At 46.9% G+C, this 475,654-nt stretch overlaps 3 protein-coding genes and 1 long non-coding RNA gene across 7 annotated transcripts; 2 read left to right on the top strand and 2 right to left on the bottom strand.

Moving 5' to 3' along the window:
- The first annotated feature begins 968 nt into the window (after positions 1-968).
- Positions 969-245,680, top strand: ZDHHC2 (zinc finger DHHC-type palmitoyltransferase 2). 3 transcript variants are annotated; one of them, XM_063920850.1, is made up of 13 exons: positions 969-1,126; positions 130,894-130,920; positions 150,802-150,896; positions 158,476-158,596; positions 161,088-161,157; positions 161,534-161,566; positions 166,001-166,121; positions 170,839-170,971; positions 178,718-178,844; positions 201,659-201,751; positions 202,646-202,758; positions 229,141-229,217; positions 245,266-245,680. In XM_063920850.1, the coding sequence occupies exons 1-12, from the start codon at positions 1,012-1,014 to the stop codon at positions 229,179-229,181; spliced, it is 1,089 nt and encodes a 362-aa protein (XP_063776920.1). In that variant the 5' UTR covers positions 969-1,011; the 3' UTR covers positions 229,182-229,217; positions 245,266-245,680. The 3 variants fall into 3 exon arrangements, with proteins under 3 accessions (XP_063776920.1, XP_063776919.1, XP_063776918.1); XM_063920849.1 differs by lacking the exon at positions 969-1,126 and adding an exon at positions 87,456-87,885 and having other exon boundaries at positions 229,141-229,212; XM_063920848.1 differs by lacking the exon at positions 969-1,126 and adding an exon at positions 87,456-87,885.
- Positions 116,621-132,722, bottom strand: LOC134924609 (uncharacterized). Its single transcript, XR_010177514.1, has 3 exons — positions 132,567-132,722; positions 119,648-119,716; positions 116,621-116,755 (listed from the first exon to the last, which is right to left on the bottom strand). It is a non-coding gene; the product is annotated as an uncharacterized LOC134924609 (long non-coding RNA).
- A 30,202-nt stretch (positions 245,681-275,882) lies between the features above and the next one.
- On the bottom strand, positions 275,883-356,017 carry CNOT7 (CCR4-NOT transcription complex subunit 7). Of its 2 annotated transcripts, XM_063920846.1 has the most exons (7): positions 355,913-356,017; positions 320,113-320,324; positions 317,860-318,053; positions 300,075-300,236; positions 279,808-279,952; positions 278,914-279,024; positions 275,883-277,361 (listed from the first exon to the last, which is right to left on the bottom strand). In XM_063920846.1, exons 2-7 carry the CDS (start codon positions 320,227-320,229, stop codon positions 277,233-277,235), a joined length of 858 nt encoding a protein of 285 aa, XP_063776916.1. In that variant the 5' UTR covers positions 320,230-320,324; positions 355,913-356,017; the 3' UTR covers positions 275,883-277,232. The 2 variants fall into 2 exon arrangements, with proteins under 2 accessions (XP_063776916.1, XP_063776917.1); XM_063920847.1 differs by lacking the exon at positions 300,075-300,236.
- A 56-nt stretch (positions 356,018-356,073) lies between these two features.
- Positions 356,074-442,989, top strand: VPS37A (VPS37A subunit of ESCRT-I). Its single transcript, XM_063920845.1, has 12 exons — positions 356,074-356,468; positions 367,729-367,803; positions 368,214-368,328; positions 369,503-369,603; positions 399,090-399,285; positions 400,340-400,410; positions 402,530-402,657; positions 403,531-403,589; positions 403,666-403,734; positions 406,726-406,869; positions 415,431-415,511; positions 442,482-442,989. Exons 1-11 carry the CDS (start codon positions 356,359-356,361, stop codon positions 415,509-415,511), a joined length of 1,149 nt encoding a protein of 382 aa, XP_063776915.1. The 5' UTR covers positions 356,074-356,358; the 3' UTR covers positions 442,482-442,989.
- The last annotated feature ends 32,665 nt before the right edge of the window (positions 442,990-475,654 follow it).

Genomic DNA, 475,654 nt, shown 5'->3' with positions numbered 1-475,654 from the left:
ATGTCCCCCAGTATAAGTCCGAGCAACTGTGCCCAGAAGCAGTTCTCTCTCAATGAATGGTAGCTTCAACCCTCTCCGTCCCCAGTGGTGCTCCTCAGCATTCAGTGCTACACAGAGGCTCACCGCAGAGTGAGCTACCGGAACAAGACACCACATAGTGAGGGTAAGTTGCACCTGGGAGGCCGGGACGCCGGCCTCCCAGAACACAACCCCCATCAGAAACCATTCATTTAGAGAGAACTACTTATGGGCACAGTTGCTCGGACTTATACTGGGGGACACGGAAGTCCCTTTAGGAAAAGACTGCCACTTGATATATCCGGAATAGAGACATTCTTTGCTCTCAAGACTGTTCATTACTATATTCATCACACGACATCAAGTTTGCATTCATTTCTCTATACCTCGGTTTGTTCACACTGCATGCATGCTACTGCTATGAACATAGATAATACTGTGTGATCACTCAAATTACGTGTGTACTAATATATATGCAGTATTGTACTGTCTGTTATACTGAGCATTGTGACTGCAAAAATAAAAGTATTACAGACCATCAGGGCCGGCAAGAGAAATCTTGGGGCCCGGTACACCAATTTCTCCGGGGCCCCCCACCCAGGCACGGATACAGAGGGGGGCGGTGGGGGCGATCGCCCCCCCTAGCACACTTCTGCCTACAGACAATCTGTCTGTGAAGTCCTGCTCCTTAACCCCTTCCTATCTCAGCTGGCCGTCAGCTATAGTCAGTCAGCTATAGTCAGTGGTGTGAGTCGCAGCAGCTCACAGCGGGTGCCCCTTCCTCCTCACTCACCCTTTTGGCCTGCACGGCAGTTAATCAATCAACATAGTTTGTTGATTGAGACTGCTTTCATCTCCCCAGCGTCTCCTTGCTGATAACAGATCCAGGAAGTGTGGCTGTGTGTTGGGGGCGTGGCTTCACTTATAAGACAGGCTAGTGGGCTAATACAAACAGTATACTATAGTGTGTTTACTTTTTTCCACGCTGAGAGCATGCTGCATTCCTGCACCCAGAGACCAGCCAGAGGGACTTTCCTGCCAATCTGTGCCATTGACCAGCCTGTGGAAAAGGGACCATCTTACCAGCCTGTTGCAGAGGAACCAGCCAGTAAGAGATCTTCTTGCCATATTCCCTAGGCAGGGTATTACAGGTTGAGTCTCACATATGTGCGATACAGTAGAACAGAGGATGTCTGTAGTAGATGCACTTATAGGTTTTAAAATATTCCTTGTATTTCATAATATTAAACATTACATATCATGTCCTGTCAGTGAAATACTAAAATAATAGAGAGATGCGTGTAAAAGTACAGAAAATGTGTATAAAAATGCTATACAAGAAATATGGTGTATGCTAATCTGTCCTCTATTTGGTTACTTTCTCATAACACCATACTCCTTCTACAAGGTATCAACTCGGAATTGTCCTCACCGTGTAATTCCCCTACAAGGTGCCCTCACTATAGCCTCACAAATGAGTATTAACGTCTTCAAGTTCCTGTATAGCATTGGTCCTATAATGTGCATCAGTTTATATATCAGTGGGAGAGATCCCTTGATTATAAATGGCACCCTAATAGCTGGTAGGGATATATTGCAAGATAAGCAGGTAAAGGATTTGTTAGTGGGTGTTTGGTATAATAATCACTTCTACAACACATCAAATCAAAGTCCCCCAATATAACATCTATCCAAATCCCTAGAAATATTTCAATTGCTTGATATGGTGCGTCCTCGGGAGCCTCACTCTCTTATAACTGATGTCATTACAGACAAGGGGCCTAATTCACACCTGATCACTGCTGTGCATTTTCTCACAGCAGCCGTTCAGGTTTGAACTGCACATATACGCTGGTGCATGCCAGACAGCCGACGGCCATCTCAGCCCTGCCAGGCAGAGGCGGACGCTGGGCAGGAGGGTGCGGGCCGGTGGCGTTTTGCTGCCTTTTTAGGGGTGCGGTCCAGGCAACGCAGGTGTGCCCGGACCGTGCGGGGGGCAGGCTGCTGCGTGACGTCACACGCAGCCGCTGTGACCCGGTCAGTGACTAGTAGCTCCCTGCCTGTGCGCAGGAGCTGCGCTGGTAGGGAGCTACTCATCAAGTACAAAAGCATTGCCGCTGTGCGATGGTTTTGAACTTGTACGGTGGGGAGTCAGACATGCGGGGCGGACTAGCCTTGTGCTGGGTCCCCCCCCCCCCCCCGCATGTCTGAGTAACTGATCGTAGCTGCACGGCTACGATCAAGTTTGAATTATGCCAAATGTCTTGTCACTACTGTTGCCACAAATGCCGTATTTTGATGGCCCTCTATTATACCATCTATATGTTCATCATAATTTATGACACGTCATGTACAGTTGTGATACCTACAGTATACAAAGTTGTAATTCCCTAATATTGGGGTATAACAAAAAAATATTAAATTAAAGCAGAATGTCTGGATTAATTATGATTGACTTATTCTATATCAGCACCTCATATTAACATGAGAAACATTAACAATCTGATAATAGATTTATAAAATAGACAATCCTAGCAGTGCGCACAAGCAGAAAAAAAGCAGCTCGGTGAGCTCAATATTTTACTTAAAGGTATCCTCACATCTTCACCAAATATGTGCCAAAAAAGGTTGAATAGAAGTTATCCAGCGCTACTGCATACAGTATGTAGGTCATTCATAAATATACCACTTCAGATACAGCAGATGTCATATCTCACAGTATACTTCTTATTAGGCTCATTCAGATATACCCAAAATGTAAGAGATAAGCAATTATAGTGAAACACTGTTTAATAATTGTAAGATTTAATATGAGAAAAACGAAAACATATAAACTCCACACAGATCACATGTATTTCCAAGTGGCCAAATTTTGACAATTCCAGCTAGACATGAACTGTTATTTAAGCAGTTCAGAATGCACTTGAAACAGTGCAAGTCCTGGGTTCTCCCACTGGTGCAGGCTCAGGTTTGGCTGAAATTTACAATTATTAAACAGTACTTCACTATATTTGCTTATCCCTTTCATTGGAGATAGCTGAATGAGCCTAATAAGAAGTATGACATCTGCTGTATCTGAAGTGGTATATTTATGAACAACCTACATATGCAGTAGCACTGGCTAAATTCTATACAACAATGTGATAATACCTATAATTCCTTAAATTAATTGTATCAATCAGATAACTATGGTATACTTGCAACATTTTTCTGGAAAAAAAAGGGTGGTGGGGGGATTTCCCAAACCTATGTGGCACATAGATGCAAAAGGGATTTTAATCTACAGGTGAACTCCTGCGAGTATTACGTACTCTCACTTAATCCTGGTTAGTCTCAAACTCCATTATTGGACAATTACAAATGTGGAATTCATCTATTAGGGTTGGCAAGTGTTGAGTACTGTGTGGGATTATCAAATAATTGGTCTAACCCCCCAAGACTCTGTGCCTAAAATCCCCTTGGTACTATTCAGCAGTTCCCCTTATTATAATAATATAACAGGGTATTATAATGTGTCTTCCCTTCCTGGTTCAGTAACACATAAAATGCCAGTTGTTACCATTTGTATCCATAAAAGTTGCTAGTATCCCAAAGAAAGGAATTATAGGTATTATCACATTGTTACTGTTTCTCATTTTAATATAATGCGCTTATATAGATTCAGTCAATCATCAAGGTTTATGATAATACTGTATTTCATAACGACGTTGACATATAAACCTTGATGATTGACTGTCTCTATATCAGTACCTCATATTAAGATGAGAAATAGCTGCAAATAATTACTCCAGACATTTTGTTTATATTTAATTTTCTTTTGCTATACCCCAATATTAGGGGATTATAACTTTTTATACTGTAGGTATCACAATTGTACATGACGTGTCATACATTATGATGAACATAAGGAGGGATTTGGATAGATGTCATATTGGGCAACTTTGCTTTGATGTGTTGTAGAAGTGATTATTATACCTAACATCCACTAACAAATCCTTTACCTGCAATTATACCTATTTGTGTGATGGATGAATTTGGACGGGAGAGGGGAGGAGTCAAGATGGGAGGGGTCAAGATGAGAGGGGTGGAGTCAAGACGAGAGAGGGGAGGAGTCGGGACTGGAGAGGGGAGGGGTCAAGATTAAACCGTAAACCGCCCCCCCTAAAAGAAAAGTCTAGATCCGACCCTGCCCCCACCCTGCCTTGACTCCCCCCCCCCCCCCCCTTATAAAGCACAAAGTCGCTGTAAAAAAATTATATATATACACATATATATATATATACACACACACATATACTGTATATATATATATATATATAAAATATACAGTATATATATTATAATTTATACATATATATATATATATACACACACACACATATATATATATATATATATATATATATATATATATATATATATATGGTCCTTGTATGGGCGGCATACAAGGACCATATACACAGATGCAGATCTGAGGGGAGGGCATCGGAGCAAGGTGAACGGAAGTCTGGAGTGCCAGGGACATTTTTTGTGTATATATATATATATATATATATATATACACACACACATAGAACTCACCATACACACATTTATATAGAATAATATGGCAGTACCTTGACATAGTATACAGTATGATGGGCTGTGAGGGTGCCATCCAGGCACGTAGGGAGCAGGGTTGGACAGAGGTAGTGCTGCGGGCAGCTGCTATAAGGAGCCCTGACTCACACAGTCAGTGTAGCCTGTGTTTCCTGCTCTGCTGCCCGGCTCTTCAGCGGCAGCAGATCGTCAGACAGGGACGGGGCGGCAGAGAGGCATGCCGCAAGCATAATGAAGGCAACAAAGCGAAGACCAACCAGACCAAGCAAGTGATGGGGCCAGGGCTAGGGTGTTCGGCGCCCCCCTGCAAACTATAAAATTGCGCCCTCCCATATTCCTTTGGCGCGCACTGGGAAAAGGGGTGTGGTCTCACAAGTAAGGGGCATAGCCACACAATAGTACCCCCATTCAAAATTACGCCACAATGTAGCACAATCTTATTCATCTTATACGTAATGCCCCACAAGTAGTAGTAGCGTCCTTATATGTAATGCACCCCAGTAGTAGTAGCATCCCTATGCATAATGCCCCCCCAGTAGTAGTAGCATCCTTATACATAGTGCACCCCTAGTAGTAGTAGCGTCCTTATACGTAAGGCCCCCCAAGTAGTAGTAGTATTGTTATATGTAATGCCCCCCAAGTAATAGTAGCATCCTATACATAATGCCCCCCCCCCAAGTAGTAGTATCGTCCTCATACGTAATGACCCCCCTAGTAGTAGCGTTGTTACACGTAATGGCCCCCCCATTAGTAGCGTTGTTACACGTAATGGCCCCCCCATTAGTAGCGATGTTACACGTAATGCTCCCCCTGTAGTAGTAGCGTCCTTAAAGCACACATAAACGCACACAGACATACCACACACACACACAGACACAATACACACACACTTCCCTCTCACCCTTCACTTACCTAAGCCAGTCTCCCTCTGAGTCTGTACACTATAGCAGCCTGGTCTGTGTAGCTCCGCCCCCTTCAGTACCGTTTAGCCCCGCCCCTTCTGTCCCGTGTAGCCCCGCCCCCTTTTGTCCCATACACAGTGCTGGCCTGTCACAGAGGGGAGGGGAGCGGAGGGAGGAGGATTTTAATGCTACAAGCGCCGCTGCCAGTGCCTGTCATACAGGCACAGCAGCAGTGGGGACAGGACGGCGCAGCAGGGAAGGAATGCAGAGCAGGGGGAGCGCCTCTCCGTCCCAGCGCCTCCCTGCACTGCATCCCTTCGCTGAGCAGGTAGCGCCCGGCCTGGATGGGGCCCCCCTGAAGCTCGGGGCCCGGGAGGGTTGTCCCCTTTGACCCCCCCTGTCGCCGGGCCTGCAGACCATATAGACCCTATTACATATGCCCCCTGGTGTCTTAGTGAAACTGTGTACCTTGCAATAGGTGGCATAAGTTAAGCTGGCCATACACCTAAAGATTTATTGTCAGATCTGGCTGGTTGGAATGAAAATCTGGTAATAGATGAGAGCAAATGACAATTGACCATTTGCTTCCAAACACTGGAAAACAGACAAAAATGGTCAATCAGACAAATTGGTTAAATCCATTTGATTTTGTTATGCACACCAGTGCCTGCAGGAATGTACTGGTGTCTGAACTGTTATGCACACCAGTGCCTGCAGGAATGTACTGGTGTCTGAACTGTTATGCACACCAGTGCCTGCAGGAATGTACTGGTGTCTGAACGGATAGGGATGCAAAACAAATGAACTCACAGACAGACTGGGGAATATGACATTACGTACACAGAAGGTGATAGGGTAACAAAATAAACACAAAGTGAACAGAGAAGCCCAGAGGCTAAGAAACTGGGTGTCTCCCTATTATTAGTAATGCTCAGATGAAAAAAGCAAGATGTTGTGTTTTAATACGTAGAGAACCCGAAATGCTGTTGCTAAGGGCAACAGCAAAACCCTAAAGGGTTACCAACGGGTGTGGCAGTAAACTCCTTGGTCAGAGATGGAATGATAGACACAAGGAGAGTCTCCACAATCCTAATCCTCACTTGCAGTGCACAGGTTCAGCTTACTGCCACTAAACTGAATACCTGAACACCTTGCACAGTGAGACAGGATTTAGGCAGGCAGTCTGAGAATACAGCCGCAAACCTGCTAAGTTCACAGAGTAGCAAAAGAACCCCAGCAGGTTAAACGACTGACTCCAGTCTTACTGCTAGGTCTGGATTGGCAGAGTGTAGTACCAAATCCCCAGGCCTATTTGCAGTAAGCAACAACAAATACAAAGCTACACAGTACTGGCTAACTTTCAGGAACTGACTAACCAACAAAGATTCAGCAGCATCTGCTTAACCTGAGAAGAGGCCTTATAAAGCAGGTGCTGTCCACGCCCCACTCAGACCTCACAGACTGTGAGCACAAAAACCAGCACCGTATCCCCTGCCGTGCACAGAGCCTGTAACCACTGCACAGCAAAAGACCCGAACCGGAGTATCAGCTGCGCTCAGGTTACTCCGCTAGCACTTGTCTCCCGGTTGCCATGACGACGTGGCAGCACAGGGCAGGAGACCCTAACAGTACCCCCCCTCTGACGAGGGATCAAAGAACCCCTACCACCGGGTTTATCGGGGAACTGCGAGAAGAAAGAGCGTATCAGTCTGGGGGCATGAAGATCACAACTGCGCACCCACGACCGCTCCTCCGGGCCATACCCCTTCCAGTGCACCAAAAATGACAGCCGACCCCGAACCAACCATCTTGGAGTCAAGAATCCTTTCAACAACAAACTCCTTCTTGCCACGTATCAGAAGAGGAGAAGGTCTTCCACTAGAAGAAGGATTACTAATCGCCCGTTTTAAAAGGGAACAATGAAATGTTTTATTGATACCCAAAGAACGGGGCAGGTCTAACTGAAATGCCACCGGATTGATTACCCTGGTGATCTTATAAGGGCCGATGAACCGGGGGCCTAACTTATGAGATGGCTGTCTCAACTTCAAATTCTTGGTAGACAACCAGACGAAGTCTCCTAATTTGAAGCTGCAGGGTCTTTTCCGCTTATCAAAAACCCTTTTGGTCACTAATGACACAGACACAAGGGCTTTCTTCACTTTCCTCCAAATACCTCTAAGGACAGAAACCACAGAGGAACCACCAGGCGTGGAGTCCAGGGGGTCAAAAGAATTGGCCTTAGGATGATGCCCATACACACAAAGGAAGGGAGAGATCCCTGTAGCAGAGTGAGCCGCGTTGTTATAGGCAAACTCCGCCATGGACAGATGAGCAACCCAGTCAGTCTGACACTTGGAGACATAACACCTGAGGAACTGCTCCAAGGACTGGTTCACCCTTTCAGTCTGCCCATTAGACTGCGGATGGTAGCCTGACGACAAGCTGACAGAAATCTGGAGATCGGAACAAAATGCCCTCCAGAATTTGGCCACAAACTGGGATCCGCGGTCAGAGACCACATCAAGTGGCAACCCGTGGAGACGCACAACATGCAGCATAAATAATTCAGACAGGCGTCTGGCCGATGGCAGCCCAACCAGTGGAACGAAGTGCGCCATCTTCGAAAACCTGTCAACGACAACCCAGATGGCTGTCATCCCCGAGGATTTGGGCAAGTCCACCACAAAATCCATTGAAATGTGGGTCCATGGCTTAGATGGGATAGAGAGTGGATGTAATGGGCCAACAGGAACCCCTCTAGGAGTCTTATTTCGGGCACAGATGTCACATGCCCGAACCCACTGATCCACATCCTTAGCCACCGAGGGCCACCACACCGCCCTAGATAGCAACTCCCGAGTTCTGGCAATACCCGGGTGACCTGCCGACTTCTTGGCATGGAATTCCAGGAACACTCGCTGTCTTAACCTAGGAGGCACAAACAAAAGACCTACCGGAAGGTCTGGAGGAGCCTGCTCCTGTGCTCTAAGGACTAATGACAAGAGGTCCTGGGTAATGCCCACTTTAATACATGATGGGGACACAATGGGCAACGGCTCCTCGGTGGTCTCCTGGATTGGAGCAAAACTCTGCGAGAGCGCATCAGCCTTGATGTTTTTTGACCCAGGGCGATATGTTATCAAAAAATTAAAGCGAGCAAAAAACAAAGCCCATCGTGCCTGCCTGGCATTGAGACGCTTCGCTGACTCTAAATATGCCAGATTCTTATGGTCGGTGAGAATTGAGACCACAAACTTAGCCCCCTCAAGCCAGTGTCTCCACTCCTCGAGTGCATCCTTAATAGCCAACAATTCCCGGTTACCCACGTCATAATTCATCTCGGCAGGCGAAAATTTACGGGAAAAGTAAGCACAGGGATGAAGGCGATTATCAGACACTCCCATCTGAGAGAGCACTGCCCCAATACCCATCTCAGAGGCATCCACCTCCACCACAAAAGGACGCTCTGGATCTGGGTGTCGCAGCACCTTGGCCGAGACAAATGCCCTTTTGAGACGGGCAAAAGCCGCTTTAGCCTCACAAGACCAGTGAGCAACATCCGCCCCTTTCTTAGTGAGTGCCACCAAGGGCGCCACTATAGACGAAAATCCAGCGATAAATCGTCTATAAAAATTTGCAAAGCCCAGGAAACGCTGAAGCGCCTTCAAACTAGTGGGCTGCACCCAATCCAGGACTGCCTGTACCTTGGAACCCTCCATTTGGAAACCTTCTGGGGAGATAATATATCCTAGAAATGCGATTTGCTGAACTTCAAATTCGCACTTCTCCAGCTTCGCCCCAAGCCGGTGGTCTCTGAGTTTCTGGAGGACTAAGCGTACATGCTTCCGATGTTCCTCCAGGGAATGGGAGAAGATTAGGATGTCATCTAAGTATACAACTAAGAATCTATCCAAATATTCCCTGAGTACATCGTTCATGAAATCCTGGAAGACTGCCGGGGCATTACAGAGCCCAAAAGGCATCACCAAATATTCATAATGCCCTGAGTGGGTATTAAAGGCAGTCTTCCATTCATCCCCCTCTCTTATTCGGATTAGATTGTACGCCCCGCGTAGGTCAATCTTAGAAAAAATGGTGGCAGTACGAAGCTGGTCAAACAAGACCGAAATGAGAGGCAGTGGGTATGAGTTTTTAATCGTGATACGGTTCAATTCCCTGAAGTCGATGCAGGGTCGCAACGAACCATCCTTTTTACCCACGAAGAAGAACCCCGACCCAACTGGAGACTGTGAAGGTCTGATAAATCCCTTAGACAAGTTCTCCTGAATGTACTCTGCCATAGCCTGAGTCTCAGGACGTGACAGGGAGTACAACCTGCTCTTGGGAAGCTTAGCATTTGGCAGCAAATCAATGGCACAGTCATAGGGGCGATGGGGAGGTAGTACCTCTGCAACTTTTTTGGAGAACACGTCCGCAAAATCTGCATAACACCCTGGCAATCCTGGCAAACTTAGCTGCGAGAGCCTGACTGGAAGGCTCAAGCAACTCCTGAAACAATCAGTACCCCAACTAAGAATCTCCCCAGAGACCCAGTCAAATTGAGGATTGTGGGCCCTTAACCAGGGTAACCCCAACACCAATGGGGCAAAAGTACAGACAGTCACATAAAAGGACAATTTTTCAGAGTGTGTGGCTCCAATAAACAAAGAAATCTGGCTAGTGCAAGAGGTAATTTTACCTTGGGATAATGGTTCCCCGTTTAACCCACAAATCTCAATTTCCGATGCCAAGGGTACTAAGGGAACAGAGTGTTTCAGGGCGAATTGGCGGTCCATAAAAACCCCGTCGGCCCCTCTGTCCACAAAGGCCTCAGTCTTGACAGTTTGACCGAGGATCTTCAAGGTCACCGGAATGATAAAAGTCTTCTTGGGAAATTCTGACTTCTGGCCTGACAGGATATTTCCCATCACCCTCAGGCCCTGAAGTTTTCCGGCTTTTCTGGGCATGATACTACCACATGACCTTTATTCCCACAGTACAAACACAACCCCTGCTGTCTCCTCCGCGTCTTCTCACGCGAGTAGAGGCGGGTAGCCCCAATCTGCATAGGCTCCTCGGAAAATTCCTCAGAGTCTGAGGTTCCCTTGGGAAAGAAGGAAACCTCGGTCTCCCTTTCAAGCCTACGCTCTCTCAGCCGTCTATCCACCCGGATGGATAACTGCATGAGCTGATCCAAGCTATCAGGCAAGGGATATTGTACCAGTTGGTCTTTTATCTGGTTAGAAAGACCTCTTCAGTACTGGTGTCTCAGGGCTGGGTCATTCCACTGGGTATCATGGGCCAACCTCCGAAACTCCGTACAGTAAACCTCAACTGGCCTTCGCCCTTGCTTAAGGATTGAAATCTGAGCCTCGGCTGAGGCCGTCTTGTCAGGGTCATCATACAACATGCCCAGTGCCGTAAAAAAAGCATCAACACTTTTAAGCGACGGACAGTCAGGCTGCAACCCATATGCCCAGACCTGTGGGTCTCCTTGTAGCAAGGAAATCACTATGCCCACCCGCTGAATCTCTGACCCTGAAGACTGAGGCCTAAGCCGGAAGTACAGCTTGCAGCTCTCCTTGAAACAAAAGAACTGCGAGCGATCTCCAGTAAAACGATCCGGGAGATTTACTTTCGGCTCCTTAACCTCTGAAGGTGCTGCTGCTGCGGGAGTTCCGCCAGCGGCCTGGGAGGTGTGCATTTTAATGGACAAATCATTAAATTGTCGAGTCAGGACCTGCACCTGATCGACCACCTGTTGCAACGTATTTTGAGGGGTATGCTCCATATTCCCACAAAATTTCAACAGGAGTATTGGGCTGCTGAATATGTTATGCACACCAGTGCCTGCAGGAATGTACTGGTGTCTGAACTGTTATGCACACCAGTGCCTGCAGGAATGTACTGGTGTCTGAACTGTTATGCACACCAGTGCCTGCAGGAATGTACTGGTGTCTGAACGGATAGGGATGCAAAACAAATGAACTCACAGACAGACTGGGGAATATGACATTACGTACACAGAAGGTGATAGGGTAACAAAATAAACACAAAGTGAACAGAGAAGCCCAGAGGCTAAGAAACTGGGTGTCTCCCTATTATTAGGAATGCTCAGGTGAAAAAAGCAAGATGTTGTGTTTTAATACGTAGAGAACCCGAAATGCTGTTGCTAAGGGCAACAGCAAAACCCTAAAGGGTTACCAACGGGTGTGGCAGTAAACTCCTTGGTCAGAGATGGAATGATAGACACAAGGAGAGTCTCCACAATCCTAATCCTCACTTGCAGTGCACAGGTTCAGCTTACTGCCACTAAACTGAATACCTGAACACCTTGCACAGTGAGACAGGATTTAGGCAGGCAGTCTGAGAATACAGCCGCAAACCTGCTAAGTTCACAGAGTAGCAAAAGAACCCCAGCAGGTTAGCGACTGACTCCAGTCTTACTGCTAGGTCTGGATTGGCAGAGTGTAGTACCAAATCCCCAGGCCTATTTGCAGTAAGCAACAACAAATACAAAGCTACACAGTACTGGCTAACTTTCAGGAACTGACTAACCAACAAAGATTCAGCAGCATCTGCTTAACCTGAGAAGAGGCCTTATAAAGCAGGTGCTGTCCACGCCCCACTCAGACCTCACAGACTGTGAGCACAAAAACCAGCACCGTATCCCCTGCCGTGCACAGAGCCTGTAACCACTGCACAGCAAAAGACCCGAACCGGAGTATCAGCTGCGCTCAGGTTACTCCGCTAGCACTTGTCTCCCGGTTGCCATGACGACGTGGCAGCACAGGGCAGGAGACCCTAACAGATTTAACCAATTTGTCTGAACGATTTTTTTGTCAGTTTTACATCATTTAGAAGCAAATGGTCAATTGTCATTTGCTCCCATACATTGCCAGATTTTCATTCCAACCAGCCAGATCTGACAGATAAATCTTTAGGCCAGCTTAAGTGACACTGGGTTGAGTATGGGTTACCGGCGGCCGAGTTCCCGGCAATCAGCATCCCGACGCCTGGATCCCGGCCGCGGAATGCCAGAGGGGAAGGCACGAGTCCCCTTGCGGGCTCACTGCGCTCACCACAGGTTCTATTCCCACTTTATGGGTGTTGTGGACACCCACAATTGGGAATAGTCCCTGCTAGTCGGCATGCTGACTGCTGGGATTGAGGGGGTGGGGGGGGGGGGGGGGGCGGGATGTAGGTGCCGGTACCGTCGGTCACATAACTACATCCCGTGACACTAATAGGGTGATTTACTTAAGTGTAGTTCGCACTATACATACAGATGTGTGGTTTGCAAACTGTGCAATGTATCAGTCACATTATATAAATGGGACACAGACACACCTAGCAATCGTAGAATTTACATTTTATCAAGACGGTTTCCCAAACTGCCAGATAAGAGCATAAATCTGGTTCTGTGAGATTGCCGAAATCGCATGGGTTCAGCAAGGAACAGCTCCTCTCAGCATGGATTCCATCAAGTTTTGGATACTCATGCAATAGTTGAAACCAGCAATAGGATGGCCAACAGGCTTGGGGGTATATTCTGTAGTTGTCGGAAGCTGCCGTCTGGTTGGAAAGACAGCAGCTTCCAACAGATTTAGGTCGGAAGGGGTTCCGACCTATTCAATGCCAGCTGATTTTCCAGCAAGTCGGTATTCCCGACTTGTCGGAAGCCACGTGGATTGTCGGAATCCACGTTGGCTGTTGGAAGTGCGGCTAAACCCGACAGGTTTTAGCCCCGTTTCCGACAATGTCAATCTGACTTTAAAGAAAGTCAGATTGCCATTGTCGGGAACAGGCCAAACCCGTCAGGTTTTGCCCGACCAGCATTGAATACTGACCTGTTGGACCCTTTCCATTGGAAAGGATCCAACAGGTATTGAATATACCCCTTGGTGTTGTAATACAAATAATAGCCCAGTCCCCCTCCTGGCCACTACCAACACTACACTGAAATGGCAATTATTTGTATTCAGGATGGGTAAAAACTCAAAACACTGCAGATATGTATCAAATTCATAAAGCTGTACTACTGAATTGAATATCCAGTGTCAAATCGCAATATTTTGTGGGCTATAGAAACTCTACAGATACCCACTAAACTAGTAACACCACGGACGTGCGGTGAGCTAAATGGCTCAGGAGGCACTGGCTAACCCCAGAGACAGAATTACATGCAATATATGAGGCAAAGGGTTCATCTGGGCATTATACACAGGTGCAGAGGTATTAACTCCTGGACATTTGGTGAGTTTTGATTAGAGATGTGTGGAAAGGATACACAGGTGAGGCACTGCCTCACCTGCCATAGACCTTTTACTCCAGAGTTTGGGCTATACAAATTATTAGAATAATGCCAAGAAGATATTTCAAACAAATTATCAGTATTTTTCATATATTTTATACAGTCAAAACTCTGGTTTAAACGTAAGTATGACAGGAAAGGCTCTGCCTCACCTGCCTCACCTCACCGCATGTCACTGAGTAACACCCCCCTAAATGCTCAATATGCACTCTTTCCGGCTTCCTAGAAAATCCAATATTTGCGTTTGGACAATCAGAGGTATAATTACTAAGGTTTTTTGTTTTTTTTTAGAAGTGGAGATGTTGCCCATAGCAGCCAATCAGATTCTAACTACTATCTTCTAGAAGCAGCTAGATAAATGTAAAAGGAAATCTGATTGGTTGCTATGGGCAACTTTTCCACTTCTAAAAAAAACTCCCACATTAATATACCCCTCAGGCTGCAATGTTTCTTCAGTTATTCACCGTTCTGCAAGTAACAGCAATATATGGCCAGCTGCTCCATCAGGAGTAGATAACACAATCATGCCACATTGACCCAAGCAGGATAAAGTTATACCTGATACACCCTGCATCATCCATGTTGTAGTTCCTGAGCAAGATCGCAGCTCCTTATTGTTACACTATGGGAGAAAATCTTAGATATTTAACCCTATGTATACCACATTAAAAAAACACCCTTTGATGTCACTGGAATAATGGGTTTAGAAGCACAGGCGGAAATGGGGGAGATCAGTTTATGGCTCATACGGTATTTAGACGTAAACAGCAAAAGATTTTTACTGCCTGTGACCTTAAGGGACATTCCACAACTGTGTGGAGAGGTAGGCAGGCACTTGTTTAAGGACAAATGATCCTGATGGTATATACTGTAATGTAAAAGTAAATCTTACATCACAGTTACACATTTACTACTAGAATAAACATTCTAATAATATTACACAGTCTATATAAACAATGCAAAAATAATGGAGATGAAAGCAAATTTCCAGTGATATTTCACAATTGTATCTGTACATTAAATATGGAATAACCCTTTTCTTAATATACATTATATTGTCACACATAGTTGTATCCTAAATGTTTCAATGATCTTTATATAATTAATATAATTCATCTTATTCTCAAATGCAGTATACTATTATTTCACTAGAGGGCAACAATTGAAGAACTTTTAAAAAATAATATTAACTTAAACTTTTATCAAATTTGATGATAATAGTACAGAACGTTATTTGAGATGTCCTTTTTGACAAAAGGAGCTGCTTCTTTTTGAAGTTTGTGTTTTATATAAACAATGCGCACACAAGTGCATTCATGATGATGCATAGGGCTGTTAGGGCAGTAGTAAGCCTGGCTCTTAGTTCTTGCTACTATGGACATTTGCTGTGGTTGACTATACACTCCTATTATTATTATTATTATTAAGCCCGGAGTCCAGGTTGACGCCTAGGCAGCAGACATGAGGAATAAGGTTTATTTTTGTGCTGTCAATAGATGTGCCAGGTAGGTAACTTCGGAATATTATTAGCTCAGTTTTTTTTTTTTTTAATCATGAGCTAGAAGGGGAGAGATATGGCTGACCGATTGTCTCCTGACTGCCGGTCAGCATACCGACGCCGGGATCCTGGCAGCATACTGACGCCGGGATCCCGGCGGGGAGGGGCGAGTGCAGCAAGCACCTTGCGGGCTCTCTATGGGTGTCGTGGACACCCATGAGTGGAAATAGTCCTAGTTGGTCGGCATGCCGACCGTCAGGATAGTGAGAGGGCGGGATTTTTGGGAGGTCATGTGACCATCGGTCCGCTGACCGCCGGTCACATGAATACCACCCACTAGAAGTGGTGAGGTGACACGGGCCAACACAATAGGGCAAATGTAATAAGATCCAAGGTTGCCGGGGGTGAGGAATGCCGGCTGATCTCTGACTTTTTTTAAAGCGCTAATCATTTACAAGGCATGGTTTTGCCTTGTAAATGACTTCCCCTTTAAAAAAAGGTCTGAGATCCGCATCTGCATCCGGCACCTCCGGCAAACTCGCACCCTATTACATATGCCCCAAAGTGTGAGTGTTGAGTATTATCCGCATATAGATGTTACTAAAATTCAGTTGAGCTTATTTATTTGGCAAGAGATGGGCATAGATAGAGAAGAGCAGAGGACCTAGACTGAGCCCTATGGTAATTCAACTTGTACAGGAAGCAGGTAGAAGAATCCAGAGAAATGAACACTGTAAGAGTGATATGATAAATAGGCTGAGAACCAGAATACGACAGAATACTGAAAGAGAGAGAATGTAGCATTTTTCCCCAGATTTATCAAGCCTTGGAGAGTGATAAATAGCACAGTGATAAAGTACCAATCAATCACCTCCAGTCACTTTTCAAACACAACCTGTAACATAAGCACAAAATAGATAGTTCCGCAACAGGTTATCATATCAGACTTAGACCTTTAATGGATGATAGTCTGTTACTGACCATACTCATAATTTCCACTTTGTGTGATAATCAAGTGTCGGTGGTGCTCCCATAGTCAGTCGAAATACATGAACAAAAAAAAGAGAAAAGAAAGACACTGTGCTGGGGCACTCTTGTAAACATTAATAGACGATAAAACTTAAGTTTTAATTTCCAAACAGAAAGAGAGAAGAAATATATATGTTCACCTTTGGGAAACAGTCCACTTGGTCTGTGTGGGTATTGGGACTGCGTAGCCCATACCCACCTTAGGGGTTCCTCGGTCCAGTAAGCGCCCATTTGGGCTCCAATTTTTTATATGCTTTCCTCATGATTATTCTTCCATTGCTAATTGTTGCTCTGCTGTTTAATAGATACTGAGGAATCAGTTAATATTCTATACACTGTGGCTCAATTTGTGAACATCTATATTTCTTCTCTCTTTCTGTTTGGAAATGGAGCTGCTGCTCATGCAGATTTGCATATAATTGAAATTGTTGGAATAATGCTATAGCACCTGTGTGATAAGTCTATACTACATACACTATAAAAAACTTCCTTAGGCAATAGGAAACTTATAGCTCTGTGCATAGAGCATCAGTCACTATCTGATGGGAGTCATTACCTAGTAATAATTGAGCAATATATTGTGTAAGTTATTTCTGAAAAACTTGTTTGTTAGCAATATATCCATCCAAGAAATGATTGTTTTACGATAGAGACTCTCACGCCTCATTTTTCTTGACAGGCTTCTTAAGCTTATACCTATCTAATTTTCAGTACTTTATCTAAATCCTTTTCTTATTCTATTACGTGCCCTCTCATCCATTTGGACAGCAGAAGCACGCTTCCTTTATAAGGTAGTAGTACTCTCTCATTCAGCAGATTACTGCCATACTCCACAGGATATGCCCAATCTCATCTGATCTTGGAAGCCACTCTATGGTAGGCCTGGTTAGTAATTGGTTGGGAGACCAGCAATGAATCCCAGGTGCAGTAAACATTTATGCTGAATAGCAGAAGGAAGATATCTACCGACTATTCTTCTACATATTTGCTAGTGCCTCTTCAGATATGCAGTAACCCTCTTTCTATGTTGGGATGCAAGAAACCTAATACACTTAGGGGGTCATTCTGAGTTGTTCGCTCGTTATTTTTTTGTCGCAACGGAGCGATTAGTCGCTAATGCACATGCGTAATGTCCGCAGTGCGACTGCGCCAAGTAAATTTGCTATGCAGTTAGGTATTTTACTCACGCCATTACAAGGTTTTTTCTTCGTTCTGGTGATCGTAATGTGATTGACAGGAAGTGGGTGTTTCTGGGCGGAAACAGGCCGTTTTATGGGTGTGTGCGAAAAAACGCTACTGTTTCTGGGAAAAACGCGGGAGTGGCTGGAGAAACGGAGGAGTGTCTGGGCGAACGCTGGGTGTGTTTGTGACGTCAAACCAGGAACGACAAGCACTGAACTGATCGCAGATGCCGAGTAAGTCTCGAGCTACTCAGAAACTGCTAAGAAGTGTCTATTCGCAATTCTGCTAATCTTTCGTTCGCAATTTTGATAAGCTAAGATTCACTCCCAGTAGGCGGCGGCTTAGCGTGTGCAAAGCTGCTAAAAGCAGCTTGCGAGCGAACAACTCGGAATGGCCCCCTTAGTGTTTTATTGTGATTCCATTAAAGTAGATCCCCCAGTCATAAAATACCTGTGATCCCTCCTCCTAATGGGTGTTGAGAGAGAGGATCCTGTATTAAAACTTGTTGAATTTTCACATGATTGAAAGGCAATAATTTGCTGAATTAAATGCCTTCTGGTGACACCACTTCCTGATTATAGAGCTAAAGGTGTTTAGTAACCCGTATAGGCAACAATGTAATTTTCTGCTAACTATTTATATTATAAACTATTTGCAATGGAGAGGACCAACTAAAAGGATATCCCCTTGGGGACAACAAACCTGTCTCAATATATTATTTACGGACAGGTTTACCCGGGTAACTGTACAACCTGTAACATGGCAGTTAGGAGCTGATTGGCTGGTACTTTATCAATTTATCACTCTCCAAGGCTTGATATATCTAGAAGAGAGATCCAAGAGAGCTAGAAGTGAGCAATGACTTTTTGATTTAGCATTGATGAAATCACTGACCATCTTAGTCAGTGCAGTCTCACTGGGGTGTTGGGAATGAAAGCCAGATTAAAGGTAATCAATAAGGCTGTGTGAGGAAAGAAAGTGTGAGGTGATGTGGGCAAGTGTCTCAAGAAGCTTGAAGGGGCATGGGAGATGAGTGACAGGATGGAAAGTTGAGTCAGAAATGTAGAAAAGGAGTAATCACTGCATGAATAAATAATAATGTAAAGATACCAGTAGAGAGAGATTACAGATGTTAGCTAAGGATAAGCACAAGACAGGGTTTGACTGATTTATGAGGGTATACGGTCAAAAAAAAAAAAAAATCCTAGTAGAATAGGAAGATAAGAAGATAGTAGATACTTCATCTTCCCTTTGTGGGATCAAGTGAAGGGAATGTGCCAGAGGGTTCTGGGAAGCAACTGAGCAAGCTTCTGACTGTATAAGAAGATACAATTTCATGATTCATTGTTATCTATTTTATCCTTAAAATAGGAAGCAAGATCTTGAGCACTGATGATATTGGTGGGTTTGGTGTGCTAGGGGTGAGAAGAGATTTGAATGTATTGAAGGTAGAGGTTGGAAGCCTGAGCACAGATAAGATACTGGGAGTGTCATTGGCGTGTCTACAATGGGTGCAGCACACACTGCACACACTGCACCCATGTTTTATTACTTACCTTTACGGAGTCCCGCATTGGGCGCTGCAGCCATGGTAAAATATCACTGGAAAAATGGCCACTGCACATGCACATTAGGAATTTAGTCCCCGGAACAAGGCGGACGCCATGTTTTCAGAGACCTGCACATGCACAGCAGACTCTGGCACAAGGCCAGAGTCTACTACGCCGTGAAGAGGAGGGGGCCCACCTGGAGTTTGCACACAGGTCCCCTCCTCTGTTCAAATACCCCTGGGGAGTATGTTTGTTTAGTAGTGTCCAAAGCATCTCTGTAGAGGTGTTAAATAGCAGTATACTGTATGTGAATAAGTCATGAGAAGTACAAGAATAACACTAGTGATGTTCTACTTTGCGCAAGAAAGCCCCCTTATGATCCTTTTATGAGCATTGTCAGTCCAGTATATAAGTGCACACTTCCTATAATGCAAATTATAATAGTTCTTTTAAAATAACAGTGACATTTATATATTCATATTATGTGTATGTGCTATATATGTGCTTTATTATGTACATAGTGAAGCATTAATGAAGAAGATATCATAGATCATTCATCTGTTATCTTTTGAAAATATTTGGAAGACACAATTTACAGAGTCTATTCATGTAGAAAACGTTAAGGGAATTGTTACTTATCACTATACATTGGTTCGGTTCAATGCACTATATAGCTTAGATAAGTAGCAATTCATATATACTTACCCTTCTGTCGATGCAAACCGGTATCCAGGGCTCCAGCGATGAATTCTTCTCCAGCGATCCCCTCTGCGGTGCTTGGAGTCCTGAGAGGGGATCAGTATGAAATGCCGGCGCACGGGATCCCGGCGTTCAAAATTCCGATGCCAGGATCCTGCTGGTGAAAAAGCCAACAGGGGTCAGTAAGTGGTGTTCTGTCCTCTCTCCAGCCCCCAAAAGCTAACCCTCCCTACACGCAGCCTAATCCTAACCTCCCCCCTTGGTGCCTAATCCTAACTTCCCACCGTCCCCAGGGCCTAACCCTAACCCTCACCCCCTGTAGCCTAACACTCCGCGGGGGGTGCCTAACCCTAACTCCCCCTCCCCGCAACCTATCCCTAACCACCTGGGAAGCAGCCTAACCATAACCAACCGGGACACAGCCTAAACTTAACCTCCCCCCTGCAGCTTACATGTCCAGCGCCACGGTGTGTCTTTGTCCGGTATCCCGGCTGTTGGGATTCCCGCGCCGGGATGGTGCACCAATTCTGGATGCCGGTGTTGGCATTCAGAATAGGGTTGGGATCCTGACAGCCGGGATCCTGACTGCTTCCCCCTGCGAGGCTGCTGGGACTGCTGGCAGGTGAGGGGGCAGAGCTAGCGCCAGGTGCTGGGCAGAGAGTAGGGAAGTAGTGAACTACCCTGCAGTTACCGCATCAGAGTTCAGACTGCGCCAGAGGTTCCCAAACGCGGTCCTCAAGGCGCCCCAACAGTCCAGGTTTTAGGTATATCCATGGCTCAGCACAGATGGTTAAATCAAATTGACTTAGGAGCTAATTAAGTCACCTGTTGCCAAGCATGGATACATTTAAAACCTGGACCATTGAGGTGCCTTACAGACCGCGTTTCGGAACCTCTGGACTACACTATTCTGAGATGGCGAATCTGAACTCCATGGAAAAGCGGAAAGCGTTCCTTCATGAATCGCCCTCACAATACTAAAGTATGATGATGCGATTCAGGCACGCAGTGGGAGTGCCACTGGAGAAGTCAGGAACTTCTCCACGGTAATCCGCTCTGTGAATAGCAAGACAGTTTCATCATTTTTAAATTGGTGCATGTGATATACACAGTATATGTTTGTAAGAACAATATTCAGGTGTATGAAAGCAATTGCAATATGTCAGAATAGGAAAAAGGCACAGAAGTACATAGACACTAAGCGGCAGATTCCTCATAGACAGAGACTGACTTTGAAAGAAAGTGCAATGAAATATGCTAGCGCTACATAAATGTTAATAAATAAATAAATAAATAAATATATAGATGTTACAAAATATTAGTTATAAAACCTCTTGGTGCCACCTGGCCTTTCAAACAGCAGTGGAAATTTGAAATACATTGTCATACCAAAAGCTATATAATACATTTATTTTATTAATATATTTGCCTTGTGACTCTGTGCCTGGCCCTCTACGCTGGGTGGAGTCACAGGGCTGGATGGAGTTAGCAGCTCCTGCCCTGTCCCAGCACACCACTAGCAGTAACGGGAGCAGCAGTCACTGAATCCGGACACCATCCCCAGACAGAAGCCACCAGGGGACCGACCCACCACAGTGCCAGGTAACCATGGACCCCTCCCTTGGCACCTACACCCAAATGTCACCCGCACCACACCCTCCCAAACCCCCCTCCACCAGCTCCCACATGCAGCCACTGACGGCCCAGCCACCCCCAGACCCGACGCTACACCCGCTAACCCAACAGCACCAATCCCACCCGCCGCACAAGCCCAGCATCTCCCAGACTCTCACAGCCATCCACGGCACGGACACGGTGGCCGTGCCCCGCCGGCCGCACCACGGCCGACCAGACAGCCGCAGCCCGCACCACCCCTCTCGCCCTCCGCACACGCCCAGCGCCAGCTCCCGCATTGTAGCTGCACCTGGGACCCACTGTCCCGCCAGTCACGGCGCAGCATCACCCGCGCCTGACTGCTGCCTCCCCGCCCATCTCCTGCGCCACCCGTCCCTCCTAATGTGTATGGCACCAATACACATTAGCAGGGACGGGTGGTGCAGGAGAAGGCTTCATAGGCCTCCCTGCGCCGCGTACAGACACCCGCTGCCTCCTCCGCACACCTAAGACAACGCTGCCTCCCACCATCCCCAGAGACCCGGACTTGCACACCACAGGAACTGGGCTGCCGCCTCCACAGGCCAGAGATGGGGGACAGCGCACCTGGTACTGGGGACGCTGCACCAACTTCACAGGTGAGAGAGTGCACAGGCAGCACCGCGTCTCTGCGTCCCCTCCCTGCCGCCCCGCGTCTCTGCATCCTCTCCCTGCCGCTCCGCGTCTCTGCGTCCCCTCCCTCCTGCCCCGCCTCTCTGCGTCCCCTCCCTGCCGCCCCCGCGTCTCTGCGTCCCCTCCCTGCCGCCCCGCATCTCTGCATCCCCTCCTTGCCGCCCCCGCGTCTCTGCGTCCGCTCCCTGCCGCCCCGCGTCTTTGCGTCCCCTCCCTGCGTCTCTGCGTCCCCTCCCTGCCGCCCCGCGTCTCTGCGTCCCCTCCCTGCCGCCCCTCGCGTCTATGTCACCTTTCTGCCGCCCCGTGTTTCTGCGTCCCCTCCCTGCCGCCCCGCCTCTCTGCATCCCCTCCCTGCCGCCCCGCGTCTCCACGCCCCCTACCTGCGTCTCTACGCCCCCTCCCTGCCACACCGCGTCTCTGCATCCCCTACCTGCCGCCCCGCGTCTCTGCACCCCCTACCTGCTGCCCCGCCTCTCTGCGTCCCCTCCTTGCCGCCCCGCGTCTCTGCATCCCCTCCCTACCGCCCCACGTCTCTGCGTCCCCTCCCTGCCGCCCGGCGTCTCTGCGTCCCCTCCCTGCCGCCCCGCTTCTTTGCGTCCCCTCTCTGCCACCCCCACGTCTCTGCATCCCCTCCCTACCGCCCCGCGTCTCTGCGTCACCCCCCTTTCTGCCACACCCCGCGTCTCTGTATCCCCTCCCTACTGCCCCGCGTCTCTGTATCCCCTCCCTGTCGCCCCGCGTCTCTGCATCCCCTCCCTGTCGCCCCGCGTCTATGCGTCCCCTCCCTGCCGCCCCGCCTCTCTGCGTCCCCTCCCTGCCGCCCTGCCTCTCTGCATCCCCTCCCTGCCACCCCGCCTCTGTGCATCCATTCCCTGCCACCCCGCGTTTCTGCGCCCCGCTTCTCTGCGTCCCCTCCATGCCGCCCCACGTCTCTGCGTCCCCTCCCTGCCGCCCGCAACTCTGCGTCCCCACCCTGCCGCCCTGCCTCTCTGCATCCCCTCCCTGCCGCCCCGCGTCTCTGCGTCGCCTCCCTGCCGCCCCGCATCTCTGTGTCCCCTTCCTGCAACCCCGTGTCTCTGCGTCCCCTCCCTGCCACCTCTCTGCATCCTCTCCCTGCCGCCCGCCTCTCTGCTCCCCTCCTTGCCACCCCGCCTCTCTGCGTCCCCTTCCTGCCACCCTGTCTCTCTGCGTCCCCTCCCTGCCGCCCCGCCTCTCTGCATCCCCTCCCTGCCGCCTGCGTCTGCATCCCCTCCCTGCCGCCCCGCATCTCTGCGTCCCCTCCCTGCCGCCACACATCTCTGCGTCCCCTCCCTGCCGCCCCGCGTCTCTGCGTCCCCTCCCTGCCCCCCGTGTCTCTATGTCATCGCGCAGCACGGCCACACAGACCGCTGCCGCCTGCCCCACAACCTCTCTCATACACCCGACCCACACTGTACAGCCAAACGCCGTCAGCACAACGGCGCAACCCCCTCCACTTCCACATCCCCATCACCAGCACCTGTCTGTGTGCCGGCGCCCAGCCTCACGCTACTCCTGCCCCCAGCTCCACATAAAGTCGCTCCCCTCCCAGCAGCTCTCCAGGCGCCATGCTGCCTGGGGGACTAGTCAGTGTCAGGGCTGGCGCCAGTATTAGGCAGCTGCCTATGGGTGCCTGCCACGCTCCCGCTTCACTAACTTTTTACTGGACTGGGATCGGAGGAGGCTCCGGCGGGGGACCAGAGCACGCTGCAGCTGTGTGGGCAAGGGACGGCCTCGGGGGATGCTGGTCCACTGTCCACCTGACGGAGGCGCCGGGGAGCGGAAGAGGCAGCGCCCGCCGACCCCAACGTGCTGCTGTGTGAGGAGGTGACTCTCTCAGGGCCTTCTGTGGATAACGACACCGAGGAGCGGAGGAGGAGGTGTCGGCGGTGTCCAGCATACTGCAGCTGTGTGAGAAAGTGACAGGCCATGGCCCAGCCCAGCCACAAGTGGTGAGTGCAGACAGGAGTGCAGTCGCTGTGTCTGTATATGTCCATGCTGTACAGACCAGTATCATGCTGTGTGAATAGGACCCCGTCCCCCACCCGCTGCTACCCCCACAACTGCACCTCCACCACCCGCGGCACTTCCAGACCCCCTTCCCCATATGCCAAACCACCCCACCTGCCCCTCTTCCATCCGCACCACCCATGCTTCTCCCCCCCCCCCCCCCACACGGCACCTCCCAACCCCCTACCCCACCTGCATCAACCCCCCTACCCCACCCATGTCATCCACGCACCACCACACCTGCCCCTCCACCACCCGCGGCACTTCCAGACCCCTTCTCCCACAACCACCCCTCCCCTACCGCCCACGGACCCCGTCCCCCACCCACGCCAACCCCCCCAACTGCCCCTCCACCACCCCGCAGCACCTCCTGACCCCCTCCCCCCTACCACCGCACCTGCCCCTCTCCCACCTGCACCACCCATGCTTCTCCCCCCAACACGGCACCTCCCAACCCCCTACCCCACCTGAAGCAACCCCCTCCCCCACCCGTGGCATCCACGCACTCCCACACCTGCCCCTCCACCACCCGCAGCACCTCCTGACCCCCTCTGCCACACCACCGCACCTGCCCCTCTCCCACCTGCACCACCCATGCTTCTCCCCCCCTCATGGCACCTCCCAACCCCACCTGCAGCATCCATGCACCCCTGCACCTGCCCCTCCACCACCCGCAGCAACTCCGGGCCCCCTCCACCAGCCCCTTCTCCACCCGCAGCACCTTCATAACCATCCACGCACCCCCCCCCCTCCACCACCCACAGCACCTCTGGGCCCCCTCAACCATCCACCCAACCCCCTGTTAGGCGCCAGGGGTCCGCGATGTCCTCGCGGCCCGGCGCCTAGCTACTAGGGACGCCGAGCGGGCTAGCCGCCGGGTCCCTAGCAACGCTGGGACGCCGTGCGTGCGTAGCCGCCGGCTCCCTAGCAACGCAGGAACGCCAGGCATGCTTAGCCGCCCGGACTCTAGCGTTCCCCGTTGCAGGGTCAATCAAATAAATCACACACACACTTGTCTTTGCTCGTGCAGCCTGGCAGCTGCACGGCATGTTGATAATCTGGCTCTGTAACATCTGATTGGAGGACTCCTTGTTAAATACTTTCTCAGTGCTTCACACAGACGCCGGTAATAGCTTCCTGCATGCTGCTTAGGTTTGCTGAACGTCAGTTCCTGTCCTGCTGTGTCCGGTCATTCCTGTCTTCAGAGTTCCCGAATCTTGGAGTTATCATCTCATCCCAAGAAGTCTCTGGTCCTCTATTGTCCGCCACGGTCGCCAGAGAATCTCGTGTGGTGTTCGTGAGTTGCGGCTCTGCCGTGTGCTGCGGCTCAGCCCGCTATATTTTTTGTATTCTGTTTCGGAGCATTTGCGGAGGGTTCCGCTTCCACAAGTCCTCTCCGGAACTCGGCGGTGCCGGGTAGGAGAGTGGACAAGTGGTATTTTGGTTGTCCTTTTCCCTGGTGGTATTTCCGCACATATTCTAGTTTTAAGTTACCTTGTAGCCCCTGGCCTTGTTGCTGAGTTAGAGGGCCCCTTGTTATCACCCTGTCTCGGATTTCCCTTTGTCTCCCATTAAGACCTGAGGGGGCATCGGAGTTGGGCAGACGTAATCCGCCCTTCAAACGCGGCTGCCATGGGCTCAAGCAACCATAGTCTCGCAAGGGATTTCTGACAGCACGGGCGAGACAATGGAGTTAGGGCGCCAGGGGCTATTTTCCATTCCCGCTTCCTTTCCCAGCATTACGTTCCAGTGCTCTGGTCCTTGTTATAAAATCTCCTCAGACCAGAGTGCTGGAATCATAACACCCCCACAACCAGGCCCTTCCCTACCCGCAGCTCCTTCAGCACCCCTCCCCCCATCCCCAACAGCCCTGTTCCTGCCCCCCCGCACCACCTCCGGACCCCCTCCCCCATCCACTGCCCCCACCCTCAGCACCTCCCGACCCCCCTCACCCATCTGCGCCCCCCCATCCACCCCCTCCACCCTTAGCATCTATAGACACCCTCCCCCATCCGCAGCAACCCCCGCAACTCCCCCATCCGCACCCCTCCCCATCCGCCTGCACTCCACCCGCAGCATCTACACACACCGTCCCCCATCCAGAGGCCCCCCGCACCCGCCCCTCCCCCACCCGTGGCACCCCCACACCCGCAGCGCCTCAGAAAACCACACCTGCCCTTCCCCCACCCGCGACACCCCTGCCCTTCCTCAACCCATAGCACCTCCGGACCCCACTCCCCCGCCCATCCCCACCCGCAGCACCTCCCAACTCCCGTCCCCATCCGCACCTTCACCTGCAGCATCTACAGACACTCTCCCCCATCCACGGTCCCCCCCCCCACATTCTCTACATCGTGCCTTGCAGGCGCTGTTTACGCCGTAGCAAGAGGCGACGCCCCCTTCACCATCCGCTGGCCTTACATTGCGCAATATTTTACTACTAACAACAGTAGGAATGCAGGTAATACTCCATATAATCATATATTCAACCACACAAAGACGTGCAGGGGTGAAGGGGGCATAACCCCCTACGACGGTGTGAAGAGCGCCCGTAGGGCGCAATGAAGCACCTAGTTTTATTATAAATAGATGGGCTAGATTGTGGCAGAGGAACAGTTAGGTGGAAAAGGTGATTTAACCAGATGTCAGAGTGTAGCAGTAGACCAATCAGTGGCAAAGAGCCAGAAAAGATCTGTAGTCAAGGGAAAGAGACATATCATGCGCGTGCCTTCGGCGTGCGAGCAAAAATGGGGGCGTGGCATAGTGGTCACAAAGCCACACCCCATTTTTATGCGCACACCTTTCGGTTTGACATTTGTAGGAGTATGACCTTGTGTCATAACCCCATTTTTAGTCATGTTGTACAGTGCCACATACAAATAAAGTCCCTGTACAGTGCCACATACATATAAAAACACCAAAAAATGGGTGCCCCCACAGTGCCAAATACATAAATGCCCCCACAGTGCCAGATACATATATTCCTCCACAGTGCCAGATACATATATTCCTCCACAGTGCCAGATACATATATGCCCCCACAGTGCCAGATACATATATGTCCCCATAGTGCCAGATATGCCCCCACTGCCAGATACACATCTCCCCAGTGCCAGATATGCCCTCAGTGTAAGATACACATGTCCCTCCCAGTGCCAGATATGCCCACAGTGCCAGATAAACATGTCCCCCCAGTGCCAGATATGCCCCCAGTGCCAAATATGCCCCCACTGTCAGCTACACGTCTCCCCAGTGCCAGATATGCCTTCACTGCCAGCTACATGTCTCCCCAGTGCCAGATATGCCTTCACTGCCAGCTACATGTCTCCCCAGTGCCAGATATGCCTTCACTGCCAGCTACATGTCTCCCCAGTGCCAGATATGCCCCCAGTACCAGATACCCATCCCCCCATTGCCAGATATGCCCCCAGTGCCAGAAACACATGTTCCTCCAGTGCCAGATATGCCCCCAGTGCCAGATACACGTCCCCCCAGTGCCAGATATGCCTCCAGTGTAAGATACATATGTACCCACACTGCGCCCCCCAAGTTCTGCTCACCGCCGCGCTGCTGCTCTGCTCAGTCTGCTGCTTGTGAGGGGTGGAGAGCGCAGCATGCGCCTCTCCTGCCCCTCAGTCCCCACTCTCCGGCAGCGTTGATTCTCTCTAATTAGGCACCGGTCCGTGACCCAATCAGAGTTCGGGGACCGGCAGTTAAGATTGGCTGCCGGTCCGTGAGCTCTGATTGGCTCACGGGCCGGCGCTGGGCACTGCAGGCTAGGGCAGCGGGAGGCGGGAGGCGCCGCGGGTGCTTATGAGCCGCATGCGGAGATCGAAAGAGCCGTGGGTTGGTCACCACTGCAGTAGAAGAATAGGGGCAGATTAAGTGTTAAGGAGTATCGGGTTGATTCAGGTTGGATCGTAATAAGCCATCTAACCGCAAAAATTACAAAAAGGATGCGGGCGCATGTGCAGTGAAAAATGCGAACGCCTCTGTCAATCAGGCAAAGGCGTTCGAGAGGCGTTCCTAGGTGGAGACGGAGCGTGGTGGAGGCAGGGAAATGGGGGCGGCGTCATCAAAACGGAGGGGTAGGGGGCGTGGTGTGGGCGTGATTGCGGTGGCTGCGTGACGTCACACGCAGCCGCCATGATCAGGAAGATAGTGGCAGGACTGTTGAGGGTACAGCCAAGATGGTACGGCAGGAGGCAACCCTAATTTCTGCGATCAAGCAGAAATTGCAGCGCGATCACCCCCAGCATGCGATCACAAGTATTACAAACTCTGCTACTTATCAGAATTTGCAATCCTTACTGAATTAGGCCCTATGTATGTAGTTTATACCTACCTACCTTTAGGCATGTCATTGAGTGTTTTCAGTGAAATAGCGGCAAATATTGGGGCAGATGTATTAAGCCTGGAGACACCTGCATAGGGAAATTATAAACCAGTGATAAGTGCAAGGTGATAAATGCACCAGCCAATCAGCTCCTAACTGTTAATTTACATATTTGAGCTGATTGGTGGTGCATTTATCACCTTGCACTTATCACTGGTTTATCACTTTTTTTATGCCTTCTCCAGTTTAATAAATCTGCCCCATTCTTTGGTAAATGGGCATCTTATTTTGTTAAAGCAGAGCCGTCACTAGGTGTGTGCGGAGTGTGCATAGCACTGCAGGGTAGGAGGCGCTGTTGGCTGCACTTGTCAATTATAAATTATATAATTACATTTAGTTGCATCTTCCCCCCTTTTAAAGCCCAGTATCTCCTGACCGCCCCTGTCTCCTACCCCCACCCCTTTTGTCACTAATACCTATACAGCATTCATGTACTTGACTTGAGAGCTCTTTGTTGTTCAGTTGCACTGTCCTTTATTACATTTCGGGATGTTGATGTGCCCATAACTAAAACCCATTGCCTATGACATTGCAGTCAGACACTCTATTCATTGAGCTATCTGCCCTTCTATAGAAAGTTAGAGAATTCCAAGCTAGAGAGTTTTAACTATTTGAAGCCTTGTACTTTGTGTTGGGCTCTCTTTGTGGTCAGTTTTGTCATGCCTCTTCCTCGTGAAGTGTGTGCCTTATGTCTCTATTGGAAAAATGGGGTGGTGCCAATTCTCTTTCTGGCACAGGGCACCAAAAAGTCTAGTTACGGCTCTGTGTTAAAGTTCAAAAAGGGAAACAGGGATTCACTTGAGTCATTCTGCAGCCTCCAGGGTTAAGCTGGCTGAATATATTTCATATGAAAGTAAAACATTATTCCTCATGGACCCATGACTATCACTGGAAATCTTCCAGGAAGAAGTGTTTAGTCTGCAAAAATGATGCCGTGAACAAGAAAATATTTGCCGTTCTGCACATCAAAAGAAAGCTCACTCACACAAAACTGTCATATATTGATGGTAGCGAAAATGAGTTGTAATGGTAAGTTTAATATTAAGGGTCACTTAAAAGCTACACAATGTGCTGGCTCACTGCATACACACTTTATGTACATCCATGCAGATATGTGGGATTGCAGCCTGATGTGGGAAAGACTAAGGGCTCTATTCACGAAGCAGTGAGAAATGTGGAGAAGTGAGCCAAAGGAGAAGTTGCCCATGGCAACCAATCAGCATTGACGTAACATTTATAATTTGCGTACTTTAAAATGATACAGAGCAGCTGATTGGTTGCCATGGGCAACTTCTCCACAAGTTCACTTCTCCACTCATTTCACTGCTTCATGAATAGACCCCTCAGGGCAAGATGTAATGAAATCCGAGTTGAACAGAGGTGCAGGTTCCCGGCCGAACTCAGACATGTTTTAAAGGGGCAATCATTTACAAGGCATGGTTTTGCCTTGTACATGATTGCCGTTTTTAAAAAAACGTCCACGTTAGGCTGGAAACCCACACCTCTGGCCAACTCGGACTTCATTACATCCGGCCCTATGTTGGGGATAACAAATGCACATACCTCTTTCTTAATAAGCAATGCTAAAATAATTTAATAGACAATATTCGTCAATTAGAAAAGATGATCTAGCATTATATTTTATAAACAAATGGGGAAATAAACCATTACATTAGGAGACTAGAGAATAAACCGTACTAGGTGCGAGTTGGGTCCTGTTAGCCGTTCTCATGGTAATCTTGCCTAACATTTTGTGAGAAATTCACATTTTTAGTGCGCCCTCCACCAAGCAGATGAGAACGTAGGAAATATTTCAAGGTACAACTGTTGGTACACAATGCAGAACCTCTATGCACCCTTCCCAATTAATTATTATGCAATGAAGGGGGTCAAATAGCATAACTTAGCCAATAAAGGCTTGTCAGTTCTCAGGTGAATTTCTCTAAAAAGCTCAATAAGGAGTTAAATGATGTGGGACAGGTACCTGGAGGTGTATATGATTTTGGGAGAGGTAGCTGCAGGGCTGACTCCAGGCATGTTCCAATAGAGCGACCGCGCAAGGCACCACCCTTAAAGGGCACCGCAAGCTAGTGCCGCCATATTGCAGCCTGTCTGGAGCCAGGAGCAGGACAGGTCCTGCAGCATTGCACTTGTTGTTTCTGTGTGTGCCGAGGGGGAGTGCTGTGGGCGGGACAACTCCTATGCATGCTGTGCAAACTGTGTGGCGCTGGCGTCTGATGTCAGACGCCGACACTGCACAGCGCGCGCAGAGTAGCTTTGCCTTAGTCAGCCCACAGCACTCCCCCTTATCAGCACACACAGCCACTGATAGGAGCGGGCCACGGGACGGACGCTGCTGCAGACTTAGTGCAGCTGTCCCGTGGCCAAACACACGCGGGGGCATTGTGTATCTAACACTCTGGGGGTAAGTGTATCTAACACTCTGGGGGTAAGTGTATCTGACACTCTGGGTCAAGCGTATCTGGCACTCTGGGGGCACGCGTATCTGGTACTCTGGGGGGCAGTGTATCTGGCACTCTGGGGGTAAGTGTATCTAGCACTCTGAGGGTAAGTGTTTCTGGCACTCTGAGGGTAAGTGTTTCTGGCACTCTGAGGGTAAGTGTTTCTGGCACTCTGGGGGCAAATGTTTCTGGCACTCTGGGGGCAAATGTTTCTGGCACTCTGGGGGCATGTGTATCTGGCACTCTGGGGGCATGTGTATCTGGCACTCTGGGGCCACGTGTATCTGGCACTGTGGTGGGCACGTGTATCTGGCACTGCTGTGAGGGCCATATAAAGTGTATCTGGCACTGTGAAGGCATATAAAGTGTATCTAACACTGTGGGGGGCATATAAAGTGTATCTGGCACTGTGGGGGCATATAAAGTGTATCTGGCACTGCTGGGGGCATATAATGTGTATGTGGCACTGCTGGGGGCATATAAAGTGTATCTGGCACTGCCGGGGGCATATAAAGTGTATCTGGAACTGTTGAGGCATATAATGTGTATCTGGCACTGTTGAGGCATATAATGTGTATCTGGCACTGTGGGGGCATATAATGTGTATCTGGCACTCTGGGGGCATATAATGTGTATCTGGCACTGTGGGGGCATATAATGTGTATCTGGCACTGCTGGGGGCATATAATGTGTATCGACAGGTACCTGGAGGTGGAAATGGTGCGGGACAGGTACCTGGAGGTGGAAATGGTGTGGGACAGGTACCTGGAGGTGTAAATGATGGGTGACAGGTACCTGGAGGTATAAATGGTGTGGGACAGGTACCTGGAGGTGGAAATGGTTTGGGAAAGGTACCTAGAGGGGATGTATTTAAAATGCCATTCCATCACGGTATTCTCACCTTACATTTTGTGAGAAATTTTGTGCGCCCTCCACCAAGCAGAAGAGAAGGTAGGAAATATTTCAAGGTAAAAATGTCGACACACAGAGGGTAATTCAGACCGGATCGTAGCAGCAAATTTGTTAGCAGTTGGGCAAAACCATGTGCACTGCAGGTGTGGCAGATATAACATGTGCAGAGAGATTTAGAACTCTCTCTGCACATGTTATATCTGCCCCCCTGCAGTGCAGATGGTTTTGCCCAACTGCTAACTAATTTGCTGCTGCGATCAGGTCTAAAATACCCCCACAATGCAGAACCTCTATGCACCCTTCCCAATGAATTATTATGCAATGAAGGGGATCAAATAGCATAACTTAGCCAATAAAGGCTTGTCAGTTCTCAGGTGAATTTCCCTAAAAAGCTCAATATGGAGTTAAATGATGTGGGACAGGTACCTGGAGGTGTATATGATGTGGGACAGATACCTGGAAGTGTATATGATGTAGGACAGGTACCTGGAGGTGTAAATGGCGTGGGACAGGTACCTGGAGGTATATATGATTTGGGAGAGGTATCTGGAGGTGTAAATGATTTGGGACAGGTACCTGGAGGTGTAAATGATTTGGGACAGGTACCTGGAGGTGTAAATGATTTGGGATAGGTTTCTGGAGGTGTAAATAATTTGGGACAGGTACCTGGAGGTGGAAATGGTATGGCAATAATGGCAGTACAATTATATAGACACACAGGCGCACAGGACCAACCTAATTTGTAGGCCCACCTGCGTCTGTGTGTGGATATAAATTCAGGCGCTGATATAAGTTTACATGCAATATCCAATAAACTTTTGCCAATCACCACAACTTAAAATCTAAATGCAGCTCCCACTCAGTACTCTGAAGTGTTACTGTATTTTAAACCAAAAAGAAAATCACTTATGTGAGAGAGCGCATAGAGATTTTAAACATTTTTATTTCATATTAAAAACTATAAAATTATATCTTAGCATCAACATATGCATAATATCGCTATAGGCTTTTGAAACAATATAATTAGTATTGCTACACAATCGGCACTAGCATAAAATAGAAGCACAAATCGGTCCAGGATAATATGTTTATCACCAGCTGCCTCTTAATTGCAGAATTATCTTCAAAATTCCTTTTATTTCCACTTTGTGGCTAGAATACAGCTCAATGTCCCGCATCAACAGATTCTAGATTCTTTATCCACAGAGTTGGTATATGAGTACCGCTAGAGCTTCATGAATTAGCCTAATATTCAAGAAATGATGCAGCAAAAGTCCCCCCTTGCTCCAGTACTTTATTCAAACTGTGGAGTTTAAATTATATTCTTATATGGGGTGGTCTTCTGTTTGCCGGCGGTCGGGCTCCCGGCGCTCAGTATACCGGCGCCGGGAGCCCGACAGCCGGCATACCGACACTTATTTTCCCTCGTGGGGGTCCACGACCCCCATAGAGGGAGAATAAAATAGTGTGGCGCGCGTAGCGCGCCACCGTGCCCGTAGCGTGGCGAGCGCAGCGAGCCCGCAAGGGGCTCATTTGCGCTCGCCAAGCTGTCGGTAAGCCGGCGGTCGGGCTCCCGGCGCCGGGATGCTGGTCGCCGGGAGCCCGACCGCCGGCCAGCCGTAGTGAACCCCTTATATGGATAGACTTACTTTACCATACAGGGAAAGTAACTCATCCCCTGACAGTCAGATGATAACGTGTCTATCAACAGAGGGATGATTGTCAGTTTAGAGAACTATGGGGCAGATGTATTAACCTGGAGAAGGCATAAGGAAGTGATAAACCAGTGATATGTGCAAGGTGATAAAGGCACCAGCCAATCAGATCCTAACTGTTAATTTACATATTGGAGCTGATTGGCTGGTGCCTTTATCACCTTGCACATATCACTGGTTTATCACTTCCTTCTGCCTTCTCCAGGTTAATACATCTGCCCCTATGTCTCATCTCACCGCAGCCTGGGTGTAGATATCTTCCCTCAGAGGACAGCCGTGGCCACTGGCCAGTCACCACTGTGTCTTCCCTGCCACTGTTGAACACATGAGGCGTGTTGTGTCCGTCTGTGAGGTGCCCAGCTGCGGCGGTATGCCTCAGGGGTCTTCCCTGTTAGAGCCGCCCGGCTCCCCCTGCCGGAACCTGTGGATCCGATGCGTGGTATGATGATGTCCTGCGGCACCCAGCTACGGCAGCACGCCGCTGGATTTCCCCTGCTGGAGCCGTCCGACTTCTCCTCACCAGAGCCCCGTTTAGGCAGTTACAGGCTTTGTAGTGAATAGTAATGATGCTGATCCTCCAGGTACACGGCAGAGATGTCAGCCACACAGTTCTAGTGGGGGATGTTCAAAAGCACTTAGCAGAATGCCCTTAACGCGTTTCTCCGTTATAGAATTTTAACGGTTTCATCAGAAGGTAGCCATCTGTGCTGAGCACACCTCTATTTAAGAAGAATCTCCTCCAATCGATACCTCTCATTCATTATAGGAGGCAGGTGTGCTTCAGGTGTATAAGCATATGTGCATTTTGTGATCAGCTGAGTGACTCAATCTCACTATATTACAAGGACCGTATCCCACAAAAATACAAATTAAAACATCATATATACTAATCACATCCTTACCAAAAGGATATTACATAAATACTGCAAACATTTTTAACATTTTTAATAGTTTTTAACAATGGCAACACGTGAGTAGATTATTATCACCTCTATATATCTACATATAAATTACCACCCAGGCTAGCCATAACAGGCATAGCCTAACATTTAACATTTAAACAAAAATGTTTAAAATCTCTATGCACTCTCCCACATAAGTGATTTCCTTTTTGGAAATGGTATGGGACAGCTACCTGGAGGTGAAAATGGTGTGGGACAGGTAAGTGGAGGTGAAAATGGTTTGGGACAGGTACCTATAAGGGATGCCGTTAAAGTGCCAGCTGTTGGGATCCCGGCAGACCAAGGCCAGAATCCTGACAGCCAGTGAAATACTGACAGACGAAATCCAGACCGCCGCCTGGTGTACCCACATAGTTGGTGGATCCATGCCACCAACCGAGTAGGAATAGAACCTGTGGTGAGCAAAGCGTGGCAAACGCAGTGAGCCCGTGAATCAAAGTTTTTTTTATAACTTGCAGAGAGGTAAAAGTTCTCTAACCTTTTGCAAACTTGTATATTTTTCTGTTTCCCAAAATACTGGAAAGACTTTCATTTGATGAGAAACACTTGCTATCACTTTTCCACAAGTAACAAAAGATATAAAAAATAATCCATTTAACACCTTTACATATGGCCACTACAGTGGCAAACGCAGGATTTGCATGGGGGGGTTTCCAGAACATGGGCGGAGCCAATCACGGGGGTGGGGACTGTGGTGACCCAGTATATGCTGGGTCCGTAAAACTAGTGTGTCTGTGTGTGTGTGTGTGTGTGTGTGTGGTGTATATATATACATACATATATCTACACACATATATATATATATATATATATATATATATATATATATATATATACACATACACACACACACATACATATACACATATACATAGCATATTAAACATGCATACATATATATATATATATATATATATGTACACACACATACAGTACACATATATATACACATGTATATATATAGTGTGTGTGTGTGTGTGTGTGGGTGTGTGTGTGTGTGTGTGTGTGTGTGTGTGTGTGTGTGTGTGTGTGTGTGTGTTTATATGTATGTATGTATATACATGTCAGTGGCGGTTCTTGCCACGGGCAAGCGGTACTTTTGCCCGGGGCGCCGCCTTCCGGAGGGCGCTGGCGCCATCCGGAGGGCGCCGCACCAGGGCAAGAACCGCCACTGTGCCCCCCGCAGTGCCCTGCTGTGCCCCCCGCTTGGAAGGGAACCAGGACGCGTAGCGTCTAGTTTCCCTTCATTGAGAGGACCTTAGTTGTGCGGTGCGCGATGACGTCATCGCGCACCGCACAGCAAAGGTCCTCTCCATGAAGGGAAACTAGACGCTACGGTCTAGTTTCCCTTCGTCTAGAGGACCTTTGCTGTGCGATGCGCGATGACGTCATCGCGCACCGCACAGCACAGTGGCACAGACACTAGGGGTCATAATTGACCTCTAGTGTCTATGCTGTTCTATGGGAGAGACGTAATAATAACGTCTCTCCCATAGATCGAAGAGGAGAGCAGAAGAGCGGCGCCGCCGGCGGAGGGGGTCTGGATCAGGAACGGGGATGGTAAGTATACTTTTTATTTCTTTTTCTTTTTTCTTTCAGAGCGTTGACCACGCCCCCAATTGAAGCCACGCCCCCATATTTTGCCCGGGGCGCCACAAAACATAGAACCGGCCCTGATACATGTGTATATATGTATGCACATGGATATATATGTACTATAATTAAAATAAAGTAAACTTTTATTGCACTTACAAGTGCCACCAGGAAGACAGCAGGCTGCAGAGGACGCTAGACAGCCATTAATAATACTCATGCAGCTATAAAAAAAAAAAAAAAAATGTTATTGGCTTTCTCCAATGCAGGCATTTAGGAGCTGTATGCAAGTTCTATGATGCAAACTCACACCTAATAGGACTGACCTCCAGACTGGGTAGCACTACTTGGACATCGTTTGCTGTAAAACAAAAACAAATGGTAAAACAGACCCTTACATTGCCATATTTATGAGCAGGCACATGCCTAGAGATAGCAGTGACTGGGAGGGAGGCTCGCAGTCAGTGGTGTAACTAGAACTTTTTCTCCCCCAAGTGAATAAATTCTCTGGTGCCCCCCCTTCCCCCATAATTGCCACTAGTAAAGTGATGAATTTGCGCGTGCCTTAGGCGTGCGCCCTGAAAAGGGGCATGGCCTCATTAAAATGGGTGTGGCTTCACTGAAAGGGGCGTGGTATTGCAGGAAAAAATTACCTTATACCCCAGTTTTGCAACCTGCACACCAAGACATTGGCGACCGCAGCGAAAAAAAATTATCCCGATTCATGCCCCTTACATTATTTGTAATTTTCCCTCCTTATAGTAATGCCCCTTACACATTATGCCACACACTGCAATGGCCCTTAGACATTATGCCACACAACATAATGCCCATTACACAATATGCCACACACCGTAATTCCTCTGACATATTATGCCAGGTATCGCGCAATGCCCGTTATACATTATGCTACACACTGCAATCCCCAAGACATTATACCACATACAATGCCTGTTATACAGTACACCACACACCGTCATGCCTGTGACACATTATGACACACACTGCAATGCCCATTATACATTATGCCACACACTGCAATGCCCATTACACATTAAGCCCTACAGTAAGGCTTATAATTACTCTTAAATTACCTGATCATTGCCAAGGGTTTCATGATCTTGGTTCCATGCACTGTGCCAGGGGTTTTCATGCACAGGGTGTCATGCTCATTGCCAGGGATTTCATGCGCTGGGTGTTATGCTCGACACTCCCCGCCCCAACAACAGGCGTAGTACAGTGCAGCCTGACCAGTGAGCAACCACCCCCTCCCCCTGACAGGAGGTTACAGAGAGCTGTGGGCAATGCTGCCCGCCCCACCCCCCGCTGTTTAGTGAGCTGTTGGCAATGCTGCCTGATCACCCCTTCCTGCTTCAGGTTACAGTGAGCCGCGGGCACCGCTGCCCGATCCCCCTGCTGCTGATGCTGCCACCGCCGCACCAGGGTGGCAGGGTTGCAGGGTGCCGTGGCCAGCGCCATGCGCTCCCACGGGTCCCGGCACTTCCTAGACGCTAGAGGTCAAGTATGACCTCTAGCATGTCTCCTCCATGACAACGGCCATTTTGGAAGGGACATTTAGCAGATTGACATGCGGACGGCTAGTCCACATGTCAATCTGCTCTGAATCAGTGGCGGTGCCCTCGCAGCCCTGTGCCTCCAAGCCTCCGCAGTGGCTGCAGGGGTGGTAGTTACGCCACTGCTCGCAGTGATTTATCCTCTTGGGCGTGCATTACTCATTTCCTCTCCACAATAGCCAGAAATCCCTGTTCAGCACAAGTCTCGGTTGTCTAATTATATGCTCAAACCATCACATAACACAAGTGACGTGCAAGGGACACTTGAGCCAGGGAAGTGAGTTTAGGGTCCAGTTTCTCCTACATGTCACATCTGAGAGCTGGAGTGGTGTGGTATACAAGTTAGACAGCTAAAAGCTAAAAGACAGCTTAATGGTACTAATAGTAAAAATGGGCGTAGTCACGTGTCATGAGGAGGCATTGTCACATGAAGCTAGGGAAGTGGCTACATGACAATAGGGGCATGACCACATTATGCCACACACCGTAATTCCCATTACACATTATGCCACACCGTAATGCTTATTACACATTATGCCACACACCGTAATGCCCATTACACATTATGCCACACACTGTAACATCCATTACACATTATGGCACACACCGTAATAGGCCTTACACATTATGCCACACACCGTAATGCCCATTACACATTATGCCACACACTATAATGCTTAGTACACATTATGCCACATACCGTAATGCCCATTACACATTATACCAGACACCGTAACACCCATTACACATTATGCCACACACCATAATACCCATTACACAATATGCCACACACCGTAATGCCCATTGCACATTATGCCAGACACCGTGACACCCATTACACATAATGCCACACACCGTAATGGCCATTACATATTATACCACAAACCGTAGTGCTTATTACATATTATGCCACTGACACCATTTTATGTCCCACACATAAAAATGTCCCTAATAAATTATGCCCTAGTGGTGGGCTGGTCGTACTGAGTACCACCCCATATTTATTAATGGTACTCTGTGCCACCCCATACCACCTTACTTTCAGCACTGAATATACTGCTGCCACTTATCTTGAATTTATACTGTCTGCATTTATTAGTGTTTGTTTTATAGCTTGAAAAAAAAAAGAAATAATAATAAATATCACCAAGGGGGAGCATAAAACAATTAATAATGTCAAAATAAATCAGACAGTGGGCCGCATTTAATGACGCCTGAGTTCGGCAGCTGTGCAGGATGCCGGATGAACGTGGACGTTTTTTTAAAGGGGCAATCACTTACAAGGCATGGTTTTTCCGGCTCCATGTATTTATTCACTAAATCATATAAAACATCACAATAAACAATGAAATCACCATTTCACAATTAGCAGTTATAAACATAAACAATATTGTTATAAAAACGAGAGGGAAATATCCCATAAAAGTCCAGCTCCAATAATAACCAGTGTTTGCAGTAATAATTGTTGCTTTATTGTAAAGAGATTACTTATGCCAAATATCTCTCTTATCAGGATTTTTAGTAACAGTCCTGTTAGCACAAGTGTGTTGCTGTAACAGTGTTCCAAAGGGGAGAGTGCAGGCTGTTTTCCTATTTCATTATTTCATGCACAGCGCTATGCTCCACCCTCAGGCTGATGTCACAATAAGGGGCGAGAGGAGAGCACTAGCTGCTGATGATCTCTTGCTATAGTGCTATGCTAAACCCCTGTGAATGCAGGCACGGCACTACCCGCTCAGCAAAGGTGTAGAGCAGGAAGGCTCCAGGCTGGAGAGGCGCTCTCCCTGCTCTGCATCCCCCCTGCTGCTGCCGGCTGCTGTTTGACAGGCAGCGGCACTGGCAGCTTGAAACTTCCTTACCCCCTCTGATGGTGTCAGCTTCAGTGTTAATGTCCAGGGTGAAAAGGAGACGGAGCTACACTGAACAAAGGAGGCGGAGCTACACCAAAGGGGGAGGGGCTACACAGGTCCAGGCTTCTACAGATTCGGCCAGCCAGACTACTGTGATAGGTAAGTAGTGGATGGAAAGACTGTGAGTGAGTGTGTGTGTGTGTGTGTGTGTGTGTGTGTGTGTGTGTGTGTGTGTGTGTGTGTGTGTGTGTGTTAGCCATTATGTGAATAAGTGGTACTTCTGCGGGAGTTATACATAAGCACCACTACTACTGGGGGCATTAGACATAAGCACCACTACTACTGGGGACATTATGCATAAGCACCACTACTACTGGGGACATTATGCATAAGCGGTGCTACAACTGGGGGCATAACAGGGCCGGCTCCAGGCCTACTAGCACCCGAGCGAGAAAATTTAAAAGCCCCTCCACCCTATGGAAAAGTGGGTGTGGCCTCTTGGAAAAGTGGGCGTGGCCTCGTAACTTCATATTATCAAACTATAAATAAATATATTTTCACACCCCCTCTACGCACACAATTAGCAGCCTTACACATAACAGCCACAGTAGTGTTCATACACACAATGGGGGTCATTCCGAGTTGATCGTAGCTGTGCTAAATTTAGCACAACTACGATCGTAAACTCAGACACGCACAAATACAAAAGCATCGCACAGAGGCGATGCCTTTGTATTTGAGGAGTAACTCCCAGCCAGCGCAGCTCCCGCTGGCCGCAGCGGCTGCGTGAGACATCACGCAGCCGCCACGGGCCACCCCCCGAATGGTCCAGCCACGCCTGCGTTGGCCAGACTGCTCCCCCTAAACAGCGGTTTAACGCCGCCGTTCAGCCCCCTCCCGCCTAGCGACCGCCTCTGTCTCAGAGGCGATCACTAGGTAACGACGGCTGCCATGCGCTGGCGCACTGTGGCACTGGCGCATGCGCAGTTCCGACCCGATCGCTTGAATGACCCCCAATGTCTCGAGTATAGTGTCAGATACACATAATGTCTCCAGTATAGTGCCAGATACACATAATGTGCAGTGCCAGATAGACATGATATGCCCCCCAGCACTGCCAGCTACACATGACATGCCCTGCAGCAGTGCCAGCTACACATGACATGCCCCGCAGTAGTGCCAACCACACATGACATGCCCCCCAGCAGTGCCAGCTACAGACAATATACCCCCCAGCAGTGCCAGCTACACATTATAGTGTTCACCTTTTAGGGCAGGGTGCTGATCACAGGGAGGGCACATTTTTAAGTTAGGAGGGCAAAATGATGTACATACTGTAATGCTTGGTGCTACCCTACCTACATGCCAAAGCATGGACAGTGTGCGCCGAAGGCGCGCAGCAAAAATTTAGGGCCGTTGCTTCGTGGGGAAGGTGCGTGGCCACATAATAGTGGCAATTCACATTACACCACACAGTAGTGCAGCTAATACACATTGCACCAGGTAGAACCTCCTAGACACTTTGCGGCAGGCAGAGCACGTTAGACACTTTGCGCCAGGCAGAGCACGTTAGACACTTTGCGCCAGGCAGAGCACGTTAGACACTTTGCGCCAGGTAGAGCACGTTAGCACTTTGCGCCAGGTAGAGCATTGAGATACTTTGCGCCAGGTAGAGCACTGAGACACATTGCCTAGCCAAAGACGCCTAGCGGGAACACTACATGATATGCTCCCCAGCAGTGCCAGCTACACGACATGACCCCCAGCAGTGCCAGCTACACGTGACATGCCCCCAGCAGTGCCAGCAACACGTGACATGCCCCCCAGCAGTGCCAGATAAACATGACATGCCCCCCAGCAGTGCCAGATACATAAATGGCCACACAGTGCCAGATATGTCCCCACAGTTCCAGATACATAAATGCCCCTACAGTGCCAGATACATAAATGCCCCCACAGTGCCAGATACATAAATGCCCCCACAGTGCAGATATGCCCCCACAGTGCCAGATACATACATGCCCCCACAGTGCCAGATACATAAATGCCCCCACAGTGCCAGATACATAAGTGCCCCCACAGTGCCAGATACATAAGTGCCCCCACAGTGCCAGATACATAAATGCCCCCCACAGTGCAGATATGCCCCCACAGTGCCAGATACATAAATGCCCACACAGTGCAGATATGCCCCCACAGTGCAGATACATAAATGCCCACACAGTGCAGATATGCCCCCACAGTGCAGATACATAAATGCCCCCACAGTGCCAGAAACAGAAATGCCCCCACAGTGCAGATATGCCCCCACAGTGACAGATCCATAAATGCCCCTAGTGCCAGATACATAAATACCCCCACAGTGCAGATATGACCCCACAGTGCCCTGCCCGCCCCAATACATAAATGCCCTCAGTGCCCGATCCATAAATGCCCAATACCTGCGGTGCTGGGAGCCGGGAGGGGGACTGCTGTTGAGGGCGCGGGCGGACTCTTCAATACTCTTGTGTGCACGCTATGCATGCTGCGCGGCGCCTGACGTCAGACGCCGGCACCGCATAGAGCGCACACAAGAGTTTAGGCCGGGGCCAGGACACTGCAGTCTGACTCCAGGCACGAATATGGCGGCGCCAGCGTGCGGCGCCCATTAAGGGTGGCGCCCCGCGCGGCCGCTCTATTCAAACATGCCTGGAGCCGGCCCTGATTCATAAGCGGCGCTACTACTGGGGGGATTATGCATAAGCAGTGCTACTACTGGGGGGTATTATGTATAAGCAGTGCTACTACTGGGGGCATTATGTATAAGCGCCGCTACTACTGGGGGCATAATGTGTATAAGCAACACCAGTATGCGCTGTGTAATGTGAATAAGATTGTACTACTGTGTGGCATAATTTGAAATGGAGGTACTATTGTGTGGCCACCCCCCTTCCTTGCGAGACCATACCCATTTTGGGCGTCCCTTTCTAAAATATGGGAGGGCGCAAATGTATAGTTTGCAGGGGGGCCCTGAGTGTATGTCTCCCTTACCCTCCTCCTTGGTTCCTCTTTTGTCCGATCCATTAAATGCTGTATGTGAGCGGGCACTTGCAGTCTCTTTCCAAGGAAAATATATCAATCACCGCTGTCCTTAAATGATGGAGCTGGCGTGGATAGAGTCGTCCTAACATGTTTCTCCGTCCATGTAAAGGGGACGGATTTTCATCAGAGGGTATCCATTTCTTTTGTGTGAGCTGTTTTATAGCTCACCTGTACAGTACTATAAATCAGCACAGATACTGCGTAAATAATGGAATAATGTAAATTAATACATATATTGGGCAACTTGGCAGTAATCTATATGGGGCGAAGTTAATATCCTGGTGCTCAGCATGCCAACAGAATCCAGGCAGCATAATTTCGATGCTCAAAATCCAGATAGATCCTGACGGTAAGTATTGGGGTTAGTACGGAGCAGCTGATTAGTTGCCATGGGCAACTTCTCCACTGGCTCAATTCTCCACACTTTTCACTGCTTCATGAATAGACCCCTAGTAAAGACAATAAACAGGTTAACAAACCAGGCCTCAAATCACCATCAGAGAACAAAATCCCAACTACTGTATGCTCATGCAGAGATTGGCAGGAATTAGGTCCTTATAAAGGCTGCATACAGGTGTAGTCTCTCAGTCCTAATGGACTTGGGGGTCTATTCATGAAGCAGTGAAAAGAGTGGAGAAGTAGGCCAGTGGAGAAGTTACCCATGGCAACCAATCAGTGTTGATGTAACATATATAAAGTGCATTCTATAAAATATACGTAGCAGCTGATTTGTTCCCATGGGCAACTTCTCCACTGGCTCACTTCTCCACTTTTTATACTGCTTCATGAGTAGACCCCTTGATCTTTAGCAGTAAGTGAAAAAGAATTCAGTATGTGGCTGTCAGTGTTTGATGGCACACTGCCACCTGTCTTCTATAGCTGGTACTGCTGTTGATTCTCACAGTGCAGCATTCATTTAGTATACTATAAATGTGATTCTAGGTTTGACAGGATGCAGCCTGAACAATTTGGTGTGCAAAGCAGGTGTATATAAACATCAGTAAACTAATCCAAGAGCAGTCTTATTTACTGTAGCATGTCCAGTGCTGCATGTTCTTCTGAATCTGTGGGAGTCCTTGATCGACTTAATGTTATGAATTCCTGGTGGCTCTTTACCTCTTCTGTGGGAGGAAGAATTATGTTCAGTTTTGAAAACAGATACTTTACCACCTGTTTCAGAAGGTAGGTAAGAGACACCAGATGTATCTAGAAGACAAGGGTAGCCATAGCCTAAACATTACCTGATTTAGCAACAAGGGCGATGCAGTATGTTTACAGTTACAATGCCCACACGGTAACAATGCTTTTAGTAGCTTTAAACCTTATTAGGACGCTGGTACCAGGATTCTGGTGTCAATCCAGTCACTGTCAACATAGTCATAATAACATCCTATTGCACACCTATATACGGAAACCCCAACACTCTCATTCAATCTACACAAACTCCAGTAAATAACTATACCTTGATGCACAACTTTACACACTGTGAATGGGGTATGTCCATCCATTCATGCGACCATTTTGTATGTCAAAGAAACCTTTATATGCTTATCCTGTCCTGCACTTATAGTGAGTGGGGTACGCCCACTGGGTTCTTACACGCACACGAGGGTGATTACCTGTGGTGATATTGAAAACCTCTCAAATTAAAGAAACCTTGATATTCTTAGAACTCCTTTCCAGAGTGTGAGTAGGGGTACGCCCGAGATATAAGCACCTAACTGTGTTGAGACTGTCCTACACATTTCTATATGTTTTTGTTGTTTATGTGTTCATCTTGCCCAATATTTGGAAGCAAGTGCTAAGGAGAAACCAACAGAAAGGAGAGGAGGAAATCGTAAGCGACTACAACTCCATGAAAGGGATGTATTATCTAAATATTTTTATTCTATTGGCATAGCTATTAGACTTTGGCGCATGCGCAGTGCTAAACATATACAATCACTCAATTGCAAAAATATTGGCATAGCATCTGTCATCTCTACTCTTATGGGCATCGTAATGAAGGTTTAGGGAATAGACTGTTGTCTAGAAGCTAAAACCGCCTGTCTGCTCTCTGCTATTAGTCTATTATATTGGGGGTTCGTACTGTATGCTATTTTGTGTTCGATTTTCAAATCAAATGTTAGTAAATCAGGGGATCCTATATCAGTCTATTTGATATTTGATTTGGAATGGGATGTAATTATATATACCATGTTACATTCGATTATGCATTTAGTAAATCTGCACATTGCAAAATCGAATGAAAATCAAATGCAAAAATCACATTAAGAACCCAAAATCAACATTAGTAAATATACCCCATTGTTTGTCCCCTCTAAGCTCAACATTAACTCCAACACTGCAAATCCCGTGGCACAAATGGCAACATGGATTACATGTGATTTGTTATTCTAACATGAAACGCAGCATAAAATGACCATATTTATTTTTAAAGACACGTGGGCCCGAAAAAAGGGGTGTAGTATGGTATGCCGGCGGCTGAGCTCCCGGCAACCAGCATACTGGCGCCGGGAGCCCGACCGCCGGCATACCGACAGCGTGGCAAGTGCAACTGAGCCCCTTGCGGGCTTGCTGCGCTCACCACGCTGCGGGCACGGTGGCACGCTACGCGCGCCACGCTATTTATTCTCCCTCCAGGGGGGTCATGGACCCCCACGAGGGAGAATATCTGTCGGTATGCCGGGTGTCGGGATTCCGGCGCCGGTATACTATGCGCCGGGATCCCGACATTCGGCAACCTGAAGACCACCCCGAAAAAAGATATACTCCAATGAATGAATGATGCTCTGCCCATGGTGGTCTATGGCCAGTCCACTGAGTGTGTAGTATTGCAATGCTGTGCATATGGGGGGTGATTCAAACCTGATTGCTGGGCTGCTAAATTTGTTGTCCTGCGACCAGATAGTCGCCACCCAAGGGTAGTGTATATTTGCCGTGCAAGTGTGCGATCGCATGTGTACGCCGTGCTACAAATATCCCTCAGTCAGCAAACAGCTGCAAATCCATTTGCACATCACTCACCATCGAATGTTTTTTCCAGTTTGTGCAGTCTGTGCGCAGCCCAGTACTTACTCCTACAGTGCAATGAGAGCCGGCTGATCGGGTCCGGAGCTGACGTCACTCACCCTCCCTGAAAATGCTTGGGAACTGCCTGCGTTTTCCCTGACACTCCCAGAAAACGGTCAGTTACCACCCACAAACGACAGAATGCGAATGGCTGTGCTGATTTTTCGCACCAGCCTGTCGCTGTTCGTCGATGCCTGTTGTTGTTTGCCAATGTGCGTGTGCATTGCGGTGCATACACATGCGCAGTCTATCGATAATCGCAGTGATCAGGTCTGAATCTGGCCCATAGTTTTTTTGTACATATGGCTCTTCCTTCACACTGCTCACACAGAAGCATAGAAGCATCTGGCAGCATAGTCAGTGACGATGGATTAAACATTAAAAAATCAGCGAGGTATGTCTGCAGGCTTTGAGCAAAGTATGGTATGTATCTGGTTTGGAAACTCTAGCTACAGCAACCTCTGTAGTATACACCCCTGACTACAACATTTTTGGTTTTATTACTATTTTGACATAATTATTATGTTCGGCACAGTCTGTTATCATCTGTTTGGAAAAAAACAACTGTTTTCACAGACTTGATCACAGATTGAAAATTATTTAAATAATAGAGAACTATTTGACAGTTTGGAAGAGGAATGAGCATTATTACTCGTCTTTTCTCATGTTCGGCTGCAGAGCCGGCCCTAACCAATATGATGCCCTAGGCAAGATTTTGGCTGGTGCCCCCTAGCACCACCGCTGGTTCCGCCTCTGACCTTCCACCTCTTTCCCAGCACCATCACCCCTCACCCATAGCAGTCCATATTTTGGTGTTTGTACCCCCTATATTTTAAATAGGAACAGTTCGCACATTTGGCGCACAGCCCAAAAAGGAGTGTGTTCTTGCTGGCAAGGGGCATGGCCACACAATAGTAACGCCAATTCCAATTACGCCACACAGTACTGCAACTTTATTCACATTTTATCATGTGATAGTGTCCATAATTCATATTACATCCCACAGTAGTATCACTTTACCTTATAAACGTTACTCCTCACAGTAGAGCCCCTTATTCACATTACATCACACTGAATTGCTCCTTATTCACATTACACTACACCCTATTGCTCTTTATTCACATTAGACCACACAGTAGTGCCCTTTCTATACGCAACGCCACATAGTAGAGCATCTTATACACATAATGCCACACATTAGTAATGCATTTATACACAATTCCACACAGTAATGTCCCTTACACATATGAGACACATTAATGTCCTTATAAACAGAATGCACCTTACACATTATGACAACCTTAATTAATGCCATTTTACACATAATGTCCCTTACACATATGCCGCACATTATTAATGCCCTTATACACATAATGACACACACAGTGCCCCCTACACATTTGCTGCACATTATTAGTGCCCTATACACATAATGACACACATACAAGTAGTGCCCTGTTACACATATGCCGCACATTATTAATGCCCTTATACACATAATGACACACATAGTGCCCCTTTACACATATCTTGCACATTATTCATGCATTTTTACATGACACACATAATGCTCCTTGCACATATTCCACTACTGGTTCTGCAGTAGTGCACAACCAACCCACTCACATGCACACAGCACTCACACTGCCACTAACACTGTGACCTCTGCCTCTGCTTGGATACAGATTTGTCCTCATAAATCCAGCATCAATGCTAATGTCGGGCACCTTTTTTTTATGAAAATGCATCTTATTTGCATTCCTATGTGGCTAGGATGCACAACTGCTGATTAAACTGATATGCAGAATGCCTAGGGGGGTCATTCCGAGTTGTTAGCTCGCAAGCTGCTTTTAGCAGCTTTGCACACGCTAAGCCGCCGCCTACTAGGAGTGAATCTTAGCATATCAAAATTGCGAACGAAAGATTAGCAGAATTGCGAATAGACACTTCTTAGCAGTTTCTGAGTAGCTCCAGACTTACTCGGCATCTGCGATCAGTTCAGTCAGTTTCGTTCCTGGTTTGACGTCACAAACACACCCAGCGTTCGCCCAGACACTCCTCCGTTTCTCCAGCCACTCCCACGTTTTTCCCAGAAACGGCAGCGTTTTTTCACACACTCCCATAAAACGGACAGTTTCCGCCCAGAAACACCCACTTCCTGTCAATCACATTACGATCACCAGAACGAAGAAAAAACCTTGTAATGCCGTGAGTAAAATACCAAACTGCATAGCAAATTTACTTGGCGCAGTCGCACTGCGGACATTGCGCATGCGCATTAGCGACTATTCGCCCCCTTGCGACAAAAAAATAACGAGCGAACAACTCGGAATGACCCCCTATAAACTGTGTGAGACTGTGGCTGTATCTGCATATGAAATGCTGCATACAGAATATAGGCATGCTGCATATCATTTTAATCAGCAGATGCTGCTGATGCCCCTAGGCATATCAAATGCCCTAGTCAATTGCCTAGTTTGCCTATGCCTATGGCCGGCTCTGTTCGGCTGTGATGTCAGTGGTTCTGTACAGGAGAGTCTCAGTCCCGCAAAACTCTGCCGTGGCGTGGAGGGGGCCCACCCCCCTGGTGGGCCCCCTCCACGCCACGGCAGAGTTTTGCGGGACTGAGACTCTCCTGTCTTCACATGGGCCCCTCCCCTTTTAAAACGCCCCTGCTCCCAACACTGGCAGCACACATGATGCTGCGCAGCTGCAGAGAAGAATAGGGAAGTGTCCACACGTAACGGCGGAGTGACAATGCATCACAGAGACGTGATCTGTTTATCTGATACACTGGATGATCTACCCCCTACCAATAACACCATTTGCTGGATCAAATTGTTGTCATGTTTTTGCCATCGATACAAGTCTATGGGCTAGATGCATCTCTGCTTGGAGAGTGATAAAATGGAGAGAGAAAAAGTACCAGCCAATCAGCTCCTAACTGCCATGTCTCAGGCCCTGTTTGAAAAATGACAGTTAGGAGCTGGTTGGCTGGTAGTTTATCACTTTCCATTTTATCACTTTCCAAGCGATGATGCATCTATGTCATGTAACCATGCGATGGTTTAAGCCGTTGATGTGCATGTGCAAATGAAAGAGAACGTTTGCGCAAAGGAGCACTACTACTGGCTCTGTGTTTCTCCTTGTTGTGGAAGCAGAAGGTAATTGATCACCAAACATCAGTAAAAACACATCAGAATGAAGCAAGCGATGGATTCCCCTTATGCAATCAAGTGGAAAAACCATCACTATTAGGTTGAAAACTTTTATGGCTGCAAATCATCGGTTACCATTCACCCATCCCTACTGCCCACTATAGCTCTACTATTCAGAGTAACAGTTAATGGGACATACAGTAGCTCCCGGGCCCAACCATCAGATTGATTGGGACAGAGATGTCTTGATTAGGGTAGATGCAAAGTCCCTTAAATCCATTCTGCCCACCTAAAGCAGGATATGTGGGAGGTATGAAATAGATTATGCTGTGAAGGTGCTGGGTGCCGGAGCATTTTCAGAGTGCAGTCCCTCTTGTGAAAAGAGAGGAACGCTTCCTATTCAATTGAAAGTGTTAACAGAGAAGCAACCGTGTTTTACAAACACTAATGGTCTGGGGGCAAGGGGGCAACCCTCCCCCCTCCCCCCCCCCCCAAAAAAAAACACTGAGATTCAGAGTGCCCACTGATAAAACCCTTAAGGGGTGAAATTTTTAGGTCATGAGCTGTGATTCACAACAACACTAAAATCTCATGCATGTAAACTGTATGCATTGCAACAGACACTATGGGCACTGCCAGGTTGAGAAAGCTATTGCACATTGCATATGATTATTTATTAGTGAGGTAATGCTGTGGTTGGTGACAGGGAGTCCTAGTTGCAGTGATTGCCTGGCATGTAATGAGTATTTATGATGAGGGGCTGCTGCAGCCTGGTGTTTGACTGTCTGTCATGTGATGAGTACATATGAGTGGCTTCTGGTGTATGGGAGAGCGAAGTAGGGAGAACTGTGCACTCATTAACACTAGTTGCAGTGACTGCCTTACATGTGATGAATAATCCATGTGAGAGGCTGCTGCTGTAGCCGAATGTTTGGCAGAGGGAAGCAGGGAGGGTAAGCAGTCAGGATCCCGGCTGTCGGTATCCCGGCAGTCAGAATACCGTCGTCGGAATACCGACCCTATTCTGAATGCAGACACCAGCATCCAGAATGAGTACACCATCCCAGCACCGGAATACCGAACGAGAACAGACCGCGGCACAGGGAGGGGAGGGGGAGTTGAGGGAGGATAGGTTTAGACTGTGGAGGGAGGGTCAGGGTTAGCCTCGTCCCGTGGGTAAGGGTTAGGCAGCGGGGAAGAGTGGGGGTTAGGGCTAGGCACCCCCCTCGGAGGGTTAGGGTTAGACTGTGGGGGGGGGGGAGGGTTAGGTTTAGGCAGCGGGGACACAGGGTTAGGTTAGGCAGCAAGGGGGGAGTTAGGGTTAGGCTGGGGTTAGGGGGTTGGGGAGAGGGGAGAACACCCCTTACTCACCAGTGTCAGCTCTTCCACATCGGGATCCCGGTGTCGGTATTTCGAGCACAGGGATCCCATGCGCTGGGATCTAGGGAGGACTGGGCACTGCTTGGCACCAGTTGCAGTGACTGTCTCTCCATGTGAAGCGTATATATATATATATATATATATATATATATATATATATATATATATATATATATATATATATATATATATATATATATATATATTAGGAATTTAATGCCTACCGGTAATTCCTTTTCCTTTTCTCATAGTCCGTAGTGGATACTGGAGATCTGTACTTTAGTATCATGGGGTATAGATCGGGTCCACTGGAGCCTGGCACTTTAAAACCTTTAGTGTGTGTATGTGTGTGCTGGCTCCTCCCCTCTATGCCCCTCTTACCAGACTCAGTCTAGGAAAACTGTGCCTGAGGAGACGGACATACCACGAGAGAAGGAAAAATACAACAGCGGTGAGGCAACAAGCCAACACACAACCATAACCAAAGGGAGGGCGCTAGCCAGAACAGTGGATAGCAACACCAACCCAACCAGGATAGCACAGCTATCCCAACCACATAACAGGACCGCAATGGCGGGCCAACCAAAACTTACTCAGGTAAGCAGGAATCGAAGTACAATCGAAGTACTGAGGCGGGCGCCCAGTGTCCACTATGGACTATGAGAAAAGTAATTACCGGCAGGTATTAAATTCCTATTTTCTCTAACGTCCTAGTGGATACTGGGGATCTGTACTTTAGTACCATGGGGAAATCCCAAAGCTCCCAAATGGGTGGGAGAGTGCTGGGACCCCTCTAAAAACTGCCTGACTAAACTGAAGGTCATCCTTGGCCAAAGTGTCGAACCGATAGAATTTCACAAAAGTGTTAGAACCAGACCAAGTAGCAGCTCGGCACAATTGTAAGGCCAAGACACCCCAGGCAGCCGCCCCGCCCAGGAAGAGCCCACAGATCTCATCGAGTGGGCCTGAATAGACGTCGGCAAAGGTAGAGCCACCAAAGTATAGGCTTGTTGAATGATCAACCTGAGCCAACGAGCAATGGATTGCTTGGAAGCCAGACGACCAATCTTGGTGGCATCATAAAGGACAAACAGCGAGTCAGATTTCCGATGATGAGCCGTCCTTTTGACATAAATCTTCAGAACCCTCACAACATCCAAGGACTCTGGCTCAATGGAAGCATCAGACAACACCGGAACCACAATGGGTTGATTGACATGAAAAGCTGAAACCACTTTTGGCAAAAACTGAGGACGGGTCCTGAGTTCCGCCCTGTCTTCATTGAAAACCAAATAAGGGCTGTCCTGTCCTTTGTACGGCGCTGCGAAACACATGTGGCGCCTTATAAATAAAATGTAATAATAATAATAATAAGGGCTCTTACAGGATAAGCCCCCAATTCAGAGACACGTCTTGCAGACGCCAATGCTAAAAGCATCACCGTTTTCCAGGTGAGAAATTGCAACTGCACCCCATGTAAGGGTTCAAACCAGTCCGATTGAAGAAAGGAGAGAACCACATTGAGATCCCATGGAGCCGTGGGAGGCACGAAGGGCGGCTGCATATGAAGCACTCCTTTTAGGAAAGAGATATCGAAAAGAAATCTGACACCCAAGGCGCAAAACACACTTGTGCAGCCACCTGGGAATGGAAAGGGCCACTTCACCCTTATACAAAAGACACAATAAAACAGGTAATTCCCAAATCAAAGGCGCTTCATGTGGTTTCATACATACAGTTGTGCTCATAAGTTTACATACCCTAGCAGAATTTGTGATTTTCTGGCCATTTGTCAGAAAATATGAATGATAACTCACAAACTTTTCTTTCACTCATGGTTAGTGGTTGGGTAAAGCCATTTATTGTCAAACAACTGTGTTTACACTTTTTAAATTATAATGACAACAGAAACTACCCAAATGAACCTGATCAAAAGTTTACATACCCTGGAGATTTTGGCCTGATAACATGAGCACAAGTTGACACAAACAGGTTTGAATGGCTACCAAAGGTAACCATCCTCACCTATGATCTGTTTGCTTGTAATCAGTTTGTGTGTATAAAAGGTCAGTTCTGGACTCCTGAAAGACCCTTGCATCTTTCATCCAGTGCTGCACTGATGTGTCTGGATTCTGAGTCATGGGGAAAGCAAAAGAATTGTCAAAGGATCTCTGGGAAAAGTTAATTGAACTGTATAAAACAGGAAAGGGATATAAAAAGATAATGCTGGACAAAATACCATTAATCCACTTTATAAATTATACTCTCCAAAAATCTGGTATAATCTAAACACAACGTCTCCTTTGAAACTGTAAATGTGCGGGGGCGTGGCCTAGCCTATGAGCGGTGTGGAGGGGATTTTGGAGAGCTCCTGCTGGCTCAGCTCTAATACCCAGCCTAGCGGTGCCCCGGGGGGTCCTAGCTCTTTATATCCCCAGCTGATTTCCCCTTACACTGCTGGGTCTCGGAGGGTCTGGGTTGCAGAGCCGTGGAGCCCTTTTCAGGGTACCTGCGGGTTGCGGCCTCTTCCTCCACCTGAAGCCCGGGACTGCAGTGTGCTCCCCTCCCGACCGGAAGTACGGCGGTGCAGGCCACTCGGCGGCTGAGCCGAGGAAAGACACAGCTACCCCTGTGAGCGGAGGAGGAACCAGAGACTGCATCCTTGCGGGCCGAGGTCCGGATCGCACGGCAGTGGAAGCGGCGGCCCCATGCGGCCGGTGAGTCACCCCCCGCGCTAGCCTTTCGGCGTGTAGAGGCAGAAGCCAGCCCGTGGCTGCGGGTGGATCATAGCGCGCTGCGGGGGGACGCGAGTCTCCCACTGCTCCCTGCATCTCCTGGTCTCTGTGGGGTGTGGGAGAGTTGGAGCCCATTGTGGAGATTGCGGGGTGTATGGGATCCCAATCATCTGCCTCTCTCACCTGGTGCATATTATTGTGGAGGGGCTGAAGCTCTGTGGCCCCCATATATGTGTGCATAAGGCTGCTGTACATTTTTACTTTAATTATATTTTTAAGTCAAAGCAGGCTGGTTTGTTTGGATGGTGCTGTTCTTGCACCAATAGTCATATTGCTACCCCCCTGCTAGTATAGTCCCCCCTCCTCACTCCTGATTCTGGGCTTTTCCCGCTGCAGCTACCCTGCAGCTCTCAAGGACCTGCTGTACCCCCCCGCGAGTACCCACTGGATGCTGCAACCAGAGTAAGCTGGGATCTGACCAAGCTCGGGGATCTGCTGCATGGGACACCTCATTCTCTCTCCCCCACACCTACTATTTGCCCTCCACAAAGGGTCCTCCGCTACCCGCTAGCTGTTACGCTCTCACCTTCTGAAAGTCCACAAACGGCCGCTACCCTCTATTAGGGGGCAAGACAGTTATATCTCTGTCCCTTCACAGCGTACCCTGATATACTGCCCCTGCTTGGATTCTACTGACCCTTTTTTGAAACGCTGACCCCCCCCCCAGTGGTCGCTGTTACTCCCGGCTACGAGATTCCCATTCTTGCCTAAACAGTCTGGCCCTGGTGTTCCTCGCGGCTGCGATGGTCTCTGGATGAATAACACCCCATGATCGGCCTGACAGCTTCATAACCCACCTGTGTCAATTCCTATCCCCCCCCCTCTCTATTGCAACTTTACTGGACAAGATAATTCTCCCCTCGGCTGGCATCCATTATGTCACAAAGGAACAGGAAGGCTCCCCAGGCCTCCACAAATTTCTTCGGGAGCAAGGCTAAGGGTCCCCAGACTATGGCGCCCTCCCCGGAGTCCCCTTCATCACCACGCTCTTCAGAGTCAGGTATCAATCCTCAGATACAAGCTGTGATATCTGGCCTCCTGGAGGGCGTGCAAACAGCCTTTAAGCAGGAACTATCCAAAGCTGTCTTGGACTTCAAAACGGAGATTGTCTCGCTTGGAAATCGTACGGATGCCTTGGAGACAAAGACCGACGACGTATGTCGCTCGCAACAGCGTCTAGACCACGAACTCTCGAGGCTCCATGCTGAGGTTGAGACCCTGAAGGAGCGCAAAGAGGATCAAGAGAATTGATCCTGTCGCAATAACTTGCGTATACGTAATGTGGCGGAGTCGGTTCATAGCTCTACGTTGCCCTCCTTCTTGAAAGACCTCTTCCAGCATTTAGTCCCGGACTTATCTGATGAAGATTGCCTCTTTGATAGGGCACACAGGGCCCTGCGGGCCAAACCTTCGACATCACAACCCCCGCGGGACATTATAATCCATCTCCATTATTACCGCTCGAAGGAGAAAATAATTGCTTCAGTCCGGGATTCCTCTGATATAGCCTTCTGGGGCATGCAACTGCAGATTTATCAGGACTTGGCGCCCTCGACCATCCAGAAAAGACGGGACCTCCAACCGATTACTAAGCTTCTACGCCACCACCAAATCCGATATCGATGGGGATTCCCCTTTCAGTTGCAGTTTTCTTTTAATGGCATCAACTATACATTTAAGACCCTGGCTCAAGGGCAGGAACTGCTTCGTAAGCTTGATCTTCTCCCAGATTCGTCGTCCTCGGGTCTCTCGACCCATCTGCCTCACCGAAATCACAACGACCCCGTCCACCTCAGCCTGACTGGACGAGAGTATCTCGTCATAGAGGTGAAGATGATGCTCCTCCCTGATTGCCTGCCTTCTTTTCTACTACTGGTTTCATTATGCCATAGTTCCGGTTTGCTGGAGGTTCCCCCTGGACTGGACTGATCATTCCCGATTCTTTGGACCTCCTTTGTTTTTGTTTTTTTGTTTTTTTCCTATACGTTGCTGGATGTCTTGCCCTTAATGTTCTGTATCTAATGACATTTGAGATTTGCTGTTTGCATGGTGTTTTGTTTGTGTTTTTTTTTTCTTTTTTTACTGGGGACCCTCCACGGAGCGGGTTGACCTGGTCCCTGCTTCATGGACCCTCCTAGTTTATCGCAGGCACTATATATGAAGGTTCTTTCAACGTTTCACCTGTCATGTCTGCTATTGTACGTTTTGATTTCAGGTTTATGTTCACAGGATGACCGGTTGTTTTGGTGGTCTGGTCCTATGATGCCTACCCTACCATGTGGACCACATGTAGTTGCCATACTTTTCTCCTTGATACCCTCCTTCCCGCTCCTTCCTTCCCAGTTCTTTCCCCCCCCCCTCCTCTCCCTTTTTCCTTTCCCCCCCCTTCTCCCTCCCTCCCCTTCCCTCCTCTCCTGACACAGGTTTTGTCTTCGTATGTTATAGTTTTTTGGCCTCGGCCATTCTGTTCTCGGTCAGGCCGCTCAGCCTGATATGGTGGTTGTGCCACTACCCCCATGCTCCCTGCCTTGATTGCTTTTTTGACTATGTTTTTCTTTAGTTTGGCGGTCCTGTTACGGGCCCCATTGCTACAGGGTTTTTGCCCGGACGGGCTTTTTCTCCTTTCTACTGGCTCTTCTTTACTTTTCTTCTGTGGCCTTCTTTTCTCTCATCTCCCTTTTCTCCTCTTGTCCTTGTGGTGGAATCTGGGTACCCATTCTACTTGCTCTTATTCCTTTATGGGTTGTTGAATCCTGGAAAGTTTTTGTTTTTGTGCCCCCTTTTTTATGGCTCTCAATGAGATGTTGTTACTCAAGCTGCTATGCCCCTAAAGATACTATCCGTTAATGTAAATGGCCTCAACTCCCCCAAAAAGCGGACGGTGCTCCTGGGCGCCTGTAGACGTGAGAATGCTGATGTAGTCTTTCTTCAGGAGACTCACCTTGCGGGCTCCCATACGCAACTCCGCGGTAGGCAATTTACGCAGACTTTTTTTGCTTCAGCGGATTGTAAGAAACGTGGGGTTGCAATTTTAATTAATCGCCATGTTCCATTTACACATAGCAAAACTGTGGCGGACCCAAACGGTCGGTACTTGATGGTTATTGGTACCCTCCGTTCTGAAGTCTTGACACTTATTTCTGTGTACGCTCCTAACCAGGATCAGCCTCAGTTTTTCCACTCTCTTTTCCGTCACATTAGCAAGGTTGCACAGGGCCATATTGTGTTGGGTGGGGATTTTAATACCATTCTTGACCCCAGTTTAGATAGGACTGGTCCCCCCCTTGCCCCTAGAGCTTCACGCCCGCTTGCAGCCTCCCTTAAGTTTCACGACCTGCGGGACTCGTGGCGTCTCTGCCACTCTGGAGCCAGAGATTATACTTACTACTCGGCCCCGCATCAACACTACACCCGGATTGATATGTTACATATTTCGTCATCCATTGACTCTAGAATCACTGACGCAGGAATAACCCCTTTCACTTGGACTGACCACTCCGCTGTTTATGTTCTCCTGGATCTGTATCATTCCGCACACACTGTTCGCAAATGGCGATTCGATGAATCCCTGTTGCTTAACTCATCAATCTCCTCGGAAATACGACTGGCGATAGAACAATATTTTACTGAGAATACCACGCCTGATGTCTCTTCGGGTATAATTTGGGAGGCTCATAAGGCCACCTTGAGAGGTCTCCTTATGGCACGGACCTCCTCGCTGCGCAAGAAAGCGACGCAGGAGATACACTCGCTAGAATCCCAAATAGCCACCTTAACCGCCAAACATACACTAACTTCCTGTCCTGCCTTACTTACAAAAATCACTAACTTACAAGGCCAACTGGACGCGCTTTTGTCCCGTCGTGCAGCTCTCATTCTGCGGAAATTAAATCAGAAATTCTATGACAAGGCGGACAAGTTAGATTCCCTGCTGGCGAATAAATTGCGACACAAGCAGGCGACTGGCGCAATCGACAAACTGTATTCCCGAACTCTGGGTGGGCCTACTTACGATCCTAAACAAATGGTTGATGAGTTTAGGGATTACTATAGCTCTCTTTATAACTTAACGACTCCGACGCACTCCCCTTCTCTCGACTCGGAGAGGTTACGTTCCTACCTGTCCTCAACCCCTCTGCCGGGCATATCCACGGCTCAATTAGACACGCTAAACCAAGATATGTCAGTAGAGGAGACGTTAACAGCTGTGAAATCTATGCGGTCCTCAGCCGCTCCTGGCCCTAACGGTTTGACGGCACACTACTATAAACACTTTGCTAAAATACTACCCCCTCACCTTACCGCCCTCTTTAATCAGATATTGGGGGGCGCATCCTTTGCTCCGGCGACTTCTCAAGCTGATATAGTCGTGATCCCCAAGCCTGACAGAGATCCCACTCAGTGCGGTAATTATAGGCTTATCTCATTGCTCAATGTCGATCTGAAAATTTATGCAAAAATCCTAGCTCTGAGATTGGCCCCCCTTCTCCCTGCACTGGTACATCCCGATCAGGTTGGATTTATTCCAGGCCGACAGGCTTCTGATGACACCAGAAGGGCCATTGATACTATCCATTCTATCCACCAACAAAAGTCCTCTTCCCTGTTGCTAGCCCTGGATGCGGAGAAGGCGTTTGATCGCATTTCGTGGCCCTTCGCCTTCTCGGTTCTCCAACATATGGGCTTTTCTGGTAAGTTTTATGATGGTGTCTCAGCACTGTATCGCAACTCCTCAGCGCGGGTCTCTGTCAATGGGGTCACTTCTTCATGCTTTAAGATATCTAACGGTACCAGACAGGGATGGGTGTAGTATGGCAGACCGGCGGTCTCCTGACCGCCGGTCAGCTTACCGACGCCGGGATCCCGGCAGCATACCGACGCCGGGATCCCGGCGGGGAGGGGCGAGTGCAGCAAGCCCCTTGCGGGCTCGCTGCGCTCGCCACGCTGCGGGCTCGGTGGCGACCTGCGGTCGCCACGGGTTCTATTCCCACTCTATGGGTGTCGTGGACACCCACGAGTGGAAATAGTCCCTATTGGTCGGCATGCCGACCATCGGGAAAGTGAGCCGTCGGACTCGTGGAGGAGGTCATGTGACTGTCGGTCAGCTGACCGGCGGTCACATGAATACCACCCGACAGGGATGCCCGCTCTCGCCCTTGATTTTTGCCCTTGTCATGGAGCATTTAGCGGCCAGGGTTCGTCTCAATCCAAACATTACAGGGATTCGAATTGGCCGCATGGAACACAAAATTGCACTTTATGCTGACGATGTACTGGTTTCTCTTTCAAACCCGACATCGTCACTCTCTCCTCTCCTCTCTGAGATTGACCTATATTCGCAATACTCGGGTTATAAGATTAACGCTACTAAAACAGAAGTTCTTGATTTTTACATCACTCCTGCGTCTAGGTCGCAACTTGAATCAACATTTCCATTCTCCTGGCATAACCGAAAACTCAAATATCTAGGTATTTATCTTACCCACAGACATCATCAACTCTTTCAGGCGAATTTCTCACGTCTTTTGGACCGAATTCGTTCTGACCTCCAAACTTGGTCCTCCTACTTCATTTCATGGATTGGACGTGTCAACTCTTTGGACCTCCTTTGTTTTTGTTTTTTTTGTTTTTTTCCTATACGTTGCTGGATGTCTTGCCCTTAATGTTCTGTATCCAATGACATTTGAGATTTGCTGTTTGCATGGTGTTTTGTTTGTGTTTTTTTTTTTCTTTTTTTACTGGGGACTCTCCACGGAGCGGGTTGACCTGGTCCCTGCTTCATGGACCCTCCTAGTTTATCGCAGGCACTATATATGAAGGTTCTTTCAACGTTTCACCTGTCATGTCTGCTATTGTACGTTTTGATTTCAGGTTTATGTTCACAGGATGACCGGTTGTTTTGGTGGTCTGGTCCTATGATGCCTACCCTACCATGTGGACCACATGTAGTTGCCATACTTTTCTCCTTGATACCCTCCTTCCCGCTCCTTCCTTCCCAGTTCTTCCCCCCCCCCTCCTCTCCCTTTTTCCTTTCCCCCCCCTTCTCCCTCCCTCCCCTTCCCTCCTCTCCTGACACAGGTTTTGTCTTCGTATGTTATAGTTTTTTGGCCTCGGCCATTCTGTTCTCGGTCAGGCCGCTCAGCCTGATATGGTGGTTGTGCCACTACCCCCATGCTCCCTGCCTTGATTGCTTTTTTGACTATGTTTTTCTTTAGTTTGGCGGTCCTGTTACGGGCCCCATTGCTACAGGGTTTTTGCCCGGACGGGCTTTTTCTCCTTTCTACTGGCTCTTCTTTACTTTTCTTCTGTGGCCTTCTTTTCTCTCATCTCCCTTTTCTCCTCTTGTCCTTGTGGTGGAATCTGGGTACCCATTCTACTTGCTCTTATTCCTTTATGGGTTGTTGAATCCTGGAAAGTTTTTGTTTTTGTGCCCCCTTTTTTATGGCTCTCAATGAGATGTTGTTACTCAAGCTGCTATGCCCCTAAAGATACTATCCGTTAATGTAAATGGCCTCAACTCCCCCAAAAAGCGGACGGTGCTCCTGGGCGCCTGTAGACGTGAGAATGCTGATGTAGTCTTTCTTCAGGAGACTCACCTTGCGGGCTCCCATACGCAACTCCGCGGTAGGCAATTTACGCAGACTTTTTTTGCTTCAGCGGATTGTAAGAAACGTGGGGTTGCAATTTTAATTAATCGCCATGTTCCATTTACACATAGCAAAACTGTGGCGGACCCAAACGGTCGGTACTTGATGGTTATTGGTACCCTCCGTTCTGAAGTCTTGACACTTATTTCTGTGTACGCTCCTAACCAGGATCAGCCTCAGTTTTTCCACTCTCTTTTCCGTCACATTCTCACGTCTTTTGGACCGAATTCGTTCTGACCTCCAAACTTGGTCCTCCTACTTCATTTTTTTTTTTTTTATAAATTTCTTTATTAGACAGCCATAGAGTCACAACATAAGTTAGCAAGGTCGAGTTACAAGAATATTCAACAGTGATCCGAACAATCAAATTCAATAAGAACAAAAGTATGGTAAATTGAGGCTGTACAGGTTTTTTGTTTTTTTTTGTGGTAAGAGAGAAGGAAAAACGAAAACATTTCACTTAGAGTAATTTCTACTCGGCTGTCTGACACAATAGTAGGGGATATGATTCACCGGGGTGTAACCCCATCCCCAACGTCGGGTAAGATACATAAAATGCACACCAGCCATCACAGCTGTTAAGAAGAAAGGAAGACAGGCACGGAAAGGATAGAGATGAAAAGTAAAGAGAAAGAAATATTGCAGAGATACTATAAACAAATAGTGTACAAATTGTCAGGGTGGTGGATGGAGTGGGGGGTTGGTCAAGAGCACAGTCTGGATTAGAATGTGAAGTCCTGGTTTTGGGGTGAGCATTGCCTTGTGTAATATAACTTTTCTGGCGGGTCTATAGTATAAGTGGAGTCCACTCAATAATTCTATCTTTAAGTAATTTAAGATCAACTTATAGTTCCCGCTATCCTGTTAGTCCAATACCACGTTGTGTCTCGGAATACCCTCCAAATGCATTCACGTCTGTCTAAGGGTAGACTCTCAATATAGATTCCCCATTTTTTGTGAAAGAGTATAACTCCATTTTCGATTTGGAAGGTAGCTATTTTTCTCTCACAAAATAGTACATCCAATAAAGCGGATTCCCATTCACCTATTGATGGGGCAGTTTTATATATCCAGTGCCTCAGTATCACTTGTTTTGCTACCGTGACCATCACAGTCAGTAGAGGGATCATCGTGGTAAGATCTAACTGCGACAACCAGGGTGAAAAGTCAGCATACAGCAGTGGGGCCGCCAGGACAGGTAGATTTACTTTAAGTAGTCGGGATAAGTATTGGAGAATCTTACACCAGAAGCGTTTAATTTTCCCACATGACCAAAGGTTGTGTGTCAGGGAAGCGCCACTTATTCCACATTTAGGGCAATTGCCCGACTCATCCGGGCGGAAGTGCTGTCTTTGGGATGGGGATATATACATCCTGTTTACTACTCTTAGGTGTATTTCTTGTAACTTAGCGGATTTTAAGGCCTTGAGAACTCGGTCAATGTTCATGGAGATCTCACCCATGTCGGGTGCCTCTGGGAGTTCCCGTCGCCAGGAATCGGAGAGAGGGGACCAAGATGGGGCTGACGCTTCAACCAAGTCATTATAAAGATATCGGATTTTGAAGGGGTTTTGTCTGCAGAATAGGAGAGTGTCTAGGACTGTTCGGGTAGGGGTCATTTTACCTAAGGGGTCATTAAGGGAGTTGATATAATGGCGAGTTTGGAGAAACATGAAAAAGTTGGAGTGGGGTAAAGAGAATTTGTCTCGCAGTTGCGAAAAGGAGAGCATCTGTCCACCAGGGTCAAAAACATCTCTAATAGTGTGTATCCCCTTACATTTCCATGTGTAAAAGTGACGATTATCTAATGAGGAGGGGAAGTTGGGGTTTCCCCATATAGGTATATATGGTGACTCATATGGTTCAGTACCAAATAATTTATGGATGGAGGTCCAGGCCCTATACGTATCCCAAAACAAGATATTAGTTTTAGCTTCCTGCGGTAATTTGGCCTTTGGTGTATGAAGCAATGCTGCGGGTGAATAAGGAGAGAATAATGCCTCTTCTAATTCCAGATTCGTAAATGTGCCTGACTGCAAAAGCCAATCTGAGGCAAACTTAAATAGTGCTGATCTAGCAAACAACATTATATTGGGCATACTCAGCCCGCCTTTTCGTTTATTGATATAAGTTCGGGCTTTGGGCATGCGTGGTTTTGAGTTTTTCCAAATAAATTTTGAGAAAATTTGCGAACAGAGTATGGTGTCTTGTTTATTAATCGTGACGGGTAGCATCTGAAGTAGATATGCTAATTTTGGGAAGATTATGGCCTTTATCACTACCACTCTCCCCAACAGAGAAAGTTTGAGGTCCTTCCAAGAATCTAACCGTGTTTTGATTTGTTGGATAATAGGTGTGTAATTGAATAGATATAATTTGGAGAGTACCGAGGGGATATAAATACCTAAGTATTTAAGTTTAGTGGGGGTTAGCGTGAATTGGGAAGAGAAGTCAGAATAAAGAAGAGGGTCTGTTGTGTTAGTCAGAGGGAGTAGTTCGGATTTATGAGTATTTATGCGGTAGCCAGCGAAGGTACTAACGCGGTGTATGGTGTCAAAAATGGCGGGTATCGAAGTGCGTGGATTGGAAACAAATAAGATCATATCATCTGCAAATAGTCCAAGTTTAACTTCCCTTTTCCCCACCGATATTCCCGAGAAGGTTGGTAATTGTCTCAGTGTTACCGCCAGGGGTTCTAATGCTGCTGCAAATAATAAAGGGGACAAAGGACATCCCTGTCTGGTTCCCCTATGAATCGTTAGGGGCTGAGATAAATATCGATTTGTGAAAACTTGTGTAGATGCATTGTGATAAATGGTTTGTATAATGGCCACGAACTGGTCTGAGAATCCGAAACGTCGGAGTGTCTCAAAAAGGTGATCCCACGTCACCAAGTCGAATGCCTTTTCCGCATCTAATGATAGTAGGAGGGCAGGGTCTCTCGTTTCAACCTCCTTCAGGGATTGTAAAACTGTTAGAACTTTACGAATATTGGTCACCGAGTGTCTGCCTGAGATAAAACCGGTTTGATCATTGTGAATTATGTCAGGCAGAATAAATTTTAGTCGGTCTGCTAATAGCTTAGTAAATAATTTATAATCTACATTAAGTAAGGAAATAGGGCGATAGGAAGACGGGAGTAGTGGGTCTTTGCCAGGCTTGGGTATCACTCGGATCAAAGCTGAGTTAAAATAATGTGGGATGGTAAGGTTGGAAAATATGGAGTTGAAAAATGCTGTTAAAGAGTCCACTATTTTAGGTGAGAGTATTTTAAAGAATTCCCCGGATAATCCATCGGGGCCTGGTGTCTTCAGTGTCTTAAGGGCTTTAATAGCTTCCGTCACTTCAGTGACAGTAACAGGGGCTGTAAGGGATTCTGATTGTTCTGGGGAAATCTGGGGCAACTGTAGTGTGTCCCAAAAAGCGGTTTTGGTAGGTTGGTCGATACTACTATGAGAGTATAAGTTGCTAAAGAAAGTGTAGAAGATATCAGTGACCGCCTTCCCTTCGGACTGTATTGCTGAGGTTGAATCTCTCAGTGCTGTTACATATTGGGGTCCTTTGTCAGTTTTAAGTAAGTTGGAAAGCATTCTGCTCGGTTTATCTCCATATTGAAAGAATTTGTGTTTACCTGCTATAAGGAATCTATTATCCATATGTGTCAATGTATGATCAAATTGGATCTTAGCATCTCTATATTTCTGTTTGTTAGCTATCGTAGGTGAGGATTTAAAGGTCTGAAATGAGGAAGTGAGTGCAGATTGTGTCGCTCTATATGTAGCGTCTTGGTCTCGTTTATATTTTGTCATGTATGCGATTATATCCCCTCTTAGAACCGCTTTAGCAGTCTGCCAAAATAAGGCAGGATCAGATATATGGTCAGAGTTATTGAGGGCATAAGAATCCCAGGAGTGCATCAACATAGTTTTAAAGTCTGGGGAGGCGGCCATCTTAGCAGGGAATCTCCATTGTGAGTTAGAACCCAGAGTGAGCTTACCCTGAAGCACTAGTGAGATAGGGGCATGGTCTGAGACGGTTATAGGGTTAATAGCTGTCTCAGTGATCCTGGGTGACAGATCAGTGGAGACAAGGAAGTAATCTATACGTGAGAAGGAATTATGGGTTGAGGAGTAGTAAGTATATTCCAGTTCTACAGGGTTATGGAGGCGCCATATATCAATCAGTCCCAACTGTGTGGATATGTATTCAAGATTGATTTTGGGCAATCGGGTTCTCTGATACGAGGCACCTTTCCTGTCCAATACCAAAGAGGATACCATATTCATATCTCCTCCAACGATAAGAGAGGCGTGTGAGTATGGGCGAAGGATATTCGTTATCTCCAGGTAAAATGATTTGTCATAGACAGCCGGGGCATAAATATTGCATAATGTTAGTCTGGTACCCTCCAAGGTGATATCTAATACAATATATCTTCCCTGAGGGTCAATAATCTGATGGTGTATGTCAAATGACACTCCTTTACGGATAAGAATAACGACCCCTCTTGCTTTAGATGAAAATGAAGAGGACGCCACAACCTCTTGTCTAAGCATAGTAAGTTTAGCATGTTCAGGAGGGGTCAAATGTGTCTCCTGGAGCATGGAGACGTCAGCTTTTATCTTATTTAAATAGTGTTACGATTCCTGTACTCCAGACTGGAGAAGATCTTATGGCAGAGATCTGAGTACAGGAATGAAATACAGGTTGTGGGAGCTGGAAAGCCTAGTAACCCCTGGCACCCTAACTCCGTTGTCTCGCCCGTGTTATCAGAAATCCCCTGCGAGACTATGGTTGCTTGAGCCCATGGCAGCCGCGTTCGAAGGGCGGATTATGTCTGCCCAACCCCGATGCCCCCGCAGGTCTTAATGGGAGACAAGGGGAAGTCCGAGACAGGGTGATAACAAGGGGCCCTCTGACTAAGCAACCAAGCCAGGGGTTACAAGCTAACTTAACTAAATCAAAAGGTATGTGCGGACTAGCCGCCAGGGAAAAGGACAACCAAAGATCCACTGATCCGACACTCCTATCCGGCACCGCTGGACACCAGAGTGGATCTTGTGGAAGCGGAATCCTCCGCAAAGCTCCAGAACACAATATAAACAAAATAATAAATAATAGCGGACAAGCCGCAACACACGGCTGCGCCGCGACTCACGAACACCACCAGATGTTAAAGGTGCTCGATCAGACTCCAGGAACAGATGGTAACTTCCGAGTACAGGATCACTGAGAACAGGAACAAACGAACAGACCGGGACTGGGAACTCTCTCAGCAGCAGAATCAGACAAACAGGAAGCTATCACCGGCGTCTGTGAGGAGTCCTGGGAGTGCTTTTAACAGAGAGTCCTAATTAAACAATCCAGAGCAGCTGGCCCACTGCATGATTCCAACTGACAAAATGCAATCAGCAGCCAGGTGAGGCTGAACACATGGAACAAGCTGCAATTACACAGACTAACCAGCGGCAGCAGACAAGAGCATACTAAAACAGAGCAACAGGAAATCCTGGCATGCAAGACAACTAATAAACATGAAATACCTAACAAAAATGCAAAACAGGAATGAGCCACAGCCGTGGCTCATAACATTACCCCCCCCTTGAGGAGGGGTCAAAAGACCCCAAAATTCAGACTATCCAGAACAAGGGATACAAAAAAAAAAACCTGACACATTGGTCTAACAGACCAGAAAACAAAAAACAAGCTGTAGCAACAACTTGTAACAGTGCCCTCCCCTTGATGGTGGCCACTGGACACAAGACAAGGAGAAAAAAAAAAAATCTCTCTTTTTTTTTTTTATCAAGGCAAGAGTCAAAAATTATTTCTTTTTCTTCTTCTTCTTTTTACAAAGCTCTTTAGGTCTGACCAAGGTAATTCCCCAAACATTGTCTGAACTGATGGTACCACCCAGCAAGGCTGCGTTCAAATCAGAGACAGGTCTCTTACCCTTGGGAGCTGAACTTTCTGGTAAAGTACTATTATTAGAAGAAGAAGTCAGAAAAGCACATCCTGCAGTCAAAGCAACGGGCTGGGACTCTTGTGCCGAGTTTACAGTATTTGGTGGACTCTCAGCAGACAAGACGGGTGACTTAGAGGAACCTGAACCAATTTCTTTGAAACCGTATCTTTTAACAATTGCATCACAGAATGCTTGGGGATCCTGAAGAATGGGATCTTCAGCTTTCATTAGGCTGGTTGCCCACTCAGAAGGCTCTCCTCTAAAAGAATAAATCAGATAGAGCCCAAGGTTTTCTGAAGTGATGCCCAGAAATGGTCTAGACAACATAATAGTGTAATAGTGTTTGAAAAGCGCCATAAATTGGGCGAAGTCCCCATCAAAGGTTATGGATGTTGAAATATCAGAGTCAGGATCTGTTTCCTTTTCATCTGACTGACTGGAGTGCTTTGCTAGGACCTGGTCACTATTGACCTTACTCGAGGCTGAGACTCTCTGAACCCCACCCGGGGCAGTGACTTTCTGAACCCCACACGGGGCAGTGACTTTCTGAACCCCACACGGGGCAGTGACTTTCTGAACCCCACCCGGGGCAGTGACTTTCTGAACCCCACCCGGGGCAGTGACTTTCTGAACCCCACCCGGGGCAGTGACTTTCTGAACCCCACCCGGGGCAGTGACTTTCTGAACCCCACCCGGGGCAGTGACTTTCTGAACCCCACCCGGGGCAGTGACTTTCTGAACCCCACCCGGGGCAGTGACTTCCTGAACCCCACCCGGGGCAGTGACTTTCTGAACCCCACCCGGGGCAGTGACTTTCTGAACCCCACCCGGGGCAGTGACTTCCTGAACCCCACCCGGGGCAGTGACTTCCTGAACCCCACCCGGGGCAGTGGCCTCCGGGAACCCCGCTGGGGCAGTGGCCTCCGGGAACCCCGCTAGGGCAGTGGCCTCCGGGAACCCCGCTGGGGCAGTGGCCTCCGGGAACCCCGCTGGGGCAGTGGCCTCCGGGAACCCCGCTGGGGTCAGCACCTCGGATTCTTTTACTGGGACCGGGCCGTTGGCCTCCCTGACTGGGATCGGGCCACCGGCCTCCCTCTCTGAGTCGATAATTATCGAAAGTTCTTCCGTGACTATGACTTCCGGGACTTTTGCTGAAGCAATAACGTTCAGATCCTCCACTAATGCTATGCTTCTTAAGTTCTTTCCTGGGGAAGCGACTTCTAGACCCTTCTTTGGGGCTGCGTCTCTCGAGACCCCACTTGGGGATATTACTTCAAAGATCCCTTCTGGGGTTTTGCTTCTCGAGTTCCCTTCAAGAACTATGGTTTTAGATACCCTTTCTGGGGTTGCGCTCCTCAAGTCCCTACCTGGGGTAACAGCTTCTGAGACCCCTTCTGGTATGGAAACCTGAGCTACAATATTTGATTTCCCTCTATAAGCTTGGGTATCGGGTACCGCTCCAGCACTCTGGGCATCGGGTACCGCTCCAGCACTCTGGGCATCGGGTACCGCTCCAGCACTCTGGGCATCGGGTACCGCTCCAGCACTCTGGGCATCGGGTACCGCTCCAGCACTCTGGGCATCGGGTACCGCTCCAGCACTCTGGGCATCGGGTACCGCTCCAGCACTCTGGGCATCGGGTACCGCTCCAGCACTCTGGGCATCGGGTACCGCTCCAGCACTCTGGGCATCGGGTACCGCTCCAGCACTCTGGGCATCGGGTACCGCTCCAGCACTCTGGGCATCGGGTACCGCTCCAGCACTCTGGGCTACGGGCACCACTCCAGGACCCTGGGCTACGGGCACCACTCCAGGACCCTGGGCTACGGGCACCACTCCAGGACCCTGGGCTACGGGCACCACTCCAGGACCCTGGGCTACGGGCACCACTCCAGGACCCTGGGCTACGGGCACCACTCCAGGACCCTGGGCTACGGGCACCACTCCAGGACCCTGGGCTACGGGCACCACTCCAGGACCCTGGGCTACGGGCACCACTCCAGGAACTTGCAACTCCGCTTCCACAGGAACCTCAAGAGAGGAGAGAAACATTCTCTTTTGATTCCTGAATCTATAATGGGGCTCCCTTGCCCAAGGACCCCAATTATAGGACAGAGAGCTTTTTTGTGTGGGTTGTGTGACAAGTACCTCTGCCACAGTAGAGACAGGAGTAGGTTTTGTATCATGACTCAACTTGGACAGAGGGCAAGACTCGTCACCACACTTTGGCTTGCGCAACTCACAGGTCTGCAGATAATGGCCTAAACCCCCACAATATAGGCATAAGTTTAAGTTTCTGCGACGCAGACGCTCCTCTTCTGAGAGCCTGGGCCGCAGAAAACTTTTAAACTTTTTCTCTTCAATTAAACCAGAGGATTCTCTTGTCACCATACTGTGAACAAGAGTCTCTTTAGAGATAGATGTACTCTCAACGACTTCTGGCAAAATAAGCAAGATTTTAGTCAGAAGGTTTTGCAGTTGCTTTAGGGATTGCTGAAAAGCTTCTAGTCGCTCTGGTCTCAAAGCACTGAATACAGAGTTCAGGGCTGCGAGAGATGCCTGCAGGGCTTGCATAGTAGACATAGGAGGATTTAAAACTAGACAAGACAAGGCAAGGCAAGGCAAGGCAAGGCAAGACTAAATTTTGCTAAACAAATCAAGACTTTTTTTTTGTATTTTTTTTTTTTTTTTTAAAACACCGGACTGGATTCTAAACTCCGGACTGGATTCTAAACTCCGGACTGGATTCTAAACTCCGGACTGGATTCTAAACACCGGACTGGATTCTAAACACCGGACTGGATTCTAAACACCGGACTGGATTCTAAACACCGGACTGGATTCTAAACACCGGACTGGAGTCTGCACACTGAATTCTATACAGGACTGGATTCTAAACACCGGATTGGATTCTGCACACTGAATTCTAGACAGGACTGGATTCTAGACTAGACACTGGACTGGGCCAAAAAAGAAAAAAAAGTTTTATTTCTTTTTTGTGGTATGGCCGGTGATAATGTTACGATTCCTGTACTCCAGACTGGAGAAGATCTTATGGCAGAGATCTGAGTACAGGAATGAAATACAGGTTGTGGGAGCTGGAAAGCCTAGTAACCCCTGGCACCCTAACTCCGTTGTCTCGCCCGTGTTATCAGAAATCCCCTGCGAGACTATGGTTGCTTGAGCCCATGGCAGCCGCGTTCGAAGGGCGGATTATGTCTGCCCAACCCCGATGCCCCCGCAGGTCTTAATGGGAGACAAGGGGAAGTCCGAGACAGGGTGATAACAAGGGGCCCTCTGACTAAGCAACCAAGCCAGGGGTTACAAGCTAACTTAACTAAATCAAAAGGTATGTGCGGACTAGCCGCCAGGGAAAAGGACAACCAAAGATCCACTGATCCGACACTCCTATCCGGCACCGCTGGACACCAGAGTGGATCTTGTGGAAGCGGAATCCTCCGCAAAGCTCCAGAACACAATATAAACAAAATAATAAATAATAGCGGACAAGCCGCAACACACGGCTGCGCCGCGACTCACGAACACCACCAGATGTTAAAGGTGCTCGATCAGACTCCAGGAACAGATGGTAACTTCCGAGTACAGGATCACTGAGAACAGGAACAAACGAACAGACCGGGACTGGGAACTCTCTCAGCAGCAGAATCAGACAAACAGGAAGCTATCACCGGCGTCTGTGAGGAGTCCTGGGAGTGCTTTTAACAGAGAGTCCTAATTAAACAATCCAGAGCAGCTGGCCCACTGCATGATTCCAACTGACAAAATGCAATCAGCAGCCAGGTGAGGCTGAACACATGGAACAAGCTGCAATTACACAGACTAACCAGCGGCAGCAGACAAGAGCATACTAAAACAGAGCAACAGGAAATCCTGGCATGCAAGACAACTAATAAACATGAAATACCTAACAAAAATGCAAAACAGGAATGAGCCACAGCCGTGGCTCATAACAAATAGGTAATGATGCGTCTCCGTTTAATAGGAGAGTTAATACCCCTAACATTCCACGATATTATATTAAGTTGTGACATCTACTACATCATCGGAGGAATATAGAAGTATAGTAAGAGGTCTTATGGTAGGAGATATCATTATACGAGTAATCCAGATTCTCCTAAAGATACACATCCTCCACCCCCACCAGTTAAGTATCTGCAAACAAGTGGTATCATAGAGGAAAGTAAAGGGAGTCAGAGAGAAGAAAGAGAGGTAGAGACAAAAATAAAGAGAAAAATAACATATACGCACGTCTACGTCAGTAGACATCAGTAGCAACTTTCAACGTGGAGCCACCGCAATGTAGAACTATAATATCACATAACAACCAACAGGTATTCTGAGGATAATATACTCAAGGGATCGTCCCTATGGCCCGTATAGAAAAATAAGTGTCTTTCTAGTTGGTCATAGTAGGAGCGGGACCCAAATTACCTCTCGATGGTGCAGAACAAATAACCATGTCAACTAGTATAAGAACTTGAATCGAGTCCCGGAAACAGGTTTCAGCCATTATCGACTGTCTTGCTTGGAGAAGATGGTATTGAGGGCGGGGGTGACCGCGTGGCTCTGCTCAGTTCCGTCATAAAACCTCTAGCCGAATCTACCGATGTGAAATCTTTCGGGCCTTGTGGGGTGAAAATGCGCAGCCGCGCGGGGTAAAGAAGAGCAAATCGGATACCATTTTTCACAAGATGAGAGCATATTGGAGACATTTCTCTTCTGGCTCTAGAGACTTCAGCGGAGTAGTCCTGGAAAAGGAACAGCCGTTGGCCATCCCACTGGAGTGGGCCCTTGGTTCGGGCCGCAGACCATATCACTTCTTTGTGTCTGAAATTTAAGCATTTGAAGATTACTGGGCGGGGTCTAGATTGGTTAGAGTCACGTGGGGGGCCCAGTCTATGGGCTCGTTCAATTTCCAGCGACGAGAGTTCCTCGGGGATTCCTAATAGGTCCGGTAAATCGGAGAGGAGGAATTTCAGAAGGTCCGGTCCCTTTAGTGATTCTTTGAGACCCACAATTCTCAGGTTGTTACGTCTCGAACGATTTTCTAGATCGTCTATCTTTGTCATCATATGTTGACGTGTAGTTGTTAGAGATACTACTTGTTCCTTAAGATCTTCAATTTCTTTGAAGTTAACTCCAATCCTGTTCTCGTTTACCGAAATTCTTCGGGACATAGAGCCGAGCTCTGATTTCAGGTCTGATATTGCAGACATAAATTTATCTGCTTGTGTTTGTAACAAAGGTTCCACAGTCTCTTTAATTGCCTTGACTATGTCCGAATAGGAGGGAGGAGTGGGGGGAGCCTTTGGTGGCATGTTAGGCAATGAATCAACTGTATTATCTGGGCCGATAGGATGGTGGGACGGGAGCAGTGAGGTGGTGTCTGATTCTCCCCGTTTCTCGTCACTCCTGCCTCTTTGGGGTTTCGGTGTAGAAGATCGTAGATATTTGTCCATACTAGAAGTTATGAGCTCATGAGGGTCGGACGAGTGATATGAGTTGCCGTTGGTTATAAAAATGAGAAGAGATCTACATTACGGTTACGGCCGGTGTATATTCACATTATACTGTGAAATGTTTCCAGCAGCGGAGGACTGAGGATGTTTGTATTACCTCCAGTTGACAGGAAGATGTACTTGTGTCTATCAGATAGAAAGTTATTATCGCCAATATATGTGGTGGCAGTGAGATTTGGAGGGCGTGGTAAATAATGGTGATATTGTAATATTTCAATCACAACGGCAATCCGGCCCGCGGCATCGCCGAGTGAGCACGCCAATTGCAGACAAATTAGTAGGTATTGAGTAGCTCCCACTCACTTCTCACATATAAGGCGATGGGGAGGGGGGGTGAAGATGTAATTCACTTTGTGGCTGCGGACTGGAGAAATAGTGCTATATCTTGGGATCAGCTGTAGTAATAATTAGGGTGATCCTTTTCAGTACGGTTATATCCAGGATATATCAATCTGTAGAGGATGGGGGAAGGGAGAATAAGGTAGACCTGCTGTGGTTCTGTGTTTGTTTGTATATATATATAAGCAAGCGTTCGTATTTTTATTAGAGAAGTATATCCCCTTTTCTTCAGGTCTCCCCTGTGTCTCACCACTGGTATGTATATATTAGTGCTCGGTGATATGGGGAGTGAGGTGCAGGAAGGCTATTACCTGCTGAGCGGTGTTTCTCCGTGCGCCGAGGGAGACCCGTGCCAGTGCAGCACCGGAAGTGCGGCTCCACGGCTCTCTCCCTCTCTAAGTGCCGGGTCCCGTCTCCCGCCTCGCCGGCTTTCTGGTATGGTGCAGGTGGTGGGGGGGTATCTTCCAGGGTTCCCAGCAGGTCGTAGGGATCTCCGAGATATTTGCACGGCCGCGGGTAGTTCCGGCGTCCGCGTCTGCTTCCCGGATCTTCTCGGCGTGCAGTTGTTGAAATTTAGGCCGCGGCTCCGGCGTCTAGTGCAGGCCACAACCTGCAGAGACCGCAAAAACGGTCTCCCGGCTCCGCGACCAGGCACACCGACACCCTGAGCCTCAGTGCAGATAATGAGGGTAGGTTGGGGATAATTATTGGTTTTGGCTATATTGGTTTTCTGGTATGAAAGCAGGAGGTATGAATCCTTGCTTCCAGTCGTCTCTCCAGTCAGGCCACGCCCCCCCTCCTACTTCATTTCATGGATTGGACGTGTCAACTCTGTAAAGATGAACGTTCTTCCCAGACTCACTTATCTTTTTCAAACGCTCCCGATCTATATCCCCCCCTACTTTTTTAAATTCTTGCAATATCAAACTTCCCGTTTTATCTGGGCCAACAAACACCCTAGAATTAAACTTTCGCTGCTACAACGGCCTTCCCGGGGCGGAGGTTTAGGCATACCCAACTTCAAATACTATTATCACGCAGCCCAGATGGCATCCTGTGTTCAGTGGTGTGGCCCGGGGACGGACAAGGTGTGGATAGCTATTGAAGCCGGCGAGCTGGGACTCTCCTTTTCTTGCTAGAATCTCCCTTTCAACTTCCAAGCCGTCAAACGTAGTTGCTGTAAATCTGGATAGACGAACGGACCTTGTTGGAGAAAATCCTATTGGAGAGGTAGAGGCCATGGTTAGGAGGTCCGAATACCACGCCCATCGAGGCCAATCCGGGGCAATTAGAACTGCTAGAACGCTTTCCCTTATTTGTCTTTTTAGAACCCTTGGGATTAACAGCAGAGGAGGGAACAGGTACACAAACTGGTACGTCCAAGGCGTCGTCAGCATGTCCACTGCTACAGCCTGCGGATCCCTCGTTCTGGAACAGTAATGGCATAGCTTCTTGTTGAGATGAGAAGCAATCAGGTCTATCTGCAGACAGCCCCACCGTTGAATCAATTGTTGAAACACCTGGGGAATGGAGGTCGTGTCTGCTGAGGAAGTCCGCTTCCCAGTTGTCCACTCCTGGAATGAATATGGCTGAGATGGCCCTTGCGTTGGCCTCTGCCCAGAGAAGGATTTTTGACACTTCTCGCATCGCTGCTCTGCTTCTTGTTCCCCCTTGTCGGTTTATGTACGCCACTGCCGTGGCGTTGTCCGATTGAACCTGGATCGCCCGATCCCTCAGGAGATGGAAAGCTTGCAGAAGGGGATTGTAAATCGCCCTGAGTTCCAGGACATTTATCGGTAGAGCAGATTCCTGACTTGACCATATCCCCCGGAACTGGGCCCCTTGGGTCACAGCCTCCCAACTCGGAGACTGGCATCAGTTGTCAGTAGAATCCATGATTGGATATTGAAATTCCTACCTTCTACCAGGTGATGAACATGTAGCCACCATAATAGAGAAATCCGGGCCTTCGGAAATAAGGTCACTTCTTGAGGCATGTGAAGGTGAGACCCCGACCATTTGTCCAGCAGATCCAGCTGAAAAGGCCGGACATGAAATCTGCCATATTGGATTGCCTCGTAAGCAGCAACCATCTTGCCCAGCAAACATATGCAAAGATATATGGACACCTTGCGAGGACGGAGCCCCGAGCGGACCAAAGCCTGGATGGCCAAGGCCTTGTCCATCGGGAGAAATACCTTTTCAGACACTGTATCCAGTATCATTCCCAAGAATTGGAGATGTTGGGTCGGTTCCAGGTGAGATTTCTGGAAGTTTAGAATCCACTGTGCAAGAGATGCTCCCTGGACAGGAGATTGTCCAAATAGGGAACTATGTTGACTCCCATCATGCGCAGTTGCAGCATCATCTCCGCCATGACTTTGATGAAGACCCTCGGAGCTGTGAACAGGCCAAAGGGCAAGGCCTGAAACTGGAAGTGGTCATTCAAGATGGCAAACCTGAGGTAAGCCTGATGAGGGGGCCACATGGGAATGTGTAGGTAAGCATCCTTAACATCCAGGGATACCAAGAATTCCCCCTCCTCCAGACCGGACACAACTGCCCGCAGGGATTCCATCTTGAATTTGAACACCCGCAGACAGATTTAGAGACTTCAGGTTTAAGATGGGACGCACCGAACCGTCCGGTTTTGGAACGACAAAAAGACTGAAGTAAAAACGCCTTTTGTGTAATAGAGGAGCTACTAGAAACACCACCCCTGTCCGCAAAAGCTTTTGAATTCTCTCTTGCAAGGTAACTTTTGCAGCGGACAAAACTGGTAAGCCCGATTTGAAAAATCTGGGAGGAGGAAGTGTTTCAAATTCCAGCCGGTATCCCTGGGAAATGAGATCCCTCACCCAAGGATCCCGGCAGGACTCCGCCCACATGTGGACGAAGTGTTGAAGGCAAGCACCCACCTGAAAGTCACCTTGCTGCTGGGGCCAACTGTCACGCGGAAGGCTTAGTGGCAGGGGAACCGGTGGTCTGGTCCAGGGATGCAGCCGTTGCAGGTTTACGGGACTTACCACGCGATCCTCTGGGAGTAGTGGAGACTCCCCGACCCCTGCCACTGAACCTTGCCATACGAAAGGACTGCATGGAGGGTCCTGTGTAAGAATGTCTAGCAGGTGGCACAGCCGACGCAGATAGGTAGACTTTTCCGCCGTCGCCTGGGAAATCCACTTATTCAATTCGTCCCCAAACATGGCATCACCTGTAAAGGAAAGATTTTCTACAACATTTTATGAATCAGCATCCGCTGACCATTGACGCAACCACAGAGCTTTGCGTGCCGAAACAGCCATAGCAGTAGTGCGGCCATTTATCTTACACAATTCCTTTATAGCCTCGCTCATAAAATTTGCAGCAGCCTGTATGTGTTGCAACAGAGTAATGACCTCATCCCAGGGTAGAGAGTCAAAACCATCAATAACAGAATCAGTGGCGTCAGAAGGCGGGTGCGGCTCGCACCCAGGTGTCACCCTTGGAAGGAATGACACAAAAGTACCAGCTCTTCTGCAGTGACAGGAGCCAAGTGCTGCAGTGTAATAATCCACTGCAGCACTCGGCTTCTGTCACAGAAAAGGAGGCGGCACTGCACGCTGCCTAGTCTCCGAGGAAGCTAGAGTGAAGAAGTGACCCACGAGGCCATACCGCCTTTTCGGGCGGCCGCAGTTCCGGCGGGGTGACTGGGGGGGTGTAGTAATGTGGAGTCCGCACCGGGTGTCACCACACCTGGTGACGCCTCTGAACAGAATCAGACCTCTTGACAACTGCCCTGGAAATCCACCCACAAACAATTATGGGTCGCTGTGCTACGCCTGCTGCCGTATATATTGCCTTGAGAGTGGTCTCAATTTTACGGTCAGCCGGCTCTTTAAGGGAGATAGCCCTTGGCACCGGCAGTGCCAATTTCTTAGACAGTCTCGATACAGACAGATCGAGATACCTTCCTGTCCTCTGTTGGGAAGGGAAAAGTAGCTAAAAACCTCTGAGGAATTTTAAATTTCTTATCAGGGTTTAACCATGCCTCCCTGGCCAGAAAATGTAATTCTTTAGACACAGGAAAGAAGACTGTGGTCTTTGGTCTAGCATTAAAGTACAAATCTTCATCTGGTTCTACCTCCTGATCTGGTATGTGAAGAACCTCTCTTACAGCATAAATGAGGGCTTCCACACCAGGGGACAGAGAGCTGTCCTCATCCATATCATCATCATCATCATCCACTTCAGGCTGATCAGAATCAGAATCAGACTGGAGCACCTGTGGCAGTGAGCGTTTATGTGAAACCAACAGAGGGGGCTGAGAACTCTTTTTGGTATCTGCTGCTTTAGCCATACATAGACTGTTTCAACACCTGTCTCTCCTGCAGCTAATTCTGAAATTACGGCCCTCATTCTGAGTTGTTTGCTCGCAAGCTGCTTTTAGCAGCAGTGCACACGCTAAGCCGCCGCCCTCTGGGAGTGAATCTTAGCTTAGCAGAATTGCGAACGAAGTATTCGCAATATTGCGAAAAGATTTTTCTTTGCAGTTTCTGAGTAGCTCGAGACTTACTCTTCCAGTGCGATCAGTTCAGTGCTTGTCGTTCTTGGTTTGACGTCACAAACACACCCAGCGTTCGCCCAGACACTCCCCCGTTTCTCCAGCCACTCCCACGTTTTTCCCAAAAACGGCAGCGTTTTTTCACACACTCCCATAAAACGTCCAGTTTCCGCCCAGAAACACCCACTTCCTGTCAATCACATTACGATCACCAGAACGAAGAAAAAACCTTGTAATGCCGTGAGTAAAATACCAAACTTCTTAGCAAATTTACTTGGCGCAGCCGCAGTGCGAACATTGCGCATGCGCAGTTAGCGGAAAATCGCACCGATGCGAAGGAAAAGAACGAGCGAACAACTCGGAATGAGGGCCTACATCCTGAATCATGCTTTTAAAAAGACCTAACCTGTCATGTGCCTGTCAACTGTGTCCCTGAGGAGAAAAGGAGCACTGTTCATACATAGCCATGTCCACAGACATCCTTAAATACTGTAAAACAATGCAGCTCACTCACTGTACAACGGGGGTCATTCCGAGTTGATCGTAGCTGTGCACAGCTGCGATCACTCACACTGACATGCGGGGGTATGCCCAGCACAGGGCTAGTCCGCCCCGCATGTCAGTGCCCCCCCCCCCCCCGCAGAAGTGCAAAGGCATCGCACAACGGCGATGCCTTTGCACTTTAATAATAGCTCCCGACCAGCGCAGCTTTAGTGTGCTGGCCGGGAGCTACTCGTCGCTCCCCGACCCGCAGCGGCTGCGTGTGACTTCACGCAGCCGCCGCGGCCCGCCCCCCCCCCCCAATGGTCCGGCCACGCCTGTGTTGGCCGGACCGCGCCCCCTAAACGGCAGCTTAACTCCGCCGTCCAGCCCCCTTCCGCTCAGCGTCCGCCTCTGCCTCAGAGGCGATCGCTAGGCAACGATGGCTGCCATGCACCAGCGCACTGTGGCACCGGCGCATGCACAGTTCCGACCTGATCGCTGCGCTGCGAGAAACTGCAGCGAGCGATCGGGTCGGAATGATCCCCATCACCCCCACACAGTCCCTAGCGAGCCCCTGGAGTGACACTGAGGAGCGGAGACCAGCACACCCACAGAGCAGCACAGTGTGTGAAATAATATGGATAAACCAGCTAAAACGTGCAGCGGCACTAGTGCTGTAGTGCTCACCTCCTGCTATGACCCCCTGGTACCAGTACACAGTCTGTAACAGCATGGGTCCCTGGAGGAGCAGCGTGCATGCAGCCTTGATGATCCGCAGCAGCAGGAAATGGCGCCTTTCCGCCTCTGGTCCTGCTCTGGGAAGCCCCACCCGTTTACAATGGCGCACGGTCTCTCACAATATTATACTGGCCATGAGAGAAATTCACATATATATCATTACAGACAAGCCCTTAGGGGCAGTGAGAACTGTGGGGCATGAGCCCTGAGCCAGTTATGTCCGTGGCGTCCACCACAGCTCGTGGCCCGTGACCGCCGCGTGACCTGCCGCCAAACTGCACTGGGGACCTGTTAACCGGGACCCCGGTGTTAACACTCACCGCACCTGCGATCTTCAGCTTCTGTTAGAGGGTGACGGCTTTCTGCTGGCGTTGGCACACATACTAACGATGTGTGATCAGCACCTCAGGAGCTCAGTGTCCTGTCAGCTGGGATTACGAACCATTAACCCTCAGGAGGTTAGTTCGGTCCCCCCCCTCTAAGTCCCATGAAGCAGGTAGCATGGTTGCCAACCAGGACTACCTCAAAAACAATAAACTAAAACAAAGTTAAAGGAAACTCTCTGGAACTCCAGCGAACTGCACACGTCTCCTTGGGCACATTTTTTAAAACTGAGTCTGGTAGGAGGGGTGGTATCCGTTCACATGGTCGACCATGTTATGGTCGACAGTCATTAGGTCGACCACTATTGGTCGACATTGACATGGTCGACATGGACACATGACCGACACATGAAAGGTCGACACATGAAAAGGTCGACATGAGTTTTTTTACCTTTTTTACTTTTGGGGAACTTTTCCATACTTTACGATCCACATGGACTACGATTGGAACGGTAATCTGTGCCGAGCGAAGCGGTAGCGGAGCAAAGGCACCATGCCCGAAGCATGGCGAGCGAAGCGAGCCATGCGAGGGGAAGCGGTGCACTAATTGGGGTTCCCAGTCACTTTACGCAAAAAACGACACCAAAAAGTTAAAAAACTCATGTCGACCTTTTCATGTGTCGACCTTTCATGTGTCGACCATGTGTCCATGTTGACCATGTCAATGTCGACCAATAGTGGTCGACCTAATGACTGTCGACCATAACATGGTCGACCATTCATACTGGAACCAGGAGGGGTATAGAGGGGAGGAGCCAGCACACACATACACACACTAAACGTTTTAAAGTGCCAGGCTCCAGTGGACCCGATCTATACCCCATGGTACTAAAGTACAGATACCCAGCCTGGTGTATGGGCACTGATTGGCACAAGCTGGAGCAGTGACTGGCAGCATGTAATGAGCACATATGATATAAGAGGCTGCTGCTGCAGCCTGGTGCATGGGAGAGTGAAGCAGGGAGGACTGGGCACCGATTGGCACTAGCTGCAGCAGTGACTGCCTGGCAGCATGTGATAAGTACAATGTACCAGTGGCGGAACTACCACCAGTGCAAGCTGTGCCTTGCACTGGGGCCCGCCACTGTGAAGGGGCCCAAAGTCAGCGGCATGTAATGAGTCAAACTGACTCATTACATGCTGCTGTGTGCTGGGGACGGTCCACCGAAGAGGAGACAGGAGAGCCCAGGGACGCAGCCACAGGGAGAAGGAGGAGGAGGGAGCCACAGCAGCGCAATGTAATTGGTGGAGGCGCCACTGCAGCTGTCCCTCTCCTTCCACATAGGCTGGCCGCCGCTGTGAATGCCAGAAGCTGCACCGAGGAGCCTGAGCCAGCGGTGACAGTATCATCTATTCTATCTGTCTATCTATCTATCTATCGATCGATCGATCGATCGATCGATCGATCGATCGATCGATCTATCTATCTATCTATCTATCTATCTATCTATCTATCTATCTATCTATCTATCTATCTATCTATCTATCTATCTATCTATCTATCTATCTATCTATCTACCTATCTACCTATCTATCCTGTCTTCCGTAATGTGTAAAACGGGGACACTGTCTGCCGTAATGTGTAAAAAGGGGACGCTGTCTGCCGTAATGTGTAAAAAAGGGGAAGCTGTCTGCCGTAATGTGTAAAAGGGGACGCTGTCTGCCGTAATGTGTAAAAAGGGGACGCTGTCTGCCGTAATGTGTAAAAAAGGGGAAGCTGTCTGCCGTAATGTGTAAAAGGGGACGCTGTCTGCCGTAATGTGTAAAAAGGGGACGCTGTCTGCCGTAATGTGTAAAAAAGGGGAAGCTGTCTGCCGCAATGTGTAAAGGGGGACGCTGTCTGCCGTATTGTGTAAAAAGGGGACGCTGTCTGCCGTAATGTGTAAAAAAGGGGAAGCTGTCTGCCGTAATGTGTAAAGGGGGACGCTGTCTGCCGTAATGTGTAAAAGGGGACGCTGTCTGCCGTAATGTGTAAAAAGGGGACGCTGTCTGCCGTAATGTGTAAAAAAGGGGAAGCTGTCTGCCATAATGTGTAAAGGGGGACGCTGTCTGCCGTAATGTGTAAAAGGGGACGCTGTCTGCCGTAATGTGTAAAAAGGGGACGCTGTCTGCCGTAATGTGTAAAAAAGGGGAAGCTGTCTGCCGTAATGTGTAAAAGGGGACACTTTCTGCCGTAATGTGTAAAAAGGGGACGCTGTCTGCCGTAATGTGTAAAAAAGGGGAAGCTGTCTGCCGTAATGTGTAAAGGGGGACGCTGTCTGCCGTATTGTGTAAAAAGGGGACGCTGTCTGCCGTAATGTGTAAAAATAGGATTTTAATAACCTACCGGTAAATCCTTTTCTCGTAGTCTGTAGAGGATGCTGGGGTCCATTTTAGTACCATGGGGTATAGACGGTTCCGCAGGAGCCTTCGGCACTTTAAGACTTTTTAACAGTGTGAACTGGCTCCTCCCTCTATGCCCCTCCTCCAGACCTCAGTATAGGAACTGTGCCCGAGGAGACGTACATATTCGAGAGAGGATTTACTAATAAACTTGTGACGAGATTCACACCAGCTCACACCATATACAAGAAAACATGTCAGCTAACATGGCCTTTAACATAACTCATGCCAACCAGCATGTATAACGCAACAGCAACAGCTGTCAACATCTAAACACGTGTGCAAAAAGATAAACGTAATCAGCAGGAAAAATAGAGCACTGGGCGGGCGCCCAGCATCCCCTACGGACTACGAGAAAAGGATTTACCAGTAGGTTATTATAATCCTATTTTCTCTTACATCCTAGAGGATGCTGGGGTCCATTTTAGTACCATGGGGATATACCAAAGCTCCCAGTATGGGCGGGAAAGTGCTAATGTTCCTGCAGAACTGACTGACTGACTGAATTTTAGGTCGTCAGCAGCCAAGGTGTCAAACTTATAAAACTTAGCAAACGTGTTTGCACCTGACCAAGTAGCAGCTCGGCAGATTTGCAATGCCGAGACACCCCGGGCAGCCGCCCAGGACGAACCCACTTTCCTTGTAGAGTGGGCTATTAACGAAATCGGTAACGGCAATCCTGCCTTGGAATGAGCGTGCTGAATGGTACCTCTGATCCAGCGCGCAATAGTCTGCTTAGAAGCAGGACCCCCAATCTTGTTGGGGTCATAGAGGACAAACATAGATTCTGTTTTCCTTATCCTAGCCGTTCTTCCGACATAAGTCCTCAATGCTCTGACGACATCCAAGGACTTTGGAACGGCTGAGGTGTCAGAAGCCACTGGCACCACCACTGGTTGGTTGATATGAAAAGAAGACACAACCTTCGGAAGAAAGTGCTGACATGTTCTCAGCTCAGCCCTATCTTCATGAAATATTAAGTAAGGATTCTTGTGTGACAGAGCTCCTAATTCAGACACTCGTCTGCCTGAGGCTAAGGCCAACAGCATGACCACTTTCCAAGCGAGAAACTTCATCTCTACCTCTTGTAAAGGCTCAAACCAGTCCAATTTAAGGAACTGCAACACCACATTAAGATCCCATGGCACCGCAGGAGGCACAAAGGGAGGTTGGATGCGCAGAACTCCTTTCACGAAGGTCTGGACCTCAGGATTAGACGCCAATTGTTTCTGAAAGAAAACTGACAAGTCCGAAATCTGAACCTTGATAGATCCTAATCTCAATCCAGCATCCACACCCGCCTGTAGAAATAGGAGAAGTCATCCTAATTGAAACTCCACCGCAGGAGACTTCTTGGATTCACACCAAGATACATATTTTCTCCAAATCCGATGGTAATGTTTAGACGTTATCCCTTTCCTGGCCAGAATAAGTGCGGGAATGACTTCATTGGGCATACCCTTACGGGCTAGGATCTGGCACTCAACAGCCATGCCGTCAAACGCAGCCGCGGTAAATCCTGATAAACTAATGGCCACTGCTGAAGCAGGTCCTCATGAAGAGGAAGAGGCCGAGGATCTTCCAGTAATAACTCTTGAAGATCTGGATACCAAGCCCTCCTTGGCCGATCTGGAGCAATGAGTATTGTTCGAACTCTTGTTCTTCTGATGATCTTGAGAACTTTTGGAATAAGTGGAAGTGGAGGGAACAGATACACCGACTGAAACACCCACTGGGTCACCAGTGCATCTATCGCTATTGCTTGTGGGTCTCTGGACCTGGAACAATATTTCTGTAGCTTCTTGTCGAGGCGTGATGCCATCATATCCACTTGAGGAACGCCCCAACGACTTGCCACCTCCGCAAAGACTTCTGGGTGGAGGCCCCATTCTCCTGGATGGAGATCGTGTCTGCTGAGGAAGTCTGCTTCCCAGTTGTCCACTCCCGGCATGTCTTTCTGCCCAGAGGAGTATCTTTGTCACCTCTGCCATTGCCGCTCTGCTTTTTGTTCCGCCTTGACGGTTTATGTAAGTGATAATGCTGATTTGATTACCTTATAACCTTCATTATATGGGTAAGAGACTCAGTACGCAATTGGCGTATGGGGTACCGTAAGGGTACGCACTTAGCGTAGCATACGCTCGGCCGTGATCGAGACGCACATGCGGCACGCTCGCTCACAGCTTAATGCGTGGTGTCGAGCACGCTATAGGCGGGCGACTACCGTAATGCTACGCTACCAGCGTAGCGGACGCTCGAGACCACGAGGAGATCACGAGCGGCGCAGACGCTCACAAGATGACAATCAGTAAACCTTGAATGTAACACACAGAAAGGATACTCTTATACTGTAAACCTTGTACTGAAACACTGTAGCGATATAACGCTGCTTAACCTTGTTAATACTAAAGCTGTTTGAGCGATCGAGACGCTCCTATTACCCACTGCAATGTAATGAACACACGATACCGTGCTAAGGTTCCAACACCTTTACTAACAAGCTTTTAAGTTATATCGAAAAAGGTAAAACAGTTCACAAGTCATACACTACAAACTAACATATAATTCTAACAGAATATCTAGACAGAAATATACAATAGCGTCACAAACTTATACTATAACAGAGAGAGAGGGAATGGCCAATACAAACAGAGAATAAGTTGGTTTGCAGAGAATTACTTACACACACTGGGAATGATCGCTGCGCAGCTTTCTGGTACCAGCTCCGAGTTAGTCAATATGAAAACCGTTTGTGGAGAGTGAGAGAGCTGCCCAGGCTGGCTGATCTTATATACACTGAGTACAGTATACTACAAAGGGACCTATAATCTCATTGTTCATTGGACACAGGAATGTCTCCTCGCATCATAACAAAAGGTCATAGGTTAGTTTGAACAGGTGGGCTGTGACTATATCAAACTGCTCAGGTGGGAGGGAATCTGAAGATTCCCGCCGCATGGGTAATGAATCGCAAATATATGAAATGTCCAGAATCTACTAATGGCCATAACTATACGCAGGAGCGATTAATCTTTACCTAACCAACACCGGATTGTTGCTATTAAAATGTTCTTTAGTTAGGTACCAGACACAGCTGTTCAAACCCTGTCTGACCCTTCGTACCATACAAAGAGGAATTCCTCTGTCCAGCGACCATTTACATTAAACAAACTTACAGTCATTATTAAGGGGAACATTATCTATAAAACATACTATTTGGTGTTATTATTTAACGATTGAGTCGCCCGCTAGACGCACACAAACTCTACCGTAAATGCACATACCACGCGCTCGAGCGCATGGCCGAGGCGCCATCACGCGGCTGCGAGTATCCGCACGCACAGGAGAGAATGTGCACGTGCAGCAGGCAAGCGCATGAGGTGAATATATGGCAACGTGTAGCATGATATTTTTCTGACTTTGACATAAGCTACTGCCGTTACATTGTCTGACTGGATCTGTATGGGACGACCTTGAAGAAGGTGTGCCGCCTGATGAAGACTGTTGTACACAGCTCTCAATTCCAGAATGTTTATGTGAAGTCGAGTTTCTTGACTTGACCACCTTCCTTGGAAGCTTTCGCCTTGCGTGACTGCTCCCCATCCTCGAAGACTTGCATCTGTGGTCACCAGGATCCATGTCTGAATCCCGAGGTGAGACATTTGTAGCCACCACAGGAACGAAATTCTGGCTTTTGCTGACAAGATTATCTTTTGATGCATTTGGAGATGCGACCCGGACCACTTGTCCAGAAGGTCCCACTGGAAGACCCTGGCATGGAATTGGCCATATTGTAGCGCCTCGTAAGCCACTACCATTTTCCCCAACAGGCGAATGCACTGATGAATTGATACTGTTCTTGGTCTCAAAAGTTGTTTGACCGTGCTCTGGATCTCCTGAGCCTTTTCCACTGGTAGAAATACTTTCTGTACCTCGGTGTCCAGTATCATTCCCAAAAATGATAACCTCATCGTCGGTTCCAACTGAGATTTTGGAAAGTTGATGATCCAACCGTGCTGTTGAAGTACTGACAGGGATAACGCTATGTTCTGGATTAGCTTGTCCCTGGATCTTGCTTTTATGAGGAGATCGTCCAGGTATGGAATTATATTGACTCCTTGTTTGCAAAGGAGAACCATCATCTCCGCCATCACCTTGGTGAATATTCTCGGAGCCGTGGAGAGCCCAAACGGTAATGTCTGGAATTGGTAGTGGCAATCCTGAACTGCAAACCTCAGGTATGCTTGATGTGGCGGGTAAATGGGGACATGCAAGTAACCATCCTTGATGTCCACTGACACCAGAAATTCCTTTTCTTCCAAGTTGGAAATCACCGCTCTCAAGGATTCCATCTTGAATTTGAATCTTTTTAATTAAAGATTCAGATGTGTAAAAAACCGGACGCTGTCTGCCGTAAAAGTGTAAAAAGGGGACTCTGTCTGCCGTAATGTGTAAAAAGGGGACGCTGTCTGCCGTAATGTGTAAAAAAGGGGAAGCTGTCTGCCGTAATGTGTAAAAGGGGACGCTGTCTGCCGTAATTTGTAAAAAGTGGACGCTGTCTGCCGTAATGTGTAAAAAGGGGGACTGTCTGCCGTAATGTGTAAAAAAGGGGGACTGTCTGCCGTAATATGTAAAAAGGGGATGCTGTCTGCCGTAATGTGTAAAAAGGGGGACGCTGTCTGCTGTAATGTGTAAAAAGGGCTCTACCTGGTGTAGTGGCGCTACTGTGCGCCGTAATTTGAATAATGGAGATTACTGTGCACCGTAATATGACTTGGTATTATTTTGTGGCCGCACCCCTTCCCCATGAAGCCACGCCCCTGTATTTTTTGCGCACGCCTACGGCGAGCACTGCCCCTATTTTACATAAAAGGGGGGGACTGATGCTGTTTATTGCACACAGCGCTAAAATGTCTAGTTATGGCACTGTTGCTAGATGTCCATTTCCCTGGCCCTAAGCAGGTCCCCCTCACCAGATCCTCTCCAGCACAGTGCATCCAAATAATCACACCCCTCTCCACATCTTAAATCTAGGACACATCCACATCCTAAACCTGAACTGATCCCATCTGTATGTGTATCTCTACCCTGTTATGTCATACTGTACTTTGCATCCCTGAGTGCCGCTGAATATTGTGTGTGTATATATATATATATATATACACACACACACATACACCTGTGTGGCCAGCACTCCCTTTTTTAAATAATATATCAATATATATATATATATATATATGTATTATACGGGAGCATGCAAAGGATCCATCATTTGGAGTTGGGGGTGAGGGGGTGGACTTGGACGGGATGAGAGGAGGGGGCCCAAACAATTTTGTTGCACCTGGGCCCACCGCTCGCTAGTTCCGCCACTGCAATGTACATATGATAAGAGGCTGCAGCTACAGCCTGGTGTATGGAAGAGGGATGCAGGGACGATTGGGCACTTATTGGCACAAGCTGCAGCATGTGATAAGTACATATGACAACAGGCTGCAGCTGCAGCCTGGTGTATGGGAGGGGTGTGGTCAGAGCCGGCCCTAACCAATATGATGCCCTAGGCAAGATTTTGTGTGGTGCCCCCTAGCACCACCGCTAGTTCCGCAGGACATGCCTGGCACGAGTCAGCTGGCAGCTCTGCTAACGTTGGGGCGGCTTTTGTTTATGAAAATGCGTCCTATTTGCATTACTACGTGACTAGGATGCACAAGCAGCTTTTGCTGATTAAAATGATATGCAGCATGCCTATATTCTGTGTGCGACTGCGGCTGTATCTGCATACAAAATGCTACATTACAGTGATTTCCAAAAATACACTGCAACGTAGCATTTCGTATGCAGATACAGCCTCAGTTACACACAAAATATAGGCATGCCACATACATAGGTGTGCGCAGGGGGGGTGCCTGGTGCGCACAGGCACCCCCTAATGTCTGGCACCCCGATCTCACATGCCTGATGCAGCGATCGCCGAGCAGGCTGATTACTGTCCCCTCTGCGCTGCACCCTGTCAGGACTGCATTACTGACCGGACGCCTGGGTTAATCAAGGGTGCCACTGCCACCGGCTTTCAAACTCCCGGCTCCACCTCCATGTACAAAAACAGCGTGATGTGACGTTATGATGTCATGCTGCTCACACACCCACCCGTCACACGCCCACCTCTCTCCTTCTATGCTATGACAACGCCAGCCACTGATGAGGAGCAGCATGCAGCCAGCGTTCAATGCTGGCAGGCGGTCGACAGCAGCATTGACACGTTACTCGTTTTTCCAGCAGCAGCAGCACTAGTCTGCGACTGTCAGTGAGTGACTTGTAAATAAGCTGCTGCAGCTTGCAGGGGAAAGAGAGGGAGAGCCAGACCAGGCTGAGGAGGAGCAGTGTAATTGCAGTGAGTGCCATCAGGGGTGTTTGTTTGGTGCACACCACAACATCTGACAATGTATCTGCTTTATTAGGATTGGTACAAAGATGGATATTTTATATTGCGTTGATGTCAATAGATGGTGCTAGACACGCCCAAAAGGCGGTGCTAGACACGCCCCTCCAATGGTGCACCCCCTAATAAAATATGCTGCGCACGCCTATGGCCACATATCATTTTAATCAGCCGAAGTTGCTGGTGCCCCTAAGCATACCAAATGCCCTAGGCATTTGCCTAGTTTGCCTATGCCTAGGGCCGGCTCTGGGTGTGGTTCATCAAATCGACAGTATCTAGGTCGACAATGTTTAGGTCGACCACTATAGGTCGACAGTCACTAGGTCGACATGGATGGAAGGTCGACAGGGTTTCTAGGTCGACATGGGCTAGGTCGACAGGTCTAAAGGTCGACATGAGGATTTTTTTTTTTGGGTGTCGTTTTCTTCCCAAATTAGTGCACCGCGTCCCCTCGCATGGCTCGCTTCGCTCGCCATGCTTCGGGCATGGTGCCTTCGCTCCGCTACCGCTTCGCTCGGCACAGATTACCGTTCCAATCGTAGTCCACGTGGATCGTTAAGTATGAAAAAAGAAAACAAATGTGAAAAACTCATGTCGACCTTTAGACCTGTCGACCTAGCACATGTCGACCTAGAAACCCTGTCGACCTTCCATCCATGTCGACATAGTGACTGTCGACCTATAGTGGTCGACCTAAACATTATCGACCTAGATACTGTCGATCTTCAGACCGGATCCCGTATGGGAGAGTGAAGGACTGGGCACTGATTGGCACTAGCTACAGCAGTGACTGGCAGCATGTAATGAGCACATATGATAAGAGGCTGCAGCTACAGCCTGGTGCATGGGAGAGTGAAGCAGGGAGGACTGGGCACTGATTGGCACAAGCTGCAGCAAGGACTGCCTGTCACCATGTGATAAGTACATATGATAAGAGGCTGCAGCCTGGTGTATGGAAGAGGAAGGACTGGGCACTGATTAGCACAAGCTACAGAAGGGACTGCCTGACAGCATGTAAAGAGCACACATGATGAGGGGCTGCTGCTGCAGCCTGGTGTATGGGAGAGGGAGGCAGGGAGGACCGAGAGGGGGGAGGAGCCCGGACACACAGACATAAACACACACAGCCCAAGTCTGCACCGCTGCCCTGCATTGCCCAGAACTGGCACCTGACTACACTGACCGAGGAGACAGCAGGTGGCAGACTTTGCCCTTCCCCTGCCCATGAAGAGGCCCCTGTCCGGGTCATGGCGCCGTCGGGCCCCAGCAGCGTGAAGCGAAGGTGCAGAAGGTGCCTGTACTGGATACCGGTGCTTTTCATTTCCATCATCGTCTGCTGGTCCTACTATGCCTATGTCATCCAGCTGTGCATAGGTGAGCCCCTGCACACACATGCAATGTAGAGAGAGCAGTGCTGGCTAGTGCTACTACAGAACATGGCACACATGGCATAGGGGTTTGTAGTGCAGACACATATCCTTTGCCAGTCAGTGTCAGGCGTGCATTGCCCAGGTATAGGAAAGTGCTATAGTGCAGGTGTATGAGGCATGCATTGCACAGGTATAGGAAACTGCTATAATACAGGTGTATGAGGCATGCATTGCACAGGTATAGGAAAGTGCTATAATGCAGGTGTATGAGGCATGCATTGCACAGGTATAGGAAAGTGCTATAATGCAGGTGTAAGGTGTGCTGCTTAGGAGTATTGGGCATGACAGCTCTGAATATTTTATGCTATTTAGAAATGCAGCTTATTGTTGTAGTAGGATGTTTAATCACTAAGTAAACACACCATGTACTGTACTCAGCCATAATTCATATGCCGTACAGCAATGGTTTCTCCAACAGAAAAACCCACCTCTCTAATGTTGAGAATGTACTTATGTGAGCAAGTTATGTGGTGGTGCAGTATCAGTCATATATGATTCATGAACAAGCTTCAACCTCCCAAACTACAAACTGAATGTACCAAGGGGGTCATTCCGAGTTGTTCGCTCTGTAAATTTCTTCGCATCGCAGCGATTTTCCGCTTAGTGCGCATGCGCAATGTCCGCACTGCGACTGCGCCAAGTAAATTTGCTATGCAGTTAGGAATTTTACTCACGGTTTTTTCCTCGTTCTGGTGATCGTAATGTGATTGACAGGAAGTGGGTGTTTCTGGGCGGAAACTGGCCGTTTTATGGGTGTGTGTGAAAAAACGCTACAGTTTCTGGGAAAAACGCGGGAGTGGCTGGAGAAACGGAGGAGTGTCTGGGCGAACGCTGGGTGTGTTTGTGACGTCAAACCAGGAACGACAAGCACTGAACTGATCGCAGATGCCGAGTAAGTCTCGAGTTACTCAGAAACTGCACAGAGATGTCTTATCGCAATATTGCGAATCTTTCGTTCGCAATTTTGATAAGCTAAGATTCACTCCCAGTAGGCGGCGGCTTAGCGTGTGCAAAGCTGCTAAAAGCAGCTTGCGAGCGAACAACTCGGAATGACCCCCCATGTACCTTACCTCCTTCATAGCTCTGTACATGTTGTGTTAGTATGTCATTATGGCACATCAGTATTGCTTATTCTTTTCCTATTATTTAAAGGTTTTGCCAAGAATATCCCAAAACAGCAATATTTGAACTCTTATATTTTCTATGCTTGTTATTGACCTGACAATGCTATGTGAGACCTTAAATCATACTTATTTGGTCTGCAGACTGTTCTTTATATACTTTTTCACAATACAGAACTGACAGAGCCCATACAGTACATTCACTATTGAGTCCTATGTCATATGAGAGATACATAATTCAGTCTTTACATGAAAATCTCACTATCTCTCGGCGGGATGCACCAATGATAAACATGTGGGCAAACCTAAAAAAATGCAGTTTTCGGAGGTTTGGTTGCTTACCATACATGCATCAAGCTTTGGAATGAGATACATTTATCCAGTTGAAACCCAGCAACCCCCGTGGCAGGTGCGTCACTCAACGCATGCGCAGAAGGACTCCTGGGTCCTAAACCCGGAAGTCCTTCTATTGCAAAGGACATTTCTTACCGAGGAGAGCTGTCCTTTGTGATTTTGTTTTCAAGCATATAGGCCCTCATTCTGAGTTGTTCGCTCTCTAGCTGCTTTTAGCAGCCGTGCAAACGCTAAGCCGCCGCCCTCTGGGAGTGTATCTTAGCATAGCAGAACGAAAGGATTGCAGCGCTGCTACAAAAAAAGATTGTGCAGTTTCTGAGCAGCTCCAGACCTACTCCTAGCTTGCGATCACTTCAGACTGTTTAGTTCCTGTTTTAACGTCACGGACACGCCCTGCGTTCGGCCAGCCACGCCTGTGTTTCCCCAGGCACGCATGCGTTTGTATCTGACACGCCTGCGTTTTTCCACACGCTCCCCGAAAACGGTCAGTTACCTCCCAGAAACACCCACTTCCTGTCAATCACTCTGCGGCCAGCAGTGCGACTGAAAAGCGTCGCTAGACCTTGTGTGAAACTACTTCGAATGTTGTAAAAGTATGTCACGGGTGCGCATTGTGTCGCATACGCATGCGCAGAAGTGCCGCTTTTTTTGCCTATTCGCTGCGCTGCGAACGAAAACAGCTAGCGAACAACTCGGAATGACCCCCATAGTGTTAATAAACGCCATTATGCTGCAAGTTATACAGTTGGCATGCACTCTGACCCCTCCCACATGTCATGTCAGGAGAGTGTCAGCAAAAAACTCATCTAATTGTAGAGCGCAACAGAATTTTCTGCGCTGTATAAGAAATTGTTAATAAATCTACTGCTCCTAAAGATCCAATGTTTGTTGGTAAGCAAGTTGTGATTGCGATTGTGTTGTGTAATAATGATTCATAAGGATATATAGGAATAATAAATAAATTAGAAAAATAAATCTTCGTTATTATGGATGTTATTGCAGAAATAAAATGTGCATGTCAGACTTTACACAGGCTTCCCCTTTATCTTATTAATTAAAACACTTCTACATACTCTGTCCACCCGGCCTTCTGAAGAAAATTAGCAAAAATGTATTAACCGTCAGTAGCACTGACCGTGCCGACAACTGCAGCTATCAATTTAGATAACTGCAGTTGTCGTTGCCCCATCACTACAGCAGGGACATACAGATAGAGCCACGCTAATCGTGGCTTCGTCTGTGCCTGTGACGTGCCCCATTCACTAGAATAGGAGCGTCTCTGTGCGCTCCAGGCGTGACTAGGCGGACGGATCTCCTAGTCACGCCGGGAGCGCTCGTATGTGATGGCTCCATCTGTATCTGCCCCTGGCTGTGGCTTCTGCCCAGTGGAGCCGGCCGGGCAGTGAGACACAACGCATTAGCACTAGGCTGATGCGCTGGGGACTCTGACATCCCAGATTAGTGTCCACACTAGGCTGTTCAGCAGAGCCACGCGCCCTGCCTGATTTTTAAAGGGAAAAATTTATTCTGCTCCTTTAGCGGCGCCTTTTCATGTGTGCGCCAGAAACCCTGCACCCTGCCCTGCCAAATTCCCAGAGGGACCACTGCCAGATGTTCATATATCCCATTGCTACCGCTTCCTGCTTCACCTAGTTAAAGAGGCAAATTAGGAAGCACTATACCGGCACAATCTGTGCGGGTATAATACATCTACCAAAAAGTACCAGCCAACCAGCTCCTTGCTGTCATTTTTCAAACAACTTGTACCATGGCAGTTAGTAGTTGATTGGCTGATATTTTATCTTTCTCCACTTTATCACTCTCCAAGGCTTAGTACATCTACCCCCTAGTCTGCTATGCACAAGCTTGCAGGCTAATGCAGTGACAGGCACCTCAAGTCACATAGCCAGTGTCTGTGCATCAACAACTGGAAGAACCAAAGACAGTCCAGCATAGAAAGAGGTACTGAAGTCTAAACAAAAAAAAGGAGACAGAGGGGAGGGAGAATAATAGGAAAGGAGCAGGAACAAAGTCAAATGCAGGTACAGAGGGGCAGGAGAGCCAGAGGAGGAAAACCGCAAGACAGAGGAAGGGTGACGATAGAGAGGAGGCAAGAACAAGACAAAGAAGGAGGAGAGAAAGAACCGGGAAAATAGAATAGAAAATGAAACAGATGGGAGGGAAAGAGGGAGAAAGTGAAATAGAGGCAAGAGATAAGAGAGGTGAAATAAGTGGGAGAGAGAGGAGGAAAAAAGAGGACACTTAAGGCCCACTTGATTTGCTAGGAATATTATATACTGTGATGGGCATCTATTATGTCCATGACAATGTAGCACTGTGAACTTATTGATAAATGTCTTGCATGGCAATGCAAAAGCGTTTTGCACTTAGGGGGTCATTCCGACCCCATCGCTCGCTGCAGTTTATCGCAGTGCAGCGATCTGGTCGGAACAGCGCATGCACCGGTGCCGCAGTGCGATCCCCTCTGCCTGATTGACAGGCAGATGCAGGAGGGGGCGGCACGGCGGCGTTTGGTCGCTGTTATGGGGGCGCTGTCCGGCCAATGCAGGCGTGGCCGGACCGTGCCGGGGGCGGGCCGCAGCGGCTGCGTGACGTCACACGCAGCCGCTGCTACCAGGGGCAGTGACGATCAACTCCCGGCCAGCCGCAGGAGCTGCGCTGGCCGTGAGTTACTCCACAAGTACAAAAACATTGCCGCTGTGCGATGCTTTTGTACTTGTGCGGGGGGGGGGGGGGGCGGGCGGACTGACATGCGGGGCGGACTAGCCCTGTGCTGGGCGTCCCCCCGCATGTCTGGGAACATGATCGTAGCTGTGCTAAATTTAGCATAGCTACGATCAACTCGGAATGACCCCCTTAGCTCATATAGGGGTAAATGTATGAAGCAGTGATAAGAGTGGAGAAGTGAGCCAGTGGAGAAGTTGCCCATGGGAACCAATCAGCTGCTCTGTATAATTTTATAGTATGCAAATTATAAATGTTACTTCAATGCTGATTGGTTGCCATGGGCAACTTTTCCACTGGCTTACTCCTCCACTCTTATCACTGCTTCATACATTTACCCCTTAGTTTCTGCTTGTACATTGTTAAAACAGTCAGGGGTAGTTGGTTTTAAATGTGACAGAAAACAGGTTGCCGTAGGATTATTAGTTAGCAGTATATATAGTTTTATATGAAATGCATCAGGAAACATGAAGGGAAATGAGAGCTAAAAGACAAGTTGTTTCTACATGGCAGAACACTTTGTGACAGACATCAAATGTTTGTCTAAGGACTTCCTTATTTTAGGACATGACTATACCACTAATTAGTAATTACATGTTGGTGAATTGTAGCCTAGCAATGTCTTTCTGCTCCTTTATTGTTTACCATTTACCAGGAATTGACCAGGGAGCGTTGGCACTGAACACTTGTGTCTCATGTTACCAGCTTGGATAGGTTACAAGGATTTTTGGGTTACAGAGTAAAACTCTTCAGCTCGACCATAGGGATTACATATCTTAATTGACATAAATTTTATTTGGTTCACTTTGGATTAAAAACATATAACAAGTCATGTTTCTGGTAACACTGCCTTCCCCATAGCACGATTTGATAGCCTCCAGTCCCTGGAAATAAAGAAAAACATATTTGTCAACAATGTGTTGTGCTCGTAACTATTAGTCACATATTTGAGATGCCAGCATCACGGCCAGCCATTTATCATTATTGTTACTTTTATAGTGCCACCTTATTATCAAATTCTCTATCACATAAACATACACACGTATTAACGAGGTCTATATATGAAGCAGTGAAAAGTGTGAAGTGAGCCAGTGGAGGAGTTGCCCATGGCAACCAATCCTTGTTGAGGTAACATTTTTCTCTGACGTCCTAATGGATGCTGGGAACTCCGAAAGGACCATGGGGAATAGCGGGCTCCGAAGGAGGCTGGGCACTCTAGAAAGATTTATGACTACCTGGTGTGCACTGGCTCCTCCCACTATGACCCTCCTCCAAGCCTCAGTTAGATCTTGTGCCCGGCCGAGGTTGGATGCACACTAGGGGCTCTCCTGAGCCTCTAGAAAGAAAGTATAGATTTAGGTTTTTTATTTTCAGTGAGACCTGCTGGCAACAGGCTCACAGCAGCGAGGGGCTAAGGGGAGAAGAAGCGAACTCGCCTGCTTGCAGCCGGATTGGGCTTCTTAGGCTACTGGACACCATTAGCTCCAGAGGGATCGACCGCAGGCCCAGTCCTTGGTGTTCGGTCCCGGAGCCGCGCCGCCGTCCCCCTTACAGAGCCAGAAGCAAGAAGAGGTCCGGAAAATCGGCGGCAGAAGACATCAGTCTTCACCAAGGTAGCGCACAGCACTGCAGCTGTGCGCCATTGCTCCTCATGCACACTTCACACTCCGGTCACTGAGGGTGCAGGGCGCTTGGGGGGGGCGCCCTGAGCAGCAATAAAAACACCTTGGCTGGCAAAAATACCACAATATATAGCCCCAGAGGCTATATATGTGGTAAATACCCCTGCCAGAATCCAGAAAAAAGCGGGAGAATAGGCCGCGGAAAAGGGGCGGAGCTATCTCCCTCAGACACACTGGCGCCATTTTCTCTTCACAGTGCAACTGGAAGAAAGCTCCCCAGGCTCTCCCCTGTAGTTTCAGGCTCAAAGGGTTAAAAAGAGAGGGGGGGCACTAAATTTAGGCGCAATATTGTATATACAAGCAGCTATGGGGGAAAATTCACTCAGTTATAGTGTTAATCCCCACATTATATAGCGCTCTGGTGTGTGCTGGCATACTCTCTCTCTGTCTCCCCAAAGGGCTTTGTGGGGTCCTGTCCTCAGTCAGAGCATTCCCTGTGTGTGTGCGGTGTGTCGGTACAGCTGTGTCGACATGTTTGAGGAGGAGGCTTATATAGTGACGGAGCAGATGCCGATAAATGTGATGTCGCCCCCTGTGGGGCCGACACCAGAGTGGATGGTTAGGTGAAAGGTATTAACCGACAGTGTCAACTCCTTACATAAAAGGGTGGATGACGTAACAGCTGTGGGACAGCCGGCTTCTCAGCCCGCGCCTGCCCAGGCGTCTCAAAGGCCATCAGGGGCTCAAAAACGCCCGCTCATTCAGATGGCAGACACAGATGTCGACACGGAGTCTGACTCCAGTGTCGACAAGGTTGAGACATATACACAATCCACTAGGAACATCCATGACTTGATCCCGGCAATAAAAAATGTGTTACACATTTCTGACATTAACCTCTAAAAATGGGTTTTTATGTTTGGGGAGAAAAAGCAGGCAGTGTTTTGTTCCCCCATCAGATGAATGAATGAAGTGTGTGAGAAGCGTGGGTTCCCCCTGATAAGAAACTGGTAATTTCTAAAAAGTTACTGATGGCGTACCTTTTCCCGCCAGAGGATAAGTTACGCTGGGAGATATCCCCTAGGGTGGATAAGGCGCTCACACGGTTGTCAAAATAGGTGGCACTGCCGTTTTAGGAACGGCCACTTTGAAGGTACCTGTTGATAAAAAGCAGGAGGCTATCCTGAAGTCTGTTTTTACACACTCAGGTACTAGACTGAAACCTGCAGAGTGTGCTGCTGCAGCGTGGTCGGTGACCCTGTCAAACATACTAGTTTGCTAACATGAGAACATATTAAAGACATCGTCTTATATATGAGGGATGCACAGAGGGATATTTTGCCGGCTGGCATCCAAAATTAATGTAATGTCCATTCTGTCAGGAGGGTATTAGAGACCTGTCACTGGACAGGTGATGCTGACTTTAAAAGGCGCATAGAGATTCTGCCTTATAAGGGTGAGGAATTATTTGGGGATGGTCTCTGGGACCTCGTATCCGCAGCAACAGCTGGGAAGAAATATTTTTACCTCAGTTTTCCTCACAGACTAAGAAAGCACTGTATTATCAGGTACAGTCCTTTCGGCTTCAGAAAAGCAAGCGGGTCAAAGGCGCTTCCTTTCTGTACAGAGACAAGGGAAGAGGGAAAAAGCTGCACCAGTCAGCCTGTTCCCAGAATCACAATTCTTCTCTCGCTTCCTCTGAGTCCACAGCATGACGCGGGGGCTCCACAGGTGTAGCCAGGTACGGTGGGGGGCCGTCTCAAAAATTTCAGCGATCAGTGGGCTCGCTCACAGGTGGATCCCTGTTTCATTCAAGTAGTATTTCAAGGGTACAAGCTGGAATTCGAGATGTCTTCCCCCCGCCGTTTCCTCAAATATGCCTTGCCGACAACTCCCTCAGGCAGGGAGGCTGTGCTAGAGGCAATTAATAAGCTGTATTCCCATCAGGTAATACTTAAGGTGCCCCTACTTCAACAAGGACGGGGTTACTATTCCACACGGTTTGGGGTACCGAAACCGCATGGTTCGGTGTGACCCTTTTTTATATTTAAAATCTTTGAACACATACATAAAAAAATTCAAGTTCAAGATGGAATCGCTCAGGGCAGTTATTGCAAGCCTGGACGAGGGGGATTACATGGTATCCCGGGACATCAAGGATGCTTACCTGCATGTCCCCATTTACTATCCTCGCCAGGAGTACCTCAGATTTGTGGTACAGGATTACCATTACCAAGTCCAGACTCTGCCGTTTGGACTGTACATGGCACCGAGGGTGTTACCAAGGTAATGGCCGAAATGATGATACTCCTTCGAAAAAGGGGAGTTTTTAATGATCCCGTACTTGGACAATCTCCTTATAAGGGCGAGGTCCAAGGAGCAGTTGCTAGTCGGGGTAGCACTATTTTGGAAAGTGCTACAACAGCACGGTTGGATTCTAAACAGTCCAAAGACACAGCTGTTTCCTACGACACGTCTACTGTTCCTGGGGATGGTTCTGGACACAGACCAGAAATAAGTGTTTCTCCCGGAGGAGAAAGCCAAGGAGCTGTCATCTCTAGTCAGAGACCTCCTGAAGCCAAAACAGTTATCGGTGCATCATTGCACGCGAGTCCTGGGAAAAATGATAGCTTCCTACGAAGCAATCCCATTCGGCAGGTTCCATGCAAGAACTTTTCAGGGGGACCTGTTAGACAAGTGGTCCGGATCACATCTTCAGATGCATCGGCGGATAACCCTGTCTCCAAGGACCAGGGTATCTCTACTGTAGTGGCTGCAGAGTGCCCATCTTCAAGAGGGCCGCAGGTTCGACATACAGGACTAGGTCCTAGTGACCATGGATGCCAGCCTTTGAGGCTGGGGGGCAGTCACACAGGGAAGAAGCTTCCTGGGACTTTGGTCAAGTCAGGTGACTTCCCTACATAAATATTCTGGAACTGAGGGCCATTTACAATGCCCTAAGTCAGGCAAGGCCTCTGCTTCAAAAGGCCGGTCCTGATCCAATCAGACAACATCATGGCTGTCGCCCATGTAAACCAACAGGGCGGCACAAGAAGCAGGATGGCGATGGCAGAAGCCACAAGGATTCTCCGATGGGCGGAAAATCATGTGTTAGCACTGTCAGCAGTGTTCATTCCCGGAGTGGACAACTGGGAAGCAGATCTTCTCAGCAGACACGACTTCCACCCGAGAGAGTGGGGACTTCATCCAGAAGTCTTCCAAAGAATTGTACACCATTGGGAAAGGCCACAGGTGGACATGAAGGTGTCCCGCCTCAACAAAAAGCTATAAAAGATATTGCGCCAGGTCAAGGGACCTTCAGGCGATAGCTGTGGACGCTCTGGTAACACCGGGGGTGTACCAGTCGGTTTATGTGTTCCCCCCTCTGCCTCTCATACCAAAGGTACTGAGAATAATAAGAAGGCGAGGAGTAAGAACGATACTCGTGGTTCCGGATTGGCCAAGAAGAGCCTGGTACCCAGAACTTCAAGAGATTATATCAGAGGACCCATGGCCTCTGTCGCTCAGACAGAACCTGCTGCAGCAGGGGCCCTGTCTGTTCCAAGACTTACCGCGGCTACGTTTTGATGGCATGGCGGTTGAACGCCGGATCCTAAAGGAAAAGGGCATTCCGGAGGAAGTCATTCCTACGCTGATTCAAGCCAGGAAAGATGTAACTGCAAAACATTATCACCGCATATGGCGGAAATATGTTGCTTGGTGTGAGGCCACAAAAGGCCCCAACAGAGGAATTTCAACTAGGTCGATTTCTGCATTTCCTACAAGCAGGAGTGTCTATGAGCCTAAAATTAGGCTCCATTAAGATACAGATCTCGGCTCTGTCGATTTTCTTCCAGAAAGAATTAACTTCAGTACCTGAAGTTCAGACATTGTAAAAGGAGTGCTGCATATTCAGCCCCCGGTTGTGCCTCCAGTGGCACCTTGGGATCTCAACGTGGTGTTGAGTTTCTTAAAATCACATTGGTTTGAACCACTAAAAACCGTGGATCTAAAATATCTCACGCGGAAAGTGGTCATGTTATTGACCTTGGCTTCGGCCAGGCGTGTATCGGAATTGGCGGCTTTGTCATATAAAAGTCCTTATCTGATTTTCCATATGGAGAGGGCAGAATTGAGGACTCGTCCCCAGTTTCTCCCTAAGGTGGTATCAGTTTTTCACTTGAACCAACCTATTGTGGTGCCTGCGGCTACTAGGGACTTGGAGGATTCCAAGTTACTGGACGTAGTCAGGGCCTTGAAAAATTATGTTTCCAGGACGGCTAGAGTCAAGAAAATTGACTCGCTATTTATCCTGTATGCACCCAACAGGCTGGGTGCTCCTGCTTCTAAGCAGACTATCGCTCGCTGGATCTGTGACACGATTCAGCAGGCGCATTCTGCGGCTGGACTGCCGCATCCTAAATCAGTGAAAGCCCATTCCACAGGGAAGGTGGGCTCATCTTGGGCGGCTGCCCGAGAGGTCTCGGCTTTACAACTTTGCCGAGCTGTTACTTGCTCAGGGGCAAACACGTTTGCAAAATTCTACAAATTTGATACCCTGGCTGAGGAGGACCTTGAGTTCTCTCATTCGGTGCTGCAGAGTCATCCGCACTCTCCCGCCCGTTTGGGAGCTTTGGTATAATCCCCATGGTCCTTTCGGAGTTCCCAGCATCCACTAGGACGTCAGAGAAAATAAGATTTTACTCACCGGTAAATCTATTTCTCGTAGTCCGTAGTGGATGCTGGGCGCCCATCCCAAGTGCGGATTGTCTGCAATACTTGTAAATAGTTATTGCTAACTAAAGGGTTATTGTTGAGCCATCTGTTGAGAGGCTCAGTTGTTTTCATACTGTCAAACTGGATATAGTATCACGAGTTGTACGGTGTGATTGGTGTGGCTGGTATGAGTCTTACCCGGGATTCAAAATCCTTCCTTATTATGTCAGCTCGTCCGGGCACAGTGTCCTAACTGAGGCTTGGAGGAGGGTCATAGTGGGAGGAGCCAGTGCACACCAGGTAGTCATAAATCTTTCTAGAGTGCCCAGCCTCCTTCGGAGCCCGCTATTCCCCATGGTCCTTTCGGAGTGCCCAGCATCCACTACGGACTACGAGAAATAGATTTACCGGTGAGTAAAATCTTATTATAATTTGCATACTATAAACTTATACATAGCAGCTGATTGGTTGCCATGGGCAACTTTTCCACTGACTCACTTCTCCACACTATTCAGTGCTTCATAGACCCCTATATTAAAATTATTTTGTTAGAAGTCACTTTATAAGTCACTATGTTTTTGGATGGCATGCAATTAAAATGCCGGCTGTCAGGATCGCGGCTTTCGAGATACCGACACCAGAATTCCGTCAGCCGTCATTTTACCGACGCCCGAAACACTGACACCCGCCTGTAATTCCCACTCGGTTGGTGGGTCCACGCCACCAACCGAGTGGAAATAGAACACCGGGTCCGAAGCGTGGCGATCACAGCCAGCCCGCATGGGGACTCGCTGCCGGTATTCCGACAGCCGGGATGCCGCTGTATGTATACTGACAGCCGACATCCCATCTGCCGGTATATCATACAGGATCCTTTTGAACTATGGTAGGAAATCAGATACACAAACATGGGGGGCATACAAACTACACACATATAGTGCCCTGGTTGGAATCAAACCATGACCCCAGGTTGCATAGATACTGTATAACACATTGATTGCTAGTCATGTTACCAGGCGATTCTACCTATATTGAAAGTCAAGTAATGGATGGATCTAAACCCACTTGCCTGATTTATGTTGCAGAATAAGACCACTCTTTTTATTGATAAATCCCATTGCTTCTCACATATTGCATAGAGATAAACCCTAATGCCAGCCACCTATTGCATGGAGATAAACAATTTATATACAGTGACCTGCAGGGCCGTAACCTGGGGTGGTGCGGAGTGTGCCACTTTTGGCGGTGCTTGTCAATTATCTGTTTTAATTAAAAATTATACCCCACTCCTTTTAAAACCCAGCATCTCCTGACCGCCCCTGTCTCCTTCCATCGCTAAAACCTATGTTCTTGAACTCAACTTGAGACTAGAGCTCTTTGTTTCAGTCACACTGTCCTTTATTACATTTCAAGATGCTGACATACCCAGGACTCAAACCGGGATTGTCTGTAGCATTGCAGTCAGCACTCTGTTCACTGAACTATCTGCTCTTGCATAAAAAGCTACAGAATTCTAACTATTTGAAACTTACCTTTAGACTTTTTGAAAAAATGATCAGCATTGCAGCTGAGCAGATCTAGGAGTAGGGTGTTTGGCTGGTTATGGGTTTGAATCATGGGTATGGCAGTATATTGAAATGGTATTGTAACAGAATATAAACCAGGGATGTGCAGTCAGGGGAGGCAGGGGAGGCAGTGCCACCCCTGTCTTTAATTATTAAAATAATATAAAGAAAATACTTATGACACATATTCTGTGTCATAAGTAATTTCTTTATATTATCATAACCATTTCAGTAATTAAAAGTAGTTTGGGATTACAATAGGGACAGATTAAAGCGGGGGGGGGGGGGGGGGGGGCAACACGCTGGGCTGAAAAAGCCCATTAAAAACAGCGGAAAGCGGCACTTATGCAAGTGCCTCGTTGACAGGGGAAACCCACCCCTGTCAGCGAGGCAGATGTGATTGGACAGCAGATCCAGTGCTGGATCCGCTGGTCCAATCACGCAGCGTGGTGAAGCGGAGGCGGGGCCGGGGACCAGCTACTGTAGAGCTGTCACTACAGCAGCGGCAGCCCCGGAGCCAGCGGGCCCGGCAACGAGGAGGTCAAAGGGGACACCTGTGCCGGGCCCCGATGTTCGGGGGGGGCCCAGTGATCACTGTGTGCCGGCATCATTCGTAGTACAGTAACTCCTCATAGCGATCGCAAGTTCTGCAGGAGCACTCACCCCCTGCACGCGCTGCACATCACTACGCGGCTGGCGTAAAGCACAGGACCCAGAGGAGAGGAGATAAAACGGTGATGCTGCCGCACACCATTTGAGAGAGTCCTGAGGTGCCACTGCAGGAGATGGACTGCGTTACTGGAGTCCCGCCGATGGCAGCTGTGTAAAGCTGTGACTCAGAGACGCTGAGTCTGAGTGTCCAGGACTGATGGAGGCGGAACTATGTGCCAGACTGCGGCCTCTATGTGGTGCCCACAATTGGACAGAGGTGGGTCTGTGGTGTGGCTCCCTTATGTTGGATAGGCCGGGAGGTGGATTCGGACTCACAGTCACTGTGAGAGGAAAGCCAGGTGCTAGTGAAGATCTTTCCTCAGACTAATTGCCATTGAAGGCAATTAAACCTGCTAAAAGGGCAGGCAGTGGGCAGCTTGGACAGTCCCTCTGAGGGGAGCGGATGTGTGAAGGGAGGTGGTTTGTCCTCTGAAAGCCTCCCAGTGACTACTAAAGAGCTGCGGAAGGTGGCAGTAGTGGGGTGTACATGACCCTAGCTGTGACCCATTCCTTGATAGTCACCCCGTAACTTGGTCTGATCCTAGCGGTCCGTGAAGCGTTGCCAGCATGACGCTGCGCTGGCCCTGTATGTATGTATGTATGTGTGTATATATATATATATATATATATATATATGTGTGTGTGTATATATATATATATATATATATATATATATATTTATATATATATACACACATACAGTAATTTGTGAGTGTAATTATTTGTATATGTATGTGTACTTATATGTATGAATATATGTACTGTATGCATGTCTGTGTACCTTTACTGTGTGTACCGTACAGTATATATATGTATATATTTATTTTATTTGTAAAGCCACGTGTGTGTGTGTGGGGGGGTCATGGAGAGTTGAGGGGGCCCCAGAGATGTTAGTGTACCGGGCCCCAATAATTCTGTTGCCGGCCCTGGTCCTAGCTCACAGCCGCTCACCGCCGCCCGCCGCTCACCTCCGCCCACCGCTCACCGCCGCCAGCCACCAGCCGCTCACCCGCAACAAATGAATCAGGTAATGTTCCCCTGCTGTCACCCTCTCTCCCTGTCGTTACTGTCCCTACTGTCACACTCTCTGTCTCCCAGCTGTCACTGTCGTCACTCTCTCTCTCCCAGCTGTCACTGTCGTCACTCTCTCTCTCCCCCTGCTGTCACTGTCGTCACTCTCTCTCCCTGCTGTCACTGTCGTCACTCTCTCTCCCTGTTATCACTCTCTCTCCCTGTCGTCACTCTCTCCCTGTCGTCACTCTCTCTCTCCCTGTCGTTACTCTCTCTCCCTGTTGTCACTCTCTCTCTCCCTGCTGTCACTGTCGTTACTCTCTCTCCCTGTCGTCACTCTGGCTGTCCCTGCTGTCACAATTTCAGCTCATTCAGTGTGCTATAATGTGAATTTCGGCTCATTCACTGTGCTATAATGTGAATTTTGGTTCATTCAGTGTACTACAATGTGAATGTCGGCTCATTCAGTGTGCTACAATGTGAATTTCGGCTCATTCAGTGTGCTACAATGTGAATTTCGGCTTATTCAGTGTACTACAATGTGAATTTCGGCTCGTACCGTGTGCTATAATGTGAATTTCAGCTCGTACCGTGTGCTATAAGGTGAAAGGGGCACCAGTACTAGCTAGTATAAGGGGTTCTACTACACTGGACACGCCCCCTTTTGGGTGACCATGTCTCTTTTGGGGTGAGCACGCCCCCTTTTCTTGAGCGTGCGCGCCTTCGGCGCGCAAATAATTGCATCCTTGACCTTTGCATACCCCCACTTCAAAATTTCCACTTCGACCACTGTGTGTGTATATATATCTCAGTGCCTCCCCAGCCAATGACCTCACCGCACGTCACTGATATCAACAAGCTCTCAAGTTAAGTGCATGTATCCGACATAAAGAGGATTTGTGTCCAAATCCATTTTCTTTCAGTGTTCTATAAATGTGTGTGCATGATATATACTATATAAAATGTTAGAAGAGCTCTTTCTCTCGGATCAACTTTGTCATGCCCCTTCCCCATGAGGCATGTGCCCTATTTCAATATGGGGGGGACACAGGGCACCAAAAAGTCTAGTTACAGCTCTGACGTTGAAATGAAAGAAAATATAAAGTTTGAACTAACATAAGGAGACTATAATCGAGGTCTAGGAAACATCGGAAAGAAAGAAGTGGAATAATAATTTAAGCAGCTTGATGAGAAAGTATGTTTTGTTCTAAGAAGGCAGCTGCATCATCTATACATGTAATAAAACGAAGGCATGCAAGGACAGTGATGGGATGCCGGTGATGGGACAGAAGCGGCGGGTGGCATCATCATCATCATGAAATACCTGTCAACGAGCAGGTGTAGTGTAAGGGGCATTACTGTGTGGGGCATAATATGGTGTCAGTGGCATTACTGTGTTGGGCATAAATTGGTGCAAGGAGCATTACTGTGTGGGGCATAATATGGTGCATGGAGCATTATTATTACTGCGTGGGGCATAATATGGTGTCAAAGGCATTACTGTGTGGGGCGTAATTTGGTGCATGAAGCATTACTGTGTGGGGCATAATATGGTGTCAGAGGCATTACTGTCTGGGTTATAATTTGGTGCAAGTAGCATTACTGTGTGGGGCATAATATGGTGCATGGGGCATTACTATTACTGTTTGGGGCATAATATGGTGTCAGCTGCATTACTGTGTGGAGCATAATTTTTTGCAAGGAGCATTACTGTGTGGGGCATAATATGGTGCATGGGGCATTACTATTACTGTGTGATGAATAATATGGGATCAGCAGCATTACTCTGGGGCATAATTTGGTGCAAGGAGCATTACTGAGTGGGGAATAATATGGGATCAGCAGCATTACTGTTGGGCATCATTTGGTGCAAGGGGAATTACTGTGTGGGGCATAATATGGGATCAGCTGCATTATTGTGTGGGGCATAATTTAGAGCAAGGGGCATTATTGTGTGGGGCATAATATGGTGTCAGCGTCATTACTCTGGTGCATAATATGATGCATGGGGCATTACTATTACTGTGTGGAGCATAATATTGGGTCAGAGGCATTACTGTGTGGGGCATCATTTGGTGCAAGGGGCATTGCTGTGTGGGGCATAATATGGTGTCAGCCTGTTACTGTGGTGGGCATAATATGGGGCATTACTATTACTGTGTGGGGCATAATGTGTCAGCGGCATTACTGTGTGGAGCATAATATGGTGAATGGGGCATTACTATTGCTGTGTGTGGAATAATATGGTGTCAGAGGCATTACTGTGTGGGGCATTATTTGGTGTAAGGTGCATTCCTGCATGGGGAATAATATGGGATCAGCGGCTTTACTGTGGTGCATAATTTGGTGTAAGGAGCATTACTGTGTGGGGCATAATTTGGGGTCAGCTGCATTATTGTGTGGGGCATAATTTAGTGCATGGGGCATAATATGGTGTCAGCGCCATTACTGTGTGGGACATAATATGGTGCATGGGGCATTACTATGTGGGGCATAATAAATATAGTGCAAGGGGCATAACTGTGTGGGGCATAATATAGGGTGGGGCATAATATAGGGCAAGGGGCATAACTGTGTGGGGCATAATATGGTGCATGGGGCATTACTGTGTGGGGCATAATTTGGGGAAAGAAGCATTCCTGTATGGGGAATAATATGGGATCAGCGGCATTACTGTGGGGCATAATTTGGTGCAAGGAGCATTACTGAGTGGGGAATAATATGGTATCAGTGACATTACTTTCGGGCATAATTTGGTGCAAGGGGCATTACTGTGTGGGGTATAATATGGGGTCAGCTGCATTATTGTGTGGGGCATAATTTAGTGTAAGGGGCATTTCTGTGTGGGGCATAATATGGTGTCAGAGGCATTACTGTGTAAGGCATAATATGATGCAAGGGGCATAACTGTGTGGGGCATAATATGGTGCATGGGGCATTAATGTGTGGGGCATCATTTGGTGCAAGGGCCATGACTGTGTGGAACATAATATGTTGCAAGGGGCATTATTGTATTGGTGTAAGGTAGTCTTTTTTATTGCAAGGCCACACCCCAATACAGTGAGGCCATGCCCCTTTTTTGGGCGCTTGCCTTAGGTGCGCACAAATATTTAACTTTTACATTGTCTATGGGGGTGGGGGCACATTTTTTATTGTTCGCACTGGGAGCCAAATTGTCTACAAACAGTTTTATATGTACGCCCACAAAATGCGGCATTGACGCCCCCCCCGCCAGGTCTTAAACTGTGTTCTAAAGAGAACGCAGTTTAAGACCTTGCACATGCGTGTACTAGCATGCGCACAGGTGCTGAAATCGCTCAATAACGACTTCAGCACCATTGCAATTCATGCTTAATCGCCCCCTGTTTTGTATAGCCACCAGAGAATTTCGGGTATATTTTATAATAATAGAGTCCTAGATAATTATAGTTTCTTATCTCTGCTATTTAATAAGAAATTCATTATCGCCAGGATGTATTAAGATATGGGTACAGTCCAGCAGTAATTTACTTCATTAATAAACAAAATTAATTTTGCCATAGTAAATTTGCAATATTTCTACCATAACTAAAGATCAAAATGACTTATTTTTTTAACACAAATCCACACAACTGTACTCTTATCTGTATTAAAATTGGAGTGTGGGCCACCTTACCATTGACTGATTACTAATAAAACTAATTACTGAAAACAATATTTCGTGGACTGACCCATATCACTGACCACCTCCCAATCCTGTGAGGGAAATCATCCCATTGGAAGCTTTACTCCTAATTTGAACCTCACCATAAATGGCAGTTACCTATCTTTATCCATTACTCAAACAACCGCACAGTGCCTGATTCGGTTGTGGAGGAAGAGGTTTTCGCTGCTGCCTACATGGAACAGCCGTGATAGCTCTAATATGGTAACGCACTCCTTCTGCTGCTCTACTGATCCGAGCTGCAACCTAGGACGCAACATCAGCTCACCTGCAACACTCTCAGCCGGCTGTGTGTCCCATGGGGCCAGGGACTCTCCATCTCTGCCCAACAACGGCGGCACAAAGCCTCCATCTTGGTAAACGAAGGCTGTCCCCGCCTCCTCCCGCCTTTAAATGCCATTGGACTGTCAATCGCTGATGCTGTAGCATTCTCGTACTGCACCTGCGCAGTAAGGCGTCCGGCGTATGTGCAAAGTGCTGTACTTTGAGGCATGTGCAGCATCAGCCTCAGGACCACAATGTACGCTATGAAGTTGTAACTATCTATTTCTGGTTAGTCTGTGCCTAATAAAAGTTTCTTCCATAATATAATAAAGCCTATTGCTTTTTTTTTTCTTAGTTTCACTTCACGGTTATATCAGATTTCAACATATAAAGCAGAACATTGTTTCTCTATACTCAGCTGATGCATTCCGTCCCTCCTCCGGGTGACTTTACACATGTTTCTGTGCCAAGTCTGAAGACCTGTCTACTTTGGTATCCGCTTAATCAAGGTGCCCTCTGTAGACTAGCACTGATCCACAGTTATACTGTATTATCGATGATCCAACTTCCACGTTTCCAAGAAAGCTGGACAATAAAACGGTTCCAATTTTACTGCATGGAACTGTGGAGGTTACATTGAATGAGGCTGCAGAGTTTTCAGGTTGATAGTCCTGTTTGGAGGCCACTGATATGTCCTCTGCCTGCACTCATCAAACTTCTGGCTAGAGGGAAAGGAAGGAGAGAAGACACAAGCAATTAGTAGCAATGTCATGATGTAAACATTTTGGGGGAATATTCAGTGGGCATTGGGTGCGGAAAAAATGAATTGGAAGCAATGATGCGTATTACAGGGATTATAAATAGAACAGTGGCTGAGAAATGCAATGATGAATAGATTAATGTGGAAACTGAGGCATCTAACATGCTGAAAAAGTTGGACAGCCTTTCTGAATATAGCAGTTATGTGTAGGCCTCATACAGTAAATGGATTTAAGATCGCTGTATATGCTTTGGCACCGCCAGGATATACCAGGGCTTATAAGTAATAAATAGCATCAGCTTTGTGGACTAATAAAAGGAGAATTGTGGCTTTACAGTTAAATTGGATATTACTCTATTAAAAGGTAAATTCACCAGTTTATGCTGTTTGTTTGATTGTTCTGCTCAGTTAATAAACTAGGGCCCAGATTTATCAAGCTGGAAAGTGATAAATAGCACAGTGATAACATACCAACCAATCAGCTCCTAACGGTAAACAGTCTGTAACATGGCAGTTAGGAGCGGGTTGGTTGGTACTATATCGCCGTGCTGTTTATCACTCTCCAAGGCTTGATAAATGGGGGGCCTAGGGGGCTTTTTCATCAATGAGTGATAAAATTTGTTTTGAATGATAAAACTCAGCAAAACGTATGATGAATGGCGCTCCAGCCAATCAGCTCCCAACTGTTGTTGTTTACACTCATGACAGTTAGGAGCTGAACCCATGATTGGCTGGTGCCCCATTTATCATATGCAATGAGTTGTATCATTCTATCACTCGTTGATAAATGAGCCCCTAGATCTGGAATTACACAGCAGTAAGAAAGGAGCCCGTGTTCTCTGATTGGCTGATTACCCCACAAACAGGCTGATGATGTGGATCATCACTGTACAAACTATTTCCATTCTGTGCGGTTATGTCTGTGCGGGTGTGGTAGTTCAGTACTATGTGCACAGCTTTAATGACTTATGGGTCAGAGTGTGATTAAAGGAGACAACTGAGAAAGTTAAGATTGAGTAGCGCCTGTCTTCTAGATTCTTTCAGGATCAGTATAGTTGAGTATTCTGTCTGAAATGCCTGTGTCATTGCTTTCTTGATTCATTTTCATTGTCACTGGCTTAGTCCTAAAAATGTCCACCTCCACTGTGGAAATGTAAATTAGAAAATGCTAATAGACTACCTGTAATTATATTTGTATTATTGTTTTATATATTGCTACTGTAGTAGTTGTTTTACCCAACTCCAAAAAACAAACAAATATTATTCATAATGTTTGGAAAAATGTCAGTGCTTTTATTGTATGGAATGTACTCTCTCTGACTTCTTCCATTTCGGACTATAGATTGGAAACAGAAGATGCTTTTTGAAGATAAATGCTTTCATGTAATTATACATTTAACCTTGGCGATGTGACTAATCCAGCATTTATCCTGAAAGTGTTGGATTATTCTCACAGCTGTTGTATGATTCATGGCTTTATAAGACATCTGGTACTGTTATAATGTCTTAGGCTTAGCTGCTGAAACTACATTGCTTTTATTTTTGAATCCCATTTTTACACTTCATTTTGTAATGCTGTCACTTTCAGTTATTATGATCATATAATATAAACTGTCGGGTTTACATTGTCCACAGCAAATTACAGATGGTTGCAGTCAATGAGGTGGAACTGGGGTGTTAGGTCTTGCCCAAAAATAAACCCATGGAGGTTGGTTGTCGTTATCAGTGTTATCTCTTCTTGTGGATTTGGTGAAGTGAATAATTACCCCAGATGTATTAACCTGGAGAAGGCAAAAGGAAGTGATAAACCAGTGATATGTGCAAGATGATAAAGGCACCAGCCAATCAGATGCTAACTGTAAATTTACATGTTGGAGCTGATTGGCTGGTGCCTTTATCACCTTGCACTTATCACTGGTTTATCACTTCCTTATGCCTTCTCCAGGTTAATACATCTGCCCCAATGTCTCAGAATCCAAAGGAGTTATTTTTGTCATATGGCGGGAACGAGGCCCAATATCATGCTAAAGAGTCTTGTCTTCATCCGCTCATTATCAGACAAATGGTACAAATCTAGCACCATTGCTCCTGTTGTCCATAGATGTCATCCAACAGAGATGACTGTGGTAATGGCACACCACAGTTTTATTAGCTTTCCCAACTCTCTCAAGAAAACTGATGACAAAGTTGAGTTGTAACATGGTTTTCTAATGGGCTAAGTGCCTTGTATGTGATTTATATGTGGTTTATAGCTAGCTGTTCCCACTGATGCAGGGAGTAGTTATCCACATTGTTGAAATACAAAAGCATAAAAAACTGCTGACATGACAAAAGTGTTTTGATAGATTTCAGTTATGATGTTCCAAAGACATGATAGCTTTCAGTTCTAAATATATAGTATAAATGACCCCATACTTGCATATAGCATGTACATGTCCTACTGTGTTTCTATCCACTGCTGCTGACTCTTTGTGGTGGCTGTCTCTGCATAGCTTAATAATTGCATGCCATGGTACGTTTTGTGGTGGTACTGGTGCCAGTTACTACTTGTTCTTGGGGCAAAAGTTTCCAGCCTTCCAGTGAAATCTGTCCCTTGCCCTCCTAATAGCCATCCTCTGCAGTGTTGTGCAATGTAGTGCACAATACCCACCCCTTTGAGCCATGAATTTTATCGTTTCTCCAAATACTCAACATTGTCCCTAGACCTGATAACATGCTTAGAAATGTAATAATATACAAGTATGTGTAAACTCTACAAAAGACACACTTAGTGGCAGATTCAAATAGCCATGGGGCATACCACATGGCTAAAGATCTGCCTGGAGCTATTCAAGTACTGCCGCTGCCACGTGTGGTAAGCCCCAGAGAGTGCATCTTTCCTCGCAGCTCCTGAAGCTGCAAGGAAAAATCTGTGTTAAGTGCACTCTGAGACTTACATGTGACTCAGAATATAGAAGTAATTGCTTCTTTCTGTAAATGTATTTTACATCTGCATTTTGGTTCAAATGCGTTCAAACTAGTCATCAGCCTCATTGTGTTGCGAGTCAATTTTAGCTGTACATTGGGTACCACAAGCTGACACTTCTAGCATTTCCCTTTATGAAGACTGCCTGCTAATTTTCAATTTCAGAAAACCCTGCACTTATATCTAACATGTAATATAACAATTCTATTTTTCACCCTAAAAATGTTGCAGTAAACAAGGTTTTCCCAAGTGTTTCATTTAAAAAAAAAGTGTCACAAGGACTTAGATTACATTATACAATAATATAGTACATTAAGGCTGTTCTCTTGGCATGCATCCCTAAAGTTCTGAAGTTCTGCTTGGGAATTAGTTTTTTTGTTTAAATATATTACATAATGCTTTATACTGTATATGTCTCAGAAAAAAGTGTCCATATTGACTGGAGAACACCTTTAATAGAGTACACAATTTTATAAACAACAGTTCTCAAACTAGTGACAGATTCTCTTTAAAACAGGGCAGATGTATTAACTGTAGCAGGCATAAGGAAGTGATAAACCAGTGATATGTGCAAGGTGATAAAGGCACCAGCCAATCAGTTCCAATATGTAAATTAACAGTTAGGATCTGATTGGCTGGTGCCAATGTTGTGCAAGTGAATTCTTGGGATTCAACTTCAGATCTTTAATGATTTATTTGAATCTTATAGGTAAATGATCCAAAATGATATGGTTGACTGCGGGGCTTGAAACTTTGTCCCTGCTGTGAAGTTTGTTATTGTAATACTGAATTCCAACCAGAGATGTTGCTGTATAATGGATTTCTGCTGTTCCAGCTATGCAGCAGGTGATCAAACCTGATGTATTCTTCACCAGTTAACAATCCTTACCCAGTTATTGACTTTAAAAGTTTAACTTTCCATACATCGTGGCTAAATCATTGCTGACCTCATGCTACTCTAGTAGTTGTGGTCTTTCAGTCCTGTTCCTGGTAACTTGTGGTCCTGCAACTTTGCAATCAAATATACCATACTGAAATCCTGGCATTCTGCTGCCAGTGTGCAATTCTGTGTTCTTAGCATGCTGCTACCAGTGTGCAAACCTGAGTTCTGACACTAATATCTGTGAGCAATCTTCTGTGTTCCTCACACTCTGCTATCCAAGTGCAATTGTGAGTTCCTGACACTCTGCTATCCAAGTGCATTTTTTTTTTTTTTTATGTATTCTTTATTTTAGTTTTTTCAAAGAAAGGTACAGGCATACAGTGGAGTCAAAATGATATAAAAACAAAAGGAAGAAGTATAGTATGCCAGAGTGACAATATCTATACAATCTGGTATATAACAGTCGATCATACAGAAAAAAAGGAAACAAAATTTATCACACTGGTCCAATAGATCTTCATGAAAACTGCTCACTTGAGTAGCCAGTATAAATTAAAATAATAGTACAAATCTAACAAAAGCGCCTTAAAAGTTATGTATTTAGGATAGGCTAAATGTCACTTGGTAAACCATTGATACAAGTATTGAAGTTGTTGCTAATGATAAAGATAATAATAATAGTAATAATAATGCAATGAGCTGCGGTTTTGTAAAATAAATGGTGCTTTTATTTACTAACGATATACTATACGTATCTGCTGTGTGAAGAAGGGGGGGGGAGGGAGGGTTCAGTATTGCGGGTAAGGCAATAGCAATACTGTAAATTTTATAGTATGATGAAGAATGAGGCACACTTAGATGGGTGGCGTCCCACCTCTGTAATGGGTAATGTCCTGTATTGATAATGTCCAGAGCCAAACGGTTAATTGGTGTATAAATGTCCTGTGATGAGGGTGGGATCCAGGTGTTGCGTGGGATACCCCTAGGGGACCGCTGGCAGTGCGGGATCAGAAGGGGGCTGGTGCTCAAATAATTAGGACTCCGGATGAACCACCTGATGTGCCGCGGTGTCGCTATGAATGAGCGCACCGTGGTTCTCCGGACAGCTGGAAGTTGGTCACTGTCTTGGAGAGAGAGAAGGGGAACTGCTTCTAGCCCTGACTGGGCTGTCCGCTGTGCCTCCTCCTCTCCTACAGAGTCCCTTACCTGAGTGCTTCTGCTCCGTCTTCCTTTCCCTTGCCAGCGGCCTGCTCCACTGTCCTCGCTGCTGCTGCTCCTGGCGTCCCCCCTCACTACCGGGTTGGTCCGATCACGTGACCGCAGTGGGGTCTCGGTATGAAGCGGCTCTGAGAAGCGGCTGTTCCCTCGCTCGTCCTTATTCCTCTTTTTCTTTATCTCAAACGGCTCTGGTATTAATTGGTTTGCAGTTGTATGAATAAATCAGTCTGCTCCAACGCGTATCGGTCTGTAATGGCCTTCATCAGGGAGTCCTTGTCTGCCATCTTAGATGTGGTCTATTTATGCCCATAGGGAGGGGCCTGTGTTAATTTTGGCCATACACAAGTGGGGATGGGAGGGGTAAAATGACAGGGAACTATATACAATGAAATCGGGTAAATTCAAATAAAGCTTATAACAAAGAACAGAAAAATATATGACAAGACGAGGGTTAGGGGTAGGGAACAGCTAGGAAAAGAGGGAAGGTTAGGGAAAGAGGTGGGCAATTCAATAGTATCAATTAGTAATCAGTTCCGTTGGGCGATTTCTCAACTGAGGAAGATAAGCAGTATTAGGTACCGGTTGGTGGAATCAGATTCTTATAGGATGAGGTAGTCTTAAATTCTAGCCAGGAAGACCAAGTAGCATTCTAGTCCGACTGCTTCTCCATAGCGGAATAATATATGTCTTCCATGGTCCTATAAAACTCAATTCTTTGGAACCATTCCCAAATTGTAGGCAGATCCTGGGATCGCCAATGAACAAGTATCACAGCTCTTGTTGCGTTGTTAAGATGTTTAATGAGAGAATGTTTATATTTTGTGAATGGAATAGTGGGTTGGGAAAGTAGCCAGAAATCTAGTTCAGTAGGAGCTTGAAATCCCAGGATGTCAGTAGAGAGTTTAATGATTGTATCCCAAAAGGTAGCGATTAACGGGCAATCCCACCAAATGTGAACCAGGGTACCTTTTTCACCACCACATTGCCAACATAATGGAGAAACAGAGGGGGAAAACTTGTTTAGGAGGGGAGGACAGCGATACCATCTAGTGAAGAGTTTGTATTGAGTTTCTACCACTTCTAAACGAATAGAACAACGCGCCATAACCTCACAATGTTTGTCCCAATTGATAGAAATCCCTTGAGGATTAAGATCGGCATCCCATGCCTTACAAAAAGATGCCATGTCAGAAAAATTACGATGTATTAAGATCTTATAACTACCAGATATAACATGAGTTGGCGCTGAATATTGGGAGCACATACTCTCGAAGTGTGTGATACCTCCCATTAGATCTACAGTGTTGTGATGAGATGATATAAAGTGTCGAATTTGAAGATAAAACCAAAAATCTGATGCCGGAATATCCGTGAGTTCACAGAGATCCCGGAAAGATTTTGTCTTCCCATCCGAAACCAAGTGGACCAGTCTGGTCATGCCCGCCCGTCTCCACAAAGAAACTACTAATCCCTTGGTTCCCGGAAAAACAGTGGGTTATTAAGAAACGGAAGAAGCAGGGTTTTTGTGGAGGAAATTCCCAATTTGTTGTGTAGCAATGACCAGAGAGCCAGGGTGGGACCAACTGTCAAATGTGGGGAGCGACTTACATTCTTAAGCCAGGGTACAGCTTGTAAACATAGACTCGAGGACCTCCTCTCTAAGTCCACCCATTGTTTTGAACTAGAATCCGGTCTCAACCAGTCTAAGATCCTATGAAGGACCGTTGCCCGGTAATAAGCAGAGATCAGAGGTAATTGTTGGCCTCCATGGGCTCTCCTACGAAAAACAAAATGCAATGCTTAAATCTAGGCTTCCTGCCTTCCCATACAAAATGACTAATTGCCTTGTGTGCTTCGGCCAAAAACTTGGGGGGAAGGGGGGGGGGGGAGTTTTAATTGGATGGTCTGAAATAGATATAACAACCTGGGCAATATGTTAATTTTAACAATATTCATTCGGCCTAGCCAGGAGAATTTCTGTGTAAGCAACTCTGTCGTTACCTGACATATCTGCCATAACAAAGGACCATGATTAATATGCACTATCGTAGAAAGCGAAGATGGAATCAGAATGCCTAGGTATTTGATGTGAGCAGGATGCCAAGTAAAAGGAAACATATTCTTTAAGGATGCTGCTAATGAACTAGAAAGTTAAATATTTAAGGCCATTGATTTAGCATAGTTGATCTTAAAGTTAGATAACGTCCCGAAACGTGAGAATTCCTTCATCGGGTTGGACAATGATATCGCATAATAGGGCTAATTCAGATGTGGTTTGGAGTGATAGCTCTGTACGCAAGGGCGTAGCTCGTAGCTCAGATCTGAGAGGGGCCCACCTTCCCTGTCACAGTTATATACAAGGGCATAGCTACCATGGGTGTAGGGAGTGCAGCTGCTATGGGGCTCAGAGCTGAGAGGGGCCCACCTTCCCTGTCACAGTTATATACAGGGTGTAGCTACCATGGGTGTAGGGAGTGCAGCTGCTATGGGGCTCAAAGCTGAGAGGGGCCCACCTTCCCTGTCACAGTTATATACAGGGTATAGCTACCATGGGTGTAGGGAGTGCAGCTGCTATGGGTCCCAGGGCTGAGAGGAGCCCACCTTCCCTGTCACAGTCACATGTTATATACAGGGGCGTAGCTACCATAGGTGCAGGGAGGCCCAGAGCTGAGAGGGGCCTATCTTCCCTGTCACAGTTACATATGTGATATCCATTTTTACCCATTGGGTGATACATAGAGACACTTACAAACATTTCAGTATATCTATTTATGCCTCTGGACCTGCTCATTGTAATGTGGTATGAAATAAACTGGAGGAAACTATATTGTTACATACCCTCCAACTGTACCTTTTTGGCCAGTACAGTACCGTTTTTTTATGGTCTGTACCGGCCAAAAAGGGCTTTGTACTGATTTTTGACTCACCAAATTTCCATTGAAAGTATAGGAAAGGGGTGTGACCATGCCCCCTTTACCCGTGACCACGCCCCTTTTCCTCATTTGTACCTTTTTTTAGTGTCAAATGTTGGCGGGTATGTTGTTACATGATATGAACCGGGGGCAATGTAATGTGGCATAATATGAACTAAGGGCACTGTAATGTGGCATAATAGGAACTGGAGACACTGTATGTCATAATATGAATTGCGGGTACTGTGGTGTATAATGTGTACTGGCAGCCATAAAATGTGACATAATGTGAACATGGATCATAAAATAAACTAGGGCACTACTATGGGGCATAAAATTAACAACTGCTGCTGAAAGGTGTCTCTCTAGGGGCATTGGGACAGGGGCCCCTTCAAAATGTTGCTGTGGGGCTATGCCACTATCTGTATGGTAATGCAGAGGAGGCATCTATTACAAGAAGACGCCTCCTGCTGCAGTAGTGATCCGAGCTGCATCCTAGGATGTACACATCAGATCACTCACTCACCATCGGGTAGCTTGCTGCACCCATTGGGATGCGCCCATCGTAGAGGCCAGGAAATCTCTGTGCAACCACAGAGATCCCTGGCCTCTTCCCTCCCCCTAAATGACAGCGACATGCCTCTGTTTTGGCAAGTGGAGTGTCTCCGCCCCCATCCCAAAATGGCAGCAGATCTCAATTACTGACAGTCTGCTGCCGACCTGCGTCCTGTGTCGCAGGATACGTCTGCGCACTCGCTGAATGGGTCCTGCGCATGTGCAAAGCACCATTAATCATACTTTGTGGCGCAGGGCGGCACTCTGTCCACATCTGAATTAAGCTCCATGTGGGTGCATGTGTCCCGGAATATAATTTTTTTGTGTGTTTTGATCATATAATTAGTTTCATTTTATTTTCAGTTATATGCCACTTTTTTTTTCAAAGTGTGTTTGGGCGCATATGCATACCACATATGTTGCGCCCAAACACACGCGGTGTAGCTGCACAAAACGGCTAAACCCGTCTGAAGTTCTGCTTTGGAAATCAAACTACTGTTTGGACATTTTTTCTCTCTTCTCAGGAGGCTGCGAGAAATAACGGGTGTTCCGTGGCTAATTGGCACCCGAATGTCAGAACAACGGAATTGCTACCATGAGGCGTTGACTGGAGCCTCATGGGAGTGTCTTGGCAGTGTCTTAGCGTGTGAGCTGACATCCATGCTCATTAGCAGCATTCAGACCACGTGGTATATATACTAAGCTCCCGATTTTGTCCGATTTAGTTTTTTTTTCAAAGTGTCATCTTAGGAATTTACTAAACAGAAATCTCGGCAGTGATGAGGGCATTCGTATTCTTGTGGGTGACCCACCCTTGTGGGTGACCCCAATTAACTTTGCGGTTAACCGCAGACCGCAAAGTTCCCATCATTGGTTACAATGGAGCTGCGCTAAGCTACATTGTAACCAGTGCGCTCCTCCTGAATGACAGGGCAGGAGCGCACAGCCAATCAGGAGAGCGTCATGACGTGAGCGCCATCTCACTGATCCGGCCGGGATTCATTGTGTTATGTCCGGCAGTGTTTTACTAATCACTCCCGTAAAACACTACCCGACAATACGAATCACAGCGACATCGGAAAATACGAAAGAAGGCAACTCGGCAGCTTAGTAAATTACATGCAATTTATTCAAAAATTTGCAAAAAAAACACGACCGATACAATTCGAGATGAAACTCCCACCAAATCGACACAAATACGATTCTTAGTAAATATGCCCCCACGATGGGGTGTCTTTTGCCCCCAGCATACTAATGATGACGCCTGACATAAGAACAGTGGGTGGGAAGGGCTTCCACATAGCATGGGTGTTTAGTATATAAAGGCCCATTCTTGCATTAATATAAACTGGTAAGCACTCTACCACAGCTCTATAGAAAGTGTCCGCAGATACTTGCCGACTTGTAATAAGCCCCTATATGTGTCTCGCAGGAAATCATCCAATCATTGTTTGATTTACTGATTTAAAAATTATGGTATTTATTCTACTCTTATTCTCCAAGAAATCAGATATTAGTAACTGTAGGTCTGGATTAGTAGCATTCATGGGAATAGAATAATAGATCAGTATATTTGGCATCCAGGAATAAAAATGGCTCCAAGGTTTGCTGTACCTGGCATGGGTGCCTTTCTCTGCTTCTACGCCCATAACAACAGCTGCATGATGGGTTCCAGTTAGTTTCTAAGCATCAGCATCGTCATTATATTCCTGTATAAAAAAGAAATATATTTACATACAGATGCTGCAGATGGGTAATTTAAATATAGCGCCTACCTAACTGTTCAGGATGAATAAGAGGATACTTAGCAAGTTTGGAGCAGCATGCCTAATTGGATGTATTCTCTGTGTCAGATTAGTCATGCAGTCTAATTGTGAGGAGACAAGGAGGTGTGAGATAGGGACAAGTAGTACTTTCAATAGCATACCGATCATATAAGGAACTGTTTTAAACCTTCTAAAGAGTGGAGGAATGGAGAAGTTGTCCATAGCAACCACACATTTATCAAGTACATTCTATAAAATTATAGAACGAACCTGTATACCTCTCCACTCTTTTGAATGTTTGATACTTGTGTATAGCTCTGAGTCACCCGCAGGTGTGTGTGCTCCTCTCTAGTACATTAATTGTACTAAAGAGAAATGCATGTCCCATCCGCAAACCAGGCATGCGCGCAGCTCTGCATCGGCCCTCTTATCTTGTTTGTTTGCAAGGAACTATAATATTAAAAATTAATTAGTAATATATCTCTGAAGGGTGGTTGGGTACAAGATCCCGCCAGTCACTAGACCAACAGTCAGGATGCCAACCACGGAATCCCAACAGTCAAACTCCAGATGGATCCTGGTAAGTATTTTAACCCTACCCCTAACAGTCCCCTCCCACAGTCTAACCCTAATGTCCCCTCCAGCAGCCTAACCCTACCCTCTCCCAGCCCTGCAGCCTAACCATAACCTCTCTCTAGTACAGCGGTGGCCAACCAGTGGCTCTTGAGACACATGCGGCTCTTTCTTTATTCAAATGTGGCTCCAAACACTGTAAATCATATGACCACATCTGATCCAGAACCCGCTGCACTCCAGCCAGACACACAGCAGCACTACGGGTACTGAAAACTGAGTGAGCCAGATACTAGAGGGGAGACACCCACCGGCAAACAGAGGAAACATTAGGTGCTGCTCTAATGGTGTGAGTTGGTGAGGAGCTGTAGTGTACATGAGGGTGGGCAGGAGTGACACATTGGGAAGCTGGCTAGAGTGACGCAGCAGGGTGCTGGCTGGAGTGACAAGAGGGTGTTAGCTGGAGTGACAGGAGGGTGTTAGCTGGAGTGACACATGGGGGAGCTGAATGGAGTGACATAGAAGTGTGCTGGAAGTGGTGACACATGGGAGAGCTGGCCTGAGTGACAGGAAATTGCTGGCAGGAGTGACTCATGGGGAGCTGGCTGTTGTGACATAGGGTGCTGGCTAGAGTGACAGATTAGGGTGCTGGCTAGAGTGACACAGTAAGGTGCTGGCTAGAGTGACAGATTGGGGTGCTGGTTAGAGTGACACAGTAAGGTGCTGGCTAGAGTGACACAGTAAGGTGCTGGCTAGAGTGACACAGTAAGGTGCTGGCTAGAGTGACAGCTTGGGGTGCTGGCTAGAGTGACACAGTAAGGTACTGGCTAGAGTGACACAGTAAGGTGCTGGCTAGAGTGACACAGTAAGGTGCTGTCTAGAGTGACACAGTAAGGTGCTGGCTAGAGTGACAGATTGGGGTGCTGGCTAGAGTGACAGATTGGGGTGCTGGCTAGAGTGACACAGTAAGGTACTGGCTAGAGTGACAGATTGGGGTGCTGGTTAGAGTGACACAGTAAGGTGCTGGCTAGAGTGACAGATTGGGGTGCTGGCTAGAGTGACACATTGGGGTGCTGGCTAGAGTGACACAGTAAGGTGCTGGCTAGAGTGACAGATTGGGGTGCTGGCTAGAGTGACACATTGGGGTGCTGGCTAGAGTGACACAGTAAGGTGCTGGCTAGAGTGACAGATTGGGGTGCTGGCTAGAGTGACACAGTAAGGTGCTGGCTAGAGTGACACAGTAAGGTGCTGGCTAGAGTGACAGATTGAGGTGCTGGCTAGAGTGACACAGTAAGGTGCTGTCTAGAGTGACAGATTGAGGTGATGGCTAGAGTGACACAGTAAGGTGCTGTCTAGAGTGACACAGTAAGGTGCTGGCTAGAGTGACACAGTAAGGTGCTGGCTAGAGTGACAGATTGGGGTGCTGGCTAGAGTGACAGATTGGGGTGCTGGCTAGAGTGACACAGTAAGGTACTGGCTAGAGTGACAGATTGGGGTGCTGGTTAGAGTGACACAGTAAGGTGCTGGCTAGAGTGACAGATTGGGGTGCTGGCTAGAGTGACACATTGGGGTGCTGGCTAGAGTGACACAGTAAGGTGCTGGCTAGAGTGACAGATTGGGGTGCTGGCTAGAGTGACACAGTAAGGTGCTGGCTAGAGTGACACAGTAAGGTGCTGGCTAGAGTGACAGATTGAGGTGCTGGCTAGAGTGACACAGTAAGGTGCTGTCTAGAGCGACAGATTGAGGTGCTGGCTAGAGTGACACAGTAAGGTGCTGTCTAGAATGACAGATTGGGGTGCTGGCTAGAGTGACACATTGGGGTGCTGGCTAGAGTGACACAGTGAGGTGCTGGCTAGAGTGACAGATTGAGGTGCTGGCTAGAGTGACACAGTAAGGTGCTGTCTAGAGTGACAGATTGGGGTGCTGGCTAGAGTGACACATTGGGGTGCTGGCTAGAGTGACACAGTAAGGTGCTGGCTGGAGGACACATGGGGGAGCTGAAGTGTATGTAATCTGGCTTTTTCAATGTATTTTATGTTGGATCTGGCTTTAAAAATTTTTTTTTAATGTGGATCCGGCTGAGTCAATGTATTTTATACCGGGACGTGGTCTGGCAGGCACAAGGCCACATCCCACTTCTGAATGCATGCCTTCGGCTTGATGTTGGCTCTTTGACGTACCTAACAAGGTTTTTTGGCTCTTTGTGTCTGACTGGTTGGCCACCTGTGCCCTAGTACCTAACCCTAGCACCCCCATACTTACTTGCGGGATTCCGACCATCGGGATTCCGCTGTCTCTATTCTGAAAGTCGGGATTGTGACTGCATCCCCTCTGAAGATATACAAATGCATTGTTATTTATTGATATTACCATTATATTACCTTGCAGGCTTCACAACTGTGTAGGAGAGAATCGCATATTATAAGCATATTTGTCGTAATTACGCAAAAATATTTCCTGTTTTGAATATGATCACTTTAATCCAATGTTTCTCAAATCCGGTCCTCATGGACCCCTAACAGTGCATATTTTCCAGACCATCTAGCTGGAGTACAGATGTGTAAATTGATTAACATAATAGATCTACAGGTGGTACTAATTACTCCTGTGGATACCTTGAAAACACACTCTGTTAGGGTTCCATGGGAACAGAGTTTGAGAATCACTGATGTAATTATTTAGATTACTGACCGACCCAATGGAAAAGATCCAATGCTTCTCCTAGAAAACAATATAATCAATCAGTCATCGTCAAAACAGCCATCAATGTGAAACCATTCTGCATATTTGCAGTGTAGTAGCACGCAGTTTAAGCAGTGCTTATGTTTATGCTGCTTATAAGAATTGCACAATTAGTCATTACAAATTTTTCACAGGTAAGTTAAGGGATTTATGCTGTTTTCTACCATAACTGTTGTCAGAGCCGGCCCTAACCAATATGATGCCCTAGGCAAGATTTTGGCTGGTGCCCCCTAGCACAACCCCTGGTTCCGCCTCTGACTTTGCACCTCTTTCCCAGCACCATCACCCCTCACCCATAGCAGTCCTTATTTTGGGGTTTGTACCCCCTATATTTTAAATTGGAACAGTTTGGGGTGTGTTTTTGCTGGCTAGGGGCATGGCCCCACAATAGTAACCCCAATTCCAATTACGCCACACAGTACTGCAACTTTATTCACATTTGATCATGCGATAGTGTCCATAATTCATATTACATCCCACAGTAGTATCACTTTACCTTAAACGTTACTCCTCACAGTAGAGCCCCTTATTCACATTACATCACACTGAATTGCTCCTTATTCACAATACACCACACACTATTGCTCTTTATTCACATTAGACAACACAGTACTGCCCTTTCTATATGTAACGCCACATAGTAGAGCACCTTATACACATAATGCCACATATTAGTAATGCATTTATACACATAATTCCACACAGTAATGCCCCTTACACATGAGACACATTATTAATGTCCTTATAAACATAATGTGCCTTACACATTATGACAACCTTTATTAATGCCCTTTTACACATAATGTCCCTTACACATATGCCACACATTATTAATGCCCTTATACACATAATAACACACATAGTGCCCCCTACACATTTGCTGCACATTATTAGTGCCCCTATACACATAATGACACACATACAGTAGTACCCTGTTACACATATGCCGCACATTATTAATGCCCTTATACACATAATGACACACATAGTGCCCCTTACACATACTGTATGTTGCACATTAATGCATTTTTACATGACACACATAATGCTCCTTACACATATTCCGAACTCTACTGCACAACCAACCCACTCACATGCACACAGCACTCACACTGCCACTAACACTGTGACCTCTGCCTCTGCTTGGATACAGATGTGTCCTCATAAATCTTGCCTCAATGCTAACGTCTGGCACCTTTTTTATGAAAATGCATCTTATTTTCATTGCTATGTGGCTAGGATGCACAAGCAGCTTCTGCTGATTAAAATGATATGCAGCCAGGGCCGGAGCTTCCACTAGGCAGCTTTAGGCAGCTGCCTAGGGGCGCCGGGACCAGAGGGGGCGGCCTGCTACAGTTGCCTGAAAAAGGTTGCATGGTCCTACCTTTCACAGCCGCTGCAATCCCCCAGAACTCTTATCTTACAGTAGCCGCGACTGCTAAGCTCCCGTATTGCAGCCTCCAGCTCCACCTCCACCCGGCACAGACAGTAACTTTGACAGGTCCTGGAGTCCTGGCTAGGGGTGACATGCAGCACTGCTCTTCATTCCAGGCTCTTTCAGACTACTCAGGGGAAGATTTATTAATCTCGGTGAAGTGATAATGTGGAAGGTGATAAAGGACCAGCCAATCAGATTTTAACTTCCATGTTACAGGCTGGGTTTGAAAAATGACAGTTAGGAGCTGAATGGCTGGTCCTTTATCATCTTCCACTTTATCACTTCACCCACAGTCCCAACTCTGCACTGCAGCATGCAGGTACGGTGGCTGTACAGTGCATTCTCTGCATTGATAAGGAAAGAGGGCGAGAGCAGCGGTGTGGTGAGGGGGTGGGGGGAGGAGATAAGGAGCAGGCATGCACACAGTCTGGGGGGATGAGCAGCACCATGCACACAGATGGTGGGGCGGGATAGAACAGCAGACATTTATCAGAGTAAGGGGCAGGGGGTGAGAGCAGCATGCCTTTCATCTGAAGGGTGGGTAGGGGGAAGGGGCAGTAGGCAGAAGTTTTGCCTAGGGTGCCGAGAAACCTTGCACCGGCCCTGTATGCAGCATGCCTATATACTGTGTGAGACTGTGGCTGTATCTGCATATGAAATGCTACACACAGAATATAGGCATGCATATCATTTTAATCAGCAGAAGCTGCTGATGCCCCTAGGCATATCAAATGCCCTAGGCAATTGCCTAGTTTGCCTATGCCTATGGCCGGCTCTGACTGTTGTCTTACATGATTTTGCTATTTTTTTTTTGCAATGATAAATTACTCATAAATTGAGTACCTGCTAAATCTAGTGGAATTCTACATGGACATTTCAGGTTTCTCTGTAGTAAATAGGAACATTAGAATTCCACAGAGCCCAAGTCACCTATATGTGCTGACTGCACACACTACAATTTTGCAACCCGAAACTGACAGGAATATTGTTGGGCATGTTGGTAATGCCGCCAGAATGACCACCTGCATGTGATTCCTCCTGTGCATGACCAGATTATAGGGGTCATTCCGAGTTGATCGCTCGCTAACAGTTTTTAGCATTGTCGCCGCCCACCGGGGAGTGTATTTTCGCTTAGCAGGAGTGTGAATGCCTGTGCAGCAGAGTGCCTGCAAAATCTTTTTGTGCAAAACAAGACCAGCCCTGTAGTTACTTATCCTGTGCGTTGATTCTAACGACGGAGGGACGGCTTTTGACGTCATATACCCGCCCAGCGAACGCCCAGCCACGCCTGCGTTTTCCCCGACACGCCTGCGTTTTTCTAAGCATTCCCTGAAAACGGCCAGTTGACACCCAGGAACGCCCTCTTTCTTTCAATCACCTTGCGGCCGTCTGTGCGATTGGAATCGTCGCTAGAACCAGTGCAAAACCACAATGGACTTTGTACCCGTACGACGCGCGTGCGCATTGCGGTGCCTACGCATGTGCAGATTAGACATTTTTTACACTGATCGCTGCGCAGCGAACAACGGCAGCTAGCGATCAACTCGGAATGATCTACCATAGAAAGGATCCCCACAGACTCTTAGCTAAGGAGCAGAATCAGTCATGTGCAGGGTGTAATAGAATTGTTATAGGATCAAGTCTCAGGGTACAGTAATTTAAGGAAGGTGTATTGCCGGGTTGGAGATGGAATCCCGGCATCATTATACCGACACCGGGATCCCGGCCGCGAGAATGCCGGCAGCTGGGCGAGCGCTAGAAAGCCCCTTTGCGAGCTCGCTGCGCTCGTCAGGTTCGCTCACCACAGATTCTATTCCCACTCTATGGATGTTGTGGACACCCACGACTGGGAATAACCCTGGCGCAGCTGTCGGCATTCTCGGCAGTCAGGATTCCGCTGTCGGTATTCTGACTGCTGGGATCTCGACCGCCGGGATATTAACTACATCCTGTATTGTCCTACGTCTGTAGAATTCAGTAGGATGATGTTATGTAGAAACAGTGTTGTGTCTGTAGTGTTATCGAGTGTTAGACAGTATAGTAACATAGTAGTAGATGAGGTTGAAAAAAGACAAAATGACCATCAAGTTCAACCCGTATGATAAAGTGAATTATAATGTCTAGTAGGTTTGTCATGTTAGGAGATCTAGGAGCTGATTCTCCGTTGGGAGCACAGCACAAAATGGAGTCACTTTGCACCTGGACAAACCATGTTGCAATGGAAGTGGTACAAATACATTTATTTTTTGTATGCACGGCAAATACTGGCTGCTTTTACTGTGGGTCTAATTCAGGTTTGATAGCAAAGCAAAAAAGCACACTAATGGGCAAAACCATGCTGCACTGCAGGTGGGGCAGATGTAAGCAGCCAGTATTTAAAATATAATCCGGATGGCGGTCATGAGGTCGACATGAGTTAGGTCGACATACATTGGGTCAACCACGTTTGGTCGATATGCATTAGGTCGACATGGTAAAAGATTGACATGAGTTTTCACAATTGTTTGACCTTTTTCATACTTAACGATCCACGTGGACTACAATTGGGAATGGTAACCTGTGCCGAGCATAGCGGTAGCGGAGCGAGGCACCTTGCCAGAAGCCACGTGAGGGGACACGGTGCACTAATTGGGGTTCCCAGTCACTTTACCAAGAAAACGACACCAAAAAAGGTAAAAAAAACTCATGTCGACCATTTTCCATGTCGACCCAGCACATGTCGCCCTGCTGATCATGTTGACATAATGCATGTCGACCAAATGTGGACGACTCAAGGTATGTCGATCTAACTCATGTCGACCTAACGAACCACATCCATATAATCCACCCAAAACGAAATCTCTGTGCACATGTCACATCTGCCCCACCTGCAGTACAATATGGTTTTGCCCATTAGTGTGCTTTTTTTGCTTCGCTTACAAACCTGAATACCCCCAGTGTAAGTAAATTTACTAAGATGAGAGTTCTGTTTAAGGTGGGATTTGCCCATAGCAACCAATCAAATTCCAGGTATTATCTTTTAGAAGGTGCTAGATAAATGAGAAGTAGAAACTGGTTGCTATGGGCAACATCCCATCTTAAATAGAACTCCCATCTTAGTTAATTTACCCTTTGGTGTGATTTTTGCATTAGCAAAACAGATGCAAATTCAGTAAGTACGAAAGCCACTTGGGGTTGTTTGGCTGGATTTGAGGATACGTTAGTGTGGACACATCTGTAACCCACAAATGCTGGACAGCTTTATTTTTACACTGCAATTTAGATTTGAGCTTGGATGCACCCCTCCCAAATCGAAGACTATATGATTTATATATATATATATATATATATATATATATATATATATCCAACAACTGCCCGGCACTCATAAGCCGTGAAGAATAACTGCTGCGGTGCCCTCCTTGTTGGTTTTGCTGCCCACCATACAGGGTAGAGGGTAATTTCGGCGGCACTCACCAGACTCCAAGTAGTATATTCAAATAGGTGTCATTTTATTGACATAAGTCCGACATGTTTCGGAGGGTAACCTCCGTCCTCAGGGTCAAACAAGCACAATGTGAAATAGACACACATATATATCCAAAACAAACAGAACATAATAAGCCCTAATCTTACTCACCTGCTCCACGGCACGCACGCGAGCATTCACTCCCGGTCCGCCTCAGCGTCTCTCGGTGATGACGTCACGGCGCACCGCGTCGCAGGCGAGATACCATAGCAACCAGGACTCGCTGTCATTATGTCCGTGAGGTTAACTATACGACTGAAAACACCAACATTAATATATATAATAAACAAATAAAAAATAAACAGTGTAATACTGACAAAAATGTCAATTAGCAGAGTGAAATGGCAGTAAGGTATTCAATCAACAAATTCGATTATAGATCACTAGAATCTGTAATATAGGTACTAGAGTCTAGTTTTTAGTTACTAAAACTCAAAACTTGAATTAGATCTTATTTAAGAATAAATAATAAAGTTTACTAAGATTATAAATCAATTCCCATCTCAGCAACGGTGATGTTCTAAAGAAAGCATTGGAGACCCAGGTTTTCATTTAATCCCCTAGGGGATATGGTTCCCAAGGTATGTATCCACCTGGCTTCCCTTTGCAGTAAAATTTTATCCCTATCACCCCCCCTTAAGGATTTGGGTACATGATCTATAAGCATGGCCCTAATACTAGCTACATTATGTTTCGCTGCTAGGCAATGCCGTGCAAATGGTTGTTCGCTTTGGCCCTTCTCATAGGCCTTTTTTATGGCACTGCGATGTAGGGCCATCCTTTCCCTAAATTGTCGTATGGTCTTGCCCACATAGACAAGACCACAGGGACAAGTGAGGAGATACACAACATGGGTGGATGTGCAGGTGAGTCTGTGCCGGATCTTTATCTTACGTCCCGTATGGGGGTGATTGAACGTCGCCCCCATAGTAAGGGTATTACAAGTGGCACACCCTAAACATCTGAAACAGCCTAATTTCTGTCTCAGAAAATGGGACTCCCTGTTCTTAGTAAGATTAGTCACGTCTAACTTCATAACATGATCACCCAAATTTCTGCCCCTGGTGTGACATGGCATAATGCGTGTATCCGCTAATGATGTAAGTGCCTGGTCCGTCTGTATTATCGGCCAGAGATCCTTAGCCCTCCTGACCACCTTTTTACTAGAAGTGGTATATTTATTAACCCATACCAATGTTTTACTATTAGAATCCATCCGTTTTCTAACTGGTTTAAGGGTTTGGTCCCGTGTAAGACCTAAGACCTTTGTCTTGGAGGCCTGTAATTCCCTAATGGGGTAGCCACGTTGTGCAAATTTATTCAACATGTTGTCTAAAGCCACTATTGTCTCTGCCGGGTCAGACGTGATCCGCCTGACCTGCAGAAACTGCGAGTACGGCAGGCCCCTCTTAAGGGCAGAAGGGTGAAAACTTTGATGACTTAATAATGTGTTCCGATCTGTCGGTTTAATATAAATAGATGTAAATATCTGTTTACCTCTACGTGTGATAGAGACATCCAGATAATTAATAGTAGTTTCATCAATAACAGTGGTAAACTTGACAACATGTGAGGACTGATTGTGGCTATTCCACAGTTGGACCAAATCATCCTTGGTGCCTTGCCAAAATAGCAATAGATCATCAATGTAACGTTTGTAATAAGTTACCTGCGACATGACGGTTGGATTTAAGTAGAACATCTGTTTCTCAACTTGGTGCATGAAGGCGTTGGCGTACGATGGGGCCACCGCTGACCCCATCGCACAGCCTGCCTCCTGTAAATAAAATGCGCCATTAAAGACAAAGTAGTTACGACTGAGAACCAGATGTAATAGCTTTAGAAAAACTCCCAAATCTGGGCCTAGGTATAGATCATTATCAGTTAACAGAAGGCGTACTGCCTCCACACCTGCATCATGTGGGATGCAGGTGTAGAGGCTGGTTACGTCCGCACTACACAACAACAAGTTGTCCGGCAATTCCCCCAATTCCTGCATTTGTAGCAAGAGAGACATAGTGTCTTTTAAATAGGACGGGGTAGCCTGGATGCATGGGTTTAAATATGCATCCAGGAATACCGACACTGGGTGGTATAATGAGCCCCTGGCCGACACTATGGGTCGGCCGGGTGGATCAATAAGAGACTTGTGTACCTTATGCCTTATACTGGGTAAAAGTGTAAAAGAGAGGGGCTTTCGGAAACTCAACACTCAAAGCTGACCTAACTTCTGAGGGAATCAAACCCTGATCCCCCACATTTAGTAAGTATTGGTCCAACTCGGTTTTATATTCACGAGTCGGATCTCTGGAAAATTTTCTATATGTGGAGGCATCACTCAGCTGTCGTTCACACTCTTTCACATAGGCATCAAGGTCCTGTACCACTATAGACCCCCCCTTGTCAGCTTTTCGTATTATAATATCAGTTCTTGCTGCTAAGCCTCTTAGGGTATTCATCTCCTCCCTGGAAAAGTTTGTGTTCGGACCATTCGTGGGTTTGTTATTTCCCTCGCTTTCCAACATCCCCAGGAATGTCCTAATGGAGGGATTTAGGCTAGGGGGGGTCAAAGTTAGAACCTGAGATTATGTTGCGTAATTGGTGTGGAATAGTCTCAGTAGAAACACTCTGTGGGCGATTATTAAAGTATTCCTGACGCCTCAGGGTCCTACCCAACCGCTGCATCTCCACCTTCCATTCAAGTGGATCCAATTCACTGGCTGGGATGAACGATAGGCCTTTGGCCAGCAGTTTGTATTCCTGGTCAGTGAGAGGGGTGGAGGATAGATTAAATATGAGTTCTCTCAAGCTCGCGTCTGTTTTGGACCGTATGATCCTTTGGTTTTGTTGCGAGCGCCTCGTCTTCTTCCGCGCCCGGTGGGGGGAGGCTGGTTGGACCGGGTTAATATCCCTCCTGGTGTTTGTTCTAAAGGGATGGATGCTCCCCGTGACATTTTAGATGAAGATGCCGTCTCTGAGTCACTGGCTGAAGTGCTTGTGGCCTGTGGTGGCTCCCGGGTGCGTCTCGTCTGATTTCTACGCCTGCGGTAACCTTGTTCCAGATTTGATGTTGTGCTGCCCAACCAGGGATAGACTTGTCTCTGTGCATAGTCCCTCTGGACTTTAGCCAATTTATCCTTTTTAAACCGAATAAGGTTTTGTCTATATAATTCCAGTTGGGTACTCAGCTTGTTAACCCAATCATTCTGTGTGTCCAAAGATAAGGTGGGTTTGTGTAGTTGTTCAAAGGACTGCAGCTGTTCCGTAACAAGGTTAAGTTCCCTGGTGGATTCTTCCACCACAAGTAATAAAAGGTCCATAGAACATTTATTAAGGATCGCAACCCACCGCCTGCAAAATTGTGCATTATAGCACCCTATGGTCGGTGAGTTGCGTATCCTAAAACCTCTTGGAATAAGGTTGTTTCGATAATAATCAGATAGTGTGATCCCATGGTAAGTGAAATCACACTCCCTTTGTTTCAAACGGAGCCAGTTTCTGTATAATTCCTCATTTGAGCTAATGACTGGCTCATCCTCCAACCTTCTCCCAACTAAAATGGAGTTTGCTTCCGCTTCTGAAAAGCTGAAGCGTTCACTTGCATCTTTGTGAATCAGTTCAAAGGCCGCCTCCAAATCTGTATTAGTGCCCGCCATGTTGCTGATAAAAACTCCTGATGGAAATGAAGATGTCCCGTGTATGTTGAAATACCTTTGTCAGTTGCACTCTGCTGCTTAAAAAAGCATGGACAGCCTGTGCCTCACGCTTGGATTATGAACAATGTCCCTTTGGATATCATAATATGTACGGCGGTGCCTTGGCTGGAAAATGTGCTGGGAGTTGCCAACCATGTACACAGAAACCAATATATCCAACAACTGCCCGGCACTCATAAGCCGTGAAGAATAACTGCTGCGGTGCCCTCCTTGTGGGTTTTGCTGCCCACCATACAGGGTAGAGGGTAATTTCGGCGGCACTCACCAGACTCCAAGTAGTATATTCAAATAGGTGTCATTTTATTGACATAAGTCCGACATGTTTCGGAGGGTAACCTCCGTCCTCAGGGTCAAACAAGCACAATGTGAAATAGACACACATATATATCCAAAACAAACAGAACATAATAAGCCCTAATCTTACTCACCTGCTCCACGGCACGCACGCGAGCATTCACTCCCGGTCCGCCTCAGCGTCTCTCAGTGATGACGTCACGGCGCACCGTGTCGCAGGCGAGATACCATAGCAACCAGGACTCGCTGTCATTATGTCCGTGAGGTTAACTATATGACTGAAAACACCAACATTAATATATATAATAAACATATAAAAAATAAATAATAAATATATATATATATATATATATATATATATTATTTATTTATTTATTATTTATTTTTTATTTGTTTATTACAGTATTTGCTGGCGTATAAGACTACTTTTTTGCCCTGAAAAACATGCCTCCAAGTGGGGGGGTCGTCTTATACGCCGGGTGCACTTCAGTTGGGATAGACATAGCTGCCATAGTGGCCTTCCGATACTCGCCCGGTGCCCATAGTGGCCTCCCGATGCCCGCCCACCTCATTCTACTCACCATCCAGTATCGCGCGATATCCAGTGCGGCCGCGGCGGGTCACTAGTGCCAATTACAGGGAGATGCAGGGACTGGCCGGAGGCGCTGCAGTCGCGTTGTGGCCGTACAATGGTGACAATGACAGGTACTGTAATGGCACTAATACTAATACTAATGGCACTCATGTGAAACCGGTAACACTAAATGCACACAGGGGTATACTTTTACACATTTTACAACTTTCTCCTCCCCCCCTCCCCCCTTCTTATGCATACCTTGATAAATACTTCCTATCCAAATCTCTTATCAGGTCATAATATACAGTATGTCACAAATCTGATGTTCTTTTACGTTTTATTTGGTGTGTGGAAGGGGGTAGTCTTATACGGCGAGTATATAACAAACTCTATATTTTGAGTGGAAATGTTGGGGGTCGTCTTATACGCCCAGTCGTCTTATACGCCGGCAAATACGGTATATATATTAATGTTGGTGTTTTCAGTCGTATAGTTAACCTCACGGACATAATGACAGCGAGTCCTGGTTGCTATGGTATCTCGCCTGCGACGCGGTGCGCCGTGACGTCATCACCGAGAGACGCTGAGGCGGACCGGGAGTGAATGCTCGCGTGCGTGCCGTGGAGCAGGTGAGTAAGATTAGGGCTTATTATGTTCTGTTTGTTTTGGATATATATGTGTGTCTATTTCACATTGTGCTTGTTTGACCCTGAGGACGGAGGTTACCCTCCGAAACATGTCGGTCTTATGTCAATAAAATGACACCTATTTGAATATACTACTTGGAGTCTGGTGAGTGCCGCCGAAATTACCCTCTACCCTATATATATATATATATATATATATATATATATATATATATAATTTGTACAGTTGATTAAAAATATATTGATCATGCATCAACTCGCTCCGTCAGTTCGGTCAGGTCAGTCGGTCGGTCAGGTGTGTACTGGGCATAAATCTCTGCAAAATTCTATCTGCCCCACCTGTAATGCAGCTTAGTTTGCCAAGGTGTAAAGTTACTCCTGTTTTCTTACTTTGCTCCCATATCAGAATCAGGCCTCTAGTGTCATCCGTCTGTATGGTAATGGTCTATATACAACATAAAGAGTGCCTTAATATTGGGTTCAAATGCTGGCAAACATGTTTTGGTAAAGTAATTAGATGTCTGTAATAATTGAATATTATTGTCCAGGGACTGATGCAAGTGGTGTTTATTTTGTATCTTTACAGTGTCCATGGGAAATCTCGGAGAGAAAGGTGAGATTTTTACTTTTTATTATTAGCCCTCATATATCCTATCTGCCCTTATCTGTCTTTTTACTACATATAGTATATTACTGACGTGTTCATCTACTTGTGGACTTTTACATTGCTAATAGTCATTCTCTACATCATTTATATAACGTGTATTCATATACTGTAAGCTAACGTATTTTTTACAAACTTACTACTGAGCTGTCAAACATGTTAACCAGTTGCAAGAAAGTTTACAAAACCCTGTGCACATGTAATGTAAATTAGTCAGACGTAGTGAACCAGTAGTAAAGGAGCCGTGCTTTGTCAGGTTGCACTATTTCCTATTGATGGAAACCACAGTGAATTTCCCCCAGCACACTGCCAACAGTCTATTTGTAAATGACCTGCAGATGTCTTCCGTATGCTCATTCCACATACGTGACAAGCTACTGGCCGCTTCACGGTGTTGTTTTAGATATAGGGCCTAATTCATATTGGTACACAATCCCGATGTTGCTCGCAGCCCCGTCAGCCGCAGCATGATTGACTTGCTGTGGCATTTGGAGGGTGGGGCGGGACGGCACCCAGAACAGTTCTTCAAAATGGGGGCATGTTACCCCCATTTTGAAGTTGTGACGGGTCAAGGGTCTGCGTCGTTGGATGCAGACTTCCTGGACTGTGTGTCTGGATCCGATAGCTGGCCTGAGTAGGCTGAAGCTTACGCAGGCTGGCCGGTGCCTAAAACTATCGGGAATCGCGACCGATGGTCATGGTTGTGACCCGGGGCTGCATCCTCAGACCAGAAATGTTCTTCTATAAATTGCAATCTGATTGTACAAAGTGATTACTATTAAAAATACAGGTTGAAGCCCAAAGACTGACAGGCCTGTGCTAAATACAGTTTTATTTCCAGCTTGGTAAGGCTTTTGCACTCCTCCCTATGGCTAGGAACATTTTTTTCCTCATCTTTCATACACATGCTCCCACAAGGGCTATGGATTTGTGTACATGTGTTCTGCTTGTTTACAAGTTATGTGAATGCACCTTTACTGTCCGCGTTCCACCTGTCCATGCTTCGCAAGTCAGCAATACGCATAAAAGCTAAATACGGTTTTGTGTGCATTTTTGGAGCATATGCACTGACACCAGGAGGGGTGGGGTGGGGGAAGGGAGTGGGTACTATTTACCTGGGCCCGGGTTTGTTGGAAGCCCAGGGCCCGCTGCCCTCACCCTTCCCTGTTGTAGGCAGCGGCTGCAGGGGCAGTGTCCTCTCTCTCCCCACATGATGTGCAGGGGGATGGTAGATGGGGGTGAGCGATCGCACCCACCACCCCAGCACCTGTCCCTCCACCCCTTGCTCATCACCTGGCGCTCCCCTCCCCCCCATGTGTAGCATGTGCCTGCTTCGCGGTCGCACAGAAACTATTTTTTTTTTCTATTTCCTAAGGAAGGGGGCTGGCCACACCTCCCTGCATTGGCCACACACCCCTCTGAGTACCAGCTGTCGGCACGTCTGGGCGTAATGGACAATGTGTTAATGTGTAATGTATGCAGACAACATTGACTGGGTGTGGTATGATATGTTGACAGTCATCATGTAGACAGTGATAAATATTGACATGTTAGAATATCGACATATCGTCCCTGGTGGCCCAGTTGTGACTTACTTGCTCCTGACGGCTGCAGCGGCTTCTTCTCAGACCTTTGATCCTCTGGTGTACCAGTAAGTATTAAGGAGTCTAGGGCAGATGTGAAAAGCATCGATATGGGAGAGAAGTGGTATCAGCACATGTTATGTGCACTGATACTGCTTCTCTCCCATCTATGACAGAAGTAATGTGTGCCCAGTGACAGGGCACACACTGCAGTGATTGGTTGCTATGGGCAACATCTACACTTCTAAAAACCTGCACTTTAGTAAATATACCCCATAGACTCTGCTGCCACTTAGTAATCTGGGAATGTGCAGCTGTAACGCACAGTTTCATCCCTTTAAATCTTATTTATATATCTCCCCCCTAAATATATAGTCTCCCTTTACTGGTTCTAAAGTAGTAGGCCCTACACATTAGCCGGGGTGCCCGACGGCCGATACGGGGGGAGTGAAGTTTCTTCACTCCCTGACGTCACCCGGTCCCATGAAAGATATGAACGATATCTTGTTCATTACTGAACGAGATTGTTTATATATGCTGCGCACATCCAGTGTGTAGGGCCCTTAAGCTTATTTCTGCACTCCTCCTGCATTATGCAAGAAACCTTGACATTTTGCATTTTCCCAGTCACTGCTGTCCTGACAAGCTAAGCCATGCATTCATACATGTAAATGGAGAGGTTTGCACATAAATGGCCATGCACAATGTGAAAATGGCATTTACATTGTGTGATTGCAGTTTTATACTGTACATTCGCATTTGTCTTTCCAGATGGACAGATGTGTGTAACCATGTCACTACAGACAGTGCTGGTGATTTCCCTGCCTGCACGCTATTATCTGCCGCTATGTAATCTCCATGGCAGATGCTGTAGAATTACTTTCTGCAGGATGGTTCTTCTGAAGCTGGATATAACACTTAGAGCATTTGTAACAGCTGTCTTGCAGGCTCATGTTTTTCAATTGACTGTGAAACGTATTTCTGCTATTTGGACACTTCATTTGTTAAGATGATGAAATGGTCAGGTAAATGAGTCATTTAACGGGCTGCTAGAATGTGTATTGTTAGATGCAAAATGCTTCTTTTCTCCTGTGGTACGATACTGCTGCATGCAGAAGTAATCTGGTCATAGATCTTCCGCACTGCAGTGTGCCAGGATTGGGATCATGAGGGACAAGAATAAATACATGATAAAAGTGGGGTAACACATGTCAAGGGGATGTAGTTATGTGACTGGCGGTCAGGAGAACGCCGGTCACAATACCGACCACTACATCCCGCCTGCTGAAAATCCCGGCGGTCGGCGTGGGTTTCCACGACACCCATAGAGCTGGAATAGAACCTGTGGTGACTGCATCGAGCTACCGGGCACGCTGCGTCTCACAGCTGGGATCCCGGCATCAGTATTGTGCCGGTCACATGTACCCAACCCACCGGCCATCTCACAGCTGGGATCCCGGCATCAGTATTGTTCCGGTCACATGTACCCAACCCTTGTCAAGTCCTCTCTATAATGTTGGTGATGTTATATTGTGTCATATAATACGAGTTACAATTTGTGGTGATGGCACTTGGCACTCTGATTTTTTTCTCAAGGCATTGGCACTCCTCTGTGAACTGTTACAGACGGAGATTAGCAATCTCCATTAGTATCAGACAAATGTGTAAATTCTTGGACCTATCTCCCATGTCAACTAGAAACAAATCATAGCCAAGAGGAAGGCTGCCAAGGGAACCCAAGATGCATTGTATTCCTTGATGGCAAGCTGTCCAAATGCAGTAAAATGTACAAGCTTGCTGGCCTGAAAGAAACACACAGTATGCTGTAGAAGCTGACGAGGAATAATTGGCATTTGGCAGCATAGAAATACTATAAATACATGAATACAAAGGCAGCTTGCGTATTAGCTTTTGGGTTCCTTTGAGTAGGAATAGGAATAAAAACTAAAGGAACTCATCTTTAGACTGTATTAAAAATCTATCTTTCGCCAATAAGTCAGACTCTTTACTCATTTGAGCAGCTGTATACTGTATTTAACAACTGCAGTACTGAAGTTCTGATAAAGGGGTAGATTTATCAAAGCCTGGAGAGAGATAATGTGGACGGAGATTAAGGGGGACATTTGCTAAGCAGTGATAAGAGCAGAGAAGGGAGCCAGTGGAGAAGTTGCCCATGGCAACCAATCAGCACTGACGTAACATCTATAATTTGCATACTATAAAATAATACAGAGCTGCTGATTGGTTGATGGGGCCACTTCTCCACTGGCTCACTTCTCCGCTCTTATCACTGCTTACTAAATGTTGCCTTTAGTACCAATCGGTTCCTAATTATAATTTTTCAAATACTGCCTGTAAAATGACAGTTATGGGCTGATTGGTTAGTACTTTATCTCTCTCCACTTTTTCTCTCTCTCCAAGCTATGATAAATACACCCCTAAAATCTCAATCTGATCAGCAAAATTGTTCTCTTGCTCTCTCCTTCTAGCAAGGTACCTGGAAATCTGGTTTTGTGTCATTCAAACTCCCATATTAGAACTAATTTAGAATAACTGTGCATGTGTATGTTTGCTGTATTGCATCTCTCTTTATCCCTCTCACTGTCTATACCTTATAGGAATGATTGAAACAAAATCAGTCCTTACCCAGCAAAACATAGATTATACTCCGTTCAGATTACCATTGCCGGGTCACACCCAAGAATTGGAAACGGGTCCTTACCGGGTGTGACCTGCCATTGGACCTGTGCAGTGTGAATGGGGTGGCTTCCCAACCCGGCGATATGCCGGGTTGCCATCCGGGGGCGGGGTCAGAGGCGGCATGGGGGCGGGTGCGAGGCGGCACTGACGATGACATCATCTCTGCGCCACCTTGCCCTATGCTGTGAACGGGTACCAGGTCACATCAACCTGGGTGACCCGTTCACACTGCGCCTGACCCGGTAATAACCCGGGAATAAACCTTCTTTCTTCCCGGGTTGAATTACCAGATCAGGCGACCTGGGAATTTGGTGTCGACCCTGCAAAACACCGGGCCGATACCAGGTTATTTGTGCGGTGTGAACGGGGTAATACATACACCCTGTATGACTCAAATATCTTTATATACCCTGATGCAAGTTGCAAGTTAAAGTTTCCCATGAACAAATCCTTTGCAGTGCTGGTGCGTTGTGTTGATCCCTAGTGATCACTGTTGCACAGTAGCTGCCACTTGGGATGTTTAGAACAATTTCTTGCACAGCTAGCTCCTACTGTAGTTCCCTCTGAACCTAGCAATTAAATAATACTTAAGAATAATCAACGCTTTGGGAGCACGCCCACAAAGAATTCTAATGCTCACATATCAATTAAAAATCATCAGCCACTGGGGGATCACATCTTCTCTTTAGGGCACAGGAATGATACCATCATATTTACTGCAGCCTGGAAATGAACATAGAAACATACTGTACTATGCACCTGCCTAGCTATAGCAGATGTCATATACTAATCTCCAGCTACACACTGTACTGTACATAATCATTTTACCTGAACCTAGAATTGTTCCCCCAGGCAAGGAGAATAAACATAATGCCTACTGCTATAAAGACAGTGAAAAATAGAAAGATAAAGCAATTTAGCTGGAGTCACGTGAGAGTTTATCAATGACAATAAATAATGTAATCTGAAATCAGCTGTCCACGTTAAGTCCAGGTAGGCTGTACAGCTTCACATTATCTAGCACAAACAGTTTGTCTGCTTACAAATAAGCAAGTTTGTCAGTGGTGTAAATTCCCTCCATTTAAGCCACAATCCAATGTGTCTGGAAAGTTACAGTATGTAGTCAAAATGTCACCATTGTCAATGTCATATCAACACTTTCTTACCGTATTACATTACTATCAAATATAATTTCTCTAGCATCCATAAGGGATATTGGGGAAGCTAGTATGATGGGGTATAGACGGGGTCCAAAGGAGCCAGTGCACTTTAAATTTCTTCAACTGGGTGTGCTGCCTCCTCCCCTCTATGCCCCCTCCCACAGTCAGTTTAGAAAAAAGTGCCCTCAGGAGAGGATGCACATCTCTGAGCTCCAGAGAGTTTTCGTCAATTTATTTTTCTCTAACGTCCTAGTGGATGCTGGGGACTCCGTAAGGACCATGGGGAATAGACGGGCTCCGCAGGAGACTGGGCACTCTAAGAAAGATTTAGTACTACTGGTGTGCACTGGCTCCTCCCTCTATGCCCCTCCTCCAGACCTCAGTTAGAATCTGTGCCCGGACAGAGCTGGGTGCATTTTAGTGAGCTCTCCTGAGCTTGCTAATAAGAAAGTATTTTAGTTAGGTTTTTGTTTTATTTTCAGAGAGCTTCTGCTGGCAACAGACTCTCTGCTACGTGGGACTGAGGGGAGAGAAGCAAACCTACTAACTGCGGCTAGGTTGCGCTTCTTAGGCTACTGGACACCATTAGCTCCAGAGGGATCGAACACAGGAACCTAACCTTGGTCGTCCGTTCCCGGAGCCGCGCCGCCGTCCCCCTCGCAGAGCCAGAAGACAGAAGCCGGCGGGTTGAAGCAAGAAGACGTCAAAATCGGCGGCAGAAGACTCCTGTCTTCATATGAGGTAGCGCACAGCACTGCAGCTGTGCGCCATTGCGCCCACACTAACCCACACACTCCGGTCACTGTAGGGTGCAGGGCGCAGGGGGGGGCGCCCTGGGCAGCAATTAAGTACCTCCTGGCAAAAGCAGCATATATACAGTTGGACACTGTTATATGCATGAGCCCCCGCCATTAATTTCACACAAAATCGCGGGACAGAAGCCCGCCGCTGAGGGGGGCGGGGCCTTCTTCCTCAGCACTCACCAGCGCCATTTTCTCTCCACAGCTCCGCTGAGAGGAAGCTCCCCAGGCTCTCCCCTGCAGACTCACGGTAGAAAGGGTAAAAAGAGAGGGGGGGGACATAAATTTAGCGCATTAATCATATATACAGCAGCTACTGGGTAAACACTAAGTTACTGTGTGATTCCTGGGTCATATAGCGCTGGGGTGTGTGCTGGCATACTCTCTCTCTGTCTCTCCAAAAGGCCTTGTGGGGGTCCTGTCCTCATATAGAGCATCCCCTGTGTGTGTGGTGTGTCGGTACGCGTGTGTCGACATGTTTGACGAAGAGGGCTATGTGGAGGCAGAGCAAGTGCAGATGAATGACGTGTCTCCGCCGACGGCGCCGACACCTGATTGGATGGATATGTGGAAGGTGTTAAATGATAATGTAAACTCCTTGCATAAAAGGTTGGATAAAGCTGATGCCTTGGGACAGTCGGGGTCTCAGCCCATGCCTGATCCTACAGCGCAGAGGCCGTCAGGGTCTCAGAAGCGCCCACTATCCAAAATTGTTGACACAGATATTGACACGGATTCTGACTCCAGTGTCGATGAGGATGATGCAAAATTGCAGCCTAAAATGGCTAAAGCCATCCGCTACATGATTATAGCAATGAAGGATGTATTGCACATATCAGAGGTAAACCCTGTCCCTGACAAGAGGGTTTATATGTATGGGGAGAAAAAGCAAGAGGTGACTTTTCCCCCTTCACATGAGTTAAATGAATTATGTGAAAAAACGTGGGATTCCCCCGATAGGAAAGTGCTGATTTCCAAAAGGTTACTTATGGCGTACCCTTTCCCGCCAACGGACAGGGGGGTATATTTACTAAGGTCCCGATTTTGACCGAGATGCCGTTTTTTCTTCAAAGTGTCATCTCGGGAATTTACTAAGCAGAAATCACGGCAGTGATGAGGCCATTCGTATTTTTTTGCAAGTCCAAGAATAAAAATACGAATGAATACACCATCGGTCAAAACGCGGCTGTTTAGATATGAATCTCGGTCATTTACTAAGAAGTGCAAAGCAAAAAAAAAAAAAACACTGCCGTGAAAAAATACAACTCGTAAAAAAGTGCTAAAAAAAACAGACCTGCTTTTTTGAGCCGTGATTGGATAGGCATGCACGGATCCATGAGATCCGTGCATGTATATCAGTGGGAAGGGGTGGGAAAGTGTTAATTTTTTGTAAAAAAATTGCGTGGGGTCCCCCCTCCTAAGCATAACCAGCCTCGGGATCTTTGAGCCGATCCTGGTTGCAGAAATATGGGAAAAAAATGGACAGGGGTTCCCCCATATTTAAGCAACCAGCATCGGGCTCTGCGCCTGGTCCTGGTTCCAAAAATACGGGGGACAAAAAGCGTAGGGGTCCCCCGTATTTTTAAAACCAGCACCGGGCTCCACTAGCTGGACAGATAATGCCACAGCCGGGGGTCACTTTTATACCGTGCCCTGCGACCGTGGCATCAAATATCCAACTAGTCACCCCTGGCCGGGGTACCCTGGGGGAGTGGGGACCCCTTCAATCAAGGGGTCCCCCCCCCAGCCACCCAAGGGCCAGGGGTGAAGCCCGAGGCTGTCCCCCCCATCCAATGGGCTGCGGATGGGGGGCTGATAGCCTTTTTGTAAAAGTGATTGATATTGTTTTTAGTAGCAGTACTACAAGGCCCAGCAAGCCTCCCCCGCATGCTGGTACTTGGAGAACCACAAGTACCAGCATGCGGCGGAAAAACAGGCCCGCTGGTACCTGTAGTACTACTACTAAAAAAATACCCAAAAAAAGACAATACACGTAACACACACACCTTGAAAGTAAAGTTTTATTACATCCATCCACACAAACATACATACATACTTACCTTATGTTCACACGAGGGTCGGTCCTCTTCTCCAGTAGAATCCATGGGGTACCTGTTGAATAAATTATACTCACCAGATCCAGGGTACCAGGCTCCTCGGATAATCCTTTTGTAATCCACGTACTTGATTAAAAAAATAAAACGGATACCCGAGCCACGCACTGAAAGGGGACCCATGTTTTCACATGGGTCCCCTTTCCCCGAATGCCAGAAACCCACTCTGACTGATGTCTAAGTGGGTTTCTTCAGCCAATCAGGGAGCGCCACGTTGTAGCACCCTCCTGATCGGCTGTGTGCTCCTGTACTGTCTGACAGGCGGCACACGGCAGTGTTACAATGTAGCGCCTATGCGCTCCATTGTAACCAATGGTGGGAACTTTCTGCTCAGCGGTTGACCGAAAGTGACCTCACCGCTGACCACAAAGTTCCCACCATTGGTTACAATGGAGCGCATAGGCGCTACATTGTAACACTGCCGTGTGCCGCCTGTCAGACAGTACAGGAGCACACAGCCGATCAGGAGGGTGCTACAACGTGGCGCTCCCTGATTGGCTGAAGAAACCCACTTAGACATCAGTCAGAGTGGGTTTCTGGCATTCGGGGAAAGGGGACCCATGTGAAAACATGGGTCCCCTTTCAGTGCGTGGCTCGGGTATCCGTTTTATTTTTTTAATCAAGTACGTGGATTACAAAAGGATTATCCGAGGAGCCTGGTACCCTGGATCTGGTGAGTATAATTTATTCAACAGGTACCCCATGGATTCTACTGGAGAAGAGGACCGACCCTCGTGTGAACATAAGGTAAGTATGTATGTATGTATGTATGTATGTTTGTGTGGATGGATGTAATAAAACTTTACTTTCAAGGTGTGTGTGTATTGTCTTTTTTTGGGTATTTTTTTAGTAGTAGTACTACAGGTACCAGCGGGCCTGTTTTTCCGCCGCATGCTGGTACTTGTGGTTCTCCAAGTACCAGCATGCGGGGGAGGCTTGCTGGGCCTTGTAGTACTGCTACTAAAAACAATATCAATCACTTTTACAAAAAGGCTATCAGCCCCCCATCCGCAGCCCATTGGATGGGGGGGACAGCCTCGGGCTTCACCCCTGGCCCTTGGGTGGCTGGGGGGGACGGACCCCTTGATTGAAGGGGTCCCCACTCCCCCAGGGTACCCCGGCCAGGGGTGACTAGTTGGATATTTGATGCCACGGCCGCAGGGCACGGTATAAAAGTGACCCCCGGCTGTGGCATTATCTGTCCAGCTAGTGGAGCCCGGTGCTGGTTTTAAAAATACGGGGGACCCCTACGCTTTTTGTCCCCCGTATTTTTGGAACCAGGACCAGGCGCAGAGCCCGATGCTGGTTGCTTAAATATGGGGGAACCCCTGTCCATTTTTTCCCCATATTTCTGCAACCAGGATCGGCTCAAAGAGCCCGAGGCTGGTTTGCCTTAGGAGGGGGGACCCCACGCAATTTTTTTTTTACATTTAAACTTTTTTTTTTTTTTTAACAAAGTGCACAATGAAGCCCAGCACGGATCTCTCAGATCCGGCCGAGATTCATTGTATTAAAGTCGGCAGTGTTTTACAAGTCACTCACGTAAAACACTGCCTAAAAAAACGAATGACATCGACATCGGAAAACCCGAAAATGCAGAATACGGCAGCTTAGTAAATTAGTCGTAACAAATTCAAAAAGTTGCAGTTTTACACTTTCGATGTCATTCGTGATTATTCTCCCACCAAATCGGGAGAATTACGAATGTTAGTAAATATACCCCAGGGTGCGCTGGGAATCCTCCCCTAGGGTAGATAAAGCTCTGACACGCTTATCTAAGAAGGTGGCCCTGCCGTCACAGGATACGGCCGCCCTAAAGGATCCTGCAGATAGGAAGCAGGAAAGTATCCTGAAGTCTGTTTATACACATTCAGGTACTCTACTGAGGCCGGCAATTGCGTCGGCCTGGATGTGTAGTGCTGTAGCAGCATGGACAGATAATCTGTCTGAGGAAATGGATACCTTAGACAAGGATACCATTTTACTGACCCTGGGGCATATTGAAGACGCTGTCCTATATATGAGGGATGCCCAGGGGGACATTTGCCTACTGGGCTCTAGAATAAATGCAATGTCAATTTCTGCCAGAAGGGTCCTGTGGACTCGGCAAAGGACAGGTGATGCCGACTCCAAAAAGCACATGGAGGTTTTACCTTACAAGGGTGAGGAATTGTTTGGGGACGGCCTCTCGGACCTAGTTTCCACAGCTACGGCTAGGAAGTCAAATTTTTTGCCATATATTCCCTCACAGCCTAATAAAGCACCGTATTACCAAATGCAGTCCTTTCGATCACAAAGAAGCAAGAAGGTCAGAGGTGCGTCCTTTCTTGCCAGAGGCAGGGGTAGAGGAAAGAAGCTGCACCATACAGCTAGTTCCCAGGAACAGAAGTCCTCCCCGGCTTCCACTAAATCCACCGCATGACGCTGGGGCTCCACAGGAGCCAGGAGCGGTGGGGGCGCGTCTCCGAAATTTCAGCCACCAGTGGTTTCGCTCACAGGTGGATCCCTGGGCTATACAGATTGTGTCTCAGGGATACAAGCTGGAATTCGAAGCGATGCCCCCTCACCGTTACCTCAAATCGGCCCTGCCAGCTTCCCCCATGATACGGGAAGTAGTGTTAGCGGCAATTCACAAGTTATATCTCCAGCAGGTGGTGGTAAAGGTTCCCCTCCTTCAACAAGGAAAAGGATACTATTCCACAATGTTTGTGGTACCGAAACCGGACGGTTCGGTCAGACCCATATTGAATTTAAAGTCCCTGAACATTTATCTGAAAAGATTCAAGTTCAAAATGGAATCGCTCAGAGCGGTCATTGCAAGCCTGGAAAAGGGGGATTTTATGGTGTCTCTGGACATCAAGGATGCTTACTTGCATGTCCCCATTTATCCACTTCATCAGGAGTACCTCAGATTTGTGGTACAGGACTGTCATTACCAATTCCAGACGTTGCCGTTTGGGCTCTCCACGGCACCGAGAATATTTACCAAGGTAATGGCAGAAATGATGGTGCTCCTTCGAAAGCAAGGAGTCACAATTATCCCATACTTGGACGATCTCCTCATAAAGGCGAGGTCCAGAGAGCAGTTGCTGATCAGCGTAGCACACTCTCAGGAAGTGTTGCAACAGCACGGCTGGATTCTGAATATCCCAAAGTCGCAGCTGATTCCTACAACGCGTCTGCCTTTTCTGGGCATGATTCTGGACACGGACCAGAAGAAGGTGTTTCTCCCGGCGGAGAAGGCTCAAGAGCTCGTGACTCTAGTCAGAGACCTCTTAAAACCGAAACAGGTGTCGGTGCATCGCTGCACGCGAGTCCTGGGAAAGATGGTGGCATCATACGAAGCCATTCCCTTCGGCAGATTCCATGCAAGGATCTTTCAGTGGGATCTGTTGGACAAGTGGTCCGGATCGCATCTTCAGATGCATCGGCTGATCACCCTGTCCCCGAGGGCCAGGGTGTCTCTTCTGTAGTGGCTACAGAGTGCTCACCTTCTCGAGGGCTGCAGGTTCGGCATACAGGACTGGGTCCTGGTGACCACGGATGCGAGCCTCCGAGGGTGGGGGGCAGTCACTCAGGGAAGAAACTTCCAAGGGTTGTGGTCAAGTCAGGAGGCTTGTCTGCACATAAATATCCTGGAACTAAGGGCCATATACAACGCCCTGAGTCAAGCGGAGCCTCTGCTTCGCAACCAACCGGTGCTGATTCAGTCAGACAACATCACCGCAGTGGCTCATGTAAACCGCCAGGGCGGCACAAGAAGCAGAGTGGCGATGGCGGAAGCCACCAGGATTCTTCGTTGGGCGGAGAATCACGTGCAAGCACTGTCAGCAGTGTTCATTCCGGGAGTGGATAACTGGGAAGCAGACTTCCTCAGCAGGCACGACCTCCACCCGGGAGAGTGGGGACTTCATCACGAAGTCTTCACTCAGATTACAAATCGATGGGAACTGCCACAGGTAGACATGATGGCGTCCCGTCTCAACAAAAAGCTACTAAGGTATTGCGCCAGGTCAAGAGACCCTCAGGCGATAGCTGTGGACGCACTGGTAACACCGTGGGTGTTCCAGTCGGTCTATGTGTTTCCTCCTCTTCCTCTCATACCCAAGGTGCTGAGAATCGTAAGAAAAAGAGGAGTGAGAACAATACTCATTGTTCCGGATTGGCCAAAAAGGACTTGGTACCCGGAACTGCAAGAAATGGTCACAGAGGACCCATGGCCTCTGCCTCTCAGACAGGACCTGTTGCAACAGGGGCCCTGTCTGTTCCAAGACTTACCGCGGCTGCGTTTGACGGCATGGCGGTTGAACGCAGGATCCTAGCGGAAAAAGGCATTCCGGAGGAAGTTATTCCTACGCTGATAAAGGCTAGGAAGGACGTGACAGCAAGACACTATCACCGTATATGGCGAAAATATGTTGCCTGGTGTGAGGCCAGGAAGGCCCCTACAGAGGAATTCCAGCTGGGCCGGTTCCTGCACTTCCTACAGTCTGGAGTGACTATGGGCCTGAAGTTGGGGTCCATAAAGGTCTAGATTTCGGCCCTATCCATTTTCTTTCAAAAGGAACTGGCTTCTCTTCCTGAAGTTCAGACGTTTGTTAAGGGAGTGCTGCATATTCAGCCCCCTTTTGTGCCACGAGTGGCACCTTGGGATCTCAACGTGGTGTTGGGTTTCCTGAAATCCCACTGGTTTGAGCCACTTAAGACCGTGGAGCTAAAGTATCTCACGTGGAAGGTGGTCATGCTATTGGCCTTAGCTTCGGCTAGGCGTGTGTCAGAATTGGCGGCTTTGTCATGTAAAAGCCCCTATCTGGTTTTCCATATGGACTGGGCAGAATTACGGACTCGTCCGCAATTTCTGCCGAAGGTGGTGTCATCTTTTCATTTGAACCAACCTATTGTGGTGCCTGCGGCTACTCGTGACTTGGAGGATTCCAAGTTGCTTGATGTAGTCAGGGCTTTGAAGATCTATGTAGCCAGGACGGCTGGAGTCAGGAAGACTGACTCGCTGTTTATCCTGTATGCATCCAACAAGCTGGGTGCTCCTGCTGCAAAGCATTGCTTGCTGGATCTGTAGCACGATTCAGCAGGCTCATTCTGTGGCTGGTTTGCCGCATCCAAAATCAGTGAAAGCCCATTCCACAAGGAAAGTGGGCTCTTCTTGGGCGGCTGCCCGAGGGGTCTCGGCATTACAGCTTTGCCGAGCAGCTACTTGGTCGGGTACAAACACATTTGCTAAGTTCTACAAGTTTGATACCCTGGCTGAGGAGGACCTTGTGTTTGCCCATTCGGTGCTGCAGAGTCATCCGCACTCTCCCGCCCGTTTGGGAGCTTTGGTATAATCACCATGGTCCTTACGGAGTCCCCAGCATCCACTAGGACGTTAGAGAAAATAAGATTTTACTCACCGGTAAATCTATTTCTCGTAGTCCGTAGTGGATGCTGGGCGCCCGTTCTAAGTGCGGACTTTCTGCAATACGTGTACATAGTTATTGCTTAATAAAGGGTTATGTTATGTGGGCATCCATTGTTGATGCTCTGTTGTGGTTCATACTGTTGACTGGGTAAGTTTATCAAGTTATACGGTGTGATTGGTGTGGCTGGTATGAGTCTTACCCTGGATTCCAAAATCCTTACCTTATAATGGGGGTCATTCCGAGTTGTTCGCTCGGTAAAAATCTTCGCATCGCAGCGATTTTCCGCTTAATGCGCATGCGCAATGTCCGCACTGCGACTGCGCCAAGTAAATTTGCTATGCAGTTAGGAATTTTACTCACGGCTTTTTCATCGTTCTGGCGATCGTAATGTGATTGACAGGAAATGGGTGTTACTGGGCGGAAACAGGCCGTTTTATGGGCGTGTGGGAAAAAACGCTACCGTTTCCGGAAAAAACGCAGGAGTGGCCGGAGAAACGGGGGAGTGTCTGGGCGAACGCTGGGTGTGTTTGTGACGTCAAACCAGGAACGACAAGCACTGAACTGATCGCAGATGCCGAGTAAGTCTGAAGCTACTCAGAAACTGCTACGAGGTGTGTAATCGCAATATTGCGAATACATCGTTCGCAATTTTAAGATGCTAAGATTCACTCCCAGTAGGCGGCGGCTTAGCATGAGCAAATCTGCTAAAATCCGCTTGCGAGCGAACAACTCGGAATGACCCCCAATGTCAGCTCTTCAGGGCACAGTTTCCTTAACTGAGGTCTGGAGGAGGGGCATAGAGGGAGGAGCCAGTGCACACCAGTAGTACTAAATCTTTCTTAGAGTGCCCAGTCTCTTGCGGAGCCCGTCTATTCCCCATGGTCCTTATGAAGTCCCCAGCATCCACTACGGACTACGAGAAATAGATTTACCGGTGAGTAAAATCTTATTTTTTTCTGTTTGTTATTTTTGGTATGCTGTCTGTGCAACAGCATACCTGCACAGTGGGAGTTAGGGGAGGGCGGTGCAGAGCCGCTTCCCTGCTGCAGACCACCGTCCTGAGAGGTTGTTGTTTAGCAGGGCACTGCGCCTTAGCTGTCACAGCCGCAGCACGCCGCACACTCCTAACGCTGCCTGAAGGTGACATCAGTGCGGCTGACCACAGATTCGGCGTACGGGACCCTCCCGGGGGGTGTCCCGCTAAGATCCCCTGTGTGGAACTGGCACAAAATGCTTGACTAGCACTTGTTGTGATGTTTTGAGCAAAAAAGGAGACTTTGCCAATATAATCTAATATTATATCTCTGGCGCCATTGGCGGGGGCGGGGCTACATCAGCGGGACCTGAGGCGTTTTGGCGCCTTCCTCTGCTTACTGCTGCCATATACAGCACACACAGCGCTTCCTGAGTCCTCTGCCACGCTGGATATCTGGTACAGGGTGTAGCAGAGGGGGAGAGCCGCTTGTGTACACTATCTGGGTCCTATTTAGGACAAAAATTGTTAGTGTTTACTGTGATATAGGGAGCTGATAGCCTCACTGGGGCTGTACAGCTCAGGGTGTGCTGGTGTCCTCTCTCTCTCTCTCTCTCTCTCTCTCTCTCTCTCTCTCTCTCTCTCCTCACATACAGTAGGGCAGGCTTGCAATATAACTGTCTGTGTGTATGTGTATGTTTTGTGCTTACTGTGAAACATGGGTAACCACAAGCTGTGCAGTGTATTTCACACCAGATTCTGTTTCATGTGAACAATGCAGTCAAACTTCACAAATCAGTGAAGGGGCTGGGGGAGAGGGTCCAGAGCCCCACTGGTTAGTGTCTCTTAAAACTATGATGTCAGATAAGTCATTCCAGCTCACTGTGCAGAAGACTCAGCTGCTACAACAAGCTGTAGCCAAGTTAGCTGCTAGGGCAGATTCACAGCCCCCCCCCCCCCCCTCCCTCGTGCAGGTCCACAGGAGCGTGGTTTACCTGCTCTACTCTCTGATACAGATGATGATATACAGGAGGACGGGGATGACCTGGATCCCGTTAGTGGGGATCCTGATTCTGCTCAGGGTATTGAAGCCCTAATTCTGGCTATAAGGGACGTGTTAAAGTTCCCTCTAGAGGATGCTGCGTAACAGCAGTCTTTTTTGTTTGTACAAAACAAGCCTAATGTCACTTTTCCTGACTCTACAGAGTTAGATGACCTATTCAAACAAGCCTGGAAAAATCCAGACAAAAATTTCCAAGTGCCCAAAATTTTTTTGCGCATTTTCCCGTTTGCTCCTGAAGGTCGAAAATTTTGTGAGGATCCCCCTGGGGTGGATGTATCCATCTCTCGCCTGTCTAAAAAGGCGGTGCTGCCTGCCCTGGGCTCCTTTACCATGAAGGATCCTGAGGATAGTAATATAGAGTCTACCCTAAAGTCTATATACATGGCAGCTGGTATATCACAAAGGCCAGTCATTGCGGGTTGCTGAATGCCCATGCCATTCATTCCTGGGCCACTCAGATTCAGGGGGGCCTCTCGGGGGATATGCCTTCAGTTACTATGGTAACCCTCCAAAAACACTACACATGTCCTCTGTGATTCTCTCAAGGAGATGGGAAACATTAATGCTCGGACTTTTGCCATGGCAGTGTTGGCGCGCAGGGCCTTGTGGTTGCATCAGTGGATTGCAGACGCGGACTCCAAACGTAGTGTGGAATCCCTCCCCTTTTCGGGGGAATGGCTCTTTCGGGTTGAATTGGATACCTGGATTTCCAAAGTTATGGCTGGGAAATCCACGTTTCTCCCCTCTGGGGCCCCGCCAGTGAGACGCTCCTATTCGGGACCGTCTGTCCAGTCCTTTCGGTCTCACAGATTTCGATCTAAGGCCAGAGGTGCCTCCAATGCGACTAGAGGCACCAGAGGTAAGTCTAGAAAACCTGCCAGCACCAGCTCTCAGGAACAGTCCACCGGTTCTGCGTCCCTAAGGCCTCAGAATGACGGTGCCCACCCACCCCGAGGGGATCTCGAGGTGGGAGCTCGACTGCTTCACTTCAGCCGTGTTTCGGAGATTTCCTGCCAGGATGCCTGGTTCAGAGATCTCGTTTCTCAGGGCTACAAGCTGGAGTTCGACAATACTCCTCCCCAACGATTTTTCAAATCAAGCTTACCAGCTTTGGAGGATATGCAAGTTACGTTGCAACAGGCCATCCGAAATTTGGTCTAATCCCACGTCATTGTTCCAGTTCCAATACCGCAACACGGCATGGAGTTTTACTCAAACCTGTTTGTGGTGCCGAAATCGTACGATTCGGTCAGACCTATTTTAAATCTAAAATCCTTGAATCCTTATTTGAAGGATTGGAATCCCTGCTAGCAAAGATTGCGGGCCTGGAAGAACAGGAATTTATGGACTCCTTGGACATCAAGGACGCCTACCTCCATATTCCGATTTGGCCGCCTCATCAGGCGTACCTGCGGTTATCTTCCTCTCCCGCTGCTCCACATCTGCCACTCCAGTTCGACAAAATCTACACTGGCTCCCATTCCTCTACAGAATCCTCTTCAAACTCCTCACCCTCACATACTGTACAAGGCCATCTCTAATTCCACTGCTCCCTACATCTCCAACCTCCTCTCCGTTCATACTCCCTCCCGCCCCCTAAGGTCGGCCAATGACCGTCGCCTCTCCACTGCCATGGTCACTGCTTCCCATGCTCGAGTTCAAGACTATGCCTGTGCTGCACCCCTTCAGTGGAACGCACTCCCCTGCTCCATTAGACTCCATTAGACTCTCCCCAACCTTGCAAAGCTTCAAACTAAAAACCCACCTATTCATCAAAGCATACCCTCCCAATGCATAACCTAGTCATGAGGCCGCTCCTCCATCCCCCTGCCTTATGCCTTGAACATCTCAGCTTTGCTTACGTACTGCCACCAGGCTTCCTCCCACTTGCTTGCACCTTATGTCATCTGTCTGTCGACCCTTTTCACTAGATTGTTAGCTCTTCAGAGCGGGGCCCTCTTTCCTCTTGTTATCCAAGCCCTCTTATCGACACATTTCACTTGCAGCTCTCCCCTACTCAGCGACCATCTTTACCCGCTTTTTCTCCTGCTGGTAAAGGCTCATCTCCATCTATGGCCACCAGTCCCTAGTAGTACGATGATCACTCCCTCACTATTAACATCTTTGCTGTATTATGTCTTGAGAATTGTGGTGCTCTTTATTACCTGTACTCTATTTTTGTTATTTATTTACTGTAATGCTAAGTTTTGTCTCCTTGTACTGTCCTTTGTATGGCGCTGCAAAACACTTGTGGCGCTTTATAAATAAAATGTAATAATAAATAATTATATGTCAAGCGTACAGCTTGGGTCAGAAAAACGGATTCCTTGTTCATGCTCTATGATGCGCAGAAAAAGGGTTGCCCTGCTTCAAAATAGTCCATTGCTCGTTGGATTAGGCTTACTATCCAACAGGCCTATGTGTCGGCAGCCTTACCTGTTCCTCAGTCTCTGAAGGCCCACTCTACAAGATCAGTGGGCTTTTCCTGGGCGGCTGCCCATGGAGTCTCGGCCTTGCAACTATGCCGAGCTGCTACCTGGTCGGGGAAGAACACCTTTGTGAAGTTCTACAAATTTGATACCCTGGCCAAAGAGGATACCCAGTTTGGGAAGGCGGTGCTGCAGCAGTCTCCGCACATTCCCGTCCGTTCTGGAAGCTTTGGGACGTCCCCATCGTACTAGATTCCCCAGTATCCCTTATGGATGCTAGAGAAAATAGGATTTTAATACCTGCTGGTAATCCTTTTCTCGTAGTCCATAAGGGATATTGGGCGCCCGCCTCAGTGCGTTGACTTTTCTGCAGGTTCTTGTTATGTGGTCACCTGTTCAGCTGTTGCTGTTGTTGTTACCAGTCGTTGCTGGTGGTTATTTGTTAATGGTGCGCTGGTGTGTAAATCTCACCACCTTTTGTTATCATATTCCTTCTCTCATATATGTCCTTTCTCTTTTGGGCACGTTTTTACCTATAATTGCCTGTGGGAGGGGGCATAGAGGGGAGAAGCCAGCGCACCCAGTTGAAGAAATTTAAAGTGCACTGGCTCCTTTGGACCCCGTCTGTATCCCATCGTATTAGATTCCCCAAAATCCCTTATGGACTACGAGAGAAGGATTTACCAGTAGGTATTAAAATCCTATTTTAATCACATTTTCCATACCGAAGCTATTACATTTCCACTTTGGTCGCTGCTTCACCCCAGAGGCTAAATGTAATAGCCTGTGAGCTGACGGAGGAGCAGGACTTTGCGCAAATCGGCCCATATTTTTAAAGCGCCTGTCATTTACAACGCAAAGCCAACCTGATTTTGTCTTATAAATTATTGCAGCTTTAAAAACACGGGCTGACTCGCACAAAGGGGGTCATTCCGAGTTGTTCGCTCGTTGCTGATTTTCGCTATACTGCGATTAGTCGCTTACTGCGCATGCGCTTAGTTATTTTACACAAAAGTTAGGTATTTTACTCACAGCATAACAAAGCTTTTTCATCGCTGTGCTGATCGTAGTGTGATTGACAGGAAGTGGGTGTTTCTGGGCGGAAACTGGCCGTTTTATGGGAGTGTGCGGAAAAACGCAGGCGTTTGAGTTGCAAAACGCAGGAGTGGCTGGAGAAACGGGGGAGTGGTTGGGCAAACGCTGGGTGTGTTTGTGACGTCAAACCAGGAACGAAAAGGACTGAGCTGGTCGCAATGGCTGAGTAAGTCTGGAGCTACTCAGAAATTGCTAAGAAATTTCTATTCGCAATTCTGCTAATATTTCGTTCGCAATTCTGCTATGCTAAGATACACTCCCAGAGGGCGGCGGCCTAGCGTGTGCAATGCTGCTAAAAGCAGCTAGCGAGCGAACAACTCGGAATCACCCCCAAAGTCCCGCAGCTCGCAGGCTATTACATTAAGCCTCAGGTATTTTTTTTATTGTCATACGAATAATCACTTTTTTTTATTTGTTTTGATGTTTCTCTCCTAGATGCACATAGTAAAAGTTAATATTACATTAATATTAAAGTAACATTTTCCTATTTCTTCAGTCCTCTGCCTGATAGCGTATCACTTCTTTGTCATCCTGTTTGTGTGGTCCTACTGGAAGACCATCTTCACATTGCCAATGAACCCGGCTAAAGAGGTAAGTTAAACCATGATGCACATTGAAGCATTTGATATGATATAAATATTAAATAGGTTAGATGTTGTACACTTTAATCTGCCATTGTCACTCTGTGCTGGATCGGTTTGTTTTTATTTAATTTTGACAAAAAAGAATGTATTGTATCTTTTTTTTGTCACACCTTGCAATGCTGTCTTCTTTTAGCCATAGCTGTGTATTGCACAGATCCGCTTTGTCTTTTCTGATGAAGAAATTATACTGAGGCTGCTGGGTTATTTGTATACGTACTTCCCCTGTTTGCATGTTCTGTATAAAGCTTGTATTTCTAGAGGCAATGCAATCATAGCTGTTTCCTTTCATGTAGCAAGAAAGGATTGCTCAGTTCGTACACAGCAATCTATGTACAGCTTCTGGTACAGTAACTCTGGTTTTTTATGCATCACTGCACAATAAGCAGCAATCTCAAAATGTTTCACTAATTTAAAACTTATTAAAATGTATTCAAAACGACCGGCTTAACCATAAAGAAAATGTAATTGTACATTTAAAGCAGTTTAATTATTGAACTGAATTATTTGCAGAATAGTTACCAGCCCATGAAAATGACAGAACAACATAACAGTAATGTCAGTGCTGACAGCTGTGCCGTGCCCGAACGGAGCAATACTTGAATTTCTCGGTTGGGCGCCATCTAGTGGCTGTTGGCACGCAAAACACTTTAATTCCCCCATAGAGGTGAGGAGCAACATTAGGCTTTTATTGTATTGGATTCTGTACAATACTGCAGTATTTTGCACATACAGGGTCTGTCCAGAAAGTAATGAAATCCGGGAATTTTTTTTTATTGAACTTTCAGATACATAGGGTTAATAATCTCCAAAGTATGACCCTTGAGCATCAAGACACCGTTGTCAGCGTGTCAGCCAAGCTTGGTACGCATCTTGGAAGGCATTAACCGGAATGTCCTTGAGTTCCCTTGTCACGGCCACTACCACTTTGTCTACGGTCTGAGAATGGTGTCCTTTCAGGCCGCGTTAATCCGGGGGAACAAAAAGAAGTCAGCCGGGGCCAGATCTAGACTGTGGGTTGGTTGAGACAGTGTTGTCACGTTGTGCTTGGCCAAAAACTTGCTCACTTGCAGCGATGTGTGACTTGGCGCATTGTCATGATGGAGGACCCAGGTAGTGGCAATCTCCTTGCGGACGCGCAGGACCCTGTTTCTGAACTGATTGAGCACTCCCGTGTAAAATGCACCGTTGACAGTTTGTCCGGTAGTTAGAAATTCCTTGTGGACCACACCTTTCGAGTTGAAAAAGACAATGAGCATGGATTTGGTCTTTGATTTGCTCATTCGGCCCTTTTTGGGGCGAGGTGACGATGGTGTGTGCTACTCTGCGCTTTGCCTTTTGGTCTCCAGATCGTACGCAAAGATCCAAGATTCGTCACCTGTATTCACTCTGTCAAAAAAATTAGGCTTACTTTGCACACGCTCCAAAAGTTCACAGAAATCGCAACACGCTTGCCTTTTTGATCATGAGTCAAAACCTTGGGAACCAATCGGGCACACACCTTTCGCATTGCTAAATTGTTTGTTAAGATCTCTTGCACAGTAGTTTTTGGAATTCCCAACCTTTCTGCTACCATTCTAACACTCAAACGACGGTCAGTGTTCAAAACATCAGGCACTTTGTCCACATTTTGCTAATTTATGACAGGGTAGTCATTCATCAAATATAACATAGATTTTTGGGAAATATTTACAGACATGAAAGGGGGAGGTGTAACTCACTGCACCAGAAAAGTCTAGTCATTTTAAATATGGAGACCACTATATGCTAATTAGTTAGTTTGATTATAAGGTCCAAGTTGATATGAGATATTTGTGTAGTAGCGGCGGTGCTCCTTCAGACTGTACAAATAGTTAAATGGATGTGGACGAATAAAGATCTCTTAGATTACTGGCAAATTTTTTATAAATATAAAACATAACTTTTATTAAGGTTTTTTTAAAATAATAAGGAAACATCTATTTAGACATATAAGGGAAGGGTACTGATATATGAAGTGATGAGACTCACGAAGAGTTGTTCTGTGTTTTCCAAAAGTGCAACAAAATATAGACAAAATAATCAATAAATAATTGCATATAAAAACATACATAATTAACATACACCAGATCAGCATTGCAGGTTTTGATACCTATATAGTGTGTAGGATAATTCCAGACAACACAATAATCAAATATTTTTTTTATGCAGCAGCTGTGCAAAATTAGGCAAAAGCTACACAAGGCATCTTAAGTTAAAGAAACCCACTACCGGCTTCTGTGTTCTGCTGCTGTGTCTTAAGATCTAGAATTGTATCATTGCTTGACAATGCATTGTCCATCTGAGCAACCCTTCAGGTACTCAGGATGTCTGGCAAAATCACAAAGCCAGTGAAAGTGAAACTACTGTCTTCGGCACACCCCAGTGTTATGGAACGCAGACCATCATGGCGGTAGCATGTCAATCATGCTGCGGCTATTGAGGCACTACGAGAGACATCTCAAACCCACATCCGCACATGCCCTTGTGAGGCTTCTGCACATGCATAGATCATAGAATGCTGATGGATTAGTGTAAACCTTAAAATAGCATCCACTTCTAAATCGGCCCCATAGTATCTGTCTTCCGGATTCTGCTGCTCGCCATTTGCTATATGCAGTGAACGGTGAGTGAGAGATCCATATAAAAAAAACAGGCAGGACTTGATGTCTTCTGAGAAGATATTAGCTAGAATCTGATTGGTTGCTTGGTTTTGCCTCCAAACTCTTTGAGCGTATTGTCTACAACCGCCTTACTGCCTTTCTTTCCTCTCACTCACTGCTTGACCGATTCCAGTCTGGCTTCCATTCTCTCCACTCTAGTGAAACTGTCTTTACAAAAGTCTGCAATGACCTCCTTGCTGCTAAACCAAGGACCACTACTCTCTGCTTATTCTCCTTGACCACTCTTCTGCTTTTGACACTGTAGACCACCATCTCCTCCTGCAAAACCTTCACTTCCTTGGTCTGCGTGATAATGCCCTCTCCTGGCTGTCCCCCTACCTCTCTGACCGTTCCTTCTCTGTCTCCTCTCATGAGTCCACCTTCCCCCACTTTCACTAACAGTAGGTGTCCCCCAAGGTCCTGTTCTTGGTCCTCTCGTTTTATCTCTCTATACATCCTCTTTGGGTGAGCTCATTAGCTCTTTTGACTTACAATATCACCATCATGCTAATGATACTCAAATCTACCAAATCTTCCTCCCCTGCCCTATTCCCCGCTGTCCTCACCCGTATCTCCAACTGTCTCTCTGCTATCTCTTCTTGTATGTCCCCTTTCTTAAACTAATTGGGGATAATTTAATAGGATGTGAGAAAGAATCAGGATGTAAGAGATTTTATGAGTTTTCCTGTTTTTTTAAAGTGGCAATCATTTACATGGCAAAACCAAGTTGATTTTGCCATGTAAATGATTGCCACTTAAAGAAAACAGGAAAATTCCCACAAAATCTCTCACATTCTGATTCTCACACTTATTACATTCTCCCAACATGTCTAAAGGGGGGTACTCACGGAGCGATAATCTGAGCAATCTGACTAGATTGCTTAGATTTTAAGCATGATCTGTCCGTGTGTACCCCCCACAGCGATAGCGATGCGCGGCCCCGTGCGGTGCTGTCGCCGGTGCTAGATTGGCCATGCAGGCTCAACCTAGCAGGTCGCTCATTTCACCCACTGGGTGAAATGAGCAGCCCCCCCGTTGCATTCCCCCCCCGCACGCTCAGCACACATCTCTTCCCACATCTGCTCGTGAATACGGGCCTTAAGACTGAGCTGATCATCTTCCCACCCTCCAGCACAACCTCACCTTTCACAATTTCGTTATCTATTGATAACACTACTATCTTTTCTAGCCCCCAAGTTCGCTGTCTTGGAGTAATCCTTGACTTTTCCCTCTCCTTCAAATCACACATTCAGCACCTCTCACAAACCTGACTGTTTCATCTCAAAAATATTTCCTAAGCGTAGACTGAACTACTGTAATCTCCTTCTATCTGACATCCCTGACAAATGTCTCTCTCCCCTCCAATCTATCCTCAATGCTGCAGCCCGATTCATCTTCCTCACCAAACGTACAACGTCCACCTTCCCTCTTTTACAAGCTCTTCACTGGCTTCCTTTCCCTTTCAGAATACAATTCAAGCTTCTCACACTCACTTACAAAGCACTTTCCCACTCCTCTCCCATTTACATCTCTGACCGTATCTCCCTTTACACTCCCACCCGTTCTCTTTGCTCCACTAATGCACGCCACCTCTCCTGCCTACCGATTACTTTCTCTCACTCCTATCCTGTTGGAGAAAGTGTGCTATATAAATATAATTATTATTATTACCTCCAAGATTTTCCATGTGCTGCTCCCTTTCTCTGGAATTCTCTAGCTCTTCCTCTCAGACTATCCAACACTCTAGAAAAATTCAAACATGCTTCACCAAACCTAGCCACCCCTGTCTGTCTGCCCCTCCCCTCTAGAATGTAAGCTCTTATGAGCAGGGCCCTCTTCCCTCATGTGCTTTTCCTTTTCTTACTTAAAACAACTTCTACTTCATACTCCCTTTGATGGCACCAAATCCCTCAGTTTTTTGCCACCCAGATGCTTATTTCAGTGTCATCTGCTGATGTAGCTATGCTTATATACCCTGTACTCAGTGCCGGCACTACCCGCTCAGCAGGGTCTGCAATGCAGGGAGGCGCTGACCTAGGGAGGCGCTCTCCCCGCTCTGCAGCAACCCTGCTGTTGCTGCCAGCTGCCGCTGCGTCTGGCTGTCACACTGTACAGCGGGCAGCGGCGCCGGCAACATGAAGAACAGCTCCCCCTCTCTACCTCCTCCTTGCTGGAAGCGGCACCTAGAGAGAGGGGGACACCCAGGCCAGTATTCTTTAAAGCATTTGGGGCCGCGGCCAGTAGGCAGGCAGAGGAGTGGCTAGCTAGCATTCTTTGCCTAATTCCAGCACGACTGCCAGTCACAGCCAACTCGGGTGCTAGCAGCATCAGTCATTGTCCACATTCACACCGCAGCTGCTCTGCCGGGTGCTAGCAGTGTTGATTGGTGGATGGCGCCGGTCATCCACCAATCACAGTCATGGGAGTATCATATCAGTGATTGATGGATGGCTAGTGCTATCCACCAATCATGTTTCATTGCAGTGAAAACGCGCTTGCACACAGCCGCTGCCAGAGATAGAAGGGAGCGCGGTGCAGCAGTACTAGGTGGAGGAGGGTGAGTAGATGTATTGGGTCGCCCCACAGATCTGAGGTCTCATTTTGAATGTCTCTTTTATTGAAGGGGGGTTACCATGGGACATCCTTTCATTGGGAGTACAGTCAGCCCTGGGTTCAATTTCAGAATTAATACTATATTATAATAATTTAACAAGGCTTTGTGAAACAGCCCATTCTGTATCCATATGCAATATGGGACAATAAAAAAAAATCTTATGTATGTATATATACACACAAAACAGTACGCACAAATCATGTACCCTGCCTTCATATTTCTGCTGCCAGGCTTGCACGCTGCCCAAAAGGAGGGTTCAGCTTCCTCCCCACTGCTGCCTGATGGAGGTGTAGGGAAAGGAGTCACACACACCGGGAACAGCTAGTGGGGCTGCGTTTACAAGATGGGAAGGGCTCCCTGTGTTACGTGACCTGGGCCCCCCCGAAAGCTTAATCCGGCTCTGCCACTGAGTGCTGAGCTCGGCCTGCTCTCCCGCTCCTTCCTGCATGTATTTGCTGAGCAGCTGCCGCACAGCGCATACCCCCAACCAGCAGCAGCCAGGCTCGGCTGGAGAACAGCAGCAGCCGCCACCAGTGAGTCCGTACCTCAGAGGCACTGAATGCAGGTGAGCGTCGGAGGGGGAAGGTGGTGCAGGACTTTGTCTTGGCATGCTCCTGTGTGCACATGTTCCTAGGCCCCACACATCATTGCACCCCCCTTCGCCCCTTCCCATGGCCATTATGTTTAAGGGGCACTACTACTGTGGGTTATTGCGAGTGTAAGGGGCACTACTAGGGTTGCCAGATCATCCCTTTAATCCTGAAGACCTGTAATTTACACAGGTTTTGTGGCTGATTAGAACCAGTTGGAATGCAGGCTTAAATTTAATCAGCCACAGAACCTGTATTATTCATAGGTCTCCAGGATTAAAGGGATGATCTGGCAACCCTAGGCACTACTGTGGGGATTATGTGTAAGTGGCATCGTGTATAAGGAGTACTACTGTGTAGTCTAACGTGAGTAAGGGTCACTACTGTCTGTTGAAATGTGAATAAGGAACACTGTGAATAAGATTATGCTACTGTGTGGTGTAATTTTAAATGTGGGTACTATTGTGTGGTCACAACTCTTCCTTGTGAGATCACACCCCTTTTGTATGGGAGGGAGGGCGCCGAACACCCTAGCACCAGCCCTGCCTGTACTTGTCCTAAATTGCCTTGAACTGTAAGTCACTGTTTTCTAGTTTTTCTTGTTTATGTGCTCTGTAATTGGGTGCTGCGGATCCCTTGTGGCGCCACATAAATAAAGGCTAATAATGTAGCGAATTGAAGCTTTTCATTTCACTTATCTGTAGGCATCCCTAACCACATGTAGCCATACGGAGTCACACTGCTATTCTTCTCAGTTACTCTTTTCTTTTTTACACTTCTCTTTTACGGGATATCATAAAAAATCAGAAACATGTTTACTTTTGGACTGAATGTTCTGAGACAGTGTGAATATTGATGCTGAAAGTAGGTATCCCCTGTCGGATGGAATAGATGCCTAGTTATGCTCTTGCAGCATTAAATATTTACTCTGTCTGTTAAATGGAAATCAGATGCCAGATACAGAAACCGCTGAGCTTTCAAGTCTTCACTCTCACTGGATGTATCTGCCAGAAGGAAGACAAATGTTAGAACTCGTGTGCCATACTGCATTAAGCAAATTACTGTAGCAATTGATTATTCTTGTGCACAAGTTATTCATGTATTGAGTGAATGAAATGTATTTAAAATGTTTGTTATGTGTAGGCTCGTAGAAATCCGTTTCCCAGTGGTAGGAAATATTCTGTGGTGCCAGCGGATGAAATGTGATCACCATCCTGTGTAAATAGATGTGGTCATGGGGCAGAGATGCCACTTTCTGATTCCTCTGACCTACAAACGTGCTGCGTCTTTGCTTGTTACCAAGCAACCCTGTATTTATCTGTCCCTGGTAAAGGGTTCTGTTCCTAGTATGAGTGCATTAATGGCAATCTAGCATGCAAATGTCACATCCTTGCTGTAATCAATAGTATATTAGTCGGTGGAGTTCTGTTCTGTTTAAAGACGCATCCAGTACAGCACAGTCCCAATCCTTACAGCTAGATCTAACATATATGACCAGATAACAGTGCTGTAATATATATCTGTTCTAAGAACTGCGCGTTCTCAGTAAGTGGTATTGTGAAGTATTCAGCAGTTTAATTGCTGGTATCATTTTGTAGGACTACAGGTAGAAATATGTTTATTAATAGAATTTTTGTGTTTTAGTTTCATCTGTCATATGCTGACAAAGAACTTATAGAACGAGAACCCAGAGGGGAATCACAGCAGGATGTTCTTAGAAGACTGGCCAAGGACCTCCCCGTCTATACCAGGACAATGTCAGGAGGTATATTCATATTGTGCTTGCAGCAGACTAGTAATGACATCATTCTTACCTCACTGTGACATGGCTTCACCTACCCACAGTCTAATACCTGTTGCCAGTATTCCTCTTCATCTAATGAAACTGGATGAAGTTGTGTAACAATATCCAGTATCTAAGTATCAATATGTAAGGCAGAAATTGATTGGAAAACGCACGCCTCTACATCGCCTCTCTGTGGGAGCTCTCATTGCTGGAGCATGTGCAGTCCGCTTTCATGCAAATGGGCGTATCTTCAACTCTGCATCAGACCTAAAGTGTCTGCAACTATATTAATCTAACTGATGCAAGTCTTTACATACTTCAGTGCTTCCCTCATAGAGCACATAGTGAGCCTGAACCGTAGTAAGCCTGCTTACTACCTTCTGCAGGGGCAAATGCAGGATTTCTAGAGGGGGGTTTCCAGATGTTTGATTTTAGAGCAAGTATGGCCAGACCATGATCAGCATTTAACATGCTGCAGCCTCATAAAAAGTGCAGTGTACTGTGGGGGTAATTCTGAGTTGATCGCAGCAGGAACTTTGTTAGCAATTGGGCAAAACCATGTGCACTGCAGGCGGGGCAGATATAACATGTGCAGAGAGAGTTAGATTTGGGTGGGGTGAGTTCAATCTGCAATCTAAATTGCAGTGTAATAATAAAGCAGCCAGTATTTACCCTGCACAGAAACAAAATAACTCACCCAAATCTAACTCTCTCTGCACATGTTATATCTGCCTCCCCTGCAGTGCACATGGTTTTGCCCAACTGCTAAAAAAATGTCCTGCTGCGATCAACTTGGAATTACCCCCTGTATGTAATACTACAGGGCCAGTGCTCACAGTAAGCCATTATATGCAGCAGTAGGGCTGTAGCTCATGTCCATACGGAACTGGGCTTGTTCAGAATTGTACATTTGTATTATATACTACTACTATTGTCATGATTCAATCTGCTGGCTGGGAAGAGAGGGGGTTCTGGGCAACTAGAACCCTCCCCTGCATTTGCCTATGCTATGCTAATGCGAGTATCCGACCATCCAATGCCGATTCCCCGTCTGTCTTCATGTGGTAGGCCACTCCACCTACTCTTTGCCATCTGCAGCTGTCATCTGTAGTGACAAGACTTACACCCGCCACAGGCTGGGTGCAATAGCTCCAGCAGAATCAGGCCCTACCATCTCCGTGTTTCTGCACTCTCCAAATAAGCATGGCTGTCCTCCTACATGCCCATAACACTTCCATGGCACTTTCACAAGCTGGATCCGTAGTGTGCTTCTGTAGCCGCCCAGTTGCCATCTAGAAATCCCATTTCCTGCAAAGAGAGATCTGTGAATGGACAGATCATCCCGTCCACACTTTCAGTCTGTGTCCGTGTGTGCATATATGGTATGCAGTGTGCCATTGCTTTCTGCAGCACCTGTGCGGTATGCACATATCAGTGGGGTCCATCTGCAGTTGGACTTGCACTCCTCTTAGTAACAGGTCCAATATTGGATGTAAAATAAAACTACTAGGTAAGGTTAGAACCTGATGCAGAGTTACAGGTAAGTTGGCCTACTTTGCTCCAAAGAGACGTCCATGGAAGAATGTGCATGTTCACCTGTATACAGAGCTATACGTGACTGCATCTAGTTATACTCCTGCTTTTCTATTAGTCATCATCATCAGAGTGCACTTGAACCAACCTATACTAGGTGAAAAGGTACGCCTCCAAACTGGCATGTTCTCACCTACGTCCAGCTCTCCCTAGCCCGCAGGTGTGTCAACATGGCCTCACTGAACTTTTCCTACATGAGAACGTCCTGTTACAGCCTAGTTACACCTATTCAGCTGTAAGTGAAGATGCACAGGTGTGCTGGGGGGGCAGGTACTGATTACATGGACTGGACATTGTCTAGGGAGCACAGAAACATTTGGGGGAGAAAGGTCGCACAGCCAATAGTTAATTTCAGTGTATTATTTCTGAAGGGCCATTGCCAAACTTCATCAAGTTTTGGCCATACCCATGTCTGCATTTGCTTGAATGGGTCCTGCAACACAGGACACAGGGACAGCATCAGACTGTCAGCAAATGCCGTTTGGGGGGTGGAGAGGGGGCAACGATGGGAGGGGGGGGCACTTAGCTGGTGGTAGTGGTGGTGGGGTTATTATATTGAGTCTTCCAAAGTATCTTTCATTTTTTTGTTTAGTTTTTCTTTAATACATTCCGCTTTAGGGCAGGCAGAATTTTAATGTTTTATTACCTTTGAAATCCTGGGACTTTGTAGTGATGGAGCAATAATATGCTACATTCTGAGCTGCCGGCTTTGTCACTAAGAAATACACTGCAATACTACAGTGGTAGCACTTGCCAGAACAGACATTGTGGGTATATAATAAGATCATGGACAGAGACAAAATCTATGTAAATCTTTCATATCTTTATACTGAATTTGCTGCCAAAATGAACATTAACTCCTGACTTTTTCTTCCAGCCATCAGATACTGTGACAGATGCCAGCTTGTGAAGCCGGACCGCTGTCATCACTGTTCTGTCTGTGATAAGTATGAACCCCTTCTCCTGTGATCATTTGTACAAGATTAGAAGCCGGAGAGATGGTAGCAGTGCTGTCAGGGTCTGTCTCTGTGTAACTGAGGTTTTGTAACTCTTTTGAAGAAAATACAAGTGATTGGTAAAGTGATTACTCAGAAAGGGTCCTCAGGGTTATGGCAGTATTCTATTGTGTTATGTGCAAATTAAATAAGATTTTATTGTTAATGGACAGACTAAACTTTGTGTGTATCAATACCTACGTTATCTTCCAGGGAGATTTGCATTGTGTTTTATCTTTTGCATTTGAGAAAGCAAGATTTATATTGCCTGTGTAGTGTTCTCTTTCAGATTGTTTTGTCAATTGTGCATAATTTTTATTCCTTTTAGGTGTATACTGAAAATGGACCATCATTGTCCTTGGTATGTACCAACATAAAATATTTGCTGTTGTTTGTATAGGTATGATTAAGTAGCCTTAACTATGCTAATTAGTTACAAAGCCAATCGTACTTGTCATTGGTTACAAATTACAGTGTGGCCCAAAATACAGCTGACCCCAGTGAGCTTCTGATCAGGATCTCTTGGTAAATGCATCTGTACATGCCGTCATTGTGCTTACCGTGGTAACTGTTCTGCTTTTATATCTGACCATGCACCTTGAGCACTGACCAGCCTGTCTTTAGTGGCTGCTGTTACTGCTTTAGTGTCTTTTGCTGTAGTGGTACCTGTGAGTATATGCTGATGCTAGTAAAAGTCCATACCCTGGTGCACAGCTGGGCATCTGAGCGCGCAAGAACTGGGGATTCCTTTTTGTGCATCTTTAGATGCTACCATTGGATGATGCACCATTAAAACTAGCACATGCCCCATGCCTAGAGTGTAAATGATTAAGCGTTTGAGTTCACAGCCAGTTATGCGGCATGCCGGAGACACTCCCATACCACGCCCATTTTACAGTGCATCTGAATAGCCACCTCCCAGTCACCTCCTAGGAACACCCAATTTATTTCTGAGACAGTGCATCTCATTTGCTACTGTGACTCTGCATACACACTGTAGGACACAGGGTACATTTTTAGCTACTTAGGGCGGGATGTACTAAGCAGTAACGCAGTGGTAAAATGCCGAAGAAGTCACGTGTAACAGGAGATGCGGAAGCAACTGACAGCGCGGCAGGCTGAGAATTAATAGAACATATGGGGAAAAGACATCGGGCCGGTAACAGGTTTTACCACTGCGTTACTGCTTGGTACATCCTGCCCTTAGACACATGCACAGTTTAGAAACACTGACCATTTGTGTGAATATCAGCATTGCGCCAGACTCACAATGTGTGTGTTGATAATCTGACAGAGGTCTTTGTATGAGACCTATTTACAGATTGGGGAAATTATTAAAGATGAAAAATCAACCAAGACTGGGTCTGTCACCATAAAATCACTGATTTTGGTTATTAAACACAGGAGCAAGGTACTTGAATACAGTACATGACCTTTTCATTATGCACAGCTATAGCAGTCACTCCTGTTATAGACCACAGTGGATACCAATGATGTTCTTTGCTTTGTTGCTGAATCAATTTTTCACTGATGCTGGATGTTTAAAGGGGAATTTAAATTGCCGACAAATCTTTTCCCCTGCGAATCAGTGTGGCAGTAGCAACACATTACGGCAGCCCGAGCTCGCACAAAAGTGTTTGCTGCCCTATAGGGTAACAGACTTTTGTGTGAATTCCCGATTCGGCAGGGTGGGCGAAGGGTGTGAGATGGAGAGCTGTTGCTGGTATTTAAATGCCATGGCAATGGCAATTCGCACCTTTCGCCCAGAATTTAATTCCACCCTTAGGCTCTATTCAAGTTCCATTTGTAGTAGCAGAATGTGCTTTCACCTAATTTGTGTATAACATTTATAGACATTTTTATGGAAAAATGATGAATATAAAGAGCTTTTTATGCCTGAATACAAGACTGGTATTTGTGTGAGTCTCACAGCACGATGGTACATGACTTTTATCATGTGAGTCATGAGGAGAATAATGTCTGTAATTCAGAGCCGGACAAGCTTATGTTTATTTGTGAGGGAGGCATATGTGGTAATTATCATCAAGATCACAACATAATCAGTAAGCAGCGATATTGAGCTGATTGCCTGCACAGAGACTGATGGCTGGATCTGATAGCATTGAATGTTTTTCTTTATACAAAAAGAACACAAAAATAATCCTGAGAGAAATATATGTGATGCTTCTCAATGCCAGGTGCTACGTCTGTCCAAATGTGCTGTAAGGTGGAATAGGAACTCATCATGTAATCACCCAAACATACAGAATTTCCATTGATTCCCTTAGTGGTAGATAATCCATTAATAAGATCACAATTTCATTTGCACAAAAACTATCCTGGATCCAGGGGCGTAGCTATGCCTGACAGGGCCCCATAGCATAATTCCTCCCCCAGGAACAGGCCCGCCCCCCGCCGCTGCTGCCACGCATGTCCGTGTCCCCATCCCCTCGGGTAATTCCTCAAAAGAACCCCTTCCCCGTAGCACTCACTAGTGGGGCTGCACTGCCACCTCATTCGCTCTCCCAGCCGGCCGGGCTCCATCGCGTGTCTCCTCACAAACGCTGTGAGGAGGTGTGGCTGTGGTCCAGGGATGTTCCTGCAAACTCAGCCATGCCTCCTCCCAGTATTAGTTAGTACTCAGGAGAGGCGGAGCTGGCGGCCGGGTGAGCAGGTGTGGCTGCAGTGCAGCAAAACACTTGTAAAGGTTAAAGATGCCAGCGCTGGGGCTCAGCAACTAGGTGTAGGGGGAGGCTCGGGCCCCAGAGACAACTCGGGCCCTAAAGCAGCCGCATCCCTTGCACCTATGGTAGCTACGCCCATGCCTGGATCCCAAAAAAGTGACAGTAAAGCAGGATAATAAAGAAGGCTGATAGTGGCCATAAGGAAAGCACTGGAAGTTTTTAAAAGGGGATGTAGTTGGCATCCCTACGTCCAGGATCCCTGCGGTCAGAAGACTAGTGCCGGAATCCCTACACCTGTCAAAATGCTGATGACGGAATCCCGACAGCCAAAATCCCGAACGTGAGTATGCGGGAAACAAGGGTTAGGGTTACTTTTCTTACACTGCCTTGTCGGGATTATGGCGGTGGTATTTTGTCTGCCAGCATCCTGTGCCTATACCCTTAAAAGTTGTCAAATGGATGATTTAAAAAAATGTTTTGTTAACGGTGGAAAATAATTTATAGCAAGCGTTTTTCATCAAATTAATTAATTTCTTGACAGTATTTTGGGGTACAGAAAAATATCTGTAAAGTGATGTCAGTGTTTTTTAAAAGTAAAAAAAAAAATGAAAAATCCCTTTTAGCTCCCATGTCATACTTACCTACTCTCCCAGATCCTGTGGGAGACTCCCGCTGGTGGGGCTCTGGCATGGAGTTATGGAGTTGTGATGTCACGCCCATTGTTCAGAGTATGCAATCCATACTTGCCTACCTGACCCTCTCCATGAGGGAGAAAATGCTCTGTTCCTGGACTTTCCTGGTAATGTATGATTGCCATCACCTGTGGTGAGCTAGGTAATTGATAAGAAAGGTGTTTCACCACAGGTGATGGCAATCATACATTACCAGGAAAGTCCAGGAACAGAGCATTTTCTCCCTCATGGAGAGGGTCAGGTAGGCAAGTATGATGCAATCTTTTTCTTGTCTCTCACCCCAGGAAAGTTTCATACGTGATGAGACAATGACGTGACTATGGTCCTTATTCAGGTTCAGTTGTAAATTAGAAGAATTGCAGATTGGCTGATTATCGTCCATCTGTGCATGCACTGCAAACAAATTACACATGCACAACCCGCAATTTGCAATTCTGCGATTGCATCTTTCCAGGATGCGATCGCAGGTTGCTTGAAAGACGACGGGCATTCATAGGCGTACACATGGTGGTTGTGGGGAGTGGTTGAGAAAGCACATGCGTATCATGGCTGTTTTCGGGGGGCGTGCATCTGACATCAGCTGCGATTGCTGCAACTTAAAACATGGTGCCCACTGCGACTGCATCCTGACTATTCTGAGTAGCCTTGGGTCAATTGCAACTGTCGATTGTGCTCGATTTTTGAGATACATGCGCATATCTGTGGCTGCATTTGCAGAATTGCAAACGCATGGGTGGGTGGTTTGTTCTGTGTTTGGGGGGGGGGGGGACTTTTAACATGCTGGGAGGCTCTTGCTGTGCGATTCTCAGCAGTTGCAGTTCTGCTACAATCGCAACTGCAACTGAAGCTGAATAAGGCCCCGTACATGCCATTGGGCACCTGTTCTCTGTAATTAGAGGGTCAGACCGACACTGAGTGGAGACCCCGCCGTTATCCTGGCCCTGAATACCAAGAGGAATAGAGGAGGAGGTATTAAGCTTGGGCTATAACCCAAATAACATCTAGGCAGTGACAATACTGTAGTATGAAAAAGAGTAGATTATAGGGAGTATGGTACACATATGTATAGAATAATGATTGAATGCTACAGGATATCTGTGCAGCATTGCAGATCAGACGTATCCCGCCATGGCAGCAGACCATATGCAAATAGCCATTATTAGAAAGATAATGCTCCTAGCCACAAGTGTAATATAATCCTAGTATTGTTCTATGTGTAATGCGGAACGGGATCTCAGATATCCACGAGCAGCTTATGTGCAGCGACTGCAGGTAGGTAGATGTAAGTAATAAAGCGCCCACCAAATGTATACAGGTCTGTTGGGTGCAATATTCAGTGAATGGTTATAGATGTTGTTTTTTTTTTTACTTTACAGCTGTTTATATCTAATAATAACATCTAATTATTTTACTTTTCAGGGTGAACAACTGTGTTGGTTTCTCCAATTATAAGTTTTTCCTCCTCTTCCTGGCCTATTCGCTGGTTTACTGCCTTTTTATTGTTGCCACAGATTTACAGTATTTCATCAAGTTTTGGACAGTAAGTAATTTGTAGTATTGCAGTAATGAGACCACTGCCCAGTGCTAATTGCGGCTTCCCATGCTCTGTGTAGCAGTGCCGTGTTAGCGGTGGTTATGGGAATGTCACTGGCTTGCAAGAAACTGGATCACTCACCAGACTGATTCATAATCCTCTGTAGGTAACAGAATAACTGCGCACAGAGGGGTTGGTGCATGGAAATTATGTGTGTGAGAATGTAGGACTCCAGTAGGGCAGTATCTGCGGTACAACGTGTGTGTCACTGCCATAGGGTAGGATAGAGCAAACTTGCTCCTTGCCTAAGTCAGTCCCTATAACCGAGTATCAGAAAGTGACCAGGTAGTCTTGTCCTGTAACAGTAACTCCCTTCTTAGTGTAGGACTCCCACAAACTGTAGCAGAACTAAAAAAGATTTCTACCTAGAGATCGAGACTATTAATATTTGATAAAATAGGATCGATCATCAGTTTTTAAACAAAATTAAGATGTTTTTAAGCAGATGTTATTATACTGGTCTAAATGTACGATAAATATAAAGGCTTCCTTAGCTCCATTTAGTTATAGTTAATCTGTTTTGCTTACACAGATGTGTCCTCTTACATCTTTGCTCCGCATGAGTGCCAGGCGACTTGGTAGCGCCAAGTGTCTTTTTTTGTGTTTTTCCATGAAAATGTATATTAGACGCAAAATAACATAACAGGTCACACGAGCAGCTTCTGCTGATTTAAAATGATATGCAGCATGCCTATATTCTGTGTGTGACTGTTACTGTATTTGCATACAAAATGCTATGCTATAGTGTTTTCATTGAAAACACTGTAACATGGCATTTCGGATGCAGATAGAGCCACAATTACACACAGAATATAGGCATGCTGCATATAATTTTAATTAGCAGAAGCTGCATGTGCATCCTATTACATTACTTTGCGTCTAAGACGCATTTTTGTGGAAAAAAATGCAAATACCGACACTCAAGCACTCACGAGTCCCGCCACGGCATAGCGCAACTTCAAGGACTGTTTAGCATGACTGCAGCAAGGACATAAGAGGACACATCTGTACATGCTAATTTACTGCAGACTAATTGATACTCCGGGGCTATTCAGTTAGCCCCGAATGCAGCCCACCGGCAGCTCTTCCCGGGAATTTCTTTTCAGGACCTCAGCAGACTCCGGAAAAAAAATCCCTGTTAAATATCCTGATTATGTGAATCCGGCAGTGTTAACCAATAGGTCTGTGAACTTATCACGGTTTCCATGTGTTTACTTTTGAAAATAGATAATTTAACAGGCGCAAAAAATGGGCTGTAATTGAATAGCCCGAAGCTAGAGAGTGTGAATAAAACTCCAGGTACCCCATTTTTCACACCTGTTAAATTATCGGGGCTAATGAATTCCCCTCTTAGATTACATGTTGTTAAACAAAATGTTTCTGTGATTATTATTTTTTTTTATCTCCAATTGTTTATTTGTTCTTTGTTTCACTGTGTAAAGTTCAATAAAAATGGGGAAAATGGGGATGTTCTCAAACTTTTGACCATGTATATAGTGGAATTAATGATCACTTTGGAACCAGAGATATTGACCTTGTGCACGAAGGTTCCCACTACAAGTGATTTAAACTCGTAGAGGAAGATGTTAGATACATTAATTGAAATATTACCCAGCATTGTCCCAAACACTACTGTACATGTGTGTTGCCAGCAGGCACCTGGTAAAAGTTACACATTTCATGTTATATTTTATTAACCAGAATCATAGATCTTATCCAGCAATATATTCACTGAACTGGGGAAGGCTGCATGTGCCAGTGCAGCAGCTTATAGGTTCAGCTCCGGGGCAGTAAACAGCTAGAAGGCTCCGATGAAAGCCATGCTTGTTGCCAAGCATTATGTCTGGAGTCCTGTCTAGTGCTACGTATACTGTGCTGTCCCTACGTTCTCACTGATTAAGCACTGGTGCCAGGTCCCACCCACAGTAGCTATAGCCCATGGCACTGTACTTGCTCTGCACTGTATTAGGAGTTCTGTGTAGGACAAAACAGCACCATACTGTACGTTCTTTCTGGCTCATTTAACCATCCTGGTCCTGTCTTTCCCACTGGTGATTCAGCTGCAATAATAATTAAATAAACTAGGTTTTAACATCATCATCTCAGGTTATTCAGTTGTACTATAAATGGGAAAATGAGAAGCAGACTGTAATCACATTGTGAAGAGAACTATGCTATAAAATACACACACACACACACACACACACACACACACACACACACACACGCGTACGTAAATGACGATTGATGTATGACAGGATCTTACCTCCCAGTGTTCTGAGACAGGCATAAAAGTTCTTTATGATAAGTGTAACTGCCATGGTTGCTTCAGTCTGTGTATAGCACAGCGACACCAGAAGGCCGTGCCGCTTCCACCGTCGTATTCAATTCCTTGTCACTAAGCTAACACAAGTTAGATTGGCCTTCTAGCTGGTATCATCAAGAGATGCTTTGTCTATTGTGATTTACTTTCGTAATGTTATTGTAAAAAAAAACTTGGATATACTCTGTGGATGGTAAAACGAGGGTGGACTGCAGCCACCATGTTAGTACCTTGTATTTACATAGCTTGGGAATATTTTAGAAATTATCCTGTTTTATTGGAATATAAATTCTTAATTTGGCTGATAGAGTAGAATCTGAAGAGTAATAAAATTGCACAAGTAAATAGAAACATTATAATGAAAATATTGCAGAACCATAAAAATGCCACAAAATAGCAAACTATTCGTAAACCCTTAAACTCTTAAAATAATATTTTATTGCAAACAGCATAAACATTGAGAATTAAATCATACATTTAGTCTCTGCCAGGTTCCTCTTGCTGGATACTTTAAAGTCTGCTTCCTTAATGTCCTATGGACATTTTTTGTAGGCACACTAAAGCCATTTAGCCCATCTGGTCTGCCCTAACATATGTACATGCACACACAAGGGTAAAACATTTTTGTCAGGAGCCAATTAACCTACCAGTTTATTTTTGGATTGTGGGAGGAAACCAGAGTACCTGTAGGAAACCTACACAAGCACGGGGAGAATATACACACAGTACTCCACACAACGGCATGGTGGGAATCGAACCCAAGACCTCATTTCTGTGAGGCAGTTATGCTAAACAAAAAAGTGGGACAAACCAACCTAGGTTGGAAAGGGCGCTGTAAGCGTAATTCCAATTTTGAGTGTGTAGCTGCTGCCTGAATAAGTCAGTCACGCCTATATAAAAGATACAAACAGAAAAACAACAACAATAAGGCAGCGCTTGCAGAGATGAATTGTCTAATTATCAATATAATTTATTATGCTTAAAACTGTCAATAAAACAATTAAAGATAAATTTACACTGTAGTAGATAGCCTCTAATCACCATTTATACAGCACATATGCTTGTTCCAAATTTTCCATAGGACCCTGAATGCTCAGAACCAAGTTTATCCTGGGGCTATAGCATAGTCCCTGGACCGGAGAAGTGTATTCCAACGCTGGAGGACTAGCAGTTCCAATAATGAATCATAAATTAGGAAAATCCTCACCAGTTGTGCGTATTGTGAACAGAGTCCAGTCCTTGGTTGCGGATGTGGTTCAATGCTGGCAGTTTTGTAGGGTCCACAGTGGTCCAAGCAAAGGTGATTGGGTTGTAGATAGGTGAAGAGAAGGCTCACAACTGACGCGTTTCACAGCTACTGCTGCTTTATCAAAGGTCACCTTTGATAAAGCAGCAGTAGCTGTGAAACGGGTCAGGTGTGAGCCTTCTTTTCACCTATCTACAACCCAATCACCTTTGCTTGGACCACTGTGGACCCTACAAAACTGCCAGCATTGAATCACATCCGCAACCAAGGACTGGACTCTGTTCACAATACGCACAACTGGTGAGGACTTTCCTAATTTTTGATTCATTATTGGAACTGCTAATCCTCCAGCGTTGGAATACACTTCTCCGGTCCAGGGACTATGCTATAGCCCCAGGATAAACTTGGTTCTGAGCATTCAGGGTCCTATGGAAAATTTGGAACAAGCATATGTGCTGTATAAATGGTGATTAGAGGCCATCTACTACAGTGTAAATTTATTTTTAATTGTTTTATTGACAGTTTTAAGCATAATAAATTATATTGATAATTAGACAATTCATCTCTGCAAGCGCTGCCTTATTGTTGTTGCTTTTCAGTTATGCTAACCATTACACCATTCATTATAGGAGGGTGAACTGTTCTGCATTACTGTACATAACAATGATTCTCTTCGCTCCTCTCCACACACCTGCGTGCTCGTTTAGTTTGCATCCTGATTTATGCAGTGCAGCCCATTTTGGTGCACCAGTGTAAAACTAGGGTGTATTGCAGTGTGCTAATATAGCTAATATATACTTTGTATGAGATCCATCGGTTAGAATAATTAATTCAGTTCACATGATTTCTTATAAATAAACATATTTTTAATTGTTATTTAAATTGACACTTGCACTAAAAAAGAAATAAATAATGTTCTACTTTTAATTGGACTGCTTAAATGAAATGTAACATTTGCTAATAATGACCTTTCATTGCTCAGCATCTTCCCCTTTGTTCACTGTGGTGTCTAAAAGGTCAGAATTCCTGAATAGGTAATATATTTTTATTCTGCCATTTCTATGCCTGACCATCCTACCCCTTTCTATTTACAGAACGGTTTGCCTGACACACAAGCCAAATTCCACATTATGTTTTTATTTTTTGCCGCTGCCATGTTCTCTGTCAGCCTGTCCTCCCTGTTTGGTTATCACTGCTGGCTTGTCTGTAAGAACCGGTCAACGTTAGGTAAGTCACAATGGAAGGCTCTACAGATCAACTTACAAATCACCAAATCTATTCAGGGCAAATTGACCTATAAATCAGTTGTCCCAAATCTGCGCCCAAAAATTGTCCGATACTGCAAAATCACTGCAATCACAGTTTTTGTGTTAAGTATGGAATATTGGCAGTCAATGAAAGATTGCAGTGGAATTTTTTTCCATGTTCGTAGTTCTCATCTAAAGTGACCAGGAGCTATTCAGTTGTTTGGGTGTCCAGCACGTGCAATTGCATCAGGATTAGCCGCGTAAAGTAGCTTCTCCCATGCAAACTACTATGTGCCCAAAAGCCTTACTTTAGATGGCTTTTTGCTCACACCTCAGGAGGGTGCACAATAAATGATGGGCACCTAAAAACAATTGAATATCTCCCGATCACTTTAGACGGGATCTACGGGTAGTAGAAACAATTGAATTTCCCCAGTGATTTCAGACTCTTCAACATCACAAAGAAAACCAGAGGAAATATGCTTAGGTTTTAACTGTGAAATTTCTAGCACTGGGGCTAGAAGAGGATTTGAGGTGGCCGCACCCCACTCCAACCTAAAAAAGAGAGAAATAAATAATAATGTGGGTTGCAATAAAAAGAACTGTATGCAGTCACTCAGTGATGCAGCATATTGCTTCATCACAAAGAATTATATAGGAAAAGGAAAAGTGAGATGTGCAGGGAGTCTCTATACAATTCAGTATTGGTTATACTTGGGATATAGTGATTTTACAGGCAAAGTATTTGTGTAATGAAAGAACTGACTGTCAAAATGAATATCAAGATTTATCAGCTGTGGATGTACATCAAAAAATATCATCATATTGACCCATTTGTGTTGTCCAGTGTATAATATATGTTAGGATTATGGCAGTCAGGATAAGCCACAAGTATGTTAGTATGCAAGTTAGTTTACATTTTTATATATTAGCACAGTGTAGTGCCTAGTGCGGTGAAACGCATTGATTTTGTTTGGAAATCTCCACTCATGATCATTGCCATCGCTCAATGGACTATTTATACACTACCAACAAACTCGCTCTCATCCATCCTTACACTAACTTGACCGGTAAGGAAGAATGGTGGAAGGAAGTAATCCCTCTGCCATACTTGAGGTGATGGTCTGTGACTGGAGATCCCATTTTAGAGTTTTGTGTTTGAAACAATTGAGATATTTATTTTTCTCTAACGTCCTAAGTGGATGCTGGGAACTCCGTAAGGACCATGGGGAATAGCGGCTCCGCAGGAGACTGAGCACAACTAAAGAAAGCTTTAGGACTACCTGGTGTGCACTGGCTCCTCCCTCTATGACCCTCCTCCAGACCTCAGTTAGAATTTTGTGCCCGGCCGAGCTGGATGCACACTAGGGGCTCTCCTGAGCTCTTAGAAAGAAAGTAATATTTAGGTTTTTTATTTTCAGTGAGATCTGCTGGAAACAGACTCACTGCTACGAGGGACCTAGGGGAGAGAAGCGAACCTACCTGCTTGCAGCTAGCTTGGGCTTCTAGGCTACTGGACACCATTAGCTCCAGAGGGATCGAACACAGGCCCAGCCTCGGTCGTCCGGTCCCGGAGCCGCGCCGCCGTCCCCCTAGCAGAGCCAGAAGCAAGAAGACGTTCCTGGAAATCGGCGGCAGAAGACTTCAGTCTTCATTAAGGTAGCGCACAGCACTGCAGCTGTGCGCCATTGCTCCCCAGGCACACCACATACTCCGGTCACTGATGGGTGCAGGGCGCTGGGGGGGGGGCGCCCTGGGCTGCAATATAAGTACCTTACTTGGCAAATTAACACATAATATAGCCTTTAAGACTATATATGTGTAAAATCCCCTGCCATAACTGTATAAAAAAAGCGGGAGAAGCCCGCCGGAAAAGGGGCGGGGCTATCTCCCTCAGCACACTGGCGCCATTTTCCCTCACAGCTCCGCTGGAAGGATCGCTCCCCAGGCTCTCCCCTGCAGTTCCAGACTACATAGGGTAAAAAAGAGAGGGGGGGCACTAAATTTAGGCGCAATCTGTGATATATAAGCAGCTATAAGGGGTAAAATCACTGTGTAGTGTGTATCCCTGTTTTATATAGCGCTCTGGTGTGTGCTGGCATACTCTCTCTCTGTCTCCCCAAAGGGCATTGTGGGGTCCTGTCCTCAGTCAGAGCATTCCCTGTGTGTGTGCGGTGTGTCGGTACGGCTGTGTCGACATGTTTGATGAGGAGGCTTATGTGGAGGCGGAGCAGGTGCCGATAAATGTGATGTCACCCCCTGCGGGGTCGACACCTGAGTGGATGGATATGTGGAAGGAATTACGCGACAGTGTCAACTCCTTACATAAAAGGTTTGACGACATATCAGATGTGGGACAGCCGGCTTCTCAGCCCGTGCCTGCCCAGACGTCTCAAAAGCCATCAGGGGCTCTAAAACGCCCGCTACCTCAGATGGCAGACACAGATGTTGACACAGATTCTGACTCCAGTGTCGACGATGATGAGACTAGTGTACATTCCAATAGAGCCACACGTTACATGATTACGGCAATGAAAAATGTGTTGCACATTTCTGATATTACCCCAGGTACCACAAAAAAGGGTATTATGTTTGGGGAGAAAAAACTACCAGTGGTTTTTCCCCCTTCTAATGAATTAAATGAAGTGTGTGAAGAAGCGTGGGCTTCCCCCGATAAGAAACTAGTAATTTCTAAAAAGTTACTAATGGCGTACCCTTTCCCGCCAGAGGATAGGTCACGTTGGGAGACATCCCCTTGGGTAGATAAAGCGCTCACACGCCTGTCAAAGAAGGTGGCACTACCGTCTCCGGACACGGCCGCCCTAAAGGAGCCTGCTGATAGGAAGCAGGAGGCTATCCTGAAGTCTGTTTATACACACTCAGGTATTATACTGAGACCAGCTATTGCTTCAGCATGGATGTGCAGTGCTGCAGCTGCGTGGTCAGATTCCCTGTCAGAAAATATTGATACCTTAGACAGGGACACTATATTGCTAACCATAGAGCATATTAAAGACGCAGTCTTATACATGAGAGATGCACAGAGGGATATTTGCCGGCTGGCATCTAAAATAAGTGCAATGTCCATTTCTGCCAGGAGGGGTTTATGGACTCGGCAGTGGACAGGGGATGCAGATTCTAAAAGGCACATGGAAGTTTTGCCTTACAAGGGTGAGGAGTTGTTTGGGGATGGTCTCTCGGACCTCGTTTCCACAGCGACAGCTGGGAAGTCAGCATTTTTACCCCATGTTCCCTCACAGCCAAAGAAAGCACCGTATTATCAGGTACAGTCCTTTCGGCCCCAGAAAGGCAAGCGGGTTAAAGGCGCGTCCTTTCTACAAAGAGGCAGAGGTAGAGGAAAAAAGCTGCAGCATACAGCCAGTTCCCAGGAACAAAAGCCCTCCCCCGCTTCCTCTAAGTCCACCGCATGACGCTGGGGCTCCACAGGCGGAGCCAGGTACGGTGGGGGCCCGTCTCAAGAACTTCAGCGACCAGTGGGCTCGCTCACGGGTGGATCCCTGGATTCTACAAGTAGTATCTCAGGGGTACAAGCTGGAATTCGAGACGTCTCCCCCTCGCCGTTTCCTCAAATCTGCCTTGCCAACAGCTCCCCCGGACAGGGAGGCAGTGCTGGAGGCAATTCACAAGCTGTATTCGCAGCAGGTGATAGTCAAGGTACCCCTCCTTCAACAAGGAAGGGGTTACTATTCCACAATGTTTGTGGTACCGAAACCGGACGGTTCGGTGAGACCCATTTTAAATTTGAAATCCTTGAACACCTATATAAAAAGGTTCAAGTTCAAGATGGAATCGCTCAGGGCGGTTATTTCAAGCCTGGAGGAAGGGGATTGCATGGTATCACTGGACATCAAGGATGCTTACCTGCATGTCCCCATTTACCTTCCTCACCAAGAGTACCTCAGATTTGTGGTACAGGACTGTCATTACCAATTCCAGACGTTGCCGTTTGGTCTGTCCACGGCACCGAGGGTATTTACCAAGGTAATGGCCGAAATGATGATACTCCTTCGAAAAAAGGGAGTTTTAATTATCCCATACTTGGACGATCTCCTTATAAGGCGAGGTCCAGGGAGCAGTTGTTGGTCGGGGTAGCACTATCTCGGGAGGTGCTACAACAGCACGGTTGGATTCTGAATATTCCAAAGTCACAGCTGGTTCCTACGACACGTCTACTGTTTCTGGGGATGGTTCTGGACACAGACCAGAAAAGGGTGTTTCTCCCGGAGGAGAAAGCCAAGGAGTTGTCGTCTCTAGTCAGAGATCTCCTGAAACCAAAACAGGTCTCGGTGCATCACTGCACGCGAGTCCTGGGAAAAATGGTAGCTTCCTACGAAGCAATTCCATTCGGCAGGTTCCATGCAAGAATCTTTCCGTGGGATCTGTTGGACAAGTGGTCCGGATCCCATCTTCAGATGCATCGGCTGATAACCCTGTCTCCAAGGACCAGGGTGTCTCTGCTGTGGTGGCTGCAGAGTGCTCATCTTCTAGAGGGCCGCAGATTCGGCATACAGGACTGGGTCCTGGTGACCACGGATGCCAGCCTTCGAGGCTGGGGGGCAGTCACACAGGGAAGAAACTTCCAAGGGCTATGGTCAAGCCAGGAGATTTCCCTACACATAAATATTCTGGAACCTAGGGCCATCTACAATGCCCTAAGTCAGGCAAGACCCCTGCTTCAAAACCAGCCGGTACTGATCCAGTCAGACAACATCACGGCGGTCGCCCATGTAAACCGACAGGGCGGCACGAGAAGCAGGACGGCGATGGCAGAAGCCACAAGGATTCTCCGATGGGCGGAAAATCACGTGTTAGCACTGTCAGCAGTGTTCATTCCGGGAGTGGACAACTGGGAAGCAGACTTCCTCAGCAGGCACGACCTCCACCCGGGAGAGTGGGGACTTCATCCAGAAGTCTTTCAGCTGATTGTAAATCGCTGGGAACGGCCACAGGTGGACATGATGGCGTCCCGCCTCAACAAAAAGCTAGAAAGATATTGCGCCAGGTCGAGAGACCCTCAGGCAATAGCTGTGGTCGCTCTAGTGACACCGTGGGTGTACCAGTCGGTTTATGTGGTCCCTCCTCTTCCTCTCATACCCAAGGTACTGAGGATAATAAGACGAAGAGGAGTAAGAACTATACTCATTGTTCCGGATTGGCCAAGAAGAGCTTGGTACCCAGAACTTCAAGAAATGATCTCAGAGGACCCATGGCCTCTGCCGCTCAGACAGGACCTGCTGCAACAGGGGCCCTGTCTGTTCCAAGACTTACCGCGGCTGCGTTTGACGGCATGGCGGTTGAACGCCGGATCCTGAAGGAAAAGGGCATTCCGGAGGAAGTCATCCCTACGCTGATTAAAGCTAGGAAAGAAGTGACCGCAAACCATTATCACCGCATATGGCGAAAATATGTTGCGTGGTGTGAGGCCAGGAAGGCCCCAACGGAGGAATTTCAGCTGGGCCGTTTTCTGCGCTTCCTACAGTCAGGGGTGACTATGGGCCTAAAATTGGGTTCCATTAAGGTCCAGATTTCGGCTCTATCGATTTTCTTCCAGAAAGAACTGGCTTCACTACCTGAAGTTCAGACATTTGTTAAGGGAGTGCTGCATATTCAGCCCCCCAGTGGCACCTTGGGATCTCAACGTGGTGTTGAATTTCCTAAAGTCACATTGGTTTGAACCACTTAAAACCGTGGATTTAAAATATCTCACGTGGAAAGTGGTCATGCTGTTGGCCTTGGCTTCGGCCAGGCGTGTGTCAGAATTGGCGGCTTTATCATGTAAAAGCCCTTATCTGATTTTCCATATGGATAGGGCGGAATTGAGGACTCGTCCCCAATTTCTCCCAAAGGTGGTTTCAGCTTTTCATTTGAACCAGCCTATTGTGGTGCCTGCGGCTACTCGTGACTTGGAGGATTCCAAGTTGCTGGACGTAGTCCGGGCCCTAAAAATCTATGTTTCCAGGACAGCTGGAGTCAGAAAGACTGACTCCCTATTTATCCTGCATGCACCCAACAAGTTGGGTGCGCCTGCTTCAAAGCAGACTATTGCTCGCTGGATCTGTAGCACGATTCAACTTGCACATTCTGCGGCTGGACTGCCGCATCCTAAATCTGTAAAAGCCCATTCCACGAGGAAGGTGGGCTCTTCTTGGGCGGCTGCCCGAGGGGTCTCGGCTTTACAACTTTGCCGAGCAGCTACTTGGTCGGGGTCAAACACATTTGCTAAATTCTACAAGTTTGATACCCTGGCTGAGGAGGACCTAGAGTTTGCTCATTCGGTGCTGCAGAGTAATCCGCACTCTCCCGCCCGTTTGGGAGCTTTGGTATAATCCCCATGGTCCTTACGGAGTTCCCAGCATCCACTTAGGACGTTAGAGAAAATAAGATTTTACTCACCGGTAAATCTATTTCTCGTAGTCCGTAGTGGATGCTGGGCGCCCGTCCCAAGTGCCGATTGTCTGCAATACTTGTATATAGTTATTGGTTAACTAAAGGGTTATTGTTGAGCCATCTGTTGAGAGGCTCAGTTATATTTCATACTGTTAACTGGGTATAGTATCACGAGTTATACGGTGTGATTGGTGTGGCTGGTATGAGTCTTACCCGGGATTCAAAATCCTTCCTTATTGTGTCAGCTCTTCCGGGCACAGTATCCTAACTGAGGTCTGGAGGAGGGTCATAGAGGGAGGAGCCAGTGCACACCAGGTAGTCCTAAAGCTTTCTTTAGTTGTGCCCAGTCTCCTGCGGAGCTGCTATTCCCCATGGTCCTTACGGAGTTCCCAGCATCCACTACGGACTACGAGAAATAGATTTACCGGTGAGTAAAATCTTATTTTAGATTGTTCAAGATGATTTTGCTGTACATGTTGCATCATTGTTTATTTAAAATTTGATGACCCTTTAAATACTTAATGTCAGCTTTTTTAATATATAGTCCAAAATGTAAGATCATGGTAGATGGAGGTTTACAGTTGTTTCATCCTAGATGAGGCAAGCTCTAGTCACTGACTGCTGGAGTGTTCTGGAATTTGGCACTGGAACTGGATTTGCTTCTGCCAGAAAAATGGCTGGTTTCAGTGTGTGTATTGTAGGTGATAGGTATACTTTTCCATTAATCTTCCATATTTGTTTTACACACCAAAATGACAATTTATGATATCTTCCAATCTGTTCTGCCTTCCTATTTGAAGCCCAGAAAAAGACAAGTTTACTTGGGATTTTTGAAGTCATGAGAACCTTACAAATACTGAACGTAACCATATTGGCTTGCACGAGTGTAATCACAATGGCTTGTCACAAGTACTAGGGAGGCAGTGATTGGGGTAAAAAGCTAATGTGACTGAAGCTTAGACAATTTTGTTAATTTAAAAAAAAAAAAGTTTGTTTATCACTGTCCACAAAGAAAGTTGAATATATTTGGCAGCATCTCTTTATTGATCTCGCCGCAATTCCCGGCTGCGCACATATCTGCCATATATGGTGGGGATGACATCGCAAGTTTTCCCTTACACCTCTGTGGGGAGGCAGGGAAACCTTGTGATGGCGGCGGGCATGATGTGCTGTTCCGGAACAGCACATTGCGTCCATCACGCTGAATTGAATGCCTGCCATAGTGTCTTGTTTCAGTTCTGCATTGTACATTGTTCTGCATTGTACATTGTATCGGTTGTACTATTGTAACTCTGTACATGTCTTCTGTTTGTACTAGAGGCTTTCAGATCACCGATATTCAGACACGGAACAGACAAAAATGGTTTCAGCCTTGGGTATAGCAAAAACCTGCGACAGGTATTTGGGGATGAGAAGAAATTTTGGCTGCTGCCTGTGTTTACGAGGTACAGTAATTTAGAATTAGACATAGAATGTATTTTCTGAAATCTAGTGTATCTGCTTTTCAGTAATGACTTATCCAAAACATTCTGAAGATGCATTTCATCACTAGCCTGTCTGCTTAATTTATCAATACAACCATTTCAGATGCTGATCTAGTTACTACTGGAAACTGTGCAAAATATGCAATCCCCCAAAAGTGCATTGCAGGGTCAATGGTCACTCACCCCTATGTCTATTACCGGGCCACATCTTTATGGACCGTATTGTATATCGGCTCTGCGTCTACAGGGTGTGAATAAAGGCATCCTTTAAACTACAATACAAGTCTGCTGAATGACGCCGATACCAATACTGCTTATGTTGAGTGTGCAAACTCACAGATGGCACCGCAGCAAGTAACGACACATCCCATTATGAGTGCCGGACGCCTGGGTGAATATATATATATATATATATATATATATATATATATATATGTAATCCTCCAGGCTATGGCACTCAGCGGACTCCTTCAGGAAATAAAACTCCAACAGCAATATGCTAGTGTGCAACGTTTCGGCTTTAATTAGCCGTTTTCAAGCAACATCATAAACAATGTGTGGTAAAATAAGAGTTTAAATACCCTTACCTTCACATCTCGTGTCTGCAGCTCCCTCCCGCGATCCGCGTGCGTCACTTCCGGCTTCCGGGTGCAGCATCGTTGTCCCTCCGCACAGTACTCACTATGCGTTGCCATAGCAACCCGCCACTAACCATAGCGGCTAAGGCCGCTGTGCTCTCTCACCAGTGCTGACCTTAGCCGCTATGGTTAGCGGCGGGTTGCTATGGCAACGCATAGTGAGTACTGTGCGGAGGGACAACGATGCTGCACCCGGAAGCCGGAAGTGACGCACGCGGATCGCGGGAGGGAGCTGCAGACACGAGATGTGAAGGTAAGGGTATTTAAACTCTTATTGTACCACACATTGTTTATGATGTTGCTTGAAAACGGGTAATTAAAGCCGAAACGTTGCACACTAGCATATTGCTGTTGGAGTTTTATTTCCTGAAGGAGTCCGCTGAGTTCCATAGCCTGGAGGATTGTATACACTGTACCAATGTGCACCGCGGCAGGATGCAGCTGAAGTGAGAGTGCCGGTTGTTAGTTTGCTATATATATATATATATATATATAAAATGATATGTCGGACGTTTTATTGAACAGCTGGTATATTGTGGCCGCTTTGGCGGATGTGTACCCCTGATATGTCTGTGAACGACGTTATTCACAGACATATTGTGTTGGCCCTGCAGCACAGCCGATGGGCGATATATCTGCAGATATATTGGCACATCATGCTGTGTGTACAGGCGGTCTGTAGACATCACAACTGGGAGGGCACATGTAAATACCCGTCCAGTTGTGACTATGACGTCAGGCACAACACATCGAGCCGATGATAGGTAAATGTGTATGCACTTACCGATCATCAGATAGGTCGGCGGATTGCCTGAGTGGCTTGGTGTGTACCCAGCATAAGACATCAGAAAGCCACATTTGTTGTGTTGGGTGCTTCTGTACACATAATGGCTATACATTCTAAAGTTTCCTTAAAATGTATAGAAGACAAATGTATATGAAGGATATGATTATAACACAACCAGTATACAAAAGCATGTACACATAACAGAACATTAATAAAGAGATAATGCAAATGCACTGAAATCAGCCATAGAGAGTCATACCGCCCTGAGGCTCTTAAACTGAACCATCGGTCCCTATGTTGCAGAGTATTAACATGAAATGTCCACGGAGGAACTCCTGACAACACTACAGTCCTCAAGTGTGCATAAACGAAACTCAGATTCACCAGACTTATCCCCTATCTCATGCATATCCTCAGTCTTTTTCCTGAATTGTTAATGGCTTGAATAAGCTGCTCCATAAGTGTTTCAGAAGCAATCAAGGCAGGAGAGGAATGCACAGAATCGGAGACCACTGGACCTTGGTCTTCAGCAGAGACAGCCAGCAGTCTTGCATAAAAGCAGAACAGGAACATCTCTTTAGCTCGCACAGGAGACCAAGGCAACAGCTGAGCAAATACAATAGCAAAGGTCCACAGGGTATTCTGGAACAGAAGACTAAAGAGACAGGGGTGGCCAGACAAGCTGGATGATAAGAGTACCTGAACCTCAGCAAGTTCCAAACCATTCAGTATAGTCAGGAACCGAATAGGGTTACAATGAACAGGAGACTGAAGGTATAGAGCCAGCAAAACAGACGATAGAGAAGTCAAGAGTTCCAGCAAAAGACAACCAGGCTTCAGTGAGCTCCTCAGGGTATCACTGAACTGGAGACTGGAGTGATCCAATCAACAGAGCGGGTAAGGGAGTGATGGTAGCTTACTCCCAGCAGAGACTAAACAACTCCGGAAATCCAGTGCCATAGGGACAAAAAAAAGCAGGACGTCCAGCACCAAACACAAACACTAGGGCACTACAAAGACCAGCTCCGGACGTCAAAATGGCGTTTGGGGGGGTGACATCAGCGGGAAACCAATGCTGCTGAGTCCATCAGACAGGAGCAGCCAGCAGATTACAACTGCAGACAGAACCCAATTGCTCATCAGAAGACCCCCACCAGCCGCCAAGGTGGTGTGCAGGAGGAGACATCAGTAGCAGTCCAGCGCCCAGAAGGAGAGAAGGCAGCGAGGAATCAAAATCAGAAACTAGAGCCCACTGCAGGCACCTCCAAGAGAGCTCCTGGTAAGTATAGAGGAAGCGGAAAGTCGTCTGTCGGGCACAGGATTATAAAACAGGATTTGCACTAAAACATACATCTTATACCATGCCTTTCCAGGCCATGTCCCCCTTGTATGTTTATTTTTAGTAAATTAATTGCAATGCCATCTCCAAGTATGTGGAACACTTATGGGGAGAAAAAATGTTCTGTGGCTCCTAGTTACAGATGGATGTCCCCATCCGCAGGCCTTCTTTTGCTTTCCTGCTCATGGAAATGATATAAACCCAGCAAACAAAACTTCAAATATTATGTTGGTGTATAGCCCATCAAGCAGCACCCCTGAGCTACTGAGCTCCTTCCATCAGAAGATGCTACTGTAACTTTGGCCTCTCACAGACCATTACTGTGTCCTGTCGGTCCATGTTATTGTAAGCCCATCTGTATTAATGACATAGACACAAAGTCCATAAGAAATGCAATGGGTATGCAGTTATTGTGGCATCATGGTCTTAATGCATTCAGAATATCGACATGATCTTAATGTCGAGTTTTGGAATATTGTTAATCAAATGTCAACCTGCACAAAGTCGACGTGGAGAAAATGTTGACATTCTGGATGTCGACTGTCCATTTTAGTGTTAGGGATAGGCAGCGGTAAGGGTAGGGCTAAAATCAGCTAAAGAACCAATATCGGCATGCTGAGTGATGACATTTGCAATGTCGACATTCTGATGTCAGCATTGTGAATGGTGACATTTGACCTGTTGACATAGGGGGTCATTCCGAGTTGTTCGCTCGTTGCCGATTTTCGCAACGGAGTGATTAAGGCAAAAATGTGCATGCGCATGGTACGCAGTGCGCATGCAGGTAGTATTTTAACACAAAACTTAGTAGATTTACTCACGTCCGAAGGAAGATTTTTCATCGTTGAAGTGATCGGAGTGTGATTGACAGGAAGTGGGTGTTTATGGGCGGAAACTGACCGTTTTCTGGGAGTGTGCGGAAAAACGCAGGCGTGCCAGGATAAAACGCGGGAGTGTCTGGAGAAACGGGGGAGTGGCTGGCCGAACGCAGGGCGTGTTTGTGACGTCAAACCAGGAACAAAACGGCCTGAGCTGATCGCAGTGTAGGAGTAAGTCTCGAGCTACTCAGAAACTGCTAAGAATTTTCTATTCGCAATTCTGCTAATCTTTCGTTCGCAATTCTGCTAAGCTAAGATACACTCCCAGAGGGCGGCGGCCTAGCGTGTGCAATGCTGCTAAAATCTACTAGCGAGCGAACAACTCGGAATGACCCCCATAGGGGGTTATTCTGAGTTGTTAGCAAACCAAAAAAGTTAGCAATTGGGCAAAACCACGTTGCACTACAGGTGCGGCAGATGTAACATGTGCAGTGAGAGTTACACTTGGGTGGGTTATATTTAGTGATGTGCACCGGACATTTTTCGGGTTTTGTGTTTTGGTTTTGGATTCGGTTCCGCGGCCGTGTTTTGGATTCGGACGCGTTTTAGCAAAACCTCCCTGAATATTTTTTGTCGGATTCGGGTGTGTTTTGGATTCGGGTGTTTTTTTTACAAAAACCCCTCAAAAACAGCTTAAACCATAGAATTTGGGGGTCATTTTGATCCCATAGTATTATTAACCTCAATAACCATAATTTCCACTCATTTCCAGTCTATTCTGAACACCTCACACCTCACAATGGGGGTCATTCCGAGTTGTTCGCTCGTTATATTTTTCTCGCAACGGAGCGATTAGTCGCTAATTCGCATGCGCAATGTCCGCAGTGCGACTGCGCCAAGTAAATTTGCTATGCAGTTAGGTATTTTACTCACGGCATTACGAGGTTTTTTCTTCGTTCTGGTGATCGTAATGTGATTGACAGGAAGTGGGTGTTTCTGGGCGGAAACTGGCCGTTTTATGGGTGTGTGCGAAAAAACGCTACAGTTTCTGGGAAAAACGCGGGAGTGGCTGGAGAAACGAAGGAGTGTCTGGCCGAACGCTGGGTGTGTTTGTGACGTCAAACCAGAAACGAAACTGACTGAACTGATCGCAGATGCCGAGTAAGTGTGGAGCTACTCAGAAACTGCTAAGAAGTGTCTATTCGCAATTTTGCTAATCTTTCGTTTGCAATTTTGATAAGCTAAGATTCACTCCCAGTAGGCGGCGGCTTAGCGTGTGCAAAGCTGCTAAAAGCAGCTTGCGAGCGAACAACTCGGAATGAGGGCCTATATTATTTTTAGTCCTAAAATTTGCAGCGAGGTCGTTGGATGACTAAGCTAAGCGACCCAAGTGGCCGACACAAACACCTGGCCCATCTAGGAGTGGCACTGCAGTGTCAGACAGGATGGCAGATTTAAAAAATAGTCCCCAAACAGCACATGATGCAAAGAAAAAAAGAGGTGCAATGAGGTAGCTGTGTGACTAAGCTAAGCGACCCAAGTGGCCGACACAAACACCTGGCCCATCTAGGAGTGGCACTGCAGTGTCAGACAGGATGGCAGATTTAAAAAATAGTCCCCAAACAGCACAAGATGCTAAGAAAAAAAGAGTTGCACCAAGGTCGCTGGATGGCTAAGCTAAGCGACCCAAGTGGCCGACACAAACACCTGGCCCATCTAGGAGTGGCACTGCAGTGTCAGACAGGATGGCCGATTTAAAAAATAGTCCCCAAACAGCACATGATGCAATGAAAAAAAGAGGTGCACCAAGGTCGCTGGATGGCTAAGCTAAGCGACCCAAGTGTCCGACACAAACACCTGGCCCATCTAGGAGTGGCACTGCAGTGTCAGACAGGATGGCACTTCAAAAAAATAGTCCCCAAACAGCACATGATGCAAAGAAAAATGAAAGAAAAAAGAGGTGCAAGATGGAATTGTCCTTGGGCCCTCCCACCCACCCTTATGTTGTATAAACAGGACATGCACACTTTAACAAACCCATCATTTCAGCGACAGGGTCTGCCACACGACTGTGACTGAAATGACTGGTTGGTTTGGGCCCCCACCAAAAAAGAAGCAATCAATCTCTCCTTGCACAAACTGGCTCTACATAGGCAAGATGTCCACATCCTCCTCATCGTCCGATTCCTCACCCCTTTCACTGTGTACATCCCCCTCCTCACAGATTATTAATTCGTCCCCACTGGAATCCACCATCTCAGGTCCCTGTGTACTTTCTGGAGGCAATTGCTGGTGAATGTCTCCACGGAGGAATTACATAGAAACATAGAATTTGACGGCAGATAAGAACCACTTGGCCCATCTAGTCTGCCCCTTTTTTTTATCCTTTAGGTAATCTCAACCCTTTTTGAACCTTAATTCTTTGTAAGGATATTCATATGCCTATCCCAAGCATGTTTAAATTGCTCTACAGTCTTAGCCTCAACCACCTCTGATGGGAGACTATTCCACTTATCCACTACCCTTTCCGTGAAGTAATTTTTCCTTAAATTTCCCCTGAACCTCCCCCCCTCCAGTCTCAGTGTATGTCCTCGAGTTCTAATATTTCTCTTCCTTTGAAGAATGTTTCTCTCCTGAACTTTGTTAAGACCCTTGATATATTTGAAAGTGTCTATCATGTCCCCCCTTTCTCTTCTCTCCTCCAAACTATACATGTTAAGATCTTTTAGCCTTTCCGGGTACGTTTTGTGATGTAGGCCATGCACCATTTTAGTTGCCCTTCTTTGTACACTCTCTAATGTATTTATATCCTTCTGGAGATATGGTCTCCAGAACTGGACACAGTATTCCAGATGGGGCCGCACCAATGACCTATACAGTGGCATTATCACTTATTTTTTCCTACTACTGATTCCTCTCCCTATGCAACCAAGCATCTGACTTGCCTTTCTCATTGCTTTGTTGCATTGCTTTCCTGCCTTCAAGTCACTTGAAATAGTGACTCCCAAATCCCTTTCCTCCTCAGTAGTTTCCATTATAGTACCCTTGATACTATATTTAGCCTTTGGGTTTTTGAGACCTAAGTGCATGATTTTGCATTTTTTTAGCATTAGACTGTAGTTGCCACGTTCTTGACCATTTCTCAAGCCTACCTAGGTCATCAATCATTTGTTTTACCCCCGGTGTGTCTACCCTGTTGCATATTTTGTATCATCTGCAAAAAGGCATACCTTCCCTTCAATACCATCTGCAATGTCACCAACAAAAATATTAAAGAGAACTGGACCAAGTACAGATCCCTGGGGTACTCCACTGGTAACATTTCCCTCCATAGATTGCACTCCATTAACTACAACTGTTTCCTATCCTGCAACCAGGTTCTTATCCATTTAACTGTTTTATAATCCACCCCCACACTTTCAAGTTTATTTAGCAGTCTGCGATGTGGGACAGTGTCAAATGCCTTACTAAAGTCTAGATATGCTACATCTACAGCTCCTCCTTGGTCTATTATTTTCGTCACAGAGTCAAAAAAGTCAATAAGATTTGTTTGGCATGATCTACCACCAGTAAATCCATGCTGTTTTGGATCCTGTAAGTGGTTTGATTTAAGATATTCCACAACTCTTTCTTTTTAATAGTTTTTCCATTACTTTCCCCACTACTGATGTAAGGCTTACTGGTCTGTAGTTACTTGCTTCTTCCTTGCTTCCACTTTTGTGCAGTGGAACTACATTTGCTCTTTTCCAGTCCTCTGGAATAGCACCTGTATTTAGTGACTGGTTAAATAATTCTGTTAATGGTGTAACCAGCACATCTTTTAGCTCTTTGAGTATCCTTGGGTGTATCCCATCTGGTCCCATTGATTTATCCACTTTTAGTTGTGAAAGTTCTGTTAGGACCTTCTCCTCTGTAAATATACTTTCAGCTACCTTATTTTTATGAATGTCCTTGCAACTTAACTGTGGCCCCATCCCTTCTTCTGTAGTAAATACTGAGCAAAAATAATTATTTAGGTGATCTGCTATTGCCTTGTCACCCTCCACCAAATGCTCACTCTCTGTCTTAAGTCTTATTATTCCTCCATTTGATTTTCTCCTTTCACTTATATACTTAAAAAAAGTTTTGCCCCCTTTATCTACTGACTGGGCCATTTTTTCCTCAGCTTCTGCCTTTGCACGTCTGTTCACTTTCTTAGCATCCTTCCGTCTGTCAAGATACACCTCTTTGTCGTTATTATTTTGAGTCTGTTTGTGTTTCCTAAAAGCCATCTTTTTTGCTTTCACACTAGTTGATACTTATTTTGTGAACCACACTGGCTTCCTTTTCCTGGTGCTTTTCCTAACCCTTTTGATACAAAGATCAGTTGCACTTAGTATTGCACTTTTCAGTTTTTCCCACCTCTCCTGCACTCCTTCCAAGTTCCACCAGTCCGCCAATGAATCACTTAAACATCTCCCCATTTTTTGCAAAATCAGCATTTCTAAAATCCAACACCTTTGATTATAATTCATTTTGATGAACATCATCTTCTCCACATTTTCTGGAAGTAACCTCGTACGCCGATTGCTGACAAGGTGAGCGGCTGCACTAAACACTCTTTCGGAGTACACACTGGAGGGGGGGCAACTTAGGTAGAATAAAGCCAGTTTCTGCAAGGGCCTCCAAATTGCCTCTTTTTCCTGCCAGTATACGTACGGACTGTCTGACGTGCCTACTTGGATGCGGTCACTCATATAATCCTCCACCATTCTTTCAATGGTGACAGAATCATATGCAGTGACAGTAGTCGACATGTCAGTAATCGTTGGCAGGTCCTTCAGTCCGTACCAGATGTCAGCACTCGCTCCAGACTGCCCTGCATCACCGCCAGCGGATGGGCTCGGAATTCTTAGCCTTTTCCTCGCAGCCCCAGTTGCGGGAGAATGTGAAGGAGGAGCTGTTGACGGGTCACGTTCCGCTTGACTTGACAAGTGTCTCACCAGCAGGTCTTTGAAGCTCTGCAGACTTGTGTCTGCCAGAAAGAGAGATACAACGTAGGCTTTAAACCTAGGATCGAGCATGGCCAAAATTTAGTGCTCTGATTTCAACAGATTGTCCACCCGTGAATCCTGGTTAAGCGAATTAAGGGCTCCATCCACAAGTCCCACATGCCTAGCGGAATCGCTCCGTTTTAGCTCCTCCTTCAATCCCTCCAGCTTCTTCTGCAAAAGCCTGATGAGGGGAATGACCTGACTCAGGCTGGCAGTGTCTGAACTGACTTCACGTGTGGCAAGTTCAAAGGGTTGCAGAACCTTGCACAACGTTGAAATCATTCTCCACTGCGCTTGAGTCAGGTGCATTCCCCCTCTTTTGCCTATATCGTAGGTAGCTGTATAGGCTTGAATGGCCTTTTGCTGCTCCTCCATCCTCTGAAGCATATAGAGGGTTGAATTCCACCTCGTTACCACCTCTTGCTTCAGATGATGGGGGGCATGTTCATGAGTGTTTGCTGGTGCTCCAGTCTTCGGCACACGGTGGCTGAATGCCGAAAGTGGCCCGCAATTCTTCGGGCCACCGACATTATCTCTTGTCGTTTTTTAAATAATTCTGCACCACCAAATTCAATGTATGTGCAAAACATGGGACGTGCTGGAATTTGCCCACATGTAATGCACGCACAATATTGGTGGCGTTGTCCGATGTCACAAATCCCCAGGAGAGTCCAATTGGGGTAAGCCATTCTGCGATGATGTTCCTCAGTTTCCGTAAGAGGTTGTCAGCTGTGTGCCTCGTCTGAAAAGCGGTGATACAAAGCGTAGCCTGCCTAGGAATGAGTTGGCGTTTGCGAGATGCTGCTACTGGTGCCGCCGCTGCTGTTCTTGCTGCGGGAGGCAATACATCTACCCAGTGGGCTGTCACAGTCATATAGTCCTGAGTCTGCCCTGGTCCACTTGTCCACATGTCCGTGGTTAAGTGGACATTGGGTACAACTGCATTTTTTAGGACCCTGGTGACTCTTTTTCTGACGTCTGTGTACATTCTCGGTATCGCCTGCCTAGAGAAGTGGAACCTAGATGGTATTTGGTACCGGGGACACAGTACCTCAAGCAATACTCTAGTTTCCTGTGAATTAACGGTGGATACCGGAAACACGTTTAACACCGCTTTGCAGCAGGATGACTGCTGTAATATTTCATCTTCCTCGCAAAGGACTGTTGGACAGTTAATTGCTTACTGGAAGTAGTACAAGTGGTCTTCCGACTTCCCCTCTGGGATGACGATCGACTCCCAGCTGCAACAACAGCAGCGCCAGCAGCAGTAGGCGTTACACTCAAGGATGCATCAGAGGTATCCCAGGCAGGAGAGGACTCGTCAGACTTGACAGTGACATGGCCGGCAGGACTATTGGCGTTTCTGTCTAAGGAGGAAATTGACACTGAGGGAGTTGGTGGTGTGGTTTGCAGGAGCTTGGTTACAAGAGGAAGGGATTTAGTTGTCAGTGGACTGCTTCCGCTGTCACCCAAAGTTTTTGAACTTGTCAATGACTTCTGATGAATGCGCTCCAGGTGACGTATAAGGGAAGATGTTCCGAGGTGGTTAACGTCCTTACCCCTACTTATTACAGCTTGACAAAGGCAACACACGGCTTGACACCTGTTGTCCGCATTTCTGTTAAAATAATTCCACACCGACGAGGTGATTTTTTTTAGTGATTTGACCAGGCATGTCAATGGCCATATTCGTCCCACGGACAACAGGTGTCTCCCCGGGTGCCTGACTTAAACAAACCACCTCACCATCAGAATCCTCCTTGTCAATTTCCTCCTTAGCGCTAGCAACACCCATATCCTCATCCTGGTGTACTTCAACAGTGACATCTTCAATTTGACTATCAGGAACTGGACTGCTGGTGCTCCTTCCAGCACTTGCAGGGGGCGTGCAAATGGTGGAAGGCGCCACCTCTTCCCGTCCAGTGTTGGGAAGGTCAGGCATCGCAACCGACACAATTGGACTCTCCTTGGGGATTTGTGATTTAGAAGAACGCACAGTTCTTTGCTGTGCTTTTGCCAGCTTAAGTCTTTTCATTTTTCTAGTGGGAGGATGAGTGCTTCCATCCTTATGTGAAGCTGACCCACTAGTCATGAGGAACATAGGAGAGGGCCTCAGCCGTTCCTTGCCACTCCGTGTCGTAAATGGCATATTGGTAAGTTTACGCTTCTCCTCAGATGCTTTTAATTTAGATTTTTGGGTCATTTTACTGAACTTTTGTTTTTTGGATTTTACATGGTCTCTACTATGACATTGGGCATCGGCCTTGGCAGACGACGTTGATGGCATTTCATCGTCTCGGCCATGACTAGTGGCAGCAGCTTCAGGACGAGGTGGAAGTGGATCTTGATTTTTCCCTATTTTACCCTCCACATTTTTGTTCTCCATTTTTTAATGTGTGGAATTATATGCCAATAATATATCAATAGCAATGGCCTACTGTACCGTACTGCTATATATTATATACCGGTGGTCAGCAAAATTATGCACTGTCCTCCTACTATATATACTGCACACAACAACTAAAATGCACCACAGGTATGGATGGATAGTATACTTGACGACACAGAGGTAGGTAGAGCAGTGGCCTACTGTACCGTACTGCTATATATTATATACTGGTGGTCAGCAAAATTATGCACTGTCCTCCTACTATATATACTGCGCACAACAACTAAAATGCACCACAGGTATGGATGGAAAGTATACTTGACGACACAGAGGTAGGTAGAGCAGTGGCCTACTGTACCGTACTGCTATATATTATATACTGGTGGTCAGCAAAATTATGCACTGTCCTCCTGCGATATATACTGCGCACAACAACTAAAATGCACCACAGGTATGGATGGATAGTATACTTGACGACACAGAGGTAGGTAGAGCAGTGGCCTACTGTACCGTACTGCTATATATTATATACTGGTGGTCAGCAAAATTATGCACTGTCCTCCTACTATATATACTGCGCACAACAACTAAAATGCACCACAGGTATGGATGGATAGTATACTTGACGACACAGAGGTAGGTAGAGCAGTGGACTACTGTACCGTACTGATATAATACTGGTGGTCACTGGTCAGCAAAATTCTGCACTGTCCTCCTACTATATACTACAATGCAGCACAGATATGGAGCGTTTTTCAGGCAGAGAACGTATAATACTGGTGGTCACTGGTCAGCAAAACTCTGCACTGTCCTCCTATATAATACTGGTGGTCCCCAATCCCCACAATAAAGCACACTGAGCACAGATATTTGCAGCACACTGAGCACAGATATGGAGCGTTTTTCAGGCAGAGAACGTAGATATTTTCAGCACACTGAGCACAGATATTTGCAGCACACTGAGCACAGATATTTGCAGCACACTGAACACAACTGAGAGAACGCTGCACACGTCCTCTCCCTATCATCTCCAATGCACGAGTGAAAATGGCGGCGACGCGCGGCTCCTTATATAGAATACGAATCTCGCGAGAATATAACAGCGGGATGATGACGTTCGGGCGCGCTCGGGTTAACCGAGCAAGGCGGGAGGATCCAAGTCTGCCTCGGAACCGTGTAAAATGGGTGAAGTTTGGGGGGGTTCGGATTCCGAGGAACCGAACCCGCTCATCACTAGTTATATTGTCTCTGTGCATAGTAAAAATACTGGCTGCTTTATCTTTACACTGCAATTTAGATTTCAGTTTTAACACCCCCCGCCCAAATCCACCTCTCTCTGCACATGTTATATCTGCCCACCCTGCAGTGCACATGGTTTTGCCCAACTGCTAACAAATTTGCTGCTGCGATCAACTCTGAAATAGGCCCCATGTGCAGGTATAACATTTGTGGAGAGAGTTAAGGGGGGTACTCACGGGAGAGATATGTGCTGAGCGATCTTAACACAGACCGCTCAGCACACATCTCTCACCCCGCTCAGCACAGCGTGATGTGCTGAGCGAGGGGGAAAGCCGACGGGGGGCCGCTCACTTCACACAACGGTGAAGTGAGCGACCCGCTAGATTGAGCCTGCATGCAGCTCAATCTAGCATCGGCGATAGCGATGCGCGGGGCCGCGCATCGCTATCGCTGGAGGGCATACACACGGCAGATCCGTGCTTAAAATCTAAACAATCTAGCAAGATTGCTTAGATTTTAAGCATGGATCTCTCCGTGTGTACCCCCCTTTAGATTTGGGTGGGTTATATTGTCTCTGTGCATAGTAAATACTGGCTGCTTTATTTCTACACTGCAATTTAGATTTCAGTTTAAACAACCCCCACCCAAATCTAACTCTCTCTGCACATGTTACATCGCCCCACCTGCAGTGCAGCATGGTTTTGTTCAATTGCTAAATTTTTTGGTTTGCTAACAACTCTGAATAACCCCCATAATGTCTATATACCCACATTCTGAATGTGTCGACATTCTGTACCATACCACGTCTTACAACCATGGTGGTCATTCCGAGTTGTTCGCTCGCAAGCTGCTTTTTGCAGCTTTGCACACGCTAAGCCGCCGCCTACTGGGAGTGAATCTTAGCATAGCAGAATTGCGAACGAAAGATTAGCAGAATTGCGAATAGACACTTCTTAGCAGTTTCTGAGTAGCGCCACACTTACTCGGCATCTGCGATCAGTTCAGTCAGTTTCGTTCCTGGTTTGACGTCACAAACACACCCAGCGTTCGCCCAGACACTCCCCCATTTCTTCAGACACTCCCGCGTTTTTCCCAGAAACGGCAGCGTTTTTTCACACACACCCATAAAACGGCCAGTTTCCGCCCAGAAACACCCACTTCCTGTCAATCACATTACGATCACCAGAACGAAGAAAAAACCTTGTAATGCCGTGAGTAAAATACCTAACTGCATAGCAAATTTACTTTTTTTTTTTGAAATTCTTTATTTATACGTGGTCAGATACACAAAGAGGGCATTCTAGGAATACAAGGGACAGATGGCCAACATAGCCAGTGTCCAAAATGGACCACAATTTTCAAATGAGTAACAGGGTTAGTTGGTGTGGGAAAAACAGTCAAGTTCGAACATGGGGATCGGGGGGGGGGGGGGGGGAAGAGAAACAGGGGGGGGGGGAATAACCACATTTGTAACCGTACATAATATAAGTTTTAAGAGCAGCAAGATCGTAACGGGGGGGGGGGGGGGAACGGAGGAGAGACGAAGACAGAGAGGGTAATAGGGGGAAGAGATAATTGAGGAGGTTAAGAGATGGGATGAGGAGAGATATCAGGGGGAGAAGGGAGTGGGTGCCCATGGGTCTGCGGGAGGGGCGGGAGCGGGTGGAGGGAGTCGGCTAACCACGTTCAGCGGTGAGCCAAGGAGCCCAGACCTGCTCGAAGACGTGGCCCCGGTCGTGGAGGTAATAGGTTATCCTTTCCATCGAGGCGATGTGCCAGATTTTAGCTTTGAGGGATAGTAGGGAGGGTGGTAAGGGGTTCTTCCAGTTGAGGGCGATCAGTGATTTAGCTGCGGCCAGAATGTGTGAGGTTAGCTTTTGGGAGAATTTGTTAAGGTGTGGGGGGGGGAAGACACAGTAAGGAGACCCAAGGGTCCTTCAATACAGGGGGTTCTAGAAGTGAGTTGAGGAGGGAGTGGACCAGATCCCAGAAGGGGACGATAGCCGGACAGGTCCACCATATGTGGAGCATAGTACCTCTATCCCCACAGTTTCTCCAGCAGGCTGAAGAGGAGGACGGGAAAATTTTGTTAAGACGGTCGGGGGTATAGTACCAGCGGTAATAAACTTTGTAGGCCGTTTCCTTAAAGGCAGTGGCAATAGAGCTTTTAGCAATCCCTAGTCTCATGTCCTCCCAATCCTGAGTTTCAGGTGGGGGCCCGAGGTCCCGTTCCCACGCAACTTCATGGGGCCGAGATAGGGGCAGGGAAAAATCCAGTAGGAGAGAGTAAAGTTGGGAGATTATGCCTTTGGAGGAATGAGAGTTGACACATAGGGATTCAAAGGGAGTAAGGGCACGGAGTAAGGCAGTGGGAGGGAGGGAAGTTAAAAAGTGGCGTATTTGTAAGAATTGAAAGGGATTGAGAGGTTGTGAGGGGACTTTCTGCTGGAGGTCCGGGAGGGACAGCCATTGGCCTCGGTCGGCAAAGTCAATTGGGAATTTAAGGCCCAGGGTTATCCACGTCCGGGATCTCGTAGCCGAGAGTCCGGAGGGAAACGTGGGGTTCTGCCAGATGGGGGTTAAGGGTGAGGGTGTAGTGGTGAGACCCCACTTCAGAGAGAGGGTGTCCCAGGTTTTGAGGTTGAATTTGATGGTGGGAAGAAGTTTAGAGGTTGGGGGTCGAGAGGCGGAGGGGAGTCCCCATAGGGGGGTCAGATCTGGGATGCCAATGAAGGCTGCTTCGATGTCCAACCAGGAGACCGATCCTGGAGGAGCGTAGGAAGTGACAATGTGGGATAAGTGGGAGGCGAGGTAGTATAATTTGACATCGGGAAGTCCTCTGCCTCCCATGGAGGTTGCTCTTTTCAGAGTGTTGGCAGCAATGCGGGGAGGTCTGTGGTTCCAAATAAAGCGTATAAGGGCTCGTTGGATATTGCGGAGGAAGGGGGCCGGGACCGCCACAGGGAGAGTCTGGAAAAGGTAGAGCCATTTGGGGATTATGGTCATTTTAACTGCTATGATCCTGCCCAGCCACGAGATGAAGAGACTGTTCCAAGAAGTCAGGTCGGCTAATGTGTTGGTAAGAAGGGGTGGGAAGTTTTCCCGGAAGAGGGAGTCGTAGCGCGGGGTTAGGTATATCCCTAGGTATTTTATCTTTGTGGGGTGCCATTTGAATTTAAAATTGTTGCGAAGGGACTCAGCCTGGTGTTGGGGGATATGTAGCATCATGGCCTCAGATTTGGAGTAGTTAATCTTGTAGCCTGAAATAAGGCTATAGGCTTGTAGGACCGAAAATAGGTTTGGGAGTGAAATAAGGGGCTGGGTGAGGGAGAGTAGGATGTCATCTGCAAAGAGGGAGATTTTGGGATCTGTGGGGCCTACCTTTATTCCGTGTATATCCGGATGTGCTCTAATTTGTGAGGCAAGGGGTTCTATAATAAGGGCAAATATTAGGGGGGAGAGGGGGCAGCCCTGACGTGTGCCATTGGAAATGCTAAGCGGGGCGGATGGGGTACCATTGATAAGGACGGTGGCAGAGGGGGTGGAATATAATGCTAGGATGCTAGTGAGGAAGCCACCGGACAGGCCATAGGCCTCCAAGGTGGGTTTCAAGAAGTCCCAGGAGATCCGGTCAAATGCTTTTTCGGCATCTCAGGAAAGCATGATAGTGGGGCATCTCCTGGAGTTAGAGATATGTATAAGGTCAATGGCACGTCTGGTGTTGTCTCTTGCCTGGCGGCCCGGGATAAAGCCTACTTGATCGTAGTGGACAAGGGAAGGGAGGTGTGGGTTAAGACGGTTGGCCAGGATCTTAGCAAAGATTTTCAGGTCTAGGTTCAGGAGAGATATGGGGCGATAGCTTGCGCAATTAAGGGGGTCCTTGCCTTCCTTGGGGATCACCACAATTCTGGCCTCTAGCATCTCAGGGGGGAAAGGGTCGCCTTGGACAATCCCATTGAAGAGAGAGTGTAGGTGGGGGGAGAGAAGGGCAGAGAATTTCTTGTAGTAGAGAGCGGTGAACCCATCTGGGCCCGGAGATTTGCCTATTTTTTGCATGAGTATAGTCTGGGTGATTTCTTCCACCGTAATCTCACCGTTGAGAAGGTCCAAGGTGTCCGGGGGTAGTCTGGGTAGTTTAGAAGCAGAGAGAAAGTGGGAGATAAGGTCGGATCGAGGTTGGGGGGAAGAGCCTGGTGGAGGGGGCGGGAGGTTGTATAGGTCGGTGTAGTAGGATTGGAAGGCGGCTCTAATGGCTGTGGGATCCTGAATGATTTGGTTGAGAGAGTTTCTGATAGTGACAATGTTGGTTTTGGCTCTTGTGGAGCGGAGTCGGGCCGCCAGGATCTTGTCCGCCTTGTCACCCTTCTCATAAAAAGACTGGCGAAGCCACTTAAGACGCTTGGCCACCCGTGTGGTAAGAAGAAGATCGAGTTCCGCTTTAATGGTGCGAAGTTCGGACAAGACCGCCTGGTCGGGCGACGCCTTATGTTGGGTCTCAAGTGCATGGAGTTTAATGGAGAGCCTGTTGTATTGGGAAAGGGATTGCTTTTTAGCTTTTGAGGCTAGGCTGATAAGGTGTCCTCGAAGGACAGCCTTGTGCGCTAACCAGAGGGTGGGTCTAGAAATGTCAGGGGAGTCATTTAAGGTGAAATAATCAGAGATTTTGTCTTGAAGATGGGACTTTGTCTCAGGGTTGTGTAGGAGGGAGTCGTTGAGGCGCCATGTCATAGGGCGAGGACGGGAAGCCAAGCCTGCCAGGTCGCAGGAGATGGGGGCGTGGTCGGACCAGATTAGTGGGTGGATATGGGCATCACGGAGGTTGATAGCAAGATCATGACTGAGCAGGACCATATCAATGCGGGAGTAGGAGTTATGAGGGGCAGAGTAGAAGGTATAGTCGCGGGCAGAGGGGTCTTTTATCCTCCAAGAGTCGTAGAGGAGTTGGGAACGCATGAGTCGGAGGAGGGATTTAGAGCGAAGGGAGTCCGACGGGGAAGGAGTAGGGGAAGATGTAGAGCGGTCTAGCTGTGGATTGAGAACGGAGTTGAAGTCACCTGCAAGTATAAGGTCACCCTGTCGGACTCGAGTGAGGAGGTTATCTAGCCTTGTAAAGAACCGTTCCTGTCGCTGGTTAGGGGCGTAAACGTTAACCAGAGTGCATATATTATTGTTGAGTTTACCCACTAGGATAAGGAATCGGCCGTCTTTGTCAGCATGAGAGTCTAGGAGTTCAAAAGACAGGTGGCGGGCAATTAAGATTGCTACTCCACGTTTTTTGGCTAGGTGATCGCAGGCATAAAAGGAAACGGGGAATGGTTTACATTGCAGGGTAGGGTGAGATTCGTGCACGAAGTGAGTTTCCTGTAGGAAAATCAGATCGCCTCTATGGTGTTTAAGGGAAGCAAAGAGCTTGCCTCTCTTTTGAGGGCTGTTCAAGCCCTTCACATTATGAGAGAGTACCCGGAGACCCATGGGCAGGCAGCAGTGAGGTAGGCAGGTTTGAAAGGGCGGGAGTGGTTGGAGGTGGAGAAGGGGGAGACAGATCGAAGATATATGAAGTGAGAAAGAGTGTGGTCAGAGGAGGGGTGGAAGGGAAAGAGGACCGGAAGGGGTGGGGGGGTGGTTGGTCGTCTGGCGGAGGAGGCCAGGACCGGTTAAGCTGACAAGGGGAGGGAATACTAGGCGTTGGGGGAACACCTAGGTCAGCGGTAGGGCCCGGGGCCCTGTGGGGGCGCGGCATGGGGCCCCGACCGCGAGTCACGAGCCGCTCGGGAAAAGATAGGAGGCAAGCCTCCCCTGGGGGTACCTGAGGGAGAGAGCTGGAGAGAAGGCAGGTAGAGAGGATAGCTGGAGCGCCCGCCCCAAGGGGCGGAGAATAGGAGGGGGGGAGGAGGGGAGAGAGTGGGTCAAGTATCTGCATGGAGACATATCAGGAGAGTAACTTTTGAGTATGTAAGCAGTTAGACATTTAAACTTCCAAACAACGTAACATTTCAATAGAGGATAACAACAATGCTATTGTGAAGCAACCAAGGGATCAGGAAGTATCGTCACGAAGAACCCAAGGTAATGTAGCGCTTCAGGTAAGGGGGGTACGACCAGAGGTGATCGTCCCAATTCAATGTGGGGTGCTGTAGGGTAGTGAGGTGAGAGTTCTCAAGGCACTGGAGGTGGAGCCTGGGGGGCCCCGGAGATCGGCACCGTGAACCACTCAGAACGAGGAGACCGAAGCGAATCCCGCTGTGTCCGTGGTGGTAGGCATGGAGAATGGACATCTTGGTCAGGAGCGGGGATGCCCAGTTTAGAGAGGAGCGTTTGGGCCTCAGATTGGTCTCTAGCTGTGAGGAGCTTCCCTTGGTGCCACACTAGGATCCGGAAAGGAAAACCCCAGCGGTACTTCACGTTGTGACGGGAGAGCAGAGAAGTGATGGGTTTGAAGTCCCTGCGTTTAGCTAAGGTTAGCGGGGATAAATCTTGAAAAATCTGGAGTGGGGTGTTTTGGAAAGTCACAGATCCCAGCCGTCGGGCCTCCCTCATAACGGCCTCCTTCGCGGTGAAATAGTGCATTCGGAGAATGACATCTCTGGGTTGAGAAGAGTCCTGGGAGCGCGGTCGCAAGGCCCGGTGTGCTCGGTCCAGGAGGAGATGTTCCTCAGGGGTATCGGGCGACAGGTGTGCGAAAAGTCGTTTAAGGTAGAGTTCAAGATGAGACGCCTCGACCTCCTCAGGGATACCCCGAATCCTCATATTATTTCTCCTTGCTCTATTGTCTTGGTCTTCGTTCTCCTCCCGGAGGTGGGCAACATCCTGACGGAGTTGATGTAGCTCGGTCTCTGCTGTTTGTTGGAACGTTACCACCTCTTCGACTCTTCTTTCGAGTTGGTCCGTTCTGGAGCCGATGTCGGCTATATCAGATTTCAGGGAGTGTAGAGCTTGGACTGAGGACTTAATGTCCCGCATCTCCTTAAGGAGGGAGAGGAAGTCCTTGCGGGTGAGGGGCGTGAGATCGTCATCTTCGGCCTCCGATTCGGAGGGACCCCGAGAGGGGCCGGGATTGTTGGGCCTGTTCGTGGCTGGGGTGCCTTTTTTGGTCAGAAATGATGTGAGATCGGACCCCTGAGATTTTTTGTTACCCCTGGTCATTTTGGGGGCGTAGGGGAGTAGGTGGAATGCAGGGTGGGGAATGGGGGTGGCGCTCCAGCTGTGAGACTCAGGGCCAGGGAAGGTGACTCGGGGACTTTAAGGGGACATTACGGTGTGGACATCAGCCGAGCCCGGCAGATGGGGTCCGCCCAGGGAGGCCCGCAGGAGGAGAGGGAGGGCACCCTGGCCCGGACTGGAGGGTGAGAATCCGAGGTCACAGGAGAGGGGTTCCCGGAGACTATCTCCACCGCTCGGGGACCACAGGGACGTGTCCCGGGCACGGACCAGCCGGCAATCGGGGCAGCCCCGCGTGGGGGAGAGGACCGCGGGCTGATGTATAAGCGGCTCCCAGGCGGGTTTCCGCGGAGGCCTCGGTGGGGTTTAGGTGGATGGAGGCAGGAGGGACCGCGGTCCCGGAGATTCACCAGGGGGCCGCCGCTGGAGCGGGTTGCAGGAAGAACGTGTGTGGGGTTCCAGGTGAGCCTTAGTGTGTTTAAGGTCGCAGGAGGGGGGGGACGGAACTGCGCCCAACCCCTCGAGCGTGGCTGGGCCGTCGGCCGTCTGCGGGTGCTGTGGGGTATGGTGCAGGATGAGGGAGTGCAGCGGGGAACAAGGGCCGGTGAAAGCGGCTCACCTCTGCACAGACGGGCTCTCCAGGCCGCAGGTCCTCCGCTTCTCCGTCCGGGTCCCCAGGTCCAAGATGGCCGCCGCCGTCAGGGCCCCGTGCCTCCCGCAGCCGCGTCCGCCCGGATTCCTCCTCTTCCCGCAGCACCGCCGGAGATTCACCAGGGGGCCGCCGCTGGAGCGGGTCGCAGGAAGATCGTGTGTGGGCTTCCAGGTGAGCAGCAGGAGTGGAGGAGATCCCCTCAGCCTTAGTGTGTTTAAGGTCGCAGGAGGGGGGGGACGGAGCTGCGCCCAACCCCTCGAGCGTGGCTGGGCCGTCGGCCGTCTGCGGGTGCTGTGGGGTATGGTGCAGGATGAGGGAATGCAGCGGGGAGCAAGGGCCGGTGAAAGCGGCTCACCTCAGCACAGACGGGCTCTCCAGGCCGCAGGTCCTCCGTTTCTCCGTCCGGGTCCCGGGGTCCAAGATGGCCGCCGCCGTCAGGGCCCCGCGCCTCTCGCAGTCGCGTCCGCCCGGATTCCTCCTCTTCCCGCAGCACCGTCGATCCCGGGTGCCAGGTAAGGGAGGTCCGGGTGTTTAAAACAGGGATGGGGATCCCGTGGGGGCACTCCAGGGGCTCCAAGGGCGGCCGCCCTCCGCGACGGATGTCGCCGGAAATCGAGGCCCCGGCTTCGGGTGGGTGCGTAGGCCGCAGTCCGCAGAAGCCAGTATACCGGCTTCCCGACTCCGCAGCACAGGTCCACCGGTGTGAGGGGGTCCCGGAGGGATAGTAGACAGGTTGGTGGGTTGGAAAAGTGGTCTGGGGAGGGAAGGAGAGGTATAATTTCCTCAGGGAGTAGAGAGCTCCCTGTTTGTGCAGCCACTCTGATCGGCGTCCAGGCCACGCCCCCCATAGCAAATTTACTTGACACAGTCGCAGTGCGAACATTGCGCATGCGCAATTAGCGGAAAATCGCTGCGATGCGAAGAAAAATACAGAGCGAACAACTCGGATTGAGGGCCCATGTAATTTATCATTACTCTAGAAGAGAATTTTTAAAAACATGGATCTGTCCCTGGATTTATGGTTCTGTTAACATTAACTCAGCATCTGTGCTATTCCAACTAAACTGCTATTCCAGCAAAACAAATAAAGTTTATAGCAATTTTTTTAGTAAAACGTTTTTATTGAGACATGTAAGAGTGTCAATAAAGAAACAATAAATATTTCAAGAGGACACCGAAAACCAATGCTGATATAGTGTTAAGGGTCAACTTTTTAACAGTTACTTTATACGGTGACAAGTGGTAATATAAACATCAGGTCAGGGAAAAGGAAATGGTGGAAAAACATACTATTATGTATCTATAGGACTCACACAGCAACAATAAGGAGGAGCTTATCATACACTTGTACTTTAAAGTATTATATAAAGGACAGGGATATGTACTAAACAGTGATAAAAGTGGAGAAGTGAGCCAGTGGAGAAGTTGCCCATGGCAACCAATCAGCTGCTCTGTATATGTTTATAGTTTGCAAATTATAAATGTTACGTCAATGCTGATTGGTTGCCATGGGCAACTTCTCCACTGGCTCACTTTTTCCACTTTTATCACTGCTTAGTACATGTCCCCATACTGTAGAGCAATAAACAATGTCATTATGGGTGAGAGACAGGGGGTATATAAGAACCTACAGGGACCTTTGCAAGATCAAGAATGGTACTAGGAATCTATTCAGACAGTTTAGCGCAGCAAAGACCATGTCGTTGATTCAAGGAAAGCAGGTGGACACCCCGTGTCAAAGTAATCTGAAATAGATCTGATTCCCTTGCATTTCAAATCAAGAAACCCTGCATTATGTAAGGCCAGTAAAAGGTCATGGTATCCACCGAATGGGTATGTACAGTAACGGGAACTAACGTGATTCCTCCCTAATTGCTTGTTGATCACTAGCCATACTGCATAGATATCTCTGAGAAAGGAGTGATTCTGTATATGAGATGATATAAAAGCATGGATATCGGGCAGACCCATACCATACTATACCCATACCATCCAAGGCCTTTGTTTTATTAGATGGTATTGGGATATTTTTGGCTTTTTTGATTGCCAGTCAGATTTAGTAAAAAAAAGTTTACATCGTCTTAAACCCATATTGGTCTGCTGAGTCTATACACTTTACAGATTATTAACTCTAAGGGTGGGTACACACCAGAACGACAGCCAGACGAATTCCCTTGGTCCCGGACCATGCGAGTTTGGCCATACACAATACACAATGTAAGGAACGTTGGAACGATATCTCATTCTGTCCTTCATTACGCTGAATGGCTGGACATATGATATCGTTTGATTCACCGTGCAGTATGGCCGGCTAGACGATGCTGCATGCGACCCGCGGGAATGCGCAATTGTGCATACATTCTAGACAGTGTAGATGATTTGTCGTTCCAGTATGGCAAATCGTCCCAATGTCATTTTAGTGTGTACACACCTTTAATACCTCAGGGTTTTTATATATTTGCATACATATTTTAATAGCTCACATGCAGGGGAAAATTTACGATAACAAATAATTATCTATATAGCCGTATAAGACTTTTATTTTATTTTGGTAAAATTACGTTCGTTGGTCAACCTTCATTTCTGTTCATTTTACAGGTACATTAATGACTTTATGTCATGCTTCAATTTGATGCTCCTTTAGACACAGTATAAAGAGTTTATATTGTTACCTTTCTTGATACTGATTATCTATTAAGTATGTTTTTTCTCTAAATTGAAGCCTGGGCGATGGTTGCTCATTCCCTACATGTCTTGTCAACCAGGACCCTGAACAAGCATCCACACCAACTGGAACCAATTTAGCAGCAAAAAGGTAGGGATTTTTACATTTATTTTATTTCCCATTACATTAATATTTTCATTTTTAGTAGTTGTGAAATAGCCATACTGTAGTGGCTTGACCGCCACTACACTTAGTATAAAGGGTTAGCCAATAGTGTCACTGCCCCCTGTGGAAGGCACTAGACAGTAATGCATAAGCTGTTTTTCCACATCAGATTAAGTAATCATTATTTTTCTCATTCTCTTTTTGAAATATAAATTGATTTTTTGCAATAATTTTGCCATAAGGAAATCTGTAGAACCCAAGAATCACCAGGACTCGAGAATCACCTGAGGACCCATTTTTTTCAAACTACGTGTTGGATCCAGCAAAAGAATAAAATAATAAAGTATAAGGAAGCAAAGCAATGAAGAAGGCTAGTCAGGTGCTTGGTTGCATAGGGAGAGGAATTAGCACAGAAAAAAAAAGAAATAATAATGCTGCTGTATAGGTCATTGGTACTGCCTCATCTAGAATACTGTGTTAAATTCTGGAGGCCATATCTTCAGAAGGATAAAACTACATTAGAGACTGTATAAAGAAGGGCAACTAAAATTGTGTATGGCCTACATCACAAAACTTACTCAGAAAGACAAAAAAAAATCTCAATACTGTATGTACTGTATAGTTTGGAGCAGAGAAGGGAAAGAGGAGACATGATAGAAACTTTCGAATATACCAAGGATTTTAACAAAATCCAGAAGGGGAGCATTCTTCAAATGAAGAGAAGCACTAGGGAACGAGGACATGCACTGAGACTGGAGGGGGGGAGGTTCAGGGGAAATTTGAAGAAAAATTAGTGTGTATTGTATTATGTGCTCATTGTATTGTACTGGGTGACTTCTCATATAAGTTTAACCTTTTTTGTCTTCTTTTCCATATCAGTGTTGAGACTCATCCATTCCCAGCTAAACCTCTCCGCGAGTCTCAGAGCCATCTTCTGACTGACACCCAGTCCTGGACTGAGAGTAGCTGTAATGGAGAAAAGGGGAAACTTGGTAAGCTGTTACATTGTTACTTGTCATGCATCTGCAATAACGTGATGATAACATTGCAATTACATGTAAAACAAAGTTGCAAAATATATTTATATAGTATCGGGACAGCATGTACTGAGCTCCAAATCTCTAAAACGAATCAAAAAAGTTTTAACTTGTTTGCATATATGTGTCCATAACACCATGCTTTCTGACTTTCTGGCTGCCCTTTCTGGTGGGCAGGGGGTGTGGTGCGGCATAGGTGGGCAGTTCAGATGTGCGATTGCATCATCATGGTCCCACCCCCATTTTACTATGGCAAGATTACCATTTTTATAAAGTGTGTGTGTGGGGGCCACCTCCCGAACCCCCGGAGTGACGAAAAAAACGGGGGTCGGGTCGCAAAGTCCCTCCCCTTTCCCATGAAGCCCCACACCTTTCCCCGACGCCGCACCGGGTGTACTTAAAGTAAGTGACGCCTCTGGTACGGGCTATGATAATTGGCTGCCCGGACCACTCACTTTACTCTCGTAGGACCGGGGGACTTGAATGCTCTTCTGGGATGGCCAGGAGCAGCACCCGAGACTCAATAGCACCCCTGGCCATTCTAGGAGAGTAGGCAAGTATGCGTAACAAAATAGAAAAGAAATATGCCCGCACTTGGTTTTAGCCATATTGTATATGGTACCAGCTGTGTGGCAATATTAATGCCACATATGTATACAAAACAGAAAGACTTTTGCTATCGGCGCTAACAATAGTATACAGCAAATATGCGTGTATGTAGCAGATAAAAGCATGGAGGTTTTGATCATATTTTGATCAAACAGTTGATCTTGCAGCCCACGTCAGGGGACCCCAATTCTCTGCAAATCCCTACACTAGCATATATGCTCAGCACTCCATTACACTGCAGCTAAATGTACTCCCCTCCCAGCTACAGAGGGGAATATCTATACAGGGCTGGCTTGTGAGCCACACCCCACAAGGCCTTTTATAGCCTTAATTGGGCAGTTTTTTTCAAGCAAAACAGAAAAGAAATATGACCGCGCTCGGTTTTACCGGCTGCGTGTCAATATTAATGCCATATAGAGATATGTCCAGCCTTATCTTGGCTGCAACTATTTACACCCATGACTGGTTGACTGAGAGTAGCGTGATGTGCGTATAGTTGCTCTCACGATCCATAGAGAATGCATTGTGCGACTATTCGTGAGCGGGTGCAACTAGTCGCTGCCACGATGCATGCACACATTCAAATGCATTGCGCCAACAATGAGGGGGACCTATCTGTATGTATACAAAACATGCATAACACCTGAGGCAAGGGCAGGTTTTAATTTCCCTAACCTATCTGTGCGCATTCTGACAACCTTAACAACAGACTGCTTCAAGACGGAATAATAATATATTATCTGTGAATGGCAAGGATTTGTTCTGTTGGCAGTGGTAAAGAGTTCTGGAAACCCCTATGGAGCATGCGTGCCACAGTGTGTATGCCCAGAGGTGCCGTTATGATTGGGACAGACAGTATCAAGAAGGTAGCAGAAAAGTGATGGGCGTTACTGGGCAATGGTTGTTATGGGAATGTTGTGGGTGTGTCAGTGCAAGCCGCTGCGTTCCCGGGTGCATAGCAACAAGCATAGGAGCAACAGTGCAACCAATGATTGTGTATAAGGACGCACCAATAGGCTTACAGTGTGCACAGATGCTGAAAGTGTGCGTCTCAGTCCTTGCACATCGGCCGCACAGATGTGCACAAGGGAAGGTGTGTGTATATCATTTGCATAAAGGCGAAGCTGCGGCATGCGCTTTTATGTGCGAATCATAATCAGGCCCTATCTGTATTATTATATGGGAAGCCATAAACTGTAATGAGGTTGCCTTGTCTCACACACATTATTCCCCTGAAGACTCTTCTTCCGTGTCTGTGAATTTTTCTGCGGTTTAATTGTTTGGGTTAACTGAGTTGTAGAAAGTGAAAAGGCTGATTATTTCCAGTTATACCATTATTAAATTGGGACATGGATTTAGTTGCTAGCAAAGGGGTGAGAAGGTCACGGGTGCATGTAATGCCAAACCATGCTGTCTGTATTGTGCTGTTCTAATTACTTTCAGTGTGTGTGTGTGTGTGTAACCTTACCCTCCGGAGTGCGGAGCTATGCAGTTTGTATTGTCCTTCTTCACTCTCCCAGCTGATGCCCTTCCTATGCTGCCTAAACATAAACATCAGCGCTAAGCTAAGCAAATCATTGGAAACACCTTAACTCTGTACCATGCTTCAGCTTTCAACAAATTCACAGATATAACTTGTGCTCCAATACAGTTATGTCCTCATACATCATTGCTGCAGTCACAACAAACAGCCCCTCTCTGCGCACCGGGTCCCATGAGACTTTGGTAGCATTGAGCGTCTTTTTTGCCAAAAATGCATCTTATTCGCGATGCAACTAGGACGCACCAAGTTACTGTGCTGATTAATTTGATATGTGACACTTATATATTGTGTGCGAATGAGTCTCCGAATCTGTATACGAAGTGCTACAATGTAGCAGCTGCAGCTTTTTTCCCCAATACAAGTTCCAATGTTCTTTGTACACAGACTCAGGGGGACATTTATTAAGCAGTGATAAGAGCTGAGAAGTGAGCCAGTGGAGAAGTGCCCATGGCAACCAATCAGCACTGAAGTATCATCTATAATTTGCATACTATAAAATTATACAGAGCTGCTTATTGGTTGATGGGGTAACTTCTCCACTGGCTCACTTCTCCGCTCTTATCACTGCTTAGTAAATGTCCCCCTCAGTCGCATACAATATACAAATTTTATATGTTAAATTAATCATCACAGTCTCCTGGTGCGTCCTATTTACATTGCATTGCAACTAAAATGCATTTTTGGCAATAAAAAAGATGCCCAATGCTAGCAGAGTAGCACTAGACCTGGCGGCTCACTTGCGCCAGGCATCTCACACTATGTGGCATATTGAGGCTACGTGAGGACACATCTGTACTACATGATGGTTGCGCATTGCTAGACTAACAAAACAAGCCATTTAAATAGAATTTCTGAGACTTTTTTTAAGTAGTAATTTTCTATTATTTCACATTAAATAAAAACAAGTTTTCGTAATAAAATAAATTTTTCAGCAGTAACCTAAAGTAGCTATGCTATTCTAATTTATTCTAACATACAATTCATGTGGCATTTGCAGGCACAAGTACAGGAGCTCCAATGGTGGGTGAGAGGAGGGAGATAGCACCTATCCATGGGGGGTAATTCCAAGTTGATCGCAGCAGGATTTTTGATAGCAATTGGGCAAAACCATGTGCACTGCAGGGGAGGCAGATATAACATGTGCAGAGAGAGTTAGATTTGGGTGGGTTATTTTATTTCTGTGCAGGATAAATACTGGCTGCTTTATTTTTACACTGCAAATTAGATTGCAGATTGAACACACCCCACCCAAATCTAACTCTCTCTGCACATGTTATATCTGCCTCCCCTGCAGTGCACATGGTTTTGCCCAATTGCTATCAAAAATCCTGCTGCGATCAACTTGGAATTACCCCCATGTTTTGCACAACTGGCTCCCTCTCTACAACTATAAAAACAGTGGTGGTCACATGCTAGCCTCGCCTGTCATCCTGGAGTACTGGACCTCTCTATTGCAGCAGATAACTGAATATGCTGACAATTTGGTAGTCAAACAGTGCTGTTTTCACTGGTTCCCCTTGCTGATGAAGCAGGGGTTAGTGTTACAGAACTGTTGGGTCCCTGGAATGGAATGCAGATTTCTCTGACGTCCTAGTGGATGCTGGGGACTCCGTAAGGACCATGGGGAATAGATGGCTCCGCAGGAGACTGGGCACATCTAAGAAAGATTTAGGACTATCTGGTGTGCACTGGCTCCTCCCCCTATGACCCTCCTCCAAGCCTCAGTTAGATTTCTGTGCCCGGCTGAGCTGGATGCACACTAGGGGCTCTCCTGAGCTCCTAGAAGAAAGTATAGTTTAGGTTTTTTATTTTCAGTGAGTCCTGCTGGCAACAGGCTCACTGCAACGAGGGACTAAGGGGAGAAGAAGCGAACCTACCTAAGTGGTGGTAGCTTGGGCTTCTTAGGCTACTGGACACCATTAGCTCCAGAGGGATCGAACACAGGACCCGACCTCGTCGTCCGTTCCCGGAGCCGCGCCGCCGTCCCCCTTACAGAGCCAGAAACAAGAAGGTGGTCCGGAAAATCGGCGGCTGAAGACTTCTGTCTTCTCCAAAGTAGCGCACAGCACTGCAGCTGTGCGCCATTGCTCCTCATGCACACCACACACTGCGGTCACCGATGGGTGCAGGGCGCTGGGGGGGGCGCCCTGAGCAGCAATAATAACACCTTGGCTGGCAAAACTAACACCATATATAGCCCCAGAGGCTATATAGGTGTATATTAACCCCTGCCAGAAACGATAAAATAGCGGGAGAAAGCCCGCCGGAAAAGGGGCGGAGCCAACTCCCTCAGCACACTGGCGCCATTATTCCCTCACAGCTTCGCTGGAAGGAAGCTCCCTGGCTCTCCCCTGCAGTCCTGCACTACAGAAAGGGTAAAAAAGAGAGGGGGGGCACAATTTAGGCGCAGTATATGTATATTATAGGCAGCTATAGGGGAAAACACTCTGTATAGTGATATCCCTGTGTTATATAGCGCCCTGGTGTGTGCTGGCATACTCTCCCTCTGTCTCCCCAAAGGGCTTTGTGGGGTCCTGTCCTCTGTAAGAGCATTCCCTGTGTGTCTGCTGTGTGTCGGTACTGCTGTGTCGACATGTATGATGAGGATAATGATGTGGAGGCGGAGCAAATGCCTGTGAATGTGATGTCACCCCCTGCGGGGTCGACACTAGTGTGGATGGACTTATGGAAGGAATTACGTGACAGTGTCAGCTCCTTACATAAAAGGTTTGACGACATAGGACAGCCGGCTACTCAGCTTGTGCCTGTCCAAGCGTCTCAAATGTCATCAGGGGCTATAAAACGCCCGCTACCTCAGATGACAGATACAGATGTCGACACGGATACCGACTCCAGTGTCGACGATGATGAGACGAGTGTACCCTCCAATAGATCCACCCGTTATATGATTGAGGCTATGAAAAATGTTTTACACATTTCTGATGATACCCCAGGTACCACAAAAAAGGGTATTATGTTTGGTGAGAAAAAACTACCAGTAGTTTTTCCTGCATCTGACGAATTAAATGAGGTGTGTGAGGAAGCGTGGACTTCCCCAGATAAGAAATTGATCATTTCTAAACGGTTAATGGCTGCGTACCCTTTCCCGCCAGAGGATAGGTCACGCTGGGAAACACCCCCTAGGGTAGATAAAGCATTGACACGCTTATCAAAGAAGGTGGCACTACCGTCTCCGGATACGGCCGCCCTAAAAGAACCTGCTGATAGAAAGCTGGAAAGTACCCTAAAAGCTATATACACACACACTGGCATCATATTGAGACCCGCTATTGCATCAGCTTGGATGTGCAGTGCTGCTGCTGCGTGGTCAGACTCCCTGTCGGAAAACATTGATACCATGGATAGGGACAATATTTTGCTAACGATTGACCATATAAAAGACGCTGTCTTATACATGCGTGATGCACAGAGGGATATTTGCCGGCTGGCATCAAAAATAAGTGCTATGTCCATTGCCGCCAGACGGGGGCTATGGACTAGGCAATGGTCAGGTGATGCCGACTCCAAGCGGCACATGGAAGTTTTACCCTATAAAGGGGCGGAACTTTTTGGGGAAGGTCTTTCAGACCTCGTTTCCACAGCTACTGCTGGGAAATCGACCTTTTTGCCACAGGCTACCCCACAGCAAAAGAAAGCACCGTATTATCAGGTACAGTCCTTTCGGCCCCAGAAAAATAAGCGAACTAGAGGCTCATCCTTTCTGCCGAGGGGCAGAGGAAGGGGGAAAAAGCTGCAACACACAGCTAGTTCTCAGGAGCAGAAGTCCTCCCCTGCGTCCGGTTAGTCCACAGCATGACGCTGGGGCTGCTCAGGCGGAATCGGGAACGGTGGGGGCACGTCTCAGGTTTTTCAGCACACAGTGGGCTCTCTCACAAGTGGATCCCCGGGTCCTTCAAGTAGTTTCTCAGGGGTACAGGCTGGAATTCGAGACGTCTCCCCCCCGCCGTTTCCTAAAATCTGCCTTGCCGGCAACTCCCTCTGCCAGGGAGGCAGTGTTGGTGGCTATTCAAAAACTGTATTCACAGAAAGTGATCGTCAAGGTACCCCTCCTTCAGCAAGGAAAGGGTTACTACTCCACAATGTTTGTGGTACCGAAACCGGACGGTTCGGTGAGACCCATCTTAAATTTAAAAACCTTGAACACTTATATCAAAAGGTTCAAGTTCAAGATGGAATCGCTCAGGGCGGTTATTGCGAGCCTGGAGGAGGGGGATTACATGGTATCCCTGGACATCAAGGATGCGTACCTGCATGTCCCCATTTACCCTCCGCACCAGGAGTACCTCAGATTTGTGGTACAGGACTGTCACTATCAGTTCCAGACGCTGCCGTTCGGGTTATCCACGGCACCGAGGGTCTTTACCAAGGTAATGGCCGAAATGATGATACTCCTTCGCAAGAAGGGAGTTTTAATTATCCCGTACTATCTCCTGATAAAGGCGAGGTCCAAAGAACAGTTGATAGTGGGGGTGGCACTTTCTCAGGAAGTGCTACAACAGCACGGCTGGATTCTAAACATTCCAAAGTCACAGCTGGTCCCGACGACACGTCTTCTGTTCCTGGGAATGATTCTGGACACAGACCAGAAAAGAGTGTTTCTTCCACTGGAAAAAGCCGAGGAATTGTCATCTCTGGTCAGAGACATTCTAAAACCAGGAAAAGTGTCGGTACATCAATGCACACGAGTCCTGGGAAAAATGGTAGCTTCGTACGAAGCAATTCCATTCGGAAGGTTCCACGCAAGGACGTTCCAGTGGGACCTGTTGGACAAATGGTCCGGGTCCCATCTCCAGATGCAACAGCGGATAACCCTATCGGCCAGAACCAGGGTGTCGCTGCTGTGGTGGCTGCAGAGGGCTCATCTACTAGAGGGCCGCAGATTCGGAATACAGGACTGGGTTCTGGTGACCACGGATGCCAGCCTTCGGGGCTGGGGGGCAGTCACAAAGGGAAGAAATTTCCAAGGACTGTGGTCAAATCAGGAGATTTCTCTTCACATAAATATCCTGGAGCTAAGGGCCATTTACAATGCCCTAAACCAGGCAAGACCCCTGCTTCAAAACCAGCCGGTACTGATCCAGTCAGACAACATCACGGCGGTCGCCCATGTAAACAGACAGGGCGGCACGAGAAGCAGGATGGCGATGGCAGAAGCCACAAGGATTCTCAGATGGGCAGAGAATCATGTGTTAGCACTGACGGCAGTGTTCATTCCGGGAGTGGACAACTGGGAAGCAGACTTCCTCAGCATGCACGACCTCCACCCGGGAGAATGGGGACTTCATCCAGAAGTCTTCCAAATGCTGGTCAACCGGTGGGAAAAACCACAGGTAGACATGATGGCGTCCCGCCTCAACAAGTAGTTGAAAAGATATTGCGCCCGGTCAAGAGACCCTCAGGCGATAGCGGTGAACGCTCTAGTGACACCATGGGTGTACCAGTCGGTTTATGTGTTTCCTCCTCTACCTCTCATACCCAAGGTACTGAGAATAATAAGAAGGCGAGGAGTGAAAACCATACTCGTGGTTCCGGATTGGCCAAGAAGAGCTTGGTACCCGGAACTTCAAGAGATGCTTACAGAGGACCCTTGGCCTCTGCCGCTCAGACAAGACCTGCGGCAGCAGGGACCCTGTCTGTTCCAAGACTTACCGCGGCTGCGTTTGACGGCACCGCAAGACATTATCACCGCATTTGGCGAAAATATGTTGCTTGGTGTGAGGCCATGAAGGCCCCGATGGAGGAATTTCAATTGGGTCGATTCCTGCACTTCCTGCAAGCAGGGGTGACGTTGGGCCTCAAATTGGGGTCCATAAAGGTCCAGATTTCGGCCCTGTCGATTTTCTTCCAAAAAGAACTGGCTTCTCTGCCCGAAGTTCAGACTTTTGTCAAAGGAGTACTGCATATTCAGCCTCCTTTTGTGCCCCCAGTGGCACCTTGGGATCTCAATGTGGTTTTGGCATTCCTGAAATCACATTGGTTCGAACCACTTAAGACTGTGGATTTAAAATATCTCACGTGGAAAGTGGTCATGCTGTTGGCCTTGGCGTCGGCCAGGCGGGTTTCAGAATTGGCGGCTTTGTCTTGTAAAAGCCCTTATCTGATTTTCCATATGGATAGGGCAGAATTGAGGACTCGTCCTCAGTTTCTCCCAAAGGTGGTCTCAGCTTTTCACTTGAACCAACCTATTGTGGTGCCTGCGGCTACTAGGGACTTGGAGGATTCCAAGTTGCTGGACGTAGTCAGGGCCCTAAAAAATTATATTTCCAGGACGGCTGGAGTCAGAAAGACTGATTTGCTGTTTATCCTGTATGCACCCACCAAGCTGGGTGCTCCTGCTTCTAAGCAGTCTATTGCGCGCTGGATTTGTAGCACTATTCAGCTGGCGCATTCTGCGGTAGGCTTACCGCAGCCTAAATCTGTAAAAGCCCATTCCACACGGAAGGTGGGCTCATCTTGGGCGGCTGCCCGAGGGGTCTCGGCTTTACAACTTTGCCGAGCAGCTACTTGGTCGGGGGCAAACACGTTTGCAAAATTCTACAAATTTGATACCCTGGCTGAGGAGGACCTGGAATTCTCTCATTCGGTGCTGCAGAGTCATCCGCACTCTCCCGCCCGTTTGGGAGCTTTGGTATAATCCCCATGGTCCTTACGGAGTCCCCAGCATCCACTAGGACGTCAGAGAAAATAAGATTTTACTCACCGGTAAATCTATTTCTCGTAGTCCGTAGTGGATGCTGGGCGCCCATCCCAAGTGCGGATTGTCTGCAATACCTGTACATAGTTATTGTTACAAAAATCGGGTTTTGTTGTGAGCCATCTCTTCAGAGGCTCCAATTTGTTATCATACTGTTAACCGGGGTTCCTATCACGTGTTATATGGTGTGATTGGTGTGGCTGGTATGAGTCTTACCCGGGATTCAAAAATCCTTCCTTATTGTGTCAGCTCTTCCGGGCACAGTTCCTAACTGAGGCTTGGAGGAGGGTCATAGGGGGAGGAGCCAGTGCACACCAGATAGTCCTAAATCTTTCTTAGATGTGCCCAGTCTCCTGCGGAGCAGTCCATTCCCCATGGTCCTTACGGAGTCCCCAGCATCCACCACGGACTACGAGAAATAGATTTACCGGTGAGTAAAATCTTATTTTCTTCTCGATAAGGGGGACATGGCTGGTAGCTTACTAAATTCATTTATGGATGGAGATTGCATTAACTAGTGTCCAGTAAATTAATTTCTGCAACGGGGTACACTGGTATTCCACAGGGAATAACATTGGGGTGTAGAGTTGGATCTTGATCCGAGGCACCAACAGGCTAAATCTTTGACTGTTCCCAGGATGCACTGCACCGCCTCCTCTATAGCCCCACCTCCAGGCACTGGAGCTCAGTTTGTAAGTTGGTGCCTGCAGTGCAGGCAGCTAACAGGTGGGGCTGCGCTAGGCAGCCCTGTAAAGAAAGAAGACTTCAAGGGCTGCAGCACAGGCATGTCAGTCTGACATTCTGTGCTGTGGCTCCATCACCTCCCTCAGCGGCGCTGGATACTCCCGCGCCCTGGTTGCGGGTACTTGCAGTGGAGGCTCACCGGTTCCCTTAAGGCAAACACTGTGTGTTTCAGTCACTTGATACCGCTTAAATCCTCTGTTGTGCTGTGAATTTGCGTTCACATAACACAGGTTTTTTTTGTCAGGTATTGTGTTTGTCTGGCTATATTGTACTGTTACGCCCTACGGCTACATTCCCAATAATGTCTGCTACACATGGTGGGAAATCCGCAGATGCTCCTGCATCATGCAGTGCTGACGTCACAGATTTATATGAGGAAATGATTTCTGCTGAGGGTTCAGGTAGTGGGTGTTCTGCCCCCCCTAGTCAGCCCGCAGCACCTGTGGCACATCAAGATCCACCTTGGGCTGCATTTTCAGTATGCTGACTACGCTTGTAACACGGCTTACGCCCCCTGTGGGACCTCCTGGGCTATTACAGCCACATATTGTCCCTGTAGTTAATCCACCGTAGGCGGATACTCTGTCAACCCAGTTACAGCAATTAAATCAGTCCTTGGTTAAACAAAAACCTAACCCTCACCCTACTGGGACCAAAGGGTCATCTAAGCAGGCCATTTCTTCCTCACTATCCACTAATATTTCGGATGATTCTTCTGATTCGGATGGGGAATATACTGATCCATCAGACACTGATACTGCTGCTTTTGATGATGATTCTACAACACAGGTTGATGTCCCTGAGCTAGTGGAGGCTATCAAGCTGATTCTTCAGATTGATGATGATGTTGACCCTCCTGACACGTCTAAGAAACCTGATAAGTTCAAACATCAGAAGGTTACTAAATTAGTTTTCCACATTCTGACCATTTAATTGACATACGTCAAGAATCCTGGTCTTCTCCAGGAAATAAATTTTCCTTGTCTAAAAAGATGCTAGCTCGTTATCCTATCTCTGCGGAGTTGAGTAACAAAAGGGAAACCCCGCCACCAGTGGACTCGCATGAAGTCCGTCTTGTGGTGTCATGTACTCTGCCTGTCACCACCTTCACCTCGCTGAAGGAACCGATTGATAAACGTGTGGAAGGTTGCTTGAAGTCTATTTACACCCTTACAGGTGCTGTACATAGACCCACTATGGCAGCCTCTTGGACTGCAAAAGGCATTGAAGCATGAGGTCAGGCTATTGAGGAAGTGCTACCATTTAATTTGTCTGACACTGCCAGACAATATCTGTCATATATTACCTCAGCCTCCCATTATATTCAGGAGGCGGCCTCTGATGCAGGCGTTATGGCGGCTAAGGCATCTACTACGTCTATCCTAGCTCGCCGAAATCTGTGGTTACGGTCCTGGTCGGTGGACCTGCACTCTAAGAAGACCTTGGAGGTGCTCCCTTTTAAGGGAGATATACTATTTGAGGAGGATCTGAACAAGCTTGTGACCGACTTGGCGTCAGCCAAGACTGCGTTTCTCCCAAGTACTAATCCTTCGGCTCCGAAGGCTAAGAGTACTACTTTTCGTTCCTTTCGCCCTCCAGGTAAAGCAAAGGGTCAGGCGTACCCGAGACAGTCTCGCACTTCCAAATCCTCTAAGCTCAAACCTAAATGTTCAGCCTGCTTCCAAACCAGACAAGCCTGCTGCATGACGGGACGGGCCTCCCCCTGGGGGACCCCAGGGTGGGAGGCTGACTTCTGCAGTTCGCCCAGGTATGGTTAAAGACCACTTCGGACGCCTGGGTGCAAGAAGTGGTCTCTCATGGGTATGCGATCTCCTTCAGGAGACGCCCCCTCGCCAGTTTTTCTCGACGGTTATCCCTTCGGATCCATTAAAAAGCACAAACTCTACATTTGGTTGTACAATCCTACCTGGATACTGGAGTGATTGTGCCGTTGCCTCTGTCTACAAGCCCACAGGTGGCTCATCAACTAGAAGAAATCCTCGCTGGTCCCTGCTCAGAGCATGGTGCACCTGGGGGCGTTACTGGACACCCACAACCAACGTTTGTTCTTGTCTCCAAGGAAGGTCCTGAAACTTCAGGACAGAATCAGATGCTTCCTCTCCCGTCCAAGAGTGTCGATATACTCGGCGATGCAAGTACTAGACCTTATGGTGTCGGCTTTCGACATGGTAGAGTACGCTCAATTTCATTCCCGCCCTCTACAGAGGTTAATCCTTTCCAAGTGGGACGGCCTGCCTCACCGGATCAGGTCTCAAATAATCTCCTTGACTCTGGAGGTCCATCTGTCATTGAGCTGCTGGCTACAGGACCAACAATTGAGCAAGGGTCGTCCCTTCTGGATCTCCAACTGGGTCCTCCTAACGACGGATGCCAGTCTGCGGGGTTGGGGCACGGTGTTGGAGCAGCACTCTCTTCAAAGTCGGTGGACCAGGGCGGAATCTCTCCTTCCGATAAATATTCTGGAATTGCGGGCAGTGTTCAATGCGCTGAAACTGGCCCTGCCTCTGGTACAGAACAGGCCTGTTCAAGTACAGTCAGACAACGCCACCATGGTGGTGTACATAAATCATCAAGGCGGCACTCGAAGCCACATGGCAATGATGGAAGTGTCAAAAATCCTTCAATGGGCGGAACTATCGGCAGTGTTCATTCCGGGAGTACTCAACTGGGAAGCGGACTTCCTCAGTCATCAGGACGTATACGCCGGAGAGTGGAGTCTTCATCCGGAAGTCTTTCAACTTCTAGTGGACAAGTGGGGCCTACCAGATGTAGACCTGATGGCGTCTCGACACAATCACAAGGTTCCGGTCTTCGGAGCAAGAACAAGGGAACCTCAAGCAGCATTCGTGTACGCACTGGCAATTCCATGGAACTTTCGGCTGCCATTCATCTTCTCTCCGGTGTCTCTTCTGCCCAGGGTGATACAGAAGTTCAAGCAAGAAGGAGCAATACTACTTCTAGTCGCTCCAGCGTGGCCCAGACGGCATTGGTTCTCAGACCTGCAGGGTCTCTCGATAGAGCGTCCTCTTCTACTACCTCAATGACCAGAACTCCTCGTTCAGGGCCCTTGTGTCTGCTAGGACCTGGCACGACTGGCTTTGACGGCGTGGCTCTTGAAGCTTCACTTCTGAGGGCCAAAGGATTCTCTGAGGAGGTCACTCAAGCTATGTTAAAAGCCCGTTAACCGGCTTCGGCTCAGATTTATTATAGGGTCTTGAATTCTTATTTCACCTGGTGTGCTACTAAGAATTATGATGCATACAAGTTCAGCACTGCCAGACTTTTGGCTTTTCTTCAACAAGGCCTGGACTTAGGCCTTCGTTTGGCCTCCCTCAGGGTTCATATATCTGCCTTGTCGGTGTGGTTTCAGAGAAAAGTTGCATCTCTTCCTGACGTTCATACTTTCACTCAGGGTGTTTTACGGATTCAGCCTCCCTATGGGGGTCATTGCGAGTTGATCGCACGCTGCAACTTTTTGCAGCCCATGCGATCAACTAGATGCCGCCTATGGGGGAGTGTATTTTTGCATAGTAAGGCTGTGATCGCTTGTGCAGCCCTGCTATGCAAAAAAAGTTTTGTGTAGAACAAGACCAGGGTAAGAGTTACTTACCCTGTGCGATGAATCCAGCATTGCAGGTCCCGGAATTGACGTCAGACATCCGCCCTCCAAATGCCTGGACACGCCTGAGTTCACTGCCCCACTCCCAGAATACGGTCAGTTGACACCCACAAACGCCCTCTTCCTGTCAATCTCCTTGCGATCGTCTGTGCGAATGGATTCTTCGTTAAATCCATCACTCAGCAACGATCCGCTTTGTAGCCATATGACGCGCCTGCGCATTGCGGTGCATGCGCAGTAGTAACCTGTTCGCTGCGCTGCAAAAAATAGCAGCGAGCGATCAACTCGGAATGACCCCCTATGTCCCTCCTGTGGCTCCATGGGATCTGTTTGTTGTTCTGAATGCCCTGCAAGAGTCTCCATTTGAACCTCTTGACTCTATGGACCTTAAATGCATTACGCTTAAGGTCATTTTTCTGTTGGCTATTGCCTCTGCTAGGAGGGTGTCGGACTAGGTCCTGTTGTCCACCCTTTCTGATTTTTCTCTGTGACCGGGTAGATCTTCAAACTCGCCCTGGTTATCTACCCAAGGTGGTGTGATCTTTCCACCTTAATCAAGAGATTGTGGTTCTGGCCTTTATCTCTCCTGGTTTGTCTTCCAAAGAGCAGTCTTTGAATGTGGTACGGGCTCTCCGTTACGTATATATGTGGAGAGGACTGCCTCCATCCGGAGGTCAGATTCTCTTTTTGTCCTTTTTGGTTTTCATAAATGTGGCTGGCCTGCGAATAAGCAAACTTTGGCCAGATGGATTAGAATGGTGATTGCACAAGCTTATGCGCAGACTGGGCTCCCAGCCCCTGCTGCTATAAATGCCCATTCTAGTTGGTCTGTTGGACCTTCTTGGGTGGCCCGCAGTGGTGCGTCCCCGGAACAATTGTGCAAGGCGGCTACGTGGTCCTCTGTGAACTCGTTCATCAAGTTCTATGCCTTTGATACTTCCGCCTCCCAGGATGCTTCCTTTGGACGCCAGGTTCTTGTGCCCGCTACAGTGCGTCCCCTCCCATGAGGAACTGCTTTAGGACATCCCCAATGTTATTCCCTGTGGAATACCAGTGTACCTCGCTGCAGAAAAGGAGATTTATGGTAGACTTACCATAGTTATATCTCTTTCTGCGAGGTACACTGGATTCCACAGGGCGCCCACCCTGACACACTTATCTTCTTTGGGTTTGTATGGCATTAGCCGTTGGTACCTTCTGTCGTGAGAATGTGGTTCTATGTGGCTAACATCTACTGTCTCTATTTTACTTGCTACTGTATTGGATTGGTTAACGAAACTGAGCTCCAGTTCCTGGAGGCGGGGCTATAGAAGAGGCAGTGCAGTGCATCCTGGGAACAGTCAAAGCTTTAGCCCAGGCATGTCCAAACTGCGGCCCTCCAGCTGTTGTGAAACTACATATCCCAGCATGCCCAGACACAGTTTTGCTGTCAGGGAATGCTAAAGCTGCGTCAGGGCATGCTGGGATGAGTAGTTTCTCAACAGCTGGAGGGCCGCAGTTTGGACATGCCTGCTTTAGCCTGTTGGTGCCTCGGATCAAGATCCAACTCTACACCTCTATGTTATTCCCTGTGGAATCCAGTGTACCTTGCAGAAAGAGATTTAACTATGGTAAGTCTACCATAAATCTCCTTTTTCTACAGTACAGTAGACCTAAAGCTGTCCATTTAAATTATAATTAGAGAATGAAAAAAAACATCATTTTTCTGTTGCAATGTTGTCAAAATGCATCCATTAAACTAGTGATGGGTGACTTGATGCACCGCTAGGATCACGTGTGCAGCCTTCTATTCTCCAGAAGGACCACAAGTTACCCTTACTCTCAGGAATAAAACCTCCCGGCCCCATAGGGACTTCCCTCGACCCTTATCACACATCATAAATCAGGCTAGGGAGACAGAGCCAGGTGAAGGTTTGCCAGGTCGATGGCGGTTCAGGGGCACCCTGTTGTCTGCCACTACATTAAGCAATTATTATTTTTTCTATAACATTAAGGGTTAACTGTTTTACAGATAGCTGCAAAATTGTAGCAAAAAGGTAACACAAAAGCTTGCAGTGGTTGTAGCTGCCTGCTGACTGTATTGTAGTGAATAAGGGAGGCAAGGCTAGGTAAGAGGTCAGTCCAGTCCACTGTATTTTCAACCACAATTCATAATTTTCATCTGTAAACTACACTGGAGTGCCAAGTCCAGGGATAGCAGAATGTAAAGGTAATAGTAGATGGCGCCACCGTACTGCGAAGTCTTGAAAATGGCCAGACCTGCATCAGTTGTAATCTAACATCTCGTGAGTCAGGTTGAACACCAGCTAGGCTGCTCATGGCAAGGGGACATGAATTATTGAAATTTGATATGAGGCATAATACTGGGTGCCGGATGGGTGTGACATTCCATTTCCAAAGTTGTGCAGACATTCAACATTCCTCGATTTATGGTGTCTGGTGTTTACTGGAAATACATAATGGAAGGCATTACCACCCACCATGGACAACACAGTGGCCTAACACAGTGGCCTGCCACGGGTGCTTGATGATCGTGACCAGCAGCGTCCGGACAGAATTGTCCATGGTAACAGACAAGCCACATGGGCTCAAATCACATCCACATTCAATGCAGGAGATACCAGGCACATATCCACTTGTGCACTGTTCTTTAGCTTTCATGGGATATGGCAGCAGAAGACTTGCCAGAGTGCCCCTGTTAACACTATGACACCGGACACAGGGCCTCACTTGGGCTCGTGATGTCACTAATTGGATCATGGAGAACTGCCAACATGTGGCGTGGTGTAATGAGTCACATTTCCAGCTGTTTTGGTCTGATGGTAGGGTTCGGGTGTGTCACAGACCCCATGAGGCCATGGACCCCAGTTGTCAACAAGGCACTGTGCAGACTTATAGTGATTCCATAATGGGGTTGAGAGTGTTCACATGGCATCAGTTGGGTCCACTGGTCTGAAATTGACAAGTAATTGCTACGTTGCAGTGCTTGGTGACCATTTGCAGCCCTTCATGGAGTTCATGTACCTCACCCCCCCCCCCCCCCCACAATGATGGGATATTTCAGCAGGATAATGTACAGTGTTATCGGTCCCAAGTTACCCAGAATTGGCTCAAGGAACATTCTGGAGTGCTACGACGAATGGTGTGGACACTGCACGTGCCCAGAATTAACCATTTATGGGATGTGGTAGAGAGGTCCATTTTCACCCAAGATTCTGCACCTACAAATATCATGGAGCTGTGGGAAGCTATCCAGACAGCATGGGTCAACATCTCTCCAGAGGTCTTCTGTTCACGTGTGGAATCAATGCCATGTCAAGTTACTGCACTTTGCCGGGCTAGGGGGGGTTCTACACAATGGGGGTAATTCCAAGTTGATCGCAGCAGGACATTTTTTAGCAGTTGGGCAAAACCATGTGCACTGCAGGGGGGGCAGATATAACATTTGCAGAGAGAGTTAGATTTGGGTGGGTTATTTTGTTTCTGTGCTGGGTAAATACTGGCTGCTTTATTTTTACACTGCAATTTAGATTGCAGATTGAACTCACAACACCCAAATCTATCTCTCTCAGCACATGTTATATCTGCCTCCCCTGCAGTGCACATGGTTTTGCCCAACTGCTAAAAAATTTCCTGCTGCGATCAACTTGGAATTACCCCCAATACCGGGCACCTATCCCATGACTTTTCGCACTTCAGTGTAAGCAGGTTAGGAACAGTTTAAAAATATGTTTATTTTCCAACAGAAGGCAGCAGGTAATTAGGAAAAAGACATTGGGGGTAATTCCAAGTTGATCGCAGCAGGAAATTTTTTAGCAGTTGGGCAAAACCATGTGCACTGCAGGGGAGGCAGATATAACATGTGCAGAGAGAGTTAGATTTGGGTGCGGTGTGTTCAATCTGCAATCTAATTTGCAGTGTAAAAATAAAGCAGCCAGTATTTACGCTGCACAGAAATAAAAGAACCCACCCAAATCTAACTCTTTCTGCACATGTTATATCTGCCCCCCTGCACTGCACATGGTTTTGCCCAACTGCTAAAAAATTTCCTGCTGCGATCAAATTGGAATTACCCCCATTGATCTTGTCCCTCAGTAGTGCCCAGCAGTGATGTTGGAAATACCCAGTGGACTGTTGGGTGGCACTACCATGTAATTTCCCATCATTAGAAAGGGAATCAAATACAATAGTAAGTTTCAGGTACAGAGCTAATGCTTGTAGATGTTAGCCAAAAAGGTAAGACATCACTTACAAGGCATGGTTTTGCCTTGTAATTGTTTGCCCCTTTAAAAAACCGTCCGAGATCAGCCAGCATCGTGCACCTCCGACGATCTCGTACTCCATTACATCTCGCTGCTTGTCTCAGCCAACTACTTATTTAAATCTACCCATTTATGTTTGTTTTATACCTTTCCTAATATGTCTTTATATTATTCTACATTGTTTTATAATATTGCATGTATGCTTTTTGAATGTTTTGTATTTTTGCTTGTGTAGTACATTTCTGTACTGTGCTCTATTGTCCCCCTAATATGGCATTGCAGAACTTTAAATGATAATAATACAGTACTTAGATTCAGGTGGTATATGGAAAATAATTTGACAGTTAAAAGGTCAACAGTCAATAGGTCAACATTCATATGGTTGACTTTGTCAAAAGGTCGACATTACAATGGTCGACATGTGAAAAGGTCAACATCTGTTTTTTTGGGGGGGTTTCAACTTTTTTATACTTTACCGTTCACGTGGACTAGTTTTGCGAAGCATAGTGGATGAACAGGGTACACTAATTGGGGTTCCACGTGCTGGAATTTGACACGAAAAAATAAATAAAAAACCCATGTCGACTTTTTCATGTGCCGACCACTTCCGTGTCGACATTTTGTCTATGTCATCCTTTTGTCCCTGTCATCCTTTTGACCATGCGGACCATTTAGTGTCGACCTTTTGACTGTCGACCTATTATACCATAACCGATTCAGGCAGTTATTACCTTATTTAAGATTCAGGCATTGGTTACTATAACTAATGCTGTCCATACAGTGTCAGATACAGTGTCTATCAGACCGACAAACATTGCATCTGACACCCAGCAGAGATATCTCACGATTTATGGCCACACGCTGTCTGCGTTCCTCCCCATGATGGTCGCTCGGGCAGGGGCAGCGCATACACACTGCCTGATGTGGCCGACTTGCAGCCCCCAAATTACACTGGCTGACAAAATGTCTCTTACTTTTTGTCACAAGAGTGAATATATGTGATCTATTTTCTGTGCTGAATTTTAATATAGTTTTAGAATGTCTCTGTCATGTAAGGATTTTGAGTGACACCCAATTAAAGTTTACAATATTATTTTTATTAACAGTACATACATAGTAAATGATTACCTCACTTAAAATGTAGAAGCATAGAATTTCTGCTGTATTTTACCTCAGGAGCATCCCTTTTAAGGGTCCAACTTAATAGTCAGCAAGTATACTTGCCCTGATACCACTTTTTCATTACGGAAATATCCTGGTGGAACCATTCATCATGTTCATCGCTGACTGCTCCAAGATTTGCTGGGAAGAAATCAAGCTGCAAGTCCAAGAAATGGATTTTAAGAAACATGTAACATCCCTATGTCTTGTCAGATTGTAAAAGATTGGCTGCTATTTCTTTCCTGGTTGTCTGCCTTATGATTCAGATACTCTTGAAAGACTCCCATGCAGCTTGTTCAGCCTAATTCTGCTGACCATCAAAGTTCTCATCTTGAATCTGGTCTCTTATATGAAGTCCCCCTTGTTGATCTTTGCATCACTGATCCTTGGGATTTTTTTTCTTAACCAATTGCCTGGCATGGTCGCATCAGATGCGACCACACCAGGCTGGGCTTCCCCTGACATGGTCACATCTGATGAGACCAGTCAGAAAGCTCACTGTGCAGTTGCAGGAATAGAAGTTTCCTGCAATTGCCGCTGTTAGAGGGACCTTCGGTCCCTATGCTTCCTGGTTCCCTGCCAGTGCCTGCTGTGCTGCTGGTCATTGGTGATCGGTCAGCCCGGCAGCACCCCTCAGACATTAGCAGCCGTTGGGTAAATGGAAAAAAAAGCAGCCTCTCACCTTCCTGAGAAGCTCGGGGGCTGCAGAGAGGATCTGATGCCGGGAAACAGAAGTCGCGATGGTAGCAATGTTCCAATCTTCAATAGTAGCAATGTTCTGACCATCAACGTTTCTACCGATGTTGGGTTGTTTTGTTTTTGGGGTAATACGTGTCTCTCATCCACACGTAATACTTGTTCTCACTCAAAATTACAGGGCTTTATCCGGGCTTCACCCACTCTGTGGAATCCCCCCCCCCACGCACAATAAGACTCGCCTCTAGTCTCCAAACCTTTATACATACCCTGAAAACTCACCTCTTCAGACAAACCTATCAAATTCCAGACCCACCCACATAACCTTCAGTGCTTCCCTATCCAGTTACATCCTCTCTGTACAGTCCCCATAACCTCACATTTTGTCTTCCAACATTGCTGGGTGATCATATCATACAACCCACTAAAGGGCCCTACTCATTTGACGATGCGCCGCCGAGGTGCCCGACGGCCGAAACGGCCGACGAGCGACCCGGCGGCGGGGGGGCAGTGACGGGGGGAGTGAAGTTTCTTCACTCCCCCCGTCACGCGGCTGCATTGAAGTGCAGGCAAATATGGACGAGATCGTCCATATTGGCCTGCATGCACAGCCGACGGGAGACCAGGGGCCGCGCATCGTTCATCGCTGGAGTCTCCACACTGAAAGATATGAACGAGTTCTCGTTCATTTATGAACGAGATCGTTCATATCTTTCAGAAAATCGGCCAGTTTGTAGGGCCTATCAGAACCTAGCAGTCTGGCGGACCATTATGCAATAGGTAGCATCTATCCTTGTGTATCAATGCCTATTTCCCTATGGAGGGTAAGCTTGCGAGCAGGGCCTTCCTACCTCTATGTCTGTCTGTTTTTGCCTAGTTTTGTTCTGTTACTGTTGTTCTAATTGTAAAGCGCAACGGAATATGCTGCGCTAAATAAGAAACTGTTAATAAATAATAATAAATTGGACATACTTTAAATAAATGTTCTAATTCTAATTCAATCATTAAAAAATAACCCAACAGTTTCTGAGCGTTTTTTGGGGGGGAAAATTGTCCGTTAAGTATGTAAATCCATGCAAGTCCACTTTCATCCAGTGGTTTAATAAAGTTATTTCTAAGAACAAGCTTTATATGGAGTGGAGGTAGATTTAATTTCTAAGCCATCTAGTCAGATTGATAGAAATTAAGCATAAATCTCTCCGTGTGTACCCCCCTCATCTGTCATTTTACAAACTGTGCTTGATTTGATTGCTATGAGCAACTTCTGTGCTTTCTCTTTTTACAAGATTTGTTAAATCCCCCCCCCCCCCTCCCAAATGACCTCATTACTGCACTTGTCTTAGAGCATCAGTCTGTTTCTACCAGGATGGTGGTCAGTGGTTACCTGGATGTCCTAGAAGTGGTTAATGTCCCTGCTGGGATTAATAATAACCTTGCACAGAATGATTTGTGTCTCTGTGTGAAAATCAGATCTCTAGAACAGGGATGCAGTCAATTTACCGACAATCAAAATCCCGACGATCGAAATACCGACAGCAATTGACCGACAACCAAAATCCCGACAAGGTCAAAATCCCGACATGGACAAAATACTGACATTTAAAATCCCGACAAGGTCAAAATCCTGACATGGACAAAATACTGACATTTAAAATACCGACAAGGTCAAAATACCGACATGCAAAATGTCGACAGGTCAAAATGCTGACATGGGTTTTTCATGATTTTTTCATTAAAACCGACTTGTTCATACTTTACCATTCCAGTGGACCTGGAGGGGGAATATAATAGTATGCCGAGCGCAGCGAGGCACCGTGCCCGAAGCATGGCGAGCGCAGCGAGCCATGCGAGGGGACGCGGTACACTTATATCGTGTCCATGTCGACCTACACACAAAAACCCAATGAAAAACTCATGTCGGCATTTTGACCTGGCGACATTTTACATGTCTGTATTTTGACCTTGTCTGTATTTTAAATGTCGGTATTTTGTCCATGTCGGGATTTTGACCTTGTCGGGATTTTGACCGTCGGTCAATTGCTGTCGGGATTTTGACCGTCGGGATTTTGACTGTAGGTATGTCATACCGATCCCCTAGAACAAAGTGTTACTGGCTCTGTGCTCCCTGCAAATGAATACACATGGTGTGTGCTCGCTTCCTGTACTCATGGGACAAATATACCCAAATTACACATTTCCTTGTCTGACGGGCAGTAAGACCTATGGCAAGCTTCTACCTTACACTGTGCAACCAGTTTCATAGCTCTACTGTATTATTATCATTCTATTGTTATTCAGCATATGGATAACATTCATATTATTCACTAAAATGTGAATGTCACTAAGTAACAACATTTGAAGGGCAATTTTACATCTATGATCAGATCTGAATTACCCCCATAGACCGCTGAGTGTGCACAGAGACGGTTTAGTGTGCACATTAACCACTGAGTGTACACAGACACCACTAAGTGTGCACATAGACGATTGAGTGTGCACAGAGACCACTGAGTATACACAGAGACGGCTGAGTGTGCACAGAAATGGCTGAAGTTCACAGAGACCACCGAGTGTGCACCGAGACCGCTGAGTGTGCGCCGAGTGTGCACAGAGAACCCTGACCACTGAAATCACATGCTGGGGGCCGCCCAGCACAGGACAAGGCCGCCCAGCATGTGTGGTGCCGCCCCACAATGTGATCACAGTTGAGTTGCGATTTCATCAAATTGAGGTTGACCCCTGCCTACGCAGCAGGCCTGTGTATACAGACGGTCAGGCACCATGTTTCCTATTGCAGGAAATAAGGGTGATATCATCGGGCTTGCATTTCCTACTCCCCCCATACCCCTCTCCCCCCTTCAAAGCCGCATTGCTGCCCCCGGACGCCCATTACCTGTCAATCACTATACGATCGCATTCTTCCGGGATGTGATCACATATTGAAGGGATGTGCATGCGCACTGTAGCCGCTAAATAAGGCCCAGAAAGCGCTGAGTGTACACAGAGACCGCTGAGTGTGAACAGAGAGCACTGAATGTATACACAGAGAGCACTGAATGTATACAGAGACAACTGAGTGTATACAGGGACCACTGATTGTACACAGAGACCACTGATTGTACACAGAGACCACTGAGTGTACACAGAGACCACTGAGTGTACACAGAGACCACTGAGTGTGAACAGAGACCACTGATTGTACACAGAGACCACTGATTGTACACAGAGACCACTGAGTGTACACAGAGACCACTGAGTGTACACAGAGACCACTGAGTGTGAACAGAGACCACTGATTGTACACAGAGACCACTGAGTGTACACAGAGACCACTGATTGTATACATACAATAGGGCCTAATTCAGTAAGGATTGCAGATTCTTCTTTTTAGCATGCTATCCGCCGCCGCACCCACCCACGGCGATCACGCTCTAATTGCGATTGCAACGCAATTAGAGCGTGGTCGCAGAAACCATGGAAGCCTTCTGCCGCCATTTTTTTGATTAGAGCAGCTGCATGTGACGACACGCAGCCACCCTGAAAACGCAGCCGACATGCCTGTCTCCCAGACGATGCCCCGAAAATACTCAGAATGCAGGCAGAGGCTTTTGCAGTTAATGCTGGCCAACCACATTAACTGTGCGCACACGTGCAGGATGGGACCTGCGCGTGCTTGCAAGCCCCTGATTTCAAAAAACGTGGTTGCATCGCATTCGCGATGCGACCTGAATCAGGCCCATAGACCACTGAGTGTACACAGAGATTGCTGTTGAGTACAGAGTCGTTCCTGGGCGATGACTGGGAGGTGGCCTTAACTGTTCACAAAAAAGGCTGTCTAATGGGAGTGTTACATGGCTGCGTTCCTGATCACAGATACACAGTCACAGAGGTGATGTCTAGAGGAATTTGAGAAGAAAACACTGAGCAGGCCATAGGCTGTTGCTAGTGTTGATGGTGTAAGTGATTGTGGAGTGTTCAGAATCACCAATGCAGTTATACTGTCCACAGACTCTGAATCGGGCTAACAGTCCCGTTATACTCAATATTTCATGGTAAACCCCCAAATAGTAGAAGACAGTATGCAGTGTGTAACTGGTCATTTTCGTATAGTGGGGGTCAGTATGCAGTGTGTAACAGGTCATCCTCGTATAGTGGGGGTCAGTATGCAGTGTGTAACAGGTCATCCTCGTATAGTGGGGGTCAGAATGCAGTGTGTAACAGGTCATCCTTGTATAGTGGGGTTCAGTATGCAGTGTGTAACAGGTCATCCTTGTATAGTAGGGTTCAGTATGCAGTGTGTAACTGGTCATCCTCGTAAAGTGGGGGTCAGTATGCAGTGTGTAACAGGTCATCCTCGTATAGTGTGGGTCAGTATGCAGTGTGTAACAGGTCATCCTCATATAGGGTGGGTCAGTATGCAGTGTGTAACAGTTCATCCTCGTATAGTGGGGCTCAGAATTCAGTGTGTAACAGGTCATCCTTGTATAGTGGGGTTCAGTATGCAGTGTGTAACAGGTCATCCTTGTATAGTAGGGTTCAGTATGCAGTGTGTAACTGGTCATCCTTGTATAGTGTGGGTCAGTATGCAGTGTGTAACAGGTCATCCTCATATAGTGTGGGTCAGTATGCAGTGTGTAACAGGCCATCCCTGTGTAGTGGGGGTCAGTATGCAGTGTGTAACAGGTCATTCTCGTACTCATGCAGACTGTAAAAGATGCCTATGCACCAGGGAAAGCCATATTATTTGCCAGTTGTCAGGGCAAGTGGAAATAGTGAATGCTGTTGGTCAAAGCAGCCGGCATTCGCAAATCACTTGTCATTGTATGTGAACACTTCGCTAACACTGAGTGGTGCTATTCATAGTTTATGCTCTTGTGCGCATGTTCAAACAATTTTTTTCTGCTGTGCTAGAGATGGTATTTGTACTTTATTTGATATCTAATGGTAAATTTGTTTATTGCATACTGTAAAATAAATGGTTTACAACATGGGTGTAAGCAGGACATAAGTGTCTATGATGTAAGCCAGATGCATATGCATATGCTCCTGGTGTCAAGTGGAATGTATCTCTGTATGCTATACAGGTTGAGTATCCCATATCCAAATATTCCGAAATACGGAATATTCCGAAATACGGACTTTTTTGAGTGAGAGTGAGATAGTGAAACCTTTGTTTTCTGATGGCTCAATGTACACAAACTTTGTTTAATGCACAAAGTTATAAAAAATATTGGCTAAAATTACTTTCAGGCTGTGTGTACAAGGTGCATATGTAACATAACTGCATTCTGTGCTTAGATTTAGGTCCCATCACCATGATATCTCATTATAGTATGCAATTATTCCAAAATACGGAAAAATCCCATATCCAAAATACCTCTGGTCCCAAGCATTTTGGATAAGGGATACTCAACCTGTATTTTCATTTGTGAATTGCACTCATTTTGTGTCCAACTTGCATCATTTCCTTGTGTCTAGAGCACTGAGAGGGCCACAGCTGCCGCTCTTACACAGGTATCAGCAGCAGGGAAAGTCACACACGTCCTGCATACAGTATACAGGTGCCGCAAGCTGAGTCTCCGCCGCCAGGGTCAAGCTGTCAGTCGCCACTGTAGTTGATTGTACTGTGCTTATCATTGTGTCCACGCAGTCAGAGCCGGCCATAGGCATAGGTAAACTAGGCAATTGCCTAGGGCATTTGATATGCCTAGGGGCATCAGCAGCTTCTGCTGATTAAAATGATATGCGGCATGCCTATATTCTGTGTGTAGCATTTCATATGCAGATACAGCCACAGTCTCACACAGTATATAGGCATGCTGCATATCATTGTAATCAGCAGAAGCTGCTTGTGCATCCTAGCGACATAGCAATGCAAATAAGATGCATTTTAATAAAAAAAAATGTGCCCGACGTTAGCATTGAGGCAAGATTTATGAGGACACATCTGTATCCAAGCAGAGGCTGAGGTCACAGTGTTAGTGGCAGTGTGAGTGCTGTGTGCATGTGAGTGGGTTGGTTGTGCAGTAGTGTTCGGAATATGTGTACGGAGCATTATGTGCGTCATTAATAATGTGCAACATATGTGTAAGGGGCACTATATGGGTCATTATGTGTATAAGGGCATTAATAATGTGCGGCATATGTGTAACAGGGTACTACTGTATGTGTGTCATTATGTGTATAGGGGCGCTAATAATGTGCAGCAAATGTGTAGGGGGCACTATGTGTGTCATTATGTGTATAAGAGCATTAATAATGTGCAGCATATGTGTAAGGGACATTATGTGTAAAAGGGCATTAATAAAGGCTGTCACAATGTGTAAGGCGCATTATGATTATAAGGACATTAATAATGTGTCTCATATGTGTAAGGGGCATTACTGTGTGGCATTATGTGTATAAGGTGCTCTACTATGTGGCATTGCATATAGAAAGGGCACTACTGTGTCGTGTAATGTGAATAAAGAGCAATAGGGTGTGGTGTAATGTGAATAAGGAGCAATTCAGTGTGATGTAATATGAATAAGGGGCTCTACTGTGAGGAGTAACATTTAAAAGGTAAAGTGATACTACTGTGGGATGTAATATGAATTATGGACACTATCGCATGATCAAATGTGAATAAAATTGCAGTACTGTGTGGCGTAATTGGAATTGGGGTTACTATTGTGTGGCCAGGCCCCTTGCCAGCAAAAACACACCCCTTTTTGATCTGTGCGCCAGATGTGTGAACTGTTCCTATTTAAAATATAGGGGGTACAAACACCAAAATAAGGACTGCTATGGATGAGGGGTGGTGGTGCTAGGAAAGAGGTGAAAGGTCAGAGGCGGAACCAGCGGTGGTGCTAGGGGGCACCAGACAAAATCTTGCCTAGGGCACCATATTGGTTAGGGCCGGCTCTGCACGCAGTGCATGGAAGTTGGTCTACTGGTCCAATGTCTTTCTGTCTGTCCTCTCCTGCAGGTATGAGTAACCCTGCGCTAACTATAGAGAAGGAAACCTAGCTGTTTGGAAACGTTGGAGGTGGTGAAGAACGTAAGGTAACCATTTATTTTACCATAAATTAGCCTTCATTGTATATACTGTACAGAGTCAGAGTTGTATGCTATGCTGATAAGCACGCAGTTGTGCCATTATCGGCTGTCTAAGGCACACTGCCATATGCTGGGATGGTCATGTGATGGCGGCTCTCCAGGCATGCCTCAGCCTGGGGCTGTGATCCTGTACGCAGTACAAAGGGCCTCAGCATCGTAATTCCTGCTCCCATGCTGGCTGACCCTAGGGTAATTCACAACTCTGATAATGGAATGATATGGTACACATGCTGCATTTTTGGGCCTGGTTAATAGCTGTGCACATTCCGATAGTTTGTGGGTGCACTGTGCATGCAATGTCACTCGCAGTGCCTCCGATCGCAGCATGGCGGACATGCTTAGGCCATTAGGGGGGCAGAGCGGGGACCGTGCTACAGAACAAGTTGTGCCATGGTCAGTGTCTTCCTATGCAGATTTCCTGACCCCGGCAGAGGCGTTCCGGTAGTAGTCACGATGGTGATCCCATCTGGGTTGCCGGCAGGAGGCGTCTTTGCATTAGCGTCCATCTCTGACTCAGGTCCATAGTTGTGTAGTATATACTGTATTAAAGCATACAGATACCATTCCCAAGTTTCTTCTAATGGCTGCCAGATGGGACAACGTTGTACATGTGCTATGTGCTGACATCTTTCACTATCTCCTATACGGACCATACAGATGGAGCCGCGCTCATCTGAGGCGGCTCCATCGCAGGCGTGCACTCCCAGCGGGACTAGGCGATCCATCCGCCTAGCCCCGCCGGGAGTGCACAGAGACGCTCTCCCATTCACTACAATCTCCGTCAGCGTCTCCGCCATGGACGCACGCGTGCCCTGGACGGAGACGCTCTCCCATTCTAGTTAGGCGCGGTGTTAGACCGGGCGTGCCCAGGCACAGACGGAGCCAGGACTAGCATAGCTCCACCTGTATGTAGAGTGTGATACAAATCAGTAACACACGAGATAACAATAGCAAAGGATGCAGTCAGAATGTCGATATTTCTAAAGTTGACAATGTTAAAATGGAGACATTGAACATGTGGAACACCGACTTTGTGCACGGACCGGCAGCAGAGGGTTAGGGTTTGGGTGTGGGTAGGGAGGTTAGGCTGCAGGAGGAGAGGTTGAGGTTAGGCTATGGGAGGGAGTGTTAGGGTCAGGCACTGGTGGGAGGGTTAGGCATGCTCACCCCTGCAAGAGATGACACATAATTCCCTGAAAGAACCATACTGCGGGCCTAATTCAGATCTGATCACTAGGCTGCGTTTTCGCACAGCGGGCAATTAGATCCGAACTGCGTATGCATATGCACTGCAATGCGCCGGCGCGTCCCGCAACAGGCATCGGCGCCTAGCGACGGGATGGTGCAAAAAATCCGAACGCACAGGCATTCGCAAGGTGATTGACAGGAAGAGGCCGTTTGTGGGTGGCAACTGACCATTTTCCAGGAGTGTCCGAAAAAACGCAGGCGGGCTCAGGCGATTTGAGGGAGGGTGTCTGACATCAGCTCCAGCCCCGATCAGCAGGGATTAATCGCACGGGAAGAGTAAGTGCTGGGCTGAGCAGAGACTGCATAAAATCAGATTGTGCAGCTTTGCTACACATGAGATCGCACACTTGCACAGCGATTTAACCCTCCCCCTGTAGGCGGCGACTATCTGATCGCGGGGAATCAAAATACGCAGCCCAGCGATCAGATCTAAATTAGGCCCTGTGTGTAATGTAATGAGGGATAGGGCACACATTGTTCTGTAGTAATTATTAGCAGGAGTGGCCACTGTGTCCCACATTAATGTACCTGCGGTTAGCCCTGTTATGCTGCAGCGGGATGCGGTCAAGATGCCGCCGGCCGGAATCCCGGCGGTCGAAATACCGAAGCCGGAATCCCGACCGCCACAATCCCGACATATTCTCCCTCCGTGGGTGTCCACGACACCCATAGAGGGAGAATATAATAGTGTGCCTGCAGCGTGGCGAGCCCGCAAGGGGCTGCGTTCCGCTCGCCACCCCTGTCGGGATTGTGTGGTCGGGATTCCGGCGTCGGTATTTCGACCGCCGGGATTCCGGCCGGCGGCATTTAGTACTGATCCCGCTGCAGCTCCCAGGTTGTCCTACATACAGTAACATCACATGGATCTGTGCTTGTATCTCAGGAGGGTGCAAGCAGAAATCCATGGTAAGTGCAGCCTAGGGTCTTGTTACAGAGAGCAATGGCACAAAGCTTCATATTCACTGCCACTATCTTAATGTATCTGTTGACATCTACACAAGGGGTGTGGATTACAAGATCGACAATAGATAGTCAATAGGTCAACATTGTCAAAAGGTTGACAGTTAAATGGTCAATATAGACTTCGGTCAACAGGTTGACATTCAAATGGTTGACACCGAAAAAGTGGCTACTTTTTTTTTCTTTTCTCTAACGTCCTAGTGGATGCTGGGGACTCCGTAAGGACCATGGGGAATAGATGGGCTCCGCAGGAGACAGGGCACTTTAAGAAAGAATTAGGATACTGGTGTGCACTGGCTCCTCCCTCTATGTCCCTCCTCCAGACCTCAGTTTGAATCTGTGCCCGGACGAGCTGGGTACTACTTAGTGAGCTCTCCTGAGCTTGCTAAAAAGAAAGTATTTTGTTAGTTTTTTTTATTTTCATGGAGATCTGCTGGCAACAGACTCTCTGCTACGTGGGACTGAGGGGAGAGAAGCAGCCCTTCTCACAGAAGATAGGTCCTGCTTCTTAGGCTACTGGACACCATTAGCTCCAGAGGGATCATACACAGGAACGTGTCGTACACTTGGTCGTCCGATCCCGGAGCCGCGCCGCCGTCCCCCTCGCAGAGCCAGAAGACAGAAGCTGGCGTGAGAAGCAAGAAGACTTCAAAATCGGTGGCAGAAGACTTCAGTCTTCATATGAGGTAGCGCACAGCACTGCAGCTGTGCGCCATTGCTCCCACACTAAACCCACACACTCCGGTCACTGTAGGGTGCAGGGCGCAGGGGGGGAAGGGGGCGCCCTGGGCAGCAATTGGGAACCTCTTGGCAAAAAGCAGCATATATACAGTTGGGCACTGTATATATGCATGAGCCCCCGCCATTATTTTACACACAAAACGCGGGACAGAAGCCCGCCGCTGAGGGGGCGGGGCTTCTTCCTCAGCACTCACCAGCGCCATTTTCTCTCCACAGCTCCGCTGAGAGGAAGCTCCCCAGGCTCTCCCCTGCAGAATCACGGTAGAAAGAGGGTAAAAAGAGAGGGGGGGCACATAAATTTGGCGCAAAAATACAGTATATACAGCAGCTGCTGGGTTAACACTAAGTTTCTCTGACGTCCTAGTGGATGCTGGGAACTCCGTAAGGACCATGGGGAATAGCGGCTCCGCAGGAGACTGGGCACAAAAGTAAAAGCTTTAGGACTACCTGGTGTGCACTGGCTCCTCCCCCTATGACCCTCCTCCAAGCCTCAGTTAGATTTTTGTGCCCGGCCGAGAAGGGTGCACACTAGGGGCTCTCCTGAGCTTCTTAGTGAAAGTTTAAGTTTAGGTTTTTTATTTTCAGTGAGACCTGCTGGCAACAGGCTCACTGCATCGAGGGACTAAGGGGAGAAGAAGCGAACTCACCTGCGTGCAGAGTGGATTGGGCTTCTTAGGCTACTGGACACCATTAGCTCCAGAGGGACCGAACACAGGCCCAGCCTCGGAGCTCGGTCCCAGAGCCGCGCCGCCGGCCCCCTTACAGAGCCAGAAGCAAGAAGAGGTCCGGAAAAATCGGCGGCAGAAGACATCAGTCTTCAACAAGGTAGCGCACAGCACTGCAGCTGTGCGCCATTGTTACTCAGGCACACTTCACACTCCGGTCACTGAGGGTGCAGGGCGCTAGGGGGGGGCGCCCTGAGCAGCAATGTAAAACACCTTGGCTGGCATAAATACACCACATATAACCCCCAGGGCTATATGGATGTATTTTAACCCCTGCCAGAACTCACCAAAAAAGCGGGCGAAAAGGCCGCCGAGAAGGGGGCGGAGCCTATCTCCTCAGCACACGGGCGCCATTTTCCATCACAGCTCCGCTGGAAGGACGTCTCCCTGACTCTTCTCCCCTGCAGTCCTGCACTACAGAAAAGGGTAAAAAAGAGAGGGGGGCACTAATTTGGCGCAGTTTTTAATACTAACAGCAGCTATAAAGGGAAAAGCACATTTTATAGTGGTATTCCTGTCTATATATAGCGCTCTGGTGTGTGCTGGCATACTCTCCCTCTGTCTCCCCAAAGGGCTAGTGGGGTCCTGTCCTCTATCAGAGCATTCCCTGTGTGTGTGCGGTGTGTCGGTACGATTGTGTCGACATGTTTGAGGAGGAAAATGAGATGGAGGCGGAGCAATTGCCTATTATACAGTTGTCACCCCCTAGGGAGTCGACACCTGAGTGGATGAGCTTATGGAAGGAATTGCGTGACAGTGTCAGCTCTTTACGACAGACAGTTGACGACATGAGACAGCCGGCTACTCAGCTTGTGCCTGTCCAGGGGTCTCAAACGCCATCAGGGGCTTTAAAACGCCCGTTACCTCAAATGGCAGACACAGACACGGATACTGACTCCAGTGTCGATGATGAGGAGACAAACGTGACTTCCACTAGGGCCACACGTTACATGATTGAAGCAATGAAAAATGTATTGCATATCTCTGATAATACAAGTACCACTAAAAAGGGTATTATGTTTGGTGAGAAAAAACTGCCTGTAGTTTTTCCTGTATCCGAGGAATTAAATGAAGTGTGTGATGAGGCGTGGGTTTCCCCCGATAAAAAAACTGATAATTCCTAAAAGGTTATTGGCATCGTACCCTTTCCCGCCAGAGGATAGGGCACGTTGGGAAACACCCCCTAGGGTGGTTAAAGCGCTCACACGCTTGTCTAAACAGGTAGCACTACCCTCTCCTGATACGGCCGCCCTAAAGGAACCTGCCGATAGAAAGCTGGAGAATATCCTAAAATGTATATACTCTCACACGGGTGTTATACTGCGACCAGCAATCGCCTCAGCCTGGATGTGCAGTGCGGGCCTGGCGTGGTCGGATTCCCTGACTGAAAATATTGATACCCTAGATAGGGACAGTATATTACTGACTATAGAGCATTTGAAGGATGCATTTCTATATATGCGTGATGCACAGAGGGATATTTGCCGACTGGCATCAAGAGTTAGCGCGCTGTCCATTTCTGCAAGAAGAGGTTTATGGACGCGGCAGTGGTCAGGTGATGCGGATTCTAAAAGGCACATGGAAGTATTGCCTTATAAGGGGGAGGAGTTATTTGGGGTAGGTCTATCAGACCTGGTAGCCACGGCAACTGCTGGAAAATCCACATTTTTACCCCAGGTAGCTTCTCAACCTAAGAAGACGCCGTATTATCAGGCGCAGTCCTTTCGGCCCCATAAGGGCAAGCGGGCAAAAGGCGCCTCATTTCTGCCCCGTGGCAGAGGGAGAGGAAAAAGGCTGCAACAAACAGCCAGTTCCCAGGAACAAAAGCCCTCTCCCGCCTCCGCAAAGTCCTCAGCATGACGCTGGGGCTTTACAAGCGGACTCAGGCACGGTGGGGGCCCGTCTCAAGAAGTTCAGTGCGCAGTGGGCCCACTCGCAAGTGGACCCCTGGATCCTCCAAGTGGTATCTCAGGGGTACAAATTGGAATTCGAGACGTCTCCCCCTCGCCGTTTTCTAAAGTCTGCTTTACCGACGTCTCCCTCAGACAGGGAGGCAGTATTGGAAGCCATTCACAAGCTGTATTCCCAGCAGGTGATAATCAAGGTACCCCTCCTACAACAGGGAAAGGGGTACTATTCCACACTATTTGTGGTACCGAAGCCGGACGGCTCGGTGAGACCAATTTTAAACCTAAAATCCTTGAACACTTACATACAAAGGTTCAAATTCAAGATGGAGTCACTCAGAGCAGTGATTGCAAACCTGGAAGAAGGGGACTATATGGTGTCTCTGGACATCAAAGATGCTTACCTACATGTCCCAATTTACCCTTCTCACCAAGGGTACCTCAGGTTTGTGGTACAGAACTGTCACTATCAGTTTCAGACGCTGCCGTTTGGATTGTCCACGGCACCCCGGGTCTTTACCAAGGTAATGGCCGAAATGATGATACTCCTTCGAAGGAAGGGAGTTTTAGTTATCCCTTACTTGGACGATCTCCTGATAAGGGCAAGATCCAGGGAACAGTTGGAAGTCGGGGTAGCACTATCTCAGATAGTGCTGCGCCAGCACGGTTGGATTCTCAATATTCCAAAATCACAGCTGATCCCGACGACACGACTTCTATTCCTAGGGATGATCCTGGACACAGTCCAGAAAAAGGTGTTTCTCCCGGAGGAGAAAGCCAGGGAGTTATCCGAACTAGTCAGAAATCTCCTAAAACCAGGCCAAGTCTCAGTGCATCAATGCACAAGGGTCCTGGGAAAGATGGTGGCTTCTTACGAAGCAATCCCATTCGGCAGATTCCACGCAAGAACCTTCCAGTGGGATCTGCTAGACAAATGGTCCGGGTCACATCTTCAGATGCATCAGCGGATAATCTTGTCACCAAGGACAAGGGTGTCTCTCCTGTGGTGGTTGCAGAGTGCTCATCTTCTAGAGGGCCGCAGATTCGGCATTCAGGACTCGGTCCTGGTGACCACGGATGCCAGCCTGAGAGGCTGGGGAGCAGTCACACAGGGAAGAAATTTCCAGGGCTTGTGGTCAAGCCTGGAGACATTACTTCACATAAATATCCTGGAGCTAAGGGCCATCTACAATGCTCTAAGCCTAGCAAGACCTCTGCTTCAAGGTCAGCCGGTGCTGATCCAGTCAGACAACATCACGGCAGTCGCCCACGTAAACAGACAGGGCGGCACAAGAAGCAGGAGGGCAATGACAGAAGTTGCAAGAATTCTTCGCTGGGCGGAAAATCATGTGATAGCACTGTCAGCAGTGTTCATTCCGGGAGTGGACAACTGGGAAGCAGACTTCCTCAGCAGACACGACCTCCACCCGGGGGAGTGGGGACTTCACCCAGAAGTCTTCCACATAATTGTGAACCGTTGGGAAAAACCAAAGGTGGACATGATGGCGTCCCGCCTCAACAAAAAACTAGACAGGTATTGCGCAAGGTCTAGGGACCCTCAGGCAATAGCTGTGGACGCTCTGGTAACACCGTGGGTGTACCAGTCAGTGTATGTGTTCCCTCCTCTGCCTCTCATACCCAAGGTACTGAGAATCATAAGAAGGAGAGGAGTAAGGACTATACTCGTGGCTCCGGATTGGCCAAGAAGGACTTGGTACCCGGAACTTCAAGAGATGCTCACAGAGGACCCGTGGCCTCTACCTCTAAGAAAGGACCTGCTCCAGCAGGGACCCTGTCTGTTCCAAGACTTACCGCGGCTGCGTTTGACGGCATGGCGGTTGAACGCCGGATCCTGAAGGAAAACGGCATTCCGGATGAAGTCATCCCTACCCTGATCAAAGCCAGGAAGGATGTAACCGTACAGCATTATCACCGTATTTGGCGTAAATATGTTGCGTGGTGCGAGGCCAGGAAGGCCCCTACAGAGGAATTTCAACTGGGTCGTTTCCTGCATTTCCTGCAAACAGGACTGTCTATGGGCCTAAAATTAGGGTCCATTAAGGTTCAAATTTCGGCCCTGTCGATTTTCTTCCAGAAAGAACTGGCTTCAGTTCCTGAAGTTCAGACGTTTGTCAAGGGGGTACTGCATATACAGCCTCCTTTTGTGCCTCCAGTGGCACCTTGGGATCTCAATGTAGTTTTGGGGTTCCTAAAATCACATTGGTTTGAACCACTCTCCACTGTGGACTTAAAATATCTCACTTGGAAAGTGGTAATGCTGTTAGCCCTGGCTTCAGCCAGGCGTGTCTCAGAATTGGCGGCTTTATCCTATAAAAGCCCTTACCTAATTTTTCATACGGACAGGGCAGAATTGAGGACTCGTCCTCAATTTCTCCCTAAGGTGGTTTCAGCGTTTCACTTGAACCAGCCTATTGTGGTACCTGCGGCTACTAGGGACTTGGAGGACTCCAAGTTGCTGGACGTAGTCAGGGCCCTGAAAATATATGTTTCCAGGACGGCTGGAGTCAGGAAATCTGACTCGCTGTTTATCCTGTATGCACCCAACAAGCTGGGTGCTCCTGCTTCTAAGCAGACTATTGCTCGTTGGATTTGTAGTACAATTCAGCTTGCACATTCTGTGGCAGGCCTGCCACAGCCAAAATCTGTAAAAGCCCATTCCACAAGGAAGGTGGGGTCATCTTGGGCGGCTGCCCGAGGGGTCTCGGCTTTACAACTTTGCCGAGCAGCTACTTGGTCAGGGGCAAACACATTTGCTAAATTCTACAAATTTGATACCCTGGCTGAGGAGGACCTTGAGTTCTCTCATTCGGTGCTGCAGAGTCATCCGCACTCTCCCGCCCGTTTGGGAGCTTTGGTATAATCCCCATGGTCCTTACGGAGTTCCCAGCATCCACTAGGACGTCAGAGAAAATAAGAATTTACTTACCGATAATTCTATTTCTCGTAGTCCGTAGTGGATGCTGGGCGCCCATCCCAAGTGCGGATTGTCTGCAATACTTGTACATAGTTATTGTTACAAAACTCGGGTTATTATTGTTGTGAGCCATCTTTTCAGAGGCTCCTCTGTTATCATGCTGTTAACTGGGTTCAGATCACAGGTTGTACGGTGTGATTGGTGTGGCTGGTATGAGTCTTACCCGGGATTCAAAATCCTTCCTTATTGTGTACGCTCGTCCGGGCACAGTATCCTAACTGAGGCTTGGAGGAGGGTCATAGGGGGAGGAGCCAGTGCACACCAGGTAGTCCTAAAGCTTTTACTTTTGTGCCCAGTCTCCTGCGGAGCCGCTATTCCCCATGGTCCTTACGGAGTTCCCAGCATCCACTACGGACTACGAGAAATAGAATTATCGGTAAGTAAATTCTTATTTACTGTGTGATTCCTGGGTCATATAGCGCTGGGGTGTGTGCTGGCATACTCTCTCTCTGTCTCTCCAAAAGGCCTTTGTGGGGGAACTGTCTTCAAATAGAGCATCCCCTGTGTGTGTGGTGTGTCGGTACGCTTGTGTCGGCATGTTTGACGAGGAGGGCTATGTGGAAACAGAGCGGATACAAATGAATGTGGGGTCGCCGCCGACGGCGCCGACACCCGATTGGATGGATATGTGGAAGGTTTTAAATGATAATGTTAATTCCTTGCATAAAAGGTTGGATAAAGCTGAAGCCTTGGGACAGTCAGGGTCTCAACCCATGCCTGATCCTACATCGCAGAGGCCGTCAGGGTCTCAGAAGCGCCCACTATCCCAAATTGTTGACACAGATATCGACACTGATTCTGACTCCAGTGTAGATGGCGATGATGCAAAGTTGCAGCCTAAAATGGCTAAAGCCATCCGTTACATGATTATAGCAATGAAAGATGTGTTGCACATCACAGAGGAAACCCCAGTCCCTGACAAGAGGGTTTATATGTATGGGGAGAAAAGGCAAGAGGTGACCTTTCCCCCTTCACATGAGTTAAATGAGTTATGTGAAAAAGCTTGGGAATCTCCAGATAGAAAACTGCAGATTTCCAAACGGATGCTTATGGCGTATACTTTCCCGCCAACGGACAGGTTGCGCTGGGAATCCTCCCCTAGGGTAGACAAAGCTTTAACACGCTTATCCAAGAGGGTAGCCCTGCCGTCACAGGATACGGCCACCCTTAAAGATGCTGCGGATAGAAAGCAGGAGGGTATCCTGAAGTCCATTTATTCACATTCAGGTACCTTACTACGGCCGGCGATTGCGTCGGCCTGGATGTGTAGTGCTGCAGCAGCATGGACAGATACCTTATCTGAGGAACTTGATACCTTGGACAAGGATACTATATTACTAACCCTGGGGCATATAAAAGACGCTGTCCTATATATGAGAGATGCTCAAAGAGACATTAGCCTACTGGGCTCTAGAATAAACGCAATGTCGATTTCTGCCAGAAGGGTCCTGTGGACTCGGCAATGGACAGGCGATGCCGACTCAAAAAGGCACATGGAGGTGTTACCTTACAAGGGTGAGGAATTGTTTGGGGACGGTCTCCCGGACCTGGTCTCCACAGCTACGGCTGGAAAGTCAAATTTTTTGCCATATGTTCCCTCACAACCTAAGAAAGCACCGTATTACCAAATGCAGTCCTTTCGATCACAAAGAGGCAAGAAAGTCCGTGGTGCCAGAGGCAGGGGTAGAGGAAAGAAGCTGCACAATACAGCTAGTTCCCAGGAACAGAAGTCCTCCCCGGCTTCTACTAAATCCACCGCATGACGCTGGGGCACCACAGGCGGAGCCAGGCCCGGTGGGGGCGCGTCTCCGAAATTTCAGCCACAAGTGGGTTCACTCACAGGTGGATCCCTGGGCTATCGAGATTGTGTCTCAGGGATACAAGCTGGAATTCGAAGAGATGCCCCCTCACCGTTACCTCAAATCGGCCCTGCCAGCCTCCCTCTTAGAGAGGGAAATAGTGTTAGCTGCAATTCACAAATTGTATCTCCAGCAGGTGGTGGTAAAGGTTCCCCTCCTTCAACAGGGAAGGGGTTACTATTCGACAATGTTTGTGGTACCGAAACCGGACGGTTCGGTCAGACCCATATTGAATTTAAAATCCCTGAACATATACCTGAAAAGGTTCAAGTTCAAGATGGAATCGCTCAGGGCGGTCATCGCAAGCCTGGACTGGACATAAAGGATGCTTACCTTCATGTCCCCATTTATCCACCTCATCAGGAGTACCTCAGATTTGTGGTACAGGATTGTCATTACCAATTCCAGACGTTGCCGTTTGGTCTCTCCACGGCACCGAGAATATTTACCAAGGTAATGGCGGAAATGATGGTGCTCCTGCGAAAGCAAGGAGTCACAATTATCCCATACTTGGACGATCTCCTCATAAAGGCGAGGTCCAGAGAGCAGTTGCTGATCAGCGTAGCACGCTGTCAGGAAGTGTTACAACAGCACGGCTGGATTCTGAATATTCCAAAGTCGCAGCTGATTCCTACGACGCGTCTGCCCTTCCTGGGCATGATTCTGGACACAGACCAGAAGAAGGTTTTTCTCCCGACGGAGAAGGCTCAGGAACTCATGACACTGGTCAGAGACCTCCTAAAACCAAAAAAGGTGTCGGTGCATCACTGCACACGAGTCCTGGGAAAGATGGTGGCGTCATATGAGGCCATTCCCTTCGGCAGGTTCCATGCGAGGACCTTTCAATGGGATCTGTTGGACAAGTGGTCCGGATCGCATCTACAGATGCATCGGCTGATCACCCTATCCCCCAGGGCCAGGGTGTCTCTTCTGTGGTGGCTGCAGATTGCTCACCTTCTCGAGGGCCGCAGATTCGGCATTCAGGACTGGGTCCTGGTGACCACGGATGCAAGCCTCCGAGGGTGGGGGGCAGTCACACAGGGAAGAAATTTCCAGGGTCTGTGGTCAAGTCAGGAGACTTGCCTTTACATCAATATCCTGGAACTAAGGGCCATATACAACGCCCTAAGTCAAGCGGAGATCCTGCTTCGCAACCAATCGGTGCTGATTCAGTCAGACAACATCACCGCAGTGGCTCATGTAAACCGCCAAGGCGGCACAAGGAGCAGGGTGGCGATGGCGGTAGCCACCAGAATTCTTCAATGGGCGGAGAATCACGTACGAGCACTGTCAGCAGTGTTCATTCCGGGAGTGGACAACTGGGAAGCAGACTTCCTCAGCAGGCACGACCTCCACCCGGGAGAGGTGGGACTTCATCAAGAAGTCTTCGCGCAGATTGCAGGTCGGTGGGAACTGCCACAGGTGGACATGATGGCATCCCCCCTCAACAAAAAGCTACAGAGGTATTGCGCCAGGTCAAGAGACCCTCAGGCGATAGCTGTAGACGCACTAGTGACACCGTGGGTGTTCCAGTCGGTTTATGTGTTTCCTCCTCTTCCTCTCATACCCAAGGTGCTGAGAATCATAAGAAAAAGAGGAGTGAGAACAATACTCATTGTTCCGGATTGGCCAAGAAGGACTTGGTATCCAGAGCTGCAAAAAATGCTCACAGAGGACCCATGGCCTCTGCCTCTAAGACAGGATCTGTTGCAACAGGGGCCCTGTCTGTTCCAAGACTTACCGCGGCTGCGTTTGACGGCATGGCGGTTGAACGCCGGATCCTAGCAGAAAAAGGCATTCCGGATGAGGTTATTCCTACGCTCGTAAAGGCTAGGAAGGACGTGACGGCTAAACATTATCACCGTATATGACGAAAATATGTTGCTTGGTGTGAGGCCAGGAATGCCCCTACAGAGGAATTCCAGCTGGGCCGTTTCCTTCACTTCCTACAGTCGGGAGTGACTTTGGGCCTAAAATTGGGTTCCATTAAGGTCCAGATTTCGGCCCTATCCATTTTCTTTCAAAAAGAACTGGCTTCTCTTCCTGAAGTTCAAACGTTTGTAAAGGGAGTGCTGCATATTCAGCCCCCGTTTGTCCCTCCGGTGGCACCTTGGGATCTTAACGTGGTGTTGTGTTTCCTGAAATCACACTGGTTTGAGCCACTTAAAACCGTGGAGTTAAAATTTCTCACGTGGAAGGTGGTCATGCTGTTAGCCTTGGCTTCAGCTAGGCGTGTGTCAGAATTAGCGGCTTTGTCACATAAAAGCCCCTATCTGGTTTTCCATGTGGACAGGGCAGAATTGCGGACCCGTCCACAATTTCTGCCAAAAGTGGTGTCATCTTTTCATATGAACCAACCTATTGTCGTGCCTGTGGCTACTCGTGACTTGGAGGATTCCGAGTTGCTAGATGTGGTCAGGGCTTTGAAGGTTTATGTGGCCAGAACGGCGAGAGTCAGAAAAACTGAGTCATTGTTTATCCTGTATGCACCCAACAAGCTGGGTGCTCCTGCTTCAAAGCAAACTATTGCTCGCTGGATCTGTAACACGATTCAGCAGGCTCCTTCTGCGGCTGGATTGCCGCTACCAAGATCAGTAAAAGCCCATTCCACAAGGAAGGTGGGCTCTTCTAGGGCGTTAGAGAAAATAAGACTTTACTTACCGGTAAATCTATTTCTCGTAGTCCGTAGTGGATGCTGGGCGCCCGTCCCAAGTGCGGACTTCTTCTGCAATACCTGTATATGGTTATTGCTTACATAAGGGTTATGTTATGGTTGCATCAGGGTTTATCTGATGCTGTGCTGTTGTTCATACTGTTAACTGGGTAAGTTTATCACAAGTTATACGGTGTGATTGGTGTGGCTGGTATGAGTCTTACCCTGGATTCCAAAATCCTTTCCTTGTACTGTCGGCTCTTCCGGGCACAGTTTCTTTAACTGAGGTCTGGAGGAGGGACATAGAGGGAGGAGCCAGTGCACACCAGTATCCTAATTCTTTCTTAAAGTGCCCTGTCTCCTGCGGAGCCCGTCTATTCCCCATGGTCCTTACGGAGTCCCCAGCATCCACTACGGACTACGAGAAATAGATTTACCAGTAAGTAAAATCTTATTTTTTAGTTATTTTAATCCTAACCCTTCGCTGGTGCCTAACCCTAACCGCCCCCTTCTGCAGCCTAACCCTCCCCCAGTGCCTAACCCTAACCGCCCCCTTCTGCAGCCTATCCCCCAGTGCCTAACCATAACTTTCCCCTTCTGCAGCCTAACCCTCCCCCAGTGCTTAACCATAACTTTCCCCTTCTGCAGCCTAACCCTCCCCCAGTGCCTAACCATAACTTTCCCCTTCTGCAGCCTAACCCTCCCCAAGTGCCTAACCATAACTTTCCCCTTCTGCAGCCTAACCCTCCCCCAGTGCCTAACCCTAACCATTCCCTTCTGCAGCCTAACCCTAACCATTCCCTTCTGCAGCCTAACCCTAACCGTTCCCTTCTGCAGCCTAACCCTCCCCCAGTGCCTAACCCTAACCGTTCCCTTCTGCAGCCTAACTATAACCGTCCTCTTCTGCAGCCTAACCCTCCCCCAGTGCCTAACCCTAACTGCCCCCTTCTGCAGCCTAACCCTCCCCCAGTGCCTAACCCTAACCGTCCCCTTCTGCAGCCTAACCCTCCCCCAGTGCCTAACCCTAACCGTCCCCTTCTGCAGCCTAACCCTCCCCCAGTGCCTAACTATACCTTTCCCCTTCTGCAGCCTAACCATCCCTCAGTGCCTAACCCTAACCGTTCCCTTCTGCAGCCTAACCCTAACCGTTCCCTTCTGCAGCCTAACCCTCCCCCAGTGCCTTACCCTAACCGTTCCCTTCTGCAGCTTAACCCTAACCGTCCCCTTCTGCAGCCTAACCCTCCCCCAGTGCCTAACCCTAACCGCCCCCTTCTGCAGCCTAACCCTCCCCCAGTGCCTAACCCTAATTGTCCCCTTCTGCAGCCTAACTCTCCCCCAGTGCCTAACCCTAACCGTCCCCTTCTGCAGCCTACCCCTCCCCCAGTGCCTAACTATACCTTTCCCCTTCTGCAGCCTAACCCTCCCCCAGTGCCTAACCCTAACCGTTCCCTTCTGCAGCCTAACCCAAACTGTTCCCTTCTGCAGCCTAACCCTCCCCCAGTGCCCAACCCTAACCGTTCCCTTCTGCAGCCTAACCCTAACCATCCCCTTCTGCAGCCTAATCCTAACCCATAACTCTAAAAATTATGAAAATCTGTGTTTTGACCTTTTCTGTGTCGGCTAATTGCACATCAACCTTTTAAACTTGTCGACCTAAGGCAACTATTTAACGGTCAACCTTTTGACCCTGTTGACCTATTGAGTATCGGCCATCTGGTGTCAACTTATTGACTGATTATATACTGCCTACCGTCCAGCCGTATACCCAACACAAGACTATGAAAAGAAAATGATTATTTGAAATGTGACCGGGTATCACTAATAGGCCATATAATAGCAATGTACTGTACTATTGGGGTCATTCCGACCTGAATGCACGCTAGAATTTTTTGCTGCGCTGCGGTCAGGTCAGAACTGCGCATGCGTATGCACCGCAATGCGCAGGTGCGTCATACGGTACAAAGCAGATCGTTGCTGAGCGATGGATTTAACGAAGAATCCATTCGCACGGCCGATCGCAAGGAGATTGACAGGAAGAAGGCGTTTATGGGTGTCAACTGACCGTTTTCTGGGAGTGTTTGAAAAAACGCAGGCGTGTCCAAGCGTTTTCAGGGCGGGTGTCTGACGTCAATTCTGGGACCAGACAGGCTGAAGTGATCGCAAGGGCTGAGTAAGTTCAGACCTACTCAGAAACTGCACAAAATGGTTTTGCAGAGCTCGGCTGCACAGGCGTTCGCATACTTGCAAAGTGAAAATACACTCCCCTATAGGCGGCGACTATCTGATCGCAGCGCTGCAAAAAGTAGCTAGAGAGCGGTCAACTCGGAATGACGCCCTATGAGATATACTGACTACTGTTTAATGATCAAAATATGCTATTAATGTGTAATGCAGCATCATAATTACTCTATAACAATTGATACCTTTCAGAAGTAAAGTGAAGTGCATTGAATTTGTCTTTAAAGCATTAGATATTCTGCAAACACTATCATAGCTATACCGTGTCTGTTTAATGTGGAACTGTTAGTGGAAAAGGCTTTGGAATCACTAGCTATACTGTACATGAAAATAAGCCTGTCTTAGGTGTGGGACTCTATGGGTGGCATTCAATTCTTTTCACTCCTTTCCACACCCGTTCTATTTCTGTTGGCAGGTATGGTATCATTTCAGTTAGCTACACCCGGGGTAGTGAGGGCGCCCAACCCTTTACGCAGCTATATCTGATTACTGTGGGTGCGATATGCACGATAACGGGGATCACTTTAGAAGGGAGTGTGAGCGTGATATATCAATTGAATAGCACCCTATGTATGCAGTTCTATAAAGTAGAGATAAGTTAGGATGTGTTTGCAGACTGCAGGCAGTACTGACCCCTCAGTGTGCTCTCTCTGCTGTTCCTGCTGCAGGCTTGAGGTCCATGTACAGATGTTCATCTGCAGAAGAAGTCATGCTCTCATTGGCTAGCTTTACATCTGTACCAACACCAGGGAACGTGACCACGCAGGGAGGCTGTGGTGGTGTTTAAGTGATATAATGGAAGGAAGAGGAAGTCTTTGTAGTAAACACTTGGCAGTCCTATGTTGTATGCAATGTAAGGTTGTACTTTGACCGTGTTTATGATATTATAGCACAAACAAGCATTATCGTCATTCCTCTTCCGAGAAGAAAGATTCTTATGTAATTCCTGAATGCAGATCACTTCTTTTTGAAAAGCAAATTGAGGGCAGCATATTTTGTATGTAAAATGTAAACAGTATATTAATTAATGAGGCCAATTAAATGTTATTGAAGATCTCATTAAATAACATTACCACCCACTGAGTCCAAAAGTCCATGTTTCTTTATTTCCTAATTGTTTGTCAGTATGTATTTGTGTAAAGGCATTTTATCAAGGGCTCAAACAACTCCAATCACAAAATTATATATTGTTGCAACAGTACATTGCGGAGGTATCTGGATGATAGGTCGACCTATATTAAGTCAACCCCAGATGGTCGTCAGGAACAAAAAAATCGACATGTTCAAGTGGTTGGCATGACATTGGTCGACACAATTTATTTATTTAATGTTTTTTTTTTGGGGGGGGGGAGCGGTAACCTATGCCCGAAGCATGGCAAGTGAAGCAGTACACTAATTGGGGTACACTAATCTACAAAATGTCAACCTTTTCTGTGTCGAGCATTCCTATGTCAACCTTTTTTACCTGTCGATCTTATCTACTGTCTACCTTTCACATGTCGACCTAGTGACCCTGTCGACCATATAGGCAGGGCAGTAGAGAGCCTGGTTGGGCCCAGGTACTTTTCAGGGGGCGTGGCCTAATCGGAGGAGGTGTGGTCATGCACCCTTAGACAAAATACCGAAAAAATTATATTTTAAGCGTCGCCATGGCCACACTGACGCTCGGCACACAGTAGTGTGTGCTGGGCTGAGGAGAAGAGCTGCAGCTGCTACTGTCAGGTAAGGGGGAGGAAGCCTGGGGCCCCCACTGGACCCCTCCATCAGACCTGGGCCCAGGTAATTTGTACCCTCCCCCCATCCCCCTCTCTCGGCACCACTGCATATAGGGTCAATCTATTGACTGTCAATCTAATATGAGTCGACCGATTGAACCATACCCATAGAGGTATCAGGATGATAAGTCGACTTATATTATGTCGAAAGTGAAGTTGCTGTGGTCAATGTGATTCAACCTAGCAAAGGAATCACAGCTCTCTTCATAAGTGTGTAATGTATCCACTGTACAGTACATCCAAAAGGTTTTAGAACACTAATATTTTTTTAAAGCATTCCAAACACAGTAACATAGTCAGGGAACAATAGTCGCACTGCATGTATTCATCCTTAACTAAATAAAGTGATAAACGTTATCTCGTGTGTGTGCATCACGTGCCAATGTTTCCCTATTGTTACTATATATTGTCTAAGCATAGCAACACAGTCATACATACATACACACTGACACACCATCATGCTCTCCTCCTATAGATCCTCAAAATGCCATCTATGAAACCTTGCAGATTTAGAGCGGCACCTCCTACCCCTGCTAATCAGCACCCGTGCTGCTACACTGGACACACATCCACAAATACTGTAAGCCAACACACACATTCATACACACAAATGTACACCCTTGCACACAGTAACACTAGGCCACAATAGTTACTCCAAACTTCAACAATGAAATCTTGATGGTCCAGGGGAGAAAGAGATAGCCCAACAAGAGAGAGGCATCGCATGGGAAGGAGAGAGAGAGAGGTGGAGGAGAAAGAAATTGTGCCAACAAAGGGGAGAGAGAGTGCAAGAAGTGGGGCAGGGTAAAGTTGTAGTACAGTAGCTAAAGAAAGAAAGCTACTATATGGGAGAGAGAGAAAGTGTCTATTCTAGGAAAATATGGTTTCTTCTTCCGGGTCCATGGTCTCCACAGGGTTAACCTTGGGGTATGCTTGGTGGAGAACAGGATCAGGCACCGAACAGCAAAGCTTTTGAGCTTCCCAGGATTCACTGGCTATACTGTTTGTGTTTGGTGCCAGTATGAGCTGGTCACCATGATGCAGCCCAAGCTTTTAAAATTGTAATGATTTTTACAGAGCAAGAATCGCTAGGCAGTCCTTTAGACGCCAGCGCTGCTGCTCCATTACCCCCACTGATGCCGCGACACCAGCCACCGCTAGGTGATTTCGGAGGGACCCTGGCACCTTCCACTAGCTGAGGCACCCCCGACTGCACCCGAAATCATGGTGGACAAGATAAGGCGGGTAACCAAATGCGGGACCCGCGAGCGCAGCAGTTCTATACCGCTGGTCCCGGGAGACAGACCAGCAGTGCTGACGTGGTTCCAGACCATTGCGTGACCTTGGGCTCCACTAGACCACCAGTGCTTAACGTTACTGGCACTGGGGATCATTAACAGGCCAGGGAACCGGTGGTGGATGTTAGCAGGGGGAGGTCAATGCTTCCCCAGCGGCCCCTCCCCCAGCCCAGGGCACCATTCCGCTGAGGTCTTCCTGTCCTGGGCTGCTCCTCCCTCACAGAGATGCTGGCCAGCCATTACAAGAGCTCTGCAGGTCTCCAGGAACGATGGGTTTGGTCTCCCTGTGTACCTATCCTTGGAGTCAGGTTATACACAGTGCTGTATCCTACCAGCTCCCTTATAATAGCTGAGTAGTTGATATCAGTGCCCACTGCAATTAAATTGTATTTCTGCATTGTATGTGACTTATGCTAGTGCTACTTTTTTCTCTGTACATTATGTTGCTTTCCCTGTACATTTCTTATTACAGAAACCCTTGAATATTGGTGTGTACAGGGTTTACTCTGCAATTTATTGTAGTTGTGCTATTGTCTCATACTATTCTCAGTTACAGTACATGCTGCACATTACCATTTTCGGTGTGTACACTCCTAGCAGTTATGTCTAGCAAAGGCAAGACAGATAAACAGACTGGAGCACCTACTCTTGTATTTTGTAGGACCTCTAACACAGAGGTTTTAACTCAGGATTTATTTCAGATGGTCAGTGAACTTCTTGTTTTGTACCCCCACCCCCCTCAGATCCCCTAGCTCCAGCACAAGAGCCTCCATGGACCTCTTTCACTAACATGCTGGCAAAAATTACTGACCATATTGCAACCCTATCTGTGGATCTTCCACAGCCATTACAGCCTGTTTATCAGCCTATATCAGCCCCACCTGTCCCTCCTCCCTGGTCGGACTTTATACAGAGTCTGTCTGCTTCATCGGCTGCAGTTCAGAACATATTACAGGGCCAGGTGGCACTACCTACACCTACTGCCACTAAGCGTACGGTGTCATCCTTGCAGTCTACGCCACTCTCAGATTCTGAAGAATTGTCAGCTGCAGTAAATCAGGCCGAGGTGTCTGATGCAGACTCCCCCTCTGGGGAGGAGGTGGTGCAATGCAAATTCAATGTGGCTGCTTTAGTTAGGGTGCTTACATTCTCGCTCCAGCTAGAGGATACTGAACTGGCCCTAAAAGCTAAGCATCCTCTGTGTAAACAACAGACAGTTGTAGTAGCTGAGTTTCCACACTCAGATCATTTCTCTGAGGTTATGAATGAGGCATGGAAAACTCCTAGCAAGAAGTTTACCGCTCCAAAAAGACTGAGCTCCTTTTATGCGTTACCCATGGCTGATTGTACAAAATGGGAAAACCCACCTATGGTGGATGCTCATGTGACACGTTTAATTAAAAGTTCCACTCTTCCGATCTCCACAGTGTCCTCACTTAAGGACCTTCTGGATAGACAATTTGACTAATCTTAAATCTTTATATTCACTTACGGGTGCCACAACCAGACCTGCCATGGCTACGGCCTGGGTAGCTATAGCCACTGAAAACTGGGCATATGCCCTTCAAAACCGTTCTCCTAAGGAAGCAACCAAGGATCAACTGTCTTTAATTGCCAACATCAAAGTTGCTGCCTATTACATTGGGGAAGCAGCTCTGGATCCTGCTCTACTGTCCTCTAAGGCTTTGGCTGCTTCCTTAGCAACACGCTGTATTGTTTGGCTTCATTTCTAGAAGGCAGACTCTGCCGCTAAGAAAACCCTGGAAGCACTTCCATACACAGGTGAATTGCTTTTTGGACCAGAATTGGACAATATTGTTAATAACCTGGCAGCTTCTAAAACAGCTTGCCTGTCCTCATCCTCCTCTATGTGGCCTTGGACTTCGTCATTTTACCCTCAGGGCAAGGCCAGAGGTCAGTCCTTCCCTAGACAGTCTTAACCCCACAAAGGTTTCTAAGACCAAACCCTAGCCTGGGTGCCTAGACACCCAACTACCAAACCAGAGAATAAACCCTCTGCCTGATGGGGTGTGTCTCACCCTGGGGGTCCCAAGGGTGGGAGGCCGTCTTCTTCAGTTCGCCAATGCGTCAGATCTCAACAGATGCCTGGGTTCAAGAAGCGGCCTCTTAAGGGTATGCTCTCTCTTTCCTGAAGCGTCCTCCCAGACAATACTTTCCTACCACTCCACCAGCAGACCTCAACAAGGCCAAGGCACGGAAGACAGTCGTTCACTCTTTACTACAATCGGGTGTAATTATTTCTGTCCCTGTGTCTCAACAGGGCCAGGGGTTCTATTCTACACTGTTTTTGGTTCAGAAACCCAGTGGGTCTCATTGTCCCATCCTAAATCTAAAGTTACTGAACAAATATCTAAAAGTGCCCAGGTTTCGAATAAAAACTCATTGTTCCATTGTCCTGGCTATGCAGGATGGGGACTTTATGGTCTCCCTGGATATCCAGGATGCATACCTGCATTTAACTATAGCACCCTGTCATCAACAATATCTCTGATTCGCTGTCAGCATTTCCAGTTCCAGGCACTACCCTTCGGTCTTTCCACAGCCCCCAGGGTGTTCACCAAACGAATAGCAGTGATAGCTGCTCTTCTTTGACAACAGGGAAAACGTATACTCCCTTAGCTGTATAACCTCCTTTTTCTGGCACATTCTCCAGAGGTCCTCCACCATCATCTCCAGGTTACATTGTTATTTCTTCAGAGTCATGGGTGGCCAAGTCCGCTCTCATCCTGTCTCAGAGGTTGCTCCATCTCGGAGTTCTGCTGGATGCTCATGTGCAATGCATCTTTCTTCCTCCGGACAAGATTGCAGTACTACAATTGTGCATGCGAAACCTACTTCACAGGGTTTCTAGTCACTCAGCAATGCAGACCCTGGGCTCCATGGGATCCGCCTTTGACATGTTGGAATACGGACAATTCCACTCAAGAGTCCAACGCCTAATACTCATACTCATACGCTGGGACGTCCTATAGCTGTTCCCTCATAGCTGGGGACACTCCTGGACTACACTAAGGATATTGCGACCAAATGCTGTATCTGCTGACACAAAAGTATCAAAGGCGTAGAACCTAATAAAGGCTTGAGCAGAAGACCATGTGGCCGCCTTGCAAAGCTGCTCCACAGAGGCTCCACGGCTAGCTGCCCATGAAGCTCACACTGAACAGATTGAGTAAGCTGTTGCCCCCCGAAGGGACAGGAAGATCCGCTGCCAAATAGGCGTGACGAAAAGTTGCCCTAAGCCATCTCCCCAAGGTCTTCTTCGAGGGCAGGGAAACCCAATTTGCGAGAATTGAAGAGAACAAATAAGGAGCCCTTACGAACCTCCTTAGTTCTCGCCACATAAAGCCGAAGAGCTCGGGCAACATCCAGAGTTGTCTCTTCCGTAGATGCCTCCACGAATGCAGGGACCACTATCTCCTAGTTTACATGAAATCAGACACCACCTTGGGTAGGCAGGCCAGATGCGTGCGAAGCACCGCCCTGTCTGAATGGAAGACTAAAAAGGTCGAACATCATGATAAAGCACTAAGGTCTGACACCCTTCTGGCCGATGAGATGGCCAACATAAAAAATGTCTTCCACGTGAGCCACTGTAGCTCGATTTCCTCTAAAGGCTCAAACGGAGGAGACTGAAGAGCGCTAAGAACCAGAGCAAGATCCCAGGTGGCTACATGAGGCACAAATGGAGGCTGAACATGCAAAACCCCCTGCAAGAAAGTCCGAATATCTGGCAAAATCGCCAGCCGACGCTGGAAGAGAACTTATAAAGTCAATACCTGAATCTTCAATAAGGAAAGTCTAAGACCCATATAAAGACCTGGAAGGAAAGTAAGCGGGACAACCAAAATACCCTTGGATTGCACGACCTTGTAGCACACCAGGTGAAGTATGTTTTACAAACACGGTGGTAAATCCTGGCTGATGAAGGCTTCCTGGCTTTTACCATAGTCCGAATGACTTCCTCAGAATAACCCTTCTTCAGGACAGATGTCTCAACAGCCATGCCGTCAAAGCTAGAAGGTCCAGATCTGGATAAAGGCATGGTCCCTGGGAGAGAAGCTCCGATATCCGAGGTAGTTGAAGTGGTGTATCGATGTAAAGACTCCGCAGATCTGCTTACCATCCTCTCCGAGGGCCAATCCGGGGCTATCAGAATCATGGTACCCCCTTCCTTCTTGAATTTGTGGATGACCCGTAGGATCATCTGGACTGGAGGAAATACGTACAGTAGCTGAAATGACCATGGAGCTGACAGTGCATCTACCAGAAAGGATTCAGGATCTCTTGTTTGAGCCCCATACCTCTGAACCTGGTTATTGTGACGTAATGCCATCATGTCAATGTCATGGAAGACCCCCATCATTGGGCCATTATCTGAAACACCTCTGTCTGTAATACCCACTCGCCGGAGTGAATGTCCTGTCGACTCAAAAAGTCTGCCTCCCAGTTGAGTACGGGTATGAAGACTGCTGCGAGTGCTGGTAGATGACGTTCTGCCCAATGAAAGATCCTTGATATCTCTGTCATTGCCCCTTGACTGCGAGTGCCCCCCTGATGATTTATGTAGGCCACCATCATCACATTGTCTGATTGCGCTTTCACCGGGTGACCCTGGATAAGGAGTTCTGCTACAGAAAGAGCTTGGAAGATTGCTCTGAGCGCCAACACATTTATTGAGAGCTGACTCTCCCAATCCGTCCAGCGGCTCTGGAATGACTGAGCGTCGCAGACTGCTCCCCATCCTCGACGGCTGGCATCGGTAGTTACCAGCACCCAATTCGGAATCCAGAACGGGGGGCCCTGTGTCAGACCCTCCAATGATGAAGAAAAACTTTGATCCTGGACTGTAATGCTAGAACTTTGTCCAGTCGCAGGAAAACACATTGAAGGCAGGAATCCAAAACTGGCCCAAAGTGTAGCATTTCCTGCAAAGGTGTCAAAGACGATTTTCACCAATTTATCCTCCAGCCGTGAGACTGCAGAAAATTCACAGTGATCTGAATGTGATCCTGCAATACCTCTGGAGTCTGTGCCAAAATCAGAAGATTGTCCAAATAAGGCAGTATGCGGATTCCTATGCGGCGTAGGTGCACGGCCATAACTGCCATAATTTTGGTAAACAGCCGAGGGGCTGTCGACAAACCAAACGGTAACGCCTGAAACTGGAAATGGTCCTCTCTGATGGCAAAGCGGAGGAAGCGCTGATGATCTGGTCTTATGGGAATATGCAGATATGCATCCTGAAGGTCCAAGGATGCCATGAAATCACCCTCTTTCAGTGTTAAAATAATAGACCGGATAGACTCCATGTGAAACCTGGGAATTCGAAGATACTTGTACAGGTTTTTTTAGGTTGACTATAGGCCGGTAGGAGCCACCCACTTTCTGAAATAGAAAGAGGTTTCTAATAAAGCCCCAACCCCTCTGAACTTTGGTCACCAGGATAATAACATTGGAAGCCTGCAGATCTTGCACTGACTGCTGAAGTGCGTCCACCTTTGTTATATCTCTTGGAAGTCCTCTACAAAAGAATCTTCCTGGAGGATATTCCCGAAATGTCAGTCTGTACTCTTGCGAGATGACCTTTCTAACCCATGCATTTGTTGTCTTATCTATGCACCTTGGAGCGAAGGACAGAAGCCGGCCTCCTACCATGGGATTTTAAGAAATTCTCCAGTTTCCTCTCTGTGGGATCCTTTAATGAAGATGAATCCGGGATACGCAGCACAGAGGATCTAACCAAGCGTGCCACATCAACCAGAGGGAGGGTTCTCCCACCTAAGCCTCTCCTTAGGTAGAAGAGGGTAAAAGGAAGCCATTCGCTTGGATAACTGTACCCGCTTAGCTGGCTGGGCCCATGCCACCTCCAAATGATTCTCAAACTGGGCCGATGAAGGAAAATGAGTAGCTTCCTTCTTTTGACGTTTGAAAAGCGGAACCTTATCCCGGGGTGATGGATCCGTTTCTTCAATCTGAAGCACGCTATCACTGCCCTGACCAGTGCTTTTACATCCGTGAGAGACTTGGAGTCCTCAGGAACCGTAGTGGACTCTAAGTCAGAACCGAACCAGCTAACCCTTGGTCTGAAAGGGACTCCTGTTCCAAGTCCGGTTCCAAGTCTTCCTCTGATAAAGGAGTAAAACTCACCTGTATCAGTGACCTGCGCCTTGATCCCTGACCCAGAGGCTGTGCTTCAGCTGAAATATCCACCAAGCGCTGCACAGACTGCGCAAATAACTGTACCCATGGTGGCTCAGCATAAGCCTGTGAAGGCTGTGCCATCCCTGCCATGCCTACTGGTGTACCTGCTGCTATGACTCCTAGTACAATCGACGGAGGATCCGACAAGCGATCCACTAACTGGGACATCACCTGTGTCAATGCAGAAGCCCAAGCTGGTTCTTCAGGCACCACTGTCACTGTAGGCGATTCTCTCCTTGGAACCGTAAAACAACAGTAGCACATGCCATCGTTGTCCGGATCCTGTGGGGAGAGAATGTTGCAACAAACTCTGCAAGTCCACTGGACACCCATACCGCAGCCGAGAGAGAGAAAAAAAAAAACTCTGTAAAGGTGCCGTTCCTGCAAGCACCAAAGAAAAAACTGGAATATATACAGGGGAAGGGTGACTGAGGCATGCTGGGAACATTTGTTTAACTCTTTGGTGTCTGATTACTTCCACACCACCAATTCCCAGCGTATATGCATCTCCTGTGCCTCCTAGTGGATGCACAAGAAATAAGAGTTATGGTAAAAATAGGATTTTGGTTACCTACCGGTAAATCCTTTTCTCGTAGTCCGTAGAGGATGCTGGGGTCCACAGTACCATGGGGTATAGACAGGTCCACCAGGAGCCATTGGCACTTTAAGAGTTTGAGAGTGTGGGCTGGCTCCTCCCTCTATGCCCCTCCTACGAGACTCAGTCTAGAAACTGCTCGAGGAGACGGACATCTTCGAGAGAAGGATTTTACACAGATAGTGGCGAGATTCACACCAGCTCACACATACAAGGCACATCAAGCTAACTAGCTTGAAACGCAGCAACCGTTGAAACATTACTTACCAAGTAACAATGCAGTACGCAACTAAAACAAAGTGGTACTGAACCAAATAACGACAGCAGGAAAACGAAGCGCTGGGCGGGCGCCCAGCATCCTCTACGGACTACGAGAAAAAGATTTACCGGTAGGTAACCAAAATCCTATTTTCTCTTACGTCCTAGAGGATGCTGGGGTCCACATTAGTACCATGGGGATGTACCAAAGCTCCCAGAACGGGAGGGAGAGCGCGGAGGCTCCTGCAGAACTGATTGACCAAACTTCAGGTCCTCAGAGGCCAAAGTATCGAACTTGTAGAACTTAGCAAACGTGTTGGACCCAGACCAAATAGCCGTTCAGCAAAGTTGTACAGCCGAGGCACCCCAGGCAGCCGCCCAGGAAGAACCCACCTTACGAGTAGAGTGGGCCTTAATCGATGTAGGACACTGCAATCCTGCCATAGAATATGCATGCTGGATAGTGAACCTGATCCAGTGAGAGATAGTCTGCTTAGAAATAGAACACCCAAGTTTTTTGGGATCATACAGGACAAACAAAGAGTCCGATTTTCTGTGACGAGCAGTCCTCTTCACATAGATTTTCAGAGCCCTTACAACATCCAAGGACTGTGATGAAATTGAGGAGTCAGTAGCATCTGGCACCACAATAGGTTGGTTGATATGAAATGCCGACACAACCTTCGGAAGGAACTGCTGACATGTCCAGAGCTCAGCTCTATCTTCATGGAAGATCAAGTAGGGGCTCTTACAAGACAAAGCCCCCAACTCCGACACACGTCTAGCAGAAGCTAAGGCCAACAAAGTGACAGCCTTCCACATGAGAAACTTGACCTCAACCTCCGGTAGAGGTTTGAACCAATCCGATTGGAGGAACTGTCACACCACGTTAAGATCCCAGGGCGCTGTAGGTGGCACAAAGGGAGGCTGGATGTGTTGAACCCCTTTCAAAAAGGTCTGAACCTCAGGGAGGGAAGCCAACTGTTTCTGGAAGAAAATGGATAGGTCCGAAATCTGGACCTTTATGGATCCCAACCCCAGGCCCATATCCACACCCGCTTGCAGGAAGATGAGAAAACGTCCCAGTTGAAACTCCACCGTAGGAAAGTTCTTGGACTCACACCAAGATACATACTTTTTCCAATTGCAATGGAAATGTTTAGACGTTACTCCTTTCCTAGCCTGTATCAGAGTAGGAATAACCTTGTTCGGAATGCCCTTCAGAGCTAATATCTGGCGTTCAACTTACATGCCGTCATACATAGCCACGGTAAGTCATGACAAGCGAACGGCCCCTGCTACAGCAGGTCCTCCCGAAGAGGAAGAGGCCTCGGCTCTTCCAGCAGTAGCTCCAGAAGATCCACGTACCAAGCCCTTCTTGGCCAGTCCGGAGCAATGAGGATTACATGAACTCCTGTTCTCCTTATGAGCTTTAGGATACTTGGAATTAGTGGAAGTGGAAGAAACACGTACACCGACTGTAACACCCACAGAGTTACCAGTTCGTCCACCGCCACTGCCTGCGAGTCTCTTGACCTGGAGCAATACCTCCGAAGTTTTTTGTTGAGGCGGGATGCCATCATGTCTATTTGAGGAACCCCCCAAAGATTTGTCACCTCCGTGAACACCTCTGGATGGAGACCCCACTCTCCTGGATGTAGATCGTGTCTGCTGAGGAAGTCCGCTTCCCAGTTGTCCACTCCCAGAATGAAGATTGCTGATAGTGCCACCGTGTGCTTTTCCGCCCAGAGGATGATTTTTGTTACCTCTGACATTGCAGCTCTGCTCTTCGTTCCGCCTTGTCGCCTTGTCGATTTATATAAGCCACTGTCGTCACATTGTCCGACTGAACCTGAATGGCCTGATCTTCCAGAAGATGTGCCGCTTGTAGAAGACTGTTGTACATGGCTCTTAGTTCCCGAATGTTTATTGGAACACCGGATTCCAAGCTTGACCACCTTCCTTGGAAGGTTTTTCCCTGAGTGACTGCGCCCCAGCCCCGATGACTTGCATCCGTGGTTAAAAGGATCCAGTCCTGAATCCCGAACCTGCGGCCCTCCAGAAGGTGAGGCATTTGTAGCCACCAGAGGAGTGAAATCCTTGCATTCGTCAACAGACGTATCTTCAGGTGCATGTGTAGATGAGAACCCGACCACTTGTCTAGGAGATCCAATTGGAAGGATCGAGCATGGAACCTTCCGAACTGCAGAGCCTCGTAAGAGGCAACCATCTTCCCCAGAAGACGAATGCACTGATGAATCGATACCCAGGCTGGCTTCAGGAAATCCCGGACCATTGATTGTATCACCAACGCTTTCTCCACCGGTAGAAACACCCTCTGCACTTCCGTGTCGAGGATCATCCCCAGGAAAGACAATCTCCTTGTCGGCTCCAAATGTGACTTTGGAAGGTTCAGGATCCAACCATGGACCCTGAGCAGATGAGTCGTGAGAGCAATGGACTGCAACAACTTCTTCCTGGACGACGCCTTTATCAGCAGATCGTCCAGGTATGGAATTATGTGCACTCTCTGTCTGCGGAGAAGAACCATCTCCACCATCACCTTGGTGAACACCCTCGGTGCCGTGGAGAGACCGTATGGCAGCGCCTGAAACTGGTAGTGACTGTCTAACAGTGCAAATCTGAGATAAGCCTGGTGCGGCGGCCAAATCGGAATGTGGAGATACGCATCTTTGATATCTAAGGATACTAGAAACTCCCCCTCCTCCAGACCTGAGATCACCGCTCTCAGAGACTCCATTTTGAATTTGAACTCCCTTAGATAAGGGTTTAACGATTTCAAGTTCAAAATTGGTCTGACTGAACCATCCGGTTTCGGTACCACAAAAAGGTTTGAATAGTAACCCATGTTGTGCATATAAGGTGGAACTGGGACAATGACCTCTGACCTTTCCAATTTCTGGATAGCTGCCAGTAGGACAGTTCTGTCAGTAAAACTGGAAAACCTGATTTGAAGAATCGGTGAGGTGGGGTCTCTTGAAACTTCAGTCTGTACCCCTGGAACACAATATCCTGTACCCAGGGATCCAGGCCGGATGACACCCAGACGTGGCTGAAACGTCTGAGTCTCGCCCCCACCAGCCCGTCCTCCAGGCTGCATGGTCCACCATCATGCTGAGGATTTTGAGGTACCAGAAGCAGGCTTCTGGTCCTGGGAGCCTGCAGGTGCAGGCTTTTTGTATTTTGCCCGCCCACCTTTAAAGAAGGTTTTAAAGAGGCTTGGACTTTTTTGTCATAGCAGTCCGAAAGGACTGCGATGCTGATGAAGAAAAAGGTTTCTTCGTAGAAGGTGCAGCTGAGGGGGAAAAAGGTGACTTACCCGCGGTTGCCGTGGAAATCCACGCATCCAATGCTTCCCCAAATAGAGCCTGACCTGTGTAGGGTAGGTTCTCCACACTTCTCCTGGATTCCGCATCTGCAGACCATTGGCGTAGCCAGAGTCCCCTGCGAGGTGAGACAGACATGGAAGATATCCTTGCAGTCAGCGTACCCAGGTGCTTCATGGATTCCACCATGAATCCCGCAGAATCCTGTATGTTACGTAAAAATAATTCAATGTCACTTCTATCCAGTGTATCCAAATCCTCTAGTAATGTGCCTGACCACTTTACTATAGCTTTAGAGATCCATGCGCAGGCAATAGTAGGCCTCAACACCACCCCTGAAGCAGTGTATATGGATTTGAGCATAGTGTCAATCTTACAATCCGCCGGTTCTTTTAACGCGGTAGATCCAGGGACAGGTAAAACCACCTTTTTCGACAGTCTGGAAACAGACGCGTCAACTATGGGTGGGTTTTCCCATTTTTTCCTAGCTTACTCAGGGAAGGGAAAAGCAACCAGAACCCTTTTTGGGTTCTGGAATATCCCAGCAATCTGGTGGACCATTATGCAATAAATAGCATCTATCCTTGTGTATCTATGCCGAGGAGAGGCTGTGTAAAATCTGTGTAGTCTATTAAGGTACACAGATGGCGATGGTAGTTTTATTTGTTCTACCTCAGTAAGCACTGTGTGGGTTGGCTCCAATCTCTGTGTCTCTCTCTGCCATACTTAGTGGTGGGGTGAGGGAGCGGTGACTGACAATTCCCTGTGTGTCTGTTTTAATATCTTCCATAGCCATGTCTAGGGACTCGTGTCATATGCTGCTGAATTGGTACATTTCATGTACACAGAAATGAAATCACAGTACTGAGCCAGCGTCTAAATACCCTAAATGGGTCACAGTCGCTAACCGGAGACTCAATCCCCTGGTTATCAACTAAATCCTCAATATGCGGACGCTAACCGGAGACTGTATCCCCAGGCTAGCGACAGAATTCTCAGTACACAGATGCTAATCAGGGACTGACTTCCCCGGCTAGTGATGGAATCCTCAGACCAGTATATAGAAGGTGCGCGGGAAGACGCGCCATTTTTGGAGGGTGGGGCTTCTTCTCAGTGCGGACCCAGCAGAGTTCAGCGCCATTTAACTGTCTGCACCACAGACTGCAGACGGTGATGGGGACATGCTGGGGGGGCAGCACCCCTTGCAGCGGGTGCAGGTCATGCTTGAGGTCATTAGAGATATGTTAAATATTGCTGACATGTCACCTGAGCAGGTTGAGAAGGCTTACTTCACTGACAATAAGAAAGCCTTGCTAACCTTCCCTGCGTCTAAAGGGTTAAACACTACTGGAAAAATTCTGAGTGTAAGGATTCCAGATCCCCAAAAGGGTTCTGGTTACTTTCCCCTTCCCTGAGGAGGATAGAAAGCATTGGGAAAAACCCACCCATAGTTGGCGCATCTGTGTCCAGACTGTCAAAGAGAGGGTGGTTTACCTGTCCCGGGATCTGCTGCATTGAAAGTACCGGCTGATCGCAAGATTGACACTATGCTCCAATCCATATACACAGCTTCGGGGGCAATACTACGGCCTACTATTGCCTGTGCATGGATTTCTAAAGCTATAGTAAAGTGGTCTGGCATGATACTTGTGAAAGTGGTTACAGTGGATAAAAGTAACGCTGAATTGTTCTTACGCAACATACAGGATTCTGCGGGATTTGCGGTGCAATCCATGAAAGGCCTGGGTTCGATGGCTGCAGGAATATCTTCCATGTCTGTCTCAACTCGTAGAGGACTCTGTCTGCGCCAATGGTCTGCTGACATGGAATCCAAGAGAGGTGTGTAGACCCTACCCTACACAGGTCAGGCTTTCTTTGGGGAAGCATTGGAGACGTGGATTTCCACGGCTACAGCGGGTAAGTCTCCGTTTCTTCCCTCAGCTGCACTTGCCACGAAGAAACCCTTTTCTTCAGCTGCATCACAGTTCTTTTGGACTGCCGAGCCAAGAAAGGCCATACCGCCCAACACTTTCTTTGGGGGAGGTCGGCCAAAATCCAAGAAACCTGCTGCTTCGGGTTCCCAGAAACCTGCTTCAGATACGTCAAAGTCCTCAGCATGACGGTGGACCGCGTAGCCGGGAAGTGGGGCCGGTGGGGGCGAGACTCAGACATTTCAGCCACGTCTGGTTGTCGTCCGGCCTGGATCCCTGGGTGCAAGATATTGTGTCCTAGGGGTACAGGCTGGAATTTAAGATCTCCCTCCTCACCGATTCTTCAAATCTGGCTTGTCAGCTTTGCTGGCAGACAGGGCTGTCCTACGGGAAGCCATCTAGAAGCTGGTGGAGGCACAGGTTATTGTACCAGTCCCACCCCATATGCAAGACAAAGGTTACTATTCATACATTTTTGTTCAGTCAGACCCATTCTGAACTTAATATCGCAACACCTTTCCTGAGGGAGTTCAAGTTCAAAACAGAGTCTCTAAGGACATTTCGATTTGGCCGCCGCATCAAGCTTATCTCCGATTTGCACTGATGCACTGTCATTTCCAATTTCAGGCCCTGCCATTCGGCCTCTCCACAGCACCGAGGGTATTCACCAAGGTGATAGCAGAGATGATGGTTCTTCTCCGCAGACAGGGGGTGAACATACTTCCATATCTGGACGATCTGCTGATAAAGGCATCGTCCAAGGAGAAGCTGTTACAGTCCATTGTTCTCACGACTCAGAGAACACGGTTGGATCCTGAATCTTCTAAAATCACGTTTGGAACCAACCAGGAGGTTGTCCTTTCTGGGAATGATCCTCGACACGGAAGTGCAGAGGGTGTTTTTCCAGATGAAAAATTGTTGGTGATACAAACAATGGTCCGGGATGTCCTGAAGCCAGCCCGGGTGTCGGTTCATCAGTGCATTCGCCTTCTGGGGAAGATGGTGGCCTCTTACGAAGCTCTACAGTACGGGAGTTTTCATGCTCGGTCCTTCCAGCTGGATCTCCTGGACAAGTGGTCGGGATCTCATCTACACATGCACCAGAGAATACGTCTGTCGCCAAAGGCCAGGATTTCACTCCTCTGCTGGATACAATTATCTCATTTTCTGGAGGTCCGCAGGTTCGGGATTCAGGACTGGATCCTTCTGATCATGGATGCAAGTCTCCGGGGCTGGGGTACAGTCACCTAAGGGGAAACCTTCCAAGGAAGGTGGTCAGGTCTGGAAGCCGGCCTGCCGATAAACATTCTGGAACTAACAGCTGTCTACAACGGTCTTCTCCAAGTGGCCCATCTTTTAAGAAATCAGGCAATTCACGTGAAGTCGGGCAATGTAACGACAGTGGCTTACTTAAACCGACAGGGCAGAACGAAGAGCAGAGCTGCAATGTCAGAGGCAACAAGAATCATCCTCTGGGCAGAAAAACACGCATAGGCGCTGTCAGCAATCTTCATTCCGGAGGTGTTCAAGGAGATAACAGATCTTTGGGGCGTACCCCAAAGGGACATGATGGCCTCTCATTTTAACAAGAAGCTTCGGAGGTATTGTTCCAGGTCGAGGGACCCGCAAGCCGTGGCAGTGGACGCCCTAGTGACTCCGTGGGTGTTCCAGTCGGTGTACGTGTTTCCTCCACTCCCACTCTTTCCAAGAGTTCTCAAACTCATAAGGAGAACAAGGGTTCAGGCAATCCTTATTACTTCAAACGGGCTGAGAAGGGCTTGGTACGCGGATCTTCTGGATCTACGGCTAGAAGAGCCGAGGCCTCTGCCTCTTCAGGAGGACCTGCTGTAGCAGGGGCCGTTTGCCTATCAAGACTTACCGTGGCTCCGTTTGATGGCATGGAGATTGAACACCAGATACTAGCTCGGAAGGGCATTCCGAACAAGGTTATTCCTACCCTGATACAGGCTAGGAAAGGAGTTACCATCGTATTTCCAAATAAATATGTATCTTGGTGTGAGTCCAAGAAGTTTCCTACTGTGGAGTTTCAACTGGGACAGTTTCTCCTCTTCCTGCAAGCAGGTGTGGATATGGGCCTGAGGTTGGGATCCATAAAGGTCCAAATTTCGGCCCTATCCATTTTCTTCCAGAAACAGTTGGCTTCCCTCCCTGAGGTTCAGACTTTTTTGAAGGGAGTTCTGCACATCCAACCTCCCTTTGTGCCGCCTGCTGCGCCTTGGGACCTTAACGTGGTGTTGCAGTTCCTCCAGTCTGACTGTTTTGAACCTCTTCAGGAGGTTGAGGTCAAGTTTCTCACATGGAAGGCTGTCACTTTGTTGGCCTTCGCTTCTGCTAGACGTGTGTCGGAGTTGGGGGCTTTGTCATGTGTAAGCCCATGCTTGTTCTTCCGTGACAACAGAGCTGAGCTTCAGACACGTCAGCAGTTTTTTCCGAAGGTTGTGTCGGCATTTCATATCAACCAACCTATTGTGGTGCCAGTTGCGACTGACTCCGCAATTTCATCACAGTCCTTAGATGTCGTAAGGGCTCTAAAAATCTATGTGAGGAGGACTGCTCGTCATAGAAATTCGGACTCTCTATTTGTCCTGTATGATCTCAAGAAAATTGGGTGTCCTGCTTCTAAGCAGATGATTTCTCGCTGGATCAGGTTTACTATCCAGCATGCATATTCTACGGCAGGCTTGCCGTGTTCTACGTCTGTTAAGGCCCACTCTACTCGTAAGGTGGGTTCTTCCTGGGCGGCTGTCCGTGGTGTCTCGGCTTTACAACTATGCCGAGCAACTACTTGGTCTGGGTCGAACACGTTCGCAAAGTTTGATACTTTGGCCTCTGAGGACATGAAGTTTGGTCAATTGGTTCTGCAGGAGCCTCCGCGCTCTCCCTCCCGTTCTGGGAGCTTTGGTACATCCCCATGGTACTAATGTGGACCCCAGCATCCTCTAGGACACAAGAGAAAATAGGATTTTAATTACCTACCGGTAAATCCTTTTCTCGTAGTCCGTAGAGGATGCTGGGCGCCAGCCCAGCGCTTCGTTATCCTGCAGTGGTTATTTAGTTCAGTACTGCTTAGTTCTTGGTAAGTACTGTTTCGTGACTTGGTAAGTACTCCTGTTAAGCCACTGCTGATGTTTCAAGCTAGTTAGCTTGGGTTGCCTTGTGTGTGAGCTGGTGTGAATCTCACCACTGTGTAATCCTTCTCTCGAAGATGTCCGTCTCCTCGAGCACAGTTTCTAGACTGAGTCTGGTAGGAGGGGCATAGAGGGAGGAGCCAGCCCACACTCTCATATTCTTAAAGTGCCAATGGCTTCTAATAGACCTGTCTATACCCCATGGTACTAATGTGGACCCCAGCATCCTCTACAGACTACAAGAAAATGATTTACCGGTAGGTAATTAAAATCCTATTTTTCTGAAGTCTTCTAGTGGGAGAGAGTGAAAAAAAACTATCCAGGGAACATGGATGGATGCTTCATTGTTCATGACGTGGAGCAGCATCTACATCAGGCTTGTCCAACCTGCGGCCCGCGGGCCGCATGCGGCCCAGGTCGGCTAGTAATGCGGCCCAGTGCAATTTTTGATTTTTTAAGAAATTCTAAAGTTTCAAGTTACACTGCCGGCGCTTGCGGCCGGGGCACGTCACAACGGTGACGCCAGCGCGCTTCACCCGCCCCATCCATTTTTTTTTTTTGCAGAGTACGGACACCACATGTGAAGCTGAGCCGGCCCCAGCAGGCTGTCAGCACATCCTGATTGGATTGCTGCCGCTGAGACCAGCACCAGCTCACGCCCTCTCCGCTGTCAGTCACAGTGTAGCCCTCCTCCGCTGCATAGCGGCACACGTGACTGAGCAGCACGAGAGTAGAGGAGCCCAGCGGAGAAATTGGTTCTACAAGAACTCGTAAGTGAGCCGGGGGGGGGGGGGGTGTCTGAAGTCCGCGGCCGCGCCGCTGTACAGTGTCCCGGGGGGGGGGGGGGGAGGAGGTCTGAACCGCTGTACAGTGTCTGGTCTGAAGTCCAGCGCCACGCCGCAATACAGTGTCCGGGGGGTTTCTTGGGAGCTGGGATGGACTTGATGTCCAGCGCTGCAGCAGTAAAATGAGGCCGGTGGTGTCTAAACTCCACAGTACAGATTGGTTCGGGGGGAGGGGGTAACGAGGATGAAGTCAGGTGCCACTGCAGTAAAATGTGTCCGGGAGGGGGGGGGGGGGTTTGGGGTCCGCTGTCAGTCACAGTGTAGCCCTCCTCTACTGCATAGTGGCACACGTGACAGCAGCACGGAGCTCAGCCCAGCGGGATAAATTTGTGGGCCCTTGAAGAAGCACAGTGTGGAGGGGGGGGAGGGAGGGAGAGGAGGAGGAGAGGAAGAGGACTACAGTGTGCGTGTGGGGGGGATGCATTGGTGGCTGAGAAACAATGTCAAACATCTCACTAACTTCATTTCCAAGTAAGTTTAATATGTTAACTATGTTTTCTATGGTTTTTTTGGATGATCAGGTATCGTTACTGTTATTTTATTTTATGTGCGGCCCAAACCAAATTTTCATCTTCTAATGTGGCCCAGGGAAGGTGAAAGGTTGGACACCCCTGATCTACATCTTCACCCACCGGTGGCAGCAGTGTGGAAGTGCATGCTTCTTTACAATTGTGGATAGGTGATCATTGGCGGCCCATCAAATTCTAATTCCCAGTATCAACATTTCTGCAGCGGGGTACACTGGGCTCCACACGGATTAACATCGGGGTGTAGAGTAGGATCTTGATCCGAGGCACCAACAGGCTCAAAGCTTTGACTGTTCCCAAGATGCACAGCGCCGCCTCCTCTATAACCCCGCCTCATTTTGTAAGTTGGTGCCATGCAGTTAGCAGGCATACAACAGGGGGGCTGCTCCTGCAGCCCTAAGAAAAGCTACTTTTCAGAAGAAAAAAGAATAATTGAAGACTTCAAGGGCTGCAGCAGTGTTAGATGTCAGTCAGACATCCCCTGCTGCAGCTCCATCACTCCACCAGCGGCGCTGTATACTCCAGCACCCTGGTTGCCGGGTAACTACAGCGGAGGCTCCGGTGTTCTTCTCAGTCATACACTCGCTGATGTCTCCTGGATCGCGCGGCCGCGTTCAAAGTGGAGGTAAGGGGTCTCTTTGGCCCGCTGTATTTGCGATCCTGTGCAGGCGTGGGAGGCGGGCGCGCGCTGCCGTGGACACTGTAAGGGGCAGCCGCTCCACTAGCCTCCGGGACACAGGTTAAAACCAGTTTCATTGCAGCCCGCAGCACCCGGTGGGGAAGCCAGCGGGGGGATAAGGCCTGACCTTCCCCAGCCCCAGGGCGCTATTTGGGTAAATGTTCCCACCTTGGAGCTGCATTTCTCTCCCTCACTCCCTGTCAGCCGCCATTACACGGAGCTGCGCTGTTCCTTTGGACTGCTTGGGCAAATCCTCCTCTGTAAATCCGCCTGCTCGTCAGCGCTGTGCATTTTACAGGACACCCAAGTATTCTACTTGTCAGTGGACAGTGTTAGTTAAGAAAGAGTGCATACAGTCAGGGTTGTGTGGTACAAACACCCTGTGATATACATCCAGTATTTACTGTGTTTTGTTATATATACTGTTATATCTACTGTCTCTCCTTTTCACCAACAGGTAACTACAGCAGAGAGCTGATCACTGTGTGTTTATTGCTAAAAAGATATATTTGGTAAATTGTTAAGTGGATTAATATCTGTAGTCAGCAAAAACTTTGTGATTGACTGGGGCTTAGATTTCACATTTGGTAGTTGATTATCACCTTTTGGAGGAGGGTTGCTGTGTGGGGGAGGGGGTTTTAATCACAAAGAGCATGTGTTTGTAGACTTACTTAACCAGTATAGTATAGGACGTCAGGCCTATAAGGACGTTGCAGTGGCTAGTTATTAAGTGGCAGCTAATATCAATAGCAGTGTTATACCTGTGTTAAACCGAAGGAAAACAGAAGTCAAACAAACTTACAAATTAACAGAAGGACTGCATTACAACCTAAAAACTCTGGAACTTTATGTGGCCTCTCCTCGCCTCAAACATGAGAACACCAAGACCAGGCTTACCACCTCTCTGGCTGAGAACATCAAGTCTGCCCCTGGGCCTAACCATCAAGATGAACAGGGAACTGTGGGGGCAGAGCACCAGGACCAGGATCAGCAGGGACATCCCCATTGCGTCTGAGTATGCCCCCCCTCATTCTCCTACCCACCCGAACTAAGATCTGATCAAAATGTTATCCCACTCCTACTTCTGCCACTAGTTACCTGCTATTATGTTTTTTTTTCTTTCCATTGCTCGCTTCACCCCACCATGTGTTTTTCCTGTAATGTTTACCTCCACTGATTGCACACTTTGCCATTGTGCCCTACATGCAGGGTACATCATACTACTACATAAGCATCAGTTTTCCCATATATGAACTTGGCCCTTGTATGGCTCACCTCCCACAGTGTAACCTTCAAAGTGCGCCCAACATGGCTGCCCCATATGGTACACTTGTGGATGGGATGAAAAATACATGGACCTTGTGGTTTTGTTGGAACCCTACTCTAAACTGTAGGACTCTGAAATCACCCCCATTTTGTGTCATCTCTTCTAGGGGTGGACTATTCCACCCTGGGTAATCCTACGCTTAGCGCCCAAGACGGCTGCTGCACTTGGTACCTATAAGGGTGGAATACACAACCCTTGGAAGTTATTACCCAAAATGCCTGCACCAATCCTGCGTTATGCTTTCTGTGGGCTTAAGGTTTTCTTTTATGTCTGTGTTGCTTGTCTATTGTTGTATTACTCAAATCCTCTGTATTATGTGCATTGTTTTTGATGTCTGTAAAGCGCCTTGAGTCCTGTTGGAGAAAGAGCGCTATATAAATAAAAATTATTATTATTATAAATATATATTTATATATATATAGCTATACTGAGTATTACTTTGTATTGCTAGTCCAGTGCAGTTTTATTGTTTGGTATAACTTCTGCATTGTACATTTGTGACCATATGTGTGTGTGCATGTAGCTGCTGCATGGCTTCCACCTTGTGTATTTCACTCAGCTTGCTACTCCTATATTCTGTAACCTGAGGGGGCTAAGTGCGTTAGGTGTATTAACTAATATAGGTGTTTCACAAGATATACAGTACTTGCTGTGTATTTTTCTCTGTGATTTATAGTCACCATATATCTCTTGGATTTCCGGTTTGTGCTGACACACTACACTGGGAGTTCTTGCTAGATATATTGCTGCTAATATTGTACTAGGTTGCCTGTTATTGAGCTTATCGTTATGTCAGTTACACGGGGCAACGGAACTGGGACTTTCCCCACATTGCGTGGAGGTGATGCTGCAGACACTTTTGAGGAAAACATGGCAGCAGAGAGTTCAGGTTCTGGGGGCTCCTTACCTCCCAGTGGGTCTGTAGCACCGGGGGCCAATAATGACCCACTTTGGGCTACCTTCTCCACTTTATTAAATACGCTGGTAACAAAACTTAAGCCCCCTGTGGGACCTCCTATGCCAGTGCAGCAGTTTATGGTCCCTGCAGTCAATCCGCCATGGGCAGATCAAATTTCATCTCAGTTCCAGCACTTGAACCGATCGCTGACTAAAAATAAGTCTCACTCTCGCCCACCTAAGACTAAGACGTCTTCTAAACGGGCCGCTACTTCCTCACAATCGACCGCTGTTCCGGACACATCCTCTAAGGAGGATGGTGCATATACTGACCCCACAGACACTGAGTCTGATGCTTCTGATGGAGAAGGGAAGTCACTGGTGGATGTCCCTGATTTGATTGAGTCTATCAGGCTCATTCTTCAAGTCTCTGATGAACCTGAGCCTGCGGCTGCCTCTAAAAATCCGGACAGATATAAACGTAAGAAGGTGGTTAAACAAGTTTTACCTCAACACCTGGCTGACATACGTCAGGAATCCTGGGAAAATCAGGGAACAAAATTCACACCGCATAAGAGACTGTTGGCTCGCTATCCTCTCTCTCTGCGGAGCTATGTAAAAATTGGGAAACTCCTACGCCTGTAGATTTGTTGCACACATGGTAGTTTCCTCAGCTCTGCCAGTGACTACCGTCACCTCTCTGAAAGAACCGACAGATAGTCTTGTGGAGGGTTGTTTGGAAGCGATTTATATCCTAACGGGGGAGGATATAAATCGTTAGGGGGTGCATAGACCAACCATTGCAGCGACATGGGCTGCTGAAGCTGTTGAAGCATGGGCTCAGGAGCTGGAGGCGGAGCTACCTTCCAACGCTTCTGATCATGCCAGACAATGTCTCATATATTGCCACGGCTTCTTTTTACCTTAAGGAGGCGGCTTCCGAAGCCTGGGTGCTGGCGCCCAAGGCTGCCACTACGTCCATCTTGGCTCGACGTATCCTTTGGTTGAGATCCTGGTCGGTGGATATGGATTCTAAGAAAACCCTGGAGGTGCTTCCTTTTAAGGGAGACATTCTTTTTGGAGACGACCTCAATAAGATTGTGGCTGACCTGGCCTCTGCTAAAACAGCTTGCCTACGACGTACGGCTCCTTCTGCACAGAAGACTAAAAGTACTTTCTCTCGGCCCTTTTGTCCTCCAGAAAAACAAAAGGTCGGGCGTACCCGAAACGAGCTCATACTTCCAAACCTGCCAAGCCCAGACCAAAGCGGGCCTGGGCTGCCCGTCAGCCTGCTTCCAAAACTGACAAGCCTGATGCATGACGGGGTGGGCCTCCTCCTGGGGGATCCCAGGGTGGGGGGGCCGGCTTCTAGGTTTTGCCCAGGAATGGTTGAAGACCACTTCAGATGCCTGGGTAAGGGAAGTTGTCACTCGAGTTTACTCCATATCAAGAAACGTCCCCCTCATCGATTTTGCCTGACAGACGTCCCTTTGAACCCGGTGAAGACAAACACTCTTCATTCAGCAGTACAATCCCTCCTGACCACAGGAGTGGTAGTACAGGTGCCTCTGGCTCAGAGAGGCAAGGGGTACTTTTCACCGCTGTTTCTAGTCCCGAAACCGAATGGGTACTCGCGGCCCATTCTCAATCTGAAGTCCTTGAACAAGTAGGTCTCCAAGTTTCGTATGGAAACTCTACGCTCTATTGTTCTGGCCTTGGAGCTTGGGGACTGTATGGTCTCCCTCGACATACAGGATGCCTACCTGCATATTCCTATTGCAGTGTCACGTCAGCAGTACCTGAGGCTTGCGGTGGGCAACCTTCATTACCAATTTCGGGCGTTACCTTTCGGTTTGACAATGGCTCCGCGAGTTTTCACCAAAGTAATGGCGGTAATGACGGCTGTACTCCGCCGCTAAGGGGTCAGGATCCTGCCGTACCTGGACGATTTGTTGATCCTGACAAATTCCCCAGAAATTCTCCTGCATTATCTAGATCTGACTGTCCAGTTCATGAAAGCCCACGGGTGGCTAATCAACTGGTAGAAATCTTCCCTGGTTCCTGCTCAGAGCATGGTGCACCTGGGAGCCTTATTGGACACCCACAACCAGTGGTTGTTGTTGTCTCAGGAGAAAGTCCTGAAGCTTCAGGACAGGATTCGATGCTTCCTATCTCATCCGCAAGTGTCGATACATTCGGCAATGCAAGTGCTAGGTCTCATGGTGTCGGCTTTCGACATGGTGGAGTATGCTCAATTCCATTCTCGCCCTCTGCAGAAGTTCATTCTTGCTAAGTGGGACGGCCTGCCTCACCGGATCAGGTCTCATATGATCTCATCAACTCCAGAGCTGGTGGCTTCAGGACCATCGATTGAGCAGGGGTCGTCCCTTCTGGATATCCAACTGGGTACTGCTGATGACGGATGCCAGTCTGAGATGTTGGGTCGGTGAACCGAGGAGGAGTCTCTACTCCCGATAAACATTCTGGAACTGCGGGCGGTGTTCAATGCACTGAACCTGGGCAAGCGTTTGACACAGAACAGACCTGTTCAAGTACAATCGGACAACGCACTTGAAGCCACATGGCAATGAGGGAAGTATCACAGATTCTTCAGTGGGCAGAACGCCATCTGCCGGCCATATCCGCAGTGTTCATTCCGGGGGTCCTAAACTGGGAAGAGGACTTTCTCAGTCGTCAGGACGTACACGCTGGAGAGTGGAGCCTCCATCCGGAGGTTTTTCAACTTCTCGTGGACAAGTGGGGCCTTCCAGATGTGGACCTGATGGCGTCTCGACACAAGCACAAGGTTCCGGTCTTCGGAGCAAGGACAAGGGATCCTCAAGCAGCGTTCGTGGACGCTCTGGCAATTCCATGGAACTTTCGGCTGCCGAACGTGTTCACTCCGGTGTCACTCCTGCCCAGAAAATAAGGAATTTCAAGCAAGAAGGAGGAATCCAACTTCTGATCGCTCTAGCATGGCCCAGACGGCACTGGTTCTCCGATCTACAGGGCCTCTCACTAGATCGTCCCCTTCTACTTCCACAATGACCAGACCTCCTCGTTCAGAGCCCTTGTGTTTACCAGGACTTGGCCCGTCTGGCTTTGACGGCGTGGCTCTTGAAGCTTCCGTCTTGAGGGCCAAAGGTTTTTCTGAGGCGGTCATTCAAACTATATTGATGGCCCGTAAGCCGGCTTCTGCTCGGATTTACCATAGGGTCTGGAATTCTTACTTTACTTGGTGCGCGTCTCATAATCATGACGTTTTCAAGTTTAGTACGGTCAAACCGTTGGCCTTCCTACAACAGGGCCTGGACTTAGGCCTTCGTATGGCCTCCCTCAAGGTTCACATTTCTGCCTTGTTGGTTTGGTTTCAGAGAAAGATTGCTACCCTACCGGATGTTCATACTTTCACTCAGGGTGTGTTGTGGATTCAGCCTCCTTATGTACCACCCATGGCCCCTTGGGATCTGTCGGTGGTTCTGGAGGCCTTGCAGGAGTCTCCGTTTGAACCTCTTGCGTCTGCAGACCTTAAGTGGCTTTCCCTTAAGGTTTTGTTGTTGCTGGCTATCGCGTCAGCTAGAAGGGTCTCGGACTTGGGTGCCTTATTCTGTAAGTCCCCCTATCTGATTTTTCACCGTGACCAGGTGGTTCTTAGAACGCGTCTGGGTTATCTACTCAAGGCGGTGTCTTCCTTCCACCTTAATCAGGAGATTGTGGTTCCGGCCTTTAGTTCTCCTGAGTTGTCTTCCAAAGAGCGGTCTTTGGATGTGGTATGGGCTTTACGTATCTATGTGAAGAGAACTGCCTCCGTTAGGAAGTCTGATTCTCTCTTTGTGCTGTTTGGATTTCACAAACGTGGCTGGCCTGCTAACAAGCAGACCTTGGCCAGATGGATAAGAATGGTGATTGCCCATGCTTATGTACAGGCTGGTCTGCCAGTTCCTGCTACCATCAAAGCCCATTCTACTCGGTCTGTTGGACCTTCTTGGGCAGTCCGCCGTGGTGCGACCCTTGAACAATTGTGCAAGGCGGCTATGTGGTCCTCAGTGAACAAGTTCATAAGGTTCTAAGCCTTCGATACTTCCGCCTCCCAGGATGCTTCCTTTAGACGCCGGGTTCTTGCGCCCGCTGCAGTGCATCCCTTCCCATAAGGAACTGCTTTAGGACATCCCCGATGTTAATCCTTGCGGAGCCCAGTGTACCACGCAGCAGAAAATGAGATTTATGGTAAGAACTTACCGTTGTTAAATCTCTTTCTGCGAGGTACTGGGCTCCACAAGGCGCCCACCGTGACGCACTTGGCTTCTTTGTGTGGTATGGCATTAGCCGCTGACACCCTCTCCTGTAGTGAGTGTGTGGTGTTTGTGGTTACTAACGATTGTCGTCTCTGGTACCTGCTACTGCATTGGACTGGTTAATGAAACTGAGCTCCTGTGCACGGAGGCGGGGTTATAGAGGAGGCGGTGCTGTGCATCTTGGGAACAGTCAAAGCTTTGAGCCTGTTGGTGCCTCGGATCAAGATCCTACTCTACACCCCGATGTTAATCTTTGTGGAGCCCAGTGTACCTCGCAGAAAGATTTAACAACGGTAAGTTCTTATCATAAATCTCATTTTTAATGGTCTCTCTCCATTGTCAGATTTTTAGTTACAGTCAGCCTAGCTGCTGTACCTTTGTCTCCTTGGGTTCACAATTTATATTCTATTCCCCAGTGCCTGGTGTCCAGTAATTTTTCTTTAGGAGTCTTGTTATTGGTCTACAGTACTACTTCATGTAATCTCTATAGCAATGCCGTGTGCCTCATCACCATCTGAGGAACTCCTGTACCTTATGCCTCACCACCATCTATGATTCGGTACCATCCAGTCAATGGTCTATGGCACTGGTTCCCAAACCCGATGCTCAAGGAGCACTAAAGATCCAAGTTTTAAGTATATCCATGGCTCAGAAAGAGAGACCTCAGTACAATATAACTTTTATTTGTCACATTTAAAATATGTATATCAAGTTATTAAAATCTGCAAAATAAAGATATAGAATGTTAGTAGAAAAAGTACTGTAATTATTACTAAAACAATAGTATGCATGGTCATACCACTGTGAATATAATGAATATATTTTGACTCCAAAGACGACTGTGTTTTATATTTCAATAGTTTGGTAAAGATTACCACTTAGTATTATAATGGAACATTTTTTGCCTGTAGTACCCTAATACTTTCTTGGACCGTTATTAAAATAATAAGCTGTGCTGAACTTAACAAATTTCAATGTTGCTTGTCAAATTCTTATAACATTTATTATCACGATTCTGCATAAGATATGTATCAGTGCACTCTCTGTGCACCACTTACTGTTGGACAATTCTGTTTTCTCCATGTGTAATACAATTGTAACTGTAGCACCCCCTACATTTATTCTGTGGTATAACACATTAATACATGTGACCATGCATGGATATACTTCAAGAAGGTAATGACCGTCTAGAATGCACCCATCGCTCCAATTCATACCAAAGGTTCTCAGTTGGGTCAAGATCTGAACTCTTAGCTGGCCAGTCCACCTGGGTTACTGAATCTTCTGTATACCAGTCCAGCATTGCCCTGGAAACATGGCATTGCGCAGCCTACGATGAGCCCCTTTTAAAACTCAGCTCCTTCCGGCAAGCCATTCCATTAGCAAATGATCTCTTCAGTGCCCCTCTACCTGTTTTATACCTTCACAAACATGTCTGCGTGGGGGGGGGGATGGGGTGTCCAATCACTTTTGTCTACATAGTGTAGGTTCTCTCGAACAATGCCTCGTGCCTCACCATCATCCAGTCATCTGTCTCCAGCTCTCCTGCATCTAGTATTTCCTTACCAGTGCCTTGTGACCATCAGTCAAGCTGGTCTCCAAAGCTTTAGCAACAATCAGATGGAACTCTGTTTCTCAACCAGGGATCAGCACCCAACATGGGAGTGAGTTCAAGATCAATCCTTGATTCCAAGATTCTAGAGGAAAACTTAATTTTTTTGGTTGACCAGAAAGGAGATAAGCCAGAAGAATGTGCCTGGGATGTGCAGTTAATATCCATGCCCCTGCCGTTTTGAGGAAGTTCCATTTAAACTTCCTAAAATAAAACAAACTTTCCTTTGGTGCCCCAGTACACTCTTAAGAGGGGTCACTGCCATATGCGTGGTCCAGCACATTTTCCTCATGGCGGATCGCAGCAGTTTTGGGTTGAAAGCTATTTGTTGGTCTCAGGGGTCCAATGGGGGAGGGGGACATCCCCTCCCATCTGGCTTCGGTGCATAAGTTGTCAGGCAGCCTCTGCTTCTCAATGATTCTTCACTCTGGTGACAACAGGCAGGAATTGTAGGATTCTTAAACTCAAAATCCCTGGAATTTCATGTGTGTCAGAATCTACACTCTAGTTCCCAGTGCTAGTCTCCACTGTGAATGCCAAATTGCTTTCTCACAAATATTTAAAATGCCCACTCTAATATATACTGCAGACGCCAGGCGCATCTTATTACCATATACGATAAAAGTGCGCTGTACATCGCAAAACAATGCATCCCATAAGAGAAAACAATACACCCACACATTATCTGAGTTCCAAAGCTCATTGATGTATATATTTGTTATTAAAAGGCTATGGATTCAATATATTACAATGTACAGTATACCTATAGTTACAACTCATACAGTAAGCAGTTAATACATACAGTTACATACAGTTACAGGCCAGCGATACAATTACCATATATTTCAATGCATCCTCTTAATCTCTCTCTCAGCAAATAAATACAGGAACTGATCTGGCAATAACTCCATCATCGTCTCAGACCAAACAGCAACTGACCTCCTGTGTGATCAGCAATATGTTATCTAGTTTTTGGGGAGGGAACTTACTCATTCATGATGAGTCACTAGTCTCTTTGTATATGCTAATCAGGTTCAGCCTTGGGGACGTCCAAAGGGGCTGGCCTGAGCTTCCTGTCCACTACCTGTTTGGAATATCTATTGTTCTAATAAAAGTGATTTTAGCTTTTATACATTTAATCATAACTATTTGTTGCAATGTCCTACAACTTAATAACAAGTATCAAATGAATCTACACATTAATCTGCTTGCTTTAATACCAAATATGACAGGTGTATCTGGTTTCGTTCAAATAATACACATACATGACATTACTTCATTATATAATTTTAAATCATCATGATGTCTGACGTTTGATATTATTATAATTATGTACTGTATGAAATAAGTGTTGAATCCATCTCTGTGGCATGTCCGTGTAAATGCGTGTGTTACCATATATTGCTGTGCTCGCTGCGCGTATTTGCAAGTATAGCGACTCATATGTGTGTGGTTTGTATGTTCTTTTTATGTAATTTTTTTTTTACTTCGACACCACTCATCCATCTCCAGTACGCCATTTTTCTATTTCAGCTTAGAAAATCAATCCAACTGTGTGGCTGCTACGCAAATACAGCAGCTTTTGTCAGTGGCTTTTGTCTGTGCATCTTAATTATACAGAGAAAAAATTAAAACAATTATAACAAACTCTGCAATTTAACATGGAGTTAAACTGAGGTTCTTGGTATAATTTTGGCCAAAAGTATAGGCCCACCTACTGCAACCAGGTAACCTCATCTGGTGGGTTCCTAATATTCCTAAGGTTAAAGTGCAGAGCGCTGGACTCCCTGGGCCAGCACAAACCAACCACAAGGCATCACACTAGTAATTCAAGTTTTAGAGTTTGAGTAACTTGAAATAATTAAATTAGTGATGGGTCTGACCACAAATGGTTGATATGCAGTTCTCCTGCACAGAATCATGTCCTAGTCATGCCAGCATGGTGAGGTCCCACATAGCTGGATGACCTAGCCATGGGTTAAGCTTAATGTTTGGGCTGTGTGATCAACATGGTGCTGTGCTGAGCTTATTATGCAACCTGCTTTTTCTTCATATAGGTGATGTGCGCTCTAGGGTGGCCAATCTCGGGACTGGCGGGATCCCGGGATTTAGGCCAAAATCAGTCTGGGATTGAGGGATCATGCGGCCCTTTGTGTTTTTAAAGCCGGGCAGCGTTGAGCATTCTCAGGACGCTCAGACGCTGCCCGGTTCCCTCCTTCCAGCTCCCCCTGCGCAGCATGACGTGCAGTCACAGGTACGCTGCGCAGTCAGACGTCCGCTGTCACCAAGCCCGAAGAATGTGTCCCACGCCCCCGTCGTATGTTAAGTTATGTGTGTGGGGTGGACACATGGTCAATCCCGGGATTTGCTATTTCTCGATCCCGATACCACGGGATTGGCCACCGTAGTGCGTTCCGTCCCTATTAAAGGACACTTGTGAAGCTTGAAAACCATTGAGCTGCTGCCTAATGCTGCTATATACAGTATTTGCTGTTCTTGGTGAAAAAAAAAGACTCACAAAACACCAAAACCTTTTAAGCCTTTATTTACAAAAGCTCTAAAAACAAATATCCTTTGTTTGCAAACATTGTCTTTTATGCATTAAAAAGGATCACACCGTTACACCATTGTAACTTATCTGAAGAAAAGAAAATCATGATATTACAAAGTATAAAGGTAAATAGGTCAGAATGACAGATTTCCTCACACTTTACAGAGGTGTATGACTAAAAATACACACATTTCATTTTTCAGAGAAAAGCTTATTAGCCATTAACACCCACAAAACCATACTTCTGGATCTTTACTGACAATATAAAAATATATAATGTCAAAAGTAACCGCATCAACAAGAGCTACAATATTGTTCAAATACCTTAAGGATGGGAGACGTTTGATGGAATCACATCATGATATATTACATGCTGGAAAATGCCCGTCCTTAAGCTTAAACTTCCTTTTTTGTTGTTACAACAAATAATTTAACTTCTGTGGCAAATACAAAAGCAAGTTGTATTTGCCATTTTCTCATCCAATGCAGCAGAGATTTTTGATTTGTTGAGCTTTAAGATTGTATTGTATTTTATTTTTGCATACTTTTTTTTTTTTTTTGCTTGAGGCCTTGTTTTCTCAACAAACTAGTATAGAAAAAAATCAAGCACCTAATAAATATAATATCATAAAAATAAAAAAGGGTGACTGAATGAGTAAACATTGAAATAGGAATAAAAAGTTGCGGGTGTAAATTCATTAGGGTGCAAAAAATAATAAATTGGATGGGGTTTAACTTTTTGCCTTAGGTAGTCAGCAACCCAAAGCCCAGCGGTCATCCTCACAGGAGACATTCTTTATGTGTCAGTGTGTAGAGGTTTAGAACGTGCTATTGTCTTAGTGGCACTGTACACACACATCTTATAGCAGTTAATCATGAAAAGAATCAAATTGCCCTCCAAACAATGTGTGGCTTTGCTCTTTAAGGCCCAAAGAAAGAAATAGTGAAAGGTATCAAGATACAAAAAGTTGATTATCTGAAACCAATGCCAACAAATAGGTGGCATCAAATTGTTGTCTCAAGAGGAATGGAGCTGGTGACTACTTTTGCAGAGCTACAAAACTAATTATCTCTCAAGACCCAATTATTTAAAATGACAAAATAGGCAAAAGTTGGGCTTGATACTTGGCATAGAGGAGATCTACCATAGATAAGACACCAATCTGTTTCAGGGCTAAGTGATTCCATATTGGTACAGCAAGGCAAAAAAATGGTTTGAGACTTGGATGAGTCGATGCCCAAGTAATATGACTGGAGATAAAACATGTAGTAACTGACTGAACTTGACAATAAAAAAAGTGCTACAGTAGTTGTCCTTTCTAGGTCTTCAAGACTGCTTGTTGGCTTCCTCTTCATAGGCATTCCCTGTGCCGTTTTGAACATAGGATGACCCAGATCCAAGGCCGTATAAATGGCCACAATATTTAGCATCGTCTATGTGATCTTCAAAGAACATCTGGAAGAAGGAACAGAATACAGCAAGTTAGAAAGAGCCAAAACTGTGGATGCTTTGCCACACAGAAACATCAGCAGGAGAGAAATATTGATCCATAAACATTTGGTTATAAAGTTCCCACATGCCTCTAAAGGAGCAATATCACCAAAATAACAAAAACTTTAGAAATTCCACACCGCACCAAGTATGGCTTACCTACATCTGCATACCTATTTGAATCAATGTATTTATTGATATAGTCATTCTACAAGACTGTACAACTCATGGCTATTTATGGCTGTTACTCTTCCCACCTTCATTTTCTCTGCAACAAGCTCTCTGCAGTAAGTCAATCGCAACTAAGACGACCCTGCTGGATTCTAGGTGGTAAATTTACTAAGATGGGAGTTCTATTTAAGATGGTATGTTGCCCACAGCAACCAATTAGATTCCAGGTATAATCTTCTACAAGTTGCTAGATAAATGAGAAGTAGAATCTAATTTGTTGCTATGGGCAACATCCCATCTTAAATAGAACTCCCATCTTAGTAAATTTACCCCTAGGTCTACTAGATTAGGACTTGCCAACAAGAGTAAACATGAGGGCTGTATCACTGGGGGTAAATATTGTCTGTAAGCGAATCATGCCAATAGCTTTTGCTTGTGATAACTTCTGTGCTGATTATATCATTACATCCATGTGTACTAAATAAAATCAATAGGATTCCTCTGGGTACCATCTGGTGGTATACTCGGAGACCAAAGGCAACATTAAGAATCCCTATTGTGTACTCTCTTGGGCAGAGTTTTCCATAGGGAGTCTTAATGTTGCCTTTGGTCTTATTGGGAGGGAGCATTTCTTTGGATGTTATTGAATGTGTTTGAATCCAGGCCCAATCTACAAAGAAACCCTTAGCTTGGTTTGCACTGAGGAAGCTGGTGCCTGGGTTCTTCTGCTGCCTGACTGCCGATGTGTATGGTGACATAGGTGCAGTGAAATAGCTGTCTTGTTTTTCTACAACGGCAGGGCTCTGCTGGCCAAGACTTTCCCAATGACGTGTTCTTATGGCCACCATTACTGGGATCATGTGGTGTGTCAGCTTCTCCTGCGTCCTGTGGACAGTTGTTCTTCTGCCGCTGAACCACTTTGCTGGTGTCTGTCTGTCATGTTGTAGAACCTGTGCTGCCGTCCATTTGCAACTTGGCCAGTCTTTAAGTATTCTAGTCTTTACATAGACTGTTGTGAGGTGTTAAGGGTGGAGTTTTTATTCCTCCGGTCCGTCCTACTATGAGACCTTTTCAACCTGCGTTCACCCAAATATAGCTAATAAATTTCTTTTTGATACAAAATTTTATTTTAAACCCCCCTCCCCCCCGATAAAATAACATTAAAAACTTAGTCTCACATATACACAGACATCTTGACAATTGTGGGATGGATGTTAATAACACTTGCTGTCTTCCCTCTGAAGGGGCTAGCTCTTTGACAGCCTGTTAGGCCCACTTTGGATCTTGATATCTTGTCACCCAACACGTTTAACTCTCTAAATTTGCTCATTGGCTAATAACTTACTTCTCTCATCTTGAAGAACGCCATTCCTGTCAGTAAAGAATCAGAGCCTGCTTGATGCTGTGGTCCTATCCGCTCCAACTCCAGCTGTTCAGCTACTTCTTGCAATCCACCCTGACAAGAGAGATTTGCTTCAAAGAAAGCACAAACACAGATGCAGACCCCTAGTGAAATTCCATCTATTAACGTTATAAAATAATGTGACGCATTCTGCAGCAAGAAGCCAGCCATGCAGACTCACTATACACCTAATTCAGCTCGGGGTGGAGTCTTGTACTGGATCCAATTTACTATTCTTTGACTGGTGCCAGGAGGGGATGGGGAGACCAGCAGCAAAAGATTGCTATACTGAACACAGGTTTGTGCACTGCAGAGTAAGCGCATGGTTGAGGATTTATCATTACAGGCAATATATATGCTGCGGATTGTGAACACATTGATAAAATTGCACTGTTTGTTTGCACTTGCTTTACTTCATCCTTTTACAGTCACTAGTAAATCTGGACGTTTCAGGAGAACAAAAAAACACAACTACAACAGACAAGTAGGTGGAGCTAAGATTTTTAAAATTCAAACAACTCCGTGAAAATCTCTGAAACACGTTGTTTATCCAGGAAGTCCGGTACACATACAAATTCTATTTTAAGTGGTGAAAGAGTCGTTCACTCAGGTGATGTTTTTCATTTTCAGACCTGTTTTGGAATTCCAGCCTCACCACCCAGAGGACATTTAGTGAGTATTAGTTCACCTTCGAATGGTGAAGAGTGATGTGAGGGCCACAACTGGCAATCTGTATGTAAGGGTAGGATATTTAGTATAGTCCCATTATGGGTTAACTGGGCAGGACTAGGAAAATATATTAAAGTGGTGGCTCTGAAAAAATTACATTATACATACCTTTAAATTTTTGCAGCTTTTCATAAGATATTTGACATCATATATTACTGGGAAAAACAGACGAAGAATTTCAAAGAAGTCCAACTCAACCTCGGGCAAGTTTGAATTAGTCAGTATCTTTATTAGATAGCCAAAGTCATACCCACTGTAATTACACAGATACATAAAATACATTAGACCATCTAGTGAAATTTCCTCTTTAATCAGAAGACACACACACAAAAAAAAAAAAACAATAAATACTGGGACTCTATTTTCAAAATTAATATTCTATAATTTTTCCTGAAGAGAAAGGGCTTTAGTATGGAAAACATGGTCAGATTAACGTGTTACCTATTACTGGGAATTTCACAGGGTAAAAAAAATTAAAAATAAATTAGCGAATTATAAATAACTAACAACTTATCATATATGCTTGCAATTAAAAAAAAAAACACATCTAACTTGTCGTATTATACCTCTCTTTAAAAATATCAGCATGTAGTACAGTATATTAAGTTATCCCTATTCAATTTAATCTAGAGTCTTTTAAATTTCTTTGCGACTAACTGAAATATAAAAAGAAATAAAACATGGTACAGTTTGTGTGCTAACATCTATAAACAAAAGTGAATACTAAATTTAAACTCACCTAAAAAATGGTGAGAAATGTGCTTCAAATAATGAGATTCCAAGCAATCTTCACAATGGACAAACTGTTGCCAAACTCATGAAGAACTGTGTAAAAAAATAAATAAATATAAAATTCCAAAGTGCTTCCTGAAGAAGTGAGGATCTCCTCATGAAACGCGTTGAAGTGGTTGGAGGTCATAATAAATGAAAGCCTATCCATCTGCCCACTGAATCATAAGAAGAAAATTATTAGACATCTTTTTATTTGTTATCCATGCGAGTGCAATAACTCTTTATATGAATTTGTATTTTAAACAGTACTATGATATGGTTATTTTAATAGCGCTTTTTTATTTTTCTAATTTGTTTTTATTTGGATTTTGAACATATTAGTTACAAAAAACATAATAGTAACAAAGTATTTTACTAGCTTAGAAGAAGTTGCTATTCATTTGGCACTTTGAAGTTTTCCAGACATCTCACTCATAGATTAGGGCAGGGATGGGGAACCTTCGGCCCTACAGCTGTTGTTGAACTACACATCCCAGCATGCCCTGCAACAGTATTAGCACGGCCAAATAGCAAAACTGTAGCAAGGCATGCTGGTATGTGTAGTTCAATAACAGCTGGAGGGCCAAATGTTCCCCACCCCTGGATTAGGCCATTTTTTGTGTCCATTGTGAAGATTACTTGGAATCACATTATGTGAATTTAGTATTTACATTTCCTTTTTAAATATAAGCAGATAGAGAGCACAAAGTTTTATTTTACTTTAATTCAGCCCAGTCGCATAGAACTTTGGAAGATTCAGGACCACACTAAACAATAGAAATCACTTCACAGGCCACAAGATGATCTATTTGAAAAAGAAATAACACTAAGTCACGAGCGGTTTTAGGAAAAGGGACCTTTCGCCTTTAAATAAGGAACCTTAGTTATTAAGAAATTTACTAAAACTAAATTTTTAAAATATAAAATATATATTTTTCGGGGGTTCTTCTGCATTAGATTCTGCACAAGTGATCAAATACGGTTTGGTGGTGGTTTAAGGAACCTCTTCCTTCTGGCTGCATTACAGAACCCACATCAAATAAAAACAGAATTAATTTGGCAAAAGTTTTTGTTAGATTTTTTTCTTCATGTTTTTACACCACTGAGAATGTCCAGTTTCCAGCACTAATTAATGGAGAGGACAGGATGAACCCTGTGGGCTATATGCCAGCAGGCTCTAATGTGGATTCTACAGCAGTGGCATGTATGCTTTGTACATGTATAGTACTTGTGGCAGATCAATTATCAATAGTACAGCTGGAGTTACAGCATTATTATAATGTACAACTATCTATGAGCACAAACACAATTCTAGAGAATAACAGAATAAAACTATGGGTGGACTCTGAATCGCAGGTGCGGGCAGCGGCTTTATGCTAATGCTAGTATCTATTCACCTAAATGCGGGAGACTGTGCGTGTGCAAACGAAAACCCTTGCCGCTCATTGACCTTTACGTTGGCTGGTGTAGCCATCATCAATGCAAGAGATCCGTCAGTAACAGGCATCCATTCCCCGTACGGACGCAACATAGAATCACACTGAGTACTTGATACATGCCCATGGGATGCAGTCAATTTACCTGCAATCAAAATCCTGACGGTCAAAATACCGTCACCCATTGACCGGCGGTCAAAATACCGACAAGGTCACAATAGCGACATTGTCAAAATACCGACATTTAAATTGTTGACAGATCAAAAAGGAAACATGAGTTTTACATGATTTCTTTCTTTGAAATCGACTTGTTCATACTTTACCATCCCAGTGGACCTGCAGGTGGAATATAATAGTGTGCCGAAGGGACGCGGTACACTCATACGATGTCCATATTGACCTATGTCGACAAACAAAACAAAAAAACATGGAAAAACTTGTATCGACTTCAACCTGTCGACATTTTAAGTGTCGGTATTTTGACCTTGCTGGGATTTTGACCGTCGGTCAATTGTTGTTGGGATTTTGATTGTAGGTATTTGTTACTAAACCCATGCCCACAAGTCAGGATGGTTGTGTCACCACCCAGTTCACACCTTGAAACGCCCTATTTCGCGGAAAGACAGGTTTGGTTTAGTTGCATCCGACTCAGAATAGGACTGACTTATAAATGTAGAAGTTCACCTCTCTGCCTGCGCTGTATGTAAACACTGGTCGATTGCGTTCATGAAGAGACAGTTTTGTCCCTTTGCCTCTGCAGTCAACATGAAAAGTGTACAACTGTGTTTCTCACACCTCGTCTTCATGGACCCCTAACAGTGCATGTGTATTAGATCATAGATTTTATATCATTTTTTAAAATATTAGTAAATGTGTGTTTTAGCCCTGAAAACCCAACAATCGATTTAGACTGATTTCAAGCGATCTGAAATCAATTAAAATACATAAAAATCGACATTTAGTAAATATACCCCCCGGTGTAGTCTCAGGAGCCTTAAACAAAACATACATTGTCTATTCAGATCTGGGATTAATGTACAGTTGTGTGGAGGTGACAGGGACACATTATTCCACACCAGACAAGTTTATTAAGAGCACGAGGACAGACCGACCAGTAATGAGCAATGAGTTGTTTCTTTAAGCTTTGGCAACAAAACCAGAAAATTATGTCACTAAAACTCTTAAACAAGTTAGTATACAAATTATATTTTTTAAATGACAAACATTTCAGAACTGCTGAATGTAAGCAATATTGTGCCCATTGTAAATGCACCTTTTGTGAATGTTCTGTTTGACACATCAGTATTCAGGCAGGGACAAAGTTAGAAGTTTAGTGTTTGCTCTCTATAGCCATGTGTCATAAATGCGCACGTGGAAATCGGAAGGATTACAGATTTTTGGCTTTGTAATCCGTCTGATGATCTCGTTCAGTCCAAGAAGATTAAACTGAAGTCATTTAACAAGAACAAGACTGAAAAGCACGTGGGAAAGAGGACTGAAGGGAGTAAGCAGCTAGTCGCAGAATGCCAAGAGATGTAGCAGCAGGGAAAATAATGCTGAATATTAGGCTGGTCACAGCACCATGTCCACACAGCACTACATGTACATTAATGGGGGGTGGTCACTGCACTAATGTACATTAATGGGGGTGGTCACAGCACCATGTCCACACAGCACTACATGTACATTAATGGGGGGTGGTCACAGCACCATGTCCACACAGCACTACATGTACATTAATGTGGGGTGGTCACAGCACTAATGTACATTAGTGGGGGTGGTCACAGCACCATGTCCACACAGCACTACATGTACATTAATGCGGCTGGTCACAACACCATGTCCACACAGCACATGTACATTAATGGGGGGTGGTCACAGCACTAATGTACATTAATGGGGGTGGTCACACCACCATGTCCACACAGCACTACATGTACATTAATGCGGCTGGTCACAGCACCATGCCCACACGGCACTACATGTACATTAATGGGGGGTGGTCACAGCACCATGTCCACACAGCACTACATGTACATTAATGCGGCTGGTCACAGCACCATGTCCACACAGCACTACATGTACATTAATGGGGCTGGTCACAGCACCATGCCCACACAGCACTACGTATTGTCAAAGTTGAAAAATATTGCAGTACACACATCACGTACAAACTACGCACAGATGGCCTCCGTGCGCGTACTTTCTCTGCTGTGCGTGCGCATATTCGCAATTTGCGTATGGTCGCTCCCGCGGTCCTGCGTATTAGCGCAGGGTCGCTCCCGCGGTCCTGCGTATTAGCGCATGGTATGAGTATTTACGGTAGAGTTTGTGGACGCATGGAAGGCTATCAAAACATATTACATATTTAATCCAAATAGTGCACAATGTACACAGTTTCCCTGCACCACATCAGAAAGTAACAGCAGTTTAAATGGTTTCAGAACAAAGAGATTCACCTTTACAGAATAGCAGGGGACAGAACAAGGTTATAAGGTGGTGTTTAGTATCCAGCTGAAGGGTATTTTAAGGGTAACATTCCGGTGTTGGTTTGAGAAAGATCGCATGTTCCTGCGGATAGTTATGTGCAGGAGCAGAATATAGATATAAACTGTATTTACTGTACAGTATGTATGCGGCGGGAATCCAGAGGAGACCACCCACAGGAGCAGTTGGGAAAGACATCGCCTACCTATTCAAACCAACCTATGACCTCTCCTGTACTGTAAATGTGCATCCCTGTGTCCAATGGACAAAGAGATTACAGTATCTATTGTATTGCTTTTTGGAAGAATTGTATAAAGACAGCCTGCTGCAGGCCTGGTCAGACACAAGACTCACAACGTTATCTATCAGATGACGGAGGACCGGACCGGGTAGCGCAAGCGAATCCACTCCAAGCGAATCCACTCACGTATGTAACATTGACTGTAGCCATTATTCTGTTATATTGTATTGTTTATATTGTAACACCCTTTCAGCAATAATACGCTGTGGTGTCGGAACCCAGTGGTTTAGCCACAGACTGGTGTCGTGTCTTTCTTTCACTGCATAAGGTTTAACGTGTAATAGCATCACACTGCATTGCTGCATAAGGTTTAAAGTGTAATAGTATCACACTGCATTGCTGCATAAGGTTTAAAGTGTAATAACATCACACTGCATTGCTGCATAAGGTTTAAAGTGTATTAGTAACGCATCACATTGCTGTATAAGGTTTAAAGTGTGTTCATTGGCTGTGTACGCGCTGTGTGTACTTTGTACCATCAGCGCGGCGTTTGTACGCTAAGTCCGTACACAGCACGGGACTTTGTACGCTAATAGCGTACAAAGTACGTAGAGTGTGTATTAAGTACAGCGGCTGCAGCGGCTCCATGGTAAAGAGTATTTAAGGTATAGCTTTCATTCCTGTAAGATAATCAGCATTATCAATTGGGGGCTCTCACGGGATATCACGTTCTTAATGATGCACTGTACATTACAAACGCGGCTGTAATTGACCGGCTCCAATGGACGCATTGATAAGCTGATGAAAATGACATCCACGTTAATGTATTGTTGTGGTATCAGTAAGCCGCTGATATGAAATTCAAGGGACAATGCGTTTCTCATAAGTAAGATGCTAAAATGTATTTTTATTGTTGCAAAACAAGGTTCAAATAAGTCATATTGTGTTTTATTTCAGATTGGATTGTTTATCTGTTAAGTAGGTTTAAAAGTACATTTAAAAGTTGCTGCATAGCCTTGATATAGTTTTTATTTTTAACTCAGGCCTAAAATAACTTCTGGTGCTTGTATGATGTGTGATTTCTTTGTGACAAAGGAAGCCGCATGGTCTGTCCTCCATTTTGGACTAAACACATGGCCTGTCCACCATTTTGTGTAACCCTCATGGATGTGGAAGGGGGAGGAGCAGCGGCCATTTTGGAAAGGTCATTCTAAATGGCTGATTTTCAGTCTGCTCAGAATAATCAGCTTTCCTTGGTCACATGAAACACGATTTATGAGTTACCAATGCATTTATTTAACCCATGCCATAGTCAATTACAAATAGTTTCAATAGAGCCTAATGAAAAGTTAATAGTGAGATGAATACTTGATGAAAGAATTACACACAGATATAAACAAAGTTTTTTTTTTCTTTTACCTCTAGGATTTAGTTAACTCTGCTTGCTATAAAATAGCCATTGAAATGCAAATTAACCTGTGTAACTGCTTTTTCCTAGCAGTGAAAAACCACCTTTACAGGCAGCCAAAAGCACATAGTATTGATATGCAAATTAGAAGCACTGAATGGGTGAATGAGTCCCATAGGAGACCAGTGAATGGTACATATATATAATATTATAATTATGTGTGTGTTTATATCAATGTATGTTCTGCAAGATGGCTATCCAATCTGAATCATATCATTTAAATTATTGATCATTGCTAGATTCATATAGATCTGTATGAAACAGAATACATTTGTTGCTATATAGTTAAGACAAAAAAAATAATAATAATAAATGTTTAAGGAAGTAAATGTAAAAGACACAAAACGCAGGTCTGGCCCAGTCGTAATAGGATTTATACAGAAAGAATGTGTGTTGTGTTAAGTGAGCAATTATAGTTGGTATTGCTCACATTTATAGAATTGCATGATTTGTGCTATTGCGGACGTACGGTTTTGTACACGTGTCATGAACAAAGTAGGGAACTGCACACGCGGCGTAAGAGACATGCACAGTAGCGTGTTTACGCAAATTGCGTAAGAAGTACGGTCACTAAGTACGAATTACACAATAGTTCGTTTAGTTTAAAGGCGGGACAGTAGCCACGCTACAATAGCACCAAACTACCCGGTTTCTAAAGAAATTTAATATAAAAACAAAATTTAGTATAAATAATTTTTTTTAATTGCCTCTGGGGGTAAAGCTGCCAACTTGAATGCATCCAAATTTTCTGTACAGAAAAATAAAGTGTATTTGAGTGAGCGAATGCAGGAGTGAGTGGATACTGAACCCAAGAACTGAAGTGGTCTGAAGTGGTAACACTGGGTTAGTAGAGGCCTGTTGGCGTAGGGTTCGCTACCCTGCGTTATTAGGAACTGAAGTGGTCTGAAGTGGTATCCCATACAACTGAAGTGGTCTAAAGTGGTCTGGAGTGGTCTAGGCTAAGGTGGTCTACAGCAATTGTGGGGCATATAGATAACTAGTATCTATAGGCTGTGCTATTGCATCGCATGTCCGTGTGTTCTGCACAGCACAACGTGATACCATTGTGTCATATGCGCTGTGGAAGAGCATACGCAGACGTGATTGAATAGACAAAAAGGGGTTTTTCTTTGACAACGTCGGGAAATCTACTTGGTGGGCTTCACTGGAAAGGGTGAAGGATAGTTATCTATTTCTCTGTTTTTCACCCTACAAACAATTCCAGTGGAAAGATACCGAAAAGGAATTTTTCGCTGCCTCTCTCAGGAAAATATTCCAAACAGAACCTCCACCGAAAGAAATTACGGTGTAAGGTCTGATAGGAGCACTAAGTTGGGTACATTGCGATCCGCTACCAACAGTGTATCGTTGTACTGGACAGCGTGGTCGAGAGCGAGTGGAAGGCGCTCGGGTATACTTCCACCGTTTACTTATATTGAGTATTTTGGTGTTTGTGGGAATTTTTTAAAGTTATTGGAAAAGACTCACAAATATGGGAGCCAGTTGCTCAAGTAAGAGACGTTTAGACAGGGTTCAGGCAGAATTGTGGCCAAAAGGCTCAGCAAGGTTTATCATGTGTGAAAAATATGGATCACACACAGAAGTTTTATGCAATGAGTGGGTATGTATGACTAACAAGGATAGGGTACCATTCCCTAGGGTGGGCGGCTTTGAACCAGAGGCACTGCAGAATGTAGGCAGTAAAATATGTCTTCTTAAATCCAGAAAACAAAGGATTAGACATACAGATTTTTTAAATTTATGGCAACAGGAGGGGGATGTACAAAGAGAATTAGCTCGCGCAGCAGGTTCCAAACCTAGCGGGAAAATAATGGCGACCGCACCACCACCACTACCGTATATTGCGGGGGAGAAGATGGCTACAGTCAATGGTATATCCGTAAAATATAGTAGTATGTAAAAACAATGTATTAACCCTAATTATTTTTTTTTGCAAGATGTATCCTGTTTTTGAAGTCTTTTCAAGGTTATAGGTCACAAGAGGATGATGGACTTGCTGGCAGATCAGTTCCTGTATTTATTTACAGAGAGAGAGTGACATAAGATGCATTGGAGGGAATGGTAATTGTATCGCTGGCCTGTAACTGTAATTGTATGTAACTGTGTTTTAACTGCTTACTGTATGAGTTGTAACTATAGTTATACTGTACTTTGTAATATATATATTGAATCTATATCTTTTTTTTAATAACAAATATATACAGCCAAATCGCAGCTCTCCTCCAAGCAGTCACCTTGCTGCAGGAAACTCAGGTGGGGCCTGCCCAACCAGGTAGAGCAGTAACAATGTTCCCCAATGAAAGAACTGGTGAGGTCACAGCTACCGGTAAGTGTGAGACAGTTCATTGCACAGAGACAACAACACCTCACAGTAAACAGATTAGGAACGGAATGGTAGGATTCCCCCGTCTTGGAAATAGTAACCCCCAATGGGGGAACCGATAGTCAGGGAATAATCCTTACCAGGAATAATGCAATGTATTGCCCGTGACCCAGAGATGAGCTGCGATCAATCATTTCAGAATTCCCCGACCCTCGGAAGCATTTAGCCAGATGTCAGAAATTTTTCAGAGATCTGGGTAATGCGTATGAACCGACAAACACTGGCGGATATTTTTGAAAGTGTGCCTACCTCCTAATATTGACACCCAAAAATGTATCACTGATTGTAGATTAGAGTTGGATAGTCTTATGACTGACAAAACACAATCACGAGAACTTAGAGCAAATTAACATACAACTAGAGTTGTATTTCCCCACAACTGTTAAATGGAGAAAATTCTTCTCCATAAAACAGAGGGAAAATGAAATGACATATGAATACTTCCATCAGGACCTGCAAATAATAGATAGATACATGGGGGTATCAGATACAGGGAACGATGCAAATTACAGGGAGGTAGCTGTTTCTGTATTAATGGACGGACTCAGACAGTAAGGGACAGGGTACAAACATTTTTTGCCTGATTGGAGAGGGGCCACAGTAGCTTGTCATAGACAGTGCGCAATTGAACACCATAAGAATATTGCTAGGCGTAGAGAACTGCAGGAGGAGAGGCTGAGGATAGAAAGTATACAGGCTCTTACACCAGAGTCTCATCAGCCTAAACCCCAAAACCCTGGTGGTAAGAAAAGACCGAGAAATTGTTACATTTGTAAAAAAATAAAGGGCATAAAAGGGATGGGGAGAATGGGATATGCTCTGCACCAGCTTTGACAACGTTAACTTGCAGAAGACGTCCCCAATCAATATCCTTCAATAAGACAATCAGTGTTTACTGGATATTTGGGGGTGCACCCTGAGACAATAATATCATACAGAAGAAAAAGGAGAGCAAAGAATGTCTCTTTGTTGGCGCACATTGAATAATTTTAAAATCTAACTTTTAATAAGTTCATTAAGATTGTTCCAAAAAGATGACATTTTGACAATACAGTACAACAAATACTGTGAGTGAAATAACAAAATAAAGTGAATTTCTTAAAACCAAAGGCTCGCTACCTGTGTCATGTATTATATTATTCTACTTGATTAGTACAGTAAGACACACTTACGGATCTAAATGTTCTGTTATAATTGATCTGTGGGATTATGATCAATCCATAGGTTCAGTATCTGCGCAAATATCCAATGTGTTCCTAAAGGATTACTGTGTTACGGTAAGTATGGTATAGTAGCCAATCTGATCACTCATATAGTGGCATTGAATAGTTACAGTGATTGTATATTATCTTTATTATCAGTAGCTATATCAAATAACAGTGTGTAACTGTGGCTGGAACCCTTAAAAATCAATATTTTCAGCAAATAACTGTTTTATTACTGACAGGTAAACACAATGGATTATGTGACTATGATTGAGTAACTCGAGAGCAATTGCTCTTAATAGTAAGCTATATCATCCACTGTTATATACAATGTAACTGTAATAAAAAGAAATCATCAAATGATGTGGTGCGTTAATATAGACACACCCTGTTAGCAATATCATACATCAACATTAAGTACAACACTGGTGAATGCTGTAGCTGACAAATATTGTATTCTATAGCATTTCTTTGAGTATTATATAGTTGTAATAATTATATGTTGCCTTTGTTGTTAACGGCTCTGCCAAACAGGGGTGTACAACTGTAGCTCACTTGGGAGCAGATACTTTCTGCAGATAACTGTTTTTATTGCCGACAGCTAAACACAGTAAGGACATACCTCCCGCACATATATTTTCTTATATAATAACATTGTATGGTTACAGTAATTATATATTACCTCTATCACTATGTTAAATGACAGTATGTAACTGTAACTGAATCAACAGCTACATATAATAGAATATGTAACTGTAGCCGATTAATTTGTTAGTAATTAATAATAATTGATAGTTTGATAGCCACACTGAATTGGTGTATTAATGTATACAATAGGTAGCTTTCTCAAAAGTTACCAAGAACACTGTATATTTAAATCTTGTACTGGATCCATAAATATCAAAATATCTAGCCTGTTTTATTATTGGCAGTTATATCAAATAAAGGTGTGTAATAATAATTGGATCACTTAAGAACGAATGCTTACAGTAAATAACTGTTTTATTACTAACAGCTAGATACCAGATGAGTGAGTAATTGTAACTTAACTTGAAAGTAAATGTCTTTAATAAGAAACTGTGTCAACTGCTGTTGCCAGGGCCGGTTCAAGGGCGCAGAGCGCCCCGGGCAGGAAAGGGGCGTGGCCTAATACAGGGGGCGTGGTGAGTCACGCCCCCTGTACATTGAAAGCGCCGCTTGAATGCTGAGCGGTGCGCGATGACGTCATCGCGCACCGCACAGCAAAAGGTCCTCTCCACGAAGAGAAACTAGACGCTATGCGTCTAGTTCCCTTCGTGGAGAGGACCTTTGCTGTGCGGTGCGCGATGACGTCATCGCGCACCGCTCAGCAGTTACTCTCCACGAAGGGAAACTAGACGCATAGCGTCTAGTTCCCTTCACAGGAGGCGCCGAGGACGGGGACGGCAGCGGAGGCGGACGGGGGACACAGCGTGCAGCAGTGGCGGATCTTGCCACGGTGCGGCGCCCTCCGGATGGCGCCAGCACCCTCCGGAAGGCGGCGCCCCGGGCAAAAGTCCTGCTTGCCCGTGGCAAGAACCGCCACTGGCTGTTGCATACAGTGTAGCTATTGAAATAAATGAAAACACCAGGTGGTATAGTATGTTAATATAAACACATCCTGTCGGTAGTATTCCACAGCAGCATTAGATATAATACTATTAGATACTGCAGCTAACGTGGATTGGCTTGAGAACAAGTGCTTTTAGCAATATACTGTGTCTTCCACTTATTTAGATACAATGTAACAAAAAAGATTTTTTAATAAATGAAATCACCAAGTGGTGTGATATGCAGCACTAGTGAACACTGCAGCTATCAATCGTTATATTCTAAAACGTTCTTGCTAGCAGCTGAACATCATGTGAATGTGTAACTGTAACTATCTTAAAAGTAGATGTTTTTAACAGGAAACTGTATCAGCTTCTATTGCATACAATGTAGCTATTGAGATAGAGTGAGAACACCAGGTGGTGTAGTATGTTAATATGAACACATCCTGTCAGCAGTATTCTGCAGCAGCATTAGATATAGCACTATTAAAGTACTGCAGCTATTGGGTTATAATATTCTAGAGCATTTCTAACACACATAGCACTAACTGATAGCGTGGAGCTCCTAATTCAAAACCACATTAAATTAGTGCATCAGCATATTCATTAGGTAGCTCTCACATGGATTGACACAGACACTATCTATTTTCATATTGTACTAAGTCCGTAAGTGTCAGAGTATTTGGTCTATTACATGCAAATCATTATGTTTAGACAAGTCAGGTAGCGGCCATAGCACCGCCGACACGTGTTTCGTCTTTTAAAAAAAATGTGCGCCAACAAAGACACATTCTTTGCTCTCCTTTTTCTTCTCTAAAAAAAATAAAGGGCATTTTTCTAGAGATTGCAAGAGTAGTAGAGCACATAGCCAATATAGACCCCTAGACAGAGAAAACAAGCCACGTTATTAAACACAGACGGGATCAAGGGACATATAGTAAGAAGTCACGAGCCATATAGAAAACACAGATTCGGTTAATGGGAAGAATGGAATAAATGCAACTTTACCCTTTTGACAGAACTTACTGGGGTTAGGAGGAGGTCTCAACTTCTGCTTCTTTCTCTAGCAGAAGTGACCTCTAATTTCTCTAGCAGAAGTTTTGTTAGAGATGGTATACATATAGCGTGCTCCCGCTCAGGAAGTACGAATTATGTTGGATACCCACGAAGACTAAGGTTGCATCTCGCTGTTCTAGATACATGTCCATCACAGGTAGAGGAAATTATCTCAAAGATACCGGGTTCCCTATGAATTTAGAATGGACAGGACACTGGATTGATGGCTGGGATAGTCCCAGTAGAGATATAACACACATAGATTTTTTTGGGGGGGAGCAGACCGAGTAGAGAATCATTCCCTTTAGTGCCCAATCCAGATGTCAAACTTTGTAAAAATCTTCTTTGCCTCTACCAACTTATCTGTTACTAAACTCTATGTAATTTGTCTTCAAAGCTTCCTCTTCATCTCTTACGTTCACAGACAGCGTTACAGTTCAGACGCCACAGGCCTACTCGGTCTTTCAGCGTTCTGCCCAAATCCAGTATATCTCACCAGCATAGGGACACCAGTATCAGTGTGCCTGGTCATGCACAAAGGGTGGAGAATGGGAATACGGGTGAAGGGAGACTGTATATAGACACAGATATGCATGATGGCGTGACAGCCTGATGGTGAACGCAAATCTGAAAAATTTTCTTTTTATTATTTCCTTTCTCTTTTCACTTTCCACAGATGGTTTACTTCACACAACTGATAATACACAACAGTTAAACACATTGAAATGCAAGATTTATGTTCCCTACAGAAAGGCCGCTGACCCGCAGAGAACTCGTGACAAAAAGCAGTGTGTAGAGAACCTCGTATCACTGGAGTGTCTGTACGGGAAGGTTGAGAGGCAGGACTGTTGAAGGTCATTCGAGCACAGATCTAGAACGGTTGTAGTATCATTCTTTTTTTTTTTTTTTTTCACCTCCCCCTGCATTTTCCTGTCTTTTCCCCTTCTTATTTTCCTCTTTTCCCTAAACGAAATGGATCGATCACAAGAGACTGCGTTTAGGGTTCTATTAGTAATTCTGGTTTTGATCAAGACAGTTTGTTTTGGTGAGGGTCCCAGAGAGGTCGAGCAGGGATCTGGAATGGGTTCTGATGACGAGTATGAATTTGTAGAATCTCAGGAGCAGCACATCGCTCAAGTAAAGGCTAGCATCAGTAAGCGCTCTGGTAGTCAGGGAGCTCGGAGGCACTGTGAGGGGTTATTGTCTAATGAATATTGTATTTGTAGGAACTGTGAGAATATAGTTGAGGATGGGGGCATCCAGAGCTGTCAGTCCAACCTTAATATCGACATGGACCGTCATCCGTTGAGTGATTACCACTCACTAGTGGGTAAGGTCTTAAACCAGACAGAATGTTGGGTGTGCTCACAGGTACCTCAAGGTCAGAGCAAGTCAGGATTAGTACCATGCCCTTTAGCAATAGATGAGGTACTCGAATTACGGGGTGGGAGACCGGTGGACAAGAAATTCAATATTTCTAGGCCCCCTAGTTTGAAGCTCCACCAGTATCATGTAGACAGGTCCTTATTGTGTTTCAATATTTCCAATTACCGAAAACCGGGAAATTGGGAAGTGACGTGGAATAACCAGACAATGACCTATTCACACACAGCTGATAGGATACCCATAGACTCTGAACTTGTACCCAAAATAGCCAACAGTGGGAGGTATTTTCGGTATAGGTATACTCGTGGAAGCAAGACCATGTGGGTTGGAAAAGTATCGCCAGGGTATTGTGCCCATATCATCCAGCCCGATACTTGTACTGAGCAGATGGGAGAACTAGGGATAGGTTTCTTTACTTGGAAAGTTTGTAATATGGTGATGTCATATTTTGTCCCCTACGTACTCCCAGATGATGCCTATTTCATATGTGGGAGGAAGGCTTACAAGTGGCTTGCCCCGAGCTCAGAGGGATTGTGTTATATTGGGAAAGTACTGCCAGAGGTCATGACCATAACCCATGATAAGATGAAAGACGTTCACCGCAGTGCTCAGGCTCCTTATACTCATACTCACTATGAACACATCATCAAGAGACACCTCATAGATAGGACAGAGCACGCAGCCTCTGATTTGATCCACGAATCCACCGGGATTCAATTCCTTCTAGCATTAGACATCACCCGTACTGCCAGAGGAATTATAAATTATAGGTATATCCATGCGCTAGCGAACTTGATAGATAATATCACGGAGATGTATGACGACACCTTCAGGTATACGGGAAGGGAGTTACAAGCTTACAAGCAGGAACTGATTCCACGCAATTGGTTCTCAGGTTTAGGAGAGTGGGCTCAAAATGTCATCATGAGTGTAGGGAAGTTTCTCCTTTGTATCCTGGGAGGCGTCATAATTATTGGTTTGATACTTAGGTGTGTTCGAATTCTGATGCGGCGCAAGCACGGCACAAAATTGATGAGTCTAAGGAGCAAGGGTACTGTTACAGCAGCAGATTTAGTTTACGACCCATCCATAGGGACTGTGATATGATAAGGATTGCAAATTAATTTAATGGCCTGTTTCGTTCACCCGTTTTTCTTTTGTCTCCCCCTCTGCCCAGATACATCCATCCGGAAAAAGACATCAGCCCTACCCAAAATGTTTATGTGAATGTATTTTATTCATATGTCTTATCTTCATCTCTGCAACCTTCAGTTAATGGCACACATAGTCGACAGGTGATATCCACATATACCCCTGCATGTATCATCAACTAAATGTGCACCCCATTTGTTGGAACAAGAAGCCGAAAAGAGCTCGGTAGTGTTTGTTGGCCCACTTACAGACCCTTAATACGGGATAAGAAGGATTTAATGTATACTTCGCAATACCTCGAAGCTTATTTAGAACATATACGGCACGATGATACATGCCCCTCAGACATGGATTCATACATACATGCTTTCTACTATCCCACTAGGTCATACATTTCCCACCTACAACTCTCCCCCGACCATCCAAACTTCTGTAGATATTGTATTGATATTTTTCTGTTTAGTGATTAGATAGTGGCAGTTATTGGTGAATGCCAAAGGGTGGACTGTCAAAGTCGAAAAATATTGCAGTACACACATCACGTACAAACTACGCAGATGGCCTCTGTGCGCGTGCGCATATTTGCAATTTTCGTATATGGTCGCTCCCACGGTCCTGCGTATTAGCGCGTGGTATGAGTATTTACGGTAGAGTTTGTGGATGCATGGAAGGCTATCAAAACATATTACATATTTAATCCAAATAGTGCACAATGTACACATAGCTTCCCTGCACCACATCAGAAAGTAACAGCAGTTTAAATGGTTTCAGAACAAAGGGATTCACCTTTACAGAATAGGAGGGGACAGAATAAGGTTATAAGGTGGTGTTTAGTATCCAGCTGATTTTAAGGGTAACATTCCGGTGTTGGTTTGAGAAAGATCGCATGTTCCTGCAGATAGTTATGTGCAGGAGCAGAATATAGATATAAACTGTATTTACTGTACATTATGTATGCGGCGGGAATCCAGAGGAGACCACCCACAAGAGCAGTTGGGAAAGACATCGCCTACCTATTCAAACCGACCTATGACCTCTCCTGTACTGTAAATGTGCATCCCTGTGTCCAATGGACAAAGAGATTACAGTATCTATTGTATTGCTTTTTGGAAGAATTGTATAGAGAGAGCCTGCTGCAGGCCTGGTCAGACACAAGACTCACAACGTTATCTATCAGATGACGGAGGACCGGACCGGGTAGCGCAAGCGAATCCACTCACGTATGTAACATTGACTGTAGCCATTATTTTGTTATATTGTATTGTTTATATTGTAACCCCCTTTCAGCAATAATACGCTGTGGTGTCGGAACCCAGTGGTTTAGCCACAGACTGGTGTCGTGTCTTTCTTTCACTGCATAAGGTTTAAAGTGTAATAGCATCACACTGCATTGCTGCGTAAGGTTTAAAGTGTAATAACATCACACTGCATTGCTGCATAAGGTTTAAAGTGTATTAGTAACGCATCACATTGCTGTATAAGGTTTAAAGTGTGTTCATTGGGTGTGTACGCGCTGTGTGTACTTTGTACCGTCAGCGCGGCGTTTGTACGCTAAGTCTGTACACAGCACGGGACTTTGTACGCTAATAGCGTACAAAGTACGTAGAGTGTGTATTAAGTACAGCGGCTCCATGGTAAAGAGTATTTAAGGTATAGCTTTCATTCCTGTAAGATAATCAGTATTATCAGTATACATTAATGGGGTTAGTCACAACACCATGCCCACACAACACTGTGTGTACATTAATGGGGCTGGTCATAGTAACATGCCTACACAGTACTGTGTGTACATTATTGGTGAAAGAAAGTAAAGAATAGAAAATACGCTGTTTAGTTCTCATGTGCAGTATGGAAAAGGATATTTTTGTAAACACTACAAAATGGCGCAAGGGGATGCAGCCTATGGAAACTCTTGACTCAACTGGATATCACCCATAATCCAACTTTCAACTATATGGACAACAAAAAACGAGTCAATTGATTCCCTTGGCGCATAGGGAGATATGTGTAACAATGATTTACTTTCGTAAATCAAATAGTTGATTTCTACTTTTCTGCGTACCCCCACTCACGCTGGTCTAAAGTGGGCTGCACACATAAAGGTATCTTTATCCTTTCCTGCGTGGAACTTAGAGCCTGAAAGTAGTCCTAAATGTCGTACCCAAACTCACATAGCGATGGAGGTCTGGACTCCTCCTATCAAGGTTTCTTTCTGTTGTCGTCTCAATATGGTACCGAAAATCTATCCTCACCACAAGGTAATTTCGTTGACATGAAAAATAAAACAAGGGTATCCAATGTGTAGTATTCCCCTTATTATATATCATATATGGTAATACATATGAACCACTTCCGTGCCTTAAATACACCCTGGATAACTCCAATATGTCCGGTGTCTTTTATAAAAAGTATGTGTTATCAGCATATAGACCCTTCACCAATTGTTCCGAATAGAGTCTGCGTACCCCTAACTCACACAGTGAACGTTGGTGTAAATCCTATAACGGTATCTTTATATTGCACACAATGCATCTAATGGGCGTACCCCAACTCACACGTGGGTATGTTGTCTGAATCACATCACGGAATCTTTTACTTGTTCCTTGCTTCACAAATAATCTCAAGTCAGACCTTTAAACAAGACCTTTGACACGGAAGTCCTTGATCTTCAAAAATAATTTTTTCTCCAAGTATTACTCCTTAAAAATCATATATGAAAGTCCCAGACAAGCACACATGTGCAGAAAAATATGTTCAACACAATTTATTTTTAGACAATAAAAAAACTCTTAAAAAAAATCACATGAAGAAAAAAAGATAAAAATGGTCCATATTCATAAAATTAATGTTTTTATGAATATGGACCATTTTTATATGTTGAACATATTTTTCTGCACATGTGTGCTTGTCTGGGACTTTCATATATGATTTTTAAGGAGTAATACTTGGAGAAAAAATTGTTTTTGAAGATCAAGAACTTCCGTGTCAAAGGTCTTGTTTAAAGGTCTGACTTGAGATTATTTGTGAAGCAAGGAACAAGTAAAATATTCCGTGATGTGATTCAGACAACATACCCACGTGTGAGTTGGGGTACGCCCATTAGATGCATTGTGTGCAATATAAAGATACCGTTATAGGATTTACACCAGCGTTCACTGTGTGAGTTAGGGGTACGCAGACTATATTCGGAACAATTGGTGAAGGGTCTATATGCTGACAACACATACTTTTTATAAAAGACACCGGACATATTGGAGTTATCCAGGGTGTATTTAAGGCACGGAAGTGGTTCATATGTATTACCATATATGATATATAATAAGGGGAATACTACACATTGTATACCCTTGTTTTGTTTTTCATGTCAACGAAATTACCTTGTGGTGAGGATAGATTTTCGGTACCATATTGAGACGACAACAGAAAGAAACCTTGATAGGAGTCCAGACCTCCATCGCTGTGTGAGTTGGGGTACGACATTCAGGACTACTTTCAGACTCTAAGTTCCACGCAGGAAAGGATAAAGATACCTTTATGTGTGCAGCCCACTTTAGACCAGCGTGAGTGGGGGTACGCAGAAAAGTAGAAATCAACTATTTGATTTAGGAAAGTAAATCATTGTTACACATATCTCCCTATGCGCCAAGGGAATCAATTGACTCGTTTTTTGTTGTCCATATAGTTCTCATGTGGTTTAAAGGATTATTATTGGATTTCTGTAGCAGTTATCTTTTCTTGGGCATACAGATGTGTACTCCTACACCTAGCGTCAATATGCCATACAGTGCAATGCACCCGAAGAGACAGACTCTCCAAGAGGAGTAGTGTACTGTATATTTCTCATTAGCATGGCAAACGCAGCAAAACACCACTCAGAGGGTACTAGAGACGCTGGTAGCTGTGATTTTAACTGCACAGGTATTAGTTTTAAAACACATAAAAAGTCGCGGATGAAGCATAACTGAACTTGGCGTGAGAAAAAGCTGTGGCTGCCGCATTGGAGCCCTTCTTACACAGATTCACACTTAGCCACGCGCAGATGTACAAATGTTACACATCAAATTGATCAGTGCAGCTAGCAATGTAATCTTGTCACTTCCAGTTGTCTTATTTACGCAAGATGCACATTTTAAGCGAGGAAGATGCTCAGCGCGGCAGAGTCGCCAAGGACCTGATGCTCTGAAAGGGACGGTTTGGTGCAAACTGAGCAACAGTTTTGAGGACACATCTGTAGCCCTGCTCTTCACCTAGTAACTTTGTCACGGTTTGGGCACAGTATCAGGGTCAGGAAGAGATTATGGAACAGTCACAGATGACTTTGCAATGCAGCGTTATTGCTACTGTAACCATCACATCTCTAGCAACAGATTAATATAGAACGGTCAAAGATGGAAATGTTCCTGAAGCCAAACTGCAGTGTCCATTCACATTAATAATGTGGCAGGCCTGGAGACTTAAGGGGTCATTCCGAGTTGATCGCACATAGCAACTTTTTGCTGTTCGTGCGATCAACTAGACGCCTCCTATGGGGGATTGTATTTTAGCATAGCAGGGCTGTGATCGCTTGTGCAGCCCGGCTATGCTAAAAAAGTTTTGGCTAAAATAAGACTAGCCCTGCAGTTACTTACCCTGTGCGATGAATCCAGCGATGAAGGTCCCGGAATTGACGTCAGACATCCACCCTCCAAATGCCTGCGTTCGGAAGTAAAACCGCAGCGTGCGAACGGGTCGGAATAACCCCCTTAGACCAAAGTAGCAATCTGAACCAGCAAATAAAGAGCACCAACGTGTAATAATGCCAAACAGTAACATGCAATCACATTGTAAGAATATGAGAGAATTAAACAATCAGATAGGTTAGAGGTCAGGCTGGATGTCACGAATACACAATGGGGAAATATATCAGGAGTGCATCACAGAGGAAGGTGCTGTCATCCATGACACACAGCAACTAGCTGGATTTTAAAACTAAATATATAGCAGTGGATTCAACCTATCAGAGCGCTTATAGAAGGAAATCATGTCAGTTCTGGAAAGCGTTTAAGCCATGGTGAGGGGTATGACAAGGTTTCCAAGTGGTCAGTGGTGCAGAAGTGCCCAATAAGTGATATCATCAGGTCTATGGTGGAATGGTGCAGTCCTGAATTTATGCACAATACATGGCTGATCACATCAGTACATAGAGGAACACCACTTACCTGTGGAAAGAAAGCCACTTTACTCCTTCACAAAGCACCACTCCAGAGGTCATAAACAACTCTGCAAAACAGTGCGTTTCAATGCCCTCGTCCTCATGTTTCTTAAACTGGATGCCAGATGAGGTGAGCAGTTCTATGGAGTCCTGTGCATACATGTCTTCCCTGGACAGAAAAGCATGCAATAAACCATGGGGACAAGAAATGCCCCCACCCTCTACAGACAATGCCTCCTATGCATGACATGCTTTCAGGTAAACAGAGGTCACTTAACCTGTATTGTAGGGTTTAAAGTCATAGAAACACACTGAAAATAAGACCTAGGGGTAGATTTATTAAAGCTTCTAAAACAGACCAATCAGATTCCGTCTATCATTTTTTAGAATTCAATAGAGAAAGACAGACATATGATTAGTTGATATGGGCAACATCGCCACTTGTCCATTTTAGAAGCTTTAGTAAATCTTCATCCAAGTGTCAAAACACCAGTGTGACTTGCTATCATTATTTATGAAGTGGCGACATATACACAGTGCAGAACAGAGAAGTTTGTATTTTAATCATTCACACATGGCCCAGGGGCTTATGGTCTGTACACTTAGCACACACTCAAACAGACATTAACCTCCAGAAACAAAGTTATCACAAGAACTGTTTGTAGGGCGCTTTATAGATTGGGTTTCCATAGGAGGCAGTCAATTTACCAATTGTTGGGATCCTGTCTGTTATGAAACCGATGCCGGAATCCTGACTCCCGGTGAAATACTGGCAGTTGGAATCCCGACCACCAGCCGAGAGGGAACCAGGCCCGAAGCATGGCGAGCGTAACGAGCCTGCGAGGGGACACACTACGCTCGCCGCTGGTATTACGACTGTCGGGATCCCGCCGTCGGCCTCCTGACTGCCGGGATATCATACTGATCCCGTTTCCATGGTCCAGCAGCTGCAGATCACCATGTGCACCAACATCGGCAGGAGTGAAGTATAGCACGCCACCATTGTATTCTGGAGTACTGGAAAAAACATTCCCTGTACAAATGACTTCGCTATTTGACAGTCTGAGCCTTAACTGGGTTTGGTAGATGCCATGTCGCCCCTGTTTTCCGGGAGTGGCAAAGTAAGGGACTGTGTCGCAAGACGCAGTTTCCTTGGCCTTGCAAGCCGCCCTGCGGCGGCCAGCCTGAGTAAGCCGAGGCTACTGCATTTGTATTGCTGCTGCGAGCAGCTTTGCAAATTGTGATCCACACTGAATGAGGGTCACAATTACGAGTTAGACTTGCTGTTTCTCTATTTGTGGCTGAAGGGGCGTAACTGGGTGGTAAAAGGAGATTTATGGTAGACTTACCATAGTTAAATCTCTTTCTGCGCAGTACACTGGGTTCCACAGGGAATACATCGGGGTGTAGAGTTGGATCTTGATCAAGAGGCACCAACAGGCTAATGCTTTTGACTGTTCCCAGTATGCATTGCATGGCCTCCTCAATAACCCCGCCTCCGGACACTGGAGCTCAGTTTCGTTAACCAGTCCAATGCAGTAGCAGGTAAAAAAAGAGAAGGCAGATGTTGGTCACATAGAACCACATTCTCATGACAGAAGGGACCAGTGGCTTAATGCCAAGCCATACAAACCCAAAGAAACTAAGTGCGTCAGGGTGGGCGCCCTGTGGAACCCAGTGTACCTCGCAGAAAGAGATTTAACTATGGTAAGTCTACCACAAACCTCCTTTTCTGCAGCGGGGTACACTGTGTTCCACAGGGAATACATTGGGGATGTCCTAAAGCAGTTCCTCATGGGAGGGGACGCACTGTAGCGGGTACAAGAACCCGGCGTCCAAAGGAAGCATCCTGGGAGGCGGAAGTATCAAAGACATAAAACCTAATGAACGTCTTCACTGAGGACCACGTAGCCGCCTTGGACAATTGTTCAGCAGACGCGCCTCGGCAGGCTGCCCAAGAAGGTCCACCAGACAGAGTAGAATGGGCTTTAATAGCAGCAGGAGCTGGAAGACCAGCCTGTGCATAAGCTTGTGCAATCACCATTCTAATCCATCTGGCCAAGGTTTGCTTATTCGCAGGCCAGCCACGTTTGTGAAAACCAAAAAGTATAAAAAGGGTATCGGACCTCCTGAGAAAGGCAGTCCTCTCCACGTAAATACGGAGAGCCCGTACCACATCCAAAGACCGTTCTTTGGAAGACAAACCAGAAGAGATAAAAGCTGGAACCATGATCTCTTGGTTAAGGTGAGAAGATGACACCACCTTCTGAACTGCCCGGTCACGGTGAAAGATCAGAAAGGGCGGACGACAGGACAAAGCTCCTAAGTCGACACCCTCCTAGCAGAGGCAATAGCCAGCAGAAACACGACCTGAAGCGCAAGATATTTAAGGTCCACAGACTCAAGAGGTTCAAATGGAGACTCTTGGAGGGCATTCAAGACAACAAACAGATCCACAGAAATGGAGCCACAGAAGTGACATAGGGAGGCTGAATCCGTAAAAAGCCTTGAGTGAAAGTATGAACGTTAGGAATAGACGCAATCTTCCTCTGAAACCAAACCGACAAGGCAGAAATATGAACCTTGAGGGAGGCCAGACTAAGGCCTAACTCTAAGCCTTGTTGCAGAAAAGCCAAGTCTCTAGAAGTTCTGAAAGTGTATGCATCGTAATTCTTAGCAGCACACCAGGTGAAATAAGAATTTCAGACCCTGTAATAAGTCCGTGCAGAAGCCGGTTTGCGGGTCTTCAACATAGTTTGGATAACCGCCTCGGAGAATCCTTTGACCCTCAGAAGTGAAGCTTCAAGAGCCAAGCCGTCAAAGCCAGTCTGGACAGGTCCGGGTAGACACAAGGGCCCGCAACGAGGTGGTCTGGGTGTTGAGGAAGCAGAAGAGGATGTAGGTCTGAGAACCAATGTGGTCTGGGTCACACTGGAGCGACTAGAAGTAGTATTCCTCCTTCTTGCTTGAACTTCCATAGCACCCTGGGCAGGAGTGACACTGGAGAGAACACGTATGGCAGCCGAAAGTTCCATGGAATTGCTAGGGCGAAGACCGGAACCTTGTGATTGTGTCGAGACGCGATCAGGTCTACATCTGGTAGGCCCCACTTGTCCAGTAGGAGTTGAAAGACTTCCGGATGAAGACTCCACTCTCTGGCGTGGACATCCTGACGACTGAGGAAATCCGCTTCCCAGTTGAGGACTCCGGGAATGAACACTGCCGATATTGCTGGCAGATGGAGTTTCGCCCCACAAAGGATTTTTGATACTTCTGTCATTGCCATGCAGCTTCGAGTGCCACCTTAATGATTTATGTATGCCACCGTGGTGGCGTTGTCTGATTGTACTTGAACATGCCTGTTCTGTATCAGAGGCAGGGCAAGCGTCAACGCATTGAACACTGCCCGCAATTCTAGAATGTTTATCGGGAGGAGAGATTCCTCCTTGGTCTACCGACCCTAGAGAGAGTGTTGCTCTAACACGGCACCCCAACCCCGCAGACTGGCATCCTTTGTCAGTAGGACCCAGTTGGAGATCCAGAATGGAGATCCCTTGCTCATCCATTTGTCCTGTAGCCACGAGACGAACCTCCAGAGTCAAGGAGATCATTTGAGACCTGATCCGATGGGGCAGGACGTCCCACTTGGCAAGGATTAACCGTTGCAGAGGGCGGGAATGAAATTGAGTGCACTCTACCATGTCGAAAGCCGACACCATGAGGCCTAGTACTTGCATCGCCGAGTGTATCGACACTCTTGGGCGAGAAAGGAAGTATCTGATCCTGTCCTGAAGTTTTATGACTTTCTCCGGAGACAGAAACAGTCTTTGGCTGTGTGTGTCCAGCAGTACTCCCAGGTGCACCATGCTCCGAGCAGGGACCAGTGAGGACTTTTTCCATTTGATGAGCCACCCGTGGGCTTATAGAAATTGGACCGTCAGTTCCAGATGACTGAGGAGAACATCTTGGGAGTTCGCCAGGATCAGCAAGTCGTCCAGATACGGCAGGATCCTGATTCCCTGATGACGGAGAAGAGCCGCCATCACGGCTATGACCTTGGTGAAAATCCAAGGGGACATGGCCAGTCTATATGACAGAGCTTGGAATTGATAATGTAGGTTGCCAATAGCAAACCGCAGATATTGCTGATGCGATATGGCAATAGGTATATGCAGGTAAGCATCCTGTATGTCCAGGGATACCATATAGTCTTCGGGTTTCATGGCCAGTACAATAGAGCGCAGAGTTTCCATATGGAATTTGGACACTCACAAATTTGTTCAATGATTTGAGGTTGAGTATAGGCCGTAAGGACCCATTGGGTTTCGGGACTAGAAACAGGGTCGAATAATATTCCCTGCCTCTCTAGGACAGAGGTACCGGCACTACCACTCCTGTGTCCAGGAAGGAGGGATCGCACAACCAGGTGTAGAGCTTGCGCTTTCAACGGATCCGAAGGAATAACCGTTGTGCAGAACTGACGAGGGGGACGTCTCTTGAAAGAGACAGTGTACCCGTGAGAGACAACTTTCCGCGCCTAGGCGTCTAAAGTGGTCCTTAACCAGACCTGGGCGAATTGCAGAAGTCGGCCTCCCACCCTGGGATCCCCCAGGGGGAGGCCCGGCCCGTCATGCAGCAGGCTTGTCTTGTTTGGAAGCAGGCTGATGGGCAACCTAATATTGTTTAGGTTTGGGCTTAGTGGTTTTGGAAGCACGAGCCTGTCTCGGGTACGTCTGACCCTTTGCTTTCCCTGGAGGTCGAAAGGAACGAAAAGTGGTACTCAGCCTTCGGTGTAGAAGGATTAGTACTTGGGAGAAACGCAGTCTTAGCAGTCGCCAAGTCAGTCACAATCTTGTTCAGATCCTCGCCAAATAGGATATCTCCCTTAAAAGGGAGCACCTCCAAGGTCTTTTTGGAGTCCATGTCCACCTTCCAGGACCTCAACCACAGAATTCAGCGAGCCAGTATTGACGTAGTAGACGCCCTTGGCCGCCATTACACCTGCCTCAGAGGACACCTCCTGAATATAGTGGGAGGCGGTGGTAATATGAGACAGATATTGTCTGGCAGTGTCAGAAATATCCTGAGGTAGCTCTTCCTCTATTGCCTGAACCCATGCTTCAATTCTTTTTGCAGCCCAGGAGGCTGCTATAGTGGGCCTTTGTACAGCACCGGTAAGGGAGTAAACAGACTTCAGGCATCCCTCCACAAGCTTATCCGTCGGTTCCTTCAGTGAGGTGACAGTGAGGAAAGGCAGAGTAGATGACACCACAAGACGGGCGACATGAGAGTCCTCTGGCGGTGGATTTTCCCACTTGGTACTCAACTCTGCAGGGATAGAATAGCGAGCTAGCATCTTTTTAGACAGGGAGAATTTCTTTCCTGGAGAAGACCAGGATTCCTGACGTACGTCGATTAAATAGTCAGAATGGGAAGACTAATTTAGTAAACTTCTGACGTTTGAACTTATCAGGTTTCTTAGATGCAATAGTGGGATCTACCTCATCATCAATTTGTAGAATCAGCTTAATAGCCTCCATTGGAACATCAACCTGAGTTGTAGATTCCTCGTCAGAAGCAACTGTATCAGTGTCTAACGGATCAGTATATTCCCCATCCTCATCAGAATTATCTGAAATATTAGTGGAGCGAGTGTGAGGAGGAAGCGGCCCGCTTAGATGACCCCAGAGGGATGTGGGGTAGATTTTTGGCTCACCAAAGATTGATTTAATTGTTTTATTAGGGTAGACAGAATGTCTGCCCAAGGCGGATTAACTAAAGGGACAATTTGTGGCTGCAATGGCACAGGAGGACCCACAGGGGTCTTAAGACGTTTCACAAGCATATCCAGCATACTTGAGAACGCTGCCCAAGGTGGTTCCTGATTGGCCACAGGGGCTGCGGGCTGACTGGGAGATGTATGGCACCCAGTACACGAACCATCAGTTAAAACTTCCCCCTCAAGTAAATCCTTGGTGCAAGCACTGCATGATGCAGAAGCGTCCGCAAATTTCCCGCCATGTGTGGCAGACATTATAGGGCATGTAGCCGTAGAGCGTAACAGTACAATATAGCAAGACAAATACAAGACCTGCAAATAAGCCCCTGATTTATGTGACAGGAAATACAGGACACAAACAGAGAATTAAAGCGGTATGAGGTGACTGAAATACACAGTAAAACACACAAAACAGTATATATTGTGTAGCACTATATATGAGACCCTGACGCACCTAGCCCCCCAGGGTACAGTATACAGTGATAGCAATAAGTGTGGTACACGAGAATGAAACCCACACAGCAGCAACAGGCACACTCAGTCACAGGTACAATGCAGAAATTATTGCAGACAAGCAATAAAACTGCATTGGAGTAGTAAAACTACATATATATGTATATATAGATATAACAATGCACATTAGATACTGGATGTATATCTCAGAATACATGTACTAAATATTCAGGTAGAAATACACTTGTTCTTAACTAACACTGTCTAAAATGACATGTAGAATATTTAAGTGACTGTAAATGCACAGCGCTGATGAGACAGGCGGATTTACAGAGGAGACATAGCCCTGCAGTCCCGGAGATCAGTCGCAGCTACTTGTGTAAAGATGGCGCCCTAATCTCTGTCAGGGAGTGAGGGAGAGTGAGAAGCAGCTCCAGGGCAGGAACACCAGCAGTAGATGGCGCCCGGAGCTGCAGGAGGAGCTACAGGTCAAGCTCCTTATCCTCTATGCTGGTCCTCACCCCAGGGTAGTGTGGAGACTTCTTAAAAGGATTTTTGTGAAATCCGACCTGTGCTCCCTGCCCTGGTGGATATAGCGGGGTCCCTGTACGGCCACAGTGTCTACGCCAGCGTCGCGGTCCGTCTCCTTAGACTGCGACTGGAACGCGATTTCAGTGGGTCCCACCTGGGGTACCCTCTTACCTCCTCCCAAAGAAGCAGCCAAGCGATCCTGGAGAGCGCCAGCGGCGTGTGCCTGGAAACCGGAGTGCCTCCGCCGCAAGTACCCGGGAACTCGGCCAGCGGGAGTATGCGGCGCTGCTGGGGTGGTGTTGGAGCCGCAGCACAGAATGTCACTAGGACATAAAAGTGCTGCAGCCCTTGAAGAATCTTCTTAACAAAAGCTCTTTTCAGGGCTGCCTAGCGCAGTCCCCCCTGTTAAGTGAGGCACCAACTTACAAACTGAGCTCCAGTGTCTGGAGGCGGGGTTATAGAGGAGGCCATGCAATGCATCCTGGGAACAGTCAAATATTTAGCCTGTTGGTGCCTCTGGATCAAGATCCAACTCTACACCCCGATGTATTCCATGTGGAACACAGTGTACCCCACTGCAGAAAAAATAAGAATTTACTTACCGATAATTCTATTTCTCGTAGTCCGTAGTGGATGCTGGGGACTCCGTCAGGACCATGGGGAATAGCGGCTCCGCAGGAGACAGGGCACAAAAGTAAAAGCTTTAGGATCAGGTGGTGTGCACTGGCTCCTCCCCCTATGACCCTCCTCCAAGCCTCAGTTAGGATACTGTGCCCGGACGAGCGTACACAATAAGGAAGGATTTTGAATCCCGGGTAAGACTCATACCAGCCACACCAATCACACTGTACAACCTGTGATCTGAACCCAGTTAACAGCATGATAACAGCGGAGCCTCTGAAAAGATGGCTCACAACAATAATAACCCGATTTTTGTAACAATAACTATGTACAAGTATTGCAGACAATCCGCACTTGGGATGGGCGCCCAGCATCCACTACGGACTACGAGAAATAGAATTATCGGTAAGTAAATTCTTATTTTCTCTGACGTCCTAAGTGGATGCTGGGGACTCCGTCAGGACCATGGGGATTATACCAAAGCTCCCAAACGGGCGGGAGAGTGCGGATGACTCTGCAGCACCGAATGAGAGAACTCCAGGTCCTCCTCAGTCAGGGTGTGCCCCTGACCAAGTATCAGCTCGGCAAAGTTGTAAAGCCGAGACCCCTCGGGCAGCCGCCCAAGATGAGCCCACCTTCCTTGTGGAATGGGCATTTACATATTTTGGCTGTGGCAGGCCTGCCACAGAATGTGCAAGCTGAATTGTACTACACATCCAACTAGCAATCGTCTGCTTAGAAGCAAGAGCACCCAGTTTGTTGGGTGCATACAGGATAACAGCAAGTCAGTCTTCCTGACTCCAGCCGTCCTGGAAACTATATTTTCAGGGCCCTGACAACATCTAGCAACTTGGAGTCCTCCAAGTCCCTTGTAGCCGCAGGTACCACAATAAGCTGGTTCGGGTGAAACACTGACACCACCTTAGGGAGAAACTGGGGATGAGTCCGCAGCTCTGCCCTGTCCGAATGGACAATCAGATATGGGCTTTTTGAGACAAACGCCGCCAATTCTGACACTCACCTGGCCGAGGCCAGGGCCAACAGCATGGTCACTTTCCCTGTGAGATATTTCAAATCCACAGATTTGAGCGGTTTAAACCAATGTGATTTTAGGAATCCCAGAACTACGTTGAGATCCCACAGTGCCACTGGAGGCACAAAAAGGGGGTTGTATATGCAGTACTCCCTTGACAAACTTCTGGACTTCAGGAACTGAAGCCAATTCTTTCTGGAAGAAAATCGACAGGGCCGAAATTTGAACCTTAATGGACCCCAATTTGAGGCCCATAGACACTCCTGTTTGCAGGAAATGCAGGAAACGACCGAGTTGAAATTTCTTCATGGGGCCTTCCTGGCCTCACACCACGCAACATATTTTCGCCACATGTGGTGATAATGTTGTGCGGTCACCTCCTTCCTGGCTTTGACCAGGGTAGGAATGACCTCTTCCGGAATGCCTTTTTCCCTTAGGATCCGGCGTTCAACCGCCATGCCGTCAAACGCAGCCGCGGTAAGTCTTGGAACAGACATGGTACTTGCTGAAGCAAGTCCCTTCTTAGCGGCAGAGGCCATGAGTCCTCTGTGAGCATCTCTTGAAGTTCCGGGTACCAAGTCCTTCTTGGCCAATCCGGAGCCACGAGTATAGTTCTTACTCCTCTACGTCTTATAATTCTCAATACCTTGGGTATGAGAAGCAGAGGAGGGAGACATACACCGACTGGTACACCCACGGTGTTACCAGAACGTCCACAGCTATTGCCTGAGGGTCTTTTGACCTGGCGCAATACTTGTCCAGTTTTTTGTTCAGGCGGGACGCCATCATGTCCACCTTTGGTCTTTTTCAACGCTTCATAATCATGTGGAAGACTTCCCGATGAAGTCCCCACTCTCCCGGGTGGAGGTTGTGCCTGCTGAGGAAGTCTGCTTCCCAGTTGTCCACTCCCGGAATGAACACTGCTGACAGTGCTATCACATGATTTTCCGCCCAGCGAAAAATCCTTGCAGTTTCTGCCATTGCCCTCCTGCTTCTTGTGCCGCCCTGTCTGTTTACGTGGGCGACTGCCGTGATGTTGTCCCACTGGATCAATACCGGCTGACCTTGAAGCAGAGGTCTTGCTAAGCTTAGAGCATTGTAAATTGCCCTTAGCTCCAGTATATTTATGTGGAGAAAAATCTCCAGACTTGATCACACTCCCTGGAAATTTTTTCCCTGTGTGACTGCTCCCCAGCCTCTCAGGCTGGCCTCCGTGGTCACCAGCATCCAATCCTGAATGCCGAATCTGCGGCCCTCTAGAAGATGAGCACTCTGTAACCACCACAGGAGAGACACCCCTGTCCCTGGAGACAGGGTTATCCGCTGATGCATCTGAAAATACGATCCGGACCATTTGTCCAGCAGATCCCACTGAAAAGTTCTTGCGTGGAATCTGCCGAATGGAATCGCTTCGTAATAAGCCACCATTTTTCCCAGGACTCTTGTGCAATGATGCACTGACACTTTTCCTGGTTTTAGGAGGTTCCTGACTAGCTCGGATAACTCCCTGGCTTTCTCCTCCGGGAGAAACACCTTTTTCTGGACTGTGTCCAGAACCATCCCTAGGAACAGCAGACGTGTCGTCGGAAACGGCTGCGATTTTGGATATTTAGAATCCACCCGTGCTGTCGTAGAACTACTTGAGATAGTGCTACTCCGACTTCCAACTGTTCTCTGGACCTTGCCCTTATCAGGAGATCGTCCAAGTAAGGGATAATTAAGACGCCTTTTCTTTGAAGAAGAATCATCATTTCGGCCATTACTTTGGTAAAGACCCGGGGTGCCGTGGACAATCCAAACGGCAGCGTCTGAAACTGATAGTGACAGTTCCGTACCACGAACCTGAGGTACCCTTGGTGAGAAGGGCAATTTGGGACATGGAGGTAAGCATCCTTGATGTCCAGGGACACCATATAGTCCCCTTCTTCCTGGTTCGCTATCACTGCTCTGAATGACTCCATCTTGATTTGAACCTTTGTATGTAAGTGTTCAAAGATTTCCCATTTAGAATAGGTCTCACCGAGCCGTCTGGCTTCAGTACCACAATATAGTGTGGAATAATACCCCTTTCCTTGTTGTAGGAGGGGTACTTTGATTATCACCTGCTGGGAATACAGCTTGTGAATTGTTTCCAATACTGCCTCCCTGTCGGAGGAAGACGTTGGTAAAGCAGACATCAGGAGCCTGCGAGGGGGAGACGTCTCGAATTTCCAGTCTGTACCCCTGGGATACTACTTGTAGGATCCAGGGGTCCACTTGCGAGTGAGCCCACTACGCGCTGAAACTCTTGAGACGACCCCCCACCGCACTTGAGTCCGCTTGTACGGCCCCAGCGTCATGCTGAGGACTTGGCAGAAGCTGTGGAGGGCTTCTGTTCCTGGGAATGGGCTGCCTGCTGCAGTCTTCTTCCCTTTCCTCTATCCCTGGGCAGATATGACTGGCCTTTTGCCCGCTTGCCCTTATGGGGACGAAAGGACTGAGGCTGAAAAGACGGTGTCTTTTTCTGCCGAGATGTGATTTGGGGTAAAAAAGGTGGATTTTCCAGCTGTTGCCGAGGCCACCAGGTCCGATGGACCGACCCCAAATAACTCCTCCCCTTTATACGGCAATACTTCCATGTGCCATTTGGAATCTGCATCACCTGACCACTGTCGTGTCCATAAACATCTTCTGGCAGATATGGACATCGCACTTACTCTTGATGCCAGAGTGCAAATATCCCTCTGTGCATCTCGCATATATAGAAATGCATCCTTTAAATGCTCTATAGTCAATAAAATACTGTCCCTGTCAAGGGTATCAATATTTTCAGTCAGGGAATCCGACCAAGCCACCCCAGCGCTGCACATCCAGGCTGAGGCGATCGCTGGTCGCAGTATAACACCAGTATGTGTGTATATACCTTTTTAGGATATTTTCCAGCCTCTCAGCTGGCTCCTTGAGGGCGGCCCTATCTGGAGACGGTACCGCCACTTGTTTTGATAAGCGTGTGAGCGCCTTATCCACCCTAAAGGGTGTTTCCCAACGCGCCCTAACTTCTGGCGGGAAAGGGTATACCGCCAATAATTTTCTATCGGGGGAAACCCACGCATCATCACACATTTCATTTAATTTATCTGATTCAGGAAAAACTACAGGTAGTTTTTTCACACCCCACATAATACCCTTCTTGTGGTACTTGTAGTATCAGAAATATGTAACACCTCCTTCATTGCCCTTAACATGTAACGTGTGGCCCTAAAGGAAAATACGTTTGTTTCTTCACCGTCGACACTGGAGTCAGTGTCCGTGTCTGTGTCGACCGACTGAGATAAATGAGCGTTTTACAGCCCCTGACGGTGTTTGAGACGCCTGGACAGGTACTAATTTGTTTGCCGGCCGTCTCATGTCGTCAACCGACCTTGCAGCGTGTTGACATTATCACGTAATTCCTTAAATAAGCCATCCATTCCGGTGTCGACTCCCTAGAGAGTGACATCACCATTTCAGGCAATTGCTCCGCCTCCTCACCAACATCGTCCTCATACATGTCGACACACACGTACCGACACACAGCACACACACAGGGAATGCTCTGATAGAGGACAGGACCCCACTAGCCCTTTGGGGAGACAGAGGGAGAGTTTGCCAGCACACACCAAAAACGCTATAATTATACAGGGACAACCTTTATATAAGTGTTTTTCCCTTATAGCATTTTAATATATATATATACATATCGCCAAATAAGTGCCCCCCCTCTCTGTTTTAACCCTGTTTCTGTAGTGCAGTGCAGGGGAGAGCCTGGGAGCCTTCCCACCAGCATTTCTGTGAGGGAAAATGGCGCTGTGTGCGGAGGAGAATAGGCCCCGCCCCCTTTTCGGCGGGCTTCTTCTCCCGTTTTTCTGAGACCTGGCAGGGGTTAAATACATCCATATAGCCCCCAGGGGCTATATGTGATGTATTTTTAGCCAGAATAAGGTACTATCATTGCTGCCCAGGGCGCCCCCCCCCAGCGCCCTGCACCCTCAGTGACCGCTGCTATGAAGTGTGCTGACAACAATGGCGCACAGCTGCAGTGCTGTGCGCTACCTTATGAAGACTGAAGAGTCTTCTGCCGCCGTTTCTGGACCTTCACTTTTCGGCATCTGCAAGGGGGGTCGGCGGCGCGGCTCCGGGACGAACCCCAGGGTGAGACCTGTGTTCCGACTCCCTCTGGAGCTAATGGTGTCCAGTAGCCTAAGAAGCCAATCCATCCTGCACGCAGGTGAGTTCACTTCTCTCCCCTAAGTCCCTCGTAGCAGTGAGCCTGTTGCCAGCAGGACTCACTGAAAATAAAAAACCTAACAAACTTTTACTCTAAGCAGCTCTTTAGGAGAGCCACCTAGATTGCACCCTTCTCGGCCGGGCACAAAAATCTAACTGAGGCTTGGAGGAGGGTCAAAGGGGGAGGAGCCAGTGCACACCACCTGATCCTAAAGCTTTTACTTTTGTGCCCTGTCTCCTGCGGAGCCGCTAATCCCCATGGTCCTGACGGAGTCCCCAGCATCCACTTAGGACGTCAGAGAAAGGCATTTATGCAAAGTTTAGCAAGGGCATGTCAATGGAACGGTGTGCTACCGGTATACAGAGTTGTGCGTATGCAGAGATGCACCGGTTTTCAGATGGATCTTTTGCACCAAAGACAGGGCTGGTGTAAGAACGTGCTGATCATGACTATCACACTGAGCAGGCAGGCATGGGTGGTGCAGTTGCATAGATGCTTTCAACTCGGCATACGGGCAAATGTCGGCATATTTCTCTGTAAATGTAATCTGGGTGTCATTATGGTTGCTCAACGTTCCACTCTGTATCAACTGAAACTGCTAACACCAGTGCACTGTGAGCCCACGAGGGTTGCCCCTGCTCTTGTGGAATTTGCCCTCAATATCTCTGGCACCTCCCTTCTTTTCCTCTCATGAACCTGTGAACCTGGGCTTCTGTAATTCATCTTGCAATTGTGTTTTTGGAAGGATGATCGTTTTTTTTTTAGAGATCCTTTGTTCTGCAAAGATATAGGGGGTAATTCCAAGTTGATCGCAGCAGGAAATTTTTTAGCAGTTGGGCAAAACCATGTGCACTGCAGGGGAGGCAGATATAACATGTGCAGAGAGAGATAGATTTGGGTGTGGTGAGTTCAATCTGCAATCTCAATTGCAGTGTAAAAATAAAGCAGCCAGTATTTACCCTGCACAGAAATAAAATAACCCACCCAAATCTAACTCTCTCTGCAAATGTTATATCTGTCCCCGCTGCAGTGCACATGGTTTTGCCCAACTGCTAAAAAATATCCTGCTGCGATCAACTTGGAATTACCCCCATACTGACATTTCTTTAAAACTATATAATAAACAAATGGCATAAACTGTATCTATTTACCAGTTCTGGATAGAACGAAAAGTACGATTTCTTGCTTGATGTTGCACTTGGAGGATTTGTTCACAGCTCCACTTATTATGAGTGTATACTCAGAAATCATTTCCTGTCCCAAAATTCTGAAGTTGCTCCCACTCCTCTGGCAGATGTGATTGCTACCAGCCACCTGTTAGATACTTTCTATAGTGGCTCAAAATGTTCTAGTGTTAACACTTCTAAAAAAAAAAAGCTTGAGATCCTAAGGTGCCACAAAAACTTTGTGTAAGCGCAAACTCTGTTGGCTGCATCTTTTCATGAGATCATCTGTAACTAATCTTGTATCCAATAATACACTCTGTGCTGATACCTGTCCCTTTAATGTTCAAAGAGCAAGATCTCTCTGTAAACCTTCTTGAAGAAAGTCAACCATTTTGGGTATACTAGCTTCCGGTGTCTTTATTAAATTTGCTGTCTAGAAATATAAAAAAATTTTTTCCATACTTCGTAGTGTAAGAATTCTTACATGCTTGTAAAATTTGTAAGCAATCTACATACCATCAAAACAGCTTCTTTAGATGTAGGTCACTAATGTAGAAGAGTACAGCCAAAGAAGTAGAGGCCCATTCGTTACTGTGAGCCATAATCTGCAAGGCCAAGATGGATGCAATGCCATAACTTCTGCAACTAGTTTTTATGGTTCTCGCAGTTAGAGGGACAGGAGGAAACACATGCCAGAGCTTGAAGCCACAAAATCTTGTTAAGGCATATTTTCTCTCTGTATTTGAGTCTCTGTGGCTGGAGCAGACTTTCTCAAATCTGGTAGTTTGACATGGCTATTAATGTGATCAACACATGGCTATCTGAGGAATCCCAAATGTCAGAATTATTATCAGATAATCTGCCACTTTGCTGCCCTTTCCCGCAACTGAAGTGCTCCGAGGGATATTATCTATCACATCACAGAGGGTAGAGGAAAACATTTCTAAGAATTTGAGACATTCCCTTACTGAAGTTCTCATTCAAGACGTAATATGATAAAAACAATCCCCTCAATCCAAGCAGCTCAATCCCAGCCAGATCGTTCTTTGTTCAGATCATTTGTAAAATCGCTCAGTGTGTACACTCAATATCGTTCGATAGGGACTCTGGGAAGTTCAAGGGAAATCGCTCATCTTCCAAGTCCTCTAGTGTGTATGGGGGCCTTTAGCCCCAATGTGGATGGTATACCTCTAACTGCAATCATAATAGTATTCATTGAGGCTTCACAAAGGAAATCAACTCCTTTTATCATAATCTCTATCTTTTATTTCATTTTGACGATTTAATTTCTTTTGAGAATATAGATTGTTGGTGCAAAATCTGATCACTCTGAAGACTGAAGCCATAGCTAAAACTTGGTTTACTAGAAAAAAATTCTTAAAACAATTATCCATCTTTCTGCCCTATAGCTACTGTAGAATCCATTTTGGGTCTGAAATTGTGTTCTCAGGTTCTTGAAATGGAAACAACTAATAATGAGTTTGTGCTACTAATCTTCAAAAACACTGTATGTACCACTTAAGAGCATGAGCCGACAAGTAAACTCTCAGGGGATACTGAAAAAACAAATGTGCTCATTGGGGGCGATTCAATTGTTTTATCACGCCCGATCTCCCATCTAAAGTGATGGGAGATCAGGGGGGCAATATTCAAGTGTTGTTTTTTCGGCACTTATCGCGCCCATAAGGGTTCGGTTTAGACGCGTAAAATGGCTAAACCCAAACAAAGTGTTGGGAGAGTCACTTTTCGTTAGTGATAAGCGGGTTCGGTTCCTCGGGATCCGAACCTCCCCGAACTTCACCCATTTTATACGGTTCCGAGGCAGACTCGAATCTTCCCGCCTTGCTCGGTTAACCCGAGCGCGCCCGAACGTCATCATCCCGCTGTCGGATTCTCGCGAGATTCGTATTCTATATAAGGAGCCTCGAGTCGCCGCCATTTTCACTCGTGCTTTGGAGATGATAGCGAGAGGACGTGGCTGCGTTCTCTCAGTTTCTGTGTTCAGTGTGCTGCAAATATCTGCTCAGTGTGCTGCAAATATCTGTGCTCAGTGTGCTGCAAATATCTACATTCTCTGCCTGAAAAATGCTCCATATCTGTGCTGCATTGTAGTATATAGTAGGAGGACAGTGCAGAATTTTGCTGTGACCACCAGTATATATAGCAGTACGGTACAGTAGTCCATTGCTCTACCTCTGTGTCGTCAAGTATACTATGCATCCATACCTGTGCTGCATTTTAGTTGTGCGCAGTATATAGTAGGAGGACAGTGCAGAATTTTGCTGACCACCAGTATATATATAGCAGTACGGTACAGTAGTCCACTGCTCTACCTCTGTGTCGTCAAGTATACTATGCATCCATACCTGTGCTGCATTTTAGTTGTGCGCAGTATATAGTAGGAAGACAGTGCAGAATTTTGCTGACCACCAGTATATATATAGCAGTACGGTACAGTAGTCCACTGCTCTAGCTCTGTGTCGTCAAGTATACTATGCATCCATACCTGTGCTGCATTTTAGTTGTGCGCAGTATATAGTAGGAGGACAGTGCAGAATTTTGCTGACCACCAGTATATATATAGCAGTACGGTACAGTAGTCCACTGCTCTAGCTCTGTGTCGTCAAGTATACTATGCATCCATACCTGTGCTGCATTTTAGTTGTGCGCAGTATATAGTAGGAGGACAGTGCAGAATTTTGCTGACCACCAGTATATATATAGCAGTACGGTACAGTAGTCCACTGCTCTAGCTCTGTGTCGTCAAGTATACTATGCATCCATACCTGTGCTGCATTTTAGTTGTGCGCAGTATATAGGAGGACAGTGCAGAATTTTGCTGACCACCAGTATATATATAGCAGTACGGTACAGTAGTCCACTGCTCTACCTCTGTGTCATCAAGTATACTACAAAAGTTCAGTAAAATGACCCAAAAATCAAAATTAAAAGCGTCTGATGAGAAGCGTAAACTTGCCAATATGCCATTTACGACACGGAGTGGCGAGGAACGGCTGAGGCCCTGGCCTATGTTCATGGCTAGTGGTTCAGATTCACATGAGGATGGAAGCACTCATCCTCTCGCTAGAAAACTGCAGTGCCACTCCTATATGGGCCAGGTGTTTGTGTCGGCCACTTGGGTCGCTTATCTTAGTCACACAGCAACCTCATTGCACCTCTTTTTGTCTTTGCATCATGTGCTGTTTGGGGACTATTTTTTAAAATCTGCCATCCTGTCTGACACTGCAGTGCCACTCCGAGATGGGCCAGGTGTTTGTGTCGGTCACTTGGGTCGCTTAGCTTAGCCATCCAGTGACCTTGGTGCAAATTTTAGGACTAAAAATAATATTGTGAGGTGAGAGGTGTTCAGAATAGACTGGAAATGAGTGGAAATTATGGTTATTGAGGTTAATAATACTATGGGGTCAAAATGACCCCCAAATTGTATGATTTAAGCTGTTTTTGAGGGGTTTTTTTGTAAAAAAAACCACCCGAATCCAAAGCACACCCGAATCCGACAAAAAATTTTCAGGGAGGTTTTGCCAAAACGCGTCCGAATCCAAAACACGGCCGCGGAACCGAATCCGAAACCAAAATCGGAAAAATTTCCGGTGCACATCACTACTTTTCGTACATTTCTGCGCTTCAGCTAAGGGGGCAGCGAGCTGAAATTGTCTCCCCGTGGCTAATCGCGCCCCAACAGAGCAACAACTGAACTGCTCCATCTGGCGCTATCTGGTGGCGGCTGTGGGAAAAACAACTCAATTTCTCCCATAGTCATAAAAACATAAATAGGCTTATCTGAAATATATATGTTACGGCAAACGCCAGTGTAGAAGGCGATGGCCACAAAGAGCATGCTGGCTGGGCCGTGCAGTACGCTTATTAATGAACACAATGCTATATCTGCCAGCTTCTACAGGTAATTCACAAACATTATCCCAAATTAACCACAGCACTTACGTTAAATTAAATTTAAAATTAAATTGCCACGTTGAGGTTCCTGGTGGGTATTCTCCTTCTTCGTTCATAAATGTTAGCCCAAGTTGAATTATCTTTAGTAAATCCACATTACAGCGTAGAAGTTGGTACTGATAGTCAGCGTTGCTCCTGAACTCGCCTATTGGTCTCGCAACTACCCCTGGAAACTCTGTGTCCTGGAGAACAGAAATACAAAAGGGAAAAAGGTAAGGAAGGCAAAAAAATGAAGATGCTTAACACATGAATCAAATGCAATCATATGTCCAGTGTATGCACGTATAATATAAATCTACAGACGAATACTCCATTATAAAGGTTCTGACCACAGGTAAATAAAATATATACTACACTATATATAATATTATTATTTTTACTATATACATACTAATGTTTAAGAATGTTTGTTTCTTCAGTATCTGGGGATGTAAAACTGATGCAGATATCATTATTAAATAACGCTGTGCACATTTGTTTAGGTGTGTTCTCTTTTGAATCCCATGGGACTCTATGGAAACATGCATCATCAGCACTTCAAAGACATAACAGACACTACTAAATTCATGGGGAAAAAAAACTATAATATGTTCTTCAAGCTGCCTAATTGGTATGAAATCAGCAGCTTCTCAGTGAGAATAGAAACAGGAAACCGTCTACATCCTACAGTCACATGTTCTGTGTGTTTGACAGTATGCATTACTGTGCCACCTTCACAGTTTGCAATAGAAATTAAATAACTATCTTAAATTATATATTATAAGGCAAGGAAAAGTTAATGGGGGACTATGCATACAAATGTATGAGGGGGATTCAATTGCTGGCGACATGTTCCCCCGGTCAAATCCGCACGATACCAGTCACACTTTATGGCAGTGCGATCTCGCTCAAAAATGTTCTCTACCTCATAGGCAACAAAATCACTTTTGAGTGAAAATGGGTGTAAACTGGCCGGTTGAAGGTTACGAATCGGGCATTTAAACACCGCAGCAATGGCAATTCGCTCACAACTGAATTCCCCGATTGATAGCTTTTTTAATTCCATTTATAATTTTTTGAGAAATTAGAAACAAAGTGAACAGTTGCATACTAAACTATTAAGGGATGCAGCTATAGTTTTTGTCATTAAAAGCTAAGACCAAAAAAAAATAATATCTAACTAATGCACTAAGGGGGTAATTCTGAGTTGATCGCAGCAGGAACTTTGGGGGTAATTCCAAGTTGATTGCAGCAGGATATTTTGTAGCAGTTGGGCAAAACCATGTGCACTGCAGGGGAGGCAGATATAACATGTGCAGAGAGAGTTAGATTTGGGTGGGTTATTTTGTTTCTGTGCAGGGTAAATACTGGCTGCTTTATTTTTACACTGCAAATTAGATTGCAGATTGAACTCACCACACCCAAATCTATCTCTCTCTGCACATGTTATATCTGCCCCCCCTGCAGTGCACATGGTTTTGCCCAACGGCTAAAAAATTTCCTGCTGCGATCAACTTGGAATTACCCCCTTTGTTAGCAGTTGGGCAAAACCATGTGCACTGCAGGGGAAGCAGATATAACATGTGCAGAGAGAGTTAGATTTTGGCGAGTTAGTTTGTTTCTGTGCAGGGTAAATACTGGCTGCTTTATTTTTACACTGCAATTTAGATTGCAGATTGAACACACCCCACCCAAATCTAACTCTCTCTGCACGTTATATCTGCCCCCCCTGCAGTGCACATGGTTTTCCCCAACTGCTAAAAAAGTTCCTGCTGCGATCAACTCAGAATTACCCCCTATGTTCATTACATGGAAGAGAAAACACTTCATGTACACAGGTTTCTAATGTATTTATGTGATTCGATAAAGGAGAAGTTTTCCTGTAACACTGGCTCGCCACATACAGCAATTAAGTGGAAGTGGGTGATGGGATTCTAATGAATTTTATGAGAGGCACAGAGGGACACTCACACTACAGATACACTGCAAAAGTGCATGCTGCTGTGGAATAACCCACACAATCATCAGATGAAATTATAGGTTATCCCACACGAAATGCGTCAATACACAACTTTGGGACTACCACTAATCTTTACTACATCCTTATCTTACACATGAAACATCTTCCTTTTACTAAGTACAGCACCCATTCCAGAGTATAGGCTCACCATATTGCCAATGACAATGCAAAGTAAAACATTTCATTTGAAACAACGTGGGATTAGAGTAGTTGCTTAAGGAAGTCAAAATCCCTAAACATACCATTGCAACATAATTATAGTTGCGTATAACTTGACGGATTCTCTTCATCTGTTCATCCAGGTTGCAAGCCCAGACTTCGCAGATCCGCTGGCTGTGGTCCACTGTAGCTGCTGGCATAGTGGCTGTGGGGGAGGGGCTCAGAGGCAGGCATCAAAATGTTGCACGTGGCCGCTGAAAAAGTTCATAGATGGAAGGAAGGACTATCTGCAAAGCTGGAATAAGAAACAAATACCGTATATAGCTGTTTTTGAGGGGTTATTTTTTTTGCACGCTTGAGAAAAAAAAATAGAAAACGCCTACAACAAATGTATCATGTATTGATCACATTAATAGCCATAAATGCATACAAAAAATATAATAAATGAAAATCTGTTGGTTTTTTTTCCAATTTTGTGAAAATGTCCAACAGAAACTTCAATTTTCATACATTACAATTTTCTACCTGTTATCTGATACATCAGGCTTTACGGGGTTAATATAAAAGGAGTTCCTGATATACATAACATAGCATGTACATACCAGGTGTTCAGCCTGCAAGTCACTGCATGCCTAGGGGTGGTCTTCAGTATGCCAACTGACGGGATCCCGGCGCACAGTATACCGGCGCCGGAATCCCGACAGCCGGCATACCGACACTTATTCTCCCTCGTGGGGGTCCACGACCCCCCTGGAGGGAGAATAAAATAGCGTGGCGCGAGTAGCGCGCCACCGTGCCCGTAGTGTGGCGAGCGCAGCGAGCCCGCAAGGGGCTCATTTGCGCTCGCCACACTGTCGGTAAGCCGCCGGTCGGGCTCCCGGCGCAGGTATGCTGGTCGCCGGAGCCCGACCGCCGGCATACCATACTGAACCCCATGCCTAGCCTACCAGCTGGCTCTGTTCATTATATAAAGTATATTACATCAGGGCGGGTTAGATGACAATGAGGATAAGAAGAATAGTAATAATAGCATTTAGGTGCAAATTTGCACTAATTCATAGCAATCACATATTTGCTTACATTGTCTAACTGACTCTAGATAGACAAAAAGCAAATTACAATACTGGTGAATGTACTATATTGTTATATGGTGATATAGTAAACTACAATATTGTAAGACAGAGACCAGAGATCCCTCTAAACGGTACAAATGACAGCACATTAGCATACATTTATAAATCAGGAGATACTAGTCACACATGGAAAGAACATGTTTATAGGACACATCACAGAGTCCGTCTCTGAAGGTGTACTGCAGATGCACATCAGACATTAGATACACTAAGGTGGGTGTTAGTCACTATTTAGGCACTTCTCAATGGTTATATATACACATTTATATTATTTACCATTTGCTTTATTAGATTTAGTACTGTGGTGCTTTTATATGAAACTTGGCTTAAAAATGTAGAGACTGGTTCTAAACTAAAGTTAGTCTTTAAAAGGGCTCCATTAGAATATTGCCTTGTCGCATTCTACCTTCTTACTGTAGGTCATGATTTATGGGTTTACTTATGAAGCAATGATGGGACTATAATCCAGTGTTTATGCAAGAGACAGGCGCTGTCACCACTTCACACAATGGGGCAGATGTATTAAGTCTGGAGAAGGGATAAAGCAGTAATAAAGAAGTGATAAGTGGAAGGTGATAACGCACCAGCCAATCAGCGACTAGCTATAATTTTTCAAACACGTAATGGGGCAGATGTATTAATCTGGAGAAGGCATAAGGAAGTGTTAAACCAGTGATAAGTGCAAGGTGATAAATGCACCAGCCAATCAGCTCCAGTATGCAAATTTGCAGTTAGGAGCTGACTGACTGATGCGTTATCACCTTGCACTTATCACTGCTTTATCACTTCCTTATGCATTCTCCAGGTTAATACATCTGCCCCAATGATTGGCTGGTGCATTATCAACTTCCACTTATCACTTCTTTATCACTTCTCCAGACTTAATACATCTGCCCCAATGTGCCAAAATGTTAGACCTAGAGAAAATCAGATCTCTCGCCGGTGATCATCTATTTTGCACCACTTGCTGCCATCCCCATAAACCACTATGGGGCAGCCTGTCAAAATAGCATTAGCTATACCTTCCAGTGGAGTCTTTACTGGATCCATACCAATCATATGACTATGTGCATGCACAGACATTAGCAGTGAAAGGGTTCCGGTATAAAAGACAGATAGTGTCTAGTTAGACAGTCAATAGATAGATACCATATGTTAGAGCAGTGGTTTCCAAACTTTTTTGAATCAAGGCGCCCTAGAATATCAGAATTTTTTCACGGCACCCCTAGGCCAAACATTTCTTATTGAGAAATTTAGAGAGAAATATTACATTAAGTAGATCGCGTTTATATGTCATCCTTAGGGTCAGTTGTGTGGTGAGGGACAAGATTTGCTTCTGTTTGGCCACATATTTTATGACTGGCAGCCACCAGCACTGGTTTTGCCTATTATATTGACCATGAATAATTTGAATTGGTCCTGGACCACCAACCCAGGGCACCCCTGCAAGTGTCCCGAGGCACCCCAGGGAGCCACGGCACACAGTTTGGGAACCTCTGTGCTAGACAGACATTAGGTCGACAGGGTCAAAAGGTCGACAGGGTCAAAAGGTCATCATGAAAAGGGTCAACAGGTCAAAAGGTCGACATGAAAAAGATATAGGCCCTCATTCCGAGTTGGTCGGTCGCAAGGCGAATTTAGCAGAGTTGCTCACGCTAAGCCGCCGCCTACTGGGAGTGAATCTTAGCTTCTTAAAATTGCGACCGATGTATTCGCAATATTGCTATTACAAACTACTTCGCAGTTTCAGAATAGCTCCAGACTTACTCTGCCTGTGCGATCAGTTCAGTGCTTGTCGTTCCTGGTTGACGTCACAAACACACCCAGCGTTCGCCCAGGCACTCCCACCGTTTCTCCAGCCACTCCTGCGTTTTTTCCGGAAACGGTAGCGTTTTCAGCCACACGCCCCTAAAACGCCGTGTTTCCGCCCAGTAACACCCATTTCCTGTCAATCACATTACGATCGCCGGAGCGAAGAAAAAGCCGTGAGTAAAAATACTTTCTTCATAGTAAAGTTACTTGGCGCAGTCGCAGTGCGAACTTTGCGCATGCGTACTAAGCGGATTTTCACTGCGATGCGATGAAAAAGAACGAGCGAACAACTCGGAATGAGGGCCATAGACACCATGTTTTTTTTGCATTTTTGTGGTTTGTGTGGATAGTTTTGTCATATGGGACCCCCAAGTGTAAGAAGGCATACCCTCGCTGCGCTCGCCACAAGGTTTATAACCGACTCTATGCCGACATGGATAGAGAAGGTATGAAATAGTCCAAAAACATGTTACATTTAAAAGAAAACATTTGTCTATCTTTTTATGTCGACCATTTTCATGTTGACCTTTTGACCTGTCGACCTTTTGACCCTGTCGACCTAATGTCTGTCTAACATATGGTGTCTATCTATTGACTGTCTAACAAGACACTGTCTATCTATCAACCGGATACCCTGTGAAAGAGCCTATCACTTCAGCCTGACGCCGCCAGCGACAGTGAGAAAATCCTCGCTGAGGTGCAGGATTTACACGCATTGTATAATGCAGCAATAATAGGATTTTAATTACCTACCGGTAAATCCTTTTCTCGGAGTATGTACATGATGCTGGGGTCCACATTAGTACCATGGGGTATAGACGGGTCCACCAGGAGCCATTGGCACTTTAAGAGTTTGAGAGTGTGGGCTGGCTACTCCCTCTATGCCCCTCCTACCAGACTCAGTCTAGAAACTGTGCCCGAGGAGACTGACATCTTCGAGAGAAGGATTATACACAGATAGTGGCGAGATTCACACCAGCTCACACATACAAGGCAAACCAAGCTAACTAGCTTGAAACTCAGCACCCGCTGAAACATTACTTACCAAGTAACAAAAGCAGTACGTAACTAACACAAAGTTGTACTGAACCAAAGAACCACTGCAGGAAAACGAAGCGCTGAGCGTGCGCCCAGCATCCTCTACGGCAGGCATTCCCAACCACGGTCCTCAAGGCACACCAACAGTGCAGGTTTTAGTGATATACAGGCTTCAGCACAGATGGTTAAATCAAAATAACTGAGGTACTAATTAAGTCACCTGTGTTCAAGCCTTGATATCACTAAAACCAGGACTGTTAGTGTGCCTTGAGGACCGTGGTTGGGAAACACTGCTCTACGGACTACGAGAAAAGGATTTACCAGTAGGTAATTAAAATCCTATTTTCTCTTACGTCCTAGAGGATGCTGGGGTTCACATTAGTACCATGGGGATGTACCAAAGCTCCCAGAACGGAAAGGGAGAGCGTGGAGGCTCCTGCAGAACTGCTTGACCAAACTTTAGGTCCTCAGAGACCAAAGTATCGAACTTGTAGAACTTAGCAAACGTGTTCGACCCAGACCAAGTAGCCGCTCGGCAAAGATGCAAAGCCGAGACATCCCGGGCAGCCGCCCAGGAAGATCCCACCTTACAAGTAGAGTGGGCATTAACCGATTTCGGACACGGCAAACCTGCCGTAGAATATGCATGCTGGATAGTCAACCTGATCCAGCGAGAAATCGTCTGCTTAGAAGCAGGACACCCAAATTTCTTGGGATCATACAGGACAAACAGAGTCCATTTTCCTATGACGAGCAGTCCTCTTTACATAAATTTTCAAAGCCCTAACAACATCCAAGGACTTAGATGTAATTGAGGAGTCAGTAGCCACTGGTACCAAAATAGGTTGGTTGATATGAAAAGCCAACACAACCTTTGGAAGGAACTACTGACAGGTCCTGAGCTCAGCTCTATCTTCATGGAAGATTAAATAGGGGCTTTTACAGGACAAGGCCCCCAATTCCGACACACATTGAGCAGAAGCTAAGGCCAACAAAGTGACAGCCTTCCACGTAAGAAACTTTACCTCAGCCTCCTGTGAAGGCTCAAACCAATCCGATTGCAGGAAGTGCAACACCACGTTAAGATCCCAGGGTGCCGTCGGCGCCACAAAGGGAGGCTGGATATGCAGAACCCCTTTCAAAAAGGTCGGAACCTCCAGGAGGGCAGCCAATTGTTTCTGGAAGAAAAAGGATAAGGCCAAAATCTGGACCTTTATAAATCCCAAACGTAGACACATATCCAAACCTGCTTGCAGGAAAAGGAGAAACCATCCAAGTTGAAACTCCACCGTAGAAACTTCTTGGATTCACACCAAGACACATTTTTTCCAAATGCGATGGTAGTATTTAGACGTTACCCCTTTCCTAGCCTGTATTAGGGTAGGAATAACCTTGCTCGGAATACCCTTTCGGGCTAAGATCTGGCGTTCAACCGCCATGCCGTCAAACGCAGCCGCGGTAAGTCCTGAAAAGCGAATGGCCCCTGTTGCAGAAGGTCCTCGCGAAGAGGTAAAGGCCACGGGTCTTCCAGCAATAGGTCCAGAAGATCCGCGTACCAAGCTCGTCTTGGCCAGCCCGGAACAATGAGAATTGCCCGAACCCTTGTTCTCTTTTTGAGCTTTAGGATTCTTGGAATTAGTGGAAGTGGAGGGAACACATATACTGACTTGAAAACCCTTGGAGTTACCTGGGCATCCACCGCCACTGCTTGTGGGTCTCTGGACCTGGAAGAGTACCTCCGAAGTTTCTTATTGAAACGTGAGGCCAGGTCTATTTGAGGCACGCCCTAACGACTGGTTACGTCTGTGAACACCTCTGGATGGAGGCCGCATTCCCCTGGATGGAGATCGTGTCTGCTGTGGAAGTCTGCTTCCCAGTTGTTCACGCCCGGAAGGAAGATCGCTGACAGCGCCAACGCGTGCCTTTCTGCCAGAGGAGGATTCTTGTCACCTCTGACATTGCAGCTCTGCGCTTTGTTCCTCCCTGTTGGTTTATGTAGGCCACCGCTGTTACATTGTCCGACTGTACTTGAATGACCCAATCTTGCAGAAGATGAGGCGCTTGGAGAAGACCGTTGAACACGACTCTTAATTCCAGAATATTTATTGGAAGAATGGCATTCTGATTTGACCATCTTCCTTGGAAGGTTTCCCCCTGGGTGACCGCTCCCCAACCTCTGTGACTTGCATCCGTGGTCAAAAGGATCCAGTTCTGAATTCCGAACCTGCGGCCCCCCAGAAGGTGAGGCATTTGCAGCCACCAGGGAAGCGAAATCCTTGCCTTCGGCGACAGATGTATCCTCTGGTGCATGTGCAGATGAGACCCCGACCATTTGTCCAGGAGATCCAGTTGGAAGGGTCGAGCATGGGACCTTCCGTACTGTAGAGCCTCGTATGAGGCCACCATCTTCCCCAGAAGGCGAATGCACTGATGAACGGATACCCGGGCAGGCTTCAAGACATCCCGGACCATAGACTGTATCACCAACGCTTTCTCCCTTGGAAGAAATATCCTCTGCACTTCTGCGTCGAGGACCATCCCCAGGAAAGACAATCTCCTTGTCGGCTCCAAATGTGATTTCGAAAGGTTCAGGATCCAACCGTGATTCCTGAGCAGTTGAGTCGTAAGGGTAATCGACTGTAACAACCTCTCCCTGGATACTGCCTTTATCAGCAGATCGTCGAGGTATGGAATTAGGTTTACTCCCTGCCTGCGGAGAAGAACCATCATCTCCGCTATCACCTTGGTGAACACTCTCGGTGCTGTGGAGAGGCCGAATGGCAGAGACTGAAACGGATAGTGACTGTCTAACAGTGCAAATCTGAGATAAGCCTGGTGCGGCGGCCAAATCGGAATGTGGGAGGTACGCATCCTTGATATCCAGGGATACTAGAAACTCCCCCTCCTCCAGACCTGAGATCACCGCTCTCAGAGATTCCATTTTGAATTTGAACTCCCTTAGATAGGGGTTTAACGATTACAAATTCAAAATTGGTCTGACCGAACCACCCGGGTTCGGTACCACGAAAAGGTCGAATAGTAACCCTTGTTTTGCATATGAGGTGGAACTGGGACAATGACCTGTGACCCTTCTAATTTTTGGATGGCTTCCTGTAGGATAGCCCTGTCTGGCAGCAAAGCTGGCAAGCCTGATTTGAAGAATCGGTGAAGAGGGAGCTCCTGAAATTCCAAGCTGTACCCCATGGACACAATATCTTGCACCCAGGGGTCCAGGCCCGACGTCAGCCAAACGTGACTGAACCTTCTGTGCCTCGCCCCCAAAGGTCATTCCTCCAGGCCGTGCGGTCCACAGTCATGCTGAGGATTTTGATGTACCAGAAGCAGGCTTCTGGTCCTGGGAGCCTGCAATAGCAGGTTTTTTGGATTTTGCCCGCCCTCCTCTAAAGAAGGTGTTATGCGGCTAATCGAGATATCCAGGCTTTCGGAGATAAGGTCACTTCCTGAGGCATGTGAAGGTGAGACCCTGACCATTTGTCCAGCAGATCCAGCTAAAATTGCTGGGCATGAAATCTGCCATATTGGATTGCCTTGTAAGTCGCTACCATCCTGCCCAGCAAGTATGCAAAGATGTATGGATAACTTGCGAGGACGGAGCACTGAGCGGACCATAGCTTGGATAGCCAAGACACTGTATCCAATATCATTCCCATGAATTGAAGTCGTTGGGCTGGTTCCAGGTGAGATTTCTGAAAATTTAGGATCCACCCATGATCCGTAAGTAGGCGAATCGTCAGAGCGTCTACTGCACAGGGCTCCCTGAACATAGCCTTTATCAGGAGATCGTCCAAGTAGGGGACTATGTTGACTCCCATCATGCGCAGTTGCAGCACCATCTCCACCATGACCTTGGTGAAGACCCTCGGAGCTGTGGACAGGCCAAAGGGTAAGGCCTGAAACTGGAAATGTTCGTCCAATACGGCAAACCTGAGGTAAGCCTGATGAGGGGGGACACATGGGAATGTGTAGGTAAACATCCTTGACATCTAGAGACACAAGGAATTCCACCTCCTCCAGACCGGACACCACTGCCCGCAGGTATTCCATCTTGAATTTGAACACCCACAGACACGGTATTAGAGACTTCAGGTTCAAGATGGGTCACACCGAACAGTCTCGTTTTAGAACGACAAAAAGACTGGAGTAAAAACCCCTGTTGTGTAACGGAGGAGGCACTGGAACCACCACTCCTATCTGCAAATGTTTTTGAATAGCCTCTTGCAAGGTAGCCTTTGCTGCGGGTAAAACTGGTAAGCCCAACTTGAAAAATCTGTAAGGAGAAAGCGCTTGAAATTCCAGCCGGTATCCCTGGGAAATGAGGTCCCTCACCCAAGGATCTCAGCAGGACTTCGCCCACACGTGGGCGAAGTGTTGAAGGCAAGCACCTACCTGAAAGTCGCCTTGCTGCTGGGGCCAACCGTCACGCGGAAGGCTTAGTGGCAGGGGATCCGGAGGTTTGGTCCAGGAACGCAGCAGCTGCAGATTTATGGGACTTACCACGAGATCCCCCGGGAGTAGTGGAGACCCCTCGGCCCCTGCCTCTGACCCTTATCACACAAAAGGACTGCAAGGAGGGTCCTGTATAAGTACGTCGAGCAGGTGGTGCAGCCGACGGCAGATAGGTAGACTTACCCGCCGTTGCCCGAGAGATCCATTTATTTAACTCGTCTCCAAACAAGGCATTACCTGTAAAGGGAAGATTTTCAACACCCTTTTTGGAATCTGCGTCCCCTGACCATTGACGTAACCACAGAGCTCTGCGTGCCAAAACTGCCATAGCAGTAGTGCGGCCATTTAACTTGCACAATTCCTTTATAGCTTCGCTCATAAAATTTGTAGCATCCTGTATGTGTTGCAGCAGAGTAATGACCTCATCCTGGGGCAGAGTGTCTAAACCATTAATAATATTATAAGACCACTTGACTACTGCCCTAGAAATCCAACCACAAACTATTGTGGGGCGCTGTGCTACGCCCACTGCCGAATATATTGCCTTGAGAATGGTCTCAATTTTACGGTCAGCAGGGTCTTTTAGGGATATAGCCCCTGGCACCGGCAGTGCCAATTTCTTAGACAGTCTGGACACAGACGTATCGACTGAAGGGGGTTTTCCCATGCCTTCCTGTCTTTAGCTGGGAGGTGAAAAGTAGACAAAAACCTCTGAGGAGTTTTGAATTTCTTGTCAGGATTCACCCATGCTTCCCTGGCCAGGGGGTTTAACTCCTTAGACACAGGAAACGTGGCTAAGGTCTTGAGTCTAACATTTAAGTACAACTCCTCATCTAGTTCTGCTTCCTGAACAGGTATGTGAAGAACTTCTCTTACAGCATACATGAGGGCCTCCACCCCGGAGGACAGAGAGCTGTCCTCATCCATATCCCTTAGAATATCCACTCATCCATATCCCTTAGAATATCCATTCCCTTAGAATGTAAGCTCTCATGAGTAGGGCCCTCTTCCCTCATGTGCTTATCCTTTTCTTACTTTAATAATCCTCAACTGCCCAAATCCCAGTTTTTTGGCCAACTTGGAACTTATCTCTATATTGTTTACTGATGTAGTTATGCTTAGTTACCCTGTACTTGTCCTATATTGTCTTCAACTGTAAGTCATTGTTTTCCTGTTTTGATTATGATCACTCGTTGCCGTTTTTCGCAGCGCAGCGATCAGGTTACTACTGCGCATGCGTATGCATCGCAATGTGCACGAGCGTCGTATGGGTACAAACAGCATCGATGCTGTGCAATGCTTCTAGCGACTAATGCATTCACACAACCGATCGCAAGGAGATTGACAGGAAGAGGGCGTTTATGGGTGTCAACTGACCGATTTCTGGGAGTGGTAGGGAAAACGCATGCGTGTCCAGGGCGGGTGTCCAAAGTCAATTCCAGGACCGGAGTGGCTGAAGTGATCGCAAGTGCTGAGTAAGTCCAAAGCTACTCAGAAACTGCAAAAAACTTTTTCGTCCCTCTCGGCTGCACAAGCGTTCGCACACTTGCAAAGCGAAAAATACACTCCCCTAGAGGCGGCGACTATCTGATCGCTGCTCTGCAAAAAATAGCTAGCGAGCAATCAACTCGGAATGAGGGCCAAGGAGAACTGTTCACACATGAGGGACCCCGCAGAAGAAGGGGCAGAATTACAAGTAGTACACATCACCATGTCAACAGACATATTGTACACAACTGTAATGCAGCACAAACCCACTGAAGAAACCTCCTCACAGACCCTAGAGAGCCCCTGGAGTGACACAGAGAAACGGAGACCAGCACACAAAACACAGCAGCGCAGTGTGTGAAATATGTGTATCACCTTACTTATGTGCAGCGGCGCTACCGCTGATGTGCTACCCCCTTGCTATGACCCCCTGGTACCAGCAGAGTCTGCAACAGCGTGGGCCCGTGGAGGAGCAGCGTGCATGCAGCCTGTGATCCGCAGCAGCAGGAAATGGTGCCTTCCCGCCTCTGGTCTCGCTCTCTGGGAAGCCCCGCTCCTGTAATGACGCGCAGTCCCACATAGATGTTTATACTGGCTGAAACCGATAATACACAGTACACACAATGCCTACTGACAGCGAGCACACTGTGGAGCATAAAGCCCTGCTGAGCCAGTGTAGTCCACGGCGGCACCGCGGCTCGTGACATGCCGCCAAACTGCACCGGGAACCCACTAACCGGGACCCCGGTGTTAACACTCACTGCACCTGAGACTCTTCGGCATCTGTTAGATGGTGGCGGCAAGCTGCTGGCGTGGGCACTCACAGTATGGTGTGTGAAACAGCACCTCAGGAGCTTAGTGTCCTGTCAGCTGGGATTACGAACCATTAACCCTCAGGAGGCTGGTTCGGTCCACCCTCTAAGTCCCATGAAGCAGGTAGACTGGTTGCCAACCAGTACTACCTGAAAATAAATAACTAAAATAAAAAAACTCTCTGGAGCGCCAGAGAAATGCACCCAGCTCCATGGCACCTTTTTCTAAACTGAGTCTGGTAGGAGGGGCACAGACGGGAGGAGCAAGCACACACTAAAGGTTTTAAAGTGCCAGGCTCCAGTGGACCCTATCTATACCCCATGGTACTAAAGATACAGTTCCCCAGTATCCACTAGGACGTAAGAGTTATCAATGGTAAGTCTACCATAATGATTATTTCGCCTGCAGGGTCCACAGGATAACATTGGGATGTCCCAAAGCAATTTAGTGGCGGGGACGCTCCTGATTGGACAGGAGAATCCTTCGCCTGAATTCAGCGTCCCGAGAGGCAAAGGTATCCAAGGGATAATGTCTAATGAATGTGTTAATGGAAGACAATGTGGCTGCCTTACATATCTGTTCTGCTGAAGCACCACGTTGTGCTGCCCATGACGGACCTACCTTACGAGTAGAGTGAGCAGAGACATTAGCCGGAACAGGGAGATCGCTCAGGGATCCTTTGTTCTTGACCCGTATGCAGGCACTTTGTTGTTCAGACGGGATGTCATGAGATCTATCGCTGGCAACCCCCATTTGTCTACTAGAGTCTGAAAGACCTCCGGGTGTAGAGCCCATTCGCTTGCCTGAAAGGCATGTCGACTGAGAAAGTCCACTTCCCAGTTTAGGACTCCCGTAACGAACACTGCGGACAAGGCTGGAAGATGGAGTTCTGCCCACTTTAGTATGTGGCTTACCTCCTTCATTGCTTTTTTGGCTGCGAGTTCCTCCCTGATGGTTGATGTATGCTACTGCCGTCGCATTGTCCGAGCGGATCTGGACTGGTTTTCCCTGAAGAATGTCCTTTGCCTGAATCAGTGCCATGTATATGGCCGAAGTTCTAATAAGTTTCCATTGTCCCTCGAACCATAACTTTCCGGCCACTGCTTCCCAGCCCTGAAGACTGGCATCTGTTGTCAGGATCTCCCAATCTGATATCCAAAAGGGTCTCCCTTTGTCTAGATGGGATGTCTATAGCCACCAGGCTAATGACTTTCTTACCTTTACTGGAAGTACCATCGTCTGTTTCTTTATTGTCTGATGTACTCCATTCCATCTGACCAGAATCAGATGCTGCAGGTGTCTTGAATGGAATTGTGCATACTCCTCCATGTCGAATGTTGACACCATCAACCCCATCACTCGCATGGCTGCGTGAATGGATACCCTCTGACTGTGTAACAAGTCCTGAATACCTGACTGTACCTTGGATATCGTGTTCCGAGGTAAAAACACTTTCTGCAGACCTGAATCCAGTACAGCCCCCAAGTGAGTCATCCATTGTGACGGCACCAAAAAAGATTTTGCCCAATTTATGAGCCACCCGTGCCTCTACAGACATGTTATTGTCAGTTGGAGATGACACAGGAGCAATTCCTGTGATTGTGCCAGGATTAAAAGGTCGTCAAGGTATGGAAAAATTCTTATCCCCTGCTTGCGGAGATAAGCTGCCATAACCACCATAATCTTGGTAAATACTCTGGGGGCTGTGGCTAACCCAAAGGGTAGGGCCTGGAACTGAAATGCTGCTGGAGGATAGCGAACCTGAGATAACACTGATCGGACAGTGCTATAGGAACATGTAGGTAAGCATCCTGAATATCCAGGGATACCATATAATCCCCTGGCTCCATGGCCAAAACTATGGAGCGTAATGACTCCATGTGGAACTTCGGCACCCAAATATACTTGTTTACCATTTTCAGATTGAGAATGAGCCGAAATTACCCATTTGGCTTCTGGACCACAAATAGGTTGGAGTAAAAACCCTGTCCCCGTTGTGCCGGGGGTACTGGAATGACTACTCCTGACTGAAGTAATTTCTGAGCTGCTTCTTGCAAAGCCCTGGCCTTTGTAACTACCCGAGACGGGCTGGTGCAGAAGAACCTTTGAGGAGGATGCTTCTTGAAGGGAATACCATAATCTAGTGATACCGCTTCTTGCACCCAGGCATCTGTTGTAGATTGTCGCCAGATATGTGCAAACTGAAGCCGTCGGCCCCCCACCCTGGGAACCCCCCAGTGGAGGCCCGCACCATCAGGCTGATGGCTTATCTTCTGGTTTGGAAGCTGGCCCTCTGGTAGCCCAATGCTTTTTTTGACTTACCAAACTTATTGTATTGGGGCCGTTTCCGATCACTTTTTCCCTTTCGTTTTCCTTGAGACCGAAAGGGCCGGAAAATCGGACCCCTAGGTTTGGTGTTATATGTGGAAGGAAACTTGACCTTCTTGGAGTCTGCTTCTGACTCCAGAATATCTGTCAATTCTTTACCAAACAGAATATTTCCTGAAAAAGGCAAAGATTCCAAAACTTTCTTGGATTCTGAATCAGCTTTCCATGTACGTAACCAAACTGCTCTGCAAACAGCTATTGTTGATGCTGATGCCCTAGAGGCAATAGTACCCATATCTAATGCAGCTTCTTCCAAGAATACTGCTGCTTGTTTAATATGGGCTATATAAGATTTTTGCTCTCTAGAAACTGATGAACAATCACTTTCCAATGCATCAGCCCAGGCAGCCACTGCCTTTGCTGGGTGGTCTTCTGTTTGCCGGCGGTCGGGCTCCCGGCGCTCAGTATACCGGCGCCGGGAGCCCGACCGCCGGCTTACCGACACTTATTTTCCCTCGTGGGGGTCCACGACCCCCATAGAGGGAGAATAAAATAGTGTGGCGCGCGTAGCGCGCCACCGTGCCCGTAGCGTGGCGAGCGCAGCGAGCCCGCAAGGGGCTCATTTGCGCTCGCCAAGCTGTCGGTAAGCCGGCGGTCGGGCTCCCGGCGCCGGGATGCTGGTCGCCGGGAGCCCGACCGCCGGCCACCCGTAGTGAACCCGCCTTTGCTATCCAAGCTGAAGCCATAGCTGGCCTTATGACTGCTCCAGACAGGGAGAATATGGTTTTAAGAAAACCATCCACTCTCCTATCTGTGACATCATTTAAAGATGTTGACGGCAAAGGCAATATAGATTTCCGCACTAATCGAATCACGTGCGCATCTACCTTAGGAGCTACCTTCCTTTTTAAACAGTCCCCGGCTGGAAAAGGATAATTAGAGTCCCATTTTTGGGGAATTCTATATTTTTTGTTGGGTGTTGCGCAAGCCTCTTCCATAATTTCCGTCAGCTGTTCTGACCCTGGAAACTCAGTCTTAACTGTCTTGGGACGTTTAAACACAGGTGCCTTGGTTTTTAACACAGGCTCTGCTGAATCTTCTAAGGATAGAATGACCTTCATCGCTCTAATTCAGCTATATCCACTGAGCTGAGACCTTCTTCCTTCTCTTTGTATACTGAAGTAGAGTAAATAGAGCTTTCATCATCCGATGAATCATCATGTGTAGCCTGTGAAGGTGAAGATTTACTTACCATCGGTTTATCAGCTTGTTTCATTTGAGAAGCTGCTGGGGGAAATGGTATACCGTAGGTAGGGAGCTGCCTGTATGGATACCACATTCCTGGTACAGAAACTGTAGGAATTATCCATTCCGCTATACTGGACAAGGTCTGTGCTAACATAGCCCAAGGTGGATCTATTTGTACCTGATGGTGTATAGGGATCTGCCTTGTGTGCTGCTGAAAAGCAAAACAATTTGCACAAACTATCCTGGCCCAGATCCTGAGAGGATAATACAGTTTTGCAAGACAAACATGATATGAGTGTTGCTGTAAGTGTACCTTCATCACCTTTGCCGCTCTTAGACATGATAAATAATCAGCACTTTCACAGTGTACTACACAATTTGTGACTGTAATCACGTTAACCTTCTAAAGTGATATCAATCTGACCCTGACCTTGCACCAGCATTGAGGATCAGAAGAACAACTGACAAACATATATTAAAGTCAGCAATCACACTAGCAGTCAGTCACGTTATATATGAGTCATATGAGCATATCATCAACCACAAACATTTTTTAAAGTATGTAGGCGAACATTTACTGAATCCTGTATAAACAGATCTAACGTATTCAGACGCAATGCGAAGAAAACCACAGTAAATGTACACAGACTCATATGCAATAGGCACTTAACGTAACTATTCATACTGAACAAGTAGATAGAAATTTAGTGCTGTATAGCCCGCACTCTGTTAGAGTGGGATACAGGGAGACTCACCTCGCTTCCAGTGATCGATCAATACGTTAGTGAACGCTGAGTGGATCCAGACACTACTAGTGTACACTGCCGCTCCAGGAACCTATAGCGGACACAGACGCACCGGCAGTGCCGTAACTAGGCATTTTAGCGCTGTGTGCAAGAAACGACAGTGCCCCCCCCATGTAAGATAGGGGCAGTGCGCGGCGTAGGCGCGCGAAAAAATATATAGGGGCGTGGCTTCATGGGGAAGGGGCGTGACCACAAAATAGCAATTCATACTACGGTGCACAGTAGTCTACATTATTCAAATTACGCTGCACAGTAGCGCCACTACACCAGGTAGAGCCCCTTTTATACATTACAGCAGACAGCGTCCCCCTTTTTACACATTACAGCAGACAGCGTCCCCGTTTTTACACATTACGGCAGACGGTGTCCCCCTTTATACACATTGCGGCAGCCAGTCCCCCTTTTTACACATTGCGGCAGACAGCGTCCCCTTTTTTTAACATTACGGCAGACAGCGTCCCCTTTTTACACATTACAGCAGACAGCGTCCCCGTTTTTACACATTACAGCAGACAGCGTCCCCGTTTTTACACATTACGGCAGACGGTGTCCCCCTTTATACACATTGCGGCAGCCAGTCCCCCTTTTTACACATTACGGCAGCCAGTCCCCCTTTTTACACATTGCGGCAGCCAGTCCCCCTTTTTACACATTACGGCAGCCAGTCCCCATTTTTACACATTACGGCAGCCAGTCCCCATTTTTACACATTACGGCAGCCAGTCCCCCTTTTTACACATTGTGGCAGCCAGTCCCCATTTTTACACATTGCGGCAGCCTGTCCCCCTTTTTACACATTGCGGCAGCCAGGCCCCGTTTTTACACATTATGGCAGACGGTGTCCCCCAGAGAGAGAGCGAGAGAGAGAGAAAGAGACATACTTACCATCTCCCCGCTGACAGGCTCCTCGTGCAGCTCCCTCGGTGCAGGAAGGTGAGAAGGAGGAGGAGGGAGGGGGACTGAAGCCGCAGCAGCGCTATTTCATTGGTAGTAAGCGCCGCTGCAGCATCCCCCTCTCCTTCCGTATTGGCTGCCCGGCGCTGCTGTGGATGCTGGGATGGAGGAACCGCATCCCAGCATCCACAGCAGCGCCGGGCAGCCAATACGGAAGGAGAGGGGACTGCTGCAGCGGTGCTTACTACCAATGAAATAGCGCTGCTGCGGCTCCAGTCCCCCTCCCTCCTCCTCCTTCTCTGCTGCCCGGCGCTGCTGACTTCTCCCTCCACAGCGCAGTGCACGGCGCAGACTTCAGAGGCGGCATGTAATGAGTCAATTTGACTCATTACATGCCGCTGGCCGTGCGCCCTCAGGGCAACTGCGCTGTGTGCCAAGCCCACTTGGCACACACGTAGTTACGGCCCTGCGCACCGGCAACCGAGTCTCCTCGCGGTAGCGTTCAGTGAACACAGACACAGTGTCACATAGCCATCTATGCTGCAAACGGATCTCTTGTGGTAGCGCTTAGTGAACACTGACGCAGCGGCCTATGCTGCGACTGCGTCCCCTCTGGTAGCGTCTGAGACGGAAGCTAGGAATCAGTTCATGACGGGAGACTCGGCGGAAACTGTTCATGAACCGGGGGGGAGGGGCAACCAGGAAAGCGTCTGACTCCCCACTGCTGACATCAACCCTAGGTATCGCGGCCTCTGCTATTCCTGGAGCCTCTGATCCCTAAGGCCTAGCGCTGGAGCACCTGTGGTGGCGGCGCATCAGCTACTGTTTGGTAGTCTCCTCCCAAAACAGTGCGGCTGTGTCCGTATTCCATCTACTAAGCGGAACCGATGCCTTACCTTCTCTCCGTGCTCCGGCCACAGCCTGGTAACGTCTGATGGACCTGCTAGTATATCCGACACAGACGTCCGCCTAAACAGCACTGTACTCGTGGGTAAGCGTTGTCGCGACCCGGCGGAGAGTTGTTGGAGCGACTCTTTCCAATATGCGTATAAGATGCTGTTTAGAAAGATCACTCAAAAATAGTAAGACTATAAAAATAAAATAAGAAAGCTTGGGGCTGCTAAGTAAACAGCAGCCCTCTGACCATGGTCTGCCGCACCAAATAAAAAACTGATTTTCCTGAGCCAGTGGGCGGGATATATGGACGGGCCCGTTGCATCCTGGGAGGCCGGAAAGCTTTGATCGTTTGGTGCCAATCCACTGTCGCTCCATCATATCCCATTGTTATCCTGTGGATAACCTGTGGACCCCGCCGGAGAAAATGGTTTTTAGAAAACCATCTATTTTCCTATCCGTGACATCATTTAATGATGTTGAAGGCAGAGGTAATGTAGATTTTCACACATATCGAATGACATGCTTATCTACTTTGGGAGCCATCTCCTTTTTTAAACAGGCCCGTGCTGGAAGAGGATAACGGGAATTCCATTTCTTTGGAATTCTAAACTTCTTACTGGGTGTAACCCAAGCCTCTTGCATAATTTCCGTCAGCTGTTCTGACACAGGAAACGCAGTCCTAACTGTTTTGGGACGTTTAAACACAGGTACCTTAGATTTTACCAAAGGCTCTCCTGCCTCATCTAAGGACAGAATGGCTTTCATAGCACTAATTAGCTCAGGTATGTCTACTGAGCTGAGGCCTTCATCCTCATCTCTGTATGCAGACCCGGGTGCGATGAGTCCTCATCCTCCGACAAGTCCTCATTTGAAACGTGTAGATTGTGAAGATGTTGTTTCATGTCTATGTGATTTACTTACCACCGGCCTTTCAGCCTGTTTTTGTTGAGAGACTGCCATTTCCTGTATTGGATGTGATAAACCCCAGGTGGAATGTTGCATGTGAGGGTTAATAGGGTAACCTATTTCTGGTATAGGAGCTGGTATTATCCGCTCAGCTATACTGGATAATGTCTGTGCAAAAGTAGTCCATGGTGGTTCAACTTGAACCTGTGCCTGTCTTGGATTATTTAAGATTCTTTGGTGAAAGCTAAAACAATTTGCACATAATCCATTTTGAATCAGATCCTGAGAGGATAACCCAGCTTTGCAAGACAAACATGAAATGAGCGTAGGTGCTGCTGTGGAGTGTATTCTCCTCACCCTTGCCTCTCTTAGACATGATAAATAAATCACACACCTGTACAGTGTTTACTATACAATTTGTGACTGCAATCACTTTAAAATTTGTTAAAGTGACATACAATCCGATCCCTACCTGCCTTGCACCAGCATTGAGGATCGGAATACACAGAAACTATAGTAAAGTCAGCAATCACACTAGCAATCAGTCACAGGTTATACATTAGTATAATAAGCAATATGAGCACATAATCAACTACAGATACATTTCAAGTATGTAGGAGAAACATATTACTGCATTACCTTATATAGGAGTTTAACCGTATTCAGTCCCACAGCAAAAGAAACAGCAGAAATAGTTTACAGACTCATATGCATCAGGCACTTTCTCAACTGTTCGTACTCAAAGGTAGATAGAGACCAAGGTGGCAATTCAGAGTTGATCGCAGCAGTAAATTTGTTAGCAGTTGGGCAAAACATATGCACTGCAGGGGGGGGGGGGGTGTGGCAGATATAATATATGCAGAGAGAGTTAGATTTGGGTGGGGGGTGTTCAAACTGAAATCTAAATTGCAGTGTAAAAATAAGGCAGCCAGTATTTGCCCTGCACAGAAACTAAATAATCCACCCAAATCTAACTCTCTGCAAATGTTATATCTGCCACACCTGCAGTGCACATGGTTTTGCCCAACTGCTAACAAATTTGCTGCTGCAATCAACACTGAATTACCACCTTAGTGCTGTATCACCCGGCTCAGGAGAGTGGGATACAGGGAGACCTCACTCCACTTCCAGGATCGATCAATACGTTAGTGAACGCTGAGTGGATCCAGACGCCCCGTGAACCTACAGTGAACACAGACGCCCAAGTGAACACCGATGCACCAGTCATACAGCCGCCTATGCTGCGACTGGGTCCTTTTAGATATACAGCGTCTCAGACGGAAGCGGGAACTCAGTTCATGGCGGGAAACTGGTCATGAACCAGGGGGAGGGGCGACCAAGGGAGCATCTTACTCCCCACTGCTGACATCAAACCTAGGGATCGCGGCCTCATACTATCCCTGGACACTATGATCCCTGAGGCCTAGAGTTGGTGCACCCGAGGTGGCAGCAGTGGCAGCGACTGTTCAGTAGACTCTATCCCGAAACAGTGCGGCTGTGTTTCGCATTTCCCCTACTAAGCGGAACCGATGCCTTACCTTCTCCAGTTTTTAGCTGCTAAAAACCAGCAGCCCACTGACCATGCTCCTGCCGCACCAAACAAAAAACTGATTTGCCTGAGCCAGGAGGCGGGGATATAGAGACGGGCCCGTTGCATTTTGGGAGACCGAAAGCTTTAAACGTTCGGTGCCAATCCGCTGTCGCTATCTCATATCCCAATGTTATCCTGTGGATAACCTGTGGACCCTGCAGGAGAAACCAAAATAAGAATTTACTTACCGATAATTCTATTTCTCATAGTCCGTAGTGGATGCTGGGACTCCGTCAGGACCATGGGGGGATAGCGGGCTCCGCAGGAGACAGGGCACATCTAAATAAAGCTTTTAGGATCACATGGTGCGTACTGGCTCCTCCCCCTATGACCCTCCTCCAAGCCTCAGTTAGGTACTGTGCCCGGACGAGCGTACACAATAAGGAAGGATCTTGAATCCCGGGTAAGACTCATACCAGCCACACCAATCACACCGTACAACTTGTGATCTGAACCCAGTTAACAGTATGATAACAAAAAACGAAGTAGCCTCTGAAAAGATGGCTCACAACAATAGTAATAACCCGATCTTTGTAACAATAACTATGTACAAGTATTGCAGACAATCCGCACTTGGGATGGGCGCCCAGCATCCACTACGGACTATGAGAAATAGAATTATCGGTAAGTAAATTCTTATTTTCTCTAACGTCCTAGTGGATGCTGGGACTCCGTCAGGACCATGGGGATTATACCAAAGCTCCCAAACGGGCGGGAGAGTGCGGATGACTCTGCAGCACCGAATGAGAGAACTCCAGGTCCTCCTTAGCCAGAGTATCAAATTTGTAAAATTTTACAAACGTGTTCTCCCCTGACCACATAGCTGCTCGGCAAAGTTGTAATGCCGAGACCCCTCGGGCAGCCGCCCAAGATGAGCCCACTTTCCTTGTGGAGTGGGCCTTTACAGATTTAGGCTGTGGCAGGCCTGCCACAGAATGTGCAAGTTGGATTGTGCTACAGATCCAACGTGCAATCGTCTGTTTAGACGCAGGAGCACCCATCTTGTTGGGTGCATACAATATAAACAACGAGTCAGATTTTCTGACTCCAGCTGTCCTTGAAATATATATTTTTAATGCTCTGACAACGTCCAGTAACTTGGAGTCCTCCAAGTCGCTAGTAGCCGCAGGCACCACAATAGGCTGGTTCAAGTGAAAAGCCGAAACCACCTTAGGGAGAAAATGAGGACGTGTCCACAGTTCTGCCCTGTCCGAATGGAAAATCAGATATGGGCTTTTGTATGATAAAGCCGCCAACTCTGAAACTCTCCTGGCTGAAGCCAGGGCCAATAGCATGGTTACCTTCCATGTAAGGTATTTTAAATCTACCGATTTTAGAGGCTCAAACCAATGAGATTTGAGAAAATTCAAAACTACGTTCAAATCCCACGGTGCCACTGGAGGCACTATTGGGGGTTGTATATGTAGTACACCTTTGACAAAAGTTTGTACTTCAGGCACTGATGCCAATTCCTTCTGGAAGAAGATTGATAAGGCCGAAATTTGAACTTTAATGGACCCCAATTTTAGGCCCATAGACAATCCTGCTTGCAGGAAATGTAAGAATCGACCCAATTGAAATTCTTCCGTTGGAGCCTTCTTGGCCTCACACCACGCAACATATTTCCGCCAAATGCGGTGATAATGTTGTACAGTCACTTCCTTTCTAGCCTTAATCAAGGTAGGAATAACTTCCTCTGGAATGCCCTTTTCTTTTAGAATCCGGCGTTCAACCGCCATGCCGTCAAACGCAGACGCGGTAAGTCTTGGAACATACAAGGTCCCTGCTGAAGCAGATCCCTTCTTAGAGGTAGAGGCCACGGATCCTCCGTGAGCATCTCTTGAAGTTCCGGATACCAAGTTCTTCTTGGCCAGTCCGGAGCCACCAGTATTGTTCTTACTCCTCTTTTCCGTATAATTCTCAGTACCTTTGGTATGAGAGGCAAAGGAGGGAACACATACACTGACTGGTACACCCACGGTGTTACCAGAGCGTCCACAGCTATTGCCTGAGGGTCTCTTGACCTGGCGCAATATCTGTCCAATTTTTTGTTGAGGCGAGACGCCATCATGTCCACCTTTGGTTTTTCCCAACGGTTCACAATCATGTGGAAGACTTCTGGATGAAGTCCCCACTCTCCCGGGTGAAGGTCGTGTCTGCTGAGGAAGTCTGCTTCCCAGTTGTCCACTCCCGGGATGAACACTGCTGACAGTGCTATGACATGATTCTCCGCCCAGCGCAGAATCCTTGCAGCTTCTGTCATTGCTCTTCTGCTTCTCGTGCCGCCTTGTCGGTTTACGTGGGCGACTGCCGTGATGTTGTCCGACTGGATCAACACCGGCTGACCCTGAAGCAGCGATTTTGCCAGGCTTAGAGCATTGTAGATCGCTCTTAGCTCCAGTATATTTATGTGAAGGGACGTCTCCAGGTTTGACCACACGCCCTGGAAGTTTCTTCCCTGTGTGACTGCTCCCCAGCCTCGTAGGCTGGCATCCGTAGTCACCAGGACCCAGTCCTGTATGCCGAATCTGCGGCCCTCTAACAGATGGGCACTCTGCAACCACCACAGGAGAGACAACCTTGTTCTTGGTGACAGTGTTATCCGCTGATGCATGTGCAGATGCGATCCGGACCATTTGTCCAGCAGATCCCACTGAAATGTCCGTGCATGGAATCTGCCGAATGGAATCGCTTCGTAAGAAGCCACCATCTTTCCCAGGACTCTTGTGCATTGATGTACTGACACAGTTCCTGGTTTTAGGAGGTTCCTGACAAGTTCGGATAACTCCCTTGCTTTCTCCTCCGGGAGAAACACCTTTTGAACCGTGTCCAGAATCATTCCCAGGAACAGCAGACGAGTTGTCGGGGTCAATTGAGATTTTGGAAGATTCAGAATCCACCCGTGTTGCTGAAGCACTACCTGGGTTAGTGCTACACCGACTTCCAGCTGTTCTCTGGACTTTGCCCTTATCAGGAGATCGTCCAAGTAAGGGATAATTAATACGCCTTTTCTTCGTAGAAGAACCATCATTTCGGTCATTACCTTGGTAAAGACCCGAGGGGCCGTGGACAAACCAAACGGCAGCGTTTGAAACTGATAATGACAGTCTTGTATCATGAACCTGAGATACCCTTGGTGTGAGGGGTAAATTGGGACATGCAGATAAGCATCTTTTATGTCCAGGGACACCATGAAGTCCCCTTCTTCCAGATTCGCTATCACTGCTCTGAGTGACTCCATCTTGAACTTGAATTTCTGTATGTACAGGTTCAAGGATTTCAGGTTTAGAATAGGTCTTACCGAACCGTCCGGCTTCGGTACCACAAATAGTGTGGAATAATACCCCTTTCCCTGTTGTAGGAGGGGTACCTTGACTATCACCTGCTGAGAATACAGCTTGTGAATGGCTTCCAAAACCGACGTCCTTTCTGAGGGAGACGTTGGTAAAGCAGACTTTAGGAACCGGCGAGGGGGAGACCTTTCGAACTCCAACATGTAACCCTGAGATATTATCTGCAGGAACCACGGGTCCACTTGTGAGCGAGCCCACTGATTGCTGAAAATCTTGAGTCGACCCCCCACCGCTCCTGAGTCCGCTTGTAAAGCCCCAGCGTCATGCTGATGGCTTTGTAGAACCCGGGGCGGGCTTCTGGTCCTGGGCAGGGGCTGCTTGCTGCCCTCTCTTACCTTTTCCTCTGCCTCGCGGCAGATAAGACTGTCCTTTTGGTCGCTTGTTTTTATAAGAGCGAAAGGACTGCGGCTGAAAAGACGGTGTCTTTTTCTGTTGGGAGGGGGTCTGAGGTAAAAAAGTGGATTTGCCGGCAGTTGCCGTGGCCACCAGGTCCGAAAGACCGACCCCAAATAATTCCTCTCCTTTATATGGCAATACTTCCATATGCCTTTTGGAATCCGCATCACCTGACCACTGTCGCGTCCATAAACTTCTTCTGGCAGATATGGACATCGCGCTTACTCTTGATGCTAGAGTACAAATATCCCTCTGAGCATCTCGCATATAAAGAAAAGCATCCTTTAATTGCTCTAGAGTCAATAAAATACTGTCCCTATCCAGGGTATCAATATTTTCAGTCAGAGAATCCAACCACACTACCCCAGCACTGCACATCCAGGCTGAGGCTATTGCCGGTCGCAGTATAACACCAGTATGTGTGTATATACTCTTCAGTGTAGTTTCCAGCCTCCTATCTGCTGGATCCTTGAGGGCGGCCGTATCAGGAGACGGCAACGCCACTTGCTTTGATAAACGTGTGAGCGCCTTATCCACCCTAGGGGGTGTTTCCCAGCGCGCCCTAACCTCTGGTGGGAAAGGGTATAATGCCAATAACTTCTTGGAAATTAGCAGTTTTCTATCTGGGTTAACCCACGCTTCGTCACACACGTCATTCAATTCCTCTGATTCTGGAAAAGCTACAGGTAGTTTTTTCACCCCCCACATAATACCCCTTTTTGAGGTACCAGCAGTATCAGAGATCTGCAAAGCCTCCTTCATTGCCGTGATCATATAACGTGTGGCCCTATTGGAAAATACGTTTGTTTCTTCACCGTCGACACTAGATTCATCTGTGTCGGTACCCGTGTCGACTGACTGAGGTAAGGGACGTTTTACAGCCCCTGACGGTGTCTGAGACGCCTGAGCCGGTACTAACTGGTTTTCCGGCCGTCTCATTTCGTCAACTGACTTTTGTAATGTGCTAACATTATCACGTAATTCCATAACTAAAGCCATCCATTCCGGTGTCGACTCCCTAGGGGGTGACATCACCATTACCGGCAATTGCTCTGCCTCCACACCAACATCGTCCTCATACATGTCGACACACACGTACAGACACACAGCAGCCACACAGGGAATGCTCTAATCGAAGACAGGACCCTCTTAGCCCTTTGGGGAGACAGAGGGAGAGTTTGCCAGCACACACCAAAAACGCTATAAATGTATATAAACAACCCTAGAAGGTGTTGTTTTTGATATAAGCGCTTTTAATATATCAATATCGCCAAATTATGCCCCCCTTCTCTTTGTTACCCTGTTTCTGTAGTGCAGTGCAGGGGAGAGTCCTGGGAGCCTTCCTCACCAGCGGAGCTGAGCAGGAAAATGGCGCTGAGTGCTGAGGAGAATAAGCTCCGCCCCTTTTTCGGCGGGCTTTTCTCCCGGGTTTTAAGAAAACTGGCCTGGGTTAAATACATACATATAGCCTTAATGGCTATATGTGATGTATTTATTTTGCCACTAAAGGTATTTAATATTGCTGCCCAGGGCGCCCCCAGCAGCGCCCTGCACCCTCCGTGACTGAATCAGTGAGACGTGTAGCAACAATGGCGCACAGCTGCAGTGCTGTGCGCTACCTTCATGAAGACTGAGGAGTCTTCTGCCGCCTGCTTTCCGGACCTCCGTCTTCAGCGTCTGTAAGGGGGATCGGCGGCGCGGCTCCGGGACGAACCCCAGGAGGACCTGTGTTCCGACTCCCTCTGGAGCTAAGTGTCCAGTAGCCTAAGACTCCAATCCATCCTGCACGCAGGTGAGTTGGAAATCTCTCCCCTAAGTCCCTCGATGCAGTGATCCTGTTGCCAGCAGGATTCACTGAGATTTAAACCTAAAAAAACTTTTTCTAAGCAGCTCTTTAGGAGAGCCACCTAGATTGCACCCTTCTCGGACGGGCACAAAAACCTAACTGAGGCTTGGAGGAGGGTCATAGGGGGAGGAGCCAGTACGCACCATGTGATCCTAAAAGCTTTATTTAGATGTGCCCTGTCTCCTGCGGAGCCCGCTATCCCCCCATGGTCCTGACGGAGTCCCAGCATCCACTAGGACGTTAGAGAAATATAGCATACTGTACACCCATCAGCCATAACAAACTGACAGGTGAAGTGAATAACATTAAATATCTCAACACGATGGCATGGCGTGGGATATATTAGGCAGCAAGTGAACAGTCAGTTCTTGAAGTTGATCTTATGGAAGCAGGAAAAAATGGGCACGTGTAAGGATCCGAGTTACTTTGACTAGGCCCAAATTGTGATGGATACACTACTGGGTCAAAATATACCACAATGGTAGGTCTTCTGGGGAATTCCCATCATGCAGTGGTTATTACCTACCAAAAGTGGCCCAAGGAAGAACAACCAGTGAGACGGTCATGGGCGCCCGAGGCTCACTGATGCACGTGGGGTGCAAAGGGTAGCCCTTCTGGACTGAACTCACAGAAGAGCTACTGTAGCCCAATTTGCTAAAACTTTAATGCTGGTTATGATAGAAAGGCGTCAAACACATAGTGCATCCCAGTATGTTACATATAGGGCTGTGTAGCAACAGACGGCCAGAATGCCCATGCTGACCCCTGTCCACCACTGAAGGCACCTACAAGGGTACATGAGCCTCAGTACTGGACCATGGGACAATAGAAGGAGGAGGCCTGGTTTGATGACTCACATTTCCTTTTGCAGATGATTTATTGAGCCAAAAAGCCTTGGAAAGCCCCTCTCCCCGACATCCATCCCCCTACTCGGTCTTCAAATGACAGAATGACAGTCTGGGAACATTATCTGTGTATTTATTGTTTGCTCTGTGTGCGGAGGCATAATCCCCCTGATTTCTCACAAGACTGTAAAAAAGCACTTCCTACAAGCACAGCCACTTACTACAGGGGGTGAACAAGAGCATGGAGGAAATCTTTAGTCAAGTATAAAAATCTCAATGAATATTTTATTTGTGAGTGTGACTTTAGTAGGGTGTGAGCAAAATAATAGCAAAGGGTCCTAGCTCACACAGTTGTTGTAACAGTCATGGACAGGTGTAAATGAACGCAGCGACAGTCTCAGGTTAAATACACTCCTCAAAAAAAAGTAAGATTTTACTCACCGGTAAATCTATTTCTCGTAGTCCGTAGTGAATGCTGGGGACTCCGTCAGGACCATGGGGAATAGACGGGCTCCGCAGGAGACTGGGCACTCTAAGAAAGATTTAGTACTACTGGTGTGCACTGACTCCTCCCTCTATGCCCCTCCTCCAGACCTCAGTTAAGGAAACTGTGCCCGGAAGAGCTGACATTACAAGGAAACGATTTTGGAATCCAGGGTAAGACTCATACCAGCCACACCAATCACACCGTACAACTTGTGATAACATACCCAGTTAACAGTATGAACAACAATCGAGCATCACTCAACGGATGCCACATAACATAACCCTTTAATAAGCAATAACTATATACACGTATTGCAGAAAGTCCGCACTTGGGCCGGGCGCCCAGCATTCTACTACGGACTACGAGAAATAGATTTACCGGTGAGTAAAATCTTATTTTCTCTAACGTCCTAGTGGATGCTGGGGACTCTGTAAGGACCATGGGGATTATACCAAAGCTCCCAAACGGGCGGAAGAGTGCGGATGACTCTGCAGCACCGAATGGGCAAACACAAGGTCCTCCTCAGCCAGGGTATCAAACTTGTAGAATTTTGCAAAGTTGTTTGAACCTGACCAAGTAGCTGCTCGGCAAAGCTGTAATGCCGAGACCCCTCGGGCAGCCACCCAAGAAGAGCCCACTTTCCTTGTGGAATGGGCTTTTACTGATTTTGGATGCGGCAATCCCGCCGCAGAATGAGCCTGCTGAATCGTGTTACAGATCCAGCGAGCAATGGTTTGCTTTGAAGCAGGAGCACCCAGCTTGTTGGATGCATACAGGATAAACAGCGAGTCAGTTTTCCTGACTCCAGCCGTTCTGGTCACATAAATCTTCAAAGCCCTGACTACATCAAGCAACTTGGAATCCTCCAAGTCACGAATAGCCGCAGGCACCACAATAGGTTGGTTCAAATGAAAAGATGACACCACCTTCGGCAGAAATTGTGGACGAGTCCGTAATTCTGCCCTGTCCATATGATAAACCAGATTGGGGCTTTTACATGACAAAGCCGCCAATTCTGACACACGCCTAGCCGAAGCCAAGGCCAATAGCATTACCACTTTCCACGTGAGATACTTTAGCTCCACGGTTTTAAGTGGCTCAAACCAGTGGGATTTCAGGAAACCCAACACCACGTTGAGATCCCAAGGTGCCACTGGTGGCACAAAAGGGGGCTGAATATGCAGCACTCCCTTAACAAATGTCTGAACCTCAGGAAGAGACGCCAGTTCTTTCTGAAAGAAAATGGATAGGGCTGAAATCTGGACCTTTATGGACCCCAATTTCAAGCCCATAGTCACTCCTGACTGTAGGAAGTGCAGGAACCGGCCCAGCTGGAATTCCTCTGTTGGGGCATTCCTGGCCTCACACCAAGCAACATATTTTCGCCATATACGGTGATAATGTTTTGCTGTCACGTCCTTCCTAGCCTTTATCAGCGTAGGAATAACTTCATCCGGAATGCCTTTTTCCGCTAGGATCCGGCGTTCAACCGCCATGCCGTCAAACGCAGCCGCGGTAAGTCTTGGAACAGACAGGGCCCCTGTTGCAACAGGTCCTGTCTGAGAGGCAGAGACCATGGGTCCTCTGTGAGCATTTCTTGCAGTTCCGGGTACCAAGTCCTTCTTGGCCAATCCGGAACAATGAGTATTGTTCTTACTCCTCTTTCTCTTACGATTCTCAGTACCTTGGGTATGAGAGGAAGAGGAGGAAATACATAGACCGACTGGAACACCCACGGTGTCACTAGTGCGTCCACAGCTATCGCCTGAGGGTCCCTTGACCTGGCGCAATACCTTTTTAGCTTTTTGTTGAGGCGGGATGCCATCATGTCCACCTGTGGCAGTTCCCATCGATCTGTAATCTGCGTGAAGACTTCTTGATGAAGTCCCCACTCTCCCGGGTGGAGGTCGTGTCTGCTGAGGAAGTCTGCTTCCCAGTTGTCCACTCCCGGAATGAACACTGCTGACAGTGCTTGCACGTGATTCTCCGCCCAACGAAGAATCCTGGTGGCTTCTGCCATCGCCACCCTGCTTCTTGTGCCGCCTTGGCGGTTTACATGAGCCACTGCGGTGATGTTGTCTGACTGAATCAGCACCGGTTGGTTTCGAAGCAGAGGCTCCGCTTGACTCAGGGCGTTGTATATGGCCCTTAGTTCCAGGATATTGATGTGCAGACAAGCCTCCTGACTTGACCACAACCCTTGGAAGTTTCTTCCCTGAGTGACTGCCCCCCATCCTCGGAGGCTTGCATCCGTGGTCACCAGGACCCAGTCCTGTATGCCGAACCTGCGGCCCTCGAGAAGGTGAGCACTCTGCAGCCACCAGAGAAGAGACACCCTGGTCCTGGGGGATAGGGTGATCAGCCGATGCATCTGAAGATGCGATCCGGACCACTTGTCTAACAGATCCCACTGAAAGATCCTTGCATGGAACCTGCTGAAGGGAATGGCCTCGTATGACGCCACCATCTTTCCCAGGACTCGCGTGCAGTGATGCACCGACACCTGTTTAGGTTTTAAGAGGTTTCTGACGAGAGTCACAAGCTCCTGAGCCTCCTCCGGCGGGAGAAACACCCTTTTCTGATCTGTGTCCAGAATCATGCCCAGAAAGGGCAGACGCGTCGTAGGAATCAGCTGCGACTTTGGGATATTCAGAATCCAGCCGTGCTGTTGCAACACTTCCTGAGAGTGTGCTACGCTGATCAGCAACTGCTCTCTGGACCTCGCCTTTATGAGGAGATCGTCCAAGTATGGGATAATTGTGACTCCTTGCTTTCGAAGGAGCACCATCATTTCTGCCATTACCTTGGTAAATATTCTCGGTGCCGTGGATAGGCCAAACGGCAACGTCTGGAATTGGTAATGACACTCCTGTACCACAAACCTGCGGTACTCCTGATGAGGTGGATAAATGGGGACATGCAAGTAAGAGTCCTTGATGTCCAGAGACACCATAAAATCCCCCTCTTCCAGGCTTGCAATGACCGCTCTGAGCGATTCCATTTTGAACTTGAATGTCTTCAGATAAATGTTCAGGGATTTTAAATTCAAAATGGGTCTGACCGAACCGTCCGGTTTCGGTACCACAAACATTGTGGAATAGTAACCCCTTCCCTGTTGAAGGAGGGGAACCTTTACCACCACCTGCTGGATATATAATTTGTGAATTGCCGCTAACACTATTTCCCTCTCTAAGGGGGAAGCTGGCAGGGCCGATTTGAGGAAGCGGTGAGGGGGCATCACTTCGAATTCCAGCTTTTATCCCTGAGACACAATCTGTATAGCCCAGGTATCCACCTGTGAGCGAACCCACTGGTGGCTGAAATTTCGGAGACGCGCCCCCACCGCTCCTGGCTCCACCTGTGGAGCCCCAGCGTCATGCGGTGGATTTAGTGGAAGCCGGGGAGGACTTCTGTTCCTGGGAACTAGCTGTATGGTGCAGCTTCTTTCCTCTACCCCTGCCTCTGGCAAGAAAGGATGCACCTCTGACTTTCTTGCTTTTCTGTGATCGAAAGGACTGCATTTGGTAATACGGTGCTTTCTTAGGTTGTAAGGGAATATATGGCAAAAAATTTGACTTCCCAGCCGTAGCTGTGGAAACTAGGTCCGAGAGACCGTCCCCAAACAATTCCTCACCCTTATAAGGTAAAACCTCCATGTGCTTTTTTGAATCATCATCACCTGTCCACTGTCGAGTCCACAGGACCCTTCTGGCAGAAATCGACATTGCATTTATTCTTGAGCCCAGTAGGCTAATGTCCTCTGGGCATCCCTCATATATAGGACAGCGTCTTTTATATGCCCCAGGGTCAGTAAAATAGTATCCTTGTCCAAGGTATCCAGTTCCTCAGACAGAGTATCTGTCCATGCTGCTACAGCACTACACATCCAGGCCGACGCAATTGCCGGCCTCAGTATGGTACCGGAATGTGTATAAACAGACTTCAGAATACCTTCCTGCTTCCTATCCGCAGGATCCTTTAGGGAGGCCGTATCCTGTGACGGTAGGGCCACCTTCTTAGATAAGCGCGTCAGAGCCTTGTCTACCCTAGGGGAGGATTCCCAGCGCAACGTGTCCGTTGGCGGGAAAGGGTACGCCATGAGTAGCCTTTTGGAAATCAGCACTTTCTTATCAGGAGAATCCCACGCCTTTTCACATAACTCATGTGAAGGGGGAAAAGTCACCTCTTGCTTTTTCTCCCCAAACATATAAACCCTCTTGTCAGAGACAGGGTTTACCTCTGATATGTGCAATACATCCTTCATTGCTATAATCATGTAGCGGATGGCTTTAGCCATTTTAGGCTGCAATTTTGCATCATCACCATCGACACTGGAGTCAGAATCCGTGTCGATATCTGTGTCAACAATTTGGGATAGTGGGCGCTTCTGAGACCCTGACGGCCTCTGCGCTGTAGGATCAGGCATGGGCTGAGACCCCGACTGTCCCAAGGCTTCAGCTTTATCCAACCTTTTATGCAAGGAGTTTACATTATCATTTAACACCTTCCACATATCCATCCAATCAGGTGTCGGCGCCGTCGGCGGAGACACCTCATCCATCTGCACCTGCTCTGCCTCCACATAGCCCTCCTCGTCAAACATGTCGACACACGCTTACCGACACACCACACACACAGGGGATGCTCTATATGAGGACAGGACCCCCACCAGGCCTTTTGGAGAGACAGAGAGAGAGTATGCCAGCACACACCCCAGCGCTATATAACCCAGGAATCACACAGTAACTTAGTGTTTACCCAGTAGCTGCTGTTTATATGATTAATGCGCCTAAATTTATGTCCCCCCCCTCTCTTTTTACCCTTTTTCTACCTTGAGACTGCAGGGGAGAGCCTGGGGAGCTTCCTCTCAGCGGAGCTGTGGAGAGAAAATGGCGCTGGTGAGTGCTGAGGAAGAAGCCCCGCCCCCTCAGCGGCGGGCTTCTGTCCCGCTTTCTGTGTAAAAATAATGGCGGGGGCTCATACATGTATACAGTGCCCAGCTGTATATATGTGACTTTTGCCAAGAGGTATCATAATTGCTGCCCAGGGCGCCCCCCCCTGCGCCCTGCACCCTACAGTGACCGGAGTGTGTGGGTAGTGTGGGAGCAATGGCGCACAGCTGCAGTGCTGTGCGCTACCTCATGTGAAGACGGGAGTCTTCTGCCAGCTTCTCTCTTCTGGCTCTGCGAGGGGGACGGCGGCGCGGCTCCGGAAACGGACGACCAAGGTTAAGATCCTGTGTTCGAACCCTCTGGAGCTAATGGTGTCCAGTAGCCTAAGAAGCGCAACCTAGCCGCAGTTAGTAGGTTTGCTTCTCTCCGCTCAGTCCCACGTAGCAGAGAGTCTGTTGCCAGCAGAAGCTCTCTGAAAATAAAAAAACCTAACTAAAATACTTTCTTATTAGCAAGCTCAGGAGAGCTCACTAAAATGCACCCAGCTCAGTCCGGGCACAGATTCTAACTGAGGACTGGAGGAGGGGCATAGAGGGAGGAGCCAGTGCACACCAGTAGTACTAAATCTTTCTTAGAGTGCCCAGTCTCCTGCGGAGCCCGTCTATTCCCCATGGTCCTTACGGAGTCCCCAGCATCCACTAGGACGTTAGAGAAATAAAGGGAACACTAAAATAACACATCCTAGATCTGAATGAATGAAATATTCTTATTAAATACTTTGTTCTTTACATAGTTGAATGTGCGGACAACAAAATCACACAAACATTATCAATGGAAATCAAATTTATTAACCCATGGAGGTCTGGATTTGGAGTCACACTCAAAATTAAAGTGGAAAAACACACTACAGCCTGATCCAACTTTGATGTAATGTCCTTAAAACAAGTCAAAATGAGGCTCAGTAGTGTGTGTGGCCTCCACGTGCTTGTATGACCTCCCTACAATGCCTGGGCATACTCATGATGAGGTGGCGGATGGTCTCCTGAGGGATCTCCACCCAGACCTGGACTAAAGCATCCGCCAACTCCTGGACAGTCTGTGATGCAACGTGGCGTTGGTGGATGGAGCGAGACATGATGTCCCAGATGTGCTCAATTGGATTCAGGTCTGGGGAACGGGCGGGCCAGTCCATAGCATCAATGCCTTCGTCTTGCAGGAACTGCTGACACACTCCAGCCACATGAGGTATAGCATTGTCTTGCATTAGGAGGAACCCAGGGCCAACCGCACCAGCATATGGTCTCACAAGGGGTCTGAGGATCTCGTCTCGGTACCTAATGGCAGTCTGGCTACCTCTGGCGAGCACATGGAGGGCTGTGAGGCCCCCCCAAAAAATGCCACCCCACACCATTACTGACCCACTGCCAAACCGGTCATGCTGGAGGATGTTGCAGGCAGCAGAACGTTCTCCTTGGCATCTCCAGACTCTGTCACGTCTGTCTCAGTGAGAACCTGCTTTCATCTGTGAAGAGCACAGGGCGCCAGTGGCAAATTTGCCAATCTTGATGTTCTCTGGCAAATGCCAAACGTCCTGCACGGTGTTGGGCTGTAAGCACAACCCCCACCTGTGGACGTCGGGCCCTCATACCACCCTAATAGAGTATTTCTGATCGTTTGAGTAGACACATGCACATTTGTGGTTTGCTGGAGGTCATTCTGCAGGGGTCTGGCAGTGCTCCTCCTGTTCCTCCTTGCACAAAGGCGGTGGTAGCGGTCCTGCTGCTGGGTTGTTGCCCTCCTATGGCTTCCTCCACGTCTCCTGATGTACTGGCCTGTCTCCTGGTAGCGCCTCCATGCTCTGGACACTACGCTGACAGACACAGCAAACCTTCTTGCCACAGCTCGCACTGATGTGCCATCCTGTATGAGCTGCACTACCTGAGCCACTTGTGTAGGTTGTAGGGAGGTCATACAGGCACGTGGAGGCCACACACACACTACTGAGCCTCATTTTGACTTTTTTTAAGGATATTACATCAAAGTTGGATCAGCCTGTAGTGTGTTTTTCCACTTTAATTTTGAGTGTGACTCCAAATCCAGACCTCCATGGGTTAATAAATTTGATTTCCATTGATAATTTGAGTGTGATTTTGTTGTCAGCACATTCAACTATGTAAAGAACAAAGTATTTAATAAGAATATTTCATTCATTCAGATCTAGGATGTGTTATTTTAGTGTTCCCTTTATTTTTTTGAGCAGTGTATTTTGGCCAACAGACCATCTCTCACCGACAAACAAAACTTTTTTTATTTATACTTAGTTAACTACTTCTATAGCAATTTAGCTTTGTGGTGATAAATGGAACAGTTCACATTATCCTTACACCTCCTGTAAAATGGCATTTTTTACATTTTAATTACAATTCTCTTTTCTCCACCTGCACCTTTTAAAAAGTATGATGTTTCAATATGTCAATGTATACCCCTTTCAGACTGACAGAGCCGTGTCACACCTGGGAATGTGTTCCCGGATGCATCCCGGGACACAACCCGGGAATGTCCCCTTTCACACTTAGACCTGGGATCGACACGGGACAGCCCTGTTTACACTGATCCCGGGTAAATCCCTGCAAATGCATATGTATGTCATTAGAAATGGACATTTTTCTGGCTCACATAGATGAGGTCACAATAGGCAAGCAAAGGGAGGGGTGGGACCTGCTTTTTCAGTCATTTTATTAACAACTTGCTGTTGTGTATGGATAATTCCTCTGGCTTCAAGCAGCTTTGCAATGTTTTTATAAATAATAGCATCCTTCACTGTGCCGGTTATCTGTCTCTTTATTTCCTCCTCCCCCTTATGCTGAGCAGCACTCTGATCTCCTGATCAGTCCAGGTCGCCATATTGCCTGTCTCCTCCGCTTCCAGTACGCTTCCCTGGGCTCTGGATGATGACATCATCTTTTCTGAGCCCAAGAAAGCTCCAATAAGAGGCCTTTTAACAGTCCCGTGTACTGAATACCAGGTAGGGCCCATTCACACTACACTGCATCCCGGGACGATCCCGGATTCAACCCTGGTCGAGACCTGGGATGAAATGCTGGGACGCTTGTCCCGGGATATTCTTTCAGTACCCTTTCACTCGGAGCAAATTCCCGGGTTGATGCGAGTTCACCTGCAATAACCCGGGAAATATTTGTCAGTAGTACTAGAATCAGTTTTCACACCAGCTAGAGTGTGTAGTACATAGAACAGGTTGCCCTTTTACATTACGTTCCCTCTCCGAATCCCTTGCCTAGACACCGCCTGTAGTTCCACAATTCCGCACAGATTAACATTTTCTCTAGTAGCTCTCACTCAGCTGCCCCAACACACTTCATAGGTTGTCCTCTCACACTCTCCTTGACCCGCAAAGGATAGATATACACTAGGATTCATTTCTGTCACCTGGTAGGGTTTTGGAGGAAACACACCAAAACATAGGGAAACATACAAACGCCACATAGTTAGAGTCTTCGTGGGAATCTCACTTATTGTGGGAAAAGAGGGGCTGTGTCCCGATCGGTGAGAACTGTGCAACTGCTTAGACTGACATTAAGGGGCCGATTTAATAGTTGCGCGTGCCCCCTGCTAGACGTCTAGTGGAACGGTCGTCTATCGGAGATATTTAATTGATTCTTCTAAATGACACCCATTAGCCACGGCAGTCACATTTTTTTCTTGCAGCCTACAGAGGTGCGAGAATAAGGGATCTATTCATGAAGCAGTGAAAAGAGTGGAGAAAAGGGAAATTGGAGAAGATGCCCATAGCAACCAATTAGCTTTGAATGAGCATTTATCAAGTACAGTCTATAAAATGTAAGGGCGATGCTGATTGGTTGCCATTGGCAACTTCTCCACTAATCTGTTTCTTCACTGCTTCATGAATAGACCCCTAAATGTTTTAAAAAGGTCAGTAGTTTCAAGCTCTTTAGACAGGTTTAGGTGTTTGCGTGGTTAAACCCACAGCTGTCAGGCATGTTAACTACTAATAGGCGTCTGAGCGGAGTAACAACTGAATATTTCTGTGAGACGCTCATTAGTATAGACGCCCAGCAAGGGGCGTGAGCAACAATTTAATTGGCCCCTAACAGCATTAAATATTTGATATACACCGGGTATGGTGGTGGGGGTCCTATAATCAGCCATAGCTCTAGCTATAGGGACACGGCTAAACCTGAGGTGTCACATTTATTCACCACGTACATCAACTGTGCATGAGAACATACAGTACAGCAGAAACAGATATTGGGGTAAATGTAATAGGCTGCGAGAAGGTAGAGCTGCGCGAGTTTGTGCGAGAAAGTGACGATAATTTACAAGGGAAAAGCAGGTTGGTGTGCCAGGGCTGCCAGTCACAGACCCCCCCCCCCCCCCCCAAATGTCAGTGTTGCCAGTCATAGACACCCCCACCCACCCCAAATGCCAGTGCTATCAGTCACAAATCCCCCACCCACAGTGGCAGTCACAGTTGCCCCCCAGCCGCCAGTGCTGTCAGTGTCAGTGTGCGGGAGCAGAGTCACCATGCAGTGTGGGTGTTGGCAGGAGCTACTGCCAGTGACGGCGGGTGTGGAGGGCGCTGATTACCCGTCTTCATCCCTCACCTGTTGCTCTGTCTCCCCCGGTTTCTATGAGGCTACGGGCCGGTGTCTTCCGCTCATAGTGAGTCACAGTCGCGACACCCAGCAGCAATGGCCGCGCACACGCTGACCCCGCCCCCTCCGCCCGGCGCAGGGTGATGACGTTCGCTGTCAGACGGGCTGGGGGCAGGCGCCGGCCTGGGGTTGTCATGATGACGGAGGGGAATCGTCGCTCGGTGCGACTTGATGGCGACAGTTTGCTGAGCAATAACAACAGAGAGCTGGTATAATCCATATACACTGTGCAGCCGGTACCCCAATACTGTGCCCTGAGCCTGCTCACCCCGCACTGTCCGTGCGTGATGTGCCCGGGACACTGAGGAGGAGGGTGGACGCTGTCCTGCCCGCTGCGGGGATTATCCCCGGTCCGCCACCTGTCCCCTACACTGTGAGCCCGGATTACCGGCACCATGAGCTGGCTCTTCTCCTCCTCCAAGGGCTCCAGACCTCTGCCCCCTCTCACCAGTCTGCAGCAGCAGAAGCAGCGACAGATAGAGTCCCTGAAGACATGCCATAGCAGGTGGGTAGTGCCCCCTGGATTGAGCATGGAGTCTCTGTGTATATGTAAAGACAATGGGTCTGTGGGGTGCGTGGCGAGTCCCCCTCCCCCTGGGCACTCTGTGAGTCTTGTGGCGAGTCTCCCGGGTTCTGTGGGTGGTAATCCCGGGGTCTGCTGTGACATTGGTGGTCCCCTTAGAGTCTTAGTGTATATGTGAAGTCTGTGGGGCACGTGGTGAGTCCCCCGGCTCTGTGGGTGGTCATCCTGGGGTCTGTGGTGACATTGGGGGTTCCTCTAGGGTCTTAGTGTATATGTGAAGACTGTGGGGCACGTGACGCGCCCCCCTGGGGTCTGTGGTGACATTGATGGTACCTCTAGGGTCTTAGTGTATATGTGCCCCCTGGTTTGAGCATGGAGTCTCTGCGTATATGTAAAGACAATGGGTCTGTGGGGTGCGTGGCAAGTCCCTCTCCCCCGGTTACTATGTGAGTCGTGTGGGTGGTCATCCCGGGGTCTCTGGTGACATTGGTGGTTCCCCTAGGGCAGAGATTTTCAACCTTTTACAACTCGCGGCACACTGAACAAGATTTAAATATTGCCAAGGCACACTCAAATATAATGGTGATGCATGGTGCAGTTGCGTGTCCGAGGATGTCATGTCGCAGCTTCTCCATTACGCCTGAGCCACATCTGAGAAAGCCAGAAGAGCCCAACACTGCCCGGGCCCAAAATAAGAACTGGCTCTGCAACCACTAAACCCACCAGTATTGATCGTTCCAGGGCCTCAGTAGCGGCAAAACACTGACGGGCCTGGCTGTGCTTCTATGGCGGCACACCTGGAGACTGCTCAGGTCACACTGGTGTGCCACAGCACAGTGGTTGAAAAACACTGCCCTAGGGTCTTTGGACACAGGGGCAGTAATTTGATGGTGTGTGTGTGTGTATATATCTATATTATCTATCTATCTATCTATCTATCTATCTATCTATCTATCCATCACAAGTACAGTATATTGGCATAAAAGTATTAAGTGGAAGTCCCTGCCTCTTTGGATCTTATTGATAAAGTACATTTAATGACGTGCACATGTCAATGAAACATTATAGGTTAGGGACAGGTTATTAGGTTATTTATATTCCTAATATTTAAGTTCAGAGCACCTACTGTACCTTGTCTGCTGCTGCAGTTTGTCCACTTGTTTGGCAGATAAGATGATTATCCAAATCGAAATACCATTTTGACACCTGTTTATGTGTTGTTCACAGCTGTATTTTATCATTTGACATATGATCTGTGAAGCCATGTGATGCTAAAGATAAAATAGCCTGAAAATAGCATTTGCTTTGTTTTTGTCACTGGAAATGTATAACTTGGGATCTGATTGTTACCTGTATACATCATTATAGTTCTTTATCCAAAATGAACCATAGGAAATCTGGAAGGAAATGAACCAGCTTTGTCATATGTTCTTATACGATCTTCTACACGCGTTACAATAACATATGCATTGGTAAAAACAAACCTGTTTTGCCAAATGCACCATGCATTTTCTTGGTAATTGTAGAGGAAACTGTAATTAGGTGAGTTTGATTGTATTACAAGGAAAACATGGTTTATGTAAAGCAAATAAGAGTGGAATAGCTTTGAAGTTTCCTGTCACTACGTGAGGATTTCCCAGCATCAGAGATTACTGTGGGATTTGGAGTACTGTTACAGCACAGTGTGACTCTTTCATGTGATGCATTAGTCATTGTGAGGGGCAGGGCAGGGCTGTACTTGTCACTTTCCCATCTGCTGATTACTGACGGACTCTTCAGCATATTCCACTTTCTGGAGTTCTCTATTCCTCTTTTAAAAATATTCGGACAAAATTAATTGTAAAAATCAACTGAAAACACATTGACAGCAGCCTCCTCTTACGTTTCTTTGCGTTTTCAAAAGGATTTTTTTTTTTTTTGCTTTCAATATTTGTGTATTATTTTTGCTGTGTAGATCTAGCCATGTTCGTGATTAAGGGGGTTATTTATCAAAGTCCGGAGAGAGATAAAATAGTGAGAGATAAAATACTGGCCAATCAGCTTCTGTCTTACATTTTACAGGCTTCGTTTGAAAAAGGACAGGAGCTGATTGGTTGGTACTTTATCACAATTTTATCTCTCTCCAAGCTTTGATAAATACCCACAAGGGAGATGTGTTTTGGAGACACAGTTATTGGCTGTCTTTAATTACAGTGTATAGTGTTTATTTTCCAGCCAGCACCTGTCTGATTATGATATTATGTATGCATGTGTTTAAGTCAAGAGAAGAATGTAAAACTTGTCATAGTTCATGTTGATGGTAACGTTATGGCTATACTGTGCCAGCTGAGCTTTGTACCAGCTCTGTAGGAAAAGGCACATGAGCTATGCTACAAAACATATTCTAAAGCTGGGTACACACTAGATGATATTTTGGACGATTTGTCATTTTAAAATGAATCGTAGCGATAAATCGTCCAGTGTGGATGCACTATTGCGTGCTCCCGTGCATCGTTCCTCGCATCTTCAGATCTGTCATACATGCGGGCCAATCTGGCGATAATCCTCAACGATTTTGTTCAAATCATTCAGTGTGTACGCACTTCTTACATATATACCACATATATCATTACCCAAACTACCGAACGACATGATTATATATATTTCTCTATCGTCCTAGTGGATGCTGGGGTTCCTGAAAGGACCATGGGGAATAGCGGCTCCGCAGGAGACAGGGCACAAAAAGTAAAGCTTTTCCAGATCAGGTGGTGTGCACTGGCTCCTCCCCCTATGACCCTCCTCCAGACTCCAGTTAGATTTTTGTGCCCGGCCGAGAAGGGTGCAATCTAGGTGGCTCTCCTAAAGAGCTGCTTAGAAAAAGTTTAGCTTAGGTTTTTTATTTTACAGTGAGTCCTGCTGGCAACAGGATCACTGCAACGAGGGACTGAGGGGAGAAGAAGTGAACTCACCTGCGTGCAGGATGGATTGGCTTCTTGGCTACTGGACATCAGCTCCAGAGGGACGATCACAGGTACAGCCTGGATGGTCACCGGAGCCGCGCCGCCGGCCCCCTTGCAGATGCTGAAGTCAGAAGAGGTCCAGAATCGGCGGCTGAAGACTCTCAGCACACTTCACACGCAGTCACTGAGGGTGCAGGGCGCTGGGGGGGGGCGCCCTGGGAGGCAAATGTAACCTATATAAAGGCTAAAAATACCTCACATATAGCCCCCAGAGGCTATATGGAGATATTTAACCCCTGCCTGGATTCACTAAATAGCGGGAGACGAGCCCGCCGGAAAAGGGGCGGGGCCTATCTCCTCAGCACACGGCGCCATCTCCTCTCACAACTCCGCTGGTCAGGACGGCTCCCAGGTCTCTCCCCTGCACTGCACTACAGAAACAGGGTAAAACAGAGAGGGGGGGCAAATTTATGGCGATATTTTGATATATATAAAGCAGCTATAAGGGAGCACTTATTATAAGGCTATCCCTGTTATATATAGCGCTTTTGGTGTGTGCTGGCAAACTCTCCCTCTGTCTCCCCAAAGGGCTAGTGGGTCCTGTCTTCGTTAGGAGCATTCCCTGTGTGTCTGCTGTGTGTCGGTACGTGTGTGTCGACATGTATGAGGACGATATTGGTGTGGAGGCGGAGCAATTGCCAAATATGAGGATGTCACCCCCTAGGGAGTCGACACCAGAATGGATGCCTTTATTTATGGAACTACGGGATAGTGTCAACACGCTAAAGCAGTCGTTTGACGACATGAGACGGCCGGACAATCAATTAGTGCCTGTCCAGGCGACTCAAACACCGTCAGGGGCTGTGAAACGCCCTTTGCCTCAGTCGGTCGACACAGACCCAGACACAGGCACTGACTCCAGTGGTGACGGTGACGAATCAACCGTATTTTCCAGTAGGGCCACACGTTATATGATTTTGGCAATGAAGGAGGCGTTACATTTAGCTGATACTACAGGTACCACTAAACAGGGTATTATGTGGGGTGTGAAAAAACTACCTATAGTTTTTCCTGAATCAGAAGAATTAAATGACGTGTGTAATGAAGCGTGGGTTGCCCCTGATAAAAAGCTGATAATTTCAAAGAAATTATTGGCATTATACCCTTTCCCGCCAGAGGTTAGGGAGCGCTGGGAAACACCTCCTAGGGTGGACAAGGCGCTAACACGCTTATCTAAACAAGTGGCGTTACCCTCTCCTGAGACGGCCGCACTTAAAGATCCATCAGATAGGAGGATGGAAAATATCCAAAAAAGTATATACACACATGCAGGTGTTATACTACGACCAGCTATAGCGACTGCCTGGATGTGCAGTGCTGGGGTAGTTTGGTCAGAGTCCCTGATTGAAAATATTGATACCCTGGACAGGGACAATATTTTACTGTCGTTAGAACAAATAAAGGATGCATTTCTTTATATGCGTGATGCACAGAGGGATATCTGCACACTGGCATCACGGGTAAGTGCTATGTCCATTTCGGCCAGAAGAGCTTTATGGACGCGACAGTGGACAGGCGATGCGGATTCAAAACGACATATGGAAGTTTTGCCGTATAAAGGGGAGGAGTTATTTGGAGTCGGTCTATCAGATTTGGTGGCCACGGCTACAGCCGGGAAATCCACCTTTCTACCTCAAGTCACTCCCCAACAGAAAAAGGCACCGACTTTTCAACCGCAGCCCTTTCGTTCCTTTAAAAATAAGAGAGCAAAGGGCTATTCATATCTGCCACGAGGCAGAGGTCGAGGGAAGAGACAGCAACAGGCAGCTCCTTCCCAGGAACAGAAGCCTTCCCCGGCTTCTACAAAAGCCTCAGCATGACGCTGGGGCTTCTCAAGCGGACTCGGGGACGGTGGGTGGTCGTCTCAAAAATTACAGCGCGCAGTGGGCTCACTCGCAGGTAGATCCCTGGATCCTGCAGATAATATCTCAGGGGTACAGGTTGGAATTAGAGACAGATCCACCTCGCCGTTTCCTGAAGTCTGCTTTACCAACGTCCCCCTCCGAAAGGGAGACGGTTTTGGAAGCCATTCACAAGCTGTACTCTCAGCAGGTGATAGTCAAGGTACCTCTTCTACAACAAGGGAAGGGGTATTATTCCACTCTTTTTGTGGTACCGAAGCCGGATGGCTCGGTAAGGCCTATTCTAAATCTGAAGTCCTTGAACCTGTACATAAAGAAGTTCAAGTTCAAGATGGAGTCACTCAGAGCAGTGATAGCGAACCTGGAAGAGGGGGACTTTATGGTATCCTTGGACATCAAGGATGCGTATCTCCACGTTCCAATTTACCCCTCACACCAGGGGTACCTCAGGTTCGTTGTACAAAACTGTCACTATCAGTTTCAGACGCTGCCGTTTGGTTTGTCCACGGCACCTCGGGTCTTTACAAAGGTAATGGCCGAGATGATGATTCTTCTTCGAAGAAAAGGCATATTAATTATCCCATACTTGGACGATCTCCTAATAAGGGCAAGGTCCAGAGAACAGCTAGAGATGGGATTAGCACTGTCGCAAGAAGTGCTAAAACAGCACGGGTGGATTCTGAATATTCCAAAATCCCAGTTAATGCCGACAACTCGTCTGCTGTTCCTAGGGATGATTCTGGACACGGTTCAGAAAAAGGTTTTTCTCCCGGAGGAAAAAGCCAAGGAGTTATCCGAGCTTGTCAGGAACCTCCTAAAACCAGGAAAGGTGTCTGTACATCAATGCACAAGAGTCCTGGGAAAAATGGTGGCTTCTTACGAAGCAATTCCATTCGGCAGATTCCACGCAAGAATTTTCCAAAGGGATCTGTTGGACAAATGGTCAGGGTCGCATCTTCAGATGCACCTGCGGATAACCCTGTCTCCAAGGACAAGGGTGTCTCTTCTGTGGTGGTTGCAGAGTGCTCATCTATTGGAGGGCCGCAGATTCGGCATACAGGATTGGATCCTGGTGACCACGGACGCCAGCCTGAGAGGCTGGGGAGCAGTCACACAAGGAAGAAACTTCCAGGGAGTATGGACGAGCCTGGAAACGTCTCTTCACATAAACATTCTGGAACTAAGAGCAATATACAATGCTCTAAGCCAGGCAGAACCTCTGCTTCAGGGAAAACCGGTGTTGATCCAGTCGGACAACATCACGGCAGTCGCCCATGTGAACAGACAGGGCGGCACAAGAAGCAGGAGTGCAATGGCAGAAGCTGCAAGGATTCTTCGCTGGGCAGAGAATCATGTGATAGCACTGTCAGCAGTGTTCATCCCGGGAGTGGACAACTGGGAAGCAGACTTCCTCAGCAGACACGATCTTCACCCGGGAGAGTGGGTACTTCATCCAGAAGTCTTCCACTTGCTGGTAACCCGTTGGGAAAGACCAATGGTGGACATGATGGCGTCTCGCCTCAACAAAAAACTGGACAGGTATTGCGCCAGGTCAAGAGATCCGCAGGCAATAGCTGTGGACGCGCTGGTAACGCCTTGGGTGTACCAGTCGGTGTATGTGTTTCCTCCTCTGCCTCTCATACCAAAAGTATTGAGAATTATACGGCAAAGAGGCGTAAGGACGATACTAGTGGTTCCGGATTGGCCAAGAAGGACTTGGTACCCGGAACTTCAAGAGATGATCACGGAAGATCCGTGGCCTCTACCTCTAAGGAGGGACTTGCTTCAGCAGGGTCCCTGTCTGTTTCAAGACTTACCGCGGCTGCGTTTGACGGCATGGCGGTTGAACGCCGGATCCTAAAGGAAAAAGGCATGCCGGAAGAAGTCATTCCTACTTTGATTAAAGCAAGGAAGGAAGTAACCGTGCAACATTATCACCGAATTTGGCGAAAATATGTTGCGTGGTGCGAAGATCGGAGTGCTCCGACGGAGGAATTTCAACTGGGTCGATTCCTACATTTCCTGCAATCAGGAATGTCTATGGGTCTCAAATTGGGTTCTATTAAGGTTCAAATTTCGGCCCTGTCGATTTTCTTTCAAAAAGAATTGGCTTCAGTCCCTGAAGTCCAGACCTTTGTTAAGGGAGTGCTACATATACAGCCTCCTGTGGTGCCTCCAGTGGCACCGTGGGATCTCAATGTGGTTTTGGACTTTCTAAAATCTCATTGGTTTGAACCACTAAAGAAGGTGGATTTGAAATATCTCACATGGAAAGTGACCATGCTTCTAGCCCTGGCTTCGGCCAGGAGAGTGTCAGAACTGGCAGCTTTATCTTACAAAAGCCCATATCTGATTTTCCATTCGGACAGGGCAGAACTGCGGACTCGTCCGCATTTTCTCCCTAAGGTGGTGTCAGCATTTCATCTGAACCAGCCTATTGTAGTGCCTGCGGCTACAAGTGACTTGGAGGACTCCAAGTTACTGGACGTTGTCAGAGCATTAAAAATATATATTGCAAGGACAGCTGGAGTCAGAAAATCTGACTCGTTGTTTATATTGTATGCACCCAACAAGATGGGTGCTCCTGCGTCTAAGCAGACGATTGCTCGTTGGATCTGTAACACAATCCAACTTGCACATTCTGTGGCAGGCCTGCCACAGCCTAAATCTGTAAAGGCCCACTCCACAAGGAAGGTGGGCTCATCTTGGGCGGCTGCCCGAGGGGTCTCGGCATTACAACTTTGCCGAGCAGCTACGTGGTCAGGGGAGAACACGTTTGTAAAATTTTACAAATTTGATACTCTGGCTAAGGAGGACCTGGAGTTCTCTCATTCGGTGCTGCAGAGTCATCCGCACTCTCCCGCCCGTTTGGGAGCTTTGGTATAATCCCCATGGTCCTTTCAGGAACCCCAGCATCCACTAGGACGATAGAGAAAATAAGATTTTACTTACCGATAAATCTATTTCTCGGAGTCCGTAGTGGATGCTGGGCGCCCATCCCAAGTGCGGATTATCTGCAATAATTGTACATAGTTATTGTTAACTAATTCGGGTTATTGTTGAAGGAAGCCATCTTTCAGAGGCTCCGCTGTTATCATACTGTTAACTGGGTTTAGATCACAAGTTGTACGGTGTGATTGGTGTGGCTGGTATGAGTCTTACCCGGGATTCAAAATCCTCCCTTATTGTGTACGCTCGTCCGGGCACAGTACCTAACTGGAGTCTGGAGGAGGGTCATAGGGGGAGGAGCCAGTGCACACCACCTGATCTGGAAAAGCTTTACTTTTTGTGCCCTGTCTCCTGCGGAGCCGCTATTCCCCATGGTCCTTTCAGGAACCCCAGCATCCACTACGGACTCCGAGAAATAGATTTATCGGTAAGTAAAATCTTATTATATATATATATATATATATATATATATATATATATATATATATATATATAGAGAGAGAGAGATATAGAGATATATATATATATAGAGAGAGATATATATATATAGAGAGAGAGAGAGATATATATATATATATATATATATATATATAGAGATATATATATATATAGAGAGAGATAGATAGATAGAGATATATATATATATATATATATATATATATATATATATATATATATATATATATATATATAGTTTGGCCGTCTGACAGACTGCACAGTGTGTACACACTGTGGGGGTCATTCAGACCCCGTTGCTGTTGCGAAGGGCCAGGACCGTTTTCGGGGCATCAGCGTGAAGTCACACGCAGCCTCCGAAAAAAAAAGATGGCCACTGACAGCGCAGCAGGCTGCGCTAACAGGGTTCAACCTTAGATCCAATGCGTCCGCAATTTAATTGCAGACGCATCAGGGCGGCCTTGCCCTGTTCTGGACAACCCCCAGCATGTGCAGAGATGAACGCAGATCTGACTGCATAAGCCATCTGCGTTCATTTATGAATAACTCCCCTGTATCGTTTGTCCTGGAGTTCAAGGGAAATCTGGTAGACCATCGCGTTTTTTGCACTTTGGCTAAATCTGCATACACATTGGGGGGTGATTCCGAGTTGATCGTAGCCCTGCAAGATTTTGCAGGGCTATGATAATGACCATAGACATGCGGGGGGACGGCCAGCACAGGGCTATTCCGCCCCGCATGTCAGTGCCGCCGCCCCCCCTCCCCCGCAGAAGTGCGAAAACAAGGCACAGCGGCGATGCTTTTGCACTTCAGGAGTAGCTCCCGGCCAGCTCAGCTTTTGCGTGCTGGCTGGGAGCTAGTCGTCGCTCCCCGGCCCGCAGCGGAAGCTTGTGATGTCACGCAGCCGTTGCGGCCTGCCCCCCGCACGTTCCGGCTATGCCTGCGTTGGCCGGACCGTGCCAACGAAACGGCGGCCAAACGCCACCTTTGCGCCCCCCACCCCGCCCAGCGACCGCCTCTACCTGTCAATCAGGCAGAGGAGATCGCAGCACAGCGACGGCCTTTGGCCGTCTGGCATGCGCCGGCGCACTGCGGTGCATGCGCAGTTCTAACTTGATTGCACCGCTGCGATAAACTGCAGCGTGCGATCAGGTCAGAATGACCCCCATTATACGATGTGCAAATGACGGGGTGGTCGTCCTGATTTCCCATGAACTCCTGGACAAACGATTTAGTGCATACACTGGGCAGTCTGTCAAACGACCGAACAATTGACCCGATCGCATGCTGCAGTTTTTCGCAGCGTAGTGAACGGGTCAGAACTGACCCGATCACTACGCTGTGAAAAACTGCTCTATGATCGCCTCTGCCTGTCAATGGGCGGGAGGGGACGAAACGACGGCGTTTGGCCGCCATTTCGTGGGCGCGGTCCGGCCAACGCAGGCGTGGCTGGACCGTGCGGGGAGTGGCCTGCAGTGGCTGCGTCACACGCAGCCACTGCGGGCCTGGGAGCGATGAGTAGCTCCCGGCCAGCACTCTAAAGCTGCGCTGGTCGGGAGCTACATTTGAAGTGCAAAGGCATCTGACATGCGGGGCGGATTAGCCCTGTGCTGGGCATCCCCCCGCATGTCTGAGTTCATGATCGTAGCTGTGCTAAATTTAGCACAGCTGCGATCAACTTGGAATGACCCCCTATATATTGTGTGTCATATGGTAGTGTGGTCATTAATGATATATATGTAGGAAGTGTGTACACACTGCAAAATCATTGGCTTGCCTGCCTGCACCTCTCTCACCTTGCTGCATTGGGCAATACAGGCACTATTTGGTGGCTGAGAGATGCATATAAAATTGCAGTTTTGGGTTGTTGTTTTTTTAAATAATGCGGAACACAGGAGAAGTTGTGATGGTTCCTGTTGCTAAGCAATTCATCATCTTACCAGGCACAACACTAATGGGTAGTTAATAGGTAACAAAAAAAATCAATAATTGGGTCAAACATTTTAACTAAAAAGTGACAGCAATGAGAGTGCAAAACAAAGGCTGCACTGACTTCTTTTCCTTTCACTTGTGTCTAGAAGGTTTTGTTTATCTGTGCGAAACTCTAATACGACTCCGAGCACAGCAGAAGTTTCTTGTTATTCAGGACTAGAATCACAAACAACTCTGATTATGTAAATGTAAAGTCCAATGAAATATGCTGCCAATATATAAATAACGCTTAGTAAGAAGAAGAATACCTAATAGAGCTGCTAGCAATACATCCCGTTTTGAATTTTGCCCTTCAAAATGTAACAGACCCTCACTGATCAGCTGCCTGCACTTAGAGTGAGCACTGTTCATGATGCTGAACAATTACAGCGAGTACAAGCTACACAAGGGCGAGTGAAAATGATCTGATAGTGATAATTAGGACAGCAAAATAAATATGAAAAAACCATGGTAAAAAAGACCAATTCTGTAAATCAGCTTCAGGTAACATGAGGCACTCCAGCTGCCTTGGAACTACACATCCCAGCATGCCCTGCCGCAGTTTTAGCATACCCTAGCAGCAAAATTGTGGTAGGGCATGCTGGAATGTCTACATTTTGCCTACTCCTGCTCCAAATCATACAGTGATGAAGGACAGAGCAGGGACTTAATTGTTCCTTGCAGAAACTCATTTTTCAGTCTGTAACTTACAGTTGTTTATGTGCTGAGTATTATTATTTTTACTAAATGTGGGGCATTGTTGTGATTATTTTCTCACGCATTTTCATGTTTTAAAGCATGCGTTCAGTATTTAGTGACCTCGATCGCTCTTAAGTACTTTCTGCAGCAATGCTTTCCTCCAACATTTGTGTTTTACATTTATTGTAAGTTCTCGATAATAGTTCCTTTTATCTTACTGAAGGTACTGCGTATCATCCATATTTCTTCTGTTTATAATACTAGTTCGTACATTGGAATGCATTACTTTGTTTTCTTCTTGCGCAGTATTTCTGAAATTCAGAAAGATGTGGAATATAGACTTCCAGTAACAGTACAAAATCTGACCATCAACATAAATATGTGAGTGCGGCTGTCAATATTCTTCTTATGAAATGTTCTGTCATTCTGGGGGCTTGAATGAACATGTGTGTACCTGTTTATTGTGATTATAGCTCCAAGAGGGTTAGTAAATATCGGGATTAATCAGAAGCAAGACATGAGTTTCTTTGCTTCTTCCATAACTTAATCACATCTGGGCCAAAAATCATACTGGTGATATAGATCTGACATAACCATAGATTGAAAGTTCGTTCTGCTCACTTGTGGCATATTTGGGGAAAATGCGTAGTACAGTATTATATAGTCATGATTATAGGATTCCTAAATAAGCCCACTTTTATTCATTGATCTTTCACAATTTGTCAGATTGGAGCAAATGTTGATAATTGGACGTCTCTCCCTTTTTCTAATACATTGTGTTTTCATTGCAGTTTGCTTCCTCAGCAGTTTCCGCAGGACAAACCTGTCATCACTGTCTATCCACCAATTAGACACCATCTGGTGGACAAGCAAGGCACTAATGTTACATGTCCCTTAGTAAATAATGTATGTTTGTGTTTTTTATATTTAAAGGTTTAAGGTATTTTGTGTAGATTAAATGACTCTGTGTTGGAGATCAGATTTTTTTTCTCCTTGTTAAAAAATATAGGTAGTGGGCAAAAACAAATAAAAAGAAACATTTGGGTGCTGGGGAGGTTCCAATAATATTGATATTCGGGTTATTGCTGAGGTCCATTTCGTAGGAGCGTCAGTGACCAGGACCTCTCAACTTAATCATTTTTCACAAGCAGCCATGCCTATGGCATTATAACCCGCCCGCAGTGATTTCACACCTCTCCACTGCTACTAGGCCATGACCCCCATACTATTACATTGTACATTCATTCCTCATATTTACATTAGCCAAGTACCAAGAGATACACATGCATGATGGGGACATTGTGATGTCAAAAGCTCTACTTACAGCATTAAATGTATACTGTCAGTAAAACTGTTCTCATGGTGGTAATGAGTCATGTTGAAAGTTGTACCGCTGGCCGGCATAAATTGCTGTAACTTGCCGACATCACAGTGTCTGTGTTACGGTGCCAATTACTTCAGTGTATCAAAGGGGAGGCAGTTACGTGACCTGAGGTCAGGAGACCGCTGGTCACACTACAGTTTTAGTGACCTGAGGTCAGGAGACCGTCTGTCATAATACCGATGCCGGAATCCCGCCCCTTTACAGTCCCGACAGTCGGCATGCCTGCTAACAGGGACTATTTCCACTCATGGGTGTCCACGATACCCATAGAGTGGGAATATATCCTGTGGCGTCTGCAGCCGTAACTGCTTACAAAATGGTATGCTACAGAATTTTATAGAACACTGTAGCATAGTATTTTGTATGCAGATACAGCCACGGTCACACACAGAATATAGGTATGCCACATATAATTTTAATCAGCATGCTTGGGCGTCCTATTCGCATCGTTTTGTGAATTAGGCTTATTTTAATGGAAAATGTTGCCCGAAAAGATCCTCAGCGCTACCAAGTCACGCTACAGCATGGCATTACTAGAAGGACTGTTTAACATGCAGGGAGGCTAGATGTGAGTGGACACGTGTAGCTCTTACTTTGTTGCCATTTTTGTGGCATATTTCATATGGGGGGAAAACTATACTTAGCCTTAATCCATTACAGAATTCAGAATATCCTAATGCTGTTTTCCCTCCTTAGTTCACTATGCACTCTGATCTTGGTAAAATAGTACAGAATTTGATAGAAGAGTTTTGGAAGAATCCTCCAACACTGGCTCCGACATCTGGCTCATTTCCGTAGTAAGTTCTTGTGGTGCAGTGTCTGTTGTGTCTGGAAACCAGTGCTACCAAATTATATATATATATATATATATATATATATATATATATATATATATATATATATATATATATATATATAATCAGGATAGCTAGTTTATAAAATGGAATTATCAGCATTGTTTATACAGGGACAATTATTCACACCTGACTATCCCACACTGTAGACTACAATTCCCTAGCACATAACATATACCCACCCACATACATTTGTCAGAAGACTGTTCCACTGTGTTTTTGGATGTTGGGGGAAAATAAAACATGCAAACAACATGGAGGAGAAACTACAAACTGGTCAGCCTGTAACCTATGGCCCCCATACTACAAGTGTAAACTGCTACCTATGGAGCCATTGTCCCTCTCTTGTTTAGTTCTTTAGTCGGAATGATGACTCCACCTAAGAACATAAACTTGTATGATGTGTTGAAATTGACGAGATCAGCAAAGGAAAACTTACCTGCCTTCTACACTCCCTGACTAAGAGTATAACAGTCCCAAACTGTGCTGTTTTCTCCTATGTCTACTCTGACTGTTTGAAAGGTGTCAGTTCCGAGCAGTAAGAGGAGATTGGATTAAGATATCTTGAGAACATTTAGCACCATAGTACTGAGGATAAAAATAATCTGTTTTGGGATCTGGTTAAGATCCCGGCGGCTGGAATCCCGCCTGTCGAAATACAGATGTCGGAATCCTGAATAGGGTCACCTGCCCGACGCCAGAATCCCGAACTAGCAAGTACCAGGACACTGGAGAGTTAAGCCACAGGAGTTAGGGTTAGGCTGCGGGCCGGGGGTAGGGGTTAGTTTTAGGCTGGGGTAAGGGGAGTTAGGGTTAGGCACCCCACTTGGAGGGTTAGGGGTAGGGGGTAGGTTAGGTTTAGGCTGCGATAAGGGGTGGGGGGAGGGGTTAGGTTCAGGTGCCACCACAGAGGGTTAGTGTTTGGCTGTGGGGAGGTTAGGTTCAGGCTTCGGGGAGGGAGGGTTAAGGGGCTATTGGGGGAAGGTAAGTATACTTATCTTCCCCTGTCAGGATTCTGATTGTCATGATGCCGCAGTCGCTATTCTGACCGCCGGCATCCTCTAACCAACCAGTAACTAAATATTTTGCTGTCATTTAATTTATTCACTGTACTTTAGCTGCAGCCATACATTTTTCATGGGGTAAATAAAACTTGTTTTCTCTAGCATCCATGAGGGATATTGGGGAATCTAGTACAATGGGGTATAGACAGGGTCAAAAGGAGTCAGTGCACTTTAAATTTCTTCAATGGGTGTGCTAAATTTCTTCACTGGGTGTGCTGGCTACTCCCCTCTATGCCCCCTCCCACAGGCAGTTTAGAAAAAAGTGCCCTCAGGAAAGGACGCACATCTCTGCAGCTCCAGAGAGTTTTCTTCAATTTCTTTTAAACTTTTATTTTAGGTATGCTGTGTGGGCAGCAGCATACCTGCACCGTGGGAATTGATTGGGGGGGTCACTGGCCTTGCGAGTTGCAGAGCCGCTTCCCCGCTGCAGGACCACCATCCTGAGAGGTTGTTTGTTCAGCGGGGCACTGCGCCTTGGCTGTCACCGTCGCAGCACACCCCTAACACTAGCCTGAAGGTGGCGTCTGTGGTGAGTACAAACCGGGGGCCCCGCTAGGTGGGTCTCCTGGTTCAAAGTGCGACTGAATGCGGGCACGGCATACGGGATCCTCCTGGGGGGGTCCCGCTAGAGTCCCCCGTGTAGACTGGCTTATATTAGCTTGAGCTAGCACTTGTGCAACGTTTTTAAGCCACACAGGAGACTTTGCCAGTATAAAAATCATTATCGCTCCGGCGCCATTGGAGGGGGCGGAGCTAGCTCAGAGCGGGACCAGAGGCATTTTGGCGCCTTCCTCTGCTTAATGCAGCCACGGACAGCCACATACAGCGCTTCCTGCATCACAAGACACGCTGGAAATCTGGTACAGGGTGTAGGAAAGGGGGAGAGCTACTATTGTACACGGTCTGTGTACAGGACAGAATTTAGTAGTATTTGCAGTGTTATAGTTAGCTGTCAGCCTCACTGGGGCAGTGCAGCTAGGGGTGTGCTGGTCTCTCTCTCTCTCTCTCTCTCTCTCTCTCTCTCTCTCTCTCTCTCTCTCTCTCTCTCATACAGTAAGGGCAGGCTTACAAAGTATTACTATCTGTGTGTATGTCATTGTGCTTACTGTGAAACATGGTTAAACACAAACTGTGCAGTGTATGCCACACCAGATTCTCTCTCATGTCATCTGATTCTGTTTCTTGTGAACAATGCAGCCAATCTTCACAAATCAGTAAAGGGGCTGGGGAAGAGGGTCCAGAGTCCCAATGGCTAGGGTCTCTTAAAACTATGATGTCTGATATGTCCTCCCAGCTCACTGCTAATGTACAGAAAACTAGCTGTTGCAGACTTAGCTGCTAGGGCAGATGTTACACAGCCCCCCTCTCTCATGCAGGTCCACAAAAGCGTGGTCTACCTGCTCTGCCATCTGACACAGATGAGGATATACAGGAGGATGGGGAGGACTTAGATCCCGTTAGTGGGGATTCAGATTCTGCTCTGGGTATTGAACCCCTTATTTTGGCTATACGGGACGTGTTAAAGCTCCCTCTACAGGACGCTGCGTCACAGCAGTCATTTTTCTTTACACAAAACAAGCCTAATGTCACTTTCCCTGATTCTGCAGAGTTAGATGACCTATTGAAGTTAGCCTGGAAAAATCCAGACAAAAAATTCCAAGTGTCAAAAAAAGTTTTTTGCACACTTCCCCATTTGCTCCTGAAGGCAGGAATTTTTGGGAGGAACCCCCAGGGGTTGACGTATTGGTCTCTCGATTGTCTAAAAAGGCGGTGCTGCCTGCCCCAGGCTCCTTTACCTTAAAGGATCCTGGGGACCGGAAAATAGAGACTTCGCTAAAATCTATTTACATGGCAGCAGGTGTATCGCAGAGGCTGGTCATAGCTGGATGCTGGATGACCCATGCCATTCATACGTGGGCTACTCAGATTCAGGAGGGCCTCTCCGGGGCTATGCCCCTGGTCACTATGGTGACTCTCCTTATGAACATTCAGGACACTACACGCGTCCTTTGTTACTCGCTCAAGGAGATGGGTATTATTAATGCTAGGACTTCTGCCATGGCAGTGTCGGCGCACAGGGCTTTGTGGTTGCGTTAGTGGATTGCGGAAGCAGAATCAAAGCACAGTATGGGATCCTTCCCCTTTTCGGGGGAATGGCTCTTTGGGGATGAGTTGGATACGTGGATTTCCAAAGTAACGGCTGGGAAATCCACGTTTCTCCCCTCTGGGGCCCCGCTGGCGAGACGCACCTACACGGGGCCGTCTGTGCAGTCCTTTCGGTCTAACAGATTTCAATCTAAAGCCAAAGGTGCCTCAAATGTTACTAGAGGCACCAGAGGTAAGTCAAGAAAACCTGCAAGCACCAGCTCTTAGGACCAGACCACCAGTCCTGCTTCCATTAAGACCTCAGCATGACTGTGCCCACCCACTCCGAGGGGATCTTGAGGTGGGAGCTCGACTGTGTCACTTCAGCCGCGTCTGGTAGGCTTCCTGCCAGGATATCTGGCTCAGGGATCTCATTTCTCAGGGCTACAAGCTGGAGTTCGACGGTGCTCCTCCCCAACGATTTTTCAAATCAAGCTTTCCAGCTTTGAAGGATCTGCAGGTTACGTTGCAACAGGCCATCCAAAAGTTGGTCCAGCCCCACACCATTGTTCCAGTACCAGTACCACAATGAGGCAAGGGTTATTACTCCAACCTCTTTGTGGTATCGAAACCGGATGGTTCGGTAAGGCCCATTTTGAATCTCAAGTCCTTGAACCATTACCTGAAGGTTTTCAAGTTCAAAATGGAATCCTTGCGAGCAGTAATTGCGGGTCCGGAGGAACAGGAATTCATGGTCTCCCTGGATATCGAGGATGCCTACCTTCGTATTCCAATTTGGCCACCTCATCAGGCGTACCTGAGGTTTACCTTGCTGGACGTTCACTATCAGTTCCAGGCCCTGCCCTTCGGCCTGTCCACAGCTCCGAGGGTATTCACAAAGGTGATGGCGGAGATGATGTTCCAGCTCTGGGTCCAGGGGATCAATGTGGTCCCTTACTTGGACGATCTTCTGATAAAAGCAATACCCAGGGAGCTTTTATTGCTCCATATCGACCGCACTATCCATCTTCTGTTACACCATGGGTGGATCCCCAATTTATAGAAGTCCCACCTGGAGCCAACTCAGCGGCTCCTGTTCCTGAGGATGTTACTGGATACTGTGTACGAAAGGTGTTCCTACCAGAGGACAAGGCGAGAACACTTCAGGTGATGGTCCGAATGGTGCTCCAACTTACTTGAGTGTCCATCCATCTTTGCATACGATTGCTGGGAAAGATGGTCGCTTCATACGAGGCGATCCAATATGGGAGGTTCCATGCCAGAACATTTCAATTGGATCTCCTGAGCAAGTGGCCCGGCTCACATCTACAGATGCACTGGCTAATCCGGCTGTCTCCTCAGGTCAGGCTTTCCTTCCTGTGGTGGTTACGGTCCTCCAATCTCCTGGAAGGCCGGAGTTTCGGGATTCAGGATTGGACCCTCCTCACGACGGATGTGAGTCTGAGAGGATGGGGAGCGGTCACCCAAGGGGTGCAGTTCCAGGGAGGATGGTCAGCCAACGAAAGCCTCCTTCCGGTCAACATTCTGGAACTTCGGGCGGTCTACAATGCTCTACTTCAGGCCTCTCCTCTGCTCAAGGATCATGCGATCCAAGTACAGTCGGACAACGCCACAGCAGTGGCATATATCAGTCGACAAGGAGGGACAAAAAGTAGAGTCTGCATGCGAGTGGTGTCAAAGATACTCCTCTGGGCGGAAAGACATGCAGGAGCCATGTTGGCAATCTTTACTCTGGGTGTGGACAACTGGGAAGCAGACTTCCACCATCAGGTTTTCTAGCTGATCATCCACTGGTGGGGCTGCCCACAAATAGACTTGATGGCTTCTCGGCTCAACAAGAAGCTTCGCTGTTCTTGGTCACGAACCAGGGACCCTCAGGCGAGGGCAGTGGATGCACTGTCGTCGCCTTGGCCTTACCGGCTGGTCTACCTGTTTCCTCCAATTCCCTTGCTCCCAAGGGTGCTCAAGCGAATCAGGAATCAAGGAGTCCAGGCAATTCTGATTGCCCCGGATTGGCCTCGGAGGGCGTGGTACACGGATCTTCTGGACATGTCCGTCGAAGAGCCTTGGACTCTCCACTAAGAAGAGATCTTCTTCAAAAAGGACTGTTCGTCTACCCGGACTTATGGCGACTTTGCTTGACGGCATGGAGGTTGAGCGGAACATCCTAGCTCACAAGGGCCTTTCCAAGAAGGTTATTGCTACCTTGGTTCAGGCCCTGTGACGTCAAAACACTATCATCCATATCTGGAGGAGATATGTCTCTTGGTGCGAGGAATGCACGTATACGCCTGTGGAGTTCCACTTGGGACGTTTCTTACGTTTCCTGCAGGCTGGTGTGGATAAGAGCTTGCGTCTGGGTTCCATTAAGGTCCAGATTTCAGCTCTTTCATCTTCTTCCATAAGAAATTGGCGGTGTTGCAGAAGTGCAGACATTCTTACAACCTCCTCTTGTGCCACCTATGGCGCCCTGGGATTTGAATGTGATGTTGGAATTTCTACAGTTCTCTTGGTTTGAACCTCTGATGACTGTGGAAGACGGTGATGTTACTGGCCCTGGCTTCTGCTCGACGTGTCTCAGAATTGGGGACCTTATCGTGTAAAAGTCCATACTTGGTCTTTTACGAGGACAGAGCGGAGCTCCGGACTAGACAGCAGTTCCTGCTGAAGGTTGTCTCTGCATTTCACCTGAATCAACCTATTGTGGTTCCGTCCGGTTCTGACTCTTCTGCTCCTACGGAGGTGTTGAATATGGTGCAAGCCTTGAATCGCACCGTTGAATACGGTGCGAACGGCTTGGATCAGAAAGATGAATACTTTGTTCGTGCGCTATGATGCGCAGAAAAAGGGTTGTCCTGCTTCGAAGCAATCTATTGCTCGTTGGCTTAGACTTACTATCCAACAGGCCTATGTGTCGGCAGCCTTGCCTGTTCCTATGTCTCTGAAGGCCCACTACAAGATCGGTGGGGTCTTCCTGGGTGGCTGCCCGTGGAGTCTCGGCCTTGCAACTATGCCGAGCTGCTACCTGGTCGGGGAAGAACACCTTTGTTAAGTTCTACAAGTTTGATACCCTGGCCAAAGAGGATACCCAGTTTGGGCAGGCGGTGCTGCAGCAGTCTCCGCACGTTCCCGCCCATTCTGGAAGCTTTGAGATGTCCCCATCATACTAGATTCCCCAATATCCCTTATGGATGCTAGAGAAAATAGGATTTTAATTACCTACCGGTGAATCATTTTCTCGTAGTCCATAAGGGATATTGGGCGCCCGCCTCAGTGCGTGGACTTTTCTGCAGGTTCTCTTTTATGTGTTTACCTGTTCAGCTGTTGCTGTTTCCAGCTGTTGCTGGTTGTTTTATGTTAGTGGTGTGCTGGTGTTAAATCTCACCACTCCTTGTTTTTCATGTTCTTTCTCTCATATATGTTCTTTCTCCTTCGGGCACTGATTCACCTATAACTGCCTGTGGGAGGGGGCATAGAGGGGAGGAGCCAGCACACCCAGTGAAGAAATTTAAAGTGCATCGGCTCCTTTGGACCCTGTCTATACCCCATCGTACTAGATTCCCCAATATCCCTTATGGACTACAAGAAAAGGATTTACCAGTAGGTAATTAAAACCCTATTTTTTCTTGGTTTCTTTGCAATTAAACGGTCTCTTTAATTTATCTGCCCAGTAAACAGGACCGCAGTGATTACATCCTGATCTATTTATGTTAGCTACGCTAGGACTGGAAGATTGATGTTTATCCCGTGCACCCTGTGGAGTAGGAAGCTGTATTACATCTCTGCTTAGCCTGTCTATAACCTTATCTGCAGATTAACATCTTTCCTCTTCTAATAGGATTTTAGGGTAACTGTGTGTTACGTGTGTACCTTTCTCCAGAGAGTGCATGGAAGGGGAATGCTACTGCACCTGTGCTTGTTGGAGATGTAACACACAGTCACACAGAAACAAATAGATTTTATTATGGCACACACACTTAAACTGAGCCTGTACTAAAGTGATTGGTATACCAAATGTATTACTGTATATCTGTTGGGTTGAAGTAACTAATTAATTTGTTGTTTATGCCCCTTTTCTCTAACGTCCTAGTGGATGCTAGTGACTCCGTAAGGACCATGGGGAATAGACGGGCTCCGCAGGAGACAGGGCACTCTAAAGAAAGATTTAGTACTACCTGGTGTGCACTGGCTCCTCCCTCTATGCCCCTCCTCCAGACCTCAGTTAGAATCTGTGCCCGGCCAGAGCTGGGTGCTTTTAGTGAGCTCTCCTGAGCTTGCTAATAAGAAAGTATTTTAGTTAGGTTTTTTATTTTCAGAGAGCTTCTGCTGGCAACAGACTCTCTGCTACGGGGGACTGAGGGGAGAGAAGCAAACCTACTAACTGCGGCTAGGTTGCGCTTCTTAGGCTACTGGACACCATTAGCTCCAGAGGGTTCGAACACAGGATCTTAACCTTGGTCGTCCGTTCCCGGAGCCGCGCCGCCGTCCCCCTCACAGAGCCAGAAGACAGAAGCCGGCGGAAGCAAGAAGACATCGAAATCGGCGGCAGAAGACTCCTGTCTTCACATGATGTAGCGCACAGCACTGCAGCTGTGCGCCATTGCGCCCACACTACCCACACACTCCGGTCACTGTAGGGTGCAGGGCGCAGGAGGGGGCGCCCTGGGCAGCAATTAGGATACCTCTTGGCAAAAAGACACATATATTTCTCTATCGTCCTAAGTGGATGCTGGGGTTCCTGAAAGGACCATGGGGAATAGCGGCTCCGCAGGAGACAGGGCACAAAAGTAAAGCTTTTACAGGTCAGGTGGTGTGTACTGGCTCCTCCCCCCATGACCCTCCTCCAGACTCCAGTTAGATTTTTGTGCCCGGCCGAGAAGGGTGCAATTCTAGGTGGCTCTCATAAAGAGCTGCTTAGAGAGTTTAGCTTAGGTTTTTTATTTTACAGTGATTCCTGCTGGCAACAGGATCACTGCAACGAGGGACAGAGGGGAGAAGAAGTGAACTCACCTGCGTGCAGGATGGATTGGCTTCTTGGCTACTGGACATGAAGCTCCAGAGGGACGATCACAGGTACAGCCTGGATGGTCACCGGAGCCACGCCGCCGGCCCCCTCACAGATGCTGAAGCAAGAAGAGGTCCAGAATCGGCGGCTGAAGACTCCTGCAGTCTTCTTAAGGTAGCGCACAGCACTGCAGCTGTGCGCCATTTTCCTCTCAGCACACTTCACACGGCAGTCACTGAGGGTGCAGGGCGCTGGGGGGGGGGCGCCCTGGGAGGCAAATGAAAACCTTTAAAAAGGCTAAAAATACCTCACATATAGCCCCAGAGGCTATATGGAGATATTTACCCCTGCCTAAATGTACTAAATAGCGGGAGACGAGCCCGCCGGAAAAGGGGCGGGGCCTATCTCCTCAGCACACGGCGCCATTTTCTGTCACAGCTCCGCTGGTCAGGAAGGCTCCCAGGTCTCTCCCCTGCACTGCACTACAGAAACAGGGTATAACAGAGAGGGGGGGCAAAATAAATGGCAATATATTAATATAAAAGCAGCTATAAGGGAGCACTTAATCATAAGGCTATCCCTGTCATATATAGCGCTTTTTGGTGTGTGCTGGCAGACTCTCCCTCTGTCTCCCCAAAGGGCTAGTGGGTCCTGTCTTCGTATAGAGCATTCCCTGTGTGTCTGCTGTGTGTCGGTACGTGTGTGTCGACATGTATGAGGACGTTATTGGTGTGGAGGCGGAGCAATTGCCAAATATGAGGATGTCACCTTCTAGGGGGTCGACACCAGAATGGATGCCTTTATTTGTGGAATTACGGGATAGCGTCAACTCGCTTAAGCAGTCGTTTGCCGACATGAGGCGGCCGGACACTCAATTAGTGCCTGTCCAGGCGCCTCAAACACCGTCAGGGGCTGTAAAACGCCCCTTGCCTCAGTCGGTCGACACAGACCCAGACACAGGCACTGATTCCGGTGGTGAAGGTGACGAATCAACCGTATTTTCCAGTAGGGCCACACGTTATATGATTTTGGCAATAAAGGAGATGTTACATTTAGCTGATACTACAGGTACCACTAAACAGGGTATTATGTGGGGTGTGAAAAAACTACCAGTAGTTTTTACCGAATCAGAAGAATTAAATGACGTGTGTGATGAAGCGTGGGGTGCCCCGATAAAAAACTGCTAATTTCAAAGAAGTTATTGGCTTTATACCCTTTCCCGCCAGAGGTTAGGGAGCGCTGGGAAACACCTCCTAGGGTGGACAAAGCGCTAACACGCTCATCAAAACAAGTGGCGTTACCCTCTCCTGAGACGGCCGCACTTAAAGATCCATCAGATAGGAGGATGGAAAATATCCAAAAGGGTATATACACACATGCAGGTGTTATACTACGACCAGCTATTGCGACTGCCTGGATGTGCAGTGCTGGGGTAGTTTGGTCAGAGTCCCTGATCGAAAATATTGATACCCTGGACAGGGACAATATTTTACTGTCGTTAGAACAAATAAAGGATGCATTTCTTTATATGCGTGATGCACAGAGAGATATCTGCACACTGGCATCACGGGTAAGTGCTATGTCCATTTCGGCCAGAAGAGCTTTATGGACACGACAGTGGACAGGCGATGCGTAGAGGAGTTATTTGGGGTCGGTCTATCGGATTTGGTGGCCACGGCTACGGCCGGGAAATCCACCTTTCTACCTCAAGTCACTCCCCAACTGAAAAAGGCACCGACCTTTCAACGCAGCCCTTTCGTTCCTTTAAAAATAAGAGAGCAAAGGGCTATTCATATCTGCCACGAGGCAGAGGACGAGGGAAGAGACAGCAACAGGCAGCTCCTTCCCAGGAACAGAAGCCCTCCCCGGCTTCTACAAAAGCCTCAGCATGACGCTGGGGCTTCGCAAGCGGACTCGGGGGCGGTAGGCGGTCGTCTCAAGAATTACAGCGCGCAGTGGGCTCACTCGCAGGTAAATCCCTGGATCCTGCAGATAATATCTCAGGGGTACAGGTTGAAATTAGAGACAGAGCCACCTCGCCGTTTCCTGAAGTCTGCTTTACCAACGTCCCCCTCAGAAAGGGAGACGGTTTTGGAAGCCATTCACAAGCTGTATTCTCAGCAGGTGATAGTCAAGGTACCTCTTCTACAACAAGGGAAGGGGTATTATTCCACTCTTTTTGTGGTACCGAAGCCGGATGGCTCGGTAAGGCCTATTCTAAATCTGAAGTCCTTGAACCTGTACATAAAGAAGTTCAAGTTCAAGATGGAGTCACTCAGAGCAGTGATAGCGAACCTGGAAGAAGGGGACTTTATGGTATCCTTGGACATCAAGGATGCGTATCTCCACGTTCCAATTACCCCTCACACCAGGGGTACCTCAGGTTCGTTGTACAAAACTGTCACTATCAGTTTCAGACGCTGCCGTTTGGTTTGTCCACGGCACCTCGGGTCTTTACAAAGGTAATGGCCGAGATAATATTTCTTCTTCGAAGAAAAGGCGTATTAATTATCCCATACTTGGACGATCTCCTAATAAGGGCAAGGTCCAGAGAACAGCTAAGAGATGGGTTTAGCACTATCTCAAGAGGTGCTAAAGCAGCACGGATGGATTCTGAATATTCCAAAATCCCAATTAATGCCGACAACTCGTCTGCTGTTCCTGGGGATGATTCTGGACACAGTTCAGAAAAAGGTTTTTCTTCCCGAAGAAAAAGCCAAGGAGTTATCTGACCTGGTCAAGAACCTCCTAAAACCAGGAAAGGTGTCTGTACATCAATGCACAAGAGTCCTGGGAAAAAATGGTAGCTTCTTACGAAGCAATCCCTTTCGGCAGATTCCATGCAAAGGGATCTGTTGGACAAATGGTCAGGGTCGCATCTTCAGATGCACCTGCGGATAACCCTGTCGCCGAGGACAAGGGTATCCCTTCTGTGGTGGTTGCAGGAGGCTCATCTATTGGAGGGCCGCAGATTCGGCATGCAGGATTGGATCCTGGTGACCACGGAGGCCAGCCTGAGAGGCTGGGGAGCAGTCACACAGGGAAGAAATTTCCAGGGAGTGTGGTCGAGCCTGAAAAAGTCTCTTCACATAAGCATTCTGGAACTAAGAGCAATCTACAATGCTCTAAGCCAGGCGGAACCTCTGCTTCAAGGAAGACCGGTGTTGATCCAGTCGGACAACATCACGGCAGTCGCCCATGTAAACAGACAGGGCGGCACAAGAAGCAGGAGGGCAATGGCAGAAGCTGCCAGGATCCTTCGCTGGGCGGAGAATCACGTGATAGCACTGTCAGCAGTATTCATCCCGGGCGTGGACAACTGGGAAGCAGACTTCCTCAGCAGACACGACCTTCACCCGGGAGAGTGGGGACTTCATCCAGAAGTTTTCCACATGCTATTAAACCGTTGGGTAAAACCAATGGTGGACATGATGGCGTCTCGCCTCAACAAAACACTGGACAGGTATTGCGCCAGGTCAAGAGATCCGCAGGCAATAGCTGTGGACGCGCTGGTAACACCTTGGGTGTACCAGTCGGTATATGTGTTTCCTCCTCTGCCTCTCATACCAAAGGTATTGAGGATTATACGGCAAAGAGGAGTAAGACTAGTGGCTCCGGATTGGCCAAGAAGGACTTGGTACCCGGAACTTCAAGAGATGGTCACGGACGATCCGTGGCCTCTACTTCTGAGAAGGGACCTGCTTCAGCAGGGTACTTGTCTTTTTCAAGACTTACCGCGGCTGCGTTTGACGGCATGGCGTTTGAATGCCAGATCCTAAAAGGAAAAGGCATTCCAGAAGAAGTCATTCCTACCTTGATAAAGGCAAGGAAGGAAGTCACCGCGAAGCATTATCGCCGTATTTGGCAAAAATATGTTGCGTGGTGCGAGCAGCGGAGTGCTCCGATGGAGGAATTTCAACTGGGTCGTTTTCCTACATTTCCTGCAATCAGGATTGTCTATGGGTCTCAAATTGGGATCTATTAAGGTTCAAATTTCGGCCCTATCAATATTCTTCCAAAAAGAATTGGCCTCAGTCCCTGAGGTCCAGATTTTTATCAAAGGAGTACTGCATATACAGCCTCCTGTGGTGCCTAAGGTGGCACCGTGGGATCTAAATGTAGTTTTAGATTTCCTCAAATCCAATTGGTTTGAACCACTAAAGAATGTGGATTTGAAATATCTCACATGGAAAGTGACTATGTTACTGGCCCTGGCTTCGGCCGGGAGAGTATCTGAACTGGCGGCTTTGTTTTATAAAAGCCCTTATTTAATTTTCCATTCGACATAGGGCAGAGCTGCGGACGCGTCCGCATTTTCTCCCTAAGGTGGTATCAGCGTTTCACCTGAACCAGCCTATTGTAGTGCCTGCGGCTACAGACGACTTGAAGGACTCCAAGTTGTTGGACGTTGTCAGAGCCTTAAAAATATACATTTAAAGGACGGCTGGAGTCAGAAAATCTGACTCGCTGTTTATACTGTATGCACCCAACAAGTTGGGTGCACCTGCTTCTAAGCAGTCGATTGCTCGTTGGATTTGTAACAAAATTCAACTTGTACATTCTGTGGCAGGCCTGCCACAGCCTAAATCTGTTAAGGCCCATTCCGCAAGGAAGGTGGGCTCATCTTGGGCGGCTGCCCGAGGGGTCTCGGCATTACAACTCTGCCGAGCAGCTACGTGGTCAGGGGAGAACACGTTTGTAAATTTTTACAAATTTGATACCCTGGCAAAGGAGGACCTGGAGTTCTCTCATTCGGTGCTGCAGAGTCATCCGCACTCTCCCGCCCGTTTGGGAGCTTTGGTATAATCCCCATGGTCCTTTCAGGAACCCCAGCATCCACTTAGGACGATAGAGAAAATAAGAATTTACTTACCGATAATTCTATTTCTCGGAGTCCGTAGTGGATGCTGGGCGCCCATCCCAAGTGCGGATTATCTGCAATACTTGTACATAGTTATTGTTAACTAATTCGGGTTATTGTTTAGGAAGCCATCTTTCAGAGGCTCCTCTGTTATCATACTGTTAACTGGGTTTAGATCACAAGTTGTACGGTGTGATTGGTGTGGCTGGTATGAGTCTTACCCGGGATTCAAAATCCTCCCTTATTGTGTACGCTCGTCCGGGCACAGTACCTAACTGGAGTCTGGAGGAGGGTCATGGGGGGAGGAGCCAGTACACACCACCTGACCTGTAAAAGCTTTACTTTTGTGCCCTGTCTCCTGCGGAGCCGCTATTCCCCATGGTCCTTTCAGGAACCCCAGCATCCACTACGGACTCCGAGAAATAGAATTATCGGTAAGTAAATTCTTATTATGTGTATATATGTACGAGCCCCCGCCATTTTATTTACACAGACCCGGGACAGAAGCCCGCCGCTGAGGGGGCGGGGCCTTCTTCCTCAGCACTAACCGGCGCCATTTTCTCTCCACAGCTCCGCTGAGAGGAAGCTCCCCAGGCTCTCCCCTGCAGTATCAAGGTAGAAAAAGGGTAAAAAGAGAGGGGTGGCACATAAATTTAGGCGCAAATTATCATAAACAGCAGCTACTGGGTAAACACTAAGTTACTGTGTAATCCCTGGGTTATATAGCGCTGGGGTGTGTGCTGGCACACTCTCTCTGTCTCCCCAAAAGGCCTTGTGGGGTCCTGTCCTCGAGTAGAGCATTCCCTGTGTGTGTGCGGTGTCGGTACGTTTGTGTCGACATGTTTGACGAGGACGGTTACGTGGAGGCAGAACAAGTGAATGTGGTGTCGCCACCGACGGCGCCGACACCTGATTGGATGGATATGGAAGGTGTTAAATGATAACGTAAGCTCCTTGCATAAAAGGTTGGATAATCAGTCAGGGTCTCAACCCATGTCTGATTCTACAGCTCAGGGGCCGTCAGGGTCTCAAAAGCGCCCACTATCCCAGTTGGTTGACACAGATGTCGACACGGATTCTGACTCCAGTGTCGATGACGATGATGCAAAGTTGCAGCCTAAAATGACTAAAGCCATCCGATACATGATTATAGCAATGAAGGATGTATTGCACATAGCGGAGCAAAACCCTGTCCCTGACAAGAGGGTTTATATGTTTGGGGAGAAAAAGCAAGAAGTGACTTTTACCCCTTCACATGAATTAAATGAGTTATGTGAAAAAGCGTGGGATTCCCCTGATAGGAAAGTACTGGTTTCCAAAAGATTACTTATGGCGTATCCTTTCCCGCCAACGGATAGGTTACGCTGGGAATCCTCCCCTAGGGTAGACAAAGCGTTGACACGGTTATCTAAGAAGGTGGCCCTGCCGTCACAGGATACGGCCGCTCTAAAGGATCCTGCGGATAGGAAGCAGGAAGGTATCCTGAAGTCTGTTTATTCACATTCTGGTACTCTTCTGAGGCCAGCAATTGCTTCGGCCTGGATGTGTAGTGCTGTAGCAGCATGGACAGATACTCTGTCTGAGGAGAAAGATACCCTGGACAGGGAGACTATTTTACTGACCCTAGGGCATATCAAAGACGCTGTCCTATATATGCGGGATGCCCAGAGGGACACTTGCCTGCTGGGCTCTAGAATAAACGCAATGTCGATTTCTGCCAGAAGAGTCCTATGGACTCTGCAATGGACAGGTGATGCCGACTCTAAAAAACACACGGAGGTGTTACCTTATAAGGGTGAGGAATTGTTTGGGGACGGTCTCTCGGACCTAGTTTCCACAGCTACGGCTGGGAAGTCAAATTTCTTGCCATATATTCCCTCACAGCCAAAGAAAGCACCGTATTACCAAATGCAGTCCTTTCGTTCACAAAAAAGCAAGAAAGTCAGAGGTGCATCCTTTCTTGCCAGAGGCAGGGGTAGAGGAAAAAAGCTACACCATTCAGCTAGTTCCCAGGAACAAAAGTCCTCCCCGGCTTCCACTAAATCCACCGCATGACGCTGGGGCTCCACAGGTGGAGCCAGGAGCGGTGGGGGCGCGTCTCCGAAATTTCAGCCACCAGTGGGTTCGCTCACGGGTGGATCCTTGGGCTATACAAATTGTGTCTCAGGGATACAAGCTGGAATTCGAGGTGACGCCCCCTCACCGTTACCTAAAATTGGCCTTGCCAGCTTCCCCCATGGAAAGGGAGGTAGTGTTGGCAGCAATTCACAAATTATATCTCCAGCAGGTGGTAGTGAAGGTTCCCCTCCTTCAACAGGGAAGGGGTTACTATTCCACTATGTTTGTGGTACCGAAACCGGACGGTTCGGTCAGACCCATTTTGAATTTAAAATCCCTGAACATTTATCTGAAGAAATTCAAGTTCAAGATGGAATCGCTCAGAGCGGTCATTGCAAGCCTGGATGAAGGGGATTTTATGGTGTCTCTGGACATCAAGGATGCGTACTTGCATGTCCCCATTTATCCACCTCATCAGGAGTACCTCAGGTTTGTGGTACAGGACTGTCATTACCAATTCCAGACGTTGCCGTTTGGCCTGTCCACGGCACCGAGAATATTTACCAAGGTGATGGTGGAAATGATGGTGCTCCTTCGGAAGCAAGGGGTTACAATTATCCCATACTTGGACGATCTCCTCATAAAGGCGAGGTCCAGGGAGCGGTTGCTGATCAGCGTAGCACACTCTCAGGAAGTGTTGCGACAGCACGGCTGGATTCTGAATATTCCAAAGTCGCAGCTGATTCCTACGACGCGCCTGCCCTTCCTGGGCATAATTCTGGACACAAACCAGAAAAAGGTGTTTCCCCCGGAGGAAAAGGCTCAGGAGCTCGTGACTCTGGTCAGAGACCTCCTAAAACCAAAACCGGTATCGGTGCATCACTGCATGCGAGTCCTGGGAAAGATGGTGGCGTCATACGAAGCCATTCCCTTCGGCAGGTTCCATGCGAGGATCTTTCAGTGGGATCTGTTGGACAAGTGGTCCGGATCACATCTTCAGATGCATCGGCTGATCACCCTGTCCCCCAGGGCCAGGGTGTCTCTTCTGTGGTGGCTGCAAAGTGCTCACCTCCTCGAGGGCCGCAGGTTCGGCATACAGGACTGGGTCCTAGTGACCACGGATGCAAGCCTCCGAGGATGGGGGGCAGTCACTCAGGGAAGAAACTTCCAGGGGCTGTGGTCAAGTCAGGAGACTTGTCTGCACATCAATATCCTGGAACTAAGGGCCGTATACAGCGCCCTGAGTCAAGCGGAGCCTCTGCTTCGAAACCAACCAGTGCTGATTCAGTCAGACAACATCACTGCAGTGGCCATGTAAACCGCCAGGGCGGCACAAGAAGCAGGGTGGCAATGGCAGAAGCCACCAGGATTCTTCGTTGGGCGTAGAATCACGTACTAGCGCTGTCAGCAGTGTTCATTCCGGGAGTGGACAACTGGGAAGCAGACTTCCTCAGCAGGCACGACCTCCACCCGGGAGAGTGGGGACTTCATCAAGAAGTCTTCACGCAGATTGCAAATCGATGGGAACTGCCACAGGTGGACATGATGGCGTCCCGTCTCAACAAAAAGCTAAAAAGGTATTGCGCCAGGTCAAGAGACCCTCAGGCGATAGCTGTGGACGCACTTGTAACACCGTGGGTGTTCCAGTCGGTCTATGTGTTTCCTCCTCTTCCTCTCATACCAAAGGTGCTGAGAATTATGAGAAAAAGAGGAGTGAGAACAATACTCATTGTTCCGGATTGACCAAGAAGGACTTGGTACCCGGAATTGCAAGAAATGCTCACAGAGGACCCATGGCCTCTGCCTCTCAGACAGGACCTGTTGCAACAAGGGCCCTGTCTGTTCCAAGACTTACCGCGGCTGCGTTTGACGGCATGGCGGTTGAACGCCGGATCCTAGCGGAAAAAGGCATTCCGGATGAAGTTATTCCTACGCTGATAAAGGCTAGGAAGGACGTGACAGCAAAGCATTATCACCGTATATGGCGAAAATATGTTGCTTGGTGTGAGGCCAGGAAGGCTCCTACAGAGGAATTCCAGCTGGGCCGGTTCCTGCACTTCCTACAGTCAGGAGTGACTATGGGCTTAAAATTAAGGTCCATAAAGTCCAGATTTCGGCCCTATCCATTTTCTTTCAAAAGGAACTGGCTTCGCTTCCTGAAGTTCAGACGTTTGTAAAGGGAGTGCTGCATATTCAGCCCCCTTTTGTGCCACCAGTGGCACCTTGGGATCTTAACGTGGTGTTGAGTTTCCTGAAATCTCACTGGTTTGAGCCACTTAAGACCGTGGAGCTAAAGTATCTCACGTGGAAAGTGGTCATGCTATTGGCCTTAGCTTCGGCTAGGCGTGTGTCAGAATTGGCGGCTTTGTCATGTAAAAGCCCCTATCTGGTTTTCTATATGGACAGGGCAGAATTACGGACTCATCCGCAATTTCTGCCGAAGGTGGTGTCATCTTTTCATTTGAACCAACCTATTGTGGTGCCTGCGGCTACTCGTGACTTGGAGGACTCCAAGTTGCTTGATGTAGTCAGGGCTTTGAAGATTTATGTAGCCAGGACGGCTGGAGTCAGGAAAACTGACTCGCTGTTTATCCTGTATGCATCCAACAAGCTGGGTGCTCCTGCTTCAATGCAGACTATTGCTCGCTGGATCTGTAACACGATTCAGCAGGCTCATTCTGCGGCTGGTTTGCCGCATCCAAAATCAGTGAAAGCCCATTCCACAAGGAAAGTGGGCTCTTCTTGGGCGGCTGCCCGAGGGGTCTCGGCATTACAACTTTGCCGAGCAGCTACTTGGTTGGGTTCAAACACCTTTGCAAAGTTCTATAAGTTTGATACCCTGGCTGAGGAGGACCTTGTGTTTGCCCATTCGGTGCTCAAGAGTCATCCGCACTCTCCCGCCCGTTTGGGAGCTTTGGTATAATCCCCATGGTCCTTACGGAGTCCCCAGCATCCACTAGGACGTTAGAGAAAATAAGATTTTACTCACCGGTAAATCTATTTCTCGTAGTCCGTAGTGGATGCTGGGCGCCCGTCCCAAGTGCGGACTTTCTGCAATACGTGTATATAGTTATTGCTTAATAAAAGGGTTATGTTATGTTGGCATCTGTTGTTTGATGCTCTGTTGTTGTTCATACTGATTACTGGGTAAGTTTATCACGAGTTATACGGTGTGATTGGTGTGGCTGGTATGAGTCTTACCCTGGATTCCAAAATCCTTTCCTTGTAATGTCAGCTCTTCCAGGCACAGTTTCCTTAACTGAGGTCTGGAGGAGGGGCATAGAGGGAGGAGCCAGTGCACACCAGGTAGTACTAAATCTTTCTTTAGAGTGCCCAGTCTCCTGCGGAGCCCGTCTATTCCCCATGGTCCTTACAGAGTCCCCAGCATCCACTACGGACTACGAGAAATAGATTTACCGGTGAGTAAAATCTTATTTTCACATAATGCAATCCAAGTAAACTAAAAGTAATGAATGTGTTTTGCTAAGAACATGTAAAACAGGAGACAGATATATGCTGGAAGCCACAAAAATGCAGGCTTCATTAGGAATAATAGCAACAGCTCGGTATTTTAGTTGTTTCTGAATTTGCTTAGTCTGGTAATCAGGTTCATAGTAGGGTGCTTAATAGTGTTTCAGAGGTTCCCAAACTGTGCCATTACAGTCCAGGTTTTAAGGATATCCATGCTTCTGCCCAGAGGGATAAATCAAATTGAGGTACTAATTAAGTCTCCTGTGCTCAAGCATGAATATTCTTACAACCTGGACTGTAATGACAGTCTGGGTACCTCTTTCTTTTTCATCCACTAGGGGTCACTGGAGTACTCTAGGGATATGGACGGTTCCACAGGAACTAGGCACTGAATAGTTAAACTTTGACTATACCTCCCCTCCATATCCCTGAGTACCTCAGTGTTTTTTCGGTGCTCACCGAGACTAGGCTTGTGGAAGTTGATCCACAATTACTGAATTTTTTGATTATTTTTTTTTTGGAATCCCTTTCCCCCTTCCAAGAAGGCGAGGGTCTGGGATAGGAAAGCTGCTGAAGCAGCTGTGGGTGTCGGACCTCTCTAGAAGAGCTCCCTCACTACCACGTGCAGGTCACCTGCAGTAAAAGGCTGACAGTGCTTACAGAGACGCCCCGTCATTGTCCTCACCACAGGGTCCAGGTATGTTGAACGGGGCGGTCAGCTCACGCTGCCGCCCTGCTGTGTGGGATACTGTGTGTGTGGCCGCCGGCCGCTGCCTTCAGCCGCCGCTTCCAGCGCCGCTGTTTTATGCTGTGTCCCCCGCCGCTCTGAGCCGCGCTGGCCACGTTGATTTATGCATAGGCCGCTCCACGGCTCTCTGCGGCGCGCTCCCCGGCCCTCGATGCCGCTTCCGGCTCCCTCTCCACCATAGCCCGGCTCCGTGTATAGAGAACGATGCACGGGGGGGCACACAAATGTGAGTAACTTTGATGCCACAGTGATGTTCCCTGCACACAGAAATGTCAGGGTCACTGGATAAAATCTCATGATTCAACTCTTGTTGATAAAAGAAGTATGTTTACTAGAATACAGCAGCGCTGCATATGTATTACAATAGGCTATTTAGTCTTTGTTAAACAGGATACATGTTGCTCATATATGTGCAGGTTTGAATGCAACATAGTATGTTTATTAAATCTGCTTACATAATTATAAGTCTGCATATTTAACCATTTTTCCTGTTGTTTTTCCAGAATTTCCTGTATTACATCTCTCCTCCATTGAAGGCGCAGGGGTGTTAAGGGGAATTTGGAACCAGGCATATTGCTGATGTGTACTGCACTTGGCCAGATATATATTTGTAAAGACACCTTAGTGCTATTTACTGAGTCGCGCAAGTTGTATTTTGTATTGTCTGTCGGTATAATGAGTAAGACACCAGCAAAGACTATTATTCTTATCATAACTGTTTATAATGATATTATCCCAAAGACTGCAAATCTGAATCATGGCTGTGGTCAGCCAAATACTGGCTTTGTTCACTGTTGTAAAGTAAGATGTGTTATACAATTGGTCAGCACATGGTGATTATAAAACTGTATCTGTGGAGTACTGCAAGCATTGTGTGTTCAGGCTCACCTGCAGCAGCTTTGCTTAATTCACTTAGCCACACCACAATTGGATACGCCCGATCTCATCTGATCTTGGAAGCTGAGCAGTGTTGGGCCTGGTTAGCCACCTGGGAATACAAGGTGCTGTAGGTATTTTTAAATCTACAGCCACACCACACTGGATTCGGGACCCATTAACTAAGCTGCGGTTAAGCAGCAGACTTCTCAGGTTTTTAAGCCTGTGAGTGGTCACATTTAGTTTCAGACTTCTAAGAATTATTATACTTCTGAATCAGGATATATCTGGATATATGTATATGGGTATATAATACATGTGTATGTATGCATATATGAAATAAATATATATTTATAAGGTCTGAGTATGTGTGAATATACATGGATGTATATATGTGTGTGTGTATATATATATATATATATATATATATATATATATATCCAGAAGAATAGGCGGCACTCCAGAGACTTTGTATCCAATACTTCTTTTTATTGAAGATTCATCCTACAATTGTTTCGGGCCATTGCCCGTCATCAGGGATGTACATCACAATACAAAAACCAAATATATACCCTCACCAGGACCTCCCCCACCTGTAAAAAGATTAACTTACCACACCTGTATAGGCTGTCTCCATTCAGTCCACCACGCTGACCGCCGCCGACACACGCTCTGTGCGGCTGCTTCCGTACAGCGGGTGACGTCATCAGGAGACGCCCACAGGGAGGAAAGTATCGTGCACACTCAGTTACCAAGGCAACCGCTGCAGCGTTGCCATAGAACACACTTCAAATATGCCGCATAGCAAACAATTCCTCTTTTGTATTAATACCAATCCATGCAGGCAAATATATGCAAATCGTGACAAAGAACAATACATTAAAAACATGATAAGATAAAATATGGGACACTATCAGAACATTTGTTTATAACTCCCTTTAGTATAAAGGGAGAAACATATCAATAAAACATATTGGTGGGCTCTTTGGAAAAAGAAAGAGATCATACTGCACAGATAAATAAACAGTAATAATAATCTATGCAGACAATAGTTTATCAACCGCATATAGACCTAAAGTTTACAAAAAACTATGTAAGCCATGTTGTTCGTTCAATCCCCTGGGGGCCAATGTGTCCAACTTGAAGATCCATCGACTCTCAAGTTGGAGCAGTTTTTTGCCCCGGTCACCCCCGTATGGATGCTGGAACATGATCAATTATTTTGCTTCTAATGCTCGCTATACTATGTGAAAGCTGGACACAGTGACGAGCCATCGGCTGATCACTGGTACCCGACTTTAGGGCTGCTCGTATAGATGATCTGTGATTAGCCATTCTTTCTTTGAACTGACATTCTGTCTTACCCACGTAATACAAGCCACATGGGCAAGACAGAACATAAATGACAAAGCGTGAGGTACACGTAAGTGGAAAATTAATGGTATATTTTTTGCCAGATCTAGAATGGCAGATAGAGTCGCCAATCAGCATGGACCGACATGTGGTACATCCAATGCACCTAAAACAACCAGGCTTTCGTGATAAAAAATGTGCCTGGGATTTTGGTTTCATTAAATCTGTTATATCTAATTTTACCAACATGTCTTTAAGATTTTTCCCCCTAGCATATGCAGGCATGATCCGGGTATTATGTAAACCAGGTAAGTCTTTATCTGTACTAATAATAGGCCAGATCTTTTTAATTTCTTTACACGTACTCCCACTTTTATTAGTATACCTGTTTACCCAAGGAATCTTACATTGGTCATTAACCGTCGATATTTTTCCCTTTAGGGCCACCTCCCTTGGGATCTGGCTTACCCTAAATTTTGTGTCCATCAGTAATTTTTTGTCATATCCCCTCTGTTGAAACCTGGATACCATACCCTCCAGAGCAGAATCAACCTTAGAGGGATCACTGGTGATACGTCGTGCTATGAGCATTTGGGAGTATGGTAACCCGTGCTTCAGCGAGGGTGGGTGAAAACTATCTCCCCTAAGCATAGTGTTGCGATCCGTATCCTTGACATACATTGATGTAGTCAAATGACCATTAATATGGATGGACACAAAATTTAGGGTAAGCCAGATCCCAAGGGAGGTGGCCCTAAAGGGAAAAATATCGACGGTTAATGACCAATGTAAGATTCCTTGGGTAAACAGGTATACTAATAAAAGTGGGAGTACGTGTAAAGAAATTAAAAAGATCTGGCCTATTATTAGTACAGATAAAGACTTACCTGGTTTACATAATACCCGGATCATGCCTGCATATGCTAGGGGGAAAAATCTTAAAGACATGTTGGTAAAATTAGATATAACAGATTTAATGAAACCAAAATCCCAGGCACATTTTTTATCACGAAAGCCTGGTTGTTTTAGGTGCATTGGATGTACCACATGTCGGTCCATGCTGATTGGCGACTCTATCTGCCATTCTAGATCTGGCAAAAAATATACCATTAATTTTCCACTTACGTGTACCTCACGCTTTGTCATTTATGTTCTGTCTTGCCCATGTGGCTTGTATTACGTGGGTAAGACAGAATGTCAGTTCAAAGAAAGAATGGCTAATCACAGATCATCTATACGAGCAGCCCTAAAGTCGGGTACCAGTGATCAGCCGATGGCTCGTCACTGTGTCCAGCTTTCACATAGTATAGCGAGCATTAGAAGCAAAATAATTGATCATGTTCCAGCATCCATACGGGGGGGTGACCGGGGCAAAAAACTGCTCCAACTTGAGAGTCGATGGATCTTCAAGTTGGACACATTGGCCCCCAGGGGATTGAACGAACAACATGGCTTACATAGTTTTTTGTAAACTTTAGGTCTATATGCGGTTGATAAACTATTGTCTGCATAGATTATTATTACTGTTTATTTATCTGTGCAGTATGATCTCTTTCTTTTTCCAAAGAGCCCACCAATATGTTTTATTGATATGTTTCTCCCTTTATACTAAAGGGAGTTGTAAACAAATGTTCTGATAGTGTCCCATATTTTATCTTATCATGTTTTTAATGTATTGTTCTTTGTCACGATTTGCATATATTTGCCTGCATGGATTGGTATTAATACAAAAGAGGAATTGTTTGCTATGCGGCATATTTGAAGTGTGTTCTATGGCAACGCTGCAGCGGTTGCCTTGGTAACTGAGTGTGCACGATACTTTCCTCCCTGTGGGCGTCTCCTGATGACGTCACCCGCTGTACGGAAGCAGCCGCACAGAGTGTGTGTCGGCGGCGGTCAGCGTGGTGGACTGAATGGAGACAGCCTATACAGGTGTGGTAAGTTAATCTTTTTACAGGTGGGGGAGGTCCTGGTGAGGGTATATATTTGGTTTTTGTATTGTGATGTACATCCCTGATGACGGGCAATGGCCCGAAACAATTGTAGGATGAATCTTCAATAAAAAGAAGTATTGGATACAAAGTCTCTGGAGTGCCGCCTATTCTTCTGGCTGTTGATGGATTTCGTATCCTAAGGAGGGCACCGGAGCAGTTATCAAGGTAGCAAGGGGAGTGCCGGCTATTTTGCTGCTTTATATATATATATATATATATATATATATATATATATATATATATATATATATATATATATATATATATATATATATATATATATATATATATATATATATATATATATAGAGAAGAAGGTAGAGGCACTCTCCAGATTTTATAAAGATGCAAAAGGTAAATTTATTTATACGTTACACAATACACTCGCATGGTGTTTCTTGATATATCCTCAAGCGCTTTCGGCCCACAGAGGGCCTTCCTCAGGAGGCTGTATACAATAATTCCATCAGATCATAAGACCAAGCACAGGGTCTACCCGGATATCCAGCAGTAAAGCTGGATATCCGGGTAGACCCTGTGCTTGGTCTTATGATCTGATGGAATTATTGTATACAGCCTCCTGAGGAAGGCCCTCTGTGGGCCGAAAGCGCTTGAGGATATATCAAGAAACACCATGCGAGTGTATTGTGTAACGTATAAATAAATTTACCTTTTGCATCTTTATAAAATCTGGAGAGTGCCTCTACCTTCTTCTCTATACTAGAATGCTTTGCATTTGGAGTGATCACCCCAGTCGTTGTCCCCTCTGAAGATGTGAGTGCGACCATTATTGGATATATATATATATATATATATATATATATATATGTATATATATATATAGATAGCATGCCTTTCCCACCTGTGGCTCAGGTATATCTGGAAGGGACAGAGGCGGCACTCCAAGGACTTAGAAAATACTTTATGTGCAAAGCATGGCAATTCCAAACAACTGTGCAAACAATCAAAACATGGAGATCTTACGACGTTTCAAGGCAGAGCCTTTTCTTCAGGTAAGTTGACCCATGTGGAGCGTGTAGTGAGGAAGGAGCAGCAAGAACCAAAACATACCAAGAGAAAGACTCACCTTTTAAAACCGTGCAGAGACAGGTGTTCCCGGCGTCCGTGATCGGCGCTTCCGGGTGCGGCGCCCGGGTGTCGCATAGTTGACGTCATCTATGCGACACCCGGGCGCCGCACCCGGAAGCGCCGATCACGGACGCCGGGAACACCTGTCTCTGCACGGTTTTAAAAGGTGAGTCTTTCTCTTGGTATGTTTTGGTTCTTGCTGCTCCTTCCTCACTACACGCTCCACATGGGTCAACTTACCTGAAGAAAAGGCTCTGCCTTGAAACGTCGTAAGATCTCCATGTTTTGATTGTTTGCACAGTTGTTTGGAATTGCCATGCTTTGCACATAAAGTATTTTCTAAGTCCTTGGAGTGCCGCCTCTGTCCCTTCCAGATATACCTGAGCCACAGGTGGGAAAGGCATGCTATCTGTACTAATTTAAGGATGGCACCCAGGCATATCCCTGTTTTACATTGAGTGCCGGATGTATACATTCATATATATATATATATATATATATATATATATATATATATATATATAATTAATATGCTGACATTAAAAATCTATTTTGGCAAGACTACAGTGGCGCAATTGGTCGGCACACAGTGCTTATTAAACAGTATCTGTTGAGCACTGCAAACATTGTGAGTTCAGGCCTCACCTCCCCAGATCCCCAGTGGCCTAATGGATAGGACACTGCCCTCCTAAACCAGGGATTGTGGGTTCAGGTACCATCTGGATTGCAAGTCACTACAGCAACCATTTCATCACCAGAGTTGATGTTTAAACAGCAGCTTTTGCTTATTATTTTTACAGGTGGCTCTGTAGCCAAGTGGTTAGGCTTCCCGCCCACAGTGAACATTGTGATTGCATGGACAACACTGGTTCAGATCCTGGTTTAACAGGTGTAATATATATATATATATATATATATATATATATATATATATATATTATAATAAAAGACACGGTATGGCACTCCCAATGTATACAGATGTAGTTTGCTCCGGTGCCCTGCGTCAGTCACAGCTGAGAGATACAATCACAAAACCGCTTGCACTCATAGAGACTCATAAAGAAAACACAGATGCTGTAGCTTTTAGTTGACTGAAAGCTACAGCATCTGTGTTTTCTTTATGAGTCTCTATGAGTGCCAGCGGTTTTGTGATTTTATATATATATATATATATATATATATATATATATATATATATATATAAATAATAATAAATAAAAAAACATGGTAGGACACCATTTTTAACGTTACTTCCTGGGTCTTTGCTGGAGGTTGCTGCCCTACAACACTCAGCCTCTGGGGGAGCGGGGGCTTGTTAGGAATTTAATTTATTAATTGTTTTTGACAGCATGTCTCTACAGGAAGATTCACTATTGCTGGAAACCACATGCACGGTGATGCAGGTTTATACACAGATTACTTCCGTGGTGTACTTACTGGTCGGGGTACATGATCACTAAGTCTAATGCATAATCAAACAAGCAGCTTCGCTGCAGAGTCGGTCACACAGTGTGTCGGACAAATTCGACTGCGCAGACAGACCCTTACCGGTCCTCTTTGGGGGGAATGCGGGCGCATGTACTGCCTGAGAGGGAAAAATGTACTGTTTCAGCTAGATTGTTGCGGTCGATTCGCTGCCAGCCCTCATAGCACCAGGCCAGTACGTCAGGTTCTCAGCGAAGGCTGAACAATTTCCAATGAGAGACAATTGCAATTATTGGGCGTTTAACTACCTATCGGAGTGTACCCTACACAGCAGTAGGGCTGTTGCTTCGCCCTGCTTTGGTAAGTGTTTGAGGTAACAAGGCTGTAGTGGCAGGGCGCTCCAGTTCAGGTTTGCCCTAAATAATGACCACCTTACACTTCTTGCTGCCTACAGCTTCTGTGAAGTTGGCAGTTGGTTCTTGCGTCTCAGCTTCGCTAGTGGCGCACAACGTCCACTTTGGCTACGTTCCAAACGAGAATAGATCGCAGACCGAGTGGGGGGGGAAATCTGATTTCCTACCATTGTCTACGTGAATTCCTGAATGATTCCGTCTCAACGATTTCAATTCCTAGGTATGATTCTCGATACGGTAAATCAAAGAATTTACCTACCCGAACAGAAGTACAGGTCATTCGTCATCTGGTACAATTAGTGCTCAAGCCTCGCACAGTCTCGGTTCATTTGTACATTCGCCTATTAGACACAATGGTGGTGGCTTTTGAAGCGCTTCAGTTCAGAAGACTTCACTCACGTCCTTTTTAACTGGATGTGCTCGCAATGGTTGGCTGTGGCCTAACGAGTACAGTGTCTGCCTGCAATGCATGCCAAAAACAATGGTCGGGCTTGCTTCTGCAGATTCACAGCAGGGTGAGGTGGTCTCCAAGGGCCAGGGTGTCTCTACTCTGGTGGCTCAAAGTACAGAATCTAACAGCAGGGAAACGGTTCGGCGCCTGGAATTGGATAATTCTCACGGCGGACGCGAGTCTCAGAGGTTGGGGAGCTGTAGTTCAAAATTTTCAGCTCCAGGGTCTCTGGGCGGATCACGAAAGATTGCTGTCTATAAATGTCCTGGAACTCCGGGCAATTTACAATGCGCTACGACAAGCAGTGCACATGCTGCAGGCTCAGGCTGTTCAGGTGCAGTAAGACAATGCGACGGTGGTCGCATACATCAACAAACAAGGAGGAACGAAAAGCCGCATGACAATGCGGGATGTAGCTCAAGTCCTCAATTGGGCCGAGGTGATTTTGTCGGCAGTATTCATTCCGGGAGTGGACAACTGGGAGGCGGATTATCTCAGCTGCCGGGATTTTTATCCAGGATGTGCATTAAATCCAGAAGTGTTTCACATGCTGGTCCAGAAGTAGGGTTACCCGCAAGTGGACTTGATGGCATCTCGCCACAATTATCAAACGCCCCAGTACGTGTCCAGAACGAGAGATCCAAAAGCAGTGGCGGTGGATGCTCTCACAATCAAGTGGCCATACAGTCTCGTGTATCTGTTTCCACCGTTTTCCGCTGCTCCCTCTGTTGCTAAAACGGATCAAAAGAGAGTCCGTCACAGTCATACTAGTGGCGCCTCATTGGCCTCGGAGAGCTTGGTTTTCGGATCTCCGCGGTCTACTCGCGGACATTCCTTGGCCGCTCCCACTGCGTCCGGACCTGTTACAACAGGGTCCGTTCTTTTTCTCCGATTTTAGCGCGGCTGCGTTTGACGGAGTGGCTGTTGAGACAGCCCTCTTAAAAAGAGAGGGCATTCCAGAGTAGGTTATACCAACCATGTTGCGAGCTAGGAAGCCGGTTACGGCAGCTCATTATTACAGAATTTGGCGTGCCTATATAGGTTGGTGTGAAGTTCGGAAGTTTCCGACATCATCTTTCAAGTTATCCCGTCTTTTGTTATGTCTACAGATGGGGTTAGATGAAGGTCGGCGTTTATCCACACTAAAGGTGCAGATATCTGCGTTGTCAATTTATTTTCAAAGAAGATTGGCTCTATTGCCGTCGGTACACACCTTTATGCAGGGTGTCCTCAAAGTACAGCCTCCATTTCACTCCACTTACTGCGCCATGGGACTTGAATCTGGGTTTAGATTTCTTATAGTCTTTTTGTTTCGAACCCTTACAACAAGTGGATATTAAGTTTCTCACTTGGGAAACAATTTCTCTCCTAGCCTTAGCTTCGGCATGGCTGGTTTCAGTTTTGGGTGCCTTGTCATGCAAGCCACCGTATTTAGTGTTTCATAATGACAGAATGGAATTTTAGAAGAATCCCGCTTTCCTGCCAAAAGTAGGGTCCTCTTTTCACATCAATCATCCAATAGTAGTTCCTGTGTTAACAGGAGATTCTGGAATTTTGGTTGTGGTACGCGCATTACGAGTTTATGTATTCCGAACGTCTACAGTTCCTAAGACGGATACGTTGTTATTCTCTATGACTCGGCCAAGATGGGTTGGCCACCTTCTAAGCAGACCTTATCCAGATGGATAAAACTGACCATACGTCAGGCTTACCTTCATGTTAGGTTACTGCCGCCTACATCAGTAACAGCTCATTCCACACGTTCTCCGGGAATGTCATGGGCAGCTGGTCGTGGAGTTCTACGACACCGCTTTGCAGTGCGGCTACATGGTCTTCAGTGCACATGTTTGTGCGCTTTTACAGGTTTGATACTTTTGCGGCATCAGCATCTAGCTTTGGCCGTCTAGTGTTACAGGTGCCAAACAGCTCTCCCGCCCAGGGGGGAAACTTTGGTACGTCCCTAGAGTACTCCAGTGACCCCTAGTGGATGAAAAAGAAAATAGGATTTTGGTACTTACCAGGTAAATCCTTTTCTTTGAATCCATTGGGGTACTGGACGCCCACCCAGAGCAGTTGTTTACCTGGTTGTGGTAAGTGCAGGGAATTTTATGGTAACACACTCTTACCGATTGTTTCAAATTAGAAATTCTATCGGGTTGGTGTCAACTGTTAGTTGTCAGTTTCGTTTTGTGTCAACTTTATTGTTGTCCGTTTTTGGTTATATGTATTTCTCCATTGTCAACCTCTATAGCTCCAGTTCGGCTCAGTAAAAAACACTGAGGTACTCTGGGATATGGAGGGAAGGTATAGTCAAAGTTTAACTATTCAGTGCCTAGTTCCTGTGGAACCGTCCATATCCCTAGAGTACTCCAGTGCCCCCTATGGATTCAAAGAAAAGGATTTACCTGGTAAGTACCAAAATCCTATTTTCTTTAACCATCTCCATAAAATAACTGTGCAGTGTGTGTGTATATAAGTGATTGAGAATTGGGGCCACTTTCTGTTTCTCTTACAGCTTGTACAGCAATCCTGCTGGTCTGCCTCCTTACCCTCATTCAGGGTTCCCTTTTCTTACGTCGTTTCCCACACAAGAAACCAATAGGTCGGGACCAGTTGCTGAAACTGTCCCTTCAAGCTTCAACACTGCCAAAGCCGCTGCCCCTTCCTACGGCCTGATAACGGATTTGCCTCTACCGGTCCCCACATCTGAAGTGAGTATGCAGTGGTGTGCAGGCACATTCAGTGTAGTCTACTTGTGGCTTATTCATGTTGGTATAGGATGTATTTAGCAGCTGTACATTACCCCAATTCACTGACCTATTTCACAACATTAAAATCACTGTAAAGGTGGGTACAAACATATACAGTCATTATGCCGATCCTTCGATTTTCATCATATTGAGGATCGGCAAAATGATTGTATCCATATGTACACAGTGCCGATGCAGGAGCTTAAACCGATGAATGGATTATAACGCTTCTGCCACGGACGGGATCGAATGTTTGAGACTTTGAACATATTTAATTTTTAAAGCTTCAATCATCCGATCCCAAAGAAGCATGTAGGAGCACCGTGCACGCAGTGCTATAGTCTGCACCATGTGTACGGTGCTCGCAGGAGCTGAACGGGGGTCATGCTGGGGGGACACAGGACAGATGATTGGGAGAGTTTACCATGATCAGCCACCATGTGTACCTACCTTTTATACATATAGATGTTTCCGTATACATCCAGCCTCAAAACGCCATGCAGCGCGAGATGCCTCCAGGTCCAGTGCAACTCTGCTAATGCTGAGTGTCTGTGTTTTGCTGAAAACGCAATGCAACGAGGATGCACCAGGAGACTGTACTGATTAATTTGATATGACACTTGTATATTGTGTGAGACTGAGTCTGTATACGGAGCAGAACAGAACTTGTATTTGAAAAAAGCTGCAGCTGCTACTTTATGTACAGACTCAGTTGCACACAGATATACAAGTGTCCTATATAAAATTAATCAGCACTGTCTCCTCATACATCCTAGTCATGTTGCGTTGTGGATAAGACGCATTTTTGGACAAAGAAGGCGCCCGGCGCTAGAAGATCCTCTTGCGACCTGGTGTGCCAAAAGGGGCTGTTTGGCATGACTGCAGCAAACATGTATGAGGACACATCTGTAGTTGCTTCCTTGGTTTTGTATAGAGCTGCCAACTCTTCAGATGGTATGTCAATTATATTGCTTTAAACGGTAGTAACTAATATGGCATGTATTTCTGTTTTTAGGTGGGCATAAACGGCTTCACGTACAAGATGCCTGATCTCCCAGACACCTTTCCTGAACTCTCAGAATTAAGGTATCTTTTACAGGAATTTGGAAAAAAATGGACATATGTGTATCTTGTCTGTAGACAGGAGTGTGATTATTAATGTACTAGATGTAATCCATTGTGTGGATGCCAGCAGCGATTTGATAAGCTGCATTGTGACGAGCAATTCTGGGTGTCACTAAGTACTTCAGAATGCCTCACTTTTCCGGTCAGACTGCTGTAAACACCCGTGTGACACAGCCTTAGGGCTTATATCACATGACCTTTCATTCAACAAGAAGATTTTATTTTCTAGATAAGCAAGTCCACTCTTGAGATAAGATTTATTTTTGGTGTATAGAAATGTTTGTGGGGTGAAGACTCTGCCAGTTTACATTTTGTTTATTGTTACAACCTACTGTTCATTGTATTGGCCTCCCCTGCATTAGATTACCTACCTGCATTCTGTTACCCTGTGCAGTGCCACTGTGACAGATTTGTTAGTAACATTAGTGACCTGATAACTGGGATTTCCGTGTAGAACGCAACTGCAATCACAGAGCGGAAAAGGATTGCAGACTCATCTAATGGTGTGGTGCTGGCATTCTAATTTGCTGGGGTGGGGGTACATGCTAATGTGCCAGTCTGTGCCCTTGCAGAGGCGTTATCCACCAGCTTGTCCAATCACATCACACTGCAGAAACCCTATTGCCAACTGCATTGCAGACGTTATTCTTAGACAAGTAATCAGCCCCTGTTGTCATTCTCATTGTGTAGATGCAGTTCTATGCTACATAATCACATCCACTGCAAGTGACATTGCACAAATCCCAACGTCCGTAACATTCCACAAATCCTATTTCCATGCTTATAGGCTAATTTGCATATTGTGGGAACCAATTAGCATAGGATTGTTTGTAGTGACTCGATTGCCAGCTACAATTTGTACATACTCTGTCCGCTATATTACTCAGGCACTAACCACATTGTCTGCAATATAATCTCACCCTATAAATTGTGACTTTAGTCAAATACCGTTGGCAGCCATATTGCACACACAATTCCTACTCCTTTAGCAGTGTCTGTGAGGGAAAGGTATTTTGTGAACCCATCCTTAGTTGGTGGAATTTGACAGACCACTCACAAGATGCAGAAGCTTAGCAAGACATCTGTGAGCTGTGGATAGGGAAGCAGAGAGTAGATGTGGGGGTGAAGAGACAATGACTGGTACTAGACAAAAGGACAGGATATCGTGTACCTATAAAAGTGGTGACTGGCGAGTGATCAGAGCAGGCATTTGTAAATAGTTGTCATATATGTGCATTGGGCATCTCTACTTACACCAGTTTATCCCAAGCACGGTCCTCAGAGCTCCCTAACATTCAAGGTTTTATGGATATCCATGCTTAAGCACAGGTGATTTCATTGGTACCGCGGGGACTACTGGCTGCACCCATGTGTCGCCCTCCCAGGAGTGACACCAAAATGCTGACTCATTGATGACAGCCGGGTGCTGCACTGTGGCATTACGTTCCTGTCACTGTGTAGGAGCTGTCAGTGCAGCCAGGTGAGTCTCTGGGGGCAGCCCAGCATCTCTGGGAATGCTGAAAATGCCCCCAGAGTGATGAAAATGGTGGTCAGGCCATGAGGTTATGCCCCGTCTCGTGAGGACAGGGGGCTTTCCAGCATAGTGGGTGTCACTGACCCCAGTGACTACCCTTAGTGGTACCTCAGTCATTTGGATTTACCCATCTTGGATATCCTTAAAACTTGGACTGTTGGGTTGTTTTGAGGACAGAATATAAGAACCACTGTTTTAGACAATGAATGAAATTCATGACGTATGACCTGCATTTGTCCCTCTGTTCTATATTTTGTTGGTGGCAATATTATGAATTTTGCTTCTGCCTCAAATAATGCTGCCTCCAATATTTGACAATCACTACTTGTTATAATGCCAAATAAGTGGAAACGCCCTTCATCTCCATGTTAGTTGTGTAAGTACTGGTTTTGCAATAGGAATGTTTTGTTACTGTACTTCCTCTTAAAATTTTCCCCGTGAACATTTGTTTTCAGAAGCTCCATCCATCCGTGTGTGTGTGTGTGTGTGTGTGTGTGTGTGTGTGTGTTTGTGTGTGATATGTGACTACTTCCTGTTACATTGCAGCATGCAGCAGCTGACAGAAATGATGGAAGAAGAGGACGTCCTTCTGGAACAGTTTATGAATCTACCACAGTTAAAACAGGTCATAGTAGATAAAGAGGACCTGGTGACAAATATTGCAAAGCTAGCAAGTAAGACCTGACGTATAGAGCGATTTTTTATTATTATTATTATTATTATCCTTTATTTATATGGCGCCACAAGGGTTCCGCAGTGCCCGATTACAGAGTACAAATGCACATAAAAAAATAGGAAAACAGTGACTTACAGTTGAATACAATATAGGACAAGTACAGGGCAACTAAGCATAACTACACCAGTAAACATAGAGATAAGTTCCAGGTGGTCAAAAAACTGCGGGATCTGGGCAGTTGAGGATTATTAAAGTAAGAAAAGTATAAGCACATGAGGGAAGAGGGCCCTACTCGTGAGAGCTTACATTCTAAGGGGAGGGGTAGACAGTCAGGGATGACACAGATGGGGTATATAGAGAGCGTGGAACAGAGGGTTATGTTGAGATTTGGCTAGGTTTGGTAAAGAAATGGGTCTTAAGAGCCCGTTTGAAGTTTTGTAGAGAGGTGGAGAGTCTGAGGGGGAGAGGTAAAGAATTCCAGAGAAATGGAGCAGCACGTGAAAAATCTTGGAGATAGGAGTGGGAGGAAGTAATCAGAAGACGGGAGAGACGGCGTGCATTAGCAGAGCGAAGAGGACGGGTGGGAGAGTAAAGGGAGATAAGGTCAGAGATGTAGATGGGAGAGGAGTGGGTGAGGGCTTTGTAAGTGAGTGTGAGAAGTTTGAATTGGATTCTGAAAGGGAAGGGAAGCCAGTGGAGGGCCTGTAGGAGGGGGGAGGTAGACGTAGTGCGTTTGGTGAGGAAGATGAGCCGGGCAGCAGCATTGAGGAAAGATTGGAGTGGAGAGAGGTGATTGTCAGGGAGGCCAGTTATCTTTCGCTGCTGTATTTTGTGCATGATCCGTGTGGTAAGACCTGTTGGTTTTCTACAGAAAAGAACCTTCAGCTGGAGCCCATTCTAGAAACAAAGCGACAGGCATTGTTAGACAAAGTAAGTGTGCCGCAGCTGCCATTTCTGGTATTGTTGTCTTGGTTCCTCTGTTTTATTCACTTGTGTTCTCTTACAGTATGAACTTCTCACACAGATGAAGGTTATGTTTGAAAAGAAGCTGCAAAGACAGCATGAGCTGAGTGAGGTACGTAGTGGTGTGTGCGCAACTCACAGCTGCATAAGGAGATGCCGTCAGCCTGACCTGAGTGAGTGTGTAATACACTGCCTTGATGTCTTTCAGTATAAAAGGACACTCCTAATTGCGCCAGTGTTCTCAGGCCAGTTTCTCTCTCATTTAACCACTTAACTGACAATTTATTTCGCCGAAAACCGCTCCGAAATTGTCGGGTCTTTTTTATGAGTGAATTAAGTGAAGAGCATGACTTTAACCCTATCCCAAATTATTTTAGTTTAAAAAAAAAAAAAAAAGGGAAAAAAATATTTATTTATTTTTAAATATTTTTTTTGAAACATCGATCGGGAACATCGCGACCATCGCGGCTTTCATTTTGAAAGCCGGGACAGCCTGCAGGTATACAGGGGGGCTCTAGGGGGGGCTTGGGAGGGTTAATTTACTCTCCCCAGCGGCTGCTATTGTCTGCAGCTGCTGGAGAGGGGGGGGATCCTGCCGTGCTCACCGATCAGCAGTGATCGGCAGCACGGCAGACACAGGGGGAGAGTGCAGGGAGGCAGAGGGACCTTCCAGTCCCTCTGACAGCAGCAGCGGAGGGAAGTTTCCCTTCCCTGCCGCTGCTAACACTCTCTGTCTGACTGGTCGCATCCTGTGCGACCAGGTCAGATAGAGCACTTGCAGGCATGGTCGCATCTGATGCGACCATGCCAGGCAAGTGGTTAAAGCAGGAATGATCAGTGATGGTTTTTATGGCATCCAGCTTTTGTTTTTATAATAAGCTCAGTTATACGACACCAAGGCTTTTCTCAAAATGGTGCACACGTGAACTGTGCAGGACTACTGTAACCCATAGCAACCACAATATTGTTATCAGATGACCATAAATACTGCAGTGCAACCTGTGACTGATAACATGAATCATTTGAATGCCACCACCAAAGGAATTGATGTGATTGCTATATAACACATTTTCAGTTAATCCAGGGAAATCCATCTGGCATGCAGAAAGTGATCTTTGTTCGGTTTTACGTGCGCTGCGGAAAACACTGAGCCACCAGAAATTAGAACCTGAGCTCCCTAAAGCTGCATGGCGATTATGTATAACTAGTTACCAGGCCGTCAAAATGGCAGACTAACATAACAGCAATGACAGCGCCGGCAGCTGTGCGCATCCGAACAGAGAAACACTTGAATTGCTCTGTTGGGTGCCATCTAGAGGCCGCTGGCACACAAAACACTTTTATTCCCACCATAGTGGTGAAGAGCAGCATTAGGGGGATATTTAATTAGGGCCGGTTGTTTTTCCGCCTAGGTGAAAAAACTGTACTTTTTGCTTTTTTTTTTAGGACGAATGGGGACCCTGAGGTCAATCCATTATACCTTAGCTACAGTGGCAGGTATACCCAGTTTATTCAGTTTAGCAGAAAGTGCAACCTTCTCCAAACAGACCACTGAAAAGGCCACCCTGGTGCCCATATCCACTTGTGGGGAGAGCGTGAAGTTGAAGTATGCTGTACAGGTGTTGATGGCAGTTTTATTAGGGTTAATAATGGATAGGATTCCTCTTATTAAGGTGCAGGGGTATTATTATTGCCAGAATCGTATTGCTGGACTGCAGCAACCATATGGGATAGTAAGATGCTACGTGGTCCTACCCTGTCTTTGTGGGGATTCTCTTTGATGGGGTAAATTGCCAGAATGGAATGCAATATTGAATCATTTCAGTAGTAGTAGTAGTGCAGGACAAATATTTCAGAGTTTTTTATAATTCTAGAATTTTATTAGAAAGCCATATGTATCTGCTGCTTATCCACCAGGAAATGAGCACCAGACCAGCCTCCAGGCTCTATGGACAGGGCAACAGAGAGACAGAGCCCAAGGAGAAGGACTGTTCCTCAATGATGTATTAAGGCCCATACACATTAGACGATGTCGCTCTGTGAGCGACATCGTCTAACGTTTCCCCCTCCCGGGCCGGCCAGTCGGCGGCCGCCTGTACGCACTGAGCGATATGACCGCTCATATCGCTCAGTGACGTCACGCCCCCGCCAGCCCTGCATGAAGGTCGTGGACGACAGTCCACATCCTTCATGCATGCCCTACCGACAGCGACGATCGTTGCCGACCTGCGGGGCCGCGCATCGGTCGTCGCAGGCGGCATACACACTTAACGATATAATGAGCGACGTCGCTCAAGGAGGGGGAAAATGAGCGACGTCGCTCATTATATCGTTAGGTGTGTATGGACCATAAGACTTCATTCAGAATAGGCACAAACCTGAGATGCAACCATCTTTGCAAACAGATACGTACTCCTACATCTAGCCTCAATATGCCATGTAGCGATAGATGTGAGTCAGCTGCCAGGTCCCATGCAGCAGAAAATGCATCTTAGTTGCAATGTGATACGATTAGGATGCACCAGGAGACTGCGCTGATTAATTTGATATATGACACTTGTGCACTGAGTCTGTATACAGAGTAGAACAGAACTTGTATTGGAAAAAGGCTGTGGCTGCTACATTGTAGCACTTTGTACAAGTGTCACATCAAATTAATCAGCACAGGGTCCTGGTGCCGCCTACTCGTCTACATCAAAGAAGACACTTGTCAGCTTCCAATGGGAGCTGGCATGCCAAGAGGGGCTGTTTGGTGCGACTACAGCGAAGATGTATGAGGACACATCTGTAGGTGGCAAATTTGTCTCTCTCCCAGTGCACATAACAGGAGCAGATGCACCGGGAATATAACAGAAAGTGTGGCTTCACTGTGAGAACAGAATATGGCCAAAAACACTGTACACCAAAGGTATTCATCATTTGGCCTTCCTGCTGCTGTGGAACTACACATCCCAGCATGCCCTGCCACAGTCCTCTTTTCTCCAATTTCTTGGGTTCTGAGTGACTTAACTGATTTCACCTGTAACACTGTGCTGGCACAATTGCTAGTTATCACATTACCTATGCAGATGTGTATAAAGCCCTGTTCTGCTTCTTCCCCCAGAGTTGTAGTCTGAGTGCTCTGCAGGCCAGGCTAAAGGTTGCTGCACATGAAGCAGAGGAGGAGTCTGACAGTATTGCAGAAAACTTCCTAGAGGGAAAAACAGAAATAGATGATTTTCTAAATATGTTCATGGAGAAGAGAACAGTAAGTATTGTACCATTCATGAGTAAGTATGTGATGCTTTGTAGGTATCCAGTGTGCACTCAGTGGCCACTTTATTAGGCACACCTGCTCAGAAATGCACATATCTAATCAGCCAATCATGTGGCAGCAATTCATTGCCTAAAAAAGAGGCTTGTCTACAGACCAAAAACCAGCATGGGTAAGAAAAGTGACTACGACTGTGGAATGAATGTTGTTGCTAGATGGGATAGTTAGAGTACATGAGAGACTGCTGCTCTCCTGGGAGTGCTCTCACACACACAACTCAAATGTCTTCAGAGTTTACAGAGAATACCGATAGGAAGATGCCAGTATCTCAAATAAACATGGTCCTTATTCAGAGGTGGAATACAAATGCTGTCTATGCTCCGATTGTGCATGTAGCAGATCTGCTACAGTATGCTAATGCCACTGCCTTCTGCACAGGGATGCCGCTGACGGCGTCTCTGAACCGATGTTTTGTACATGTTTGCAGGCGCAAACACTCCCCTGAATCATGTTTTTTCAGACACACCCTTCCCCCATCCCTGTAACCTCTCAAAATGCTCTCTACCTACCACTCACTTTGCAAATAAATCTTCACGGTCTCTGCTGTCGCTAATCAATTGCCATGCGTGTGCAGTGTGACTGTGATGCATGCATAGTACACAATAAAGCTCCGCTGCGCAGACATAGGAACTGCATCAGTAAACCGAGGCTACAGTAGTGGGAGCAGGTCCACCAAACTGGACAGTTGAAGGTTGGAAAACCTTGCCTGATCTGACAAATGCTGATTATTGCTGTGATGTGTAGATGGTAGAATTGGGTGTAAACAACATGAATCATACCTTACTGTATGTCAGTGGTAATGTAACAGTGTGTACAGCGGGCCTGATTCAGACCTGATTGCTGCTGGTGATCAGGTCATAACTGCGCGTGCGTATGCACCGCAATGCTCACGCGCGCAAGACAACAACGGGCATCGCCGGTCAGCGACAGGGTGGTGGGAAAATTTAATTTGCACGGGCGTTCGCAAGGTGATTGACAGGACGAGGCTGTTTGTGGGTGGTAACTGACCGTTTACTGGGAGTGTCCGGAAAAACGCAGGCGTGCCCGAGCGGTTTCAGGGAGGGTGTGTGACGTCAGCTCCGGCCCTGATCAGCCCCTTCTCATCGCACTGTAGGAGTAAGTCCTGGGCTGCGCAGAGACTGCACACAGTGGATTTTTGCAGCTCAGGGTATACATGCGGTCGCACACTTGCACAGCGAATTTACACTCCCCTTGGGGGCAGCGACTGTCTGAACGTAGGACAGCAAAGTTAGCAGCCCAGCAATCAGGTCTGGATCACCCCCATGGTTTCTTGGCACATGATAGGCACCTTAATACCAAATGAGCATTGTTTAAGTACCACTTCCTACATGATTATTGTAATTTAACCGTGATCATGTACATCCCTATGTGGACTATATGGAAACGGGGCCTGGACTGCACAGCCTAGCTTATTATAATGGGATGTGCTACCTTGCTGGGACTAAGTACTGTAATACTACAACATAGGAACAAAGGGTGCAAGTGCACCATACACCATTAAAATAATTATAACCATAATATAATTTCTCATACGTCCTAGAGGATGCTGGGGACTCCAAAAGGACCATGGGGTATAGACGGATCCGCAGGAGCTTGGGCACACTATAAAGACTTAAACTGGGTGTGAACTGGCTCCTCCCTCTATGCCCCTCCTCCAGACCTCAGTTAGACTTTGTGCCCATGAGTGATTGGTCACACACTAGGGGAGCTCTCCTGAGTTTCTCTGAAAGACTTTGTTAGGTTTTTTTATTTTCAGGGAGACCTGCTGGCTACAGGCTCCCTGCAGCGTGGGAGTGAGGGGAGAGAAGTCAGACCTACTTCTTCTTAGTTTAAAGGCCCTGCTTCTCGGCTACTGGACACCATTAGCTCCAGAGGGTTCGATCACTTGGTGCGCCTAGCTGCTTGTTCCTGGAGCCACGCCGTCAATCCCCTCACAGAAGCCAGAAGAAAGAAGCCGGGTGAGTATTGGAAGAACAGAAGACTTCAGTGACGGCAGAAGACTTCAGTAACGGAGGTAACAGATCGTGCTACACTCCTTGCTCTCACACACCAACGCACTCGCAGGGCGCTGGGGGGGAGCGCCCCGGGCAGCAGGTTACTGTTTTCTTTTAAGGCTGGCATGAAAGCATATCGGTGCTGGGGCACTGTCTCTCCTACCCCCGCCGGCATATAACAGCGCGCTGCGCGCCATTCCTCCCCGCAGCCAGCTTTCACGGGTGCAGGGCGCGGGGGGGGGAGCGCCCTGGGCAGCATATTAGAAGTTGATGGGCTGTTGAGATCAGTCTGGTGGTACCGAGGCTCCGTGTCCCGGACTCCCGGCAGCACACTGTAGCGCACTACGCGCCGTTTCCTCCCCGCCGCCGGCTCGCACGGGGGCTGGGGGGGGGGGGGGGAGCGCCCTGGGCAGCATATTATAAGCTGTAAGAGGTTAAACTGGCGGTGCCAGGGCTCCGTGCCCCGGACCTCGCCAGCATGTTCCAGCGCGTTACGCGCCATTTCTCCCCCGACGCCAGCTCCATGGGTGCAGGGCGCCGGGAGGGAGGGGGGCGCCCTGGGCTGCATAGTTTATTTATACATCCCCGGCGCCGCACGCGATACCGCCGGGCATAAAGGCGGTCGCGCGCCGGTGCTCCCACACACCAACGTTTGACTTGGGTGCAGGGGGGGCGCCCTGAACGGCAGTGTTTTGAGTGTGTGTGTGTGTGTGTGTGTGTGTGTGATATATATATATATATATATATATATTGTGGATTTACACTATATAAGGGCCCAGACTATATATATTTCGCTTAAGGGGCGAGAAAGCGTTGGGAAGAGGCGGAGCTTAGTCCTAAGAACGGAGTCAGCGCCATTTTCCTTACATCCCCGCCAGAACTTGCTGTATAGTAAGATGGAGGGGGGGGCACAGTGTTTTTAATGCTATATGGGTCATATAGCATTATGTTGGATAAGGGATGCATAAGCCTTGTTGTAATACATACATTCACTGTTTCCCTGTTAGTTTACCCACTATCGGTTAGTCGACATGTGTGGGGGCTTAGTCACGAGCGGTTATGGGGATATCTGGGGGCTGCGCCGACGCACGGCGGTATTTGATTCAAAAATTTAAGTATTACCAAGTTGGTTTTTGTGTGCTTAAAACAGTTAACACATTAGGGAAGTCACAGTGGTTTGTGATGCCCTATCGGTATCAACGGTATTTCCTGGGTGAAAAATTGTCAGGCTGTTATTGCCTTGTACCTTTATATATATGTATGTATATATTCAGGTGTTTGTGGGGGGAGTCTTATCAAAATTGTATTTGTATGCTTCCCTCAGACCTCTCGGGGTTCCCAGTTATTATATTTTGCCGCTTACTAGTCCTTGCTGTTGACATTTACTAAGTTTCTGTCGACCAGAACGTTCCGGGTAGATCCACATCGGGAGCATGTCAGTACATGGTCATACACATTCACAACACATTACTGTCTCTAGGGACCTGGCTGGTCGGGACAATCTACTTGCATATAGGTTATGTCTATATGTTTATATATGTAGATATGGGTTTATATATGCATGATTTGGATATATGTGTTTTAGTATGTGTTGCAGGATGTTTATCAATGAATGCTGAAATAATGGTATTCTTATCATGTGCTGATCGCTCTGTTGATTAAGCTCTAGATTGGCCGTGACGAGTTGGTTTCGATCCTCTCAAGGAGTCCAAATATTATTCTCTTCACAACGCGGAGAGAATATTAGGACAGTCAACTCCTGGTCGACGCAGAGCCCGGTCGCAAAGGGTCATACACAGGCAGCTAAGTTAAATTTTATTTCTATATTTTGACCTTATTTGCACTGTATGCACTTGAGAAAGTGTTGTGTTCGGGTAGGCACCCGACAGTATTACCCTACCCAGAGTGGGTTGGCTTGCCTATGTTTGTTCTACCTTATAACATTACACCAGGCTGCCACGTGACAGCAGGAGGTGTGACCGGAAAAATGCGGAGGATGTCTCCGGGAGATGCTGGAGGGAGGTGTACAGCTGTGGGTGTGGCCTCTGTTCAGGCAATCTCGGCGGATTCCTCTGGTAAGTCTAATTTCGTGAGTTAGCCTCCTTCACGACGGTTGGTGATGCATTCTTTTGTGGAGTGCAGTCATTTTTAACCGGTTCGATACCGTTCTTTTTTCCTTTTCTGCGCAAACAGTGAAAGGTGAAAAGGTAAGTTTTCTGCAGCCTTGTTAGGTTCGCAGAAGTGGATGTCGTTTCTGTTTCCACTACATCCACCACTTGTCGCTGAGTCTATCTGGCGGGTTTCCACTCCGGTGACCACTTGTCTGCTGAATTTCAGTTAGTCCAGGAATAGACTAGGACCTGTGAGTTATTCATAGAATCTAAAGGGGGACATTCTGAGTTCCGGTTGTTTTCCCTTACTGTTTTTCTAATAGTTCTTGCCGTTCCCTTCTGGAAGGGGAGGTAGTACGCGACGCCATACAGAGGTGCGTCAGGTTCAGGACAGTCTCGGGCTGTCCCTGTTTTACGGTGCAAATCGTTATTTCTCTCTGACTGTTTTTAGACACAGGGATTGGCTGTTGTTCCCAACGACGCAGATGTCGAAAGTGGGTTTCAGAGTAGATGCTGACCGGTTATGGTTCGGTGTTTTTCCTGTGGAAAGAGGTCTGAGGATCCAGAGTTGGATCGGTTTTGAGGTGACACCTCATCAATATGTTCCGTTTATAAAACAGATGGCTGCGGCCTAAGAGGCCTTTTTCGGTGAGCAAGTCTATTACCAGAGTGGTTTTCATGGGACCAGTTGGGAATGTGGTCTGGGTCTCACCTGCGCATGTACCGGAATATAATCGAAACGGCCAGGACATCGCTCCTGTGATGTCTGCACGGTTTTCTCCTTCTAGAGGAATGAAGGTTCGGGATCCAGGTTTAGATCCTGGTGTTCGTGCGAACAGATCTCCGATGCTGGGGAGCAGTCCTTTGCAAGGGACGTATTTCCAGAGGATATAGTCAAGTTAAAAAATAAAAAAAAAACTTGTCTGCTGTAAGCTTTCTGGAATTAAGAGCTATTTTCGACGAACGTATTCTTCGTGTTCTGCCCGTGTTAGTTCTGCCGGACGACTTGTCAGCAGTGGTGTAGGTAGGCCGCTATGGCGGAACATGGAGCAAGCGGCAATGGCAGAAGTTGCGCAGTTTGCAGTTGAAGGGGAGGTCTGGAAAATGCTTAGCAGTCTTCGTTCCGGAGGTAAAAGATGGGGAAATAGATTTCCTCTGCTGACGCGTTATCCAGCCGAAGAAAATTCGGTCATCATCGAGAAGCTTTCCCAGACGTGACAAGTCTTTGATGAGTGTCGCAATTGGACATGTTGGCGTCTCGCCTCAACGAGAGGCCTCAAGAAGATTGTTCCAGGTCAAGGGACACTCAAGATATAATAGTGGACATCCTCGTGACACCGTGGGTGTTTTTAGTCGGTCTATGTGGCCTCTCCGCTTTCACTTTTCTGGCGGTGGTGAACAGAAGATGTTAGAAGGTTCCGGGGATCCTCTTGAATCCGTCTAGCCAGCGAGGGTTGGCTATCCAGTTTTTCATGGTTACTCATAGAAGATTACGGCCCTCTTCCTCTACGTAAGGTAATGTTACAACAAGATCAGGGCGTGTAGCATGACTTACCGCGGCTACGTCTGACGGCGAGGCGGTTGAATGCCATATCCTAAGCCGAACGGGTGTTCCCGGTGAAGTCGTTTCCTCATTTCTTCAGGCTAGGAAAGAACTAACGACAAAGAGTTACCACCGTAGTTAAAGTATTTATATGTCTCTGTGTGTATCCACGAAGACTCCTATAGAAGTCTTTCAGCTAGGTCGTGCTTATCCATACTTTACAAGCCGGTGTGGAGGCAAGCCTAATAAGTTACTTTACAAAATTTCTCTTTCGGATGGTGGTCATGCTATTGGCTTTAACATCCGCAAGGCGGGTGTCGGAAGTGGTGTTTTTGTCTCACAAGAGCCGTGTTTGATCTTTCAGGTGGATAGAGAGAAATTGGGTACTCGGTTGGTAGTTCTACCAAGAGTGGTTTCTGGGTTTAGCAGAAATCGGCCTATTTTGTTGCTGGTAGTTATTTAGGCATTAGCTGATTCAAATTTCCTCGATCTAGCCGGGGATTTGAGTATGTAGGTCGCCAATTTGGTTCAGTGTGGAGTAACAGAAGCTCTGTTTGTCTGGCATGTTCCCAGCATGGTTTGGGAGACTGCGTTATGCAGTCTGTTACACGCTGAATCTGTGATGCGGTTTGGCATGTTCATTCTACGGCTGGATTGCCGTCACTGAAGTAGGTGGAGGTCCAGTCTTCTGGGAAGATGGGCTTATCTTGGGCGGATGCCCGGGCAGTCTCGGCGAGTCAACTTTGCCGAGCGGATTTTGGTACCTACCGGTAAATCCTTTTCTCTTAGTCCGTAGAGGATGCTGGGCGCCCGTCCCAGTGCGTACTGTGTCTGCAGTTTTTGCTTTTGGTTACACCCTGGTGGTGTGTTTCAGGCAGTTGCTACCGTTGTTCATGCCATGGCATGCGGGGTCTTATTTTAACTTATGTGGACACACGGTTTGTGTTACATTTTTTCTCAGCATGTGGCTGTGTTTTGTGCATGCCGTTGGCTGGTATTCTACTGAATGCCACGTTCTACGGTGTGTTTGAGGTGTGAGCTGGTATGACACTCACTGTGTTATAGCAATAAATTCTTTCCTCGAAATGTCCATCCCTCCTGGGCACAGTTTTCTAACTGAGGTCTGGAGGAGGGGCATAGAGGGAGGAGCCAGTTCACACACAGTTTAAGTCTTTATAGTGTGCCCAAGCTCCTGCGGATCCGTCTATACCCCATGGTCCTTTTGGATTCCCCAGCATCCTCTACGAACTAAGAGAAAAGGATTTACCGGTAGGTACCAAAATCCTATTATTTGAGGTTCTTGGCATATATTGGCCAGTATATGAGCCTGCCCACCTGCTTCACGGTGACCTCATCGGACAGGTCCCTAACAACACTATAGAGGTTCACCTCCGGGACGCAGACCACCCCAGCCAAAACACCCAGGGCATCACACAGAAAAAGGATAGGAGTGAAAGATCAGTGTTAAGCAAATGAAAGAGGCTGCTGAATGTAAAAGAAAAGAAGAGGACAGCAGTAAAGTGTCAGAGTGTTAGAATGTGAAGTTTAGCTGAGCAGTGTTATAAGTGTAAAAAATATGTGAAAAAAGCTACATAAATATAAAACAAACACAATGTGATATAAGTGTTAAAAGTAAATGTAAGGTGGTGATGCCCCAATGTGGCCCAGGCTACCCATCTTCTAATGGCTTCTTCCAGCAGGATAATGCTGTCACGGGTCATACATACCTTCATACACGTTCCATGAACATGACAATGAGTTCAGTGTATTCCAGTGACCTCCACAATAACCAGATCTCCATTGAATAGAGCAGCATTGGAATGTGGTGAACCAATATCTCCTAAGGAATCTTCTAGCAGCATGCTGAATTCAGGCTGCTATGGGTCCTACAGTACTAGAAAGCTGTACCTGATGAACGTATGTAGTGCACATCTTGCTGTGTAAGAGGGGACAGGAACTACTTGTGCACATTTATGAGCCATAATATGGGCTAGCAGGTCAAGGCCAACTCTTACGAGGCAGATTCATATTAAAATGGATAAAAGGAATGGCACACAGGGTATGCACTGATATTGGCGGTCATTCCGAGTTGATCGCTAGCTGCCGTTGTTTGCAGCGATTAGTTAAAAAAAGGCAATTCTGCGTATGGGGCGCAGTGCGCACGCGCTTCGTACTTTCACAAAAGTCGACGTAGTTTCACACAAGATCTAGCGAAGCATTTCAGTCGCACTGTTGATCATTGAGTGATTGACAGGAAGTGGGTGTTTCTGGGTGGTAACTGACCGTTTTCAGGGAGTGTGCTGAAAAACGCAGGCGTGCCAGATAAAAACGCAGGAGTGGCTGGAGAAACGGGGGAGTGGCAGGGCGTGTTTGTGATGTCAAAACAGGAACTAAACCGTCTGAAGTGATCGCTAGCGAGGAGTAAGTATCGAGCTACTCTGAACTGCACAATCTTTTTTTGTAGCAGCACTGCGATCCTTTCGTTCGCACTTCTGCTAAGCTAAGATACACTCCTAGAGGGTGGCGGCTTAGCGTATGCACTGCTGCTAAAAACAGCTAGCGAGCGAACAACTCTGAATGAGGGCCTTTATGCCATTCATCTATGCACAGATTACATATAGTTGTCACTTCATACTGGAATCTGTGGGATTGTGGTTTGTTTCTGTGGGACATTATACAGTTGTACAATTTATATTGAGCATTGGTTTGTTTGCTGTAAATATAAATGTTTGTCATTGTTACAGAATGTTTGACACCATTATTTTACTGACCGTTTCGTGAGCCCTTTACGTCTAGTTGAATAGTGTTACTTCCTTTCTCCCGCAGTGTTGCCACAGTAGGAGAGCCAAAGAAGAGAAACTGCAACAGTCTATAACTCTGCACAGCCAATACCATGCACCGCTATAGGTACAGTAATGCAATGCCATGTCCCGCTATAGGTACAGTAATGCAATACCGTGCAACGCTATAGGTACAGTAATGCAATGCCATGCAACGCTATAGGTACAGTAATGCAATGCCATGCAACGCTATAGGTACAGTAATGCAATGCCATGCAACGCTATAGGTACAGTAATGCAATGCCATGCACCGCTATAGGTACAGTAATGCAATGCCATGCACCGCTATAGGTACAGTAATGCAATGCCATGCAACGCTATAGGTACAGTAATGCAAACCTTGCACCGCTATAGGTACAGTAATGCAATGTCCTGTCCAGCTATAGGTACAGTAATGCAATACCGTGCAACGCTATAGGTACAGTAATGCAATGCCATGCAACGCTATAGGTACAGTAATGCAATGCCATGTCCCGCTATAGGTACAGTAATGCAATACCGTGCAACGCTATAGGTACAGTAATGCAATGTCATGTCCCGCTATAGGTACAGTAATGCAATACCGTGCAACGCTATAGGTACAGTAATGCAACGCTACAGGTACAGCAATGCAATACCATGCACAGCTATAGGTACAGTAATGCAATGCCATGCACCGCTATAGGTACAGTAATGCAATGCCATGCAACGCTATAGGTACAGTAATGCAATGCCATGCAACGCTATAGGTACAGTAATGCAATGCCATGCAACGCTATAGGTACAGTAATGCAATGCCATGCAACGCTATAGGTACAGTAATGCAAACCTTGCACCGCTATAGGTACAGTAATGCAATGCCATGCAACGCTATAGGTACAGTAATGCCATGCAACGCTATAGGTACAGTAATGCAAACCTTGCACCGCTATAGGTACAGTAATGCAATGCCATGTCCCGCTATAGGTACAGTAATGCAATACCGTGCAACGCTATAGGTACAGTAATGCAATGCCATGCAACGCTATAGGTACAGTAATGCAAACCTTGCACCGCTATAGGTACAGTAATGCAATGTCCTGTCCAGCTATAGGTACAGTAATGCAATACCGTGCAACGCTATAGGTACAGTAATGCAATGCCATGTCCCGCTGTAGGTACAGTAATGCAATACCGTGCAACGCTATAGGTACAGTAATGCCATGCAATGCTATAGGTACAGTAATGCAATACCATGCACCGCTATAGGTACAGTAATGCAATGCCATGTCCAGCTATAGGTACAGTAATGCAATACCATGCACCGCTATAGGTACAGTAATGCAATACCGTGCAACGCTATAGGTACAGTAATGCAATGCCATGTCCCGCTATAGGTACTGTAATGCAATACCGTGCAACGCTATAGGTACAGTAATGCAATGCCATGTCCCGCTATAGGTAAAGTAATGCAATACCGTGCAACGCTGTAGGTACAGTAATGCAATGCCATGCAACGCTATAGGTAGAGTAATGCAATACCATGCACCGCTATAGGTACAGTAATGCAATGCCATATCAAGCTATAGGTACAGTAATGCAATACCGTGCAACGCTATAGGTACAGTAATGCAATGCCATGCAACGCTATAGGTACAGTAATGCAATGCCATGTCCCGCTATAGGTACAGTAATGCAATACCGTGCAACGCTATAGGTACAGTAATGCAATGTCATGTCCCGCTATAGGTACAGTAATGCAATACCGTGCAACGCTATAGGTACAGTAATGCAACGCTACAGGTACAGCAATGCAATACCATGCACAGCTATAGGTACAGTAATGCAATGCCATGCACCGCTATAGGTACAGTAATGCAATACCATGCACCGCTATAGGTACAGTAATGCAATACCGTGCAATGCTATAGGTACAGTAATGCCATGCAACGCTATAGGTACAGTAATGCAATACCATGCACCGCTATAGGTACAGTAATGCAATACCATGCACCGTTATTGATACAGTAATGCAATACCATGCACCGTTATTGATACAGTAATGCAATGCCATGCCCCGGTATAGGTATAGTAATGCAATGCCATGCTCCGCTGTAGGTACAGTAATGCAATACCATGCACCGCTGTAGGTACAGTAATGCGATACCATGCACCGTTATTGATACAGTATTACAATGCCATGCCCAGCTATAGGTATAGTAATGCGATGCAATGCACCGCTATAGGTACAGTCATGCCATGCACCGCTGCAGGTAGAAACTACACCCAAGAAAGTTTAAAAAAAAACTCATGTCAACCTTGTTCATGTCGACCTAATGCATGTCGACCAATAGTGGTCGACCTAATGACCCATACCCGCTTTAACATAGGTGGAGTAAAGGTCATATCTGTCCATCAATGTGGGCTTGTGTTTTTTTTGTTTGTTTTTTTATCATTCATATAGTGCCCATGTCTATGATATATAGTATCCTATTGTTCCATGTGATATGCCCATGCTCTGCTGCCAGCTTGTCTCATGAGATCTATCTCTAGCACCAGTAATGGGCAGTATGCCAACTAATACTTCTCCTCACCTGATCCGTCCTCTATCAAAATAGAGATGCTGAGACCTATTGCTCCATGCCAATTCGCTGCATCCCTCACCGTTGCACTGTGCAGTCACAGTGGTGCAATACTGGTTTTTTAGTATTTTTTAGGACACAGACGTCTTTGTTGGAAGCATTTATGTCTATATGACTCATGTCCTACCAGTATCTTGGCTTGTGACACCGTGCATTATAGGATCAGCGTCAAGATGAGCTACAGATTTAAATAGTTGCCAACAGAACATGTGGGGGCACACTGTATCCAGAATAATCCCCCTAAATAGCTTTATTTGCACTATACAGGTTGTCTTCCATATCCATATACTTGGGACCAGAAGAATGTGTGGGGGCACACCCTGTATCCAGAATAATCCCCCTAAATGGCCTTATTTGCACTATGCAGGTTAAGTCTCCCATATCCATATGCTTGGGACCAGAAGAATGTGTGGGGGCACACCCTGTATCCAGAATAATCCCCCTAAATGGCCTTATTTGCACTATGCAGGTTAAGTCTTCCATATCCATATGCTTGGGACCGGAAGTATTTTGGAAATAATTTTTTCGCATATTTTGGAATATTTGCATCATAATGAGATATCTTTGGTATCGGACTCAAGTTTAATCATGAAATGTAGTTATGTTTTACACTGTATACACCTTATACACATCCTGAAGGTCATTTTATACAATATTTTTATAATTTTGTGTATGAAACAATAATTGCACCATCAGAAAGCAAAGGTGTCGCTATCTTAGTCCTACTCAGAGCATTCTGTAATTCAGACATTTTGGATATGGGAGACTGTAGACCCACAGTGTGGCGGTCCCCACCATGCTTCCAACAACAAGCCCCGGGCATTATTCCCTTCTTCTAGGTATATCCAGCCCCAATACCAGGGCAATGGGTGTGGCGTTAATAAAGTGTTAAAACTTCAATGAAAACATTTTTGGTTGCTAGGACAGTCTGGGACTTGAAGAACCACAAGTGCAAGTTGACCTGGTACCATAGCTACCTGCTGCCTGTAGTTCGCCATGTAGTTTACCAAGGAAAAATGTAAATAAAGACCTACGCGAGTTTGAGTAAAAAACACTTTGAAAGAATATTGGAGCAGATTTATTAACCTGGAGAAGGCATAAGGAAGTGATAAACCAGTGATATGTGCATGGTGATAAAGGCACCAGCCAATCAGATCCTAAATGTTAATTTACATATTGGACGTTGCACATATCACTGGTTTATCACTTCCTTATGCCTTTTCCAGGTTAATACATCTGCCCCACTGTGTCTGTGTGTTTGTAATTTAGCCTTGTTTTATTAAATACCTATTTCAGTGGTCCTGAAGTAGTCCAAGAGGATGAGGGGAAGAAAACAAAATTGTGACTGTGCCCCAACTGATGAAAATAGTCTGGTCGGGACTGCTTCCATATACTTACCATAGGCCTATACTTTAACATGGGAAGTTCTCATGGTCTGACCTCAGGAAACCTTCCATGTTAACGTATAGGCTGAATGTTAAGTATAGGGCTTTAGTGGCAGTAATATATTGCAGCCGCCAAAGCCCTATACTTAACATTGAGCTTATACTTTAATATAGAAGGTAACATGAGGTCAGACCGTGAGATTTTCCACGTTAAAGTATCCCTATGATGTTTAGTGGAAGTCCTGGCCAGATTATTTTTATTATATCGGGCACTGCAAGAAGTGCTGTCACTTTTTTTGGGAGTATTGTTGTTTTTTGAGACTACAATAATCCACTTGGACTACTTCAGGCCCACAGGAATAGTTGCAGTATATAATAAAAGGCTGAAATAATATTGTGCCCCTTGTGTGATGCATTTTTTTTTTTAAGGGGGGGTGAACTACAAGCCAGCTACCAATTCACCAAGTCCCTGCATGTCCTAGCTGCAATGTTTGGCAAATGGGCCATGCTGAGACTTGTTGTCCACCAAGGACCTCCTATAGGGTTAATGGTCCCGTTCCCCGCTGACAGGACATAGCTCCTGAGGGACCTATTCACAAGCCCCACCACGGCGAGCGTACAGTCCCGCAGCACGCCGCCACCCTTAACAGAGCCAGAAGTAAGAAGAGTGGTGAGTAGATGGCCGGCTTCCCGGTTAGCGGGTCGCCTACTGTAATGGCCGCATCAGGGTATGGAGCGCAGCACTGAAATGCAGGCTGCGTCTCCAAGGGTCAGTACAGCATGCTTTTTGGATGTGTGTTCCGCTGTGAGGGGCGAGCTGAGCTGTTTAATTTACCCTACACTGGCACAGCTTACCGGGGTTCTAACCCGCGGTAAGCATTAAAAACACCTCAGCCAGTATAACAAAAAACTGGGATGCCGTGTGCAATTACGGGGGCGGGGCTTCACTATGAGAGGATCCAAAAGCTCACAGCGCCATTTTTCCTCTGCAGATTACACTGACAGGAATCACAGGGAAGCGCAGCTCCTCCACAAAGACTCCATGTCTCCTCAGCCGTACTAGGGGGTCTTAGTAAGGGGGGGGAGTGTTGTAGAATACTAAGCCCTATTAAGGAGCTTAGTTTGGCGACCCAGCTGAGTTTTACTTTAGCTGTAAGGGCACGGTGTGGCTGGCTCCATCTTCTGTGTCTCCCTTCGGGCTCTGTATGGGTTAAACTGTGTTTTCACCATTCTGTGTGTGGGTGTGTGTGTGTCCTTCACATTACCATGTCCAGGGACTGTGTTTCCTGCACAGCAGAGTGTCCGTCATCCCCGGGACAATCGCTACCATGTACCCAGAATAGTACACATTCTCAGGCTACTGGGTCAGGACCCACATGGTTAGATTCCATTAAAGTGATGAGCTCAAATATTTCTAATAAATTATCACATACTGAGAAAGAGACGCAATACTTAAGACAGTCTTTGGATGACCCGATGAATAGAGATTCAGTTCCCCTACCAGCATCTCGGACCCCTGCCATTTGTCCACAAAAGCGTACTCTAGCCCAGATCATGCATGCTGATACTGATGACGATACATCAGACACAGAGGAGGGGGAAGTGGACGCGAGTGGGGGGGATGCAGCCCTGTCACAAGGAATATAGGCCCTGATAGAAGCTATTAGAGATGTCCTGCACATTCCTGACAAGGTGGTGGAGGTGGATGAGGAATCTTATTTTAATGTAAAAAAGAAATCCTCAGCTACTTTTCCACCATCAAAGGAATTGAATGCTCTGTTTGAAGAAACTTGGGCTAATCCTGACAAAAAGTTTCAGATCCCTAAAAGGTTAATTACATCCTCTCTTTCCTCTGGAGAATCGAAAGAAATGGGAAAACCCGCCGATTGTGCACGCATTGGTATCTAGGTTGTCACGTAAGATAGTCTTACCTGTTCCTGGGGCAGCATCCTTAAAGGACACAGCTGACCGCAAGATTGAGACCACTCTGAAATCCCTATACACTGCTGCTGGGGTGGCCCACTATTGCTTGTGCATGGATTACTAGGGCCATTGCTAAATGATCAGGTAATCTAATTGACGGGTTAGATTCTGATAAAGTCAATTATTATCATTAAACATAAAGCTATACACTATTACGGACTGAGTACGCTATTTGCGCACTGAGTACCGTAGGGGTACGCACTTAGCGTAACAGACGCTAGGCTGTAGGCGCGACGCATGAGCGATGCGTACGCTCACGGATTCACGCTTCATACCAAGCACGCTATAGGCGTACCGAGTACCGTACTGCTACGCTATTGGCGTAGCGGACGCTGCGCCGTGAGAGTGAGACACGAGCGGCGCAGACGCTCACAGAATGATACACAGTAAACCTTATTAATAAAACACAGTAAGAATATGCTTATACTCTAAACCTTAGTAGTCAAATACTACAATGATGTAACGCTTAAAAACCTTAACAATGTGTATGCTGTTTGAGCGATTGAAACGCTAAGAAAAAGCCCTTTGGAGAGAAGTGAAAACACAAGACCGAGTTTGGTTAAAACCACAGCAGCTCTAACACCGCCGTGGATTATTCAGAGAAAAAGGAGAAAAACAATACAAGTTATACACTACAAGCTAACACAGAAATCTAACATAATAACAGAGAATAACATGAACAATTCAAACAAGGGCGAACAATGGCTACAGAGAATATACATACGTGGGGAATCTTTCGCAAGCGCGACCTGGAATACAGTCCTCAGCTGTTCAGGTAGAAAGCCTTCAGAGACATGAGGCTGACCAGGCAACAGTGGTCTTTATATACACAACATACATTCACAATACAATGGTATCTGTAATCTCATTGTTCATTGGACACAAGGATGTGTCTCTACATTACAGCAAAGGTCATAGGTGGATTTGAACAGGTGGGCTGTGTCTTTCCCCAACTGCTCAGGTGGGGAGGTATCCTCAGGATTCCCGCCGCATGTGTAATTTACAGCAAATACAGTTAATGTTCATAAACTACTTTTGTACATAACTATACGCAGGAGCGAGCGATCCTTTCCTAACTAACATCGGAATGTTAGCCTTAAAATACCCTACAGCTGGATACTAGACACCACCTTTCAACCTTTATCTGACCCTTCCTATCATGCAAAGAGGAATATCTCTGTCCAGGAACAGTTTAAACTAATCATACTCGCTGACATGATCTAGAGGAATATTAACTACAAAATGCACTATATGGGTTAAATATGCTACGATCGAGTCGCACGCTACACGCTCTCAAACTCCGCCGTAAATACACATCTTATGCGCACGAGACGCTGGTGCGTCCCCTACGCAACCTGCGGGGATGTGTACGCACGGGGGACTGAGTGCACGGGCATATGCATCATGATATTTTTCCGATTTTGACAATTCCTTGCCCAGAGGGGAGATAATTTTACTCCTACAGCATATTCGGGACTCTGCTAACTTTATGCTGGAGGTCATAAAGGAAACTGTTTTGCTAAACGCACGCACCACTGCCATGGCAGTGTCAGCATGCAGGGGCTTGTGGCTACGCCAGTGGACTGCGGATTCCAGGAAAGGCGTGGAAAGCCTACCATTCACAGGTGAGGCCCTTTTTGGAGAGGAACTGGATACGTGGATATCCAAGGCTACGGCGGGTAAGTCTACGTACCTTCCTTCCGCAGCACCCCCAGCTAGGAAAACCTACTCTGCTCCAACTCCGCAGTCCTTTCGGACAGCGAAATTTAAAAGTAAATCCAAAGGTTCTTCTACAGCCTTCAAAGGCAATAGAGGTAAACCCAGAAAACCAGCACCTGCAGGTTCTCAGGAACAGACCTCCGGTTCTGCTTCCTCAAAGCCTTCAACATGACGGTGGACCGCACTGCCTGGAAGACAGGCAGGTGGGAGCCTGATTACGTTATTTCAGTCACATTTGGGCAACATCATGGCAGGATCCCCAGGTCAAAGACCTTATCGCCCAGGGTTACAGACTGGAGTTTCAGGAACTCCCACCTCACAGAAGCAAGTATGACTTTACAGACAGCAATTCAGAAACTGGTTCCGACTCAGGTCATTGTCCCAGTTCCACTTCAACTACAAAACAAAGGTTATTACTCCAACCTGTTTGTGGTACCGAAACCAGACGGTTCGGTAAGACCCATTTTAAACCTCAAGTCACTGAACCCGTACTTACGGGTGTTCAAGTTCAAAATGGAGTCTCTGATCTCAGGTCTGGAGGAGGGGGAATTCCTGGTGTCTCTTCATATTCTGATTTGGCCGCCTCATCAGGCTTATCTAAGGTTTGCACTACAGGACTGTCACTACCAGTTCCAGGCCCTGCCATTTGGCCTCTCCTCGGCACCGAGGGTGTTCACTAAGGTAATGGCAGAGATGATGTTTCTCCTCCGCAAGCAAGGAGTGAACATAATACCATATCTGGATGACCTGCTGATAAAAGCACCATCCAGGGAGAGGTTGTTAGACAACATGGTCTTCTCAACCCGACTACTCCAGGATCACGGGTGGATTCTGATCCTACCAAAATCTCACCTGGAACCAACATGGAGGCTTCCGTTCCTGGGGATGATACTGGATACGGAGGAACAGAAGGTATTCCTTCCATTGGAAAAGGCATTGGTAATCCAGTTGATGGTGCGGGATGTTCTAAAGCCAACTTGAATATCGGTGCATGTATGCATTCGCCTTCTGGGGAAGATGGTAGCCTCTTACGAGACACTGCAGTACTGAAGGTTTCACGCAAGGCGCTTCTAGCTGGATCTGTTGGACAAATGGTCCGAATCGCACCTTCACATACACCAGAGAAAACGTCTGTCGCCGAAAGCCAGGATTTCTCTTCTGTGGTGGCTTCAGACTTCTCACCTGACCAAGGGTCAAAGGATCGGGATTCAAAATTGGATTCTGCTAACCACAGACGCAAGCCTCAGAGTTTGGGGAGCAGTCACCCAAGGGGAACAGTTCCAAGGAAAATGGTCAAGTCGGGAAAACATTCTTCCGATCAATTTTCTGGAGCTAAGGGCCATATACAATGCCCTTCTACAGGCATCCCATCTTCTTCAAGATCACGCCATTCAAGTTCAGTCGAACAATGTGACGGCGGTAACGTACATAAACCGTCAGGGCAGAACGAAGAGCAGAGCAGCAATGTCAGAGTTAACAAGGATTCTCCTCTGGGCAGAAAGACACGCGGTGGCGTTGTCGGCAATCTTTATTCCGGGAGTAGACAACTGGGAAGCAGACTTCCTCAGCAGATATGACTTCCACCCAGGAGAGTGGGGCCTCCACCCGGAGGTGTTCGGTTGCTTGACACATCGGTGGGGCATTCCACAAATCGACATGATGGCCTCTTGTCTAAACAAGAAACTCCGGCGGTATTGTTCCAGGTTGAGTGACCCACAGGCAGTGGCGGTGGACGCCCTGACGACCCCATGGGTCTACCAGATGGTATATGTGTTTCCGACACTTCCATTGATCCCAAAGATTCTCAAAAGAATAAAGAAGGAAAAGGTTCAAGCAATTCTCATTGCTGCGGACTGGCCAAGAAGGGCTTGGTACGCGGATCTACTGGACATGCTCCTGGAGGATTCGTGGCCTTTACCTCTTCGAGATTATCTCCTGCAACCGGGGTCGTTCATCAATCAAGACTTACCACGGCTACGTTTGACGGCATGGAAGTTGAGCGTCAAATTCTAGCCCGGAAAGGAATCCTGAATAAGGTTATACCGACTTTGATCCAAGCCAGAAAGGGGGTAACATCTAAGCATTACCACCGTATTTGGAAAAAATACGTCTCTTGGAGTGAGAACGGGAAATTTCCTGCGGTGGAATTTCAACTGGGACATTTTCTGCTTTTTCTGCAGTCAGGTGTGGATATGAGCCTGCGCCTTGGCTCCATAAAAGTCCAGATTTCGGCCTTATCCATTTTCTTCCGGAAACAATTGACTTCCCTACCTAGTGTTCACTCTAGGAGTGAAAAGAGGCATGGCGCCGGACTCCGGGGGCATATGTGCACGCGCACGGCCGAACGGGGGCACGGCCACGCAAATTAGGGGGCGGTGCGGCCCACAGACGCTACTATAGAGCGCGTCTGTGGCCGGCGACGTCACTGTTGGGGGCGTGCCCAGCAACTCCGTCGGTGCTGGACTTCCCCCAGCTCTCTCCCAATGCGTGAATGGACGGCATCTATACACGCCGGGAGGGCTGGAAGCGGGCGGCTGTTCTAGCAGGGTGCCGCAAAAGGGGCAGGGCGGGTTTTGCCTGCTAAAATACGGGCAGGGCGCGGTGCCCTGCTAAAACAGCCTAGAGTAAACACTACCTACCTGAGGTTCAGACGTTCTTGAAGGGTGTTCTGCACATCCAGCCGCCCTTTGTGCCTCCCACGGCACCTTGGGATCTCAACGTGGTGTAGCAGTTCCTCCAATCGGAATGGTTTGAGCCATTACAGGAGGTGGACGTAAAGTTTGTCACGTGGAAGACCGTTACACTGTTGGCCCTGGCTTCAGCCAGGTGGGTGTCTGAACTGGGGGCATTGTCTCACAAGAGCCCCTACTTGAGTTTTCGTGAGGATAGAGCTGAACTCAGAACTCTTCAGCAATTTCTTCCAAAGGTGGTGTCTGCGTGTGATATTAACCAACCTATTGTGGTTCCAGTGATTACCGACACTTCCTCTACCTCAAAGTTTCTAGATGTTGTGAGGGCTTTGCAGGTGTACGTAAAGCGAACAGCTAGTCGCAGAAAATCGAACTCGCTGTTTGTTCTTTATGATCCCAATAAAATTGGGTGTCCTGCTTCAAAGCAGACAATTGCACGCTGGATCAGGCTTATTATCCAGCATGCTTATTCCACGGCAGGTTTGCCATGTCCAAAATCTGTACAGGCCCACTCTACTAGGTCAGTGGGTTCTTCCTGGGCGGCTGCCCAGGGCGTCTCGGCTTTGGAGCTCTGCCGAGCAGCTACTTGGTCGGGTTCGAACACGTTTGCTAAGTTCTACAAGTTCGATACTCTGGCCACTGAGGACCTTCAGTTTGGTCAGTCAGGTCTGCAGGAACCTCCACACTCTCCCACCCAGTTTGGGAGCTTTGGTACATCCCCATGGTACTAATGTGGACCCCAGTATCCTCTAGGACAGGCATTCCCAATCACGGTCCTCAAGGCACACCAACAGTGCAGGTTTTAGTGATATCCAGGCTGCAGCACAGGTGGTTAAATCAAAATAACTGAGGTATTAATTAAGTCACCTGTGCTGTAGCCTGGATATCACAAAAACCTGCACTGTTGGTGTGCCTTGAGGACCGTGGTTGGGAATGCCTGCTCTAGGATGTAAGAGAAAATAGGATTTTAATTACCTACCGGTAAATCCTTTTCTCGTAGTCCGTAGAGGATACTGGGCGCCCGCCCAGAGCTTCGTGTTTCCTGCACAGTTACTTGGTTAAGTATTGTTGTTGGTTCAGCAGTTGCTGTTCCCATTCAAGTTTAGTTAGCATTGCTTTCCTCTTGGTTTGCGTGTGCTGGTTCGAATCTCACCACTGGCCTTTCAATCCTTCTCTCAAGGTATGTCCATCTCCTCGGGCACAGTTTCTAGACTGAGTCTGGTAGGAGGGACATAGAGGGAGGAGCCAGCCCACACTATTAATTTCTTAAAGTGCCAAGGCTCCTAGTGGACACGTCTATACCCCATAGTACTAATGTGGACCCCAGTATCCTCTATGGACTACGAGAAAAGAATTTAAAGGTAGGTAATTAAAATCCTATTTTTAGGACAGGAGCTCCACGTGCAAGATCCTGTTGTGCCTATTTAAGTATAAGATGTTAAACTCTGCTCAGGAGTAATTAATTGTCTCTTGTAATATTGTGCCTGGTTTCTGTGTGGTGTGCTGTCCTGAGCAGAACTGGTCCCTGAGCATACCACTGTGGATTCAGCAGACAAACCAATGGAGCGTCCTCGATGCCAGTATACACCAGCACACAGTCCAGCAGGCTTCCCTGCAGCAAACTGCAGCCCTATCACTCTAATATGCTACAACTGGTAGCAGCAGTCAGATGTATAAGCTGGCTGGCACTACCGAAAATAGTTATCAGTAATTATATGCAATAGCTGGTTAATGCACAGTCTTTCCAATGTCAGACCAGGTGAAAGACGGTGACTAATTTCGTCATTTGAGGTGACTTATTCAAAGGCTTATTAAATACTCGCCCACCGCCCTGGTGTAATAGTTGTAGTGGCACCAGGGCTGGTTATAACTAGGACAGAGACTGCACAATTCTTTGAGGGCTTGTTTGCCTATGGAAACCAGCCCTGGTACAACTGGCCTTGGGCTAACTGGATTCATAGTTAGTGGACCCCACACTCCCCCCCCCCCCCCAATGTATGTCTCCACTCTGTGGTTCCACCAAGCCAAACTGGCAAAGCCTAGCACTGGCTACCCTGAATCACGGGAGAACCTACGCTGGCTTTCTCCCTGATTTTGGGGTAACCCGCATTAGTCCAAAAGCTCTAGTGTTTGTTAAAAAGTGAGAGGGTCCCCATGAGTTTGGGGTCCACCTATTTCTGTGACCAGAAAACCATGCACTTGGAGGGAATGTTGGAAACTCTCCCCATACACCATCATGATTTGCACAAAATCGGCTGGTTGCAGGTTTGTCCTATTATACCAATAGGAAGGACGACCCGTTTTTGCTTTTTTATTTTATTTATTTATGTATTTTTTAAGCATTAATGGGCGGTTATCTTTTGCTGCCATACACAAAACGATCATCGCCTCAATGTGCCGTACAGTGACAACTTAGAACAATAGTCGTGCAGTGGGTGGCCAGCTTTAGTTAAGTTGTAAAAATACAGACGAGAACAACTATTTATTTCTCTTACGTCCTAGAGGATGCTGGGGACTCCGTAAGGACCATGGGGTATAGACGGGCTCCGCAGGAGACATGGGCACTATAAAGAACTTTAGAATGGGTGTGCACTGGCTCCTCCCTCTATGCCCCTCCTCCAGACCTCCGTTACATCCTGTGCCCAGAGGAGATTGGGTGCACTACAGGGGAGCTCTCCTGAGTTTCTCTGATTAAAAGAATTTTGTTAGGTTTTTTATTTTCAGGGAGCCCTGCTGGCAACAGGCTCCCTGCATCGTGGGACTGAGGAGATAGAAGCAGACCTACTTAAGTGATAGGCTCTGCTTCTTAGGCTACTGGACACCATTAGCTCCAGAGGGATCGGAACGCAGGTCTCACCCTCGCCGTTCGTCCCAGAGCCGCGCCGCCGTGCTCCTTGCAGAGCCGGAAGATAGAAGCGGGTGAGTATTAAAAGAAAGAAGACATCACAGGCGGCAGAAGACTCCTGATCTTCACTGAGGTAACGCGCAGCTGCGCGCCATTGCTCCCACACACAACACACACTGAGCCTCGGATGGGTGCAGGGCGCAGGGGGGGGCGCCCAGGGCAGCAATATAAAACCTCTAGGCTGGCATTTTAGTTTATACGGGCTGCGGTGGCAATATATATACAAATCCCCCGCCAGTATTGTATTTTTGAGCGGGACCGAAGCCCGCCGCTGAGGCGGCGGAGCTTGATTCCACAGCACTGACCAGCGCCATTTTCTCCACAGCACACTGCAGAGAAGCTGGCTCCCGGACTCTCCCCTGCTGAACACGGTGACAGAGGGCTTAAAAAGAGGAGGGGGGGGGGGGCACTTAATTTGGCAGTGAAGGTATATTGAATAATATTAAAGCGCTGTGTGTCTGGGAAATTGTTTTCCAGGGTCATTGGCGCTGGGTGTGTGCTGGCATACTCTCTCTCTGTCTCTCCAAAGGTCCTTATTGGGGGACTGTCTCCAGATTGGATATTTCCCTGAGTGTGTGGTGTGTCGGTACGCATGTAGCAGCATATCTGAATCGGAAGGCACTTCTAGGGAGGAGGTGGAGCAAATGAGTGTGGTGTCTCCGTCGGCAACGCTGACACCTGATTGGTTGGATATGTGGAATGTTTTAAATGCAAATCCTTGCCTTTTACTCTGTCACAGGGCCCTTTTGGGTCTCAAACGCCCACTATCCCAAATAGCAGACACTGATACCGACACGGACTCTGACTCCAGTGTCGACTACGATGATGCGAGGTTGCAGCCAAAGTTGGCTAAAAGTATTCATTATATGATTATTGCAATAAAAGATGTGTTGCATATTACAGATGACCCCTCGGTACCAGACACGAGGGTCCACATGTTTTAAAGAAAAGAAACCTGAGGTTACTTTCCCCCCTTCACATGAGCTAAATGAGTTGTTTGAAAGGGCTTGGGAATCTCCAGACAAGAAACTGCAGATTCCCAAAAGGATTCTTATGGCGTATCCTTTCCAGTCTAAGGACAGGATACGGTGGGAATCCTCACCCAGGGTGGACAAGGCGTTAACGCGCTTATCCAAAAAGGTGGCGCTGCCGTCACAAGATACCACAGCCCTCAAGGATCCTGCTGATCGCAGGCAGGAGACTACCTTGAAGTCAATTTGTACACATACTGGTACCTTGCTCAGACCGGCGATAGCGTCAGCTTGGGTTTGTAGCGCTGTAGCAGCGTGGACAGATACCTTGTCTGCTGACATTGATACCCTGGATAAAGATACCATTTTACTGACCTTGGGTCATATAAAGGATGCTGTCCTATATATGAGAGATGCTCAGAGAGACGTTGGCCTACTGGGTTCCAGAACCAACCCCATGGCGATTTCTGCTAGGCGAGCCCTGTGGACCCGCCAATGGACGGGTGATGCCGACTCAAAGAGGCATATGGAGGTTTGGCCTTACAAGGGTGAGGACTTATTTGGGGAAGGTCTCACGGACCTGGTTTCCATAGCTACCGCAGGTAAATCCGCTTTTTTACCTTAGGTTTCCTCACAGCCAAAGAAAACGCCACATTATCGGATGTAGTCCTTTCGGTCGCATAAATCCAAAAGAGGACGGGGATCTTCCTTTCTCGCCAGTGGTAAGGACAGAGGGAAAAAGCTGCCAGCTACAGCTAGTTCCCAGGAGCAGAAGTCCACCCCGGCTTCTACTAAATCCACCGCATGACGCTGGGGCTCCGCTGAGGGAGTCCGCCCCAGTGGGGGCACGTCTTCGACTTTTCAGCCACGTCTGGGTTCAATCACAGGTGGATCCATGGGCAATAGAAATTGTTTCCCAGGGTTACAAGCTGGAATTCGAAGATGTGCCTCATCGCCGGTTTTTCAAATCGGCCCTACCAGCTTCTTACCCAGAGAGGGAGGTAGTTTTAAGTGCAATTAAAAAACTGTGTCTTCAACAAGTGGTGGTCAAAGTTCCCCTGCTTCAACAGGGGACGGGGTGCTACTCAACCCTGTTTGTGGTCCCGAAACCGGACGGTTCGGTCAGACCCATTCTGAAGTTAAAATCCTTAAACCTATACTTGAGCAGGTTCAAATTCAAGATGGAATCGCTCAGAGCAATAATCGCCAGCCTGGAAGGGGGGGGGGATTATATGGTGTCTCTGGACATAAAGGATGTCCCCATATATCCTCCTCATCAGGCGTTCCTGAGATTTGCTGTACAGGATTGTCATTACCAATTCCAGACGTTGCCGTTTGGACTTTCCACGGCCCCGAGGATTTTCACCAAGGTAATGGCGGAAATGATGGTGCTCTTGCGCAAGCAGGGAGTCACAATTATCCCGTACTTGGACGATATCCTGATAAAAGCGAGATCGAGAGAACAGTTGCTGAACAACGTGTCATTCTCCCTGAGGGTGTTTCAGCAGCACGGCTGGATTCTCAATCTACCAAAATCACAGTTGGTTCCAACGACCCGATTGCCTTTCTTAGGCATGATTCTGGACACGGAACAAAAAAGGGTTTCTCTAACGTCCTAGTGGATGCTGGGAACTCCGAAAGGACCATGGGGAATAGCGGCTCCGCAGGAGTCTGGGCACAACTAAAAGAAAGCTTTTAGACTACCTGGTGTGCACTGGCTCCTCCCACTATGACCCTCCTCCAAGCCCCAGTTAGATTTTTGTGCCCGGCCGAGCTGGATGCACACTAGGGGCTCTCCTGAGCTCTTAGAAAGAAAGTATATTTTAGGTTTTTTATTTTACAGTGAGACCTGCTGGCAACAGGCTCACTGCAACGAGGGACTAAGGGGAGAAGAAGCGAACCTACCTGCTTGCAGCTAGCTTGGGCTTCTTAGGCTACTGGACACCATTAGCTCCAGAGGGATCGACCGCATGGAACTGGCCTTAGTGTTCGGTCCCGGAGCCGCGCCGCCGTCCCCCTTACAGAGCCAGAAGCAAGAAGAAGTCCGGAAAATCGGCGGCATGAAGACTTCTGTCTTCACCAAGGTAGCGCACAGCACTGCAGCTGTGCGCCATTGCTTCTCATACACACTTCACACTCCGGTCACTGAGGGTGCAGGGCGCTGGGGGGGGGGGGCGCCCTGAGCAGCAATAAAAAACACCTTGGCTGGCAAAACAATCACAATATATAGCCCCAGAGGCTATATATGTGATAATTACCCCTGCCAGAATCCTTAAAAAAGCGGGAGAATAGTCCGCGAAAAAGGGGCGGAGCTATCTCTCTCAGTACACTGGCGCCATTTTTCCCTCACAGTTCCGCTGGAAGGAAGCTCCCTGGCTCTCCCCTGCAGTCTACACTACAGAAAAGGGTAAAAAAGAGAGGGGGGGCACTAAATTTAGGCGCAGTAAATATTATAGCAGCTATAGGGGACATAATTCAGTTAGTCCCTGCATTATATAGCGCTCTGGTGTGTGCTGGCATACTCTCTCTCTGTCTCCCCAAAGGGCTTCTGTGGGGTCCTGTCCTCTGTTAGAGCATTCCCGGTGTGTGTGCGGTGTGTCGGTACGGCTGTGACATGTTTGAAGAGGAAAATTATGTGGAGGCGGAGCAGATGCCTATAGAAGTGATGTCACCCCCTGCAGGGCAGACACCTGAGTGGATGGTTTTATGGAAGGAATTACGTGCAAGTGTCGACTCCTTACACAAAAAATTTGACGACATGCCAAATGCGGGACAGCCGGCTTCTCAGCTCGTGCCTGCCCAGGTGTCTCAAAGGCCATCAGGGGCTCTAAAACGCCCGCTACCTCAGATGGCAGACGCAGATGTCGACACAGATACTGATACCAGTGTCGACGACGATGAGTAATCTAATGTCCACTAAGGCCATTCGTTGCATGATTGAGGCAATGAAAGAGGTGTTGCACATTTCAGATATAAACCCAGGTACCACTAAAAAGGGTATTATGTTTGGGGAGAAAAAACTACCCGTAGTTTTTCCCTCATCTGAAGAATTAAATGACGTGTGTGAAGAAGCGTGGGCTTTCCCTGATAAAAGATTGATAATCTCAAAAAAATTACTAATGGCGTTCCCTTTCCCGCCAGAGGATAGGGCACGTTGGGAAGCACCTCCTAGGGTGGATAAAGCGCTCACACGTTTGTCTAAAAAGGTGGCACTTCCGTCTCCGGATACGGCCGCCCTGAAGGAGCCTGCGGATAGAAAGCAGGAGGTGATCCTGAAGTCTATATATACACACACAGGCATTATACTTAGACCAGCTATTGCGTCAGCATGGATGTGCAGTGCTGCCGCTGCATGGTCAGATTCCCTGTCAGAAAATATTGACACCCTAGACAGGGACACTATTCTCCTAACCATAGAGCATATAAAAGACTCAGTCTTATACATGAGAGATGCACAGAGGGAGATCTGCCGGCTGGCATCTAAAATAAGTGCATTGTCCATTTCTGCGAGGAGAGGCTTATGGACTCGGCAGTGGACAGGGGATGCAGATTCCAAAAGGCACATGGAAGGTTTGCCTTATAAGGGGGAGGAGTTATTCGGGGATGGTCTCTCGGACCTCGTTTCCACAGCAACAGCTGGGAAGTCAGCATTTTTACCCCATGTTCCCTCACAGCCTAAAAAAGCGCCGTTTTATCAGGTACAGTCCTTTCGGACCCAGAAAAACAGGCGAGGAAATGGCGGGTCTTTTCTGTCCAGAGGCAGAGGTAGGGGAAAAAGGCTGCAACAAACAGCTGGTTCCCAGGAGCAAAAGTCCTCCCCCCGCTTCTTCCAAGTCCGCCGCATGACGGTGGGGCTCCACAGGCGGAGCCAGGTACGGTGGGGGGCCGCCTCAAAAATTTCAGCGATCAGTGGGCTCGCTCACAGGTGGATCCCTGGATCTTTCAAGTAGTATCTCAGGGGTACAAGCTGGAATTCGAGGCGTCTCCCCCCCGCCGTTTCCTCAAATCTGCCTTGCCAACAACTCCCTCGGACAGGGAGGCTGTACTAGAGGCAATTCACAAGCTTTATTCCCAGCAGGTGATAGTCAAGGTGCCCCTACTTCAACAAGGACGGGGTTACTATTCCACACTGTTTGTGGTACCGAAACCGGACGGTTCGGTGAGACCCATTTTAAATTTGAAATCCTTGAACACATACATAAAAAAATTCAAGTTCAAGATGGAATCGCTCAGGGCGGTTATTGCAAGTCTAGACGAGGGAGATTACATGGTATCCCTGGACATCAAGGATGCTTACCTGCATGTCCCCATTTATCATCCTCACCAGGAGTACCTCAGATTTGCGGTACAGAATTGCCATTACCAATTCCAGACGCTGCCGTTTGGTCTGTCCACGGCACCGAGGGTGTTTACCAAGGTAATGGCGGAAATGATGATACTCCTTCGAAAAAAGGGAGTTTTAATTATCCCATACTTGGGACGATCTCCTAATAAAGGCGAGATCCAGGGAGCAGTTGTTGGTAGGAGTAGCACTATCTCAGGAGGTGCTACAACAGCACGGTTGGATTCTGAATATTCCAAAGTCACAGCTGGTTCTGACGACACGTCTACTGTTCCTGGGAATGATTCTGGACACAGTCCAGAAAAAAGTGTTTCTCCCAGAGGAAAAAGCCAAGGAGCTGTCATCTCTAGTCAGAAACCTCCTGAAACCAAAACAGGTGTCGGTGCATCACTGCACGCGAGTCCTGGGAAAGATGGTGGCTTCTTACGAAGCAATTCCTTTCGGCAGGTTCCATGCCAGAATCTTTCAGTGGGACCTGTTGGACCAATGGTCCGGATCGCATCTTCAGATGCATCGGCTAATAACCCTGTCTCCAAGAACCAGGGTGTCTCTGCTGTGGTGGCTGCAGAGTGCTCATCTTCTAGAGGGCCGCAGATTCGGCATACAGGACTGGGTCCTGGTGACCACGGATGCTAGCCTTCGGGGCTGGGGGGCAGTCACACAGGGAAGAAACTTCCAAGGACTTTGGTCGAGTCAGGAGACTTCCCTACACATAAATATTCTAGAACTAAGGGCCATTTACACTGCCCTAAGTCAGGCCAAACCCCTGCTTCTACACCAGCCGGTACTGATCCAGTCAGACAACATCACGGCGGTCGCCCATGTAAACCGACAGGGCGGCACAAGAAGCAGGACGGCAATGGCAGAAGCCACAAGGATTCTTCGATGGGCGGAAAATCACACGCTAGCACTGTCAGCAGTGTTCATTCCGGGAGTGGACAACTGGGAAGCAGACTTCCTCAGCAGGCACGACCTCCACCCGGGAGAGTGGGCACTTCATCCAGAAGTCTTCACACTGATTGTAAATCGTTGGGAACGGCCACAGGTGGACATGATGGCGTCCCGCCTAAACAAAAAACTAGAGAGATATTGCGCCAGGTCAAGGGACCCTCAGGCGATAGCGGTGGACGCTCTAGTGACACCGTGGGTGTACCAGTCGGTTTATGTGTTCCCTCCTCTGCCTCTCATACCAAAGGTACTGAGAATAATAAGAAAACGAGGAGTAAGGACAATACTCGTGGTTCCGGATTGGCCAAGAAGAGCGTGGTACCCGGAACTTCAAGAGATGATCTCAGAGGACCCATGGCCTCTGCCGCTCAGACAGGACCTGCTGCAGCAGGGGCCCTGTCTGTTCCAAGACTTCCCGCGGCTGCGTTTGACGGCATGGCGGTTGAACACCGGATCCTAAAGGAAAAGGGCATTCCGGAGGATGTCATTCCTATGCTGATTAAAGCCAGGAAAGATGTAACTGTAAAACATTATCACCGCATATGGCGGAAATATGTTGCTTGGTGTGAGGCCAATAAGGCCCCAACAGAGGAATTTCAGCTGGGTCGATTTCTGCACTTCCTACAGGCAGGAGTGTCTATGGGCCTAAAATTAGGCTCCATTAAGGTGCAGATATCGGCTCTGTCGATTTTCTTCCAAAAAGAACTAGCTTCACTACCTGAAGTTCAGACTTTTGTAAAAGGAGTGCTGCATATTCAGCCCCCTTTTGTGCCTCCAGTGGCACCCTGGGATCTCAATGTGGTGTTGAATTTCCTAAAATCACATTGGTTTGAGCCACTAAAGACCGTGGATCTAAAATATCTCACGTGGAAAGTGGTCATGTTATTGGCCTTGGCTTCGGCCAGGCGTGTATCAGAATTGGCGGCTTTGTCATTTAAAAGCCCTTATCTGATTTTCCATATGGATAGGGCAGAATTGAGGACTCGTCCCCAGTTTCTCCCTAAGGTGGTATCAGCTTTTCACTTGAACCAACCTATTGTAGTGCCTGCGGCTACTAGCGACTTGGAGGATTCCAAGTTGCTGGACGTAGTCAGGGCCTTGAAAATTTATGTTTCCAGGACGGCTGGAGTCAGGAAAACTGACTCGCTATTTATCCTGTATGCACCCAACAAACTGGGTGCTCCTGCTTCTAAGCAGACTATTGCTCGCTGGATTTGTAGCACAATTCAGCTGGCGCATTCTGCGGTTGGACTGCCGCATCCTAAATCAGTTAAAGCCCATTCTACAAGGAAGGTGGGCTCATCTTGGGCGGCTGCCCGAGGGGTCTCGGCTTTACAACTTTGCCGAGCTGCTACTTGGTCAGGGGCAAACACGTTTGCAAAATTCTACAAATTTGATACCGTGGCTGAGGAGGACCTTGAGTTCTCTCATTCTGTGCTGCAGAGTCATCCGCACTCTCCCGCCCGTTTGGGAGCTTTGGTATAATCCCCATGGTCCTTTCGGAGTTCCCAGCATCCACTAGGACGTTAGAGAAAATAAGATTTTACTCACCGGTAAATCTATTTCTCGTAGTCCGTAGTGGATGCTGGGCGCCCGTCCCAAGTGCGGATTGTCTGCAATAATTGTACATAGTTATTGTTCACTAACGGGTTATTGTTATGAGCCATCTGTTGAGAGGCTCAGTTATATTTCATACTGTTAACTGGATATGGTATCACGTGTTTTACGGTGTGATTGGTGTGGCTGGTATGAGTCTTACCCGGGATTCAAAATCCTTCCTTATTGTGTCAGCTCTTCCGGGCACAGTATCCTAACTGAGGCTTGGAGGAGGGTCATAGTGGGAGGAGCCAGTGCACACCAGGTAGTCTAAAAGCTTTCTTTTAGTTGTGCCCAGACTCCTGCGGAGCCGCTATTCCCCATGGTCCTTTCGGAGTTCCCAGCATTCACTACGGACTACGAGAAATAGATTTACCCGTGAGTAAAATCTTATTTTTTTTCCCAATGGATTCGGCAGGTTCCATGCGAGGACTTTTCAGTGGGACCTTCTGGACAAGTGGTCCGGGTCCCATCTACATATTCATCAGAAGATCAGCCTGTCCCCCAGGGCCAGGGTATCTCTCTTGTAGTGGCTGCAGAGTGCTCACCTTCTAGAGCAGGCTTTTTCAACCAGTGTGCCGTGGCACACTAGTGTGCCGCGACCAGTTGCAAGGTGTGCCGCGGAGCCAGAGCAGCTCCGGCCGTGACCTATGCCTTGAAGACGCGCCGATGTGATATCATAGGTCACGGCCGCCGCATCTCACCACCCAGCCAGCCCACCTGCTTGCATACACATCTTCCAGTTCCCGCCTGCATACACAGCTTTCCTTGCCCACCCACATCCACACCTGCCTGACCGCCCGCTGCTCAGTATTCGCAGCAATCCACTATGAACAAGCCCCGCCACTGAGGGACAGGGAGAAGGACAGCTGACCGGTAGGGGCTAATATTTGTTATTTTATTTCTCCTGTGGGGAACAATAGGATTTCAATAGTATTTATGTGGAGAGAATAAGGATTTATATGTATTTATGGTGGGAACAATGTGAATAAATAATGTGGGGAGCAATAGGATTTATGTGGGGAGTAATGTGAAAAATTTATGTAGGGAGCAACATGATTTATGTGGGGAGCAATGTGATTGTTTTTTCTGTGTAGGCCAATGTATGTGTGGATTTTTTTTACTGTGAGAGCCAATGTGTGCTTTTAGTTTTTTTCTGTGGGGAACGGATGGTGTGCCTTGGGAATTGTAAAATATTTTTCGGTGTGCCGCGAGTAAAAAAAGGTTGAAAATCACTGTTCTAGAGGGTCGCAGGTTCGGCATTCAAGACTGGGTTCTGGTGACCACGGACGCGAGCCTCCGAGGATGGGGAGCAGTCACACTGGGAAGAAACTTCCAGGGACTGTGGTCAAGCCAGGAGGCTTGTCTAAACATCAATGTACTGTAATTGAGGGCCATATAAAACGGCCTCCGTCAAGCGGAGAATCTTCTTCGCGACCTACCGGTTCTGATTCAATCAGACAACGTCACAGCCGTGGCTCATGTAAACCGCCAAGGCGGGACAAGGAGCAGAGTGGCAATGGCGGAAGCCACCAGGATTCTGCGCTGGGCGGAAAATCACGTAAGCGCTGTCAGCGGTATTCATTCCGGGAGTGGACTACTGGGAAGCAGACTTCCTCAGCAGACACGATCTCCATCCAGGAGAGTGGGGTCTTCATCAAGAAGTCTTTGCAGAAATAGCAAGTCTTTGGGGACTTCCTCAAATAGACATGATGGCGTCACGCCTCACCAAAAAGCTTCCGAGGTATTGTGCCAGGTCAAGGGACCCTCAGGCAGTAGCAGTGGACGCCCTGGTGACACCGTGGGTGTTTCAGTCGGTCTATGTGTTCCCTCCTCTTCCTCTCATCTCAAAGGTATTGAGAATCATAAGACGAAAGGAGTACAGACAATTCTCATTGTTCCAGATTGGCCTCGAAGGGCCTGGTATCCGGATCTGCAGGAAATGCTCACAGAAGATCCGTGGCCGCTTCCTCTCAGAGAGGACCTGTTGCAACAGGGGCCCTGTCGCTTCCAAGACTTACCACGGCTGCGTTTGACGGCATGGCGGTTGAACGCCAGATCCTAGCAGGGAAGGGCATTCCGGACGAGGTCATCCCTACTCTGATAAAGACTAGGAAGGAGGTGACAGCAAAACATTATCACCGTATCTGAAGGAAGTATGTCTCTTGGTGTGAAACCAAAAATGCTCCTACGGAAGATTTCCATCTGGGCCGTTTTCTCCACTTCCTACAGACTGGGGTGAATATGGGCCTAAAATTAGGCTCCATTAAGGTTCAGATTTCGACCCTATCCATTTTCTTTCAGAAGGAATTGGCTTCTCTCCCAGAAGTCCAGACTTTTGTGAAGGGAGTGCTGCATATCCAGTCTCCTTTTTTGCCTCCAGTGGCACCATGGGACCTTAACGTGGTGTTACGATTCCTTAAGTCTACCTGGTTTGAGCCTCTTCAATCCGTGGAATTAAAGTATCTCACTTGGAAGGTGGTCATGTTGTTGGCCTTGGCATCGGCAAGGCGAGTGTCTGAGTTGGCGGCTTTGTCTCATAATAGCCCCTATCTGATTTTCCATGTGGATAGAGCTGAGTTGCGGACTCGTCCTCAATTTTTGCTTAAGGTGGTTTCCTCTTTTCATATGAACCAACCTATTGTGGTGCCTGTGGCTACGCAGGTCTCGGAGGATTCCGAGTCCCTTGATGTGGTCAGGGCGTTAAAAATTTATGTAGCCAGAACGGCTCCGGTTAGGAAAACGGAGGCATTGTTTGTCCTGTATGCAGCCAACAAGGTTGGCGCTCCTGCTTCTAAGCAGACTATTGCTCGCTGGATATGGAACACGATTCAGCAGGCTCATTCTACGGCTGGATTGCCGTTACCGAATTCGGTAAAGGCCCGTTCCACTAGGAAGGTGGGCTCTTCTTGGGCGGCTGCCTGAGGGGTCTCAGCTTTGCCGAGCGGCAACTTGGTCAGGTTCAAACACCTTTGCAAAATTCTACAAGTTTGATACCCTGGCTGATGAGGACCTCATGTTTGCTCAATCGGTGCTGCAAAGTCATCCGCACTCTCCCGCCCGTTTTGGAGCTTTGGTATAATCCCCGTGGTCCTTACGAAGTCCCCAGCATCCTCTAGGACGTAAGAGAAAATAAGATTTTAAACCTACCGGTAAATCTTTTTCTCCTAGTCCGTAGAGGATGCTGGGCGCCCGTCCCAGTGTGGACAAATTCTGCAAGGCTTGTATATAGTTGTTTCTTACATAAGGGTTATGTTACAGTTGAGATCAGTCTTTAGCTGATACTGTTTTGTTCATGCTGTTAACTGGTTGTGTATATTCCAGGTTATACGGTGTGGATGGTGTGGGCTGGTATGAATCTTGCCGTTAGATTAACAAAATCCTTTCCTCGTATTGTCCATCTCCTCTGGGCACAGTTTCTCTAACTGAGGTCTGGAGTAGGGGCATAGAGGGAGGAGCCAGTGCACACCCATTCTAAAGTTCTTTATAGTGCCTATGTATCCTGCGGAGCCCGTCTATACCCCATGGTCCTTACGGAGTCCCCAGCATCCTCTACGGACTAGGAGAAAAGATTTACCGGTAGGTTTAAAATCTTATTTTTACTTTTTGTGTTCAGTAGAAGGCTTCTCAGAGACTGCTCTGTGTATGACTTGGAGACACTGTGTCATCTAAAAAGTTTATTTTTTATTATTATAACTACTACGCCTGATTAGGACCTGTTCTGACTGCTTTTTGCTGCCTCGCAGAATGAAACATCAGTGTAATGTCATCTGCATCATTTTCCCTTATCCTCTGCAAGAACACAGACTCTTACATGAGAACATGGAGAAATGGAGGGCGCAACCGATCTAAATACTTATTTCAACAACCAGATATTGTAGTCATTTGTACAACATGTAAACAACTCATTTGTTCATTATAGAGTCACTTTTAAACTTTGCATACACAGCAATTTCTGTGTGGGAAACATAACTTACAGTATTTGACCGCTCTGCGGATATACCAGTGCACGCCTCCATAGAAGTGCCCCCACACCTTATGTGAGCATTTACAGGCTTGCAGGATTCCGTTTTCCCCTAAAATATTGGGTATTGGTGCCGCAGATATGGCTTCAGTTATTTCTAAAGAGTTAGAGATAACCAGGCCTGTTGTTATTTCATGAACTGTACATGTGCGTTTTAATATTTTCATGACACTTATTTGCACACACATAAAAGCACTTTTCCATAAAAGTGATGCAACTGGCACCATTGCGGGCTTGTAACAATAATGGTGGCTTAGAGGAGGTAAGTGGCTAGACTAGAATTGGGGGGGGTGTAAAAGTTGTTGTTTTTTTATTTTCAAAAGAAACGTTTTTGGTTTAAACCTGGTTTGTTTGTTTTTTACATTAATGTTTTCATGGAAAAAAATTATCATGTTTTAGAAACCTTGATCAACCATGTTTTAATGCTTTCTAACATTAAGAATGTTATTAGTCTTTGATTTGATTTATATTACATATTTCAATAAAAACTGTTTTTTAAAGCTTATTATCTCTATTACATCTGAATATATGTAGATAGACTAAACATATTAATACATACAAAGTACACTGAGAGATAGATGAAATTAAAAATAAGAACCAAAAGTTAATGTTAAGCATTAGTCCTACTTATTACTTACTATAATTAAATAAATACTCATACTCAATAATAGTAAGTACTTCTTACGACACCTTAGGAAGTTCAAACTGCCGCAGGAACTTCTGATCCTCTTTTACTCTGCAATTATTCAATCTGTTCTCTGCACCTCGATAATAGTGTGGTTTAGCTCGACCCCAACCCATGACAGGAACAGACTACAGCGAATCGTAAAGGTAGCGGAAAAAGTCATAGGGACAAACCTCCCAGCAATTGAGGATATCTATCGGGCAAGGGTCACGAAGCGGGCGGGAAGGATCATTGACGACCACTCCCACCCCGCTCACGTCCTGGTCCGTTGGCTGCCATCTAGCAGACGGTACAGCTTGAGGCTGGCGAGAACTGCTAGACACAGGAACAGTTTCTTCCCCCAAGCAACTCTCGTGGTTAACTCGACAATTGCCTAGCCCATTTCATGTCATACACGTAACATGTTCTCAAGTATCTGTCATGCTTCTCTTCCCTATGTTATGTCATGTGTTGTATCTTGTCTGAGAGCTGTGGTCATCAGAAACAAATTCCTTTTGTATTATGTACTGATATACTTGGCAATAAACTGATGCTATATCTGAATAGTAATAGAAAATGCAAAAGCACTTTTCAGAAAAACAAACACACACACACACACACACACACAAGAGTTAAGCATATGCACTGGACATGCCACTGACATTAATAATTTTTAATAAAAACAATTTTTTTGTATAATAGGCTTTTTTTTTTTTTTTTTAAGAAGTCACGGTTTTGTGCCTGTAGTCCTAGCATAATAAAAACAAGAGTGGTTTTTATTAAAAAAAAAAAAAAAAAAAAAAACCCGTTTGGTTTAAACCATGGTTTAATTCAGCCAACCCTAGGCTATACCCAAAAATATAATTTTAATTTGCAGTTTCCAAGCCTTGAAGCGCTGTATATCTTTCTGTAAATGATGTATCCTTTTTTGTTTTTTTTTGCATGTGGGTGCAGTAGAAGAGAAACGTGCTCTCCCACCAGACAGCTTTAAGCACTAGTCTATGACTTGGCCAGTGTTAATGGCAGAGCTGTGAGAATATATCCACATGACATTCTCTGATGCATCCTTGACTTTTTCCCCAGGTGTAAATAATATTTCCCTTAGTGCCATAAATCATATATTAAACCTGTCTCCTCAGTGGAGAGAGAAACTGTCATTGTCAGTCAGTGCCTACCTGTTACTCATGGATTGTTCCTTTCTCCCCTGTAGGTAATTTGGAAAGGATGAACGTAAGAAAGCATCGGTGACTGATCTCCAGAAAGCACATTTTTGTATTTATGATTGGAAAATGGAGATGAACATTTCTTGATTGTATTATGTTCTATTGATAGACTGTCGCTAGTCTGATTTTGTACAGTTTAATTATCATTTAGTTACTACATGTTCATTTCACATCGACCGGAGGAACATTATCTGCTGTAATTATACTTCTAATCTATATTTTTTACTTTCTGTTACCCATATTGGAATGATTTCTATTAAATACGTATTTACTGTGACATAAGCCTTTTGTTTTATAACGTTGCAGCAACCTTAACGGACACTAAAAATGGATTGCTGTCATTTCACCATTCTTTGTCCAAGCTGAAAACGTGCAGTGCCTTTGAGAAATGGCATTTGCGCAATGCAATGGAAGCATGCTTTTATATCCAGCTGTACATGCACCATACGCGAGTAATAAACATTTTTTAACACTAATTGTCTAGTGAAATTAGAACTGTCTTTGTCTTCAATTTATATGGCATATCTGCTCTGATCTGCTTTGATAAGGAAGTAAAAATGACATATTAAGCAGTAATTTACAAAGAATATTTAATCATATACTGTACATCAGTCCCTGCTACAGTGGAGTATCTGCAATCTGGGCACCCTACCACAAGACACACATACCTTCCCTAAACATTTTCAGTTTTTGATCATTGTTTTGTTTTAGGTTTATCCTTGTTAGGATTGTTATTCTCGCCTCTCCTTTATCTTTACTCCTGGGTCTGTCCTTTTGTGGCATGCTAGTAAAATATGCAGTTACCAGACAGTGAATGGGAGTATAGAGGGGGAAGAATTTGAGCTTTGGTATGTATATTTAAATTGTCCCGTCGCTGCATTCCCCACCGGAGTCAGAAAAAAGTAATTAACATTCCCAGTGATTTCTGCATTGTTGACAGAGAGAGGTAAGTATAAGTTCTGGGTGGCGGTATGGGGGGGCCTGGACACAGGGGATGGGGGCATTGTACACCCTGCACCCCTTTTTTCTCCATAGAGCTCAGAGAAAAGGGTTAAATATGGGCACAAACATCTCCTTTTCCTTACCCTCCATAATGGAGGCCACATTTCACTCTTTCATGTGACTTTTATTTTTTAATATTATTGTCCTTTGTCTCAGAGTCAGGCTAGGTAGTTTTTCTTGCGTGTAAGTAGCAGGGGCTTGCACAAGATTGTGAGGGTAACGCAGTGCTCCATTCCTGAATTCCCCAGTGAATGCAATAGGAGCCAGGGATCCCAAGTGGATGGTATTACCCTGCTGCCAATACAGTATAGCGCTCCATACATTTCTGGGGGCAGTTACCCCAGCGCTGATCATGTGTGGAATGTTGCCACATGCAGAATTTTTAGCAGCAATGCCACATTAAGCCCCAAGGAAATATTCAGAATGTGCTGACATTATGCTTTTGTGACAGCATACTATCTATGGAAGACTTATGACCTGTAAATCAAGTTTTGCATCTAAGTGTTAATGATGGTTATTACTAAATGAAAAAAGGCCACAGAGAAGCCGCTTCAAGTCTGGATGATATTCTTATAGCCACAAGTTCCATAGCAACTTCTGTTCAATTACAGCTTCAGTTCTGCACATGTTATACAGCATGAATACATTATTCTTCTCCCCCCCCCCCATACCCACAGTTGCACTGGGCCTAGATAGTAAAAAGGTACAAGGCAGGTTTGATAACAGTCCTGTCCCATGCATTCAATATGTGATTTACTTAAGTTCATGGTAACTGCCCCCTCCCCCCAAATAAGCTCAGACCTTCTTTCTACGTTAAGGTCAAATAAGGGAAACAAGTGCTTTAAGATTGAGCAATTAATCTTTAGTTGACATACAGTATAATGTACTAAGCAGTGATAAGAGCAGAGAAGTGAGCCACTGGAGAAATTGCCCATGGCAACCAATCCGCATTGAAGTAACATTTATCATTTGCATACCTTAAAATTATACAGAGCAGCTGATTGGCTGTCATGGGCAACTTTTCCACTGGCTCATTTCTGCACGCTTATCACTGCTTAGTACATGTTCCCTAAAATGGGATATAACTGCTTTGGTATCTCTATTGGCATATGCTGCAATGGAGGAAGAAGAAGAAACAATTATGTACACGATATAAACGTTATGGTAAGAACTTACCGTTGATAACGTGATTTCTCTTATGTCCACAGGTATCCACAGGATAACATTGGGATATTGTCGAGCGACAGCGAAAAGGGCACCAACACGGTCACGAGCTTTCTGGCCTCCCAGGATGCATTGGGGCCTCCACTATATAGTCCCGCCCACTGACTCAGTCAGATCAGTTCTTTCCACAGCGATTTTAGGCAGGAACATTAGGTAGAGACCTGTACAGGCGATAAGAACACACATGCACACCCTTCCATACAAGAAGGAAGAGGTTTTTAGTGTTTGTCTAGATCCTCAAATCAGATGCGTCAGGGTGGGATCCCTGTGGATACCTGTGGACATAAGAGAAATCACGTTATCAACGGTAAGTTCTTACCATAACGTTTATTTCTCTGGCTGGATCCACAGGATAACATTGGGATTCCCAAAGCCATTTTAGTGGTGGGGACGCTCCTGATTGCACAGGAGGACCTTTCGCCCGAAGTCTGCATCATGAGAGGCAAAAGTATCCAAGGCATAATGTCTGATGAATGTGTTTATGGAAGACCATGTGGCTGCCCTACATATCTGTTCTGCTGATGCACCCTGTTGTGCTGCCCAAGAAAGACCTACCTTACGTGTAGAGTGTGCAGAGACATTAGCCGGAATAGGGAGATCTACATGAGAATAAGCTTCTGATATTACCATTCGGAGCCATCTCGCCAGCGTCTGTTTACTAGCAGGCCAACCTCTCCTATGGAATCCGTAGAGGATGAAGAGGGAATCTGTTTTCCTGATGGCACTAGTACGATCTATGTAGATTTTTAAAGCCCGGACCACGTCCAGTGACGCTTCTCCCGCAGATAGTCCCGATACCTGAAAAGCTGGGACTACAATCTCTTCATTCAGGTGAAACTTTGACACCACCTTTAGAAGATAACTAGATCTCGTTCTGAGAAGAACTGCTCTGTCTGGAAAAAAACTTAGGAAAGGAGACTTACATGATAATGCTCCTAAATCTGACACTCTTCTGGCTGACGCCATTGCCAGTAAAAAAAGAACTTTAACCGTTAACCACTTAAGATCCGCTCTCTCAAGTGGTTCAAACAAAGGACCCTGGAGAAATTTAAGAACTAAATTCAAATCCCAGGGATCTGCAGGAGGAACAAATGGAGGTTGAATATGTACTACTCCTTGGAAAAATGTACGTACATCCTGTAGGTCAGCAATCTTCTGCTGAAACCATACAGTCAACGCTGAGACTCGCACCCTCAAGGAAGCAACCTTCAACCCTTTATCCAATCCTGCCTGCAGGAAATCCAAAATTCTAGCTACTTTAAAAGATCTTGGATTGTAATTTTTTCCAGAACACCAATGAATATAGGCTTGCCATATTCTATGATATACACGGGCCGAAGAAGGCTTTCTTGCTCTAAGCATGGTTTGGATTACCTGCTTTGAAAATCCTTTAGCCTCTAAGATAGAGGTTTCAACAGCCACGCCGTCAAGACAGACGATCCAGATGACTGTGACAACAAGGACCCTGCATTAACAGATCTGGACGTTGAGGGAGCAGTATCGGTGCTTCCACGGACATTCTCAACAGATTTGTGTACCAATGCCTTCTTGGCCAAGCTGGAGCTATTATAATGATTGCTCCTTTTGCATGTTTTATCTTTCTCACTACTCTGGGTAACAGAGATATTGGAGGGAACAGATATGCCAGCCGAAACCTCCATTCTACTGACAGTGCGTCTACCAGGATCGCTCCTGGGTCCCTTGTTCTTGATCCGTACCTCGGAACTTTGTTGTTTAGACGAGACGCCATAAGGTCTATCTCCGGTAGACCCCATCTGTTCACCAGTGTCTGAAACACTTCTGGGTGTAGTGCCCATTCGGTTTCCTGAATGGTGTGCCGACTGAGAAAATCTGCTTCCCAATTTAGTACACCCGGGACAAATACTGCTGACAATGCTGGGAGATGGAGTTCCGCCCATTTTAGAATGGGAGTTACTTCCTCCATCAGACTCTTGCTGTGAGTTCCTCCTTGATGATTGAGGTATGCTACCGCCGTCGCATTGTCTGAGCGGATCTGGACTGGTCTTCCTTGTAGATTGTCCTTTGCCTGAACTAGGGCCAAGTAAATGGCTCTTATTTCTAACAGATTTATCGGCAGGCGACTTTCCCTTGCGGTCCATTTTCCCTGGAACCATAGGCTTCAGAGTACCACCCCCCAGCCTTGTAGGCTGGCATCTGTCGTCAGGACTTGCCACTCTTTTATCCAAAAGGGTCTCCCCTTGTTTAAATGGTCTGTCTGTAGCCACCATGCTAGAGACCTTTTTACATTTACTGGAATCTTTATCATCTGCTTCTTAATTGTTTGATGATTTCCGTTCCATTTGGTCAAAATGAGATGCTGCAACGGTCTGGAGTGGAATTGCGCATATTCCACCATGTCGAACGTTGATACCATCAGACCCAACAGTCGCATTGCTGCATGGACTGACATTGTCTGGGCTTGCAACGCTTCCTGAGCCATGACCTGCACCTTGACTATTTTCTTCTCTGGTAAGAGAACTCCTCTGTAGGTCTGAATCCAATATGGCTCCCAAATGAACCATCCGCTGTGACGGATTCAGGGACGACTTCTCCCAATTTATGAGCCACCCGTGTCTCTGTAAACAAACTATCGTCTGTTGGAGATGGCTCAACAGTAAATCTTGCGACTGTGCTAAGATTAATAGGTCGTCTAGGTATGGGAATATTCTTATCCCTTGTTTGCGCAGACAAGCTGCCATAACCACCATGATCTTGGTAAACACCCTGGGTGCTGTAGCTAGCCCGAAGGGCAGAGCTTGGAACTGGAAGTGTTCCTTGAGGATGGCAAACCTGAGGTAACACTGATGTGATAGTGCTATAGGCACATGTAGGTAAGCATCCCGTACATCCAGAGATACCATATAGTCTCCCGGTTCCATAGCCAACATTATGGAGCGTAACGTATCCATGTGGAACTTCGGGATCCATATGTAATTGTTCAACATCTTCAGATTTAGAATTGGTCGATATGACCCATTTGGTTTCTGGATTAGAAACAGATTGGAGTAATACCCCTGTCCCTTTTGTGATGGAGGTACTGGGACAATCACACCCGACTGCAGTCATTTTTGGACTGCTTCTTGCAGGGCATTGGCCTTCGACTCTATACGAGACGGGCTGGTGCAAAAAAATCTTTGAGGAGGCTGCCTCCTGAATGGGAACCCATACCCCTGAGATACTACCTTCTGCACCCGGGCATCTGTTGTTGACTGTTGCCATGTGTGTGCAAATTGCAGGAGTCGGCCTCCAACCCTGGAATCCTCCAGGCGGAGGCCCGTCTCTTCAGGCTGAGGGTATCTGTTCAGGTTTGGAAGCTGACTTTTTGCTAGCCCACTGCTTCCTACCCCTGGATTTAAACTGGGGTTGTTTAGGCTCCTCTTTACCTTTCGCTTTGCTTTGCCAGCGAAATGAGCGAAATTTTAAACCCTTGGACTTAGGGTTATAGGTAGCCGGAAATCTGACTTTCTTCGATTCAGCCTCTGACTCTAGGATATCCGATAAAGGTTTTCCAAATAATATATTACCCACGAAAGGCAATGCTTCCAATTCCTTCTTGGACTCCGCATCTGCCTTCCAGGTCCGTAGCCAGACTGCTCTGCGAGCGACTACTGCCAGGGCTGAAGCTTTAGAAGCCACAGTGCCTACATCAATGGCTGCTTCTTCTAAATACTAGGCAGATTGTCTTAAACGGCAAAGACGATCCTCTATCCATTCGCCCATTGCCTTGCTACCCAGGCCGAAGCCATAGCAGGTCTTACCACTGCACCCACAAGAGAAAAAATATTTTTCAATAGGCTCTCTACCCTCCTGTCTGTGACATCATTCAAAGAGGTAGATGACAGTGGCAAAGCAGATTTATGCACGAGTCGCAGAACATGTGCATCTACTTTTGGAGGAACTTCTCTCTTCAAACAATCTCCAGCAGGAAATGATAATAAGAATCCCATCTCCTAGGAATCTTATACTTTTTACCGGGCGGTGCCCAAGACTCATCCATCATTTCCGTCAACTCCTCTGACGCTGGAAATTCAGCTTTCACTGACTTTGTTCGTTTGAATACAGGTGCTTTTGCTTTTAACGCTGTCTTGGCTGGTTCTTCCAGAGAAAGCACAGCCTTTACTGCATTAATGAGTTCAGCTACATCATCTGAACTAAAGCTCTGCGACTGATCATCATACGGAGTTGAATCTATTGTTTCCGCATCATCATCCGATGTATCCTCTTGTGTAGTCTGCCATACAGACGTATCTGTCTTAGTCTTACCTGCCCCTTGGTTGCTTGTAGAGGCTACTGGAACCAAACCATAGGAAGGGAGCTGCATATGTATGGGTTCATAGTGTAACCTAACCCTTGAGGTGGTGCTACTGGAGCTAACCTGTCCGCTATTGAAGACAGAGTCTTTGCGAACATACTCCATGGTGGCTCTACTGGAGGTTGAACTAACTCCTGTTTTTTACTTTGCTGAAAAGCAAAACAGTTTGCACACAAACCCTCATAAGTGACCAATTGATTCATATCAATTACCCCTGACTTACAAGATAAGCATGTTAGGGCTATGGGAGTGCTTGACAAATTCTCCTCATCACTTTTGCCGCTCACAGACATTTTTTCTGATCTTGACTACACAATTTTGTGACTGAAAAACACCCTATAATCAGTATATAGAGGTGAAAACAATCTGACCACAGTGCACCTGATTTGAGGGTCAGAACAGGACTGACATTACACAGAAAAGTCAGCACGCATACTAGCAGTCAGTCACATGTTAAAGCATTAGACATTGTCATATGAGAATACAACCTCCATAATAACTTATACATAAGTAGGAAAATTGTACTTCTGTTTAACTGGTTCTTTTTTCAACATAACATGCAGAAAACACAGTAATATACAGGTCTCATATGCAATAGGTACTAAAAATTAACAATGCACACTAAGAAGTAGAAGGAATTTTTAGTACTGTATACCCTGCCTCCAGAGAGCGGGATACAGGGAGACTCACCACACTTCCATATCCAAGCAAAGACGCTCGTAAGACGCTGAGTGGATTCAGACGCTACTGGTGTACACTGCCGCTCCTGGTAACTGATAACGGACGCTCACCAACGGATGCTGAGCGACTCCACGTGCATGCAGACGCTAAGGCCTGCGACTCGGTCTGGGCGGGTTTATATCCAGTGTACACAACCGCAGCGTCTAAGCTGCAACCGAGTACCCTCGTGGTAGCGTCTGAGCCGGAAGTGAGGTCATTCAGTTCATGAAACGAGAGACACGCGGGAACTGGCCATGAACTCGGAGGAGGGACGGCCAGGAGAGCGTCTAAAACCCCCTGTTGACTTAAACTCCCAGGATCGCGGCCTCACCTAGTCCTGGCGCCTATGATCCCCAGAGCGTAGCGCTGTCACACTCGAGATGTTCGGCGCATCAACACACTGTTTGCAGTCTCCACCAAATCAGTGTAGCTGTGTCCTGACCCATCTAGTAAGAGGAAGTCCATAGACTCACCGTCTCCCCATACTCCGGCCACAGCCTGGTAACATCTGCTGGACCTGCTAGAACATCCGACACAGACGCCCTTCGAGACAGCACTGTACCGCGAAGGTAAGCGTTGTTGCGACCCGGTGGGGAGTTGTTGGAGCGACTCTTTCTAATATGCGTTTAAGACGCTGTTAAGAGATGTCGCTCAAAAACCAAAACAGTAAGTCTATAAAAATAAAGTAATGAAAACTTGAGGCTGCTTTCACAGCAGCCCTGTGACCATGCGGCTTCCTGCCGCACCAAGCAAAAAACTGATCTGACTGAGTCAGTGGGCGGGACTATATAGTGGAGGCCCCAATGCATCCTGGGAGGCCAGAAAGCTCGTGACCGTGTTGGTGCCATTTTCGCTGTCGCTCGACAATATCCCAATGTTATCCTGTGGATAATCCTGTGGACCCAGCCAGAGAAAATCGTCTTTCCTTGACTCCTCCATGCCATCATATTTTGCAGCTTGAGAAAACCCTGGGAAGCCCCACCAGGTGTCTCTCCTGTCCTGGGCCTGGAGGGGGACGGGTGGTGAATTACTCCATTAGTATGTTCTGCTATGTGGCAGGGTACACAGAAATGTAGCCATGTACACCAATTTACAGCCAAAACTAGCATGCAGTAACTAATTAATTTGTACAGTGGCTCTATGAGGAACCATAAAGCAAGCACCCAGTTTGGGTGGTTAGTGAAGTTAAACTGAGCTCCCTGGAAACCGATAGAGGGGAAGGTGTTTGAACTTTGGGAGGTCAAGTTAGAGGGTGCGATTCAGATTTGTATACAATCCCAATGATTTATGTACAAATTCGATGGTGTGTGGTCTGCGCAGGCACAAGACCCATTCTGTGCATGTGCAGAACAGATTTGCAATATTCGCTGGCAGCCCCCTCTTAGCCACAGCATGACTGACTTGCTGCGGTCTTTAAGGGGTGGAATAGGGGCGGCAACTGTCACAGTTGTTGAAAACGTGGGCGTGTTGCCCCCGTTTTGTAGGCGTGTCGGCCTCAGGGTTTACATCGTTGGATGCAGACTTCTTGGACCTGGCTGTCCGGATCCTATGGCCAGCCTGAATAAGCTTCAGCTTACGCAGACTGACCTCGGTTTGTTAACATCGATGGTCACGATAGTGATCTGATGCTGCGTCCTTAAATGCAGCACTCTGACCTTGCAGATGGCATCTATCTCCTACAGACGCCTCCTTGTGTATTTGCATTTCTCTATCGTCCTAGTGGATGCTGGGGTTCCTGAAAGGACCATGGGGATAGCGGCTCCGCAGGAGACAGGGCACAAAAAGTAAAGCTTTAGGATCAGGTGGTGTGCACTGGCTCCTCCCCCTATGACCCTCCTCCAAGCCTCAGTTAGATTTTTGTGCCCGGCCGAGAAGGGTGCAATCTAGGTGGCTCTCCTAAAGAGCTGCTTAGAAAAGTTTAGCTTAGGTTTTTTATTTTACAGTGAGTCCTGCTGGCAACAGGATCACTGCAACGAGGGACTTAGGGGAGAAGAAGTGAACTCACCTGCGTGCAGGATGGATTGGCTTCTTGGCTACTGGACATTAGCTCCAGAGGGACGATCACAGGTACAGCCTGGATGGTCACCGGAGCCTCGCCGCCGGCCCCCTTGCAGATGCTGAAACGAGAAGAGGTCCAGAATCGGCGGCAGAAGACTCCTCAGTCTTCTTAAGGTAGCGCACAGCACTGCAGCTGTGCGCCATTTTCCTCTCAGCACACTTCACACGGCAGTCACTGAGGGTGCAGGGCGCTGGGAGGGGGGCGCCCTGGGAGGCAAATGAAAACCTTTTTTGGCTAAAAATACCTCACATATAGCCTCCGGGGGCTATATGGAGATATTTAACCCCTGCCAGAATCCGTTAAGAGCGGGAGACGAGGCCGCCGAAAAAGGGGCGGGGCCTATCTCCTCAGCACACAGCGCCATTTTCCCTCACAGAAAGGCTGGAGGGAAGGCTCCCAGGCTCTCCCCTGCACTGCACTACAGAAACAGGGTTAAAACAGAGAGGGGGGGCACTAATTTGGCGTTAGAAATATATAAAAGATGCTATAAGGGAAAACACTTATATAAGGTTGTCCCTATATAATTATAGCGTTTTTGGTGTGTGCTGGCAAACTCTCCCTCTGTCTCTCCAAAGGGCTAGTGGGTCCTGTCCTCTATCAGAGCATTCCCTGTGTGTGTGCTGTGTGTCGGTACGTGTGTGTCGACATGTATGAGGACGATGTTGGTGAGGAGGCGGAGCAATTGCCTGTAATGGTGATGTCACTCTCTAGGGAGTCGACACCGGAATGGATGGCTTATTTAGGGAATTACGTGATAATGTCAACACGCTGCAAGGTCGGTTGACGACATGAGACGGCCGACAAACAATTAGTACCGGTCCAGACGTCTCAGAAACACCGTCAGGGGTTTTAAAACGCCCGTTTACTTTAGTCGGTCGACACAGACACGGACACTGAATCCAGTGTCGACGGTGAATAAACAAACGTATTCCTTATTAGGGCCACACGTTAAGGGCAATGAAGGAGGTGTTACATATTTCTGATACTACAAGTACCACAAAAGAGGGTATTATGTGGGATGTGAAAAAACTACTGTAGTTTTACCTGAATCAGATAAATTAAATGAAGTGTGTGATGATGCGTGGGTTCCCCCCGATAGAAAATATGGGCGGTATACCCTTTCCCGCCAGAAGTTAGGGCGCGTTGGGAAACACCCCTTAGGGTGGATAAGGCGCTCACACGCTTATCAGAACAAGTGGCGGTACCGTCTATAGATAGGGCCGTCCTCAAGGAGCCAGCTGACAGGAGGCTGGAAAAATATCATAAAAAGTATATACACACATACTGGTGTTATACTGCGACCAGCGATCGCCTCAGCCTGGATGTGCAGAGCTGGGGTGGCTTGGTCGGATTCCCTGACTAAAAATATTGATACCCTTGACAGGGACAGTATTTTATTGACTATAGAGCATTTAAAGGATGTATTTCTATATATGCGAGATGCACAGAGGGATATTTGCACTCTGGCATCAAGAGTAAGTGCGATGTCCATATCTGCCAGAAGATGTTTATGGACATGACAGTGGTCAGGTGATGCAGATTCCAAACGGCACAAAGGTGTATTGCCGTATAAAGGAAGAGGAGTTATTTGGGGTCGGTCCATCGGACCTGGTGGCCAGGGCAACTGCTGGAAAATCCACCGTTTTTACCCTAAGTCACATCTCTGCAGAAAAAGACACCGTCTTTTCAGCTTCAGTCCTTTCGTCCCTATAAGAGTCATATCTGCCCAGGGATAGAGGAAAGGGAAGAAGACTGCAGCAGGCAGCCCATTCCCAGGAACAGAAGCGTTCCACCGCTTCTGACAAGCTCTCAGCATGACGCTGAGACCGTACAGGACCCCTGGATCCTACAAGTAGTATTCCAGGGGTACAGTTTGGAATGTCGAGACGTTTCCCCTGCGCAGGCTCCTGAAGTCTGCTTTACCAAGGTCTCCCTCCGACAAGGAGGCAGTATGGGAAAAAATTCACGAGCTGTATTCCCAGCAGGTGATAATTAAATTACCCCTCCTACAACAAGAAAAGGGGTATTATTCCACACTATATTGTGGTACTGAAGCCAGAAGGCTAGGTGAGACCTATTCTAAATCTAAAAAAATTTTGAACACTTACAAAGGTTCAAATCAAGATGGAGTCACTCAGAGCAGTGATAACGAACCGGGAAGAAGGGGACTATCTGGTGTCCCGAGACATCAGGGATGCTTACCTCCATGTCCCAAATTTGCCCTTATCACTAAGGGTACCTCAGGTTCGTGGTACAGAACTGTCACTATCAGTTTCTGACGCTGCCGTTTGGATTGTCTACGGCACCCCGGGTCTTTACCAAGGTAATGGCCGAAATGATGGTTCTTCTTCGAAGAAAAGGCGTCTTAATTATCCCTTACTTGGACGATCTCCTGATAAGGGCAAAGTCCAGGAAACAGTTGGAGGTCGGAGTAGCACTATCTCGGATACTGTTACAACAGCAGGGGTGGATTCTAAATATTCCAAAATCGCAGCTGATCCCGACAACAAGTCTCCTGTGCTTAGGGATGATTCTGGACACAGTCCAGAAAAAGGTGTTTCTCCCGGAAGAGAAAGCCAGGGAGTTATCCGAGCTAGTCAGGAACCTCCTAAAATCAGTGCATCATTGCACAAGGGCCATGGTAAAAAAATGGTGACTTCCTTCGAAGCAATTCCAGTCGGCAGATTTCATGCAAGAATTTTTCAGTGGGATCTGCTGGACAAATGGTCCGGATCGCATCTTCAGATGCATCAGCGGATAACCCTATATCCAAGGACAAGGGTGTCTCTCCTGTGGTGGTTACAGAGTGCTCATCTTCTAGAGGGCCGCAGATTCGGCATTCAGTTTTGGATGTTGGTGACCACGGAGGCCAGCCCGAGAGGCTGGGGAGCAGTCACACAAGGAAAAAATTTCCAGGGAGTGTGATCAAGTCTGGAGATTTTTCTCCACATAAATATAGCTAAGGGTAAATTTATAATGCTCTAAGCTTAGCAAGACCTCTGCTTCAAGGTCAGCCGGTATTGATCCAGTGGGATAAAACATCACGGCAGTCGCCCACGTAAATAGACAGGGCGGCACAAGAAGCAGGAGGGCAGTGGCAAAAACTGCAAGGACTTTTCGCTGGGCGGAAAATCATGTGATAGCACTGTCAGCAGTGTTTCATTCCGGGAATGGAAACTGGGAAGCAGACTTCCTCAGTAGGCACGACCTCCACCCGGCAGAGTGGGAACTTCATGGGGAAGTTTTCCACATAATTGTAAACCGTTGGGAATTACCAAAGGTGGACATGATGGCGTCCCGTCTGAACAAAAAACGGGACAGGTATTGCGCCAGGTTAAGAGACCCTCAGGCAATAGCTGTGGACGTTCTGGTAACACCGTGGGTGTACCAGTCGGTGTATGTGTTCCATCCTCTGCTTTTCATACCTAAGGTACTGAGAATTATAAGACGTACAGGAGTAAGAACTATACTCATGGCTCCGGATTGGCCAAGAAGGACTTGGTACCCGGAACTTCAAGAGATGCTCACAGAGGACTTATGGTCTCTGCCGCTAAGAAGGGACTTGTTTCAGCAAGTACCATGTCTGTTCCAAGACTTACCGCAGCTGCGTTTGACGGCATGGCGGTGGAACGCCGGATCCTAAGGGAAAAGGCATTCAGGAAGAGGTCATTCCTACCCTGGTCAAAGCCAGAAAGGAGGTGACCGCACAACATTATCACCACATGTGGCGAAAATATGTTGCGTGGTGTGAGGCCAGGAAGGCCCCACGAAGAAATTTCAACTCGGTCGATTCCTGCATTTCTTGCAAACAGGAGTGTCTATGGGCCTCAAATTGGGGTCCATTAAGGTTCAAATTTCGGCCCTGTCGATTTTTCTTCCAGAAAGAATTGGCTTCAGTTCCTGAAGTCCAGAAGTTTGTCAAGGGAGTATTGCATATACAACCCCCTTTTGTGCCTCCAGTGGCACTGTGGGATCTCAGCGTAGTTCTGGGATTCCTCAAAACACATTGGTTTAAAACCAGTCAAATCTGTGGATTTGAAGCATCTCACATGAAAAGTGACCATGCTCTTGGCCCTGGCCTGGACCAGGCGAGTGTCAAATTGGTGGTTTTTTCTCAAAAAAGCCATATCTGTTTGTCCATTCGGACAGGGCAGAGCTGCGGACTCGTCCCCAGTTCTCTCCCTAAGGTGGTGTCAGTGTTTCACCTGAACCAGCTTATTGTGGTGCCTTGCACCTACTAGGGACTTGGAGGACTCCAAGTTGCTAGATGTTGTCAGGGCCCTGAAAATATGTTTCCAGGACGGCTGGAGTCAGGAAAACTGACTTGCTGTTATCCTGTATGCACCCAAAAAACTGGGTGCTCTTGCTTCTAAGCAGACTATTGCTAGTTGGATGTGTAATACAATTCAGCTTGCACATTCTGTGGCAGGCCTGCCACAGCCAAAATATGTAAATGCCCATTCCACAAGGAAGGTGGGCTCATCTTGGGCGGCTGCCCGAGGGGTCTCGGCTTTACAACTTTGCCGAGCGGCTATTTAGTCAGGGGCAAACACGTTTGTAAAATCCTACAAATTTGATACCCTGGCTAAGGAGGACCTGGAGTTCTCTCATTCGGTGCTGCAGAGTCATCCGCACTCTCCCGCCCTTTTGGGAGCTTTGGTATTATCCCCATGGTCCTTTCAGGAACCCCAGCATCCACTAGGACGATAGAGAAAATAAGAATTTACTTACCGATAATTCTATTTCTCGGAGTCCGTAGTGGATGCTGGGCGCCCATCCCAAGTGCGGATTATCTGCATTACTTGTACATAGTTACAAAAATCGGGTTATTATTGTTGTGAGCCATCTTTTCAGAGGCTCCGCTGTTATCATACTGTTAACTGGGTTCAGATCACAGGTTGTACAGTGTGATTGGTGTGGCTGGTATGAGTCTTACCCGGGATTCATAAATCCTTCCTTATTGTGTACGCTCGTCCGGGCACAGTACCTAACTGAGGCTTGGAGGAGGGTCATAGGGGGAGGAGCCAGTGCACACCACCTGATCCTAAAGCTTTACTTTTTGTGCCCTGTCTCCTGCGGAGCCGCTATCCCCATGGTCCTTTCAGGAACCCCAGCATCCACTACGGACTCCGAGAAATAGAATTATCGGTAAGTAAATTCTTATTTTTATTTGTACGGTATTGCACAGCCACTTCCCTGCGGCTGTGCAACTCCAAACAAATCTGAATCAGGCCCAAATCTCCATTCTATACACCAGTGACAGTCATACTGGCAGCAGAGAAGGGATGTGCGGTGAGCTAAATAGCTCAGGAGGCACTGGCTAGCACCAGAGCCAGATATATGAGCCAAAGGGTTCATATGGGCATTATACACAGGTGCAGCAGTATAAACTCCTGGAAATTTGGTGAGTTTTGATCAGATGTGTGGAAAAGATAGGCAGGGAAGGAACTGCCTCACCTGTCATAGACTTTTTACTCCAGAGTTTTGACTAGAAATTATTAGAATAATGCAAAGAAGAAATTTCTACCAAATTCTCTTGCACAAACGTTAGTATGACAGGAAAGGCTCTGCCTCACCCCACCACACGTCACTGCAGCAGAGGAAGGGTTACGATATTAAGTATGCTGCCAAAGGGAAATTCCAATTATCCAAGCAAGGGGAACAAAGTGACACTTAGGTAAGCTATAAATGTTGTGTAACAGACAAATTACTGCAACTATTATTTGTTTTTTGCCAACATATGACATAACACTGTACAATGTCTGGTTGCTCGTTCATATCATTACCAGCCCTAGCAGAGGTGTTTCATTCTTATAACCATACCATACAAATAAAGGGTCTGTGTACTAAGACTTGGAGAGAGATAAAGTGGTTGGAGAAAGTACCAGCCAATCAGCTCCTGTCATTTTTCAAACACAGCCTGTAACATGGCAGTTAGAAGCTGATTGGCTGGCACTTTATCTGTATACACTTTACCTCTCTCCAAGGCTTAGTACATAACCCCTTAGTAACTGATCCAGCTGTGTGTTTGTGTACTGTGGGAGGAAAGCCGAGAAAACCCACAGAATTGCAGGGATAATGCACAGTGAGAGCACCATATAATCCATGGGTCTTCAACCTGTGGCCCTCCAGCTGCTGTGAAATATACGTTATGGTAAGAACTTACCGTTGATAACAGTATTTCTCCTAAGTCCACAGGATACATTGGGATATGGTTGAGCAACAGCGGATCTTGCACCAATCGGTCAAAGCTTTCTGGCCTCCCAGCATGCAGCGGACCCGTCCATATATCCTTGCCTACTGGCTCAGGCAAATCAGTTGTTTTCCAAAGCTTAAGGCAGGAGCATCATGTAGAGCCCTAATCAGGCGAGAAGAACACACATGCACACCCTTCCGTACAAGAGGGAAGAGGTTAGTGAGTAAAAGGATCCTCAAATCAGGTTAGTCAGGGTGGGATCCTTGTGGAACCTGTGGACTTAGGAGAAATACCGTTATCAACGGTAAGTTCTTACCATAACGTACATTTCACCTGCAGGGTCCACAGGGTATCCACAGGATACACTGGGATGTCCCAAAGCAATTTAGTTGTGGCGACGCTCCTGATTAGACAGGAGAATCCTTCGCCCGAATTCAGCATCCTGAGAGGCAAAGGTAACCATGACATAATGTCTAATTAATGTGTTAATGGAAGACCATGTGGCTGCCTTACATATCTGTTCTGCTGTAGCACCACGTTGTGCTGCCCATGATGGACCTACCTTACGAGTAGAGTGAGCAGAGACATTATCTGGAACCGGGAGATCAGCCTGAAAATATGCTTCCAAAATCATCATCCGAAGCCACCTCGCCAGTGTCTGCTTATCAGCAGGCCATCCTCTCTTGTGAAATCCGTAGAGAACAAAGAGAGAATCTGTCTTTCTGATGGCACTGGTACGATCTACGTAGATCCTTAAGGCACAGATTATGTCCAATGATGCATCTCCCGCAGAGAGTTCCGTCCCCTGGTAAGCCGGGACTATAATTTCTTTGTTAAGGTGGAATTTAGACACCACCTTACGAAGATACCCAGACTTCGTTCTGGGAACTGCTCTATCGGGATAAAAAATCAGAAATGGATGATGACATAACAATGCGCCTAAATCTGAAGCTCTTCTAGCTGAAGCCATGGTCAGTAGAAAGAGAACTTTAGCTGTCAACCATTTAAAATCCACTCTTTTAAGTGGTTCACCTCACATGGGGCAACTTGAAGGGCCTTTAGAACTAAACTTAGGTTTCAAGGCACTGTAGGAAAAACAAAAAGGAGGTTGAATGTGCAGCATTCCCTGGAAAAAAGTGCGCACAACCTGTAGGTTGGCAATTTACTTTTGGAACCATACAGTTAGTGCTGACACCTGCACTCTCAAGGAAGCCACCCTTAAACCTTTATTCATTCCTGCCTGAAGGAATGCTAGGATTCTGGAAACTCTGAAAGACCTGGAGTCAAGTTTCCGTTCACTGCATCATTGAATATAGACTTGCCATATTCTGTGATAAATGCGAGCTGTGGAGGGTTTCCTTGCTCTAAGCATTATTTGAATTACCTGTTGTGAGAATCCTCTTGACTTCAGGATGGAGGTCTCAAGAGCCACGCCATCAAAGACAGTCCATCCAGATGTCTGTGATGACAAGACCCCTGAATCAGTAGATCTGGACTTTGAGGTAGTAGGAATGGAGCATCCATCGACACCCTCTGCAGATCTGTGTACCCAAGGTCTTCTGGTCAAAGCCGGAGCTATTAGTATCACAGCACTTTTTCCTTGTTTTACCTTTCTCACCACCCTGAGTAACAGGGCGATTGGAGGAAACACATAGGCCAGATGAAAGTCCCTTCTCACTGACAGGGCATCCACAAATATTGCTTTGGGATCCTTTGTTCTTGATCCGTATGCGGGCACCTTGTGGTTCTGATGAGATGCCATGAGATCTATCTCTGGCAACCCCCATCTGTAGACCAGGGTCTGGAAGACTTCCGGGTGTAAAGCTAATTTGTTTACATGAATGGTGTGCCGACTGAGAAAATCCGCTTCCCAGTTTAGGACTCCTGGAACGAACACTGCGGACAAGGCTGGAAGATGACGTTCTGCCCACTTCAACGTGTGACTTACTTCTTTCATTGCTTTCTAGCTGCGAGTTCCTGTTATGCACACCAGTGCCAGCAGGAATGTACTGGTGTCTGAACGGTGAGGGATGCAAAACAAATGAACTCACAGACAGACTGGGGAATATGACATTACATACACAGAAGGTGATAGGGTAACAAAATGAACACAAAGTGAACAGAGAAGCCCAAAGGCTAAGAAACTGGGTGTCTCCCTAGTATTAGGAATGCTCAGATGGAAAGAAGCAAGATGTAGTGATTTAATACGTAGAGAACCCGAAATGCTGTTGCTAAGGGCAACAGCAAAACCCTAAAGGGTTACCAACGGGTGTGGCAGTAAACTCCTTGGTCAGAGATGGAATAATAGACACAAGGAGAGTCTCCACAATCCTAGTCCTCACTTGCAGTGCACTGGTTCAGCTTACTGCCACTAAACTGACACCTGAACACCTTGCACAGTGAGAAAGGATTTTGGCAGGCAAGTCTGAGAATACAGCCGCAAACTTGCTAGGTTCACAGAGTAGCAAAAGAACCCCAGCAAGTTAAACGACTGACTCCAGTCTTACTGCTAGGTCTGGATTGGCAGAGTGTAATACCAAATCTCAAGGCCTATTTGCAGTAAGCAACAAACAAATACAAAGTTTACACAGTACTAGCTAGCTTTCAGGAACTGACTAACCAACAAAGATTCAGCAGCATCTGCCTAACCTGAGAAGAGGGTTTATATAGCAGGTGCTGTCCATGCCCCACTCAGACCTCACAGACTGTGAGCACAAAAACCAGCACCGGATCCCCTGCCGTGCACAGAGCCTGTAACCACTGCACAGCAAAAGACCCGAACCGGAGTATCAGCTACGCTCAGGTTACTCAGCTAGCACTTGTCTCCCGGTTGCCATGACGACGTGGCAGCACAGAGCAGGAGACCCTAACAGTACCCCCCCTCTGACGAGGGGTCAAAGAACCCCTACCACCGGGTTTATTGGGGAACTGCGAGAAGAAAGAGCGTAACAGTCTGGGGGCATGAAGATCACAACTGCGCACCCACGACCGCTCCTCCGGGCCATACCCCTTCCAGTGCACCAAAAATGACAGCCGACCCCGAATCATCTTGGAGTCAAGAATCCTTTCAACAACAAACTCCCTCTGGCCACGTATCAGAAGAGGGGAAGGTCTTCCACTGGAAGAAGGATTACTAATCGCCCGTTTTAAAAGGGAACAATTAAATGTTTTATTGATACCCAAAGAACGGGGTAGATCTAACTGAAATGCCACCGGATTGATAACCCTAGTGATCTTATAAGGACCGATGAACCGGGGGCCTAACTTATGAGATGGCTGTCTCAACTTCAAATTCTTGGTAGACAACCAGACGAAGTCTCCTAATTTGAAGCTGCAGGGTCTTTTCCGCTTATCAAAAACCCTTTTGGTCACTAATGACACAGACACAAGGGCTTTCTTCACTTTCCTCCAAATACCTCTAAGGACCGAAACCACAGAGGAACCACCAGGCGTGGAGTCCAGGGGGTCAAAAGAATTGGCCTTAGGATGATGCCCATACACGCAAAGGAAGGGAGAGATCCCTGTAGCAGAGTGAGCCGCGTTGTTATTGGCCAACTCCGCCATGGACAGATGAGCAACCCAGTCAGTCTGACACTTGGAGACATTACACCTGAGGAACTGCTCCAAGGACTATTTCACCCTTTCAGTCTGCCCATTAGACTGCGGATGGTAGCCTGACGACAAGCTGACAGAAATCTGGAGATCGGAACAAAATGCCCTCCAGAATTTGGCCACAAACTGGGATCTGCGGTCAGAGACCACATCAAGTGGCAACCCGTGGAGGCGCACAACATGCAGCATAAATAATTCAGACAGGCGTCTGGCCGATGGCAGCCCAACCAATGGAACGAAGTGCGCCATCTTCGAAAACCTGTCAACGACAACCCAGATGGCTGTCATCCCCGAGGATTTGGGCAAGTCTACCACAAAATCCATTGAAATGTGGGTCCATGGCTTAGATGGAATAGAGAGTGGATGTAATGGGCCAACAGGAACCCCTCTAGGAGTCTTATTTCGGGCACAGATGTCACATGCCCGAACCCACTGATCCACATCCCTAGCCACCGAGGGCCACCACACCGCCCTAGATAGCAACTCCCGAGTTCTGGCAATACCCGGGTGACCTGCCGACTTCTTGGCATGGAATTCCAGGAACACTCGCTGTCTTAACCTAGGAGGCACAAACAAAAGACCTACCGGAAGGTCTGGAGGAGCCTGCTCCTGTGCTCTAAGGACTAATGACAAGAGGTCCTGGGTAATGCCCACTTTAATACATGATGGGGACACAATGGGCAATGGCTCCTCGGTGGTCTCCTGGATTGGAGCAAAACTCCGCGAGAGCGCATCAGCCTTGATGTTTTTTGACCCAGGGCGATATGTTATCAAAAAATTAAAGCGAGCAAAAAACAAAGCCCATCGTGCCTGCCTGGCATTGAGGCGCTTCGCTGACTCTAAATATGCCAAATTCTTATGGTCGGTGAGAATTGAGACCACAAACTTAGCCCCCTCAAGCCAGTGTCTCCACTCCTCGAGTGCATCCTTAATAGCCAACAATTCCCGGTTACCCACGTCATAATTCATCTCGGCAGGCGAAAATTTACGGGAAAAGTAAGCACAGGGATGAAGGCGATTATCAGACACCCCCATCTGAGAGAGCACTGCCCCAATACCCATCTCAGAGGCATCCACCTCCACCACAAAAGGACGCTCTGGATCTGGGTGTTGCAGCACCTTGGCCGAGACAAATGCCCTTTTGAGACGGGCAAAAGCCGCTTTGGCCTCACAAGACCAGTGAGCAACATCCGCCCCTTTCTTAGTGAATGCCACCAAGGGCGCCACTATAGACGAAAATCCAGCGATAAATCGTCTATAAAAATTCGCAAAGCCCAGAAAACGCTGAAGCGCCTTCAAACTAGTGGGCTGCACCCAATCCAGGACTGCCTGTACCTTGGAACCCTCCATTTGGAAACCTTCTGGGGAGATAATATATCCTAGAAATGCGATTTGCTGAACTTCAAATTCGCACTTCTCCAGCTTCGCCCCAAGCCGGTGGTCTTTGAGTTTCTGGAGGACTAAGCGTACATGCTTCCGATGTTCCTCCAGGGAATGGGAGAAGATTAGGATGTCATCTAAGTATACAACTAAGAATCTATCCAAATATTCCCTGAGCACATCGTTCATGAAGTCCTGGAAGACTTCCGGGGCATTACAGAGCCCAAAAGGCATCACCAAATATTCATAATGCCCTGAGTGGGTATTAAAGGCAGTCTTCCATTCATCCCCCTCTCTTATTCGGATTAGATTGTACGCACCGCGTAGATCAATCTTAGAAAAAATGGTGGCAGTACGAAGCTGGTCAAACAAGACCGAAATGAGAGGCAGTGGGTACGAGTTTTTAATCGTGATACGGTTCAATTCCCTGAAGTCGATGCAGGGTCGCAACGAACCGTCCTTTTTACCCACGAAGAAGAACCCCGACCCAACTGGAGACTGTGAAGGTCTGATAAATCCCTTAGCCAAGTTCTCCTGAATGTACTCTGCCATAGCCTGAGTCTCAGGACGTGACAGGGAGTACAACCTGCTCTTGGGAAGCTTAGCATTCGGCAACAAATCAATGGCACAGTCATAGGGGCGATGGGGAGGTAGTACCTCTGCAACTCTTGGAGAACACGTCCGCAAAATCTGCATAACATCCTGGCAATCCTGGCAAACTTAGCTGCGAAAGCCTGACTGGAAGGCTCAAGCAACTCCTGAAACAATCAGTACCCCAACTAAGAATCTCCCCAGAGACCCAGTCAAATTGAGGATTGTGGGCCCTTAACCAGGGTAACCCCAACACCAATGGGGCAAAAGTACAGACAGTCACATAAAAGGACAATTTTTCAGAGTGTGTGGCTCCAATAAACAAAGAAATCTGGCTAGTGCAAGAGGTAATTTTACCCTGGGATAATGGTTCCCCGTTTAACCCACAAATCTCAATTTCCGATGCCAAGGGTATTAAGGGAACAGAGTGTTTCAGGGCGAATTGGCGGTCCATAAAAACCCCGTCGGCCCCACTGTCCACAAAGGCCTCAGTCTTGACAGTTTGACCGAGGATCTTCAAGGTCACCGGAATGATAAAAGTCTTCTTGGGAAATTCTGACTTCTGGCCTGACAGGATATTTCCCATCACCCTCAGGCCCTGAAGTTTTCCGGCTTTTCTGGGCATGATACTACCACATGACCTTTATTCCCACAGTACAAACATAACCCCTGCTGTCTCCTCCGCGTCTTCTCACGCGAGGAGAGGCGGGTAGCCCCAATCTGCATAGGCTCCTCTGAAAATTCCTCAGAGTCTGAGGTTCCCTTGGGAAAGAAGGAAACCTCGGTCTCCCTTTCAAACCTGCGCTCTCTCAGCCGTCTATCCACCCGAATGGATAACTGCATGAGCTGATCCAAGCTATCAGGCAAGGGATATTGTACCAGTTGGTCTTTTAACTGGTTAGAAAGACCTCTTCGGTACTGGTGTCTCAGTGCTGGGTCATTCCACTGGGTATCATGGGCCAACCTCCGAAACTCTGTACAATAAACCTCAACTGGCCTTCGCCCTTGCTTAAGGATCGAAATCTGAGCCTCGGCTGAGGCCGTCTTGTCAGGGTCATCATACAACATGCCCAGTGCCGTAAAAAAAGCATCAACACTTTTAAGCGACGGACAGTCAGGCTGCAACCCATATGGCCAGACCTGTGGGTCTCCTTGTAGCAAGGAAATCACTATGCCCACCCGCTGAATCTCCGACCCAGAAGACTGAGGCCTAAGCTGGAAATATAGCTTGCAGCTCTCCTTGAAACAAAAGAACTGCGAGCGATCTCCAGAAAAACGATCCGGGAGATTTACTTTCGGCTCCTTAACCCCTGAAGGTACTGCTGCTGCGGGAGCTCCGCCAGCGGCCTGCGATGTGTGCATTTTAATGGACAAATCATTAAATTGTCGAGTCAGGACCTGCACCTGATCGACCACCTGTTGCAAAGTATTTTGAGGGGTATGCTCCATATTCCCACAAAATTTCAACAGGAGTATTAGGCTGCTGAATATGTTATGCACACCAGTGCCAGCAGGAATGTACTGGTGTCTGAACGGTGAGGGATGCAAAACAAATTAACTCACAGACAGACTGGGGAATATGACATTACATACACAGAAGGTGATAGGGTAACAAAATGAACACAAAGTGAACAGAGAAGCCCAAAGGCTAAGAAACTGGGTGTCTCCCTAGTATTAGGAATGCTCAGATGGAAAGAAGCAAGATGTAGTGATTTAATACGTAGAGAACCCGAAATGCTGTTGCTAAGGGCAACAGCAAAACCCTAAAGGGTTACCAACGGGTGTGGCAGTAAACTCCTTGGTCAGAGATGGAATAATAGACACAAGGAGAGTCTCCACAATCCTAGTCCTCACTTGCAGTGCACTGGTTCAGCTTACTGCCACTAAACTGACACCTGAACACCTTGCACAGTGAGAAAGGATTTTGGCAGGCAAGTCTGAGAATACAGCCGCAAACTTGCTAGGTTCACAGAGTAGCAAAAGAACCCCAGCAAGTTAAACGACTGACTCCAGTCTTACTGCTAGGTCTGGATTGGCAGAGTGTAATACCAAATCCCAAGGCCTATTTGCAGTAAGCAACAAACAAATACAAAGTTTACACAGTACTAGCTAGCTTTCAGGAACTGACTAACCAACAAAGATTCAGCAGCATCTGCCTAATCTGAGAAGAGGGTTTATATAGCAGGTGCTGTCCATGCCCCACTCAGACCTCACAGACTGTGAGCACAAAAACCAGCACCGGATCCCCTGCCGTGCACAGAGCCTGTAACCACTGCACAGCAAAAGACCCGAACCGGAGTATCAGCTACGCTCAGGTTACTCCGCTAGCACTTGTCTCCCGGTTGCCATGACGACGTGGCAGCACAGAGCAGGAGACCCTAACAGTTCCTCCCTGATGGTTGAGGTACGCTACTGCCGTTGCTTTGTCCGAGTGGATCTGGACTGGTTTCCCCTGAAGGATGTCCTTTGCCTGATTCAATGCCATGTATATTACTCGAGGTTCCAATATATTTATTGGCAGGAAACTTGGTCCACTGCCCCTGGAAGCAATTTCTTCCTGACACTGCTCTCCAGATCTGAAGGCTGGCATCTGTTGTCAGAATTTCCCAATCTGATATCCAAAAAGGTCTCCCTTTGTCCAGATGGGCTGTCTGTAGCCACCAGGCTAATGACCTCCTTACTTCCAGAGGAAGAACCATAGTCTGCGTTTTTATTGTCTGATGAAAACCATTCCACTTGGTAAGGATCAGACGTTGCAGAGGCCTTGAATAGAACTGAGCATATTCTACCATGTTGAATGTTGACACCATTAATCCCATCACACGCATTGCTGCATGAATGGATACTCTTCGACTGTGTAGAAGCTCCTGGATCCTTAATTGAAGTTTGGTTATTTTGGTCAGAGGTAAAATTACTCTCTGAAGACCCGAATCTAATACGGCCCCCAAGTGAGTCATCCGTTGTGACAGAACCTAAGACAATTTTGCCCAATTTATGAGCCAACCGTGCTTCTGCAGACACACTCTGTTGTCTGTTGCAGATGACACAGAAGTCATTCCTGAGACTGTGCCAGGATTAAAAGATCGTCAAGGTATGGAAATATTCTTATCCCCTGCTGGCAGAGATAAGCTGCCATAATCACCATACTTTTGGTGAATACTCTATGGACTGTGGTCAGACCAAATGGCAGAGCCTGAAACTGAAAATGCTGTTGGAGGATAGCAAACCTGAGAACATGTAGGTAAGCATCCTGTATATCCAGGGACACCATAAAATCCCCTGGTTCCATAGCCAAAATGATGGAACGTAAGGTTTCCATATGAAACCGAGGTACCCAAATGTACTTGTTCAACATTTTTAGATTGAGTATGTGCCGGAACGACCCATTTGGCTTCTGGACTAAAAACAGGTTGGAGTAGAAACCTTGTCCTCGTTGTGTAGGAGGAACCGGACTGATTACTCCTGACTGAAGCAATTTCTGAACTGCCTCTTGCAAAGCCTGACCTTTGTCTCTACCAAAGACGGGCTGGTACAAAAAAACCTTTGAGGAGGGTTTATCCTGAAAGCAAACTAATACCCTTAAGATACCGCTTCTTGCACCTAGGCATCCGCAGTAGACTGCTGCCAGATTTGTGCAAAATTAAGAAGTCGGCCTCCCACCCTGGGGTCCCCCAGGTGGAGGTCCGCACCATCAGGCTGATGGCTTATCTTCTATTTTAGAAGCCGGTACTCTGGTTGCCGGTACTCTGGTTGCCCAATGCTTTTTAGTCTTACCAGACATGATATACTGGGACTGTTTGCTATCACCCTTTCCTTTTGCTTTTCTTTAAGACTGAAAGGGCCGAAAAGCTGGAATTTTAGGCTTAAATTTGTAAATAGAAGGAAACTTAACTTTCTTGGAGTCTGCTTCAGACTCCAAAATAATTGTCTCCAGTAAAAGGTAACAACTCCAAAACTTTTTTGGATTCTGAATCAGCTTTCCAGGTGCGTAGCCAAACTGCTCGGTGAGCGGCTACCATTGAGGCTGATGCTTGAGAGGCAATAGTACCCATATCGAAGGCTGCTTCTTCCAATAATATTGCAGTCTGTTTGATATGTGCCACATGGGATTTTTGCTCTCTAGATGTCATTAAAATTTCCCCTTTCAATGTATTCGCCCAGGCAGCCACTGCTTTAGCCATCCAGGCTGAGGCCATGGCTGGTCTAATGATTGCCCCAGACAGGGAAAAAATGTTTTTTAGCAAACCATCTATTCTCCTATCCGTGACATCATTTAAAGAAGTTGAAGGCAGAGGTAATGTAGATTTTCGCACTAAGCGAATCACATGCGTATCTACTTTAGGGACTACCTCCCTCTTTCCCCAGTCGGAAAAGGATAATTGGAATTCCATTTCCTAGGAATTCTAAATTTCTTACTGGGCGTAGCCCAAGCCTCTTCCATAATTTCTGTCTGCTGTTCTGATCCAGGAAACTAAATCTTAACTGTTTTGGGACATTTAAATACAGGTGCCTTGGATTTTAACACAGGCTCTGCTGATTCCTCTAAGGATAAAATGGATATGCAGTTATCAACTCAGATATGTCCTCTGAGCTGAGACCTCCTTCCTCATCCTCATGTGTAGAATCAGAGTGTAATGAGTCTTCGTCCTCTGATGAATACTAATCTGAAACATGTGTAGACTGTGAAGTTGTTGTTTTGTGTCTAAATGATTTACTTACCACTGGCTTTTCAGCCTGTTTCTGTTGAGAGGCTATTGCTTCCCCTGCTGTAAATGATAAACCGCAGGTGGAATGCTGCACATAAGGGTTAATAGTGTAACCCACAGGTTCTCAAACTCGGTCCTCAGGACCCCACACAGTGCATGTTTTGCAGGTCTCCTCACAGAATCACAAGTGAAATACTTAGCCCCACCTGTGGACCTTTTAAAATGTGTCAGTGAGTTATTAATACACCTGTGACCTTGCTGGGTTACCTGCAAAACATGCACTGTGTGGGGTCCTGAGGACCGAGTTTGAGAACCCCTGCTGGTACAGAAGTTGGAATTATCCGCTTAGCTATACTGGATAATGTGCGTGCAAACATAGCCCACGGGTGATCAACTTGTGCGTCTGCCTTGAATTTTTCAAGAGACCTTGGTGAAAGCTAAAACAGCTTGCACATAACCAATCCTGAACCAGATTCTGAGAGGTTAACCCAGCTTTATATGACAAACATGATATGAGTGTTGGTGCTGCTGTGAGTGTATTTTCCTCACCTTTGTCGCTCTTAGACATGATAAATAATCATACACTTTCACAGTACAATACACAATTTGTGACTGTAATCACTTTAAATGTGTTAAAGTGACATACAATCCGACCCCACCCTGCTTAGCACCAGCATTGAGGATCGGAGTAAACAGAGAAAACTGACAGAATTTATAGTAAAGTCAGCAATCACACTAGCAGTCAGTCACAGGTTATACATTAGTATAATAAGCAATATGAGCACCTATTCAACTACAGATACAGTTTAAGTATGTAGGAAAAACATTACTGCATTACTTTATAAAAACGTTTTAACCGTATTCAGATGCATAGCGAAAGAAACCACAGTAATATTATCAAACTCATATGCATTATGCACTTATCCAACTATTCGTACTCAAGGGTAGAGACTTTGTGCTGTATAGCCCGTACTCAGGAGAGTGGGATACAGGGAGACTTACCCCGCTTCCAGGATCGATCAATACGTTTGTGAACGCTGAGTGGATCCAGATGCTATAAGTGTACACTGCCGCTTTGTGAACCTATAGTGAACACAGACGCCCAAGTGAACACTGACACACCAGTCACACAGCCGCCTATGCTGCGACTGGGTCCCTTAGTACACAGCGTCTTGGTCGGAAGTGGGAAATCAGTTCATGGCGGGAGACTCGGAGGAAACTGGTCATGAACCGGGGAGAGGGGCGACCAGGGGAGCGTCTGACTCCTCACTGCTGACATCAACCCTAGGGATCGCGGCCTCATGCTACCCCTGGAGCCTATGATCCCTAAGGCCTAGTGCTGGTGCACTCTCTGTGGCAGCCACATCAGCGACTGGTAGTCTCCTCCCAAACAGTGGGGCTGTATCCGTGTTCCCCCTCTAAGCGGAACCAATGCCTTACCTTCCCCCCGTGCTCCGGCCACAGCCTGGTGACGTCTGCTGGACCTGCTAGACGCCCACCGAAACAGCACTGTACTCGTGGTTAAGCGTTGTCGCGACCTGGCGGAGAGTTGTTGGAGCGACTCTTTCTAAGGTACATATAAGACGCTGTTTAGAAAGATCACTCAGAAAATATAGTGAGACTATAAAAATAAAATAAAAAAGCTTATGGCTGCTAAAAACCAGCAGCCCTTAGACCGTGGTCCGGCTCCTGCCGCACCAAACATAAAACTGATTTGTCTGAGCCAGGAGGTGGGGATATATGGATGGGCCCGCTGCATGCTGGGAGGCCAGAAAGCCTTGATCGATTGGTACAAGATCCGCTGTCGCTCAACCATATCCCAATGTATCCTGTGGATACCCTGTGGACCCTGCAGGAGAAACTATACATCCCAGCATGTCCTGCCAGTTTTGCTATTAAGGTATGCTAAAACTAAGACAGGGCATGCTGGGATGTGTAGTTCCACAGCAGCTGGAGGGCCACAGGTTGAAGACCCATGATCAGACTCACAACGAAGGCCTCGTCTGTGAGGCAACAAACGGACATGTCATTGTAAAAAGAAATTAGTTTGGGCCTTAAGCTGTAAAACGCTTTAGGTTATTAAGTAGTTAATCTCCTTTATCAGTACAAGGAGGTGATTGATTTTATGCAGAAATCAGGTGACGTAAATGTTGCTTCTGCCTTAGTGTTTTGTGACACTTGCACGTTTATACTCAACAGTCCAGATGCATGTACTGCCACCTACAGGTGGTTGTGGTAACAGACGTGGATTCTCTACAGTGGGGATCGAAAGTTTGGGCACCCCAGGCAAAAATTCATTTTAATGTGCAAAAAGAAGCCAAGGAAAGATGGAAAAATCTCCAAAAGGCATCAAATTACAGATTAGATATTCTTATAACATGTCAAAAAAAGTTTGATTTTATTTCCATCATTTACACTATCAAAAGAACAGAAAACAAAAAATGGCGTCTGCAAAAGTTTGGGCACCCTGCAGAGTTTACACACAAAGTGGGCGGACGGGCAAGGGGGACCCATCAAATCGGGAGACTTGCCTGCTCTTCCGGGGGGCCGGGAGGGTCACCCGATTTTTGGGAGCCTCCCGGCCATTCCGGGAGAGTAGGCAAGTATGATACAAAGCAGAGACCATGATGTGTTAACTTTCTAGAACAAAATTTCTGTTAAATTTACCAATTTTGATTATTCCTGTTTTTAGTGAATCCATTTCAGTAATTACTAAATATTCGCTTTTTGTAATGAGTTTTTCAAACCAAATAAGAAAGCTCCTCAGTGTGCGGGTGCCAGTGGCTCCTGTGATGTGAACTATGCCCGGAACAAAAGCTGCTCTCCTGTTATTCACACTTCCTATGTGTAAATAAACTTTGTTCTGGGTAACTGAACCTAAGGCCTGATTCATATTTATATGGTAACGCAAATGCGATTTGTGACTCTGAGGATGTGCGAGAAGATGCTGGGATTTGTATTGATATGCCCGCTGGAGCCCTTGCAGCTGCCCTGCAACTGCATACACATACATCCGAGAAACATCGACTCCTCCTATGGACACTCAGAATGGCCGCCACAGCCGAGATGCTGGAGACATGATCGCTGTTTACAGGATCATAGTCAGCGGCTGTTACACACCCCTAAAACGTTCCCGACACACCCGAGTTTCTGCTGCGACTCCTCTTTACTTTGCACAAAACGGCCAAACAATGTCAATCACTGAAAGAGTAATCGGGCGAATGCCAGGTGTGCCTTGACTGCAGTGCACCCTGGAGATGCCACTTTATGCGGCTAATCCCATACACTTTGGGCACGAAAATGTGGCTGCCGAGACCAGAGTGGGGCTGGGCATGCAAACAACTGAATAGCTCGCATCACTGTAGACAGGAGCTATGAGCACCCAAAACAACTGAATCGCCCCCAAGAGAGTAAAATCTTCATGTAGAGTATGGTGTAGTATGAAGAGACAATGATGAATGCAGTACACGTGTATATTGTGATCTCAAACGAACCGATGTTGACACAATCATCATGTAAATAAATGTTATACAAACATGTTTTTAAAAAAAATATTTTAATTGCACATTACAGATTCATCTACTTTTTTACTCACTTTGTGTTGATATAGTCACAAGTTAATTAGATTATATTGCTTACTAACATCTTTCTTACATCTGAAACACAAATCAATTTATGCATATAAATACACATTGAAATAAAAAAATAAATCAAGACATTAAATATTTCTCACAAAAAAAGAACCTAGCACACAATAAATAATGATTAAACAGTAGTAATTATAGCATCAGCACTTACCTCAACAGCGTTCACCCACCAGAAGTGCCCAGGCCTAATTTATTCATAGCTGCTGGAAAAGCCCATGGCTTTACATCTCACAGCTTATAATGAGCACTTTTACATAATGTATAATGTCCGCGTTATAACAAAATGGAGTGATTAAAGTGAATGATTTCACACTGGATCTTTAGCCATGTTGTGAAAAGTGCCGCCATGACACTACCGTGAGCTGTGTCTGCCGCCTTCAGCGCGCTGGATCAGAACACTATGCTGACCCTCCCGATCTCACAGTCTTTCATTGCACTCTGGCCTCTACAATACACCTACCAGCTGTGTTTTGTTCTGCTTTATAGTGCAAATGTTTATATAGAAATCATAAGCCAGTCACAACTATTAGAGCAGGGATGGGGAACCTTTGGCCCTCCAGCTGTTGTTGAACTACACATACCAGCATGCTCTGCTACAGTTTTGCTACTTGGCCATGCTAAAACTGTTGCAAGGCATACTGGGATGTGTAGTTCAACAACAGCTGGAGGGCCAACGGATCCCCATCCATGTATTAAAGCATGAGGGACAGCAGCAAAGACAAATAAGACCATTTTGGTGGCAGTATGTTTCATGCAGCTCATAAAATAATAGCAGCTTCAGTAAACAGTGAGAACAGCAAGGACGCCCCTATGTACAGCGGGCACATCTGGGTGGTTACATATAATAGCAATTTACAGCCAATATAATACAAAGTTACATTACAGTAATTAGCCCATTGCAGAATCTGATCTAATCTCTAATGTGACATTATATACCCTACATATACCTTTACAACGGAGAACTGTCAACGCAGTAAAGTGTTCAGTGTGCGTTCTGAAACGCATTGCGTCGGAAGCGCTTCAGAGGAAACCTATGGCTCTTGGACCCAACTTATAGGCACTGATTCAAGTACACAGCGCCCAACTAACAGACAGTGTGATATGTGTGGATGACTAATTCCCACGGTAATGCAATCAGAACGTAGTTTATGTCCTTTATACACTACTATATTGTTATCATTTACAATTGTTCTCTTATCTGAACACAATTAAAATATTACTTTACAAAATATAGCTAAATATGTTAAAATAAACCTTGTACCCATGGGAACATACAACTGAAACAACTGCTAACTACGCAGCATCAGAGTGGAATTTCTGAAGGCTAAAAGGTTGACTGGCTGCTAGGGAGATACAATGGAAGGCATTGATGAAAATGCTCTAATAAGATGGTTTCTGGGGGGAAAAAGAAAGTAAAATACTGTAAGCTCTTAGCAACCAGATGCTGGCATTTCTCTAATACAGGTTAGTAAATCAAAGCAAACTTGTGATGGTTGATTTGGGTTCTAGGGTCACCTGTGCACTGTACATGCCTATGTATTACTGGCAGGGGGTAAAGGACAGAAACACATAGGTACATTGCACAACACATCTCCATGTATGGATTAGATCATACAAAAAACACGTCATTACAATGTGATTAGATCCCAGTAATCTTGCTTAGTAAATATTCCAGTATACCTGTTACCATCATTCACTTTAGTCACATTGATTTTTCTTTAAAGCAATATTACATTTAATAGATAGGAGACTTCCTATAGATTCTTTGTTCATAAGGCCAGAGGGGATCTCTTCCAGTGTTGGTTTGAGCTGCTTAAATACCAAGGGCCGGATGTAATGACGCCCGAGTTCAGTGACCGTGTGGGATGCCGGCCGAACTCTGACCTTTTTTTAAAGGGGTAATCACTTACAAGGCAAAACCAAATTAAAAATAAAGTCAGAGATCAGCTGGCATCTCGCACCTCCGGCGATTGCGGGCGTCATTACATCTGACCCAAGGAGTTTCACCATGGAGCTACCATAGCACACTGGATCACAACATTATGCTGACCCTCCTGATCTGAGTCTGCCATTGTACTCTGGCCTTTATAACTACTGTACCAGCTGGTTTTTGTTCTACTTTACAGAGACTATATAAGAGAGTGTAATTGTGTATATATAAATCATAAGCCAGTCAGAACTATTAGAGCATGGGGCACAGCAGCAAATACAAATGAGACCATATTGGTGGAAGTATGCGTCATGCAGCAGCTTCGGTAATCAGTGAGAATAGTGAGGACCCCCCTACGTACAGCGGGCACATCTGGGTGGTTACAAACTGTATACAGGTTGAGTATCCCATATCCAAATATTCCGAAATACGGAATATTCCGAAATACAGACTTTTTTGAGTGAGAGTGAGATAGTGAAACCTTTGTTTTTTGATGACTCAATGTACACAAACTTTGTTTAATACACAAATTTATTAAAAATATTGTATTAAATTACCTTCAGGCTGTGTGTGTATAAGGTGTATATGAAACATAAATGAATTGTGTGAATGTAGACACACTTTGTTTAATGTACAAAGTTATAAAAAATATTGGCTAAAATTACTTTCAGGCTGTGTGTATAAGGGCCCTCATTCCGAGTTGATCGGTCGCAAGGCGAATTTAGCAGAGTTACACACGCTAAGCCGCCGCCTACTGGGAGTGAATCTTAGCTTCTTAAAATTGCGAACGATGTATTCGCAATATTGCGATTACTAACTACTTAGCAGTTTCAGAGTAGCTCCAGACTTACTCTGCCTGTGCGATCAGTTCAGTGCTTGTCGTTCCTGGTTGACGTCACAAACACACCCAGCGTTCGCCCAGGCACTCCCACCGTTTCTCCGGCCACTCCTGCGTTTTTTCCGGAAACGGTAGCGTTTTCAGCCACACGCCCCTGAAACGCCGTGTTTCCGCCCAGTAACACCCATTTCCTGTCAATCACATTACGATCGCCGGAGCGAAGAAAAAGCCGTGAGTAAAAATACTATCTTCATAGTAAAGTTACTTGGCGCAGTCGCAGTGCGAACATTGCGCATGCGTACTAAGCGGATTTTCACTGCGATGCGATGAAAAATACCGAGCGAACAACTCGGAATGAGGGCCCAGGTGTATATGAAACATAAATGCATTCTGTGCTTAGATTTAGGTCCCATCGCCATGATATCTCATTATGGTATGCAATTATTCCAAAATACGGAAAAATCCGATATCCAAAATACCTCTGGTCCCAAGCATTTTGGATAAGGGAGACTTAACCTGTAATAGCTTTTTCCAGCCAATATAATACACACTATGGGGACTGTTGTGTTGCTTTTGTAGCTGGTAGGTTACAGAGACATTATTTTGAGCACGCTGACCTCACTTGAGCATGAAGATGTTTTCCTGAGTTTCCCTGACATTGGATACAAGTAAAAGGAGCCAGAACCTACACTGGAAGAGATCCCCTCTGGCCTTTTGAACCAAGAACTTATGGGAAGTCTCCTACCTATTAAATGTAATACTGCTTTATAGAAAATCAATGTGACTAAAGTGCATGATGGTAACTGATATACTGGAGTATTTACTAAGCAAGATTACTCACATTTAATCACGTTGCAACGACATTTCTTTTTGTATGCTGTAATTCCACACATGGAGATGTGTTTTGCAATGTATCTAAGTT

This window comes from Pseudophryne corroboree, chromosome 1 (genome assembly GCF_028390025.1).
Source record: "Pseudophryne corroboree isolate aPseCor3 chromosome 1, aPseCor3.hap2, whole genome shotgun sequence".
NCBI classification, from domain to species: domain Eukaryota; kingdom Metazoa; phylum Chordata; class Amphibia; order Anura; family Myobatrachidae; genus Pseudophryne; species Pseudophryne corroboree.
This window is presented reverse-complemented; position numbering and strand designations above follow the sequence as displayed.

What these genes read in the sequence shown, in the direction of transcription:
- ZDHHC2 (XM_063920849.1), top strand. Translation starts at nt 87,570, where the DNA reads ATGGGAGAGGGAGGCAGGGAGGACCGAGAGGGGGGAGGAGCCCGGACA. An exon ending in GGGAAATCTCGGAGAGAAAG is followed by an intron (nt 130,921 to 150,801) that starts GTGAGATTTTTA and finishes CTATTTCTTCAG; the next exon opens with TCCTCTGCCTGATAGCGTAT. An exon ending in TGGAGAAAAGGGGAAACTTG is followed by an intron (nt 202,759 to 229,140) that starts GTAAGCTGTTAC and finishes CCTCTCCTGCAG; the next exon opens with GTATGAGTAACCCTGCGCTA.
- CNOT7 (XM_063920846.1), bottom strand. Translation starts at nt 320,229, where the DNA reads ATGCCAGCAGCTACAGTGGACCACAGCCAGCGGATCTGCGAAGTCTGG. An exon ending in ACTATAATTATGTTGCAATG is followed by an intron (nt 318,054 to 320,112) that starts GTATGTTTAGGG and finishes TCTGTTCTCCAG; the next exon opens with GACACAGAGTTTCCAGGGGT. An exon ending in CGTTCTTCAAGATGAGAGAA is followed by an intron (nt 277,362 to 278,913) that starts GTAAGTTATTAG and finishes TCCTTCTTCCAG; the next exon opens with ATGTTCTTTGAAGATCACAT.
- VPS37A (XM_063920845.1), top strand. Translation starts at nt 356,359, where the DNA reads ATGAGCTGGCTCTTCTCCTCCTCCAAGGGCTCCAGACCTCTGCCCCCT. An exon ending in TACCGGTCCCCACATCTGAA is followed by an intron (nt 399,286 to 400,339) that starts GTGAGTATGCAG and finishes TTCTGTTTTTAG; the next exon opens with GTGGGCATAAACGGCTTCAC. An exon ending in GACAGGCATTGTTAGACAAA is followed by an intron (nt 403,590 to 403,665) that starts GTAAGTGTGCCG and finishes GTTCTCTTACAG; the next exon opens with TATGAACTTCTCACACAGAT.